At 36.9% G+C, this 564,807-nt stretch overlaps 3 protein-coding genes, 3 long non-coding RNA genes and 2 pseudogenes across 9 annotated transcripts; 3 read left to right on the top strand and 5 right to left on the bottom strand.

The window, feature by feature from the left end:
- Positions 1 to 3,157: 3,157 nt before the first annotated feature.
- On the bottom strand, positions 3,158 to 13,273 carry LOC116667997. Its single transcript, XR_004325015.1, has 3 exons — positions 13,022 to 13,273; positions 11,038 to 11,107; positions 3,158 to 4,687 (listed from the first exon to the last, which is right to left on the bottom strand). It is a non-coding gene; the product is annotated as an uncharacterized LOC116667997 (long non-coding RNA).
- Positions 13,274 to 39,279: 26,006 nt separating this feature from the next.
- Positions 39,280 to 41,769, bottom strand: LOC116667996 (annotated as a pseudogene).
- A 43,410-nt stretch (positions 41,770 to 85,179) lies between these two features.
- On the bottom strand, positions 85,180 to 91,167 carry CDKN2C (cyclin dependent kinase inhibitor 2C). 2 transcript variants are annotated; one of them, XM_006180233.2, is made up of 3 exons: positions 89,969 to 91,167; positions 89,374 to 89,513; positions 85,180 to 85,935 (listed from the first exon to the last, which is right to left on the bottom strand). In XM_006180233.2, the coding sequence occupies exons 2-3, from the start codon at positions 89,500 to 89,502 to the stop codon at positions 85,558 to 85,560; spliced, it is 507 nt and encodes a 168-aa protein (XP_006180295.1). In that variant the 5' UTR covers positions 89,503 to 89,513; positions 89,969 to 91,167; the 3' UTR covers positions 85,180 to 85,557. The 2 variants fall into 2 exon arrangements, with proteins under 2 accessions (XP_006180295.1, XP_032350136.1); XM_032494245.1 differs by lacking the exon at positions 89,969 to 91,167 and having other exon boundaries at positions 89,374 to 89,641.
- Positions 91,168 to 91,483: 316 nt separating this feature from the next.
- On the top strand, positions 91,484 to 470,240 carry FAF1 (Fas associated factor 1). 2 transcript variants are annotated; one of them, XM_032494244.1, is made up of 19 exons: positions 91,484 to 91,850; positions 143,916 to 143,984; positions 195,431 to 195,477; positions 206,338 to 206,543; positions 224,710 to 224,801; positions 225,447 to 225,538; positions 248,454 to 248,559; positions 289,547 to 289,633; positions 329,336 to 329,431; positions 342,016 to 342,142; positions 342,936 to 342,999; positions 343,965 to 344,046; positions 356,881 to 357,035; positions 378,589 to 378,725; positions 382,656 to 382,744; positions 419,638 to 419,718; positions 420,797 to 420,874; positions 434,659 to 434,874; positions 468,117 to 470,240. In XM_032494244.1, exons 4-19 carry the CDS (start codon positions 206,438 to 206,440, stop codon positions 468,198 to 468,200), a joined length of 1,692 nt encoding a protein of 563 aa, XP_032350135.1. In that variant the 5' UTR covers positions 91,484 to 91,850; positions 143,916 to 143,984; positions 195,431 to 195,477; positions 206,338 to 206,437; the 3' UTR covers positions 468,201 to 470,240. The 2 variants fall into 2 exon arrangements, with proteins under 2 accessions (XP_032350135.1, XP_006180294.1); XM_006180232.2 differs by lacking the exon at positions 91,484 to 91,850 and adding an exon at positions 96,952 to 97,447.
- Positions 142,857 to 143,488, bottom strand: LOC102506630 (annotated as a pseudogene).
- A 9,416-nt stretch (positions 470,241 to 479,656) lies between the features above and the next one.
- Positions 479,657 to 484,689, bottom strand: LOC116667995. The gene is made up of 3 exons (XR_004325014.1): positions 484,584 to 484,689; positions 483,778 to 483,926; positions 479,657 to 483,492 (listed from the first exon to the last, which is right to left on the bottom strand). It is a non-coding gene; the product is annotated as an uncharacterized LOC116667995 (long non-coding RNA).
- A 146-nt stretch (positions 484,690 to 484,835) lies between these two features.
- On the top strand, positions 484,836 to 490,763 carry DMRTA2 (DMRT like family A2). Of its 2 annotated transcripts, none has more exons than XM_032494243.1 (3): positions 484,836 to 485,232; positions 486,782 to 487,345; positions 488,627 to 490,195. In XM_032494243.1, the coding sequence occupies exons 2-3, from the start codon at positions 486,790 to 486,792 to the stop codon at positions 489,679 to 489,681; spliced, it is 1,611 nt and encodes a 536-aa protein (XP_032350134.1). In that variant the 5' UTR covers positions 484,836 to 485,232; positions 486,782 to 486,789; the 3' UTR covers positions 489,682 to 490,195. The 2 variants fall into 2 exon arrangements, with proteins under 2 accessions (XP_032350134.1, XP_032350133.1); XM_032494242.1 differs by having other exon boundaries at positions 484,838 to 485,228; positions 488,627 to 490,763.
- Positions 490,764 to 490,914: 151 nt separating this feature from the next.
- LOC116667994 lies at positions 490,915 to 511,656 on the top strand. Its single transcript, XR_004325013.1, has 4 exons — positions 490,915 to 491,151; positions 502,032 to 502,143; positions 502,593 to 502,705; positions 511,081 to 511,656. It is a non-coding gene; the product is annotated as an uncharacterized LOC116667994 (long non-coding RNA).
- The last annotated feature ends 53,151 nt before the right edge of the window (positions 511,657 to 564,807 follow it).

Here is a 564,807-nt window from a genome sequence, read left to right as displayed (position 1 = left end):
ATGTAGTAGGGACTGCTATATTTTTAGGTAGGGTGACCAAGGAGAACCTCACTGAAGGTTACAGGAGAAAGAGCCAAGCCAGTATCTGTGGGAAGTGCATTCCAAGAGATGGAGTATCAAGTGCAGAGAGCCTAAGGCCAGTGTTGCAGTAATAGAATATGAGAGAGGTAGGTAGTAAGATGAGGTTGGAGTGATAGAGGGATTCAGATCATGAACGGCCCTGTGGGTCATAATAAGGACTTTGACTTTTATTCTGAATGAGATGGAAACTGTTGAAGGATATGGAACTGATGAGTAGCCTGATTTGCCTCATGTTTTGCTGTAGTTGTAAAATACACATACTGTAAAATTTACCATCTTACCCATTTTCAAATGTACAGTTCAGTACTATTAAATACATTCACATTGTTCTGTAGCTATCACCATCATGCATCCCCATGGCTCTTTTTATCTTGTGAAATGGAAACTCTATACCTATTAAACAATAACTTCCCATTCTCCTCTCCCCTTATGTCCTGCCAACAGTTATTACACTTTATTTCTTTATGATTTTGATAAGTACCTCATATAAATAGAATCATATAGTAGTTCCCTTTTTGTGACTGGCTTATTTCACCTGACATAATGCCTCCAAGGTTTATCCATGTTGCAGCATATTACAGAATTTCCTTCCTTTTTAAGACTGTCTAATATTCCATTCATTCCATTATATGTATATACCACATTCTCTTTATCTATTCATATCTTCATAAACATGTAGGTTGTTCCTGTATCTTGGCTATTGAGAATAATGATGCATGAACATTGATATACAAATATCTCTTTGAGACCCTTCTTTCAGTTCTTTTGGGTGTACACAGAAGTGGAATTGCTAAATCATATGGTAATTCTATTTTTAATTTTTTGGTGACCATACTGTTTCCCACAGTGGCTGTGCCATTTTCTATTCCCACCAACAGTGCACAAGGGTACCAATTTCTCCACATCCATACCAACACCTGTTTTCTGGTTGAGTTTTTTTTTTTTTTAATTAGCCATCCTATTGGTCTGAGAAAGTGTCTCTTATAATTTTGATTTGCATTTCCCTAATGATCAGTGATGTTGAGATCTTATATATTTATTTGTCATTTGTTTATCTTCTTTGGAGAAATGTCTTTTGATGATTTTTGCCCAGTTTTGAGCTGGATCTCTTGGTTTTTTGTTGTTGAATTTAAGGAGTTCTCTATTCTGGGTATAAATCCTTTATCAGATATATGATTTGCAAATATTTTCTCCCATTTTGTGGGTTGCTTTTTTACTCTGTGGATAGTGTCCTTTGATGTACAAAAAAGGGTTTGACGTCCAAAAGGACTGGTATTAATTCTTCTTTAAATGTTTGGTGGAATTCATCAGTAGAGCCAGCAGGTCCCGGGCTTTTCTTTATTGGGAGATTTTTTTTTTTATTACAGATACAATATCCTTCCTAGTTACAAGTCTATTCAGATTTTCTATTACTTTATGATTTAGTCTTTGTAGGTTTTGTGTTTCTAGGAATTTGTCCATTTCATCTAGGTTATCCAAGTTTGGGGCATACAATTTTTTATAGTACTCTTTTATAATCTTTTTATTTCTATAGAATCAGTAATAATGCCCCCACTTTCATTTCGGATTTTTAGTAATTTGAGTCTTCTCTTTTTTTTCTTAGTCCATCTACCTAAAGATTTGTCAGTTTTGTTGATCTTTTTGAAGAATCAGTCTTGGTTTTATTGATTTCTCTATTGTTTTTATAGTCTCTATTTTGTTTATCTCTACTCTCATCTTTATTATTTCCTTCATTCAGCTAGCTTTGGGTTTGGTTTGTTCTTTTTCTAATTTCTTAAGTTTTAAAGTTAGGTTGTTGATTTCAGATCTATCTTGCTTTACAATGTAAGTATTTACAGCTATAAATTTCCTGCTGAGTACTGCTTTCTCTGCATCCGATAAGTTTCAGTATGTTGTGATTTTGTTTTCATTTGTCTCTAAGTATTTTCTAATTACTTTGTGATCTCTTTGATCCATTGATTGTAGAAAAGTGTGTTGTTTGATTTACACAATTTTGTGAATTTTTCAGTTTTTTTATGTTCCTGATTTTAACTTCATGCTATTGGGCAGAGAAAATACTTTGTATGATGGCTATCTTTTAAAATCTGTTGAGATTTTGTGGACTTAACATATAGTCAATGCTGGAAGGTGTTTTATGTGCACTTGAGAAGAATTGGTATGCTAATTGATGTATAGAATGTTCTGTATATGTTAGATCTAGTTGATTTATTGTGTTGGTTATGTCCTCTATTTCCTTATTTAACTTCTGTCTAGTTGTTATACCCATTATTGTGAGAGAGGTATTAAAGTCTCCAACTATCATTATACACATGTGTATTTCTCCCTTGAATTCTGTCAGTTTTTGCCTTGTATATTTTGATGGTCTGTCATTAGTTGTATAAATGTTTGTACTTGTTATATTTTCTTGCTGTATTGACTTTTTATTCATATGTAATGTCCTTCTTTGTCTCATAAACCTTTTTTTGATTTAAAGTCTATTTTGTCTGTTATTAGTATAGCCACTCCTGCTCTCTTTTAGTTAATATTTGCATGGCATATCTTTTTCCATACTTTCACTTTCAACCTGATTGTGTCTTTGAATCTCAAGTGAGTCTCTTGTAAACAGTGTATAGTTGGATCTTGTATTTTTTTAATTTTTCCTTAAGATTGTCTTTATCATTCTTGGTCCTTTATATTTCTTTTAGTTGGGTCTTGTATTTTTAGTCCATTCTACCGATCCCTATCTTTTGACTGGAGAATTTAATCCATTACATTTAAAGTAATTGCTAGTAAGGAGGGATTTACTTCTGTCACTGTGTTATTTGCTTTCTATATGCCCTATGGTTTTTATGTCCATTGTTTTCTGCATTCCTACCTTCTTTAGTGTTTAGTTGTTTTTTGTAATGAAAAATTAAAATTCCTTCTTAATTTCCTTTTGTGTATATTCTGTAACTATTTTATTTGTTGATACCATGGAGATCACACTTAACATCTTAATATTATAACATTCTAATTTGAATTTGTAGCAGCTTAACTTTAGTAACATACAAAAACTCTGCTCCTTTACATCTCATCTCCATTTCTTTTGGTTGTTAATGTCACAAAATTCCATCTTTATATATTGTGTGCCCCAAAACATAAACTAATAATTATTTTAAATGCATTAGTCTCCTAAATTATGTAGAAAGCAAGATATAGAGATACAAACCAAAGTTATAGTAATACTAGCTTTTACACTAATAATTGGAATTTTTATCTTTAAATGTATTCATCTCTTAAATTATGTAGAAAACAAAAAGTACAGTTACAAACCATTGTTACAGTAATACTAGCTTTTATAATTGCCTATGTATTTATCTTTATTGAGATCTTTATTTCTCCTTACAGCTTCGAGTTATTGTCTGCTGTCCTTTCATTTCACCTTGCAAGATTCCCTGAGAATTTCTTGCTGAGCAAGACTAGTGGTCATGAACTCTCTCAGCTTTTGTTTATCTGGGAATGTCTTGATTTCTGCCTCACTTTTAGAGGACAGTTTTGTCAGATATAGGATTCTTGGTTGACTTTTTTTTTCTTTTAGTACTTTGAATGTATTGGCTTACTGTCTTCTGGCCTTCAAAGTTTCTGATGAGAAATCTGCTTATTATCTTATTGAGGATCTGTTGTATGTGATGATTTGCTTATCATTTGCTGCTTTCAAGATTCACTCTGTCTTTTGAAAGTTTGATTGTAACATGTCTTGGTGTAAGTCTCTTTGAGTTCATTTTACTTGGGATTCTCTGAGCTTCTTGTTTGTATTCATGTTTCTGTCTTCAGATTTGAGAATTCTCAGCCATTATTTCTTCAGATAGTCTCTCTGACTTTTTCTCTCTGTCTTCTCCTTCTGAGACTTCCATGATGGATATGTTGGTTTGCTTGTTGGTGTCCCACAGGTCCCTTAGGCTCTGTTCACTGTTCTTCAGTCTTTTTATTTTTGTTTCTCAACCTCAATCATTTCTATTGTCCTGTCTTCAAGTTTACTGATTTTTCCATCTGCTTGCTCAATCACGTCTGCCTCTGAATCTGTCTAGTGAATTTTAAATTTCAGTAATTGTGCTTTTCAGCTCAAGAATTTCTTTTTAGCTTCTTTTTAGGTTTTCTATCTCTTTATTGATATTTCCATTTTTATCATACATCACTTTTTGACTCTACATCATTTAGTTCTTTGGGTATCCTTAAGATAGGTGTTTAAAAATATTTGTCTAATATATCTGCCATTAAGTCTTTTTCAGGGACAGATTCTGTTGGCTTATATTTTTGTTTTTAATGGTCCATAGGTTCCTGTTTCTTTGTATGTCTTGTGACTTTTTTTTCTGCTGAACATTGAACATTTGAATCTAATAATATGGCAACTCTGGAAACTATAAATTCTCTCCTTTCACAAGGATTGCTGTTTTTTTTGTTATTGTTTTATGTTTATTTGTTTTTCTTATTGTTGTAGGCTGTTTCAGTGCCAAGGATCAGCCTGACATGTAAACTTAATGTATTCTTAGGTCTTTTCTGAGCCTTTCCCTGGGCATCGGCAGTTATTTTGTAATTTTCCCCATACATGCAGTTGTTTTTGAATGTTTTAGTCTTTAATGTCTGGCTCCTGAAAAGAGAAAAGCAAAAAATGAAGGACAGCAGTCGGCAATCAGAACACAGATCCCTAATATTTGGAGGACAGGGTTCTTTTTACCCAGTCTAGTTCCCACAAGCTGTGTGCAAGCTGCTCCAGGAACACATGCACAGCTGCCTGCCACGTGTCTTGGGGTGAGGGAAAGGTAGCTGCTACTGTACTAAGAGCTGATAGTGACTGAAATTAATCACAATTTACTGTCCAAGCCTTACCCTGGAAGTTGCAAGCCTGTAAGACTCCCAGAGTTTCAAAATAGTTACATCAGACCGATTCTAACAGTGCAGCTGTTGTTTAGATGGGGATACAGATTCCTTGTGCTTCCTACTCTTCCATCTTCCCAGAATCCTCCTTCCATTATGTTTTGTGTGTGTGTGTCTGTTTATAGTTTCCATTATGTTTTAACAGGATCATTTTGGCAGCTGTGCTGAGAATAGACTGAAGGAGAACAAAGAGGAAGCAAAGAGGAAGCATGGACACCAATTACGAAGTTATTTCAGTAAGTAATCCAGGTGAGAGATAACCAACAGGAGACTGAAGAGAGGGATAAGACTAAGGTCAGGATAATTATTCCCCTACAAGGGGATTACTTCCTGCAAGGTCATCTGGCTGTGTCTTTTAACTAATGGCCATTGTCCTTTGCAAGATAGGTAATTCTACACAATTTTTTCCTTTCCCTTTTCTCTTTGGGATGATCATAGCTTATATTCAAATATTTTACATTACTACATTTAAAAATCTGTAATGGGGGAGAGGGTACAGCTCAGTGGCAGAGCACATGCTTTGCATGCACAAGGTCCTGGTTTCAGTCCCCAGGACCTCCATTAATGAATAAACAAACAAACAAACAAACAAACAAACCTAGTTACCTCATCCCCCCCCAAAAAAGTAAAAAAAACCCTATTAAAAATCTGTATGATCTATCAGTTATTGACTGAAGTATGTTAAAATCTCCCATTACTATCATACCCTGTGTCTTTAAGAACCAGGATTCTTAGTATGGAAGAGAGGAAGTAGAGAGTAAAATAGAAAATAGAATAGCTTATATAAAAACACTGTAGTGTTAAATTTGAATTGGAAGTATTAGTATGAACTTGTGAAGTATCATATAGGTGTGTGCATATATGTATACCTATATACATATACATATGTATATCTTTGCTCTATCATTAAAAAGGAGTAGAAAATGACCAACCCAGTAATAATGAGCAACCCTAGCACCTACATTCTCAGATTATAGTCTAGGATTAATATTTGAAACTCAAAGAAACTGGAGCATTTTTAGAGAGATGGTTTAGTCCAGAAGTGTGCGAGATGAAACAATTTGTCATACTAGGTAGCAAGGACTAGGACTACTAAGAGTAAATGAAAAAGACACAGGCCTAAACTTGAAGTAGCTCCCACTAGCCAGATATGAGAAAAATTCATCTTCAGTAAGATCATGATCATAATAGATTGAAACTTGTAGAATCCATGGATTCATAGTGATAAAAAAAATTGGTCATATTCAGAAAATGATAGGAAAATCTTTGTTACTTGGAAAGTGGCAAAGGGAAAGTTGAGAATTTAGCCTGTCTTTCCTATGTGAACTATATCATTTGGTAACCAAATAATAGATGAAAAGAAGCATCCCTGTAATGAAATATTTCAACTAATAAAAAAGGAATCTTAGAATATCAGCATTTTCAAAGTCTAATGAATTAATGGGCTGAAAGCATTCAGCAGCAATAGTTGTTAAATCACAGTTAGACATGATGTGCTTCTTAATGAAAGACCACAACACTACCTGTGGTCTTACCAACATGAATAAACCTGAGTCATTTCAAGCCTCAGGATCCAGCTGCCAACTTGCAGGAAATACAGGAATCAGAGGAACACACTGAATTGCGTGTTCTTCTGACCCAGTTTCAAGTGTGTTCACCTTATAATAATTCAGTAAGCTATATATTCATGTATTATTCTTGATCTGTGTTTTATTTTACAATAAAAAAGAATAAACAAAATCTCCCTCTATGATTCATAGAATTGCTTGTTTTTCCTTGTAGTTCTCTCAATTTTTATAATATATATAAAAGTACATAAATACAGTTATATATAAATATACATATGTGTATATATGTTTACACACACACATATATACACATAGAGAGGGAAAAATTGAGAAGGAGGAGAGGGCAATTTATTAGGAACATACAAGTTTGAAATTATTAAATCTGGTAAATTGTGTTGTGATTCTCTATATTGTTAATATTTTTTCTACTTGAAGGATAATTTTATATTAGTATAATGACACCAGCTTTCTTGTGGTTAATATTTTCCTGGCATGTCTTTGTCTATCCATTTAGTTTTTAACCTTACTATATTATTTGGTTCTGAACGTGCCTCTAGTAAACCAAATATTGCTACATTTTGTTTTCCATCTAGTCTGTCAATCTGTATCTTTCAGTTGAAATTTTATACACCTTTATATATTGCAATTATTGATATACTTGGATTTATCTTATTTTGTGTTGTCTATTACCTTATTCCTTTTTTAAAAATTGAAGTATAATCGATTTACAATGTTGTATTAGTTTTTGGTGAGATATATATGTATATATATATCCCTTTTCATATTCTTTTTAATTACAGGCTATAACAAAATATTGAATATAGTTCCCTGTGCTATACAGTAGGTCCTTGTTGTTTATTCATTTTATATATATAGTAGTTAGTATATGCAAATCCCAAACTCCCAGTTTATCCCTCCCTACTCCCTTTCCCCCCTGGTAACCATAAGTTTGTTTTCTATGTCTGTAAGTCTGTCTCTGTTTTGTAAGTAAGTTCATTTGTGTCCTTTTTTTTAGATTCCACATATAAAATTTTAATTTTTTAATTATTTATTTATGGGGATAATTAGGTTTATTTATTTTTAGAGATACTGGGAATTGAACCCAGGACCTTGTGAATGCTAAGCATGCACTTTACCATTTAACTATATCCTCCCCCTAGATTCCACATATAAGTGATGTCATGTGGTATTTTTCTTTTTCTTTCTGGCTTACTTTGCTTAGAATGACATTCTTGAAGTCCATCCATGTTGCTGCAAATGGTATTATTTTATTATTTTTATGGCTAAGTAGTACTCCATTGTATAAATATACCACAACTTCTTTATCCAGTCATCTGTTGATGGGCATACAGACTCCTACCATGCCTGTCACTTAGAATGTTATTCTAAGTGAAGTAAACCAAAAAGAGAAAGAAAAATACCACATGATATCACTTACATGTGGAATCTAAAAAAAAAAAAATAAAGAAGAAGAACTTATTTACAAAACAGAAACTGACTCAAAGACACAGAAAACAAACTTCTGGTTACCGGGGGTGGAGAAGGGGGTAGGAAGGGATAAACTGGGAGTTCAAGATTTGCAGATACTAGCTAATATATGTATAATAGATAAACAACAAGTTTATCCTGTATAGCACAAGGAACCATATTCAATATCTTGTAGTAACCTATGGTGAAGAAGAATATAAGAAAGAATATATGTATGTTCCTCTGTGACAGAAGTATTGTGCTGTACATCAGAAATTGACACAACATTGTAAACTGACTGTACATCAATAAAAATATATGAAAAATAATACAGCTTACAAACACATTAACCTTCATAGAGTTAAAAGAAACTATGAGATAATTTGATTTAAAAATTTTTCATTCTTGTATCATAAGCATTACTTTTCCAAATATATTTTAATGGAGGCTTAACCCTACATCCAGTTTCTGAATTAAGTTTGGCCAAACTTCTCTCTTTCCCCCTTAAATGGGGAACTGGAGATTATCTTGTTGGAAAACTGCTGAGCCACTCAAGCAGTTGAGATCTTGATTGGCTCCTGGAGTGGTGTAGCTAAGGAGTGGAGGAAGGAATAGGAAAAAGATGGCAGATCTTAAAAGGAACATCAGGGATAGCCTGTAACCATACTATTTGGCATGACATGCAATTTTCATGTATGTTGAATGACCATCTCTGTAGATAGCTGGACCTTCAACCACCTTTCTTGAACTAACTTCCTACAAACTGCCCATTGAACAGGAGTACTATTGCTTGTAATGGGACCTTGGGGTGTAAAAAGAAATAGACATTATATATGTGAACTGAGGACACTGTGCTACTTCTGAGGAAGATGCTAAGAGATGAGATGGTGGCCATAGCTACTACTCAGAAGAGAAGAAAGTTGTGCATCTTTAGAGGCTGTGACACCAATAACAGGAAGCACTGGGGTGTTAATTTGATTTTGACAAAGAAATTCTAAACTAAAATACCTATATAAATGTAATCACATTTTGGCTCTTCTTTTTCTTCTTCATACACTATTTTTCTATTGTTGCTGCTGTTGTTTTTGTTGTTAGAGGTTTTGGTAATTATACTAAGCCAATGGCTGTCAACAGAGTTTTAGTATTTGTCACTCATAGAAATGAGGTTATCATATTTGCCACATGATATGTCATGGGAAGTATCTGACAAGGTGAGGAGCCTATAAAGTTAGTCTTTTTTTAAATTTAAATTTAAATTATTTATTTTTTTTAAAATATTTTTTATTGAGTTACAGTCATTTTACAATGTTGTGTCAAATTCCAGTGTAGAGCACAATTTTTCAGTTATACATGAAAATACATATATTCATTATCACATTTTTTTTCTGCTGTGAGCTACCACAAGATCTTGTATATATTTCTCTGTGCTATATATACTGTATAATCTTATTTATCTATTCTACATATGCCTGTCAGTATCTACAAATTTTGAACTCCCAGTCTATCCCTTGGCAACCACAAGTTTGTATTCTATGTCTATGAGTCTGTTTCTGTTTTGTATTTATGTTCTTTTTTTTTTTTAGTTCCACATATGAGCAATCTCCTATGGTATTTTTCTTTCTCTTTCTGGCTTACTTCACTTAGAATGACATTCTCCAGGAACATCCATGTTGCTGCAAATGGTGTTATGTTGTCGGTTTTTATGACTGAGTAGTATTCCATTGTATAAATATACCACAAAACTTCTTTATCCAGTCATCTGTTGATGGACATTTAGGCTGTTTCCATGTCTTGGCTATTGTAAGTAGTGCTGCTATGAACATTGGGGTGCAGGTGCCTTTTTCAAGTAGGGTTCCTTCTGGATATATGCCCAGGAGCAGGATTCCTGGGTCATATGGTAAGTCTATTCCTAGTCTTTTGAGGAATCTCCATACTGATTTCCACAGTGGCTGCACCAAACTGCATTCCCACCAGCAGTGTAGGAGGGTTCCCTTTTCTCCACAGCCTCTCCAGCATTTGTCATTTGTGGACTTTTGAATGATGGCCATTCTGACTAGTGTGAGGTGATACCTCATTGTAGTTTTGATTTGCATTTCTCTGATAACTAGTGATATTGAGCATTTTTCATGTGCCTATTGATCATTTGTATTTCTTGCTCAGAGAATTGCTTGTTTAGGTCTTCTGCCCATTTTTGGATTGGGTTTTTTTTTTCTTATTAAGTCATATGAACTGCTTATATTCTGGAGATCAAGCCTTTGTCAGTTTCATCATTTGCAAAAATTTTCTCCCATTCTGTAGGTTGTCGTTTTGTTTTACTTATGGTTTCCTTTGCTATGCAGAAGCTTGTAAGTTTAATTAGGTCCCATCTGTTTATTCTTGCTTTTATTTGTATTGCTTGGGTAGACTGTTCTAGGAGAACATTTTTGAGATGTATGTCAGACAATGTTTTGCCTATATTTTCTCTAGGAGGTTTATTGTATCTTTCTTATGTTTAAGTCTTTGATCCATTTTGAGTTGATTTTTGTGTATGGTGTAAGGGAATGTTCTAGCTTCATTGCTTTACATGCTGCTGTCCAGTTTTCCCAACATCATTTGCTGAAGAGGCTGTCTTTATTCCATTGTATATTCTTGCCTCCTTTGTCGAAGATTAGTTGACCAAAAGTTTGTGGGTTCATTTCTGAGCTCTCTATTCTGTTCCATTGGTCCATATGTCTGTTTTTGTACCAATACCATGCTGTCTTGATGACTGTAGCTCTATAGTATTGTCTGAAATCTGGGAAAGTTATTCCTCCAGCCTCTTTCTTTTTCTTCAGTAATGCTTTGTCGGTTCTAGGTCTTTTGTGGTTCCATATAAATTTTGTTATGATTTGTTCTAGTTCTGTGAAATATGTCCTGGGTAATTTGATAGGGATTGCATTAAATCTGTAGATTGCCTTGGGCAGTATGACCATTTTAACAATATTGATTCTTCCAATCTGGGAGCATGGGATATCTTTCCATTTTTTAAAGAAAGTTAGTCTTTATTTACCTTGTTATTTGAAATTAGGAGACAGTGGTGCCACTTGTCAATGGAGCTCTTTTTGGTTTTCTCCTGTTACCTGGATAAGTGTGTCAGAAGGAAAAAAATTAACTACACATGTGTAATCAAGGGACAAATAATAAACTTTCTGGACAGTCCTATATTAGAACTATTTTGAGTATGGCAAAACCCTATCTTGATGTGAAACTAGGAGTCCAAAATTTTTAATTGCATAAAATACAAGGTCATTATATTATGAGACTTATGAGATGAAATAGAGGTAAGCTTGTGCAGCTAATAGCCCATAGATACAGGTCTGCTTACACCATTTAAATCCATCCAGATACTGACTGTGGCACTGACAGTTGTTTATTCTGGCTGAAGTATTGACATAAATGATTCTCTGTTTATTTGGAACTTCTGGATGGCTGCAGTAATTCCTGGAATCTCTCATAGTTGGCACCCAATTTGTTCACTGATCTGGGGGACAGAACCAGGAGAATATGGGGCTGTGGGGACCCATACTCTACCCTGCTGATCTCTTGGATGATATTGACTGCTATTTCCTTGTATGGCTTCTGCCTTCTGTTCATATTTCCTCCTTATTCCCCTCCACCACTACCCCTCCCATACACATACAAAGAGAAAAATTTTAGCTTATTCATGTTTGAGAACAAGGACTGGGAGAAGACTGGAACTAATTCCCAATTGTGTTGTATTCAAATTTATCTTATTGTGGGGCTCGTTATCATTGAATTTTACTGTATTTGAAACCCAATTTCTAAGAAGAGAACTGAAATTATGTAAAAACTAATTATTGTTGAATTGTTAGTTCTAAAATGGGTTTTTTTTCCTGAAAATATAACACTTTCTTTGCAGATTTGGGAATTGGTTGGTGGGGGGTTGTTATAGTAGAAAGAGTGCCAAACGACAAGTCAAAAGATCTTATGTTACTCCCAGTTAAAGACGTATTTACGGAGTATTTATGATAGGCTATACTAAATGTCCTGCTATTAGCAACTAAGGTATCTGACCTTTGATATGAAACTTCATCTTATTTAATCTCATTTTATTCATTGGCAGGATAAGCATAACTCTCTCAAATATCAAAAGAAAATTCTTTAGATGATTACTAATAGGAAAATAATGAACATAATAGAATTCTATATTTTTGTTTGAGTCTACACTTTTAATATTAGTTACTGTGTTTCCACTTAGTGTTAGTTAATGTGTTTCCAATTAGTAGTTCGAAAGAGTCATAACTCTGAGTATTAATTATTGAGTTAAATTGTTGGTTTCAGTGATTGAAAGGAAAAAAATTAACAATCCATTTTCCTTCAACTTACTAGAAAATAAATGACCTTTCTGAGATAGCTCTTTGTCCTTTGTGAGTTTTCTGGCTAATAATGTTACACATCAGGTTATGCAGTATAAACTTGAACTAAATTAAAGTAATTTTTTATTCATTCATTTAATACCTTTATTGATGAACATCTATCATCAGGAACATTTCTAGAAACTATACATACCAATTCTAATATTTATAAAATGGGTAGATATTTTACACAAGAACAAACTCCATCTACAGTCTGTCCTAGGTACTGAGGCTTTTATCTATCTCTATATCTGTATCTATTATAAAGTTCATATATATATAAGCTTTATACATAGACCTATATAATCTCTATGTAAACAAATGTATGTTATTTTAAGTTTAATATAATGTATTATATTAATATATAATAATACGTATTATATATAATAAAATGTAAGTTGCATTATGTGTAATTAATATTTATTATAAAATAAATATAAAGCATATATTTATATATTAAGTATAATATGTAAATATATATTTTTTATATTAGATAATACAAATAATTAATGCATAATATATTGTTATAATTATATATTTATACACATATAAATATATATTGGACGCTGCTTTTCAGACAGCAAGATTGCTTTAATAGTAAAAAAAAAAAATTCTGACCTTGGGCTAATTCCAGTCTTCATTCTTCTTGCCACATTGCTTCTTAGTGAAGCAATAAAATGTGAAAACAAAACAAAGCTTTACTGTCAAGTTTAATGCATTGCTTGATAAATTCTAAAATGGTAAACCACTTTAAAAAACTATTTGTCACTGTCTTAAATAATTAGTATGTTACCTTATGACCCAGCAATTCTACTCCTAAGTGTTTACTAAGAGAAATGAAAATTTCCATAAGATCAAATGTCCACAAAAAGATTTGTACAAGAATGTTAATATCAGCTTCATTCGTGATAGCCAAACAGTAGCCATCAATCCAAATATGTATCAACAAATTAATTAATTGTGGTACATTTATACTATGGAATACTACTTGATAGTAAAAAGAAATGAATTACTGATAAACACATCAACATGAATAAATCTCCTAGACATTTCAATATTGCAAGTAGGAAATACAAAGCAGTCTGATTCCATTTGTATGATGTTCAAAACTATACAAAACTAATCTATGGTGATATTTACTTTAGATACACACATATATTTAAGATAATGATAAGTTAAGAATTAAAGCAGGGAACAGGGGTATGAAGGCATTGGGAAGGGGTTTAAATTTTTGATAGGTTGGCCTGAAAAAAACCACACTGAGAAGGTAGTTTTCGAGTCAAGGCCTAGAGAAAGTGAGGGAAGTAACTATGTAAATTTCTTAGGGAACTGTATTTTAGAAAGAAGGAAAAGCAGATGCAAATGGCCCTGAAAATTGGAGCATCCTTGACATGTCAAGGAACAACAAGGAGGGCAGTGTGGCTGGAGCAGAGTTAGAAAAAGGTAGAATTGTTGAGTATAAGGTTAGAGGAGTAAAGAGGGGAGGTTTAGATCGTGAACACCATCTAGGTCATAGAAGGGACTTGGATTCTACTCTAAGTGAGATGGAAATTCATTGTAGTGTTTTGAAAGAGAAAAGTGATATTTTTGCTATATGCAAATTAACAGAATTACTCTGCTGGTAATTACTCTGAAAGTAGATTCTGGGAGGGGAAAAGGAGTTGGGGGACAAGAGCAGAAGCAAAGAAATCACTTAAGGGAGAATATTAAAATAGTTGAGATGAGAGAAGATGGCACTTTGGACCAGGGTGGCAACAGTGCGGGTTGTAGGAACAATAAAAGGCTGGGTATATTTTTAAAATGGAGCCAATAGAATTTGCTGTCTAAATGAATATGAGATATAAGAGGAATCAGAAGATGACAGCAAGTTTTTTGTCCATGTAACTGAAAGTGTGGAGTTGCCAGGAGGAGTTGGTTTGAGAGTTGTTGACAAAAAAATTAATCAGTCAATCTAAAAAAGAAATGGAAAATCTTATATGAACCAAACTGAGGATTATAACCCAGGAACAGCCTCTCAGAAAGCTCCAAGAACCATTCTGCTAGTTAGAGGTCAAAGCAGTTATGTGTTTTGAGACAGAGGGCTGGCTGTACGTTAAATGACATACTATTGGCAGTTTACAAAATCTAGTGAGTAGTGAGTTATGGGTGGCCCCTTACAAGATTAAGAAGAAATATTATCTTTTAAGGAGTTGTCTTACTGAAGCTAGGAGAATGTTGCTTTTCATATTTGAGCAGGTGTTTCTGCTAATGGGTGAGGTTTGGTCGATGCATAATGCAGATACATAATGCACAGTAGAGAAGAAAGAGGAGGCCAAAGGGGAGAGAAAATTTTTTATGTTTAAATTTTTCTTGTCTTGTTATAAAATATGAATTTTATTTCACAGAGTGAGTATCAAGCCTAGTTTTAATACATTAACTTTGAGATGCTAATAAGTATCCAGACGAAGGTGCCAAAGAGGCAATCAGATAAACAGATCTGGAGTTCAAGGGTGAGGTCTAGGCTGGAGTTATGAAAAAAATATGGTCTAAGAACTGGGTCTTGGAGTACTCCAATGTTTAGAGATTTATTCATTCATTTATTCCCAAAGGGCAGAATTGTTTAATGAAGGGCAGAAGAAAAGACCACAGTCTGGGGAACAGGTGACATAGTTCTGGAACTGTACTGGTTGTGTGACTATGGACAAGTCACTGCTCCACTCTGGGTCCATGTTAGACTTAAATTAGCATTTTCAAATTGCAGACTGCAAATCTGACCCCATATAGTACAGCAAAGGACACAGAGCTTGGAAAGACTGATTTTACCCAGTTGGGGCATAGGGAAGCCAGGGGACCAGGGTGTCACTATGCCACAGAGATCATCTACACCATGTAGTTGGATCTCTGGGGTGAGTATATGTCACCCTAGACAGGCCCGTCTTGGGTCTAAGGTCCTTGGGGAACCAGAGTGGGCAGGTGAAGAGGGCTTGGGGAGCAGGGGGTTAACTCAGTTATTTATTTTTTAAGAGCATATAAATTCAGGTGGTTCAATATTCAAAAGATACAAGTGAGTGAATAATGAAGAATCTACCTTCCGTTGTAGTTCCCTTCCCCTGAAGCAATTGGTGTTAGAAGTTTCATATGTATGGCTCCTTAGTTTTCCATCCTGTGAATATAGGAACATAAATAGCTCTCAATTGAGAGCTAGTTGCTGCCAATCTTTTACTAATATAAACCACTGCAATGAAAAACATTTTACATATGTCATTTCATATATATGTGAATAAATGTATAGAATAAATTCAAAAGTAAAATTGTTGGGTTAAAGGATATATCCATTTGTAATTTTGATAGATTTTGCCAAACTTGTCTTCCATGAAAATACCATTATATACTTCCCATCAACAATATATGAAGAATTCTGCTTTCCAGTTCCACATGCAGGGAGCTTGGAAGTCACCACTCCACCCTAGCAATTAAGTAAAAAGCTGAACAAACTGAAAAACAAAAAAGCTCATTTTGGATCTGTAAAAGAAGGGAGGACACAGGGCAAACCACTGCCCCCAAGATTGGAGAGACAGACAATTAAGTACAAAGGAATCACGTCTTATCAGAGCTCCTGGACAGTAACTCCTGAGCAGAAAGTGAATCAGAAACCAGCACTGGGTAGGAAAACCTGTGCTATAATTGATGAATTGCTGAAGGCTCAATGTGGGCAAGTCTGAGAGGGTAAGAACTCCAGGAGACACAGTCATAGGAGAGTGCCCACAATGTTATGAGATTTCTCTCCTAGAGTTTGACCAAGTTCCCACAGCAAATATGAACAGTTTTAATTGGCATATCTTTGGACTTTCAGTAAACAAATTTTAAATTCTATTTTAATCTCTGGATTAAAATCTCTGATATTTATCTGAATTTCTAAAAAGCAGATTTGTGTTATGATAAGAATTTGGGCTTTGAAGACTTGGGTTATAATTATGGCTTCTTACTTGCTGTTTGACCTTGATGAGTTATATAATTACTCAGAGTCTCAATTTTCCTCATCTGCAAAGTAGAAATAATAGTACCAACTGAAAAGATTGTTAGAATGATCATATTAGCTAATAGTACCTAAATGCCTAGCCTATAGTGGAATCTATAATAAATACTACAACTAAATGTAATTGTGAACTCCAAATCCTGAACATTTAAAATGAAAGTATTACAGAAGAACACTTTCGGTAATCTTTCTGAAAAATCACATTAGTTACACCAATGATTTTTACGTATATTCTCTGAAGAGGTGATTAAAACATTGTATGATTAATATTTTTCTGACTAAAATACCACCATATTTAGTATACTTTTCTATCATAGTCAATAAATATTTAAACCCCTCATATGAAAATAATATATACTTTTTGATTTGGTATTGTCAGACTTTGATGTGTTTTGTTATGTGTCCTCTAATAGTTGACAGTTAGCAGTATTTTTCATTCTTTCTCAGAAAAATTAAATTTAAAATAAGTGGTTCATAGCCACTGAGTGACTGATTAAACTTAGATTTACTAAACATTTTTCCTTTTAAAAAACTCACTCTGTATCAATTCCCATATTTTAACAGATTCTGACCTGAAATCAATATAAATTTATAGTAAAATACACACATTTATATTTATATATGTAAACATACGTATACATACTATACACACTAAAATACAATCTATTTGGTGTATTTAGAACCAGTGGCCAGTTTGAAATTTTATATAAACAGTGCAGAAAATGCTTTAAAAAGGAAAAGTAACAATGCTGGAGCTGGTTCAAGAGTTTACTTTTATAGCTGAAGCCCTTTGAAAGAGATTGAGGAAGATTACTTGCCAGCATTATTTGCCAAAGTTTATTTCATTAACCTAAACTTCATTTTAAAAGTTTAATTTTTTGTCATGAATAACCTTCATTTCCGGTACCTTCATATAAATGTTTGCACAGCTCAGCTATTTGATAAATATCCACAAGATGGTGCCATGGTTAACATGTTAACATGGGGATTTGAAAATTAGAAGGGAGAAGTGTTCAGCACACCACTGTATATGACAAAATTACCACTAAATTTTCATTTGTTTTCTATAATAATACTCACTTATGCATTACACATGTTCAAATTATTACATTTAAGTATTAAAATGTTTTATTCTTTGTAAACATATTCTTCAAAGGGAATGTTAAACAATGAAATGATATTCAAAGTTGCTAAAAGAGACATAACTTGGACCTTTTATACTTTACAAGTTAATGGGTATGTTTTTAATGATCTCTTGCTCCATCTTTACTGCCAAAATTAAGAATAATATCTAAATGGCACCCTATTAATTAGCATAAGTTAAACTTATATATAGGCCAAGCCTTTGCTGTGGACTGAATTGTGTCTCCTCAGGATTCATATGTTGAAGGCTTAAGCCCCAGTGAAATGATATTTGGAGATGGGGCTTTAGGGGAATAATTAAGCTTAGATGAGATCAAAAGGGGGCCCTAATGAAGGGATAAATGCCCTTATAAGAAGAGGCATGAGAGAGATTGCTGTCTCTCCACCAGGTGAAGACACAGCCAAAAGGTGTCCTTCTGCAAGCTAGGAAGAGTTCTGACTAGAAACTGATTATACTAGCATCCTGATTTTGGACTTCCAGCCTCTAGAACTGTGATAAAATAAATGTCTGCTTTTTAAGAGACTCAGTCTATGGTACTTTGTTATGGCAGCTTGAGCAGACTAAGACAGTCTTTAACAATGAAAATTAGCAAAATTGCAGAAAACAATTATTAAAAAATAAAATGTGTTTGCACAGTAGAAGGAAATTGGTATAGTTAATAACAATTAACTATTATTTATAGTTAACTATATATATTTGTTTATAATATTTAAGACTGTTGGAATTTGAGTTCACCATAGCTGTAGTGATAATGGTTATGCTGATGAAATAAATATCTTGTATAATCATTTTAAGGAAGAATTTTGAAGGAAAAATCTAAAGGAGAATTTGATGAGTGGGTAGGGAGAATTTCCAAAAAGAGCCAAAAGTATACAGCAGGAATACACTGAAATTTAAGAAGGCAGCTAAAGAGGGGAGCTAGGAAATGGGTAAAAGTGAAGTGAAAAACTAGACTGTGGAAAAGATGAAGTGTGAAAATACTCTGATTGGATTTCCAACATTCCTAAAAGTCATTATTTTAAAAATTTATCACTAAACTCGTATCTCTTTGCATCTTTCTATTATAGTGTGCAATTAATATTAGTTAGGATTGCTTGAAATCTTGAAGTGTTCTTTGATTTCCCCAGTTCTTTATTTTACATGACTTATCCATCACAAGATTTGTCATATCTTCCTCTGTGTTATAGTTCTGTTTTCTATATCGTTTCTCAATTACTTATCAAAAAACCTCATTAAAGAACCTTAATTACTTATTTTGAAAATTTATGTACTCTCCCAGATTTTAGTCTACTAACCTGCTTCTAACATAATCTATTGCTTAAGAATTACCTTTTATAAATTCTGTTTTGGTGATGTAACTATTCAGAAATCTTATTTTCTTATGTACTTACTCTGAATTTTGCAACCCTTCAGTTATTGCCTCTTTCCTCCTGTCTTCCAATAGTCATTTCTTATTATTCATCATCAAATTGTAAGTTCATCTAATGTAGAGACACTGGTAAAAATTTTTTTTGATAATTATGGGTAAATGATACCTCTTTAAAAAACTTATTTTGAAATAATTTCAGACTTAAAAAAGAGTGTCAAGAATAGTACAAGGTTTTGTATATCCTTCACTCAAATTCACTAATTTTTAATGTTTTGCTGCCTTTTCATTATAACTCTTTTCTTTCATTCTCTCTACATACATACATACATATACATATGCATTTTTCAATTTCTTATTGTGGTAAATACACTTGACATAAAATTTACTTATCTTAACCATTTTAAGTATATAGTTCAGTGGTATTAAGTAACTCATAATGTTGTGCCACCATCATGTGATATGGAGATGAGGGGCTGTCCATCTCCATAGCTCTTTTCATCTTGGAAGACTGAAACACTGTATCCGTTAAACAATAACCTGTCATTCTACCCTCATCCCAGCACCTGAAAACCACTATTCTTTCTGTCTCTATAATTTTGACTACTCTAAATATCTCATATAAGTATAATCATACAATATTTATCTCTTTGTGACTAACTTATTTCAATTAGCATGATGTTCATCCATGTTGAACTTCAAGGTTCTTCCATGTTGTAGCATATTTCAGAATTTTTTTCCTTTTTTAGGCTGAATAATATTCCACTGTATGTATGTACCACATTTTGTTTATCCATTGATCCATCAATGGACACTTGAGTTGCTTCCACATTTTAGCTTTTGTGAATAACACTCCTATGAACATGGGTGTACAAATAATTCTTCAAGACCCTGCTTTCAGTTCTTTTGGTTATATACCCAGAGTGGAATTGCTAGATCATAAGTACATATATATTCAAGATATGTATTATATATTTATACACTAAGTATATATCTTAAATATAATATGTGTAATATATATATATATATGTATATATATATAATTTCTTGAGTCACTTGACAGTGGGACTTTTAGACGTAATGCCCTTAAATACTTCTGTGTGTATTTCCTAAGAACAAGAAAATATATGTTTATATATCCACAGTCCAATAACAAAATTTTGGAAATTTTATATTGATACATTAATTATCTAATGTAAGGTCTATATTTAGTTTTTGACATTTCTCTCTCTAATGTCGTTATGGCATTCTCCCTATGATTCAGTATCCAATCCAGAGTTACACATGGTATTTTTTGTTATGTCCATTCAATCTCCTTTAATTTAGAATGCTTTTTAGAATTTTCTTTGCCTTTTATGATATTGATATTTTTGAAGAGTATTGGCCAGTTGTTTTGTAGAATGTCCTTCAATTTGTGTCTGTCTGATGTTGCCTCACAGTTAAATTCAGGTTATGTATTTTAACCAAATACTATATAAAGATGATGTCAGTTTGTCCCATAACATTACATTTGTTACATTGTCAATTACATTGGTTATTGGTTTGTTTTTCCTATGCTACTTTATTTTTTTGTGGTGAAAATCAGAAGCTATATGTATATTCTCTTATTTCCCCTTATTTCTTGCATAAAAGATAGCATTTACTTATCCTTCTCACCGTTTGCTTTTTTTTGACTTTCAGCACATCCTGAAAATCCCTCCATTTCAGTTTATACAGATCTTCATTCTCTTTTACAGCTGCATACTCTATTGTATGACTATACTAGTTTATTCAACCAATCTCCTATGCATGAGCATTTAGGTATTTTTTAGTGTTCTGTAATTACAAATAATAGAACAAGGAATAGCCTTGTGCATATGTATTCTCATATTGTTGGAGATGTATCTTGAGGATAAATTTTTAGACATAGGTTTGCTGATCAAAAAATAAATATATATGTAACTTGTTAGCTATTGCCATATTCACTTTTATAGGAAATGTACTATTTTTCATTCCCATCAGCAGTATATGAAAGTGCTTCTTTTCTCAAAGCCTCATCAATACAGTATGTTGAAAAGCTTAAGAGGTCGGCTAATCTGACAGATGAGAAATGATATCACAGTGTAGTTTTTAGCCTGAAGGACTCATTTTAGTATTTCGTATAGCACAAGTCTGCTAGTGATGAATTATCTATTTTGTTTCTCTGGTAGTGTCTTAAATTCTTCTTCAGTTTTGAAGGATGATTTTACTGGATATAGAATTTTTGTTTGCCAATCTTTTTTTTTTCCTATGCTTTGAATATGTCATCCCATGACTTGTGGCCTCCATGATTTCTGATTAGAAATGAACTGTTAATCTTAGGACGTTTTTTACCTGATGCATCTCCCTTGCTGCTTTCAAGATTCTCTCTGTGTCTTTCAACAGTTTGATTATAAAGTGTATGGGTGTAGATCTCTTTTAGTTTATTCTACTTGAAATCTATTCTTCTGCTTAGATGTGTAGATTAGTGTTTCTCATCAAATTTGGGAAGATTTTGGGCCTTATTTTTCTAATACTCCTTTTGCCATTTATCTCTTCCCTTTTCTTTTGGGACTTCAGTTATGCATATGTTGATATGCTTAATGGTATCCCACAAGTCTCTGAGACTGCTCATTCTTGTTCATTTTTTTCCTTTCTGTTCCACAGACTGGATTATCTCTATGCATTCTCATATGCATAATGGTATATATGTATAATGCATAATGCAGAAAGGTAGCCCAAGAAGGAGAGGAGGAAAGGAGCAGGAAAAATACTTGAAGAAATTATGGCCAATGATTTCCTAAATATGAAAAACATTAATCTACACATCAGAAAAGCTCAACAAACTCCAATTAGGATAAAGACAGTGATATTCACACTTAGACATAATCACAGGTTTTTATAAGCTAAGCTTTAGGTTTCTTTGACAATAAATTTCCTAAAATATTTAGTAGGTTTCTGATGTACTTCCAGACTGTTCTATGTACTAAAAATTACAGTCCAAGTTGTTTTCTTGAGACTAACTTTTCTACATTTTTTGTCTGTGCAAGGTCTATCCCTTCCTTATTTAATGGCAGCTGTCTTGAGTCCAGTTAAATTAATAACAGACAGGTGAGAAAACATTACCCTTAATCTAATCTTTGCAGTTGCTCTAGCTGCCATTTTTCTGGAAGGGAAGTCTTAATGGAAGAAGCTTGAGAAAAATCTGGAGCTGAATACTCTCTTGTTTGGAGGAATATAGGCAGTTGAATTTTTCCAGCCCTCATGGGTATGAGTCAACTTAGGTTGCAGTCCACAGGCAGAGAGAATCTCCTTTAATAAAAGAACTGAATTCTTTTTCATCTATGCTTGAAAATTGTCTACTTCTTGTCTGAAGAGATTTCTTTCTTGTAATCTTGCTGCAAGCATCAAGGAATAGCCAATACACACTATGTGCTAGTATTTTCTAACTTATTCATCTAGCACTATCAATACATAATTTTACTTCCAAGAAATCAGAGACAATTTTTTCCAAATATCTTTCCACAGTATATGAAGATAATTAACTTTCCAGCATACAATTGCTTACTACCCATCTAGTAAGCAAATGCAAATGCTATACATTTTAGTACTTTTGTTTATAGGATCACCCATTTCTGTTACCATAACTCTATCAATCTGGGTTTTGTCCAGATAACAGAAAGAGCACTAGATATTTTAAGCAGGAAGAAATTTAATACAGGGAATTAGGTGCTTACAAAGTCTTTGGATAGTTAAAGGAGTGGCTTCTTAAATAAGCATCCTGGAATTATTACCAGAATGAGTCTTAAGTAATATACTAAGGGACAACTACCACTGAGGCCACTGCATCTATAGCTTTAAGAAGCTCCTACCACAATGGTCTCTTATACACAAGAAGGCACCCAAGAGTGTCTAACACAGTGAACTAAGGATTACAACGTATAAGTTCAGATGTAGAATCATTGCCATAGCTATTGCTTCTTTATTCACAGGATAATGGACAATGGAATGCATTTTCAGAAAGCTGCACATTTACAAAACTTGCTTTCTACCAGCAACAGACCAGAGCTACAGCTAAATGGCACCTATCTCACTTTCATCTTCTAAATTTCATTTGGATGTATTCTATTGGTAGAACCTGATTCATATCCAGAAACTTAGCTGCAAAGGAGTCTGAGAAATGTATTTTTCAAAGCTTTCCAACTTCTTCAAGTATATAAAGAGAATGGAGGTTGTTAGAACTATCCAAAATTTCTATCATAGTTCATTAATGTGGCTAATTTCAGTGATTTTTTTATGTTACTGAACTAAGTTCCATTAGATCATGTTGCATTTTTTAAATACACTGTTGGATTCGGTTAGCTAGTATTTAAGATTTTTACATGTACTTTTATAAGTGGAACTTGCTTTTAAGTTTCTTGTACTATCAGTATTTATATGCTCTGTCAAGATTATTCTTGCCTCATAAAATAATTAGTGCTTCCTATTTTTCTATGTTCTATTCTCTAAAAATTTAATAAAACTACTGTTTGACATTGGCATTTGGAGAGGGTAAGTAGAGAAGGGAATGGGAAATTGATTCTAATTTCATCTTTCTTTATGTGTTTCTTCTTTATATGTTATTTCTGAACATTTTCTACTGCATGCTGTGCTATTTTTCCCATTCAGGAATTTATCTAAGATTTAAAATATTTTGGTGTATAGTTTCTATTTCTTACATGAATTTAAAATCTTGATTATACCTATTACTGTTTTCTGATTTTATTTCTGTATTTTCTCTCTCCTTTTCTCTCTTCATCATTTTATTGGTCTTTTTCTTTACTCTTGATTAGTTCTGCCTGACTGTGCTATTTCATTTGTGTTCTCAATATACTAAAGCAATAGGGAGTCACCAACCAGCAAAAGCTCAATATTCTCAACTTAGATTGCACTTATGTTGTTGTTATCATCATCATTGTTGTTGTTGTCAGACTTGTAAAAAGCAACATAGAAAAGAGAAAAGAGTGAAATTAGAAATATTTGTCTGTGATATCCAGCACTCTTGAACTCCAGGACACTCTTTCTCCTACACTTTGTCCCTGAAACCTTCAATCTTCATAAAGTTTTCTTGCAGTTCTTGAGTTAGCTGATGAGAATGAATCTGAAATCTATAAATCCCTCTTCCCTGTAGCCTCTCTAGTAAAGCATTCATTGGTGGAGGTCCATGGATGAATCAGAGTCTGTCAAGAGACAACAAACATATTAGTTGTTTAAAATAACTATAAAATATATAGATAGTTTTATGTAAATATTTTAAATTAGGTATCTGAAAAGGTAAACAAAAAAGTAAGGTATTTCAGAAGTATCCATTGCAGAAAGCAGCTAACATCCCTAGGGCTGACAGAACACAGGGAAGAGATTTGAATTACTAAAATTTGGAAAGTCAAAGAAAGGGTGTCAGAGATGAAACTCGGGCATCTCAGGAGGCAGTCCTACCTGACTACTGCTGATGGCAATAAGTTTGAATCGGGGCTTCATGGGCCTGGAACAAAAACTTTTTAGGAGGGGTCACCACAGGCTGAAGCTGGTGCCTATGAGGGGAGTAGGGAAACAATAAAGCTGACTCTACAAGTGTTGGAATAACTATAGCCTGGATTTAGTTGATGTGGTAAGAAGGAGCTCTTGCCACAGGTGAAGAATTGTTAGGATTCCACTTATAGGAACTGCAAGTAGACAGGAAGCTTGCAGAAGTCCACATGGTACAAATATAAAAGAGCAAGTTTCTTTCTCCTCGAGCCTTGCAGTCTCTCTCAATAACCACCTATTGGCAGAGCCACTTTCAATCTCCTGGAAATTTTCTCAGTTTCAGTGTTAGTTGCTGTGAATTGTCTGAAATTTACCAGCTACCCAGCTAGAGTTTGCAAAGTTCCAGCTATACCCTCACAAGGCAGAGTATAGAAGGGTGGGTTTGGAGCTCAGGGACAGCAACGTAATAACTAAGATAGCCAGCCAACTACTGCTATTTCACCATCCTGTGTGAAATCACAAATTCAGAGTCTGAATGTAATGGTTATTTCCACTGTTAAGATTTCATACAAAGAAGGATAATTGTAAAATAATGAAAATATTTCAGTTCGTTGTATCAATCTGTCTTGTATGTATGGCTGTGCAGATATAATTGGAATAAACAAAGAATGTGGCTACCTACCATTTCTCTTGGATATTGTTTAATGAGCATTGCTAATTTATGGTTTTACTACTCTTTTTCAATGCTCTTGGATGAAAAACTGCTTTTCAAATTTTATTCTTTTAGATTCATTAATAAATTTAATAAGTAATGTCTAAATGGTCTAACAGCTTTTGTTTTTATAGCACTAGTTCCGCCTCCTGAAAAGAAACTTAAGAGTCTGCACAAATAGTTCCAGAATCTTTGTTTTGGAAAGGATGAAAACTAGTCTAGAGCAGAGTACTTCTCAGATTTCTTATGGAGAAAGATCAAAGTTTTAATCAGTCACCATGTATCACATACCAATACTTTTTTTTAAAAAAATATTGCTTTAAAAAATGAAATAGTTTATTTAAAGGATATACAAAAATCAAGTCAAATTTCTTATTATTAGATCAACAGATACAAAATTATATCTCAATAAATATAATCAGTACAAACACTAAATAGAAACAAAGTAAATTTTAAATCAGTATGCCTTTTATTTCTTTTTCTTGCTTTATTACACTGGCTAGAACTTTATGTAAAATGATAAATAGAACGTAGTGAAAGATGACTTCTTTGACATGATATTAGGAGGAAGAATTTGGTCTTGCACCATTAAAATATGATGTTAAATGTGTAAGGTTTTGTCAGCTGACCTTTATCACTTTGAGGAAGTTCTCTTTTATTCTTAGTTTGTTGAAAGATTATAGCATGAGAAAGTGTTGCATTCTGTCAAATGTTTTTGTCATTATTCTATTAGTATGATATGTCACACTAATGAATTTTCAGATGTTACATAAATTCCTGGGATAAATCTCACTTACTTGTGGTGTATATTCCTTCCTATATGCTGCTGGTTTCTATTTGATACTATTTTGTTAAAGATTTTATGTATGTTAAAGAATTTCTCAGACAAGCAAAAACCAAAAGAACTCAGCCATACTAAACTCACCCTAAAAGAAATATTGAGAAGTCTTCTCTAAATAGAAAAGAAGCAAGAATCTATAGAAAAGGGAAAGTCACAGTGGGAAAGGCAAATATGTAAAACGATTGAAGATCACTCAATAAGCCAGTATATAGATTAAAAATTTTTTTTAAAAATTTGTGAAAGCAAATATAACTACAATTTACAGCAAAAGGATAAACATGAAGATGTAAAATAGGACATCAAAATCACAAAATGTAGGGGAGGGGAGTATAAAAATTTAGATCTTCTAGAATGTGTTTGCACTTGTATGACATCAGCTTGATCCAACTAGATACAGTTATGGGTCAACATACTTGAAAACCAGGGTAACCATTAATCAAAAACATACGATAGATTCACAAAAACCAGAAAGAAAGGAACTCAAGCATAATACGAAAGAAAATTATCAACGCAGAAAAGGAAAAGAAAAAAAGAAGAATGAACAGAGAAGAACTACAAAATCAATTGGAAAAGAAGGTTTAAGATGGCAATAGTACATACCTATCAATGATTACTTTAAATGTCAATGGACTAAATGCTCTGATCAAAAGATATGTAATGGAATATTAGATTAAAAAAACCCAGGAACCTATGATATTCTGCCTAAAAGAAACTCAATTCAGAGTGAAAGATATACATAAGATTAAAAGGGAGGGGCTAGGAAAAGATGTTCCATGCAAATGGAAATGACAGGAGAGCTGGGATAGCAATATTCATATCAGACAAAATAGACTTTAAAACAAAGGCCATAGAGAAAGATAAAGGACATTATATAATGGTAAAGGGATCAGTAAAAAAATAGGATTATACACTCTTTAACATACATACACCCAATATAGGAGCACCTAAATATATAAAACAAACACTAACAGATATAAAGGGAAAAATTGACAGGAATACAATAATAAGAGGAAACTTTAACATGCCAGTGACATCAATGGTGAGATCTTCCAGACAGAAAATCAATATTGCAACAGAGGTCCTAAAAGATACAATGAACCAGTTGGACTTAACTGATATCTACAGGACACTACATCTTCCCCGCAAAAAAATACACATTCTTTTCAAGCACACATGGGACATTCTCTAGGATAGACCACATACTAGGTCACAAAACAAACCTCAACAAATTTAAAGGATAGAAATTACTTCAAGCATGTTTTCTGACCACAGTGGTATGAAACCACATATCTAGAGATCAACCACAGAAAGAAAAATGGGGAAAGAGTGAGCACATGGAAATTAAACAACATACTATTAAAAACCAATGAGTCAACAGTGAATTTGAAGGAGAAATCAGAAAATATCTTAAGAAAAAAATGAAAACACAATCTTACAAGATATATGGGATGTAGCAAAAGCAGTTCTAAGATGGAAGTTCAGAGCAATATTGGCCTTCCTCATGAAATAAGAAAAATATTAACCCAACCTACCACCTAAAAGAGTTAGAAAAAGAATGAACAAAATCAAAGTCAGTAGAAGGAAGGAAATAATAAAGATCAAATAGAAAATAAATAGAGATAAAAACAATAGAAAGTATCAATAAAACCAAGAGCTGACTTTTTGAAAAAATTAAAAAGATCAACAAACCTCTAGTCAGCCTCACCAAGTAAAAAAGAGAACCCAAATAAACAAAATAAGAAATGAAAGAGGAGAAATAACAACTGATATCACAGAAATACAAAAAAAATCATGAGGATACTATGAACAGCTCTGTGCCAACAAATTGGACAACCTAGAAAAAATGGACCTCTAGAAACCTATAGCCTGCTAAAATTAAGTCAACAAGAAAAAGATAATTTGAACACACCATTCACTAAAAGTTAAATATTAAGATGTTATTTTCTTTAAAAATCCCTGCAAACAAAAGTCTAGGACCAGACGGCTTCACTCGGGAATACTACCAAACATACAAAGAATAACTTACACGTATATTTCTCAAACTATTCCAAAAGACTGAAGAGGAGAGAACACTCTCAGATTCATTCTGTGAAGCCACCATCACCCTGATACCAGAAGAAGACAAAGACACTACAAAAAAAGAAAGAGGAGGGGAAGGTATAGCTCAAGTGATAGAGCACATGCCTAGCATGCATGAGGTTCTGGGTTCAATTCCCCAGTACCTCCTCTAAGAATAAATAAATAAATAAACCTACTTACCTCCTCCCACCAACCCCCCCCCCCCAGAAAAAAACAAAAATGAAAGAAAGAAAATTACAGGCTTATATCATTGATGAATATAGATGCAAAAATCTTCAACCAAATATTAGCAAACCAAATCCAACAATATGTAAAAAGGAGCATCAGGTTAGATTCATTCCAGAATTGCAAGGATAGTTCACCATATGCAAATCAGTCAATGAATGTGATATATCATATTAACAAAAGGAAAGAAAAAAACCACATGATCATCTCAATAGATGAAGGAAAAGCATCTGACAAAATTCAACATCTACACATGATAAAAAAAAAAAAGAAATCTCACCAAAGTGAGTATAGAGGGAACATATCTCAGCATAATAAAAGTCATTTACAGCAAACCCACAGCCAACATAATACTCAATGGTAAAAAGCTGAAAACTTTCCTGCTAAATTCAGGAATTTTTAAAAACAGATTTTGTATCTGAGTTCATGAGAGGTATTAGCTTGTAGTTATGTTTCATCATGATGTCCTTATCTGGCTTTGGTATCAGGGTAATACTGGCCTTATAAATTGAGTTGGAAAGTATTCCTCTACTTTCTGAAATAGTTTATTTAGAATTGGCATTATTGCTTCTTTAAATATTTGATAGAATTTATCTGTGAAGCTACCTGAGCCTGGAAGCATTCATATGTATGCATGTGTTTGTGTGTGTTACTAATTCAATTTATTTTTATATGTATATTCCAATTTTTTATTATTTCAATTCAATTTTGGTAATTTTTGTTTTTCTAGGACTTTTTCCTTGTCATCTAAAGTGTCTAATTTGGCATGAAGTTGTTCAAAATAATCCCTTTAATCCTCTGTTTTTCTGTAGGATTGGCATATCCCTTCAGTCCTGATTTTGATAATTTCTGTTTTCTCTGTTTTTTCTTTGTCAGTCTATCTAAAGGTTTAGCAATTTTGTTGATTTTCTTAAAGAATTAACTTTTGGTGTCATTGATTTTTAAAATTGGTTTCTGTTTTCTATTTTATTCATTTCCTCTCTGATTTTCATTACTTTCTTCCTTTTGCTTGCTTCATGTTTAAAGTCTTTTTTGTTTGCTTATTAAGGTTATAGCTCAGATATGAGCTAGAAATCGTTATTTTGTTCTAATATATTCATTTAAAGCTATATATTTTCATCTAGGTCCCAATTTTTTCTCATAAATTTTGCTATGTTGTGTTTTTATTTTCACTCCTTTCAAAATGTTTTCTAATTTCTCTTATGATTTGTTAGTGAAGAAACCCATAGGTTTAATAGCCCATGGATTATTTAAAACTATGTTGTTTAATTTGTGAATATTTGAGGATTTCCCAAATTTCTTTCTGTTGTTGAGCTATAATTTAAATCCCTAGATTGACAAGCATACTTTTGATGATGTCAGTCCTTTTGAATTTACTGAGACTTGTTTCATATGACTGTACGACCTTGTAGATGGCCAGTTCTGGGAAATGCTGGTATACAATCTTGAAAAAAGATATATTCTACTGTTGTTTGGTCGACTGTTCTAAAAATTTCTTAGGACAAGTTCATAGATGGTGTTGTTCAAGTTTTCCCTTTCCTTGTTGATTTTCTGCCAGCTTATTGAGAATGGCATATTGAAATCTCAACCCCAAACTGCTAAATTGTCAATTTCTCTCTTTAATTCTGTCAGTTTTTGCTTCATAAATTTTATGCCTCCGTTGTTAGCTGTATATACATTTTAAATTATTATATTATCTTAATATGATGAACTTTTTAACATTATGAAATGTGCCTCTGTCGTAAAATATACTTTATCTGATTTTTAACATAGTCACTCTAACTCTCTTATGGTTACTCTTTTGATGATACATCTTTTCCCATCATTGTGCTTTAAACTATTTGTGTGTTTAAATCTAAAATGTAAAAAAAAAATCTAAAACGTGTCCCTTGTGTATAGCACAATAGTGTATGGCATATAGTTTAATCTTGCCTTTTGGACAGTCTTAAATTCTTTGCCTTTTAATTAAGGCATTTGTCCATTCACATTTAATTAGCCATGATGTGGTTAGATTTACAGGCATGCCTTGTTTTATTGTGCTTTGCTTTATTGCACTTTGCAAATATTGCATTTTTTACAAATTGAACATTTTTGACAACCCTGCATTGAGCAAGTCTATTGGCAACATTTTCCCAAAAGCATTCATGTACTTTGTGTCTCTGTGTCACATTTTGGTAATTCTTATAATATTTCAAGCCTTTCCACTATTACTGTATTTTTTATGGTGATCTATAATTAGTGATCTTTGATGTTACTGTTGTGGTTGTTTTGGGGGTACCATGCTCATATAAGATGGCAAAATTAATTGATATATGTTGTGTATATTCTGAATACACCACCAACCAGCTGTTGACCCTTCTCTCTCCCTCTTCTCAGGCCTCTCTATTCCCTGAGACACAACAATATTGAAATTAGGTCAGTTAATGACTATAAAGTGGCTGTTAAGTGTTCAAGTGAAGGGGAACAGCACATTGAAAACTAAGATAGGCCAAAAGCTAGGCCCTTGCACCAAACATTCAAATTGTGAATGTGAAGGAAAAGTTCTTGAAGAAAACTAAAGGTGCTACTCCAATGAGCACACTACTGGTAAGAAAGCAAAACAGACGTTGCTGATATGGAGAAAGTTTAGGGGTCTACATAGATGAAGCTGACTACAACATTTCCTTAAACCAGTCCAAAGCAAGTCCCTAACTCTCTTCAAGAGAGGGGTGAAGAAGCTGTGGAAGAAAAGTTTGAAGCTAACAGAGGTTGGTTCTTGAGGTGAAGGAAAGAAGCCATCTCCATAACATAAAAGTGCAAGGTGAAGCAGCAAGTCCTGTTGTAGAAGCTGCAAGTCAGCCAGAAGATCTAGCTAGGAAAAATTAATGAAGGTGGCTACCCTAAACAAGTGATTTTCAATGTAGATGAAACAGCCCTATATTGGGATAAAATTCTATCTAGGATTTCATAGCTAGAGAGGAGAAGTCAATGCCTGATGTCAAAGTTTCAAAGGTCAGGCTGACTCACATCTTAGGGGCTAATGCTGTTGATGACTTTAAGTTGAAGCCAGTGCTCATTTACCATCCTGAAAATCCTCAAGTCCTTAAGAATTATGCTTAAATCTACTCTGCCTGTGCTCTAAAAATGGAACAACAAAGCCTGGATGATAGCACATCTGTTAACAACATAGTTTACTGAATATATTAAGCCAGCTCTTGAGACCTATTGCTCAGGAAAAAAAAGATTCCTTCCAAAATATTACTGCTTGATGATGATACACCTGATCACTCGAGAGCTCTGATAGAGATGTACAGTGAGATTCACGTTGTTTTTATGCCAGCTAACCCAACATCTTTTGTGCAGCCCATGGATCAAGGAGTCATTTCAACTTCCAAGTCTTATTATTTAAGAAATACATTTCATAAGTCTATAGCTGCCATAGATGGTGATTATTCTGATGGATCTGGGAGAAGTAAATTGAAAAGGTTCTGGAAAGGATTCACCATTCTAGATGCCATTAAGAACAGCCATGATTTATGGGATGAGGTCAAAATATTAGCATTAATAGGAATTTGGAAGAAATCGATTCCAACCCTCATGGATGACTTTGAGGGTTTCAAAACCTTAGTGGCAGAAGTAACTGCAGATGTTGTATAAATAGCAAGAGAACTAGAAGCAGAAGTAGAGCCTGAAGATTTGACCAAATTTCTGCAATCTCATGATAAAACTTGAATGCATATCTCATATCTATTCCCGGTGAAGGCTGCTTAAATGACCAGAAAGGGTTTAGAATATTACATAAATTTAGTTGATAAGGCATCAGTGGGGTTTGAGAGGATTGACTGCAAATTTGAAAGAAGTTCTACTGTGAGTAAAATGCTATGTGAGAGAAACTGTTTATGAAACGAGTCAATCTATGCAGCAAACTTTATTGTTGTCTTATTTTAAGAAATTATCACAGGTGCTCCAACCTTCAGGAACCACTACCTTGATCAGTCAGCAGCATCAACATCAAGCAAGACAAGATCACAACTCTCTGAAGACTCAGATGATGGTTGGCATTTTTTAGCAATATTGTTAAATCAAGGTAGGAACATTGGGGGGAGGTTTACACATAGTGCTGTTGCACACTTAATAAACTACAGTATAGTGTAAACATAACTTGTGTGCACTGGGAAACAAAACAAAAATCTGTGTGACTGGCTTTATTGTGATATTTGCTTTATTGTGGTGGTCTGGAACCAAACCCACAACATCACTTAAGTATGCCTGTCCTTGATGAATCTTTTTTTCTCTTACTCCTTTCAAGATTTTCTCTTACACCTGTAGTTTTTCCAGCTTCTTGAAAATCTAAATCAGTGTTTTCTCCTTTTAATCAAATTTGGAAAGGTTTCAGCCATTATTTTTTAAATAATTGTTCTATCCCTTTCTCCCTCTCCTCTCCTTCCAAGACTTTGACTCCATGTATATTACTACACTTGATGTTTTTTCACAGGTCACTGGGGCCCTGTTCATCTTTACTAAATATTTTACTCTGTGTTCTTAATTTTGTATTTTTTAAAATGGATCTAGCTCAAGTTTACTGATTTTTGGAGGCACTTAAATATGCAGTTCAGCAAAATGAATTTTTCATTTTGGTTATTTCTAAAATTACCATTTATCATTTGCTTCTTATAAATAATTTGTCCTTATATTGATATTCCCTATTTGTTCACTCATCATCATCACATTTTCCTTTTATCTTTAAACATGGGTCCCTTTAATTCTTTGAACTTATAAAATACCTGCTTTGAAGTCATTTTATGCTAAATGCAACTAACACACCTAAAATTAGTTTTTGTAGGCTGCATTTTTCCTGAGTATGGGTCAGACTTTCGTGTTTGTATGAGAATGCAAGCAGCCACAGGCAAGAATTCCATATACTCCTTACTATTTAGCAGGTTTTCACAAACACTTCTCACTTTGTTGATTCCCTCTGGTCTGTTTCCACAGCTGTGAATATTATTCTTTGCAGTTTTGTGCAGTTTTATCGTTGTTTTGTGGTGAAAGGATTTGTCAAAATTTTCATTTTGCTACAGCTAGAAATCCTTCCTTCTTAATTCTATATTTTCAACACTAAGTATATGTTGTTATTACTGCTATCAGGCAATTTTTGTTTAGATTTCTCCACATGTTTATATATATTCGCTATTTCTTTATGTTTTGTAGATTACCCTCCTGGGACATTTTCTCTATTCCTAAAATTACTCCTCGAGGAGATTTTTAGTTTAAGTTTCTTGGTAATAAACTCTTATAAATTTTGCTAATCTAAAAACATGTTTTTTTAAAAAAAAGACCACTATTGTTGAAATGTAATTTTGCTATACAATTTTAGAAGATTATTTTTTCTAAGCACTTTGAAGGTGTTATTCCATTTCTTCTCTTCCATGATTGCTACTGAGAGGTCTTCTCTCTGGATCTATGTATTACTCCTTTATAAGTGACTTATCTTTTTTTCTGGTTAATTTTAAGATTTGTTTTTTTTATTTATGTTGTTTTTCAAGTGTCTCAGCAATATACCTCGGAGTGGATTTTTTGTTTTTGTTTAGATTTTGCTTATCCTGTGTGGTACATGTTATGGTTCTTATATCTAGCTATTCATGTAGTTTATTAATTCTGGAATATTCCAAGCTATAGTCTCTTTGAATATTACACATCCTCCATTCTTTCCTGAAATCTTCTTAGACATATACCAGCTCTTAAACTCTTCTTCCTATTTTCTTTCTTATTCTCTTTGTGCCTCATCGTTAGAAATTGCCCTATATCCATCTTTCTATTTCATGACTATTGTCTACATTTTTCTGTAGCAAAATCTGTTGTTTAATTCATCAACTAATATTTTAAAACTTCTTTTCTTTCATTTCTAGAAGTTTTATTTACTTTTGAATTTGCCTGATCATTTTGACTGTCTTTTGTTTATTGATAATTTTTAAATATCATGTCACTAATTTACTTTTTTTTTATTCTTTATCTGATCTTCTAGTATATGAAGTTCCTGGAGGTCTAAATTTGTTGCCATTTTGCTGACTCTTACTCATAGTACCTTTTTTCCTTGTGTGTTTGGTATTGTGAGTTCATATAATTTATTGAATGCAATATATAGAATCACGAAGGTCTAAATTAGTTTTGCTTTCCTCCGAAAAGGATTTCTACTTACTTCTAATAATAGCCAGGGATGGTATAAGTGTGAGACCATTTTTTAGCCCCATTCATCAACTCTGTTTAATTATCACAGTCTCAAATTCAGCTGTTTTACTTTGGGACAGGATCCACATTTTGCCTTCCAATAGTAGTGTTGGTATTGGCATTTAACTCCAGTGGAACCTCCACTTCAGAATTTACTAACCCCTCACAATTCAGGTTTCACATTACTGTGTCTGTATTTTGGCTCTTGGAAATTTCTTTCACTTTACTGAATGTCCAGCAAAGCTTCAAAAAGAATGCTGGTTGTGTTTTATCTAGGTTGCCATTATAATGTAGTAGGAAAGCCCTTTAGAGTGTATAATCCAAAATTTTGCTGGAAGCAGATCTTTCATGTATTCATTTTTTCAGAAGAATTGAATGATGTATTTCATTCCAAAAATTTTTATTTTGATTGTGAATATATTAAATGTACAAGTTAATAAAAGGAGAAATAGCATTTTTCTATGCTTATATAAGATATTTTTTCCTTTGAATCAGTTTCTTTTATATCCATCTGGTTTATGCTTTTCAACATAATTCTTACATTTCTCATCAAGTTCATAACTAGACGTTTTTTGGATTTTTTTTTCCTCATGAAGCTTCTTTTTTTAATTGAAGTATAGTTGGTTTACAATGTGTTAATTCCTGGTTTACAGCATACTGATTCAGTTATACATATATACATATATGTTCCTTTTCATATTCTTTTTCATTATAGGCTATTACAAGATCCTGAATATAGTTCCTTGTGCTGTACAGTAGGACCTGGTTGTTTATGTTTTTTATATAGTAGTTGGTATCTGCAAATCCTGAACTCCCAATTTATCCCTCCACTAATTCCCACCCCCAGTAACCATAAGTTCATTTTCTATGTCTGTGGTCTGTCTCTGTTTTGTAAATAAGTTCATTTGTGTCACTTTTTAGATTCCACATATAAGTGATATCATATGATATTTTCTTTCTCTTTCTGGCTTACTTCATTTAGTATGACAATCTTCAGATCCATCCATGTTGCTGCAAATGGCATTGTTTAATTCTTTTTTATGGCTGAGTGGTATTCCATTGTGTATATATACCACAACTTCTTTATCAGATTGATTTTCTTTAATCCATTTTTTATGGTGATTGTCATCATAATGGTTTTATTATTACATACAGTAAAACTTTGTAATTGTGCATATTTATTTTGAAACCAACTACCTTAGTAAAGTTGCTTGTTTCTAAAAATCTTCAGGTGCTTCTCTTAGATAGTCAATCATATTATCTGCAAATAATAATACTTTTGCCTCTTCCTTTCCACATTAGTACCTTTTATGTTGTACTTTTCTTTTGTCAGAATTCACTCATTAGCTATGACTATCACAAACCTTCATGTTCTTGCACCAAAACTTTCCAAGATATATCTATGTAGCATATATTAATATTGGGAATAAAACAACTGACTAAAATTATCTGTGAGTATGTGTTTTAGTACTTTAGATGCTATTAGAAGGGCATGCTATGCCTACAAGTTGTTTTTAGATTTGTTTTATTTTTGGACCCATCTTCCAAGTGAGTAAATTAGTTGCATCCTGAATTTGATATCTAGAGAGTCTCATGAGTTGGAATCTCAAAAAAGTATCCTATTCTTTACTCAAAAATGCACAATATCAAAAAAAATGCACCATGTCAAATGATTTTAATGTTTTCAGTAATGTCTAAGTCTCTTTTATGCACTGAAAGGGGTGTCTTCATTTTCAAGAGCACTGTTAAGTAACTCTGTATATTTCTTTTCTCTAGAGTAATGTGGTGTTCTTTAACCTTTATAATTAATTCCTATTTCCCAACCCTTTCATCATTTTCATTACTATCCTGTAAGCTTTCTCTAAAAGCCCTGTTTTTCTGAGGTTATGGAGGTTATTGTTAGCTCACAATTGGTCTAATAAGTATCTGCCCACTGTAAAGAGGGATAATTACAAATTGTTTGCCACATATTGCCTTATACTTTTGGATGCTAGTATTTTATTTGCATTTTAGCAGCCTTAATTCATTTGATTTATTTTCAGGTTGTGATACTTTGTTCTTTAAACCTTTTCAGTCATAATTGCATATAAGTTGTGTTCAATAAGAAGGACCTCTTCTTTTCTTTGTATAAAGTATTACTAGACCTTTATAGAAGAAGGAAACCATTATATATTGTGTATGGATTTTAGCTAACACTCTCTGCACATAATCTCTTTTGACAATATATAGTGGATAACATGGGCATGTTGACTTGATAATTAAGTCAGGCCTTAAAAAACAGCAAATTCTGAGAAACCATCACAACCAAGAGGAGTCCAAGGAGACATGATAACTAAATATAATGTGGTATCCTGGATAAGATCCTGGAACAGAAAGAAGACATTAGGGGAAAATGGAGAAAACCTGAGTAAACTATGGACTTTACTTAATAATAATGTATCAATATTGTCTCATTAATTATGACAAATGTACCATACTAATAATTTAAGATGTTAGTAATAGGGGAAACTGGGAGTGAGATATATATCTCTCTCTACTATCTTTGTAATAATTCTGTATATCTAAAACTGTTATATAATGAATAGTTATTTAATAAATTTCTAAAAAGCTAATAGTAGGACTTTGTTTCTTTTACATTTAGTATATAAATGACTTTCTTGGACAATCATTGATAGTGTTCCAGTCAAGTTTGACTAAGAAAAATGAGAAGACATAGCTAACTTGTTTAAAAAGATAATCAGGATTTTAAAAGATCCAACAGACTGGAATGGTAGACTCACCTTCAATAAAATGCATTTCACTAGGTTAAGTTATTTTGAATTTATGTCCAAAAATCAATTGCATAAGTACATTATGTTTGTTACCTGCAGCGTATGTGAAAAAAAAAAAAACTTAGAGACTTTATTTTATGATAAACCTGATGTGAATCTGTAAATTTTTGCTGTAGAAAAAGTCAATATTCATCTACATTAACAGTGTCTACAATGAAAAGTAATGTTTCTACTCTATTATAGCCAAAATAGTCATTGAATATAGAGTTTGGTTTGGGAGTGATGCTCTTTAAAATATACAAGACAGATTGGAGCATGTCTAGAGGAGAAAAAGTAGAAATGTGAGGAAACTCCACTGTGTACATGAAGAAATTTTGAAGGAAATGGAATGTTTAACTTGAGTGAGGGGAAATTAGAATATAATTGGTTTCTTCACATATTTGAAGAGTAGCAATGTAAAAGAAAAATGAGATTAATTTTGTGTGACTTCAAAAGATAGGCTAGAAATAGAATAGAAGCTTGAAGGAGACAGATATCAGAAAAAAAACTTAATTTCTGAAAATAAAATTGTCTCAATGTGAGTTCCCTGTCACTGGAGGTATTCAAGTATAATCTCTGATAATTTGTTGAAGATTTCATCAGGAATTCAAGTATTTATAGGGATTTTTAGAAAAATGTAGTTAATGCTCTTTGCCTTTATTTTTTTTTTTTTGACATTTCATTCCATTAAAAACTTTCAAAATAATTATTATTTTCTGATACCAGTTAATCTTCTAAAGACTTCACATTAGGCATTAGGGAAGCAGCATAGCATACAATGGATAAGATCATACATTGCTTTTAGAGTAATTATCTGGGTTCAGGTCTGGTTCTCCCACTTACTAGCTTTATGACCTGGGGCAAGCTGCTTAACTTCAGTGTGCTGGAGGTTTTACCCAGTCTAAAGCGACATGTTTTTTCTTATCTGTAAAATAAGGATAATAGTACCTACCTCATGAGATTATTATAAGGATTTAATAACTTCATATTTGTAAAGTGCTTATAATAGTAACTGCTACTTTGTAAGCATTATAAAAGTGTTGTTAAAAAATAAGGAGGATTTTTAGTGCAAGTTTTAAGAGGCTCTAGGGTTAAGACTGAACTCTGTATTTTATGTGGTGCATTTTCATGTTAAAATACAGTTTTTCTTTTAATTTAGAACTTTTGGTGTCATTTTGTTATATTTTAAATAAGAAGGAATCTTTTTAAGCCACAGTTTTAAAATAATAAATCTAACAAGATCAGTAAACTAATGATCCTCTGCTATGTAGTGTTTATAAATTAAAATCTTAATTACTTTATATTATTTTCCCCCCACATTTACTCTACATTAAGTTTAAATTCCACAGTGTTTCTTTTCTAACTTATTTTAAAGCCTGCCTTTCATCACTTTCTTTTTGCTCACCCCAAATACGATGATACCCTTGCTTAATCAACTTAACTTATGCATCTGGAATTGCAACATAAAGGTCCCAAAACAGCACATGAGAAACTATGATTTATATTTAATGTGTTACAGGTGGCTTCTCAGGAAAAATGCTTATTTCTTGTGTCATTAAAATGATAAATTTCTAAATCCTCAAATTGCATTTCTGTTAAAAGCTTACTGTAGTGCATTTTCTTCCAAATTTAGTTTTGCATACACATTCCCAAATAATACTTTTGACCTTGTATTTACAAGAGCAAATTACCATTAAAATCCTAGTAGAAGTAGATGAATATTAGCAAATTCAGCAGCAGGATTTCTGGCTATTAAAACATCATAAGTTATTTAGACTAAACTATACCGGATTTTATAACCTGTTCTCTAAATTTTCTGCTAAGAATTTTATATCAGATCACTATCAAAACCAGTTAGAATGTAATGGATGAGGCAATCTCAAATATAAATTACACCAAAATAATCAACTGTTACAGATTTTATTTTATTTTTTATAGTGAAAAAATTTATATTTAGAAATAGCCAGCTGGCCTCAGTTTAGATGATTCCAATTTTATTGGCAACATCCAAAGCATCATAGTCAGGTGCCAGTTGTACCTATGCCTTCTTCTCTCCATCAGGCCTGATCAGGGTGTTGACCTTAGCCATGTCACTGTCATAGAGCTTCTTCACAGCTTGTTTGATCTGGTGCTTGTTGGCCTCAACATCCACAATGAACACAAGTTATGTTGTTGTCTTCTGTCTTCTTCATGGCTGACTCAGTGGTCAGGGGGAACTTGATGATGGCGTAGTGGTCAAGATTGTTTCTCCTAGGGGCACTCTTCCAAGGATATTTGGGCTGCCTTCTGAGCCCCAGTGTTTTGGGCCTCGGAAGGCGGGTGACATCCGGATTTTCTTTTTTTTTTTTTGTAACTGTGGACACTGTTCGGCACTGCTTTCTTGGCCTTCAAAGCCTTTGCTTTGGCTTGGGCTTTGGGAGAGGCAGGAGCTTCCTTCTTCACTTTTGGAGCCATCTTCATGAAAAGGAACTGTTACAGATTTTAATATGTAATCTGGTACATTGATTTTTGACAGGTTGGTGGCCAAATTGTATCTTTTGTGTATTTTAGCTTCAGTTTCTAATTTAAAAAGAAAAAGGTTTGCAATGAAATACATGCAATACCATGTCCTGAAAATGCATTTGATTATACCTTTGTAAATTAATTTTTTACAATTTAAAAGTTATTTTAAAAATGAATATAAGGACCAAAAACATGGTTTCCAGTGAGCTTTCGTGTGATACTGAAAATATCTTTTGTGGATTTAAAGACAAAGTATGTTTTGTACTGCAATAATACTGAGGCTGAATTTTTAGGTACACCTGCACAGACTGTCAATTAAATGCCCATCATTTTGATACAAGATCATTAATCCTGTATAACTCTGATATTTTAGGAAAACACTCTTTTGTTAATGAATAAATGAAGATGGTTGTTTTCAAAATTTTCATTATGAGAAATGAACTTTAAAAGTGCTATAAAGACAGTCAGTTCTACACTTTCTGATGTTTAATGCCATTGTATTCCTGATGAATGACCATATGAATGAGCTATGCTAGCCTGATTTGCCCATTTTTATTTCTCTCTTGGTTTCTCTTAAGGAAGGATTGTAGATCTACTGATTGTTGGGTCTGCCTTGGGCAAAATCATTTGTCCCCTATTTAAATCACTTAGCTACTAAAATTGTTTCTGGAAATATTAACAACTTTTTATGTTTGAATGTCTCCCTGAAGGAAGTAAATTTAGTGCCATCCTTGTAGTGTTCAAGTCAGAAATTATGGAGTTGTGTAATTTAAGCCTGGACCATAAAAAAGCCCCAGAGTCTACCACTAAACATGTAGAAGAAACTCAATACTGTAGCCTACTAGTGTTTTCCCTAATTGTTCTCTTATTCAATTAGTTACAGAAATTTTTATTGTGCCTAATTTATGTCAGACTCTATGCTATGTATTAATAATTAAAAAAACAAAAATGGTTGCTCTCAAGGATTTTACAATTTAGTGAGATTTGAAATATAGTTTGTTTAAAATACTGTGGTAGGGTACTAAAAGAAAATAGCTGAGAGGTACCTATTTGTGCTTGAGATGGCCTGGGAAGTTTTTTTAGATGAGACACTGATTGAATTCAGACTTAAAATTTTGTGTAAATTAGTAGGAGAAACTGGGGTAGGATAAGAGGATAAAAGGTTTATTTCAGTCAGAGAATAGCATTTGCAAGGGCAGAGTTTCAAGAGTGTGTGGTATATTATAAAAAAACACTAAATATTTAGATATGACAAGTAAACAGGAGTCTATTGGTAGGATGAAGAAACATTTCTGGAAAGGCAAGATCCAGGTTAAGAAGTGTCTTCAATAAGATCCTATCGTTTAAGGTTTTATTCTGAATATGACACATGGTCAAGCTGTTAAATGGTAGCTATACTACCGTTTTTCATTGAACTATAACATACATATAGCAATATACATTATGTACAACTCTACAACTTTTATTTTTCAATCATCCAGATTAGGATGTAGAACATTTATAGCACCTCAGCTTCTCTCATGCTTCTTCTCTTTCTATAACCACCTCTCACCAGGGTAACCGATATTCTAATATATATTATCATGGATTAGTTTTGCCTATTCTTGTACTCTATTTAGACCCTCTTCTTTCATTCAATATAATATTTCTGAGATTCATCCATGTTAATTAATGTAGTACTAGATGTTTCTTTCACTCAAGATTCATGCATGTTAATGCATGTACTACTAATTGCTGTGTAGTCTCTTGTATGATTGTGAGTTTTATGTATTACAGGTATATTCCCTTCCTCCGTAGATTTTTTTTCTTTTTTTACTTTTCTGTGAATTTGTGATATATCATAATAAAAAAGGTTTGAATTATTTTAGAAATACTGAGATTAAGATGACTGTGGAGCAAATGACAAATGCTGGAGAGGCTGTGCAGAAAGGGGAACTCTCCTACACTGCTGGTGGGAATGCAGTTTGGTGCAGCCACTATGGAAAACAGTGTGGAGATTCCTCAAAAGACAGGAATAGACTTACCATATGACCCAGGAATCCTGCTTCTGGGCTTATATCCAGAAGGAACCCTACTTCAGGATGACACCTGCACCCCAATGTTCATAGCAGCACTATTTACAATAGCCAAAACATGGAAACAGCCTAAATGTCCATCAACAGGTGACTGGATAAAGAAGATGTGGTATATTTATACAATGGAATACTACTCAGCCATAAAAACTGACAACATAACGCCATTTGCAGCAACATGGATGCTCCTGGAGAATGTCATTCTAAGTGAAATAAGCCAGAAAGAGAAAGAAAAATACCATATGAGATCACTCATATATGGAATCTAAAAAACAAAAACAAAAACAACAAAAACAAACACAAACAAACAAAAAACAAAGCGTAAATACAAAACAGAAATAGACTCATAGACATAGAATACAAACTTGTGGTTGCCAAGGGGGCAGAGGGTAGGAAGGGATAGATGGGATTTCAAAATTGTAGAATAGATAAACAAGATAATACTGTATAGCACAGAGAAATATATACAAAATCTTATGGTAACTCATAGAGAAAAAAATGTGACAATGAATATATATATGTTCATGTATAACTGAAAAATTGTGCTGAACACTGGAATTTGACACAACATTATAAAATGATTATTAATCAATAAAAAATGTTAAAAAAAAAAAAAAGATGACTGTGGACCATCCAAGTGGGACTGTCTAGGCCACAGGTATAGATTTCGGAGTATATTTGACACTTGGCATGCATTTTCTCTGATTTTCCACTAGTCTTCCTGGCCCTTGGCTACTTTCTCAGCCCCAGCTACTGCCTCCATGAGCAACTGTACAGACTCCAATTATCCAAGTGGTTTCACAACTGAATCTTGAAGTCTCTGGCTCCTCCCACAAATTCCAGACTCAGATGAAGGAGCATGCCACAGGGTATGATATCTTGCTTATCCAGAATGTATAGGAGAGGCCAAATTCTGGAAAGTAGGGTAATTAACTCTGTGAGGGACAAACCTTGACAATGGGAGACAGGACACAGGAGTGGCCAGCCAGTAAATTCTCCCTTTATCCTTCTCCAATAGACTTTTCTGAGGCACGGTGTTCCACCCTGTTTGGGTAAGTTTCTGGCTATATAATTTTGAGAAGTTATGGTCAGTTTAGTAATGTCCCATATTATATTTGCTACTAACTTTTCCCTACCTCACTGCCCTTTCTCCTCACTCTTTCATTAGCACTTCAGCTTTGCCTCAGGATTTGTTTTCCAGAGAACTCAGGCACAGCCTGTTAGTAGCCTTTTCTTCTCACCTTTATGCACTCTAAAGTATCCAATGTCATTTTCAGGTCATGTTAAAATGCTGCCTCATCTATTTTACTTCCTGGATTCTTTCTCTCACTCAACTCTCAAAGAACTTTTCCCCTTCCTTTTTTATGATACTTATCATTTTCTACCTTACAATCTAATGGTAGCCTTTTAACTAAACAAACCGAACCTGGTACAGTGCTAAAAGAAAGTAACTTTATCCTTTCCCATTGATTCCTTCAAGACTGCTCTCTCAACTTTTTCTTCCCTATCCCTGGATGATACCTCAGGAGGTTTTGTAGCATTGCAGGTCACTTTTAGTAATTAAAAAACAAATCCCTAAGTCAAATAAATAAAGCCTCTTTTTTGAAACTAAAAAAAAGTCCAGGTCAAATTCTCCTACTTCAAACTCTCATACAATTTAAAACTTCTCTTTTACCCAGCTTGACCTCTGTCAGATGTAAAACTTTGTGATGAAGAGAGTAACTAACGTAACTGAATTTTTTCTACTTTACCACTTGCACTTTCACTCCCCCTTCCCCATTCACTAGACTATATCTAGACTGGAAAAAGGGAGAGGGAGGAGAGATAAGAAGCAGAAAAAGCTCACTTAACTGATATAGTTATATTCTGCCTTCAGGGTCTTCCTTATGGCTGTTACACAACCATTGGCTCTGTCTTTCATAGAGCATTTTGGTGGGCTTTTTTCAAAGACCCTTCTTTCCAATTCTCTTTATAATAATGTCTCTTGCAGCTTACTGATTACAACTTCCCTTAACCTTAGTTTTTGACATTCCACCTACCTGTTGAGGTCATTAAATGTTAAATTTCATTATTCAGGGACCCTCTGAATTCCTCAATACCTATACCAGAATTCAGGGTGTGGCACAAAGCTCTCAGCTTTTGGGATTATTTCCTCTCTCTTGCAAAACTCACTATTTTACCACAAAAATCTTCCTTGGGACCATCAGGAGTAATCTTGTGATGCCATTGTTCCAGTTTATATCAATCACTACAAAAATCCCAGATCTCTTAGATCATCCCTCTTACCCCTGAGTATAATCTCCATTAGACTATGTACATTTCGTTTCCTGACTTTTTTCCAACCTACCTCTGCCGCTCACTACCATAATAACACCCTAGACTTTGTCTTACCTATAGCTATAACCTTCCTATTATCCTGATTTCAAGCATTCTGCTCTCCAACCATCATCTGCCTTTCCACTCACTCCTTCTGGAATCCTAACTCCAACAATTCTCAAAGCCTCCTGAGAATTTTAATCTATTGCTCCTATGACCTTTTAATTGTCCTTTATCCCACTTATGACCTCAAAACATTCTTACCTAATTTAAACTCCATGGCCAATGATTGTAATTATTTCCTTCCACATATCTTCAACCCATTTGCTTGTCTCATTTGTCATATTTCTGTGGCAAAACTGGTTAAATTCAACTCTGTTTTTACCCTTTGACTACACTCACACTGCTAAATGTGATTGGAGAAAAAACACATAACTGTACTGACTGTTCTTACTTTCAGTTCATAATCACTAATCTTAAGTGGGCCCTTGAAGCTATTCAAAAATCATACTATATTACCCTAGCGTTTTTACTCTTTTACTCTCCTAGAAAACTGTTCATACCTTCTGTTCTTGAGATCTCCAACTCCTCCTCCCCCTTTCACACTTTCAGCTAGTAACTTTACTTCCTATTTTACTGCATAAGTTGAAATAATCAGAAGAGAACTTCCACAACTCCCATCACACTCTCCCGGTTTCTCTCTGACTACTCCTTCTCATTCTCCTTTGCTTGTTCCTCTTCATTTCCCTGTCCTCAAATATTGAAATGTCCCAGGAATTAAACCTTTTACTTCCTCAATTTTCTATCTAACCTGATGCTCTCAGGCATCTTAGCCAATCTAATAGCTTTAAATATCATGTATGTACTGACAAACTCCAAATTTATATCTCTGGCCAAGCCTTCTCCTCTGAACTCCAGTCTTATGTATATCCAGCTGCCTACCCATCATCTCCATCTGGATATATAATAGACATTTCATATTTTATATCTTACCCCCAACACCTACTTCTTCTACAGTGTTTCTAATCTCAGTTCTGTTTGTTCAAATCTAAAACCTTGGAGGCAAATCCTACTGGATCTTTCTTTAAAATATATTTAGAATTTGATTATTAATTACTACTTCCACTGCTACCATCCTAGTTCAAGTTATTTTAATCACCTATCCAGATTATTGTAATGACATCCTAATTGATCTCTCTGTTTCTGTCCTTGTCTTTGTTTTCCTGCTTAGCATGGCAGCCACAGTCATAGTGTTAAAATAGAAGTCAGATCATACAACCTTTCTGCTGAAAACTCAATGGTTTCTTTTCATCTCATTCAGGGTAAAAAGAGTCCTGGCAATACTCTCCAAGGTCATACATTCTCTGTCTCACTATCCCACCTACGATTTCATCTCTTCCTATTTTCTCTCACTCAGTCTATTAATCCTACTATACTAGCTTCAGTGCTCTTTGAATATGCCCATGAAAGGCATTCTTTTGCCTAAAGGCCTTTGCCTTTACTTAACCCGTGTATCAATATTGGTTCATATATTTTAGAGTTTCCTTAAACTTTACCTCATTGAGGTCTTCCATGATCGCCCTAGTTAAAATTAAAACTCTGTTAACACTCTTTTTCCCTTTGCTGTTTTATTTTCCTCAAAGCACTTACTATCTTCTAGCATACCATATATTTTATTCATACACTTTGAGTGTTATCTTGATTCTCTCTACTAGAATATAAGATCTATGAGGGTAGAATTTTTGTCTGATTTGTTCTTTACTGTATCTCTAGAGTCTAGAAAAGTGCTGAACAAATGATAGGCACCAAGAACATATTTGTTGACTACCCGTGGAATGCTAGACTTTTTACTAGATGTTGAGGTTATTACTGTGACAGACATCATTCCTGTCCTCATGGAGCATACAGCCTAGTTCAGGAAACTAACTTTAAACACAAAATTATCCAAATACATATTCAACTACAGTTATAGTAAGCACTATTAAATAAAAGTACTGGTTGGTATAAGGGCATTAAACAAGGGGCCATCTAACCTGTTCTAGGGAGTCAGGAAAGGTTTCCCTTATGAAATGATATTTAAGTTGATACCTGGCTGATGAGATAACAAAGTATAACAAGTAGAAGGAATAGCATATACAAAAGCCCTGAGGGAAGAAAAAGCTTGCCCTTTTCACAGAACTACAAAATCCCTAATGCTGTTGGAATATAGTGGTTGAGAGTATTTTCAATTTGTGTTTCTCTGAAAGCAGTTGTAGACACAGTCTTGGATGCAGGTAGTTTATTTAGGGGGCAAGTAGTTTATTTAGGAGGTAATCCCAGGAACTAGAGGGAAAAGGGGAGTAGAGTAAAATAGAAAGAGGAAATCAAATATAAGGATGTGTTATTGAGTTTTTTTGTAATCCACTCTAAAGAGACTTCAGCATTTATCCACAAACCGCACATTCTATCAATTGAGAGTTGCCCCAGATAGAGGTTAAATCCCCCACTCACTGGGACTATGCTTGCCAAATGGGCTGAGCAAGCTCCCATGGTGTCTAGAGAAGGCCTAAGAATAGAACACAGACTTACATGAATAGGACATAGGCAGTGTGAAGTGAATTGGAATGAACTAACACAGATATAGATAAAATCAAAGATGAACTGCAAATATGTGATATGGGTGATACCAGAGGTATCTGCTACAAGAGGGGAGAGTGCCATTGCTATAATAATTACTATTTTAAATTAAGAATGGAATTGCCTTGGAACATGAACAGCTAAATTTGAATCATTACATTTCAGTACTTAACTTTTTTCCTTCTGAAAATTAAATTCAGTTTTTGGTCTAGTTAGGATTCAATGAGAATTTTTATTACATTCATATTTGTTGATTGCCTATTACATGAACTGCCCTCGTGGAATTTACAGTTTATTTGGGAAGATAAGACAATTTTGTAAGATGTACCAATTGGTGAGTGATTCAACAATAAAATATACAAAATAAAGTGCCTCAAATTTAGAGACATGGAGTGTTCAGAACGGGAGAACGTTCTTAACCTCATTCTTAAAATATTAAATTGTTATTACTATAGTAAGTGGGGTATTTTGTGTATTTGATACCAGAATTGGATCATTTTGCTAATATGTTCCTCCTCTGGATGACAAAATTATTTTTAGTGAAAATCAGAAAATGAAATTAATAATCATATTGGCCAGCAAATAACTGCAGACAGTGAAAATCTCCTTTTTTTATTAAGATATAATGGACATCTAGCATCATATTAGTTTCAGGTGTACAACATAATGATTCAATATTTGTATATTTTGTGGAGTGATTACCACAATAAGTCTAGTTAACATCCATCACCACACAGAGTTAAAATTTTTTTTATAATGAGAACTTTTAAGATCTACTCTCTTAGCAACTTTCAAATATAAAAATACAGCATTAACTATAGTTACCATGCTGTATATTGCGTCCCCATGACTTACTTATTTTATAACTGGAAGTTTAAAGTTACTTTTGAGCACCTTCACTTATTTTACATATCCCCTACCCCCTGCTTCTGGCAGCCACCAATCTGTTCTCTGTATCTAAGAGTTCATTTTTTTGTATGTTTGTTCATTTGTTTAGATTCCACATATAAGTGAGATCAGATCGTATTTGTCTTTCTCTGTCTGACCTATTTCAATCAGCATAATGCTGTCGGGGTCTATCCATGTTGTTGAAAATGGCAAGATTTCCTTCTTTTTATGACTGAATAATATTCCATTGCATATATATATTATATTTTATTTATCCATTCATCTATCAGTGGAATCTAGGATTGTTTCCACATTGTGGCTATTGTAAATAATGCTGCAATAAATGTAGGGGGCATGTATGTCTTTGAGTTAGTATTTTTATTCCCTTCAGATAAATACCCAGAAGTGGAATTGCTGGATCACATTGTAGTTCTATTTTTAATTTTCTGAGGAATCTTCATACTGTTTTCCGTAGTGGCTGCACCAATTTACATTCCCACCGACAATGCACAGGGTTCCCTTTTCTCTACATCCTCGCCAACACTTGCTACTTCTTGTCTTTTTGATAACAGCCATTCTAACAGGAGTGAGATAGTATCTCACTGTGGTTTTATTTGCATTTTCCTGATGATTAGTAACATTGGACACATTTTTGTATGCCTGTTGGCCATCTGTGTGTCTTCTTTGGAAGAATGTCTACTCAAATCCTCTGTTCGTGTTTTAATCAGGTTGTTGGTTTTTTGTTCTTGAGTTGTATGAGTTCTTTATGTGTTTTGAGTATTAACCCCTTGTTAGATATATGATTTGCAAATATTTTCTCCTATTCCATAGGTTGCCTTTTTTTTTATTTATGATTTCCTTTGCTGTGCAGAAACTTTCTGGTTTGATGTAGTCTAATTTGTTTATTTTTGCTTTTGTTGACTTGCTTTTGGTGTCAGATCCAAAAAATCTTTGTCAGGACTGATGTCAAGGAGTTTACCACATATTTTCTTTTAGGAGTTTCACGGTTTCAAGTCTTATGTTCAAGTCTTTAATTGATTTAAATACTTGAAAAAAATCAACTTTTAGTTGATTTTTGTGGATGGTATAAGATAGTGGTCCAGTTTCATTTTTTTGCATGTAGCTGTCCAGTTTTCTCAACACCAGTTATTGAAGAGAGTCCTTTTCCCATTGTATATTCTTGGATCCTTTGTTGTAAATTAATTGATCATATATGCATGGGTTGAAAATCTTTTATTGAAAACAAAAAATAAAAATAATAAATAAATATTATAGTACAGGAAAAGAAAAATAAAGGATTAATTTTTTAATTAATTTATTTTTTAAAGGGGAAAGAAACTTATACTTACATAATGGTCTTTTGCAATGATGAATAACATTTTGTTTTTGAGCCTTAATGTCTGCATATTTGTCCATTACTTCATCAAAACTGGTTATCTTCACATACTCATGTTCAATAGAGAATATATCAAGATTTGTCAATCTATCTTTACTCATTGATTTAGAATTTTTTATTGACTTTAATTTTGAAATTTTTTCTTCAAGTGAAGCAATATATCTACAAATAGTTAAGAAAAGTCTTGAACAAAAGGAAAAGCTTGGCAGAGATTTACAAAAATAAATTTCATGATTGATCTTTAGCAGCTTTCAAATATTTCTGCATTTGAATTTGAAATTTTAAACACAAATAAGAACTGCATATAATTGTGTAAAATGACAGAATTGAAGAAATTCACATTCCTTTCTTCATCTTTACAATCTCTGTGTTACCATTATTTATATCAAAGTTACTGTTTAAGTGCAGATATATGTAGAAGCACAGAGGTTGGAGACAAGAATAGCATCTGTTGTGAACTCAAATTCTAAACCATTATTAACTTACTCTAAAAACAAATGTGTAGCTGAGTCTGAGTGTGTTGGAAGCTGATTCCAAATTAACTTCCATGTAGAATACAATGTTTAAATGACTTTTAAACATGCTAATTGGAAGCTTATGTATATATTATTAAAATTCACAATTGTTTAGAACTTAGACTAACAAAAGATTTGGGGAAGGGAGTATTTTATCACTGATATGGTTTAGAAGTGCTGTTGCATGGTGATAATAAAAAGCATATCTACCTTTAGTCAGTTTTATTATTGGTTTTAATTCTTTACACTTAGTTTGCTTCCTTATTGTCTTCATTCAGAGCAGACTACTCCTACTGCCCTATCCTTGGTACTCCACTAACTTTAGATAGGTTTTAAATTTTAACCTAAAATATATCCCTACTTCTGGGATTTAGACTTTAAAAACTAGTGTGTTAGGCCAACTAGGAATTTGCATGAATTTCTTTGCAGGAAGTTTGGAGAGAGAAAGAAGTTATAAAAGCAGTAGGTTAAAAAGAAAAATTGGGAATACAACATGGAGTCTGACCAAGAGAATTGGTCCAATTAATGGACTTAAGTTTGAAGCCCTTAGGTATTCTAACCAGATACGGAACAGGCTATTTTTAGAAAATACTCCAGGAGATCTTGGGTCACAATCATCATTGCTTGGTTCCCAGGTATATAAAGTGAGGAAGAGGGGCATTCTCTTCTCTTCTGCCCTAAATATTGCCCATTATTACCCAGTATTTTGGCACCTAAGGGATTTTAGTGTACTGGCACTAGCAGCTTTGGGAGCATCAGGAAATAGTGCCTGTAAAATGGACATCAGAATATTCAAGATGAGGCTCAGGACTAGAGGCAGTGCAGAGGCATCATTAAATAATTTCATAGGCAGTTGGAAGTTAAGAGATTTCACTGAAGGGAGTTGGGCAGGAGAGTATGACATGACAGATGGTAGCAGAAGGACTCTTCATGATCTTATATGAGATACTCTCAGACTTCTAGGCATAACTCAGTGAGATTTTAGAGGTGAAAGATTGGAGATATAATAATAATAATAATAATAATAATAATAATAATAATAATAATAATAATAATAATAATAATAAAATAATAATAAAAAATAAAATTTAAAAAAATTTTAGGACCTATGTATATGTAAAATTTCTTTTTCCCCCCATAGAATCATTCCAATTCTACAAACATGCTCTAGTATTCCATCTTTAAAAACCCTCCCTTGACACTAAATTCACCTTCAGTCACCATCTCATTTCTTTGATCCTTTCATAGCAAAATTTTCTAACTTGTCACACCTATTGTCCATTCTCTCTCATCTCCCATTTACTACCCTTCATCCCACTTCATTCCAGCTTCTGCTTTTATCACTTCACTTAAACTACTCTTATCAGTGTTATCAACAACTTTAGCATTACCAACTGCAATGAGTAGTTGCATTCTTTCTTCATTTTTCTTGACCTCTCTGCAGTATTCAACACTTTTCTTCTTAAACCCTTTTTTTTCTATCTCTGACATCACAGTATCTTGATTTTTTTCCCCTACCTCTCTGGTTCCTCCTGCTTAGCCCCCCCCCCCCAGATTCTTCTTGTACCTGAGTGCTAACTATCTCAGGTACAGATCAATTTATTCAGTCTTCAAACTGTAAGGCTACATTTCACCTCCAGTCTTCACCTCTTCCCTTTATTCAAGACACTCATGTATAACCATTAATTTGACTTTTCCATTTGTATATCTCAAATAAGCGTCTCAAATTGAACATATCCAAAACTGAACTTCTATTCCCTGCTCCTCCTCCCTCCAAAAACCTATTTTTTCCTTGGTTTTCCTCAAACTAGGCACTCAATAAAAATCAGTAGAACTAATGAATGAATGAATATTTACATTGCCTCATTTCATTCTGACAATTACTGTAGGTGCTATTTTTAGCCCCATCATAAAAATGAGGAAATTAGAGAGGCACAGTAAATAACAAAGAATGTAAAATTTCAGAGCTGGGCTTTTAATCTGTCTCCTTTTCTCTAAAGCTCAAATGTTTCCCCTCTATGCTATAAAGAGCTTCTATCAAAAGAAGGGTGATCATCATAAATAAGATTATATTTGTGACCATAAACTAGTGCAAGCTGGATGTACTAGTTCCATTGTTATTAATAACAATGATGATAACAATGATTATACAGACCACTTATTGAACAGCTTTCACATATCAGGCATCATGTGAGGCCTTTTCTTTCTTATTAGTAGACTTTATCATTTAGAACAGTTTCAGATTTACAGAAAAGTTGAACAGATAGTACAGAGAGTTCTCGTTTACCCCCTTACCCACAAAGTTTCCCTTCTTATTAATATCTTCTGTAATTAGTATGATACATTGTTATAATTAATGAACCAATAGTTGCATTATTACTAACTCAAGTCCATAGTTTATTCATATTTTCTTAGTTTTTACCTAATGTCCTTATTCTGTTCCAGGATCCCATCCAGGATCCCATGTTACTTGTCTTATCTCCTTAGGCTCCTCTTGGCTATGACATTTTCTCAGACTTTGCTTTTGAAAGCCTTGACAATTTTGAGGAGTACTGGTCAGGTAGACTGTAAGGTTGTCCCTTTATTAGAATTTGTCTCATGTTTTTTCTCATGCTTAGACTTGTTATGGTTTATTTTGTTAATTTTTAAAAACACTTTACTTCTTTTTTTTTAACATTTTTATTGAGTTATAGCCATTTTACAATGTTGTGTCAAATTCTAGTGTAGAACACAGTTTTTCTTTATTTCTTTAGAGCAGTTTTAGATTCATAGCAAAATTTAGAGGAAGGTACAGTGACTTCTCATATACACCTTGCCCCATATACATGCATAGTCTCTCCATTATCAACATCCCTCCTTTGAGTGGTACATTTGTTAACAATTGATGAATGTACATTGACACATCTTAACCACCCTAAACCCATAGTTTACTTTGTGGTTAACTCTTGGTGTTGTACAGTCTACAGGTTTGGACAAATATATAATGACACGTATCCATCATTTTAGTGTCATACGGAGTATTTTCACTGCCCCAAAAATCCTCTGTGCTCTGTCTGTTTATCTTTCCAAGCACCCAACCCCCAGAAACCACTGATCTTTTTACTGTTTCCATAATTTTGCCTTTCCCAGAATGTCACACAGTTGGAATCATACAATATATAGCCTTTTCAGATCAGCTTCTTGCACTTAGTAACATGCATTTAAGGCTCCTCCTTGTCTTTTCATGGCTTAATAGCTCATTTCTTTTTATCTGTGAATAATATTCCCTTGGTGGGTGTGTCACGCTTTATTTACCCATTCACCTACTGAAGGATATCGTGGTTGCTTTCAAGTTTCGGCAATCATGAGTAAAGGTACTATAAACATTCGTGGGCAGGTTTTTGCATGAATGTCATCTTTCAGCTTTTAGGGGTAAATACCAAGGAATACAGTTGCTGGATCAAATAGTAAGAATATATTTAGTTATGTAAGAAACTGCCAAACTTCCAACGTGATTATACCATTTTGCATTCCCACCAGCAATGAATTAGAGACTTCGCCTGAATTTGGTGTTGTCAGAGTTCTGGATTTTGGCCATTCTAATAGATGTGTAATGGTATGAATTATGGGTTTTTTGGAGGAAGTGCAAATGTAAAGTGCCATTTTTATTATATCATATCAAGGTTACATACCACCAACATAACCTATGACTGTCTTTTTAAATTACAAATATCATGTATGAATATTGACATAAAAATCCTGAACAACATACTAGCAAAACAAAGCAGTGCATTTAAAGGGTTATACACTATGACTAAGTGGGATTTACTTCTGGAATTTGAGAATGAGTCAACAGACAAAAATAAATCAATGTAATATGTCATATTAATAGAATGAAGGGAAAAAACCAAAATCATCTCAATTGATGCAATAAATGAATTTGACAAAATTCAACATCTTTCATGATAAAAACTCTTAATAAGCTAGAAATAGAAGGAAACTTCTTCACCATGATAAAAGCCATATATGAAAAACCCACAGTTAACAACATGCTCAATGGTGAAAGACTGAAAACTTTTCCCTTACAGTCAAGAACAATGTCCACTTTTGCCACTCCTAGTCATTATTATATCAGAAGTTCTGACCAGAGCAGTAGGGGGAAAAAAGATATAAAAGGCATCCAAGTTAGAAAGGAAGAAATAAAATTGTCTCTATTCACAGGTGACATGATCTTATATCTAGAAAACACTAAAGATTACACACACACAAAGTTAGAGCTATGACCTATGACTGTTGATATTGACTTTGATCACTTGACTGAAGGAGTGTTTGTCAGGCTTTTCCACTGTAAAGCTACTCTTCCTCCCTCCTTTCCATATTGTACTCTTTGGAAGAAAGTCAATATGTGCAGCCCACACTCGACTGGGAACTTATGCTCACTTCCTTTAAGTTGTAATATCTGCATAATTTTTTCAGAATTCTTCTGCAGGTGAGGTTTGTCTGTTCTCCCCATTTATTAATTTATTCATTTATATCAGTATGGACTCATTGATATTTATTTTATACTTTGGGTTATGATCCAGTGCTACTTTTATTTGAACAATGCTCAAATTGTTCTGGCTCTGGCCATTGGGAATTCTTTCATTTGGCTTCTGTGCCCCATTGACATATCGTGTGTGTGTGTGTGTGTGTGTGTGTGTGTGTGTGTGTGTAACAATCCTTACTTTCTGACACCACAAGATGATCCAGGCTGTATTTATCCATCTGTATTTATACTAACCAAACATGCATTCTCACTAATGTCTCCAACTTGAATCTATTACCACATTCATCATTCTAGTCTGTTCCTGTGACTTTTCTTTTCTGTTACCCACAAGTCATGAAAGGAATATATGTATTTAATCTTGTTTAATCCAATGAGATAGCCATTATTATCTCATTTTGCAAATGAGGAAACTGAGGCTCAGAGACACTTTTTTTTCAGACAGTGATTAAGAGGTGCAACCTAGGACTTCTTCTGAAAGAAAAAGAACATTTAAGGCATGGAAATTAGAAGATATATGGTTTTTTCAGTAGGATATCCTGTCAACTGGTAAAATGGATTAAGGTTTTGTTGGTATGGTCCTGAATTAAACATGGATGAATTTGAAATTATGCCAGTTGTTTCAGTGTTGTGTACATCTCTTTGAGGAGCAAATAGTTATACTGAAAATTTGTTATTATTTACACACCATTCCACAAGTCACCTGCAAAACTGCTTAAACTTTATATCTTCTAAAAGAGGCATGCTTTGCTCTTAAATCATAATGCTCATTTTGTGTTACACATTTTAAAATCAATTGATTAAAGGATAAGAAACAGGAGTGGATTAGATAGGGAAATTGCACCTCTAGTCAGATTTTTCCTGATCCACTTAAAAATCTAAAACAACAACCATGCCTTCCCCACCTCCATTATGGCCTACTTTAAACTCTTTATCTTTGACTGTTTATTGAAAAGGGAACTCTGTGATAAAAGAGCTTAAAAAACACTGCATTCATATCAATACCCTCCTGCAAATTCATATTTGCTAATTAAAGTAACTGAAAAAACCTGCAACAAAAAATCAATTCAACCGTTGAGTAACTGTTTCCCAAATTTATTTTTACATAGAATGCCTTTTTCATGTAAGTGTTATTAATATCCCATGGATCTATATTTGGAATGCAATTATTTATTTATTTCATATGAGAAGGAACTTGGTTTATTTTTCTTTTTTCAGAATTTGAAACAGGGCCTGGCACATAGTAGGAATTCAACTAATGTTTGTTAAATAAATGGATAAGCAAATATTTATGAGCATCTACTATATGTCAATCACTAGCAACACAATGTAGGAAAATAAACATGGTTCCTGCCCTATGTAACTTAGTCTGGAGAAGATTGTAAATAAGCAAGCAAAAAATTATACTTTAGATATAAGTTATTATGGACACAATAGCAATGTTGAAATGGAGAATAAAATAGCATACAGGAATGAAACTTTAGAAGATTAGCAGCTAGCCTTTCAAAGCATTTGCTCAAACAAGTCAAAAGTTAACCAGAATCTGAATATTTCTAACATCAACCTTCATTCATTATGCATGTTGAAATAATTTATATTAATCAAAGTCCTTGCATTAAATGGATGGCATGTTCAAAATGACTTAAATTAAGAGAGCTTCATATTTACAGATATGTGGACAAGGTTAAGGGAAGAAACAAGGGAAGAAGAGGATATTAAGAAGCAAAAACAGTCAGAAGTCATTATCACTCTTAGACCTGAAGGACAGGGGAGTCAGTGGAAGTAAGGCTTTGGGGATTTAACTGAAAAGAATAGTTAAGCATCCAGGTCATATGCAGGCAGTACAAATAATATCTATATAAATCGTCCAAAACTGTGCTTCCATATAGCCAAAAAACCAAGTTTGCCTTGATTGTCTCAGCACCTATCACAGTACTCACATGTAGTGAGTATAAATTGCATCCAACAGACATAAATTTCTTGAATAGCATTAGTCACAAGTGTTTAAATGGAAATAACTTATCTCCTTTAAAGAGTTATAATTCTTCTTAAATTTTGCATGAAAAGTAGTTACTGCAATTAAAAAGTCAGAGTAACTTTTATAAGACGTTGAACATTTCAAGTTTAGAACTATGTCCTATTTGGCAATTATATATTTCAAATGAAGAAAACTATTCTCTCATGAGTCTAGTGAAGAAATCAGAGAAAGAAGCAATACACTGAACAGCAGTTTAAAAGGATACTGGCATAAAGGTGTAAAACAGATCTCTTTTATATTTACTCTTTAGTGTCTTAGCAGTGAATTACAGAGCATTTTAGAAAAAAAGTATTTTGCTATATAGCAGAATTTATTTATTTATTTATTTATTTAATAAATCTGCATATACCATTGCATTGTTACAGCCTATGTGAAAAAAATAAGTTAAGCACTAATGGGCTCTTTAAAAGAACAAATCGACTAGATAATTAAAGTATCTAGTTTTTAAAAAATAGGATTTGTTTAGGCCACAGAAATTAATTCACATTTGAAAACTTGCTACACATGAAAATATTTTGTAGAGCATTATAAACACTAAATACTGAGCTTTTTTTTCTTTCCTTTTTTCCTACTTAGTCTACTATATATGCATAGAATTATTTAATGTTTATAATGCAAAACATAAGCAATTCAATGATTACGCTGCAACATTATAGACAAAATCATCTTTTTGCCAGAATCAGTTCATACAGGTGCTTTGGGTGGAGTTGATTCAATGCCCCCAGAGATGGTAACTCAGTTTTGGCCAGACAAAGCCACAGTGATTACTTCAGAGACTGATACACCAACTGATTAGAACCAATGAGACAATGATGAGGAAGGTAAGAAATCATCAGGTTCAGATACATAATATATATTGGTGATGCAATCAACAAGGTTTTCTAATAGTTTAGATGGTGTAAAAGAAAGAGAAGGGTCAAGACTGATTAACCTGAGCATTTGGGTAATGATAGACCACTTACTTAGGAAACACAGGAGAAGAAAGAAGTTTTGTAGAATAAAAATTAAGAGTTTAGTTTTGAGAAAAATAAACTTGAGATGTCTATTAGACACACAACAAGAGATATCAAATAAACAGTTGTACAGATGAATTTAAAAGAGATTTTGAATTCCTTAGGGTAGATTGCTAGTAGTAGAGTTGCTGGATCAAAGGTTATGTGCATTTTTACAGAGTTGTGCTTGTGCTAGCTCCTGCTGGCTTATGAGAGCTGATTATTCAATTTTTAAAAAGGGAAGAGACAGAAATAAAAGGGATCCAAATTGGAAAAGAAGAGGTAAAAGTGTCACTATATGCAGATGACATGATACTATATATAGAAAACCCTAAAAGGTCCACACAAAAAATACTAGAACTAATTGAAGAATTCAGCAAGATATTAGGTTACAAGATTAATGTACAAAAATCAGTTGCATTTCCTTACACTAACGATGAACCAACAGAAAAAGAAAGTAAAGAAACAATCCCCTTTAAAATAGCACCCAAAGTAATAAAATACCCAGGAATAAATCTAACCAAGGAGGAGAAAGACTTATACACAGAAAACTATAAACCATTGATGAAGGAAATTAAAGAAGACTTAAAAAATGGAAATATATCCCATGCTCCTGGAATGGAAGAATCAATATTGTTAAAATGGTCATACTGCCCAAGGCAATCTACAGATTTAATGCAATCCCTATCAAATTACCCAGGACATGTTTCACAGAACAAGAACAAATCATAAATAAAATTTATATGGAACCACAAAAGACCTAGAATTGACAAAGCATTACTGAAGAAAAAGAGGCTGGAGGAATAACTCTCTCAGACTTCAGACAATACTATAGAGCTACAGTCATCAAGACAGCATGGTATTTGATATAAAAACAGAAATATGGACCAATGGAACAGAATAGAGAGCCCAGAAATGAACCCACAAACTTTCAGTCAACTAATCTTCGACAAAGGAGGCAAGAATATACAATGGAATAAAGACAGTCTCTTCAGCAAATGGTGTTGGGAAAACTGGACAGAAGCATGTAAAGCAATGAACCTGGAACATTCTCTTACACCATACACAAAAATAAGACTTAAACATAAGACAAGATACAATAAACCTCCTAGAAGAAAATATAGGCAAAACATTATCTGACATACATCTCAAAAAATGTTCTGCTAGAACAGTCTACCCAAGCAATAGAAATAAAAGCAAGAATAAACAGATGGGACCTAATTAAACTTACAAGCTTCTGCATAGCAAAGGAAACCATAAGTAAAACAAAACGACAACCTACAGAATGGGAGAAAATTTTTGCAAATGATGAAACTGACAAAGGCTTGATCTCCAGAATATATAAGAAGCTCATATGACTTAATAAGGAAGAAAAAAAAAAACTGAATCCAAAAATGAGCAGAAGACCTAAACAAGCAATTCTCTGAGGAACACATACAAATGATCAATAGGCACATGAAAAAAAGCTCAATATCACTAGTTATCAGAGAAATGCAAATCAAAACTACAATGAGGTATCACCTCACACCAGTCAGGATGGCCATCATTCAAAAATCCACAAATGACAAATGCTGGAGAGGCTGTGGAGAAAAGGGAACCCTCCTACACTGCTGGTGGGAATGCAGTTTGGTGCAGCCACTGTAGAAAACAGTGTGGAGATTCCTCAAAAGACTAGGAATAGACTTACCACATGACCCAGTAATACCGCTCCTGGGCATCTATCCAGAAGGAACCCTACTTGAAAAAGACACCTGCACCCCAGTGTTCATAGCAGCACTACTTACAATAGCCAAGACATGGAAACAGCTTAAATGTCCATCAACAGATGACTGGATAAAGAAGATGTGGTGTATTTATACAATGGAATACTATTCAGCCATAAAAACCGACAACATAACACCATTTGCAGTAACAGGGATGTCCCTGGAGAATGTCATTCTAAGCGAAGTAAGCCAGAAAGAGAAAGAAAAATACCATATGAGATTGCACATATGTGGAATCTAAAAAAAAATAAAATAAATACAAAACAGAAACAGACTCATAGACATAGAATACAAACTTGTGGTTGCCAAGGAGGAGGGGTGAGGGAAGGGACAGCCTGGGAGTTCAAAATTTGTAGATACTGACAGGCATATGCAGAATAGATAAACAAGATTATACTGTATAGCACAGGGAAATATATATAAGATCTTGTGATAGCTCCCAGTGAAAAAAAATGTGACAATGAGTATATGTATGTTCATGTATAACTGAAAAATTGTGCTCTACACTGGAATATGACACAACACTGTAAAATGACTATAAATCAGTAAAAATGTTTTTAAAAACCATATGATCATCTCAATAGATGCAGAAAAAGCCTTTGATAAAATTCAACATTTATGTATGATAAAAATTGTTCAGAAAGTTGGCATAGAGGGACTACATCTCAAAATAATAAAGACCATATATGACAAGGCCACAGCTAACATCATACTCAACAGTGAAAAGTTGAAAGAATTTCCTCTAATATCAGGAACAAGTCAAGGATGCCAACTCTCACCACTTTTATTCAACGTAGTTTTGGAAGTCCTAGCCACAGCAATCAGATGAGAAAAATGAAAGGAATACAGATTGGAGAGGAAGAAGTAAAACTGTCACTGTTTGCAAATGACATGATATTGTACATGGAAAATCCTAAAGACACTGCCAGGAATCTATTTGAGCTCAGGAAAGTTGCAGGATACAAAGTGAATATACAGAAATCTATTGCATTTCTATACACTAACAACAAACTAATCAAAATGAAGGAAAGAATCCCATTTACCATCACATGAAAAGAACAAAATAGCTAGAAATAAACTTACCTAAGGAGGCATAAGATCTATGCTCTGAAAACTATAAGGCATTAATGAAAGAAATTGAGAAGAACACAAAGAGATGGAAAGATATTCTGTGTTCTTGGATTGAGAGAATTGTTATTGTTAAAATGACCGTACTATCCAAAGCAGTCTACAGTTTCAATGCAATGTCGACCAAATGGCATTTTTCACAATACTGGAACAAAAATTTTAAAATTTGTATGGAAACACAAAAGACCCCAAATAGACAAAATAATCGTGAGAAAGAAGAATGAGCTGGAAGAATCAGGCTCCCTGACTTCAGACTATACTATAAAGCTACAGAAATCAAAACACTACTGTACTGGCATCAAACTACTGTACTGACATATAGATCAGTGGAACAGGGCAGAATGCCCAGAAATAAACCCACACACTTATGGTCAATTAATCTATGACAAAGCAGGGAAATAATATACAATGGAGAAAAGACAGTCTCTTCAATAAGTGGTGCTTGAAAACTGGACAGCTACATGTAAAAGGATAAAATTAAAACTTTCTCTAACACAATATGAAAAAATAAACTCAAAATGCGTTAAAGACCTAAATGTAAGACCAGATACTCTAAAATTTCTGGAGGAAAACATAGGCAGAACAATTCCTTAACATAAATTGCAACAATATTTTTTGATCTATCTCCTAGAGTAATGGAAATATAAGCAAAAACACACAAATAGGACCTAATTAAACTTAAAAGCTTTTGTACACCAAAGGAAGCCATAAACAAACTTAAAAGACAACCTACTGAATGGGAGAAAATATTTGCAAATTATATGACTAACAAGGGATTAATTTCCGGAAGATACAAACAGCTCATACAGCTTAATATCAAAAAACCAAAAAACCCAATCCAAAAATGAGCATAAAACTTAAATAGACATTTTGCCAAAGAAGACAGATAGCCAACAGGTACATGAGAGAAATGCTCAATAACACTAATTATTAAAGAAATGCATATCAAAACTACAATAAAGTAGTTCTACAGTTGCCAAAGTATGGAAGTAATCTAAGTGTCCATAAAAGGTATATGGATAAAGAAGACATAGTATATTTGTACAATGAGATACTATTCAGCCATAAAGAAGAATGAAATTTTGCCATTTTCAACAACTTGGATAGTCTTGGAGGGCATTATGCTAAGTGAAGTTAAGTCAGACAGAGAAAGACAAATACTGTATGATATCACTTATATGTGGAATCTAAAAAAATACAAAAAACTAGTGAATAAAATTAAAAAAGTAAACTTTCAGATACAGAGAAGAAACTAGTGGTTACTGGGGGAAGTGGGAACTTCCGAGGGGCGATATAGGAGTGGGGAGGAAGGAGTTATCATGAGAGTGTATGAAATCATTTGTGTGAAACTTTTGAAAATTGTAGAGCACTATAGAATTTAAAGAATATTTTGTTCAATAAAAAATGACTTTCAATATTAAAAAGAAAAACTTTGTGAGCCAGTTGTCAGAAATAAGCATTTAAAAATTAAAGTATGTAAACTTAAATTAAATATGTAACATTTTAAAAATGACAATGGGAGCAGTGTCAGACAAAGCCTCGTAGAGAGTCAGGACATTTACCACTACCTAGCAGTGATGGGGCTACTTTTTTCCTCCTCTCCAATAGAGTCAGTGGAGCTCACATGGGGAACAGTAATGAGGCACTCTTACCTTTCCCAGGCAGGGAGGTATCAGTTTGAATACTAGTAGGGAGCCAAAACTCCCATCCTTGCCCAGCAGTAATGAATAGCCCTTACTCTGTCAACAGAGTCCAAATCAGAAACCTGAATTTCTACTCCAGCCTGGCAGTGGGAAGATAATATGCCCCTCTCCTCTCCTGCCATAGCAATGTCAGAGAAATCTGGCTAAAACAGAAGATTTAAATAAGATCCATAACACAAAATTCAAAATGTCCAAGTTTCAATTAAAAAATCACACATCATACCCAGAACCAAGAATGTCTCAAACTGAATTACAGGGAAAAAAAAAAAAAAAGAAGAAGGAAGGAAGGAAGAAAAGAAAGAAAGGAAGGAAAGAAGGAAGACAATCAGTAGCTGCCAACTTAATGACAGAGATGTTTGACTTATCTGACAAAGATTTTTAAAGTCATTGTAAAAATCTTTACTGGACACTGACAAACATACTTGAAACAAATAAAAAAAAAATAGAATGTCTTGGAAAATAAATAGAAAATGTAATGATGAACCAAATGGAAATTTTGGAATTGAAATATGTGATAACCAAAATGAAAACTCAATGGATGGGTTCAAAAGCAGAATAGAGGGATCAGAGGAAAGAATCAGTGAACTGCAAGATAGAATAATAGAAATTACTCAATCTGAACAACAAAGAGAAAACAGACTTTAAAAGTGAACAGAGCCTCAGGAATCTGTGAGACTAAAACAGAAGATCTAATATTTATGTCGTAAGAGTCCCAGAAAGAAAAGAGAGTAAAAGTATGGCTGAAAAAGTACTTGAAGAAATAATGGCTGAAAACTTACCAAATGTGGCAAAAGACATAAACGTACGTATTAAAAAATCTGAGTAAACTTTAAGAAATCCAAACCAAAACACATAGTAAAACTTTTGACAAATTAAAAATCTTGAAAGCAAGAAGAGAGAGGAGAAACACCTTGCCTTCACAGAAAAATAATTTAAATGACAGTGGTTTTCTCATGGAAAGCCATGGAGGCCAAAAAGAAGTGGTACAACACTTTTCAAATTCAGAAAAGAACTCTGAATCCAGAATCCTCTATCCAGCAAAATAACCTACAGGAACAAAGGGAAAATCAAGATATTCTTAAATGAAGGGAAACTAAAAAGTTGTTACTAGCAGACCTATGCTAAAAAAAATGGTTAAAGGAAGTTCTCTAAACAGAAAAGAAGGAACTAAAAGAAGCAAACTTGGAGCATCAGTAAGCATGAAACAGTATAGTAAGCAAAATATGGTTAAATATGATAGATTTTCCTTCTTTTTCAAGGTTTCTAAAATATGTTTGACAGCTAAAGCAAAAATTGTTACAGTGATGCCATTGTAAATATCTGCAGAGGAAATATTTAAAGCAATTATGAAGGGTGGAGTGTAGAGGAACACAAAGGAAGGTACTCCTCTCAACTGATAACATCAGTAGACTGTGATAAGTTACATATATGATGTCTACCTAGAACAATCTCTAGAAAGACTATACAAAGAGATGCACTTAAAAATATTATAAATAAATCAAGACAGAATTCTAAAAATATTCAAGTAACCCAAAGGAAGGCAGGAAAGGAAAATAGAAAAATGAAAAACAGAACAAACAGAAAATAAAAAATCAAATGGCAACTTAACAGATCAACAATTACCTAAAATGAAAATGATCTAAATACCAATTAATAGACAGAAATTGGCAGTGTGAGTTTAAAAATACGATCCAACTATATGCTGTCTAAAAGGAACTTCAAATATAATGATTTAGGCAGATTGACAGTAAAAGAATGGCAAAAGAGACATTCACTAAAAGACAGTAGTAATGGCTATATTAATATCAGATAAAGAATAGTTCAGAGCAAAGAAAATTACCAGAGACAGAGGGGAGGGTATAACTCAGTGGTAGAATGTATGCTTAGCATGCAGGAGGTCCTGGGTTCAATCTCCAAGTACCTCTATTAAAAATAATAATATTAAATAAAGAAATCTAATTACCTCCCTGCTCAAAAAATTACCAGAGACTAAATATATATGCATCAAACAACAGATCTGCAAAACATGTGAAGTAAAAACTGAAAGAACTAAAAAGGCAAATAGACAAATCCACAATTGTAGCAAGACTTTGATACCCATCTAACAACAATTGATAGATTGGATAAGAGATAACATATTTAAATACAAAAGCTAAAGCTATTAGAAGAAAAAAAAGAGAATGTGTTCGTGATCGTGAATTAGGCAAAGTTTTTGCAGAGAGGACTCTGAAAATCATGGGAGAAAAGATTGATAATAAGGCTTCATCACAATTTAAAACTTCTGCTTATTGAATAGGTATATCACATTTTTGTTTATTCATTCATCAGGTAATGGACATTTGAGTTTTATATAACTTTGTTCTTATTTTTCAAAGTTATTTAGGCTATTTGGAGTCCCCTGAGATTCCATGTGGGTTTTAGAATAAGTTTTTCTTTTTCTGAAAAACACACAAACAACACAAAAGCAAAAATATAGTTGGGATTTTGTTAGGGATTGCATCAAATTGGCAGATTACTCTGGGTATTTTCATCTTAACAATATTAAGTCTTCCAACCCATGAACATGGGATGTCTTTCCATTTATTTATGTCTTCTTTAATTCCTTTCCTTTTTAAATTCCTTTCATTAGTGTTTGTGATTTTCAATGGACAAGACTGGATAACTATTCCTAAGTATTTTATTCTTTTTGGTGCTATTGTTAATGAAACTGTTTCAATTTTTTTGAATTGCTCATTGATAATGTATAAAAATGCAACTGCTTTTTGTGTGTTGATTTTCTATCCTGCAACTTTGGTACTTTTTCAAATTGATTTATTAGCTCTAAAGTTTATGAGCATGTGTATATGTAGAATTTTTAGGGTTTTCTACATATAGGATCACATCACCTGCAGACAGAGATAGTTTTACTTCTCCCTTTCCAATTTGTGTATCTTTTATTTGTGAAGTTTTATAGTACATCTTGAAATCAGGTAGAGTTAGTTCTCCAATTTTATTGTTCTCTTCAAAATTATTTTGATTCTTCTAGGAACTTTGCATTTTCACACAAATTATAGAATCAGCTTGTCAATTTCTAACAAAAAATATCCTCTAGGCATTTGAATGTAATTCTGTTGAATCCATTTATTAATTTAAGAAGGTTAACAACTTAGTGGTATTGAGTTTGCCAATCCTTGAGCCTAATGTATCGCTTCATTTATTTTTAAATTTTATTGGCAGTACTTGTGGTTTTAAATGTATATATTGTGGGGTGGGAATGGTATAGCTCAGTGGTAGAGCACATGGTTAGCATGCACGAGGTCCTAGGTTCACTCCCCAGTACCTCTATTAAAAAAAATAGTAATAAATGTGTAAGTTGTGCACATACATATTTTGTTAAGTTTATCATTAAGTTATTTATGGTATTAATAAGTAACTTCCTTTCTAATGTCAATACCTTTTATTTCTTTTTCTTGCCTATTTCACTGGCTAGCATAACCAATACAATATTAACTTGAAGTATTAGAGTGTGACTCCTTGCCTTGTTCCTGATCTGAGAGGGAAAACATTCAATCTGATAAGTAGGCATGGGGTTAGCTGTAACTTTTGCAAAGATGCCCTGTTGAAGTTAGAGACATTCCATTTTATTACTATTTTTTACTTTTCATCATGTATGTATATTGAGTTCTGCAAATGCTTTTTCTGCATCTATTAAAATGATTATATGAGTTTTCTCCTGAATTCTGCTAATGTAGTGAATTAAATTGATTGACCTGTGAATATTAAACCAACCTTGCAATTCTGGGCTAAATGTTACTGCCTTAAGCTATATTACATATTACTGAATTCTACTTGCTAATATTTTGTTAAGAAGTGTTTCATCCTTGTTTATGAGAGATATTCTATAGTTTTATTTTCTTGTGATACCAGTTGTGGTATCAGGGTATTGCTGATGTCATAAAATGGATTGGAAAGTATTTCTACTTCCTTTATCTTCTGAAAGAGTTTCTGTAGGATTAACATTGGTACTTCCTTAAAAGTTTGATGAAGTCAAACCAATGAGGTCATTTATGTCAGGAGTTTCCTTTGCATAAATGTTTTAAACTAAGAATTCAATTTCTTTAATAGTTATAGGGCTATGCAGCTGATCAGATTTTTATTTCTTCTTGATTCAATTGTAATAATTTACTTATTGTCTTCAAGAAGAAAATGTGTCCTTTTCATTTAAGTTGTTGAATTTATTAACATAAATTTGTTCATAATATTTTCTTTTACCCTTTAAAAATCTGTAGTGATTAATTTTTGATCAATCAAGCTAAAGGGTTTATAAATACTTTTAATCTTTACAAAGAATTAGCTCTTGTTATATTCTAACAAGGATATTCTCCTAAATAATTACAATGCCATTATCTCACACAGGAAATTTAGCATTGATATGTTAATCTTATCCAATATACAGTCCACATTAATATTTCCCTAGTTGTCTAAAAATGTCCTTTAAAGCTGTCTTTTATTCAATAAAGGATCCAAGCTAAGACCATGCGTTGTTGCTGCATGTATCATATCTGTAGTCACTTTTAATCTGTAAGAGTCCCATCTGCTTTTTCCCTTTAATAATATTGATATTTTTAAGGGACCTTGACAATTGTCTCATCTACTATCTCATAATATATTTTTGTATGATTTTGTTTTCAAAATTAGACTCAGGTTAAACATTCCTGGCAAGAAATTTCATAATTAATACTGCATATTTCACACCGTATCATATCAGGAGGTACGTAATGTCAATTCATTCCATTTTAGTCACACTAAGTTTGATCAGTTAATTAAAGTGATATCCAAAAATCTCTCTTCACTGTAATAATACCTTTTCCCCTTTGTGATTAATAAGTAACCTTAGGGGTGATACTTTGAGATCATATAAATATCTTGTTACCTAGCCAACTTTCATATAATGATTTTTAACTAAATACTATTACATTGGTGGCTACAAAATAGGATTTCTTAATTCTGTTATTCACTGTTTTTTTTCCTTTTTCATTCAACACTGGGTGTCAACCATATGCTAGGCACCATGGTATGAATTGGGGATAGTAAAGTGACTAAAAGAAACACGTTTTCTCATTCCCACGGAAGGAAATAAATACTTAAACAGCCTCTTCTCAGCACTCAAAGAAGGAGCTACCTAGAGAACATGTCCTACTTGGAATCATCATCTTTGTATCAAATAAAGACAATAGACACACATCTGGGTTTTGGTGGTTTTTGTTATTTGTTTTTTGTTTTGACTCTCTTTCTCTTATAAAAGAATTTACATATAATTCATATACCATAAAATTCAACCTTTTAGTAAAGAGTACAATTCAGTGATTTTGGTATATTTACAAAGCTGTGCAGCAATCAGCACTATCTAGTTCAAGAATATTTTTTATCACCCCTAAAAGAAACTTTGTACTCATTAACGGTCATTCCCTATTTTTTCCCTCCAATAGCCTCTGAGAACAATTAGTCTACTTTCTGTGTATATAGCCTTTTCTGGATGTGTTATACTAATGGAATCATACAATATGAAATCTTTTGTCTGGTTTCTTTCACTTAGCATAATGTTTTCAGAGATCATCCATATTGTACCATCTAGCAGTACTTCATTCTTTTTATGTATGAAAATACTCCATTTTATGAATATATCATATTTTGTTTATCCATTATCACTTCATATAAGTTTATATAGCTCTTCCTATCTTTTAAAATGTCTGCATAGTTCTCCGTTGTATAAATATGCCACAGTTTTTTCTAACCAATCTCCTGTTGTTGGACCCTTAGGATAGTTACAATATTTTCCTCTTACAGATAATGTTTATTTGAAATGCTATTACAAATACTTACACATAATGAACTCCTTTGTATATATTCTTCCTATTTTGAATGTGTAGTTTCAGATTAAATTCCTAGAATGAAGATTGTAGGGTTAAAACATGAATGCATATGTAGTTTGGTTGTGTGTTGCCAGATTCACTTCACAGAGGTGGTACCATTATTTTATTCCCACGAGCAATGAATAAAATGCCTGTTTCCCCATGGCCTTACTAACAGAGTGCACTGTACATTAATTACCAAATTAAAATTTTTCTACCAAGGTTATCAGTGAGAATTATATTTTTACTTTGCATTTATCTAATTTTGAATGAAGCTGAACATTTTTGCAAATGTTTAAAGACCATCCTAGACAATCCAGCCTCATGTGACCTGGCCTAGATGAGAAGAACCCTCTAGCCGACACACAGATCCGTAACAAATATGAAGTCTTGTTACTTTAAATCCCTGAGTTCTTGGGTGGTTGATGATGACATAGCAAAAGCTAACTCATAATCCCATTACCCAACATTAATCATATGACTGAGCCTAAATACAAGGGGCTGGAAAGTATGATCTGCCTCTTGTGAGAAGAATAGTAAATTCACCTGGCAGAGGATATAGATACAGGGAGCAGTAACTAATTGGTCCTAAAACTCAATTTACCACAGTATTTTTCTTTTTCCTATCTTTATTAAATTTAGCATTTTAAAGTTTTCCTTCTTTTATGATATCCTGGAATAATTTAAGTAACCTTGGGATAATTTGTGTTTGAGAGGTTGGTAGAATTTGCCTGTACAATATATGAACTGATGCTTTTGGTGATATGCTTCTTTGATAATTTTCTCTATTTTTTTCTATGGAAATTGGCCTGTTTAGACTTTCTATATACTCTGGAGTCAATGTGAGTAAATTTATTTTACTAGCAATTATGTATTTTAAACTATACTCAAATGTGTTTTCATAGAGTTGTGCAAAGTAGTTTTTCATTATTTGTTTTGATATTCTCTTTGATATCAATGTTTATTTCCCATTTGTCATTTCTTACTTTGTATATGTGTGCTTTCTCCCACTTGGGCTAACGGTTTTTCTATTTTATTGACTTTCTCTAAAGAAACAAATTTTAATTTATTTATCATATAGTTATCTCTGAGTTCTACCTCAATAATATTTGCTTTTGTTTATTATGTCTTCCCTCTGATTTCCTTTGATTTTTCTTCTTCTAGCTACTTGAGTTGAAAAATTAATTCATATACTTTCATTCTTAAATTTAATTGATATGTGTTTAAGAATAAATTTTCCTCTGATTAATTATGTCACTGAGATTCTGACATCTAGACATTATTGTTATTTTTTGAGAAATTCTGGGATTTTCATTTGTATTTTTCTTTTCAGCCAAGAGTTGTTTGGTAGAAAGTTTCAAAATATGTAGATTGAAGAAGTTTTTATTTTAGTTTTTAAAATTTTACTCTTGATTTCTAGTTTTCTTAAATTTGAATAAGAGAATCTTGTTTTTAATACATCTACTTTATGGTATCTGTCGAGTTTTTTATTAGCTCAGTATGTGACATTTTCATAAAATTTTCATGTGCATTTGAGAAACAGGTATATTTTCCATTATCAGAGTGTAAGATTTAATATATACATTAGGGCTACCATAATGATTATGTTGTTTAGGACTTTTTAATATTTACATGTTTTATTAAAATTGACATGTGTTAGGTTAAGAATCATGTTATAGATTCAAACACTTAATGTGTTTCTGTCTATTTCTCCTTGCACCTTGTATAGGTACTAACTTACGAAGGTAAATTATTTATAAGGTTCCTGTGTTACTGGTTCATGTAGTTCATAACTTTTATATCTTCACTGTGCATTATAATTTTTAGTAATATAAAATTTCTTTCTCTGTCTCATTTAGATGTTTTTTGGCATGAATTCTACCTTGTCTGATATTAGAATCTTTAAACTTGCTTTCTTATTGTTTGTATTTACCTGGTATATCATTGCTCCATCCTTTTATGTATTGGCTTTATGGCTCACTTAATTTTAGGTATGTATCTTTTTTATTATTTTTTTAAATTTATTTTTTATATTTATTTTTTCTTCACATTTTCTAGGCATTTAATTGATTAATTATTTTTTTAGGGCTTTTTTGAGGGGTGGTGAGGGGAGGTATTTATTTTTAGAGGTGGTACTGGGGATTGAACCCAGGACATTGTGCATGCTAAGCATGTGTTCTACCACTTGAGCTACACCCTCCCCCAACTTTAGGTATGTATCTTAAATAAAGCATAGATTGACTTTTGTCCTGAAATCTGAAAATCTTTTTCTTTTAATAGGTGAATCAAGCTCATTTACATTTGTTGGTATGACCTATGTATTTGATCTCAACTGAAATAACACAAAATATATTTTCTGACCACAGTGGATATAGCCCATGCATCAAAGAGAAAGTCACAAGAGAAATTAGAAATATTTTTAATTGTCTGAAAATGAAAACACAATGTGTCAGAATTTGTGGGATGCAGGAAAATTTGAAAAACAAATAGAAACTTTGAGAAAACAAAAAATAAGTCAAATCAATAATCTAATATTCCACTTTAAGGAAATAAAAGCAAATTATGCAAGTGATATGACCAACAGGAGTTAATATCCAAAATATACAAGGAACTCATACAACTCAATATCAAAAAAACCCAAAAAACCCAAGCAAAAAATGGGCAGAAGACCTGAACAGACATTTTTTCCAAAGAAGACATATAAATGGCCAATAGGCACATGGAAAGAAGCTCAACATCGCTAATTATTAGAGAAATGCAAATCAAAACTACAATGAGGTATCACCTCACACTGGTCAAAATGGCTATCATCAAAAAGTCTACAAAGAACAAATGTTGGCAACAATGTGGAGAAAAGGGAGCCCTTGTATATTGTTAGTGGGAATGTAAATTTGTGCAACCACTATGGAAAACAGTATGGATGTTCCTTAAAAACTAAAAATAGAATACCATGTGATCCATCAGTTCCACTGCTGGGTATGTATTCAGAAAAAAAAAACAACAAAAGCCTAATTTGAAAAGATACATAGACCCCAATGTTCATAGCAGCACTACTTAAATAGCTAAGACATGGAAGCATCCTGGGTGCCCACCAAGAGATAACAAGATTAAGAAGATGGGGTATGTATATATGTAATGGAATATTACTCAGCCATACAAAGGAATGAAGTGCTGTCATTTGCAGCAATGTGGATGGACCTAGAGAATACTAAGTTTATTGAAATAAGGCAGGGTATGACAAATACTGTATTATATCACTTATATATGGAATCTAAAAAATAATACAAATGAATAAATGAATGTATACACAAAACATAAGCAGACTCACAGAAATAGAAAACAAACTTGCAGTTACCAAAGGGAGAGGGAAGGAAGGAGGGACAAATTAGTAGTATGGAACTAACAGATACAAACTACTATATATAAAATAGATAAGTAACAAGGATATACTGTATAGCACAGGGAATTATATACATTTTTCTATAATAACCTATAGTGGAGTATAATCTGCAAAAACACTGAATCACTGTGTTGTATACCAAAAAGTAACATATTATTGTAAATCAACTATATTTCAATTTAAAAAGAAATAAAAGCAAATTAAACTGAAAGCAAGCAGAAAGAAGGAAATACTAAAGGTAAGAACAGAAATCAGTGAAACTGAAAGGAGAAAAACAATAAAGAAAATCAATGAAGCTAAAAGCTCTTACTTTAAAAAGTTTAATACAATGATATCTTCAACTGATCAAAATGAATGAATGAAAGAGAAGATATTAATTGCCAATATTAGGAATGTAAGAGGGGATGTAACTAACTATACTACAGATATTTAAAAAGGCAATTTTATGACCAACTTATTTCAACAAATTTAACAACAAAAATAAAATGGGCAAAATGGGCAAATTCCTTGACAAACACAAACTACCAAAGCTTACTAAATAATAAATAAATTACCTGAGTAGCCCTATATTTATTCTAAAATTTGAATTTGTAGTTAAAAACTTTGCCATGAAGAAGATTCCAGGCCCAAAAGGCTTCACTGTTGAATTCTACCTAACATTTTAGAAAGTTATATTAACAATTCTATATAAATTCTTTCACAAAAATAAGAGGGAGCATTTCCCAACTCATTTTATGAGGTCAACATTACTCTAGTACCCAATGCAGAGAAAGATGTGTCTTAGTCTATTAAGGCTGCTATAACAAAATACCATAGACTGGGTGATTTATAAGTCATAGAAATTTATTTCTCAGAATTCTGGAGGCTGGGAAGTCCAAGATCAAGGTTCTGGCAGATTCAGTGTCTGCTGAAGGCCTGCCTTCTGGTTCATAGGTGGAAGGGACTAGGGAGCTTTGGGAGAGGGGAGTGTCTCTTTTATAAGAGCATTAATCCCATTCATGAGGGGTCTACTCTCATGATCTAAGCACCTCCCACAGGCCCAATCTCATAAAACCATCACATTGAGCATTAGGTTTCAACATACGAATTTTGGGGGAAGACAAATATTCCATCTATAGCACTATATTAAGAGGAAACAAAACTATAAACCAATGATACTCATGAACATACACATAAAAATATTTAACAAAATATTAGCATATTAAATCTAGCAATATGTAAGAAGTATGATACATCATAACCAAGTGAGATTTCTCCAAGGGATGCAAGGTTCATTCAGTATTTGAAAATCAGTGTAATTCACCTTTTTAACAGGCTAAAGATAATAATAATCACCTCAATAAAAATAGGAAAATGTTTGACATATTCCACATTCATTTATGATTAAAAAAAAAAAAACTGTAAGCAACTAGGAATAAAAGGAAACTTCCTTAACCTGATAAAAAGGCATCTCTGAAAAATCTAGATCTAGCATCATGGTGAAAAACTGAGTGCTTTCCCCCTAAGATCAGGAATGAGGCAAGAATGTGCACTCTCACCACTCCTAGTCAACATTGTTTTTGAGATTATAGCAAGTGTAGTATAGGTAAGAAAAAGAAAGAAAAGGCGTACAGATTGAAAAGGAAGGAAAAAAAACCCTGTCTATTTATAGATCACATAGTTATCTATGTTGAAAATCAAAAAGTTTCTACAAAACAAAGAAACTAGAATAATTAGTGAGTTTAGCAAGATTGCAGGATATAAGGTCACTATACAAAAGTCATTGTATTTCTATATACTAGCAATGAACAATTGCAAATTCAAATGTAAACAGCATAAAAATGTGAAATACTTAGGAGCAAGTCTAGTAAAATGTATGTAAGATCTGTATACTAAAAGTGGCAAATATTAATGAAAGAAATGTTTAAACCTAAATAAGTAGAGAAGTATTTATAGTCAAAGGACTCAAAACTGTTGAGATGTCAATTTCCCCCAAACTGATTTATAAATTCAACATAATACCAGTCGCTTTTTGAGAATTTGACATGCTAAATTTAAAATTTAAAAATCTATATACAAAAAAAGGACTTGGAATATCAAAATTAAATTTGAAAAAGAATAGTTGCAGGACCCACACTACTTGGTTTCAAGACTTACTATAAAGCTATAGTAATTAAGACTATAACATTTGTATAATGATAGACATATAGATTAATGGCACAGAATAGAAACTCAGAATTAGACCTACATATAAGTGGTCAATTGATTTTTGCCATCAAGATGTTGAGATAATTCAATGGTTATGGACAGTATTTTCAACAACTGATCCTGGAATAGCTGGATGTACATATGCAAGAAAAAAAACATTAACCCTTACCTCACACCATATATAAAAATTTACTTGAAATATATCACAGATCTAAATGTAAATTCTAAAACTATGAAATTTCTAGAAGAAAAACTTTATTTTCCTGGTTTAGGCAAAGATTTCTTGGATCACATAAAGCATGAACCAGAAAAGAAAAAAATGGATAAATTGTACTTCATTAAATTAAAAACTTCTCTTCAAAAGACACAGTTAAGTGAAAAGACAGGGTAGGAGACAATATTTACAAAACACATATCTGATAAAAGACTTGTACCCAGATATACAAAGGACTTTCAAAACTCAGTAATAAGAAAATAAATGATAAAAATGGGCAAAATATTTTGATATTTAGTTTAACTTTTCCTTTAGTGTATTACACTTTGAGGGTTCTAGCTTTATAAAGGGGTCTTCTGTCAGTCTTCCTACCTCACAACTGCCCTAAGCATTGTCTTCTGTCCTCTCTCTTTGAATCTTGAAAACTAAAAATTTAGATTACCAGGTGTTATTGGTTGAATTGCGTTTCCCTAAATTATGTTGAAATTCTAACCCCCAGTACCTATGAACGTGATCTTGTTTGCAAATAGAAGCTTAGCAGATGATCAAGATAAAATGAGATTATTAAGGTGGGCCCTAATTCACTATGACTGTTATTCTTATAAAAGGGGGAAATTTGGACACAGAGGAAGACATAAAGAGAAGACGATGTGAAAACAAGGAGAACACCATCTATAAGCCAAGTTACGCCTGACGTTACCAGAAACTAGGAGAAAGGAATGAAATAGATTCTCCCTCAGCCCTCAGAAGGAACTAACCTGATTTCAGACTTGTAGCCTTTAAAGTGTAAGACAATAAATTTCTGTTGTTTAAGCCACTCAGCTTGTGACACTTTGTTTTAGCAGCCCCAGGAAATTAACATACTAGGGAATCAGTGGATGCCCCCCAGAGCAGCTGGCATCAGGACGCACTTTCCCTCAGTTTTGGTATCTGTAGATTTCCCTTACTTTCTAACAGTACAACTCTGAATTCCAAATTATATTTTAAAAAGTATTTTATCCATAATTAATTTATTTTGATTTGGGAAGATTTTTTAAGGAAATCTAGTCTTCATTTTGCTGGAAAAGAAAGTCTACTTGACTCTTCTAGAGTAACTTTCTGAAAATGGAGTTTGGTTTCTCTTAGGTACTTATTACTTTTCAAGTCTAATTTACTATTTATTTTGTGCCTTCGTTATGCCTAATATCCAACTAAACTCTGTATAAGGTATTTTGTTTCTCTCACTAAATTGCTGGTTCCTTAAATGTTGATATGATGTCTTACCTTCATATACTCAGCACATAGAAAAATACTTCACATACAGTAGGTTTTTAATAAGTGTAGTTATAAAACTGAATGTACTTGTATATTGGTCACATGCATAGGTGTATAAAGTTTCTTGGAATGATGACTTTAAGTCTTAATTCAAAGTTTTAATTCTTAATCCACAATTGTCTGTGTTACTCAAGGTTATGTTCACCTAAGGGATTTTCTTTTCTTTCTGATTAATATAACTAAATCTAAATCTCAGGAAACCTTTGGTTTATAGCCTTCCAAGTTTCCTATATTAAAGTATGAAATGACTTATTAATAAATATTATTCCCAATAATTACAACCCTGTAAAGTAAATATTATTATACCCATTTTACACATGAGGAAATGAGGATCAGAAAGGTTAAGTGTCTATTCCAAGATGAGATACATGGTAAGTACCAGAGTTAGAAATAAAGTTTATTTGGCCCTAAAATCATTCACTCATTATTCCATACTGACTACTTAGTATGGATCCCTTATGTATTGATTATGAAACTCCAAGTATTTTTCTATTCCCATTTAAATCAGAATATCATTGTCATTTATTCCAAAATAATGAAAGGTATCTTTCAGAATACCTGCTTATGTATGTTTTTTATAATTTATTTTATGTCCACTCTGTCACTCTCCATTGTTCACATGATGTATTTGTTAGATATAGACACCTTCAGAGAGTACATGATAGAAAAACTCAATTATTTTGAGGTGGCTTTCCCTTCTTCTCCTCTTAAAGTAAGTTTTCTTTTCCACTATAGGATATTTAAATCAATATCATAAGCCTTCTAATAAGATTTTCTGTATTAAGTTTGCTTTTTTTTTATAACCCATAACACCTACTACCATGTACTTGCTTATACCTTGCTTGTTTTCCAGTTGTTATATGTATGCCATATGTAAACTTCATTTACCCAAATAGTTTTTAAGTAATCAGCTTTATTTATTTATTTATTTATTTATTTATTTATTTATTTATTTATTCATTTATTTATTTAATGGAAGCACTGGGGATTGAACCCAGGACCTCATGCATGCTAAGCACATTCTCTACCACTGAGCTATACCCTCCCCACTCTACCCAAATAGTTTTTAAATTCCCTGAGATCAAGAATGGATTTTCTCTTACTTTATATTCCCCATAATAATAGTTCCCATTTATAAAAGACTTGCTGAGTACCAGGAAATTTACACACATCACATTTCATTTATTATTTACAGTAACATGGCAAATTAGGTATTATTACCCCCATTTTGCAGATGTGGAAACTTCCAATATAATTAGATTCAAGGATGTAAACCTATTAAGTGACTATAATGACAGGTCCATAATATGTGATTGTTGAGTACTGATTTGTGGTAATTTCCCTGAAAGATCCTTCCATCTGGCTATAATGAAGTAAAAAAAGGCATGGGATTGTATCCTTATGCTATAAATTACCAGCCTGTGACATGGGCAAGTTACTCAACATCATTAAAACTGAGTTTCCCTAGTTGTAAAAATGGGAGAGTAAAGCCCAATCCATGAGAAGATTATGAATATTAAATTAGGTAATACAGATACTAAATAATACGTATTGATTTATTAACTTACTTGATTTTGTGTTTTTATCTCTTTTACTGAAGTGTAAGTTGAATTAATATATGTATAAATTAAGAATTATCAAAAAGAAAAGACAATTATTAATATATCCCCTATTTTCTTTGTATATACACACAATTTAACAGCCTACAAGATGATGAGAAAATTCAATATAATTCAATGCTTTTTATATGCTAATCTATTCATAACTGTATTAAAACATCTTCAGAGAATCCTCTTAGATCAAGTACTGTCACACTTCCCAAACAGAGACTCACTTGTTTCTTACGACGTTCATATCCCTTTTCTAAATATTTAGGATTTTATTTTCAACAATATTAGATAAGAAACCAGTAATCTTTTAATCTAATGGAAAAGGATTTAAATATTTTTTCCTATCACTCCTTTTCCCCAAATTAATGGAAGATTTTCGTGTGAGATAACTTTTCTGTTGGTTGATGTAATATCATTGTTGTTCTTTAATGTGAATATATCTGAATTTTATGTTTTGATCTGATTTCTCTTTAGTTTATTCTGTTGCTAAATAAAGAGAAACCTCACAATGTCTATACAGAGTTCTGTTGTTTAAATTCTACATGTTTAAACTCAAAACAATCATATAAAATAGTACTTTATTGTAGAAATGTTAAAGAAATTTTACATTGATCCTAAATATAACCTATTTGTTCATAGAAGACAAAACGTGCTATTAAAAGTTCCCAGATCTTTATCCTGGTAATTTGAGACAGAACATTTTCCTTAGAAAGCACTGATCTTTACAGTTCTTTTATGTTGGTAAGCCACAAACTTTATTTGCTGATTTTAGGGTATGTTGCATGGTCTTTCAATAGGATGTGATGAACCAATAGATACTTAGGTTTACTTTTTTGTGAAAAATTTTAAAATTAGAATATTAATAAGTTAGTATGTGTTGTGTATTTTATAGATGCAAGTCATATGTTTGAAGAACTGTGCATTTTAAATCTTTAAAACATAGTAATTAGTCCTTTTTAAAGAAATGAAAGCAAATCATTTATCTTCAGCTGATGTTATTATGTACAGGTCTCTTTTGCTGCATTACTATTTTCCCCACGATATTTGTGATGTCCCTCTGGATGCAAAAGTGTATATATATTTCTTCTTTTAACTGTCTTTGTATGAAGTGATTTGCTCTTCCATTAGGTACATAGTGTATTTAAACAACTGAAGGCAATTTATACCAACTCAGAGCCATTCTGATTACTTTTAAGCAAATTAGCCAGCATTCAGTTAGTTCGGTGCTCTCTCCCATGTGGCCCTATTCCGGCTGCACATTAAACAGCCCCTCAGTCTAGTCCAGATGTCCAACTATATCCACTCACCCTTTCAGAATGGTGCTGAACTTGCTATTTTTGGACACAATATGTGTAAGTTGTAATTAAGTAAAACGTATTTTAAAGGTAATTTTTAAATATGACCATAAATAATAAATGGTTATTTTCTAACTCTGTTTTAAAAGCATTATCCAAGTGATATGGCAGAAAACTTCACTGGAAACTGTAAAATTATCCACTGTAAAAACCAAGAACATTAATTTGTTTATATTTACCCAGGTGGTGTAATGAAAAAAAATTTTTTGTTTGGTCTTGTTAGCCCTGCTTTTGAATTATTGGGCAAATATCTTTTACTGGTCTTATTTTATACTTGCTTTTGGATTATTTAGCAAATATCTCATCATGTAATTGATATTAAATTAACCCACAGGCATAGCTATCTAAAATACTTAAAATATCCATTCTTCTTTGATCACCATCACAATTTATTCCTAATATTTCAAATCTGATTATATTAATTGTGGATGTTAAGTGACTTTCATATATATTTGCCTCAAGACAAGAATTTGAAACAAAAACCTAGGCAGAACTAAGACCCACATTAATGTTTTCAGTTCTAAGATTTTAATTTACATCCCTCCCTGGATCATTAATGAAAATGATCTCACCTATATCTAAAAAATCAGCTTATATTTCTGTAGCAGATCATAATTAACATATTAAAATAGCAATATGAAGTGAATTGGTAGTATTTGTTCAAAATATCTATATACTTAGTACTAAACGTTAGTAAGAAATATCTAAACATACATATGCATATGTAAAAATACTCATATAGAACAGGACCACAAAGTATTATTTGGATTAACTGCATATCCAACTTATGCTTATAGATAAACATAGAAAGCTTTGGTCTATGTGCCAAGTGCAAAATATAATTATAAAATAATAATCACTACAATGAAAATACACACTTTACCAGTAGGAGTGATTTATTTAAAAAAAACATTGCTTTAGATTTGATATCATAGTCCTCTCTTCATATTTTCCTATAGGTATCAACATTTTAACTTTTTATTACTTAAAACAATTAGCCTTATCTTACATAGCAAATAAAAATATGTTAAATTATTTCCCAAATACTAGGAATTAAATTTAACATTTTTGAGCTTTTGATTCTAAGTTGATAATCTTAGCATATGTTAAAATAGTAAATGTGTTTTAAGGTTTCAACTAATTTATATTCAAAACATAAATAACACACTTGCTACAACCAAATGTCCATACTTTTTTCACTTAAGTTATTTTAAATAAAATAGACAATGCTTTTTCACTCATAAGGCCTATGATAAATTTTAATTAATGGGAATAATAATTACTTTTTAGCATCACAAAATATAGTTTTTAAAGTTAAAGTAATGTTTGTGAATAGAGAAATAGATGGCTGAGGCAGCAAGAATAAAAGAGAACTGGAAGTCTTTTTCGACATGCTATTTTTGTTCATCGCTTAAAATGTGGAGACAAAAAAGGTAAAAAAAAAGTTAAAGAAAAAAGAAAAAAGAAAGAAAAATGAGGACAGCCAACAATATAGGTGATAGTGTAGTTAAATATTTTAAAAAAACACAACTACTGTGTTTTAATTATATTTTACTTAACATTGAAAAAGATAATCTGGAATGATCAATTACTTTTATATATCATGATGATGATTATGTAATATTGTCTTTTACAGTTAAAAAACATACCACAATATACACTATTGTTTATTTGAATATTGAGATATTCAATATTGATTGAATATTATACTATTAATCATCAGCAAATGCTGCTTATTTTAATAATTTGATCCCATTTATTCTTCTGATAAATGAGGTTTTAAAAATCTCATCTTGAATCATTATCACACTACAATAACTGATTTGCAAATTAATTACTCCAGGCCTTTCAAATGTTAACGTTCATTCACATCTGTTCTGAACCTGGACAAGAGAAGAAATGCATGTTTCTTTTTCAATGGCCTGTATAAGTCTGGTCTGAAGTTCTTGAATTAGCAGAATAGGCATCAGAATGCTGCTGCATCAATGAGGACAGTCACTTCTTAGTAAAAATATCTGAAGGAGAAAACTTTGGAACAGGGACTATTTGGGCCCAAATGGCTTTTACAATAGTTCCAAAATGTAGGAGGAGATACTGTTACATTAGCTCCACACAGAATAGCCAAATTATAGAACAATTATTCATAAAGAACAGAGAGTTATTTTTTATTTTAGGAAATCAGGTTTCTAAGGCATAAATTTTAAACTCAGGGCAGACTTCTTTTTATCAGCAAGTTGTGCAAACTGTACATTTAGAAGAAGCAAGGGAGTGGACTGTATTTTAATATGGTTGTGATAATTCAGTTGCATTTCTAAATTAAAATTTTAACATGAAAAGATGTTGTCAGTTTTGCTTTATATGTGAACTTTCACTATTATTATAACTAATCTGAAAAACAAAGGCATATAACTAAAAAAAATTAGTCAGCATGATACTGCTTTATATGGTCAAGATAAAGTATCATTTTTTCTCGGTAACTACTGTACTGATAAAATATAAAAAAGAGCAAAAGCTTCTGTCTCTAAGTATTTCAATGGAGATTTTTGAGCTTTTCACCTATCAAATCCAGAAACTATCCCATTATTTTAATGTTAAAAAGATAATTCATATCACTTTATACCAATTGAATGCATTTGAGGTTCTGGTAAATTTTTTCTTCTTTCATAGAATAGATTATATATATGTGGGATTTCTTCTTAGTGCTCAAAAGAAATGACGGGTAGTTTGGATAAGGATTGGTTTTTTTTTGTTGTTGTTTTTTTTTTTTTTTTTACTTCCTCCCCCAAAGAGCTAATGTTTTTGGCTAACTGTGTGTGTGTCTGTGTCTCTGTGTGTGTGTGTGTGTGTGTGTGAGTGTGTGTGTGTTTTGGCGGGGAGGGGGGTGGTGATGAGGGAGATGAGGGAAGGAAAAAAAAGGCTGTATATAGAGTTATTGAATAGGCCTACACTAAATTCTTCCTCGACCAGCGGGGACTGGGAAAGAGGAGAGATGAGGTGGAACTGTTGAAGTATAATAATAATCTGTGTAGTTTTGTTTTTTTTTTTTAATGTACAAGCTCTCCTCCAGTACCCCGTCCCCCTCCTTGTATGTGCTGGTACCTCTGGACGGCTCAGAAGCCATTTTAGAGCTCAGGAAGCAAAATATGTGAGCTCCACTTGTGCTTTTGCAGGTGCTGTGGTGGTAAGGATAACCTTTGCTCGCTTGCCGGGTGTGTTGCCATGCTGTTACTTAATGTCTTTGAGGATTACAGACAGTACAGAAAATTCCAAACCCACATCCTAACACCTGAAGCTCGCACGATGTTTCTATAGCAGATGGCAAAATACTTCACTGGAACCTTAATTTACCATTATCCAGATCTGAGGAGTTTTTATTCTTTTCAGACATCGCTGAAGACCCATACTCGCTTTTCGGATCTATGCCGGGTTGAAAAAAACAAGACCACTTCTAGGTGTTTTGCGCGCCCCAGCCCCACCCAAAGTCCCGACGGGCCTGCAATTCTCAGTGTTTCACGCTGAGGGTCTTTCCGAATGAACGTGCATTTTCAATCCTGGACGTCTGGCAATTAATAGGGGGAAAGGCAACACCACAGGACAACTTCCCGAGCAGTCGAAGGGGATAGGAAGCCTGAGAGGCATTTGCCTCCTTTCAGTGGGACGCGAGGCTCGGAGCCCGGCTGTCCTCAGCTGTCACGGGGGGAGGGGGAGGGAGTGCTGGCATTGGCATTGGGCACCGAGTTGCTCCAGCCGCCGCGCCCGGTCCCGCCGCCAGCACACCTCTGCAGAGAGCTAGGCACTCACCGGCCCGCTTGCCCCTGCTCCCACGTCGCCCTCGGGCCCCAGTCCTCAGGCACAGGTCGCCGGAACCATCCAGTGGGATGGCCGCCACCTCCTCAAGGACCGCTGCCTGAGGGCCAGACCGGGGGACCCTGGCCGCCCCGGCAGCCCGCAGTTCCCGGGGCGCTGCGGCTGCAGCCGTGAGGCACCGGGGCCCGCTCCCCCTCCCCGCCCCCAGCGCCCGCCTCCTGTCTGCTGCACCGTGCGCCCGCTCGCCCCAGCGGGCTGGCGCGGCAGCGCACACACTCACTCCGAGGGCGCCTCCAAGGTTACCCGCGGGGTGGGGGCTGGGGCAGGCTCCGGCCACTGGCCTTCTCCGCTGCTTTGCTATCGCCGCGGCCCTTCCGCCGCTCCAGGGCGACCGGGATCCAAACCCCAAAGCAGAAGAGGCTCCAAAGTCCAGGGAGGGAAGTCGAGTTGAGAGGCCGACTGGCGTCCGGGCGGGGGGCGGCCTTAGTTGGCTCTGGGTGCCGGGAGAGTCGGGTCAGGCGAGGTCGCGGCGAGAGGGGGCTGTGGTTCGGGCGGACGCGCTCTGGGCCGCGCAGGCTGGGCCGGGGGCAGCGCGCAGGGGCTGCAGGCAGCACCCAGGCACCCGAGGCGCCCCGAGCCCGCTGGGGGGCAGAGACTAGCGGGCGGCCAAACCTGCCGAGGAAACTAACTAAATAAAAGGAGACTGTTATTTAAGGCGCGGAAATTTGAAATATTTGGACAGGAAGAGAAAAGAAAAGAAACCTTAGCGAGGGAGGGGAAAAAAAAAAAAAAACAACGCGAGCTAACGGTTTTGAAACTCCCCACCCCCACCCCGGGCTTTTCTGCGCGCCCGGAGGGAGCTCTGGACTCTAGCTTCCTCACCAGGGAACCGGGAGCTGCGGTTGGAGTCTGGAGAATTTCGAAGGGACAGAAAGGATGTCTTTGCAGCCCCTCCATAGAGGACTTGAATTGGCTATGGGCAGAAATTTACCCCAGGTCTTAGGCTGGAAGATTGTCTCCTGCCTCTCACTAGGTCCCTGTGTGAATCTGGTTTTTTGGAACTGTGGTGTAAAATCAAAACAGTCTCGAGAGACCAGGACACGGACTTTCTCCCCTCCCTTCTCCCCCGTAGCCTTTTGATGAAGGTCGCTTAGGGCAGTCAGAAAGGCAGAGTACGACCCTTTCTCGCTCCAGCACTGTGATCTTCCAGCACTTCTGGACTATTACCTCTACCCCCGGCAAAAGCCGAAAGCACCTTTTGGGGAACTGAGATTTCGAAACCAGTCCGGGGCCACGGATTCCACAACTTTTGTTTAATCAACACAATCAGGGACATTTATAATGTTACCAATCAAATTGAGACAAAATTATTTTATCTATTTATTAGTTACCCAACGTGGTATGTATGTAGGAGCTCAACACACCATTACGAGATGCATGTTATTTATCAGAAAAATATTAATTCATTACCGAAATGTGGTAAAATTCAGTTTGCTTAGTGGCTTGGGGACCAGAACTTGGACTGTGGTCTCCCATCCTGGCCCTGCTTTCCCCCAGGTGTAAGACCAGCATTCAGTTTACCGGGCAAAGACTAAGCCTGAGTTTCCCGACGTGGATGCGGACGCAGTGAATAACTGAATTTGAGAGCGCATCTCCGCTTACTATCCTCCATCCTTTCTATGGCGTCATCCTCTAGGGCTCAGATCACTCTTATTAATTAGCATTTGCCTCTTTACTCTGCATCTGAAGAAGATGAGATCCTACCCCACCTCAGCTCGCTGCAAACTAGACCCTGTTAAACTGCAGCACCGTTTCTTCCATCCTATACATTTCGGTCTATTTGTCTTACTGAATATTGTTGAGGTTTTTGAGAGATTGAATAATGGCTTTTAATATTTCCTAGAGGGGACCACACAACTCATTTCTAAAATACTTAGATTAGCAAAGCTATTTCCTGCGAAGAGCCAGAGAGATGTGGCGATGTTTTAATGCCTAGGCAAATTTTAGGCTGATGAAGAGAGAGAGAGCTCCTTCTCCTCTCATCTTGCTCCGACCACCTGAGAACAAAGCAATTGCAGAAGTATTTCTCTTTAGCTTTAATGAACGTCCTGTATTTGAAATATCTAAAGAGCAATTTTGATATTAGACTTGGTGAATACTGAAAAGTCCATTAAAATTGACTTTAAGAAACGCCCATCTTTACAGTGGCAACTTTTAATAAGGGCTATTTTTACTTTTTAGTAATAGTCTTGTGTTTAGAAAATATTCAGCTTACTCAAGCAGTGTATTTTGTATATTGAGTCTAGTTTTTAAATCCAAAAATACACATTTTTTCTTTGAAACCATCTCAATTTCTACATTTTCCTAAACTTTTAAAATAAATGTGTTAAGTTTAATTTCATGTTGCTGTCAAAAATAAATTTATTCAGTATCTTGTGGCTTGAGGTGACAGAAGTTGAATTCTTGTTGCACTTGACATAGGGAAGGTGAACTTTAAATACCAAAAGAAAAGGATTACATTTTTTCTTCTATATTCTTTCATACTATCATGGAAAATAAATTTGAAAACCACTTGCCTGCAACCATTTCAATCCTTGTTAGGGCAGGCATCAGAAACATGTCCTTCAATAAACCTTGAAGCATTTTGTTCTTTTTGGAGTGAGGGCAGGGAGCTTATGAAGCAGAAGAAGGGAACTTTTACATAAAACATTGTTGTTCACGTGGGAGATGCTGAATAAAGTATTTATAAATTTATAAACGGTATTTGCATTGAAATCCTTTGGTGAAATCTTTAAGTAAGATGACAAAGTAAGTAGTAGATGCTGGAAAATTCTCTTGGAAATTTGATATTTCAATTTCATTCAAATTTTTTAATTTTTAGCTAAACACATTCGGAAGATTTTATATGCCTTTACCAAAACTTTTTGTTGGAATCAAGTACTATGTGAAGGAGTGGCCTATTTATTTAGTATAAAAGTTTCTATATTTATTGTACTGCAGCCCTTAAATTAGTTATGACCCTTATATGTTATATATATGTTCCTGCTGAGCTTTTTATCCCCTAAAAATTGGTATTTGTAGATATTTTAATACTTAAACATTTTGTAATTTTATACTTCTGACATTCAGGGAGAAAAAACTCAGTGTTCCACTTAGTATACATAAGGTATAATTTTGGGAAATGTATTACTTAACTAATTGTTTCATTTGTGATTTTAAAAAATCAACAAATAGGAAGCACTTTTAAGATGGCATTTTCTTTTTAAAGTGGCTTTTCGAGCTGACATATATTTGTTTTCAGATCATTACTTCTGAAACCTGTTTTTCAACCATTCAACTTAATTTTGAGGAAAAGAGAAGATCGATTTACGGTAAATTCACACTGAAATAATTTCAGATTTGCTGTCCAAAAATGTTGTTCTTATTCTGTTCTAAAGCAGAAATATTAGGCACCAAGTAGAATCTTTGGGGGGAGGCATGAGGAGAGGAAGAAAAGACTAACTGAATCGTCAGTGAGGCTAATTTTCAATTGGTCTACTCTTTCTAATGTCAAGATTTAAAACGTTATTATCTTTTAGTACAGTTCTCTTTATCAAGAGGCAAATTATGTGGGAGTTACAAGAGGAGTGGAAGTCACAGGAAAACATTGTCCTATTTTGAAAAAGTGTTTTAATCAGGCAAAAGAAGCATCAGGACAAATCATTTTTAAAACAAAGTCTCCAACTTGTGTATTGAGACTGGCAAAGGGAGAAGCAAGGAGAAAAGTCAAGGAAAGATAAAATATTCAGGAAAAAAGCCAAAGCTATTTGCAATTACATGTTAGAACTCATGATTTTGCAGGTGAAAAAGATGTTGCTTAAATATATTCATAAATCTGTAATAAGACTTCCAATTAGCTTTTTCAGAAGACTTAACTTGCTGCTTAAAATATGACAAAAAGGTGAATTTTAACAAATGATATTAAAATAGGAGAGCCAACCAATTAACTGACAAAATAGAAGGCAGTGTGGGAGAGCCCTCCCCACATTCATTGCAGATTCGAAGCTCCCTCCGCCCGGTTTCCCTCCAACAGGCTAACGACCTCGTTTCGCCGGTAGAGCCTGGCCAAGTCGCAGGCGGTGTCCCCCTGATGGTTCCGGTGCCCCACTTTGCTGGCCGTGTGCTTCACAAGGAACTCCACCACCGGGAGGTGGCCTTCTTTGGCAGCCAAGTGCAAGGGCAGGTTCCCTTCATTATCCTCGATGTTAACATCAGCTTGAAACTCCAGCAAAGTCTGTAAAGTGTCCAGGAAACCTGCTCTGGCTGCATCGTGAATGACAGCGAAACCAGTTCGGTCTTTCAAATCGGGATTAGCACCTCTAAGTAGTAGTCTCCTGGCAATCTCGGGATTTCCAAGTTTCATAACCTAGAAAAGAAGAAAAAACGGTAGACTCTTTCAAGAGTTCCTACTACAAGAATATTTTTAAAATATCCATCTCTCCTATTTATGTACTATTTTTGGTGAAGGTGTACTTGGGGAAGACCTAGATGACCAGGTTTGAAGGACTCAGTTGCAGGAAATGAGTACTAATAGGTAAAAGTAGAAGAAAAGTTCTAAAAATTGACCTTCTATGATGGACCATCTTAAATGGGCCCCAAAGTAGGATAAATTGATCAATAAAATAGAATGAGTCCAACTTGTATAAAATTCAGCTGACAACTCAGTTCTCTATCTCCCATGAAGTGTTGTGTAATTTCATGAATTTATTAAAATAAATGAAATGAGTTTGAGATTTAAATAAGTCTCCTTCTGTTTGCTTGTTCATGGTCATAAAATGTGCCTGGGGATATTAATTCTAGAAACTAAAATGTGGGTAAAATTTATTGCCTAAATGGCTAAAAAGAAATAAGGAAAGTGACTTTCTTCAAATCCTCAAAGAAGTGTTTACACACATCATACTCCATCTAGTCTGATTTTACTAGTGTAAAAATGATCTCTTAAAAATCCAGACGTGGTATTTTCTTAAATGATTAATTTTCACAAGTTCTCTCCAAATAGATGTAATCCCAAGTTTCCAAATTTTTTAATAGTTTTTTTTCTTTGCAGTTACTTCATATGGGTTACTAGGTGTAATTAGTGCTTAGAATCCTTCACTTGAAAATTTAAAATGTTACTGATTATTAAAGTGTTAAAAAATGTTCTACATTGCCTATGATACTGATTTATCTAAAACTGAGTTCATGGTATGTCTTGTATTAGATAGGAGATGATTGTATGGCAACTGTTCTTGAAAAGAAACAGTCATCCTACTATATTACTTATTGTTCCCTAAAGTTCTAACTAGCCTCCTAATTTTCAAGTGAGCAAAAGAAGATAAAATAATATATTTAATGTGTATTTTGGGACACAGAGAGCTTGGTCTTGTGATTTCAGGCCACTTATTAATCATCTGGTGATCCCATCTTATTTCCTTTTGCAGTTATTATCAGGCATTTAGGAATAGCTATTTGTAAACTGCCAGTATTTTTAAAACCAGAATTTGGTATTAAAATTTGCCATCAACATACAAATAATTCATATGACAAAGACTTATCTACTGCTGTTTGAATATATTTCACTCTAATAAGAGATCTCTATTAGGCTCTCATAATTATAAAAGATCTTGTAGAGCAGCATGCAATTATGTAATACATAAAATTTAGTTGTGAAAAATACAGTCTCATTTACATACAAGAAAATTTCAACATTTTAATTGTTTTAATTTATTTTTAGATATAGTCATAATAACCTAAATTTATAATAAGTGAATTACATAGTAGATACTCAAATGTTTGTGAAATTAAATATACATTGGGAAATACTTACAAAGCTGATGTATCTCTTTAAAATGTTTGTCTAAAAATCACAAATTAAGTAATATGATAAATATATTTGGAATGAATAATATTTTATAAATGCAAACTAGATAGATGGCTAAGATGCTAAGCTTCCCTGTTGATAAAACCCTGGTGGGTTTTAGCCCTTCCTTTAGGGCATAGGTTAAAAATGATACATAATTTATTTTTCAAGAACTTCAATGAAATATACTTTTGTTATTAAAAATTAATACAATCTAATTTTGATCATAACTGCCCCTAAAAATTTAGTCACATTTAAGGAACTGGACTGGGAAAAATAAGAGACAGACACCCTGGATCTTTGTAAACCAAATGTACGATTAAGGCCTTTGACACCATCCTGATTGAAAAGCTTACACTAAGACGGGGTGGGGGGGGAAGCTTTTGCAGTTGAGTTAAATAAACATAATTGTAGGAGAAATTTTGCCATATTTCACAGAAAATAATAGTAATATTGGAAATTGTTTTGAAAGAAAGTTCTTGAGTTATGACACAATTTCAGAGCCAGGCTTATACATACTGAAAATAAGCCTTGAGACTCCTGTTTGTGTGTGTTTCATTATATGTACTAGGACTAAGCCACAATAAGTGGGTGTTAGTATCTTGACAAGTATGTTTAATATAAACAAGATTGCAGAGTTGAATTTAAAATGTTTGTCAAAACTTTTTTTTTTTTTTGCAGTATTAATCTCCCAGTCTTCCTGCTCGTCAAAAGTCCCGTAAGATCTTATTCTTACAGGGTTAAGTTGCTCATTCTTCATATTTATATAATATTTTGAATTTCCAATAGGAAACTTTTCAATATATTAACTTTGTGGCATTGCTATCATCTCCAAACTTGTTTAAAAAAACTACTCGGTGGGAAAAGAAAAAAAATCCTTTCCCCACTTAATCTACCTGAAATAACAAGATAAATAATTTAGTATCTCTGCATAAGCTTCCTTAATAATGAAATTTTTGTAAAGTCAGTGTATTCTGATTTAAAATGTACAGGCTGTATGAACTTCGTCTGTTAATAGTACATCTTCTGCCACTTAAATTTCTAATTCTTGCACTTAAAACAAAGCACTCTCAAAACCGTCTGCCCAATGGATTTTCAAAAACAGCTTTATGTGTTGCATTTCGAATACAAATAGCTCATAAAAAAACCATTAGAACTCAGATAAAGCAACTATTTGAGACTACTTTGTCATTTTTCTGTTTCTAAACCTTTCAACTAAGTTACATGATAACGTTCAGAGAAGGGAAAAAATTATCAGGTACAATACTTGGCAGCTGGACGTGTTTCATTTGTTGCTTGTAAATCTAATTACTAAAAATTATAACATTACACGGCATGACCACAGAGACAAAAACACTATAAACTAACCTCTGATTAGAAAATTCAACTTTTTATTCCTCCTCAATCCTGAATGGGTGGATGGTATTACATTAACTGTGAAATGTACATCCTATGCCCGTGCCCAGGCCACCCATTCCAAATGAGGAAAGGTCGTTTGTCAAAACCTGAAGCATTTGAAGGAAAAACACTCTCACCAGTAGTCAAGAAAATTAACGTTAAAGTCAATTATTGGAGCAAAGTACGGAAACCACTAATAGCAGTGTATTTACTTCAAATAATAATCATAATAATGTGTTTACAGAGCTGTCTAAAAAAAAAAAAACCCCCAAAACTCGGCGCTGCTACGACTGCTTTAAAATCCCCACCGTCACAAAAGCATTCCCAAAATTAAGACCAAACCTGGAACCCACTTGATATCGAGGATGTTACTGAATTTGACGAGTTTGTTCAAAGTACGTCATTTTGGGGAGTTGAATCCACTTAAAGATATAAAATATGGCAACCAACTAGTTTTAAAAACAGTGAAATTTTGTACCCCTGAAAGCTTAAAAGCTGTTATTCTAGAAACCCGGATCACGTAGGCAACATTGTTGACCTGTTTTCCCCACCTCTCTGGATACCAACCTGCAGCGCAGTCCTTCCAAATCCATTTTGTGCATTGACGTTTACATTATTTTGCAACAAACTAGTAAGTTGCTCTAGGTCCCCCCTGGCAGCTGCGGACGCCAACTCGTTCCCCCAAGGCTCGGCCATTCTTTAGGGTCCTGACGATCAGGAAAAGATGAATTAGTTGTTTTCCTTTTTCCCCTTTCCTTTGCTCCTAACCAGGCTGCATGATGGCATCGGAGACTGACAGAAGGACTGGGATGGTTAATCTGGAGTAGAGCTTGGTAGTAAATACTAGTAAGATCTGCCTGCCAAAAGCCCGCCCCTCGATTCACACGTGATTATTCAGCAAAACTGAGCCATTGGAGAGGGGCTCCGCTCCTCGCTTTTTAGCTTAACCCCTATGAAGAATTCTGGTGATTAAACAGAGAGATATACAGACACACATATATTTCTTGTAAATTACTCTGGACGTAAAATGTAGGCAGAGTTGTCACGTAGCTACACTACAGATCTCTGTGAGAAATGTGTACGGAGATTTAAGGGACTAGATCAGGGCAGAAAATACCGCGGAAGAAGAGACATCTGGGGGGAAGAAAAAGCATTAACCCACCCTTGTTCACGGTGGTGACTTGAGCCGCGCGAGCCAGAACCGCAGGAGCAGGTCCTCGGAGGGGCTCGGTCTCCATCCGTCTCGCCGAAGGGTTAGTCCTGAGTCCTCCGCTGCAGGGAGAGCGCCGCGGTGGCTGGATGCTGACGTGCTCCGGGGGTTAAAGATGATCGCCAAAAGCAAACGAGAGTAGCAGTTCCGTGGCCCTCAAGTTACAGGTCGTAACGACTCCCCAGTGGCCTCGGCTTCTCCCGAGGAGTCTTTATTCGCGTCCGGGACGAGCAGCGGGCTAACGCTGCGCGGGAGGGCTCCGGAGCCCGTCCGCCGCGCAACCGCAGCCCCGCCGAGCCTCAGAGGCCGTGGGAGCCAGGCTCGGCGCGCGTCTCCGGAGACGGCCGGGCGCGCGGCGGGTCACCGGCAAGCCGGTCATGCCGGCCCCACCGGGTCCCGGGACTCCCAGCAGCGTGAAGAAAGGGGAGAGCGATGCGGCGAGCGTCTAGGGGGCCGGGGCTGATGAGGCAGCGCGCTGCAGCATCGCGGCTGCACAGGGCAGCCCACCGGTAACTTCCCGCCTACGACCGAGCCAGTTCAGACTTCCTACTGTAGATCCTCATTGAACTGCCGCCGCCTCTTTTCCTTCCTTTCCCGGTTTTCTGAGGGCCTCCGGAGATCGGAGGGTCCTGGGAAGTCTCAGGTCAGCTCTCAGTGTGAGTAGTTGCCACAATTTCAGGGCGCAGCCTGTCCCGCCGCCCTCTTGGCGACAACCCAGCGGCTTCGGCGCCCGGTGTCACTTCGCCAACCTCTCGCAGTCCCCTAGCCTGTGCCCCCAGCCTGTGCCACCGATAGGGCAGCGGCCGCCAGCCAGATTGCCTTGGAACGGAGCCGGGCAGCACGGCTTCCTCCCGAGCCGCAGCGCTCCCAGTGACAGTTTCTTTTGTAGCTGATCCCCCCCAAATCACCGGTCCCTGCTCCCTTCACCCCTACAGACACTTGTGCGTCGTGCCCCTTTCTGGTCTTTTCCTCGCCTCCCTCTCTTGCTTCTTTTTTCGCTCAAACAATTGCTGCTTCTGTTGTTGCTGCAGAGACGGTGCCGGTTTCTTCTCCCTTTTTTCCGACCTCATCAGCTTTTTTTGAAAAGAAAAAAATTGAGCGCTTTTTGAGTTGAAAAACCCGCCCCCATTTTAACGGCAGAGTTTTAAGGAGGCTCCGCGGAGTTGCAGCGCGGCGGGAGCGGGAAGGCCGGGCACCGCCCACGCCCCGCCCTCCGCCCTGGTGGCGCTGTAGCTCTCCTCCGGGCTCGCCCCGCCCCTCGCCCCGCGCCCTTTCTCCCGCCTCCTTGCTCCCTTCCTCGGTCCCTCAGTCTCCTGCGCTGGTTCCCACCCGCTGCCAGGACCCCGCCGGAGCGGCATTCGCTCCTTGGAGCCGGGCTTGGCCTCCTCCGGCTGGCGAGCGGGATGGACTCTGAGACGCGAAACCCCAAGCTGCTCGGAGCCCGGCGGGGCGAAGGTGGGGGAAAGAGGCTTGTTAATTAAGGCTGCGGAGAGCCGCAGGGCCTTAGAGGCTCGGCGGCGTTGGCTGCTGAAGGCTGGAGCGAAGCGACTGTTTCCCGGCCTTGGCGGGTCAGACCAGCCCGCCTCCGCGCTCCCCTGCTAGGCTGTCGAAGTTTGGGCGGCCAGGCCTGCGGCAGCCGTCTCCTCCTCTGGGGCGCGCGCTGTGTAATTTCGGCCTCCTTTTCTAAGCCCAGAGCCTCGGCCTCGCACCTGCCAGATCAACGCCCGGGGCCGCGGGGGTGGAGGGAGAGATCCGACTGACAGCCAAAACAGTGCCAGAAAAAGCTAAAGTCTTTTACAGACTGATTTTTACGAAAACTAAAGACTTAGTATAGGTAAGAAATCATGACGAACCCTGAAGCCTTAATGTTCCAGGGACTTGAAACAAATATTCCATTTCTTTGGGGAAAGGGAGAAAAGCAATTAACTTTAAAACAAAAGTAAAAATAAGTCTTGGGGAGGGTTTTCTAACAAGGCAATTTCTTTATTGTCAAAGTTCTCTCTTTGACTACTTAGATGGGACTTGAATTGGGGGAGGGGGAGGAGGATGTCTAAATGTAAAGGAATAGTCCCTTCCCTAATCGTTTATTTCAGTCATCTGAGACACCAGTTCTCTGTACTTTTAACTTCCTCTTTTAGGTATGTAAGGCTAATTAACTGCTATTGCTTTCTGTATTTCTTGCTCTTAAAAATATGCAACACGGTTGTATGATGCACCCAGTGGTCAAAATGAAACCAAGAAAAAAATGATAGGTGGTCTAATTACTACCAGCCGCTAGCAAGCATATCCTCAAGCAACATCTGTACCCAGCTCCTTGAAGTGTACTGGGAATATTAGCAACAAAACACACCAAAAACATCTGGCTAATCATCTAGCAACAGATTGGCTGGTAGGTAGAGGGAGAACTGAAACTGGGAAGAATCTGACAGTGTTTCCTTTAACTGAATTGTTGAGAAAAAAAATAACCAGTGGTCTTTTCTTAGGTAACTAAACTTGAAATGTGAATCAAACCTAAACTACAACCCAAGAAATGAACTCCGCTCATTTCTTACATATATTTAGACGTTTCAAGTAGAACATTTAGGATTTCATATATACCAGTAAATACCATAAATAATGTAATTTACTTATGATTATCTTGGGAAATTACTATGTAATCTTTGAATACAACTGGAGGGTGTGATGATATAGTGGCACTGCTGGCTAATAACTGGTATCAGTCCAACTTATGAGAGTTGCTTTCTGGCATTTATTATGGTTTCTTGCTAAGGGAAGATAAAATAAGGAAGAATCTTAGAGTTTACTCATTATGTAAAGTATAGGTATACATGTGTTACAATTTTCATGAAATAAAATACTTTTTGCTGAATAACTGAGTAAATAAAACCTATGGTAACTTAAGATGCATGCAGAATTGGATTAAGATTTTTGGAGATCCTAAGCACTGAAAAGATTTTGACGTCCTACCAACTCATCTCATATGTAAATAAAAACAAAAATAATACAAAACCAAAAAATAAATGTAAGGAAGTCCAACGAAGTTCTGATTTTTCCCATGATGACTACTTCAGTGCTCTTGCTGAAATATTAAATTCTTTAAGGAAGTTTTTTTTTTTTTAACCTGGCTTTGCTGGTATCCTAAAGCATATGTTAGTTTGCTTATTGTGTACCCCAGATCTGGCAGCACAGAGGTTACAATCTTAGTTCAGAGAGCATAAGTAAGCAATACGAAGGACATCCAATGAAAATCTCATGCTAGTTCGCTGTAGTAGATTCAAAGATTAGTATCCCTGCCCTCAATAAGCTTACATTCTAACATGATCTACAAGAAAAATTCACAGTTCAACATCTATTATATTGAAAGTAGTGGTTTGTCTTTTAACACATTAATGACATGTCTCTGAAATAGAGACTTTTAGTTGGATATAAAATACTAACAGTCATGGAAATCTTTTTATTTCCCAGCAGTCCATACTAATTTTAAAGAGTTTATAGAAATACTATAATGAAATTATTTTGCTCTTTTCCCTCATTGACTCAAGTATGCATAGTTTCTGAATGATTAACTTACGGAAATGCGTATATGGTATTTACAATTTCTTTGTATAGTCTCAGAGCCTTCGTTTTGTTGTATTTATAGATCCATCAGAGGTAGAAAACAGACTGGTACCATCAGGGGACCTTTTTATCACTTTATTATTGTAGCTTTGGCACTTTATTTCTGAGACTCAGCAGATTTTTTTATATCGGTACTCACACCACTTATGAAAGTCTTCTTGAAAGTAAGAAAAAATGCCCAGTAAGCAACTAAAAAGCTTAAACATAATGGCAACAGTTAATATTTGTATAGTGTTTCATGGTTATAAGATATGATGCACACATTATTTAATCTGTACAACAACTCTGTGAGGGAAATATAACTATCCCCATTTTTCAGGTGAAGGAATTGAGGCTTATAGAGATTGTGACTTAAAGCCGGTAAGTAGTGGATATAGGATTTGAACTCAGATCTTGGGTCCCCAAATATTATTCATTTTCCATTACTTTAGAGTCCAGGATCAGGCACTAGTCTCCTAAAGAACATTAAATCATTATATGGAATCTATTTTTAATTACTTAAGTGTGGATCTAACTCTATAGTAGCATTAATGTTCTCACAAATTACATAATTGAGTAGTATTGTTAAAAATCTTGATTAACTTAATCAATCAAGGTTAGCGCCTCCAGTAATAAATCATGTTGGTTATATGTTTTCCTGATACAATGTGATGAGGACACATCACTTTTGTGGTATTCTTCCCCTAAGTCCATAAATTCAGCATAATTCTGAGAAAACATAAGACAAACCCAAACGAAGGGACATTCTATAAAGTTCCTGACCACTACTCTTCAAAAGTCAAGACCGAGAAATTGTCACAGATTGAAAGAGGCTAAGGAAACATGACCACTAAAAGTAATGTGGTATTCTGGTTTGGACCCTGGAACAGAAAAAGCACCTTAAGGTAAAAATCCAAATAGGGTCTCTAGACTGTAATTAACAGTATTATGCCAATGTTAATTTCTTAGTTCTGATAGTAGTACCATGGTTAGAGGAAGCTGGATATAAGTAAGTAGGAGCATTCTGTACTATGTTTGCAGGTAATGTGTAAATCTAAAATTATTCCAAATAAAAATTCAGCAAAATAACTACAAATAAGCTTTGTTATATATATTTGAAAAATATGAAATAAAATTTCCTTTTAAAAGAGAAATGGTAAGATCAAAGAACATGGAGATTCTGGAAAAAGATCTATATTTGCATTAGACTGAGCTCCATGAGTTAATGCAGTAGACCAACTAAGAGAATGGATTGATTTTTCTTTACTCATGCTTATGTACAGAGACTCTATACATTCTTATTCTCTCAGTTTATGAATGAAATTGTTCTCTTAAGGAATATATTCTGGGGAATTATTTTTTCTCTTAATTCAGTATTTATTTTTCTTTCATTCCTGTCTCCGTAGTGGGAAATTACTCTGGATTCTGGGTATCCAACCATAAATAGTTAGATCATAGGGAAGAATCAGTCTCTTCAGGAACTGTATAGCATGGAGGGTTAAATTATATCACTCAATTTTCAGAATAACTCTGAGTTTTATAAGCGCCGTTTTAGAGATAAAGAAATTGAGACTAAGAGTTTTTTTTTTTTTTTTGGTCAAGGGGCAGAATTAGAAATCAAGCTTAGTAATACTGACTATGAAATCTATGCTTTTTTTGTAAAAATGTTTTATGTTTTGATGCATTTTCAAAATAATTTTCTCATCACCTGAAATAGTCATGTCAGAAGCTGAAGTCAGAGAGTTTAAGTTCCCCCAGCTAATTGGTTGGGAAAGCAATACTAGAACCCATATGTCTGAATGTCTAGGGTATTCTTCCCCTCTTTCTATATTATCAATTTCTTTTAATTTCCAGATGGAGAGAAGGAAGGGAGGAGAGCAGCACTGGATTTGAATGGGCTTTGACATATACACGTATCATCACGGAGAAAAACCTTAAGTTTGCAGGGCTGCATTAATTCTGGCCGTATAACTAGAGACAGTTATTCACCTGCCTTGTGCTGAGATTGACCTATACTAATGGGGCAACCGAATTGCCATTCTTAAATTCTGTAAACTGTGTTTCACCTCATGATTCACATTTGTGTTATATTTTGGAATTACTTCCTTAGGGGAGGCAATTAACCAAGACACTTCAATTCATCTGACTATGGAGGGTTCTACTCCTTATCTAGCGAATTCTGGTCTAAATCCACATTATCACATGAGAGTTGTAGGCCAGACTGTTTTCATTCAAAGAAAAAAACACAGAATAAGCCTAGATCTTTAGAACACTGTAGTCCTCTTTGTGTTCAGGGAATACAATGGCCTAGGCCTTGATTCTATATGGTGATTTCACCAGTATCTATTTTAACTCTACAGCACAAAATCAACAATCTTACTTCACAATTTCAGGATTTTACATACTTTCCAAGGCAAGTACATGCTCCATTACAGTCCAGAAGATTAATTTTCCCAAGTCAGCGTTGAATTTATTCCAGTGTCACTCTTCCTCCAGTGGGGATGACAATTGCAAACTGTCACACTTCATTGTACATAGTTTTTGGCTATTCTTGGCTTTGAATTTCTGACTAAAAGTGAAAACTTTTAGTATTTGTTGAGTATTTTAATGTAATCTCTTCATTTAGGACTAAGTATTTAAATAGATTAACTATAATCAAAGCTGGACTCAAGTTTTCTCCCATTTGGAAGGTTTTTGTCTCAGATCTAAAAAATAAATATGCCACACAAATAGAAAGGTTTTTTATTTCTCATAACTAATTTTAAAAAGCTCATCTTTTTCTCGGGATCGATAGTCTCCCCGTTTTCAGCTTCCATGTCTGCCCATGTCTACCGTGGGAGTGGGGTTGTTTCTTGTTACTCAGAGTCTGAGGATGCAAGCGTCATGGGGCTTGGGATCGAGTGTTAGTGTGTAAGTGGGTTTTGACAGGTTGAGCGTCAAAGCCCTCAAGTATTTTGGTGACACTTTGTTAGAGAAAATGTGCATTTATTAAATGCTGTTTGTTAGGTTGCGACACGGTGCTGAGTTGGCTTGTGAGGCTTGATGTGTATGTGTGCGACTATGTAACCACGTAAGGCGCAGAATCTGATCTCCGCCCCAGTCAGGGGTAGGCAGTACTCCGCAGTCTTTGCTTAATTCAAACCAGAATAACCTGTTGCGGGACTTCAAGCTCCCGCAGTTACAGGTTGGCGTCCCCGCCGGCGGCGCGCGAATCTCCGTCCGGTAGTCGAGCGCTCAGCGCTTGACAGGAGGGCAGTCACGTGGCAGCCGCAAAGCGGCGCTTTGCGACCTCGATGACAGGCAAAATGTGCGACAGCCGCGGCGCTGGCCAACCAGGGGCGGAGGCGGCGGCCAGGGAGGAAGCGGAGGAGGCGGAGGCGGAGGCGGCCGTGGCGTTTGCCCGCCTGCTCTTTCGTTCGGTTTCCCCGCCCTCCGCCGGTCTCGCCGCCGCTGAAAGGAGCCAGGTGCGTGGGTGTCGCAACCTGCCCTCATCCTGGCCGGCGACAGTAAGACCGGACCCATATCCCTACCAACCTCCGTGTCGGGGCGGCTGCGGCGTGAGCTCCGCGGGGCGCAGGCGGGCGGCCCAGGCGCCTGAAGGTTACCGAGTGCATGAACGCCTAGCCTCCCGCGCTGCCCCGCCTGCCGGCCCGCCGGCCCGCCCGCCGGCTTGCCCGCCAGCCCCTCGGCGCCCGGCGGCGGCGGCGGCGGCGGCGACGGCCGCAGGAGGCGCAGTCTTCCTCCCAGGTGCGCGCTTCGCTCCCGGAGTCGCGGAACTCGGCGGCCGCCATGGCGTCCAACATGGACCGGGAGATGATCCTGGCGGATTTTCAGGTGAAGTATCGGGCCTTGTTACCCTCCCACCTACAGCCTCGTGGGTTCCTGATGCCAAAAGGGTGGCCTCTTCCTAGCGTTTGTTTGAGCACTGCAGTGGTGTGTAGTTTGGGTTTTTATCCGGTACGTGGCTTGGCGTGTGTGTGTTGTGAACTTAAGGGAATGTGTAATTCATATGCTATGTTAGGCGGTGTGTGTAGAATGTGTTATGTACGGCTTGAATGGGATTTGTAGGGTGAGGGGGTGTTACATTGGGTTATTTTGTGTGTGGACTCTGTAGTGTTTCCTATATTTTATGGGGAATGTATAGAATTTGGGGGTTTAAGTGTGGGGCTTTTAAGAATGAGGTGCTTTGGATGAGGGGTTTTAGGTTGTTTATAGGAGAGTGTGCTGTAGGGAGTGTGGGTGTGGTGAATTCAGGGGAGAGTGAAAAAGAATGATGAGGAGGTGGTGAGGGTAGCGGGGCATTGTAGTGGTTTTCGGGGGAGGGGGATAAACATTTGAGACTTTGATGCCTTTATTGGAATTTTTGGGAGGTTGGGTAGGGAGATGAAGAGGAGGCAAATAGTTTGTACCTACCGAAATACCTTTGCAGTAAATTCACAAGCTTAATACATTATAAATTCATATTTGTGGATTCCCTTCCTCTACAGTCTTGAATTGTTTGGTTGGTGTCGTTTCTCCAACAATAATTTAAAGGATGAGCAAAGGTTATTACCTTACTGAACCCAACTGTAGTGACACTGGCATATAAGTATTTTAGGGAGGCCCTTTGGAAGTAGAGCTGTATGCTTCATGAAAGAATTGAAGTTAGAACTGTTACCATGTAAACACCACCTTTGCCTTTTGATGTTTGGTTAAAAAAATATTGTAGTGAGATATTTTTAACCATTCATTTTGACATTAACTTAGAAATTACAGTTATGTATAGGCGGACATTTCCCTCCTTCTGTTATCATTGCATGTGGTCTAATACTAGCGTAGTAGGCAGTATTTTTCCTTACTGACATTTTGTTGAGCTTTTCTTCTTTCTCTTTCTCTGAGTTTTAAAATTACTTACTTTTACAAGTTAATATTCTGATGGCTATTTCCAGAGTTTGCTTTTTTGATTATTCAAGTGATATCTGATACATTAGGAAATGCATATATCTGCACTTGATTATACTGTAACTTCCAAACTCGGACAGAAAGAAAGGTTCTGAAAATGAAAGTTGACCACAAGATTTTGGTGCTTTGCAGGGTTAGAATTGGCCTGAAAGTTTTCTCCCTGTTTAATTCTTTCACTTTTTTTTTCATTCTCCAATTCGATCTTTTATCTAATGTGGAATGTGATTGTGTGAAAAGGACCCCATACTTCTATGAGTAATTTTATCCTTTTATAAAATTGTTATGTTCTGGTAGGAATGGCTTTAGACAACAACAAAAGTATAGTTTACTTCATTTAAGGTATCTTTAACTTTGTTTTGATTTACCAAACTTTTAGCTTCCTCTATTTAATAACTTGTAGCTGCTCGCTCTCTTATTATTTGTGACAATTATTACGCTTAGTTGTATTGGCCAAGGACAGGAAAGGTAGGATTCTTATACTCAGAGGCAAAGTAAGATATTCTGACAAACATTTGGGATTTTATTTTGATTGCACGAGTACATTCTAATAAGGTTTTTTCAAACCAGTGGCAATGCTGTGAACAATTGTTTACAAAATGGAAAAAATGCTTATGGCATCTGCAGTGAACAATTGTTTACCAAATGGTGAGAGTTAATTTCATATTGTCAGATTGGCAGGAGAGCATTACTGGTAGAATAAAAAGTTATTTAGAAACCTATGCACAAGCACATTAGCCTTTTGTGTTTTTAGGAACCTTTTATTCTTCTTACAAATGATGATTCCAGATCAGTTTGCTCTTGTAGACTTGGTTTTAAAATGGAGTATCCTTTTTTTTTAAAATATTACATAAAATTTTTATAGGATTAACTTTGAAAAATTAGCATTTATCCAGTTATCAGAAACAGGTAATTTATGTTAAAGACTGAAGCTCAAGAATTGGAATGTAGACTCTTGGGTGACACTGGTTTCTTCTGTAACTCAGAAAATCAATTTCCCCAGCCAAAAGTGAACATAGTAAAATTATGATCAATTTGTTTCACATGATTGTGAAAATTAATAATAGTTTTGAGAGCTCAGTGTTGCCTTTGTAGAAAGAGACATGATTTTTAAATGTAACTAGATTTTGAAAATAATTAAGTTTCAGAGTTTGATTATTGCTGGATAATAGGTTCTCATAAATGTCTAAACATGGAAAAGTTTTTGATAAACATTTATATTCTCTTTATTTCAACTCAATAAAGAAGGGACTTATCTTTAAATCAGCGGAGGCATGGATAACAATCGTAGGAGGTAAATAGGACATAATTTTATTGTGTTCACTTTTGGGTGGGGAAATTGATTTGACCAGTTATAGAAGAAACCAGTATCATCCAAGTATCTACAGTCCAAATATTGAGCTGTAATTTTAAAAATAAATTGCCTGGCTTTTTTTTTTTTAACATTTTTTATTGATTTATAATCACTTTACAATGTTGTGTCAAATTCCAGTGTAGAGCACAATTTTTCAATTATACATGAGTGTATATATATTCATTGCCACATTCCTTTCTCTGTGAGCTACCATAAGATCTTGTATATATTTCCCTGTGCTATACAGTATAATCTTGTTTATCTATTCTACAATTTTGAAATCCCAGTCTATCTCTTCCCACCCCTCACCCTGCCTGGTTTCTTATAATGGGACAAGTAGTGGATGGAAGATTACAGCTCAGACTTAATGGGATAATTTTGGACTTTGTAGGTGAGTGTATTAATTGCAAAGCAAATATATTACAAATTGTTCTCTAAAATATTTTTCCCTGTAAATAAAAATAGCTCCCAATTAAAAAAGAATTTGTAATTGTGGTGAAATACATATAACATAAAATTTGCCATCTTAACTATTATTAAGTGTCCAATTCAGTGGCATTAAATGCATTCATATTGTTGTGCAATCATTTTCACCACCCATCTCCAGAACACTTTTTATCTTGCAAAACTGTAACTCTGTACCCATTAAACAATAATTTCCCATTCTTCCTTCTTCTCAGCCCTGGCTCTGTGAATATGTATGTGCTAGGTACCTCAAATAAGTGGAATCATACAGTATGTGCTCTTTTGTGACTGATTTATTACATAATGGCCTTAACATTTATACATGTTGTAGCATGTGTTAGAATTTGCTTCCTTTTTAAAGACTGAATAATATTCCATTGCATGTATATACTACATTTTGTTTACCTTTTCATCTGTTGATGGACAGTTTTCCCCCTTGTTTTGGCTATTGTGAATCATTAATGCTGCTGTGAACATGGTTGTACCAATATCTGTTTCAGTCCCTGTTTTCAGTTATTTTGGATATATAGAAGTAGAGTAGCTGGATTGTATGATATTTCTATTTTTAATTTTTTGAGGAACTGCTGTACTATGTTCCATAGTGGCTACACCACCAAAATTTTGAACGGAGGGAATGATAGCATACTGTTCAATCAATTTATTTGTAAATTCTACTCTGAACAAGTGAGTTTACAACTTGGAATAGTCTAACAAAAAATCATCTTTAAATATAAATAGTGTTAGAATAGAATGTTACTGGTAAAGAAATGAATAGACTAGTACACCTACAGTTCTGGCTGGCTAAAGCCAGGAGAGGGTGTAAAGGAAGTTCCTGAATTTAAGAAACAGACAAAAAAAAAAAAAAAAAGAAAAAGAAAAAGAAAAAAGAAACAGGCAGACATTGATGAATTGTGAGAGGTTTTTTTCCTTCCTTAATGTCTTTTTATAACAAAAATGCATTCAGGTGAAAATTCTTAATCTTGCTCTTTTTGTAATTGTATAATTCTTTAACTTTTTTTTTTTTAAGGTTGAGGTATAGAAAAAAATTATTTGATCAAACAAACTTTTAAGGCTGTATTTACTTTGCTTACAGATGTGAAAATGGTTACCTAACGGAATTGCAGTTGCTATCAAATAATTTCAGTAATGAGTTACCTCTTACTTTGTGTCTAGATGAACCAAAAAAATGAGTCTTCACCTTTCCTCACACCCCATTAACCTTTCAATTAATATTATGCTAAATTCCTTTTCCTCTAAGATATGTTTTTTTAACTTACAATTTTTCTTTGAGAACAAAATGGGTAATATAGCCATTTAGACTAGTGTCACATGTGTCACATTTTTTACTTATTTATTTATTTTTTTACTGATCATAGCTCTACTCCAGTGAAGAAAAAACACCTCTCACTAGTACACTAGTAGGAATATTTTCTTTTCAGGCTTTTTCGGAAATAAAACTTACATACCTTTCTTGGAAAGTATTCTTTCTGAACCCAGTTTCAGTGGTCACAGATTGAATACCTTTATTTCTTTTCTAATTTGGTGTTGATTTTGATATTACAATCAGTTACATTTCCTGGGTGACATAGTTGTGCCTTTGTTTTCCACTCCTGGTCTTTACGTCTAGTAATACCTTTGCTGCCTAAATTGCTTTATGCATTTTCATATATTAGACTATCGTTATGGAACTTAAGTTTTCATTTGCCTGTCAACTCCTCTTTGAAGCATGGACTCTTCCATGACACTACTGATAAGTCACTTATAGGTAGTTTCTGTCCCTTCATTATATTACATTTTTTTCTTCTAAATGAAGCTGTGAATCCCCTCTTCTTTGTTTTTTATTTTGACACAAGGAGATATCTTCTATGGTAGAGGATACCAGACTGTGGGAGTAGAAATGGTATCGATCGAAACAAATAGGTATCCTTTGTGATGCTGTGGATCAGGAACCAAACTAAGCATTCATGGAACATCATCTTTATTTCCTAGCAGTTTAGGGTAGGAGATTGAGTACTATGGAGGCAAATACTCTTGTTACTGTCTTTTCCTTTCTTTACTATCCCCTTTATTTTTTAGAGAGATAAGTCATACTGTTTTGTGTTTGGATTGTTGGTCATTGGGAAAATAAGATTTTGGCATATAGATTATAGTTTAGTAGTTAGTGGTTAAGAGAGCATGGACTTTAATGTCAGATCACTTAGATTTAAATCACAGCTCTGGCACTCACTCATCTTGTGATTTTTAACTAATCATTTCACACCTTTGTCTCAGTTTCCCCATATGAAAAATTAGTTAATGCATGGAAGGTAATTAGGTGTCTGACATAGAAAGTATTTATTAAATTTTAGCTGTTATTTCCATTTTTGACAACTTTAACGTACATGTTCTCTGTAGAGGACTACAGAGATCATATGTTTCTAGCTTCTCAATTTTACTTTTGTGAAAATTGAGACCCAGAAAAAGGAAATGACTTGTCTAAGGTCATGGATTGGTTTGAAACAAAGATTTTATCAAGGTTTACTTAAGAGTGTTCATTTTTTAGCTTAATTTATCAGCCTAGAGGTCTAGAGGTAAACAAGACTCACCATTCAGAAATTTCTCCAAATGATAAAACTTACATATAAAATAAATTAACAGTGCTTGGTATATAGCAGACATGATGGAAGGAAGGAAGGGAGGGAGGGAGGGAGTAGGAGGAGGAGAAGGGAAGGCCTGATTGTTCCTCGACTGCCATTCATTCCAGTCCGGTGCCATGCTCCTAAGCTCACAGGTGGTCAGAAGCCATTGAGAGACTTCATATTTGTTGAGCATGATTGGGCTGATGCCTGTTTGCCAGACAAGTGTTATGGATTCTGTAGATCAGAGGTCAGGAAACTTTAGCCTGTAAGCTGGTTGCCTGTTTTTGTACATAAAGATTTATTGGCACACAGTTACAGCCATTCATTTACTTACTGTCTATGATAGCTCTCCTGTTGCAGTGACAGAGGTGGGTAGTTGAGATGAAGACTTTATGGCCCACAAGCCTAATATATTTACTATCTGGGCTTTTGAGAGAAAGTTATCTACCTTCCCCCACCATCCCCCTCACCCTACCATGAAATCAGTACTGTTCTTTCTAGGTTTTATTAACTGCAAAGTGCTACAACCTTTGAATGTCTTAACAGGTAGCATTACTTGGTTTTTTGAATATTGCACTTAGACAGACTAGAGCTCTAATTTTTTGGTTTTTTGTTTTGGCTATGATTCTCTGAGCAAGTCATTTATTCTTTCTGAGTTTCAGTTTTCTATAAGACAGAGACCTGCTTAAAGCCATGTCTACTTGAACACAGAAGATTGGACTAGGTCAGGTGTTCAAATAGAATCTGGACAATCACTTGACAGCATTGGGGCTAAGGATAATTCAGTTATAATTTAGGTAATTTATCTAGTTTAGGGGTCAGCAGACTACATCCTAAGGGCTAAATCACCACCTGTCTTCGTCAATAAAAGTATTATTGGAGGACAGTCAAGCATATGTATTTACATATTGTCTCCAGCCACTTTTGCCCTCAATAACAGAATTGAGTAGTTGATTGCATGGCCTGCAAAGCCTAATTTATTTACCCTGTCCCTCACAGGAAAGTTTACTGATCCCTGATCTAGATAAGTGGTTCTCAACTTTGGATGAGTTCTGTTCCCCAGGGAACACGAGGCAATGTCTAGAGACATTTTTGGCTATCACAAGTAGGGGGTGCTCCTGGCATTTAGTGGGTAGAGGTCAGGAATACTGCTGAACAGTCTAATGTGCTAGACATCCCATGACAATGAAGTAGCTGCCCCAGAATTTCAGTGGTGCTGAAAACTCCTGGCCCAAATCAGTGGTTCTCAAACTTTAGCTTACAAAAGAATAATTTTGTAGGGCTTGTTAAATCACAGGTTGCAGGTGCCCACCCCAGAGTTTCTGATTCAGTGGATCTTGGGTAGGGCCTGCAAATTCACGTTTCTACAAGGTTCCCAGGTTATCTAAATGTTGCTGGATCCAAGGACTACGCTTGAGAATGACTGATCTAGGTGACCTTTGAGGTTACATTCATTCCTGTGATTCTTTGATTCTGTGATCTTAATTACTGTCCCATTTTTTGTGACTTAGGAAAATTTGAGTATTTCAGTATATACTTGATGCTCACAATAAAATGTGCTGTTTCATGACCCCTTATTTTTTGGGTCCCTTTGGAAAACTTCTATTTATCTTTCAAAATCCATCATTGCCTACCTTTTGTTTATAACATCAGTACTCTGTGCCCAGTTAGGGTTAATCTTTTCTTCTTGTATGTCTTGTACATGTTTCTCTTTTGAATCGTACGTCAGATTGTCAATAATCACTTAACATGTTTCTTTCCTCTACTGTCAGCTCTTTGAACGAACAACTGCCTGTGTCTTAACCATCTGTTCCTACAGTATCTATTAAGAGGTGCTCAGTAAATATTCTTTGAAGGAATACTATGAATATTGGCTCTTATGGTACAATAAATGGTGTAGAATTGTAAATTTTAATGTATTTTTAAGTATCTACTATTTGCTGACATATGATTTTGAATAAGGAAATTTGTCATTGAGAGAATAAAATTTAGGTTATTGAATTGAGAATTATAACTTCAAGGTGACTCATTTATAGAGAAGTACAAAACATTTCCCCTCTGGTTTAGCTTTTGTAGAGGGCTCAGTAAGGTAATGTGGCAAAATATAGGACTTGAGGCCATGAACTTTGTAAAATTTGAGTGCTGTTACTGAATTGCTATGTGTCAGCCACTCTTTTTGATTATGTTTTTACTCTCAAACTTTTTTTAAGGCAGAAATTCTAATTTCAAATCAAAATTGCTTACCATTTAAAATCATTAGTCATTGACTTTAAGGTAAGGTTGTGATAATTGCAAGAAGCAGTTTGGCAAATTCAACAGAATAACTGCACCCGTGTTTATACTTATTTGTTGTTATAGAGGAATAATTGAGATAGAAAGAATGAGATGTCAAGTTGTGGTAAGGAAAAATAGAGAAGTTTGCAGGTTATGTGCACCTTAATGGCCTTAGAGTTAGGTTCTAGTCACCTGTTTTTTATCCTCTGCAATTCACCCTGGTTCCCTGGACTCTTTAATGACTAAGCTATAATAGAAGAGTGTTAGAGGAAAGTTTTGTCTCTTGTGCGCTTCTAACTCCCTGCCCTCATTCTCCCAAGGGAAAAGTAATGGTTGAACTTGTTTTTTTAAAGTCAATTTTAGTCATGTTCTTTGGCATGTAGTTAAAGTGAGATGGAGACACAATTGAGCAGTCTTATTTTAGGTTTAATGGATAAGGAACAATAACATTAGATCTAGCTTTTGATTGCTTTTTATGTGCCAGATACTGTGCTATGTTCTTAACATCTAAATTCTAATTCTTGACCCCCTGACCTGGGATCCAGAGATACACACAGTTCATATCTTGTGAACAGAGACACTGACTGCTTTTGTTTCTGACTGTCTTTTCAAGAATATCTGTATAGTGAGCAGCTTTGGAAGTTAGAGATAATGTCTTCCTCTGAAGCAAAGGGCAGGTGTGCTTAGTATCCACTTTAAAAGATTTGGGTTCTGGAGGACTAGATTCCTTTTCTGTAACACAATCCACTGCGTGTGCTGGTGTTACTTGGAATACTTTGTGTCACCGTGTGGGAAATGGGACTGGGGAATTGCACAGAAAAATTCCAATGTTTTGACTACAGATATTGCCGTGAGTTGTAAAGTTCATTGTCTCCAACCGTGAAGTCTAGATCTTCAGCCAGCATCCATGAAACTGGCAGGCTAACTTGTTAGTTTGCAAGTAGGGTAAAATCTAAGCTCTTTCACTGCTCTTAACAATTTTGACAAGGATGGAATATTGACAGACTCATGGCTTTCTGGAAGAGGAAGGGAAGGGCCTTATGGGCTGGTTAACATTTGAGGGAAATCCATGGGAATTGGTAGCGAACATGTTGACAAAATTGTTAAGTGGTTCTCTACTTTCTTGCCTGTTAATGAGGAGGAATTAGCGAGGTGGTTGCAGAATTGGGTACCAGTAAGTAGGTTCAGAGATAGTTCTGCTTGAACATTCCTCTGGTTGTTGCTAACTCTCAACAACCCTCAAATATCCTCTCTGATAGAGGGAATTTTTTCACCAGTGTGTCAGTCAAACTCAGGTTCATACTCCTCACAGTGTAACAACCAGCACTAAGATTTGTCTTGACTGGACAGAAGGTTCTGCCTCCTTACAGGTAACATTTATAGATGTGTGTACACCTACACTTGAGTGTGAAAGGAGGCAAATTTGTAAGCCCTGTGGGCAGAAAGCAAAGTTGTTAGAACTTTAACTGGTTTGTCTGAGAGATGGGAGGATGGAGGTGCAGAATATAGTATGACTCAGCCCCTGTTTTGGAGGAGGCTGTATTTCCTACTCCACTTTCTGAAGTAAAGCCACTGACTCAATGGGGTTCTTAATTTATTGAGGTTTCCCTAAACCTGGGCCTGGTTCACCAGTGGTTCAGCCAAGCTGAAACTGATTGTGTCTGATTGTCTTTTGTGGCTGTTCAGCCTCTGCACCAGCTATGCAGACTGATAATGGTTATAATTGCTGTGTTCAGTGGACAGAACTCAAGGCCATTCTTATAGGTCTGGCCTGTACTCTCCTTCATGAAACTTGTTGTGTTTCTGCTGACCCGTGGCATGTTGCCAGTGGCCTAACTATTTGGTCTGCCACTTGGAAACTATGGACTGGCAGATTAAAGACAACTCTCTTTGAAGCTGTGTGCTATGGAAACAAATTATAGCTGCTGATCAAACTGTCTGGATCACTCATGTAAATGCCCACAGTAAGGACTTTTTCTCTGATGAAGCCCACTGGAATCAAGCTACTGATTGAGCTTGCAGTGTCTAGAGCCATCATTGTTGCCAGGATCCATCATTGTATCAGATGTGACAGCATATCGACTATCATAAAGTGGGTGTAAAGTAAAGGAGTCTATGTTTCTGATGCAGAGGATACCACTGCATGCCAGATTTGTGACTCCTGCCAAAACTTGACCTGTTTGTCACATAATGAGAGAAGCCACATTGCATGAGATGTGGTCCCTGCCTGCTTTTGACAGATTGAATACATGGGACCTTTGACCTCCCTCTCTGAGGTATCAGTGGCATCTCACCGCTCTTGACACTTTTTCTGGTTGCGGTGGTATTGTTCTTAGTCCGATCAGCTGACTGGCTACACCATTTTGGCCCTTGACACTAATTGTGTTAATGCTTTCCAGCTTTCTGGGCCATTTGCTGTCTGACAGTGGTGCACTTTCTTTCTTTTTTTTTTAACTGAGTTTTTATTTTATTTATTTATTTATTTTTTTATTGAGGTATAGTCCATTTATAATGTTGTATCAATTTTTGGTGTATAGCACAATGCTTCAGTCATACATGAATATACATATATTCATTTTCATATTCTTTTTCACCATAAGCTACTATAAGATATTGAATATATTTCCCTGTACTATGCAGTATAAACTTGCTTGTCTATTTTATATATACCAGTCAGTATCTGCAAATCTTGAACTCCCAGTTTATCCCTTCCTACCCACCTCCCTGCTAGCAACCACAAGTCTGTATTCTGTCTGTGAGTCTGTTTCTGTTTTATATATAAGTTCATTTGTCTTTTTTTTTAGATTCCACATATGAGTGATATCATATGGTATTTTTCTTTCTCTTTCTGACTTACTTCACTTAGAATGGCATTCTTCAGGGACATCCATGTTGCTGCAGTTGGCATTATTTTTAATCATTTTTTATGGCTGAGTAGTATTCCATTGTATAAATATACCATAGCTTCTTTATCCAGTCATCTGTCAATGGACATTTAGGCTGTTTCCATGACTTGGCTACTGTAAATAGTGTTGCTATGAACATTGGGGTGCTGGTGTCTTTTTTGAAGTAGGGTTCCTCCTGGATATTTGCCCAGGAGTGGGATTACTGGGTCATATAGTAAGTCTATTCCTTGTCTTGAGGAATCTCCATACTGTTTTCCACAATGCCTGGACCAAACTGCATTCCCACCAGCAGTGTAGGAGGTTTCCCTTTTCTCCACATTCTCTCCAGCATTTGTCATTTGTGGACTTTTTAATGATGGCCATTCTGACTGGTGTGTACCTCATTGTAGTTTTGATTTGCATTTCTCTGATAATTAGTGATATTGAGCATTTTTTTCATGTGCCTATTGGTTATTTGTACTGACAGTGGTGCACTTTTTATTGCAAAAGCCACTCAATAGTGAGCTGATAGTCAAGCTATTTGAAGGACCTTCCATGTCCCCTGCCATTCACAGGCATCTGGTATGTGGATGAATGTTGAATGTTGGAATAGTTCCCTGCTTAGTAAGTCTGTTTGGTCACTGAATGCAACTATGTCCTGAAAGGGATCATCTTATCTTAGTTACTTCCTGGGTAATGAGCAGGATGGAAGGGGTGGGAGGTTATATAGCTCTGTTTTGAAAATTCAGGATTCCACTCTGACCATTTCTGGGTGTGATGCTTCTTTATTTCTCTTAGCAGCAACTCAAAGCCAGCCTGTTGGTAATACCTGCTATGTGGCAGCTTGCCAAAAGGTGACCCAGGGAATTTAAACTGAATTCTGGTTCAGTCACCTGGATCCTCTTGTTGGGTCAACATGGTCCCAAATCATAAGGATAATGACCACTTGGTTGACAACACTGCTTGCTGAGTCTCCCTATGGTAGCTCATGTGGATTGGTAAGGCCCATAAATGGGTTTCTGTACATTGTGTAAAAATTCCCTTGACCCTCATGCACCTAACATTTCCAGATGAAAGGCCTGAATGTAAGTATGAGATGATTGGGAAAAGGTAAAATTATAGCTATTGGAACGGGGCATAGGGTTTTGTGGCAGTGGAGGGAAAGCAACAATCTTGACACCTGGGGAGGGAACACCTTAGGCCCTAGAAAATTTGGGGAAGGGAAAGACATTAGTGTTCTTTGTCTTCAAACTTGAAGCCTTCCTTATGAAGGAAAACACCCTGGTACAGTTTTTCCAAAGTGTTTTAGGCACAATAAATTCAGTTGACTGTTGGGTCTGCTAAACCCCGTTAGAGGGTTGTGATAGCCATTTGATTGTCATTTCTCTTAACCTTACTGAAAGATCTGTTGGAAATACCAGGAGTTGGCCACCAGCTCCTTTGCCTTCCATACAAAACACCTGTCAGCACCTCCTGATGCCTATCCCACCCCAGTTCCATAGGCTTCACTCGCATTCTGTGGGGCAGATTATTGATGGCCTGGACAAATGGGACAGTTTGGATTGACTGCCCTCATTCATTCCTTTCAAAAACAAGGACTAGGTACAATTACTAAAACTGAACTGGGAACCCTAAGGCTGCTACTTGCCTGGGAGGCCATGTTAGGACAGAAGTTGACAGCACCTCCCAGACTGATGTAGGTCCCACTTGGAAGGACCCAACAATTGTAAACAACCCGCTCTTTCTAGGTGCTCTGTATCTGTCTTCAGGACTGTATTTCTTATGTGGAAACCAGGCACTAATTTGCCTTCCTCTTAAAAATACGGACTCTTGTGCCTTTTGAGTGTTTAAGTAAATACCACCAGTAGATCTGATAGCCTTCAGATGACTGTGGAGATCTCTCCAAAATGAAGCTATCTTTGGTTTCTTGGGGAGGTTTCCCAGAGTGATTACTGGTTTATTATTTATGTATACCCTTTGGACAGTTATCTCTATGAGGGGAGTCATTCAACTATAATAGATAGTTCAAAATTCATTCCTGACTTTTTAGCTAAAATGATCAGTGACTCACCATGGCCCTGGAAAGCCTTCAAGTCAGCCTCAACTCATTGACTAGAGTTTTTATGGATGATAAAATTGCCCTAAACCTCTTTCTTGTGGGCCAACAGAGAGTCTGTATAGTTGTTAATTCATTCTGTTGTTCCTGGATTAGTGCGTTGGGCTAAGTATTAAGGCTAATATAGAAATTTAGGGAGAAAGCTATCAGACTTTCTTTTCTGAGGTAGACACTGATGGCTTATAGGATTTCTTCATCTTATTTGAATGTGGAATCCTGAGGACATGGATGAAATAAACTCTGAAGGTTGGCCTCATCCTGCTGGCTGTTGATAGTTGCTTTAATTAAATATTCTATGAGACAAATGAAATGGAGTTAGTCCTAGCCTCTGTTATTCAGAGTGGTTGTTGGAGTGGCATACTTATGAGAAACTTCGTTCAGGGGCAAAGATGATCAAAGTAAGGGTGATATTGTTGGGAGACACTTCTCTATGTCTTTTCTATTTCTGCACATCTTATGAACAGAGACACTGATTATTCCAGACTGTCTTTTCAAGGATATTGAATTGAGACCAGCCTAGATAATGTCTCCTTCCAGGCCAAAGGGCAAGTTTGCTTACAGCCTGGAAGATAAAGATGCTTTGATCCTCCAAAGCAAAGGGTAGATATACTTACTGTCCATTATAAAAGATTCATATTCCCTAAGCTCAGGGTTCCATTCCTGTAAAGCAGTCCCCTGCATGTGCAGGTGTCACCTGTTCCACTCTGTATCACCCTGTGGGAAAAGGGAGTTGGGATCCAGTGCAAGAAAATGTTGACAGTCTGGTTGCTGCTCTTGCTATGAGTAATAAAGTACTTTGTCCTTGACCTAGATGTCTTGAGTCTTCTCCCAGCATTCATGAAATTATAACAAATTTAAGTTGTTAGCTTGCAAGTAAGTAGAGTGAAATGTTAGCTCCTTCACAGTTCCTAACCACCATGTGAGATCAGTAAGCCTTTGTTTTACAGTTTGATTTTGGAGACGGTAATTATAAATAACTACCACTAATGTTTACTGAACATTACTTTCTACTGGCCTCTGTCATGTGTTTTATTGGCATTATCCAAACTAATTGACATATATAACATCTAATCTGTGATAGCCATTGTTATCATTCCCATTTTAAAGATGAAGAAGTGGAGACATAAAGAGTAATTATCTATGACAGATGATCTTAACAAGGCTGGGTTTGGAACTCAGGTCTGCTTTACTCCCCAAATCAAGTCTATGATCTTACTCGTATTTTTCTTTCACTTTCCTTGGTTACACTTACTCTTAGGCAATTGTAGATGGGATCGTTTTCCTAATTTCTCTTTATAATAGTTTGTTGTTAGTGTAGAGAAATGAAATATATTATACATATTAATTTTGTATCCGATGACTGCTGAATTCATTTATTCTTGCAATTTTTTTTGGTGGAATCTTTAGAGTTTTCTATAGATAGTATCATGTCATCTGAAAATAATGACAGTTTTACTTCTTCCTTTTTGATTTGGATTCCTTTCATTTCTTTTTCTTGCCTAATTGCTGGTGCTAGGACTTCTGCTAGTATGTTTAAATAAAAGTGGCAATAGTGGGCATCTCTGTCCTGTTCCTGACAGCTTTTCACTGTTGATAAGATATTAGCTATGGATTTGTCATATATGACCTTTGTGATGTTGAGGTACATTCCCTCTATACCCACTTTGTTGATAATTTTTATTATAAATGGATGTTGAATTTTATCAGATCTGTTTTTATATGAATTTTATCTGAGTCTGTTGAGGTGATCATACGATTTTCTCCCCTATGTTGCATTAATGTGATGTATATTTTGATTAATTTGCAGGTATTGAACCATCCTTGCATCCCTGGAATAAATCCCACTTGATCATGGTGTATGATCCTTTAATGTATTGTTGAATTTGGCTCTCTCATATTTTGTGAAGGATTTTTGCATCTAAGTTCATCAGTGATATTGGCCTGTAATTTTTATTTTGTGTGTGGTGTCCTTGTCTGATTTTACTATCAGGGTAATGCAGGCTTCATGAAATATGTTTATTATGGCTTTGTTTTAAAAACAGAGAATTACTATATAAGCTATTAGTCTTCCCACTTACACATGCATGAAGTGTATGTAAATTTGAAGTGTAGATTATGCCAAAATGAAGTATGTTTAATTGTTAAGGTTAAAGACTTTGTTAGAGCATAAATCCTACCTATAATTCAGGAGTAATTTAATTTGCCAAGATAAAAATATTAACATGCCAAGAAACAACCACATTCTTTCCTGGCATGTCTACTGGAGGATTTTTATTTCTTTACTTTAAAAAAAAATCTGTGCATTGTGTGTGTGTGTGTGTGTGTGTGTGTCTGTCTGTCTGTCTCTTAGTGTGAGTGTGAATGAGAGTGAGAGAGAGATTGATAATAGCGGAACCTTGGCATTTCCAGAGTATAGATTCTGAAGGTATACTGACCTAACATGGATATAGAGTCCATCCTTTGATGAAAGGGCAGTGGTGACATACATACCTGGCCTTCAGACTCAGTTCCATTTGCAGTCCTTCTGAGTTTTTAGGAGACCTTCATGAAGATAACTGGAAGGATTTCCCTACTGGCCAGGGCACATCTCACAGTTGCAGGTGTTTGTTACCATGGAAGAAGTATGAAACTGTAGAGTGATGAATCTAGGTTGCTTTTCTACCTGTCTAGGTTGCTTTTCTTTCTTATCCAGATAGGATGCTCAGAGCTTTCCCAACAAGGCATTTCCTCAGTAATACCTCTCTTCTGGTTGTTATTGTGGTCAAATAAGTGAGATAATAGAGAAGGGAATATCATGGAGTTTTAGTGGTATTAGTCATAGTTTTGAATTAATGAAGAGTTTTATTCTTACTGCTTTAAATCTGTTCTTGTCATATGTTCAACAGATATTTGAATAACTTCACACATATTGTGATGTGAGGATGTGAGGCATACTGAAAAATATATATTACCCATAATTGTCTTCATACATTCACTCACTTGACAAAATTGAATACTTGCTCTGTGCCAGGCATTATACTAGGCAATTGGGAGGTCATTACTTCATAAGGCAACTATAAAAGCTAATAAAAGTTTACCTGTTTGTAATTTATTTACTCTAGACCTATACAGAATTTATTTGCCCACTTCATGAAGGCAACCATGTTACTGTTTTATTTTTTGAACTCTTATTTTCCACTTCTTTCCACCACTTACCACTTGGTTGCTTTGCTCTGGATGTGTTTACTTATTAATAGCACACTTCAAAGGAGGAGGTTGGGAGTTAACACACGATTCCACAAGAGGTTTGAAGTAGAGTAGAATGCCTCTCCCCTAATTTTGCACATTAATTACTATTTATGCAGTCACCTTAAACTCTTGACACATATTTAATAGGTAGTAACTTAAAATGCTGCATGAGTAGGTAAGGTATATCTCCTTCATTCTAAATTTAATTATTTGAATTTCTCAGGCTAAGTGGAGAACTTTATGTTTGTTAACTTCCATCCCTCTATCTGCTTTTTTAAAATTTTAACAAATTTCTTTTCTCCTCTCTTTTTTTAGTTGAAATATGATTGATTTACACTGTTGTGTTAGTTTCAGGTGTACAGCTAAGTGATTCAGTTATGTATATATGTGTGTGTTTCCCATTATAGGTTATTACAAGATATTGAATATAGTTCCCTGTGCTGTACAGTAGTTCCTTGTTGTTTATCTGTTTTATATATGGTGGTGTGTATCTGTTAATTCCAAACTCCTTGTTTATCTCTTCCCCTCTTTCACCTTTAGTAATCATAAATTTGTTTTCTATGTCTGTGAGTCTGGCTCTGTTTTGTAAGTAGTTTATTTGTATCACTTTGTAGATTCCACATATAAGTAATATCATATGATATTCGTCTTTCTCTGACTTACTTCTCTTAATATGATAATCTCTAGGTCCATTCATGTTGCTGCAAATGGCAGTATTTCATTCTTTCTTATGGGTGAGTAATATTCCATTGTATGTAAATACTGTGTCTTCTTCATTCATTCACCTGTCAATGGACATTTAGGTTGTTTCCAGTCTTGACTGTTGCAAAAAGTGCTGCTATGAACACTGGAGTGCCTATATCTTTTCAGATTAGAGTTTTCTCTGGGTATATGCCCAGGAGTGGGATTGCTGGATCATATGGTAACTCTATTTTTAGTTTTGAGGAACCTCCATATTATTCTCCATAGTGACTGCACCAATTTACATTCCCACCAACAGTGTAGGAGGTTCCTTTTTCTCCATACCCTCTCCAGCATTTGTTATTTGTAGACTTTTAAGTTGATGGCTATTCTGACTGGTGTGAGGTGCTACCTTATTGTAGTTTTGTTTTACATTTGTCTAATAATTAGCAATATTGAGCATCTTTTCATGTGCCTGTTGGCAATCTGTATGTCTTCTTTGGGGAAATGTGTATTTTGGTCTTCTGCCCATTTTTTGATTGGTTGGTTGGTTTGTTTTTTGATATTAAGCTGTATAAGCTGTTTGTATATTTTGGAAATTAATTCCTTGTCAGTAGCATTGTTTGCAAATATTTTTTCCCATTCTATAGATTGTCTTTTTGTTTTGTTTATGGTGTCCTTTGCTAAAAGCTTTTAAGTTTTGTTAGGTCCCATTTGTTTTTGTTTTTATTTCCATTACTCTAGGAGATGGATCCAAAAAAATATTGTTGCGATTTATGTCAAAGAGTGTTCTGCTTATGTTTTCCTCTAGGAGTTCTATGGTTTCTGGCTTTGCATTTAAGTATTTAATCCATTTTGAGCTTATTTTTGTATATGGTGTTAGAGAATGTTCTAATTTCATTATTTTATGGGTAGCTATCCAGTTTTCCCAGCAGCATTTATTGAAGAGACTGTCTTTTCTCCATTGTGTATTCTTGCCGCCTTAGTTGTAGATTAATTGCCATAAGTGTTTGGGTTTGTTTCTGGTCTTTCTGTCCTACTGCATTGATTTGTGTGTCTGTTTTTGTGCCAGTACCACACTGTTTTAATGACTGTAGCTTTGTAGTATAGTCTGAAGTCAGTAAGCCTGATTCCTCTACCTCTGTTCTTCCTCAAGATTGTTTTGGCTATTTGGGGTCTTTTGTGTTTCCATACAAGTTAAAAAAAAATTTTGTTCTAATTCTGTGATAAATGCTATTGGTAATTTGATAGGGATTGCACTGAATCTGTAGATTGCCTTGGATAGTATGGTCATTTTAACAATATTGATTTTTCCAATCCAAGAACACGGTATATCTTTCTATCTGTTTGTGTCATCTTCAGTTTCTCTCATCAGCATCTTATAGTTTTTGGAGTATAGGTTTTTTGCCTCCTCAGGTATGTTTATCCCTAGGTATTTTATTCTTTTTGATGCAGTAGTAAATGGGATTTTTTTCCTTAATTTCTCTTTCTGATATTTCATTGTTGGTTATAGAAATGCAAAAGATTTCTGTATATTAATTTTATATCCTGCAACTTTACCAAATTCATTGCTGAGCTCTAGAAATTTTCTGGTAGCATCTTCAGGATTTTCTATATATAATGTAATGTCATCTGCTGCAAACAGTGACAGTTTTACTTCATCACTTCCACTTTGGACTCCTTTTATTTCTCTGTTTGCTGTGGGTAGGACCACCGAAACTATGTTGAATAAAAGTGGCAAGAGTAGGCATCTTTGTCTTGTTCCTCATCTTAGAGGGACTGCTTTCAGCTTTTCATCATTGAATATGTTATCTGTGGGTTTGTCATAAATGACCTTTATTATGTTGAGGTATGTTCTCTCTAATCCCACTTTCTGGAGAGTTTTTACCATAAATTGATGTTGAATTTTATCAAAAGCCTTTTCTGCATCTGTTGAGATGATCATATTGTTTTTATTCTTCACTTTGATGCTGTGGTGTTATCACACTGATTGACTTGTGGATATTGAAAAATTCTTAAATCCCAAGGGTAAATCTCACTTGATCATGGTGTATGATCTTTTTAATGTATTGTTGGATTCTTTCTGTTACTATTTTGTTGAGGGTTTTGCATCTGTGTTCATCAGTGATATTGGCATGTAATTTTCTTTTCTTTTCTTTTCTTTTCTTTTCTTTTCTTTTCTTCTTTCTTTTTCTTTTTCTTTTTTTTTTTTTTTTTTTTTTTCTTTTTTTTTTGGTGATGTCTTTGTCGGGTTTCGGTATCAGGGTGTTGAGTGGCCTCATAGAATGAGTTTGAAAGTGTTCCTTCCTCAGCAATTTTGGGGATAGTTTGAGAAGGATAGGCATTAACTCTTCTCTAACTGCTTGGTAGAATTCACCTGTGAAGCCATCTGGTCCTGGACTTTTGTTTGTTGGGCCTTTTAAAATTACTGATTCAGTACTGATTATTGGTCTCTTCATATTTTCTATTTCTTTCTGGTTCAGTCTTGAGAGTTATACTTTTCTAAGAATTTGTCCGTTTCTTCTAGGTTGTCCATTTTATTGCCATATAGTTACTTGTAGTAGTCTCTTATGATCCTTTGTATTTCTGTGGTATTAGTTGTAACTTCTCCATTTTTGATTTTACTTATTTGAGCCCTCTCTCTTTTTTTCTTGATGAGTCTTGCTAAAGACTTATCACTTTTTATCTTTTCAAAGAAGCAGCTTTGAGTTTTATTGATCTTTTCTGTTGTTTTAGTCTCTATTTTATTTATTTGTGCTCTGATCTTTATGATTTCTTTCCTTCTACTAACTTTAGGTTTTGTTTGTTCTTTCTCTAGGTGCTTTTTGTGTAAGGTTAGGTTGTTTGAGATTTTTCTTGTTTCCTGAGGTAAGCTTGTACCTCTATAAACTTCCCTCTTAGAACGGCTTTTTCTACTGCCCATAGGTTTTTGGATTGTCATGTTTTTGTTTTCATTTGTCTCTAGATATTTTTTAATTTCCTCTTTGATTTCTTCAGTGATCCATTGGTTGTTCAGTAGCATATTGTTCAGCTTCCATGTGTTTGTGTTTTTTGCAGTTTTTTTTCTTCTAGTCAACTTCAAGTCTCATAGCTTTGTGGCTGGAAAAGATGCTTGATATCATTTCAATTTTCTTAAATTAACAAGGCTATTTTGTGACCTGGCATGTGGTCTGTCCTAGAGAATGTTCCATGTACATTTGAAAAGAATGTGTATTCTGCTGCTTTTGGGTGGAGTACTCTGTAAATATCAATTAAGTCCATTTGGTGTAATGTATTATTTATGGCCTGTGTTTCCTTATTGATTTTCTGTCTAGATGATCTGTCCATTGGTTTAAGTGGGGTGTTAAGTTCCTCTACTATTTGTTTTTGTCAGTGTTTCCTTTTCTTTGTGTTAATATTTGCCATACATATTGAGGTGCTTCTATGTTGGGTACATACGTATTTACAATTGTTATATTTTCTTCTTGGATTGATACCTTGATCATTATGCAGTGTCTTTCTTTGTCTCTTGTAACAATCTTTATTTTAAAGTCTGTTTTGTCTGATATAAGTATTGCTACTCTGACTTTTTGATTTCCATTTGTTTGGAATACCTTTTTCCATCACTTTCAGTCTTCTGTATATAACTCTAGATCTGAAGTGAGTCTCTTATAGACAGCATATTATAGGGGTCTTCTTTTTGTACCCATTCAGACCGTGTGTGTGTTTTGGTTGGAGCATTTTGTCTGTTTACATTTAAGGTAATTATCGCTATGTATGTTCTTATTGCCATTTTGTTAATTGTTTTGGATTTGTTTTTGTGGGTCTTCTTTTTCCCTTCTTTTTTGTTCTCTCTTCTTGTGACTTAATAACTTTCTTTAGTGTTATGTTTGGATTCCTTTTTCTTTGCTGTGTGTCTGTCTAGTATAGATTTTAGTTTGTGGTTATCTTGAGGTTTTTGTATAGCAGTCTATATATACATGTGATTGTTTTAAATTGGTGGTATCTTAATTTTAAATGTATTTTAAAAATCCTGCACTTGTATTCTCCTCCCCTCACAATTACTGTTTTTGATATCTGATTTTATATCTAATTGTTTTGTGTATCCCTTAAATGCTTATTATGGATACAGTCAATTTTATTGCTTTTGTCTTTTAACTTCCCTACTAGTTTTGTGGGTGATTTCCTACCTTTACTGTATGTTTGACTTCACTATTGAGCTTTTTTATTTAGTAATTTTCTTGGTTGTAGGTTTTCCCCTTTCAGTTCTCTCTTCTGGCCATCAGAATTTCTACTGAAAAACCAGCTAATAGCCTATGGGAGTTCCCTAGGATATTATTTATTGCTTTTCCCTTGCTACTTTCAGTATTCTCTCTTTTTCTTTAACTTTGATTACAATGTGTTTTGGTGTTTTCCCCTTTGATTAATCCTGTGTGGGGCTCTCTGAGCTTCCTGAACTTTGGTGACTGTTTCCTTTTCCAGGTTAGTGAAGTTTTCAGCTGCTATTTCTTCAGATATTTTCTCATGCCCTTTCTCTCTTTCTCTTCCTTCTGGGACCCCAATAATGTGAATATTAGTGCTCTTTTTGTTGTCCCAGAGGTCTCAAACTGTCCTCATTTCTTTTAATTTTTTTTCTTTTTTCTTTTCAGTGGCAGTGATTTCCACAACTCTCTCTTCTAGCTCACTCATCTGTTCTTCTGTATCATTTAATCTACTATTGATTCCTTCTAATGTATTTTACATTTTAGTTACTGAATTCTTCATCTCTGTTGGTTGTTCTTTATATTTTCTCTTTGTTAAAAACTTCTAACTTCTCGCTCTGTGCGTCCATTCTCTCCTGAGTTCTTTGATCATCTTTATTATCATTACTCTTTCTTGAGGGGACTTTCCTATTTACATTTCATTTAGTTATTCTGGAGTTTTATCATGTTCCTTCATCTGGAACATATTGCTCCACCACTTCATTTTGTCTAAGTTGCTATTTGTATTTTTATACGTGGTAGGTTAATTACATTCCTCGACCTTGGAGAAGTGGTCTTCCGTAGGAGGTGTCCTGTGCTTCCCAGTAGTGCACTCCCCTCTTGTCACCCAAGCTATACGCTCTCAGGGTTCCCCCTAAGAGGCCTGTGTGAGTCCTTCTGTTGTGTTGGCCTAACTATGTGGGTGGTCTGGTATGCTTGATTGGCTGCCATGCCCTGCTTTGTGTGATGCTCCTGTTTAGGGGGGCTATGTCACGAGGTGGCTGGTTGTGGAACCCTGGGGGCTCCCAGGCTCATGCTGGCACACTGGTGGGAGGAGTCAGGATCTCAAAGACACAGACTGTTGCCTGCCCAGGGGCAGGTGAAACTGGATTCTGGGGTTATTGCTGGACTACTGGCAGGCATATCTGGTTCCTGGAGTCTGATTTCAGGGCCCAGGGATCCCAGAGCTCATTTCAGATTGTTGGTGGGGCGGCTGGTTCCTGACACAGTTGGGTATGGGGTCCAGGGTGTCCTGAAGGTTGTGTTGGCCTACTAGTGGGCAGAGCCAGGGCCCAGCTGGTCCCAGGGTAGAGTCTAGGCTGTGTTGTGGGATCGTAGTTTTCTTTCTTCTGTTGTCTGACCCCTGGTGGGTGAGGCTGGTCTAGAGGCTTGTGCAGGCTTTTTGTCAGGATGGGCTGGTACCTGTCCACATATGGTTGGAGCTCGGTCTTGGCCCTCTGGTGGGCAGAGTGTGTCTATAGGTGTGTCTAGAGTGGGTTTAGGAGGTCTTTAGGCAGCCTATCTACTGATGGGTGGTGCTGTTTCCCCACCCAGACACTGCTGGCACATGGTAGACGGTCAATTAAATACTTTTTGATAGTTTTGTTATTATTTTTCCAATTATTGTTCCTAAAAGTCTAATGTAAAAAGTAGTATGAAATGTGATTCTCATAAAAATGTATTAAATATTTGCTCCCTCTTGTGGATATAAAGGAGAATGTAAGCTCTTATAATAAGTCTGTTCTCTAGTTTTTGTTATTAAAAGATACACCATAAATAGTATATAAAATTTACCAAAATCTTTTGGAAGTATATTAATCCATACAATTTTATCAACTCAGTAAATTTTTTAGTTCACATACACCATAAAACACACAGAATTCATGGTCAAGTATTATTGTGTAATGCCCTAGATAAAGTTTGTACATTATTATTCAAGCCAGAACTTAATAGCACTTTTGAGCACATCCTTTCTAATTTTCTGCATATAAATTACATAAATTGTAAAATAATTCTTTTCTGTTTTAATTCTGAAATTGTATTAGATTTTTTGTATATACGTGAGAGTATTATTGAGAGTATTATTTCCTGTTGTGTTAAGCATTACTTGTTTTGATCGAAGTAAAAATAGGAGCTTAATCAATTAGCTTGCCATCACAGTTTTTAATGTCAGAAAACCTGCCCGGTTGTTTTTAATGCATAATATTTTTATTCTAAAGACTTAATCCAACTGAGTCTATAAGCATCTAGGCCTTGGGAACACTTTGACATGTAGAAAAATCTTTTTAACACATGTATATGTCCTTGGCATTCTTTTCTCTATGTACTTAGAGATGTTCATACTACTTTGTTGGACTTCTTCATTTTCTGTTTACTTCTGTCATTAATAGAACTTGACTCTCTTTTTAGACTATTTTTGGAATAGAAGCAGTATCTTCACCACTTCTGAAGAATTGTACTTTATGTGCCAAAAATAAATAGCATGCAGTAAGTGTACCCTGTAGTGTAGATGTTGGACTCTTAATAGGGCTCATTTACTAAACAGGTATGGGTTCCTGAAACCAGTCTAGCTGTGAAACATGATCTAGATCCTTGCCTCAGCAAAATCACAATTTTTCTGTCTTTAAAAAGAAAACAAACAAAAACTTTGTGATGTTATAATATTCATATAACAAAAAAACATAAATCATAAAAGTATAGTTTCGTGAACTTGTCAAAATGAACACATCTGGGAAAATGACATTCAGGTTATGAAAACAAGAACTATTGAAGCCTCCTTCTAGTCATATCTCCCCATGCTCTAGGAAAACTGGTACTTTGAGTCTAACATTTTGTATGTTAGTTTTGCCTGGAAAAACACTATATGCATAAAACCATGTATAGGCTTTTTTTGTGCACGGTAAAATATGCATAACATAAAATTTACCTTTTAAACCATTTTTAAGTGTACAATTCAGTGGCATTAAGTACACTCTCATTGTTGTGCACCATCTATCTCCAGAATTTTTTCATCTTCCCAGACTGAAATGCCAAACTGATTAAATATTACCTCTCCATTCCCCTTTCCCTCTGGCCTCTGGCAACAACCATTCTGTCTGTCTCTGTTGATTTGACTGTTTTAGGTACCTCTTTTAAGTGGAATCATATAATATTTGTCCTTTTGTGTCTGACTTACTTCAGCATAATTTCCTCATGGTTCATCTCTATTATAGCTTGTCTCATCATTTCTTTTTTATAAAGACTGAACAATATTCTTTTGTTTTTATGTACACCACATTTTGTTTATCCATTTATTTGTTAGTGGACATTTGGGTTGTTTCTACCTTTTGACTATTGTGCACAATGCTTCTATAAACATGAGTCTACAAATATCTGTTCAAGTCCCTGCTTTCAGTTCTTTTGGGTATATACCCAGAATTGAAATTCCTGGATCAAATAGTAGTTCTGTGTTTAATTTTTTGAGGATATAGTAGACTTTTGTCATATATTTTGTATCCTGTGTCCTTATAAATTTACTTTTCACTCTGGAGCTTTTTCAAGAGTGTAGATTTTCTATGTATAGTCACTTGTCTATGATAAAAGCTATCTTTGTTTCTTTCCAGTTTTTATGATTTTATTTTCTTTTTCTTGCTTTATTGTGTTGACTAGGACCTTCTATATAATGTTGAATAGAAGTAGTGACAGCAAACATTTCCTGCCTTGCACCCAGTTTTAGGGAGAAACTGTTCAGTCTTTTACCATCAAGTATGGTGTTAGTATAGATTTTTAATGTATTTCTTTCATCAAGTTGTGGAAATTGCCCTTCTTCCTAGTTTGCTTAAAAATTTGAATCATGAGTAGGTGTTAAATTTTGTCAGATGTTTTTTCCTTTTAGTGAGATGATCATATAGGTTATCTCCATTGTTCTGTTAATGTGGTGAATTACACAGATTTCCTCATATTAGACCCTTTGCATTGCTGGAAGAAACCCCATTTGGTCATGATGTTTTATCCTTTTTATATATTCCTGGATTTGGTTTTGTTAAGGATTTTTTCATCTGTGTTCATGGGTAAGATCAGTGCAGATCTGGAGAAATTGTGGACCTTTTCTCTGCTCCCCGTCCATGAGATGAGCCAGTGCATCAGTGACGGTGTGTGAGTTACAGTAGCACCTTGTACCATGCCTAGACTTTTTGAGGATAGTTTGTCTGCTGCTTCTCTTTGGCCTTTTAAATCTTGCAGAGATTTTTTTATGGCCATTCCTGAAACCACTCAGGGGAGACATGTTTCACCTTAGGTAAATGAGTGATCAGCTGATACCATCTTGGCCATACCTCCTACACCCCTTTGCTTTTCCCCTTGTTCTGGGGATTACAGTATACATAATTTGCTTAGCATAATCTGACTTGAATTAAATTATACCACTTCATGTATAATGAAAGAACTTTGTAATATGGATATACTTCAGTTTATCCCCTCCCAGCCTTTGTTTTATTCTTGTCATGCATTTTACTTCTACACATGTTATAAAGTCACAATTCATTGCTATTATTTTTTGCTTTAAATAGTTAATTGTCTTTTAAAGAATACAAGAAATGAGAAAAAAAGTTTTATATGGTTCCTACATGGTTTCTATTTTTGACACTCTTTGTATAAAAGTTCCATCTGGTATGATTTCCTTCCAGCATGAAAAACTTAACTATTTCTTATATCCAAGAAAGAGCTGTTGGTGATAAATTCAGCTTTTATCTGAAAAATTCTTTATTTTGTCTTTTCATTATTTAGATATTAATTTTTTAATTAAGGAGTTAGATGCAGTGGTAAACTTAATTGTGTTGGGTATGTAAAAACATAGAAAGATAAAGATACAGAATATTTCCGTTGTTCAAGAAAGATTTCCTCATATTCTATTCCAGTCATTCCCCAGGCTCATAGGAAACCACTGTTCTGATTTCTATCATGGTAAATTAATTTTGCCCTTTATTGATCTTCATATAAATGAAGTCATACAGCATGCAGTCTTTTGCATCTTGCTTCTTTCCCTCAACATGATGGTTTTGCGTTTCATTCAGGTATGAGTATATAAGTAGTTTTTATTGCTGAGTAGTATTCCATTATCCTAATAAGGATATAGAATATTTTCATTGCTCCAGAAAGTTTTCCCCAAGGTCTCTTCCAGTTAATCCCTGTGCCTCATAGGAAACCACAGGTCTGACTTCTTTCACTGTAGATTAGTTTTGCCTGTTACTGGACTTCATATAAACAAAATCATAGAGCATGCAATCTTTTTAAGTCTATTTTTCCTTCAACCTAATGCTTTTGAGGGTCATCAGATATATGTATTATGAATATTTTATCCCAGTTTATCTTGCCTTTTTACTGTATGTTAGAGCTTGTTTATTGTCTGAGGTCTCGCCCTCTGCCTGATTATGAAGTGTAATTTTGGTCATATAAGACTGCCAAAAGCTATGCTTTTTTCTTTAGAGGCTTTTTACTAAGGTTTTTAGCTTTCTAACCTATAGATGCCTAGAATTTAGTAAATGTTACTTAGGAGACAATTGGCATTATGCTTAAGGCCCCCAAAATTTCATAAATAATATTATGAGGCAAACAATAGTATATAAGGCAGAGTAGAATTAAATGCAAAGTGATTGTTATGGAGAATTATAAGAGAACAGAAAAAGAAGAACTGTGTTTTTCAAAGGCTTCATGTATGAGGACTTTAAGCCTTAAAGACTTAAAATCCGAGTCCTCTTTTGGCTTTTTGTCTCTCACATTTCAAAATGGAATGTAATTTAATGCTACGTAAATCACTCAGATTTTTTGTTTTGATGCCTTAATTATAGTAGTTTGGAAGAGCAGTTTGCCAATGGGCTAAGTCTGAAGAATTAATGCTGGACAGCTAGAGAGTAGCATTGATTCACTGTTATATACTTATTTAGGGGAAATTTAGCTTATATTTAAAATGTTTTTTTATTGGCCTGTATAGTTTTGTATACATATTTATATGTCTGCAGAAGCATAAACAAAATTTCCTGTTTGGTGTAGTTAAAAGTGAATGGAGAAAAAGATCTAAGTTTAAAATTCTGTTAAGATTGAATTATAGTTATTACTGCTGTGTTCTGCTGTTTCTGTAAAATGTGGCTCAAATAATGAGAGAAGTTGGTTGACTTACCAGGAATTCATGGTCTGGTCCTTTGCTTTGCAGACTTAAATTTTTGATTTTTATGTATTATCAATCAGTGAAAATATCCTGGGAAATTGATTAACAGGAGACTGATTTGTTAACTAGAATGCTAATTTACAGTAGGCTAGACACCTACCTTGACCAGAGTACTTGTAATCATTATTCAAAACATCCTGTTCCTGGTATTAGGATACCCAAGAAACCAGTTTGGTCACCAGAACATGGATTTTTAAGCATGGAAGCAGAACAAAATACTTGGATTGTTTTGGGGGATGTTTTGCCCAGGCCATCGTAAGTCTAGGTAATTATTCCTGTTCCATTTCCAGTGTTTGAATATTCATGCCATCAGTTCCATGAGTACTATTTTTACTATCTTTAAGTTATCTTTGTAGTAACTTTTTTGGTCAGTAGTGGACAAATTGTTACTTCTTGGTTCTTCTTTTCCTGTATTGCTGGTACCCTTCTGTTAGAAACTTACTTAAGCATATATTTACATGATTACTTTGATTGACACTTACCTCCTGTTGCTGACAGTTTACTCTTCTTGATGAAATTGGGGAACAACTCAAGCCTTCCTTGGACTATGCTACAGATACTCTTCCTTTTTTGATGTTAACATGTTGATGAAATTTGCAGGGTTATAGTGGAGAGATTGAGCATTTTGGTATTCTGGCTCTAGGTTCAGGTTCTAGTTCCGCCACCAAGTAACAGAGCGGTGTGGACATGCTGCTTGATCTCTTTAAGCTTAAGTTCCCTCATCAGTGATATTTTATCTTATAAGGATGATGAGAGAATTATGAATTAGTGTGTCTAAACACTTGAACAGTACACTGATCTCTGCACCCACATCATTTACAGTCCAGTGGGGGATAGAGGCACATAAACAGGTAGTTATAATACTATGATAAGTGCTGTAATAGGTGTTAGAAGCATATTTATAAGTGTTTTTAGAGGTGCCTTATAAATGCAGTATCAAAATCTTTAATGCTTTTCAAGGCTTGTGTCTCCCAACTTACTAACAGTGCCTCGTTCATTTTTGTGAATTGAATGCATGCACAACTCATGTGAAGGAAATGTTTGTATGAAAGATAGCAAACTGGAATTAAATTTTGGTTTGGCTTCTACATTTCAAGTTTTTTCTTTTTAAGAAAAACTTAAAATTTTAAGGAAAAACTTAAAAAAAAGTTACTTAAGAAACCAAAACTTGGGTCAGTGACATAGTTTTTCTGATATCAGACTGCTGTTTGACACAATGTACATGCAGCTGCACTGTGACGCTGTTTGACATTTGTAAGCATTCACTAATTTGTGAGTAGATTGCAGCAGTGTAGAATCATTTGGCAGCTTATTTCAGGAAATGGTAGAGACATGATGTGTTTTTCCTAGTACACAGCACCAATGGAATCAACTATGTAGGTTGTTATAACTAGACTAATGATATTTTAAAAAGAACACTAATAGCCCAACCATGGTTGGTAAAAATTAAAATAGTATAATTCAGTAGCCTTTTTAACAACCAACAAAGCTTTTGCACTGAGTTAAACAAAGTGGTTTACCTGAAAATATCTAGCCTGGGGGTTAGGAGTTAAGCAAGGCTAGATAATCTGTGTAACAATGACCTGGGTGGCTTAGTAAAATGTGTATTCTAGAATGGTACTTGGGGAAATCTGATTCAGTAGTCTGAGGCAGAGTTTAAAACTCTATTAATAATAAGCATTTCAGGTAAATCTAATGTAGGAGGGAAAAGGACTGTATTGAGCCCACCATGCTGCTTCTTGTGCTGTTTGTGAGTGTTGATCGTCAAGCTCTTCTGTCTCCATCTTTCTGAACTTGGTGGCCCTCTTGAAATCATATCGTTCTCATCATTGCATCACTGACAATAGTAGTCTATTCTGTGTTGTGCTTCGGTCCTCTAAGTGCTCTGCTTTTGAATATCCTTGGATATATCTGAATTTTCTCAAAATGTGACAGGGACTCTTCTATCACTCTTTTCTTTCATTTCCCCCCAAAATTCTTAATTAAAAAACTTCACTCTGATATAAATTGTCTATAGATTCCTAACAAGAATGTTCTTTCCCTGTCTTTATCTCCTCTTTCAACTTCCTGTCTTCTTCTCTACCTCTTCCTTCCTCCCATCACTCCTGTTTATGTTTCTCTTACCAGACTACGAGCTTCTTAAGCCTGAAACAGAATAGGTGCCTAATACATATAATGAATAAATGAATACTATATTTTGAATTTGCTAAGTATTATTAGTCAAGTTTAAGTTTCATGGTTGTTTTACCCATTCATGGTAAGAGATTTTTCTTAAGAAAAGCAAGACAAAATAAAGGTAAAAGTCAACATAGTTCAATTAGTGGAGAAAGGAAGGCTTCAAAGATGATGAAAATGATATAATTTTTTAGTTGGGTGGCAAGTATATTAGTATCAGTAGGTTTTTGGAAACTGACTGTTTAATCTTTGCTCAAAATAGGGAAAACTGAAATATAAACACACTATTATTAGGACCATTTGTAATATAAGTGGGAAGGTTTCTGTGCTTGGGATGGTAAGCCCCAAAATGAAATCTACTAGGAGATGTTTGAAAACTTGGCTTCGATGAGATTGGTAGGAAACTCTCAGCATAACCAAGCTTTACTAAGGGCTTATCTTAATTAAACAGGATTTTAAAAATTGTAATAAAATATACATAACATAATATTTGTCATTTTAATCTTTTTAAGTTTACAGTTCTGTGGCATTAAATTTATTCACATTGCTGTGTAACCATCACCACCATTCATATCCAGAACTTTTACATCTTCCCAAACTGAAACTCTGTACCCATTAAATAACAGCTTATTCTCTCATCTCCTCAGCACCTGGCAACAACCATTTTACTTTCGGTTTTTATGAATTTGACTACTCTAGGTATTTCTTTTAAGTGGAATCATAGGATATTTGTTCTTTTGTGTCTGGTTTATTTTCCTTAGCATAATGTCTTCAGAATTCACCCATATTGTAGCATGTGTTAGAATTTCCTTCCTTTTTAAGGCTGAATAATATTCTGTCATATGTATATACCCCATTTTGTTTATCCATTCATCCATCAGTGAACACTTAGGTTGCTTTCATGTTTTGGCTATTATGAAAAATGCTGGTTTGGACATGAGTGTGCAGAGATCTGTTTGGGTCTCTGCTTTCAATTCTTTGGGATATACCCAGAATTAGAATTGTTGGATCAGATGGTAATTCTGTGTTTAATTTTTTGAGGCCTGCCATTCTTAAACAGAATTTTTATACAGCTTTTATTTACACAGCTAGTTTTATGACATTCCAGAGGAGGAACTTATAGGAAGTAGCCTATATCTGCAATCTTTCTAGAGAGCAACCTGGAAACAAAGCCAGTAAGAGACCATAAAGGATGGAGTGGAGACTATTCCTTAGTCCCTTTTCTAGGAAGCCAGGGAGAATTAAACTTGGTAGGTTGCTGCTATTGGGTTTGTCACCAGGGGTATATTACCATATACCTAATGTGGTTGATTAGCAAATGAAATTCTTCCTGTTCTGTTCCTCTCCTCCCTTTAAATCCCCTGTTATACCTAGAGCCCTCTATTTATTGCAGTTTCTTTTAGATATCTAAATGTTCCAACTTTTTTGTTTAGAAACCAGATTTTTTATTAGTGCCTGCAGTGATTTAATTCATGCATATATTAATGATGCATTATTTAATTCCTTTGAAAGGCATTTATGCTAGACATAGTTACAGCTGTTGGAGCTACAAGAATGTGCAAGGTACCATTTATATCTTTGAGGAGACAATAGCTAAGTAAATGATTAGCATATAGTGTGCTATTTATTATAATATATATGGGTGTATTTATATCTCAGGGACTGAGATTCACAAAGTCCTCAGAAAGCACAGGTGAGTAATTCTTTCAGGGTTTAGAGGCTAGGGGTGGTTAGGGAAGGGAAGGCTTTACGGAATGAGGTGTGTTGAGTAGTAGAAAAGATATTAAAGGCACTTTAGACATAGGAAATAACGAGCAAATGGTGGGGGTGGTTTGAAAATGCATTAGATTGAGCAAATGTTATTTTGCTATGCATTTAGGATAAAAAGATGACTGAGATATGGTTCCTACATTTCAGGATATCAGAATTTAGTAAGGAAGACAGAAGAGAGATTTTTAAACAAATAGTTATAACATATTCTGATACATGTCCAAGTTTTATTGGAGAATAGTGAGAAGGACCTAGAATCCCAGAAATAACTGCCAGAGTTTAGTTTAGTGGATCAGTGAGTTGGCTGGAATTCTTTTGTAACATATTTTGTCTGATTTTTAAATTTGTTTCAGACAGGAGAATGAATCATGTCACCATTACTCTATCTTTGAAAAACCTATTTTTGTTGTTGTATAATAATGTAAAATATTTACATGGTAACAAAGTAAAATCTAGAAATTAAAGTGTATTCAAAGCAGTCTAGCTTTTAAAATTTTTTATTTTGTCCATTCCCTCCCTTTTTTAAGCATTAAAAATATTCTTTGCCATTGTAAAAATATAGAAAGGAGTTTTATATTTTCATATTCCTATCAATCTTAAATAAATGATAGTATAGTACACTTTTCTATACTTTTTACACTCAAGGATGTATTCTAGTGGTCTCTTCTTTATAATATATAGAACAATTGCTTTTTCTTTTTTATAATTGTATAGCACTACTAGACTATTCTTTAAAATGTAAACCCTAGACATAGTATTTTCCTCCAAACTGATGCTACTGCTGAACAGCAAACCACCCTGAAACTCAGTAACTTAAAACAACAGTTATTTACTCTAATTCAGGCACTTGTTATGAGTTGACTGATCTAGGCTTTTTGTCAGTGTGGCTTCAAGTTATAGGTCTAGTTGGACTTGGCTTCTGGGTAGGCTGGGCTCAGATATGTTACATACATAGCCATTCTAAGATTTTCTTAAGGGACTGCAAACAGATACCCAATGATTGTGTGGGTTAGCATCTGTGATGATGACTCAGATGTAAGAGGGCAAGCAGAAACTCATGATAGCTCTAAAGGTTTAAGCTCAAAATTGTCATAATGCCATGTCCAATTATATTACATTTACAGGATCAAGTCATAGATACAAGCCCCAATGTTATCTTCCTGATATTAGTCTTCCCTGGCCAACCTATCAAAAATTTCAGTCCTTTCCCAGTGTTTCATATCCCCCTTCCCTGCTTTAATTCTCAGTTTATTACTATTTTAAATATATGTATGTACTTAAACTATTTATCTTATTTATTATCTGTATCCTCCCTTTAGAAATGCATTGAAATGAAAGTGTGGTTTTCTATATTTTTATTCACTGTATCCCCAGCACCTTAAACAGTGCCTAGAACATAGCTGATGCTCAGTAAATATTTGTTGAATGAATAAGTAAAGGCATGGAGTGAAATTGAGTTGGGGAGACCTATCATTCGTTAGTTTTTTGTATCTTTTTTTGTTGTGTTGTTGAGGTATACTTTTAGAAAATAAGACATAGATCTTAAGAGTACAGTTTGATCAATTTCAACAGAAGTATACTCATGAAACCGTAATTAAGATATGTAATACACCTATCACACTAAGAAGTTCCCTCATCTCTCTTTCCTGTCAGTTCTCCACCTCCAAAAGCATTTATTCTTATTTCTGTCACTGTGGACTAGTGTTTCCAAGTTTTGAATGTCATATATATGAAATCACATAGCATGTACTTTTTTATATTTACTACTTGCACGCAACATAATGTTTTTGAGATTTATCTATGTTGATGCATCTGTCAGAAATTCAGTCCTTTTTACTACTGTGTAGTATTCTATTGTGCAAATATCTCACTATTTATTTGTTAATGGTATCGGGGTTGTTGGTTACTTTTTGACTATCATGGGTGAAGCTGATACTAACATTCTTATACAAGCGTTTTTGTGGACAGTTCATTTTTGGAAGATTTTTATTTCTCTTGAAAAGTATATAGTAATGGGATTGCTGGATTGTATATATTGCTGGGTAATATATTAACTGTTTAAGAAAGTGCCCAGCATTTATTCAAAGTGGTTTACCATTTTAGAATTCTGCCAGCAATGTATGAAACTTACCAGCTAAGGGGTTTTTGTTTTGTTTTGAAAGTTGGTTTATAAGAGTTCTTGCTAAGAGGCAATGTAGTAGGGAGAAAGAATAAGGATGCTGGAATTAGTTCAAGGTTGGAAAAATGTTTTAAATATTTTTTAAACATTTTTTATTGAGTTATAGTAATTTTACAATGTTTTGTCAAATTCCAGTGTAGAGCACAATTTTTCAGTTATACATGAACATACATACATTCATTGTCACATTCTCTTTCGCTCTGAGCCACCACAAGATCCTCTATAGATTACCCTGTGCTACACAGTACAATCTTGTTTATCTATTCTACAAAAATGTTTTAAATATTACAACTGTCTTGCTCTCTGAGAACCAAGCTCCAAACTAGGAGGAATACCTAGGATGGAGGCCTCAATACCTAAGACAGAACTATACATGGAGTTTTTCCTTTGTGTGGTATTTACCTACTTAATTTACCTACTACTATTAAATTTGGTATGTAGACTGCTGTTACCATTTGGTGATGTAGAAGGCTTCTGAGCTCACCTCTGCCCATGGACACACTGCATCTATATCTGCATACGAAACAATTCTCTCTGAAAGACATCCAGAAACTTGCTGAGTAACTCCTACACATTGGGCAATTGAGATAAAACCCACATCAAAAATGTTAAGAGAGGCTGAGACACAATCTTGCTGTAAAACCCACCCATTCACAGCAACACACAACCAGGAAGGAATGAACAGTTCCCTGCTTCTTCTTGGCATGTGAAGGGTTTGGATCCCATATTTGGTGCCCCAACTTTCAAGACTTCCACCTGAGAGATGGGACCTCAGAGCATTTAGCTTTGAAAGCCAATGGGGCTAATGTCCACAAGACCCTTAGGGTTATAGAGGACTCAGAGATAATTCTTAAATGTCTCATACACTTATCATGGCTAATGTCCTAAGGACTAACGCACAGGCAGCAGACTGAAGTGTGCCCGGTATCTCCTTGAAAGAGGTCTATTTGCTTATCTTAAAAGCCTGAGGGACAGGTTTCTAATTTAAAACCCATCTAGGGGTCAACTGCAATAGTCTTCAGAGATGGAGGAGGCTAGTAGGCACCATTTTCTTCCTCTCTCTCTGCGTTATTCCAGGTCACCTGTCTCTCAGAAAGGAGCTTTTGCACATATCTGGCACCCTGGCATTTGTGGCTGCTGCCCACAGGATACATATGCTGATAGCCTGGCTCTGGTGGCCAGTGGGGTTTGTGTTTATGGGTTCAACAGGATAGTAGTAAACAAAGAAACTGTTCTTGATTGGCTATCATCCCAGAGCTCAGTGTAGAGGGAGCAGACAGACAGGCCCATTTCCATCCTCCCCTGGCAGAGGTATATTTTCATACTTTAATACCTGTTAATTTCCCTTATTGAGATTGCAAAGCTAAGTAGTATGCTAGTTTCCTTTCTGTTCCCCTCTAAGATTGTAATTTCCTAACTGGACTGCTTATGAAATTTATATTTTACAAATCAAATTTATTCTCTTTTTGTTCCCTACTAAATTAGCTGTTCTTAAGTTATGTCACATTTTAGCTTGTCTCAAATATTAGTCAGTTTGGGCTGCCATAACAAAATACCCTCGACTAGGTGTCTTAGACAACAGAAATTAATTTTCTCACAGTTCTGGAGGCTAGACATCCAAGATCAAGGTTTGGCTAATATGGTTTCTGGTGAGAGTTCTTTTTTTGGCTTGTGGATGAAAGTAGAGGCAGCCTTGCTTCCTGCACCTGTGATAGGAGTTGCATCCCTGAAGAGTTCTAAATTGCCTGTGGTGGTGGTGGTGGGGTGTCATTCTTCCTTTTTCTTGAAGGGTATCAAAACTTTATAGATAGATAGCTCTGTGTTCTTGTCCTATAGAATCCCAGTAGTCTGACAGCTTCCTTTCATTCTGTCCTGTTTTTTCTGTCCTCTTTAGTTCCAGCTGGCAGTGTTTCTGCTGGTGTAATCCTGTTTCTATTCGGGCTTCTGCTGAAGTGGCTGATTAAATTTGTGGTTCACACCCATACGAATATCCTTATCAAATACTTGTTTAGTCACACCCTCACTGTTCTCCATAGAGCAAACTTTCTCATTTTTTGCAATGTATATAGGTGGAGAATTTTCCAAATCTTCATTTGTGGTTCCTTTTTGGTTAACTGTTCCTTCAATTTATCTCTCTCTCCTCACATTTTGTTATAAGCATTGAGGAAGACCCAAGCTGTAACTTCTCTACTCTGCTTAGAAGTCTCCTCTGCTAAATATCTGTTTTCATTGTTTATAAGTTCTATCTTCCACAAAATACTGGACACAATTCAGCCAAGTTCTTTGCCACTTTTAATAAGGATCACCTTTCCTCCAGTTTTAATAACCTATTTCTAAGTTCTGCCTGAGACTTCACCAGAATGGCCTTTTAACATTTTTAGGTTACAGCAGAACCCCATCTCCTGGTACCTAAACTGTACTAGCCAGCTTGGGCTGCCATAACAAAATACCAAAAACTGGGTGACTTAACCAACAATTTATTTTCTTGCCATTCTGGAGGCTGGAAGTTCAAGATTGAGGTTTAGTTGGTTGGGTTTCTTCTGATGAGGATTCTCTTCCTGGCTTACAGATGGCTGCCATCTTGCTGTTTGCTCACATGGCCTTTCCTTCACAAATATATGCAGAGAGAGAGTGAGCCAGTGAACTTTCTTAATGACACTGATCTATGGGACCAGGGCCTCCTCCCTTACGACCTCATTTAACGTTGATTACTTCTTTACTATAGGTACAGGCGTAATGGGAGTTAGAGCTTTAACACACATTTTGGGGCCCTACAAACATTCAGTCTATAACACGTCATACTTTGGAGCATGACTTTCTTACACAGTCCTTTCCTTTTTTTTTTTTTTTTTTTTGATAGAAAAGAAATCTGCTTTATTACCACGACATGAATATCAGCTTGCTCCTTGGTTGGTCTGTCTGTTGCTTGACATCCATTTCATTCTTCTTCATTTTTCTTAGAGGCTGCTGGATGGAAATCGGAAACATCCCTTATTGTTAGCAGCTTACAAAGGAGTGTGTGTACCAGAAGTTGTCTCTTGGCAGAACTGAAGTTTTAACCCAGACTATCTTGTGTTTACTTTAACATGAATCATAGAGAAGACAAAATCATGTGTGTTTTTCTCTACTGTGTCAGGGTCCACTTGTGTGTGTGTGTGTGTGTGTGTGTGTGTGTGTGTGTGTGTCTGTGTCTGTGTCTGTGTCTGTGTGTTGTTATAGTGTTTTTAGAAATTTGAATTTCCTAAGCAGGTTCATCCATAATCCTTTCCACTTCTTATTAACTTACTATACCTGGCTGCCTCAGCCATTAAAGGGAGAGGCTCTCAAACTTTAGCATGAACCAGAATCATCTGCGGATTTGTTAAAACAGATTGCTGGGCCCTAGCACCAGAATTTGTGATTCAGGAGTATGGGGTCTGGCTTGAGAAAGTACAGTTCAAACAAGGTCTCAGGTGATGCTCCTAGTCTGAGATTAGCATTTAGAGAAAAACAAATTGAAGGTACTTATTAGCCTCAAGGACATTTAAGTTTGTTATCTCATTGTAAATACACTTGTAGCACTTTGACTGTTTCCCCTTTTTCAGTAGTTGAAATCCCAGTCATCCATCCTGATCCAGCTTAAATGTTTTCTGCCCTGTGGTGCCTCCATACCAATCCACTTGGGATGAATTCTTCTTTCCTATTCTGTCAGATATAGTTTTAACCTGTATTATAGCATTCATTTCATTCTAGTTTGTAAAACTAATTGTTCACATGTGTAATCAATTGTGAATTTCTCAGTATAGGGAATATATCATAGTCACCTTTTTATCTGCCCCCTCCCTATCACAGAGCACTCACCAAATTCCAGTAAGCTTCTACTGAATCGAGGTTGCTGTAATTGACCCTTGAACAACAAGAGGTTAGGGGTGCACACCCTTTGAGCAGTCGAAAATTTGTTTGTAATTTATAGTTGACTCCCCCATATACATGGTTTCTCCTTATCCAAGATTCCTCCCTATCCATGGTTCCCCCTTTACGGATTCAATCAACTGGTGGATTGTGTATTACTGTAGTATTTCACTATTGAAAAAAATCCATGTGTCAGTAGACCTGTGCAGTTCAAACCTCTGTTCTTCAAGGGTCAACCTTAGTCACATATGAATTACATTAATCTTTTAAATTCATTTATACTTTCATTTAACACTTATTGAGGGAGGCAATGCTCTGGGGTGGAAGGAGTTACTGCTTTTGAATTCTAATCTCATTTACTAGGTGTGATCTTGGACAAGTTGCTTAACCTCCTTGAAACTTGTTTCTCATTGTTAAAATGGGCATAATAGTAGTATTCACCTTGTGGGGTTGTTGAGAGGATTAAATAAGATAATGTAAATTGCTTGGCTCATAATAAATAACTTATTGTTAGTTTGCTCCAAAATGGGTGAGAGTTTTATGTTGGGAGTACCAGATTTTGAGTGTACTCTACTGGCCTCATTTCCCTGGTTTGAGAATTAATGTTACTTGAGTGTTCATTGCTAAATTCTGATAGTTGAATTTTATAGCTTGTCTATAGGTCTTAGGATGAAATGAGAAGAAACCACCTAGAGCAGACACACCTATGCCTGCTTCGAAAGGCTATGAGTTAGGGGGAGGGTATAGCTCACAGTGGTGGAGTGCATGCTTGGCTTGCACGAGGTCCTGGGTTCAGTCCCCAGTACCTCCTCTAAAAAATAAATAAATAAATAAATAAATACCCACCCTCCTCCAAGGCTATGAGTTATCTCACTAGAATCATAGACTTTTTTTGGTTTCATGGTCTTTTGGGTAATATCTTAATTTAGTTCCCTGAGTATTTCTTAGGGAAGCAGATAGCTATGACTATTAATAAACATTTGTAACTCATCGAAACAACTTTCATACTTGATTAAATTCATTTTGTCTTAAAGAGCCCAGCCATTTTTTTAGCCATCAATAAACTGAAAGGAGAAAACAGCTAATCGGAATGATGAAGCATTTCTTCCAGGCCAGGAGGGTACTTTTTTTGTTATATGTGGATATATATAGAGAACAATATAACTAGTGGAAAGATTAACATACATAAATCAGTTGCATTTCTTTACACTAATGATGAAATAGCAGGAAAAGAAAGTAAAGAAAGAGTCTCTTAAAATCACATCCAAAACAATAGAATACTTAGGAATAAATCTGACCAAGGAGGTAAAAAACTTATACATGGAGAATTACAAAACATTGATTAAGAAAATTATGCAATCTACAGACTTAATGCAATCCCTATCAAATTACCCAGGACATTTTTTACAGAACTAGAACAAATAATCGTAAAATTTATATGTAATCATAAAAGACCCAGAATTGCCAAAGCAATACTGAAGAAAAAGAATGAAACTGGAGGAATAACCCTCCCAGACTTCAGACCATACTGCAGAGCTACAGAAATCAAAACAGCATGATATTGGCATAAAAACAGATATGGATCAATGGAACAGAATGGAGAGCCCAGATGTAAACCCACAAACTTTTGGTCAATTAATCTTTGACAAAGGAGGCAAGAAAATACAGTAAAGACAATCTCTTCAGCATATGGTGTTGGGAAGACTGGACAGCTGCATGTAAGTCAATTAAGTTAGAATACTCCTTCACACCATAAACAAAAATTAACTCAAAATGGATTATAGACTTAAACATAACACAAGACACTATAAACCTCTTAGAAGAAAACAAAGGCAAAACAGTATCCAACATAAATCTCAGCAGTGTTCTTCTAGGGCAGTCTACCCAAGCAATAGAAATAAAAGCAAAAATAAACAAATGGGACCTAATTAAACTTACAAGCTTTTGCACAGCAAAGAAAACCATAAGCAAAACAAAAAGAACCTACAGAATGGGAGAAAATACTTGCAAAAGATGAGACAGACAAGGGCTTAATTTCCAGAATATACAAACAGCTCATACAGCTTAATAAGAAAAAAGCAAACAACCCAATCCCAAAATGGGCAGAACACCTAAACAAGCAATTCTCCAATGAAGACATACAAATGGCCAATAGGCAAAAAGTGCTCAATATCACTGATTATTAGAGAAACGCAAATCAAAACTACAATGAGGTATCACCTCATACCAGTCAGAATGGCCATCATTCAAAAGTCCACAAATGATAAATGCTGGAGAGGGTGTGGAGAAAAGGGAACCCTTCTACACTGTTGGTGAGGATGTCGTTTGGTGCAGCCATTATGGAAAACAGTATGGAGATTCCTCAAAAGACTGAAAATAGACTTACTATATGATCCAGCAGTCTCACTCCTGGGCATATATCCAGAGGGATCTTAATTCAAAAAGATACATGCACTCCAGTGTTCATAGCAGACATAAATGCCCATCGACAGATGACTGGATAAAGAAGTTGTGGTATATTTATACAAGGGAATACTACTCAGCCATAAAAAATGATAAAATAATGCCATTTGCAGCAGTATGGATGGACCTAGAGATTGTCATTCTAAGTGAAGTAAATCAAAAAGAGAAAGAAAAATACCATTTATCACTTATGTGGAATCTAAAAAAAAAGAAAAAAAGAGGACAGTAAGGAACTCATCTACAAAACAGAAACAGACTCACATAGTAAACAATCTTATGGTTACGGGGGGAAAGAGGGTGGGAAGGGATAAATTTGGGAGTTTGAGATTTGCAAATGTTAGTCACTGTATATAAAAATACATTTTAAAAATTTCTTCTGTATAACACAGGGAACTATATTGTGTATTTTGTAATAACCTTTAATAAAAAAATATGAAAAAAATATGTATGTATATGCATGACTGGGACATTGTCCTGTACACTAGAAATTGACACATTGTAACTGACAGTACTTCAGTTAAAAAGAAAAAATGAGTGGAACATAAAGTATGTGAATATTTTACATAATATGTAATATATAATGTTTTTACCCAGTGTTCTTTCTATTCCATTGTTCCATCCAGAATATCACATTTAGTTGTTGTGTCTCCTTAGGTTCCACTTGCTGTGATAGTTTCTCAGACATTCCTTGTTTTTCATGACTTTGACACTTTTCAAGAGTGCTTGTCAGATATTTTGTAGAATGTCCTTCAATTGAGATGGCTGATGTTCTTCCTGTGATTAGACTAGGATATGGTTTTTTGGAGAGAACACAGGGGTGAATTACCGTTTTCATCACATCATATCATGATATCACTTAGCATTATTAATATTGACCTTCATCACCTGGCTGAGATAGTGTTTAGTAAGTTTCTCCACTGTTAAGTTACTCTCCCACTCCATATATTTTTCTCTTTGGAAGGACTATATGCATCCCACACACTGGGAGTGAGGAATCATACTCCACTTTCGTGAAGATTATCTACATAAATTATTCAGAATTCTACATGGAAGATTTGTCATCTTAGTTGTTTATTTATATATGTTTATTATATGTATACACACATTATACTTTACTTGATACATATACACACATATGTTTTTGGTTATAATCCAGTACTACTCTATGTATTTTGTTTCTTAACTCTTCCTGTTTTGACTGTGGGGGGCTCTTTCAGTTAGCTGCTGTATCCCTTTGACATAACCCTGTGTGTGTGTGTGTGTGTGCGCGCGCGCACGCGTGCGCGTGTATGTGTGTGTGTATGTATTCGAGCACCTACTTCCTTTCTGGCACTTCATGGTGTTCCAGGCTCATCTTATATATAGCCTGCCCAATCCTAGAATCAGCCATTTCTCCAAGGAACCTTCATTCATTTTGTTGGAGAATGGTATTAGAAACCAAGATCAAGGTGTTAGGTGTTCTTGATTTTGACCTACTTTTTCTTCTAAAAGATAACCATAATTTCACTCATCCATCTCTTTGGCCACGATGTTTTCTCTGTATGGAATGTTCTCTACCTTTTTTCTGCCTGGTGAACTCCCATTTCATCTTTCAGAAGCCTGCCCAAGTACTACTCTTGCTGGAATGCATTCCTTAATTCTGAGTCATTTACTTTTTCTTTTTAATCTTTTTGCACATTTTATATACTGTTATAGCATGTATCCTCATATAGCATTGTTTGTTTACGTGTTTACCCTCCTAGACACTGAGCTCCTTCAGGCAGTGGTTTGGGGGCATTCTTTTTTGTTTTAAGAAAACAAAACAAAAACCCTTGTCTGAGAGGAAAAGAAATAGTGGTGGTGATGCTTAAAGTGGGAAATTGGATGAAAGGTTTTATAAAAATTAGAATCTGAAAGACTGCATATTACTACCATGCTTAACCTGTTTTGTTTTCAATACAAGTGTTGCTCAATGGAGGCCATATGAAAAGAAAGACCATTTTGTATCAATCATAGTTTGGTGAAAAACAAAAATAGTAAGTAGACCACTAGGCACTTTAAGCAGGAAGGGAATTAGATGCTAATGAAACCTTTGGCTGGGTTAGAGAAGAGAGGTCTTTGCTTTCCGGAAATAAGTGATTATAGGGATGGCTTGAAACTGCTGCCTGTGATCTCAATTATTTGCAGTTCTGAAGGCAGTGATTTGTAAGAGCGCACTTAGAGGCCATGGTGAACTTTATGTCTTCTGTCTGTTTGAGGTTTTATCTTTCACTGCAGGGAAGGATTATTTTACTTTATTTTTTGGTCCTTATCTGGCATTAACTGTGAATCTGGGGGATTTTTCACATATATGACATGTCACTGTCTTTCTCTAAAGGTATCCTATTTTTATCATTTTGCTTAAAGCTATGTTTAATGCTAACTGGGAATGGGTGCTATTGTTAAAGCATTTGGCTGAGTGGGAGATATGTGCTAGACGTATAGAAATACATGTGTGTGTCAGTGTGTGTTTATGTGTTTTTGATGAAAATTCTGTTTATTTTTAGGGAAAGCCATATGCAGTGTTCACTTTGAGATCTTGTTACACTTTTGCTTTTTAGTTACTTCTAATAAATGTACAGAGTTGTTTATATTCCTGGTACTTGCATATTTGTCAAATAGTCCTTATTAAATATTGATTTGATTTTTTTTACCTCTTAGTATTTGTGACACTGATGGATCAAGGAAAGAGTCTAGGCTTCACATTTTTTATTTCTGTAAATAATCTCTACTACATTTTAATGGCATTTCCTTGTAAACTAAAGTTTGGGGGTTTTCCCATACATTTTGGAGGCTCTGTTATTAGGTGTATATATATTTATCATTTTTGTATCTTCTTGATAGATTGTACCTTTATCAATATATGATACCACTTAAATTCTCTTATATACATATTTTAAACTTAAAGCCCATTTTATCTGATATTGGTTCAGCCACCCATCCTCTTTTTTGCTTAGTAATTGCATGCATATTTCCCCATCCTTTCACTTTCTACCTGTATGTGTCTTTGGATCTGAAGGGAGTTTCTTGTAGACAGCATTTAGTTGGATCATCTTTTTATCCTTTCTGCTAATCTCTGCCTTTTAATTGGAGAGTTTAATCCATTTATACTTAAAATAATTACTGATGATGAAACATTTAGTTCTGCCATTTTGTTCTTTGTTTTCTATGTGTCATATCTTTTCCCCACTCCATTCTTTCATCACAGCCTTCTTTTGTGTTTGACGTTTTGACTGTACTGTTTTGATTCCTTTCTCATTTTTTTGTATATATATATATATTTTTCTTTTTTAGTGGTTACTCTAGGGACTACAAATAACCCCTTCAATTTGTAACAGTCTATTTTGAATTAATACCGACTTAACAGTATACTCCTGTTATGCTCTTGTACCATTCCATTTCTCCTCCTTTATGTTGTTATCACAGCTTGCATCTTTATACATTATGTGGCCATTAACATCAATTTATAATTACTGTTTAATGCATTTGTCTGTTAAATCACATGAAGAAAAGAGGAGTCACAAACCAAAAGCACAGTAATACTGGCTTTTGTATTTATCTACATTCTCATCTTTACCAGTGTTCTTTATTTCTCTGTAATGGCTTCCAGTGACTGTCTAGTGTCTTTTCATTTCCCATGATGGACTCCCTTTAGCATTTCTTATAGCATAGGTCTAATAGTGACAGCCTCCTTCAGCTTTTGTTTAGGAATGTCTTAATTTCTCCTTCAGTTTTGAAAGGTGATGGGTTTTTTTTGGTTCATAGTTCTTTGCACTTTAATATGTCATCCCACTGCCTTCTGGCCTTTATTGTTTCTGATGAGAAATTAGCTTTTAATCTTATTGAGGATCCTTTGTATATGAAATACTTTTCTTTTGCTATTTTCAATATTGTCTTTGGCTTTTGATAGCTTGAATAATTTTAGTTGACTGTTCTCAAGTTCTCTGATCTTTCTTCTGCTTAAAGTTGCTCTTGAAATCTTGTAGTTAATTTTTCATTTCAGTTATTGTAGTTCTCAGTTATTATAGAATTTTTGGGGGGCCTTTGTAAGATAATCTTCATCTTTTTATTGGTAATCTATTTGTTGATACTCCACCCTCCTGATTTCTATTAGGTCTGAGTCCATGGTTCTTTGAGCTCTTTGAGCATATTTAAGACAGTGATTGAAAGTCTTTGTCTAGTTAAGTCTGATGTCTGTTCTTCCTCACAGCTTCTGTTAATTTCTCCTTTTTTTCCTTTTTTTTTTTTTTTAATATATAGCTTCTTTAAAAAATTTTTTTAGTGGAGATACTGGGGTTTGAACCCAGGACCTTGTACATGCTAAACAGGCTTTCTACTACTGATCTGTTACCCTCCCTCCATTGTTAATTTCCCCTTTGAATGGGCCATACTCTTTTTTCCCTCTGCATGCTTCACAGATTTTTTTGAATAGTGAACATTTTAATATTATAATGTGGATAACTCTGGAAATAAAATTCTTCCCCATTTCTCATGGTCTGTGTTTGTTGCTCTCTGTGAGTTGTAGTTTTCTGTTTGTTTAATGACTTTTAAAAACTATTTTTGTAAATTTTTTTGGCCATGAGTGGTTTCTGTCTTAATCTCCTTAGGCTACCATGGCAAAATACCAAAGTACAGAAATTTATTTATCATAGTTCTGAAGACTGAAGTCTGAGATCAGGATGCCAGCATGGTTTGATTCTGGTGAGAACTCTCTTTCTGACTTGCAGATGGCTGCCTTCTTGCTTTGTTCTCACATGGCATTGAGAAAGTGAGAGAGCAAAAGCAGGCTCTCTGCTGTTCCCTTCTTATAAGTGGCACTAATCCGGATTCATCGTGCGGGCCTTACCATTATGACCTCATCTAACCTAATTACCTTACAAAGAGACAATTATTGGTAGTGAATTAGAAACTTTTACCAAAGGATTGCCTTCCTACATGGAAGCATGCTGTGTGATCACTGTAAATTGTAATCTGGGCTCCACAATTGAGCTACTACTCATTTTCTGTTTTCACTATGGAAGAATTTGGGCCAGTGGAGAATAGAAATCCACACAGCTTGTGTTAATTTTGAGTAATCAAAATATGAGGCAGCTAACTAATGTAGTAAACCCATTGCATTAATCTTGAATCAGGAGCCCTGTCTTTTCATACTTCTTGTTACTGTTTTATTGAATATGGCTTAGGCCAAGATTCTTCTCTCTGAACTTCTGAGCTTTGTATAAAATAAGGGGTTTGGATTAGTGTCTACTCAGGATCCCTTGATACATGGAATATTTATGAAGAATCTATTTGTGTCCTAATTTCTGTTAAGATTCTACAAAAAGCAATTATGAATAGTAGTACAAGTAAACATTTTAATAAAACTAAGTTTGAGATACTTGTGTGTATACTATTTTGTTTAATTCTTTTAACAACTTTATGACATAGGTAATGGCAGGACAAGCTGCTGTGCTAGTAGTTTCATGGAAGGTCTGTGTCTATGAAACTTTCAATAAATTAAAATTTCCAATAAGCTGTAGGAGATCCGGGGGAAGCTATTTGACATATACTTGATAGATAACCCAATGCTAAGTGAAATAAAGTACTAGTAAACATTAACCTAGCTATACTACATTTTAGGTACTCTATGCTCTTAGGAAATTATTTTTGAACTTTGCACTGAATTTCTCCTCTAATTTGCTGCCTGTGCTGACATAGCTGCTTTGTTGAAGTAAGACTCACATTGTCTGGCACTTTTAGTTAAGGGAAGATTAATGTTGTTGTATTGATTACTTCATTGCAGATGAGTATTTTCAGTATACTTCCAGAAAGGTGAATATATAAGGAAGAATTATTGGCACAGTCTCACAGAGGAGGTCCACTGACACCTGGGTGGTAGGAGGCACAGAGATCCTCATAGAGTGGCTCCTTGTTGGCAAAGTGTTGGCAGATAGCGCGGTTGGATTTGTCTTCCATAACCTGGGGCCCATCCTTGGCTGGGGAGATATTTTTTGATAAGAGATAAGCTTTTTAACCTTTGAGGATTTCTCTGCTCTTTGTAAAACTTTCCCTTAGGGGGACTCCCCATGGCCTGCTCGAGGAGAAGGAGGTTCAGCATTGACCCCTCCACCAACCACCACTGTATGGGCCAGATCTTAGGCCTAGACCTCCATGAATTGGGCCTATGCTACAGGGAGATGAGAGACTCAGCAGTGGTGGAATCATTAGTCCCCCTTCATCCTGGAGGACTTCTCTGTGAAGAGCTGACTTGGGGTCACCAGGCTTTCCATTAGCCATATGGGAAAGGCCCAGAAGGCTGGGTGGTCCAATGGGACTCTCATCCTTTTCATCTCCAGTCTTTTCCCGCTTGACAGTGGGGGCCACTGCTGTTGCTGTTGTTGCTTCTTTTGTTTCAGCATTGTGGTTGTAGCAATGGCTGCAGTGGGATTTTCGTCTTATTTATTTTGAGTTAATTTTTGTATAAACTCTGGATTGAAGTTCATTTTTTAACATATGGATATCCATCAGAAGCTTTTTAATAAAAGTTTTTCTGGGCAGCTAGAGTTGTAGAGATCATTTTAGGCTCCAAAACTCAATATTTAAACGTATTTTCTTTTATTACTTTATAATATTGTCTTTTATTTCACTGTAATGTAAATTTACTTTATAATTAACAATTTTCAAACCATCTGTGTAAAATGCATAGGAGTGTTAGGCATTTAGTGTCTTGGCTTTATTCATATACCTATTTAAACTTAAATTACACATTATGCTATTTACTTTAAGGCTAATTAACCTCCCCAAATCCAAAATTATGTCTAAGATTCTTATTTACTTTATTTTCAGGCATGTACTGGCATTGAAAATATTGATGAAGCTATTACATTGCTTGAACAAAATAATTGGGACTTAGTGGTAAGTATTTTTGTTTTCTTTTTTCTAGCTTTATTGACATATACTTGACATAAAATGTTGAGCATTGTTTAAATATATGTATATATTGCAAAATGATTACCACAGTAGGGTTAGTTAACACATTCATCAGCTCACTTAGTTCCTTTTTTTCTCCTGTAATGATATCTTTTAAGATTTACTCCTTTAGCAACTTTGAAGTTTACAATACAGTGTTGTTAACTATAGTTACCATGCTGTACATTAGATCCCCAGGATTTATTCATCTTATTACTGGATGTTTGTACCTTTTGACCACTTTTATTCATTCTCCCCCAAATCCTGGCAACTACCAGTCTACTCTGTTCTTACAAATTCGGTTTTCTTTTTAGATTCCACATATAAGTGAGATCATACAGTATTTTGTATATCACTGTCTGACTTATGTCAAGTACTTTTTTTATCTGACAATCAAATTTTATGAATTCTTCAATGTCTTTAACATTCCTTATAGGTGGTTCAGCATACCATAGTCCATCTATAATTCTAATCTGAATGAAAAATCTAAATGTCATATCTTTATTAGGAAGTTCATATTTAGTTCAGTATTAAATTACTAAATTATTATGAATTCTTAGGTAATTAAATAATTTTAAACTTGCCTTCTCTTACTGTGTATTGAAAGGTTCATCTTCCTCTCTAGTATTATGGTGGAGATGACTGGAAGGAGAAAAGTCAGATTTGTCTAAATGTCTACATAACTCTATTTGATGTTTCTCCTTCAATTCTTTTGGAGGGGAGGGGGCCCTCACTGATAATTACTCCTTTCAAAAGCTGTTAAAGAAGTGGCATTCTGCTGTGGCTTTCCTTATGAACTTCAGGCAGTTTATTATAGAAGTGGTTTAGGTTTTTTTTTGTGGATAGGGGCCAGTAACTCAAAAGGCAAGACACATCACAGCAGTACACATTGACAGAGCTGTAATTTACTTACAATTGCCAGGCAAGCTAAAAATGACTTGTGCAACAGCATAGGAGCAGTACTGGTTGTGTTAAGATAACACAGATGTCTCTCAATGCCTTTGAAATCCTAAAAACGTCTAGCACTTCTTCAAAATTATAATTTAATTTTCAAAAGTCAAAACTTGAGATGTTTAACTTTAGAGCTAAGAGTAGATATGTAGGTATATTCAAGTCCATACATGGACTTACATAACTAACTATTAATTATCTATGTGTTTTGTGTAGATTTACCACTATTAATTTGCTTACTCAAAATATAAAAAGCTTATAAAATAACTCATTGTAATGAAATGAGAAGATACAGAAATTTAAAAATCACCTTTCATTCTATCACTTAGAGATAGACCAGAATGTTTTCCTTTAGTTACATGATTAAAAAATTTTTTAATGCAAATGAGATTGTTTTATTCCTACTATTTTGTAAGCTGCATTTTGCACTTAACCTATCTTGCAAGTGTATTTCTTCCAAGTAATTTTGACTGTTTATTATTCATTTTAATGTTTAATGTTTGGATGGTATTTCATGGTGTAGTAATAGCATAATTCTACCTGCCAGTCCTATGCTGTTAGACATTTAGAATTTTTGTGATATTTTGGAATTATATATATTACCCTATTGGACATTCTTGTGCATTCATCCTTGCATACTTAACATATTGTTATCCTAGAAGGTATCAAATAAATTCAATTCATAATTGAATTTCTGAATCAAATTATATACATATTTTAGGTTTTTTGTTATTTATATTGCCTTCCAGGATGATTGTACTAATTTAAATTTCCACCAAGTATATAAATTTTTAAGATTGCCTATTTCATTAAATCAGTGCTGTCTTACCTTTTCGTCTTCTGGCACTTGTTAAAATTTACAAAATTTGTATGGACTGTCTTTAGATCCATGCTTTAACCACGATTTATCCTCTTGGCAAAGCATGGTATAGGTGACATATTCCTGATTTCTATGTGGAGAAAGGGGGAAGGGGCAGCAACTTATTTGGAATGATACCCCCGGGTTTCTTGACTCAAAGCTTTTGGAATAGCAAAAGCATTGCTTTATTTAGTTTGTATATTTGTAGGGTATTATTGGTGGAGGTTAAAAATCCCACCAAGCCACTCTTCCATGGTACTGATGAGAGATATGGAGTAAAGGGAGGTTATAGGCTGGGAGTAATGGACTACAAGTTGTTGAAGTGAGAATTACCATTTGTAGGGGATGGATTTAAGTTCTTTTCTTACCTGCTTTCTCTTGGTCCATGTTCATTAGTTATGAAGGTTAAACATTTATTGGTTCTGAATATTTTCTCAATCTAATAATCGATCTAGAGTATTGTAAGAGGAGAATTTTCCCACATAGTGTTAAATAATTGAATGGTACAGGTATTCTTCAACTATTTCTCAGTTATTTGATTTTGGAAATAATATAATAAATAGCACTTGGGCTAAAAACTCTGGTGCTATATTTTTGGTAAAATGTAATCTTACCCTGTGTTGGGCCCAAGCAAAAGCATCAAGCTATCTTTCACAGTCTTACACTTCGGCTTTTTTTTTTTTGAAATGTATTTCCTAGCTGACTTGACTTCGCTAATAATCCAGTTTTATCCACAGTAAAGGTTTGCCGTGCTATGTAATTTTCTTACTCTATACATTTTCTCATTTCCCTTGTTTTTATATAGCACTCAGCACATTGTGGTTTTTAAACAATGAAACAATTATTTTGAATAACCCATTACTAGTTCAGATTTTCATTAGGATCATAGAACTTTTTATATGATGTTTTGTGTATTTTGTCTGTGCATTTTATTTTGTGTTTCTAGATTATGATTAGCACTGCTTTGCATCTTATGGGCCTTATGGAACAGTTTACATAATTTGACTGTTTAACCTAGGATATGTCTATATTTTAAATTCCCTGAACATATCAGTTAGATTTCTCCTTTGGTGTTTTTGTGCACATTTTACTAGAGAAGTGTAGAGGAATGTGAGTTAGGCATTGCAGCCTGGAATTGTGATGAATTTGAAAAAGTCCAGGAACAAAAAAGGCTTTCTGTTGCTAGTGAATACTTGCAGCATATACAGATTTATGCTAGATACAGTGGAGGCTTAAAAAAGTGTTAACACTATATGGTGTCTGATTTTGAGACGCATACTGAAAAATTAAGACGAGTGATCTTTTATACATCTATATTATACTCAGAAATGGGAATAACTTCCTGAAAACATAATGATTGCAAATATTTTAGCTATTTTATAGATTTAGACACACAAATAAAAAATATTCTGTATGAAAATATAGCCCAGTCCAGGGAACTTTAGTCATTAGCCACTTTCTCTGATCTTGTACATTATTTTCATTATATAGCTCTTTATAAAGTAGTGCTTCCAAACCCTGTGTTTTAAGTACCCTACAATTGACTTTCCTTATTTTGGTGCACTGGCAGATTGGGTTATATATGCTAAAATTCTGAAAACAAAAATAACATGAATTTTAATACTATTGGTAAGCATCTGGGGCTAGTCTTTTACTTGACGTGAATCGATAGTACCACTTCCCTACCTCCATCTGCCTCAGACTTTCATTATTCACACTGTCTGACACTTTTAGTTAAGGGAAGATTAATGTTGTTAAATTGACTACTTCATTGCAGATGAGTATTTTCAGCATAGTTCCAGAAAGGCGAATATGTAAGGAAGAATTATTGGCAGTGAATTAGAAACTTTTACCAAAGGATTGCCTTCCTACATGGAAGCATGCTGTGTGATCACTGTAAATTGTAATCTGGGCTCCACAATTGAGCTACTACTCATTTTCTGTTTTCACTATGGAAGAATTTGGGCCAGTGGAGAATAGAAATCCACACAGCTTGTGTTAATTTTGAGTAATCAAAATATGAGGCAGCTAACTAATGTAGTAAACCCATTGCATTAATCTTGAATCAGGAGCCCTGTCTTTTCATACTTCTTGTTACTGTTTTATTGAATATGGCTTAGGCCAAGATTCTTCTCTCTGAACTTCTGAGCTTTGTATAAAATAAGGGGTTTGGATTAGTGTCTACTCAGGATCCCTTGATACATGGAATATTTATGAAGAATCTATTTGTGTCCTAATTTCTGTTAAGATTCTACAAAAAGCAATTATGAATAGTAGTACAAGTAAACATTTTAATAAAACTAAGTTTGAGATACTTGTGTGTATACTATTTTGTTTAATTCTTTTAACAACTTTATGACATAGGTAATGGCAGGACAAGCTGCTGTGCTAGTAGTTTCATGGAAGGTCTGTGTCTATGAAACTTTCAATAAATTAAAATTTCCAATAAGCTGTAGGAGATCCGGGGGAAGCTATTTGACATATACTTGATAGATAACCCAATGCTAAGTGAAATAAAGTACTAGTAAACATTAATCTAGCTGTACTACATTTTAGGTACTCTATGCTCTTAGGAAATTATTTTTGAACTTTGCACTGAATTTCTCCTCTAATTTGCTGCCTGTGCTGACATAGCTGCTTTGTTGAAGAAAGACTCTATTCAGAGAGCTTGTATTTATCTTTTACTACATGTCCCAACTTAAGGCAAAAATTAAACAAATCAGCCTGACTATTTTTGGATCATTACCGAAGTTCTAGTCTTTAAAGATAATCTTGTATTAATAGAAGCTTATAATAAAGTTACTAACTCTGAAGAGCCAAACCTGAGGAAATTTATGCACATAATCTGTCTCATTTTGTGATTCATTGAGATGCTTTGAGACGTTTCCGTTTCACCAGTTTTCACTTTTGAAGAAAGGTATTTTAATAATTATCCTAAAATGTCTTAGAACAATTTCTTCTGCTACCCTACTCAGGATGTGGCCTTAGAGTTCCTCGAATGTACACTGCTTTTCTATTTTATACAGTGTTATGAACACCTGCAGTTTCATGAATGAACTAGTCTAACCAGTGACATAATGAGTCTCTGTTGTCATCAGAAAGCAGCCAGACATTGAGTGCTGCTCTTCATCAAAGCCATTGCACACTGGCTTATATTTATACAGATCTTTGCTATGACAAAAGAGATATTACTGGGAAGGAATATCTCACCATATCAGTTTTTCTTTCTCTGCTGTAGCCTTCTTTGTTTCCCTTGTTTTTAAGGGACTGTAAGCCCTTTAAATTTCTATGGAAGTTTTCAGTTTCTCCATTTGTAATTTGACCACCATCTACCTCTGTCGTTTCCCCTTTTATTGAAGGTCTACTTTGTACTAGGTATCATGTCAAGTGATATACCTATATTATTTCATTTAATCTTCACACTAGTCCCAAAATGTGGCTTGGTAGGTATTATCTTTATTTTATAGATGAGAAACTGGAGCCCAATAAACTTAAGTAAATTGTCCATGCTCACGCAGCTGATAAGGGGTAAAACTGATTTTGAACCCAGGTTTCTCACTCCATAAAATTTTTAATAGCTTTAAAATTATAGCTTAAGGTTATTAAATTTTCCCTTCCTAGTGTGTTATTCTTTTCTGAACTCCTATACTTTTCTTTTTATCACTCACAAGTAATTCCACATTGTCAAGTGAAAGAGCTTTTACTGCAGTCACATAATGGTACTTTGTTTATGCTTTGTCTTCAAATAGGTTTTAAGATTTTAGAGGAAAGGAATTATGTTTCTTATTTTGTCTTGCACATGGTAGTTGCTTAATAAATGCTTATTTGACTGACTGATTTTATTATTAACATACTAATTTTTAAGTTTATTTTCTGTTTCCATTATTGGGATATTTGAAAGGTCTTTGCTGTTAAAACTACTGACTCTTCTTCTAGTCTTTTCCTTATCTGGCAAATGTTTGAGAAAGGTTTGAGAAAAGAGAGGGGTCTGGGTACTCAAGGCATACGGTTGGGCTGATTTCATTATCTCACTAATAAAATTTAGATGGTCTCTACCTGTAGTAGCTTTTTGAGAAATATTATTCACTGATAAATGCTTTTTGGCAATTTTTTTCTTAGCATCTCAAAAACAATTTTTTTCTCTCCTATTTATTTCTGATTTTACCATTCTGCCATAAAGAAAGCTCATCATATAACCCAACCTATTTAAAGTTTTTCATCAGTTCTGCCTCTCAGGAAAAAATCTAATGTGATAAAAGACTACTAGTACTTAATGTACAATTAAATGGGCATGAGAGAGTTGTTTTCTTCCTTTTGAAGGAAAGCTTAAGTTTTTACAATCATGAAATTCTCAGTTTACAAAACTTACAGTCAGTGGTTCACATTACTAAATCAGCTGTTTGAAGCCCACAATTTTTTCCCAGACTGCAACTTGACTTTCTGCTTATTTTTTCATTGGCTTTTGCTTCATATGCTGTAACTTTTCCTTTAAATATAATCTAGTCTAGAATTACTTTATTGCATGAACCAAACATCTCCTCTTTTATAAAACCTATGGTAAACTGACACAACATTATAACTGAGTATACCTCAATAAAAAAATATATATATAACAAAACAAACAAACAAAACCTATGGTAGATAAAAGTTCAAAAGCTTTAAGATCTAGTAAGAACATGGTATTGATCACCTAGCAGGAAACGATGTGCCCATTGTAAAATGAAATTTGGAGATGTGGCTAATATTTAGTTTTTTTTAGTTCTAGTACTACTTATCTAATTCATGTTTCAGAGCACAGTTAAACTATTTAAATGAAGCATGTAGTGAGGGGTTCCCTCACTGCTGTGAAACTAAGCCAGAGGCTTTATGCTAATTCTGAAAGAAGTAGTATATGCTACTTATGACTTGAAAATTTAAAAGAAAATAAACATTTTAATGGTTTTGTTTCTTTAAATTGTTCAGTCAGATGCAGTTTGATCTTGATATTTTGTAAAGCTTGCTGACCTACAAGTTAGCTTGATATAAAAAAAATGGGTTGATTTGCAACAAGTTGCCTTGGTATGATACTTAACTAATTTATTTCTGTTATTGGAAGGGGTTTAAACAAAATATCATTGTAGCAAAATCAGAGGATTAGTGTAAATGTGATGATTTGCAGTTCTTCCTGAAGATTTGAAGGATCAGCTGAGATAAATCAGTGTGTGCTTGGAAAAGAAAAAATAATATAGCAGTTTAAATTCCTGTTTTTATAACTTTATATTTATAGACTGTCAGTTATTAAAGAATTTGCTACTTAATGGTAATATAATTTCTTAAAAGGTTTAGTTGTATTTCTGTCTTGAAAAATGATACTTAAAATGTTCACATACAAAAATTTATATTACTTTTCTATACACACCCGCTTCTCACTTTTTTTCATTCTTTTTGTTTATTTTTCCTGATTAAAAAAATTCTTTTTGAGATGAGAATGCTTAAGATTTGTTCTTAACAACTTCATTCTCTTTTAATAATCTACTTTTGGGTTTTGTTGTTTGAGTTAGATTTTGTTTGATGTATTAGTGATTTTTTTTTTTTTTTACTTTTATTAAAGTATAGTCAATTTACAAGTGGTTTTTAATTATATTTTTGGGGGATATTCATCTAATACTTCTTTCTCTGTTGTTGACGGATTATTCTCAAACACAGATTTGCTGTATGTCTTAAAAAACATAGGCAAGTTTAAAATCTCTCTCCACGGTAAACAGTGATAAACACGGTATTTTCTCATGATAGACTGAGCTTATGCGTTCTTGGCAAGGATACTACAGATGTAATTTTGTGCCTTTCTCTGTGTAACAGGAGGTACATAATGTCAGTTTGTATTTTTATTACTAATGTTAACTTCGACACTTGGTAAAGGCGATGTCTTTTAGGTTTTTCCACCTTTGTGATTAGTAAATATCTTATGGGGAGCTACTGAGACTATACAGATACCTTTTTTCTCATTAAAATTTTGCCCACTATTTTATTTCCTCTCTTGATTTTTCATTATACCTCTTTTGAAATTTTTTTTAGTAGTTGTCCTAGGTTTTACAATATAATCTTTAAATCATAAGAATTTACATTTAAATAACTATATACTGCTTCATATGTAGTGTGGTGTCCCAGTAGCATTGTATTTACAGTTCTCACGCTTCTATTGTCATGTATTTTAGTTTTGCATATGCTGTAAAACATAGTATGTTGCTCCTATTTTTTATTCAGATAGTCAGTTATCTTTCAAAGCAGTGAAATATAAGGAGAAAATAATTTTATTCTACTTTATTTATTTTACTTCTTTCTGTGGGTTTAAGTTTTTGTCTAGTATCATATTCCTTCTGCCTGAAGTACTTCTTTAGTATTTCTTGTAAGAGTAGGTTTGCTGGCAATACATTTTCACAGTTTGTTTCAGAAAGTTTTTATTTTTTCTTCATTTTTGAAAGATGCTTTCAATGGGTATGGATTTCTGGGTTGACAATTTTTTTTCCTTTTGCACTTTAAAGATGTCATGTTTTTATATTCTAGCTTGCATAGTCTGTGGAGAGAAGTCTGTTGCTGTTTTTATATTTGTTCCTCTGTATGTAATGTCTTTTTCCTCCCCTCTGGCTGCCTTCAAGGTTTTGTTTGTTATTTAGCAGTTTGAATACCTAAGGGTGTGTGTGTGTGTAGCTTTTGTAGCTCTCCCTGAAGATTCTGTTTTCTTTTTAATTTTAACTAAGTTAATGTAACATACAGTTAACCATTTTAAAGTATGCAGTGCAGTGGTATTTAGCATATTGAGAATGTTGTGCAGACCTCTAGCTCTCTTTAGTTGGTTTTGAAAATTTTTGGTTTTTATTTTTTCTTGCTCTTCTCATTCTTTCCCTTCTGCATTTCATATATTAAATAGTTTGATTTTGTTCTACAGCTCTTAGATACTCTGTTCTGTTTTTTCCCCATCTTTTTTTTTTTCCTGTGTATTTCAGTTTGAGTAAATTTGATAGACCTGTTTCAAGTTCACTGATTTTTTCCTTGTATCAGTAGTTCTACTGATAAGCTTGCTGAAGACATTCTTCGTCTCTGTTACTGCATTAAAAATTTTCTAGCATAGTTTCCCTCTCTGTGCTAAAATTACCTATCTGGTCTTATATGTTGTCTGTTTTTTTTTTTTTCCATAGAGCCTTTAATATTTTAATCATAGTCATTTAAGAATCTGTTCGTTTTAACATTTGTATCCTACCTAAGTCTCCTTTTGATGATTGCTTGTCACTTGCAGATGTGCTTTTCATGGCTTTTTGGTATGCTTTGCAATTTTTGTTGAAAGCTGGATTTTCTGTAGGATAGTAGAGACTAAGGTAAATATTTTTTATGTCTGGAAATTGCCATGCCTTTTTAAAAAATATGTACTTGTGTGTGTGTGTATATATGTATATATGTGTGTGTGTGTGTGTGTGTGTGTGTGTGTGTATGTGTATATATATATATATATATTTTTTTTTTATTGAAGTATAATCAGTTCACAATGCCATGTCAATCTCTGGTGCACAGCACAATGCTTCAGTCATACATGAACATACACATATTCACCTTCATATTCTTTTTCACTATAAATTACTACAAGATGTTCAGTATAGTTCCCTGTGCTATAAGTATGAACTTGTTGTTTATCTATTTTATATATATTAGTTGTTGTCTGCAAATCTTGAACTCCCTATTCATCCCTTCCTACCCACTACACCCATGGTAACCACGTTTGTTATCTATGTTTGTGAGTCCGTTTATGTTTCGTAAAAAAATTCACTTGCCTTTTTTTTTTTAATTCCAAATATAAGTGATATCGTATGATATTTTTATTTCTCTTTCTGGCTTACTTCACATAGAATGACAGTCTCTAGGGACATCCATGTAGCTGCAAATGGCATTATTTTATTCTTTCTTATGGCTGAGTAGTATTCCATTGTATAAATATACCACAACTTCTTTATGCAGTCATCTGTTGATGGGCATTTAGGTTGTTTCCATGTCTTGGCTATTGTAAATAGTGCTGCTGTGAACAATGGGGTACATGTGTCTTTTTGAATTAAGGTTCCCTCTGGATATATACCCAGGAGTGGGATTGCAGGATCCTATGGTAAGTCTATTTTCAGTCTTTTGAGGAATCTCCATACCGTTTTCCATAATGGCTGCACCAAGCGACATTCCCACCAACAATGTAGAAGGGTTCCCTTTTCTCCACACCCTCTCCAGCATTTATTGTTGGTGGACTTTTGAATGATGGCCATTCTGACTGGTATGAGGTGCTACCTCATTGTAGTTTTGATTTGCATTTCTGTGGTAGTTAACGATGCTGAGCATTTTTTCATGTGCCTATTGGCCATTTGTATGTCTTCATTGGAGAATTGATCATTTAGGTGTTCTACCAATTTTTGGATTTTTGTTGTTGTTGTTGTTATTAAGTTGTATGAATTGTTTGTATATTTTGGAAATTAAGCCCTTGTCTGTCTCATCTTTTGCAAATATTTTCTCCCGATCCATAGGTTGTCTTTTTGTTTTGCTTATGGTTTCCTTTGCTGTGCAAAAGCTTGTAAGTTTAATTAGGTCCCATTTGTTTATTTTTGCTTTTATTTTTATTGCCTGGGTAGATTGCCCTAGGAGAACATTGCTAATATTTATGTCAGAGAAGGTTTTGCCTATGTTTTCTTATAAGAGGTTTATAGTGTCTTGTCTTATATTTAAGTTTTTAAGCCATTTTAAGTTTATTTTTGTGTATGGTATGAGGCTGTATTCTAACTTCATTGACTTACATGCAGCTCTCCAGTTTTCTCAACACCATTTGCTGAAGAGACTGTATGTTCTTGCCTCCTTTGTCAAAGATTAATTGATCAAGAATTTGTGGGTTTATTTCTGTGCTCTCTGTTTTGTTCCATGATCCATGTATCTGTTTTTGTACCAATACCATGCTGTTTTGATTCCTGTAGCTCTGTAGTGTTGTCTGAAGTCTGGGAGGGTTATTCCTCCAGCTTCGTTCTTTTTCTGCAGTATTGCTTTGGCAGTTCTGATTCTTCTATGATTCTACATAAATTTAAGGATTATTTGTTCTAGCTCCATGAAAAATGTCCTGGATAATTTGATAGGGATCACATTAAATCTGTAGATTGTTTGGGGGTAGTATGGCCATTTTAATAATATTAATTCTTCCTATCCAAGAACATGGGATACTTCCCATTTCTTTAAGTCATCTTTAATTTCCTTAGTCAGTGTTATGTAGTTCTCCATGTATAGGTCTTTCACTTCCTTGGTCAGATTTATTCCCAAGTATTTTATTGTTTTGGATGCGATTTTAAAAGGGATTGTTTCTTTACTTTCCTCTTCTGATATTTCACTGTCAGTGTAAAGAAATGCCACTGATTTCTGTATGTTAATCTTGTATCCTGCTACCTTGCCGAATTCTTTTTTCAGCTCTGGTAGTTTTTGTGTGGAGCCTTTAGGGTTTTCTATGTATAGTATCATGTAGTCTGCATATAATGACAGTATTACCTCTTCTCTTCCAGTTTGGATCCCTTTTATTTCTTTTTCGTGTCTAATTGCTATGGCTAGTGTTGCCAAAACTGTATTGAATAGAGGTGGTGAGAGTGGGCATCCTTGTCTTATTCCAGATTTTAGTGGGAAGACTTTCAACTTTTCACTGTTGAGTATTATGTTGGCTGCAGGTTTGTCATTAATAGCTTTTATTATATTGAGATATGTTCCCTCTATACCTACTTTGTTTAGAGTTTTTATCATAAATTGGTGTTGAATTTTATCAAATGCCTTTTCTGAATCTATTGAGATGACCATCTGATTATTGTCCTTTCTCTTGTTGATGTAGTGTTATCACGATTGATTTGCATATGTTGAACCATTATTGTACCCCTGGAATGAACCCTACTTGGTCATGGTGTATGATCTTTTTTATGTGTTTTTGGATTCTGTTTGCTAATATTTTGTTGAGTTTTGCGCCTGTGTTCATCAGTGATATTGGCTATAGTTTTCTTTTTTGGTGGTGTCTCTGTCTTGCTTTTGTATCAGGGTGATGGTGGCTTTTAGAATGAGTTTGGGAGTATTCCCTTCTCTTCAGTCTTTTAAAAGAGTTTGAGAAGGATCGATATGAGCTCTTCTTTGTATGTTTGATAGAATTACTCCATGAAGCCATCTGTTCCTGGACTTTTGTTTGCAGGGAGGTTTTTGTTTTTTTTTTTTTTTTTTTTTTTTTTTTTATATTGCTGATTCTATTTCACTTCTAGTGATTGGTCTGTTCAAATGATCTGTTTCTTCTTCATTCAGTTTTGGTGGACTGTATGTTTCTAGATACTTGTCCATTTCTTCTAAGTTGTCCAATTTATTGCCATATAGTTGTTCATCATATTTCATATGATTTTTTTGTATTTCTGTGGTGTTGGTTGTAATCTCTCCATTTTCATTTCTTATTTTGTATATTTATGTGCTCTCTTTTCTTCATGGTGAGCCTCACCAGAGTTTTGTCAATTTCATTTACTCTTCCACAAAACTAGGTCTTGGTTTGATTGATTTTTTTTCTATTTTTAAAAATTTCTATTTTATTTATTTCTTTCCTGGTCTTTATTATTTCTTTTCTTCTACTGACTAGATTTTGTTTTTCTTTTTCTAGCTCTTTTTCATGGTAGGTTAGGTTGTTTACTTGAGTTTTTTTGGTTTTTTGAACAAGTCCTGTATCACTATAAACTTCCCTCTTAGGACTGCTTTTGCTGCATCCCATAGATTTTGTGTGGTTGTATTTTCATTGTTGTTTGTCTCAAGATATTTTTAAACTCTTCATTGATTTCATTGTTAACCCATTGGTTTTTTAGTAGCATATTGTTTAGTCTCTATATTGTCATTTTTTTCTAATTTGTTTTTCTGTGGTTGATTTCTTTTATGCCATTGTGGTCAGAGAAGATGCTTGAAATTTCTATCCTCTTAAATTTGTTGAGGCTTCTTTTGTATCCCAGTATGTGATCTATCCTAGAGAATGTTCCATGAGCACTTGAAAAGAATTGCATATTCTTTTTTTGAAGATATAATGTCCTAAAAATATCAACCAAGTTCAACTGTTGTATTGTGTCATTTAGTATATCCGTTGCCTTATTGATTTTCTGTCTGGAAGACCTGTCCAGTGATATTAGTTGGGTCTTAAAGTCTTCTACTATTACTGTATTCCCATCAATTTCTCCCTTTATGTTTGTTAGTATTTGTTTTATATATTATGTGCTCCTGTATTGGGTGCATATATGTTAACAAGCGTAATGTCCTCATCTTGTATTTCTCCTTTGATCATTACATAGTGTTCTTCCTTATCTTTTTTTATGGCCCTTGTTTTAAAGTCTATTTTGTCTGATATGATTATTCCTACTCCGACTTGTCATTTCCATTTACATGAAATATCTTTTTTCTATACTCATGCTTTCAGTCTATATGTGTCCTTTACTCTAAAGCGGGTCTCTCATAGGCAGCATATTGTATTCTTTTGTTTTATTATGCAATCTGCCACTCTTTGTCTTTTGATTGGAGCATTTCGTCCGTTGACATTTATAGTAGTTATTGATAGATGTGTCTTTATTGCCATTTTGAATTTTGGTTTCCAGTTGACTTGATATTTCTTCTTTGTTCCTTTCTTTTCTTTTTGTTTTTCTTTTTGTGGTTTGATAATTTTCTTTTGAATTAGCTTGGTTTCTTTTCAGTTTTTGTGACTCTATGCTTTTGATTTGTGGTTACCCTGTTTTTCAAGTTTGTTACCCCATTACTATATCTAATTGCTTTAGACTGGTAGTCATGTAGGCTCAAACACATCCTAAAAAGAACAATTAGAAAAAAAGTGAAAAAAGAAGAGAGAGAGAAAAATCTTTATTTTCTTTCTTCCCCTTCCACCTTTTATGATTTTGATGTCCTTTTTTTTTTTTTTAAAAACATCTTTATGTTTATTCTTCACAACTCACTGTAGTTATCACATTTCCCATTATAGTTTTCTCATTTCTATAGCTTCCTGCTTCTTTTCTATTTAGAGTAGACCTTTCAATATTCCTTTTAGGATAGGTTTCATATTGCTGAATTCTTTCAGTTTTTGCTTTTCTGTGAAATTCTTTATCTCTCCTTCTGCTCTACAGGATAGTTTTGCCAGATAGAGTATCTCAGGTTGCAGCTTTTTCTCATTCAGGACTTTGAATTTATCTTGCCACTCCCTTCTGCCAGCAGTGTTTGTGTAGATAAATCAGCTGAAAGCCTTATGGGGTTTCCCTTGTAACTAACTTTGTTTTCATCTTGCTGCTTTTAGAATCATTTCTTTAGCTTTAGCCATCTTAAGTATAATATGTCTTGGTGTACGTCTGTTTGGGTTCTTCTTGTTTAGGACCCTCTGTGCTTCCTGTACTTGGATGTCTGATTCCTTCTTTAGGTTTAGAAAGTTTTCAGTCATGACTTCTTCAAATATCTTTTCAATCCCCTTTTCTCTTTATTCTTCTTCTGGGACCCCTATTGTGCATAGGTTGGCACACTTTGATTATCCCATAGGTCCCTTATATTGCTTTCATTGGTTTTTACTTGCTTTTCTGTTTACTGTTCTGATTGGGTGACTTCTGTTATCCTGTCTTCTAAGTCGCTTATTCGTTCCTCTGCATTATCTAGTCTATTTTTGACTGCCTTAAGCTTGGCTCTTGTCTCAGCCATTGAGTTTTCTGTTTTTAATTAGCTCCTCTTCATAGTTTCTGTTTCCTTTATATAGTATTCTCTGTCTTTATTCATAACCTCTCTTACTTCCTTTAGTGTTTTTATCACCCTTTTTTTGAATTCATAATCTAGCAGACTGTCAGTCTATCTCATTGTTCCTTCTTTCAGGGGGTTTCTCTTGTTCTTTTCATTGGGAGTGGCTCCTCTGCTTCTTCATTTTACTTATATTTCTCTGTCTCTATGGGTATAGTCAGATATCTACTATGTTCTTGAAGGGCTGTTTTTTGTTTGTTTGTTTTTATTTAAACGGTACATTCTTGTGTAGACTGTGTGTGTCTAATAGTTTTGTTGTGAGGACTGTCTTTAGTATGGATGGTTGCCATGTCTGTCTTCGGTGTGTGTTGGCTGTTATTCCTTTGATTGGGAGTGTGGTTGGTGTTGTGATCAGAGCCTTCCCTGATTATTGTTGTCAGGTGGGGCCTGTTTTTTTTTTTTTATGTGGTTGTCACAGCCTTGACAGGGGCCAGGTCTGCTCCCCTGCTGCTGGGATAGAGGGTTCTAGACCCATTTCTGAGCTGTGGTGTGTGGTAGGCAGGGTTGGAGTGCTTCAACTGGGAAGAAAGTCACTGAATTTACCTCCACAGGAGATGTCCACTGGGAACTGCCCTTTTGTGGTGTTGTCTGTCACTTGTTATGCGGGCTTTCAAAGTATTCTTTGTTGATGCTGACTTTGTCCTCACCTTAGCTGTGGGAATGTCAGCTACCCGCTCTTGTGTCCCTCGGGTTCTAGGCTCCAGGAACCACCAGCACAGATCTGCCAATGTCAAGCACTAGATCCGCTGTAGCAAGAGTGCAGTCACACACCAGAATCCGTGGTGTGCCATGGGATCAACACAGACCCCAGCCTCACCTCCGCATGTAGTATGGTACAACAACCTGTTGTAAATACCTGTACTTGCCCTGCTGTGTACTGGAACTCTGCTCACTGTCTCTTTGTTCCAGAGGCATGTGTTCACAATGGCACCAGTGGAGCAAATCCACCCTTTTTGCCTGGGGCTGTAAACAAATCTTAGTCCCTTCTATGAAGTGGTAGGGCCCCTGGATTTGGATTCAGCTTTCAGCCCCACCTCCAAGCAGCAGCAATGGCTGTGACCAAGCCCCACCTCTCTTCTTGTGAGAACACACCAACAGTGGAGTCAAGTGAGGATAGCAGCTGTGCTGAGGCTGCGTTGTTCCCCTTCCCCTCCATGCACCAGCAGTGGTGCTTCTTTATGGGGGTCCCAGGCTATTCTGTTCCGCATACACCCCTAGGCAGAATTCACACCACCCTCCATTCCTCTGAGGCTGCTTCTCCCTGGGCTTGTCACCTATCTCCAGCAGCCTGTCCTGGCTTGCCCCTGTAAGCTCTCATCTAGGACTGGGGATCGCAGGGACCCTCTGTGCCAGTTTTTCTTAGCTCTGTCTGCCAAGTGGCTGCTGCTTTGTCCTCTGAGCATGGAAGCTCCACTTCTGTCCCTGCTAACCTCCTGGCTGGAAAGGGGGCATTTCAGCTTGAGGGTGCCTTTCTTCCTTTGCCACTCTCTCCCCATAGGACTGTTAGCACACCAATTTTCTTTTTCTTTTCTTTTTTTTTTTTTTTTGTCTCACTGGATTTTGTGAGAATCCTATGTTTTGAAGCAAGAGACACTGTCAGAGTTCAGTAGGTGTTCTGTGCGATTCAGTGAGTTTGTAGATGTGATTCTTGGTGTATTTGTGGGAGAGGATGAGCTGTGAATCTCTCTACTCCACTGTCTTGGCACCTCCAACCTGGCATGCCTTTCTTTATGCTAAGACTTTAGTGCAGGTGTTTGAGTTTATCTAATTTTGAGTTGGGTTGGGTGTAAGATTTATTTATCATTTGGCTTTGCTCAGTATACCAGCCTTCAAATTCCTCTCATGACACATTGTGTTTAGAGTGTTGACTGGTTTGATAGAGTTGTTTTTATTTTATTTTATTATTATTATTTAAATGCTCACTCCATCCTCAGCTCTTGGTTTTCTCTTTCACCTGTGATTTAGACAGAGTGAATCTCTTGCAGGTTGCTTGTTACTCTGCTGGTTATCCTGGCTATGGGGACTAGAGGGTATTCTCTGTTTCTGGTAATACTTCAGTCTTCAGCAGGGATTGAGTCCTTGGGCCTTGGGTTTGTGGCCTCCACATCACTCCTATCTCTCTCCAGCTCTAATTCTGAGCCCAGAATGTTTTCCTGCTCCTCTTCCTGGGGCAGAAGATTTTCCCCCCTTTTCTTTTCTTTTGGTTGCCATGAATATCACCAGTGCCTTAAGGTGACGGTGTTTGTTGCCCTTCTCCTCTCAGATTAAGGTTTGTGTTTGTCCTGGCAGAGTGTTGTGCCCCTCCTGTAGTGTCTGCTGCTCCTCTCCCCTTTTCTCCACCTTAGTAGAGACTTTCTTAGGATTTTGCCAGTTTTTTTCTGTGAGCAGTTTGTGATGTTCATGGAGAAAAAGCCTGCAAGAACTTGCAGACCCCTTCCCTATATTTGCCTTAACTTTCTCACCAGTGCATTGTTAGCCTCTACTGATTTGTCAGTCACCTTAGAGTAACTTTTACTTTGATAAGCCAGTGCTCAGGTTTTTTCTTTCTCTGCATGCACCTGTCTTAGATTTTGGATCAGTTATTTGCCCTGTGACCTTAGCATTCCAGTGGGTTCCAGAAGAGTCATGTACTTGAGCTCTTGCTCTCTCCATTATAAGGTTGGAAGCTTTCAAGTTCTCTAATGATTCACTGTCATTATTTTGAAAAACCACTGTAACTTCAGTTTGTATTTCTTACTTCCCCAATAAAGGTTTAATATATAGTTTAAAAATTTCCAGATGCAGGGTTGTTTCTGTTTTCTTGTTCTGTTGGTAACTTCTATTTCCATTGTGTTGCATTCAGAGTTGTTCATAACATTTCTATTTTGTGGCGGTTATGTTTCTTTGTGAGTTCTTATATGATTAATTTTTGTGTATGTATCATTAACTTTTGAGAGGTTTGTTCTCTGTTATCAAATGTACAATTCAATATATATCCATAAAATCTTCTGCCTTCTTATGTTTTGTCCATTTGATCTGTGTTGAGAGTGTGTATTTAGTCTCATTATTAGTGTATATCCGGGTCTTTTAAATATAGTTTTTCCTTCATGAAGTTGATTCCTGTGTTATTTCATTCCTGCGTATTTATAAGAGTAATACGTTCATTGTGAAGTGTGGCTTTTAGCATTAAAAAGTAACCTTTGTCATAGTTAATGCTGTGGGCTTGAATTCTATTGTCTAATGTCAGATAGCTACCTCTACTCACTTTGTTTCCATTACCCTGATATTTTAATTTTAGTTTTAGTGATTTTCAGTTACTTTGTTTTAGGTGTATCTCTTGTATATAGCATATAGTTGAGTCTTGTTTCATGAGCTGAATTGAAAATATTTTTCTTTTAATAGTTAAGTCCATTTATTTTCACTAATATTATTGACATGTTTTGTCAGTGCTGTCATGATATTTTGTAATTACACATGCTTTGTTGTTCCTGCTGTGCTTTCTTTGCTTTTATTTACAGTTATTATTTTTCTTGGTATTTAAGAAGGCCTATATTTTTGTTCTTGTGGTAACTTTTATACTTAAGTTTTTTTTTAATGTTCTTAGTCTCATGTTTTCTTTTTAGCCTTTTGCTACATGATTTATCAATTTTTTCTAAGCTTGGTTTTTTCTATATAGCAATCAATGTGCTTATTCTATTTTCCTTTCCTTCTATCTTCTTTTACTTAAAAATTGTATTATTTGTACATTTTTGGAACATTAAAATGTATTAGTCTTTCACCCTGCATCCCATCTTTGTTTTAGTGGTATATATTTATATATTATTAAAATACTCATCATTGATCCTTTTACTTAAGTTTTCTTAGCCATCAGTTGATTGAATGAAGCTCTTTTTTCCAGTAGATTTGTTAAGAAGGGCAGATTGGTGCAGAATTCATTAAGTTCTTGTATATTGAAAACTGTTTTCCTGTCACCCTGATATTTGAAGGATAGCTTGGCTGCAAGTAAAATCTTTGGATCACACTTTCCTTAATTGTGTTTTAGGAAAAATATTACTTCATTATTGCTTTGCTTTAAATATTGGTTTGGAAACTATGACGCTACTCTTATTCTTCTGCGTTTGTAAGTTATTGCTCTTTGCCCGGAGGCCTTGAGGATTTTATATTTAAAATTTAGTAGTTTTAGTAGCATATATCTAAGAGCTGGTCATTCTGGGTTAATTTTCCCCAGATATCCAGTAAGCTATTAAGTATACAGAGTCTTTTCTTTCTGTATTTTTGGAAACCTTTCTTAGATTATGGTTAAAAATTTTAGGTCTGTTCCATTGTTCCTTTTTTTTTGTTTTTTTTTTGCAAGGACTTGACAATATGAATATTACTTTTATCTGTCTTCCACTTTCACTACTACTTTCTCTCTGATCCTTTTTATTTTTTTGATTATGTTATTTTCATTCTCTTGGTTGGTTTCCTGCCTTTCTTCAATGCCCCGTGTTAAATTCTGTTGACATATATTTGCCCTTGGGCATCTTGTGATTTATATTTCGTTTCTGAGAGAATTTTCTTTCTTTCTTTTTTTTTCCTGGGTAACATCAATTTTCTTTCATTTTCCCCTGCTTTTTTGAGTTGTTTTTTGTAGTTTTTGAATTTTCCAATTTAAGGTCATTTTTCATATCCTTAAATGCTTATTTAAGTATATTTAAATATAATGTTTGGAGTATTGATTTTCAGGTTTTTCCTGCTTCATGGTTGGTTTTTTGGGAGGGAATTTTCCTTAGTAGATATGTGTGAAATTTCACTTCCTGATTTTTTGCAATGCCTCATATATTTGTTGGGAGAGGGGTGTGTGTGTGTGGGTGTATTTTTCTGGTAGTGGTGTGATTTACAAAATTTTTATTTAATGGCGCCCTCTTCTGTCAGTTTAGCAAAGTTAAATACGTTAGCCAGTTTTTTGGTTGGTTTGTTTTGGTGTGTGTGGGGCTGGTGGGGAGGGGTGGTGAGGAGTAACAAGTGCTTTGATTTCGTGCTTCTTTTTTGCCTCTTTCCTTTTACCACTCAATTGCCATAGGGAGCTTCTCACTTTCTTTTTGCTTTTTTTCCCCCTCTTTGTGGAAGCTGTTTTTTAGACTGTTCTTTAGATCATGTCTACCCCTTTAAATTGTCCCTTTCTTGTAATCTTCTGACCTGTTTATACACTTTTAGTGTTTTCAGACAGATTGGACTTAGGCTCTCAGGTAGTAGTTTTAGAACAGTTTTAATCTTCTATAGCTTCCCTCTTCTGTCTTCCCCTCTTATTTTTTTATTTTTTATTTTTTTTTAGATCTGTCTTTGGGGGTTAGGAGTGGAAAGAAAAACATGAGAGATCATGCACTAGGATTTGATAACTTCTCTCTTGTTGTTCACAGTTATTTTGAAGTTTCTATGTTTCTTTGTTTAGCTTTGTTTTCCCTTGTTTTATGGTATTGTTTTGGATGGTGTAAGAGTCTGACTCCAATCACGATGTAGAATACCACAAAGTAGATTAAACAGATTAAGTTTAATATAATGAATTATTAACTATGATAATTGAGTAAGGATAAGATATGAGGAAGCTCTATATTGTACCATAGGGCTGAGGGAGAGGACCCAAGGACGGACGTACTTAGAAAGGATTTAGACCTTGTTGGAGAAGTAGTTCACCTTACCTAACAGAAGAAAAGTTCACTCTTTGGCCAAGCCAGAACTGGTTTGTAGTCACTGGGCAACTAATTGGCATCCTCTGGTGTGCAGGTCTTGGAGCAACTCAGCAATCAATAGCGTGGGTGCCTAGGGGCTTACGGAGGGAATAAAGGTACTGGTGTGTGGGCAGGAAACCTTTGGACACTGGTTTCTATGTTGAGAAAACCATGAAAAGATTATCATTAGGCCAAGATTGCAAGGTTGCGGGAAGACCGAGTCCTGGGCCCCTGACTAGGGCAGAACTTGATTGGATGCCTTCGCTCTCACACTGTCAGCTCCTGTGCTGCAGCCCGGAAACTGCAGGAGAGCCTGTTCCCTCTGCAGTATCCTTCTAGTGCCCTCTACTGAGAAAATTTAAGATTGTGCTCACTTTGAAAGAGAAATATTTAAAGGAATTCTTTTCTTTTTTTCAGTCATGGAACATAATTGAAGTATGAATTCAGACTTGAGAGTCATGTTGATAAATAACACTGAAGTTAATACTGGATGATAAATAGTCACTATTGACTTAAGTTACCTGGAAGTCCCACCAAATTTTATATGTCTGTACCTTTTTTTCTTATTAAATTCTTCATTTAGAATGCTATCCCTTGACATTTCAAAGCTTTCCTTCCTCCCAGCCTATCAAAAATTTTCCTTCCTTGCACACCTTCTTGTTATAATCTTGACCTTAACCTTTTCATTACCAGTCACTGTCCTGTCCTCTGTAATTTTAATTTCAAACATCTCTTTCCCACTCAATCTTGTGCCCTCTGATAATCAGTCTTAGAAAATCTTTCAAGCACTCTAGGATGTATAATTCATTGATTGTGTCACAAACTTTACACTACCTTTCAGATCCTGTGTATCTACTTTTTCTGACTTTTTTTTTTTTTTTTTTTTGCTTCTGTCATTATATTGATGTTGCAGGAGGGCCAAAACTCAAAGTCCAAGTTTTCTGACTCTAGATTCAGGTTCCACTATACCAGAGATGACAAATAGTTTTAATATGTAAGCCAGTTCTGTTGATATTTCTCCCCACCCCCTACTATGTGTGAACAACTGATAGTGTCTTCTTGAAGATATATATTAAGGTTTATGGGGTCATGTCCAGATTTAGTATGAAAAAGTGACTTAATTACTTCTGAATACCTACCATAGACATATATTTCTCATTGTAACCACATTTGTTTCAAAGTGTCTTAAAAATTAGTTGTGTTTAGTAGTATTGAAGTTCAAGTAGCAAATTTAGGTTTTGGTTTTAGACAAAGATAGTTGGCATTGGTAACATCTTTACTCTCACCATCTGCCATGATGTTCTGTAAAGCTAACATATGTAATTCCAAAATGAAATTATCCCCGTCACTTATTAATTGATTCAATCAAATATATGGAGTCTTTACTATATGCCAGCATACCTCTAGGCACTGAGAAGTCAACAAGCATACAGCAGTCACAAGAAGAACAGAGTCCATTCTCTTAATGGAATTTACAGTCTTGAGAGGGTGGGAGCCAGGTTATCTGCAATTAAATTTATAAATATATAATATAATTTTATTAATGAAAAAGAATGTGAAAATGAATATATGTATATATATGCATGACTGGGACATTATGCTGTACACCAGAAATTGATACCTTATAACTGACTATATTTCAATTAAAAAATACATATATACAATATAATTTTAGAAAATGATAAGTACTGTGAAGAAAACCAAATAGGACTGAAGATATAGGGAGGTTTATTTTATGTTATGGATTTAGGTAAGTTTATTTTATGGGATAGCATTTTAGCTGACACCGGAGAATGAGTAATAAATAAGCAGTGTCTCCTTATAATATATACTTACATGTGATGGACAAATGTATTTTCATTACACTTCTTTTACAAAAATATTTTGCTTGTTTTATAGATTTTCTTCTGGATGGGTTTTAGAATTATTTGTTTAGGTTATAAAAAGAAAATATTGGGTTTACTATTGAAATTTCCGTATACCTCTAAGGTAACTTGGGAGGAATTGGCATCATTGCAGTAGTCTTTCCATTCAGGGATAGCTTCCCATTCAAATTTTCTTTTAATTTTCTTCAGTATGGTTTTAGGTATATTTATTCTTTATTTTAAAGTGAGATGAGGAGCCATTGGAGTTGATAAGCAAAACTTTGAGCCCTGGAGGAAGCCACAATCTAGAACCTGTGTGATAAACAAGTGACAAATTTTATTCAGATTCCAAAATGTAGGTTGGTAAAATTTGGAAATGTTATATGAAAAATAATTGCCAAAGTGGCAATTCTGAATTGATCTAATGTCCAAATTTATAAGAACAACTTTTTAAAAAAGTAAATGATGAGGAGAGGGGTAAACAGACTGTGTTTAATCTAAATCTCTACGATACAGATGGAGATATCTTCGATATCTTCCACCAGCCTACTTGACCCTAAAAGGGACATAGCAGGGTATAAAGGTTTGGGTGGTGTGTGAATGCCAAATACTTATGATCAAACTATTATACTTTTATAACGTCACAATTCCTTTCAAGCTACTAATAATGGTTTTTCTTATTTTACTCACTTGAAAAAGCAGTCTGGCTCACAATGTTTAAACAACTGAAATATTGGCCCTTGGTTTGTCAATAATTGGCAGCTCAGTTAACAGGATGCAGTATAGCTGCCCAGATTTAGAAGAAACAAGTGGAATAGGAAAACAGAGAAGGGTGTTTGGGTAGTTTCTTGGTTTCTTGATGTTTCCACGCAGTAGTACAAAATGCTCCGAAAGAGGAATGGACTTTGGGGAATGGATTTTGACTGTTTTTAATCCTGAGCAGCAGCCTCAGTTTCCTACCTACCTTGGCATACATGCTTGTTTTCCACTTTTGGAATGTGTTGAGGAAGGCAGCAGATGGGTGTCAGCACTGTTGAGGTTAGGCTCTAATGAAAGGCTGCTTAGCTTGAGGGTCAATCAGTTTATGGTTTACAGCACATGATGTTAGTATTTCATAGTAGGTAACACTGTGAAAGCCAGATTGTAAGGCTTTATTGAATAAGTTGTTAAGGATAACACGTTTTTTAAAAATTTCTGCCCCACACTTCTGACTGACCTGGTTTCATTTTTCATCTTCATGTTAGAATGTAGCTCCTTGCAGGAACGCACCTCCCGATCCCACTCCCCTCCACATTATGATTGTACCACGCTATCTCTAAGTTGTTGCACCAGTTTTGTTACTGTTGACAGAATGTGAGAGTTCCAGTTTTCTACATATTTTCCAGTACTTGATATTGTCAACCTTTTAATTTTTATCCATTCTCCTAGGTGTATAGAGGCATTTCACTGTGATTTTAATATATACTTCTCTGATGAATGATGACCTTTTGGGTGTGTTCTCTTCTGAGTACCCATTCAAGTCTCTTGTTCATTTATTTTTTTATTGAATTGTGTTTCTTTTTCCTCTTGATTTTCAAGAGTTGTGTGTATTTTCTGGTTAAAAGCTTTGTTTGTTGTATGTGTTGTAAAGGTCTTCCTCCATTCTGTGACTTGCCTTTTTGCTCTTATAATGGGGTCCTTAATGAGCAGGAATGACTAATTTTAATATAGCACCATTTATTAATCTTTTCCTTTATTGCATTTGCTTTTTAGGTCCTGTTTTTTGTTGTTTTTTTAAAAGAAATCTCTGCCTGTCCTTAGTTCTTGAAGATATTCTTCTCAGTGTTTTCTTTTAGAAGACTTACTGTTTTTGCCTTTTATATTTTGAGCTGTAATTCATCTGGAGTTGATTTTTGTGTGTGGTATGAGATAGGCTCAAGCTGTTTTCCCCCCTCATGCATGTCCGTTTGACTTACTGTCATATACTGAAAATATCCTACTTCTCAGCAGTGCCATTTCTGTCATAAATCAAGTGTGATTCTGTATCTGAACTCTGTTCTATTCCGTTACTCTGTCTATATTTGCTTCAAAACTACTCTATTTATTATAAATTAAAAAAATCTTGATAATCTGGTGGTATAGGCCTCAAACTTTGTTGTTTCCAAGGTTGTCTTTGCTATTCTTGGATTTTTGAATATTTGTATGTATTTACAATCACTATCAATTTCCATAAAGAATTGTGTTGGGATTATTATTGAGATTACGTTGAATTTGAAGATTAATCTGGAGAGAATTAACATCTTTACAGCATAAAGTTTTCAAACCCAAGAACATAGACTATCATTTCATTTATTGAATTTATCTTTAATGTGTTAGTACTTTTTTTGGTTTTTCTTGTCACCTTTTACATTTTATATTAGATATTCTCTAGGTACTTAAATTTTTGTGATGCTGTTGCAAACGGTATGTTTTAAAATTTTTATTCATTGTTTTTCAATACTTTGAATTTCTTTTTCTTGCATATTGTTCTTTTGTTACATATGTTTCTTTTGTACTGTGTTGAAAGGAGTGATGCTAGTGGGCATCCTTGAATAATTCTTACAGATAGAGATTTCAGTGTTTAAACTAAAAGTGCTATTAGTTGTAGGTTTTCTGTAACTACCCTTTCTCAGGCTAAGGAAAGTTCTCCCTACTCGTTTAAAAAATTATCTTTTCGCCATTATAATTGATGTTGAGGTTTATTAAATACTGTTCCTGCATAGGTTGAAATGACCATGGAAGTTTTCTTTCTGTTAATGTGAATTATGTTGATTAATATTTGAATGTTACATATTTTTCATTTACTTCTGGATGTTTCAGGAATTTTACATCTGTGCTTATAAGAGAAACTGGTATGTGATTTTCTTTTCTTATAATTTTGTTAACCTGTTTTGGTAAAAAGGTTATCTAGCTTCATAAAGGATTGCCAAATTTAGCAAATAAAAATCCCATGAATACCTACATGAAAAAAATACTTATTTTTTCAGTCTGAAATTCAGTTTAATTTGGTGTCCTGTATTTTATCTGGCAACACTACTCACAAGTAAGTTCAGAAATGTTGCCTCTCTTTTTCTGGAAGAGTTTGGTGTTTTCTTCCTTAGATATTTGGTAGAATTCAATGGGAGAGCTATCTATGCCTAGACTTTCGTTAGATTTAGACCTGAATATTTCATTTTTGAGGTGCTAATAATGTAAGTGATATTATGTTTTAAATGTCAAATTTGAGTTGTTCCTTGCTGCTATTTAGGAAACATTAATTTTTATAAATTGACCTTGTATCCTGCAAGAATATGCAATTCTTATTTTATTATATATTCTATTTTTAACATGAATATGATAGACCTTAAACACTGTACCCCAGATTTTTAAAAATCTAATATAAATGAAGAGTTTTACCACTTTCCAGACAAAGCAAGGACATTAGAACAATAAAACATCCATTTATTGCCTCTTATGTTTTATGTATTTTGTTATATATTCTAATTCTACATTCACTTTAAGTCCTATAAGACTTTTTTTTATTGTTTTATATTGTTACCCTGCATTTAGATTTATCTTCTAATTATTCTGTGTGTTGCTTTTACTCCTTTCTGCATTTCCTTCCTTCTATGTGGTACCATTTCCTTTTGCTTGAAGAATTCTTTTAGTTTTTGCTTTATTGTGGGTCTAGTAACAAAAAATTCTCTTTTAGAAAACATGTTTTCAAAACATATTTATCTCATCTTTTTTTTTTTTTCTAACTTTATTTTTGAAGAGTATTTTTTTTTAACTGAATATAGAATTCTAGGCTGGAAAGTTTATCTAGGTTTTTCATTACTTTGAAGACATTTTATTTTCTTCTAGTTTCCTTTGCTTTTGGGAAGAAAACAACTGTTAGATTTATTTTTGCTTCTGGAAAGTAAATAAATCATTTTCTCTTTGGCTACTTTTAAGATTTTTCTGTCTTTGGTTTTCAGCAGTTAAATCAACGTATATCTAGGTGTGACTTTCTTTTTATTTATCTTGCCCAGATTTCATAGGGTTTCTTTAATATGTGTCTTGATGTTCATCAATTTTAGGAAATACCAGTACTATCCCTTTAAATAAAGGTTCTGTCCCATTCTCCCTCTTCTAGGTCTGGAATTCAGTTACATACGTGTAATATCTTTCATACACATGTGTCTCATATGTCTCTTTATTCATTCTGTTATTCCATTCTTTTGTTTCTCCATGCTTCATTTGGATATTTTCTTCTGATTTATCTTCTATTCACTAATTATCTCTTTAGTTGTGTCTATTCTGGTGTTAAACCCATCTCCAAAGTTCTTAATTTCAGTTAATTATATTTTTTTCCCATAATTTCACAGGATAAGGGCTGGGAGGGATGAGGGAGAATATTGTTCAGGTTCTATTAAAGAGCTCTGGTGAACACCCTGGACAGCTTTAGTTGTGACCTTGAGGGGACACATGTAGGAAATAATGGTAAACTAGAAGTAGACCAACCCTCAGAAGAATTGAGGTCCAATTTTGAATCATCTCAGTCCTTGACTAAAGTAAGATGATCTGTCTTCTTTCCTGTATCTCTTCCAGAAGCAAAAGCCCATTCAACCTGAAATAGATTTCTTAATTTTTTATTTACAATGTTTGATACTCAGTGGAAAATAAGAAGGTCTATAAGAAGTAAAAATGTTACTGAAAACCTAGAGAAACAGACAATAGAAACAGATCCATAGGAGATCAACATATTTCAATTATCAAGCAAGAATTTTTAAAAAATAAGTTATTATATGACATAGTCAAGTTTAAGCAGAGGACTGAAAACATAAAAACAAATTCAGGTGGATTTATTTAAAATTCACATGGATATATTTGGAATATATATATATATATTCCAAATACATGATTTTTAAAAAGTAGTGTTTAATGTTTTCTGCTGTAATTACAGCATTATGGGACCATGCACTTTGTGTAATTTCAGTTCTTTGCAGTGCATTGATACTTTCTGTGGCAGGCTAACTCTAAGATGGCTCCCAGTGATTTCTGCCTCTGTATGTTCATATACTTGTTTAATACCTTTCCTTCAAGTGTGAATGGGACCTGTGACTTGCTTCTAACCAATATAAAACAACAAAGGGATAAGATGTCATTTCTGTGATTAGGTTCCAGGTTTTAGTTTGTCTGAAACATCTTTTCCCCCTCTTCCTTTATTCTTGAAAAAATACTCTCCCTGGGTGTAGAATTCTAGGTTGGTTGTTATTTTCTTTTAATACATTGATTAAAGATATTCCATTATCTTCTTGCCTTTTTTTGTTTCTGATGGGCCAGTCTCATTGTCATTCCTGTGTTTGTAATCTGCTCCTTTTCTCTGACTTCTTTTCCAACTTAAAATTTTTTTTCATTGAGGCATAATTTACATACGGTGATATGTATGCCTTAAGAATTCAGTTCAACTAACTGATGCATGGGTACCATGTTTATTGATGGCTTTTTCCAAATAGGAAGTCTAGGCACTTGACCTAGGTTAATTCTCAAAGGGTCTTGGATTTGCAGTAATTCAAACACTGATCATAAATCTAGCTAATGTCTTTAGATGTTGGCCATTTCATTTTTAACTTTGGATGGCAAGAAGTATTTCTCCTCTCCCGTTATTTTTCTCTCTTTAGTTTCTCAAATGCACTAACTTCTTTACTATCTTACAGCATTTGTACATATAGTTTCCTCTACCTGAATATTCTTTCCCCAGTTTTTCAAGTAACTGACTCTTGCTCCTCCTGTTGTTGCTTACTGCTAGATCGCCTCACATAAACCTTAAAAAAAATTGAAGTGAAATTCACATAACATATGCTTAACCATTTTAAAATATGCAATTCAGTGGTATTTATTATATTCCCAGTGTTGTGCAACCACAAGCTCTCTCTAATTTCAAAACTTTTTCATCACACCATAAAACACCACAAATCTATTAAGTAACTACTCCCCCTTCCCTAGTCTCCCTTCCCTTATGCCCAGTATCCTTTAATCTGCTTTCTATCTTTGTGTATTTGCCTATTGTGGATATATTATATAAAAAGAGTTATATTATATGTAATCTTTTGTGTCTGGCTTCTTTCACTTAACATAATGTTTTCAACCTTTTTACTTCTTAAAACACTCTTGAAAGTAGTTTTCCTTATTGAAGTCCCTCTATTGATTCCTTTTCATTATTGAACACTGATGAAATGTTTATTTGTATGTTTATTTTCTTATTTATTACTTGTAACTTTTCATATATTCTAAGCTTCATAGGGACAGAGACCATTACTGTTGTGTTGGTATGAGAGAAATTTTGACTAAGTGCTGAGGAACATCATAGACCACAGAAAGATTATTTGAGATCTTATTCAAAATGAAGAGCATTTAACCTTTACAATAAATTGGTCTGTAATGAATATACTACTAATGTTTTCACCTGCTTTTTACAAGAACCCTCTACTAAAAACAGTAGACTATCAGTTAACTAACATAAGACTCTGCCAACCATAAGTATTTTTTTTGTGTGTATGTATTATTAGCATTTCAGAGAGGAAACTACTTATAGAATGTGTATTTTAATCCTCCATCCCTTCTATTCCTTTTTTTCCTTTCTTTCTTTACAGGAACCTTTTTTTTAAAGTGAATTTTTAAATTGTGGTGGGAAAAAACCACACACACAGCATAAAATTTATCATCCTAACCATTTTAAAAGTATAAAGTTCAATACAGTTAAATATATTCACATTGTTGTGAAACATATCTCTAGAACTTTTTCATCTTGCAAAACTGAAATTTATATTGATTAAGCAGCAACTTTTCTATTCCTCCTGCACCCAACTCCTTTTAACCACCACTCTACTTTCTGTTTCTATGAATTTGACTACTTTAGATACCTCCTATAGTGAAATCATACAGTATTTGTCTTCTTGTGACTAGCTTATTTCACTTAGCATAACATACTCCAGGTTTATCCATGTTGTAGACTGTGACAGGACTTATTTTTTAGGGCTGAATAATATTCCATTCATTGTATGTATATAACACATTTTCTTATTCATCAGTAGTCATTTGGGTTGCTTCCAGTTGTTGACTATTGTGAATAATGCAGCTATAAACATGGGTGTGCAAATACCATTTTGGGGACCCACTTTCAATTCTTTGTCTCTAATTTCCTCTTATATCTGTTCTTTTACATGCTATAATTCGGACAAGTGTTTACTAAAATGTATTCTTTAAATATTACTGGTAAAATGCCTTGTTATTATCTAAAGTTCCCCCCCAAAAAAAATTAGACAAAAACTTCATGTAAAAGTGATATACAGTTCTTAAATATCTATACAAAAACAGTCCAATAGTACCCTCTATTGTCTGCTTCTTTTTTCTCTTTTTATTTGGATATCTGACAACTGTTTACTATGGTAATTGTGACATGTGGTTACTCACTAACTGGCTTCGAGTAACCCACCTCACCTTTATAGACTCTATTTTTATTGCCAATGGCTGGAGGAAATGTGTTTCATTAGAGGGGTGTGACAGTCTGCTAGTTTTCATATTTGCTAATATGCTTTTTTTCTTTTGCTATTGCAAGAAACTAATAACTTTACAATCCCAGAAATGATTGGGGCAGTAGGGTGATGTGCTCATTCATAGAAGTAAGTCTTTGGTATAAGTAACTGTATGTTTTGTTTCAGGAAGAGTTGTCCTGATAGGAACAGGAAACTAGAGGAAAAGCTAATTGAATTTTTAATCTTTTGATACACGCCAAAGATAGTGGCATGGCAGCTGTTTTTTCAGCATTCTCAGGGAGAATAATTGGTCATTTTACAGTTTATGCTAATTGTATTTTCAGACTATAGTTAGATTTTCAGCTGTGGTATGTTGGTATTGCCACTGTGTAACAGTTGGCAGAGATGGTGTATTTAGATATTTTGTCATCTTTTTGTATTGTTAAAAGGATAGTGTTTGAAGCAAAATTATTTGTCTTGATGTTTTGTATGGATTGTAGTCCAACAAACATCAGGTAAAATTTTAAGACTGGACCAAGTGTATTTGAACGTTTCATGGAACCATTTATAGCAATTTCACATTCCTATAAAGAATTTTACTGTACATTCATATTGATTTTTTTAAAAATACTGTGTTATTTTAGTTGAATTAAGTGAATTCAGCACTGTTAATTGCAACTATTTATTCTGTATGGCCAGTATGTTTTCAGATGTTGAGTAGCATCATTTTGGTATATCTTATGTATATAAAATGGTTACTTTAAATTGTTTATTTAATTGGGAGAAGACAGAATTTGCCTTAGCTCAGTCTATTTGGCTAGATCTATTGATTTTCAGAGTTTTAATTTTTAGGGTTTATTTTAAAAAGTATTTTTAAACCACTCTGACGCCATCCAAACCCAGTTTAATTGTTCTAACCTTGTAAAAATTATGCTGTATTATTAATTTGTGAAAGTCAAATAAGCATCACTTTTACCCCTTAAGCTCTGATACTTGGTATTATTTTGTTTTGAGGATTGTGTACTTCTTAGATAAGCCCTTAAATCATGTCAGGGAAAATATAGATTTCCCTATTGAAACTTGAAACTAAGAGAGTATCACTGATCCTTGGCATTGGTCAACTTTGTTTGGGAATAAGTGGTTGTTAAACTTTAGTGAGGTAAAAATCACCTGTGGAGCTTAATGCAGAGCCCTTCCTCACCTCCAACTACGTTTGTAATTTTTATGACCTTCTCTCAATATCTGGTTAGAATGCTAAAGAGAACACTCTGGAGATGAAAGGTATTGGTTCATTGTGTCACTCAGTCTGCAGTTGCCCTAAGTACATATTTCTACTTTTTGAGGTTCTGTTTCTCTTGTTCACATATCTGTCTCAGTACCCCACCTGTACTTCCTCTCCCAGTTTCATACTTATTAAAATGGACCCCTCTTGATACTTAATACAAGATCCTATGAAAAATGGCTTTAAGGATAGGCTTGATAAAATAATGGCTTTTAGAGATAGGTATGAAATTATGGTGGCACTATAATATTAGACATGGTGCCTAAAGACCTGATTTACAATTCTATTTCTAATATTTACTTTAAGAGTATGGCTAATTAGCTAAAAACCTGCTTTAATTCTCAGGAAACCACAGTTATTTCATAAGGTTATGAGGATTAAACAAAATTACATGTGGAAAGTACCTAGCAATGTGCTTGTTGAATTCAGTCTGATCTGATATTGAGTCCTAGATATGAAGAAGTGTTCCAGTTACTGTTGCTGTGTAATAAACTACTCCAAAACGTAGTGGCATAAAACAAGCACCTTATTATGTTCACAGATTCCATGGATCAGAAATTCACAAAGGTTATGGTAGGAGTGGTGTGTCTGCATCATGATGTTCAGAGCCCCAGCTGGGGTGATTCAAATGGCTTCGAGTGATTCATATGGTTGGGAGCTGGAATATCTGGGACAAGAGGATCTACTTCCAAGAAGATTTCATCACTCACATGTCTGGAACCTGTATTGGGATGACTTCAAGGCTGAGCTCAGCTAGGATAGTAAACTGAATCATCTGTACATGGCCTTCCCATGTGGTTTGTGCCCTTCTCACAGCTTTTGGGGCTAAGTTCTGAAAGAGAGTTTCCCAAGGGTGAACTTTGAAGAAAACCAAGTGGAAGCTCTGTAGCCTTTTATCACCTAACTTCACAATCACATAGTGTACTGCTTCTATACTTTATTGGTCAAAGCAGTCACAAGCCTATCTAGATTTAAGAGCCCACTTCTTGGGATGGGAGTATTATCGAAGAATTTGTGGCTAGTTTTTAAAACCTACACAGAGCCCTCAGAGATTTTACATCTAGTACAGCTTCAATTCCTGTCCTGTTATCCTGCTAACTTGTTAAAGTGGTTTTTACTTTATGGGGTGTGTGTGTGTGTGTGTGTGTGTGTGTGTGTGTGTGTGTGTGTGTAGTTTGGTTCCCTGAAGAATCCCATAGAGATACATCAGTAGGCTTTATGATGTAAGTACCTTCACAGGTGCAAAGGTCAGAGATTATAGGGTCTTAGGTCTGAAAAGGACCCTAGAGGTTTGTCATGGTTAATCTTATGTGTCAACTTGGTTGGGCCACAGTGCTTAGATATTTGGTCAAACATTATTCTGTATGTTTCTGTGAGGGTGCTTTTGGATGAGATTTATATTTAGGTTGGTGAACTTTGAGCAAAGCAGATTGCCCTCCATAATGTTGGTTGGCCTTATCCAATCAGTTGAAGGCCTGAATAGAACAAAAGACTGACCTCTCCTGAGCAATGGGGAATTCTGTAGTAAATGACCTTCATACTTGAACTGCAGCATTGGCTCTTCCCGGGTCTCCAGCTTGCTGGCCAACCCTATACACTTTGGACTTGCCAGCCGCCATAACAGCATGAGCTAGTTCCTTAAACTAAATCCCTATCTATCTACTTACCTACCTACTTATCTCTCTCTCCTCTCTCTCTCCCCCATCCCCCCCCCCCCCATTCTCTTAATACTGTTTCTCTGGAGAACTCTAATATAAGATCATTTAGCCAAACTCATTTGTTTTTACAAATTTGGTAACAAAGGCTCTGAGAGAGAAAGAAATTGGCTGTGGTTAAAGAACAAGTTACTGAGAAAGCCACGGCATGAAGCCAAGTCCCTTGACTTTCAGTTCAACACTTATTATCTGAAATTACCTTGCCCAAAGCTTTGAAATCAAATGGAAAAGCTCACCCTCTCCTACTTATAATGAAAAATAAGCATATTGAGTACTTTCCATACATCAGGTCCTGTTTAAATAGTTTGTATCCTTCTTTCTTATTAATTCTCATAACAGCCCTAGGAGATAAGCATTATCATTGCTTCCATTTTGCATATTCGGACAGCAAGTGACTTGCTTAAGATGACACATTTCAGTCAATGATAGACCTGTTATCTGACTTTAGGTCTCTAACTCTGCAACTGGGATTATTAATTACTATGCATCATTCTCTATGTATTTCTTTTATTTTCATCCCCTATTGATATTAAGCAGTGAAGAAGACATTTGGGTTTACTGAAGTTTTGATTCTCATCCGCCTGGAAGCCTTCTCCCTTCATTGGATTTTGGCAGGATAATAAATGATTCCTACAGCTTACCTTTAGGCCTTAATTATTTATGATCCCTTATCTACTGTTAATACAGATTCTTTCCTGAGTGAAAATGTCTGGGTTTTGGTCTGACTGTTGCTGCCCAAGACATTTCCAAAACAGATACTGATTAATTTACTGTGAAATAATGTGCCCTGAACATACATACATTCTCTACGGCCACTAACTAATACTATCTCTCCTCCATCTTCCTTTTTCTCTTACCCTCTGTCCCTTCTTATAGTGGCAGTGGAAAGGGGCTGGAGGGAGAGGTGGTGGTGCAGAGAAATTTTTTTTGTCTAGGTGAAAGTAAGTAAAGAATAAGTTGCATATTTCAGTTATGTAAAGTTAGGAGGGGAGCTTACTTGCTAGTTTATAGGACTGAAAAAGGAAAAATATATAACCAACTTAGTGGTTTGTACTCTTTACCATTTTGACTTCTGAGTGCTAATATTTAAAGAGCGTGCCGATAAGATGATAATCGCTCAGTGAAGGATCAACAGTGGGAACTGGGATTGGAAGGACCTTGAATTTTATTAGCACTTGCCTTGCGCAAATTGCTTAGATTTTCTGAGCTTGAGGTAATTGTCCTACAGATCTATTGTATAATAGATTGAAGGCAATTTTGTTTTGTCACCCTTTAGTATATTTGGAGCACCAGAGTCACACCTTTTCTTCTATCTCCTAGAAAATCAATCATCTCTAAGTGCTTTGATGAATGCAAAGAAATAATACATGGTTCTTGCCTATGGATGCTTAGACTCTAATTGAGGACAAAAAACACATAGCTGGGAGAAAAAAAGATTAATATTACAAGTCAAAATATAATATGTGCTAAGGGAATGGCCCATAAAAAAGTGACTTCAAATAGGTTTTGGCAATAAAAATTGAGAGAATGAGAATGATTGAGAATTCTCAGGATATGGAGTAGAGACTTGAATTGGGCATAACTTGGCTGGAGTAGCTGAGCTTAGCTTCTTTTAAAATAAATTGTATGTGTCTGAATAAGCTTAGCTTATTAAGTTATACATACATATGTTAAATTATATAATATAAAATATTACTTTAGAAATGTTGCTTTTTTATACTCATTTATGCTCATTTCTTGAAACAACATTATTCAAACCCTTCACATGCATTTTAAACATTATTGTCTTCTTCATTACCAGAGTTAGTCCCTTAGTTTTCCAGAGCACATGATCTTAATTTTTGCTTAAGTGATTTGTGATAGAGCACTTTAAAAATCAGGATATGGTACTTTTTCTTGGAATTTAATCTCAAGCTGTAAGAACTCATTTGCTATTCCTGAGTTTTACAATGAAACCCTTTCAGGTAATCTTCAACAGGTTTATTTATAATGACACCTAAAATTTTAATTGTGAGCTTATCCCCCCACCCCATCCCCAGTAATTAAATATGAAATCTGTTGAATTTCTTAGCTAATGTTCAAAACTGGTATTGTCTGAAGTTGTTTCAGGCTTTATGTGTTTTCTAAACGGTTTTTTGTTCTTCAGAAATAATTGTAAAGACTCGACTATAGGGTAATTTTCTCTTTTCTTTGGGAGAGTTTTGGGAAAATATTTTGCCCTATGTTCAGTGTCATCATCTAAAATAGATCAAGTATTAAAAGTGAGCTAGTAAGTGAGGTGAAGGAGATGGCTGCAGTGGAATGGAGAGTCTAGAACAGCACTGTTCAATACAGAAGCTACTAATCCATGTAGATAGTTGAATTTAAATTAATGATTAATTAAGCAGTTATGTTAATTATTAAATTATAATTCAGTTCCTTGGTCACATTGACTATATTCAATAGGCATATGAGGCTAGTGGCTATAGTATCATACAGTGCAGATACAGAATAGTTCCATTACTGCAGTAAGTTCTGTTGGGTATTACTAATCTGGAAGGTGTTCTATAGCCTCAGGAATTCAATGTAGTTCAGGAATTTCTAGGAATGATCATATTGGTGGTAGTAATCAGCCATCCCCTGTTCCCCCAATCCAGCCAACACCTTCCCTTCCCCCACACAGACAGAGATCAGAGATGGATTGATTTCTCAGTTTCTAAAATAGACTTAGTGACCTAAGGACCTATAGTAAATATTAGTATTGCTAATGTATTACAGAGATTTATACTGTGTTGATCTAAAACTGAAAGTGCACCCTCTCTTCTATGTTGTTGTCAAAAAAATAGACCCCTAGCTTGCTTTTTAATGAAAAGAGCAGGACTTTTTGGAGTCAGAGAGGCATGAGTTTGAATGCTACTGTGTGTGATCTTGGATGAATCACTTAATCTTTCAGAATGTCATTTTCCTCATCTGTAACATGCTTGCTTCATACAGTAAGGATTAAATGAGATAGGTAATGATGTGTACTTACTTTACATAATGCTTTGTGCATGATGGTTGTCCCCTTTCCTCTTCATTCCTCTTAAAGTCCCAAAAGACATCTAATAATGCAGATTTAATCACTTAACACTTTAATTCCAAAATATACTGGAAATTATTTATTGAGCATTTACTATATACAAAGCTTTCTTGTCAGTACCAGAAATAAAACAGTGAGCCAGAATCCATGTCATGATGGAGCTTACATTTTCATAGTGGGAGATAGCCAGTGAATGATATAAGTAAGTAACATTATATAGTGAGTCAGAAAGTGATAATTCCTAAGGGAAAAATTAAAACAGGGAAGGATAAAAAAGTATGTTGGGTGGTGGTCTGCAGTTTTTTTGGAAAAAGTAGGCAGGTGACAATTGAATAAAAACCTGGAGGGAAGGGAGTTAGCAAATGAGCCATATATCTGGGGGCAGGAATACTTCAGACAGGGGAAATAGTAACCATAAAAACCCTTAAATGGGAAATTAGGCCTACCATTTTCCAGGAACATCAAGGAGACAAGCATGGCTCAGGGAAGGAAGAGGAGGTGAAGTTGGAGAGGTTGGGGGAGTAAGAGAGGAATAAGGGCATCTTAAGGATGTTGTCTTTTTATATAAGAGTAAATGTCATTGTAAGATTTTGAGTAGAACATTGGTATGATCTAATAGCTTCACTATTCAGTAAGAATACACTGAAGGTGAGCAAGGACAAAGAAGGAAATCATTTAGGAGGCTATTGCATTAATGAAGGAGAGAGAAGATGGAGGCTTGGACCAGGGTGGTAGCAATGAAATGTGACCAAAATCTGTATATGTTTTAACATTTCAACAATCAGAATTTGCTAATGAGTGGTAAGGAAGGAATAGTGAGGGGAAGAGGGAGTCAAGGATAACTCTGAGGATTTGGCTGGACCAACTGGAAGAATGGAGTTGCCATTTATTGTGATAGAGATACTTTCTATGTTTTGCTTAGTATTATATTCTTCTCTTGGTTTCCCCAGGTTTGAGGCTGTCTTGTCTGTATGTTATCTACCATACCTAGCTTAATTCTTTACACAGAGTAATTGCAACCTGTTTTCCTGAATTAAGTTGATTTTAGATGTTCATTAACTGCAAAATGGAGGTAGCTATATTCAGGACTGCTGAGACAGGAGGGAAGGGGACAGGGCACAACCATCAGTAGAATGACACAGCCATTGAGGATAGGACAAATACTGGTTAGAACTGACTAGGCCCAAGATGACAGAAGATTTGACTACCAGTAGACCTTGAGCCCCATTATATGCTCATTGTAATACATTAACATGCTAAATGACACACCCACAGGTTCCATGACAGTTCCAAGGCTGACCATAAATGTCCAGAAAGTGATCAGTGGCCCAGTTCCTGGAAATCCCCACTCCTTCCCCCAAATATTTGGAATAATCCTCCCACTTGTAAGCATATGAAATTACTCAGTCCGTAAAAGCTAACCACCCCTGCACCCCAGAGCTGCTCTCCCTTCCAAGATGGACCAGACTACATTCTGTCTGTGAAGTGTGTACCTCTCTAAATAAACTTACTTTCACTTTACTGTGGCTCACTCTTGAATTCTTTCTTGCTTAAAGCCAAGGACCCTCATTTGATACAACACATCCCAGGGACACTTGTTCAAGACACGAGACGTGGCCATCCTTTTGCACCCCATTTTCCTGCAACACTGCTAGTAACAAGTAGTTGTTTTCCTGTGTTGCTGCTTATAGTAAAAAGCAGATTTGGCTTGTTGACTTTGCTTAACCGAGTAAAAGACTGAAAGTCTACAGGATGTCTGCCTCCATAAAGCCATCAAACTGCTCACCTTTAGACATTTCTGTCTCTTTCAGATGTTATCTTGCAAATTGAAACTAGAAAAGGCAGATTCATTGTCTTTCTCCCTCCTCTTCCCACATTCATTGGATAGAGCAGAAGGCAATTATTTTATAACAGGTAGAAGAAACAGAGTTGAATAGGCCTTTATGTGATGCTGACCATAGTCTTAGTGCCACCATGTTGCCTAAGGAGGAGCAAAGAATTCAGGGAAGGGAAGTAAGTGACTGGACCAGAAGCCACCTTTCTTGCATTTTGGTTTTAGTACATGAGATCTTGATTGTCAATTCATTTTGGTCTTAGCTATGTGATTCTCCTAGTTTGCTATTTGGCTTTTCATCTGTAGATATTTATTTGACAAGGATGAGTCTCTCTCAGGTACCATTATTAGTCTTAGGATCTGCCTCATTTGTATTCTTTTATCTTTAATTTGATTTGCATCAGTCTTGATTCTGCATGTTGGGCCATTCTGACAGTGATATCTGCTTGGAAGGATTCAGTGAAAAAAAAAATGTATTTTGCATTAGGCTAAAAACAGATTGTGGAATGATTACACTTCTTAAATTGTTTTGCTTTCTGTTTTCTTTCCCTGAAAAAAAAATTCAAATTAGAACTTATTAAAACCAAATACTTGGCTGCTAGGAGCTGTTTTAGGATTGCCAGTTGGAATTCTTTTCTACTGCAAAAATAAACAGCAAAGTTAGTAGAAAGAAATTTGAGTTTAGAATTAGTTGTTGGGTTGTTAAACTACTCACTTCTACTTTGGTCTGGTCATCTTATCTGTAACTGCTAGAGTATTTTGGTGATAGTAGACTGTTATTTAAATAGTGAAGAGAGAGAGAAATCATCTTCAGAAACAAGTTGTCTGCAAATGGTAAGTGTTAAGATTAGAAATTTTTCTATTTTTAATAGTGTTTTTGCCTTGCCTTCAAAACTTTGTGATTCAAAACTATTTGTGATTTCAAACAAGGGTAGATCTCAGTATGACAATGGTTACAATAAAAGCAGCTCACTTTCTTTGGGTATTTTACTATGTATCAGACACCATTTAAGCATTTTGTTTATTTATTTAACTGAAGTATAGTTGACTTACAATGTTGTGTTAGTTTCTGGCACACAGCAAAGTGATTCAGTTATATACACACGCACGTTATTTTTCATAAAAACCTAAAGAGTAAGTACTGTTATCACAACTCCCCACCCCCATTTTACTGAGAGAACTGAGGCAGAGAAAATTAAGTAACTTTCTCAAGATTATACAGCTAGTAAATGGTTGGGTGGGATACAAAGCTTTTTGTCTCAAGAGCCCTCACTTTGAGCATATTTGATAATATATGAGTTTATGAAGAATCCTTGCCTTTAGACATTAAGTAACTTCTGAAATAATAAAGGGTTTAGGGGAAAATAATAGATTCTGTATATGATGACAGAATGAAAGATTTTATATAGTTCTCTAAAATGTATGCTATGAACTTTCTATAATTGTTCCCAAATCTGGCTGTACATCAGAATCACTTGATTCTGTGGGAGGAAAGATTTCAGGACCTCATTTCAGACCATCTGAATTTGAATCACTGGGAGTAGGACTTCAATCTATCTGGATTTCTAGTCCAATGTGAGGCAGACATTTATGTACCATTGGTGTACAGCACATAACAAAAACACTATGTAATAGGGATGGATAATTATGATGGCTAACATTTGCAGTGTATTTTTTCTGTATTATCTCATTTAATCATTATAGCAGCCTTATGAAGTTAAGTTGGCATTATTACCTCCACTTTTTAGTTGGGAAACTAAATATCAGTACTTACATTAACATGACCAAAGTCACATAAGTAATAAATACATGATAAAACCAGGATTTGAAAACAGACCTGTCAGACTATACAACATAGAACATCCCATAATTGGCCTAGTTAAATTATAATAGATAATAGGTCATAGAGAGCTAAATACTGAATATGAATTGTTACTGTAGTTTTTTCCCTTGCTTAAAAACCAAGATATAAAACAAATATATAAAAATCAGCATTTGCATGCTATCTACCTTTTATCTGTCTTCTATTAATAGCAGTAAATACCATATCTGGTGGATTCTCTAGGGCCAGCATTTCAGTATTTACAGTTTGATTGATGGATACATGTAACTGAAACTGAGGTTTGTATTGAGGCTCAGATGCCCATATATTTCTTCTCCTACTTTTTTGATACTTCTGTTTAATATTTTTCTCTGATTTTTTTCTACATATTACTTAAATGTTGGCATTCCAAAGGTTCCATCATGACACCATTTCTTTCTTCACACTCTCATTTTGGGTAAAATTAACACACTCCTAAGACTTTTGCAAATATTTTAAAATTGAGGTATGAAACACATACCATAAAATGTACCATCTTAACCACTTTTAAGCATGTAATTCAATAGCATTAAATATATTCACATTGTTGAGAAATGGATCTCCAGAATGTTTTCATTTTGTAAAAGTGAAACTCTATACCCATTAGAATATAACACTCCCCTCTTCCAGCTCCCCTTAGCTCCTGGTAACCACCATTCTATGTATTTCAGTTTCCATGAATTTGACTACTCTAGTTATGTCATATAAGTGGAATTATACCCTATTTGTCATTTTTTTAACTGGCTTGTTTCACTTAGTGTAGTGTTCTTGAGATTTATTCATGTTGTAGCCTGCATCAGTGTTTTCTTCCTTTTAAAGGCTGCAAAATATTCCACTGTTTGTATATACCATTTAAAAAATCCGTTTCCATTGGACTTTTGGTTTGCTTTTACCACTTGGTTATTGAAATAATGCTACTATGAATACGAGTACACAGATATCTTTTTGAGACCCTGCTTTTAGTTATTTTGGATATATGCTTAGAAGTGAGATTGCTGAATCATTTGGTAGTTCTATTTTCCCAAATACTTTTAAAGTAGGTGACTCATGACTCCAAACTCAGTATCTCGAATTAGCACATTTTATATTCTTAATAGTCTTTTGGACATCTCTGTATGAATGTCCCAAGTGGTACTTCAAAATCAATGTGCCTAAAACTGAAAGCCTCAAAATTCCCTATGCCCACCAGTTTGTTCCTTTGCTCATGTTCTTGGATTCATGGCAGTCATTCATTCATTCACTCCTATATTGAGTATATGTTAGCTCATTCTACCTAGTTACCAGGCACTGTGTTGAGGGCACATCAGTGAACAAAATAAAGTCATTTGGAGCTTATGTTCTGGTGAGGGAAGACAGATAACAAACAAACACTAGGTTGGTTAAGGAAGGCCTCTCTGAGGTAACCGTTGAGTAGAAACCTGACTGAAGTGAGGGAGTGAGATACGTGGATATCTAAAGGAATAGCACTCCAGAGGTAAAAATAAGTATAAGGTATTTAATGTGGGAGCATGCTTGACTTGTTCAAGAAATTGTAAGGAAACCAGGACAACTAGAGTAAGTAAAGTCAGCGAGGTTAGTAGAAGATGTCAGGAGAAGTCTCGTATGGTCAGAAAAAGGACTTTGACTTTGACTCTGATGATATGGGAAGACATTAGAGTATTTTGAGTAGGAAAAGGGTTTTACTTGATATGACGTTTATAAACATCATTCTGGCTGCTGTGTGAATAGGCAGTAAGTGTGTGGGGCAAGGATGGAAGTAGGGAGACCAGTGTGGAGACTATTGTAATAATATTCCAGAGGAAAGATGATGATTTAGACCAGTGTGGTAACAGAGAAGGTTGGTCAGATTCTACATATTGAATGTAGAATGAAGAATTCCTCGTAGATTGGATGTGGAGTGTGAGAGAAAGAAGGGAATTGAGGATGACTACATGAGTTTTTGACTTGAACAATGGAATCTAGAATTGCTTTCTGTTTTAATGATTGGGAGGACTGGAGTAAGAGCAGTCTACTCAGTCCCAGGCCAGAAGCCTGGACATCATCTTCAGGAATTTTCTTCTTTTCAATTCATATCTTGCAGTGCTGCCCAAATGATGTTCTTAAAGGGCAAATTTGAGTTGCAGCATTTGTCTGCCCATTATCCTAAGGTTAAGTAAAGCTTTTAATGCCTTCATACTCCATCTCATAATCTAACTCTTGCTTACTTTTCCAGCTGGCCTCTCACTGCATCCTGACCCAAACCATTGCTGAAGCCACACAAAACTACTTTTAGCTTCCTGGATAAACAAAGTAGATTCATACTTTTGCCTTAAAAAAAAAAAATCCCTCCCTAAATGCCCTTACTCAACTTTCTTCTTCCTAGAAGAGCCTTCTTTTAATACTTGGTTCAAATATCATGCCTTCTTCCCAGTTTTTCTCCTGACATTCAAATTACTTCCACTGTTTTGCCTTCATAGTATCTTACATATTTCTCTATTGAAGTCCATAATGAATGGAGAAGAGAGTCATCAGCTTTGGAGTCACACAGTAGGGTGCTTGAGAAAAATTTAGAGAAGAGCATCATAGTGATTAATATATTTGGAAAGTAGGAATTTGAAGGAAAACTTAGAAGAATTTAAATATAGTAGAGTGTTGGAAATAGTCTGTTATATATATGAAAAATTAAATAATTATTTATGAAAAATGATTTTCCTTTCTGCCCAGAAAGAGGAGAAAATGGTATTAAACATCCTTTTTTGAGGACTTGTTAGCTTCCAGGCACAATCTTACGGTCTTTCTTTAGTATGGACACTTAAGTCTTTTTTGTTTCTTGGGCCTGTCACATCTGTAGCTTGGGGAATTTTCATTCCAAAACATTTCTCATAGCTCACTTGATTAACATTATACTAATGAGGTTTGTGAAATAATGGAAATATATATTTGTCTCTGCCCCCAGTTCCTGGCACAGGGCTTCTAAAACCCGTGTAATTTCCTAAGTGATAAGAGTAGCATCTTTTATTCTAATATTTTGTCTTGGACCCTGGCTCTTGATGCAAAATTTGGAATTTCTTGGCTGATAGGAGTGTCTTTTGTTCTTAGGAGGAGACTCTTGGGCTCTTGGATAGCTTCCAGAGGGGGGCTGGTCACCAGAAAGACCAAGCCATGGTTAGAAGCTTAGAGCATTCAGACCCACTCCCTATCCTCCAGGAAGGGGAAAAGGGCTGGAGATTGAGTTAATGATTGATTATGCCTACATATTGAAACATTCATAAAAATCCCAATAGTACTGGTTGGAAGGAGCTTCTGGATTGGTGAATACATAGGAGACTGACATGCCTGGAGAGACCATGGAAGCTCCATGCCCCTCCCCACACACCTTGCCCTATGTATCTCTTCCATCTGGCTGTTCTTGAGTTACATCCTTTTATAATAAGTTGTTAATCTAGTTAAGTAAAATGTTTTCTTGAGTTCTGTGAACCACTCTAGCAAATTAATTGAATTGAGAAGAGGATCATGGAAACCTCTAATTTATAGCTTGTTGGTCAGAAGCACAGGTGACAGCTTGGACTTGCAGTTAGTATCTCAAGTAGGAGTTGTCTTGTGGGACTGAGCCCTGAACCTGTAGAATCTGATGCTATCTCAGGAAGATAGTGTCAGAATTGAGTTAAATTATAAGGACACCTATCTGGTGTTAGAAACTTGCTAGATATGTGGAAAACCCACACATATAATATTAGAAGTGAAGTAGTGTTAGAGTATTGAGAGTAGAGGAGACACAGGAGAAGGAGCATTTTTTTCCCCCATATAAAGTCAAAGGTGAAAATTCACAATTCATAGCTGTAGGATGATGGACTCTTTCAGAATTTCTCATTGGCCCAAGTTATGGCAAAAACATGAAGGAGGATGATTCTGTCTTGTTCAAAATTGTTGTTTTCCTCAGTACTCTGAATAGATCCAGTTAGTAATTATTTGTTGAATGACTTAATGCTGGAATGAATGAATGAAATATTTGAATGCATGAATAAGATGAATGAATGCTATGTAATTACAATACAATGGAAAATTCATTGGGAAAAGGTGATGTGAGTCAGTTACATTTTCTTGGAGAAAATGATTTAAACCTGGATCTTGAGCTTCATTAGGCAATAAATAGGTATTCCTTCCTTTGTGATCCTATATGGTTGCTCACGTTGGACGGCATTTAATTCTTTCTATAACTCCTCAGCCTAAGAGGAGTATGTCTTGTCATCTTTCTGTTCCCTCCAGTGCCTAAAACTCTGCCTTGATCATATCAGGTGCTCAGTGAATAAAAGGATGAATGAATTTGAATTGATGGGAAGAGAAAGGATCAGTAAGAACACAGAAGAGAAAGCCTGGGTTTTGTTGGAAGAATTCACTTGATGGCAAGATCAGAGTTGTCAGTTTAAAAATACTAGTACTTTGTGGGTCTGACACCTATTATTTAAGTATTTTGAAAATACTTGAAATCTGATGTACCATAGAGTAATAATTTCAAATTGAACAAAAGTGCACTAGTTTAGAAAACATTTTTCTGTAAGTATTTTCAGGAGATGGAAAAAGTGGCTAATGACCAAAACAAAGCTAATACTGTAACAATAATTATTATCCTAGTTCACAGACTTTCCAAATGTGAAATATGCGGAGTTGCCTATACTATCAATTCTATCTGCTGCTAACATATAATATTATTATATGTAATGAAAGTATATCTGTCATTTCTGTTTTCATATATTTTAAAATTTAGTAAGTTTTCTTTTTCTGCTTGTTTATAAATTCTTATATTTTAAATATACTAAGTATTTAATTTCACTGATTTGCAATCAGTAATTTGGAGACTGACCAGCTGAGGTGGCTGCTAATAAGAATTAAGCTAATGATAATGCTAAGATGTAATCACTGAAGACTGGAAAAATGATGGTCTGCTAGTAATTTGATGTGTATTATATTGTATTTGTCATATAACTTCATCTAATCTCAGTTTATCAATCTTTGAATACAATGTAGAATTTTGGCTGGGAGGATAGGAAGCAGGATTTATTGGAAGGTTGCTAAGAAGCTCTCATATTTGAAAGAAAACTTGAACAACAAAGTCTTAGGAAAACCAGTAAACAGAGTTGCTCTGTCAGAAACTTTTGAAAAGTGTCTCTGAGACACAGCTTCAACCAGTTAGATACTCATTCAAGATCCCCATTCCCAGGAGAGACTGATTGGTCTAAATTGAGTCGTTATCATTAAAACATTTCCAGTACCAATGGAATGAGGCAGAAGTAATTCTTCAAAGGAAGCACAGGATCTGTATCAAAAGAAAAGAGGGAAGGGATAATGGGCAGATGGGTCACAGTAATAACTAATGGGGCTGTATATGCATCTGAGATTGCATTTTTCTAGCATTCCATGAAACTGAATTAAAGTGGAGTTTTAATGTTCTTTGTTAAATCAACTTTGTCAATGACTAATTTATATACATATACAGATTTTAAGTGTATGCAGCTCAATGAGTTTTAACAAATGTATGCGTTGTGTATCCAATCCACTTCCCATCAAGATGTCTATCATGTTAGAAATTTGTTCTCTTTTCTAGTCAACCCCCAACCCTGCTCCAGGCAATCACTTATGTAATTTTCATTACTACATTTTGGTAACTTTGTTCTAAAACTTCATATAAATGGAATCATACAGTATGTACTCTTTTTACATCTGGCATTGTTTACTCAACATAATGTCTGAGATTCATCCATATTGTTGCATATATCAGAAGTTCATTTTTATTATTGGATAAGATTCCTTTGTGTGAATATGCCATATCTGTTTATTCATTGGTTGATGGACATTTTGGTTGTATCTAGTGTTTAGGTATTATGAATATTTGTATACTAGTCTTTGGTGGACACATGTTTTTATTTCACTTGGGTAAATTCCTAAGAGTGGAATTGTGAAATTGTATGCTAAATGTTTATTTAACTTTATATAAAACTATCAAACTGTTTGCAAAGTAATTGTGGCATTTTACATTCCCATCAGCAATGTATGAGAGATCCAAATCCTCACCGTCATTTGGTGGTGTTAGTCTTTTTAATTTCACCCATTTTAGTGTGTTTGAAGTGGATTTCTTTGTGGTTCTCTTTTTTTAAAAAATTAACTTTATTGATGATAAAATGAACCCTTTTAAAGTGTACAGTTTGATGAATTTTGACAGATGTATATACCTACTTAACTACCACCACCACAGTCATTGTTCCTAAATTTCCCTATTATCCCTTCCCTGTCCTTCTTACACACGCCAATCCTTGATTTGCCTTCTTAGAGATTAAATTAGTCTTTCCTAGAGTTTCATATACGCAACATCATGTAGAATTTTCTCGTGTCTGACTTCATTCATTTAGCAAAATGTTTTAGAGATGCACCCATGTGGTTGAATGTATCTATAGTCTGTCCCTTTTTATTGCTGAATAGTATTCTATTGTACTTAGACAATGTGTTATACACAAAACAACTTTTGCCTGTTGTTGGGCATTTGGGCTGCTTCTAGTTATTGGGTGTTGTGATTAAAGCTGATATGATATTCTTATGCATGTCTTAGGGGATTATGTTTTCATTTCTTTTAGATAAATACTCAAGAGTAAAATTGCTGGATTATATGTTTACCTTTATATATAAAACCATGATAGTTTTGAAAATGATTGTACAGTATATGAGGCTTCCTGTTGTTCAGCATTATTGCCAAAGCTTGTATCTGTTTCTTGTCTGATTTAATTTTAGCCATTTTAATAGGTATGTGGTGGTATCTTATCATGGTTTTAATTTGTATTCCTCTGATGTTTAATTTGTATTTCTCAGACTATTTAATTTGAACAGTTTTTTATATGTTTACTGTCTATTCCTATATATTTTTTGGAAAAGTTTATGTTCATATCTTTTGCCCATTTTCTTATTGACTTGTCATCTTATTGAGTTATAAGAATTCTTTATATATTCTGAATATAGATTCCTTCTCACATACACACACACACATATATAACAAATACATTTTCCAAGTTTGTGACTTACCATTTTATTTTCTTACTTGTGTCTTTTGAAGTGCAGACATTTAAAAATTTGAAATCTATCATTTTTTTCTTTCATCTTTTGCTTTTGCTTTCTTTCATCTCAGTGTTGTCACAGGTTTCTACTTGTTTTCTTGGTGTCCTCATCTGTAAAATGAGTGTAATATAAGAGTTAAATGAGTTAATATGAGTACAGCACCTAGAGAATGCATAGCACCTAGTAAGAACTATATTAATATTAGCTACCTTTATTGTTACTACAACTCCTTTACTCAGAAGTTATCATTGAGGTTTTGGGATGCTGTCTGTACATCCCTGGCTCATCTCCCTCCCTTCTCAAGAAATCTCATTGGCATTTTCTTTAGGGGTCATTTGTTGAAAAAATATAAAAAGACCAAAGCCAAGATTTGCTATATGTGTATTAGATGCTGCAGTTTTACAATCCACCAATTTACCACTGGCTCATTTTCCTTTCATATCTGACATTGTAAGGATGTCTTCAGGAGTTTTTGCTATTTCCCTTCCCCAAAGCCCACCATGAGTGTCATCATTTTCTCCTTCTGTTGAGGCCGAAGATAATATCTTCATTTTCTTATGGCCTACCTCTGAACTTGGCTTTCACTCTGCTAAACATATTTCTCGTGTCTTCCAGTGGACCCTGGGAAATGACATTTCAGAGGGTATTGTCAGATTTTGCTAAAGAAAACTTAGAGGCTGGATTCTTACCGTGGTAAATTAACTGATTAAAAATATCATAGACAGAATTAGGGTGAAAGCAATAAAATTATGCTAAAATGGATTTTCAAACTTCTATAAACTAGGTCAAGGCAAGATGCTATTCTTAAAATATATTGCAGTCTAATGAAAAGCCACCATAGTGTGCTTGAGTCAGTCCCAGAGATAGAAATGTTGTCTTTATTCTCTGTTTCTTTGGCCAAATATTTAATCAGTCCCTATCATTATTTTCCTATTTATAGAATGAGAGATATATCTTCCTAGCCAAAACAACAACAACAACAACAACAAAACCCAACCAAACAAAAAAACCAATGGGATAGCATTTAGCAAATGATACATGGTTCTTATCTGTTCAGTATTGTTTCTAGTCTATAATCTAGGTTTTGCTAAATCTAACCTCTTTTCTAAAGGTATTCCCTTGGGGAAGGTTAAAATAGGAGTTTGGGATTAACAGATACACAATACTATATATAAAATACATAAACAACAGGGACCTACTGTATAGCACAGGGAACTATATTCAATGTCTTTTAATATCTTATAATAAACTATAATGGAAAAGAATCTGAAAAAGAATGTGTGTGTGTATATAACTGAATCACTTTGCTGTACACTAGAAACTAACACAACATTGTAAATCAACTATACTTCAGTTAAATAAATAAATAAATAAATAAATAAATAAATAAATAAATGTATCCCCTCTATTTGTGCTCTCCTGGGCCCTACATCAGATACCAGGCATCCCCAAAGTCTAGCATAGTACCTGGCAATGAATAGTCATTTGGTAAGTTTGTTGAACCAAACTTTTAATTTTACCCTGTATTTCTTGAGTCTTTATTGTTTCCTTTTCCAGTGAATTCTATTTGAACTCAAGAATTCACTATTCTTAAGAAAAAAAAAGCAAATAAAAACTTTTTGCAGCCGTTCTTCTTACAGTCCCTGTCCTTATCCTTTTCACACTCTTTCAAGATCAGTTATACTTACTTTCTTATTTCTCATGTATTTCTTACCCTTTTATAATCTAGTTCTTACTTAAACTGTCTATTCGACTGTTTTCACATTTAGAAGTTTTGTCTCCTTACAGTACCTTCATTGACCTCTCTATGACACATTACTGGTCTTTTCCCTCTTTTCTAACCCTTCCATTTTTATTATTTTGTTTTTGTTTTCAGCTTTCTCTTCTCTTTTTCTTACATATATGAATTCTTCAAGAGTCTATTTTTGTCTCATTTGTCTTCACTCTTTGGTGAAGCTTTCTTCTTTAAGAAATCTTAGAGAGGGAAGGAATTAAAATATTTCTAAGGCTTCGTTTATTTGCCTTTAAACAGGTGTTACTTTACTTAACCTAGCTTTTATTTTTAAAAATAACTTTTTAATCTCTATTTGGATATTACCTGAACTTCTCATAGTAAATTTGTTGAATAATTTTTTTCCGTGTTAGAAGGCATGTTATGTTATTTCTGTTAATATATCTCCATTGCTTAGCACAGAGATTGGTATGTAGTTGGCAATTACAGTCGTTCTTTGGTATCTGTGGGAATTGGTTCCAAGACCTGCTAGGGAATACCAAAATCTACAGGATGCCCAAGTCTCATAGTGGGCCATGCATATCTGTGGTTCTAAATCTGCAGATTCAACTAACTGCCAATTGTGTAGTACTGTAGTATGTAGTTATTGGGGGAAACAAACCAACAGAAATCCGTGCATTAACGGATCCATTCAGTTTAAACCTGTGTTAGTTCAAGAGTCAACTGTAATACATATTTGTTAAGTCAACAGTGATATCCTGCTGCTACCTCAAAGTTAACGTTGCTCAAAAGTCAATTCATCTGAATTTTTCCTTTGCTTCTCTGTCTATCCATTGTTCAGCGTTCATATCAAATGCTATCCATCTTCTGAAACTTCCTTTCCTCCTCACAGTCAGAAAGCTCTCTCCGTATTTTATATTTCTTTAGCAAATCATACTTTTATTGTACCTTCATTATGGATTACATTTTACTTATTTATATGTAAAGTTTATCATATATATAGGTTTGAGGTCAGGGGCTAACATTCTGTCCAAAAACAAATACATTATTTAAAATGGTCTAAGAGCTTAGAGGAGGAAAAGGATTGAAAGTGAGTGTGTCAAACTACCTTCTTCTCCTCCATCTTGCTACTTTTCACTTACCCTTTAGCCTTAGTTGAGACACTGTTTCATCCAGGAAGCTTTCTGTGAGCCTTCCTCAAGTCTTGACTGTGTGGCTATTTATTCTTTGTACTCCTCTAGCATCATTCACTTAACAAATTGTTGAGTGCCTTTTATGTGCTGGCATTGTGTTAGGCAATGGGGATAAAGTGGTAAACAAAATTGGTACCATCTCTTACATCACAGAGCCTACAGTCTAGTGAGAAAGGCAGACATAAAACAAATAATCACCGAATAAGTAATTACCAATTCCTGTGAAGGTAAAGTAAGGGGTTCAGTGTGAGAGTAAACTTAGTAGGTGGAAGAGGGGAGAGGGATTTGATGAGAGAAGAATTTGGGGGAAAAGTATATTTAACAGAAACATCAATTAAGATGATTAGGAATCAGCCATACAAAGAATGGGGGAAAGGGCATTCCAAGCAGATACAGTATTTTAGAAGGCCCTAAGAAATAAAAGAACTTGATGCCTTTAAAGAACAAAAAGGCAGGCCCATCTTACTAGTATTAGTATTAGCTCATTATAGAGATGAGGAAGCTGAGGCTCAAGGAGGTTCAGTGCATATAGAATATTACACTAACGTCATCAAAGTAATAAATGGGAGAGTCTAGATTCAAACTTTGGACTTTATAAATCCTTAGTGTTCTTTCCATTATACCTTGGCATTCTCTAGTGAAAACTTGAACAAAATCTTTCCAAACTCTGGTATTTTATTTTGTTTCCAACATCATAGAACATTCTCTTACCATTTTCTATTTTTTAACAAAGGAGATATTTGTATGTGGAACCATTGCTGTCAACAGAAAAGGGGTAATTGACCTGGCACCACACAGAGATGCTTCTGTTGAATTTGTGGCTTTGAAAACTGATTTTAGCATTTGCTTGACTCAGAGAATTTATGGGCCTCCAGAATAGTCAGAGTTCTATGATATCCATCCACTGTCTATATTAATCTGTGGATTTCTTTGGATTTTGCCAGTGGAGTGTTAGAAGTCTCAAAATTCATAGTGAGCATCTTAAACTATTTTGTTTCCATTCAGTAGTGTAACTTTGTAAAGACCTACCTCTGGCAAAGATTTAAGTTTGTTTCACAAAATACACAAACTCCTTTTTGCAGTAGATTTCTAGGCAATTGATAAAACATTGAAGTGTTAGCTTTTCTTTTTTCCTTTTTTTATTTATTTCTTTTTTGGGGAGAAGGAGGAAGAAGTTGTTATGATGCAAATGCAGAGTTGGAAAAGTCATTTTTTTCCTTCAGGTAATCTTTTCTATTACACTGCAATGACCTGCCTACAATCCAGGATATAACAGCCTGTTTGCTTAGTAGCCTTCAAAAATGTCTGTATCATGTCACATTTGTGCTGTGTTCCAAGTAGTTGGTGACTCGTTAGCTTAGAGACCAGTTTCAGGAGTGTTTTATATAAGGAAACTTCCCCAGTGATGCTCCTGCTACTTTTGTAACCTAATGTAATTGTGGTGTTGTGTTTATCAAAGAACTTTTGCCCCTATATTTTTTCCTTCTACATGTTCTTTTCTCTGAGAATAATGATTGTAGCATGAAAGAATGAATTTAATTCCTGAGCTAATTTTAACATTCTTATTGGTATTTTTCATTTGTGATTTTATGTATTCCTCTCAATCTGAGGAAGGAAGTAATATTAAAAAGATTAAGGTATTGATTTTACTTGTTCTGACATCCTTAAACATTGGTCTTATGGATGTTTTACTTGAATGAAGACTGTGAAATTAAGCTTTTAATGACTCAAGATTTGGGGATATTATGTTCTAAATGCATGTTTTTTTTTTAATTCTCTAAAATGCAGTTTTATTATATAGTAGGAGAGAAACATTTAATAGAGAATTTTTTTCATTCCTAAGGAGACGATATTTTGTTTAAATTTTCAAAGTATACAGGGGTTTTTACCTCACCACATTCCACTCAGCATTTTCCTGTTTCTTTAAATGATTTTCTCTGTTTTCTGTTTGCAGGCAGCTATAAATGGTGTAATACCCCAGGAAAATGGCATTCTGCAAAGGTATGTTATAGTGTGCTTAATGGTGATCGGATGAGAATTTAGCAAACCAAGAAAGAGACAGTTGTTAATTTTCTTGGTCTTGCTTTTTGATAGAGCATTTGATCTTTGATGTGTCAGTTCATTAATACAGTTATTCTTCTTTCAGACATTTTTATTAGTTATACAAATTTCCTAAAGTCTCCAACTTCTGTCTAATGTTATTTCAGATTGGGTGATAACATTTTTAAAGGTGATTTTATTGTTGAGAAAACTTTTCAAGGTCATCTCATTCATAAGATGGAAGGAACTGAATCCTTTAAACTGTTAGTAGTGAGAAAACATGGCTCAATAACCGCAGAGCATGTTTATCATCTAACTATACAGACTTTATCCCCAATCTTGCCAGTTCTTTTTTCCCTCTCCTTTAGGTTTCTAAATTAAGTATATGATAACTTGCAACAATTTGAGTAAGTTTTTAATAATGAAACTTCCTAGAGCACTAAGCTCTTTTACCTGAAGTACCCAGTGTTAACATGTGGAACAGTCTTCGTGGTTTTATGTCATTGCCAGAGGCAAAATTATAATATGATGCCAAGAGAACTATAGTAGTCAAAAAATAATTCCTGAAATTAAAAATAAATTCATAACTTTTCTTAAAATTGGAGACTGGTTCTGGATTAAAAAAACACACTATAAAGTCATAGGAGGTAAAACCATTCTCTCTTCCAAGTGTAGTTTAATTACTTGATTTTTTCCCTCCTCTCCTCTCAATTCAAACTTTGGCTTAAATTTTGGTGGCTGGGATTTCTAAGTCACTGAAGCATGATCTTCTAAGTGCAGATGAGGCAAACAGAAACAGCAGACTAGGAATGAGGTTGTTTTGAAGAGGAAGAAAGTGCTGTTGCAAAAACATCAAAAAATTCACCATAAACTTCAAGATGTGCTGTACTTTGTAGGAAACTGTGTATATTTAGAAAGGAAGAAAAATTCTGTTTGGTACCTCTACCACCCTTAGTGATTAATGGTTTTTAGGTGAAAGCAATGATAAACAGACCTAGTCCCCACTCCCACCTTTTTTGAAACCTGTAAGAGTTTCATCCAGAGTAAATGTGGCAGATTTCCAAAGTCTGTACCAAATTTTTGTTTATTTGTTCTTTTTTTCTCCCTCCGCCCCCCCCCCCCCCTTTTTTTTTCTGGTTTCAAAGCGTCAGTTCTGTTGAAACCCTTGTCTAGAAAGCAAACCATATGATTACAGGAACTTCCTTCAAAATTATTTTTCCCCTTGGTTTAGAAAGTTTTAGACTGCTAAATATGGCTCCAGTTTTATTCTTGAGTAAATGTTATTCCACTCTTTGTGCCAGAATTTTTGCTTGCTAAACCCTTGTGGATTCAGCTGCTGGGTTCTGAGTACATATTTGATACATCTTGACAATTACTAGTATTTGCTATGAGTGAACTGTAGAAATTCCCTGATCCCTGGAAATATCCCAACTTTTCCTGTAATAGAAGATACTTTTTGCTTAATATATTTTATAGCTAGAGATTCAGTACTAAATTGATTCCTAATAGGGTTACTATAATATTTGGGCTTTAACTTTCATCAGAGTGGGTTTTTGTTTGTTTTGTTTTTCTTGTTTAAAGAATGAATCATATGTCTATAGAAAAAAGTAATAGCTTTCAACTATTTTCAACATTTTCCTTCCTAACTTTGTTCTTTAGTTTTGAAATGATTGTGGATTTGACATAACTGAAAATTCCTTTTGGATTTCTACTGCCCAGAGGAAATGAAAGAGGGCTCTTTGTACTTTGTCATAGATTTAACACTGAAAATGGAAGACACAATGCTAGGAATGGTGTATGTAGGCCGTTAAAAGAATCTTTGTTTTGTATGTTTGATTTTTATAGTTAAGTTGAATGTAGGGGAGGGAGAAGAGCCCAATCTCTGCTTTATAGCTTTTCCTGAAATCAGATTTTTACATGAGTTCAAAAGTGGAAACATTTTTTTTTAATGTATTCATAAGTTCAAGGCAAAGAAACTAACTTTAAAAAAATGTTTAAGGCACTGTGCTAGGTAATTGATGTATTTTTCTTTATTAATGCTCATTAAAACCCTTCAGAGTTAAATGCTCATGTTTCATAGATGAGGAAACTCTAGATTAGAGAGTTTATGGACTCACTCAAGACCACAAATGTTGTAAGTGGTGGAGTCTGGATTGTCTCATTTTAAAAGTCATGCTCTTTCTTTTACACCACTTTGTCGTCTTCAGTTCAGTAAGCCAGGCGTGTCACAGCCTTTGTTTTAAGATTTTTTTCCATTGAGTTAAGTAGTTGACATTTAATTCATGTATATAACATTTTTGTTCCATAATTTTGTTTTTACAGTTACTATTTTAGTTGTAAGCAAGTATAGGCAGATATTATTTATCCCTCGTTTTACAGGTAGAGAGAATAAGGCATGAAGTTGCTTGGCCCAGATGATACAGCATGATGTTGATGGAGTAGGAAACATAAGCAAGTCTTCTCCCTCATCCTCCAGGGCTTATTTCACTGGACAGTACAATACTAATATAACATATTTATAAAGTGTAAAACTTACGCAGTCATAAACATAAACCATTCATTTAGTCATAGCAAATACCAAGTGTGTACATATATATTTACTACATCTTGGTATAGTATTTTATTTATTCAGAATGTTGTCCAGAGCCTTTCAGAATTATTTTTGGAGATTATTGTTAGAAAGAAGCGCTGATGAATTACTTGTATTAGTAGAGAATAGATGCTAGATTTAAAAATTGAAATAGACAAGTACAGAGTTTCTGTTTATTTTGCTTTTGTTCATTGCCTTCCAAGGACCTGTGTGGTTTGTAGAGAAAAGTTGAGTAAGGAATAAAACACTACTTTAGTTGAAGTTTAGATCTAAAATAAATAGATTTCTCCATAGAGTTTCCCTTACCAATCAGTGTCTTTTTTTTTTTTTTTTTTTTGGATTGTTGTTCAACTAGAGAAGACTAGCAAGTTCAAATTATAGATGAACAGTCTTAAAAATACTGGGGTTTCTTTGTTGTTTTGTTTTGTTTTTGAGTCAACAGTTTTGGATGTCTTTGCATTCTTTGGATGTCATTGAACATTAGTCACAACTGATAACTGGTAATCTCTCTTCCTCTATTTTTTTTTTTTTTTTTTGGATTGCCAGTAAAAACTTCCAGTGTAAATTCATTGTTTTGTTGATCTTTAAATAGAGTAATTATGGCCAATAAGAAAAATTTCAAGTGATAACTTTAAAAAGAATTCTCTTTTGTGGCTGACAAACATACCAAATAACCTGCTTTGATTAGATATATTAAACTATCTCCTAGAGTTGGAGTTTGGTAAAGAAAAAAATAAAACTCTCTAGGAATTTCAAAAAAAAGGGGTTTTTATATAGGGAATCTGTTACACAGATATGGAGCAAGTTGAAAGAGCAAAAAGGGGATACTGAAACAATCCAGATATAATGACTGTAGGATCACCAGGCCCAGATGGGTGTGGGTCCTGCTGGTCAATGAGGAAGGGAGCCTACTTAAAGCTGCAGCATCCTCTGAGAAGGATAGGCAGAGCCAGGACTGAATGGGGGCAGGTGCGAGGCATCCACTCTAGGAAGCCTACTCCAGGACAGGCCTGCCCAGAAGAGCCCCCTTTTGATCACTAAGGGGTACAAGGTCACTCCTAGTACTGGAGGAAAAAAGGAAAGAGCTTGGGAGAGGTTGAGGTTACCAGAACTATGCAGCTCAGAGGAAGGGCTCTAGAACTTGACACCAGACATATAAGAAAGAAGTCTTTCTTTGACAAGATGCAGAGGCTTCTTTTAAAATATTGAAAGAAACTGGAAGCTAACTCCAAAGGTTGATGCTGAAAACAAATGGGTGCCATTGTTAAGGTGCTGTCACTGCTAGGGTAATGTTGATAGCATGCAAACTGTGATCAGTGTGCAAACTGTAATTTTGTGTGTGTGTGTGCGCACATGTGCTGCCACTGTCCTTCGTTCTGTTATTGGTCACAAAGCCATGGTTGTTATTTACTAGTTTCTTCTTCCTCTGTTTATCCTATATTCCGTTTGCCAGTACCTCAAATAGTCAAAGTTCTTGATCTGGTAGGATGTCTCAAACATTCATTTTTGAAGAGTCAGAATCCTTAATGGACCTGCCTTTTTAAAAAATTGGTTCTAGTTTCCCATTAACTCTTAATTTTGGGCATACCCTAGAAAACAGTTCATTAGGTAGCAACAACCTGATTTTTTCCATGGTAATCAGAGCCTGCTACTACTACTGTGTCCTTTGCTAATTGATTCAGTAGCATGAGGAGTACAAAATGACCAAGTGGCATTTTCAAATTCTAGTACAGTGGAAGTACTGTGGAAACATTATATTTTATGATCTCTGAACTGCTAGAGCCCAAAGTTGCAGGAAATAAAAATTTGGTAAGTTATTAGGTGTAATAAGGGGAATCACCATCGCTTAATTCCCATACCCATTTTTTTTTCTGGCAATATGAGTAATAGCACTGTGTTTTGGTCACTGATACAAAGCATATACCATTTCGTTTAAGGTAGAACCCTAAATTATGAAGGTATTTTCTTTTAACCTGTGCCATAACTATTTTTACCAGGCTATTCCACTGTTCTGTCAAGTGAGATGCTTCTGGGTAATGAATGATGCCAATACTGCACTTCTTTTGCTGTGAAATGAGTTCCTTGGTTAGAGCCAATATTGTGTGGGAAGCCATAGGTCAATAAAGCATTCCCTAAATCCGTGAATAGTGGTGCTGGCAGAAGCATTGCTTTCAGGGGAGTCAATTTCGTATTCAGAAAAGTGTCTTTTTTATGTGACAACGCATCATGCCCCTTTCATGATAGAAATGACCCATTACCTGAGGAATGGTTCCATATTGGGGGCTCTGTATTGGTCTTTGTTATTTGCAGTTTATTTGTAGCTTCCCTAGCCAGCTTCAGACTTGGTAAGGGTAACTTTACATTATTGTGTCTATGCCTTACATCCATCCCTGTTGGCATGGTTACATCGTACATTAATACATTGAGCAGACCTGGGGTAGCAAGGGGAAAAAGTTGACTGACATCAACAGAACAATATCATCTTATCCATATTGAGAGCCTCCCCCCTCCCCCAGCAAATAGCTTATAGACAACATTCACCTCAGAAACATATATTCACATTTTGTGTCAACTCTGAAAGATCCATTTCCATTTCTTTTCCCGAGATTTCCATGTCAACCAATTTTCTTTTTATTCTTTCCAAGTCCTGATCAGTTGGCCAACCACTTAACTATTGCCCATGATTCAGTGCAGATTTATATGTCAGGCTGTTTCTCCTTCTAAATTAAGTGGTCAACCTGTAGTACAACCTTAAGTTCTCCCCACTGGGAGGCTTTTCTTTCAGTATGTCTTCAGGGATATCTTTGATTAGGGTTGTGATGTTTCAGCATCTGTTTTTGGTTGGTACCAGCATATTATACATAACCATTCTTTCCTTTCCCAGTCCAAATTTTTTCTTTCTCAGTTATCTTAGTTATCTCTTATGCATTGATGGGAAGTACAAGGTGCAGCCACCGGCCTTTTACTCTGATATGATTCTGACCACTGGACCCCAGCAACTTCACCAAAGTGGCAGGCCCCTACATTTTTGTGGTGCGTATCTCCTAATCTCTAGCATGCATGTATCTTACCAAAGCATCCAAGTACCTGCTGCTTGCTCTTTAGGACCAGTCTACATTAATGTCACTGTAATGTTGTTTTGTAGAATACCTAGGTGATCAAGATCTGTCCAGGCTAGATTATTATGACAAAGAGCAAGAGAGTTGACATAATCTTCAGGAAGAAACAGTGAAGGTATATTGTTTACCTTGCTGCGAGGAAGCAAAATACTTGTCATGGTACTTGCAAATTAATATAGAGAATGTTGTCTCTTCCTACGTAATAAACCTAATTCCATGGGTCAGGAAGCCAGTATGGGATATCTGTCAGGATCTGGGGGTGGGGGGAACACAGGGTAGATTGACTGGATTGAATGAACCCAGTGTGAGTGATTTGGACCAAAACTTCGTCTACTGCCATAATCTTCCACTTTTATATCCCCAGGAATTAGTATTTGTTTAGAGTTAGCATCTGGCAATCCCCTGCAGATCTGGATGTTTTCCTTTTGTCAGTACACAACCCCCTAGTAAATGACTACAGCTCTCTGGCAAGTCCTGAGGAAAAATTACAGTATATATGTGTGGCTCTGCTACATTTTCTTTGGAAAATCAAGGACTTTATGTCTGTGAACCAGCTTGTGTTTGGAAACTGAGAGTGTCTGTGAGTCTCCATTGTAGTTATGGAAGTTGGAATTTAGGCTGCCAGGTCTAGGTTTCTACTATTTATAGTTCATGCAATATTTTAGTCAACTGACTTTTAATTTTGTGTCTTAGAAATACCATGTTCGATTAAGCAGTACTAGAGATCTCTTCAGGTTGAAATCTTCTGATTGCCACTTTTTGTCCATGCTGTCAGTTAACATGGTTGTTCCCACCTTTTTCTTATTAAACTCTACTCTTTGACCTCTGTACTCTGGGATCTCATCATGCCTATTAGGGAGTCTTTTTCTGTGATGTCATCTCCCCATGTCATTCCCAACCCACAGATGACAGCCACTATAGAGTTTTTCAAGAATGCAGGTTCCCGTACTCATATATTTTTCAATGCTTTAGTGCAGTGTTCTCTGAAACCTCATGGACAGTTTAACGGGGGGATGTATACAGAATCAGGTTGTGCATAGTAAATCCACTCCAGCATTTGTATTTTTCTAAACATCTGAATTTCTTTTATATTTTGCCAGGAAAGTTTGGGCATTTCATTATATGTAGGCTCCTTTGGGACTTAAGTTTAATTCAGTCACAAACAAACTATTAGAGGTACTTAAAGCTGCTTAAGCAAATATGTTATATTTGGCCCTGTCCAATCTCTTTTGGTAAGATGCACTTCAGATTCAATTCTACAACTATTCCCTGGGTTTTTGCTGATATAATTTATCAAAATCTTATACTTAACGTTTGAATGTAAGCTATCTTCTTTCATTTAAGACATTGTACTTGTTTTCTTGGAGCATGCCTGTATCTGTTTTCAGAGGCATTAGGGAATGGTGGAGGTAGGTCTGAGAATAGACATCCCCTTTCAAGGCAACTGTCTCAGGTAAGAGTATTAATAGTTTTCAAGCAAGAATAGGCTAACCTTCTGTCATGGGAGGAGGAGCTATTTCTATTTACAAAAAAGACTCAAAAGAGACTCCTGGGGTTCAAGATTCCAGCCTTCATCTGAGTTCACTCAGGTATCCCCATTCCACATCTTAGGGTCTCACTCCTTCTAAAACTGGGGCTTAACTTTCACAAAAGAGACTTAGAGAGTATGTATATTCAACTTTGACTGTAAGCGTACAAGCTGCAAAATTAAATTTTGAGTCTGTTTGTTAGGAGGATCATACCTGTGGTTACAAGAAATAAGAAACTTTTTAAAGTGCAACTTCAAAAACTCTATAACTTTCTTATCATGTATTGAAATGAAAGTTAAAAACTCCAAGTGTGTCATTTCCATTAGAGTCAGAAGCAGCCTGCCCATAGTCCTTCTTGTCATTATTACCAGCATAATGGTCAAGTCAGACAGTCATTTTGTCTCCTTAGGCACTTGTTTCAATAGCGATAATTTAATTAATCATTATGCCATTGCATGACTTGGATCACTAGTATCCCATTTTCCATTGGCAGGGAACTCAGCAGTGTGCATTGACGGTCAAGGCCATACATAATCAAGCCAATTCCTTTATCCTATGTTTCCTGGGACACCTCTGTTATCAAGGAAATGAAACCACACCAGAATATTTTAACAGAGGGAATTTAATTTAGGATTGGTTACACAGATGTGGAAGACTGAAAAAGCAAAAAAGTAAAACTGAAGTAATCTAGATATAATAACTGCTTCAGGAAGTTACCACTTGAAGGTCTAGGGAACAAAAGGATTAACAGAACTTTGAAGCTCAGAGGGACTTTTGGAGCTGGAGATCAGACCTCTGTGAAATGTATACTGTCCAGCCACTACTTGTGCATTAGTGGGAATATCAAGAAACTGGTTATAAGAGTGCTGAAAAAAGCAGGAAACTGAAAGCTACAGGCTAATGCTAATGGAAATGCATGCAGATAGGAAGAAAGAGGTCTTTCCTTCTCTCCTCCTAACTACTAACCTCTATCTAGTATCCTCTATTTGACAGTCTATCAGGAAACCATATGCCAAAGGAAAAATATAATTTTGTAGAATCCTAGCCCTTGCATTACAGAATAGACTATAGAACGGTGAATTTGGAGTTAAGAAAACAGTAAGTCAGTGACCACCAGCCTACTAACGTCTGTTTTTCTTAGGTTCTGAGAAGTTGTGACAAAACTTAAGAGATGTGAAATATCATTGCACAGATTCTGTTCATAGATACTTATAAGCTCACTTCAGGTTCCAACTTCTTTCTGCTTTGGACATTGTCTCTGTTGTCATGTCTTCCTTCCTTGAATGTAACAACTGGGAGAAAGGATAGGTTTTTGTCTTTGGCTCAGAGATTACTAGAGTGTCTGAACTGAGCTAGTCACTTTCATACTTTTTTGATGAACGCCTACAGTGAGAAATGCTTGGAATCCAAAACATGCATACTACAAATATGGCCTAGAATTAAAAGTTTATAAAACAATACTTATTAAGTGACATACTGATAATTTCCCTTTCCTTCCCTTCCCTTATTCTTGTTTTTATTCTTATTCTTATGCTTATTCTTATGCTTCTGCTTATTTTTATTCTTACTCCTTACTCTTACTCTGTTAAAGACTTATCACAACCACAAAATCAATTATGTAATCTATAATGTGATAAACACTGATCAAAGCAATATTGTGAAGTAAATGTAAATATTTTCTCCTTATTAATTGTATAAACAGTGTTTAACTTTGACATGTTTTTTGGTCATTCTTATTGTTCCTATTCAGCCTTCCAGCCATTGTTTTTCCTTAAATTCAGGTTGAGAAGAAAGAGATTTTAGAACTGACCTTGTAGTTCTGGTGGTGGAAATATACAGTAATGATATTTCAATAGGAGCATTCCTTATGTTCCCTCCCACTGAGGGGGAAAAAATCTGGTGACTATATATATATAATAAATTAAGTCAGATTAAAAAACTAAATTATTTATAATTATTCCTTTACTTATTAGTTTGTCAAATATTTGTGTACTTTTGTGTATAAAATCTCAAGCTCAGGGCAGATGATATTGCCATTTAAAACACAAGTGTGAGCTTCATAATTACTGATAATGGTGAGGAGTAACTAGTCTGAGGTAGTAAAACATGCTCTGAGTTGAGAAACAGTCTGAGATATGAAGGATAAGTATAATTAGCTAGAAGAAAGATGGAATTTTGGAGTGGGATAGGAAGGAAGAATATTCTTAGAAGGAATAGTTTATGTCCCCTCATGAAATGGGAAAGATCAAAGTAAGACAGAAGAAATGAAAGGCTGTTGTGCCTGTTAGCACTGAGAGATGAAGATAGCATGGCAAAGAATAAGACTGGGAAGGTAGATAGGATTCAGGTTAAACAGGGCCTTGTAGGCCACTTTGACAATTTGTTTGAAGAACAAAGGGGAGTATAGAAGAAAATGAAATGAAGACATCTGTTGAAGGCATGGAATGAGATGCAGGGGAGCAAGAGTACATATGGAGAGATTAGTTAGGAGGCTGTTGCATTAGTCCGTATGAGAGGTGATTGTGGCTTGGACTAGGGTGGCAGCTTCAGAGAGGAAAGGTGGATGACTTATCTAAAAGATATTTAGGAGGTAAAATGGAAAGGATTAATTAGATGTGGGAGCTGAGAGAGAAGCTGTCAGGGATAATGCCAGAGGTTTTTAGCTTAGGCCGCTGACTGGAAGAATAATGGAGGAGAATCAGGCTTGGGAAATGTTAATGGTTTCAACTTTGGCTCTACTGAGATTGAGATTTAAGATCTTACTAGGTACCAGGCATTGTGCTAAGCTCTTCATATACATTATCTGATTTGATCCTTACACATATAATTAATTTTCCCATTTTACAAATGAGACAGCTATTAAGTGGACACAGCCAGGATTTCATTTTATGCTTTAAGGATGGAGAGATTTAAACATGCTTAAATGTTTTTGAGGAGAATCCAGAAGAGAAGATGTTGAGACACTAGAAGGAAAGGGATGATCCATAGTGTAAAGCTAATGAGAAGATGATTTTAGGTTCTGCATAGATAGAATGGTGTCTTCTCTATTTTAGAGAAAGAGAGTGCATATGTTGGCTAGTTTCGGGATTTGTTTGTCATAAAGATAAGGGAATTTGTTGCTGATGGCATCTGTTTTCTCTGCAAGGTAGAAAAAATATCTTTTAAGACTTAGGAGTGCGAGGGACAGTAGAAGTTGAAGGATGATAAAGTTTCAAAATAGTTTTTGTGGAAAGTAGAATTAATGAATCAAATAATGATTCTGTGAGTAAATGAAAGTTAAGACATTCTGTAATTCATAGAGTTTAATACGACGTTTTACCAGCATCATAACAATATAAGGCAGAAGTCTAATTAATGATGTGTATGACATTGCTAACAGCCATAGAATGACAAGGATGGAAGGAAGAGTAATGTGGCTTTCAGTCACTGGGAGAGAGATTTTGTGGAAGAATTAGAATTTAAGTTATTCCTTGATGCACAGGTAGGTAAATTTGATACGAACAACACAAGCCAAATATGGTTCTTAGTGGTAATCTGTAGTAATTTGGTTGATGATAATCCTTCTTTTATGTCAATATTTCAGTGATTATGGAGGTGAGACCATACCAGGACCTGCATTTGATCCAGCAAGTCACCCAGCTCCAGCTCCTGCTCCCTCTTCCTCTTCGGCATTTCGACCTGTAATGCCATCTAGGCAAATTGTAGAAAGGCAACCTCGGATGCTGGACTTCAGGGTTGAATATAGAGACAGAAATGTAGATGTGGTACTTGAAGACAGCTGTACTGTTGGTAAGGTTTTTCCTACCATAGAGCCTTCATAAATAGTTCCTTAGATAAACATTTAGCTTATGTTTTCTTTTGAGTGGACTGCTAACAAGAAGGGGGAGAAAAGCAAATTGAAACTGACATTTTTCTGTTTAGATTTTTTTGCTCTAATTTTAAATACTGTCTTGAGATTGAGGTAAGTTTGAGAACGCTTTTGTTCCACATGTGTGGAAGGGTATATGATGCTGTTTTAGATACAAATCAAACATCTGGGAGTTTAAAAAAATGCTATAACTAATAAGTATGTTGATACCAGTATTAAGTATATTGATATTTTTATAGCTGAAGCTCACTGATTTTTTGTACTATGGTTAATGAAAGATCAGAAATAAGGCATGTTTCCATCATTATGTTTCCTGTGAATTGAATAAATCCTTTAATACTGTCCTTTCAAAGGAGATTCAAAGTGTATGCCTGCCATTTGGGGACAGACTTTATCAGAATTCTGTAGAGAAGCTATGTTGAACTTATGTTTGATGCAGATTATTTGATCCATGTTTGTTGTAGAACCAGAAATTTTATTACTTTCTGTTTTAATATAGTTTTGCCGTAAATCTTAATTCCAGATAATTCTGAAATTTTGCTTTTATTACTTTTTGGGGAGATCTTTTCCTAATTTTATGTAATTTATTAATTGAAGTACATTACAGAGAAAAAACAAGGCTGTTAAAAGAGTGATTGTTCCCAAACACTAATCAGATTGTCATTCCTTTATTTTAAAACCATTTAGAAACTCTCCATTGTTTTTATGATAAAATTCAAATATTTTAACGTGGACTGTAAGTCCCTGCTTGATTAAGCCCTGCCACATTTCTTGTTTTTGTCTATTACCACTCTCCTTTTGCTTTCCATGCCTAAGTTATAACTGACTTCTTTTAGTTCCTTGAATAGGTTATTAGCTCAGGGACTTTGTACTTGTGTCTTTTTTTGTCTGGATTCCTCTCCTAGTCTCGCCCCTTCACCCCTTGCCCCTTCTCCCCTTGCCTATCCCCATGCCTCAAAATAGTCTCCTGTACATGCATTTTTACCCCCAATGTGGTAAAATATATATATAAATGAGATATGTACAGTATAGTTTTATTAACTACAGGTACATTGTTGTACCAGATCTCTAGAACTTTTTCATTTTGCATAACTGAAACTCTGACAGCAACTCCTTAATTTCCCCTCCTGCCAGCACCCTGGCAGCAATCATTCTACTTTCTGTTTCTATGAGTATGGCTATTTTAAGTATCTCGTATAATTGGAATCATGCAACATTTGTCCTTTTGGCTTATTTAATTTAGTATGATATCCTCAAGGTTCATTCATGTTGTAGCATATTACAGGATTCTGTCTTTTTTAAAGCTGAATAATATCCCATTGTATGTATGTATCACATTTTCTTTATCTGTTCATCTGTTGATGGACATTTATGTCGTTTCCACCTCTTGACTATTTTGAATAATGTTACAGTGAAGATGGGATTGCAAATCTCTCTTGAGACTCTGCTTTCATTTCTTTTGGATAAATACCCAGAAGTGAGATTGCTGTATCATACGTTAGCTCTATTTTTAGTTGTTTTGAAGCCTCCATACACTTTTTCATCATAGCTGCACCATTTTACATTCCCACCGATAGTGTACAAGGGTTCCAGTTTTTCCACATGCTTGCCAACATTTGTTATTTTCTGATATTTTGTTTCTATTTTTATAATGACCATCTTTTTATTATTTGTTTATTTATTTATGCCACAAATACTTTTTACTGAAATACTGTAGAACTCACTTACACAATAAGGTACGTAAACTGTTTCTAACAGAGGAACCAAGGAACATCCAACTCTCCAACGTGAAGAGCATCTTGTCATTTCTAGAAAAGTCCTTTGACATTTTAAAATCAGCTTTGACTATAAGGTCTGGGGTAATGCTTGAAGCCCAGAGTGTCTCTGGAGATGCTGCATGAGAGTCCCATTGCTGCTTTGGTGGCTGGTGTAATGGCCATCTTAACATGTATGAAGTGATATCTCGTTGTGGTTTTGGTTTGCATTTCATGATTAGTGTTACTGAGCATCTTTTCCTATACCTGTTAGTCATTTGTATGTCTTCTTTGAAGAAATATCTCTTCAAGCCCTTTGTCCATTTTTAAATTGGGCTGTTTACTTTTTTGCTGTTGAATTACAGGATTCCTTATTTTTTTTTTTAACATTTTTTATTGATTTGTAATCATTTTACAATGTGTTAAATTCCAGTGTTCAGCACAATTTTTCAGTCATTCATGGACATATACACACTCATTGTCACATTTTTTTCTCTGTGAGTTATCATAACATTTTGTGTATATTTCCCTGTGCTATACAGTGTAATCTTGTTTATCTATTCTACAATTTTGAAATCCCAGGCTATCCCTTCCCACCGTTCACCCCCCGGTAACCACAAGTCTGTATTCTCTGTCTGTGAGTCTATTTCTGTCCTGTATTTACGCTTTGTTTTTGTTTGTTTGTTTTTGTTTTTGTTTTTTAGATTCCACATATGAGCGATCTCATATGGTATTTTTCTTTCTCTTTCTGGCTTACTTCACTTGGAATGACATTCTCCAGGAGCATCCATGTTGCTGCAAATGGCATTATGTTGTCGGTTTTTATGGCTGAGTAGTATTCCATTGTATAAATATACCACATCTTCTTTATCCAGTCACCTGTTGATGGACATTTAGGCTGTTTCCATGTTTTGGCTATTGTAAATAGTGCTGCTATGAACATTGGGGTGCAGGTGTCATCCTGAAGTAGATTTCCTTCTGGATACAAGCCCAGGAGTAGGATTCCTTACTTATTTTGAGTATTAACCCCTTAACAGATATGTGGTTTGCAAATATATTGTCTCATTCTGTAGGTTGCCTTTTTACTTTGTTGATTGTTTCCCTTACTGCACAGAGGCTTTTTAGGTTAGAGTAATCTCACTTGTCTATTTTTACATTTGTTTTCTATACTTCTCATGTCATATTCAAGAAATCATTGCAAAGACCAATGTTATAGACTTTCTTTATGTTTTCTTCTAGGAGTGTTATAGTTTCAGATCTTTAATCCACTTTGAGTTAATTTTTGGGTATGTGTAAGATAAGGGTCTAATTTCATTCTTTTGTGTGTAGATACCCAGTTTTCCCTGCACCATTTGTTAAAGAGACTGTCCTTTCCCCATTGTGTAGACTTAGCACACTAGTCAAAGATCACTTGACCTACATGTGTGGGTTTATTTCTGGGCCCTCTATTCTATTCCGTTGGTCTCTATTTCCGTCTTTGTGCCAGTACCATACTGTTTTGATTACTTTGTAAAATGTTTTGAAATTAGTGTAAGTCCTCAAGCTTCATTCTTCTTTCTCAAGATGTTTTGGCTTTTGGGGTCCTTTGTGGTTCCGTATGAATTTTAGCATTGTTTTTCTTTTTTTTTTTTTAAATACATATATTTTAATGTGTCAATTTCTGGTGTACAGCATTAATGTTCCAGTCATGCATATATACACATATATTCATTTTCATTTTCTTTTTCATTAAAGGTTATTACAAGATATTGAATATAGTTCACTGTGTTATACAGAAGAAATTTGATTTTTATCTGTTTTTTATGTATAGTGGCTAACATTTGCAATTCTCAAACTCCCAAATTTATCCTTTCCCACTCCCTTTCCCCTAGTAACCATAGATTGTTTACTATGTCTGCAGGTCTGTTTCTGTTTTGTAGATGAGTTCATTAGTGTCCTATTTTTTCTTTTCTTTTCTTTTCTTTTCTTTTCTTTTCTTTTCTTTTCTTTTCTTTTCTTTTCTTTTCTTTTTTCTTTTCTTTCTTTTGTTTTTTAGATTCCACATGTGAGTGACAGGATATGGTGTTTTTCTCTTTCTGGCTTACTTCACTTAGAATGATGATCTCTAGGTTCATTTATGTTGCTGCAAATGGCACTATTTTAATCTTTTTATGGCTGAGTAGTATTCCATTATATAAATATAACAGAACTTCTTTATCCAGTCATCTGTCTATGGACATTTAGGTTGTTTCCACGTCTTGGCTATTGTATATAGTGCAGCTGTGAACATTGGGGTGCATGCATCTTTTTTAATTAAGAGTTCCCTTAGGATATATGCCCAGAAGTGGGATTGCTGGATCACAGAGTAGGTCTATTTTTAGTTCTTTGAGGAATCTTCATACTGTTTCTCATAATGGCTGCCCCAAACTACATTCCTACCAACAGTGTAGGAGGGCTCCCTTTTCTTCACACCATCTGCAGTATTTATTGTTTGTAGACTTTTGAATGATGGCCATTCTGACTGGTGTGAGGTGATACCTCATTGTAGTTTTGATTTGTATTTCTCTGATAGTTAATGATGTTGAGCATTTTTTCATGTGCCTATTGGCCATTTGTATGTCTTCATTGGAGAATTGATCATTTAGGTGTTCTGCCCAGTTTTGGATTGGGTTGTTTCTTTTTTTGTTATTAAGTTGTATGAGCTATTTATATATTCTGGAAATTCCTCCTTGGTCAGATTTACTCCTAAGCATTTTATTGTTTTGGATACAATTTTAAAAGGGATTTTTTCTTTACTCTCTTTTTCTGGTAATTTCATTGTTAGTGTGAAGAAATGCAACTGATTTCTGTATGTTAATCTTGTATCCTGCTACCTTGCCAAATTCTTTTATCAGCCCTAGTAGTTTTTGTGTGGAGCTTTTATGGTTTTCTAAATATAGTTTCATGTCATCTGCGTATAGTGACAGTTTTATCTCTTCTCTTCCAATTTGGATCCTTTTAATTTCTTTTTCTTGCCTGATTGCTGAGGCCAGGACTTCCAATACTATACTGAAGAGAGGTGGTGAGAGTGGGCATCCTTGTCTTGTTCCAGATTTTAGTGGGAAGGCTTTCAGCTTTTCACTGTTGAGTATTATGCTGTCTGTGGGTTTGTCATAAATAGCTTTTATTATGTTGAGATATGTTCCCTTTATACCCATCTTGGTAAGAGTTTTTATCATAAATGGGTGTTGAATTTTATCGAATAGCATTGTTTTTCAATTTTCACAAAAAAATGCCATTAGGATTTTGATAGGGATTGTACTGAATATGTCAAAAATTTTAGGACCAACTCATAGCTAATGTAGAACTTATCTGCATCCTTCATTCAGTAATTTTTCTTCAAGCTTACTGCAAACATTTTGAGCTAATTCAGTTTGCCTGACTCCACTAGACTCTTGTCCAGAATATATTTTTATTGACCACATATAACCTTTCAGTTAAACATAACTTAAATAATTTTATTCCATATTTGTGTGTTTTATTTAGTGTATATTATTTAAATATGGGCCTTCCCCTCCAAAGAACCATTGTCTCATCTATTACAATATCTGGGCCCAGTGAAAACATTTTTGATAATTTTTAGTCAAAGCATTAATCAATGGTATTATTTTACAAGACTATTACCACTTTGTCATTTCATTATTTGCAAAGTGCAAATTTGATAATAATAATTTAAAATGATTTTGAGACATTATGGTACACGGCAGTGTGAAATTGTAAAAGGGGTCTTTTGACCAATATTTAGTCATAGATATTGGTTTCACTAGACTTACCTAAATCAGAAGAGCAAGGAATTTTTTAATTTCTTCAGAAGAAGTAGATTTCCACCTCTTTATTTGACTATATTCCATATTTAGATGTTGAAGTAATTTTTGTTCCACATATCTGTTTGTCTCCTTTACCTGAAGTTTATTATTTTGTGATCTAAAAATAGCTAAGACTTCACCTGGGCTGATATCATGAGGTAATTCTGTCAGAAGTCCACTTTTTCCTGTGAATATAAATGACTTCTGTTTGCAAGTAAACTCTTTCCACTGCATACTGTCCAGCACACCATCATTCATCATCATCTATTTCTTCATTTTCTTCTACACCTAATTGTTCTAAGACCTCATAAGCGTTTTCAACTTCAGCATCATCTTTCTCCTCATTTTCTGAGCTTGACTTTGACAGAATTTTATTTATAAATCTTCTTCAAACTTGGATCACTTTATTGTCACTACTAGTGTCACTTTCAGCTGTACTTTTACATTGACACATTGTAAAGATACAAAAAATCACAGAATGATATTTGAAAGATGCATTGACTTTGAGACACAGAATAAAACTGCCTAGCTGAGTTGAACAGAGCAGGTGAAGGAAGAGTACCACTCTAAAAAACTGCTTTGTCTATTGAGTCTACTAATTGGATCATATATCACTCTCGAGCTAACGAATATCAAAGTAATGCAACTTCATCCCAGACTGTTTCATTCCCTGAATGCAGAATAATGACATTCCAAGAAGAAATAAAACTGTAAAGAGGTTGATAATTGAAAATAAGAAAATTAAAAAAAAATTCAATTATATTGGAAAAACAGATTAATTATAAGCACATATAGTGTTAGTGAGTCACACTTCAGTGAAGTGTGAATTTGGGCCCTGCAGGAAACACACTTGATCCACAGTGGGCAATCAATGTGTTAAGTATGATGTTAGTTGTAGACTTTTCATATATGGCCTTTATTATGTTGCAGTAATTTCCCTCTGTTCCTAGTTTGCTGAGTGTTTTTATTATGAAATGCTACCTTGTCAAATGTTTTTTGTATAACTATTGAGATGATCATGTGATACTTTTCCCTTCTTTCTGTTAATATGGTATGTCACCATTGATTGATTTTCATATATTGAACCATGCTTGCCTCCCATGGATAAATTCTGGTTGGTTATGGTGTACGATTCTTTTAATGTGCTGACAAATTTGGTTTTCTAGTACTTGGTTGAGGATTATTGCATCTGTATTCATGAGGCTATTTGCCTGATGATTTTCATTATTTTTGTTCTTCTTATAGTGTCTTTGTGTCTGGCTTTGGCATCAGGGTAATGTTGACTTCATAAAATGAGTTGGAAGTGTTCCTTTGTCTTCAGAGTTGGGAAGAGTTTGAGAAAGATTGATGTTACTTTTTCTTTAAATATTTGGTAGAATTCTCCGATGAAGGCATCTGGTACTAGTCTTTTCTTTGTTGGGAGGTTTTTGATTACTGATTCAGTCTCCTTATTTAGTTATAAGTTTGTTCAGATTTTCTCTTTCATTATGATTCAGCCTTGGTTGATTATATGTTTCTAGGAATTAACCCATTTCTTCTAGGTTATTCTGTTTTTTGGCTTATAATTGTTTATAGTAATCTCTGTGATTCTTTTATTTCTGTGGCATCAGTTGTAATATCTGCTTTTTCATTTCTGATTTTATTTGGATCTCTCTCTGATTTAGGCTAAAGTTTCATCAGTTTTGTTGATCTTTTCAAACATTAGCTTTTAGTTTCATTGATTTTTTTTCCTGTTGTTTTCTTATTGTATTTAAATTATTTCTGCTTTAATCTTTTTAATCCCTCCCTTTTGCTAACTTTGGGCTTAGTTTGTTTCTCTTTTTCTAGTTACTTGAGGTATAAAGTTCAGCCGTTTCTACTTTTTTAATATAGACATTTACTGCTATAAATTTTCCTCTTGGTACTGCTTTTTCTGCATTCCATAAATTTGGTATGTTGTATTTCTGTTTTCATTTGTCTCAAGATAGTTTCTAATTTCTCTTTTGATTTCTTCTTTGACCCGTTGGTTGTTCAAGCATAAGTTGTTTAATTTCCACGTTTGTGAATTTTCCAGGATACATGACATGTTAGGTCACAAACAGGTCTTAACAAATTTAAGAAAATTGAAATCATACCAAGCATGTTTTCAGCCACAATATACTGAAATGAAAATCAATAGCACTTTCCTTCTTAAATTTAAGACTTGTTTGTGACCTAACATGTTACCTATGCTAGAGCATGATCCTTGTGTGCTTGAGAAGAACATGTATTCTGGTGCTGTTGGGTGTTGTTTTGTATATGTATCTCTTAGGTCCATTTTGTCTACAGTATTGTTCAAGTCCTTATTTATCTTCTCTCTGGAAGTTTTATCCATTATTGAAATCCTCTGCTATTACTGTGTTGTACATTTCTCCCCTCAGATTTTCCATCGTTTGCTTTATATATTGGGTTTTTTGATGTTGGGTACATATATGTATATAATTAGTACATCTTCTGGTGAGTTGACTCTTTTATTATTATATAATATTTTTCTCTCTCTCATGACATTTTTTTCTGAGTTATTTTTAAACAAGTATAGTTGATCTACAATATTATATTAGTTTCAGGTGTACAGCATAGTGATTCAGTATTTCTGCAGATTATATTCCACTACTGATTATTATAAGATTTTGGGTATAATTCCCTGTACTATACAGTAGAACCTTGTTGCTTGTCTATTTTATTGTATAGTAGTTTGTATCTGCTAATCCCATACGCCTAATTTGTCCCTCCCCGACTCCCTCGCCCCTTTTGTAACCATAAATTTATCTTCTATGTCTGTGGGTCTGTTCGTGTTTTGTATTCGTTTCTTAGATTCCACATATAAGTGATATCACATAGTATTTGCCGTTTTCATCGGACTTCACTAAACATAATATTCTCTAGGTCCATCCATGTTGCTGCAAATGGCAATATTTCATACCTTTTTATGGCTGAGTAATATTCCAGTGTGTGTACACACACACACACACACGCACAGCATATATATATCTCACATCTTAATTCAATCATCTGTTGATGGTCTTGTGACATCTTTGGACTTAATCTATTTAGTCTGATATAAGTATGACCATGCTGGTCTCTTTTGGTTACTGTTTGCATAGAGTATTTTTTTCTCCACCTTTCACTTTGAGCCTATGAATCTAAAGTTTCTTGTAGACATTTTTTTTTAAACACATTTAGCAAGTCTCTGTCTTTTGACTGGCACGTTTTATCCATTTACATTTATAGTAATTACTGATAGGGAAGGGCTTACTATTGCCATTTGTCAGTTATTTCCTTTCTGTCTGCTAGTTTGTTTGTTTGTTTGTTTTTTGTCTTTTTTCCTCTCGCTGTCTCCCTTTGTTTTTTTTTTATTATTTTTGTTGTGTTATGCTTTGAATCTTTTCACACTTTCTTTTGTGTATCTTCTATAGGTGTTTTCTTTACAGTTACCATGGGATTTACAGAAGGCATCTTACAGTTATAACAATCTGTTTTATTGTATAGTTCAATCATATACAAAAACTCTACTCTTCTACTCTCTCTTCTTTTTAAGTTACTGATGTCACAGGTTGCATCTTCTCATATTATGTATCCATTAACATATTTTATAGGTTACTTTTTTTTATACTTTTGTCTTTTAACGCCTGTGCCAGATTAAGTGATTTAATAAGCATCACTATTAAAGTATTTTGTTGCTCTCTAGTGTCCTCTTGTTGCAACTTGAAGTACTCTCTTTAGCATTTCTTACAAGGCAGGCCAGTTGTTGATGAACTCTTTCAGCTTTTGTTTATCTGGGAAAGTCTTTATTCCACTCTAATGTTTGAATGACAGTTTTCCTGGACATAGTATTCTTGTTTGGCAGTTTTGTTCTTTCAGCACTTTGAATATATCATCCTACTTTATTCTGGTGTGAAAGATTTCTGTTGAGAAATATTAGCTGACAGTTTTGTGGGGGCTCCCTGTATGTGACAAGCTTTTCTCTTGCTGTTTTCAAATTTCTCTTTGTCCTTTAAATTGACAAGTTGTTTGTTTGTTTGTTTGTTTGTTTGTTTGTTTGTTTTAATGTGTTTTGATGTGGGCTTCTTAGGATTTATCCTTTTTGGAATCATTTGTGTTCTGTGAATCTGCATGTCTTTTCTTTCCCAGACATGGAAGGTGTTCAACCATTATTTCTGCAAATATGCTTTCTCTTCCCCTTTCTTTCTCTTTTCCTTTGTGACTCCTGTAATGCATATATTTGTCCTTTAATGGTGTCCCATAAGGCCTTTATATTTTCTTCACTCTTTTTTTTTTTTTAATCCTTTTGTCTCCTCTGGATAATTTCAAATGATATGTCTTTAAGTTTACAGATTCTTTATTCTCGTTGATCAAGTCTGTTGTTGAGCCCCTTTAGTGAAATTTTCATTTATTATATTCTTCAGCTCCAAAATTTATGTTTGGTTCTTTTTTTGATAGTTTCTAACTCTCTGTGTTGATACTTAAAATGAATGTATATTTTTAAAACCATCAAAACCTATTTACTGACATTGGAAAGATAGTTCTATTTATTTTTACAATAGTAATTAGTCAGAATTGACCATGCTTATTGATCATATGGATTTTCAGTAATAGTGCTAAGTCATTCTTGTTGTATTAGTAGGGTGTTAATACGCCTTTACTTCTTGGTATAGTGATGAATATATTTATTATCATAAGAGAAAGAACTTAGTGCCATATCACGCTTTTTAAAATCATAAAATTATTTCAGATTTTTATCTGTTTTAAGAAAACTAAAATGCAACCCTATATTAAATTTTAACTGCTATTATGTAGCATGTGGCTGTGTAGTTAACAGCATATCTTTGAAGTTGATGTATTTCTTTTTGTTGATAGAATATTTGGAATATGGTGGAAGTTCATGGATATTCTGATCCACTTGAATCATTTTTTCATTAGTTGACTTGGAGTGAAGTCCCTTGCTCATTTCAAGGATGGTGATCAGAAATGCTGCACTTTAATTCTGTTTTAGTTTGGAGAATATGACTACAGAACTATTTTAAAACTTTCTTATAGAAATACATGATACAATTTCTAGGGATCACGTTTTGTAAACTTATAATTTACTGGAAATGCAGACTTCTGCCAAAGTATGGTAGAGTGGAAGCAGTCATATTCTGTTTGAAAACAAATACAGTTAAAATAGTTAACAAACATATTGTAAATAAAATTTGGTTAAAGTTGAATTGTAAACCACAGATTATTATTGTACAATATGTACCTTTCTCTTGCTTCTCCTAACTGTTCTAGTTTTTTCTTTGTTCTAGATTATGCTTATTTTGTTATTATGAATTGTATGATAGTTGCAGAATCATGTCATGGACCTTCTCTGTGTTCACTGTTGGTTTGTTGATGTGCATCACTATGGAAGGCATACTCAGAGTTATTTGGGATTGTTGGAAGTATTCCACCCCTCCCCCCCTCCCACACAGTTTTTTCACTGCTTCTGATTGATTAAGTTCAGTTAGTTTTATCACAGTGTCACTTGAGTCCCTCCTTTATTTTGATCCCCTCTGTTACAGTTTAGGAATTAATTTCTTTCATGAGTTATTGAAATAATTCCTCCATCCACTTTCCATTCTTTCAGTTTTATTCTTCCTCTAGTCTGTATTTTACACAATTTCCCTATAGTGATCTTTCTAGAATGCAAATCTCCTCATATTCTTCAGTGGTTCCTTATTTGCTGTATTCTATTTGATTTGCCCTTTCTTGTTTTAGTTTTCTAGAAAGCTCATACCTATCTTTCCATACCATACATAAACATCTGTTTTATGAAGCCTTTTCTAACCTCCATGGACATAGTTAATTTAATTCATCTGCTATGATCCCATAAAATGTTGTATATACTTTCAAAATGGATTTTAAAACATCTTACTGTTTCTTTGTGTTTCAGTTTTCTTTCATGAATGTTAACTTCTCAAACTCAGAGACAAGGTCTTATTCTTCTTTAAATTCTTTTTCCAGGCACATGTTTGACACAGAGTAGTACCAGTTGAGAAAATTAATGGCTCAGTAAATGAGCATATGTATATGTTTGTATATATATTAATTTATCTACCATAGGAAACTTAAAAAAAATACACATTAAATTTTATGTGACATGAAATATAATTGTTAAATAGTTTATATATATTGACCATCTTACTGGACTGGATAAATACTAATTTTTCTGTATACATATAAATATTAAAATGCAAAGAGATGCTAAATAAAATATACCACTTTCCAAGTTATTACTAGGAAGACTCAGTAAAAGTAAGTCTAAAGATAGCCAAGAACTTTATATCAGAGTGACACCTAGTGGTAGTTGTATTGGTCTGTTAATGTTTTTAGTGTCCTGTTTATTACTGCAGTTTCATTTTATTACAAAGTCCTTCTGAGTTTTCTTATTTTGAATAAATTTAAATAATTATTTTAAAGCATTGATTTTTCTATAAAATACTATCTGGTGTGAAGGAATGTCATCTTGAGGTTAAGAATTACTATGTATTATTATGTCTGTAAGGGCTAGCAGGGAGATTTAACCTAACAATAATGTATTTATTTGTTCAATAAATTTGTTGAACCTGTGCTGTCAGCAAACCTGCTGTTTTTTGCTAGGCCTACTCAACATAGCCTTAGGTCCATTTCTGGAATGTAGCAGAAAAATAGGTCTGTTGCTGGTTGAACCATTTGCCTTTTTTTTTTTTTTCTTCACTGTTTTTAATCTACTTTCTTAAAACTACTTTTATTATAGTGGATACCATTTTAGTTTAAAAGAATCAGATTGAGTATGGAAAGAGTTGAAACATTGAGCAAGTGCATTTTGAGCCTGAAAAAGTTGTTTGGGATATTCCAAACCAGTTTTTGTCTTGAATCTATATACTTGGTTTCTGGACTTGACTCTTGCAACTCAGATTAACTATGTTATTTTTTAGCACATGTCTTAACTCAGCCTTAATTATGCCTCAGCCACTCTTTATGAATAATAAGCACTATTTAAGTGTTTTGTTGTTGTTATTAGTACATGTGAAAAGAAGGGAATGTATAAGTCAACCCACATAGTTCATATCTGTGTAGCTCAAGGGTCAGCTATACTCAGAGAGCTCTTGCCTCACTAATGGCAAGATTAACTCTAGATTAAATACTGCTAAGGTGTACCAGTACCTTAAAAGCAAGGCACAAAAGTGTTGAACTATTTCTAGATAACTGCCTCCTGGAACCAAGCTCAGTTATACTTACAGGAATAAAAAAATACTCAGCACTGAATCAAAGTAAAATTCACAATGTTTGACATCCAATAAAAATTGCCAAACATACAAAGAAACACAAAAACCTGACCCATAACGAGAGAAATCAATCAAGAACAACCCAGAATTGACATAGGTGTTATAATTAGCAGATTAGGACATTAAAACAGTTATTATAGCTGTAATACTTATATTCAAAAAGAGAGAAGAAAAATTTAGAATCATAAGTAATTGAAAATGTAAAAATAACTGAAATCAAATGTCTAGATGTAAAGTCCTTGACATCTGAGATGAAAAACATACCAGATAGAATTAACAGAAGATTAGACATTGAAGGAGAAAAGATTAGTGAGCTTGAAGACATCACAATAGAAACCACTTTGGAAGAGCTTGGCTGTTTCATACAGAGTTAAAAATACACTGGTCATTCCTTTCAGGTATTTACCCAAGAGAAATGAAATATGTCTATCAAAGGCATGTACATTATTATTCATAGAAATTTTTTTGTAAAAGCCTCAAAATGTAGAAAACTCCAACTGTCCATAAACCAGTGGATGGAGAAACAAATTGCTGTATATCCATATAATGAAATACTACTTAGTTAAAAAAATGGATTATTGTTACACACAACACTGTGGAAGAATCTCAATTTCTGTTGAGTGAAAGAAGCCAGATTTTGAAAGTACATTCTGAAATTCCTTTTGTCTAAAATTCTGTATAACTGAAACCAATTCATAGTCACAGAAATCAAATCAGTGGTTCCCTGGGAATGTGGTGGGTATAGCATGGAGGAATTACTAGAGGGCATAAGAAGACTTTTAGGAGGTGATGAATGAATTCATAATCTTGGTTATGATGGTGGTTTCACTGTTTGGAATACTTGTTAAAATTTATCAAATTATAGATTGTAAATGTGTGCAGTTTGTTTTATATCAATCATAATAAAGCTGTTAGGAATTATTTTTGAAAAGAGCAAATCAAATGCTAAATAAGTATGAAAGAAAAAAACATTACACACACACAAACACACAAATCAATAAAGCAAAAAATGGATAAATAGTATTGAAAAATTAACAAAATGAACAAAACCTAAAGTTGTTTTTTGAGATCAATAAAATTGAGACTTCTCTTGCTATAGTGAATAAGAACAAAAGAAGGAAAACACAAGTTAATCATATTGAAAATGAAAGGTACTTACAGACGTTAAATGGATTATAAAGTGACATTAACAACAAATTTATGCCAGTAAATTTAAAAGCTACGTGAAACATTAAAAAGCTAGAAAAATTATTTTAAAGGTATAAGTTACCACAGCTGAGAGAAGAAAAAATTAAAAAAAAAACCAAATAGCTCTGAATCTAATATATAAATTTAATTAACAATCAAAACTTTCTCACAAAAAAAAAAACCCAAGCCCGTATGGTTTCACTGGTAAAGTCTATCTGATATTTAAGGAAGAAATATTAGCAATCATTCAGAAGTAGAGAAAGAGGAAATATTTCTTAATTTACTTTACATAACCAGCATTAACCCTGATGCTAAACCAAAGACATTACAGAAAAATGAAACTACTACAGACTGGTATTTCTTACGGCCATAGAAGCAGAAATCCTTTACAAAATATTTGTAAATTGAATTCATTCAATATAATAAATTATATAATATACCTCATGATCAAGTGGGCTTTAACCAGCAATACAGGGCTTGTTTAACAGTTTATATATAGTCCATTATTTTAATTCACTATATTAGTACAATGAATGAGAAGAATTCATTGATCATTTTAATAGATGAAGGAAAAAGCATTTGACAAAATTTAACATCTAATTTAAAAAAAAATTAAGCTCACAGCAAAGTAAGAATAGAAGGAAACCATGTCAAGCTGGTAGAACACATTGCTGAAGAACATAAAACTAATATAATTTAGTATTTCCCTCCTAATTTTGAGAGCAGTGCAGGATCCATTCATAATATGTCAATTCAGCACTTTTCAGTAGATACATAAATAGCCAATATGCACACAAAAAGATGCCAGCGTCATTAGTTATTATTAATCACCAGGGAATACAAATTGAAACCACAATGAGAAACTACTTCACACTCACTGGAATGGCTAAAATTAAAAAGAAAAATTCTAATCGTTAGTAGTGATATGGAGCAACTGGAACTTCAGTGGAATGCATAATGATACAATCACTTTGAAAAACAGTTTGGCAGTTTTTATAAAGTTAATCATACATTTTACCATCTACCAACTCCATTCTTAGGTTTTTTTGTTTTGTTTTGTTTTGTTTTGTTTTGTTTTGAGTTTCCACATATAAGAGATATACCATATTTGTCCTCCTCTGTCTGACTTCTTTCACTTAGTGTAATGCCCTCGGGGCCCATCCATGTTGTTGCAAATGGCAGTATTTCCTTCTTTTAATGGCTGGATAATATTCCATTGTGTGTGTGTTCGTGTGCAGGTGCATGTGTATTTATATCTACTGTACCTTGTTTTATCCATTCTTTTGTCTGTGGACACAGGTTGTTTCCACATTTTAGCTATTGTGAATAATCCTGCTGTGAACATGGGGGTACAGATATCTCTTTGATACAGTGTTTTCATTTCCTTCAGTTGTATTCCCAGAAGTAGATTTGCTGGATCACATGATAGTTCTATTTTTAATTTTTTGAGGGACCTCCATACTTTTTCTTGAGTGGCTGTACCAGTTTACAATCCTACCAGGGTTCCTTTTTCTCCATATCCTCGCTGGCAATTGTTATCTCTTGTCATTTTGATGATAACCATCCTAACAGGCATGAGGTGCTACCTCACTGTGATTTTTGGTTTGCATTTCCCTAATGATTAGTGATATTGAGCATCTTTTCATGTAGCTATTGGTCATTTTTGTATTTTCTTTGGAAAAATGCCTAATCAAGTCGTTTGTTGATTTTTAGTTGGATTATTTGGGGAGTCTTTTTGCTCTTGAGTTATATGAATTCTTTATGTATTTTGGATATTAAACTCTTGTCAGATACATGGTTTGCAAAGTCAGTGGACTGTTCTTGATGACATCTGCATATCCTCACAATTTTCCAAGTAATATTCGGAGGTACTGTAGTGACAATGCCATCTTGTGTTAAGATCTTTGGAATCAGGTGGACCAAGATATGAAAACTTGCTCTGAAACTTGCTGCATTCTAGTTCTTCACTGTCCTAAATAATTTTGGATATCCTTGAAACAACAACTACTATTTATTGAGAACCTATACTGGCTGGATACTATGCTGAACACTGATGTGTATGTTACCTTAATTAATACAACTTAAAATTACCAGTATTTTTTGAGTCCCTTATATGTATTGGACACATACTAATACAAAGTATTTTCCATTTCATGTCATTTAATACAGCAACTCAATGAAGTGTTGGTACTATAGTTACCATTCCCACTTTACAGAAGAAGAAATTGAGACCAACAGAATATTATTTTGCATATGAGGAACTCAGATTGCTGCCATGGCTCTGGGTTTGTTTTCTATTATTTTCTACCTGTGGAACAAAACATTTTTTTGTTTTATATGCTGCCCAAGCTTGCTGCAAAGAAAATTATGGCTTTAACTTAAAATCTCTTCTTGATTTTCCTCTAAGAAGCTTCTTTCATGTTATGAATGCTAAGAGTGTCTCCAAGAGTCTGAGCAGGAGGTGTCAGGTGAAGATAGATTTCTAAGAGGAAAGCACTGGGGAGACTTGTAAGAGCATAAGGCCAGTTTCAGATAGATGCAGTCAGGAAATAGCAACCTTAGCCACAAATGAAAAGGGAATGTTTATATGTATTTGGTATAAGAGGTGTGGCCCACTGTTCTCCCATTTTCATAAACAGAACAGTCCTTTGTCTGCAGTGATATTTTTGAAGTCCAAAGTTGATAAATTTTTTGTGCTTCTAAAATATAATGTTGACTCAGAATTCTCTTTAGGATGTTTAGTCACTATTCAAAGTTCCCAGATAGGAATTTTCTTTAGGAAAGTTAAAAAAAAAAAGTCACTATGGCCATGAAAGGTTTGATTGTAGCATTGCCTATTAGGCAGCTGTGCTTCCATAGAACTTGTGTAGCGTAAGCTCCATCCTCTCTCTTTTGCTTTATCAGCATGGAATTATGTTTCTTCTTTTGATATATAGTATAATCATTTTCTGCAATGTTCAATCATTTACTCATTATAAATGGAATTGAATTATGTATTAATCTAAAATTATAGACCAACACCATCCTAATGAAAACAGATATGAGATATTTATACATTCTAATTCAATGATCTGTGTAACATACTGTAGTACCAGAAATTAGCTGATTAATCTATAAGTAGACTTGATTCTTGAAAGGCAGTTTGTGGAGTACTGGGAAAATTGTGATTCCTCATTGTTTCTCATTAGCATAATTTTTATTTTTCCCTTTTTGTCTTTTGTCGTCATTGAATAGGATAGCCTTGTCTTTGATTTGGCTCCCCTTCACGACTCAGCTATACTTCAACTTCAAGCCTGGTTTAAATCCAGCTGTATTTCAAGCTGGGTTTAACTCTCATCTGTCTCACAAAGGCTTATCTCTGCCTATTTGACCCAACATAATTTATTTTTCTGAAATTCTGTTACTTTTCTCTCTAACACAGTTTAAATTGTCTTGTGGATTATATACATTGGCGTTACTTTTTTGAACTGCTCTCATGGTTGCTATCTCCTTTCATCCTTGGACCCTAGATAGAGGTCAATAAAAAGGCAATATTATCCCCCATTTTATAGATGTAAAAACTAAGAATAGATGGGTTATTTGGTTTCTTCAAGGTAAGACTTCAGCCCAAATCTTCATTCCACAATCTGGTTTTCCTATACTATAATTCAAGTTTTATACTTTACTGACTACTACTCCCACATCCTGAGCTCATATTGATATTGCCAGCTGATTGGTTTAAAATAGACTGTTTCTATTCAAACCTCCAATCACTGATATCTATTTCTTTTTAAAAAGCTACTTACTTAATTGTGGAGTCTTTTATAATAATGTTTAAACTTGAGTTCTTCAAAGGAGCAAGGTATTGTATGATCAAGATTTGAAGTGTGGACTACTGAAATTTTTCATATTCATTCATCAGACAAATGTCATTGACTTGGACCATATGCCTAATATTAATGCTAGCTTTGGATATGAACAAATATTGATTACATTATTTTGTTAGTAATATCTGGTCTCTTCTTATTTGTACAGGAGAAATTAAACAGATTCTAGAAAACGAACTTCAGATACCTGTGTCTAAAATGCTGTTAAAAGGCTGGAAGACCGGAGATGTGGAAGACAGTGTGAGTTTCATAACTACCTAGAAATAAAAGAAAATTACATTATGCAACTGACTAAATGATGTGTAAAATTGGTTTTTATTAATGTTGTTACATATGGCAAATGTTGATTTGATAATAGTAGCTTAATTTAAGGAATCAGCAATGTTTTTCAAGCTAAAACATTTTCATAGTAAACCAGAAACAGTTCTAAAAGACTTAAGTATATCAGTGAAAACACTATATGACATGTTTTTCCTATTTCTAACCATTTTATAGGAGTTAATTTGGCGTTCTTTTTTGAGAACTTTTACCTTTTTCTCAAATCCCATATAATGTCAGTAAGTACCTTGGAATAATAATTTACTAAACAATTACTTATTGGCCTGAAAGAAGTCATACACAGTATATACATTTATGCTAAGTATTAATTATGGAATAAAGAAAATAGTAGGAGATCTTTTAACTTGGAAAATTTAAATGGAAAGAATATTTCTTTGTTTATTTGGATAGGGGCAGGCGCACAGTAGGGTACTACACCCTATTTAGAAAATTGTCAAAAGATGAAAAGTCAAACTACAATGTTGACAGTTTTCCAAGAACTATAGGGGAAAAGTTAATAATCACAATCAATAGTCATTTTTTGTTTGCTATTTTTTTCTTTTCCAGACGGTCTTAAAATCACTACATTTGCCAAAAAACAACAGTCTTTATGTCCTTACACCAGACTTGCCACCACCTTCATCATCTAGTCATGCTGGGTAAGGTGTTTACTTTTCCTAGGAATCTGAAATGAAAAGTTTGATTGTTAAGTTGCTTCAGGCTGTATATAAGTATCAAAATCAAATCAAATCAAATCAAATCAAAATCTTGCTGAAGCTTTAACTTACCAACAGCTGTTGACTGTATAAACTTTCAAAATACTTGGTTTGGATAGTTTGTTTAATTTTAGCGATGGAATCCTTTTGCAGAGAAAAGCTTTAGCAAAACTCTATTATGTAAAAAATAGTCAATAATGGCACTTCTCTGTTTGAAGGGGAGGAACTGGAGTTGGAGGGAAGAGAATGAGTTACTGGAGCTCTAAGTTCTCCCATGGCTAAAGAAGGCATATCTTTGAGAAAAATTCATTGGGCTCTGCAGAATACAGCTTGAAAAATGCTGATAGAAAACTTTTATTAAGATTTTCTCTCTATTTGGAACAGAGGGTCTTATTCTTTTCTCAGTTTTCACAGTGAAACTCATTACATTTATAGAACAATCAAATGATTTTAGTATTTAATTATATATTACATTATTATTGCTTGATGAAGCAACCTGATCTAAAGTGAATTATTATGCTAGGGATAGAGTAAAAATTTTTATGAGGATAGTATCATTCCAGAACTGTGTTTAAGTTATTCTTAGATTTTCAGTTTTTTGCCCTTCTTCTTCTTTTTTTTAATACAACTTGGTGTCCCTAAACTTTGAATATTGTCCGACTATTCCCCCACCACCTACCAAATACATTTTTTATTATTATGTAGTGGAAGGAAAAAAGTCCTGTTTTTTTTTTACTACACTACCCATAGAATGCTTCTGGTCACCAAATATAGGACACTCCCCCACCCCAACCCCCATCCCCAAACACACACACCAGGCAATTCTTCAACACCAGCTGGATGTTCTACAATTTAAATGTATTCTGATACTACCTACCTGGAGATAGCACTAGATTCTACAGGTTCAGGGCTCAATCCCACAAGACTCCACCCACGTCAGACCTAATTGCAAGTCTGCGTTGTTACTTGTGCTTCTGACTAACTGGCTATAAATTGGAGGTTCCCACAACCCCTTTCTTGGTTTGATAATTTGTGAAAATGGCTCACAAAACTCAGAAAAGTACTCCACTTACTATTACCTATTTATTATAAAGTACCTTTTAAAGGATATGAATGAACAGCCTCAGATGAAGAGATATATAGGATGAGATCTGAAAGGGTCCTGAGCACAGGAGTGCCTGTGATGTTTGGGCTGTGCAACCCTCCCAGCACATAGATGCATTCTTGTTTACCAACCTGGAAGCTGTCCAGAGCTCTTCAGCTAGGATTTTTTATAGAGGCCCACCACAAAGGCATGATTGATTAAATCATCAGCGGTTAGTAATTAGCTCAACCTCCAGTTCCTGTCTCCTCCCCAGAGGTGGTGGGGGTTGGGAGACTGAAAATTCCAGCTCTGTAATCCCCTGGTAGCCAGCCCCTAATCAGAGGAGTTTTCTAAATATCATCTCTTTAACAAACCCTATTGTGTTTGAAAGGGACTCCTCCCTTCTTTTACCTTTATCAATCTTATCATTTAGAAAATTTCAAGAATTTTAGAAGCTCTATGTGAGGAATAAGACCAAAGGTATATTTCTTAGCAGTCATACCACCATAGGTGGCTAGTAGCAAAAAGAAAAAGAAATTTGGCTTTACCAAAGTAGAAATCACTGAACTGAGAAAAGTTAAATCTAATATAAATGTATCTGATAGTCTGTTAGTGGTTTGTTTTAGGTTAAGAATTTAAAGATTTCTTGAGTTGCTCTTTATCTTCTATGTTCAGATCATATATTAATGGGAAGTTGAATGAGTGTACTATTACGAACAGCCAAGTAGTACTTGTAGTCTTCATGTTTCTAGTAATGTTGATATAAATATCAGATGACATTATAGATACGGGTCCTGTGGCTAGTCAGGCAGAACATTATTTTGTAGATTGGTTAACAGAGTGTAATCACTGTCATTCAGTATATAATCCACATAATTATAAGTAGATAAGAGATATCATTGGTTATAATCTATGACTTTCCAGTAGCATGATTAAATGGATTTATCAAAATATCTCCCTGGGCTAATAGAAGTGTTCTTCATTGCCTTGTGGCTGACCTTAGTTTGATTGCCAATTGCTCAGTCCCTAGGCAGGCAGGGACCTACAGTGCTTCTGAAATGCAGTGTTTATTGGAGAGTAAGTACTTTATGTAGCACTAAAGTAGTCTTCCCTAGTTGGCTTTATGGATTTTTACCAACTTATAATGATGCTTTTTCCTGTGTTGTAACAATAAGAAAGAAAAATTCAAAGCCAAATAAAAGACATAAAGCACAGCATATCTGGGTGGTGGAAGGAGGGGCAATTTGAGGCTCCTGCTAATGAAAAAGTTAAATTAATATACATTTTATTAAAATCTAACTCAAAAGCCAAGGTATATTTATGTGTATTAATCTAAGATATCTTTTTTTGGTGTGATGTGTATCTTAAATGCTGATTTCATTGGGAACAATTTGTAAAAACAAAATCCATACAGAACCTTAAAAGCTAATGGTAATAATTATTTTAACTTGTGGTATTCGTTTTGTGTTTTATCAAATACAAATAATTTTTTGACATCATAACTATACAGTGGAATCCAAAAGTAATTTCCTGTTGAGTTTTATCGCACATCATGTTGTCAAATATGGTAGACCAATAAAATTGCTCTTCACAGAACTCCATAATGAATCAAATTGATTTTTTTTGCCAAGTTTTGTTATAATTGGTGGATGCATAGAAATCTTACTTGTAATTTGTAACCTAATTTATAATCTAAAAAGGAGAAAATAAAAGGTTATTTTTATTCTTAGTGTTATATTTGAGAATTGGCAAATGAATACAAGAGCTCTGAAATTGGTAGAGGAAAATAGGAAAGTTTGTGTACATATTACCCTACCCGCATCCGTTTCGTCATCTCAGACTTAGGGTTTTTTAAAGGTATATTTTATTTAGGTGGTTAGCTTGATATTTAATTGGCTTTATTGTTTTATTTCTCTGACATGAGTTAGTGGATGTTGGAAGATGGAGGGGAGGTGGAAAATAAACTACCTGGTAGTTAATTGCAGTGCAGCACTATGACATGGTCCTGCTGCTGGATTCCACCATTCCAATTCCAATGCTTTGGCAAATATTAGGTTCTTTCTTTACAGAGTATCAGTCTTCTCTCAGTGGACTGGACAGCACTGGTGTTATAGTGTCACTCCTAAACAAAATTTATTGTAACCAAATCAGGAAAATAATATGATTATAGTCTATTTCTCCATAAAAAGATATCAAGGTCAAATAAGAAAAATCCTGGATCTCAGTCTCAGCTCGGCTAGAGCCTTAAATTTTTCATTTATAAAATAGGAAGGATTGTTTTTAGTTGCCACAGTATTTGTAAAAATTCAGTAAGCAGGAGTGGTACATTATATTTGAAAGCACAAATTACCAAACATAGTAATTAAAATCATTTATTTGTGCTAATAAATACCAGTAATAATCTTTTTCATTCAACTCTCACTTGATTCTTCTAACAATTCTGCAAGAATACAGGTTGACTTTGATACGTCTGTTTTGTAAATGAGGAAATTGAGGCGTTTAGAAGAGTTTTGTGAACTGTTCAAGGTCATGAGTAAATACTTCTGATACTGAAGTCTCCGTCTGACTATCTACTACAGCTTTCACATTCTTGACAGAAATATACAGTTTTATTCCAAAGATGCCTTCTTTTTTGGAAGCTGTTCCCTGGAAAGAGATTTTAAAAAGAAAAATCTTGTAGTTTGTCTCTGTATACTTTTTGAAGAGCTTTTATATACGTTATTTTATTTACTATAATTCTTCTCAAGAATATTAATGAAATTTCAGTGTGTGAATGAACTTTTAGTTATAGTATACTATTAATCTTTTAGTAAAACGTAGATATGCAATAATATTCTCTTAAGTTGTTTATTGATAAACCATTTCATTCTCAGGGTTTAGTGAGAGCTATATCTTATACCAAGTCCTATAAAATTTTTTTTTCTTAACTTAATTTTACTGCCACTAGGGGGTGCCTGGCAATTGAGTCTTATTTTGTATTTACAATTCTTTTTAAAGCCTAAGAGCAGCAAAATTACAATAGAAGTGTCCATAACAGAATTATATTTAAAATTATTTTAAAATAAATTGTGTTTTTCAGAAAACAAAATATCAGGCCTTTTGAAAATTTAAGAGCAAACTCTTTAAGAATAATCTTTATAAGAGTTGGAAAGAATTTAAAAACCTTTATAAATAAATCAATTTCACTAATTAATTGAAAGGTGATACAGCACAACTTCAGATTATACTGTAAACCACAGTAAAATTAGAAGGGAGGAAGGACTGTTAATTATTCCTGTTTCATACTACTATAGGAAAGATTCAATCCACAGAAGATTTATTGATTACCTACTAGATAAAAATAAGCTCTGTCCTCTAATAGCTTATAATTGACCCATTAAAGGTAAGGTATTGGGCTTTTTCTTAATTCATCTCTTTGTAGAAAATTTCCAGCACTCTTCTTTGGTGTTCTGTCTACCACCCAGTAAGCTCCTCTTTTCTTCATCTGCTCTATATAGGCTAATGTTCCCCAGAGTTCTGTTTTCAGCAGTCCCTCTTACTGTACCTTCTCTCAGACATCTACTCTCAAACCTTCAATTTCCAAATATGTATAGATGACAGATCTCTGTTTATAAACACATGTGTCCTAGTTGCCAGTGGAGCTTTTCACTGGTATGTGTCCCGTATGTAATTCAATGATGTGTCTAGAACTGAGACAGTCCTGAGAAATCTGTACTACTGCCTATGTTTTTGTCTTAAATGTACAATGGTATAAAATACTATAGTGTATTCCAAGTAGGATGATGATTATTTAAAAGGCCATTGAGTTTGACATATAAATAACTGATGAATTTATTGAGATCATTTTTGGTAGAAAAATGAGAAAAGCAGGTTGTAGTAGATTTTAAAGGATAAGTGAAAAATGAGGACTTGGAGTTACTCTTATATTCAGAAAATTCAAGTGTGAAGGGAAGGAGGAGTTTAGTGGGGAGTAAGGTCAAGAGACTGGAGAATTATTAGAAGTATGAGGAGAAAAAGACAGCAAATAGGACAAATTTGAAAAAGTGGAACCAAAAAGAGCTGGTTGCCAAAAAGGATGTGGCATTATCTTAGCTTGAGTGGCAACAACAAAATGTCATACACTGGGTGGCTTGAAAAACAGACATTTATTTCTCATAGTTCTTGATGGTGGACAGTCCAAAATCAAAGTTCTAGTGAAGTTTGCTTTCTGGTGAGAGCTCTCTTCCTGGCTTGCAGACAGCTACCTTCTCATTGTGTCCTCATGTGTCAGAAAGAGAAGGTCTGGGAGATAGTTAGGGAGAGAGAGAGAAAAAAAAGGGGGAAGCAGGGAGGGAGGGAGAGAAGGTGCTGTGCAAGCACAATCAAGTGCTAGAATGCCCTGGTCTCTCTTCCTTTTCTTATAAAGACACCAATCCTATTGGATTAGGGCCCCGTTCTTATGACTTCAGTTAATCTTAATTAACTTCTTGAAGACTGTCTCCAAATACAGTCATATTGGGGATTAGGGCTTCAACATAAGAATTCCTGTGATGGGGGATGCAGTTCAGTTCATAGCAGAGAGGTAGGTGGAGCCCAGGAATTTTGAAATGAAGTTAACTAGTAGGTTTAGAAATAGTAGAAAAGATAGAAGAATTGAAGATTGGAGCAAATGGAGAACATTTCTGGGTTTTGAGTTTCAGAGGTGTTTTAGTAATAGTTGATGACAAAGTGCAAATTATAGGTAATACTGAGGTAGAAGGTAGGTAATAGTTACAAGAATAAGGATGTTAAGTATGAAATTAAAGTATTTGGTAAATGACAATGACACAAAGTGATCATTTATGAAGACAGGCTTTATATATATATATAAATAAAATATTACTAAGTCTTCACAGTAAAATATAAATAGGTGTTATTACCTATATTTTGCAGATAGGGAATCTGAGTTGGATTAGGTGATGACAGAGAGAGTAGTTATTGGGAATTTGTTTAGGTTCTTATTTGAAAAAAGCTAGAGATACTGATTAAATTAGTCTATTAGGAAAAAACCCCACAAACTTAGGTATAAATGTCATAATTAAAGGGGATAAATGCTAAAGAAGAATAACCTGCATACTTCCAGAAGAAATAAGAATAGTCAATTATATGTTGTTTACCAGAGAACTATCCCTTAAAGAAATTACACAAAATAGAGAAAATAAAGGGTACAGAAAGTGGTATTTGAGATACTCCAGCCAAATATTAATTTTTAAAATGTGGTCTAGCAATACTAATATTACGTAAAATTGAATTTAAGGCAAATAATATTGAGGAACAGCTTATCAAGAAGATAATAACAATTGTGAACTTGTGGGCACAAATCAGCAAAAACCGATGGAATTACAGGGAGAAATAGTTCAACTACAATCATATACAAACATTTTTCAGAAACTAATGAATTACCACAAATGACAAATGCTGGAGAGGCTGTGGAGAAAGGGGAACCCTCCTACACTGCTGGTGGGAATGCAGTTTGGTGCAGCCACTGTGGAAAATAGTATGGAGATTCCTCAAAAGACTAGGAATAGACTTACCATATGACCCAGGAATCCTGCTTCTGGGCTTATATCCAGAAGGAACCCTACTTCAGGATGACACCTGCACCCCAATGTTCATAGCAGCACTATTTACAATAGCCAAGACATGGAGATAGCCTAAATGTCCATCAACGGATGACTAGATAAAGAAGTTTTGTGGTATATTTATACAATGGAATACTACTCAGCCATAAAAACCGATAACACAACGCCATTTGCAGCAACATGGATGCTCCTGGAGAATGTCATTCTAAGTGAAGTAAGCCAGAAAGAGAAAGAAAAATACCATATGAGATTGCTCATATGTGGAATCTAAAAAAAAATAAAATAAATACAAAACAGAAACAGACTCATAGACATAGAATTCAAACTTGTGGTTGCCAAGGGGGCAGAGGGTGGGAAGGGATAGACAGGATTTCAAAATTGTAGAATAGATAAACAAGATTATACTGTATAGCACAGGGAAATATACACAAGATCGTATGGTAGCTCACAGAGAAAAAAGTGTGACAATGAATATATATATGTTCATGTATAACTGAAAAATTGTGCTCTATACTGGAATTTGACATAACATCGTAAAATGATTATAAATCAATAAAACAGTTAAAAAAAAACTAATGAATTGAGTGATTCATCTTTATAGGCTATATAAGATTTGAATAACCAAATTAAGCCAAATAGAATACATACGAAAATTTATCATGTACTAGAACACAAAGCCAGTATCAAAGAATCACTGTCATACTAACCACATTTTTCTGACCATTATGCAATAAAATTAGAAGTGAAGTAATATAAAAAGATATCTCTGAGATACTCCATATATTTGGATACTATAAATAATTTACTTCAAAATAATTTATGGGTAAAAATGAAATCATAATAGCAACCACTAGCTATTTAGAAGTTAACATAAGAAAGAGTGCTAGATACTAAAATTTTGAATATAGCAAAAGTGCTACTTAGAGGGAAATTTATAATATTTAAAACATTAACTAGAAGACAAGAAAGATGGGGAGAAAACAATTACATTGTATATTTAACTTAAGAAAATAGAGAAATTGGAAATATATACAAGATCTTGTGGTAGCTCACAGCAAAAAAAATGTGACAATGAATATATGTATGTTCATGTATAACTGAAAAATTGTGCTCTACACTGGAATTTGACACAACATTGTAAAATGACTATAACTCAATAAAAAATGTTTTAAAAAATTAAGTTAAAAATTTTTTAAAAAGAAAAAATAGAGAAATAACAATAGAGTAAGTTTGAAGAAAATAGAAGGAAAGAAAGTAATTAATAATAGATGTAATTAACAAGTAATAACTGCTTGAAAAATCAAACCAAGAGAAAATGAGAGTAAGCACAAATTATTAGGTATGAAAAAGGGGACAACTACAGATTCAGAAGAGATTTTTTAATTAATAAAAATTATTAAGTAAATTAATACTAAACAAATTAATAAATTATTTTAAAACAAAAATAAATATACATGAATAGTAATAAACATATCTTTATGGCAATAAAATCTGAAACTTAGTTGAAATAGAGAATTTTGTATGAAATACCAAGTACTAAAATGAATACAAGAAATAGATAACCTGAAAAAAGTAATAACCATTAAAGAAATTGAATTTGTTGTCAAAATTTTCATATGCCACTCCTTCCCCCTCCCCCACTCCAGAGAATTTCCCTAAAGGAATCTTATCAAATCTCCATGGAATAGATTATTCCAGTCATACATAGACTCTTCCAGAAGGACTATCTTATTTTATAATGTTCATGTAATCTTGATACCAAAACTAGAAAAAGGTAATATAAGAAAAAGTTGTGTGTAAATCTCACTTACAACCATAATAAATTAATAAATAATGATAATAAAAATGAGTGGGTAAACTTTGCTTTGCCCTCTCTCAGCCTTACTATTTAATGACCTCTTCTTTCTCCTGTCCTTATTTCACCACCTTCAAATGACACCTCTTCATGAATTCAGATGGCCTAAGATGTAAATGAACCAAAAAACGTAACTTGATTATGTTTCTCCCCTGCTCAAACCCCTCCATTAGAATAAAATTCAAGTACCTTACTATGACGTATAGAGGACTTATATAATCTTGTTCCTGACTTTCTCTGTAACTTGTATCATTCTCCTTCTGGCTCTTATCTTGCCAGCCACACTGGCCTCCCTGCTCTTCTTTTTTCTAAGTGTGCTAACGCTTCAGGGCATTTGCACTTTGCTATTCTCCTTCCCGGAACAATCTTCCACCAGTTATCAACTTGGCTCACTCCTTTATTCAGGCCTCTACTCAAATGTACATCCTCAGAGAGGCTTCTCTTGATACTCCTGGCTAAAAAAACCCTTTGCCATACTCTCTCCCTTTATCTTGCATTATCACTACAATGCATTATGTTAGTAATATTAGTAATATATTCATATTCATATTTGTTATCTGTCTTCTTCATCATACTGTAAAGCTACAAGAAATCAGGGACTTTTATTTGTTCACTGTTGTATCCTTAGGAGCTAAAAGAGTATCTGAAACATAGTAGAAAATTAGATTAAATAATTACATAAAATAATTAAAATTATTAGAAATATTGTGGAATGAATACTGTGAAGTAATACATTCCTAAGGATGTTTGCCTCCTAACAGAGACCAAAGCTAAGGTGTAAAGTTCTAATGGTGGGATATCAAGCATCATGCAGAATAGAGGTTAGATATTTGGGGAGCCAAAGATTTTACAGGTGTTCCATAAATATAATGAACTAGGCAATTTCTGCTTCTTGGCCAGAGCTTAACCTGTTTGTCCAGTGTTCCTTTTGCTTTTTCTCATCAAAGTATAGAGTAATGGAAGGAGCTCTGGCTTTATAGTCAGGCACACTTTTCATCCTATATCTGTCCACTACCAGATTTGTGGCCTCAGGCAACACTTTTCTTCTATGAGTCTTAGTTTCCCTTGTATTAATTCATGTATCCTCTCCCCAACCAGATCCTAAGCTGTAAAGAACAAAAACATTCTTCTTAAGCACCTCCCTCAGGAAAGTGCCATCTATGTAGAGGCCCTAATAAATGACATTTGTTGTAATGAATATGAAAATTTCATAAATATAGTTGGAGAAGGATTAGTATTTTTGGATTTGGCATTACTAATGATCACCTTGATAGAAAAGGACTGAATGGGTATCTTCATAATAAAAGACAGTCTTTCCAACTTGCTTTGGTCTTATTCTAGTAATTGATAAAAATGTCCAGCTCCGTTTTAGTTATATAGATTGTCTTCATTTTTACAACAGTGTGACCAAAAATAAGGTATGCCTGTGTGTAGTTATCCCTTTTGCAAGTAGTAATAGAGTGTTGCTGTTAAACTTTGACCTTCTTATACAGGGTGGATGGTTCCAGTTAATATTTCAGTGAATTCTAAGAGAGTGTTGTTGAGCTCTATTCATGACAGTCCAGCATATGGTCTTCTTGTGTGGCCTCTCGAGTTGTGAAGCTGCTTTTAACTCTGGCTTTGAATTAGTTTCTACTTGTACAAGCAGGAGTAAATTCAGGGTGCTAACTGAGACTCCTGTGATAATTGAGTAAACCACTGGTATTAAAATATGTCCTTGGAAAACTATTGGTGGGAAAGCAGGCAACAGTAGCCTTGAATTAAGCATGAGTAGGGTATTATATTTTCCAATGGATACTATGGAAGGAAACTGAGGAGTAGTGAGTCAAGATATCTCAGTACTAGCCCCAGCTCTCCCACAGAATCACTGTTTGAGTTTGGGCAGGCCATTTCTCTGCTCTGGGCCTCAGATGCCACCAGAAAATAAAGAGGTTCCATGATTGGAAAATAAAACTGCTTTGGTAGCCAGACAAGCACCCAGTGGAGCATGTGGATTAGACTTGGGTCCTAAGTGGGGTCTTTTATCTCTCACTCCAGATCTAAATCTTAGACCTACATGCTGAGGTGACCTATGAAAAGAGTTAAGACTGGTTTGTCAGAGCCTTAAGGACTGATGCAATAGGCCTGCCTCACCAACCTGGTCACAGCAGGAAACACAGCTTAGAGAGCTCATGGCAAGCCTTGTCTAGGGATATCTACAACAGAGGGTGAAAAGTGGAGGGGAATTTAGTGCATTAGGGCATAGGAGATGAAAGAGGAAGCTGCTGGTCTTGTCCCTGTCTTCTGAGAAACCTAACCAAGTACAGGGTGACCTTGTGAATAATTGTAATAGTCTCTTCTCTGGAAGAAGCAAGTTTAGAATGGGGAACAAATGCTGCAAGTGTTGTCATTAAAACTCTTCCTTTGTGAGAAGAAGCAGCCTGGGCAGAAAATCCGCCTATGAGCAGAGGCAGAAGCTTGAAGAAAAGCAAATGAAACATTCTTCTCCTGATCCTTGAGGTCTTTTCTAAGTTTCTGTGTTGGATATACTCTTCATTATATCCATTAAGCATGGTATAATAAGGTAAAAACTGAAATATTTCTCTTCTATCTCTGCTTCTTATAAATTGTCCAGCAGCTGTGGTAATAGGTGTCCATCTGTGCTCCTAGCCTTAGTCCCCGCTAAGAGGTGACACCTTCTGGGTGGTATGTGTACTGATACTCATACAGAGTTTACTTTGTTTGTTTGTTTGTTTTCTTTTACCCATCTCTCCCACCCTGTACTGAGACCATTCTAGGTACCTGTCCACCTCCATTACCCCAACTAAGAAAGATAACTGAGAAGTATTATGGAACTATTGTGGGATTCACTTATTACAAGGACATTCTAAAGATGCTTTCAGATAGCTCTCATCCTACTTCTGTTTTCCCAACACGTCACAATCTCTGCACAAATGTTAATCCTTAAAATGTTTTTTATTTTTGTCTATATCCTGCTATTTCTGTTTTTGGTATTCTCCCTTAATGCAAGAAGAGTCACATCCATGAGAGCTCTGACTTAGAACGAGAAGAAAACGCTAGGCTATCATCTTTAGAAGGAGTTAAAGCAGTCATCTAATCTAGTTCCCATTTCATGACTAGGGAACTGAGGTACAGAAAGGTAAATAGTCTTTTAGGCCTTAGCTTCTTCATTCAGACTGATTAGCATGATAATTTTTGCCTCTCAGGGCTTCAAAGAGGGGCAGCATGATGAAATAAGATAGCACCTCTGAGCATCAGACCTGGCATTGCAGTTGCTGAGCAGTTTCTCTTTCCCACATCACAGTTAGTTAATGAATGAGCCAAGACTTTGCTCTCATAGAGCTCTTAACTCCAGACCACTAATCAAAGTTCCTTTGAGCATTGCTCAAAAGGTCAGAGTCAATATGTTCCTCAACATAAAGTCTTATTTCAGTCTAGTTCATGTGTAAAGTAAACTAGGAACAGTGCCTGCTGGCCCATAGTAGATTTTCAGTAAATCCTTTAAATGAATGGATGAAGTGATGCATCTCCTTTAGAAAGAGATGAACAACTTCCAGTGGGGGACTCCTTTGGCTGTGTATTTTTATTCTCAAGCTAGGGAAAAAAAAATGAGTTTTAACCTCTGAATAATTTGCTGAAATGTCATTGGAAATGGTTGTTCTATGAGTGTGTCTTCATCATGCTAGCTTTTTATTGATCAATATTTGTGAGGTTTTAGCACTGTTGTAGAAAGAGAGACCTTAAATTGCCTATATGTGACAGTTTTCTGAAAACTTTATATATGCAAGTAAATGTTCTAAATGGATTGATAAATTTTTTCTTCCACTGTGTTTTTCAAAACAATTTTTTTTGTTGTTTCACAAAGGATGTTCATTTGTGAAAATGTTTTTCCAGTGTCGTAAGCAGTGCAGTGTTTGATAACAATTTGATATATCATTCTTAAAGTAACTAATCATTTCTCAAGAATAAATTACTCAATGTTTTAAGCACATTATTGTGATTACTATTCAACTTAAATTTAATTCTTGGGAGCATTATTATTAGAATTGTAAAAGTGAAATTAGGAAGTATTGGATTAGTAAATGTTTCTTAATAAGAGGCTACTGAAAAGTGGGTCATTTTAAGAAGAGGACATTCCCCTTAAGTTATGTATTCTGGGTGAAACAAGAAACTTGTCCCTAATTAAAACACTGATGGAGATCACAATACATCTAATTGGATTGATGTACCAAACCCATTTATATAGCTTACTGCCTATTGATAGGTCAGTGACTACTGAGATTAGCTTGTTAACATCACACTTTGATACAGAACTGCAGGTATTCTCCGTGGTTGATTTAATGGACAGTCAAAAACTTGGTCACTAATTTATGAAACAAAGATCAGTGTATCTGTAAATGTATTTTTTGTATCTTCATGGTTTGTCTAGATGGATAGAATTATGTTTTGACAGTTTTGCTGTGAACATCTTGATAGATCACAATGTATCACTATCACCACTAATTACCACATTTTTATTAATCTTACATACTTTGGTTAATACATTTTGCTGAATCCAATATATCACTGTATTGATAAACAGTAATTATAGACTTAAGGACACCTGAACTTTGAAATCTTCCTGAAAAATGTTAAGAATTATGTGAAACCAAATGTTTGTTTATCTCGACATATTTAATTGCCAGCAAAGAAAGCAATTAAAAGTAACTGCAGAGTAAGAGGCCAACCTTTGTTAAACGTAGCTTTAAGATTGTTACAGAACTTGTGGTGATGATAACATGGTGTCTTGGAGGATGTTAACAACTGTAGCAGAGTGTTAATTAACAATGATGTAATCTGCAGCTCAGAATTATTAGTATCATATGTTAGTTTAGCTGGACATGAGCAAAACCTAATTTTGGTTATGATGAGGGCTCAAGTTGTATTTATAGTGGAAAGATTAACATTTTATTTTTATGCTTTTCCTGAGACAATTTAAAAATCCTGAATGAAATACAATCAAATGTAAACATCAAGTCCCTAGCTCATTTACATATGTGCCAGATTTTCAAACTGATTGCTATTTGAACCTAATCTGTCATTGCTGGCTGCATTAGCTACAACAAACATTACATTTACATATTGATTTCTTACTTTGTTTTAGTGTAAATAATCCATAATTATAGTAAATTTGATCTTTTGTTGACAAGAGCTCATATGACTCTGTAAGTTTAGAATGGAAATTTAAATTGCCATGTGTCGTGCTTTTTAATTTAAAATCTTGATATGTCTGAAAGGATAAAAAGATCGTTGTAGATCATAAAATATTCCCAAAGAGACAAAAGAGAGAAAATTTTGTAAGGCTTTTTGGAAAGATATAAATTATAAAGTACTGATGAAAAATTCAGTGGCATATTCTGAGATTGTCATTTATACTTTTATAAGAAAAAGTCACAATAATTTGAAAAAAATTGCTTTCTTTTCTTCATTATCAGGTCATATTTTTAAAATAAAATCATGGGAAATGAACCTTCTAAACCTATTATTTTACGCTGATATCTTTGTTTAAAATAATCCAGAGCAAGAAAAGAAATAGCATATGCACACAGCAGGAACGAAACAGGAAATTTTTGATATCTCTATTGGTGTTAATGTTTTACTAATCTTAATTTTATATACAACATTGATTTGAGAAATTTAATTTCACTGACAACAATCCATATATGTCAGTGGACATATAGTATTATTAAGTAGCAATGACAACAAAAACATGGTTTCCATTTACATTGATTAAAAGTGTGTTGTATTTTTGAGGTGAAAAATACGAGGCCCATTTAGTTGCAGAAATGGTAGTTATCCAATTGTTAAAGTACTTTTTATGGTTTATAATTTTTAAGGAGATATAATTTACATAAATTAAATGAACAATTCTTAAGTGTCCCCCAGTTATATGAGTTTTGACAGGTGCTCACTGTTTTCTACCAAGGAACTTTAATTTGGATGTATATATACAGGTATTTAACAGACAGAGAGCCATTTAGAAGCCTGTGCTAAATTAATGGCAGCTATTTCACTGAGTGCTGTGAATACTGAACCCCTAAAAGCCCTTGTGTTAGTCAACTCAGCCTGCTGTAACCATAGATTGCATGGCTTAAACAACAGACATTTATTTCTCACTGTTCTTGAGGCTAGAATGTCCAAGATCAAGATGTTGACAGATTTGGTTCCTGGTAAGCACTCTCTTCCAGGCTTGTGAATGGCTGCCTTCTCACTGTGTCTTCACTTGACAGAGAGAGTGCTAGAGCTCTGTTGTCTCTTATTTTTCTTGTAATAACACTAATCCCATCATGGGAGCCCCATCCTCATTGGTACAAATGTGATCATCTTCAAAGGCCCTATCTCCAAATCACGTTGGAGGTTAGGCTTTCAGCACGTGAATTTGAGGGGGTACACAAACATTCAGTCCATGACAGCCCTGGAGCCCAAGTCTGAGTGTGTGGTTTTTCCTAGTTTAGTTGCTTGATCCTGGTAGGTTTATACTCTATAACAGTGAGTGCTTTCCCTAGAACTGTTACTGTTTTGGTAGGAAGATACTGTTTAACCTGGCCAAATCTTCTGCTCATTGAATACTTAAGAGGGGATTCTATATTCAAAGACTTGCTGAAGAAGAAATCCTTAAATTATTATTCAAATCCTTGATGCAAAACACCCTGCTTTCTACTGTGCTACCTTAGGGGCCTGCTGCTGTTTGTCAGGAGGAAGCCATTCTTCTTCTTAATCAGGAATTAATGACAGATATGTAGCTATATGGTGATTAAGTCATTGTTTCACTCTCATAATTCAACCTTAAGTTAACCTTAAAAAACACCGCATCATACATATTAAAATAGCCATGTGCTTTCTACGTAAGTGGATCACTAAAGTGCTCTCTCAATGTGAAACAGTCAAGACAATAAAGACTTTTATATATGTTTTCTTAATGTTACTTTTGTCAGTACTTGACATATGGAGGCTGGTAATTTATGGCTTTTTATGTTCACAGGTATAAAAATGTCTGTAGCTTCAAATTTATTTATTGGGGCCTATATTAAGATTTGCTGTACACCATTTTCTCCTTACTGCCAGTACATCTTTCCCACCCCCCGAAAAAAAATCAAACTGGAGGGGAATATAAAATGTGTTAAACCAAGTCAGTGAATTAAAATGAAACTTACTCATTAGAAAGCAGATATTTTTTAAAAGATGGCTTCTCTGTTCCTGGTAAATGTTCATAGTTAAATTGGAATGGGATTTCCCCAGGCAGAGATGGATATTCTGCTAATGAAAGAGCACTGGAAGGCCAAGACTTGTTAAAAAAGAAAGTATAGAAGGATTGTTCTACTAAAACTATTACCAGAACTGAGTTGGTGGCTTAGATAGTAATACTTAGTTGTAATACTGAAAATTTTACTGTGGATATCTTCCTTCCTTCCTTCCTTCCTTCCTTCCTTCCTTCCTTCCTTCCTTCCTTCCTTCCTTCCTTCCTTCCTTCCTTCCTTCCTTCCTTCCTTCCTTCCTTCCTTCCTTCCTTCCTTCCTTCCTTCCTTCCTTCCTCTCTCTCTCTCTTACATTCTACTTCCTTCCCTCTTCCCCTTCCCCCAACTTTAAAATTAAGAAACAAGGGGAATTGTGAGATGGTATATGTGAAAATGTCTAGCACTTTACTACTAATTGCTTAAAATGTTAACATTTATTGTGTTGTAATTTTTGCGAGTAGTCACTAGTTCAAAGCTGGAGAACGATGTGTATGATTCTCAGTACATTTTAAACATTAATTTCAGTTTGTATTTGAGGGTAGAGCAATGGTAAGTTTTAATGACTGTTGTCTGTAAAAACAAAGCCATCTCCTTGTTGTTAAATGTAAATATTCAAGCTGAAAGAAAAATCATAATAGGAAATAAAAAATTAAAAACCAATGAGGAGAAAATAGATGTTCTATTAAAACCATTTCTTGCATTGACTTAAAATTCAGCTGCTTTTTAAAAATTTCTGAATTTGCTACACCTTTCCTTCTCCCTCTAATTTAAGAGAAAATATGCCAGTAATAGGGGAAAACCCTTGTTTCATGTTATTTCTCACCTACCTGTTCTGGTTGGCACTTACTCTCAGAGCTACTCTAAAGGTCAGAGTTGAAAGCATGAATGCCTTTGCAGTTTGAAGGTAAAAGAGACTGCATTAAGGTAGGTTAACTGTGGCTAACTATCCTAACCAACCTTTAGAAAACTGCTCCTAGATGCAGCAACTAAGGACTCAGTGTATTCTGCTAAGGAGCAGCTAGAATCAATTTGTGGAAATAGTATTTTAGCAATAACGTTTTTGCAAATTATGTAAATCCCCACAGTAAATTCCTTACCCCCCCCAAAGAAAAAAAAACAACCTCTCACAAAACAAAGGGACAAAACTTCCTCAGTTCACATACCAGGTTCTCTGGAAAGCCTCATTGCTCTAATTTAGGTATTCTTCTTCTGTATTTCCATAGCACCTTAACAAAAGTGGTATCATAGCTCTTAGCAGGTAGTACCATATGTGAATTGTAGGTTTGCTTGTCTGCCCATTCCTCAGTAAAGCCAGTGAAGGCCAAAATATGATCATACTAAATTCCCTTCCCCAATATCTGGAAGATAAATCATTAGAGTTAGACCTTATGAGTCACTGCTGCTTATTTTGTGTGTGACCTTAAGCAAGTAACTTAACATTAGTTTCCTCATCTGTAAAAAGAAAATAATAATACTAAATTTTATAAAGTTGACACACTGCTCTTAATGCCTAATATGTAGTGGCACTCTTTAAAGGCAAGCCATTATTACTAATGGCTGAGTGAATGAATCAGGATAGAGCAGAAATGCAAATCTGGCCCTATGACTCCCTAGCAGTTTAAAGCCATAAATATATTTTCTTGCCAGTTTACCCTCCCCCAGGGCTATTAGAGAATTGTAGAAGTAGACTCAATTGGTGTTCTTCTGATGTAGTCTGGCAGTCAATGCTGGTACTGGCAAACTTTTCTACAAAGTATTGTACAAGTCTGCCAGGCAAGATCAAGAAACATAGGAACTGCATAAAGGCAGGCTCTAAAAGTATTAAACATATGTGTAGATTCATATGTAAAGATAAAGGAAGATTTATATATTAAGACTTATGGAATTCTGAGCTCCTTAGCATAGCATTTGAAGCCCCCATAATGTAGGTCCTTAATGTTTTTCAAGTTTTCTCTTTCAGAAACCCTTCTTCACATCCCCTTGTACTTCCTCCTCATTACTTTCTGCACCCTTCTCTCTGTTTTCCAATCTCCATCTCTGCTGAAACTAGTCTATGTCTGAAATCATCCTCCATTATCTACTTGTCAAATTACTATCCATTCTTTTTCATAGTACTTCAAAGTACTGTTTCCCTTCTCCACAATCCTCACATCTGTTTTAACTCTCTGAATAGTCTGAATGATTATGTCTTTTATACATGTGTTATTATAATAATCGAATAATTAAAGAAAGAATGAATGAGTTGTGAACTCCTATTAGGCAGGGATCTTATTCATCTTTGTATACCCAAAGCAGCCCAGCTATTTGGGAGATAGGATGCTGAGGTGTAAAGAACATGGAATCAAATACAGTTTAGAAACTGGGTTCCATCTTTTTACAGCTGCATAACCTTGGGAAATTACTTAACCTTTCTGAACTAGAATTTTATGAATAAAGTGGCACTTCACAGGTAGGCTCAAAAAATGAGAATTAGTTGTTCTTTATATGTAGTTCCAAATATGCAGAACTATTCCATAAATGTTTATTGGCTTCCATTGAATTACCTTTTAGTATGCTCGTTGCCAAGGGAAATACAAATTAATAATAAGATATTTACCCTCAAAAGGCTTGTACTCTTGAATTCAGGACTTCCACACATGAAACAAAGCAATTATAAAACAAACTGTAATTAAGGTATAACGTATATGATACAGGAATTCAGAGAAGAGGCAGTCTATAATAATAGTAATGGTAGACCATGAAGTAGTCTGAAAGCTGTGCAGTATCTGGGAGGAGATGGATGAGAAGAATGATGAAAACAACAGGAATAGAGGTTGAAGTGAGTATGGTGTAATGTTTTTGACATAAGGGGAAGTCAGCCAAGCTCTAGAGCAAAAGCAAATTTAGAGAATAATTGTGAAATAGGTCTACCTATGCAAGGCCTTGAAATCACAAGTAGGCTTACTATTACTTGCCACTTCCGACCCCAAATTCATTTAACTTACATATGTTAAACATTGACCCAGCCTACTCTTTCACCCTCACTACGCTCCTCTCACATACCCTTCATTGTGGTCCCACTAAGCTTTGCACAATTTCCTGAACATGATCATTTTTCTGGCCTTACTACACTTAAAAGTGGGGTATCATTTGGCAAAATTGTGTGTGCCCTCCTAGTTGACTCCGAATTGAAGCAGTTACTTCTTGCGGCTACCTTATAGTAGACTTTCTTGGTTTTTCTCTTATCTCACTGACCACTTATCAATCTCCTTTTTTTCCCACTTTTTAAAAATTGAAGTGGAATCTTAAAAAAAAAAAAAAAGACACAAATCAATCTCCTTTTCATTGACCATTCCTCTGCTTGATTTCAAATTCTTCTATTGTCCCAGAGCTCCATCTTGGCCTTTGTCTTTTCCTCTAACCTGTTTTCCTAGGTGATTTCTTTTGGCTACAAAATCTAAGTACTAGTCCTCCCTTCATGTGGGATACATTTCAAGACCCCCAATGGATGCCTGAAACCACAGATAGTACCAAACCCTAAATATACCGTTTTTCCCTATACAGGCACACCTTGGAGATATTATGGATTCAGTTCTGTATCAGTGTAATAAATAAATATCACAATAAAGCAAGTCACATGAATTTTTTTGGTATCCTAGTGCATGTAAAACTTATGTTTACAGTATTCTGTAGTTTATTAAGTGTTCAATAGCATTATATCTAAAAAAGTATACATACCTTAATTAGAAATAATTCTGTTGGAAAAATGATGCCAATAGTCTTGCTCAATTCAGAGTTGCCACAAACTTTCAATTTGTAAAAAATGCACTATCTGTGAAGTGAAATAAAGAGAAGTGCAACATAACGAGATGTGCCTGTACATATATGCCTAGGATAAAGTTTAACTTATAATTAGGCACAGTAAGAGATTAACAACAATAATTAATAATAGAATAATTTTAACAGTGTACTATAGTAAATGTTATGTGAATGTGGTCTCTCTCAAAATATCTTATTGTATAAATTTGATGCCTTTTCCATCTTAATTAAGTACTTACCATGCACTGTGGCCCTAAGTTTTGCAGTTTGAGGTGAGACAGCAAAACTAGGACAGATTTCTTTTTCCTTCTTCACAATTTCATGGAGAGAAGATTCATTCTTACTGTAGATCTTAGCATCTCCAGCATACAGTTGTTTGTTTGTTTGTTTTTTAACTTTCACTTTTTCGCTTAAAGGAAGCACTTTACGGCTCCTTTTTTGCATATCCAAATTGCCAGCATCACTACTCTTGTGCTTTGGGGCCATTATTAAGTGAAACAAGGCTTGGTTGAATGCAGACTCTGCGATACACAATTGTAGATCTGATAACCAAGATGGCTGTGAAGTAACTACCAGGAAGGATATTCGAGACATAGGGATAATTCACGATCCAGGTGGGATGGAGCAGGAGGGCGTGAGATTTCATCACTCTACTCAGAACAGCCTGCAATTTAAAACTTATGAATGGTTTTTTATGGAATTTTCCATTTAGTATTTTTGGACCTAGGTTAATGGCTGGTAACTGAAACTGCAGAAAAGGAAACCGAGAATAAGGGTGGTGCGCTACTGTATATCCTGTCAACTCTGCTGCTCTGAGCTCTCTTACTTGACCTTCAACTCTTACACACAATTGTACATGATTTCTCTTTTTGGATGTCTAATCAGCACCTCAAACTTGATATACACAAAATTTGACTTTCAGTTTTTCCACCCAACGTGTTCCTGCTTCAGTTTCCACCTTTCCATTTTCTTAGGCCAGAAATCTTGGGGTTACATTTTTCTCTTACATTCTATCAGTAAGTTGTCTGGCTTCTACCTCTAAAATACATCTAAACCGGACAACTCTTCACCTCTGCCTCTACCACCCCAGTTAGCTTAAGCCACCATCACTTCTTGCTGGACTAGCCCTGCCTTCACTCTTTCCCCACTGCATCCAGAGCAGACAGAATAATATTGTATAAATGTAAGTGTAAGTCAAATCTTAACCACCTCCCAGTGTAAAACCCTCCAGTGGCTATCCTTTGCAATTACTATAAATACCAAATTCTTTGCCATGGTCTACAAGGATGTACATGATCAGATTCCTACTATCTCTTACTTATATCAGCCTCAATTTAAATGTCACTTCCTCAGAGATGCCTTCCCTAACTATTATACTGAAAATAATTCCCTTCAGCCCACCCCCTGCTACCTTTTATAATCCTATTTTCTTTATAGCACTTAGCATTCTGTAAAGTCTCTTATTTATTTATTTGAGTATTGTTTGTTTACTAGAATGTAAGTTTCATGAAAGCAGGGACCATGCTTTTTTCTTGTTCATAACTGTATCCCTAGCAGCTAGAACAATGTCATAAACATAGGTATGTGCTCGGTAAATATATGTTAACTGATTGAATGAACATGCTATGTTTTTCCACTTATTATTTGCTTGTCTAAAAAGTGCCACCCATCTCTCTTCCCCAAACAAAACAAAATTTTTATCCCCTCCAATTCATAAACTCTAAAGTCCTGCTTATCCTTCATATTTCAATTTATATTTCTCTTCTCCTTTGAGGCTTGTCCCTAACCCTTCCCCCCATCTCACTGAGGCAAAGTTAAGCACTTCCTTCTCAATTTTCATTGTACTTTTTTTCAATTTCTCAGTTGTACCACTTATAAATTGTACTGTAGCTGTTTATCTGTACCCTTATTAGATTGTGAAACTTTCCATGGACAGAAAGTATATGTTATTTGGGTTGGTTTCCTTAGCACCTCTAATAATGCAAGGCATTCAGTTAATGTTGATAATTGAATCAAAATCTTAATTCCCAAGATAGTTTTCCAAAGGCAACGCTGCTGTGTAAAATACAGAATGAATAAGACACTTGCCTTCTGAAAATTCACAGTTTATTCATTATTGCATATGTATTAATCAATACATATTCATTTGCAGTGTGCTAGGCATTATTCTTAAGTGGGAAGAATACAAAGACAAAGTTCCCTTCCTAAAGTAACTATTTTAGTGGGGTATCATTTCCTTTGATTTTGACTAGTAATATTTTATGCTATACATTGGTGTTTCCTAAGTATTTTTAGTCTGTTATTAACCTGTGAATCTATGGAAACACTAGAGCAGACAGATTAGCTGCAGAATTCTAATCTTATGTTGCAAATATGTTTATCATATAGTAACATATTGTCAAAGGGGGAGTGATGAAGACCAGACCCATATATTTTTTGATTCCATGAGCATGGCATAATTACACTTGAGACAGGCAATACAGATTGTTCATGTATAATGGTGACAGATTTTTATTTTCAGTACTGATAGTGCTTTTTTAATATTGTCATAAACAAATAGTACCATGGCTTATGTTTCTTAGTTTATGAGGCTAGGTTCATCTACTCTTCACAGTTCTGACACACTTCTAACATTTTGGAACTTTGGCACATTGTTTAATGTTGCTCTAAATTCTCCAGTTTCTGGATTCTGAATATTTCTGAGTCCTAAGTGAAAGCACAGTTATTTCGAAGGAATTCTGATACAGCAATTAAAAAGTTTTGTAGATTTCAGAACCTGAATTTTGACTGAAACCATATTTCTATTCTTATATGACGTTGATGAGTATAAATAGTAGTTACAAATTTCTGTTCTTCCAAAACAGCTATTTCACTTGGAGTTTAACTAGAGTCTTTTGAGTATACATTTTAGTAGCATATTTGAAATTTAATATAATTGACAAGTTTGGTTCTCTTGGAGAAAATACATATGCAGACAATAGCACATGACTTGTAGAAAATTCTTATGTATGCAAAGTATTTATAATTGAAGTTTAAAAACACTTTGGTAGAGAAGGAGTTAACAGGTTAGCTCCCCTGGTTGTTCTCAGCACGCTCTCTTGCCTTTAGGAGCTGACAAGATGATAACATTGGGCCCGGACATGCCTGTGTGGAGGTTATGGTACTCCTGGGGTTTTTGCAGCTAACTGTAAAGCAAGCTAGAACTTGTTCATCTCAGAGTTCCTTGTTTTTCTTTCAACCCTTTCAGTGCCCTGCAGGAGTCATTAAATCAAAACTTCATGCTGATCATCACCCACCGAGAACTCCAGCGGGAGTACAACCTGAACTTCTCAGGAAGCAGTACCATTCAAGAGGTGAGTTATGTCTCACAGCTAAGGAATAAAGGTAGCTCATTATAGCTAATGTTGACCCTGTTAAAGCGGGCTTATCTGTTCTGGTTGGAAACTCTCTTTATGTTTCATTATTGGGTTCTTAATTTTAATTAACTGGAGCATCAGTGATTACTGTAGACATATTAAATGACTTGACCTAGAAAGATACATGTTGTAAGTGAAAGCTCTTGATAATTCTTAAAATAGTCAACTTTAAAACCCTGCTTAGATATAACTCATTGTTATGAAATGTATTTCACAGTTTTGTAGTAATTATTGAGAATATTAATTTGGAAATTATTGATAGCATGCATTTTCAAACATGCTTACATTTTATTTGAAAAGTTACTCTCAAATATATTATTTATAATGTGTGTTCTGCCTGTTTCCGAAAGGAATTTGAGGAGGCTTTTCTTAAGCAGCTCAGTGCTAGCCTTGGGCAGTATTCGTGAGATGCTGTTGGGGGACCCAGTCCTTTAGTTCAGAATATCTGAGAAGAGTCTATTTATAGTGTCGCTATTTTCTTCAACGTGGCCAACCAGGTCCACTGTTTCCAAAAAGAACCTCCCCTAAGAGAGAAAAGGTACCTTCATGTCTGTGGTCCCACCTACCTAAGAGCTAATTTATCTCCATGGGGGGGATGTGTAAGGCTATGGCAAGACTTATGTTTAGAAACAGTGAAATTATGATTATGTCGCATTACCCCTTATAAAATATGAAGATAACAATCATTTACTTACTCATGTTTTTATAAAGAAAATTAATCATGCTTAATCTGGGACTATTTCATTTTTTTCTTAGACTACATTTAAAATAATTCCTAATGTCTTATTGAAAAAATAAGTTGTTTTACCCTAGTCATTTTTCAGAAGTAATATGAATTGTTTCAGTAGTGGGTAGATTGTTAATGTTTCCTTTTTTCATGTTTTATCAATAAATTTTATTTTCTCAATTTGGCATAAATAACTCATTACTTGAAGTTTATTTTCTTTGTGTATCATTTGAATAGTTTGTTGACTAGTAACTAAAATCTTAAAAATTTTTTAGAGCCCAATCATTTAAGTTATTTAAGTTATTTGATTTTTTATTCAGGATTTTAAATATATTAATTGTTTCATTTTTAATCTCTATAATGGGTGTTCTGTTCTTTAAATTTAAAATTTTAATGCCTTAAAGAATCGTTGTTTTTACATTAAAAATAATGTTTAGCTATTACATTAAAAATAATGACTCTGTTGCAGAGTTATTCTGGTAACCTCATGATTGTGAAATTTAAATTATATATTGAATATAATTAAATAAGAAATTTAGTTTCAAAATAACCCTAAGAAAAGCAAAAATAGTAAGAGGTAAATTTCATTCCATTGTTGATTTACCTTTTTAACTTGAAGACTAGCATAATGTATGAAGGATAAATACACACTGCTTTATTTTACCTGCTGGTTGACATTTTTATAGCCAAAATGTTACCTACTTTTGGTTTATTATTTTTGTTTTAGCATTTTATTTCCAGTTTCTATATTTTGTATGTGTTTCAACTTTCACCCACAAGAGGGCAGAGAGGACTATTAAACTGATAGTCTAAGAATGCCATTCAGTGTTTTCAAATTAGCTTCTCTTATATTAACAAAAAGGAGCATAATGGCCAAGTTATTGTTTGATTTACAGATAATTGGCATATTGCAGGAAGGAGACTTAATTTCACCCTTTTAAATTAAACAGGGAGATTTAAAAAGACATAAAATATTCATTAATGTTCGGTGATTATAAAGTAGTGGCATATATTTATTTTGCCTTTATTACTGTTTCGATGGGAAAATACTGCAAATATTTCCGAAATCGAGTTGGCCATACTGACAAGTTGAAATGTTTAAGCAGCGTTAATGCAATCTGCTCACACCTGATATCCTATGCAGAATGATTCAAAATGACTACATCAATTATTAAAAGAAATATTTAAAATGCAGTAAATGTGCCACAGTGCGCCACAGTTGGCTGAAACTGTTCTCTGTGGCCTGCTATTTAGATTATCAAATATATTTTAAGCTTCAAGGACTTGAAAACAGTAAATCTTTTTTATACCATTTTCTATGTGAAAAATGTCCTGAAAATATTTTTGCAAAGACAGATGTTCTTGTGTATTTCTTGACAAGAGTTTGATTTATTCTTCTTTTATCCTTTTAAAAAAGTTGATTTATAATAATATTTTGAAATGCTAGTGCCAGGAAAAAAATAAATGCAGTTGTTTCTAGTATCAGTTGCTTTTCTGTTAGCAGACAGGTACACATAAGCTGTTTTATTCTGTACAATTTAGAAAAAGAGTGTGGATTATACTCTCCAGGCCTGGGGTCACACTCTATAGCCCTAGTCCTAAGATGTTTCTCCTTCAGCTTGTGGAATACCTGGAAGGGGATTCAGGGGGACAAGATGCTCTTATGCTACAACCATGCAAGCCACAGTGACACTTAAGTACATGCATTTTTTTGGTTGTCGCATGATTAAAAATCAGTTTGCAACACAATAAAAATATAATCTTGAAATGATTTTGCAGTGTTATTTTATAAATGCTAGAATTTTTTACTATTAGTTTGGAAGCTTAATGATGCCATGTATCCTAACTTGTAAATTAATTTTTGTCACCAGTTTCAGAAATCTCTTTTCAGTGTTGTTCCAAGAACAGGTCCAAGAATGAATTCTGACCAACGTATGAGGGAAAGGAAGAAATTTTTTTTAGAAAGCTGATTTTATTTTCTAGAGTAGTAGTAAACTATTTTGTCATAGTTGGAAAGAATACCATTTTTTTTGTATTTTTAGTTTTTGAAATTCTTGCATTTTTAAAAGAAAGCTTTTGTATTATCTTTCCAACAGAGGGAAAGTTCTATTAAACAAAATGTTGGAAAAGGCACTGTAATTTCAACTTTTAATTAAACAAAATACATTTTTTAAAATACTGACTTAGAAAATGGAACTTAGTTGCAGTTTGAATTTTAAATACCTCTTCAGTGACCATATGTTCATGCAAGTTAGTGGTGATAAACCGATAGTTGTACCAGTGTTTGTTCATTCTGGCTCTGTGGTCTCTTGCCTCACAATGCATGACTTATGTCCTTTGGGTGCTCTAGATTTTAATTTAAGCTAGTTAGATATTGAGGTTATTTTTTTTTAAGCTCTTTACAAATCCTTCCACTTACGTTATCCTCCTACTTGAGGAAAAGGCAATGATAGTATAAAAAGGTCAAAATGGTGAGTTGCAAGCAGTCATAAGAGTAAAAATCCTTTCCCTTTTCCATTATGACAAAATAGTTTGTAAAAATCATGAAATAATGTAGCAATAACTGTGTGACAATGTGTCTTTCTACCTTTTTGGGTCCTAAATTTGTTGACACACTTTGAAATAGTGAATTTACTTGAAAATTTAAATAAGCTTACCTTATTTTAATGAATTTTCTACACTGAGAATTTAGATTTTTAAACAGTTAATTGTACAGAGTTTAGTAATTCTAACACTATTAAAGATCTGTGGTTACAAATGCACTTGGGATTGGTTAAATTAAGGGGGAAAAAAGATTGATTTGCCTACTGCAAATCCTAAACCCAGGTATGGAAAAGGATATAAAGTCTCTGAAATCAAGCCAACTTTTCTTAGAAATAATTCTTTGTTGTCCATTTTTTTTATTCCAAAAGCTCCTATTAGACAAAATATCCACTTTTCTTTGTAGATATCATACAAGCTTAAGGAATACACACATGACTCAGAATAACAATAATAAACCTAAATATTTTTGGTGCAGAATTGTGGAGTATTTTATTCTGTTATAGCAAGAAGCATGATGAATAGCTATTGGAATTATTTAATTCCTTTTCTGAGTTTCACTTTACCCTAGAATCCTCACTGTTCTTATTAATGTTGATTTAGTTCTTAATGGGAATTAAAAGGAGAAAATGACAAACTATAAAGATATATCCTGCATGAAATGGTAAAACATTTACCACTAATACTAGTGATTGCTAAGTGGGAAGCCAGTAGTTTGAATTAGCAACAAGAAGTGAACTAAATAAATCATACCAGTCCTTAAAAATAATCTTGGCTAAATAACTGTGAAATGATGAAACTGTTTCTGATTCTGCAAATTTGAAACTCCTGTCAGGATTTTTGGTGTCTTTTTTTCTCTTGTTACTCTCTCAGCTTGCTTGACTAGTGTGTATTTTGAACTATTCTCCTTTAATGCTGGAGGTTGTTAACAATAATTGAATATGTAGTTTTTTAACAGATTATACTAATGAGCAATTTTCTAGTAGTGAGTTAACTGTAATTTCTTAACTAACGTGCCCTTTCTGTAATGTTTTAAGTATAATTGTTTTTGTTTGTTTGTTTGTTGGTTGGTTGGTTTGTTTGTTTTCCAGTATTGAGAGGGTGGGGCTGCTGGCACAGAACTGAAGAGTTAGGGTAGCTGAGAATGTGCATATGCAATAGAGTGAATTAAATTGTGTGCTTATTTAATTAAAAGTTTAAGTGGTTTATTTTTACTGCAAGATAAATGGCATCTATAAGCTCAATTAGAATGAACTTATTTTAATTAGCATGTATCATAGTTTTATTTTTTTAAATTTGAAATCACAAATGACATCTTAACAAGAATGAGATATAATTTCTTAAGCAACTGGGCAGTGAATTCAAGCCTTTATTCAGCTTTCAGGAAAGGAGATTATGAATTTGTCTTAAATATGCATGTATATTATAAGTTTCAAGTTGCATTTTTTAACGAAGATCTGTTGAAGTTATACCACATCAGATAAACAAATCAGTAATGATCATTTTATAAATATTGAGATTTTCTATTATTCTTAATAAATTATCCCCTTAAGAGATAAATGGATATTTACAGTGCAGCCATTTGGAACTGATAAGTCTTTCTCTCCCTCTGAAAGTATTTTAGAATCATCTCTATTGGAAATTTTTTTACCCTATGTTAGTATTTCTTCACCTACATTTCAAGAAGATAGAAACAATGAAATTTTGTTAAGAATCAAAGACAATGCTTTAGAGCTTTGTTACTTAAGATGTGTATTCTAACATCCTGGCCGACTGTATTTCATAAACTGTGATTTGTGTGTTGGTAGTTTTTAATTGCCTGGGTTGAGAGATATTATGTTCAGTTATCAGAAACTAATAAACATAAGACATTTTTATATGCAAGAAAAGGCAGAGAGTAAATAATTGCACTGGTGACCAATACTGTAATAATCCTGTTTTACAATATGCACTTGACAGGTTGTAATAGTGCTAATTGAAGAGACTAATTCACACTTGCTTCATTCTATTCAAAGGCAAAATCAGCAGCTTGTTTTGCTTTTGACCAGATGGTCCTCATGAACACCTACTGTGCACTTTAAGTGCTTTACTAGAATTACAAAGGCTGGGGGCTGCGTTAGACTCCAAATGATTTGAGAAGAGAGAGAGAGAGAGGGAGAGAGGGGGAAAAAACCCCTCTGTGCTCAATGGATTTGGTGCAAGTAAATTAATTCTAGTGGACCCATTACACACTGAGCCCCCTTTTCAAAGCTCTGAGCCTCCTCGCTTGCTCTGTAGCAATGAGAAAGAGAAAGAGAAAGGCAGATTACTGCAAACAGAAATAAAAAAAGGGGGTATGAAAGGGAGAAAAGAGGCCTTGAAGCCTTTCATATCATTTGAGTTTTTCAAGTGCGTTATTTTTGGGGAGGGTGGATATATGAAAAGCCAATTGGAGTTTTTTTTGTTTTAAAGTGCGCTATTTAAGCACCATGAATATAGGCGCAAGAGCAACAGTTGACTGAGTTTACTGTGGTGAAGCTTTGTGTTCGAGGATGAATCAAATTCATTATATTCAACTCTTTGTCTTTTAACATGAATGTAGGGTTAGTTTCACAAGACTGTGTCTGTTTAGGATAATTATAATTTAATATTTTCCTTTCATAAAGTTATCACTGTAGATGTCTAAAATTTTAATCAAAGCAGATTTTGTACATTGACTTTGAAGCACCCTGACAGTTTAAAATTCAAAGGAAAGCTTTTTTAGTTTTCAAAAGAAAAGAAAGGCTCATTCTAATGGCATTGAAGCAGAGATTATTATAACTAATTAGAAGTCACACATCTGTTAGCTTTTGGTTTGTGACTTACTTATGTGTTTTTTGAGTAAAATATATACTTTAAAAATATATTGCTGCTATTGAGGGAACCCAAAGGGATAAAGTTCTCTTTAAAGAGAATCAGCAATTTTTCCAAATTTCAACATGGTCCCATAAAAATATGTAATGTGTTAAAGTCCATTAAATGTGAATTGGAATTGTGTAATTAATAACCTTAAGTTCAAATGCACTTCTAAACAAAATGTTCTTGCACAGTTCTTGTTAGCATAATTCTGATTTTTAACCAAAGTTATAAGATAACAAGAAAGTATAAGCAAACCCAGTTTGTGCAAATGTATAGTTATTTCTTATCCTTAAAGTTGTGTACAACTGTAATTTGGAATACTAACACTGTAAAGTGATTAATTCTTATTCTAAAAATTCTAATTCTTATTCTAAGCTATGTGGGTTACTATACGGAGGATCATATCTAGGAATACACATCAGTTATTTTGTATGCTTTTATGCTTTCAGCTTTAATCCTCTTGCGATGTATGTTTGTTGCATGGTTTACTTTGTTTGATGGCATGTATTACTGACACTGTAATTTTAGTTTATTTTATTATTTAAAAAAATTTTTATTGAGTTATAGTCAGTTTACAATGTTGTATCAATTTCCAGTGTAGAGCACAATTTTTCAGTTATACGTGAACATACATATATTCATTGTCGCATTCTTTTTCACTGTGAACTACCACAAGATCTTGTATATATTTCCTTGTGCTATACAGTATAATCTTGTTTGTCTATTCTACATATGCCTGTCAGTTTCTACAAATTTCGATTCCCAGTCTGTCCCTTCCCACCCCCCTCCCTCCTGGCAACCACAAGTTTGTATTCTATGTCTGTGAGTCTGTTTCTGTTTTGTATTTATGTTCATTTGTCTTTTTCTTTCTTTCTTTCTTTCTTCCTTTCTTTCTTTCTTTCTTTCTTTCTTTCTTTCTTTCTTTCTTTCTTTCTTTCTTTCTTTCTTTCTTTCTTCCTTCCTTTCTTTCTTTCTTTCTTTCTTTCTTTCTTTCTTTCTTTCTTTCTTTCTTTCTTTGTTAATTTTAATTATAGCCATTAGCAAAAAATACATTAGCAAAATGGTACATAACTTAATGATAATTATGAACACTTTACAAAAAAGATTACTTCTGAGTTTGACCATCTCTTTAAATGAATATCTAGAATTTATATATTTTGACTTAATGCACTAATATGCTTTATATGTCAATATGTTTTAATTACAGTCTTAGAAAGTAAAATATAGAAATACAAAAACAATTATAAAAATATTTAAAACTGTATTTCTCAAAACTTTTAATGAAGAGAATAAATGCCTTCTTGATATTTAAATTAAATTTGATTAATTTCCTGTTCAGCGTGATCATTACTTTGGGACTTGTTTGTTGAAATATAAATTGTAATATGGGGAGGAATATAAAGTGAGTCCCCAAACCTTCAACTAACAAAATATCTGATGAAATGTATAAACAATAAGGTGTTAATGAATTGGGGAGAAAATCCTTGGGGAGAAAAGGATTTGAAGACAAAATCTGAATGAATAGGAAAAACTTACTGAAAAAATTTTTTTGCAGTGGACTATTTAAAGTAAAAGTGAGACTACTAGATCCTCTCTTTTGTAGGTACCATATAAAGCTATTTATAAAGCCAGAACCTCAGTTAGCAGAAATGGATTGATCATGACCATGCAGTCATTTACTTGGGTGGGGCTGGTTCTTTGGTTTCATACACACAGTAGTTAGAAACTATTCATGAAGAAGAGTTTATTTCAGTATTAAAATATTAACCCCTAGATTCCTGAATGTCAGAGACAAGGTTCTCTTCTATAGGGTAAAGTTTGGAAAAGGCTGCAGTTTCTTTATAGATCTCCTTAAGTACCACATTACTTAAGCTGAGAAATATTTTAACATTTAACTCTCTTCTAGCCCTAAAATAAGAATTGTAACATCTCCATTTTTCTCCCCACCTCACCCTTCCCTGGAAAACACAAAAACAAAAAAAGAAGTAAATCAAAGGATGGGTAAATGACTATAAAGTACTCATATAATAAGCTAGACTAAGACTAGGTATATTAAAATAAGGCTTGCATATAGAAAATTACTTACATGTTTATCTTATATACCAAAGATTATTTGGCTATAACCTCTTAAAGCATCTGTGTCTTGTAATTTTTCTTTTGTCTAATATGTCTTGTGTATGACCTAATACTATTTAGTCAAGGAGTTATTCTTTTTCATAGCATCTTTATTTTGGCAGATATACTTAAAATTTTTTATTGCTTAATTTAGGGCTGTATTACCTTATTATTGCCCTCAATGTATTCCTATTATTATTTTCCTGAACATTTTTTTTTCTAAAGGAAAAAGACTTACTCATAAGCAAACACTTTCTGTAAATGACAAAATGTATTCCTTGCTTTGTGGTCATTGCGTGACCAGACAGTAGAGTACTGGATTGTTTTAAGGTTTTTACAGCTGCAAGGCAAAAGCATCTGCTCATTGCAAAGCCGGCATTGTTTAATTTTGACACTGACTTTTCCATGTGTCTTGTACCAAGGCGACTGGATTAGATGCCACTAAGATGAAATTTGTTTTAAGTTGCACCCAAAGTGCAGCTGTCCCCATATACAGCCTTGTAGCTTAACCAACACAGACAGACATAGGATCAATCAGAATCATTGTACGGGGTCACCTCACTAGGCTAGAGAGGCTCAGAGAAAGAATGTTAATGATATTATTTATCATAAATAACTGCAAAATTAGTTTCCAGGATGATTTAGTGTATGTAGATGTACTCCCTACTCGGCCCCCCTCCCCATGCTTTTTAGGGCAATAGAACCATTATTAAATATTTAGCTTTTAAACTGGAATATAATGTTCAAATATTGAGGTGCCTTGTGTATGCATTAGGCACTGTTCATCCGCAGTTGACTGCAAGAAAAATGATCAGTTTATTGGTCACTAAAGTAGTAATTGACTGAAAATAAAACTCAATCTAAAATGGCTTTGCTAAAATCTTGAAAAGTGGTCATTTTTATAGAATGATAATTTTTCTTTAATGTTTCAAGTGAATGAAAAATGAAAGAGCACCTCACTTCCCAGTTTCCTGGGATTGTGTGAATTTCTACCCAGCTGGTCCAAATTGATTGATACAGGGCCAAATATTTGTCTGCCTACATTTCAAAGTCTATAATTTGCTAATGAATTGTGGTAATAATCTTTCATCATACATGAAAGATTTAGCCAAACAATTTGCTAAGTATGTATTTTGATCATAAAATTTTTGGACTTACACCAAGCTTTACATCTATTTTACAGCTAATGCATGGGGGTGGAGGGAGAACAAGGGGAGAAATAATACTGATCATGGGCACTTGATGGAAAAGGATGAAGGAAACAAGAGGGAAGAAGGTACTCTGGGAAAGAATAATGCTGGGAAAGTCCCATGAGTGACGATGGAAAACAAATTAGATTTACATGTACAAAACAGACTTTTTAAAATGCCAGCAGAGTTTTAGTTTATAGTGTCTAGAGGTATGGTATCCATGTGGATGAACACAAGGAAGAAATCTTTTCCTTTTTAGTTACAGCTGTCCCACACATTGATTATAGAATAATTTCCTAGAAATTTATGAGAGAAAAGTAAAATGCCCACAAATTAGAAATAATTGACGGCATGAGAATAAAAGTGATGTTTGTTGGGGTTGATTTAGAGGCTTTGGGAAAAAAACAGTGAAGAAATAAATGTGATTTGACCAGTTTCAGAAGGTGAGAGAGGAACCTCCTAGGTAAGCTTATAACTAGGAATGACTTGAAATGGCTGGAGACATCTAAGAGATTGTTTCCTGTCTCCACAGAAAAGGCTATGCAAAGGAAAATAAGGCTTACATAATAAAGGGATATTTAGGATTAAATAAGTTCCATTTGGGAAAGTACAAACTTTATTTATGTACTTTGGAAAGACAGAATAAATTATACTCCACAGAAGTCCAAGATTAAATTATGGAGTGAGAGGACAAGAAAATGTTCTGAATAAGACTCTCTTGTATATATAATTTCTCTTTATTTGTTAGAAATTGATGCACCATGACTTCCTATTTGACTGAAATAGTCTGAATTGCTTTCAAGTTGTCCATGAGGAGAATATTTAATAGCACTAAAATTTTGCATTGCCTTATGAGCAGGGAGTTTAAAAAAAAAAAAGTAGATAGCTTTAAAAAGAGAGAGAGAAACCATATTATAAGAGAGTGAACCTTCCACTTCGTATATTTGAAAGATAAGCAGCTCTAAAATTTTTACGTACCGGCTGGACCTCTTGAATATGTCACATTTCTAGAGCATTAATCTGTGTCCATTTATGTAATTCTCTTTTTGTTCTCTGATAGAGATAAACCTGTTCTAAGTGTTAGTACAGTAAGTGTCTATCCAAGGTGGCATCACTGGAAACTCTTAAAGTATTTAGAAAAGATAAAGTCTTATATGTCAAGCTACTGCTTTATATCAGATGAGTTGAAATCTTGTTTTGCACACCGACTTTCTCAACCACTTTTCCTCTGTGTTGCTGACTTTTTTCTATTTTATCAATTTAATACCTGTCATGATTTTTTGTGAGCATATCGTTGTCATGTAATAGTTACTGCAGTAAGTATAGAACAGATCCTGTAATCATTATGAAGGAAAAAATTTCATCAAAATGATATTTAAATGAAATCAATTATAAGTGAGATAATTAGTGAGATTCCTGATTCTCTTGTTAATACTTTTATAAAAATTCCATTTCAGAAACAAATTATTAGGGTTATAGATTATATATGTTAAATTCAAAATATGAAGGTTGCCATTTGTTTCTAGTCCTTGTATTCTGTTATCAAAAGCACTTTACATTTGTATGCCTGCCTTTGCCTGATGAAAATGTGAAATATTTTCCCCCAAGAAGTATATTTGTAATATCTAATAATAATAGGATATCAGTTAAACATCAGTTCATTTCTGTTGAATTAGGAGATGTTTCCCCTTATGCTTCACATTGTAAACAAGAAAATCTTAATAAGGTGTTTTTAAAGGCTGCCATTTTCATGCAGGTAAAAATTTTTTGTTGATAATAACAGATATACTCATGGATCACTTTGCTTGGAATTAGAAGTCTCAGAAATATAGTAAAATGTCTTAAGAGTCCTGATCTGTTGATAACTATAATTCAAATATTATAACCAAGTTTTGTATATAATGAATGGAACATTATGTGAAGCATGACTCTAAAGTAAATGTGATTGGTATATTGATGTGCATACATGTCATACATTTAAATGAATGTTGACTCCATCAAATTAGTCGTTTTTATTGTTGACATGCATATCCTCTGTTGCTCGAAAGTTATTCTAAATTTCCAGGAATTGGCTATAGAGACTATGATGCTTTGTTTTTTTGGTTTGTGATTTTGGAGTGGCTTTATTTATGGCCTGTCTTTCTCCTATGAAGAGGGAAAATTAGTTTGTTGAAACTGCCAAAAATAATTTGAAGCCACATGTTGTGAGCTAGGTGGTCATTCAATCTGGCTGTTCAAATTTTTGGTTATTCAGGTTAGGTGTCTCTTGCCTTAACTCCTCCTCTCCCTGTGGAACATATATCTGTCATAGCATTTACCACATTCATTTGCAATTATCTGTTTACTTATTTATTTCTCCAGTTAGACTAAGAGCACCTTAAGAACAGGATAAGTACTGAATCATCTCTTTATTTCTAGGCCTACCACTGAATTTGTCAGAGAGTAGATGTGCTTCATGAATGAATTTAAAAAGAAGAATCTATAAATCAGCGAAATCATTTGTAACTAAAGGCATTTGCAAAAGTGATTGTCTTTTTCAAGACAAGTATGTCTGAGTATTTCAAGCGTTTCAAGCGTTAATGTTGACATGAATGTGCAGTTTCTCAAGGGGGTTATTATGAGAGGATCTCTCTGATTTGACTTTATAAATTCTCACTTATTTGTTAAAAAATGAAGCTGAGAATAGGTAGTTTGCACAAAAATATAAAATAAAACTCCTACTTTAAAATAGATTAATGTCATCCTTAATTTGGTTTCCTTTTAAATGAGATTGTAGCTATTAAAAATTTTTTTTCTGAATCTAGGGATGCAGTGTTACAGATTTTAATCAAACTTGCAGTACTTCTCAATTGGTAATTAATTAGCTTATGGCAGTGGAAAGACCATTGCATAATGGTACAGGGAATCTGAATTCTAATCCCTTTGCCACTAACAAGATATATGATCATCTAGCCCTGAGTGGCCTGATATTTCTTTTTCATTTGTTTAGCTTTTTCATAATGTAGCACTGCAGAAACTCAGTGCCAGCGAAAATATAGTATCTTAGACCCTTAAAATATGCATGAAATCCCTGTGTCCCATTGAACCTGTTATGCACTTCTTTTGCGGCACTTGTATCCTCTTATTTCCTTTGTGTTGTTTTCCTTTTCATGGTAGGCTCCTTGAGGGTAGAATTCGTTCCTTTAATCTTCGTATTTACAGCACTAAGCATAGTTCCTACCACCCTTTAAATAATTGTTGAATGAGCAAATATTTAAATGAATCAGCTTTCAGTGGATGAAAAGAAATTTAGAAATCTAGAGTCTAGTATCTAATATTTTGCTTTCTGCCTATACAAGTTTGGACAATTCATTTAACTACTCAGGATCTGGGTCCTCTATGAAAAATAAGAAATGATTTCCAAGGATTTTTCTGGTTCTAAAATTTAGTGATTACATGTGAATTTAGAAATTTCATATGTTCTTCAAAGGAACCTTGTTTGGCAGGGTGAGGGAGGGACTGAGAAAACTGGTCAATAGGTAGTCACTATGTATGTAAATATGTACATTTGTCACTGTGGAATATCAATATTCCTTTAATCCTTAAGGTGTTGTTTAAGAGGTTCAAGGTAGAAATAGGTGCCTCTGTTGCCATTGTGTTGGAATTTCTATAAATGAGTTTTTTTTAAATAGTTTTATTTTTCTCTTAAAGTAGACTTTTACCTTAAATACATGTGATACAACAAGACACTAAAAATGAATTGCATGACCATAACAGGTGTTTCTAATATATAAGATTTTATAACATTGAGATGCAATAAAAGTAAATGGTATTAATTTGATGTCATTAGCCTCACCTGTGGTAAGTGAAGTATCCTATACTAATATCAAGGCTGTGGTACTTCCTTAAGGATAGACACATAGATCAGTGGAATTGAATTGGAAGTTTAGAAATAAACCCCTTACACGTAAGATCAGTTGATTTTCAGCATGGTTGCCAAGACAACTCAACATAGAAAGAGTAATCGTAACATACAGTGCTAGAACAACTGTATATCTACATGCAAGTGGATGAAATAGGATTATTCCTTCACATAATATATATAAATTAACTTAATTGGATCAAAGACTTCAGTAAAAGCTAAAACTGTAAAACTCTTAGGAGAAAACATAGGAATAAATTTTGTGACCCAGGGTGAGGCAGAGGTTGCTTAGATATGATACTAAAACATAAGGAACCAAAGGAAAAATAGGTAAATTGGACTATATCAAAATTAAAAACTTTTGTGCCTCAAAAGTGCAACATCAGTAAAGTGAAAAGACAACTCACAGAATGGGAAAAAAAAGTTTTTCCAAATTATATATTGATAAGAGACTTGTATCTGTAATGTATAAAGAACTCTTGTAACTCAAAACGAAAAAGAAAAATAACCTAATTCTAAAATGGGCAAAAGATTTTAATAGACATTTCTTAAGACAAGATAAGCAGTCAATAGACACATGAAAAGTTGCTCAACATTTTCAGTCATTAGGGAATTTTAAACCCAAACCAGAATGAGATACAACTTCATAGCACTAGGATAGCTAGAATAAAAAAAATGACAGTAATTAGTGTTGACAAAGATGTTGGGAAATTGAAACCTTTAGACATTGCTAGTTGGTATGTAAAATGATTCACTAGCTTTGGAAAACAGTTTGGCAGTTCCTCATAAAGTTAAGCGTAGATTTTTACAAATAAAGATGACTATTACAATGGAAAAAAAAAAGTTAACATAGAGATTCAGCAATTCCACTCCTAGATGTATACCCAGAGAATTGAAAACATATGTCCACACAAAAAATATGTACATGAATATTCATAGCAGTATTCCTAATAGCCAAAACATGGTAACAATCCAGTTGTCCTTCAGCTGATGAATGGATACACAAAATATGGTACATCCATAAGTGGAATATTGTTCAGTCATAAAAAAGGAATCAATTACTGATACATGCTAATAAATAGATGAATCTTGAAAAATTATGCTAAATGAAAGAGCCAGACCCACACACACAAAAAAAACCCCTCATATTTGTATGATTCAGTTCATATGAAATGCCAAGAATAAGCAATGTACAGAGACAAAAAGATTAGTTGGGCTGAAACTACTCTATATAGTATAATGGTGGATACATGTCATTATAAATTTGTCCAAACCCATAGAATGTACAACACCAAGAGAGAACCCTAATGTAAAATACAGACTTTGGATGACAGTGATTTGTCCATGTAGGTTCATCAGTTATAATAAATATACCACTCTGATGAGGTATGTTAGTAATGGGGGAAGGCTATAAATGTGTGAGGGCAGGAGTATATGAGAACTCTGTACCTTCTGCTCAATTTTGTTGTGAACCTAAAACTACTTTTGAATTTTAGAGAAAATAAAGTGTATTAAATTTTTTTAAAGTAGGGGCATATGGCTGAATAGGAAACCGGAATAGGTCATGGCTGCTAGTGAGTACAGGGTTTTTTTGTTGTTGTTTTGCTTTGTCTTGTTTGTTTCTGTTTTTTACATTTCATTAATTATAAACCATTGTTATATAACACAATGCTTTCAAAATATTAAATGTTTTAAAATAATTGTGTATTTATTCACATGCAACAATTTTTCATAATGAGAGATACAATTTAAATATAGTACAATGACCTTCATATGGATACCTGAAGAGTGTTTAATAAATTAGGAAAGTCAGTTTAAATCTTCATGTTTATATATGTACAAATTTGTTTTTGTGTACGTATCTCTCCCTACTGAAATGAATTTTCAGAGTTTTAAAATAACATTAAAAAATGGCTTTTTTGACTTCCAAAAATATTTTTTGTTTTCCACAAAATACCTGAATTTGCCATATACTTTTTTCCCATTTTTTAATTGTATTAACATTTATATAAAAATTTGTCATTTTACTTGAGCATATAATTTTGTGGAGTCAAGTACATTCATATTGTTGTGCAACCATCACCACTATCCATCTGCAGAAGTTTTTTCATCTTTTCAAATTGAAATCCCATACCCATTAGACAGTAACTCCACATTTCCTCTCTCCAAGGCAGCCCCTGGCAACCACCATTTTACTTTCTGTTTTTATGAATTTGTCTACTCTAGGTACCTCATATAAATGGAATTATATAGTATTTGTCCTTTTGTGACTGGCTTATTTCACTTAGCATAATGTCTTTAAGGTTCATTCATGTTATAGCATGTGTTAGAATTTTTAAAGACTGAGTAATAATCCATTGTATTTGTATACCACGTTTTGTTTATCCTTCATCTATTGTTGAGACATTTGGGTTTCTTCCACCTTTTGGCTATAATGAATAATGCTGCTGTGAATATGGGTGGACAAAGCCCCTGCTTTCAATTCTTGTGGATATATACTCATCAGTGACAGTTTGGGATCATATGGTGATTCTGTGTTAAGTTCTTGAGGAACTGTCATAGTGTTTTCCACAGTGGCTGCATTATTTTACATTCCCACCAGCAGTGCACAAGGGTTCCAGTTTCTCCATATCCTCACCAATGCTTGTTGTTTTCTGTCTTTTTAATAATAGCTGTCCTAGTAAATGTGAAAAGGTATCTCATTGTGGTTTTGGTTTACATTTTCCTAATGGCTAGTGATACTGAGCAAGCATCATTTCATGTGCTTATTGGCCATCCTCTTTGGCGAAATGTCCATTTAAATCCTTTGCCCATTTGGGGGGTATTTCTTTTTGGAGTAATGAAAATATTCTGGAATTCATTAGTGGTGATAGTTGCACAAGTTTGAGAATGTATTAAAAACCACTGAATTGTATGCTTAAAAATAGTAAAAAGTAAACTAAATAACAACCCAAAATATGGATATGGAGAACTGAGAGCTTATATGAGTGCTACATCCACAAATTGAAAAATTGTACCAAAAAGAAAGATTAGAGAACTAGGGATGATGCCACCAGAATAAAGTATATAAAAACACCAAGTTTCATTTTACCAACATTTGCCAAAAATTTAAAGAACTCTTTTTGAGATAGTAACTAGATATCACCCCCTTTCCGTTGAAGTTAAACCAAGAGAAAATGGACTTTATAATGTTGGAGAGAATTTTTCTTGAGTTTGATATTATTAAGCATTGGAGAGTTTTATGGAATCACATTTTATAAGCATTTTTGTTAAATATTTAAAAGGGGACAGATTCTTTGTTTCTACTTGATGGCAAGTCTACTGCACAACTAGGATAATATCCCAAGTGGATTAATACAAGCTTTTCTGCATGATGGTAACATGGACAGAGGTACTATTAAAGGGTACTGGTGACATCATCATATAGAATTTCTGTGACTAATTTTGCATAATACTTCTTCCATCAGTATTGTTCTCTTACTATGAATATAGTAGAAACACATTTGAGCATGGAATGAATAATTTGTATGGAGAATAAAAATATTAATTATTAGTCTGTTAGAAAAACATTCTCTGTGGGAAATTATCTGTCATTTATAATCTCGTAGAGCTCCATTAAAAACTGGAATGGTTTTTATTTCACAATAATTTGAATGAATTTCTATGGAGACTCTTCTAGTCAGTGATACCTGGTTGTTAATCTTAAAGTTGTTGGTAACTTCAATGAGGGGAAAGAGGAGGATACTTCACATTGGGTTAGTATTTTATACTTTTCAACTCCCTTCCCCCTGCCTTATTTCATTTGATTCTTAAAACCTTTACTAGTGTCGGGCTCACTGCATAAGACTGTGCATGTTGAAAATGGCACCTCCTGAAGCTGTGGTCTTGATAATGATGTGAATGTAGAACTGAAAGGTCACTCTTCCTGTTATTTAAATAGAGGTACTGATGCAGATTGCAAGTAAGTGGTCTCTAAGAGTCTCCAATAAAATCATTGCTTTTCCCCATTGTGTGATTTGTAGTGCTTCCAGTTGTAGATTTCATTTCCTAAATCTTTAATCCATTAACAAGATCTGTATTGAGGAGTAACCTACTTCACCCTCCTTTTGTCTCTACATAGACTATTTCTTCATCTGTAAAAATAGCATAGTGGTAATATTACTTGCCTGACAGGTATTATTTAATTGTGAGAATGAAAGTGAGATGATATAGGTGACAACAACTTGATTAACTCTAAATACTTTTTATAGGAGTTATTCTTACTTCTTTCCATATGCTTCAGATTTTACATTATCTGCTTGTCTCTGAACATGCCCCACCAGTTTTTAAAGAAGGTTCCGTTAACTCTTCTTCTGCTTGACCCCTTCTCCCCACACTTAAAAGATTCCTGTGTGTTTCAGGAAGACAATACTCAGCTGTAACATCTTCCAGGAAACCTATAATCCTCTGTCCGATTGTAAATGTAGCGTCTCCTTACCTCTTGATCTTGCCCTCACATGCCATAAAATGTTATTGTGGCTCATATGCTTTACGTGTTCTTGTCTTGGCCCGTTGTCCAGCCTGTATGCTTTTTGAGGTGAGGGGGACTATACTGTGTCTTACTGATCTTTGTATTTTCTATAGAACCAAACAGAATACTTTTAATAGTAGAAGAAGAAAAAGGATTTGTTGAAATTAACTAACTTCCATTAAACCATTCTCTCTATTATATCACTTATGGGTGTTAACTTGCAAAAATTCCATTGAAGTCATTAGTTTATGGTGCTGGAGCTAACTCCTGTCAGTGTAAGAAAGCTGATTGTTAGATATTCAGTGATTTTGTGAACTTGATAAACTGTTGGTAGCTTGAAATTGGCTGCGGTGGAGTATTTACACCATGGAAATCGGCAAACTTTTCAAATCATAGGTTTTTGTTTGGATAGCCGATTTACCTGCACACTACTGGTGTGTGTCTCCAACCCCAGCAGACTGTGAACTTCTTCAGATTCATCTCTGCCCCAGTACCTGGCCTGTGATAGGAAAGCTCTTGGCTGAACTACTGGATAAGTAAGTATTTGAATGTATCAACTGCCTTATTCCTCCACTGCCTGACTCCTGCAGGCAGAGACTAAATATCAGAATCTAGTGCATTTTTTGAGACCAAGTTCTGAAATGGCGTGTTGTCATAGACTGCAGTTTTCTTTCTGCTTCATAGTTTGACCCAAAGAAAAAAGTGTCTTTTGGAAATCAAGGCTATTAAAAACACATGTTTCAATGGCACAGTAAGGATGGCATTTCTGTCCATTATCACCTTGTTAAGCTACTCCTACTATGACTTTGCTGCCTACTAGGTTTTTGGCATCTATTGCTTAACTGACTGACTTACCTTTTAATTTCCAAGTTGGAAGCCAATAATGTGAACCATCTCAAATTAGCTGAAAGATTTTCTTTCACATTAGAAGAAGTAACTAACTAATTAATTCTCTCTAGTCATGGATGGTATAAATACCGACTAATGAAAATGTAATGTCTTAGGACCTTAATATATTACTTTAAAAATTACTGTTTTAAAACATCTTGCTCTTTCTGTTAGTCTTCCTGTAGATTTTTATCAAATGTAACATTTATATAAAATGAAATTTAAAGATAATGTTAACAGTCATTTGGCTTTTTAAGTTTTTCTAAAACATCCTCCATAATCATGATGCATCTAAGTTTTTTTTTTAATGCTAGCTTTCTTACCATTCCATGTGCCATCTATTACTATTAAAACTTGAAACCATTTTTTCCCTATTTTAAATTTTGAACATGGTAAACACTATGTTTAGATCTCAACACTACGTAGTGAAGACTGAAAATATAGAAACTGACTCTCTAAGGATGTCAGTAAGTTGTATGTTCTAAACACCATATTTTGTGTGATTTATAGTACTTCAAATTGCTTTTAAAAGGACTGAGAGTACCAGTATGTATTAAATATGGAGCAGATTCACTCTTGTAATCAAGGAGGTAAGTAGGCTAAATCCTTACCAACATGATTTTATTTTTCAAATTCTCTCTTTACACAACAGGTTAAATATTTAGTTGGTTAAAATCTAGACAGACAGAAAATGACATTAGACAACATGCATATTTATTTGTTGGTTTTATTGAAAGTGTGAAAAATTTCAAACAGTTCTAATTAGGTGCAAGTGCACTCTATCTCTAGAGGTACATCTTTCAGCATCAGCTACTCAGTTGCACACTGAAATTCTGTGCTGTATGGAATTAATGTACCACAGGTACTAAAAATGTTTGATTCAAGAAGAGTAATAATAATGGAGTGATGACATTTTAATAAAACCTTACCTATTTATGAAATAGTTAAAAGATGGAAGCTATTCAGAAAAATGGGAGATGCTTGTTTGGGTTAAAAATTTATAGTGCTTACTGTTTGTTTTCAAGTATGTGGTATTAGAATATCATTGAATCATTTCCAGAGACTAATAAACATTTGACATTTACAGTAAATCAAAACAAAAAATTAACTGCTTTTTTCTGACAAAGTAAAGGTCATCAACAAATTAAGCATATAACTTAAGAAAGTTTTCTTTTTTCAGGCGTTTTATAAAAATAATTAGAATTCTTAATGTAGTGTCTGTGATCTATAGTGTATGGTCAATTTGTATCTGTAGAAGTATCTGTTCAGGTTACTTGCATGTAATTTCTGTAGACTGCAAATAATTGGTTTGCTTAAATTCTGTGCCTAAATGTTCTAACTATAAGAATGGGCAAATCAGAAGTACTTTAAATTGATCTGAACTTCTTGGAGAGGGATAGAAATTCTCTCAAAAGTCTGATCAGTTGTGAAAGAATTTTGTTATGGAGATTACTACATTGAGTAGTTATTTTGACTAGACAATCCCATAGGTCACTCTGGCTCTAAAGTTCTTAGAATTTGCATTGGATTTTCAATATGTTTTCTTAATAATATGATAGAGAATTATAACTTCTGTTTCAAAGGATCCTTTCTGTAAAATGCATCTTATCTAAATATGTGTAGCAGGGAACAAACTAAAAATTATAATTAATATTTAATGATAAAGCTAATTATCAGCAACACTTGAACACTAGTCTTATAAAACGTTAATTAAATATTCCTATTTTCAGTCTGTTATATGCTATCAAAGCTTAACATTTCTTCAGCTTGGAAAACATTATTTTCATCTTTTAAGATCCTCTAATTCTGTATCAAAATTAATTCAGTGTGAAACAAAACTAATTTCTTGAGTACCTACTATGGGTACTAGATATGTCAGTGAAAATGATTCTCCTTTTTTAGCTAGGTTTTATCTCAAGGCAAATATTACTTATATTGAAGCAAAGATATAAGTTCCAGTCTCTAGAACTTATTCCTGTGTAGGTCATTTATCAGAAATGGAATAGTTTGCCAGGCTATGTGATGTTACTCTTAGATGTGTTAACTGCCAAGAGGTATGGTTCAGACTGTACTTAAATACATGTACAAAAACTATTTTTAGTATTGGCTTTTAGAATATCTGTGACATACAAATATATGTGAAAAGAGGGTAATTACCAATATTTTTATTTTATATTTTCCTGCTATGTGCTTTACATTTTAACTGCATAGAGTTATGATTTTATTAATCAGTAAAAATGTTTTCAGTAATATTAAATTGAAATAAAACTGATAGAAATAAGGTAGAATTCATTGAGAAATTATTTACTGAGAATTAGCACATTGCCTCTTTTACTTAAATGCAAAAGACTCTGGCCTGCCTCTAATTCTTCTGTCTGGAACATTCTTTGCATGATTGGCTCCTCATTCTTCAGGTCTCAGTTTAAATGTCATTTGACTTTTTCTGCCAGCATCCCTTCAGTCTAAGTAGGTCTCTATTCTTTTGTTGGTTTCTATTGTTTTACCTATTTTATTTCCTTCATACGATTGATCACAGGTTGTAATTATGTATTTATGTATTTGCTTGTTTGTCTTTCCCATTAGACTGTAGGCTTCATGAGAGTAAAACCATGTGTGTTCATTCCCTGTCATAACCCAATCACCTAGTACAACAACTATGACAAAATTTTACTGCCTGTAAGAAATGTTTCTGGTCAAGCTCACTCTCTTTCTTTTCTTTCTTTCTTTTTTTTTTTTTTTTAACATTTTTTATTGATTTATAATCATTTTACAATGTTGTGTCAAATTCCAGTGTTCAGCACAATTTTTCAGTTATTCATGGACATATACACACTCATTGTCACATTTTTTTCTCTGAGTTATCATAACATTTTGTGTATATTTCCCTGTGCTATACAGTGTAGTCTATTCTACAATTTTGAAATCCCAGTCTATCCCTTCCCACCCTCCACCCCCCTGGTAACCACAAGTCTGTATTCTCTGTCTGTGAGTCTATTTCTGTCCTTTATTTACGCTTTGTTTTTGTCTGTTTGTTTGTTTTTGTTTTTGTTTTTGTTTTTTAGATTCCACATATGAGCGATCTCATATGGTATTTTTCTTTCTCTTTCTGGCTTACTTCACTTAGAATGACATTCTCCAGGAGCATCCATGTTGCTGCAAATGGCATTATGTTGTCGGTTTTTATGGCTGAGTAGTATTCCATTGTATAAATATACCACATCTTCTTTATCCAGTCACCTGTTGATGGACATTTAGGCTGTTTCCATGTTTTGGCTATTGTAAACAGTGCTGCTATGAACATTGGGGTGCAGGTGTCATCCTGAAGTAGGGTTCCTTCTGGATACAAGCCCAGGAGTGGGATTCCTGGGTCATATGGTAAGTCTATTCCTAGTCTTTTGAGGAATCTCCACACTGTTTTCCATAGTGGCTGCACCAAACTGCATTCCCACCAGCAGTGTAGGAGGGTTCCCCTTTCTCCACAGCCTCTCCAGCATTTGTCATTTGTGGATTTTTGAATGACGGCCATTCTGACTGGTGTGAGGTGATACCTCATTGTAGTTTTGATTTGCATTTCTCTGATAATTAGTGATATTGAGCATTTTTTCATGTGCTTTTTGATCATTTGTATGTCTTCCTTGGAGAGTTGCTTGTTTAGGTCTTCTGCCCATTTTTGGATTGGGTTGTTTATTTTTTTCTAATTGAGTCGTATGAGCTGCTTATATATTCTGGAGATCAAGCCTTTGTCGGTTTCATTTGCAAAAATTTTCTCCCATTCCGTAGGTTTTCTTCTTGTTTTATTTCTGGTTTCCTTTGCTGTGCAGAAGCTTGTAAGTTTCATTAGGTCCCATTTGTTTATTCTTGCTTTTATTTCTTCTAGGAGAAAATTTTTTAAATGTATGTCAGATAATGTTTTGCCTATGTTTTCCTCTAGGAGGTTTATTGTATCTTGTCTTATGTTTAAGTCTTTAATCCATAAGCTCACTCTCTTTCTCTCCTATACTGATACAGCAATTACTTTGTACTAGATTCTCCACTTAGTAACTTTCTGCCCTTAGGAGTTATTTAGCCTCTCCCTGCATCAGTTTCCTCATCTCTGAGATGATGACATATCTCAGGGGTTTGTTATGAAGATTAACTTTGTTAGTGTATTTAAAGCTATTAACAATGTTTGAAACATAATATGCACTCAATTCATACTTTTTTTTAAATAAATGTATATTTATTTAGAGAGATGCATACTGCATAGAGTGTAAGGCAAGAGAAAGGCAAGGAAGGAGGTGTGGAAATTGGGTGCTCAGGTTAAAGTAAAAGTAGGTACATACTCCATATACAGAGTGCGGGCCATCTCCAAAGGGAAGAGAGAGTGCAAAGGGCCTCAATTCATACTTTAATATTATTTTAAGATTAATTATTGCCTGGATTGTGTTAAAATTGTTTTATTGTCATGTCCATTGCTCTCTTTTCATTCTGAGTTTCAGGAGGATAGTGTGTGTGACTTACTTATTTGTCTATACTACTGTTATCTAGTACAGTGTTCTGTAGCAAGTTAAGGTCTAATTCAGTACCCATTTGATGCTTGGTTCTATCCCCTAAATATCTACTGAGAAATAATAATTGCTCTCTTCATGTCTGAGCATTATGAGCTAAAAACAAATTCACCTTTATTCCCCCTTGTTCACCAAAAGCTCCAGCTGCTCAGGGCTGCTCCGCATTCTTTAGACAGATTCCTGCAAACTTTTGTGCCTTTTGCTAGTTCATGCTGTGTTCTGCTCTGATTCCATGTCCATAACTAGAAAGTTTTTAAGATCTATGCTCAAAAGTGCCACCTCCATAACACTTTCACTAGTCTTTCACAGAGATAGAATGACTTTTTCTTCTTGGCTCTTCATGACTGTCTTTTGCTACTTAATAATATAATATATTAAATTTGGTGCATTTGTATGAAGATCTGCCTATGTGAAAGAAATATGTTCAGTACATATTCTTGGTGCTCCTACCATGTGCTAAGCACCATTCTAGCAGCTTATATAGCACAGGAATAATTTGCATGTGAACTTCCTATTTAAGGAGATAAACCTATAAATATTAAAGAGTATTTAGTAAGTCTATAACAAAAGTCTGTTGAAAGATTGTAGGGACTGGAATTATCTATACCTGCAGGGTTTGAAGAAGGCCTTCTCTTGAGGCAGGCGGACCTTCAAAAATGAGTAAGAATTTTCTGAGTGGACAAGAGGAAAGAGCATGGAGGCATGAAAGTAACTGTGTTTTAAGGAAACATCATTTTTCTGATATACATAAAAAAGGTTTCTTTTATCTTCAGATCCTGTCAGGGTCTACCCAGCATCATGCTTGACATATAGCAAGTTTTTAATGTTTGAATAATAAACAAATTGGTATGAATCTAGCACCAGCCAGCACAAACTGTTCTCTGTGTCTGTCTCTTGCTTCTGCTTTCTTCTAAAGTATCTTTATTCTCAGTTAGTAGTTTCCCAAGTAGTGATACAGTGACTACTACATAAAGTTCTGAGTTTATTCTGCCAGTTTAGTAACTTTGGTGAAAGTTGCCTTTCTTCTGGTTACAGCAGAGTTCTTGCTGCTGATTTAACTGACTCAGCTTCAGTTACATATTCATCTTTAAACAAATAACTTGGTGGATGAGAAGGTAATAATAAATCATTAGTTTGGAGAAGTAGGTGGGTGCCAAATCATTCTAAGAACTTTGGGAAGCTTTTAGGGGTTTTAAATAGAGAAATTATATAATCTAGCTTTTTTTTTTAAATGCTAATTTTGCTCTGTGTGTAGAATGGATTGCAGAAGGCAAAGTGAAAACTCCTGGACTAGTGAGGTGGTTATTGTAGTAGTCCAGCTGAGAGATCCTATCAGTCCTGTTTCGGTTATGGATTAAAAGGAATGGATAGTGAGATTAAGGGGAAAATGAAAGGTGATTCCTGGAATTTTGACTTGAGTGACTGAGGAACTAGTAGTGCCATTTATTGAAATAGGGAAGACTGGGTGAGGATAATTTAGTTTGGCTATGTTACCTTTTCATTGTCTGTTAAATGTCTGCGTGGAGAAGCAGTTGGGCTTCCTTAGGTGTCATTTTTCTCATCTCTAAGTAGAATAATACCATATATTTAATAGGGATACTGAGGAATGTGGTACTGTATAAAGCATGTGGCGTTTAATAGTTAAATAAGTGGAGAAATGAATGAAGTTGATACTTAAAATCCAATAACTGCACCCTTTTAAAAATTGGAACTAGCTTATTTTTACTCTGTAATTTTGTTGTCACATTTAGCAGTTACAAAACAATGTACTGAGTGTTGATTCATCAGATTTGGTAGATAAAGAATCTGGCCTAAGAAAAAAATTTTTTTGTCTCTCTCTCTCTCTCTTTTTTTTTTTTACAATGCCACCATATTTAATTGATTTTAAAATGTTTTTCTATTATTTTCACATATCTGAGAGTAAGGAGTGTCTTATACACAATACCTTGCAGTGGCTATTTGCCTGCAACAAAGTTAAATTCTTCCAGATAGGATTTGTGCTGTTTCAGATGGTCACCTGGAGATACTACCAACTGGATAGCACTTTGAATTAAATTGTTTACTGAGTTTTTCTTTGAATCACACTGGTAGTGTGAACTTGTATCAAAACCTGCATGAATGCCTGATTGTGGTTCAAATTCTCAGGAGTGATTATTTTTACTTTCTCTCTCTTGCTGTGCCTTTCTGAATGGCAGCTTTAATTCTGGAATATTCTGTCTTTAAGGGAATAGCATTTTGGTGTCTTAACTTTTTGCAGAGCCTCTTGTTAGATTCCCCCATCTTGTTTTCCTTTCTTACCATATTTAAAACAATGACGTGATAAACAATTGATGGTGTTTTAGATCTGATAAAATACTCTTAACAATAAAAGCTAACATGTACTGAGCACTTTCCCTTTTCCAGGCAGTGCTGTAAAGCCCTTTGTATGTAGTAACCCAGGGAAGTGTAAGCAACTAATTTTACTTTATCAAGTTGTCTAGTTCTTGCCCTCTTCCTTGTGCTTTGCTCATAGAAATGGTGAGTTTTTTGAAATGTGTAGGCTAGAGTTAAAAAGGATTCCCTATAGTACCTTGGTCAAACACTAATGAACTTACTCTTAGACATATGCTTGACATTGCCTGACCCATGAATTAAATAAAAATGGCATTGTGGTTTCAATAGTGTACAGTTGCCTGGTTACTCAGTCCCTAAACACTTGCCTATGAGGCTAATGCTATTTGGATTTATGAGAGATTAGAGAAACTCCTGATGCAGTTTTTAGATTTTATATTGTGGGATATCTTAGAAGCAGGGGGTTGGGGGTTGGTTGAAACTGCTTAGAGCAGAAGAAGGGCCTGATGTCAAGTGTTAATTTTGAATGGGTAGTAGCTATCTCAAATAGTCTTAAGTTATCCAAAAAATACAAATTAATTATTTCCCTTTTGTGGTTTACATAGGTGGCCTAGATTTGCTTCACAACTCATACTTTTAAAAAATTCAGTAATAAATAAAATGAAATAAAATGAAGAAAGTATCCCATACATTCAGGTTGACATTGAAAAGTGTAACAACAATTTTCCATCATAGTGTTAGTTCTTGTTTTAATTAACTCAAAAAGTACATGAATAAATTTTTATCGTAAATGACTCAGGAACTCAAGCGTCTAAAAAATAAAACGTGACAATCCTACTTGGTGAGTTGTGTGAATTTCTCTAAGATAGCTACCTAGAAATGGAATAGCTGGGTTGAAGGTTATGTTCACTTTATTTTGGTACGTATTGCCAGTTTTTCCCACTCAAAAAAGCTTTACCTTCTTCTTCACTCACCAGTGGTATTTAACATTAAGTGTTACATTGTGTTCTTATCAACAATAGATTGTGTCAGTATTTTTAGTTGTTTCCTAATTGAAAGGTGTGAATTGTATTTTGTTTTAATTTGCATTTCATTAATTACTAGTGAAATGAAACATTTTTTCTTTCTGTATTGGTTCATCTTAATGATATTATAGTAGTTTCCAAACCAAGTTACTTTAGTATTTATCGAATCAGAAAGTGATTAGTTAACATGCATGTAGTAATGGTTGAATTATAACAACACTAAAACACTTGATTCACATTGTTAATTTGACTATAGACCAACTGTATGTTGTAGTGTATACTTTTTTGCCCTTTTAAGTATATCACAGTTGGAATAAAATGTAGAGAGGCAAAATAGCATGGTGGTTTAAAGTATGGACTGTTGAACTGGACTGCCTGAATCAGAATACTACTTCCAATACTTAATAAAATGTGACCTTGGTTAAGTTACATATCCTCTCTATGCCCCAGATGCCTTGTCTCTGGATGATCGGATAAAGAAAATGTGATTTATACATAATAGAATATTATTCAAGCTTAAAAAAGAAGAAAATCTTGCATTTGCAGCAACATGGATAAATCTGGAAAATATTGTGCTAAGTGAAATACACAGACACAGAAGGACAGATACTCCATGACACTACTTATATGAGAAATCTAAAATAGCCAAATCCATAGAAGAAGAAAGGAGAATGGTGATTGCCAGATGTTGAGGGAAGGAAGAAATGGGAAGATATTAGTGAAAAGGTACAAAGTTTTAGTTCTACAAGATGAGTAAGTCCTAGAGGTCTATTGTAAAGCATAATGTCTATAGTTAACAAAACTGTATTGTATACTTAAAAATTTGCTAAGAGGGTAGATCTTATGTTAAGTGTTCTTATCAAAAATAATAGTAATAATGATATAAAGAGGGCAGGAGGAAACTTTTGGAGGTGATGGATGGATTTATGGCATAGATATTGGTGATGGTATCACAGATATAACTCATCAAGTTGTACACATTAAGTGTGTACAACTTTTTGTATTTTAATCATACCTCAATAAAGTAGTTTAAAAAAAGAAAGTTTCTGATAACAGTTAATATCTGTAAACTACTTAGATTAGTGCCTGGCAATAGTAAGTGCTATTTGAAAGTTTGCTAAATTAAACTTTTAAATTTTACTGCATATTGAATGCATGTAATTTTTTAACCACTAGGATCTCAGCATTTTCAATAAAATTTCATGATGCAGTGATACACTACAGCCTAAGTGTTAATGTCTAAAACTCACATCTTGAATATGTGTTTTATAAGTATTTCCCAGGGTGATTATTAAATGGGAAAGAATATCTAAATTGTTTCCTTTCTTCCTAGTTTGAAGTGAAGTGGGTGAAAAAATAATTTGAACTGGTTGCCAACATTTAAAACTTGGGAGGCTTTACATTTAAAACAAAACAAAACTAGATATCTGGCTTCTGGCTTTTCTCAAAGAATCAGAAAATTCTAGTAACGCTGAACTCTTGATTTTCCAGAGCGGCAATCAGCTATTCTGGAGTAGCAGCTCTTCCTGGGAGAGACATGCTGTCTGTCCATAGTCCCAAGCACCCCAGTATTGCTTCCTCACAGCTAAGGCAGAATGTCATTTGCCCCTCACATTTCACTCATTTACGTCCAGTCTGGGTGCTCTAGACACTTAAGTTTGAGAAAGCTGTGCTAGTGACAGAGTCTGGAACTTAGGAAGTACTCAACAAATGTTTGTTGAAAGGATGAAGAAAGAACCATAAACATAAGTATAGGGATTTACCTGACTGACTTTAAATTGTCCAAGGTGATACGGGTCTAGCTGTGCTTTTACAACAGCTGTTCCCACCATCCTTATCAATGTACAGCATGAGGAAGGAATGAAAATACTGGGATGTCAGAGAACCAATGCTCTGAAATAACTGGCTTTTCATTGGGTATGATTACCAAGCTGCCACATTTTCAAGAATAGACACCCTCAAATTTATTCAGTACTGGTATAATGCAGTGAATTATATGACATGACAAAAAAATAAAATATGATCAAATGCACTTGCCATTTATTTGGGAATACATGACAATATCTATTCACTTGAGCAAAAACGTACAAACAACACCCAACTGTGTTTGAAGACAGGATATCTTTGATCAGAACTCTGAAATATCCCTTTGAGTTAGCTATTAGTATAATAAACTTCATTAATTTGTACCTGACAGTAATTTGGGATTTGTGATTATTTAGTCTAGTTGAACTCAGCGTGTCCCAAATCTGTGAAGGAAGAGTAAGCCAAGTAAGTGAAAAGTGTAGGTAACATCTTGTCTACCCACCACTTTCTTTGCTGTATTGTAATCACTTAAGTGATAATGCTCAGTAAGAACTTGTTATATCAATAAGGAACAGAGTTTGAGACTGGTAGTGGTTATAGCATCCATTACACCTGTCTTTCCAGCTCTGTTCCTGTGAATGCTTTAGGGATCTTGGCCCAAAAGAAGGAATTAGTTTTCAATCATCACTTACTTAAATAAAGTTAAAAAAAACTGCCAAGGGTACACTTAAGATGATTTACTATAGTAACATCTAAATCATTGTAGTCATTCCCAGGTAACCATGTAAATGAATGAATGAATTGGTGAATAATTAGATCCATATAATGTGGCAGCTATGTAAATTATAAACTTCCATTTTTAACTAAAGAATATTTTACTGTGTTGGATATTTAATGACTATAATATAGTTCATTATTGATATTTTTTTCCAAGTCAGTTATCATTTACATATATTCTATTACTATTCCTTCTGTTTGGGGATATTAATGCATATAGTTACTATTAATACTTACCAGGCTACTTTAAAATAACATTATTAAAGCCAATAAAATATACATATGAAAAATTAATGTAGCACAGTGTTTCTACCTTTATGTCTCAAGGGCTATAAAGAAATAAGAATGAGATGTTTAAATATACAGTTTTATCAATGGTATGTTTTTGTGTTGCTCTATATTCTCTGCTTTCTTAATCTTAACCCATTGTCCAGTAGCTACTAGCCACATGTGGCAATTTAAATTAATTAAAATGATATAAAGTTTGAAATTATTTTCCGTAGTCACACTAGCTATGTTTTAAGTGCTCAGTAGCCACATGGGGCTGTGGTCACCCTATTGGACAGCACAGATAGAGAACATTTTTGTCGCCACAGAAAGTTCTGTTAGCAGGTGGTAAACCATTGTATATACAACTCCTTACCCTTTGTTTTGCCACATTGTACATTAGATTTTTCGTTTGTAATTTGAAAATGAAGTTTAATATGTCCTAGAAGTACTATCTTAACTTCTTGAAATCTCTTTTCCCCCAGATTGTTGTTTTATCAACTATATATTTAAACCAACATGTTCCTTTTTTCCGTTTATTACGATAGTCTACACCTGACATTTTTATCATTATTTAAAACTCTTAAGTTCTGTGATGCATATAGGTGAAGTAATGCCTTTAGGTATTATTCACTTTTAAGACAACACAGCATATGACAGTGTCTCCATGTGCCTCTTTTACCAGGTACAATGAAAAAAATACTTATTAAGTGGTGATTTTTCCCCCTTTATCTTATTAAGTAAATTATATGGTCCTTTTTTATGGAAGCCTTCATAGTTAGAGATGTAAAACAGCAATTTCTTGGTTCTATAGCATGACATAGTTCAGAGCTGAGATTAGAGAAACCCCGTAGAGTTGTTAATACTTGAGGGCATCCCCAACTAGAAAAGTATGTGAATTTAGGCATGGGAGGAAGGAAGGATCTGCTTTAAATTTAGTGTAGGGTCACTGAATCTTAATGATAGATTAAACAAGGGAGGTAGAATAATGAATAGGGGTATGCAGTGTGTAGCACTAATACCAGAAGTCCACGGTTTGTGGCGGTTTTTTAATGTCCTTTCCCATATGGTTTTGAATAGAGTAGGTTATGGCAGGGATGAGCTAAGGAATAGCTTTGTTAATGAATAAATAGGAGTAAATTTTTTTAACAGGAGACTTCAGGCTGTTTACTTAGAATGCGTGCTTATTTAATGAATCATGTGATTAAAATTTTTTCTGATCTTAATAATACATTAAGAGTATGCTAAGGTATTCCTGTTATTTTCTTATAAGTTAGCTATATTTACATTTTTGAGCCAGTCCTAACAGTGAAATCCTTGGGAGTACGATTTTAACCGCCTTAATTAAAAGCCAGTTGTATGGCTCTTCGGAGCACTGGCATCGTCAGTCCTTAGTTAGGGTTTGGTGTACAGTATTAGACATTCATTCATAGTGTCAGTTCATTTTGAAAGATTTGTCATTTGGAACCAGTTTCTAGCTCTATCTCATTTACCTAAAATTAACTAGGTATATAATTTTAGTGCCTATCCTTTTATTGTAACTTTGCACTTGGCCAAGGCAGCTACTTTTCTTAAGATATCTTTCCTGCCCTCCCCCACCCTCCACATATCAGAGAGAGTAATGCTAAAATTAAGCTGATCTTGGAAAGTAGCAAGTTAGAATCAAAAAACTGACCAGACACACTTTCAAATATCTCTCAGGGCTGTTCTTTGGAGATTACTTAATATTTCCAAAAGGAGAGGTTAAGTAGGTTGCTTCTGGTGCATCGGCTAAGCAGAGTGAAGAGTAGTGTAACTCCTGACTCCAGGGCCCCAAATGCAAACACTGGCCTAGTTGTTCCCAAACTTTCTCCTTGATGTGGGTGACTTGAATGGTTTATTTTCACTTGATGAGCCACACCCCCAGGCCACTTTAGTATTCATGGCAGACCCCAACACTAAGTCCCTTTGTTGTCTTTGTTTTTTGCATTTTTTTGTTAACAAGAAAAGATAAAATTATAAGAGACCTGATTATAGACTGAGGTTCCATTGCTGATGGTTCCCACCACTTTTTTCCACATCTCAAAGAAAGGCAAAGGCCTGGATGGGCAACAGAAAGCAGCAAAGCAAACATAAACATCATGTCTGAGCATCATTGTGGTGCTTCCAGAGTGGGAAAGAGTACACACAGTCTTTATCAAAATATAAAGATGGCTCTTCACCAAAAACAGTAGGATTGCCAGCATCTGAAAAATTTGGAAGTTTCTATAGAAACAATGGTCTTTTCTTTGGGGGGGAGAGGGGAGAGCATGTCTTAAGAAGAACAAAGAAGTGATTAAGAATTTTTAAAATCTGCATTATCATCCTGGCTTAGGCATTAACTAACTGAATGATATTTGCAATACAAGTAGTCTGATTTGTGTGTGTGTGTGTGTGTGTGTGTGTAAAATTTAAAAGAAAATGCAGTTCTGTGAAAAACAAATTGGCAGAGTAGATTAATGGCATTGCCCTACATCATCTTCCTTATAGATGTAATTTTATTTTAGGATTTATAGAGATTACATAAAACAGATCTGATCAGAATTTCACGTGTCCATATCAAAAGCACAAAAGACAGGTTGACAAGAATGCCCAACTATTGAGAGAGAGAAAACTGGAGTAACAAGATAGGGCATAATTGATTTACTGTATATTGGCAAAGAAGAATCAGGCCTATAGTGTGAATGTCTTCATACACTTTTATTCTGGATGAAACTGATGTTAATGAGATAGATGACTCAGAAGTCACTGACAAACGTTTTTATAAGGAGGAGCCTTTGTTAACCCTCCCATGATAAAGTTTATTTACTATTTTAATTGTTTTTCTCATTTTACCTTGATTTATTTTCCTGAAAATTTTATATCTTGCTGTTTCTTTCCCAGCTGTGTGTGACACCAGGAACTGCCCTCTTACTGTGACAGCAGCATTCAGTCGTTGAAACAATAACAAGTTGCTATTTGATCTTGTAGTTGTCGTTCCTCTACAGCACTTAAAGTACAAAATTGACAGCCTGTAACTGCTCTTCATTGCTTGTACCAGCACAACAGGTGTGAAAAGTTCACTTCTCTCATGACAGAGGTTTCACCCATAGTTGGTCACTCTTACATGTTACCACTTAATGACCACTGTTCAGAGTAAGTGTAAATAGTCTCATAGAAAATTCTTACACCTTACGATTATAAAAGTGTCAGGTGGAAAAAAATTTTAAAGATAATTTATTGCAACTCTTTATTTTTCAGAAGAGCAGATTCAGGCTAAGAGAAGATATATCACTCATGAAAAAAATCTAGACTTTAGAGTCTTGTAGAACTAAATTAAATCCTAATTTCATCATTGACTAACCTTAGGCCAGTTATCTGTTGTCTCTAAGCCTCAGTTTCCTTATTTGTAAAATGAAGATAATAATACATGTAAAGGGTTATTGTGAGGATATGTTAACATAAAAGCTAGTTCCTGGTTTATAGAAGATGTTCAGTAAATGTTCAGTTGCCTTTCTCTTCCCCTTTCCTTTACTCAGTTTCACTCAGATAGTTAGTGGCACAGCTAAAGTAAAAAATAGGTTGTTCTGACTCCAAATACATGTCTTTAAATAAAAAAATTATTTTGATTTCTGATTACATAAGTAATAGATGCTTAAATGAGACAGATATACAGAAAATAAAAATGAGTCATAATCCCATGATAGAGGGAACAAATTTTAACATTTCTTCTGTATCTTTTTCTAGTGTACATATACATATATGTATATGTATACTTAATAAGCAGAAATGTACATAATTTTATAACCTAGTTTTTCCTTAATATGTAACAACTTTTCATGTTATTAAATATTCTTCTCTATCGAGGTAAGCAAACTTTTTCTGTAAAGGGTGAGAAAAGAAATATTTCAGGCTTTGCAGGGCATACATTCTCTGTTGCATCTGTTCAACTCTGCTGTCATGGTAGTGCAAAAGCATCCCAGAAAGTATATAAAAAAATGGAGGTAGTGCTGTTCCAATACAGCTTCATTTACAGAAAGATGCAGCAGACTAGATTTGGGCTCTAGACTCTACTTTGGTGACTCTGGTTTTATATAATCATTTTCATGGCTGCATAGTATTTCATTTATTTAACTATCTTATTATTGGATATGAAAATTGTGACAGTTGTGTGTCTGTGTGTGTGATAATAAACAAGGCTGCAGTGACTATCTTTGTAGCTAAATATTTGGTTTCACGTATAATTATGTCCTTAAGAGTAACTTGTATACTGCTTCTGACGTTATATCAAATGGTTTGTCTACTAAAACTTAGACTCAAAAATTTAAAAAAATACTTCTGGTATACAGGTGTCTTGTTTTATGTGACCAATTTTTAAAGTAGTTCATAAAATTGAAGTTTATTAAATGGTTCAAGGTTAAAGTAAAACTCATAAAACTATTCTTATAAATGTTCTAGTTATTTCTAGGATTGACTTGACTTAACTGGTATTTTCTTTTGTGGAAGGAATTATAAATTAATTTACTTGACTTTAAAAGGGGGAAATTTTAAGAGCATTTAATGAGTGACTGATGTTTTATTCATTGTGGACAATAAAAAAAATTTGCTTCTATGATATTAGGCCATTGTTGGAAAAACTGCTCTTTCACTGTTTCCATAAAGTATAGAGGGGAAATATTGGGCCCCAGGAGAAAGTCTTGACTGACTGATATGAGGTTAACCTCACACTGTTTTTCCTTTGGGTCTTGTTTCAGCTAACCTATGAGAAAGACCAAAAAAAACAAACCAAAAACTGTTGTCTTTCATTTGCTTCAAACAGTTCTCAGGTGTTTAGGGATATTTCTTCAGTTGAACTAATATGTACAGGTGTCTTCCAAGTTTATTTAGTGTGATCAATAGATCTTTTATTGTGATTTGCAGTTTTACTGCAATGCCCAAATATGTATTATAACCAGAAAGCAATCACACTTAAATTTTAGGCAGAAAAACTGAAGATTAATGCAGATTTTCAATGATGAAGATTATTATTTACCAATTATGATCAGTTATTTCAGTTTTCTGAAGTCTGTAGTGAAGAAGTAGTGCCATCTTTCATTACTATCTTAGACTAAAAATGATCACTTTATTATCGAAAAAATCATAGCATTTATAGAATTTCTATAACAAATTGTTATTAATCATATTCATTCTCAAAAAGGACTGGCCACCTTAGGCAAGAGTTCAAAGAACTTTAGAATCAGTTAATTAGAAAGGCGTGGCTAACTGGGAGAGCCTATAATTCACACATACTAAAACAGTGCTTCTTATGCTTTGGCTTGGTAAGATTTCCTATAGGGCTTGTTAAAACACAGATTGCAGGGTGTCAGAGTTTCCGGTGCACTAGGCCTGTGATGGGTTCCCCGAATTTTAATTTCTGATACTTTCCAGGCAATACTAATACTTCTTATCCAGGCACCAACCACGCTTTGGGAACCACAGGTGCAGAAAAGTAATTGTTCCCCCTTTTTTGTTGTTGTTGTTGTTTATGATTTTAACTTCTGTAACGTCACAATTTCTCTAAACCTTTTTTACTGGAAAGCTCTTAAAATTTAGCATCTTTTTTATTTGTGAAGTATATTCTACCTTGCTCATTTATAAACATTTTCTTAACTCTTTAAGAATTCTTTTTTGAAATCCAGACCTAACCTTTAACTAAAGATATGAATTCATTTTAATAAATTTATGACCGTTAGTTCAGTCACTTTTATGATCTAACATTGTGATTTTTATATCATTTTTACCCACACCAAACTTTTAGGATAGGAAATTATGAATATAACCATGTTTCTAATGAAAGTGTTAAATCTTATCCTTGATAGTTTTCAGGATGACTAAAATCCATTTCCAAACTAGTTTTGATATTTGATTAGCTTTATTATCATCATTCCCAGTAATCTCTTAAGATGCCAATTGCCAGATTTCTTTACAGGCAAGTAAGAGGTGAAGTAAGTTTTTAAAGTATGGTACAAAGCAAAGCTTAGTTACAGTTGTTGGAATGGAGAATTCAGTTAGAGCCAAAAGATGTTTTAATGGAACAGAATGCAGTCAGTTTAAAAGCTTGATTGAAAGCAACTTCAATTTTATAGTTTTCTTCAAACAACATGTTCATTGTTTTCTGGAAAGATGGTATTTGAGAAAAAGAAATGTCTCGAGTTACTGTTTTTATGAGGAAAGAATTGCTGAGTCTTTTAAATGGTTAATGAGAAGAAGTAATAGTTAAACACTTGGAGCATTGATTTCTGATTTGAATTCTCCAACACAGGCCAGCCCTGAGGGAAGGGAAAAAAAGCTTGCTAATTAACATTTGATTACTGATGCCACCTTCTCATTCCCCTTGCACCATCCGGTTTCAAGTGTTTTGTTCAGGAAGGATTTTTATGAGGGTTTGAACTTGCATCTTAGTAAAACAAATCCATGTACAATTGCAACGAGTGTACAATATGTTAAAAAAAAAAAAAAAGAAGAAGAAGAAGAAAAAGAATAGTCCTTAGATATGAAGTTTGTGTTCAAAACCCAGTGTGGATCAGAAGTGACTGGTTTCTTAACTGTAAGCCTTTCACAGCACCAATGATTGCTAAGAAACTGGAACTAAGCCTAGTCAGTATGTCTTATTTAAAAATACACACACACACACACATACATACACACTTATTTGTTTGATGAAGCTTTGTTTAGCAAACTCTTAGCCAGATCATCATTTGATGGTGTGAAATACTTGGAGTTGAAAGTTTAATATATTTAAAATTTGAATAAGCTCAGGTTCTAATATGACCAAAGGCTTTTTTCTTTTAGGATTGATGAGGAATGAGATACAAGTATGCTGTTTCAGGGTGCTTTTTTGTAAGGGCTATAACTTGCCATAGTATTCTTAATTAAAAAAAAATGTAGAAACTGGAGTGCTAACAAACTGATGATTGTTCTAAGCCCATGGCAATTAAATGTTTTGTTTTTATTTTTGCCATATTAAGATGTTTGATATGTGAAAAATTGTAGGCAAGATTTCAAAATTTTAAAGATGTTGAGATAAATTATAGAACTTTACAACTGTATCACTTAGCTCATGGTATTCTGCCAAAATTCTAGCCTCAGTGATAACATTTAGTTGATGAAATAGTTATTTGGGAGACCAGTGTGACAGGCTTTATTTTTAAATGAGAGCTCATGAGGAGAAAATGTTATGTAGTCTTTTTTTTTTTTTTAAATCTAGGCTCTTTTGTGTAATTAAAAGCAAAAACTGACTTTTTAATCCAAGAAAAAAAATCACCTAAAATTATATATATATATTATTATATCTGTATTTCTTAACTGAAATTATTTGCAATTTTCATTTTTGATGTTACATTTATTAACTCTTTACTACTTTTTTTCATTGTCTAGCCTTAATGATTTTAAACTTTCCCTCTTTACTTACTTGTCTTAAATATATTTAGCTCTTCTTTTCATGTACCTAAGATTAACTCCAATATTTTCCAAAAAAATACAGGATTTTAGAACTTTGAAAATCAGTAGTGATCTCATGTTATCCTCTTCTAATATTGAGTAAATAGGTCTCAGAGAGGTTTGACCAACGTGCACCACAGTTAACAGCTGAGCAGAATTAGGACTAGAAATCTACTTCTCTTGCCTCTCATTATGCCACAATACCTCAAACTTGGTGACTTTTCTGTTATTGGAATATGCTTTTACTTGGATAATGCCTGAATGATATTTAAATTTCCCTGAAACAGTTTCAAGTAATGTAACCAACATTTAGCTCACAAGGAATGATTTTATTATAGCTGATAAAGTTATCTACTAAATTTTTATTTTCAATTTGAATAGCTACAATAGCTCATTTAAGGCTAATCTGAGTCTCATAAGTTAGCCTGTAGCAGAGTAGTTTCCTAAGAATTTTTTTCTAGGAAATTCTGGTAACATTCACTAAAATGTACAACTGTTAGAAAATTTATTAAACTCAAAACTTTGCAGGAGATAAATATCTTACATAATTTTATATTGAGTAGTTCATAATAAAATGATCTTTCCCCCAATGCTGTGTTTATAACTGAAATTTCCACAGTGAAGAAACAGGAAGTTTGAAGTGGAGATCATTGCTTATGTTAATTTCTATATGTAAATAGATGTAAATCAGTACTGCATTAATTCTGTGCTATTTCAGGTTACTCTGATTTGTACTTTTTTTTCTTATTTACAAACAGCTGTCTTATATGAAGCAGTGGGGAAGAAGTAAAATTGTCCTTTTAGAAAATCTAGAAAACAAGCTCTGGAAAATCTATTGTCAATCTAGAACACTTGATCCAAATACAGTATAGTTTGTAACATAATTTTAATGTTCAGCTGGTAATCAAAGCATTTATTAAATTTTTTCAGAACTAATTGAAACATTTGCATAGTTTAGCAGCCTGAAATCTCATAGATTTAGAGCTTAATGTATAACAAGAACTGAGAAGATTATGAAGGTTCAGCATGATTTTGAGCCAATGCTGATCAAAGAAAATGTGTAAGACAAAAAGGCCCTTAGGAAATGTTACCCTGTGAAGTGCCACTTGTCCTTAACTGGAATTTAACACAAATCTCTAAAGATGAAACTCCATCAGAAGTAGCACAGTAATGGCAGCTGGGCATGCCAGCTATAGCCACCTACCCTGTGTATGTATTCTTTCTGCTTCTCTCAAATCTCTTAAATCAGTCGGTCTCTCAGTACTCCTCACTACCCTGCTCTACACGCTCTCTACCCTTCTCCCTGCTCTCTCCTTCCCTTGAGTCCTTCCTCTCTCCCCATCCCTCTCTCTCTCCCTCCTTCCATCCTTCTTCTCCATCCTGTTCCTTCACCCCCCCCCTGAAAAAACTGTTTTCTTCATTTAATTCATGATGACCTTAAATTCACCTGCATCATTTTATACACAGCTATATTTTGTCATTTAGCTTTCCTGAGAATCATTTTACTTTTGCTTTGTGAACATTTCTGATTTTTATCCTTCCCTGCAGGACTGTCACTTAAAAATTTAATTAAATAAAACCATTAATGAAGACAATAGAATTTTTATCTCCATTAATAAAACCATCACTCATTTTGTACTTTTGCTATCTTATCACTTGTCTTTCTTCCTTATAATGGTAAAACCTGCCTGCTGTTAAAAAATTGATAAACATGGAATTATTCTTGAAAAACTTACTTGTTTTCACTCAAGTTGTTGTTTAGTGATTGTAGGTTAACACAAGGCTCTTTTGGCTTAATTTCAGAAACTCTGTGAATTTAGCTTTTCAATTGGAACAATCAAACATTAGCCTAACATGCTTTACATTGTACCCTCTCAGCCAAGTTCTGTCTGCACTAACCAGTTTATTCTATGACAAGTTGCTTAACAGATGTCATTCTGGGGAGAACAATGAAGCCAAATACTTGTGCAATGGCTAACATTACTCTAACTTTGATCACTTTTGTTCAGCACATCAGTCTGGCGTTGTGCTTTATACCAACATAACACTATAGCCAGAACATGCTTTTCAGGCTTAGAATAGCAAAGGAATGTTATTCAGTTCAGCGCAGTTACAGATGAGTTAATGAAAGAAGAAAAATACTGTTTATTTCATAATACCACATTGTTGTGTTTTGGAATTAAGGTGGAATTTAAAGAATCCCACTCCAAAGTTATTTGTTTATATACTCAACTCATAATATTTGTGTATATTTGCCAACGCAGGGGTAGCCTTGCCACCTTTCCAACAGATGTAAATATTTGTCCTGCCGTCCCCTCACCCTCAAAATAGCTGATGACACTTGGTGTATCTAGACAACATAATTAAAAATAACTTTAAGAAAGGAATTTTTTGCCTTGAGGCCTGAAGTTTCCCCATACTCCCGTCTTCCGTCCTTTCCCTTTCTTTTATTAATAAATGATAATAATAATAATACTTTGGGTTTTTAGAATGCCTTTCCTCTTAAGAGCACTAATGTTTAAGCATGACGAAATAGCACTAGCTAGTGGAAGTGGTCAGAGGTTAGCCCAACTGGATTTGGTTAAATTGTTGGGTTGGTAATGACTAATGAAAATTTTCAAACTTGATTTGACTGACCATAAAAAAAATACTACATGGTAGACTGGCCATTGCCAAGAACCTCTGAAAAACAGCTGTTTGTTTGAATTGAGTGGGGATCAAGCCATGCCCCCAAACTCCTCAGTTCTCCTGTACTAAATCTTTTTTCACAGGTGTACATTAGAGATAAAAATAGATTGAGTTCCAGGTTTTGTTTTGTTTCTTTCTTTCCCCAGTGAATATATATCTCCATTTCACTGGAAGGGTATCTTAGAAGTGTTTATGTATAATAAACGGTAATGTGATACAAAATGCTGTAATTGGACAACATGGTACTTCAGGCTTCTGCATTTTAAAAACTTGAATGAATGCTGCTTGTTCTCCATATTGAAGTCATATTGTAGAACATATGTGCAACATTTCAATATTAGCTTCTTTTTTACAGTGAGGTAATCCCAGAACTAACCTGAAGAGTTAGCTAAAATGGATTATCTCCATTCTTACAGTTTGATTATTTTATTTATAAATACAGAATGAAACAATTTTTGTAACCTACTTAGAAAAAAAGGAGAAAGATATGATACGTCTTAATTACTGAATAATAGTTTAACCGTTCAACACTTTATTCTGATAAAATTAACTACCTCTTCTTTTAAAGTAAAAAGTATAATGTTGCAAGTTAAAAAACTAGTTTTTAAACTGTAACAGTATTTAAAATAAAAGTTATCATTACTATATTTTCTTTTGAGGAAGGACCTAAGTAATATATTAATGGATGGCTCTCAATTAATAAATATTGTGTTGAAATAGTTTCTGATTTGGGGTGATTTCAAAGAAATAACCTGTGCTTCTTTATTAATAAGTTATTATACATTGAAACATATAAAACAGTGAAGAAAATGTAAGGTTTTTCCTTCCACTCCTTCTAGAAAAAATAATTACCACCATTCTCTCTCCCACATAGAAACTTGAAATATATCTCTTGTTTGAATCATTACACATCTTGAATCATTTAAAACATTGAATAGATTATGCAGATTTATAATTATAGCCTGTCCTAGGTGAAATACGGACCTGAAGTTTCTTGACTGAAAAGAAACTTGAGGCCATCCATAAATATAAAAATAATTGGTGGGGTTGTTGCTTGGACTATTATTTCATGTAGCCTTCATTGAGAATCTCTTTTAAATTTGATACAGATTTTTTTAAATAAAATTTTTATGATTGGTGTTTTCCTAGGTTCAAATTTTTGTTTGAATTTAGAAGAAAACAGAGGATATCACATAAATTGACTGGTAACTATCCTAAGTCATGTGGAAACCCTATTTTAATTGTTCTCTTTTTATAGGTAAAGAGAAATGTGTATGACCTTACGAGTATCCCCGTTCGCCATCAGTTATGGGAGGGCTGGCCAGCTTCTGCTACAGATGACTCAGTAAGTGACAATTGACTTATCACTTTTATATCCTTCTCTTTTGCCACTTTTAGTCTACTTGGCAGTGATACTACACAGAATCAAATGCTTTAAATCTATTGAATGAATTTTATAAATCAAATAATGTGAAAATAAGAAGAGTTGTAATAATTGAGTTTACTTGCAGAATAGATGTCATAAGCCAAGCATATCAGCATTCTCTTGATAATGTTACAGTATCAATATCAGGAACTTGATGCTGCTTGATTTGACTTAAATTTTCCTTTATTAGGAAAATGTAAATTTCAGATATTACTAATGAAATATCCCAAACATAAATTTTTTTTCCTAAATTACAGATACTTTGAAATTGACCTAACCATCTTATTTAATTTTAAAACTGCATTTCCCATAGGAGATCAGTACTTTAAAAAGTTAATTTTTATAGTTAATAGTACTCTATTCTTAAACACATCCATAATTCTCACTCCCATTAAAAAAAACTGGAAGAAAAAGTTTAGTCTGTAATTTTTACCTATTATTACATCTACTTATAATAATTTTATTATAAATTTTAAACCTTTCCTATCTCTGCCTTATTTCCAGTGGTTATTCTTTTCCAAGAGAGTAAATTTTATCATCTAAGGAATTCAACTAAAATTAATTTTGGCTACTTTTATTCATAATCTTCATTGTTCAAACCAGATACCCATTAAAAAAAAAAAAGAATTAGAACATTTCAAGAATTTTGAAGTTTTTAAAATAAATAGGGAAAAAAGATATTGAGACTTTGTAAACATCTTGTAGTGTTAAATACCCAAATAATGATTATGGTTAAGAGTTTAATTACCTTTTCATATTTTCTAGTAAATACTATTTTTCTATCTGGATAATAATTACTCCTATTTTCTCAGCACCACTGTCATATATTTTAATATAAAGGAATTCTTTGTGGAAGATAGAAACATTTTTAAACAAATTGTTTATGTAGAGGCTACTTGAGTCTAACTGTTACACGGTCTAAATATTGTGCCTTTGGAAAATGCTTTGTGGCTTATGAAACTTTAAAAATAATCACAAAATAGCAAAAGTTTTCTAAGTGAACTCTTCAGAAAAAATTTATGTTAGGCACATTTGTTTTAACACTGATTTTAACATTGACATTATAGTCAGTATCATATATCATTAGAATGATTGGTGGTTTGTCAATGGCTAAAGGGTAAGGATGTAGTGGTTATTTTTAGTTTGTATTTTACCCCATTAGACTGAGAAATTTGATAGAAAATGTGCTACATTTATTTTTATAAAACAAAGAACATAATATTCATAAATGATAACCTTCTGTTTACCTGAGAAGACATGAAGAAATAAGAAATGTTCTTAGCATAGTCTAATAACCTGTTACAAGAAATAATAACATTAGTAGAAGAAAATAAGATCAAGCATGTCACTTAAATTCTCTGAGCTTCATTACCTCACTAATTTGAAACACTATAATAAGGATTAGTGATTATATATATATAGCACCTGGCTCATAGTAGACACTCAATAAATGAGAGTCAATATTATAATTAATTAATATTAACATCACTCAGAAAGGGATCACAGGCAAGGATTAGCTGGTTTAAGTAAATGAAATGATACCTGAGATTTGCTTCAGAATAACTTCTGGGGGAGTGAGTAGGGATATAAATAAAGCCAAGGTAGCTGTCTGTTGATCATTGTTGAAGTTGGGTGATGTGTATATTTCCTTTTATACTATTCTCCCAAGTTTTGTGTATATTTGAAAATATCTATAATAAAAAGTTTAAAGCAAAAATTCTGGTTTAAGAGCAAGAACATAAGGTAATAAAGTCCAGAAATGTGGAGACTTCATGGGGTTAGAAAAGCCAACTGCTCTTGAGCCCCAGACTTGTAGAAACCAGACTGAAATAGACTTATCAGAGGCAAGTTCCAAGGATGATAGGCAAAATCAGTGAAATATGACTAATTCTTCTGTAACATAGTGCCTTACACATTTTTAGGTGTTAAATCTTTGACTTGACACTGAATTTTAGAGGCTCACATTTTAATGATTGTTATTTAATTTTTTACCAAAGAGTTCTAACGTAGTTTCATACAATAGGAAAATATGGAAAGCAACTAAAATTCACCTTATCAAAGACTGTGATGCTATCTGGTACTATACCCAAGTGACAGCAAACACAAGAGGCCATCTCCGTTAAGAAGCTTGATTCTTTTTGCCTCGTTATTCATATTTGCACCTTGTCCCAGAACCTGTGAAGTGTTGCCTGCCCACACATCTCCAGAGCAAATGTTGTCGTATTGGCAGGATGTTGCCTTGAACTGCATGATTTGATACAACGAAGATGGTTAGAGTCAGACTGCTTTTAACCAGCACCATAGCAGATCCACTATCTCCAGTGTTTCAGTTTTGGCAAAAATTGCTTATAACTGTAGTCTTTTAAGGAGATCTGAGCCAAAGAAATGTCACGAAACCTTTCTTTCATTAGGACCGTAAAAGCTTATAAAGCTAGTGCTTGTAATCTATATTGTTGCAGATGGAGGTGTTTTTATACTTATTTAAATCACTAAAGTGGAGGCATCTGCTACAAAACAAGATCGTCCTCACAGCTTAGGGCATGAATTAGGTACAGCTGAGAAATGTCAGCTGTGTAAACAGCCTGAAACGTGTTACCAACAAAAATATAATTAATTTCTTTCCAAGACAGTGTGCCATAACTTAATACTTAGAATGGTTTAACTTTCAGAGAAAGCACCTGAACATTTTCTTCCCAGTGCCAGAGTAGACAATTGGTTATAAAGGTCAATAAAAGTGATGTTGGCTTGCACTTTTCCTGCTCAGTTCCAGAAATTTGTGTGGCAGTGAATATGTAGTAGCTTTAGATACCAGTGGCTTCCATGAATTTATAGAAATATCTTAGATCAAGAAGTTAATAGACTTGGGATGATGGAAATGTTCTAAAATCAGATTGTGGTGATGGTTGCATAACTGTACATTTACTAAAAAAATCATTGAATTAAACACTAAGTAAATTTTATGGCACGTAAATTATACTTCAATAAAGCTATTTTTTAAAAGGAAGTTAGTGAAGAGCTAGATTAAAATACTTTTTCATTAATGTTTTTATGTTGCATGTGAAATACTTTTGCAATAATACAGATGTTTTCTTTAGCGTACTTCTCATTAACCTCTGACTTAGCGAACAGGACAAAGAAATAGACTTCTTATAATTAGATTCTTGTATAATCTTGAGTCTCTTACAAACCTGATAGACTACAGTCTTTTGACATTTTCAAGGCTGTTCAGTGAAGTCAGCAATCATTTAAAACATTGTTGCCCCATCTCTCTTCGGAGTTAAAATATTTTCTTTTCTTGTAGTTGTACTCTAATGGAGTATGGGATACACTATGAATTGTCTTATAACTCTTTCTGTTCCTTTTGTACTTTTTCACCAGGGAAATAGATATCTAAAGCTTCAACAGTAGGGGAATGTTTTCATGCTGTGACAGTTCAGCTGTGAGAACAAGGAGTTGCCAGTAGACAAAATTTCATTTTACACTTTAACAAGGACACTCTTGGTTTCTAGAGAGTAGAAATAGTTTTAACGTTGTAAATTCTGTAGAGGCACTTTTTTATAATGCAGATAATTTTAATATATGTCGTTTTTAAAACTCCAGGTCTTAATAATGCTTATAAAAAGGAAGAAGAATCCTTCGGTTTTTAATACTTTTTTGTCGTGTTCCCCCACACACACACACTTTTTTCTTTTGAGATTACTAATGGTCTTCTGTGGTTCCATCATTGGCTAAGGAATGTTAACTCAGAATTTGAAAAATTTGGAATTTTAGGACCAGAGGTTTTTAGGCATGTGGTAGGAGTCAGAAAGCTACTTTAAAATATTAAATATTAAATATATTCACATTGAAAATGAGATGATTTATTAACAGAATTATTACACAGTAGCTTTTCTATGAAATAAAACAAAAATCACACACACACCTTATTTCTTTTTTTTAATAAAATAGATTTTGTGAATGAGGGAATGTCATCTATTTTGATCATTCTGATGGGGGCCATTTTCTTTTGTAACTTCTCCCTGATGATTTGTGTTTAGCAGGTGTCAAATTATAAATATTCCCTTAATACTGGATCACCACCCTCTACTTTACAGGAGCTGCCATCCCAATACAGAGACTCTCACTGTTACCAGATCCTTTACCATACTATAGTTGCCTACCTACTAAGTAAACTCATAACCTCCACTATAGTCATTCCATCCATTGCTGCAAGGTTAATGTCTAAAGTGCAGAATGAATCACATTCAGCCTTGCTTATATATCTTCAATGGCAACCTATTACATGCTGATTTATTTACAGATTTTTATGCTGGCATTCAAAACCCCTTCACTCTTTAGTCTGAAACTTCCCTTCTGGCTTTATTTTCCTTTACAGGCCCAGAATAAATGCTCAATAAATATTTCTTGAATAAATGATTGAATATTATGCCATATATAGCTTAGTTTTAGTTAAATATTCATTTTGCTGTTCCTCAGACATACTTGGTGCTCCACTCTGTCATTTAATCATACTGTTCCTTCTACCTAGAATACCTACAGCAATTATCTCCTTTCTTCAAGACCTTGCCTTAAGAAAATTTGCCTCTTTCCATGCCAACTTCTCCAACCATCTTAGAAGTTAGTTTATATTTGTTTTTCTATTTAAATTATTTTCATTTTTCTTTATTTTGTTCTTCTTTCATTCCTCCCACCTGGCTCCATCACCTATCTGAGTAACCACAAATAACATGATTAACCTATCTGAAACTCAGTCTCTATAACTGTAGAACACAGATAATACTCCTAGAAAAAACTAAGAGTCAGTAGTTAGAAATATATTTACTCTTACATTTATTTCTAAGATTGAAGTAGTCAGTACTAGATAATGTCTAACATATGGTTGACCTTTGGCTCTTACTTTTTTTTCATCAGCTATCTTTCATTTACTTGGTATTTGTGGAACAACTCTTATAGACCAGAATCATGCTGGCCCTTAACGATGCAAGGTTCAGGTCCTGTTCCTCAGGGATTGCAGCATATAGTATGAGACAGATATATGAACAGTGACAGTTGAAGTTTATGTAAATGCAATGGGATCATAGAGGAGGGAACAGGTAGTATCGCTAACAGATAGGGGTGGTGAAAAAAATGGCTTCCCAGAGAAGGGGACCAAATATCCCTTAAGTTAAACAAATTAAACAAATTTTAAATTATATTTTAATTTGTATACTTGTGTTCCTCCCTTTTGTAAATTCTAAAAATCAGGAGTAAGAACTGTCTTCCTCATTTTTGTATGCTCTGCAGGAACAAACATACCATGTGTTTTTTTTAAACAATATGTTTTGTACATTCATTCATTTGAATTGTTCAGACCACCACTAAGTTGACATGTATGACAATAAACAACTAAATGATGAATTTGTATGATTATAGCAGATAAACTGAGAATTGGGTTTATTTTATTTATAATAAAAATTACCAAAACTCAGTATTTCTTTAGTGGCAAGTAAAATAACAGATTTGGGAGGGGGATGCTACACTGAGCAGATTTGTACCAGTATGTATTTATTTCTGTATGTGTGTATGTGAGAGAGAGAGAGAGAGAGAGAGAAGCAACCAACAGATCAATCCAAGTTCATCAAATTCCAGTATTGCTGTCATTTAGATAAGTTGCTTATCTGTGAATTTCAGTTTCCTCATCTGCAAAATTAGGTTGATGTTAACACCCTTGAAAGTCTTTTGTGAAGATTACATAGGTTAACATAATAGTTTGAACCATATGAAATTGACATTTTTAAAGGACTAAATGGTTGAATATTAGCAAGTTCGTACAGTTTTACCTAATATGTAAATCACATAGTGTAATGCAGGGTCTGGCAATTCACCCAAATCCCACTCTTTATCTGTTTTTTGTAAATATTTTTTTAATAAAGGTAAATTGGCATATAGCATTACATTAGTTTCAAGACTCGATATTTGTATACACTACCAAGTGATCACCACAATGAGTCTAGTTACTATCCATTTTCATACATTAGACCTCCTCCACCCATTTCTTCTACACCCCCCAAAAAAAACTGCTTTCCCTCAGTTACCTACCAGTCTGTTCTCTGTATCTGTGAGTTTTGTTTTCTTTTCTTTTGTGTGTTCATTTCTTTTGTTTTTTTAGATTCCACATGTAACTGAAATCATACAGTGTTTGTCTTTCTTTATCTGATTTATTTCACTTAGCATAATACCCTCAAGGGCCATTCATGTTGTCGCAAATGGCAAGATTTCCTTCTTTTTTGTGACTGAGTAGTATTACACATCCACATACACACACACACACACACAAACTGACACAGACACACCCCTCACATCTTCTTTATCCATTCATCCATTGATGGATACTTAGGTTGTTTCCGTATTTTGGCTGTTGTAAATAATGCTGCAGTGAACATAGGGCTGCATATGTCTTTTTTTAATAGTGCTTTTGTTTTCTTTGGATAAATGCCCAGAAGTGGAATAGCTGGATTGTATGATAGTTCTACTTTTAATTTTTTGAGGACCCTTCATACTGTTTTCCACAGTGGCTGTACCAGTTTACATTCCCACCAACAGTGCACGAGGATTCCCTTTTCTGTATCTCCTCACCGACACTTGTTATTTCTTGTCTTTTTGATAATCACCATTCTAACAGGATGTTAGGTGATATTTCATTGTGGTTTTGATTTGTATCTCTCTCATGATTAGTGATGTTGAACAGCTTTTCATGTGCCTGTTGGCCATCTGTATGTCTTCTTTGGGAAAAAGTGTGTTTGGATCCTCTGCCCATTTTTTAGTCAGATTGTTTTGTTTTGCTGTTGAGTTGAGTTCCTATTATATTTTTGATATTAACTCCTTATCAGCTATATGGCTTGCAGATATTTCCTCCCATTCAGCTGGCTGCCTTTCCATTTTGTTGATAGCTTTCTTTGTTGTGCAGAAGTTTTTTAGTTTGATGTAGCTTATTTTTGCTTTTGCAGTTATATCGAAAAATTCAACACCAAGACAATGTAAATAATGTTTTATTGGCATAGTTTGCATATGTATTATATACAGCTGCTTTTGCACTATAACTAGTGGAAGGGATGAGTAGTTGCAACAAAGCCACATGGCCCACAAAGCCTAAAATATCTACTATTTGGCCCTTTACAGAAAAAGTTTGCCAACCCCTGGTGTAAGTTCTGGCATTTAGTAGGCATTCAACAAACATTATCTCCTTTTCCCCGGGGTAAGCACATTCTTTGTACCACATACACATGCAGAATTGGAAGCATTCTTTGAGTAGCTTTGGTGTCACCTTATGCTATTTAAACTGCTCTGTTAGTCTGTCCTAAGCCAGACAGATTCAGACAGTCTTTGGACATTTTCACTGACTTTTTCTTTATTTGGCAAGGTCATGGATAATGTTGCTTCTGATGGCGGTGAGACTCAGTAGCTTCAGAGGGTTCATTGCCCTTGTCAACATACAGAGTCTTTTATAAATAACACAGGCGAAGACTAAACAGACAGAAAGAACAGCTTTGAAAGAAGCAGAAGAAAGTTTGAGTTTAAAAGGAATGAAAAGTTGTGGAAAAAGCTATAGCCTGAACAGAGAAAGTGAGAAGTATGGGAGGGTGGATAAAGCACTCAGGGGACGTATTTACTTGGTAAATATGAGGGAGAACACATGGAAGGGAGACAGCCTCCAACCGGAAAGTTACAAGTGCTAAGATCTGATGTGAATCTTGATTTCAGTGTATTAAAATCCCAAACCTGTAGACTGCTATTTCTGCCCATGCTACTGTGGGAATTTTCTTCCCTCTATAAACAACCAGAAGACTAGATAAAATATGTGAAATAACTATTATAAGATATTAGACAACAGGTAGTACAGGACTCTGAAGAAGGAGACAAATGAGCCTTGCCTGGAGGCAGTTTCTGGATCCCAGAGCAGGGGGAGGAAACCAAAACAGAACCTGGCAATTTAATTGCATTTGAAGAGACATAGAATAGAGTTTAAGGAGGTCAAGGCAGCTAGACTTTGAAAGGCAGAGTATTAGCAGAGAAAAAACTCCAGAAATCTACGTGGGTTCTCCTGATTTTTAGCTGAGCACCAGTCTGTGCATTCGTAGAGTGACATTCCAGGAGACTGAGCAAAGAACTACTGCCAGGAAAAAGAACAACTAACTGGGAGCTATAAGGCAAACAATTTTTGTAGCTCACACAGAACTGGGAATAGTTTGAGTTCCTACCAGCCATAGTAGAGAAATCTCAGTAAATACACGGAGCATTCAGGAGATAACCAGAAGAGTCACACCTTTGTGGGTTGGACAAACAAGCCCTAGAGTGAAGGCTACTCTAGGATTGCACTTTGGCAAATTTTAAAACTACTTTCAAAAGGAACAAGCTGATTAATGAATAATTACCTCTAAGAACAGAGTCCAGTGTCCAACTAAAAGTTACTCTGCATACAACCAACCTGTAACTGGGAGAGAAATCAGTCCAAAGAAACAGACATAGAAGTGACTTAGATCATGAAATTAAGTTAGGGATTTTAACTATTATAAATATTATGAATATGCTCAAGGATTTAAAGGAAAACATGAACTTAATGAGGAAAGAATAGAATATGTAAAAGATAGATAGATAGATAGATAGGTAGATAGAAAGAAAAGCAGATTAGAAATTACCCCCTTCCCCACCCCTCTAAAAAAGATCAGTGAACTTAAAGGTACAGCAATAGAAACTATCTAAACTGAAGCACAGAGAGAAAAAAAGAGGAAAGAATAAATTAACAAAATACCAGTGACATCTGGGACAGAATCAAGCATTCTAACATATATGTAGTTGGAGAGTCCCAGAAGGAGAGAAAAGATAGGGGAAAGGAGGTCAAAAACAAAAAATTGAAGAAATACTTCCTGAATTTGTCCATATTTGATAACAACTATAAAACTTACAGAACCAAGAATCTCAATGAACCCTATGAAGACACAAAGAATTCTACACTAAGGAGTATCCTAATCAAATTGCTGAAAACAAGTGATAAAAAGAAAAGTTCCAAAGCAGATAGAGTAAAAAAAATATACATTACACAAAGGAACTAACATAGACTCTTTAGATTTTTCATCAGTAACAATGCAAGCCAAAAAAACAGGGGAATGACATTTTAAAACTACTGAAAGGTTTTTTAAAATGAAAACTTAGAATTCTATATCAAGTGAATATAATCTTTCAAAACTGAAGGCAAAATAAAGACTTTTTCAGAGAAACAAAAACTGAGATAATTTGGGGCCACCAAACCTGTACTATAGGAAATATTAAAGTTCTTGTAGGGAATGGGAAAATGATACCAAAATAAACTTGCTATGTATAGAAGACTGAAGAGTGCTAGTAATGGTAAAAATGTGGTTAATTATAAAAGACATTTTTCCTTATGTTTTTAATTTCTTTAAAAGATAACCATTAAAAGATAAAATAACAAGTAATGTTTTGAACATATATAGAAGTAAAATATATGACAACAGTAGCACACAAGACAGAATGGAATTACACTGTTGTAGGGTTCCTACACTGTAGACGAAGTAATGTATCAATTGAAGGTAGTCTATTATGTTTAAAATTCGAATTGTAAATTTTAGAGAAACCACCAAAAAAAAAAAGCACAAAAAGTATAGCTAGTAAGTCATTAAAAGATAAAATGGAATACTGAAAAAATGTTCAAACTTCAAGCAAGGAAAAAGGAAAGAAGGAACAATGAAAAGATGCAACATGTACAAACCAAATAGCAAGATAGCAGGTTTAAATTCAACCGTATTGATAATTATAGTAAATATAAATGGTCTACACATTAAAGGACAGAGATTGTCAAAATAAATTTTAAACAGCAAGACTGAACTATATACTGCCTTTAAGAAACATACTTTAAATATAATGACAATGATAAGTTAAACATTAATGAATGGAAGAAATTTACCAGGGAAACATTCAGTGTAAGAAAGCTATATTAACTGTATAAACATCAGGCAAAATATAAAACAAGGAATATTATCAGGACTAAAGAGAAACATTTTGTAATGATTAAAAAGACAGCTCATCAAGAAAAAATAACAGTTTAAAATATGTATGTACCTAATAACAGTTGTAAAACACGTGAAGTAAAAACTGATAGGACCAAAAGAATAATTATGTCCACAGTTATAGAGATTTCACATTCCTCTCTCAGTAATACAGGAAAATGACAGGTAAGGATTTAGAAGATTTGAGCAATACTCTTAACCAACTTGAACCTAATTGAAATTTATAGACACTTCACTCAACAATAGCAGAATACACATTCTTTTCAAGTGCACATGGTACATTTACCAAGATAGACCATAGCCTGGATCATAAATAAAGTCTCAATAAATTTTAGAGGAATATTATCTCTGACCAAAACAAAATTACATTATATATTTTATAATTTATGTAATTTGTAATTTACATAAATTATTCTTATACAAAATATTTAGTAGTTTGTTTCTTTGTATATCCAGTATCATCAACAAAAAAGCTACTAAAAGTGACAAGTGAAATTACCAAGGTCACTACCCCCAAAAAACCAAAAAAACAAAAGAGGATTACCACATAGTACCAAAGAACATTTTGAAAATGGAATTTTTAAAAAATTGTACCATTCATGATTCCATCCAAAAACAATGTTTAAGGATAAATCTAACAAAATATGTGTAAAATCTATACACTGAAAACTACTGATTATTGATGAAAAAAATAAAGTCCTTAAAATTGATCATGAATTGGAACACAGTGTTGTTAAGGTGATAGTTCTCACACAGCACTCCCAGTAAAAAAAGTCAATAGCCTTTTTGGGGTGTAGAAATTGGCAAGTTTATTCTAAAATTTATATGGGAATCTGAAGGTCCTAGAACTCCCAAAACAATTTTGAAAAAGAACAAAGTCAAAAGACTTACACTGCCTGATTTCAAAAAAGAGTATACTACTCAGGACAATGTGGTATTTATGTAAAGACAGACATATAGATCAATGGATAAAATAGAGCATTCAGTTGTAGATCTACATATATGTTGTCAATTGATTTTGTGCAAAGATACCAAAATAATGCAATAGATAAAGAATGGTCTTTTTTTTTTTTTTTAACAAATGGTGGATCAACTAGATATCAATAAGGACAACTTCAACCTTTACCTTATGCCATACACAAAAATTATCTCAAACTGGATCTTAGACCTAAATACAAAAGCTACAACTGTAAAATTGGTAGAATAAAATACAGCAGAAGATCTTCTAAGACCTTAGGGCAGGAAAACATTTCTTAGAGAGGACACTAAAAGCCTTCCTTGCCATAAAAGAAAAGAAAACTGATAAATTGGACTTCATCACAATTTGCAACATTTGCTCTTCAGAAGACATCATTTAGGGGAGAGAGAACGGGGCAAGCCACAGACTAGAAGATATCTGCAAAACATATACTTGGCAAAGGGCCTCTATCCAGGTTATACAAAGAAGTCTTATAACTAAATAATAACACAAGAGTATTTTGGGAGGTGATGGGACTTTTTGAAATTTTGATTGTGGTAGTGGTGGTTACAGGAGTGTACATATACATTAGAACTTAAACTGTACACTTAACATGGGTGCATTTTATTACAGGTAACTGTATTTCAATAAATTTTAACTAGTGGTTTAGGATAAATATGTTGATCTGAAGCCGTAACTGGTAAATGAGCAGGTGAAATGCAGAACCAGTATTCAACTCTAAATCTTCCCCTCCCTGATGCCAATGTTCTTTCTCTTATACCATGCTATTTTTTTATGTGTTCATGTTGCTCAAAATAGTTCCAATTTTAAAATATCCAGTCTAATTTTTTCCAGAATTGCACTTATACTCGTTTGAAGCTTTACAATTATTCAATAAAAGGCAGAAACAGAGAAACAAACTTTGCCTTTGTTTTCTTTTTATTAAGTTAACACTTAGATGTCTTTGAATATAAGTGAATTTAAAGTTTTCATTATAGCACTTTGGCTTGTATATATGTGTATTCTTGAATAGTAACGTGTCAGGGAATGAGCAGCAATACTCACTTTGGTAACCATAGTTACGTGGTAGGTGAGTATATTTAGATATATTTATGTAGTGATTTGTAATCTACATAGCTTATTTCATATATATGATCTCATTTGAACCAAGTGGTAGGTAGGTTATAAATAAATAAATTTTGATAGAAATATTATATACATTGGAATACAATTACTATTATTGTAAATTTTCCTCAGAGTTACTTCAAACCACCTTTTTCTAATAGCTAACTCTTAGAAAGAGTACGTGTAATAACTTATTTGTTTACATATGCTCCCCTCTATGAGACTATGAACTCGTTGAGGGCAGGAAGCATGTCTTATTCATTTTCATGACTCAGGTACCTTACATAGCCCTGGCACAAAATAAACACTCAGTAAATGTTTCTTGCATCTATATTAAATGTAACACTGAAAAGTCAAGTGAGTGGCTCTAAATTGTAATAAAGAACTGTTAGCCCAGTACTCCAGTACATAGCATTGCTTTCTTCAGAGGCACCCTTGCTCTTTTTCATGAAACCAAGCTCTTTTCCTCTGTTACTGAGAAAAGTCTTATCGGAACCCTTGTACCTGACCCTATTCTATAACTGAGAAATGGAAGGTTGTTTGTAATACATATGCACAGTACTTAATCTCTGGCATTTGTGTTTTGCAAGTTAACATGCTGTCTATTGCGTTTGAACAGCTGTAACATATGTGATAAGATTTCTTAATAAGTCTTTTTCTAGAGCAATGGAAGTATGAATCTGAAGAGCAGTGTTCCCAGCTTGTTAAGATGTGCTTTTAGACCCTTGAGTTTTGATATAATCAATTGCTCATAATTCTCTATTTGCGAAAGGTAGTAAATGTAGCATGATAGCCTGTTTTGGTTAATAAAGATTCCATGGCATTTTTTGATGTGCAAATACAAGAGATGTTTGTTTGCAACAGTGGCTAAATTCGTACAAATTTTCTAACCAAAAGAGAAGGCTTTAAATGAAAATTTATGCATGCTAAGTAACCTTTTGAGTTCAAGGTGACTTAATCAATAGTCAAATCAGTTGCTGCCCCCACGTCATGATATTGTTTAATATTCTTCGTGTAGAATATATAAGGGTTTTCTTTGATAAACATCCACAAGAGATTGCTGGTACTTATTGTTCCCACAACCAAAGAAACTCTTTTTGTTCTTTTATTGTATGTTTGTTGACAGTTGTGATCAACACGGAATGAACTGCTTTACAGTTTATTACTTTCAAAGTACAAATTTGAATGCTGTGGATTCAGATGTATAAAAGAGATAAAATTACAGACAGCTTTGAGTGGCAGTTACATATCAAACCTCACAGGGGTTTGACAGGCAACGAATATCGTTATTAGACGCGTTTTCCATAATTGCTGACATTTATCCAGTGTTTCACAGTATTTGCTAATGTATTAATGCAGTCAATCTCTGAGAGGCTGCACATGCCTTTTTAGCCCTGGCTTTTATGGGATTCTGAAATTCATAGACCCACAGATACTTATTCCCTGCTGGTTGCCGTAGTGACAGAGCTCAGAGATAAGCCAAGACAGAGCCCTTTTGTGATTGCTTTTCAGGTGACATTCAGCGGCAGCTTGAGTAGAGTGTCCTTTTATAGTTCCTGTAATTCAGAAAATGATAACAGCTTTTTGCTGCTTAGAAGAGAAGTCTGTGGACTGCTCCCGGTGGGATTTCAGTTTGCTGTGCCTCTTCATACCAACACCAGCCTGATAAAGTTCTTATTATTGTGGAGATTTCAGAGTGCAAGGGGACTGAATTAATTATGACAGGTTAGAAAATACAAGACTGATACTACACATAAAACTTTAAAGAACCAATGTATGTTTCATAACCATATGTAACAAGTTAATTTTGACATTTTAAGCTATTAGTGATGATATAGTTAGGGTCTTGCTTAATAAGTAAATGCACTGACTTCTGAATTGCTTGGTGAACCATGCTAGCTGTTCCATCTCAAAGTTTAGAAGTTATCTTTCATTTCTGTATATCATTTTCTCATTTGAAACTGTTGCTTTAACATTTTGTTGTTTAGAGACAGGTAACTTTATTAGGAATGTTCTCAGTCAGGGTTATTATAGTTTCTTTTTAGTATTCTCAGCTGTGGGATAATTCTAAATGAATGTTTTATACACAGAAACTTATATAAAGTACTCCAAATTCAGAAGAAAATACTATGATGGCGGAGCATAGTGGGTTAGGGGTGAGGGAAACAGTGCATTTCAAGAAATAACGAGAATAACTCAGCTTTCGTAAAATTAAAATATTTGTAATTCAGATAAAAAAGGATCACCTTCAGACTAGTGACAAACATATATGACATTTTCAAATGTTATTTAGTAGACCTTTATTAACACTGTGTTACCCCATGATGTTCACTGCATTCCTTACTTCTTATAGTTCAACTTTATCATCAATCATTTGCTTTGATATGTTAAGTAAGAAGAAGAGAGAAGAGACATTTGAGAGAGTTGTATTATTATATCATGTGATTTTTCTGTGCTGTGGTTATCCACTTAGGAGTCTCTCTCAAACTTTAGTCATCCACTGAGGTCTTTAAGACCATGTCATTCCTACAATGTTGTAGAATGATAAATATCAGTTTATAATTGTTACTAAAACAAAACACAAAACAAGCATGGAAACAAACCAAAATAATGAAGATTATAGAATAAAGAAAAAGGACATATATTCTATCAAAAAAATGTAGAGACTCCATGTTTAAAAATGCTTATTATATTCATAGAATTGTTTCTTTTTACTAACATGACGACCTATCCCCTGAATTCAGAAACTCAAGCATTTCGCCATGGATTTTGCCTTTGATGTTTATCTATTTTCAGTTGATTATAAAGTCAAAAATAATTTAATGAAAACTAGCTTTATGTAGTGTGACACCACAAGTTTTACAATAACTGTCAAAAATTGAAGTTTAGTTATTTTAACACAGAATGTTACATCTAAATATGAAATACTTTTGTGTTGAAGTATGAAGTAAAAAAAAATCTAGATGAAATTTAAGCATTACTCTTGACCTCTAATTATTAATAAATTAATACTTAATTAATAATTAATAAATTATCCATTTATCCTACTTTCTTCTGGGTGCTTTGCTGGGCCTTTATATGTTTTATCTCTAATCTTCCCATTAATCAGTCCTGAAAGGTAAATGCCATTATCCCCATATTTACACAGGAAGGAACTCAGACTTAGAGTGGTTTAGTGACTTGTCCAACAACACACAGATAAGAAGTGGTGGGAAGGGGATCCTGTCCCAGGTTTGACTCTAAAGGCTACCTCTTTGCACTATACTGTAAGGATTTCCTTAGGGACCTTAAATCCTAAGTTCTAATTTTTCCTTCCCTAGCATTGTTCCCCAATTTTACCTGTTACAAACATTCAGATATTTTCCTTAATCTGTTTTAATGCCCGTAAGATTGGTGCCCTTTGCCTTAAGCTAATCTTAGACCTGTTCTCTCTGGGAATAGTGATAACATTAGATAGAACTTAAAAAACACTATATACAAGGCGCTAGTCTTATCAATATACATTTAATAATATAACTCACTTAATCTTCCTAACAGCCCCATGAGGTAAAGGTTATTGTTTGCCCCATTTTACACATGAGCAAACTAAAGCATATTCATATGGCTTCATAATCAGTGACAGTGTTTGAACTCAAGTAGAATAGAGTTCATGGCCTTACCATATGCCTCTCATAATAACAGAGGAACATCAATGACAGGACATCTGTGAAGGCCTATCCATGATCTTTGCTTCTTCACCATGCTGTAATGTTCACTGAGGAGCAACTCAAGGATGTGTTCCCTGATTTCGAAATTGCTGGTGAACCATACTAAATGAACAGACATATGGATAACACATTCATCATGGCTGTAATTCCTTTCATGGAGTTGGAAACAGAAATAGAAACTGGATCTTTCTACAGTTTACTGTGAAGCATAACCACAGCGTTCACTATGCCTGCCAATTCTCTTTATTTTTCTTTTAGTTTCATTGGTCTAGCGACAGTTGCTTAATTACTCATAAGCTTTTAACATCCAAGAGGAAGAAGATATCATCATTCTGGTCTTTTTCATCTCTAAACAGTATTAGCCAAGGGTTTACTAATTGCTCTTAAAACTTCAGAAGTGATATTAAATATCCTCATTTTAAACATGGAGGCTACTATAGCTAGTTATTTTAAAACTTGTTCAAGGCCACAGAGACAGGAGTAAAACTTGGAAACTCCTTTACACTGAACATTAGAATATTACCACTAGCCCAGACCCATACTTTCAAATGAGATAACTCTGTGTAGAAAAAGAGCACTGGATTTGGGGGTCAGAAAACCTTGTTTCTAGTCCAAGTTGAGTAAGATTATCCCTTTACCTATGCTCTGTGCCCCATTGCCTTCTGTATTCTTGGAACTATACATTATCAATAATCTCATCTTTAGTACTTTTACTATTCTCAAAGTACTAGATATTTTATCCACATTTAAACATGAAAAGCCTCTTATCTTAGAAGAAACACACATATACATGCAATAAGAACAAAGACAAAAATCCTCTCTTAACTTTAGCTGCTACTTTCTTTCTCTCTTCCTCTTTCAGACAAAATTCAAAATGAGTTATCAGTAGTTTCCATCTGCATTTTTTTCCTTCCACTAATTCCTCAACTCACATCACTCTGGCCTTCAACCCATTTCTCCATCAGAATAGCTTTTCTTCAGGTACCAATGACTGCTAAACCTCATTGTACTTAGCTTCTTGACAGCATTTTAAAAACTTTTTTATTGGAATATATCTATTCAAAAGTGCACAAATCACAAATGTTCAGCTTGATGAATTCTTATGAAGTAAATATCCTTATGTAACTAGCATCTAGATTAAGAAAGAGAACACGTCCAGCATCCAAAACCTCCTCATGTCTCCTTTATCCAGAAGTTAAGACCACAGATTAGCTTTGCCTTGTTTTAAACATACATAAATGGAACCATTAGTATGTACTCTTTGTCTGGCTACTTCCATCTTTCTTCCTTCCTTTTTTTCCAACCTTATTTTATGAGAGTCATCCATATTCTTATATGTATTAATAGTTCAGTGATTCTCATTGCTTTATAATATTCCATTATGTGGATATTCCATTATTCACCTATCCTCCTGTTGTTCGGGCACGCATTTGTGTAGTTGCTACTACTGAGCTATTTTAAATACTTTTTAGCAGCATTTTACCCTGTTGAAAACTCCTTCTGAAATGCTCTTCACTTGGATCCCAGGATATCATGCTCTATCCTGGTTTTTCTCCTTCCCTTGTGGTGCTCGTCCCTTTTCTGTCTGTTTGAAGCTCATCCTTCTCAATCATTAAAATATTGGAGTTCCTTAGGGCTCAGCCCCACATACTCATTTTGTCTTACCTTGTATGTTCTCCACAGGCATTCTCATCACACCTATAGTTTACATTATCACCCATGTAATAGTAATTAACAAATTTATATTTCTAGCCCAATCATCCCATATTAGCTCCTTTATCTTCTCCACTTAGAGGTCCCAAAGGACCTTAAATTCAACATATCTAAAATTGAATTCACGTTCTTCCCTGGCCATACATAGTTCCTTTGAAAGTTCCCTAATTCCATGAATGGCAACACCACCCATCCAGTTCCACAAGCCAGATAGGAGTTACTTTTGTACCTCTCTCTCCCTTGCTGACCTTATCCAAATCATCAGTTCCTATCAATTTCAGCTCCTATATATCTCTCCTTCATTCATTTCTATGCATTTCCACTGCCTCCACCCTTATATAAGCTACCAACTTTTTAAATCTGGTCTATTGTAAATGTCTCCTAACTGAGCTCACATATCCACTTTCGCTTCCCTTCAATCCATTCTGCATACTACCTCAGGATAAGCTTTTTTAAATACAGATATAAATTCACTTAAGTAATGTCCCAGTTCAGATCTTCCCACATAAAGATCAAGATCATTAATATAACCCACCAGGCACTGTATAGTCTGATTCCTCCTTACTTCCTCAGTATTGTTTTATATTATATTGCCTCTTATTATCTAGCTACACTAGTCTTATGTCAGTTCTTCTAAGTACCATCACTGGGCCTTTGCAGATGCTGTTCTTTCTACTGGAACAGTCATCTTCCCCACAGTCTCTCCTGTATATTTCTTACTCTGTCTTTCAACTCAACCACTTCTTCATGGAAACCATTTTTGGTTGCATTTACCACAGTTGTGATCTTTTATTTAAGTGATTATTTGCCCCTTAAACTGTAAGTTCCATAAGAGCAGATGTCTATTTTTGTTCACCATTGCATATCTAATGCCTTCTGAAAATGCTCAGTAAATATTGGTTGAATGAATAAACCTTTCTGAGCCTGTTTCCAACTCATACAGCTATTCAATATTGTTGTAAAATTCAGATAAGGTACTATATTTGGAAATACACCTTAAAATATAGCACACTAAAGAAATGTAAGAAACTGGTATTATTATACCCAAGCAGATTCTTGCTACTGAAGATTAAAATTATTAGATGTTACTGTGATACTGGGATTGTGCAAACAAGTGGCAAAAATTGTGGTTTCAGTTCTCATTCTTTTAGCTTGTTGATCTGACTCCCCTGTTGTCCCACCATTCCTGCCATAGGTGAGACTCTCATCATTTTCTCCTGGTTTCCCTGTTTCACATCTTCCTTTCCTGCTTCCCTTAGTCTATCTTCAGACTAGTTGTCTTTATTAAATGCATTTGCATCATATTACTCCTTTACTTCAAATCTCTCCATGGTTTCTTGTTGCTTACAGGATAATGTCTAAGCTCCTTAATGGAGCATATATGACCCTTCATGATCTGATCTATGCTTTCCCTTCTACCTGTGTCACTCACCATTTTCCACCTTACCTGCCCTCCAACAACACTAAACTACTTGTTTATTAGGTATGTTACCTCCTTTCATGTCATTTTGCCATTGCTTATGTTGAATATTGCTTCTTTTCTAAGGTGCTTGCATTCCTCTTGGTCTACTCCTTAATCATATTACCCTTTTAAGATTTAGTTGTCACTCGTTTGTGACATTTTCTCTTGAAGTCCTCAGGCAAAGTTAGGCACTTCTTTCCAAAGCACCTATTAGGGGACTTTCCATATTGGTAAAATTAGTTATTTACACTTCTTATGTAAAAGTACATTTCCCTACTTGATGTGAATGCCTCAAAGACAGAGGTACTATTCTTTTTATCTCTCTATCCATAGACACATAGTAGATACTTGGTATTTCTTGACAGGGTGATTAGAGAAGAGTGAACAAGAGAAGTAAGGAATTGTCCGCTTTAAAGTATGAGAAGATGTGTAGAGTCAAATTCGTGTTGTATAGTGGATTCCCTCCTTTACTGTTAAGGCTGAGGTCAGCTGCAGGATGCAGGATCCTGGTGGTATATAGAGGGAAGAGTTCTTGCTGTGTCATCAAGATCTGCTTAACAGGTGTTTTTATTGCACATGTGCTTACTCTATGGCACTTGAGTTTTACTTTGAGGTCTTAATAGGGCAACCGAGGTGAACACATATGAAAAGTTAAAGATAATGCTCACGTTATATAGTACATAGGATGAGCCTAGTAAATGTTGACGGAATAAAACCATTCATCTGTTTTACAGTTTTTAAAGTAATTTAATGTGAACTAACTTACTTTTCTTTCATGATCTTTTTAATCAGGCAGAACAGTTACTGTTTTCTCTTACAAATAAAGAAACTGAGGATCAGAGAGGTAAAGGATTTTGGCAAGAACACTAGAAAGTTAGAATGTTGTGGAGTCTGGACTAGAACCCCATTCTTCTTACTTGTCTACCAGAATGCCTCCCATGGAACCACATGGCCTTTCTGGCTGGCTACCCCAGTACAATCCTTTGATCTGTGAGAAATTTTTTAACCCAGGCCAAAATTTCTGAAAATTTCCAAACTGCAGTCAAAGTGGAACATTTTCCCTCAAATGCCACAGTTAAAATGAACGAATATAAATCTAACAAAATCTTCGAGCACTTTTTACTTGATACGGGCTGGTTCAAGCTTGGTGCAACTATTGAGCTAGTTGTTGCTTGAGGCACTGAGGAGATGAAACAATACAGATAAGGTTCAGTAAAGCTGGAAGAAGGTAAGAGCAGCAGGATCAGGGTGTAGGAGAAGATAATATTAATGAGCCTGAAGTATGGAGACTAGAGTACAGTATGGAGTTACCAAGTCTAGGATGAAGGAGAGAACCAGGTCCTTGAAGAGGATTTGGGTAACAGAGAGAATAGAGAAAACTCTAGGCTGCCTCCCAGTTGTGCCCAGTTGTGACTACCACTGCTCCCAGATATACATAGCTATACTATCAGAGGTTCCCCAGAGGAGCCAGATTCCCCTCTCCTCATGGTATCTCCAAGGACATCTGACTCTAGTATAGAGTCAGTCACTGCCACTTGCCCCTTAGCTTCCTATATGTGTCCAAAATGGAAGTGTACTGATTATTAAGCCCCAAGGAACCAATCTTGGTGAATTCCTCCTGAATTAACAAAAGCAAAAGTATTCTTTCATTATCCTCCTTTCCTAGCAGACTTCACCTAAGACTGGCTATAACATGGTATTTTTTTCCTCCCAGGCCATAACTGAATAAATGTTTTAGTGTTAGGAAATTGGAGAAAGTCAAGTTTGGGTAATGTTATTTTGGTCATATCAGATAGCTTTGAATGTTATTTTAGCTGAGGAAGAGTGTATCTGACATCTTAGGAGGCTCTTGGATTAAGTGGTGGTGAAACGTGTGGTTATCTTGAAATGACAGAGAATGGAAAGTGTGGTACATTGACTCCTATAGACCCACCTCATAGTCTCCCCTCTGTAACTTGCCACCTTTTTGACTTTGCACAAGCCATAGAAGTCCTCTGGATGCTAATTCCCTTAGCAGACAGGTGAGTTATATTAGAAAATATGCATGTGACCATATATAACAGAAGTTCTTAATGTAGCTTTAGACCTGTTTACTAATTTTGCCAAGTCTGTGTTTCCTCATCTGTCATATGGGAATATTAGCATCTTTGGGATTAAATGAGCTAATGAATATGGATTGCTTGGCTGAATAAAAGTTTTTTTCATGTGAGTAAACAGATATAGATTCTGGAACCAGAACAACTTGAATTAGAGTTAAATCTCAACCCCACCAGGAGCAAAAGTCTCTCAGGACTTCTGTGTCCTGAAATGAGGATGATAATACCTACCTCATAGAGCCCTTGGATTAATGGGGAAGGGTGTGAATTTAAACTGTCCGGTGCATAGTAGGTGCTCAGTAAATATTGGAATTCTCTCCCTTTCTTCCCATCATCTTCCCTACCACCAACTCCAAGTTTTCCCCCAACTCTAAAATTCTCCAGTTTTATACAATTCTAATACATAAATCTTCAGCAAATGAAATGGATCAACTAAAAATAGGTAAATTTCCAACAGTATGTGACTCCTGAATGACAACCTGTCTAGTGTCCTTTAAAAGTAAAGTTTTCCTTAATTCTCAAATAATCTCTTGCTTTCATTTTGCTGAGAGATCTCCAGAGTGTTTGTTTTGTTTTACTTTTCAGGGACTATTAACATTATTACTATATGTGGATCAAAATAATTTTGTATAAAATGATTTATTCCTAGCCTCTGGAAAAAATTTCATTTTTTAGCTTTGTTATATTCACATTAAAGTTTCTTTTTTAAAAACTTTAGGGCTTTTCAGTAAATTTATTTTGCTCAAAGTTATAGGTTGATTAGTTTAAAAATAGAATTTATAATTAGCACACAAAAATGATTACTGCCTATTTTGGAGAGTTAAGACTTTAGCACAGCTTTCATTTTACAATTTTTTTTTTGGCATTGATATAAATAAATGCTGCAGGTATGCATCTGCCCACAGAAGATATGCTTTACCTAGGAAAGAAGCATAATTTTATCATCTGTCAAAAAAATTTTTTTCTGTTACTGGATTTGAGAATTTATCTATTTTTTAATACAAAATATTATTCTTGGTATGTGTGTGTATGTGTGTGAGCTTGTGCATGTACATACAAGAACCAGTGAACCATTAGCTAAACATATACACATGTATACAGAGGGATTACTTACTGGTTCTTGTATTAAGGAGTGTGAGTCCTTAAAATATAGTAGTAAAATAATGCTGGTGTATTATTATTTTTACACGAGACATTATTTAAAGTGTGTTAGAGTATTTTGATTTATAATATACGTTACTGGTTAGTTTCTATACCAATCTGAAAATATTTTTATTAACTACATAATTCATTCTCATGAATTTGAGAGCCATCATATTTTATAAAGTAGAGTTTAAATGACATTTGAATTACTCTGATTCCCATGTAGTCCACAGAGATGAAATACATTAGAATGGGAATATAATTATGCAGGAACATTAAATATGAATTGAAACTCATGTGCCTTTATCAAAAAATGAAAATATATGTTCAAATTATGTTGATCTTGAATTTGAATGGTCTGTATTTTGCTTATTTTGACTGGTTATTTCAAGTCATCAGTGACTACTGAATTAAATTTAACCTAATATAAGAATCTTTTTGAGCCTTATACTTTTTACTCAAACCCAGAGGTCAATCAAATAATACTCTGATGATAGTTTTTAGCATTTGTTATCTCACTTTGGAGTGATTTCTAAGCCCCCTCCCCCTCCCCACCAAGTAGTCTATGTGTTTCTCTAGAAAATACAAGTATCTTTCACATTCTATCTTGGCTAGGAAAGTAGGGAAAATACCCTAAATTAAAGCAATAGACATTTATTATGTAGCTGACCTATCAAAGCAATGTGCTAAGCCCTGTTGGGGTTAAAAATGAGAATATGAGATCCAAGCTGTGTCCTTAAGGACTTTAGGGTCCAATACCTAAATGTAAACATAATCAACGTTAAAAGAATCACAAGCCAGGAATTCTAGAAGTTCACAGTAAGGGTATAGGAGTTGAGCAGAAGAAGAAAAATCACTTGACTGAGATAGGCCATGAATAGATTAACTAACAAGATGAAATTCTTTCTAGTTTCTAGATAGCACCCGCTTATGCTGCTGTGCCTAACTTTGTATAGTTAATTCAGATTCTGTTTTTCCCAGGAGAAAAAGCCACAAGATGCCCAGCAGCACTATGCCCATGTTCCGAGACCAAAGCTATTAGCATAACTGCCTGAATTTTGCCAATGAATTAGATGCTGCTGGAAGAATATCCAGAGCTCTTGTGTTTGCTATCCAAAGAGTTCCACAATATCGTGGGGTAAATGGCATCCCACTATTGACTAGATATGCACCAAATGGCTGATTGGTACTCTTTATGCATACAAAGCAGGCTGGAGAGGTATCTTTGAATATTTGAAGGTTCTGTGGTTATGATGAGCTGAAGTCACCACTGATTAATACAGTAGCGCTCTAAAATAATGAGCTTTTTCCACTAACAGAACCTCTATCAAACTTAAAATGAGGAGTCAGCTTGAAGTAAAAGCACCTTTCTAACCGAAGATTTCGTCTTGATTCTCTATGAATATGTTATGATGATAGAATAAGGCAAAGGGCTTATTTTGATGAGATCCGGGATTCTTAAAAATTAATATTTCCTATGTTGACTTTAAATACCTTTGTTAATAAATGACTTCCTAAATGTTAGAAAAATGAAGAAAAATATTTTGAGAAGTTTTTTTTTTCCTTTTGCATAAGATACCTCTTTTGTATTTTGGATTGAGAAAAATGCTGTTATTTCTAATTCATTTCCATGATGGTTTTTAAATTTATGGGACTGTTAAGATATTGAAATTATATTGCCATATCAAAATTACCATTGATTTACCAATGAATGTGATTTCCTGTAAATTAGCAATGAATTTTTTCCCTTGAATTCCTGCTCAGCATCATTATTTTGTCCTTAGCTTTTCATGAGTGTTTAATACCTCTAGATTCTTTTTGCAAAGACATCTCCAAGAGCTTTGGCTTGCGTCCTCCAGTCAGGTTGTTGATGTGTGCATATGTGTGTGGGAAACAACATTGAATTTCTTTCAGCTTTGACCAGGTAACTGGACACTGTTTTAACTCTGGACACTAGGCAATTTCTGAATCATGTCATGCACACTGTAGCAAGTACAGATATATTCACTGTTGTTTTGTTGGTGCACATTAGCATTGATTATGATGTGGACATATTTATTTCCTAGACTTTCTGGATCTTTATATAAATAGCAGCAGCAAATAATGAAATATCCAGAGCTTAGCTATCATCATTCAGTGTTTCCTTGAGTCAAAATTGAAGTAAGAATGGAGTAAAAGACCATTTTATGTATTTTTAAAATCCCCTATCAGGAGAGAGTAATTAACTCAAGATTCACAATTAGCCTCACAGCAGTCTGTATTAACCACCTCCAACCATCCCAGGTCTTTCAGAGGTGGCATACTTCTGAGATTATTTTGCACCTGAAACAGAGAGACTTATAATAACTAGCTTGAAACACATTTAAGAGTGTGAGATTTTTCCTTCTTCTTTTTTCTTTCTGTGTTAATGTCTGCCCTCTCTCATGATAACTTTCTGGTTTGCAAGTGGAAAAAATACCAAATATTAGGAGAGAATGCTTCTTTCCTGCTAAGGTATAGAGCTGTGTCTTTCCTTTGGTAGATCTAAAAGTAGCTCCTTTGCTTTAGCTGGAAATTTATTATTGATTTAGTTACATGATACAAAAGAATTAGCAAAGTGAATAAAATACTCAAGCTTGGGAGAAAACCATGAAGAAAACTTAGGGAGGCCCTCATCACCATTGCCTGCTGGTAAAGTATAATTGCTGGCTCTTCCTTGTTTACCTTTTTAGTTTGGTTTTGTTTTAAAGGAAATGTTCAGTTGCAGAGGGTTCCTGCATAATTCAGATATAGCACAAAGCTCGACCCTGGGAACCTTTTCTGCTACTCTCTGAATGTTTTTTATGCAACCTGCTTTTCCAGGTTTAAATTACATTCTGTGACACTATTTTTGTGGTTGAACTAGAAACTTTTTTTTTTTTTAAGTTAAACCTGTGATAAGTAATTGTCACAGTTAGCGCCCTGGTACGATGCTAATTTGAAGTGACATGTCCATACTGGCCCTCCGTAACATGAAGAAGCCTAACAGGTGTGAGGGGTGTGGCTTCCCATGGGCTCTGTTGAACTTCTAACAGAGAAAAATGGCAGAAAAAGTGAAATGAACCTTGAATAAAGCTGTCAGCAGTAATTATCTCAGCAACACTTTGTGGAGAGATAAAATAAGCACTGGTGCTTTTATAACCTGAACACTCTGGACCCAAGATAGATTTTTCACTCATTTAACATAAACTGCTGAATACCTTTCAAGAGGTATTTTCATGGAGCCTAATTAAACAATAATATTATCATGAAGTATAAACTGCTGGAAGGCATGCATTTTTTATGTTAATACATGGTTTCTTTTTGGTATTTTTAGTAGTTTTGGTAACAAAATTTTTTTCATGCTTTTTTGTTTTGGTAAGCCATTATGGTGTGAAATCTCAAGTAGTGAGTAGGAAATTATATTATCTTCTAGGAAAGGATACTTTGATAGTTAGCACAAAATAATGCTTGAAAGTTTGGTTTTTAGTTGCTTTGGAAAGTATTCAGTATATTGGAATTGTCCATATGAAACAGAATAATATATGTGAATGAGCTAAATGAACTACAGGTCATCACACCAACATTGCTGCATATGCTTCCTGGTAGAGATAAAATAGCACTATACCTTGAGTGGAGTAGGGCCCAGGGAAGATTTGATAAATCTTTTCAGTCTGTTCTCTAAGCACCATTATTATTATTTTCTTTTACAGCAGTATTTCTGAAGTAGATTTTAATTTACTTACAGAACAATTCAAATGACATAATGACTATGTTTACCTAACCTAAGAAGCATAAGAAAGTTATATAATAAGATTTTTCTTTATGAATTTCCAGACTATAGAAGCTAACTGCAAAAAACAGATGAGATTTTGCAGCATAAGTTGCTTCCTTCATTTCTTTCATTGCTTTCTTATGTGTTAAAATAGAGTTATTACTGAAGGACATCTAGAAACTTTTTTAATTGTTTCATAATTCAGCTTTATAATGTTCCTGCACCCAATATGTCAGAGGCTTAACAAGTCAGCCTTTGGCTCACGTTTAAAGTGTAGGTGATATCATTAAAAAAAAAAAGTTAGGAGTCAACATGTCTTAGTCATGACTCTGTTCCACCTGTTAGCTCTGAGATCTTGGGTGAAAATATTAGACTCATTTTTCTTTTCTTTTCTGGAACTGTGACAAACTATGCCAAGTGCATTCTCACTAAGGGATGACAAGCATTAGGCGTAGCAGAAGAAAGTAGAGCTAACATGGTCTACAATTCATTCACAAACCTGTATAGCCTAGAAAACCATTAACTTCATCAGAGCAGAAGCTGTTCACTATTGGCTGTATCCTTAGCACTCAGCTGAGTTCTTGGCACATAGTGGATGCTCAGTAACGATTAGTTAACTGAATGAGTAATAGTATTTTGCAGTCTACTTAAAACAAGTTTAGTACTGTTTATCTTTTCCTCAGAATTATATAACAAAATCTTTGCCATCAACCATATATCTATATATCTATATTCCTATAACTGTCTATTTATCTATCTATATTAACTCTTTAATCTTCACAACAATTTTTTGACTTTGAAACTTTACAGAGGAGGGAATTGAAGCACTGAAAAGATAGGAAAGTTGTCCAAAGTCATGCAGCTATTAGCTGGCAGAGCTAGAGTTTCAAGCACTGACAGTGTAACTTTGCAGTCAAATTCATAATCACTCTGCTTATATGCCTCTCCAAGCAAATATAGTGGCACTAGGTTACCATAGAAATTGCCTTAGAGTGACACATTTTTTCCCAGAATTTCCCAGAAATTTCCTTGTCGCAGGTGCAAGTGATTCAGGAGACATGGGGTACATTTGGAGGACGGGATTCCTTCCTTATTCAGTGGGATACTCCCTCTCCACCTTGCCTTCTAGAACAACAGATTCCCTGATTAATTGTACCCATTGAAGCAGTGTCACTGCCTTTCTTGGGACTGTCTCTTCCCCAGTGACAGAAATATCCTACATGGCTATGGCATGGGCAGAATACCACAAATATAGGATAGCAGAGATTTAAACTCTAGATATTTGGTTTTCCACTCAGTTGGGTCCAATTCCTGAACCAGGTTTTGGCCCCTTCAACCCAGATCCCGGCCTACACATGTGAGTGAGACCTCTGTCTCTAAAATCCCCACTGCTTCTTTTTACCTAGCTCCCACTGGTGACTCTGGTCCTCCCCTCAAGTGTCTAGCTGACCAAGAGATGTTTATTTCTGGAAAATTTGTCCAAGTATCACTAGGTATGACTGACTACCAAAAGATGCCAAGTGTCCTAGGGAACAGAGAATATTTTGAGTTAGGGGTGGGGGAGTGGTTACAGGGGGGTTTTCAGGAGGAGATTGAGCTGAGCTTTAAAGAAGTGATTTTACTTTTCTCTAATGATCTTAACATATCTATGAAGTAGACAGGTAGGAAAGAATGGGTGGGGAAACCCAGGCAAGGGAAATGGCATGAGCAAAAGCCTAGGAGTAGGCAAGTGCAAGGCATATGTTTGGATTGATGAGCAAATAAACCTGTATACGGTATAAACAGTAGTGAGGGAATAATACCTGGAAATGTGGGCCAGATTACAGCCTTGAAAAATTTGTTCAGAGTGAGAACGAACTTGTAAATCACCTAATCCAGTTTTGGGGGTCTTTTTGTTTGCTTGTTTGTTTCATTTTAAAGGTCATAAAACTGAGAGAAGAATGTTGATCAAGGTCACACAGTAAGAGGCAGATTTAGGATTTATCTGTGTACAGTATTCTTCCCATGTATTAGCCATCAGTATTTTTACACACGTGGAATCATATCACAGGCAGCACTGATGGGAGAAAGTCATAAAAAGGCACCATGCAGCTTTAAGACATAAAAGAACAATACTTGGTTTGCTTTAATGGTGGTGACAGAAGAGAAGTAGCTTATAGGCTGGTTGAATGTATTTAAGCTGAAAGTTCTCAGTAGGCTTAACTGGTCTCCTAAAGTCACTGCAGCAGACAGGAACGCTCCTTTTCTCTGCCTCTTGTACGCTGTTTTCTTATCTCTCAATATTGGTTAAGTTCACCTCGTAGGAATTAAATGGCAAACCCATAGCAAGTTCCACTTTTGGACATCACTTATAAGATATCCTTTTAAAAATCCCAGTCATAAGCAGGTAGTGAATGTCAGAGATGGGCTCTTAGACACACTAAAAGCCAAAATATATCTAAACAAACATACTGTCCACTAGGTGGCACTTAGAAGAATGTCATATAAGCTCTTAGAAGAGATAAGAAACCCCTAAATAAACTTACTTTGTACACCTAGGAGGAAAATATTTTATTAAGTATTGGTCAACATCTTCTGGATATCTTTGATGTAGAAAAATTAAGTAATATATTTGGTTGCTCTGTGTATGTTTCAGAACACATACTAATTAAGTTAAATATAATTGACATGAGGTGTTATAAAGCACTTAACTTATGTCAGTAAGCACTTAACTAACACCAATACTATCGTCTAGGCTTAAATTGTTAAAGATAGAAATAATTGCGCATTGCATCTGAAAACACCTATATGATAGTCCTTCCTTTTGACAAAGAGCTAAAGATGAAGTAACGTGTGTGTGCGTGCTTTAAGTTACAAAATTAGTTAAGTTCATTGTACTAGGCACTTTCTATTTATCATCTTTTTAATGCTGTCAACAAAGATATTGTTCCCATTTCTCATATGAGAAAACTGAGGTCTTATGAGGTCAAGTGACTTCCCTGGGAAATAACATTAAATATCAAAACCAGAATCCTTACACAACATTGTAAATCAACTATTCTTCAGTTAAAAACAACAACAACAACAACAACCCAGGAGCCTGAGCCAGGTTATTATCTGCATCCAAGTGCCTGGCATATAATAGGAACTTAAAGTCTATTGAATGACTGGGTTATAGATTCTGAGTAACTATATGGTTAATATAACTTACTCAGCAACTAGCTCTAAATTATGAAGAGATCTTGGGGAAGAAGGGCAAGGTCAGGAGAGATCTGTTTCAGATTACTTATTCCCTCTTACTAGACTTGTGGGTTAGAAGCAGTTTATTTAATACATTCTTTTCTCTCTTCTGCCCTCCACTAGAGGGTGCTCATAAGCAATTAGAGACAGGAATTGAGAAACAAGTGCCATTTTAATTCACAGCATGGGTGACTGGCCTCTGTGCAAATAGTTGACTTTAAAACAAAACTCTTGATTTAGTTGAAATAGCTGTTTTGGTTTCGAGTTGCCCACCAAACAACAACTTGTCCGCCTGCCTGAGCTGGTACCTTTGTATAGGTAAAGTTGACCATTCTTGGTAAATAGGTGTGGGAAAGACTGTGCTGCTAGGCAGTGTGAGGCTGGTCTAATAGGGCTATATTTCTTGCATCACTTAATGCTCTTCAGTGGTATTCTAGAATTCTGAAGTAATTCAGAAGCTCTTCTAGTGTACTCACTAGAATCAATAAATAAAATTCAAGGATGCTGTTATTGTCTATATATTTAGTTTATGACAATACACCTTTTAGAAAATTTGCTAATTCTTTTGTAATGGGCAGCTCTTTATCTCCCTATGGTGTAATCTGGTTTTAGGAGCTGGGATGCAATAGAAGATGAAAAAAAACCCTTTCATGTTGAGCACCCTCTTTTTGATAGAAAGAACTCAAGCTAATGTTGGACCAGTACAGAGAAGCATGAAGGTGGGCAATTATAATGTGAAAATTTTCTTTGTTGTCAAGAATCCTAGCAGATTAGAAGAAATAAACAAATCAAATCAGAAGCATTTTATTTTCACATATATTTTCTAAATTCTTTTAGAAATCTGAGATAATTAAAGCAAGATAGTTATCAGTATTTTACAAATAACTATAGCATATTCGAAGAACACAATTAACATTATTTAGTAGAAAGACGTGGGTTAGGAGTCAAGAGAACATGCATATGTTATCATTCAGCAAATGTGTGACATGGGGCAAACAGTTTTACCTCTCTCCACCTCAGTTTCTTTCCCACATAAAAGGGAGAATTAGAATAGATCTTCTTATGAGAAGAAACTGCCTTTCATTTGGAATCTGTTGAGGGTGGTGGGACTAGTGATAGAAGTTTAAGAGTAAGCTGCTGATAAACTTCTCTCTGGAGATTTTCAGTGCTAGCTTGAAATGAGGCAGGGATGCTTGACAGGAAAGGTATGGCAGCATTGCTTAACTCACCTAAGGCTTGAAGATCTGTGGTCTCCTGGTTGAGATGCCAGCAACTGATGAATTCTAAGGATCCTTCCAACTCTAATATCTTATGAATCTAAAATGAAGCCATCTATAGCAGTCATTCTTGTTTCTTCCATCTCTGCTTGCTTATATGATAGCATTTGTGTTTCTGCACATAGCAGAAAGCCTCAAAATTTGTTACTGTTGGTGTTTATTTCATCAAACCTTACCAACTTGTCAAATCAATTGAGGACTATAACACAGCAATGCCAGACAGAGAATACAGATTTTTAGCTATTTACACAGGAGTTTTGTAGATAATTGATCTTGACCTGTACATCTCTTATAATATTCTGTTGGTTCCAGATTATTATTAGTCACTTCCTTTTTAACAGTGTGTTTTTTTGTGAGGTGACTAAACTGCTATTTAACCCTGCTACAAGAATGTGATAGTGGGCTAGTCCAGACAAGTGGAGGTACACTTGGTAACTAACATTCTTAATAAGCTTGCTTCAACCTGCCACAAATTAAAAGCTCTGTGACTTTTCTAGCACATAAGTGATTTTAAAAAAAGAAAGAAAGAAAGCTTGGATTGTGAATAAATAAGCTTTTTTGATTTGCACTCTGGTTGGCAGTAAATGAAACTTCAGCCTCATGATTTAATTTGGCTTAAAACTGCCTTAATAATCTGTCTAGATGAACAGTGAGCATCTGAAAATTTTAAAGGGGTAATCCAGCAGTCATCTTCCAGGCTCCTGACTCATAAAAAGGCTTTATGTTGGTCAGAAATGCGATGTGGTTGAAATCTCCATGGTCTTTAGAGTCAAATCTGCTTTGCCACTTAGTAGTTGACTGATCTTAGACAAGTTATTCTACCTCTCTAAGGCTGTTTTGTGATCTATACAATCATGATTGTCTTTAATTTGCAAGATTGTCATGTATGGTAGATAATATATTATGTTAAGCACTTAATATATAGTGCCTAGGAAATTGATGGTGTCTAGGAGTAGCTGTTTTAATTAAGCCAAAGAAAGTAAATAATTACTGTTTCTCAGACCGTAAGACAACATGTAGTAGGACCTTAATAGTTGTTTGATTGAATTCCTTTTAAACGGCTCTGAGATAAAACTGCCTGAGTTTGAATTTTGGTTTCTTACTCAGTACCTGTATGACCTTGGGCAAGCTTCTTAATCTGTGTAAGGCTTAGTATCCTCACCTCTAAAAAGGGGATTGTAATAATATCTGTCTGGCAGGGTTATTGTGAGAATCAGGTGGAGTAAAGTATATAAAGCACTTTGCACAATACCAATCAATACATATTAAATTCTCAGCAATAGCAATTATTTTTAAAATATTTTTTAAACTAAGTGGTTTCATGGGTAATTGTGCACATATTTCAAAACTTATAAAATGATTTACTTTAAAATATGCATAGTTATTGTAGATCAGTTATGCCTCAATAAAGCAATACTAAGTGATATGTGTGTATGTGTAGTATGTATGTATATTCTTCATATGTGTTGATTGTGGTCAATGCTGGTGCCCAGTAGCAGTTCCAAACCTGGGTAGCGTTAATCATGCTGGTGCCTTGTCAGGATCACAATCTTGAAAACACGGTTTAAAATTTTTTTTTTATATTAATGTTCTTTTTAAAACACAATTGTATTTTACAAAATGATTTTCAAAAGATACAAATAGTAAAGCCATAATTTCAAAACTGTTGAGTTGTGTTACTAAATGTGTCACATGCAGGGTGAGGCTCCTGCAGGTGACTGAACTGAATTTTCTTAGTGACATATTAAGATCACAGTCCTTTAGAACTGGAAGGGAACTGAGAGGTCATTCATGTGGGTTGCCCATGTTTTATAAAAGAGAATATTAAGCCTCCTGATAATTGGCCCAAGGTCTCATAACTTAGTCTCCTAAATTTTAGTTCAATACTCTAAAAATGTCTTTGTCTGTCATAACAGTGAGGAATAAAGACTACAAGTGTATATTTAGGAAAAGGCTAAAATGAAAATACCTTCAAGAACTAATTCATATGTTTAAAGAAACCATTATTGAAAAGGGCCTAATAAACACCCAAGGGCCAAGCCTAAAAATAATGATAATATTTGTCAGAGATAAACAGTAATTGATTATGATGGTTTAGAGGCGTTATCTTTTGCACGTTGTTTTAATACTTCATTTTAGTTTGTTTATAAGGAAATTATGTAAGAGGGGAAACATTGAGATTCTAAAACTTCACAAAAAGATGTGGTTTGGGGACTTCTCAATTGTTTGAAATAATTGCCATTACTCATTATGAGAATTAGTTTCATCTGTACACATGGCATAGCCCAGAAGTTCACAACTTTTTGGTCTTAGAATTCTTTTGCACTCTTAAAAAATCATCAGAGACTCCAAAGAGCCTTTGTTTATATGGATTATTGGCATTTGTCATATTTAAAATTAATATTGAGAAAAAATCAAATGTTTAAGATAACAATAATAAATTCACTACATGTTAATATAAATAGCATTTTGTGTAAAGTAATTGTATTTTCAAAAAAATAAAATCAATGAGTAGAGTGACATTTATACACACTTACAAATCTCCTTAATATCTGGCTTAATAGAAGATACCTGGATTCTCATATCTTCTGAATTCAATTTGTTGTGATAAATTGTTTTCATTGAAACATGTGAAGAAAATCTGGCCTCTTACAGATCTGTAGTTGGAAAAGGGAAGAGTATTTTAATAGTCTTTTCGGATAATTGTGGCTATTCTTCTTTGATACTAAACCAGAACTCGATAGTTGATAGTTTTCTAATGGTTAGTTTCAATGTGGAATCTGGAGCCATAGCAATGTAGTTCTTGTACTTTGTTACAGTGAGATCCTTTGGTCTCACACTTTGAGTAGATTCATTACCCATGGATAATTTTTTAACATCATACATTCTCTGTAATTTGAAGAATACTGGTCCTCTGAGTTATGTGGATTTTCTAATGTTGACAGATTTCATTATATAATATTTTAAAAATCACATCCTTTAATATCACCACCTATCATGTTAAAGAAGTCTTTAAGCAACTAGAAATAGACTTACCATATGACCCAGGAATCCCGCTCCTGGGCATATATCCAGAAAGAACCCTACTTCAGGATGACACCTGCACCCCAATGTTCATAGCAGCATTATTTACAATAGCCAAGACATGGAAACAACCTAAATGTCCATCAACAGATGACTGGATAAAGAAGATGTGGTATATGTATACAATAGAATACTAGTCAGCCATAAAAACCGACAACATAACACCATTTGCAGCAACATGGATGCTCCGGGAGAATGTCATTATAAGCGAGGTAAGCCAGAAAGAGAAAGAAAAATACCATATGAGATCGCTCATATGTGGAATCTAAAAAAAAAAAAAAAAAAAAAAAAAAAAACTAGAGCATAAATACAAAACAGGAATAGACTCACAGACATAGATTACAAACTTGTGGTTGCCAAGGGGGTGAGGGGTGGGAAGAGATAGACTGGGATTTCAAAATTGTAGAATAGATAAACAAGATTATACTGTATAGCACAGGGAAATATATACAAGATCTTATGGTAGCTCATAGAGAAAAAAATGTGACAATGAATATATATGTATGTTCATGTATAACTGAAAAATTATGCTCTACACTGGAATTTGACACAACATTGTAAAATGATTATAAACCAATAAAAAATGTTAAAAAAAAAAAAAGACATGAACCTGAAGGAAAAAAAAAAAGTCTTTAAGCATCAGGAAGCTGTTGGGCTCATGGGGGCTGATAGTTTTCCAAAACTTCAATTTTTACTTGAAAATTCAAATTTTGTCACTGGCAATTAATACTGTCAAACTTGTGCCTTGAAGTAATAGACTTGCTGCCATTCATTTTGGAGGAAAACCCTGTCACACACCTAAATCTGAATAACCAGAGTTTGTCTTCAGTCATTTAAGTAATAATAGTGTTTCATGGAAAAATTAGCCGATTTAGAACACAACTCAAAGAATTATACAAGTGCTTTTCCCTCAACACAACTGTCATTCTCTGCTATGCAGCAAGTCCTGTATGCTTACTTCCCAGTTGTCACATAGAGTATTAAAAGGCATATACTCAAGAGTCAAGCTTAATTAAAAGTAATAATTTTTGCCAATTCAACAGGGACATTCTTAAGTGAAATTGACATTTTTATAGCAAGTACACGGCACTGGAGCTTTTAGCACAATTTGGTGCCACTACCTTGGGTTTGTGCTAAGGTACCAGCAGTTTTGCCCACCATTACTTTTTCACCTTCAGTGTAAAAACACAGTGAAAAAGTCAGATACCATCTAAGTGTTAATATAAAAATTAGTTTGACTTTGTGATTTCAAGAGCCTCATGTCTATAAACCGCACTTTGAGAATCATTGGCGTAGTTATTATGTTTCTAGGAAAATACTAAATACTTCCTATAAAAAGAAAAGGAAAAAAACTTCAAATAGACTTTAAGTGTATTCACTAACTGATGGAATATCTACTATGCAGCAGATTTATTTTCCTATAAGCCATCCTCAAAAAAAAAACTTAGGAGAGGTAGTATCCACTTTTGTGAAAGAAGAAACTGAGGTTTGATGTATAAAATATTGATTGAAGTAGTAAAACAGTGTCTAGCAAAAGTGAATTTGAACTCAGGACACTCTGACTTTAAAAGTCCTTGCTTTCATGAGAATTAGAAGACAAGCCACAAACTGGGAGACAGTATCTACAACAGATACATTTAATAAAGGACTGTTATCAAAAATATGCAAAGAACTGGTAAAACTCAACAAGAAAACAAACAACCCAATTAAAAAATGGGTCAAAGACCTTAACAGACACCTCACTAGAGAAGATACCCAGATGGCAAATAACCACATGGAAAGATGCTACATCATATGTCATCACAAAATGCAAACTAAAACAGCAGTAAGATACCACTACACACTTAGTAGAATGGCCAAAATCCAGAACACTGACAACCCCAAATGCTAGTGAGGATGCGGAGCAATAGAACTCTTGTTCATTGCTGGTAGGAATATAAAATGGTACAGCCACTTTGGAAGATAGTTTGATGGTTTCTTACCAAAAAAATATATACTCTTAACCATATGATGTAGCAGTTGTGCTCCTTGGTGTTTACCCAAAGGAGTTGAAAATTTGTGTCCACAGAAAAACTTACAAACAAATGTTTATAGAAGCTTTATTTGTAATTGCCATAACCTGGAAGCAATTAAGATATCCTTCAGTAGGTGAAGGAATAAATGAACTGTGGCAAATCCAGACAATGGATTATTACTCAACACTGAAAGCAAATCAGCTTTCGAGCCATGGGAAAGACATAAATGAACTTTATGTGCATACAGTCAGCCCTCTGTATATCCAGGGGTTTCCATCTGCAGTTGTTTGAATCCACAGATGCTGAACCCACACATGCAGAAGATCAACTGTATTTTGCCATTTTATATAAGGGAATTGAGCAACTGTGGATTTTGGTAATCTGGGGCTGGGGGCCTGGAACCAGTTCCCCCTTGAATACCAAGGGTTGACTGTATTGCTGATTGAAAGAGACCAATTTGAAAGGGCTATACACTATATGATTCCAACTATATGACATTCTGGAAAAGGCAAAACTATGGAGATATAGCAGTTAGGAGTCAGGAGGAGATGAACAGACAGAACCTGGAGGACTTTCAGGGCGGTGGAAATGTTCTCTATGGTATTATAATAATGGATAGATGCCACTATACCCTTTTCCAAACACAATACACAACACCAGGAGTGAACCTTAATGTAAACAATGGACTTCGGGTAATTATGTGTCATGGTAGGTTCTTCCTTGGTCAAAAAATGCACCATTCCAGTGAATGAAGTTGACAATGGGGAAGACTATGTGTGTGGGAGGCGAGGAGGGGCAGAGAGTTTAGGAGAAATCTCTGTTCTTTCCTCTCAATTTTGTTGTAAATCTAAAATTACTGTAAAACAAAAGTCTTAATACATATACAACAAAATCCTGTGACATTGGACAGCAACATTTTATGGTTATGTTGTTGAATGACATAGGAGTTTGTTTTTGTAGGATCAATTAGCCAGTGAGATTTTATGCATGAAAATTCTATTTTTTTTCCCCAACCAACCCCTGAGTATCCAGATATACTCCCAGCTGTGTGGCCAGTGTGTAAAATTAAATAATAAAATAAAAGAATCTTGACTTTCTGCTGAATTTGTATGCGCTGCGTCTGCCATGATGGAGAGTCAGAGAATTACTGTCTAACATATCCAGAAAAAAAGGAATAAAGACTTGAAGGAGGTTTTGAAATGAGTCACAGTTCTTCATTGTATCAAGTTAAAGCAATCTTGTGATTGAAAGATTACCATTATATAGAGGTTAATTAACTAATACGATGTATGTAAATCTAAATGCAAATCTTCAGCTGTAAAGTCAAACAGACCTGCAGCCCTAATCTTTTTTTTTTTCCAATTTCTTGCAAAATAAATACTCCAGTGATAAGAATGTTGATCATTTACAATTAGGTAACAATTTGGTTTCACATACATAATCTTATTGGAACTTCATACGAACTCTGAGGAAGAGTAGAACAGATTGTGTTACTCTATTTTGAAAATTAAAGGCAGATTGTCTTACACCACTTTCTAAGTAAGAAGACTGAAGTACAGAAATTCTAAGTGATTTTGCCCATTGTCATTGGGCAATTTGAGTGCTTTAGCCTGCCTGGAGCCTCAGCCTTTTGACTTCACATCTATTATTTAAGTTTCGATCTTGAGTTTTAGCAAACATTTACTTTAGCCCTAACTTCTTGTAGTCACTTGCTGAGTAACTGTTGTCCCTTCCAAGGGGTCCCTAGCACTACAGAGACTACATATAATCCCATCTTTACTCATTTGTATTCCTTTTTCTGTCCCTGTTCCTATGTGCATCTGTTGTCTCCCCAACTGGTATATATGTTACCTTAAAAAAGACACTTTGCCTAATATTTAGTCAATGCTGGGCACATAGTAACTCAGAAATTCCTGACCTTTCAATTTCCTCAGTGCATTGTGATTAGTAAGATCTGAAAAAGAAGGAGGCAATCTTGGTCAGCTGTCAACTAAAGAGAAAGTGCTAGCCACTCTCCTCTTATATTCATGAATTATTAGTAGCCTTGGCAGAGGTTAAAGTTGATAACTGTGGAGACCAAACCATTAAAGAGCAAGCCCATTTGTAGTTACCATGTACTTTTCATAAGCACTTTCCTCTAGCTCCTCCTAAAATATGTTCTAACTTACACATAACTGGGCTGTATGCCAAGGTAGTAACAGTGGAACTTAGTCACCATTTCTCTTCTCCAAGTCCTAAAAATAATAACCACTGAAATGGTAGCAGCTCTTTTGCCTATTTCAGTATAGTTTCAAAGCCAGCTTTTACTTGCCTTATCCTATTTAACCTTTTCAAAAGTCCATTCAGGTAGTTAGGGCAGGAATTACTCACCTCAATTAATAAATGAGAGAACTCTAACTTAGAATAGAGAAATGACTTTTCCAAGATCAGAAGGCTAGGCAGTACTTAAACTGAGATTTTTCTGGCTCCTCCAGGTCTCTTTCCGTTACACTGCACTGCTTCTGATTATCAGTGACATTTACCATCATTACTATTTCATTACCAGAGGATTTCAGGGTGGGGGGAGGAGAACTTTTTCAAATGAAAAATATTGTGAAGGCAGTGTGGCTTGAAATGTAGCCTGTGCTTCTTATCCAACTTAGCTTTGCTTTTACTTGTACTGAAATGAAATAAATTGAGCTAATTGTGACAACTATGTTGATGAATACGATTGAATAGAAATAACAGAATCAATGCAGCTTTGCTTTTATTTATTTATTTTATTCATCAAGTCTTCTAGCATTTGTAAGGTTCAGTTCCAAAATATCTAGGTGCAAAAGCAAAGAAACAGAAACCTCTAACCATACTAAAGGAAAAATAACAGCAATCAAACACCTGTGATTTTTATCACTATAACCTATATGACAACGCACACCTCACATGATTGAAAATACCTGGATAGTTATGTGACATTTGCATTTTCTATTCCAGTATTTGTCTTCAGATAATTAGCTTAATTATAATACATATTTGAATTACAGTTATGACCAACCCACTATTGTGTCTGGCCCCTATGAATTTACAGATATTTGGGTTTTCTTATGTATCAATTTGATTCCTACCTCCCCAAAAGTTACAATGGATGTTTTCAGTGTGCTAGTGATACCCAATTTTATTTTGAATAATAATAAAAGAAACTTCACTTTATAACATCATTGCATTAAATGTTTGTCATTTTCTAACACCAAAGGAAAATATCATCTTGGGGCTATTTAGTATTGTTTTAATTAGTCTTTGTAGACAAAGGTGACATGTACTCATATTTCTCAAATTTAATTTAAACCTCAGAGTTGCTATTTAATATCTGACCCACTGTAAAATTCAATAGAAGTAAATATATATTATTTTAATTCTTTTGGCAAAACTAGGCAGATTCTTTGGATAGCATTTTAGATCATAATAGTAATAAAAGAATAAACTGAATGTCTAAATGCCAGGTACTGTGCTAAAAGTGCTTTACATGTATTATAGTTTCATTGGTTATAATGATCTGAAATTGTGGATTTATACTGATTAAAGCATAAATGACATTGTTACCATGAATAGAAACTTTTTTTTAATGCCTTCAGCAAACACTCTTCTAGGTACCCTTTAAAAAAGGTGTATAGAGTACCGCCCTGGGAATTGGGAAACAGAAGTGTTTTTCCAATGAGAAAAGTAACAGACATCCTGGAATCAGAGAATATATATGATTAGCTTTATTTGAGGCTTTGTTATAGTTTCCTGGAGCCTCAGTCTGTTGTCTGATGGAAAAATAGCCTTGACTATTTTAACATCCATAATGGAAAAATTTCAAATTTTCAAAACCTTCCTTTGAATGTAATGCCGAGGCTCCTGGAGTGAACTTTCTAATCTTGCTCCAGAAATAATAGAAAATATCTAAAAAGTAAAACTCTTTTGCGAAACATAGCCTCATTTTGTTTACAAATGATGGATTCTACTTTTTGCAGATGTGTCTTGCTGAATCAGGGCTCTCCTATCCCTGCCATCGACTTACAGTGGGAAGAAGATCTTCACCTGCACAGACTCGGGAGCAGTCCGAAGAGGTAAGCCTGTTTGCCAGCTTTTCACTAAACAGAAGGCCTATCCTCTACTCACCTGCCCACTTCCTATTCTTTTTTATCTGCCAGAACAATGAATAGATAAAGTTAATGTAGCGTGAATAAAGTCTCAGTAAATTCTTGAAGGCAGAAACTTTCCATGGGAGATTATTGCTAATGTGCTCCTTCTTGTTCTGTAAGTTTCATGTTTCAACAGACAGAATTTGGGTAGATTGGTTGAAATGATTTTTACTTAGAAATGTCAGGTTAACAAAGGGATTTTCTTTGCTGCTGACTATATAGCTAAATATGTTTATTAGGATTGATCCTGAAGGTTTTGTAACTCATTGAATTGGAGCACCTTCTATGAGCCAGGCAATGTGCTTGATACTAGGTAACAAAAGTGAATAACAGTGTACCTATATGAAGATGCTCAGAGTCAGAGGTGATAGATTAGTAAACTTGTCACAATGGCATAATGTAATAAGTGCAGTGATAACAGTGCAAATAGGGTACTGTAGAAACAAAGAGGGCAGATGAGAGGGAACATGTTTGTGTATGTGATACTCCTGCAAGTGTCTTCATGAGCCGGCACAATGTTAAAAGGCTACAAATAGCACTATGTGTCCTATTATGATTTTGGTTAAGGGAATGGGAAAGAGACCCTACACATTACAGTTTATCCATTTATCCATGACTTAAAAAGGTCATAATTAAATAGTACAAAAAACTTTTCTTTACACCAGTATTTTTCAGGCTAAAGCATGATCGAAGTATTCAAAAGCTTGAGCTAGTTCAGTAACACTTTTTTCCACTTACATTCTATGCAAGATGTGGTTGCAAATTTTTATTTAAACTGACTGTATATTTTGGACACTCATTGTGGAGGCTGTCACAGGACTTCTCCAGCCATCCTCTGAATATGTACTTAAATATGTGAAAGAGAATAGGGAATACATAAGTGAAGTTCTGGTCTTTGATCATCCTGTGAAAATGATAATTTGCTACTCTTGTTTTTTAACATTTTGGTATATCCACAAAGAAGTGAGGTTTTACTCCTGCTACAAATACTGCTATACTGTCTTCTTGGGCCTCTAAAAATGCTAATTTCCTTTAAAGAGCCCACACTATTTTTTTCCAGGACTTTATCTCACTAATTCTGCATGAGAGAAAAAAATGATACTGAATTTCTCTGCTTGGTAGAAATTGCCAGAAATAATTTATTGAAATACTTCCTTCTAGTGTTTGAGTATATTTTTAATGGCTTTAGTAGGTTATGCTTCAACTCTTTAATGGATAAATCTACTAACATTAAAAAGGTAAAAAACAGCTCCACCCAAAATTCTTTATTTTATGCCCTGAGAGGTGAAAGATATGTATTTTACCTATTTTATTTCCCTCTCTCACCCTTACCATTATATGTGTTACTTGGGCAGTCTCTTCAGTGGAAAGAAGTTAGTGTTGTATACTGAGAAATAGTGTTTATGAGGCTGGCATACACTTTAGGTTAATTACAGAAGAAGGTAGAGTGGGGTTAGGGAGCTTTGCAAAACTAAAACAGTCAAAGCCTTGGGAATATCTTTTAATCTGATTATCTGGAATGAGTCCATTATTTTTCCTTTCCTGGCTAACTGTAAATACCACCTCCTCCAGGGGCCTGGTGAGAAATGGGAAAGAATCTGTGACTTGGTTTTTGTGTTGTCATAGAATTGTAAAACTGGAAAGGATTTTTTATTTGATTTGCACTCTCCCATCCATTCATCCCGCATTCACTTAAACATTTTTTTAATGTCTTCTACATGCAAAACATTAGGACCACAGTCTGTGTGCTAAAATAGCTCACTCAAAATATATCTGTGTTTTATCTCCAGTGGCAGGATTCTGCCCTCTTGAAGTAACTAGTTCCATTGTCAATATCTCCATCTGTTGATATCTGCTTTATATTAAACTGGAAGCTTTGTCCTTGTAGCTCCTAACCAGTGGTTCTGCGTCTTTCTTCTGGTTTTAACCCCTCTTTTACATGACTGCATGTATTTCAAGACAACTACCATTTTACTATTCACTGTTTTAAGCCTTGAGTTAGGAAGAAGATATTTGAGGGGAGTAGTTAAATTCAAGTTTTGAATTTTATGCCATTATAGTTATCTCCTCTAGTTGGGGGAATTTTGTTTCTTATATCCTCTTTCTAGTCCTACATATATATTTCCCTTATGAATATTTAACATTTTCCCTTTTCTTCCCATCCTACCCTTGCTCCTAAGTCCCCTTTCAATGATCTTCCCATGTTTCTGGGTATGTAGATAGGTACCTTTCTCTCATCCCAGCTGCTTGGGTGGGGTAGTATAGACATCCCTAGATCCAGGCTCCTTGGGAATTGTCCAATCCTCAATTGATAGTGGAGGAGCAGGAGGGGTACCCCAAGAGTAACAAAAGAAAAAATTTCAAATGTAGATCATGTTAAAACTGTTGATTCACAACTTTAGTTGAGGAGGCATCTATTGAGTGCTCACTATGTGCTAGTCAAATGAATATAAACTGAAAATTGCTTATTATATAATTAATGAGAAAGTTGAGATAAGCATAAGATACTAGGGGAGAACAAATATTGGAGGGGTGCTGTAACTTTCAACAATGGTTGTAGGCAAAAGCCTTATCTGTAGCCCTAACACCTAGTATAGTGCCTGGCACATACGAGCCACAGAATAAATATTTGTGAATGAATCTTTTTTCAAAAAGAAGAAGGAGAAAGGCAGGGTTGGTGCTAAAGCAGTGGCAGCTGGGTTGAATTATAAAGAATGAGTAACAGCCAAGTGAAGAAACATGGAAATAGTATTCCCTTCAGGGGAAACAGCATGATCTGATGTAAAATATGGGGAGACATGAGTGCACTTTGGTGTTCATGAAAATATAGTGGGAGACAATGAGAAGTAAGAAATGAGGGAAAAAGTAGGGAATGATTTTTTTTTTCCCCAAATAGACATGTTAGAGTAGAGCACATTGGCTGCTGTGCAGAGGCTAGATATAAGGGAAGCAAGACTGGAAACAGAGAAATCAGATGTGAATCTATTTTAACGATACAGGCAGAAGATAATGAGATCTTGAAGTAAAACATCATTAGTAAAAAAGAGAAGGAAATATATTCAAGATATATTTTGTTGGGAAAATTAGTAGGACTGGTGATTGATAGGATCTGTAGGAAAACAGAGGAAGGAGTTAAGAATACCTAGGTTTTGGTGTCCTTGACAGAAAAGATTCATTCAGTAGTCATTCAGTAAATTCTGATTATATATCTACGCTATGCCTGATACAGGAGTAAGTGCTAGGAATATGGCTGTGAAGAAAGCACAGTCTTTCTGTAAAGGAGTTTGTACATGACAAAATGAAATTGAGCACAGATAGTTGTTAAAAATCTGTTTCAAATTTTAAAACTTGGTGAGATGAGTGTTTTGCTTGACCACATAGGGTGCAATGCCACATACTCACCACAGGCAAACAAGTTAAATAATAATCCAGTTCCTCCTGAATATCTCCATCTGAATGCCCACTACAGATTCACTCTGTTCAAAACTGAAATTATCATGTCTCCCACAAAACCCATCTCCTCGCCCATATTAATGCTCATTATCAACCCAAGCCAGAAACTGTTCATTCTAATCATTGAGAGTCCTCTATTCTTTGAAACTATCTGAATTGATCTGATGCACCAAGATTTTTATGACTTTTTTTTTGACTATTCAAGTAAGGATATGTTTATATCAATATCACATTTGCTAATTTGATAGTTGAGAAGTTTGTTAGTTGAGAAGTTTGCTATTAGAGTTTGTTCTGCCCATTATCTTGATTCTACCCTCATTAGCCTCTCCCACAACAGGAGAAAGTTAAGCAGTCTCTCTTGCATTTTTTATTCTCTCCCTCTCTATTGGTTCCTTCTCTTCCTCCTAAGAACATGTTCAAATCTTCTTATCCTAAAAAAAAATATTCCTTCAAACTTGGCTCCCCCTCAAGCTTTAGCTCATCTTTTGTTTTTTTCACAGCCATGCTTCTTAAAGTAATCCATACCGAATGACTCTTATTTCTTCGTCATCTGTTCACCTAAGTCAGTACAATGTAGCTTTTTTCTACCATATGACTAAAATTGAATTTAGCTATTAGACCCAGAGAAAGAAGAACAAATAAAACCTAAAGTTAGTAGAAGAAAAGAAATCATAAATATCAGAGCAGAAATAAATGAAATAGAGACTTAAAACACACACACACACACACACACACACGAAAAGATCAATGAAACTCAAAGCTGGTTTTTTGAAAAGGTAAACAAAGTTGATAAACCTTTACCAGATTCATCAAGAGTAAAAAAGGAGAGGGTCCAAATCAGTAATATCAAAAATGAAAAGGGAGAAGTTACAAGTGACACCACAGAAGTACAAAAGTCAAAAGAGACTAATATGGACAACTATATGGCAGTAAAATAGGCAACCTAGAAGAATTGGACAAATTCTTAGAAATGTGCTATCTCCCAAGACTGAACCAGGAAGAAATAGAAAATATGAACAAACCAAATTACCAGTAATGAAATTGAATAAGAATTTTAAAACTCCAGACAAACAAGTCCAGGACCAGATGGCTTCACAGGTGAATTCTACCAAATATTTAGAGAAGAGCAAAACCTATTTTTCTGAAACTATTCCAAAGAATTGCAGAGGAAGGAACACTTTCAAACTCATTGTATGAGGCCAGCATTACCCTGATACCAAAACCAGACAAAGATATCACAAAAAAGAAGATTAACAGGCCAGTATCACTGGTGAACATAGATGCAAAAATGCTTAACAAAATATTAGCAAACTGAATCCAGTGATGCATTAAAAGGACCATATACCATGATCAAGAGGGAATTATCCCAGAGATGCCAGGATTTTTCAGTATCTGCAAATCAATTAATGTGACACACTACACTAAAAAGTTGAAGAAGAAAAACCACGTGATCATCTCCAGTAGATGCAGAAAAAACTTTTTACAAAATTCAACATTCATTTATGATAAAAACTATCCAGAAAGTGGGCACAGAGGGAACATACCTCAACATAATGAAAGCCATATATGACAAACCCACAACTAACATAATACTCAATAGTGAAAAGCTGAAAGCATTTCCTCTAAGATTAGGAGCAAGACAAGGATGCCCACTCTTGCCACTTTTATTCAGTGTAGTATTGGAAGTGCTAGCCACAGCAATCAGAGAGAGAGAGAGAGAGAAAGGAAAGGAAAGGAAAGGAAAGGAAAGGAAAGGAAAGGAAAGGAAGGAAGGAAGGAAGGAAGGAAGGAAGGAAGGAAGGAAGGAAGGAAAGGGAAAAAAGAAAGAAAAGAAAAGAATCCAAATTGGAAAGGAAGAAGTAAAACTATCACTATTTGCAGATGACATGATACTATATGTAGAAAATCCTAAAGACGTCACCAGAAAACTGCTAGAGCTCATCAGTGAATTCAGTGAAGTTGTAGGACACAAAATTAATACACAGAAATCCGTTGCATTTCGAAATACTAACAACAAACTATCAGAAAGAGAAGTTGAGGATACAATCCATTTACCAAAATACCTAGGAACAAACCTACCTAAGAAGGTAAAAGACCTGTACTTGGGAAACTGTAATACACTGATGAAAGAAATTGAAGACGACTCATACAGATGGATAGATATACCATGTTCTTAGATTGGAAGAAGTCAATCTATGATTCAATGTGATCCCTATCAAAATACCAATGGCATTTTTTCATAGAACTAGAACAAGTAATCTTAAAACTTGTTCATAAACATGAAAGACCCTGAGTAGCCAAAACAATCTTGAGAAAGAAGAACAGAGCTGAAAGGATCACACTTCCTGACTTCAGATTATACTACAAAGTTACAGTCATCAAAACACTATGGTACTGTCACAGAAACAGACACACAGATCAGTGGAACAGAATAGAGAGCCCAAATATAAACCCACGCACTTATAGTCAGTTAATCTACAACAAAGGAGACAAGAACATAAAATGGAGAAAAGATAGTTTCTTTAATAAGTGAAGCTGGGAAAACTGGAGAGGTACATGTAAAAGAATGAAACTAGAACATTCCCTAACACCATATACAAAAATAAATTCAAAGTGAATTATAGACCTAAATATGAGACCAGAAACCATAAAACACTTACAGGAAAACATTGGCAAAACACTCTTTGACATACGTTGTAGCAATAGTTTTTTGGATATGTCTTCAAAAGGAAGGAAATAAAAGCAAAAATAAACAAATGGGACCTAATTAAACTTGAAAGCTGCTGTACAGCAAAGGAAACCATTGACAAAATGAAAAGGCAGCCTACTAAGTGGGAAAAAAATTTGCTTTGACTGATAAAGGGTTAATATCCAAAATACATAAACAGCTTGTACAACTCAACATCAAAAAAAAAAACCCCAAAACTGATTAAAAAATGGGCAGAAGAACTGAATAGGCATTTTTCTGAAGAGGAAATGCAGATGACCAACAGGCGTAAGTAAAGATGCTCAGCATCACTAATCATCAGGAAAATGCAAATCAAAACTGCAATGACATGTCACCTTACACCTGTCAGAATGGCTATTATTAAAAAGAACACAAATAACAAATGTTGGCAAGTATGTGGAGAAAAGGGAACCCTTGTACATTGTTGGTGGCAATGTAAATTAGTGCAGCCACTGTGGAAAACAGTATGGAAGTTTCTCAAAAGCTAAAAATATAACTACCATATGACCCAGCAATTCCACTCCTGGGTATATATCCAAAAAAGAACAGAAACACTTATTTGAAGAGATACATGCACCCAAATGTTTATAGCAGCATTATTTACAATTGCCAAGATGTGGAAGCAACCTAAGTGTCCAACGATAGATGGAGGGATAAAGAAGATGTGGTTTATATATACTATGAAATACTACTCACCCATAAAAATGAATGAAATTTTGCCATTTGCAGCAACATGGGTGGACTTGGGCAGCATGATGCTAAGTGAAGTAAGTCAGACAGAGAAAGACAAATACTGCATTAATACCACTTATTTGTGGAATCTAAAATGTACAACAAACTAGTAAATATACCAAAAAAGCAGCAGACTGACAGATACAGAGAATGAACTAGTGGTTACTAGTGGGGAGAGGAAAGTGGGGAATGGCAAATATAGGGGTAGCAGTTTAAGAGGTACAAATTATTATGTATAAAATGAGCTATGAGAGTATATTGTACAACACAGGGAATATAGCCAGTATTTTATAATAACTATAAATTGAGTATAACTTTTAAAAATTGTGAATCACTATATTGTACACCTGGAACTTATGTAATACAGTATATGAACTATACTTCAACTTAAAAAAAAGTTTGGGACAGAAAAAAATAATTTTTATAAAATACCATACTATGCCATCTCTTTTCATTTTCACAGCTACCTTTATGAGTCAGTATAAATCACCCTCTGTAATGGTGATGCAAACATGCTTGCCCAAAGTCATACAGAAAATGGCAAAGTATTCCACACAAGGTCTTTTGATTATAAATTCAGATTTCTTTATCTTCGTTTTTTTTTTGTTTTTTCTTTTAGTCATAATGTTACCAGAGAGTCTGTTCTTACCTTGTCACAGAATGAATTTAGAGATGAGACATGGAGGTCTAGAAAGTAAAGTGAGGCTTTATTAAGCAATAGTATGCTCTCAAGGGGAGAGCAGTCAGGCTCAGTTGAGCGGCTGTGCTAAGTTTCTTTGGCAAGCTGGTTACCATAGGATGTAAAAATGAATGGGCGGAATATTTATTCATTGGGGAGGGAGGGGTTTGGAGTCGTATTCCCTGACTTTCATCTCAGCTCTACCTTCCCAAGGGAAGGAGGGATTTTTGTCCTTATTTCGTCTTGATCGTGTCATGGTTATTGGTGCATGATAGATACCTCTTACCTGCAAGTCCAATTTTATTGTAATGAGGGCATAATAAACTAAAAGTTACTTTCAGATGCCAAAGATTCCTGCCTTTTCTCACCTTTCTTTGCCTCCTGGACACTTGTTGCCCCAAAATGTGTGGTTTCTTATCAGTATGGAGGTTCCTATCTTTCTTTGCATGCCCAAAAGGCCCCCGTTGTTCACAAGATACATGGTTTATTACCATTTGACCTGCCCCCCCTTCTCTGCTCGTATCTAGCTATCTCCATGCTGTAACAATAATTCCATACTGTAACAATAATTCCATACTGTCTCTTCCTTAATTCTCATGCTGCAGAACCTGTTTACATTTCTTGTCTCCATTGAAATTTTCTCAAACTTTGCTTCTAAAATCCTTTCTCTTAATTGACTTTCTAATCTTTGACAGCTGTCTCTCCATCTATTTTACTTTTTCTTTTTCTTCACCAATTCAAGTATTTACATATATATATATTCTATAAATTTTTATCCTTATCACTGTTCTTCCTTTATTTTTTAGCTGAGTGATCTTATTCACTTCTCTAACCTCAGCTATTGTTTATATGCCAGTCATTTCCAAATTTCAGTCTTTTCTGAACCTGTTTCCTGAACTCCCAATTTTTTTTCCAGCTACCTACTAGTCATTTTTACCTGGATGCCCAACAGCTTCCTCAAATTTACTCTATCTGAGATCTGGCTTCAGTATTCTTCCTCACCAGACCTGACCTTCCCTACCCACTAAGTCACCCAAACTGGAAATTTTGATACCTATTTGCCTCTTCCATTTTTTTTTTTAAACTTCAAGTCTAATTGGTCAATTCCTATCAATTCTACTAAGGTATATTTTTAAGTCTGTCTCCATTCAATTCCCATTGCACAAGTATAAGCTCTCAAGTCCTCTCACTTGAAATTTTGAGATAAGTATCCCTTTTTGTGTCTTCAGGTCTAATTTGCCATATGCTACCAAGCTACCGCAAACATGCACACACACACACACAAACCCATTAGAGTTTTTCCCTCGAACAGTCCTCTGTCTAAAAACCTTTAGTGATTTCCATATTGTCATCAGAGTAAAGTCCAAATACCTTAGTATGCCAATTTAAGAACCGCCACAGTCTAGTTTTGTTGGAACTTCCTGGCTTTACAGGCAATTCACATTCCTCTTCCGTACACAAAGTTGATGATTCAGTTTGTTTTTTGAAATTCTTTACTGATTTTTTTAAACATCCAGTTCATTGTTTGAGTCTTTTCTCTGCCTAAAGTACAACTCCCTCCCCAACAGTCTTCCATTACACACACTCTACAACATTGATATCTTTTTAAAAGATACTTGTTAAATATTAGCACTTCCATGAGGCCTTGTGCAGCCTTCTAAAGTAACTAATCACCCTCTCCTTTATTGTCCAGTAGTCTTGGCTTATACTTTTATTGTATCTCTTATCACAATGAAAAAGACATATTTACAACTAAATATGACTTCCTTTAAAATGGGAATTTCTTAAAGTCTAGAACCATGTTTTATCTCTGTATCCCTAGCTTTTAATCTGGTTCTTCTCCGAAGTAATTAGTGAAAAGAATATCTGCTTCAATTATAAGTTTGCCTTATGTATGTATGAGTTCTAAATTTTTGTCTCAAGCAGTTTTGTTACCATCTTTTCTAAGAAGTTTGCCCTAATTCCTCCCACTCCCAGTGCGGTAAATGCTCTCCTCTGAACTTACCTATTATAAAATAATTAGGTTTTATAATTATCTATATGTATATATTATATGGTATTCCTTGAGAGAGCATAGACTATGTATCTTTCACCCAGATCCAGGCAATGTAGCACTTAGTAGGATTTGTAAATATTTGTTAAATGATAAAGGGAATAGATGAATGCAATAAACAGCTGAAATAGAATCACTGATTTTTTTTAGCTGTTTTTAAAAATTCTAAGTAAATAGCTTCTTTGGATTGAAAGAATTTTAGGGCAACCAAAATGACTGAACCAAGAGATTATCTATTCTCATCAGCAAACATTAATGAAAAAAGGATTGTTTATCTCATTTTTTAGAAAAAGCTTTTCCTAACCTGTTAGATGGCTGATAAGAAAATGTGAAGAGATTGGGAGTTCCTTATACATAATTAAGTAGCTCATTCTTGCAGATACTTCAATAATTCATATTTGAAATATACTTTTTTCAACAAAATCGGCTTTTTAGATACCTCCCTTTGAAGATTATGATGTCGTAGGATTTTGCTTGCTGTGATCTTAAGAGAGTTAGGAATTCTATGCTTTGTGAAGACAAAATAATGTGTTACATAGGCACAAAATCAAAAATCACTATCCTAAGTATAAGATGAAGTCCTATTGTTATGGAAATAGGCTATTGTTTGACTGAAAATTAGATTAGAATTGAGAAAGGATAAATGTGCAGGAGTAAGGTAAAAGCGGTGAGAAAAAAAGGTGACATATAGAACAGTCCCTTTCTTTTTCACTCCTGTGTCCTCCAAATGTCCTTCTTAATCTTGTGCCTCTTAAAGGAAAGTGAGTACTAGGCAAGACTAACTGAAGGCTGAGATAATAGCTTAGCTGACAGAAGATGTGAGGTTTATTGTACTGGACCTTTGTTTCTTTCCACCTGCCTGTGAACCTGGCTAAGCACCCTAAGGAAACATGTAGGGTACCTTTTAGATCTTGAACCTTTGACTGTTTCAGACTGAGCCTCAAAATTCAAGGGAAGTTCATGCTCCAGATATTTGCCTGCAAGAAACACAGATGAAATTCAAGTACAGTTTTGGTCATAGTAAATGTATTATTTTGAAGAGGAGTCTCCCTCTCTGCTTTAAAATGAGAAAGTGTTTTGAATTTTCTTTGTTGTTTTGTTTTGTTTTGTTTTTTTCAATTTTTTCGTTGGGGGAGGTAATTAGGTTTATTTATTTATTTATTCTTAAAGGAGGTACTGGGGATTGAACCCAGTTCCTCATGTATTCTACTTCTTGAGCTATACCTTCCCCCCTGTTTTGAATTTTTAAGCTGTTAAATTGCAGAAATCAAGAGGAGATCTTCACTCTACAAAGCAAAACACTAAAGTACCATTAGGATTGCAAATAGAACCAAGGCTTCTGTGAGAAACAGTGTATAGTCAGAATAGCCGATAGATATTTAGCACAAGGACCATTCTTTTTATTCACTAAATAAATATGTGTACATTAGTCAAACCATTGGAAGGGCTGTCTTTAAGATAAGAGGAAAAATGTTACAATTACATTAATGCTTGATTATGTCCAAAGAGGAAATGCTAAGCCTGCTGAGTCATATGGAGTAAGTATCTTGGCTTCCTCATTTGGAGCTGATAGTCTCACTAAATTAGTAGTCTTAAAAATTGTTCCATAGTGTTCTGAGAGCGTTCAGAGGTACCCCAGCTGTCAAAGGAATATGAGGAAGAAAAATCTAAGCCTAGGAGCTTTAGGCTCCAACCTGAGTGACCTTACTTTTATCTACTGTATGCACTATAATTTTACATAGTATTTTGCTTGGGGCTAGAAGTAGGAGATAACTATGTGAAAAGAAATTTGAAAATCATTGATCTCTAGAATCCCTTCCAGCTTTAAAGTCTATGATTCTATGGCTGAACTTTAACATCCTCTCTAGACAAGTTTTATGAGTCTTTGATCCTGTTTCTTTTAATGCATTTTCATAATTTAAGTACATAGCACCATATTTTAAGAGATAGAAACTTCATTTATTAAATGGTCTTTGTAGACTTTATTTATTGAACATAGTGCAGACAAGTGGTTAGCCAGATACCTTGCTAGGACCTCGTTCTTATCCAAGACATGAATAGTTGTCAGTATTCCCAATTCAATTTGAATGTTTGAAATCTTGGTATTTTTGAAATTCCCTTCTAACTTAGAGATCAAGAGTCTAGTTCAAATTTTGAAGCTGGTATTTTTCATTGTAATACCTTATATCTCAACTGATGTTGCTGAAAACAAAATAAACAACAAGTTTATTAGTGTCCAGCATATAGTAAATTCTCAGTAAATGTTTACTGAGTTGAAGCATCATTGTTACACTTCATATTTAACAGCCTTCAGCTTACAAAGAGTTTTCAAATATAGTGTATTTCATGTTATTTTCCAATAACACTGTGAGGATAGTGTACCATATTTCCCTAATGAGAAATGTGATAACCAGTACAGTATGGAAGTGGCAATTTGAAAATGCTACCATTGTTTCTACCTGACAAATATAGATTCGTGTGAGCTTTTTGAAAGACTTGTATAGCTTCTTTGTCTCTGACCTCTTCAGTTGTGCCCATTTCTTCATTTATTAAGCAAATACTTATTGAGCACTTAATTTTGCACTACAGGCTGGGGATAAAACAGACAAAAATCTCAGTCTTCATTGAGTTTGTGGACATCCTTCATTTTCCCTCAGCCTCCAATCTTTAGTCTAGAGGTATCACAGTAAGTTTAGAAATATATGTAAGCCTTAATTTGAAAAATATTAAGCTTTACTCTAGCAAATAACTTCTCATTTAATAAAATTTTTATAATGGTGATCTCCTATTGTGAGTACATAACATATTTTGGAATTCAATTTCCTGAAGTCAATATGAAACTAATCAGGACTTTCCTTAAATAGCAAAGCACCGATGTTCATATGGTTAGTGATAGTGATGGAGATGACTTTGAAGACGCTTCCGAATTTGGGGTGGATGATGGAGAAGTATTCGGCATGGCGTCATCTGCCCTGAGAAAATCTCCAATGAGTGAGTATTAATAACTCTTTGAGTCTAGCATTTAATTCTCCCTCCTAGTGCAGAAATTTATAAGGAACAGTGAACTTAAAAATCTCTTACTGACTTTGAGGTTTGGAGAGATAAAATATAGCAAGCAGGCATTATTCATTAGAACTCGAGCCTTTTGAGTTTTGATTTTAAGCCCAGCCATTCGCAGTGCTTTAGTAAAACTCATTAAAAATGCAAGGGAATTTAACTTTTGTTTCACTTGTATAATTAATTATGAGTTTGTCTCTTTACCTTAAACCTAGAGATTGATAAACAAATAGCTATACTTTTTGTGACTGTAGTTAATTTCCACACATCTTATTGGAGGTACCAGTTTTAACAATAGTAATATTACTTTTCCACTCGCTGGTACCCATCTTTGGAAGGAAAAAGTAAACTAAATATGTCATCTCCCTCACTTCTACCTTACAAGAAGCATAGTGTAGAATCATGTGGTGCTATATACAAAATGACCATTAAAATAAGTCTGTAAATGGCTCATTTACTCTGTGAAATTAGGGAACTTCTATGGACAGAAATAGATGTGATGTTTACATAAAATTGACTATTTTCCTGAAGGTTTGATGAAGTCTTCTAATGTATGTCAAGTTAAAATGTCTCCTCAGATATATCACAGAAGCTAAAATTTAATTTTATTTCCTCTTTATTGATTAAATATATTTCTTATATGTGGGATTAGATGTTATGTGGTTTGTTTTTTGTGTCTATTTGTTTTGGTTTTTTGTTTTTGTTTTTTCTTTTGTTTGTTTTTTAGTGCCAGAAAACGCAGAAAATGAAGGAGATGCCTTATTACAATTTACAGCAGAGTTTTCTTCAAGGTAGGGTTAGGACATTAACTATATAAAATTGATGTTCTTTTAATGCTACTGTGATTTTTCTGGAGCAATTTAATCATAGATTGTTTTTAATTTCTCCTTAAAGTATTCAAAGGATACATTTATCAATTTATATAGTCCTGATAGTGAACACATACTATTCAAGTCAGATAACTAGTGAACTATTTATACCACTTCAGAGGTGTATTTATCTTATGTCTGTATCTTCACAGAAGTGTAATAAATGGATTACTAATTTAATATCTTGACTATATTTCCAAAAGGACTAGGATATAGGATACTAATTTTTGGTATACCCTAAGACAAACAAAATATCTTTTTAAATATAATATTGAATAAAAAGATCATTTAAATTTTTAAATTTAAGTGAGTTTTTTCTTTTAATTTTTGTTTTGGAATCATTTAACATTTCTTCTTTCAAAAGTCTTAATATAAAATGTTTTGTATGCATTTGAGATTCTCCTAAGGTGTATAAAAAGATTTAAATATTTAACCCTAAATTTTCACGTAAATGATATTTCTCTTTAGTTCTATTTTCTGATGTAATAGAATTTGGAAACTTTGCAAGGTACTATTATTTTCCCTCTCTGTTAGATGTCCAGAGTAAATGAACTAAAATGAAAAGTTAAGGCTATTGTAACTAGGAAAGTCTTATGAAAGTGGGTAACCGGGAATTGCTACTTGTAAATGGCATGGTTTTATAGCACTTATTAAGTCCATTTGTTACATATACGTAAAATTCCAGGGTTCTAATATGTCAGTATAAGCCAAGGAGAATTGTAAACACTAATGAAGCTCATTCCCGAGCCTCTAGAGAAAGATTTTAATGTTTGGTCTATATAAGAGACATTAGTCCCAACATTAACTTAAAAGTTATTGGTTAGACTTGTGAAACTTGAAGTAAATTTGAAGTGTATTTTAATTAATAGATGTAATTTTTCCTATAGATATGGTGACTGCCATCCTGTATTTTTTATTGGCTCATTAGAAGCTGCTTTTCAAGAGGCCTTCTATGTGAAAGCCCGAGATGTAAGTGCAATCTTAACCTTTTCTGATTCAAAAGTGCATCCCATAGGGTCACCACCAGGCCTGAGGCAATGCTTAATGTTCTCTGCTTTTTTCAGATTGAAGACTTGCTTTTATTTCTGGTTCATCCACCAACCTAATCATGACCAAGATAACCCATTTCAGAGGGTCAGTAGTATGATAGGGTACTGCTGGCTCTTGTAGAAGGCCTTGTCAAGCTCTGATACAGGGTTTTTCGGTAGGGGGAGAAAATAGTAGAAATGCTTAGAAGGGACCAGGGGGACATAAAAAGTGGATGTACTTACAAGGGACCAGGCTCTGTATTTGTTTTCTTTTCAGTTACATGCTTAATTTCAGTTAAATTCTTGCTAAATAATTTGTCCTTCAGTCTTTTCCCTAAAGATTAATTCCATCTAATAGTATGTATCTAATAACCGTAATATTTTTTCCTAAAAGTCATTTTAGACAACAAGAGAATTTTTCCTTCAGCAAGAAATGGGCTTTGTGATCTTGAAATCAAGTAGATTGAAGTATATAACAAGAATTCAAAAGTTATCTTTTGAGCAAAAAGGTTCTATGTGGTCACTCTATTTTTATGTTGACACAGCAGTTGGGACCTCAGTTACCTGACTCCTGCCTATCTGCACAGCTTCACCTTTTCCCATTCCCTGCCTTACACTTAATACATATAGTAATAGTGGACCATTTGTATTTCCCCATAATCTTACTCTTTTTTTTCATGCTGCCCCACTGTCGGGAATAACATTCGTCCTGCTCTTTACCTGGTTGACTCCTACTCTTCCTCCAAGACTTAACCTTTCCTGACCCTTCTACTACTCTCACATCAACCACGCCCACCCCTTTAGTACTTTGCAGTGATAACATGTTGCTTTTAATCATCCATTCTCCCTCTTTACATGTCTTCTCAAAGAGATTTGATTCTCTTTTTGGCAGTGGCTGTGTACCTTACATTCCCACACACAGTAAATATGTTTAACGAATGAAGGAAAAAAGAAAGAGGAAGGAAGGCATAGTGTGTAAATGGAGTTAGAGGGAAAGTATTGGAATTAAATAGGGCAAAGAATTTTGAGAGTAAAGTCCAAGTTTCTGAAATTTCTAGTTTCTCCTTATGTTAAACTCTGACCTAAAGTAAAATTCATTTTAAACAAATTTTAAAAATTAAATTCCAAGGCAATAGTTAGTAACCAAACTTAGATCTGTCACTGACAGTTCATGAAGCAGATTAAGAAACATAAATTGTTCATTACCCTAAAATTAGTGGAATAGCCCATTGTAAAGACTGTTTTAAGCATCAGGTTTTAACTACTAAATCTATATTAAATGGATTTTATTTTTAAAGAAATACATATTTATGGTAATATATGTTTATAAAGCTTCTATAAATACAGCTTTATAGAAAATACTAAAAAGCAAAAAGAATATATTCTAATACAGATTAACTATGATGTATTTTAATCATATTTTTATTATATACTTTGATGAGCACATTTATACATATTTAATATAAAATTGGTCATTTTATAATCCTGTTAAAACAGCTTATTTTCACCTTTTAATATTACTTATGATCACTTCCTTAATTATATTTTATAATATTTTAACTTTTATTAAAACAATTTTTGTTACAGAAAAAGTAAAATAATAGTACAATAAACACCCAAATTCCCTAGTCTTATAACTTCAAAAGTTTAATTCAGACTGATGATCCCCAGAGGAGCATAAATTCTTTCTTGTTAACTTCTGGATTTTTCTAGTGAAATAGTTCATTAGTATCTTGGTGTTTCAGCAGATGAAAATCATTGGTTCATGAAATTAAATGTTTTGTTTCACATTAGAGTCATGCCAAAATCTACCAACCTCTTTGGCTTCCTAAACTTTTTCCCCTTGTTCAGGGCTTTTTTTCTTTCCTCATTTCTCTTTCCCAAGTTGAAGATAAATAGTTTATGTATGTAATATATTTATTACATTGTTCTAAGCTTAAGTAAAATTTAAACTCAAGTAAAATATCCACATGGTGGATAAATTATTCAAAATTAAATCTAAGCAGGTACATTTATTATAGTCATCAACCAAATTATATATGTCACCTTTTAAAATTAAAGAGGATTATATAGGAGGTGTAGAAGTAGTATTGCTACTTCAGATTTATATGGTGCTCTGTGGCTTATAATACTTTTTCCTATACATATCTCATTTGAACCCCCCAGCAAACCACTGGGATAGGGATATATGATATCAATATTCCCATTGTTGAGAGGAGGAAGCTCATCAAGCCTACGTGACTTGCCCAAAGCCAAATTAAGAGTAAGTTGTAGACACCGAGTAAGAGCTCAGGTGTCCCAACACAGATAAGTGTGGTTTATGTTATACAGCCATTCTTCCAGAAGCTTTTCAATGCTAACTGCTATGCTACAGGATTCAGTTACCAATCTTCATTTCTGCTTTTCAGACTTCAGATATGAGAGTGTAAACAAATCATTTTCAGTATTTTTTTAAAACTTCTGAATGAATCATTTTTTAAAAAATAGTTTGCTAATGTCTAAATATTTTTAGGCAAGTATGGCCGATACTGTGGCATTCTTACTAAATTTCTTTCATCTTTAACATCACATGTTTAATTTAAACTGTGAGAAGCACATTCATTTTACCGGGGCAACAGATGAGCCTTGGGCACCAGCATTCTTCACTTGAAGTAAGAAATTGAGTTCCAAGAGTAAATAAAAACAAGATTGAAGGTTTAAATCCTCTGCTAGGCTTTTTGAACTTATATACTCATTAAATGTTTATTGGAGTGGTGGGATTACAAAGGATTTGGGGAGCTTCATCAACTGGTATATAGTTAATCACTAAGTAAAACACTACATTTGATAAAGTGTTTCTCACGATGCCACATTCAATCCATCTTAATGAAAACTGCTTCAGACTGATTTCATTTGAGAGCACTTATTTGGTGAGAGTGCTCATAGTTCTTTATGCCTTTTTCATGTGGAATTTACAATACCGGTCAAAACAGAGCTCCAACTTAAGTAAAACAGATATTCTAAGTTCTTGAGTTTAAGTATACTGTGGCAAAGTTTTGACTTCTGACAGCAGGTTGATCAGTTTTATAATCTACCCCCTTGCCCTTAACAACAGTTAAGGGATGTTCATTAAGTTATCACATGCCTACTGAGGACATAGGATATAGAGGTTTCCTGCCCTTGAGATGCTCACTGTCTAGTGGGGAAGATAAGACAATATAAACAAACCCATATAGTATGAAATGCTATAGAAGCAAAGAGGAGAGGTACTTCATCTACCTTAGAAGTTCAGGGAGATTTCTTGAAGAGGTACCTCTGAACTGAATCTTATGAGTAAAACTTAGGCAAATAGAAGAATTCTAAACAGAAGGAAGGTCAAAACAAAGGCCAGAAGATTAAGATTGAGGGAACTACAACCAAGAAGTTAAGCCAGAGAGCAAAAAATGCAAGACAGAGAGTTGGATAGCAAGCCATCATGAGGCTGGGAAGGTCAACAGGGCTATGGAGGAGGCTGTGATTCCCTATCATTACCTGGCATTTTAAAAATATTTGTTGAATGAAGCTTATATTTTATCTTTAGATAAATGAGAGCCAGTGGTTAGCCTCTTCAATTATGGTTGTAGAAGAGTTACCACTGGCCAAACCATGGTTCCTTGGGAGTTTTTTTTAAAGAAGTTTCTTTTTCTCCTTGTAGCCTCCCCACCTCTCATTCCTGCTGCCCTTGAATTCTCTTCACAGCCAAAAGTGCCCTAGAGAATGATTAGACATTTGTTGTAACTAAAAATCAACAACAACAAAAATCCCCAGTGCCAGGGTTGATCTCCCATGTGAAGGCTTGTTCCTTTCTCAGCAGTCCTTTGGGAGACTGGGCTTTGAGATCAATAATCCTGTTACACCTTCTTAGTTCTTGACTTTCGACTCAGTACTGTTTCCAAATATTACACATAAATAAAGGAAACTAGTGCTTCAGTTCTTGATTTCCCACTTAGTAACTCTGTAGTCCCAAACAAGTAATGAGCCTTTTTCTAACTGGGGGAGGGGGAGTAGGAAAGATAATACATATCTACTTTATATGTTTTTTTGAGGATTAAATGAAATCTACTCATAAATGCACCCAGCACCATGGCTAAGGTGATGTTAAACAGTTTTGAACAAATTTGAGAAATGTTTGTAAAGTAACAAAACTGATTTTCTTAATGTAATTCATGAACTAGCTCTGAGAACAGTTCCACAAAGGAATTTTGAGAACCCCTCTGAGCATTTACAGGACTAAACTGAATGCTTTGCTTTAATAGTGCTTGTTAGTTATCAACTTTTATTACATTTATTTTTGAAAATCAGTCCATTTTAAAGTAGTGTTGTTTCTACTTCCTCAATTAAAAGAAATCTAAATGCCTTCACTGGACAATGTTTTTTAGGCAAAATGAGTTCTACACAAATCTGAAGCCACAACTGTAGTTGGTGAGTTTCTGGCACTCCATCATCCAGAAAAGTGAGGCAAACAAACTTATTTGTGCTTTCAAAACTATGCCCAGTCTGTTCATCTTGTCTTTGTTTTCTTTTCAATTTAAATTCCTTGAAGGCAGACAATGTCTTTAAAGTAATTTTATATGACAGCTAGGACAGTATCCTGCACATCTGTGAGATAAGAACTATGATGCTAATGTAATTTTTAAAGTATGTTTTTATTATATAAATAAAATGTTTGTTGTGAAAAAAAAAGAAAGAATACAGATGTATTTAAAGTAGAAAATGAGTTAGCTCATAATCCCAAACCTGAAAATAACCACCATTAAATGTTTTTATTTTTCAATGTGATTTTTTAAAAAATCTCCAAACATGTATACCAGTAAAAAAGTTATGTTTTACATAAAAGCAGCCATACCAGATACACTGTTCTGTAATTAGATATTCCTACTAAACAGTATATTGTTAGCACCATATTTAGAATTACCTCTAATTCTCCAACTGGGTTATCTCATCTACGTAACTAAAATTATTAAAATCATTAGTGTCTATATTAAAATTATTTTTTAAAGTAGTTAAAAGTTTATTAAATTAATTTTAAGATAAGTTGCTGTATAGAACATTCTTCTCAATTTACTACTATTCACGTTTTTTTGAGACCCATTTAACCATTATTTGAAAAACAGTATAGGTAAAATTTAATAAAATATCAAAAGCAAGGCTGATTTTTACTAGTGGAGTTTGTTCATATTTGTATCATTTCTCCCAAGGAACCCTCCTTGACTCTAGAAAATATTTGTTATTAATACTACCTATTTTAAGATGATAAAAAGCTAAACTGGATGTCTTAAGTATTTCATTTGTAAATTTAAGAAATCTTTCATATCTAATCTTAGACATTTCCAATGGAAAAAAAGAGATATGGTAGAAAGAGAACTGATCAGAATTCTTATATTTGAATTCTGGCTCCCTATTAACTTGTTTGTTATGTGCTATTAAAACTAGGTTATTCAATCTCTCTAAGGATCAATTTCTACAGTTAAAAATTTGTCTTGTAATATATACCTCACAATGTTAATGAACAATTAATATAAGTAAAACACCTTCAGGATGTATGTGAAATATTTTTAAGGTTGTTTGCCTGTAGCAGGTGGACACTGAATAAATCAGGCAGATTTGAATTTGAAACTGGGCCCTGATACTGACTAGCTCTATAAACCTCCATTTTATTTTCTCTGAAATGGAGATAAAAATATCTTGGCAATTAACCCACCTTGAAATAATGAATCCCTACTTTAACAGTAACCAAGTTATTCAGATGCACATGTTAAAGAAAATGTATAGGCCTATTTAATTGTTATATATGGTACATATAAGGGAACATTAGGAGACAGGGCTAACATTGAGAAGGGGACTGGGATTTCATTATGGAAATCCCTGAATGCCAGCTAAAAAGACTTTTGTTATTGTTAGGTGGTGATTAGCTTTTGGAAGTTTTTGAAGAAGAGAGTGACACTGTCAGAGGAATAAGTAATGTAGTGGTTTGTAGGATGGATGGGAGGGGAGAAATTGGTAGTAGTGAAGCTGAGCAACTGTGTACATTTGTGTATGTGTAGTTGTGGAGTATCAGGCAATGATTAGAAAATCATATTACAGTAATAGCACAATGGAGTTCACAAAATTCTTTTGAGTTCTACATTTCACAGCCTGTTAGCTTTCATGTACCTTTTTATACATGTGTATCTTCTAGTATCCTGTTTCTCCCACACCTCCTTGGAGTACCTAACAAAACAGAATGATACCGTTTTTGTCATAGACCTATACTAATGTGTTCTGGCCTTCGTTTCCTCTGTGGAGCATTTCAATAGAATGTGTTGGTTTTTTTATTTGCCTCGCCATTTATAACCTTTTATAAATAACTATATTAAGAAAATCAAAGTATTTCTGATGTTAAGTAGTACATAGTATCGTTATTAAAGATATTGGAAATTTAACTTCCCTAGCATATACGCCTATGCCAAAAATCAGTAAGAAAAAGACAACAACCCAGGATGGGTAAGCAATACAAGCAAGAATTTCACAGAAAAGAAAATAAAAACTGTGCTGTAAGCCAATCACTTGAGCTTCTAACTTCCTTATTCATGAAAACTTTAGTCATATGTTTATCTTCCTCAAAGATACTGTATGACCTGACTCTTGACAGTTTGAACAATGAAAGCTTTTAAATCTCCATACTCAATGAACATTTGTCAGCTTATTTTATGAAGAAAATTTGACTTTACTTTAGGCTTTTTGGTTGGTTGGTTTGTTAAATCTGTGACTTTCATGTAAGAGTTCTCCCTGTGTGAGACTCAAATACATCTGTGTCTTCACGATTTCAGAGTGCCATCCCAACTTCAAGAAGTGAGAAGAAAAAGACAGTCTCCTGGCATCTCCACATTTTCAGTAGCTGGCTATTTCCTTTTGGAGCCTCTCCAGTTGGTTGCTGCCTCTTGGTCCCTGACTTAGCTTTGGGAGCCAAAAAAAGACTCAATTTTTTCCACAAATCAGTCTGCACTGTGGTTCTTCACTCTTCAAAAGTTAATAACTTGAAGTTCTTTGAATACATCAGGCCACTGACATCACTGGGCCTTTCCCAACATTTTCTCTTTGCTTTTCCTTTTTCCCTCTTCTTTTTCTTACTATTACCTAAATTTAAAATTCAGCTCAAGTATCACCTTCATAAAGAGGCAGCCCATCTGATGTTCATGCCTAGACCCTGGGAGCACCTCTGTTATAGTACTCATATCACCACTCCCGTCTAGACAGAGTGTTGGACTTCTGACCTCAAGAGCTGTATAGCTCCCAAGGCATAGAAAAGTGAAGTAGCTTTCCCAAGGTCATATAACTGGGAGGTGGCAAAGCAGGAATTTGAATCCAGACAGTGTAGTTTCATGCTACCCTGCCTCTGTTCTTTCCTTGTACTTACCTTAAGTCACAGTTGGATGCTGGGCTAGACCTATGAACATCTGTATATAGGAACAGAATTGTGGACTTGGGCAATGTACTGAGATTGTTCTGATTAAAGTCTGGATTTAAAATAATAAATAAGACAGCTACAAAGAACATTTTGAGATACTGGGGAAATTTGAATATGGACTGCATATTAGATAATATCATTGTAACAATATTAAGTGTCTTGAGTGTGATTAAATACATTATGATTATGTAAGGGAATATCCTTGTTTCTTAGTAGACAGAGGCTCAAGTATTTAGAGTGGAAGTGTTGTGAATATGTGCAACTTTACATGTTTCAGGGAAAGAAGCATAAAAAGAATGATAAAGCAAATATGACAAAATGTTAATAATTGATAAATCTAGATAAAGGCTAAAAGAATTTATTGTGGTGTTAGCATGTCAGTTGTTTGTATCAATAAATCATCCCCAAATCTAAAACAAAAGAAAAGAACAATGATGATTCTGATTATTACAGTGATGATAATGATGATAGAAAAAGAGAAGGGAAACAGTAAGGGGAGAAATAATAAAGTCAGTCTCTGTTTACACAAGGGAGACTTTTTCATTTATTTTAATATTTATACTGAAAAATCTATGAACTCCCATGTCTAGAGACTATTTGTCATATCAACTTTAAAATCATTGAACACAGAGATTATGGATGTTATGGTACTTAAAAAGAAACTAGACAACTTCCTTTTCAGTCTATCAGCAAATATTTTCTGAGTGTCTGCTCTGTGCCTGGCCTGTTTTGAGACATAGCCAGCTCATTTCTTCCAGCTCTAATGTTCTGAGGTTCTGTGATGCTAAGTGTCTAAATACAATAGCTACTGTAGCTCAAGGCCAAGTCACATTGGTTGCTGTCAGCTTGGTGTTTTCTAAGCATCAACTTAGTACCTTAGCTCCTGGTTTTGAATGTGAAGATTAGTGAGGCCCTGAAGGCACAGACACAATTAAGCACCCCAAACACTATTGCCAAGAAGAGAAATAAAGGAGCTGTATAATCTTTAATACGTTTTCATTGCTGTCGTTTCTCTTGAAATTGCTTTCAAATCCTTTATTTTGAATGGATAGCTTCAGAATCTTCATCCTAACAGCTACATTTTATTCCATACCTACTGTGGGTCAGGCATTGTACATAGATATTTTGCCTACTTCATCCACGGTCCTTACCACACCCGCCTTGCCCCTCAGTCACAGCTGGTAAGTGGCAAAACTGGGTTTAGCACAGAGCTTTCTGTACTCAAAAGCTTGGAGACTTTCCTTTACACTGTTACCAAAACCCAGATCACAAAGAGGGAGTCTGAGGAGAGCATAGCTGGGCTGCTTGCCTTTGTCATCTACCAGACTTACACCCTCTCTGCCAAATTAGAAAGGACGAATAAAATATAGCTTTTTTTGTTGCCCTAATCTTATCATTGCATATGGTACCACAGTTAAATCTTTGCTTCCCCAAATGCCACTCCTCCCTACCTCCAATTCTTACAGGAAGAGAACTTTGTTTTATTCATCTTTATATTCTCAATGCCTAACACATAGGCACTCTGTAAATGTTATTGAACTAAATTATTAATGGGCCAAAGGGAAAAATGGTTATAGTAATGGAAAACAAAACATTTCCGTATGCTTTTTTCTATGTACTAGATGCCCTTTCTTCATAAAAGCAGTTTTCTGATATGCTGAACCCAGTTCTCCCTGTTTGGGCCTGTGTTTAGTTGAGCTCAATAAAATAATCAAAAATCTGAGTCTGGGTGTGTCTATAATCAGATTTATGAAGCCTACATTTAGTATCATTTGCCTATTACTGAGTTTTTATATTTTGCTTATTTTTGCTGTCATAATAGCAGAAAAAAATTTTGTTGAAAGCTTATTATGTTTAAGAGAAAAGATTTTTTAAAGATTATTCAGTTTTTCTTTTGAAAGCTACTGTGGGAGTATCCCCAACCTGAAGATCTTCTGACACTCTTTGTATCGTCTCCTTTCTCACAGTTTAGAGCTTAAAGTGAGATTTTTTTTTTTTAAAGTGTGTTTTCCTGGCATCTCATGTTTAACAGTGTCAGGGGTTTGTGTCCCTGGAACGAAAACTGTTTCTCCAGAGCCTTTTTTCTCTTAGCTTCCAGTGAAAAGAGGGGCGAGGCGAGCCAGTCGCTTACCACAAAGCAATGCCACCACAAAGGAAAGATTAAGGGTTTAGAGAGAGGTCAATGTGGGTTTTTCTCTAACTAAACACTTTCCTAAAGTTTCCTTGTGGAAAAATAATGAAGTCATCTCAGAGTTTTTAAAGAATTTTTATTTCTTTTTCACCGTCTGCATTCGCTTGTCTTCTCAGCATGGATGTTTAATCTTCCTAGGCTTTGTGAATTGGCCCAAATGAATAAGTGGTGAGCTGTCTCTCTAGGAGCTAGAGGCTTATTCTAAGGGCCTAATCACTGAGTAAACACATCTTTGCCCTCCCTCCCACAACTGCGATATAATAGTCGAGATTCTAGCACAGTAACCTGGATATTGCAGGGACCAATGCTTTGAAATGCAGAATGGTTGATCCTCCGAAACAGACAGTGCCTGATCTTCGCCTGCCTCTTTCTTCTTTTTTAAATTAAATATTGCCAAAGAGATGCTGTTTTATTGCTTGATATTGTGCATTAGTGCCCTGGATTTCCAAGTTTAGTTTCAGTCAACACTGTCAGCTGCACTTATAGGGAACTCTTCGTGTTGGGTTTCTTAGTAGCCTCTTCGGCACATGTGTGTTTGGTTTGGAAGAGCATTTAAATTAAATCAGTGAGATAGCAGTGTAAATCACTAATCTCTTTCCCAAAGTCTAAGTGTTCCATTGCAGTGTTCCTGAGAGAAATAGGCATTTTAAAGATTTAGCCATTGCCATTGTTTGGTTAGAAATATGCTGATTCAAAAGTGGACAGCTCTCTTGTTCCCAGTGTCTCATTAAATGTAGTTGCTGAGATACGATCAAGCAGAATTAGAGGTTGACATCCCTCTGTCTCTTTGGCTAGAGAGCTTCTAAGAAGAGGAGCTCTGAATTTGTTAGCGCTGCCAGGTTCACGTTCCTTTCCCTAAAGCAGCAGACTTCTGGATTCATTTACTAAGAGTGATTTGGCGTTGCTGTTGCCATTTGGTGTCTTTTTTTGCCAGGGACCCGTGATTGATATCAGCATTCATGTTTCTTTCATCAAATATGCTGAGACCTATGCTAACTTAGGGATGCAAAGAAGATGGAAAGGGACCCAGTCCTCACCCTTGAGAGACTTTGTCCAGAGGGGAAACTAGTGATCAAGTATAATACTAATGGAAGAGATAGAGACTCGGAAAAGGAAACCCTTCACGCTGCCTGAAGGAATCAGGGAAGGTTTCATAGAGGCATTTGTTTTGAGCCTCAAAGGATGAGTAGGAATTTTCTAGGTAAGAATCTCTCCAACAATGTATCTGATTACAGACTTCCTAGAAACCAGCTGCTATTATTTGCAGATGTCAACATAGATGAAGAAACTCTTGAGTCTTTCTTGTCCATCATTTTATCACCATTGCTTCCTCCTGGGCCTGACAGAGTATTTCAGAAATGCTTGTTGAATGAATGAATGAATGAATAGACACATGAAAGCATCTACTGTTGGGGTAGCTGAGCTACTTACACTCAGGAATTTTGTCCCTATTCCCATCACATGCTGTCCCTGAGGCCCTGGAAGCACTAATGTTATGAACAGTGGCCAATCTGGTGCCTTAATATTCTCCGAGCACTCTGAGACTTGATTATAGTGTGGTTGGGTTCCCTGCTGCTTCTACGGTATCAAAGCAAGGACACTGGGCTTGGAGTCAATCAATCTGGGATTCAGTCTCAGATACCATACTTGTTTACTAGTTGTGGAGTTTAGGATAAGTCAGCTTTCTGAAGCTCAGTTTCCTCATATGCTAATAAAGTTAAGAATGCTATTTTACAGGTTTATTCTGGGGTTAAATTAGATAATGGGTGTGTAAATAACTCACCCATTTTGGAAACATCTACCTCTGGCTACCCTCATCTAGGACAGAAGTTCCCTTTGAAGAAAATACTTTAATGATTACTTCATTATTATTATGAGGATTATTTATCAGGAGAATTCCAAGCATCAGACTTTCATCAACATGAACCTTTTTTCTATAAGAATCCCACACAGCAAGTTTTTCTCCATCATCACAGCCTTATTTAATATGAAGGGAAGGACCCTAAGCCTCCTAAAAATTTTCCTTTGCTAGAATTTCACAGATTGGTTTGTACATTATCTTTACCATAAAATTTTATCTTTCCATTTCCTGGTAACCAACTTTTTTTTTTTTTTTAACGGAGATACTGGGGATTGAACCCAGGACCTCGTGCGTGCTAAGCATGCTCTCTACCACTGAGCTATACCCACCCACCAGTAACCGACTATTCTTAAACACAGCTCTTCTACAAGGTAGCACCAAGAAGTTAGTTAAGAACAATTTAGGTTCTTTAATCATCATCATTGTTGTTAAAAGTGACATGTTGCCAATGATGTTGCTCAATTTCAGTTTTTAGTTTCAGTTATTTTATTAATTATCCAACTGTGACAGGATACTTTTAAGAGAACAAATGTCATTTCTCGAAAGCAAGTTTTATCAGTCAAAAGGGAAATAATAATTTTCCATATGAGAAACTACATTGGACATTTTCTGAAATATAAACTAGAAAGAATTCATGTGAAGTGAACATTTTTCTATCATCCTTTCAAGTGGCAATTAAAACATACTCTTAAATAAGGACTTTGATATGGGAACACATTAGGGCTTTGAAATTACCTGTGGAACTAAAACAAAATTTTATTTCAGACCTCTTCCTTTCAAGTAGAAGAGATTACTCAGTGTTCAGATTAAAAACATAAAAATATGTAAGAGAATTTGGCATCCAATCAATATTTCTTTCTCTGTATGTATAGTTGAATAGTTCACAATTAAATTTCCCTTTACATGTAAAGTATGTATTAAATACAAAAAATGATAACTCCATTTTATTTAAAGAAAACACATTTCTGTTGCAAACAGAATTTTTGCAAGTTTGAGATAGGCTTGCCCATGTTGACAGAAATCTGTTACAGCAGTCTGTGAAACATAATATAACCATCCCAGCCTTTTTAGAGCATAAAGAAGCAAAATGTATTCATAGTAGTAGATGCTTTTGGAGCCCCAGGTGTCAGATACTCTTAGGGAATAGCATTTAAGTTTTATCTTTGCTGTTTATATTGACTGACTGAGCCTTGTCAAAATTCTAGAAATCTTACCTTAGTGGATATTTTAATTCATCAGTCTTTTCTCCTCTTTTCAGAGAAAGCTTCTTGCTATCTACCTCCACCATGATGAAAGTGTATTAACCAACGTGTTCTGCTCACAAATGCTTTGTGCTGAATCTATTGTCTCTTATCTGAGTCAAAATTTTATAACCTGGGCTTGGGATCTGACAAAAGACTCCAACAGAGCAAGGTAATATTTTTGTTCACAAGTTGTAAGTTGGGCTTCTGTTTTTTTAAAATAAGTCATTACTATTTTTGATTTCTTATCATCATAAGCATTATATTTAATTAGTTAAAAGATATTTGTTGTAGTTAACATATGCAGTTGTCTCCAATTGTAAAAATATACCTTAACTTATAAAAAAACTTCTTAAATTCAAGAATAGCTCAAAACCAAAACCAAAGTACATTGTTGTTATCTTTTTGCAACAAGATATAGTACATTTTTATGTACCATGTGTTCTAATGTTCTTATATGTTGTTGAACATTACAATCTGTGTTTTTAATAATGTTCAGAAAAGACGAGGGAAGTCTAATATATAATCCTACTAGTAAGTTAGTTTTTTTTTTAATAATTCCAGTGATGAAGGCAGGACATTCTGAACCAGTCGAGTCAGTAATAGCTTAACTCTAGCATATGCTAATTGATGTAATCGCTTTATTGCACACATTCTTTTGCACACAGCCAGCAATACATCCATATTCTCAATAGGAAAAAAAATCCCTTTCCTAGCTGTCAGGATAAATTTACTTAGTTTGTTAATCATTATATCTGTAAGTGATGAATAATTCTTCATATTTTGCCTATTTGATTTTCCCATCTGAAATATATTTCATTGTGTTTAATTACACATGTGGCCATAACATCCTGTGATGCTACTTTGGGTGTGTTAACACAATCATAATCACAGGCTGCTGGTTTATGAACAGGGAGATTAAGTTAATTCATTTCAAGGCAATCCTATCATAGTTAACCTAATTTAAACGATTGTAGAACAATTAGAAATCATCTGATTTGTCTTTTTATTATTTTATGGCTCACTGAATTTTTGCTCATCATTTAGACTTTGTTTTATGTAATCTGAATCTGAAAAGAAAGATGATTCCTCCCTTAAATGTGAAGCAAAAGAATGTTGAAGCAATTTCTTCTTCTAATACTTCATTTCTTTAAGTAAATGGCTAGGAAATTTCATAGGGTGACTTCGTTCTGCCTTGGAAATGTTCCCTGTTATACATACATAAAGAACCCTTAGCACCTGTATTTGTTTAAATTAAATCAGGTTATTATTCACTCAGTTAAAGGTGATGAAAAGCAGTGCCAAAAACAGATAAAAATGCAGCATCGAAGGTCTTTCATGAGGCAAAATACATAGACTGGAGACTTGGCTAAATCTTTTGCCATTCACTGGCAGTAAGGAATCGCCTCCTTTTCTTTTATCCACAACTTGATGGAGAAGGAAACACTATTTCTAAACCATCTGTAGTGGCTAAGTTCAGCAGGCTACCTGCTGTTATTTTGTTCTATCCTCCATTTAATTCCTTAGTTCCTTTTATTTTACAATGACAAAAAATTGCAGTGTAGTTTCTTTTGAAAAGCAGTGTTTGAGGGGGTTTTTTTATGACTGGCAATCAACAGCCATGTAATTGCTTTGTTATGTTTTGCTAAAGAAGTCTGTTAAGTAGCACAACTTTGATACACTAGTAATAAGAGTTTGCAGGTTACAGAGACACCTGTGGTGACCAAAGCGACAGAAGCTGCTTATTAGAAAGAGCCAGTACAGCTGTGTCCTATTAACTCCTTATGACACTTTTTAAAACACAAAATAAAGGCCTTGTTTAAGGCTTTAGAGCTATTTCTCAGTGAATTGCAGGACCAACTATGAAGTATGATAGGATATTTCAATCTACATTATAAAAAATGTGGCATCCCATTATTAAGTTACTGTCATGAAAATAAAAAGGAATGATATTAAAGACTAAATAGAAACATCTAGGAATTCAATTTAATAGACATCAGAACAAGAAACAGGGTAGTGGGGAGAAAGAATATAATGATTTCTGGGATTTAAGATATTTGGCATCCTTATTCAAAGTCAAATTCTATTCATATTACAAATTAAAAACTTTTAAGATATTACATTTCCTTATAAAGTAATAAATAAAATTATGTAGCTACTTCTGATGTACAGCTCCTCATTACAATTAAGACCTACAGTAAAATACACATTTTACAAACACAAGATGAAAATTCACTGGAATGACATATTTCTAAAAGAGTAAAAGTGGATTTCCTTTTGATATATGAAATTATAAGAGAACTAATTAGGCTGATTTATTGCCCCTAAAAAGAAAAGTTTAGCTTTAGCCACAATTTTCTTATCACCTGTGAGAGATTTCATCTAAATAAAATCATCTGTGTTTCCATCTCTGTGATGTTTCTTGGATTTTGTTGTCACATTTATCCAAAGGTGTTTGTCATGAAAATTGATTGCATCATCATTTGATGCTATTAACACTAAGTAACAAAATCTAAAGCTTTCACTCTCAATTCAGTAGTAGTCCGCTACACTGTTTATTGATCAGCGGGCTATATATCAAAAGTTGTTGCTGTCATTTGCTATTACAAGAGGTTGAAATGGGACAAATTAATATGTGAAAATATGGATGAGATTTCTAGACATCACAAATAAGATTGTTGCTGTGGGTTTCCTTTTAACTGTAATTTGTTTATGGCAGATGTTAAAGTTTGGAAATAAATTCCTGGTGTATTTCTTGCCTGGTCCCATATCTAGTTATCCTAGTTCAGGCTAATCATGTAAGTTCCAAGAGTCCTGAATCTGAAAGCTCTTTAGTCTGGATGCTTCCTTAGTGGTTTTCTGAGACTATCTTCTAATGTGATAACTGGGGCCATTGATGCCCAAGATGGGAAAGAACTTGCCAAGCAAACTTACTTTTGCTTAAGAAATACTCAGAGTAAGCCTACAGCAACATTAGTGCTCCATAACTTACTCTGAATCTCTCATGTGTGTGTGGAAGATAAGGATGTTGAACCAAGTGAATGCCTTGGTGAAGTTATCAGAATATGAATGTGAATTGCTATTATAAGTCAAATTTCCTGATTTTGCTAACAAACTAGAATAAAGAAGGAACAGATTTCTATAGAACGTCACTGTTACACACCCCTGTGATGCTGATGATTTGGATTTCCCTCCTCCAAAATGAATTTTAGTAACTTTCTAAGTTGAATAGTTAAGGTAACCAACCTGTATCTGTATAAATTGGATTACAGTAATTTCTAGATTAATCCTAGAAGATTCCAAATATGAACTGAGACATCAAATTAGCAGCAGTGATTATTTGCCTGTCTTCTCCCTCACTAAATCGTGATCTTCTGAAAGGACTTAATTCATTTTATTTGTCTTATTAAAGAAGGCACTTTACAAAATTCTAGGAGAAAGAAACTCAATAAGCATTTGGCAAATGAATGTTTACATCTAATTCCACCTAAGAATGTCGCTTATAATTTCAGTATTGTATATCTAAATGGAGATTTCTTTCTTGGAAAAATATATAGTCTTATTGGCTGCCATGTCTAGTTGGATTTCAAGGCCATCCTTTCTTAAAGCAGTAGACAGAAAACCCTTGTTTGTTTTTAGAGGTGCTAGAGAGCATAATTTCCCAAATATCCAATTGAACAATGATCCTGATAGAAACAATTGGATATACCTGTAAATGAAAAACCCGAAAAACAAATAGATAATAATAAAGAAACCTGCAAGTCACTTCTGGAAGTGGCTAAAATATCTTAAGAAAGGTGTATATTCCTTCATGTTTATTCATTGAGTAAACATTTACTGAATGTTTAATATGAACCAGGAATGGTGCCATGCACTGAAGATGAAAAGTTGAAAAAGACACAATGCTAATGCTCAAAACACTCATAGCCTAGCAGGCAAGACAGGCATAAGAGCTAATACATAATATGAAATATGTACAAGTTGCTTTAGGAGTATAGATGAACTTCAAACTGAGTTACTCTACCTGGGGGAGCCAGGGAAGGACTTGAAGATGACACACAAGTGATAAGAGAATTTTACTCTTTCTATTCAGAGATTTTTATATTAGCAGCATTCCTAGTTTATTGGGTTACAGATATTGCTATTCTTACAAAAGGATATTGATATTTTACACCTCATAATTAGATATCTGAAATGAAGAATCAGTGGTTGACATAATTGCGGAGGAGAGAAAAATAGAAGGAGTTGGCCAGCTAATGTAATCCTGTATGATCTGAACCAAACAGAGGAATAAGGTCAACCAATCAGGGTGGACAGATTCCAATAAATTGTTTTGTTAATGATTCATCCTAGTATTGGTATATGCTTATAGGCAGACAGTGGAGCAGAGATCATCTTTTGGATGTATAACATTTAGAAAACCATCATGGGTTTCACTAATACAATACAAATATAGATATTACTTTAGATTATCTAATTCTAGAAAATTTAGACATTGAATTTGACTAGGATACAACTGGGTAATCAGCCAGTTATGAGTGCTAAAGAATGAGTTGCTTATATGTTAAGTTCCTGAGGTGAAAATGTTTCGCACATCAGTGTACATGCTACAAAGTGTTAAATCAGGCGTTGCACACTGTTTCTGAGCAGTGTTCGGAGTAGCTGCAAGTAGTTCCCTAGGAATTGCTGACAATGCCTGAGTTAACACAGGTTGCTTGTGACTTACATAGTATTGCATTAAATTTTGCATACACAGTTGGTATCAGTGTTCACATACAGAATTCTACTGCCTGTCAGTATTAGCTTTTGAACTTAATGCCTTTGGGTGCAATATTTCAGATCACTGCAGACTTCTGCTGCTTTACTTACAGGTACTTGTTAGCCTTAATATTCAAGTGATAGTTTTCCACATTACTTAATCTTTGGCGAGAGTTAATTGGCTTAAATCTCTTATTATCAGTAGGCTGTCTTTGCCTGCACTTTCCATCTCAGTAATTAGCCATATTCACAGTGGCTTACCTTTAATTCCAAACTACTCAGTGGTTCATGCCTGGCTGAAGCCTTGCTGACCATGTTACTCTAACCCTACACTTCCATTTGATCCAGCAAATATAGCCCAGGTGTGGGGTCTGCATGGGAGACACAAGGAGTGTTAATTTCCAGCTGCTTCCTTAGGAGCAGATGTGGATTCTGCAGAGGTAGCTTATAAAACAGATGGACATGTTGTGGTCGGGGTACTAAGACCTCCAGAGAGCCTTCATGCTAGATTTCCATATATTTTCCCCAAACTTCTCTATTTCTTTCCAATACTTGTAAAGGAAATGTATTGCCATCCTAAACATCCCAGGTCAAGGTTTAATTAATGCTTTAAAATAAAGGTTCCAAAACACCAGGAGAGTTTGTCATTTTCTCCCTGGTTTGTTTTGTGAAGAGGGAGGAGAGAAGGTGAGGAGGAACCCCTCCTGTTCCATGATTACATCCTACCCACTCATTTTCTCCTTTTCTCCTCTGCTTTTGATTTTTAGTGGCGGTCTTAACAGAATGTCAAGATCAATTTGCAGCATGGTTTAACTCAAGGTTTGCGTTCTGCCAGCAGCAATTGTCCCTGCAAACAATGCCGTGTGTTCTTGTAACTTCAGAAGCTTTTAGAAGGATCATGGCAAGGGCAGCATCTAATGACTTTATTAGTGTAGGGTTTCAAAACGGGCTCAGTAATTGTTCATATCTCTTTGTCAGCAAGTCGTAATTACTGCTCAGCATTGTCCAGGGGTGCACTTGTGAATAGTTTCCTAATAGTACTGAGAAGAAGGAAAAGAGGGAAAGGATAAAAGGTGATGGCCTCTTACGATTGAGAACAAGCCAGTCTGTATATAGATGATGACAAAACTTTATAATACATTCTTCACTCTTTAAAATAGACAATTATTGTTTTAAAAGTGTTCTTTGATGTAATTTTAAATAACCAGTTTACAAGCTTTTTTTACTCTGATTTGGATACTTCCCACACTACTAACTAATCATAACTGCCTGGTGGTGCATGTGTTGTATCTGTAAACAAATTTTTTCCCTCGACATTAATCTAATAAATGCTATTCAAGAAATATGCATTTAACTCAGAAAGAGTTGTCTGTTTGCACAGTCTACTTGAAAACTATTGTTAGAAAAGAACAATACAAGATGATACTGTTGACAAGACAGTCCAACAGAACAATCTTTAAGTTTTTATCAAATCCTATTTTTCTCATGCATTAGACTTTTCTTGTTATGGTTTATGTTATTGGTTTTCTTCTTGGTCTTTCTTTTGAGCACTCTGTGCTTTGATTATTCTAGGGATCTTGATTTTTAGAGTTCATAGAATTAAAAGAATCATTGCCTTCTCAAGATATACAAAGTTTGAGCTTGATACCAAGCCTTTGCCTCTTTGTGCTGTGTTGCCAGATCCTTACGTGTTCTGTCACTTCCTGCAGTGTACTCATGTTTAGTTACATGCATATACTCACTTCTCATATATGTCCTAGTATTTCAGGATATATAGATTCAAGTAAATATGACTGCCAGAGGTACTCAATCTAGTGTTTATACAGATTACAAAACGTAAGTTATCTAATGAAACAAATTCTAAAAGTAAGAGATATTCAAAGTAAAATACTTTTTAAAGTAACATACCCCTTAATGTCTTTTGCTTTTCTTTCCTAAAATTGATAAGCTTTTAAGAGATTTGTTTTCTTAACTACTTTGTCAGTGTTGGTAATTTTTATATTCTTGGTTTTTTTGAAGGAGTTTTGCTAATCATGTCACCTGTGGCATTTAAATTGGTAGCATATTTCTCACTTTCATAAGTGCTGGTAGTAAAATACTCAAGAGAAATTATAAAAGAAACATGTTAGCTCAATCATATAAAACCACGTATGGAAGCTGTTTTCTCTGACATTTTTTCAGTATTTGCCTGTTAGTCTACATAGATGCTCAAAGAGGCTTTAGTAACCAAAAATCTTAACAATTAAATATACTAAATATACCACCAAAAATTGAAAGAGGAAATAACTGTTAGTCTGGAATTGGAGAATGAAGTGAAATCCTATTTTCTTACATGTTGAGGTAATTCATTAGGGAATGGATTTGGTGTTCTTTTCTTAAGCATATGTTTGTATCTTTGTGCTTATAGTAATAGAGAAAATAGTTTTATATTATTCACAAATAAAAGGTTAACTATAGGGTTTTTTTTAAAAAAGCCATCTGTTAATTGATCAACTCTTGGCAGACTCAGTCTGTAGCCACAACAACAATTTTTAAAACCTCCTTAATAGTCACCTTCCACGTATTGGGTCTTTTCCTCTGTATGTAATCAGCACCAAGAAAGTCCTCTTTAACATACTTGTCTACACGTCGCAATTAATGAAAAAATGAGGTGAGTTTATATGAACAGTAAAGATGCTATGACTGTTATGTCTCAATCTGAGAAATTATGTTTCCCAGTCCCAATATCAAATGAGGTTTTAGAGGCTCTGAGCAGTTCCCAAGTAAATTACTTAACAACCAGAGCAACAAAAATTTATTATTTGGCTATCATGAAAGCTAAATATTACTTATTCGTTCTTAAAATAAAACCTGTACACACTTAAATATGTCAGTTGCTGTTCTTAAAAGACTGATTTTCAAAACTATTTCCTCACTGTTTATGCAGATAGTCTTATGTCAGTCATAAATTGTAGGGCAAGTAAAAGGTGAGACTCAATCAGTCTGGGATTTTGAAGAACAAGGGGATATTAGGCAAGTGATACAACATTTCTAGTTTTTTTTTCTTCTATGAAAATGGTCAGAGGGTCTGATCTGTTTTACCTGAGACTTCTGAACTTTTATCTCTAAAATTCTGTGACTTTCTGATAATTTGAATACAGTAGTTTTCAACAGAAAGATGAGAGGTGAACAAGATTTCATTTTAAAAAAATGTTAATAAAGTCTGTAGGTAGATTATAGCGTACTTCCCTTACCAGCTTGTGATCTAGTCAGAGTACCCTTAGTGGGGTGTAGCAAAGGAAGCTACAGTCGTTTTCTGCCTCTTTCACCAATAAAAGCATCTTCTTTACCCTTAGAACTGTCCTTCAAGCTCTTGCCGTTTGTGTTGGGAGCTTCTACCGACACAGTATCAATAGCTAAGACCAAGACTATCAACTACACCTTTGGTGGGGAGGAAACCATGTAACAACTGCAGTCGTTAAGCTTCAGCTATGTGCCAGACACTAGATATATGAGCTCATTTAATCCTCACTCTATATACATTATACCTCATTTAACCACATTTTTGCAAGGTAAATGGCAAAGGTCCAATTTCACATATTTTTGGCTCAGAGAGAGTCTGTAACTTACCCAAGGTCATACAAATGGTTGTACCAGATATAGATCCTAAATCTACTTGTGCCTTTCTGTTACATAATGCTTCTTGTCCCATGACCTTGTCAGGCTGGATTATTTAACAACAAAAATATATTAAATAACTGTGTGCAAGACCCTGTGGGAGATTTATAGTATTCCATTTATACCACATCTTCTTTATCCAGTCATCTGTCAGTGGACATTTAGGTTGCTTCCATGTCTCAGCTGTTGTAAGTAGTGCTGCTTTGAACATTGGATTGCATGTATCTTTTCGTTTGTTTGTTTTTATTGTTTGGGGATTGGGAGTAATTGGATTTATTTATTTATTTAATGGAGGTATGGGGGATTGAACCCAGGAACTCATGCATGTTAGGCACGAGCTCTACCACTGAGCTCAAACCCATCCTCCACATGTATCTTTTCGAATTAGAGTTCCCTTTGGTTATATGCCTAGGAGTGGGATTGCTGGATTGTATGCTAACTCTGTTTCTAGTTTTTTAAGGAATCTCCATACTGTTTTCCATAGTACCTGCCCCAAATTACATTCCCACCAACAGTGTAAGAGGGTTCCCTTTTCTCCACACCCTCTCCAGCAGTTGTTTGTGGACTTTTTAATGATGGCCATTCTGACCCGTGTGAGGTGATTCTCATTGTAGTTTTGTTTTGCATTTCCCTGATAATTTGCAATATTGAGCAAAAAGATAGTGTATTTTCAGCTACTCTAAAAGCTGGAAAAGGTTGTTACTACAGTGCTTCTTCCGTAGAGAGCTTCTGCAACTTTCTCCCTTTTGGTTCTAGTTTTGGCCTTGGAATTACTTGGAATAAGCCTTACTTCTCTTTTGCATTACAGTCCTTTATCAGTTTAACCACACCCATCTTGTCTTCCCTAATTTTCTTGCCTTTCTTACAATTGTATTTATTTCTCCCATTGTTCCTGATATGAGAGAGTGTCTAGACATAGGCCATTTTGAAGGGGCTCAGAGTCCAGCATAATGCTCCAGGGGAAGGTTGGTGCTATGTTCAATTCTACTCTGTAATTTTTTTATTGGCTCCTATTAAACTGAGGGAGTCAACTAAAATCTTCTAGGAGTTTTTCTGGCATGGGATGGCCCAGAATGGGCTAGGTCTGAGTTGTTACTAAACCAGATCCCTGCCATTCTCTACTAATGAGATTGATTGACAAGATCTTTTGAAGTTTGGGTTCTTTCTATTAACTTTCTCAAATTTTATTACTCATAAATGATACCTTAACTCCTTATCATCTCTACTCCTATTATCATTCATGATAATTCTCTCAGTTCCCAGACATTTCCAACTCCAGAAAAATTTTTTTCTTCTCTTTATTTACCACACTTAGGTATGGTCATTAGTAGGAGCTATATCACCTTATATATTTTGATTTCAAACATTAGCTCTGACCAGCAAGCACTTCCTATTCCACTTACTTACTCAAGTATCACTAGTGCTAAAGTTTTTTTAAAAAGTTCATCATGCCCTTCAATCTGTTGACCCCAGCATTTCACTCCATCCACCCTTTCCTGTGTCCAATCTTCATTTCCTTCCTGTCCTACTTAAATTTCAAAGTCCATCTTCATCACTTTCTTGTAATTCTTTAAACTCCTTCGTCTCTATCCTCCTCCATTGCACTCACTTTGTTGAACCCAACTATTCACTTTCTCTATGCCTGTGCCTTGCAGTTGAACACTGCTGGAGACAATCACATCAACTGATTTTTTTGTTTTTAATAAACACAAGCTTTAAATGAGTACATGATAATGCTGAGCAAGCCTACTGTGATTATCCAGTTAGTTCTCTTTCCCTGGGTAAGACGTCTGTTTCATACTGTTCCTCATTCAGTAAACATCTATTGTCCCTCTTCTGGTTTCCTTCCCAGCTGCCCTCTCTCTGTTTTCCATTTTGAGAAAACACAAGTCATCAGATAGAAATAGCCCTGATTTTCTGTTCTTTGGTTCTCAATTTCAATTTTGAAAAGTTCTGATCAACCTTTCTAGGGAAGTCTTCTCCAACATCATTCTCTGTCATAGTACTCTTCTAAGAACTTTTCATAATAGACCATTACATTTTCTTATTTGAAATTTTTTTTCTAATTCTTCCACTAGAATTTAACCTTCATAAGGTTAAAAATTGTATCAGTCTTTTTCACCTTTGTTTCTTACTGTAGTACTCATTAATTTTGGTGGATGTTGTAAGAATACAGGACAGCCTAATGGTTAAGAGTATTGAATGAGTTTTGGGTTTAGTCAGACTAGCAGTGGAATTCTAGCTATGTCACTAGACCACGTAGAGACCTCGGACAAGTTGCTTAAACCCTCTACGTTACAGTTTCTGTATTGGAAAATTGAGATAAAAACCACATTCCTCAGAGTTGTTATCAGCATTAAAATGGAATAATTGATTTCTTAAAAGTCTGGCATAGAGTGAGAACTCAGTACATTTATCTGTATGTATGTATTTAATTTCTTTACCTCAAATATTTATGAAAATGTCGACAAGACAAAGCTAAGTGACTTTTTAAATTTGAGACCGCTCTCAGTTTGGTAGCATTCTACAGGGTCAATTTCCTGGGGACAAATGAATTTATCTAACTTAGACTAAATTTCTGAATCTTATGCCAAAAGGTACTTTGAGACACCTTGTCATATGCCTTGCTGAAGTCCTGATAGTTGAAACTTTTGAAAGGCTTATGAGTTCTTAGCCTAGAAAGCCCATGATGAGTTGGACTTGGTGCTTCTTAATAACCCATTCTACCTCCTGGTCATTGCTACTATATTCTTTCTAAGAGTTCATAAACCATTTGTCTAAATGACTTTTCTGAATTTTCTGGGGAACTGAGATCTAGTTTACCGGTCTGTACTTAACTGAAAATCAAAGTCTTGTCTTTAAGGATGCAGATCCCTCAGATGACAGTCATTTCTATCATGACTCATTCTTGCTTTTTATTGTCTCATTTATTCTACTACCTATTCATTTATTTATCCAATAAAGTATCCACTAAGCATTCACTGTACCAGTACTGGCTTGAATTAGGAAAACATTCTTGCTCCCCTTATTTTCTCTCCTCTATTTGTCTATTTTTTTCCATTTAGCAGCTATAATTTGCCTACTAAAAAATGGGTATAATACCTATACAACGTAAAAGAGGAAAATAAAATCAGATGATAAATGCTGAATAGAGTATGGAGAAAAGGGAACCTTCCTACACTGTTGGTGGGAATGTAGTTTGGGGCAGCCATTATGGAAAACGGTATGGAGATTCCTTTAAAAACTGTAACTAGACTTACCATATGATTCAGCAATCTCATTCATGGACATATACCTGGAGGGAACTCTAGTTTGAAAAGATACACACACCCCAGTGTTCATAGCAGAATTATATGCAATAGTCAGGATGTGAAAACAAGCTAAATGTCATCAACAAGATGACTGGATAAAGAAGTTGTGGTGTACGCACGCACGCACGCACACACACACACACACACACACACACACACACACACAGAGGAATACTACTCAGCCACGAAAAAGAATAAAATAATGCCATTTGCAGTAATGTAGATGGACCTGGAGATCATCATACTAAGTGAAGTAAGCCAAAAAGAAAAAAAAAATACCATATGATATCACTTATATGTGGAATCTTTAAATAAAAAAAAAGACATAAATGAACTTATTTACAGAACAGAGATAGACATAGAAAACAAACTTACAGTTGCTGGGGGAAAGAGGGTGGAAAGCAATAAATTGGGAATTTGAGATTTGTAAACACTAACTACTATATATAAAATAGATAAATGAGGTCCTACTATGTAGCACAGGGACCTATATATTCAATACCTTGTAATGGACTATATAGTACACATATATGTATAAAATGAATCACTATTCTATACATAAGAAATTAACACAACATTGTAAATTGACTATACTTCAGTTAAAAAAAATCAGATGAAAACCAATTAAAAGTGTCAAATAGTGTCAACTAATGAGTATTTGAAAATACTTGGGTTGACTTAAATTTTGTACATAAACACTGAATTCACCTCTGTAATTACAGCAGCTAAAGGAGAGCAAGGAAGTGTGACAGGCATATCCTCACTCATTTAACCATCCAATGTATATTTATTGAGTTTCTATTATGTGTCAGGTTCTGTGCCTTAGAGTTTACAGTTTACCATCTAAAATTCTCCTTCTTTATTAAAAGGAAACCTAATAGTTCATCTCAAAATTTCCTGGCACCGAATTCAAGGGAGAATTTTATTGCTTGACTTTTATATTTGAGAATCACTAAGAAATATAATGAAGAATTATTTTATTCTGTTGTTTTGCATGAGATAGACTATTTTAAATAGATTTTTTTGTATCAACCCTATGTAAATCAGAGGACTTCCTTTTTTCAGTAATGGTAGTTCTTCAAGTGGTATGTCCTTAAATATTCCTTTTTCATAAGCTAACTCAAAACGGGTATAGAGCTTAGAGGAAAAGCCTACATAGGAAACGTGTTCATTCAGCTTTTTCTGTCAAACATCAGCTGTCTCAAATGAGCCTTTGTCAAGCACTAGGTTGTAATCGATTCTTGTTTGAAAGCTTTGATGAATGACTGAATGGCTAATATGTGCTGTTGGTCACTTATCTTTTAAGACTTTCCTCCTGTGTATAAGGTTTCTACTAATGTTCTCCCACTTTTTTTTATCCATTAGAATAATAGTTCTTTTCAGATATATAAGGAAATTGTGTATAAATATCAAGGTTTCAAGAGAAACCAACCAACTCTGAAAAATTTTAGTATAATAATGCTGAACAATTTTTATATAATAATAAAATCACAAAGTCTCCAATTTTGCAGCTGGAAAAAATCAGAGAACATAACTTGAAACATATATGTATATGTTTACTAGAGTAGGGCATGTTCTTATCTTATGATGATTCTGTGGAAGTTATACAGCAATATAATACAGTGGCAAGCATGCTATTAAGTATTAATTCTTGTTTAGTGATAATGAGTCTGAGATTTGCTGTTATAACCTGTATTAGGAAACATTTTGCCATAGCCATAATTTTAGGGGAAGAGGAGGGAAAAAACAATTTTGAACATAAAAGAGAGGGGGAAAAGTAGGTATCATTACTTTGACTTTATATAAGAAAACTAAGGCTCAGAAAGATTGTTATCCAATGAAACAACTAGTAAGTGACAAAATCAGGTTTATTTGACTCCAAAGTCTTTGTTCTTCCAACAATATTACGCTGTTTGCAATCATTTCTTCTTCCTCTAATACATTAATATTTAGATATTTTATACCTCTTCTGAGTCACTCAGTCAGTAGGTGGCAACAGGATGAAATTATGAAAAAACTGCAGTATGCTAAAAGTCAGGAGGGAAGCTTAGAGTCATGAACTTGTGGACCAATAACTGCGATTTTGAAGGACTAAATGACCTATTGAGGTAGAAGCATAGTGAAAGAGGCCTTGGAGACCATGATAATTCATACCAACTGTCTTAATTAAACTGATTTCAGCAAAATAGTTGGAAGAGGAAAAGGAAGGTTGTATGGTCAACATTGTCATGGTGGAGATAAAGGTTACTGAAGCATGAATTGGCCCATTCATACAACAAATTACTGTTTGGCAGTAGGTGCTAGGAATGCACAGGTGAGTAAGATGATTCTCCTAATAGGTGTCCAGGAGCACCATCTTGGAACAGAAAGTTCTCCCTGACTTCTAAGCTCCCATTCCCTTCTCTTATTTTGTTTTCCTCTGTGAGAAACAGAGAACCAATTAACTATCTACTTAATCTGAACCATTAAATCTAGGCCCCCAGTTATGTATCAGATAATTTTTCTTGTTTAGAGGTATTGATTTATCAAACGCAAAATATTCTTGGTGGGAAAGAAACCATGTCTTATCTTGTCATGTATTTAGTAGGCCCTTGTAAATATCAGCCAGTTGGTAAAAAGGAGAATGAAGAAGAAATACTATCTGGCATTTAACATGAATTTGCTCTCTTATGCAGCCTCTAGAAAATGAATCTTTACATTGCTAGAGAAGGAATTTCTGCATTTGATAAAAGATCGGGTTAAATGTTCTCTATTATTTCTCCCAACTAAGATTTATATAGGGTACTTAAAATAAATATTTATATTCTTATTAGTGGTGAGAAACAGCCAGCCAATTAGCTATGTATGATTATTGTTCCTCCAAAAAATTAGTATAAATTAGTCCCTATATGTTATTGCAGCCCTGTCATTAAACTGTCAGTGCCTCAAAGCCTTTCCACTTGAGTAGTTTATAGACAGCAACAAGGAGATATTTGGTTTTTCTAAACTCTGACTACTAATCTGTTGAGACAATTTAACAGTTTACTGTTGCTGGGTAGTCTTAAACCATGGACAGATGAGACATGATGTTTAGATTAAATCTTCCCCAAATCTCATCCTGTGTTTTCTTAAATTCACCTTTAGTTTAGCTGTATTCTCTAACATGTATACAATATTTGCATTTGTATGAAGAGACATTATACTGTCCTTTTAGAAAACAATTTGAAAATATGTATGAGTAGTCATTAAATGATTCTACACCTTTTTACTTGCACTTCACAGACAGATTTTTTTACCTTGAGGAAATACTTTCAAGAATATATCCAAGTATTATTTATAATGATAAAGAATTAGAAAAATCTAGCTGATGAATAGTTATGAATATGGTAACTTAATCTACTTGGAATATCATTCAACCATTTAACATGCTGGTTTATTACTATTGTGTAGAAGGCTAAAAAAACTATCCAACTAGACAATGATTACCACAAAAAAGAAAACATACATTTGAGCAAAAGACCAATAAGAAATAGACAAATGTGATTAACATTGTTAAAAATTTGAGATCGCATACAATTTTTCTGTATTTTTGTAAAAGAGTTACTATCTTACTTTCAAAATAATTTTTCATTTAATAATTGGGTAATACATTCACATTAATCAAAACTCAAAAGGCATAGAAAGGTATGTAATGAAAAGTCTCCTACTTATCCTTGTATCTAAGTTACCCTTCCCAGAGGCAACGTTGTAAGTTTCTTATTTATCCAGCCAGAGATTATTTTATGTGTAAACAAGCTAATATATAACTATTTTCCCCCATTTTTACACAAATCGTAAACAATGTTTAGTACCCTGTTTTTCCCAGTAACATATCTTAAAGATACTTCGTATCAGTTCATAAAGAACTCTTTCTGTCTTGTGGCTACATAGTATTCCTTTGAATTCCATAAGATACTATAATTTAACCAAATCCTATTGGTAGACATGAGGTTTATGTCCAGTATTCTGCTGTTACAAGCTTACAGTAAATAACTATGCACCTGCACTATTACATCTGAAAATATATCTATAGACTCAATTCCTAGTTTGTAGGAGTGCTGGCTTAAGAGTTTGTGTGCATATTTAATTTTAACAGACACTAGCAAATTGCCCACAAGGGAGTTGGTAGCAATTTCAGTCCTACTAATAGTGTACAGTGGTGCCTGTTTCCCTATAACCTTGTCAGTGCAATGTATTACCAAAATTTTTTTTCTTTACTAACCTGACAGATGAAAAATGGTTTCTTAGTGTAGCTTTAATTAGGAGTTAACTCATATGAGTTACTTTGAGTATCTATTCACCTGTTTATGAGCCATTACTGTTTCCCTTTCTAGGAGCTGTCTTTACATATTGTTTATTGATCTTTTCCTTATTGTTTTGTAAGAGTTCTTTATATATTAGGGACATTAGCTTTTTTCCTGTGGTTTGAAATTTAGAATCTTCCTCCCATTCATCATTTATATTTTGGCCTAGTTATGATGTTATTTTTACCATAAAAATAGTCAAAATTATTATTTTGTCTTTTATGCTTCACTCTGCTTCAACTATGCTAACTTTCTTGTCCCCTTCAAATATGCTAGATACTCTCCAGCTTTATGGTCTTTATATTTGCTGTTCTCTTTGCCTGTTATTCTCTTGCTGGAAATATGTTCCACTTCCTCCTTCACCTCTGTTGAGACTTTGAGCAAATACCAATTTTTCAATGAGAGTTTTCCTAACTACTTCATTTTATATCGCAACCGCCCGTCTCCTGCTTTGTTTTTCCTCCATCACCTGGAGCTCAGACTTTAGTTTTGTCTCACATCATATTGCAGTTCACCTATACAAATGAAGCAAGTAGGAAAAAGCGTCTTCAGGGTGGTCATCACCTCAGGAGACTAGACGCTTGGTCCAGGGAAGCTGCCATTGCCTAAAACATTTTAGGGACAACTTTCAGAACTGCCTTCCAAGGGAGCTTAAAGCCTTTCAAGGAAAGCAGTCCTGTGTCCTGAAAGCAGTGTTTCTCAAAGTGTGTTCCACTAACCATTTGCATCAGCATTACCTGGGGTAGGGTTGGGAGTTTATTAAAAACTCAGTTTCCTAGGCCTTACTCCAGATCTATTGAATCATAATCTCTGGGGGATAGGGCTGAGGTGCTTGCCTTTTGAGTAAACTCCATAGGTGATTCCTAGGCCATTAAAGCTTGAAAATCACTGCCTTTATAGTCAGTGTCTCCTGGCTTAGTACCTTGTTTGCCTAACTTACGTTGAACCAAAGACTTAGGACTGTTTCCGAAAATCAAAGCCACCTTCAAAGGATAAAGGTACCTATGCCAGTGATGCTGAAGATAATTCCCAGTGGAAACTCCAGAAGTGAGCTGAACAGTGGATAGGCATGCAAACTCGTAGAAATGAGGATGTGGCAGGAGACAAGTCTTGGACTGGCCTAGTTTTGGTGTGCTTGACAGCGCTAGCAAATTTGATAAGTCTTGCTTCACTCACTAAAGGACTTAAAGGAAAAAGAGGAAGAAAGGAGAATTGTGTTTTGCCTAGACAGATAGCTGATTTCTACGGTCCTCTCTCTATTTTGTGTTCTGGTTTTTCTATTGATGTATGTAAATGTTTTTGAACAAACCCTGAAAGCATGAATGAATATGTGTAAGTAATGAGGTTTATTGCTACAGCAAAAACTGCAAGTTTGGTCTGCTTCAAAGAGAAAAGCCTCCTTAAATCCTTACAAAAGAAGTAGTAATATGTAGTTAACAGCTACAGCTAAGGGAGTGTATGTAGACTTGTCTCAAACTGTTGGGTAATATTGGAGAAGTCTGTGGTATTGTTGAACGTGAATTTCTTCTGCCCAGTAAACTTTCATTTTGGAGAGATGGTTCACACATTATGAGAAAGACATTTAATGTGTTTAAATGTAAGTATTCAAATGTGTGCTCAAGGGTAAGCAGCCAGAAATTGTGATACTGATTCTTGACTTTAAATTACATAACATTACTAAACATAAATGTATTAAAAAGAAAATAGTGATTAGTTTCACATGCCTTTTAAATGTGTAAAGTTTTGCAATATTGTGCAACTGCAGCATTTATAATTATATATTTAGATTTACCTATTTTCCAATACCAGTACCTGCCTTTTCATTCTCTGAATGAAAATAAAACCAGTGATTGGTTTTGCTTAGTCAACAATTTTTTGATGCTTTCTTTTACTATGCAAAAAGCTTTTTAGTATTAGTCCATAGGTATGTTATCATTTTAATCCCGAAAATAATTATGATAAATGTGTTAAATATCCTTATGCATTTAATGGTGATAAAATAGCCACCAATTTAAGGGCCTACCATATTCTAAGCACAATTCTGAGAGCTTTCTGTATCTTGCAAGACTATAAATGTTTTAAAGATGTATTATTTCCGCTTTATATATTAGGCTCCTTTAAACTTAATGGAAGTCACACTGAAATGTAATAATCCGAATGCCTCATGCCAAGTATTTAGCAATTTTTGTAACCTCCATTTTTTTTTAATCAAATATGCCTCTTTACATTACCTGGTATACAGTAGGTAGGCAGTAAGTGTTTGTGGAATTTCATCACCCTCCCCCTAAATTGCTGTTTCTTTTAGTATATATTTTATATTGGAGTACAATTTAGTAGAAGTCAGTGACTTATGTAGTTATCAATTTGTTTGAAAGAAACTAAACTATATCCTGTTTTGAATTAAAGTGAGAATACTTTTTCTCATATCTGATTTATTAGTAATCCTCATTTCCATTAACAAGATAGTAAGTCTATGCTTCAGAGACTGAAAATTTTACTAATGATTAGTATATGCTAGCCATCAGATGTTCTGTTTTATTTTTCTCCCCAAACTTTAGATTGAAACCACTTTATCTTATCTTTCCAATTTGAGGTTTCTAATACCAAGAACTGGTGAATATAAGCTATTAATTATATTCTGTTTCTTTGCCAAGGCCATAGTTTGAGGTTTCCCACTCCCTAACACCACCACTACCTACCCACCAACCCCCCAGGGACCAGTGAAATGCTTTATTATACCTGATCTATGCATTCATTTTCTCAATTCTTCCTTCTTCTCCCCCTCCTTCCCTCATTTTAATCCCTTAGTGAGGGTGTTTGTTCTTTATCTTTTCAAATTTGTCACTTTAGCTTTTAACTTTGTAGCTTGTTATTCCCTCTCCTCAAATAGCTCTATCATGAGTAAGTAGGTCGTTTGATTTATTAAAATCTTTTATAATTAAAAAACAAAGCCATTTCTCTTTGCCACAGAACAGTTGCCATTGCTTCTCCCTTTGGTTTTAAGATTGCAGGAATTCAGCTGCTGTGGAAATCATTTTTCCCTCCATGACACCTGACACTGACAAACACCATATGCAGTCAGGCTGACAAGTTTGATGCTGCCACTAGATACACTGGCACACTTTTCTCTCTTCAGAAGGAAAAAAGTACCACAACTATGAGAACCACATTTTTTTCTCTTAAAACAACTTGTTTTTCCCATGTCTGATTTTGCTCTAATGTTTTAAACTGGACTTTTGCTGCTGGTAGTGTGCTGTGAATGGTAACTTTGTGCTGTGAGTGATCTTGAGAGGAAGAAGCAGAGCCGCCCAGCCATGAGACAGATTTGATACTTGTGATGTGTAGTTCCTGTAAATTGTAATGAAACGAACTGACAGGTAGAAATTTTTTAATTTGGGGCTGTCCACTGGCCCTGTAGGCTCTCGATGGCAATTTGAAAATCTCAAAGTAAACATGATTCAGATCTTAGGAAGATTAATCAGATTAATTAAAATTTTAACAAAATCTCTCTTTGATTAGAACAAACTGTTAGTTAAGGCCACTAGAAAGCACCAACTGGCTATGTGATCCCTTTATATTTCTCAACTGCTTCCAAAATATTAGAATGATTTGCCAATACCTGGTAGAAAACTGATCACCTTGTTTTTTATAGTTAGTTGAATGACTTAGGTTAATGTGACTTTGAAGGTTGTACCTCCCTTGAATATGTTTTGTATAGTTTTGAAATTTGTGTTATATATTAATTTAAACCCAACAAGATACCTACATTATCATAATTGTTTTCCCTCCTAGCTCATTTTCACAAAAAGAATTTGGGACGTGTACAATTTCCAGACAAAATCGTCTTGGATTGAACTCTTAAAAGCACTAAGTCAAGTCTGCCTGCCTGCCTCCTTCCCTTCTTTTCTTCCTTCCTTCCTGGCTTCTTTCCTTCCTTCCTTTTGGGGGTCTCCTGTTTAGCTAGTATTTAATGTCACTTGTGAGGCTAGTGCTGTGACGGGCATCTGCTGTGTGATACCCACTTAATCCATTGGTGTGAAAGCAACAAGGACTTATTTCTCCCTTTTGTAGGAAATGGCATTCCAACTGTTTTTTGACATCTTTAATTTCAGAGGTTGCCAATGATCAGATCAGGGTCAAGACTGACTTCAAATATTTTAGTAAGAAGCAGAAAGAAAAATGAGATCCCAACTTTTTAGTCTCCTGATCTACTCACCTCCATTGATGAATTAAAGCAATGTGGGTGTGAAATTTGGTATGGAGGCTTAGGCTGCTTGAGCACCTTTCATCCCATAATAGTTGTGGAATGTGAAGATCTGAATTTTCATGGAAGCACTGATATTTCATGGTCAACAATGGGTTTTTTAAGGCCTTGTCATTTCAAATTGCCATGGAGTCTGGTTTTTGTGGCTCTGAATGTGTATATGAACCTGCCTCCCAGTGAACTTACTGCAATGGTGCTAACTTGTCTTGACATTCTTGCCAACAGTTCTAGCGGCCCTACTTTCTGTAGTCACAGCACAGGTTTTGTGGAGGATGCAGCCTAAATTTCTGGGATGAATTTCTGTAGAGAAGAAATATATTGGCTTTAAAAATTAAGAGGTTTGATTCTGTTTTGAATTTGGATATCAAATGAATCTGAGCACATGACATTTTAATGCCATTTGTCTTTTCAAATAGATTTACCTTCTTACGCATGTGACGACAGGACTTTACTCATCAGCTAGAACATACATTTCAGAGGAGTTGTTACCTAAAATATTATCATAAGGCATAAGAAAATACACGATTTAAGTTGCCTTTCATGAACATAATTAAGAATTAATAAGCCAGTACCAGTGGCTAGTCCCTAGAATTTCCACTGTTTTGCCTTTTGTGACCTGTGTTATTAAAAGTCCATTATTTTTACAGACTTTATTAAATTGGATCTTATTAAAGCATTCTGTATTTGCATTTGGTCTTTCATAATTCATTATTATTATGACATTTACTTTTTACCATCAGATCTGAAAACATATCATAAGCTACCCTTTTCTCTTGAAAGAAATGCTAATTTCAAACAGTCCTCTAATAGAAGAGAAAAGCTTTATCAGTTTTTTCATTTATTCCAGATCGTGTTAAGAATACTAATGCTAGACTTCAGTATGCTAATATCTCTGAGCTTTTTTTGGTCAAAAGCTTAGAATTATTATTTTTATTCCATACTAAGTATGAAACTAGAAGACCTGCTATTACTGGAGAAAGCACAATTCTAAAGTACAGTTCTTGATTCAAAGGACTTGTGAAAATGTTGCTATATCCTGTTTAGACTAGGATGGTGCTATTCAATTTTAACTTTTACTGCACAGTATTTGTCCTCTTTAGGAAAGTCTTTCCTCTTAAAATTTTGTTTGTTTTTCTCATAGTTCAGGATAGTATAACTTGCAATGTTTAAGACTAAGAATCCTATGCTAACAGCCCCAGTCAACATTTAGGATGTGCTGCCTGCTTTTCTGTTGTATCATTTCTGTATCATTTATGATATAGTTGAAAACTTACTTTAGTAAGATTTTGTATATTGATATCAGGCAGTCTAATTAATATATCTAATAAAACACTTTATGAGTCTTTTCTTGGGGTACTGGTAAATTTATTAAACTCTGAAATGAAACTTACTTTGGATTTTGTCTCATTTTAGATTTCTAACAATGTGCAATAGACACTTTGGCAGTGTTGTTGCACAAACCATTCGGACTCAAAAAACAGATCAGTTTCCACTTTTTCTGATTATTATGGGAAAGCGATCATCTAATGAAGTGTTAAATGTGATACAAGGTAAAGTGCATGTCACAAGGGGAGTAGAGTGTCTTCTTGTGTATATGATAACCTTATAATATTTACCATCATAGATGAAAGTAATTCTCTGTATTGGTGAATATCTTTACATTTTAGAGTATAGAAGATCCTGAAGAAGAATACCTTCAAAAAGTATAGGTGCTATGAAAAATGAAATATGCTTCATGGAAATCCAACAGAAACATCTTAATAAAATTGCACAGCCCTAGGGACATAGGATAATCATGTTAAATGTTCGGAATTGCTGAATTTTCTAAATTAGGAATTGTCATAATCAGTTGTCAGATATGACATTTCTTATATGTATACATTGATTTCTTGCTGTAATATTGATTGTTTTAATGAAATGCTTAACTTTAGTTATCTAGAAGAACCAGTGACTGGATATTGTGAATTGAATTGTTCACAGTGGCAGTTGTTTCCTCTCATCTGTGTGAATCCACGTCTAGGATGTAACCCTGAGGCCTGAAGCTATAGGATGCCTGTGAATTTAGTTACAGTGCACGTTCTTTACCAAAAAAAAAAAAAAGAGTGCTTTTTTTTTTTTACTGTTACTAATGTACCCTAAAGATTAGTATAAAATATTACCTTGTTCATGGCAAAGCTTTAATCAAAAACAGTTTATCTTCTCTACACTACAGAGAAAAGGATGTTTCCAGTGCTCCAAGCTAAAGCTTGTGTCTCAGATACTCAATTTCTGCCCCTGTTTAATACGATAGTTCTATAGCAAATAATGTAATGGAGGGAGGGATGTAAATTCTAGTGCCTTTAAAACTCAAGTAAAACAAAACCTCTGATATTTCATGTTTTCTTTATAACTAGAGTATTCCATTTTATAAAGAAGACCTACTAGGGGAACAAATTACGTAGGGTAAATGAATAATGAAGATAATATTTCAATCCTGTTTTCCTGTCATAGGCAATATTACAATAGCTAGTGGTTCTCAAAATGTGGTTGCTGGACCCTGGAGGTCCCCTAGACCCTTTCAGGGGATCTACGAGGTCAAAATTATTTTCATAATAATAATAGACTTTTTTTTGGCTTTTTTTACTGTATTGACATTTGCACTGATAGCACAAAATCAGTGCCATGTAAAACTACTGGCACCTTAGCACAAATTAAAGCCATGACACGAAACTGTACTAGTAGTCATATTTTTCACCTCCATGTATATGCATTTTTTTAATTATTTTTATTAAATTTTAACCTTTTTTATAGTTTGACCTAATGGGCAGACATTTTCTCCAGAATGAACAAAGCGAGTCTGTCACTTCAAGAAAAAAGACTGACAGCATTTGTTGCCAGCGATAAAATTGGAGCTTTTAAGCAAAAATTATATCCTCCATCATTTAAGATTGACAGCTTAAATACTTTTCTGATGACATCAGTGGTGATGTTAACAAATTTTAATTTTTTAGTATCATAAAATTAGGTTTATCAACATTCAAAAGAAATGCATAACTCACTGAACCGGTATTTTCCAAATGACCAATGCATGATGTTGTAAAATCATGCTTGGGTAGAAGATCCATTCAAAGGTCAAGACAGACCAATGGATTTTAATATAACAAACTATAATAAGTTCATTAATATGACTTCAGATTCCTCAGATTCCACTTGTCAGTTTGGGTATATTAAAGTATATCTACAGTTATCTACTAAAATACTCTTTTTTTTTTTCCAACTATATATCTGTGTAAGGCCAGATTTGCTTCATAAATTTCAACCAAGACAACACATTGTAACTGGTTTAATGTAGATATAGATATGAGAACCCGAAATCCAATTGTGTTCTATTAAGCTAGACATTAAAGAAATTTACAAAACTGTTAAAATAATGCCATTCTTCTCACTAAACTTTTTCTTTTGGAACATAGAGTCATTTTTCATAAAAATGTGATATTTATTTGAACAAATTATGGGTCTGTTATTCTTTTTCAAATTATTGATAAATATTTTAGTTTTAATTTCTAAAAAGTAAATGTTGATAACTATAACCCACATAAACAAAAATTCTTCGGGGAATCTCAGTAGTTTTTAAGAGTAGAAAGGAGTTCTGGGGCCAAAAAGTTCGAAAACCACTACAATAGGCTATAAAAAAAAAATCTTCCTTGAACTGCATTAGCTGGTTCTTTTCTCTATCTTGGATCATTAAGGGCTTAGGTATATAAAGTACCTACAAGCCCAATTTGGCAGTGAGTCCTTAGGGCTGAAGTACACTTAATAAGCAGTGGCTTTAAGCCTGGAAATTAATGGCCAGTATGTAGTCACCTGTACAATTATAGTATTTTCCCATTGATGATTCTAGTACCCTCCATAAACTACTCATGCCCCATACTCTGAGTCTTAGTCACCACAGTTTACAAATAAGAAATGGAAACCCAAAGATTTTCCCAGTAACGAAATCTACATTGAAGTTACTTTTAAACTTCTTACCATTTGTTGTATCTATTAAATAACTACCAGTGATTGTGTGTGTATGCCTATGTTCCAGGCACTTTGTATTGTCTCTAATCCTTCTAAGAACCCTACAGAGGTAATCTATCTTCATTTTGCAGATAAGGAAATTGATCTTTAGAGAACTACAGTCCCTCCCTCTTCCCTTATTCATTTATTTACTAAGTGAATACTTATTAAGCCCTTGTCATTTATTAGGCAATTTCTAGGTACTAGACCATATAGTTATAAGTAGCAGAACTAAGGTTAGAACTCTTGCTACAAAGCCAGTTCTGCTTTCCCAGTGACATGATAACCACACCAAGATGTTATTTGTTCTCTAGCTCATTTATTGAGTGATGTGATCAAATTACATCATTTCTTTGGCTAAAGACCACAGATGCTCCCTAATCCCATGTTGCCAGTGGTCATAAGGAAAATTGGGAAAGGACCATTGAAAGATCATGTTAGTCAGGCCCTACTCTGGAATAACACAGACAAGGATGGTTACTATTTGTTGTCTCATTGATGGCCACTACATTAATGAGACAAAACACCTTCTCAGGCCCTGGAGAAAGATAGGCTTTTTTGCCTGTAGGTTTGAAAGAAGAGGGGAAAATGCTATATCTTTGTGTCTTCATAAATTTCTATCTTATAGATGAATCCAAAGTCAATAACAGGACTTACCGCATGCAGGAAATGGCATGTATATGCTAAATGTTTGTTGTGGACTTGGACAGGGAATAAAATAGTGTTAAGGAAAATCAAACATTTTAAATGTCCTTTCCATAAAGATTATAGTGTAGTCATTTGAAAGCAGCTGAAAGGGAAATATATCAGCTGAGAAAAAAAAAGAATTCTTTTTTCAGAAATTGAATTACTATTTCTTTCACCAAATAATTTTTAGTGATAAGAGATAATTCTAAGTAAACAGTATATTGAGGTAGCAAAGAGGACAGGATTTTGAGTCAGATTCATGTGGTTTCAAATTCTGGACCCATCACTTAACCAACTTGATCTTGGTTAGTTAGGTTACTTGAGCTCTGTAAGGCTCATTTTCCTTCTTTTTAAAATAAAAATCATAATGACACCTTTATAGAATTGTTATACAGATTAAATGAGATAATATATAAAGTAGTCTAATCACTGGCATGTAAACAAATGGTAGTTGTTGCTAGTGTTATTAAGTAGATATGTTTGACCCTCATGACCTGGATAGTCTTCTGACAGTGCTAAAAATCCTTATCAAGAGATTGTTCACTCAATCTAAGTATTCTAAAATTTCAACCGCCAGTATACTGCTTCACTCTTACTGAAAATATGGAGCTTTTCAATGAAAACATGAAAGTATTTATTAGCACGCTAGTCTGTAATTTTCTTAGACTGTATTTATTCCTTACTGATAAATTCTAGAATGATTACATTTTATAATAACCTTAATGTGAAGTTTGGCAATCTCCATGTTTTGCTAGGTAACACAACAGTGGATGAGTTAATGATGAGACTCATGGCTGCAGTGGAGATCTTCACAGCCCAACAACAGGAAGATATAAAGGATGAGGTAAGGTGAAAGGTTAAGTAGACCTTTAATAGAATTTGATGAGATAATTTGTCAAATGGTTATGCTTGCCTATGTCATGATTGATAAATAAGGATGATGAAGATGCGTTTCCACATGAACCAAGAACTTTTATGCTACTGAATTTACCCTTCAGTTCATTCTTTTCATGACCCCAGGACCCAACAATTTATTTAACTTTATGAACATTTATACTTCGCTAGATTTGAAGTGGTGGCAGGAGGTCAATTTACAGGAAATGAAATCTGAAGTATGTTTACAGAAGAAACCACAGCCTAAAATATCCTGTCTCTTATATGGATTTTTCACTCACTTTTAAAGTCCTCTTATTCTTTTTAAATATTGAGATTGATTAGCAATAAATAACATTTTACATTTGAATATAGTTTCGAAGCACTGCAAGAATTAGTAGATCTCCAGAATTCTGAATTTCTCCGTCTCCTGAGCATATTCAGATGGTATAGATAATGTGAGCGTGGAACCTCAGGTAAAATAATAATAACAGCAGTGTTTATAATGACAGTAGTAGTCAACACTTACTGAATATTTATAATGTACTAGGCACTATGCTAAACAAGTTACATTTATCATCTCATATGATCCTCAAAACAATCCCATGAGGCGGCATATGAGTCAGAGTTTTGGCAGGAAACAAATGACACTTTCAAACTGGGTTATTTGAGAAGAGTTTAATAAGGAATTATTTATAAAGATATAAAGGTTTATGGGAGCAGACAGTGGATAATACAGACTCTGGGCCTTACAGGGCTGGGAGAGGGTGGTTTATGGAAAGGACTCCTCTTTTGGAGGGATATAGCCAGCCCTTTGTGACCTGGTAAGGAGGAAACCAAGGAATAGCTTCACTTTCCTTTTATACTCTGACCTCCTGCTAGTACCTCCTATTGACCTAACTCAACTAGCAACAGAAAGGCAGGCAAGAGAATCCCCCTGGGCAAAAAGCTAAGTGGAGCATGGATACTGAGTGGTAATAATCCAACGCAGATTGCTACTGTCATCTCTACTTTTCAGATGAGAAAACTGAGGATCAAAAAGCCTAGGTTATTTTACCCAAGGCCACACAGGTAGTCGGATCGAGTAATCTCAAGTAATTATTAGTGCTTTATCAGTCAAGAAATTTCTGGATTTGGGATATAGCCTTAAGATAAAATATGGAACAAATATTACCATTTGTTAATTTTGAGATGCTAAATTCACATATTTATCTAATTATTCTTTTTAATTTTCTCTTTGTTTTCAATTTTTTTTTAAGAAAGATTTACATAGAACAAATAAGGGAGAGTTTGCTTTCTGAGCAATGATGAAAAGTTTCCAGGTATAGTGAGTGTATTCAATAGAATACTCTTTAACTATTGCAAATGGGAAACATGTAAACAATTTTAATATAACTTTGCACTATTGCATCTTACTTTATTTACTTGTCTCTGTCTTCCATTAGACTATGAGTTTAAGAGCAAGGGTTGTATCATATACATATTTGTAACTCTATATTCTAAGAGTGAACCTAGGACAATGTAGGCACTCAAGACATGTTTGTTAAATGATTGAATGAATGAATACTTGGAAGAATTTACATGACATAATGTCACTTGAAAAAATAAAACTTAATTACAGTAGTATAAAACCTGATGTATCCACATTAACGAATATGAGAATTCAGAGTGCTATAACTAGTTTAGAGTTTTAATACTCTTTAGGTTCCTTTCATTGCTATAAAAATGTTGTTTGTAATTTTTCTTTATAGTGTTTCATTTACCCTGAGGGAAAGGTATATGGTGGAAGGATGTTTATCTGTTACTTTATAAATTGACAGTGATATTTTAAAATAATGAAGTACTGTACTTAGTTAGGAATTTGTAATAATAGGTGTGTTGCCATTCAAGATTACATTTATCCTGGAATAGAGGCGTTGATTGACAATAATTCACTAAATACATTCTTCAGCCATTTAAATCTTGAGTCTCATTAGTACTAGATTTACAGATTATGCTGTATAATATGAATATGAATGCTCAATATTTGCATGCATATTTCCAGTTCATTCTTTCATCTTAATTTGTGTTCCTTATAATTCATTGGTAAAGAAGTTGACTTTAATTCCTTTAATACTGAGCACAAAATTTAATATGAGGGTTACAGGAAAAATCTAAGACTCCATATAATTGAAATTTTTATTGAAATTCAACTACAAGAGGTAAGGATTTCTCTTTGTTTTTAGAGGGTCTTCATGAAAGTTATCATTCAGGTAATAAGTAGAGTTCCTAAGGAAAGCTTTTCTTAGTTTAAAGCCTTATTTTTGACTGTGCATAGATCATGATTTGGTATCTGCTGTGGTATAAAAACAAAACAAAACAGTATCCCTTGTAATTGTAAATTTGGCTTTACTTTTTTAAAATTTTCAAATAAGGCTTTATGTTAAGCATGCAATTAAAATCAAATCTGTGAACAGATTTGAAGGATGGCTTCCAAGGCCTCAATTTGTTTAAACTTAACTTTGGTTCAGTTACCTCCATCATTTCAATGATTCTATTGTGTTAGTACAACCAGAGATGCCTATACTATAAAGCTTTTATTAAATAAAACCAAGCCCAAACCATATTCATACTCTGACTCATTCTTCAATGGTCCAGAATGGACTGACCTTTATATCACTAGTTATTCTGTCTCTAACTAGGAAGTATACCTATATATAGCTTTATTCATAGACATTAAATGGTATTGGTTTGGTTTTGTGTTTACTGAGCACCTATCAAGTTTATAGCACTGGGCTAGGTCCTGTGGACAGCGAGTGCTTTGCTCTAGTAAGGGGCTGCTGTCAAAGAATGAGGAGGAAAGCAAATACCAGTACATGACAGTGGCCACATTTTAGAATCTGTTTTTTATTACATCCTGACTCCAAACAGTAGATGCTTCCTAACTTGTAAATAGATTCAGTTTTTTTCCATATGCACTATTTTTTCAGCCATGAGTAATCTAGAAACCTCTGATTATCGAGAGTTTATTATACTTTGTTCTTGATCTGTTTATTGTTTCATCATTTGTTTGTTCATCCATTCAACACTACTTTATTTAGAATCTTCTATCATAGGTGCAAGGATTGCCGCTTTCCAGCCTAACCACTCTAATTAACTCATATCTGAGCAATGGTTTTGTAGTTAATGGTGACGACCCAAATGTTAGAAATCAGGGCAGATTTCAAGGGCAGTTATATCGTTCTCAGTTCTTATGTAATTTTAGGAATACACTAGTGGAACATGGGCAAAATATTTAGAGAGGTGTTCTAGACTTACTGTAAAGGATTCTGATTTGGGGCTTAAAAAACCAGTACTTCCACAGCACAGGGTGGGCGTGCTTATTGGCTCATGGCAGCATTTTGTGTTTCAAAAGAAATTGTTGGCTTTGTGTTTGTTCCATGGAATATGTAACTTTTTTGTCATAAGCTTTCTCTTTATCTTACTGTATAAGTCATCACAAGATAGAGAATAGAAACAGTATCTTTGTGCAAAAATTAAGGCAAAATTCATAAAACAGACTAAACTTTAAAAGAATCTTTCACTATTAGACTTCTTTAAAAATATATCTGGACTACTTTCCGAAACTAGCAAGAATACCATCAGTAGTTCTATTAAGAGACTTTTCCCTGATACAGCTGTGTATAAACTTTTATGTGAGATTAAAAAAACACAGTATTTTTTTTATTGAGTTAAAGTCATTTTACAATGTTGTGTCAAATTCCAGTGTAGAGCACAATTTTTCAGTTATATATGAACATACATGTATTCATTGTCACATTTTCTTTTCGCTGTGAGCTACCATAAGATCTTGTATGTATTTCCCTGTCCTATACAGTATAATCTTGTTTGTTCAAAAACACAGTATTTTTAAACATCAGAATTCCAATGCAAAAGCCATAGAAGATCTAATACCCAGAAGTAGCTTTAAGGAGGAAGGGCTAATGGAGTTAACTGTTAATGATTATGGCACTAAATAGATAGCTAAGTATACCATAGGTGCCTTTCTGTGTAGGTAGTTGCCTTCTGCCCATAAGTAGGTTTGATTTTTTTTTTGAGATATTATTGACATATAACATTATATTAGTTTCAGGTGTACAATATAATGATTTGGTATTTATATATATTACAAAATGATCACAGTAAGTCTAGTTAACATCCATCATCACAAGTAGTTATAATTTTTTTCTTCTGTTGTGAATTTTTAAGATCTCTCTTAACAGAATTCAAATATACAAAACAGTATTATTAACTGTAGTTACCATGTTGTATATTACATCCCCATGACTTATTAATTTTTAACTGGGAGTTTGTACCTTTTGACCACCTTTACCCATTTTACCCACCTCCCAACCAACCACCTCCTCCCCTCATTCCAGTCTCTTGATAATCTTCAGTCAGTTCTCTGTATCTATGAGCTTGATTTTTTTAGAGTCCCCATATAATAAGATTATATGATATATATTTATTGAACATAGCATAATGCTCTCAGGGTCCATCCATGTTGTCAGAAATGGCAAGATTTTCTTCTTTTTGTGAATAAATAATACACACACACACACACACACACTTACTTATATACCTACATACCACATTTTCCTTATCCATTCATCCATCAGTGAACACTTCAGTTGCTTCCATGTCTGCACTATTGTAGATCATGCTGCAATGAACATGGAGGTGCATATATCTTTTTGAGTTAGCATTTTTGTTTCCTTCAGATAAACACCCAGAAGTGAAATTTCTGAATCAGTTAGTAATTCTATTTTTAATTTTTCTGAGGAACCTCTATAATGTTTTACATAGTGGCTGCACCAATTTACATTCTGAGCAATAGTGCGGAAGGGTTCCCTATTCTTCATATCTTTGCCAACACTTGTGTTTTGTCTTCTTGATAACAGCCATTCTAACAGATGTTTTTACTATTGGGTTGTATGAGTTCTTTATATTCTGGATATTAACTCCTTAGCGGATATATGATTTGCAAGTATTTTCTCCCATTTGGTAGCTTGGCTTTTCATTTTGTTAATAATTCCCTTTACTGTGCAAAAGCCTTTTAGTTTGATGTAGTCTTACATGTTTGTTTTTGCTTTTGCCGCCTTTACTTGTGATGTCAGAGCCAAAAAATCGCTGCCAAGACTGGTGGCAAAGAGCTTATCACCTATGTTTTCTTTTAGGAGTTCTATGCTTTCAGGTCTTAATTCAAGTCTTTAATCCAATTTTAGTTAATTTTTGTGTATGATGTAAAACAGTAGTCTAGTTTTATTCATTTGCATGTGGCTGTACAGTTTTTGTAAAATCATTTATGGAAGAGACTGTTCTTTTTGTATAGTCTTGGCTCCTTAGTTGTAGATTAATTGATCATATATACATGGGTTTACTTTAGGGCTCTCTATTCTGTTCCATTGATATATATGTTTGTTTTTATGCCAGTGCCATACTGTTTTAAATACTATAGCTTTGTAATATATTTCAAAATCAGGGTGCATGACGCCTCCAGCTTTGTTCTTTTTTCTTAAGATTGCTTTGACTATTCAAAGTCTTTTATGGTTTTATACAAATTTTAAGATTGTTCTATTTTTGTGAAAAATGTCTGGAATTATGATAGAGAATTAGTGAATCTTTGTAGGTTGTATGTGTCTAGATATTAATCCATTTCTTCTAGGTGATCTAATATGTTTACATGTAATTGTTAATGCTAGTCTCTTATGATCCTTTGTAGTAGTATCAATTTTAATGTCGCCTCTTTCATTTCTGATTTTATTTATTTGACTCCTCTCTCTTTTTTCTTGGTGTGTCCAGCTAAAGTTTTGTCAATTTTGTTTATCTTTTCCAAGAAAAAGTTTTTATTTCATTGATGTTTTCTGTTGTCGTTTTATTCTCATTCAGTTCTTTCCACTCTGATCTTTGTTATTTTCTTCTACTAACTTTAGGTTTTGTTTGTTGCTCTTTGTCTAGTTCCTTGAGATATAGTTAGGTTGTTCATATGAGATGTTTCTCATTTCTTGATGCAGGCATTTATTGCTATGAAATTCCATCTTAGAGCTGCTTTTGCTGCATCCCATAAGTTTTGGTATGTTGTGTTTCCATCTTCATTTGTCTCAAGATATTTTTTGATTTCTTCTTTGGCCCTTTGGTTGTTCATTAGCATCTTGTTTAATCTTCACATACTTGTGAATTTTTCAGTTTTCTTCTTGTAATTGATTTCTGGTTTCATACCATTTTGGTTGGAAAAGATGCTCAATATGATTTAAGTCATCTTTATTAAGACTTGTTTTGTAGCCTAACATAATCTGTCCTGAAAGACAGAAAGAATGTGCACTTGAGAAGAATGTGTTTTTTGTTGCTTCTGGATGTAATGTTCTATATATGTCTGTTAACTCAATCTTGTATAACATGTTGTTTAAGTCCAGTCTTTCCTCATTGGTTTTGTGTCTGGATGATCCATCTATTATGAAAATGGGGTATTGAGGTCCTCGCTATTATTGTATTGGTATCTTTTTCTTCCTTGAGGTCTGTTAATATTTGCTTTATATATTTAGGTGCTCCTATGTGGAGTGCATAAATATTTTAAAAAGGTGTTTCATCCCATGATTTTTCTCCATAGATAGACCCAGATCACAGAAGATGATAATTTCTCTCATCTTGTTTTGTATATTCATTTTGTAAATATTTATTGGTCTTTTTCTATGTGCCAGATGTAGGGCACCAGTAACACAACTATGAGCAAGACAGAGAGGGTCCTTGGGCTTACAACCCAACAGTTCCAACAAATCTATAAAGTAATCAGGTGGATGAAGCCCTAGGAGCACCAAGCCAGGGTGAGCTAGACGTGCTACATAGGCAACTTGACATGAAGCACATAGAAGGGCTCTTGCGTTCTGCCAGTGCAAGCTATGAGGCAGGTAAAACAGGTAAGAAATAAGATAATAATAGTCACTCTTTAAGTTCCATGCCAGGTGTAGTTCTGATCTCTAAGGCAATGTTTTTCAGTGTGTTTCCTAGATTACAACACTACTCAGCTAACTATCAAAGATTCCAGGCAGTTAGGTATGAACAAGCAATGTAATCAATTTTGTTCACATTTATTTCACATTTTGAAATGTAAAATAAATTATGATATCCCTCCAAATCCCATTTCATTCACCATATCTGTAACAACTTATTAGACTTCTCACATATAACAAAGATTGCATTGGTTGTTTAGTCTTGACAAATGTTCGTTTAACTAGGGCAGTTGATTTTGGCTTCTGAACTTTCATGTCATTCACATGTTATTTTATGTGTTATGTTACATGTTAAATTTACATTCATTTTTCCTTGCTTAAATTAATTATACTCTTAGCTCACCAGAATTGATCATGGCTAAAATGTGGTTCATTAAAGCATAAAAATAATGATGAAGATAGTATAATAAATGCTGAAAATCAGTATAGATAGTTCAAACTAGTTCAATAAAAGTGTAAACATAATTCAGAAAACTCCAATGCTAGTATAGAAAATGCCAAGGCAGCTGAGTCTGATTGTGATGATTTCATTCTAGCTTCCATAAAAGAAAATTTCAACTAAGAAGTAAATATATGAAAACTGATTGTATAGAAAACTCAATCTGTTTACACCTACTGCCAGTGTTTCTCTGTTAATGAAATTTTTCATAAAAGCACAAAGCCTTCAAAGTTTTTGTTTTGTTATTCGGTAAAGTCCAATGACCTACCTCTCTGTTAAATCAACAGATTTTTTTCAGAACAAGAGAAAAATAATATTTACCATTAAAAATTTTTAAATCTCATTGCTTAAGTCAGAGAAGTAACCAAACCATAGAAGAAAAGTTGCTTCCAAATTGCACTTCTTAAGGTAAAAATGGTGTAAATTCTATTGCCGAGAAACTTGTAAATCCAGCTACAAAGGTAACAATTTTTTAAAATGCTCAAATGAGACAGGAGAATGAGTTCCTAGAGAAGTACTTCGTCCAGTGGCACTGTTGGATAGCATGCAATGGCAACAGGATGGTCTGTGGAAGAGCAGTGACTACACTGTGCACACTATCTTGCTTTACAGTTAGATAAAACCACCACTGTGTGCAAAGTAAGAATTAGTTCTTGGCGTATGTGTATGAGGTAGAAGTAGTCATCACTCTTCATTCTATTCGTCAAATGTATATTACAAGAGAAATTTTTGACTTAGTTAATGATTATTTTGCGAGTTCTGAGTTAGATTTTAAAAGATAAGATTGAGTCAGTGGTGACAGACTAACTTTACTTCAAGGAACACCATCTAGAAAATGAAAAGACAACCCACAGATTGGGAAAAAATCTTTGAAAATCATATATTTGATAAGGGACTTGTATTTCAGAAATATATAAAGACCCTTACAACTCAATAATAAAAAAAATTACCTCCATTAAAAATTGAGCAAAGTATCTGAATAGACATTCTCCAAGAAAGCTATGCAAATGGTCAATGAGCACATGAAAAGATGTTCCACATCATTAGTCATTTGGTAAAATGCAAATCGAAATCATAGTGGGATACCACTTCACACCAACTACAGTAGCTAGAATCAAAAAGTCCTGTAAGTGTTGGTGAGGACATGGAGAAATTTGAACCTTCATAGACTGCTGGGGGAATATAAGATGGTGAAACTAGTTTGGAAAATAGTCTGGCAGTTCCTCAAATGATTAAACATAATTACCATGTGATCCAGCAGTTTCACTCCTGCTTCTATACCTGAAGTGAAATGTCCATACAAAGATTTGTACATGAATGTTTATAGCAACATTACTCATAATACCTAAAGGGTGAAAACAACCCAAATACTCATCAAGGGATGAATACTCATCAAGGTAAGTGAAATGTGGTATATACATACAGTAGGATAATTTTCAGCCACAAAAAGGAATGAAGTCCTGATACATGCTACAATATCAGATAAATTTTGAAAACATTATGTTAAGTGAATGAGCCAGTCACAAAAGACCACCTATATGGTTCCACTCATATGAAAGTCCAGAATAGGAAACTATAGAGACAGAAAGTAAAATTGTGGTTGCTTAGGGTTGGATGGGGGAAGTGAGTGGGTTTGGAAGATAGGAGGGTGATAGCTAAAAAGTATGTGGTTTCTTTTTGAGGTGATGAAAATGTTCTAAAGTTGACTGTAGTGATGGTTGCATATACCTGTGACCATATCAAAAACCATTGACTTGTACACTTTAAATGTGTGAATTATATGGTATGTATGATTTACATCTTAATAGAGTTGGTTTAAAAAATAAAACTAACTGTAAATTCAGCAAAGAAGATTATGGTATTCAAATGAAAAGGATTGTACCTGAGTATCAATCTACACACTGCTTTACTGAAATGAATAGCTAGTAATTGACAATATGTCCCTCAAATCTTGATATGGTATTGAAGAAAATAATGAAAATTGCTAATATCTTTAGGCAGTTTCAAGTAGACATCTTTCTAGTAGAACATTCAAATAATGGAAAGGGAGTCTAAGATATTCCTTCTTGGACAAGTGTAATAGTTACCTAAGTCAGTGTTCTGAGTGTCACCTGGGAACTTGTTAGAAATTCAGTTTCTCAGCCCCTTACTGCATACCTGCTAAATCAGAATTACGAGGGTGGGACTCAGTAATCAGTTTTAACTATCTATACTGGTTCTGCTGCATGATAAAGTTTGCGATCCTCTGCTCTAAGAAAGGTGTGAGCATGAGTTTTTGTAATGAGGCATGTAATAAAAACTTTCTAGGACACTAATAATAAAGGTAAAAATAGTAAGGCCTTGCTCAAATTTTATATAACAGCAATATATTCTTGAGAATCCTAAACCTACTTTTTAGGGCTAAAAAAATCATAGTTTTTAATTTTGAGAATAAAATTTCAAAATTTATTAAGAAAAAATGAACTGTGGTGCACATGGCTTTAATCATCAAGATTTTGATTCTTTCCAGAAACTTAATAATTTTCTTCATTCTTCAGTGAAGGAAATTTATTATATATAATAGAGGGTATTTCAAATCCCTAATGAAGTCTTCAACATAACATAAGGAAATACTTTTTAGAGCACAAGCAACCAAAGAATGAATTAGGAATCTACTTAACGACTATCCCCCAAGGTTAGACAGTCAACCTTCCATCTTTTGAGTGTGATAAACTCATTGACTCATTGACATAAGTATGACATAGCTTAAAGTAGCCCTGTATGAGAAATGTCTTTATAATTTGAGTCCCTATTTGCTCTAAATATTCAGATATAAATGAAAGAGCCAACAAGCATTAGATTCTATTCTTAGTGACCTCCAATTGGAATTTTCTAAATTATAAAATAATTTAATTAAATTAATTTAATAAATACTAAATTAATTTAATAAAATAGAAATTCTCAATTGTTAGAAATAAAGAAAAATGGAATATGAAAGCTACCCTACAGCTGAAACTAGTAGTCATCAAACTGGATGTAAATAGCCTTGGTGAATTACTGCAAACACTATCAATTACCTTTTAACTGATAGTTTATCATTTACTAAATATTATGGCTAATTTTTATTACCTAAAAATTATTATCTTAAAATTTTTCCTAAAATTAGTGGTTTATACATGGGTCAATATCATAGGCTCAGAAATTGACACATTGTACACCAGAAATCGATACATTGTAACTGTCTGTATTTCAATTTAAAAAATAAGTTAATTAAAAAAACAGGGAATTCTCCATGACCTTGGATTTGGCAGTGGTTTCTTGAATGTGACATGAAAAGCACAGATAATAAAAGGAAAAATAGATAAGTTTGGACTTCTTAAAAATTAAAATTTTTGTGCATCAAAAGAACACTATCAAGAGTAAAAAGACAACCCTCAGAATGGAAGAAAATACTTACAAATCATATATGATAAGGGTTTAGTATCCAGAATATATAATGAATTCCCACAACTTAACAACAAAAAAACAAAACAGCACAATTCAAAATGAGCAAAGGACTTGAATAGACATTTCTCCAAAGACATTTCTACAAATGGCCAACAAGCACAAGAAAAGATGCTTAACGTCATTAGTCATTAGGGAGATACAAATTAAGACCACAGTGAGATAAGTATATTCTTTTTGCTGTAAGCAAAAGCTTTATGAGCTTTAATCCTGAAAATAACACTTGTTGGCAAGGATGTGGAGAAATTAGAACCTTCGTACATTGCTGGTTAGAACATAAAATGGTACGTGGAAAACAGTTTGGCAGTTCCTCAAAAACTTAAACAGAATTATCACATTACCCAGCAGTCCATTTCTAGGAATTGAAAACAGGGACTCAGAACTTGTACACAAATGTTCATTGCAGCATTATTCAAGATAGCCTAAAGGTGGAAACAATCTAGATGTCCCTCAACAGATGACTGGATAAACAAAATGTGGTATATGCATACAATGGATTCTTACTCAGTCATAATAACGATTGAGGTGTTGATACATGCTACAACATGGGTGACCCTTGTAGACCTTGAAATGAAAAACGCCAGACACAAAAGGCCAAATATTGTATGATTCCACTTATATATCTTGCACAGGCAAATTCATAAGAACAGAAAGTAGATTAGAGCCCAGGGACTGAAGGCATGGGGTGGGTTAAGGAGTTACAGCTTAGTGGGTATAGAGTTTCTGTTTAGGGTGATGAAAAAGTTATGGAAATAGATAGTGGTGATGGTTTGTGCAACATTGTGAATGTATTTAATGCCACTAAATTATATAATTAAAATAGTAAATTGTATATTATGCATATCTTACTATAATAGAAAAAGAAAACAAATAATACACATGGATATTCAGTACTTTTAAGTGTAGAGGATTGGGAGATTGCTGTGGCCTGGCAATCTTGTTGATTCTTGGGCTCAGAACTTGCTGGATACTACTGGGGACTGACATAAAGTAGAAAAGATTCATGCCCTACCTTCATGAGCTTTAATCCTGAGCAGTTTATCACTCTGTATTAAATTCCAAACTTCTTCCTCTTAGGGAAGCGAGTACCTTAAGAAGGGAGCAAGCATGTGTTGAGTGTCTGCTAGTGCCAAGCACTATGTTAGATACTTTATGTAAATACTCTCTTTTAGCTTTCGTGATAATCTTACGATATAGTTATTATCCCTGTTTTATTGAGGAGGAAAGTGAGACTTATAGAAATTAAATAATTTGCCCAAATTCACACAACTGTGTCAAAACTAGAATACACACTTACATGCTTTTCATACATTATCGTCCCTTGTAAAGCTGAGTTACATTTACACTAAAGATTCATGGGATAAACTAAAGCAGAGCTCTTACCAAAGTTAGGTAGAATCAGAGTGGATTGGCTTGAAGAGTAGGTCAGATAAACTCACAGATTCCCAAATATCATATTCACTTGAGTAGAATAAAAACATTTGTCATAACTGTCTACTCTTGAGCATGGAATGGTGCTCACTGTTAAAAAGTTATATCCACACCCTGTTTCTTTACATTTGTTGCTCTTAAAGTGCCTGCTGATGGATCTGTCCATTCATGCTTGACACCTCAGCGTAGAAGTTAGTAATTTGTCATATGTGAAACTAATGTAAAGAGATTTATGACTCAACATTGGCATTGCAATTCAACACACCTGTTCAGAGCCAGCCCTTCGCATTTTTCCTTCCTTCGCCTGAGGTGAAGACTTCTTCATGGATTACAGTAACACTTTTTGACAAGCTTAGACTGGGTGGAGCTGCCTTGTAATGACAGAGCACAATTGATGATATCTCAGTAATGCATTCTTTTTTGATTTGGGCTGTCAACATGTATTACTGTAAAGGCACTCATTTTTAAACAGCTGGCCCAACCTGTCCACTTTTTGTTTTTAGTAGCAGTGGAGTCTAACAAAGTATGTTTATTTTTCTAGTTATGCAGTATTAGCTAGCTTTCAGGATAGTATATCTGTTTATTGTGTTTTCTTTTCGTACCATTGTTTTAAAAGTAGCTATATTAGTGTTCTCCAAATAAAAATTAAAGCCTTCTACTACTTCTAAAGTCTTCTCAAGTGGCTGTTGAGATTTTCCCAATGTCATAAACCTGACAGACACCTAAAGAAGATGTTAACTGAAACTCTCTTAAAGCAGATCCTTTAAAAAGATTCAGAAGAAACTGTTGATGTCTTAAATGCTACCTAAATCCCTATCTTTGGAAGCAGTCACATTCTTCATGAATTTTTCTTTCCCAGTAGGCAATATATGACTATGTTTGTGAGAAGGAATTTGGGAGTTGAAAGTACATGTGTATTCTACCTTTACCTTAAATTTATTTGCCAGAAGATTGAAGACCTACCACTGGTTTTTCTGGAGAGGTTAAAAAAAAAATAAGGGACAGTACTTTTCTTTAAGGAACTTACCATCTCCAGTTGGAAAGCTAAAGCGTATCCTTACAAAAATAGACAGTTTGTCATATGACCCAGAGAATTCAGAAGGGGTGATCCGTAGAATCAGAAGAGACTTCTCTGAAGAGGTAAGATTAGACCTGGTACTAGAGAGCACAGGACAGTTCGCACTTGCAGAGATGAGAGGGGAAAGCGTTGCAATGTGGAGAAAGTATGACCAAAGGAACAGTGTAAAGAAGTTGAAGTCATGTTGGTCCAGTTTAGATATAGCAGAGAATCTGTACAGAAAGAAAAGCAGGAGTCAAAATTAAGTTGCCTGCCATTAGTGTTTTTAACAAGGCACCTTTGCCTTTTAAAATTACTTTTTTCTGATTTTTATGCTTCTCATGGGGGATACTGAGAATTCCTTGGCACTTTTCTTACAGTTAAAAATTTGCCTTAACATCAGTTACCCTGTCCAGTTACCCATCATGCTAGCAAACAGAAATTGCAGTATGGTGTGAAAACACAGCAGTGGCAATAAGTACAAAGTATAGAGGTGACTTAAATAAGACTTTTTGGAGGACGCGTTTGAGTCTTCAAGTGTGATGAGCAGATGTTCACCAAGTAAAGCACCATTAATTTATTTCTTTGGCCCCTAAATCAACACATTCTTATTAAGGACCTGCTTTGTGCTCACACTGCTAAGCACTAGCAGATACAAGGATGACACAGTCCCTTAGATATTCAGTGACATGCAAACAAAGGATTCCAATGTAATGATGTATTTCCAAGGTGGAGATAGATGTTGGGTGTTAAATCTGCATATCAGGGAAAATTATACTCTTAAACTGCAACTTTAAAAAAAAAAAAAGCTACAGTGTAACAGGTAGACTTGTAGGGAAATTTCTTCCAGAGAACAGAAAGGTACTTTTCCAGCAGATGGCTAGGTTGGAAGACTACATCATCAGTCAGAAGAGACACATAGTTAAATGAGGACTGCTTGGTTAATTAGACAGAAAGATTCTAGTTTTAGATTAAATATTTCACCTCAGCAATAGCCATATATACCCCTATATTCTATTATGCTTATCTTGTGTTCGCAGACCATTTTTACTGTAAAGCACAACTAAACTAAGGCAAGACAAGGAAGAAATGATTCTCCACACCCCACACTTCTCAATTTTTGTTATTGTTAGAGGGATGTTTGTGTGTTTTAATGTCTGGACGTATATAGGAAGATACCCTAAAAAAAAATTTTAGCAGACTAGAGAAAATGATTTTAATAGTGAATTTGCTTTTGGAATTCTCAGCTGTGCACTGTTGTTTTATTGAAGCATTCACCACTTACTTGCTAAAATACTTATTACAGATTTGCACAGCTTTGGGGACTTGCACTAGAGATGATGCTTAATACCCTTGAGTTAGAAGAGAGAGCACTAAGATGCCTGACGAAGAACAACTGGAACTCTCATTGCTGATGGGAATACAAAATGGTTTGGCCTCTCTGAAAAGCAATTTGACAGTTTCTCAGAAAGTTAAACATATACTTAACACACAACCCAGCAATCTAATTTCTAGCTATTTATTAACTCTAGAAAAATGAAAACCTGTGTTAACACCAAAACTGTACATGAATGTTCATAAAATCTTTATTCATAATTGCCAATGGCAAAACTAAAAAGTCCTTCATTGTCCTTCAGTTCACCTTCAGTGAGTAATAAATAAATATACCATATTACATCCATGCAGTGGAATACTACTCAGCAGTAAAAAGTAACAAATTATTGATATGTAGAGCAACTTGGATGTATTACAAAGACATGCTTAGTTTTTTAAAAAAGTCAATTTCTAAAGGTTAGGTACTATACAGTTGCATTTTACATTTTTGCAAACACAAAACTGTAGAATCAGGGAACTGATCGGTGGTTGGTGAGAGTTAGGAGACAGGAAGAGAAGATGACTACAAACGGATAAGCAGCACCGGGGATATTTTGGGGATGATGAACTGTTCTGTATCCTATTTTGGTAGTGGTTATGTGAATCTATACATATGTTAAATTACTATAAATTACATACTATAAATTACTATAAATATGTTAAAATTCATAGAAATGTGTATCAAAAGTAATGTATTTTACTTTATGTCCACTTAAAAATAAGATTAAATGCTACTGGGGGAAAACAGTCCATAGAATTGACTTTTTTTTTTCATAGAACTGACTTTTTTTTTTTTCATAGAATTGACTTTTAAATGGGCTTTAGCAAAATTTTATTGCTCTTTTAGTTGTATTACTAACTTTATTTGAATGCCTACGATAATAGCTAACATTTATTGAATCCCTACTCTTAGGCATAAGTCTGGGCCATTTTCATTTCTACTATAAATTCTTCAAGACGGGTGTTATTATACCTATTTTATAGGAGAGAGCAAAGAACATTAAATGACCTTCCCAAGACAGAAACTAATTGGGAGAAAAATCTTGTTTTATACACAGCAGTTGCAATTATACTAACTTTACCAATTATACTAACTTTACCAATATTGGAGTAGCAGTACTCAAAACTGTGGTGCAGTGGCTGCTAGCATCACAGTCACCTGGGGAGCTTATTTAAAATGCACATTCCCTTGTTCTGATGTGTTGAGTCAGTTTCCAGTTTCCTCTTGTATAAAATGGGGGTAATAATGGTACCTACCTGATATGCATGTTTTGAAGATTAAATAAGATGATACATATAAAGTGTGCACTAGTGCCTAGTATTCAGTAAGCAGTATATAGGTAAATATTATGTGTTGTTATTTTTACTTTAGGCTGAGCTGAAAGGAACTACAGAAATCATTTAATCTTAACTTCATTCTGCAGTTGAGGAAACTGAGAGATATATATTTGCCCAAGATTACTTACGGAGTCACACCTTTTGTTGTTGTTTTTCTCCTTTTAGTGTTATTTTCTCTTAATTGAAACTAAATATTTCTTTTGTAATGGGACATCCAGTGGGTGTGTGGGGGTTGGGAGGAAATATTTTCAAATGAGTTTGAATTCTATCTTTTTGTTTTTAAATAACATTTTCCTTTTTGTTTTTCTCATTGAGGTATAATTAACATACAACATTACATTAGTTTCAGATGTACAATATAATGATTCAATATTTGTATATATTGCAAAATGATCACCACATGTCTAATTAACATCTATCATTATATATAAAGATTTTTTTTCTTGTGATGAGAACTTTTAAGATTTATTCTTTAGCAACATTCAGATATGCAGTACAGTGTTAGTTGCCATGCTGTACATTATATCTCCGTGATCTATTTATTTTACAACTGGAAGTTCATACCTTTTGACTCCCATCACCCATTATGCCCACTCCCTGCCTCTGGCAACCACCAGTCTGTTCTCTGTATTTATGACTCTGGGGTTGGTTTGTTGTTTTAGATTCCACATATAAGTGAGATTATACAGTTTTCATCTCTCTCTGTCTGACTTATTTCACTTAGCATAATGCCCTCAGTGTTTATTCATGTTGTCACAAATGACAGGATTTCCTTATTTTTTATGGCTGAATAATATTCCGGTGTGTGTATGTATGTATGTATGTATAATATTTTCTTTATCCATTCTTCCATCGATGGACTTAGGTTTTTTCCATATCTTGGCTATCGTAAGTAATGCTGAAATGAACACTGGGATACATATAATTTTTCAAGTTAGTGTTTTCATTTTCTTCAGCACTTCAGTGGAAGCACTTCATATGGTAGTTTTACTTTTAATTTTTTGAGGAACCTTCATACTGTTTTCTATGGTGGCTGTACCAGTTTACACATTTTCCTTTAAAAAAAATTATCCTATGTACTTTTGCTATTAAAAATGCTTCTTTAAGTTCTCTTTTTCATAAAGCACTTATATCAAGTGCATATGTGTCTATTTGATGATACTTGAGCAGTTGTAAAGGGTTTACTCTCAGGAAAAAAAATGGACTAGAAAAAAAATGGACTAGAATAGGTATATGTAAAGTGAAAGACTACAACTATGGTATCTATTCACAGCATATATTGCAGTTTTAACTGAAACAAAGAACATACACTTTATAGTCCTGTACTAGTTCAGTCATGCAAAGCAATAGAAAGGTTCAGCTTTGCAGCTAACCCAAAGTGTTTGTGAACATCTCTTATCTGAGAAGGAAATAATAGCTTCTATACAGCTTTTATATCCAAATACCAATTTAAATGCATAGTGGTAGCTATCCAATTACTATTACTAAGAGTCTGAGCTACAGAATTTCACTTTGAGAGACAGGACCAGCAACCATGGAGAACAGTCCTTCATATGCTTAAGAGCCCTTTCACATTTACTTCTCAAAATGACAGCCTTCAGTCAAGAAAGCAGCTAACAGATACGTGCCCACTCACTCCCTCACTCCGCTTTGAAGGAATTACCCATTCCCCGTACATGTGCTTTCTCTTTAACCATTGAACATAGTTTAGCTCGTAAAATGGCTTGCTCTGCATTTCACTCCAACAAAAATTCTTTCAGTGCCTGATATGTGCCAAACTACACTGAGTGACACAGTTTCTGCCCTCAGAGAGCTTGCCACTTAATCTCTAAAAATGAAATCGCAGTACATGAAACAATTCAGTTCCGACCGGGGAGATATGGTTCATACAAGTGGAATGGAAGGAAGTTAGTTTAGAAGGTTAAAAGATAAGAATAGGTTGGAGGAACATGAAGAGAAATACAGTTTGGGTTGGTCTCTGGTTATCTGGAAGAGAGTCCTTGTTAGAGAATTGCTCACTGTCTCACAAGAGGCAACTAAATGTTAGTGGTTAAGAGCTCGTGGGGCCATATAGCCAGAATTCAAATCCTAACTCTGCCACTGAGTAGCTGTATAACCTTGAGAAAAGTTTCTTAGTCTCTTTGTGCCTCAGTTTCCTCAATTAATCAGTTGATACATGTAAGTTGCTTAGATTGGTGCCTGGCAAGTAGTAAGTACTTATGAAATATTTTCTATAATACTAATAATAATAAAAACTAAGTTTGGAAGTATGAGTAGTCAATAATCATTTGGATTAAGGAGGAAGTACATTGAAAAAAATATGGAAATGTGATACAGCTTAGAGATGTGACATGGCTTGGGACATGTGGGAAACAAGAAGTAATTCAGTAAGGCAAGAAAGAGATATTGGTAGAGGAAAGGGAGTAGAAAGAGGCTAAAAGTGTACATTAGGGCAATACCATACTTCTGTGCTCTGCATAAACTGTGGACAGTGAGTATTCATCACCTCTTTTAGCAGCATTAATTAGATTTGCAGTTTAGGAAACTAATTCTGATGGCTGTACTGTTTGCTCATCATTTTGTTCACATCTTTATAATAGTATGTATTTTGGTATTATAATTTATCTGTTATTTTTTCTTTTTGAGAAACAGTGCTTATCAAAGTCTGGTCCATTTGAGCACACATGTGTTACAAGTACAGATTTTTGAGCTTCCATGCTAGACCTACTGAATAAGAATCTCTGCAGTTAGGCCAGAGAATCTGTCTTCCCAAGTTTCCTATGTAATGAGTGATTCCTATGTATCTTAAAATTTGAGAACCATTGGTTTAGTGGAAAGAACATAGGCTTTAGAAACAGAAAGACCTAAGTATAAAACCTGATTCAGTCCCATATAAACTAGGCAAATTAAGTAGCTAATTCTAGTCTCAGTTTCCCCGTGGTAAAGTAGAAATAATAATACTTACCCAACTGCAGTATTATGGGGATGAAAAGAAACAACATATTGTAGAATAACTCACCCATAATAGGCCCTCATAATATTGCCTTCCTTTCCAGTTTTACACATCTATCTCCTTCAGCTAGTGAGAAAAGGAAACTACATCATACTTATTGTTTCCATTTCCTAACACAAAGCTTAACGCATAGTAGATGTGCATTAATGTTCTATAAATAGGTAAGTTGAATGAATGGATGAATGAATTTTATGGGAATGCACTGGAAATTGGGAGACCTACTAAGAGACTAACACCATAGTCTAAGCAAGAGATGGCCAGGGTCTGAACCAAGGCATCATGCTTGAAAAATGTACAGGTTTCATCTTAGGTTACCAGGCAGATAGGTAGATTCTCTCTGGATTTGTTTAGCCATAACATAAACTCTCACAAGTTAGCCTGCTTCCTCTAAAGCGGACACTGAGACAGCAGTTCATCGTTTGAAATCCTGCCACTAAAGAAATTAGAAAACCAATCTTAAATCCAGTTTTTCAGCTTACTGTCACATACCACTTTTATCCAGTTGAAAAAGAATCTTTTCTAAACATCTCTACCGGAAATTCCAGAGACTTACATAATAGCAAAGCAAGACAGTCTTAGAACTTGGAAGTTACTTGCTATGTGTGAATTCATCTCTCTATTTTCGTAGTCCTACCATAGACTATCTTGAAATTTCTCTGTTTAAAACTTTTGATAATTGAAGTTTTAAAAAAAACCGGTTAGTCTAACATTTAAGTTCAGTCTTTAATATAATAGCAATCAAACCTATTCTTTCAGGTATATAATCTGAAAGAATGTTGAGTGTCAGGTTTGCCGTAATCCTTCTTTCACTTTTTTTGAGCACTAGCAGGTCATTAATGATTTTACAGGCAAATCAGTTTAACAAATCTAAATTTATAATGCATATGTCTATGGAGCCAAAATGCTTGTTCATTGTTCAATTTTTAAGGATCTAGGAAGTACCAAGCACTGCTTGAGACTGGAACTAGGGATACAGAGATAAATAAGGAAAAGTCTTCAATTTGCTTAGGGTCTGAAGAGAGAAACAGACATGTAAATAGATGATGACAACTCTACAGGATACTACAAGGCTGGGGTTACAAATCCATTCTATACCATCTTTCTCTTCTCTGTGGAGAGTCCATTGGTAATGAAATAAACTAAATCTGTATCTGTTTTTCCTATTCAGTTCATTCAGCAAGCGGAAACAGTTCATCCCTAGGAAAACCATTCCACTATCCCCTACACTGATTCAAGGACTATATTAGCAATGTTTGGAAGGAAGAAAATTGAGAGAGGGAGAAACACAGTAAACATGTAGGTTCAAGAGAAGTGAAATGGCAGAAAGAGCTCTAGATGAGATGCCAGGTGGCCTACATTTTTAACAAGCTTGGTGACCCTGGGAAAATCACTTAAACGTTTCTCAGTCTCCGTTTCCTCATCTCTAAATGGGGATCAAAGTCCCTTCCTGGCCAACCTAATTATTGTGAGTATCACATGTGAAAGTGCTTTGTAAACTTTGAAATATAAGACTTTAAAAGATTAAAAGTCTTAGATAAAGATATAGGCAGGGGGATATTCATTAATACGTACTACATTTTCCTTTCCAAATACTTAGTTAGTGATAGCTTTGATTAAAAAGGAAATGAGAGCTTTTTATAGAATGGAAACCACAGTGATAAATTAGGCCTAAAGACAAGGAATTCATTCTTACCACAGAGTGGATGAAGCCTTCTAAATCATTCCTAATTTTATTAACAAAATGATCATTCCTTCTAGTCTGGAACCATAGTCCATTTCAGACCACTATCCCACCGTGTGTTTTTCTGTTTAATCCTGACAACCTAGGTCACTTGAAAGTAAAACAAACTTAGAGGTTTGTCCTGGGCCATCACACTAAAGAACCTCCTTCCTCTGCAACTTAGAAAGTGATTACTTAAAGGCAGACTAAGCACTTATGGAATAAGCAAAGCAGGTTTAACAAATAAACAAACAGGAAAAAATAGATATATAAAGAGATAATTTTTTGAAATTTGATATTTCAGAAAAATCAAAATAGTCTTGAGAAAAATTAGAATTTTGTCAGACTTCTGAATATAGTATAGTATTACTTTTCTTCTAAACTGCATATGGTACATAGTCTCTGCCTAACACCACTAATGTTCTTCTTATTTTTGACCCTGGAACACCCATCAGAGCCCAGGTACATCGACAGTGACTTGAGTGGGAAACAGGGAACAATGGGAAGATGCTTCAGAGACCCGAGGCTTGTGTTCATGTAATTATTCATGAACCTTCCCCTCCTCTACCGTGGCCAGTTTACCTATTGAAAACTGATGCTATTAATGAGGGATGGTTTGCCGCAGGTCCTCCCCAAGCAGGCCTTAGAAGAAATTCAGAGAAATTCAACTGTTTGGCCTGAGATTACACAATCTAGTTATTACAAGGAAGAGGATTATTATTATTGGGATGATGATGGTGGTGATAATGATTAGGATAACATTTGTTAAATGCCCACTGCAGTTCCATTTATCAAAATGCCCACTGTGCTAGGTGATATATACCCATCATTGCATTTCATCCTTCCAGTAATCCAACAAGGAAGTATTTTTCCAATTTTATAGATACAATTGATCAGTGTTTAAAAAGGTCAAGGAACTTGACACAGAAATTAAGGGTAGACCTAGAATTCAAACCAAATCTCAATGTATATGTTTGAAGCTGTACTGTTTCTCTGTACTGTTCTGCCATCAGGATGGAACAAGGACTAGAATCCAAGCTGTTTGACTGGAAGATGAAATGTCCTGGCCGCAATACACTGTGGAGCCAGTGCTACCAGGCAGTACTTTTTGTGAATGTCAATTTAACACCTCTTTTAAAAGCAGTGCCTTCATCACTTATACTTCACGTGCAGAAAAATAAAGATATTCCTCTTCCTTTTCACACTGTAGAGAGCTTTGTTGTTATTTAGTTCTTGGCTCTGTAATTTTGATACCTGGGTGTTATTGTAGGTGAAATTCAGATAACATAAAATTAACCATTTTAAAGTGATGTTTTGTGCAATAACAGTGTTGTACAACTATTACCTCTATCTAGTTCCCAGACATTCTCATCACCCCATACCCATTAAGCAGTCACTCTCCCAACCCTCTCTGGCAACTACCATGCTACTTTCTGTCTCTATGGGTTTGCAAATTCTCGATTATTTCATACAAATGCAATCATAAATATATTACTCTTGTGTCTGGCTTCTTTCCCTTAGGTTCCTCCACATTGTAGCATATATCAGTACTTCATTCTTTTTTGTGGCTGAGTAAACTTCTATTTTCTGAATATATCACATTTTGTTTATCCATTCATCTGTTAATGGGCATTTGGATTGTTTCCACCTTTTGGCTGTTGTGAATAATGATGGAATGAACATTCATGTACAAGTATCTATTTGAGTCCCTATTTTCAGTTCTTTTGGATATAGACCTAGAAGTGGATCTCTGGGTCATGTGGTAATTCTGTTTGTAACTTTTCGAAGAATCACCAAACTGTTTTCATAGTGTCTGTATCATTTACGTTCCAACTGGCAAGGGTAAAAATTCTCCACGTCCTCACCAACACTGGTTATTTTCTCTCTCTTTTTTAAAATAATAGCCATCCTAGTGAATATAAGGTGGAGTTTTATTGTGGTTTTGATTTGCAGTTTCCTAATGACTAATGAAGTTGAATATCTTTTCATGTGCTTGTTGGCCATTTGTCTATCTAGAAAAATGTCTAATTCTGATACTTTAAAATATAAGATACTATTTAAATATTGTTTTGTAAATAGGATTATCAGAATAGGCCTGAGAAATTTTCAAAAATAAGACCTTGAATATCTGAACCCCAGTTTGTCCCAATTAGGCCATAAGGTGAAGGTTAAAAAATAATAATAAAGTAAAATAAAGGCTTTTACCTCCCAAACACTAAAGAAGCAACTAAGGCCAATTCTTACATCTTTTTGATACCTAATGAATTAGCCCCTTAAGAATAATTCAATTACTAAAATCTCTGCTCCCTCTCTTCTCACACCAACCAGGTATTTACTCAGAAAATAAAATGATCTTTGTTGCTTTAGAGGCAGGTTTTGAAAACTTGGCTTTAAATGATCCAATATTTGAATTATTTTACTTTTTTTTTTTTTTACATCACTAAATCTACAAAACTGCTAGGGACTGGTTTATCTGTTTTAGTGACTCAGGATGAATCAGTTAATTGTCCTTGCAGTTCAGTTCAGTCCACATTTGTAGAATACCTAATACATGCCAGGCACCGTGCCCAGTCATCAGCATGAACAGTCCCCCGAAAAGAAACGTGTCACCTTTGCAGAGTATGTTACAGAGGTAGTGGAATAATCTAGCACTCTAAGAGGATAATTTTCCTCAGTAGAGCTATTTTCTTATTTCTATTCCTGCCTATTGTTGTTTCTCTCAAGGCTTCTCACTATCCTAAATCTCAAAACCCAGGTTAGGGTAATGGTAGCAAGAGAAAAGTAAAACAAGAACACTGCGCTTGCAAAGGCTTTTGACACTTTTGAGATCCATGACAGTTTCTGGGGCAGAAGCTTTAGCTCCCTTTCCTTTTCTTTCTTCTTACATGTACAGTCACCTCTTTCCTTTCCTCCTTCCCTCAGTATACATGAGGATTAAATAAGATAATCATGTGTGAGAAGATTGCCTGGCATATAGTAAGCATTCACTAAATGTTAACTGCTATTATTATCTACCAAGTGTCAACTTGGTAGTGTTAACTTATGCTGGAAATTCAGAGATTAAAAAAAAACAGTATTCCTGCCCTCTTAAGTGCCCATAGTCTAGTGAGAGAGACAAATATGTAAATACATAGTTATAAATACAGTGTTAGTAGAACACAGACGTGAAACCATTCAACCCAGGGCTAGAGGGAGAGAGAGTACCTGTGAATGCCTAGATACTTAAGTTGGGCCTGAAAGATGAGTGTGATTTTGTGGAAGGAAGAGTGATGAAGAGTGTCTTAGGCCAAGGATATAGGACATACAAAGGCAGAGAAGCATGCAAAACCTGGTCTGTTCAAGGAGCTGTGAGAGGGCTTATATGGCTGGAGCCTCGGGTATGTGGAAGGGGGAAGTGGGAAATGAAGCTGATAAAGTAATTGAGGGCAGCTGTGCTGGGAAATTTACACTTTATCCTGAAGGTGTGCGGAAGTCATTGAAAGTTAGGAAAAAGGAGTGATGTGATTTTTATTTTAGAAAGGTAAGTCTTTGACACCATGCTTTCAATAATAGAAATTTGATAACAGCAGTATAAAACTACAAAATCTCCATTAAAATAACCCTCCAAAAATCATTTGTCCCTTTCTTTTAGATAAAATTTAAGACACTTTTAATAAGACTAGTTTAGCATCTCTCTTTCCCACAGTGTCTGGCCCAGTGTATTACTCATAGTAGACGTTCAACAGAGTCATTGCCTGAAACTAAGACAAAATACCAAGTGGTTCAGAAAAAGTAAGTTCTATACCTAAGCCTCCAAGACAGGTGATTTATTTGAATGTGTCTAGTTAGAAGTTATTCTTTCACTTTTCCTAGATACCTGGAAACCTATCCAAGTATGTAAATTCTCTTGCATTCTTATGTTTAATCAAATTATTTTTATGTATGATAGGAAATCCCTTTCAAGACCTTCTACTATTAGCCCAGGTAAATTTGAAATATGCTGCTGTGAGACCTTTGACTAAACCTTTCATACTAATGTCAGAGCTTTTTTATGGTTTCTGATTTTTTTTTTGTAATAAACCAATTTAGTTACTCTTTCCATGTGACCTTTTCTTTTCCTGAATCTCTCTCTAGATTTTTATGAACTTTAAATCTCATTATGACTTTATTCCCTACTTACTAAAAGTTAAGAAGGCTGAAATCAACATGTATAATGATGTTAGAGTTGGCAGCTGTTTTCTGTGAATGGCCAGATGGTAAATATTTTTGACTTTGGGAGCTGTATACTCTGTCACAACCACTCAGCTGTGCCACTGTAGCACAGAGGTAGCTCAGCCATAGACAGTACATGAGCAAATGGGCATGGCTGGGTTCCAGTAAAACTGTATTTACAAAAAGAGGCCACAGGCCAGCTTTGGCCCAAAGACCACAGTTTGCTGACCTGTGATTGAAAGTCAGGTTCTTCCTCCTATCTTATCTATCTACTTTTAAGAAGGAATCCTGCCTGGAGAGGTGGCCACAGAATGTAGTATTCAGATATTATCAAAGCCCATTACATTATCTCTGTTGTGGGTGCACACACACACACACACACACAACCTCCAGAGCATTTAGCTGGGCTTCTCATGTAACAGGCCTGCCATATTGGAGAAGAAATATGTTTGTCTCTCCCTGTTACCTTTCTCAGAGTTTATTCTCTTGGTAGACAGGTTCCTGTGTGAACAAAACTATTCCTATTATAGGAATCTGTTCAGAAGCACGGATCTCATCTCCCAGACTTCTGTCTGACTGCTAAAGGATTAGGTTCTGGTCCTAGTATTTAACCATTCCTCTGCACCAGTGTGAATGAACTTTCCCCATTTATGGCTTTTGTGAAAGCAAAAACAGCATCCCAACCACTTGTCACTTAAGCAGGATTAGATACATTACTTTGAAACAAAGCTTCTTAAGCAGTGTTTTTCAAGATTAAATGTGCATAGGACTCATCTGGAGATTTTATTAAAATTCAGGTTGTGATTCATTCAGTCTGGCATGGAGCCCAAGATTATTCCACATTTATGACAAGCTTCCAGTTGATTTCAGCGCTGCTTGTTTTTGGACCACACTGGTTAGCAAGGTTCTAAGTATTATTTCTGTTACTACAACCCAGTCATCCAAGGTCTTATCATTGTATGAGCAGAATCAAGAATCAGGTGGTTTTCTTCAGGTGAGGTGGCATTCAAAGCTATATTATTTGACCATGGTGACTTCAATCAGTTTATTTGTTTATTCAGTTTAATAGTTTCTGTAGAACTAGAGGTTACCCTTTGAAATGGTCCTTGGCCACTTATTCTTATCTTTCATCCATACTGGAAAATTCAAAAACATCACTTTGAGAATTTCTTCATTCTCTGTATTCCCTTAGAATTCCTAGCAGATGTATACTCGACACTCTGATTATAGCCTCCATCACATTTTATTTCTCTGTGTCTCTCTGTGTTGCAATTCAGATAATTTCTTCAAATTATTTCTACTTCATTAACTCTTTTCATCTGTATCCAAGCTGCTGAATAATCCATACATTAATTTTTTCAGTATTATTAATCATTTGTTTTCTAAAGCTATATTGAGGTGTAATTGATCTATAATAAACTATACCTATATAAAGTATCCAGTTTGAAAAGTTTTGACGTATATATATATGAATGAAACCTTTACCACAATCAAAATAGTAAACATATCTATATCCATCACTCTCAATAGTTTCCTCATGCACATAATCCATTCCTTCTGCCTCTACCTGCCAACCATCCAAGCCCCAGGCAACCATTGATCTTTCTGTCACTGTAGATTTGTTTTCATTTTCTCAAGTTTTATGAAAAGTTGAATCATACAGTATGTACTCTTTCATCTAGCTTCTTTCACTCAGCGTAATTATTTTGAAATTTATCCATGTTGTTGCATGTATCAATAGTTCATTTCTTTTAATTGTTAAGTAGTATTCCACTATGTGTACATACAGAAATTTTACAATTGTTTTGGTTCTAGTAATAGTTTTAATATAAACAGAATTTGCATAGCACACAGTTAATTTTTGTGATGTGTATCATTCAGTGGCATTCAGTGTATCCACAATATTGAACAATCAGCATCTAGCAATATTAACAATGCTACTTTTTTAAGAATAATTTAAAATAGCCAAGACATGGAAACAACCTAAATGTCCATTGACAGATGACTGGATAAGGAAGTTGTGGTATATTTATACAATGGAATACTATGCAGCCATAAAAATAATGAAATAATGCCATTTGCAGCAACATGAATGGACCTGGAGATGGTCATTCTAAGTAAGGCAGAAAGAGAAAGAAAAATACCATATGGTATCACTTATATGTGGAATCTTAAAAAAAAAAGACAAATGAACTTATTTTTACAAAACAGAAACAGACTCACAGATATAGAAATAAACTTACGGTTACTGGGAGTGGGGGGGGTGGGAAGGGATAAATTGGGAGTTTGAGATTTGCAGATACTAACTAGTATATATAAAATATAAACAGCAAGTTCATGCTGTATAGTACAGGGGACGATATTGGATATCTTATAGTAACTTATGTTGAAAGAGAATATGAAAACAAATATATGTATGTTCATGCATGACTGAAGCATCATGCTGTATACCAGAAATTGGACACAGCTTCATAAACTTTCTATACTTCAATAAAAATATATATACAAAAAAACAACATTTGCATTATAATTTTTTGCATAAGCACCTTTTTAAAAACGAAAAACACAGCAAACAGCTTGAATTACACTATATTATTCTTTCTGACTAGCTCATCACACACACACACACACACACACACACACACACACACACACACACACACGAGAGCTTGAATATTCAGCTATACTGAAATGCAGTATTCCAACTGACCCCAACGCTTCATTCATTGTTAGCTATCCTGGATCCTAAAACAGGTTGCCGACATTCAGGACAAGCCTAGCCTCCAGTAGTCACTGAGCAATATGATGTGCATGCAGGGTAACTAACTGCCTGAGCTTAGAACTTGTCAGTTACTGAAACAAACACTACAAATTTTACCTGATTCACTCTAAATACTGATGTGCTTCTAGTCCCCAGTGGAAAGATTGTCAGACTGCACTTTGATTCAACTCTGTATGTGACATCATTTTCATTTAGTAAAATCAAGTGGGCAAAGCTAAGAATGAATAGTTTCAGTTCTCTCTAAATTGTTTTTTTCTTTCTCTCTCTCTCTCTCTACTCTGTTTTCACTGTTTTGACAATGAAGCTGGGCAGCCTCATTTAACCTTGCATTTCAGTGCCATCTTCTTAGGTCTTGAGGGAACCTCCATTTTTTGTTGGTTGCCTTCAGTAACTGACCGTAAGTCACTCAGTTCTGAGTACATTTCTTCTTTTGAGTCTCTGACTAAGATTTGATTTTCATTAGAGAACTCAAGTCTCGAAACCTACTAATCATTTAAAAGTTAATATAAAAACCGACAGATGGCTTACCACTCTTATTCTCTGAAATCCTATAAAGGGGAATTGTTATATTATGACAGGTTCCAACACTTGTCTGCTGTGAACAAGAAATGATTTGACAAAGCCTCTACTACTGCTTTCAATAGTGTTTGTATTTTTGCACATTTTAAAAAATCTTTTCACCTATTTATGGACATGCTATTACAAATAAAGCTGCTATGAACATTCGTATACAAGTTTTAATATAGGCATATGCTGTCATTTGTCTTGGGTGACTACCTAGAACTAGAATGACTAGATCATATGGTAGATATATGCTTTTTAAGAAACTGCCAAAGTATTTTCCAAAGTGGTTGCACCATTTTACTTTTCCACCAGCAGTGTATAGAGTTCCAGTGGCTCCACTTGGTATGTCAGCATTTGGTATGGTTAGTCCTTTTTAATTTTAGACATTCTAATAGGCTTATAGTGGTGACTCATTGTGGTTTCAATTTGCATTTTCCTAATGACTAATGAGATCAAGCATCTTTTCATGTACTTACTTGCTAACCGTTTGTCTTTTTTGGTGAAGTTTCTACAAATCTTTTACATTTTAAAAATTGTATTCTTTGTTATTTTTATATTTAAGAGTTATTTATATGTTCTAGATATGAGTCCTTTATTTTATAAGTAATTTGCAAAGATTTTTCTTCCAGTTTATGGCTTAATTTACATTATCATTTTCAATTGTCTTTAGTAGGACAGTTGATGAATTCCACTTTATATCTTTTCTTTCATCTATCATGCTTTTGCATCATATCTGAGAAATATTGACGTAATCCAAGGCCATTATTTTCTCCTATGATTCTGCTAAAAGTATTAATCCTTTAGATTTTATACTTAGGTCTATGATCCACTTGAATTAAATCTTATATATAGTATAAAATATGGATTTAAGGGGTTTTTTCCCCCAGAGGGTAAAGGAAGATATAGATATCCAGTAGGTCTGGCACTGTTTACTGAAAAGACTTCCTTTTCCCACTGAATTGCCATTTCATCTTTGTCAAAAATCAGATGATCAAGTAGTATAAGTTCTCTAATGTTCTTTTTTTCATAGTTGTTTCAGCTATTCTAGGTCCAGTGCATTTCCATATGAATTTTATAATCAGTTTGTCAATTTCTACAAATAAACTATGGTTACCAAAGGGGAAAGGGGTAAGGGAGAGGGATAAATTAGGAGTTTAGGATTAACATATATACACTATTATATATAAAATAGATAAACAACAAAGACCCTATATAGCACAGGGAACTATACTCAACATCTTGTAATAATCTATATAATGGAAAGAATCTGAAAAAGAATATATGCATGTGTGTATGTATAACTGAATCACTTTGCTGTACACTTGAAACTAACAATGTTGTAAATCAACTATATTTTAGTTTTTAAAATTAACTAATAAAAATACTGCTGGTATTTTTATTAGAATTGTGTTGAATCTGTACATTACCTAGATAGAATTTACATACAAAAATTGACTGTATTGATCCATGAAAATGATACATCTCTGTGTATTTAGGTCTTTTTTAATTCCTCTCATTAATGTTTTAAAAATTTTCAGTGTACATCTTTTCTCAACTTTATGCCTAAGTATTTCATATATTTTATGCTATTATAAGTGGCATTTTTTAAATTGTAAGTTCTGATCATTTCTTGCTAGTGTGTAGAAATATAGCTGCTTGTTTTATGTCAATTTTATATCCTGTAACTTACCAAAATAACCTATTAATTCTGATAGTTTTTTGGTAGAATCCATAGGATTTTCCAGATCCCTAATCATTTTATCTGTGAGTAAAGAGAGTTTATCTTCTTCCTTTTCATTCTTGATGCTTTTTCCTTCTTTTCCTTGCTTTAGATTTGAAAAATCACTCATTGTGATTCACCATTTGATCATCTCAATGGATTCAGAAAAAATATTAGACCACAGTTAATTCATTCCTGATAGAAACTTTCAGTAAAACAGGAATAGAGTAGAACCTGTTTAAGGGCATCTATTTAAAAGGAAAAAAAAACCCTGCAAAATAATATTTTACTTACTGGTGAAAGACTGTTTTCCTGCTAGGATCAGGAAAGAAGCAGGGATGTGTGTTCACATCACTTCTATTTGCTCTTGAACTATAGATTCTAGCCAGTCTAATAAGCAATAACTTTCCATTCCCCCTCCCTTCTATTCTATTTTCTGTCTTTTTGAATCGGCCTCTACTACATACCTTATGTAATTGGAAACATATAATATTTGTCTTTTTGTGTCTGGCTTTTACTGAGCATAATGTCTTCAAGGTTTCTGTATGTTATAGTATGTATCAGTACTCCATTCCTTTTTATGGCTGAATAGTATTCCATTGTGTGTATATACCGCATTTTGTATCTCTTCATCTGTTGATAGACACTTGGGTTGTTTCCATCTTGTGTCTATTGTGAATAATGCTGCTATGAGTATGTATTTATTGGCCATTTATATATCTTTTTTAGAGAAATGTCTGTTCAAGTCCTTTGCCTGTTTTTGGATTGAATTGTTTGTTCTTTTTGCTTTTGTTGAGTCACAGGAGTTCTGGATATTAAACTCTTATCAGATATATGATTTGCAAATATTTTCTTCCATTCTGTGAATTGTCTTTTCACTTTCTTGATAATGTCCTTTGATGCACAGAAGTTTGTTTGTTTGTTTTTGTTTGTTTATTTGTTTTGAGTAAAGATAGGTTTATTCAGAGAGATCCATACTCCATTGACAGAGTGCAGGCTGTATCAGAAGGCAAGAGAAAGGCCATGAGCTGTAGGGGTTGGGTGCTCAGTAGATATACAGAGAGATCCATACTCCGTAGACAGAGTGCAATCTGCCTCACTCAGAAGGGAGCAGCCACAAGGTGTGGGGGTTTATAGTTTTTGTGGGCTTGGTAGCTTCATATGCTAACAAGTGGGGGGATTATTTTAACTACTTTGGGGAAGGGGCAGGGAATTGGGCCACCACCCACTTTTTGACCTTTTACGGTTGGCCTCAGAACTGTCATGGCACCTGTGGGAGTGCCATTTACCATGCTAATATATTACAGTAAGCATATGATAAAGCTCAAGGTCTGCTAGAAGTCAAATATCCCACTATCTTGGGCCTCAAGGCCTACTGGGAGTTGAATCTTCCACCATTTTGTTGTTAATTGCTGTGTCATTCCTTGAATGGCCATACCCTACCCCTTTCCTGTCTCATTCCCCTCTCAGAGATTTTACTCCCATAATCTTATGGGGGGATGAACAGAAGTTTTTAGGGTGAAGCCCAGTTTATCTGTTTTTACTTTTTAATGCCTGTGCTTTGTTTCTTACTGAAGAAATCACTGCCTAAGTTCATGAAGATTTTCACCTATATTTTTTTCTATGAGTTTTGTGGTTTTAACTCTTAATTTTAGATCTTTTATCCATTTTCAGTTGTTATTTTTGTATATGGTGTAAAACTAGGATCCAATGTCATTTTTTTGCATCTGAATATCTAGCTTTCCCAGTGTCATTTGTTTAAAAAACAAAAAACAAAAAACTACCCTTTCTCCGTTGAATGAGCTTAGTACTCTTGTTGAAAATAAATTTACCATATATGTGAGAGTTTATTTCTGGGCTCTCAGTTCGAATGCATTTGTTTAGGTGTATATCATTATGCCAATACCACAATGTTTTTGATTACCATAGCTTTGTAATGTTTTGGAAATGTTGAGTCCTCCAACTTTGTTCTCCTTTTTTAGGATTGCTTTGACTGGGGTTCCTGAGTTTCCATATGAATTTAGGTTGGATTTTTTATTTCTGTACAAAATGCCGTTGAGATACACTCAATTGTTTGTTAAAGAGATTCAAATAGTAAGGAAGAAATGTCTATTAATCTACTCATGAAGCTCCCATTTCCAGTTCTCTTCATACCTTTGGGAAGATCCAGATTTCCATCTGGTATTGTTTTCCTTCTCCTTAAAGGACTTCCTCTAACTTTTACTGTAGTACACATGCTGGTAGTTAACTCAGCTTTTGCATATTGAAAAAGCCTTCATTTCACTTTCAATTTTGAAGTTACTTTTACTGAGTATAGAATTCTAAGTTAACAAGTTTTTTTTTCTTTCAGTGCTTTAAAGATGTTGCTCCAGTGTCTTCTCACTTGCACTATTTTTGATGAGAAGTCTGATCTCATTCTTATTCTGTCCCCCTTTACATATATGTCTTTTCTTTTTTTCTGACTGATTTTTAAGATTTTTCATTTTATTATTAATTTTATACAATTTGGGTATGATGTGCCTTGGTGTAACTCTTCATGTTTGTTTTGCCTGATGTTGATTTAGATTCTTGAATCTGTGGCTTTACAGTTTTCATCAAATTCTAAAACTGTTTGGCCATTATTTATTAAAATAATTTTCTCCCCCTTTCCCTGGCACCCTATTTCCAGAGTCCAGTTGCACTTATATTAAGTTATCCCACAGATAACTTTTCCAGTTTCCTACCTTGCTCCAAAATAAAATTTTCTGGATCTGTTTGGGCCTCAAGTTACCAAGATGGATAATCTGCCTGTCAGATTCCATTTTACCTCATCATTTACAGTGCTGATTTCCAATTTTCTCTTTATTACTACCTAGGAATTTTTCTTTGTTCTTTCTTAAATGCTGAGTAATATTTTTAACATTTTTGCTAAATTTTATTTGCTATCTCTAAGTATTTATATTGAAACAAGTTCACATTACCTTGGTCCCTATCTCCTTAGGGATAGACCAGGACCATTTCCCTGTTTACAAGGTCCTACTTATTAAGGCAGAGAGCAGGGTGTATATTCTAAGCTGGGCATTCAGAAGAATAAATAAATACCATATGTATATATGTATGTGGGTATTTGTGTATGCAGTTGGTTATTACTTGAAACAAGCCTAACCACTATAGCCTGCTTGTTGATAATTTGAAATTGTGCATTAGTTCTTTGAGAATTAACTGATGATTACTAATTTTAAACACTAGTGAGGAGTAACAAGTTAACTTAAATTCCATTTCTGGTTAAATTCCTCATTTGGGAGCCATTCGATAGCTCATAAAATGTTTTCATTATTTTTAATGGGTTGTAGTGAAATCTGATTCAGTGGCCACTGTCTCAGATATACAGAACTGTACCCAGCCACCCAGTGTTGCCACAGTGGGAAAAAGTATAGGCTTTCAGGAGGGAAAGACTAGGTTTGAATTGTAATTCCATCACTTTTCGACAAGTCCTTGTAATATTCAGAATAGGAAAAACACACAAATAAAAAATTACTGGTCTGAAGAATACTTAAAAGTTCCAGACTTCAGGTATATTACTGTTGAGTAGTGATAATTCCACTCATTCATCAAACAAATAAGTATTGAATGCTTACCATATGTGAGATAGTAGCCTAGTAGCCTAGGTGCTATAGGAGATAGAGAGTCCTTTCCCTGTGGGAGCTTACAGCTCAGGTAGAGAGACAAGTGTACAGGTGAGTGTAACACCAAGCCGGATGAGAGCAGTGACAAGTATGCTACAGACGAAAGGCTCCAGTGGAGGCTATCACTCTCTTCTGAGCAATCCAGCTTCTCACTTTACTATGACAAGGAGTGTTTTCATACTAAGCAGCCCAAGCCATAGCCCAGGCAGCACCTGAAACCTATTCCTGAACCTGATCATTCCAGCTGTTCTACCTCCACACAATCAAAATGTATGTCTAGTCACTTTGTCTGATGTATCCTCTCAGCTTTAGCAAGGGAAACCTCCACAAGGACAGTATTCGTAAGACATAGAAGTTCCAAGAGGCATATCTATAGTTTATGAGAACAAACTTACACACGAAATGTTAACCACAGCACCTGGAATTTTCCTATTAAACTGTGGCCTGCATCTGTATCCCTACTACTACCATGATGTCTATAGTAAAGTTGGTGCTTAATGAATATTTGTGAGAAGGAAGGGAGGGAAGAGAAAGAGAAGGGAGAGTAGGGGAGATGGGAGGGAAGCAAATGAGCTGGTTCAGGACGTCCTCTCACAACAGGTGCCACATTTTGTGGCGGAGATCCTTGTATTTAATGGCCTTTCATATCTGCAACAGTCTGTTTTAAAACAGAGCTATTTACTTAGAATGCTTTTATTATAAATTATATTTGTGCTCAGAGAGGCCTTCCAGCTGTGGTAGCTTTTAGAAGGTCCCTTTGTTGTGTGTGCATAGTGTCATAACAGGTCACTTCTGCCCAGCCAGTCAATTTCATTGACTCAGATGGGGTTGCTTTGTGGATGAGCTGTATCTTTTTCCTCCTTAATTTTTACTGTAAACAATAAATAATTTATGCCTGGAAAGACAATTCATTTATTCAACCAATGCTTATTAAATACCTCTCAAAAGCTAGGAATTACGTGAAACACTTGGAATACAGAGATACATAATATTGACAAGATCCCTGTTCTTATGATGCTTACAGTGTTGTGGGGGACTCTCACATTAAATAAGTAGACATATGATAATTAATTAATGTAATTGTGGTAAATGTTGTAAAGGGAAAGTACAGAATGTTATGAGAGAAACCTAAACTAATTTGGAGGGATGGGGTCAGCAAAATAAGGTACAATTAAAATTTTAAACATCTTAAATATTTCCCCATTTGAAATATAAAAAGATAAGATTACTCCCATAGGTTGTTGATAATATTAGGGATATCTAAATTTGGAAAGATTGACTTATCCAGAAAGGCACAGAATCCTTAAAAACTCAATCCTTTAATAAATGACTGAAAAGGGAGACACTGTTTATGCAAGAACACACAGCTTGCTACTAGCAGGACTAGGACTTGAACACAGGTCTGCTGATCTTTTCATTACATCTCCTTGGTGACATAAAAAGTAAAGACATTATACATCAAATATAGATTAGCCATGGCCAAATGAAAGTGGTCTCACAAACTTGTCTATTAAGTTGGGGAAGAAGTTTACAGAGTAATAAATTAGGCAAATGCAAATGTAAACAGAAATGTGCAAAATGTGTTTAATTAGGTTGGTTATATCTGGTCACAGTAAAACTGTATTATATAGACCAAAGTGGGAAATACCCAGTTAGAATTAATGAAAATGTATTTAAAGAAATATGCTTTTATTTCTTTAAAATGGAATACTAATGGCTAAGTACAAGTCTCCAAGTAGAAGTTCTTAAAACCTATTTTTATTCATACATAATATTACATGACATGTACATTATCCTAACTGCTTTGTAGGCTGAGTGGCCTTTCAGCTATGTTAAACATTGTTCCTGGTCATTTGTTCCAACATATAATTTCCCTAGCATTCCCTTTCGTCATAGATGGTATAGCAGTTAGCTTGAGGCCAGCAACATCTAATTCTTCCTGATTTTTTATTTGAAAGATGAGGAATCAGTGAAATGGTACTATTCATACCAGAAATTGTGGAATTTAATAGAATCACTGAAACCAAAGGGAGTTTGGGGCTTCAGGGAGAAGGCCAGTCTTAAATAGGTATCCAAGTGAGCACCTAAGACAATGCCATGCATATACTCAGCCTGAGTAAGCATATATTGAATGGGGAGACAAAAATAATTAAGTTAAACCACATGAAATTTCTACTTCTGTCGGTCAGAATCAGTCAAATATTGGTGATTTTACATGGTTCAGCCTGTTGTGCAAAATGACCAAAAAGGGAACCTATACTCTAATGTCAACAGGTGGGGGTATTTATTAAATTTAAGTACATGTATGTTGGCTGTACTCCAGAATTTAACAAATAAGACATTTTGGCAGGTGAATTAATTTTTAGTTTCATGTGAAATCGTGATTTAAATGTAGGCAGATGACATAATCACTTCAGATGCTAAAAATATCCTAAAAGATCTTCAGTTTAGATAACTTCTGCATTATCCACACTTCATGAATGTGGATGTTGTGAGGAAATACTTGATAACTAAGTGTTAGTGGGGTGATGTGGACTGAAGTTAACAGGGTATTTTGCTTTCAGCCTCTTTCTGTGCTGACCAGGGGGCTGCGTCCTAGTCCTTTGCTCTCTCCCAGCCCTTAGTCCCAACGCTGATAATTTCCAGAATTATCCCCAAAAATCAAGAAAGTGGGGAAGAAAATGAACTGAATGTCTGGTGCTTTGCTAGATAGTTTATATATTATTGCATTTAACTCTCACAACAACTCTATGAGGTAAGTATTACTTCTTTTTTTCTTTTGAGGAAACTGAGACCTAGAGAGGTTAAATAACTTGCCCAAGGTCACATAGTTTGTAAGTGGCAGAGCAAGGCTTCAAACATTCTTATTTTCACCATCTACTGTACTCTCACCTTATTCTTCTTCTTATTATTATTCGTTAGCTTATTTACACTCTACACTTTAAAGATGCCTTGTTTAATTATAAGTTTACACAGGAGTAAGACAAGGGGATTCTCATTGGTTTTTTCTTTAAAAACAGTAATATGGTAAAATGCATTTGAATCTTTTCCTTTCTTTTAAGGATGAACGAGAAGCCAGAGAAAATGTGAAGAGAGAGCAAGATGAGGCCTATCGCCTTTCACTTGAGGCTGACAGGGCAAAGGTAGGTTTGGTCAGGGGACTTCTGGGATAAAGAACTCAATCCTAAATAGTCTTTCATTGTTTAAGTGCCAGCCCTTTAATCATTTTGATCCCTAAGAGAGTTGGGTTTGCAGTGGAAAGAGCTAGATTCAATTAACAGAAAGAATATAATTCTACCCCGGTTCTTAAAACATGGTTCATTTTGACAACATAAATTTTTTTCAAGAGTCATAAGAAGCGAAAACAAAAATGGTCCTAGTAGTTATTTCATTTTTTAAATCAGTCTATAGGAAAATTTAGCAATGTTTAAAAAGCTCTTCAGGTGATTCTACTGTGCAGTCAGGGTTGAGAACCACTGATTTGTTCAGTGCTTCTTGAACACCTGCTTCTGTACTGGGCATAGGAGGGGAAAATGAATAAGCCACAGTTTCAGCCTTCAAATAAGGCTCACAGTGTGGTGTAGAGTAGATTAAGTCAAGAACAAAGATAGCTAGAACATTTGGGCAAGGGTCCTAAATATCATAAGGGAAGCACTGAGTTCTGTGAGAGTTCAGTGAGCAAGTTTCAGTGAAAAGTTTTTGCCAGCTTTTTCAGAGAGCCAAGAAATGGGAATGTATTAGGGAGGGTTTCACAGAAGAGACTGTCTATTTGAACTGGATAGAGAAAGAGGGGTAGGAGAGAAGAAGTAATATATGCTAGCAGCAGGGGACCAGAAGGCTTGGGTTCATGATGGAGGCTGATGTGAATAGAGTTTGATATTTGGGTACAGGAGAAATAGCAGAAAAGACCAGAAAGGAAGACCAGAGAAAGGGTTCTGGAGGATCTTGAATGCCACTCTACCCAGAGTTACCCGGGTGTTCAAATAGGAACCCACCATGCATGATCAGAGAGCTATGCTTTGTTCTTGCTTTTCTTCCCATTCTTGTTCCAGAGACAAACACTTCCATTACCACAGTGGTGTACCTCTGGGCCATGCTGGGAATTCGCTCTTTTTCTTTTTTCTTTCTCTTTCTCTTTCTTTTCTTTCTTTGTTTCTTTTTCTTTTTTTTTTAAGTAAGTCTGGTTTTTGAGAGCTGGATTCCTTTCTCTTTTATCAACAGAGGGAAGCTCATGAGAGAGAGATGGCAGAACAATTTCGTTTGGAGCAGATTCGCAAAGAACAAGAAGAGGAACGTGAGGTAGGGCATAATTTTTCAAAAGTTGTTCAAAAGCTAGGTCTGTTTACACTGTGTTTGATACTAAGGCTGTTACTATTTCTTATAACTTAATTTCCACTTTTCCCAGATTCATTTTAGGATAGAAGACTAACCTTTTTGTAGAAGAATCATTCCTGATCTGTTGTATTGAACTCTTAGAACACTTGACCTTGTACTAGATTCACAGTTTCCTATTCTTTTCAATTCCTTTCCCCTTTTCTTGCCTCACAAATACTCCCATCCTTCCTAAATACTGTCCCACCCCAAGAACACAAGGAATTTATTTTCTCCCCTTTTCCCAGGCTTCACTTTACCCACCAAAAGATGCTATGAGTTACTTCTGCAACATCCTGAACTGGGCCCCTATATATGAGAAATCCATTTAGCTTGGCTAAATTTTCCCCCCTAGGTTCATATCATGTGTGTGACAACACAAATTTTTTCATTCACTCACTTTGCAAAATTTTTTTTGGCTGCTTAATATGTGGCCAAAATCTGCTAAGGTACGGTAGGGATTCAGATGTGGGTCCTCCCCTCCAGGAGTTCATAGTCTTGTAAAAACAGAATTACATACCATATGTAAAAATTATTATTGAGATTTACCTAAAGTTCAGTGGGAAAAAAGAAAAGGGATGTCAAGAATGACATCCTATGATAGCTTACAAAAAAGGACTTTTAGAACTTTTTTCTAGACATGGGATTAATGGCAAAATTCACTTGTAAAAAGAGGAAGCCACCTAACAAGTGATGGAAAGGCCTGGAGGGCCCTAACTTGGGCTGAGGAAAACTCCACTAGTTATCATTCTTGGTCAGAGGGTGCCAGGTTGTAACATATTCAACAAATGGGTTTTGTTTTGTTTTTATTGAAGTATAGTTGATTTACAATGTTGTGTTAGTTTCAGGTGTATAGCAAAGTGATTCAAATATGTGTATGTGTATGTATGTGTGTGTGTGTGTGTGTATATATATATATATATATATATTCTTTTTCAGATTCTTTTCCATTATAGGTTATTATAAGATATTGGATATAGTTCCCTAGGCTATACAGTAAATCCTTGTTATTTATTTATGCATATAAATATACATACAGTGTACATATATACATGTAGTAGTTTACATATAGTAGTTTGTATCTACTAATCCCATACTCCTACTTTATTCTTCCCTCCACCTTTCCCCCTGGTAACCATCAGTTTGTTTTCTATGTCAGTGAGTCTATTTCTGTTTTGTAAATAAGTTCATTTGTGTCATTTTTTTTAGATTCCACATATAAGTGATATCATATGTATTTTTCTTTCTCTTTCTGGCTTACTTCATTTAGTATGACAACCACCAGGTCCATCCATGTTACTGCAGATGGCATTATTGTATTCTTTTTTATGGCTGAGTAGTATTCCGTTTATAACACATATTCTTTATCTAGTCATCTGTCAGTAGACATTTAGATTGTTTCCATGTCTTAGCTATTGGAAACAGTGCTGCTGTGAACATTGGGGTGCATATATCTTTTCAAAGTAGAGTTTTTGTCTTTTCCGTATATCTGCCCAGGAGTGAGTTTGCTAGATCCTGTAATAACTCTATTTTTAGTTTTTTTAAGGAACCTCTGTACTGTGTTCAATAGCAGCTGCACCAATTTACTTTCCCATCAACAATGTAAGAGGGTTGGTTCCCTTTTCTCCACACCTTCTCCAACATCAACAAATGTTCTTTGAACAAGAACTATGCTAAACACTGAAAGAGAAACACAGGATAGTAAAACATTTTCTACTTATAAGAAGGGATTATATCTTGTAGGGAAGATACAACATGTCTACAGATAACAGCAAATCAAGGAAATACATGCTAAATAACATAAGAGAAATAAAAGCAAGATTACTTAGAGAGTTCAGGAGCAAAGTAAAAATCTTTACTTTGTACAATCTTTACAGTTTTTGTAATCAGACAGTTCTATAGAAGAAGTAATAGTTGAGCCAGGTCTTGAGAGTCATAGATAAAATTTCACTGTTTGGAAATCAGAGTTTATTCATTATTGAGTGCCTATCATATATGTACAAGATACTGTGTCAGACAAACTCTAATCTCTGTATGCTGAGGACTCTAAATGGAAAATACTTGGTTCATCATCTTCTGTGTATCAAGTACTCTGCAAGCAGCTTTACCTGTGTTTATTCATTGACCACTAAGACAAGCCCCAAGGTTAGAGATTTCTCTTTACAGGTGAAAACTGAAGCTCATCGAGAAGTCACACATAGAAATGAGAACAGCTGAGATTCTCACCTAGGTCTTCATGACTCTGTACAAAGCTCATGCTCTTCTGCTTCCTCCATTCCAGTACAAGGCCATATATCATCGTATGTGACTATAAAAATCAGAGTTTCACAACACTTTAGACAAGAGATTTGTCACTATACTTTTAGGCTATTTTAAGAAATATAGCTTAAAAAATTAGGACTTTCACTCTTTCATGCCTTCTTTCACAAATTTGCATGCTCTCTCCCTCCATAGTATATCTTCAACCATACACTTCCTAAATGTCATGTGTACACTTTGAATGTGTACACTGCATGTTCTGGATCTAGAGCTTCTTCTGATTCACCTTATTTCCCTGGGCTAAAATTTTCTCTCTTTACAAATGTAGATAACGCTTGCCCTCTCATAGAATCCACCCCTCAAAAGGAAGAAAAAAGAAAACCCGATTAACATCCTTTAGCATTCCTCAGTGTATATGTTCCAGCTGTGAACATATGCGAGCTTGGGGCACAGGGGAGGAAGGACAAGTCATACTTTGCTCCTCGTCATTGCTTGCACTTGACCATTAATGTGCTCCCAAAAACAAGTTCAGGTCAGTGCTTTGTACTTTGTCCTTCCCCTCAAAGAGTCACATTAAAGGCTTTTATAAACCCCCCATTAAGAAACTATTTATTTTCTGTTTATCTTAATTTAATTCATTCCTATCCAGACTTATTTGTCCCTTTTTTGCCATGGAATACAACAAATGACTCTTTGGGAAAAGCTGGTATTGTGCAACTTCTGAAGTAACTGAAACCTGGAGAGATTATACAGTTTGCCTGTGGTCACCAAACTGGTTGGACACAGAATCTGGACTAGAAGCCAGGTCACCTGACTTTTCACAATAACACTGCCTCCTCTTCTAACCAGAAATCCTAACCCATATAATTGCATTGAGAAACAAGAGTGGTTTGATTATTTTTATCATCTCTAGTATTTCAAAATCCTTAGGAAAATGAAGTATTGAATAGTCGAATCACCCTGGTTATAGGAAAATTCCTTGGAGGTTGACCTCATTTTGCTGTGTAGTAAGTATTGGAGTAAAATTAGTAAAATCTAGGAAGACATTTTGATCTGATCTTTGGCCACGATAAGGTGAAAAAGTCTGTAAGACAGGATATTCTGAGGGAAAAACAAAGAAATGACAACAAAAATTTGTGCTATTTTATTAATTTATGTATTTACTTATTTTTTCCAAAATGAGTTTCAAGTAACTTACATAAATACATGCAATTCAAATGGATTAAAAACAAAAGAAAAGATATGGAAATCAAGACAAGGTCAAATAACAAAAGATAAAGCCGAAGGTAAGATTAACATGTTGACAACAGATAATCCAGCACAAGCACCAAATATATGTGATAAGATTCTGTACATTTACCACAAAATTTGTTATGTGCTTCTCTTGGGCTAAAACAGAGGAAAATGTGATTGTTTACAAGTTTCACTCTGTAAAGCTAATGTTACAGTCTCTCAAAAGGTGCCCAGATTTTTCCTGTGGTTCCCCTTCAAGAGGAAGCCATGCAGTATGGTGAATACCATCCCCAACTATGTCCAGTAGCTATAACAGCAATAGCAAGTCATGTGTAACAGCTTTGTACAACTTCATGTAATTCAAAGTCATAAAACCAAAGCACAATTTTGTAAAAGCATCTCTGCAGAGGCCCAAGCAATACATTTTTTTCTGGCAGTCCAGTTTAAAGAATGGATTTTATAGTAACTAAAGAAGTGTATGAACTACATATCCTTTAAGAAATCCTTCCTGAATATTGCTGGGGGTTTTTTGGGGGTTTTTTTGCCACTGAGTTCTTTGGTGAGTAGAGAAGGTTTCAGCTAAGATTTTTGACTCCCATCTCTTTTAATCAGTCAGTATTCGGCAGATATTTGTTAATCTCCTTCTGTGTACAAATCACTAAATCAGGCGCTTTGGATACTGTATTGTATGTGTGAGACAGCTTCTGCCCTCAGGGAGCTCTCTGTCTAATACAGAAAGGTAGATAAGTACAAAATAACTATAGGAAAATATATACTGTACATTTGGGGGGGAACGTTAAAATAGCAGATTTGGAGGAAGAAGATGACTTTCAACTAGGAAAGCAACAAGGAAGACTTCACAGAGAGAGGAGGCTTTGAAGAATTGATAAGACATTGGTGGTTAAAGGTGAAGTAGAAGAGCATTTGGGATGGATTGATGAATAAATGGATGGTTGGACAGATGGCAAAAGGTAGGGCATGGCTAGGTAATCATGAACAAAGGGAGAAAGGCACAGGGAACGGTAAATGGACAAATTTAAAACACAGTCTTAATTAGAACTAAGGCTAAAAGGCCAAGTTTTAGAGGATCATGGGTGGGAGAGAATGGGCACAAAGCTATTCCCTTTGTTGCTGGTTCCTTCAAATGGAAAATCAAAAGGTTACATTTCTGCCTATCTACCCAGAGTTGTTTCCTTTCATGTCTTGCTGCCTCTTCAAGTAGAAAATCTTAAGCATATTAAAGACCACTAAATCACATAACAGAAAAGCATGGAATTAGAAGCAGTGACACTTCTCTTCAGTTCTGATTTAATTTTCATAACCATCCTACAAAATGCGTAAGGGAGATAATATCGTTACCATCTTACAGATGAAGAAAGTAAGATCATAGAAGGATTTAAAAGCCTATTTTAAAATTCCTACCTAACATTTGTCTGGTAAAAGCAGAACCAGGGCTCCTATCCAGTATTCTTTCTACCTGTTACCCCATACGAGAAGAATGAAAGCAGTACCATGAATAGGTTAGTAAAGTAAAACTGCTTTTTATAATTTTTATTTTCATCTTATTTAAGTTGCTTCTTGTCACATAGAAAACACTACTACACTGGGCCGTAATGATAGTCATCCTTGCCATCAGCATATCACGATCTGTTGAGCAATTAATAGGTCCTAAACTCTGTGCTGAGCACTTTACAGACTTTATCTTATTGAATCTCCACAACAACTTAATAAGGTAGGTGCCAATACATAAATATACCTTCTTATAATTATAGGGACCACCTTGCCACAATTTCTTAAGTAGTTCCAATTGGAAGTATTCTGCTGCTGTCCTCATTAGATTAGATAAGAAATTTCAGTTTCCTGGTACCCAGATTGTTTTTCATATCCAGATGCAGCCCAAAAATTATATATCTGAATTTTGGCCTAGGAAATATGATCATTTTCCTTGATTTACTTTATCCAGCAGTGAGGTTGTATTTGTAGTAAGCTATCCATACTCTCTAGCTGGATGATTGGTGGCCAGGAGCAGAGAATGGCCACAGGATTGGGACATACCAGCTGTTCCCTTATAGGATCCATTTATACTCCTTTGATGATCTCATCTAGTTCATGACTCTTAAATACTGCCTATACATTAGCCTCCCAAATTTTTATCTCCAGCTCCTCCCATTCCCTGAACTCCAGACTTGAATATGTAGTTGCTAGCCCATTATCTCCACTTAGATGTCCAATAGACATCATAAATTTAATGTGTCTTAAACTGAACAACTAATCTTAGCCTCCCCACCCAAATCTCTCCTTCTTCAGTCTTCTCCGCTGTAAATGAAAAATCTTTCCATTGTTTGAACCAAAAACCTTTGAATCACCCTTAGCGTCTCTCTCTCATATCTGTATTTAATGAGCAAATCCTATTGGCTGTACCTTCAAAATATATGTGGAACTCAAATGCTGCTCACCAACTCCACCACTACCACCTTCATTGAAGTGGCCATTATCTGTTACCTGGATTACTTTAGTAGTCTCCCAATTTGACTCCATACCTCCATTTTGCCTTTTCTATATGTCTTTTAATAAATCCTTTTAAAAGTAATTGGCACATTATATCACTTCAAAAACCTTCAGTGGCTTCATATCTTAAAATAAAAGCTAAAATCTTTACAGTAATTCCAGTCAAAATCTCTGCAGGATTTTTCTTTCTTTTTTTTTTTTTTTTAGAAATTGGCAAACTGATTCTAAAATGTATATGAAAAGGTAGTAGTACTGAGATAGCCAAAAACAGTTTTGAAAAAGAAAAACTAAATTGGAGGACTTACACTACCAGAGTTCAAAGTTTAATATAATCAAGACAATGTGGATATTGCCAAAGAACTGACCCATATCCAATAAACAGAACAAAGAGTCCAGAAATAGACCTACATGGTCAACTGATTTTCGACAAAGGTGCAAAGACAATTTCACTGGAGAAAGGATGGTCTTTCCAACAAATGATGCTGCAAACTAATGAATATCCATATGCAAAAAAAAATTAAATACAAGACAGTAAAAAGACTTCTAGTACATATCTTGCATCACATGCAAAATTAAGTCAAAGTGAGTCATAGACCTAAATGAAGAACCTAATAAAAACTATTAAAGTCATGGAAGAAAACATTGGAAGAAATCTTCTTGTCCTCGAGTTACATAAAGATTTCTTAGATCTGACACCAAAAGCACAATTCATACAATAACAAATATCTAAATTAGACTTCAAAATTAAGACCTTCTACTGTTCAAAAGACACTGTTGAGAAATAGAAAAGACAAGCCACAAACTGAGAGAAAATCACCTATCTATAGTGTCCAGAATATATAATAAACTCTTAAAATTTGAGAATTTTTTAAAAACCCACATTTAAAAATGAGCAAAATATTTGAATAAATACTTCACCAAAGAAAATACACACAAGGGAAATAAGCACATGAAAAGATGTTCAATGTTATAGTTATTGGGGAAATGAAGATGAAAACCTCAGCGGATACACACTAATTAGAATGGCGTTTTAAAAGAAAAGAGACAATACCAAGTACTGGCAAAGATGAAGAGGCACTGGCACTCTCATGTATTTATGATGAGAATCATTAATGATAGCACATCCACTTTGGAAAATAACTTGGCACTTTCTTATAAATTAAACATATACATACCATACAACCCAGCAGTTAAAACCTACATATTTACACAAGTGAAATGAAAGAAAGTAATAGTAAAATTTATGTTCACACAAAAATCTGTACACAGTGTTTATAGGGACTTCATTTATAGTCACCCAAAACTGGAAACAACTCAGGTGTCCCCTCAGCTGAGAGAGTAGTCATACTGTAATGTATCTGTATGATGGAATGCCACTCAGCAATGAATAGGAATGAACTACTTACTGATATCGTCAACGACATGGATGAGTCTCAGATGTGTTATACTAAATGAAGGAAGCCATTCATCTGACATTTATAGACACATTTATATAACAGTCTGGAAATGGCAAAACCAAGGACAGAAAACATATTAGAGGTTTCCTGGGGTTAGGGGAAGATGGATGGGGGTGGAAGTTAGTGATAGAACTGTTCTTTATCGTGATTGGTAATGATGGTTAGACAAATTTATGCATTTATCAGAACTCACAGAGCTATACATTTAAAAGAATGGATTTACTGTGTATAAATTATACCTAAATTTTGAAATGGGGGAAAAAATTAAGTGGCTCAAGGCATATATGAGCTAATCATGCCTCTCATTTGATTCCTCTTTAACTCAGCTTCTACCCCTCTCCCCGTGGTCATTCTGCTACAGCCAAATTGGCAGCCTTGCTATTGCTCATTCAGGCCAGGCACCAGCGCTTGTCATTTACTGTGACTTCTGCCACATGACTCTCTCTCCTTTAGGCCTTTGCTCACTGAGGCCTACGGTATTTGCTATTGGGGTTTACAGTATGTAAAGTTGTACTCCTCCCTCGCTCTACCTGTACTCCCTGTACTTTTCTCCATAGCACTCATCACTGTGTAACAAACTGTATATTTTCCTGTATGTGTATTGTTTTTCTCCCACCCTACTAAAATATAGGTTCCATGTAAGCAGAATATTTTGTCTGTTTCGTTCCCTCTTATTTTCCCATCATCTGGAACAATGCCTGGCACATATAATGTGCTCGGTAAGAATTCATGGAATTAATGAATGTTAGCTTTAGCCTATTTCACACTTTGCTTCCCCTAGCTATAAACTGTTATTTGGTGGGTACTCATAGACCCCTAGAAGATACTGTACATGTGCATGTATTTATGCATGCATATGTGGATGTAAATTAAGCCAGTCTTTGATTCTTATTGTAAGAGATTGGCATAAGTGTATCTTATCTTTCCTGTTTAAAAAATGTAAATGTATAGAAACAATCTTTTCTGGGTATCTGTCTTCATTGCCTGATATCAATTCAAAAGTCTCAGTTTCTCATCCCTCAGATGTGAATGCTTTGAATATTCATACAGCTTTACTAAAGCAAGAAGTCTAAGATCAGTTTATATATCCAACCTATACTAGGTCTCCTTGTTTTGTTACAAACCTAAAATACTGCAAATAAAAACCTGTATTTGTTGAGCAAACCCAATTCAAGTTTAACAATGGTGTTTACCATGACTCCTATTCGAGTGTAGATGTCCTCTATGTCATTGTTTTACAATAGTGTTTACTTAACATGAGGCCTTTGCTTTTAGCCAGTAAATTTGAAACTGAACTACTGATGTATTTTTATTCTTTTCTACCAGTAAAACGTGAGTATTCAGATTCCAAGTTGCCGACTTACCTAATATCTCTTCATTGTTTTCCACACTGGGTCACTATTGTGGGATATTTGAGGTCTGTTTTCATTCTGGGGAAAAGCCCTAGAGACTGGGTGCATTGAGGAGCAGACATTGTCTGCACAATGAATGGGGTAATGAGCTACTGTTTTATTTGTCTATAGTATAATTGGTTGAGTTCAGACAGTAATGTAGCATCTGTTGTTATATTGTACAGGGAAATGTCAAAATAGAGAGCAAGCAAACAGGTGGATTAAAGGGGACCAGGAGGAGAAACCAGGAAATATCACATTAAGTTCTGCTTTAAAGTAGCTGCATAGGGAATAATGATAATGATAACACCAACAATGGCTGTCATCTGTTGAGCACAGTGTTACAGCATGAGGTTCAGCACTGGCCACTTCTCACTAATTTGAGTCCTGACCAAGTGTCAGCACTTGCTAAGTGTTTTGTAAACATGACTCCATTTTATACAAGAACCTTTGTGAGGAAGATATTACTGGCCCTGTCTCTTATATGAGGTAGCTGAAGTCATATGCCTAATGGCTGGGATTTGAACCTCTGTCTGTCATACCTAAAGCCTATTTCCTAACCATACATTACATTTGATTTAAAGGTTAAAGTTTTTAAATTGCACTGTTGGAAGTCAGAACAGTGATTAACTTTAAAGAAGGTAATTCTCAGGAAGAGGGCAGAAAGACTCTGAGATGTTTGATTAGTGTGCTAGTTATACAAGTATGTTCACTTTCTGAACATTTATCAAGTTGTACACTTAAGATATGTGCACTTTTTCCTGTATGTTATATTTCAATACAAACTTTAAAACAATGACAAAATACATGGCTTTGAATAAAAGATAAAGTTGTGTACAATATATTTTGTTTTTAAAAGTTTAAATATATATTTATATAAAAATATGCATGCCAACAGGCACATGAAAAGATGCTCAGCATTGCTAATTATTAGAGAAATGTCAATAAAAACTACAATGAGGTATCACCCTACACTGGGCAGAATGGCCATCATCAAAAAGTCCATAAATAATAAATTCTGGAGAGGGTGTGGAGAAAAGGGACCCCTCCTACACTGTTGGTGGGAATGTAAATTGGTGCAGCCACTATGGAACACTGTATAGAAGTTCCTTAAAAAACTAAATATAGAGTTACCATATGATCTAGCAATCTTGCTCCTGGGCATGCATCAGGAGAAAACTCTAATTCAAAAAGATACATGCACACCAATGTTTGTGGCAACACTGTTTACAATAGCCAAGACATGGAGGCAACCTAATATCCATTGAGAGATGAATGGATAAAGAGGATGTGATACACACATACACACACAATGCAGTGTTACTCAGCCATAAAAAAAAAAAAAAAAGAAATACTGCCATTTGCAGCAACATAGATGGACCTATAGATTATCATACTAAGTGAAGTAAGCCAGACAAAGACAAATATCGTAGGATATCATTTATATGTGGAATCTTAAAAAATGATACAGATTAACTTATCTACAAAACAGAAATAGACTCACTGACATAGAAGACAAATTTACAGTTACCAAAGGGGAAGTGGGGGAGGGGTAAATCAGGAGTTTGAGATTAACAAATACACACTATTATATGTAATACAGATATACAGCAAGGATTTACTGTTTAGCCCAGGGAACTATATTCAATATCTTATAATAACCTATAGTGGGAAGGAATCTGAAAAAACATATATATAAACTTGCCTGTACACTTGAACTAATACACTGTAAATAAACTGTACTTCAGTTAAAAAATAAATTTAAAATTTTTTAAAAATTTAAATATGCATGAAAAATTAATGGAGAGTGTCTGAGGTGATGAAAGTTTTAGAAATAGAAAAGATGGTAACACAACATTGTGAATGTACTTAATGCCACTGAATTGTTGGCTTAAAGATGATTAGAAAAATTAATGAGTATAACACTCAAGTGATGACAGTGGCTATCTCTTGGTGGTGAATCTAGAAGTTAATTTTAATGTTTTCTTATCATTTAATGTAGTTTTTACAATAAGTGTGTAATTACTTCTGTAATCAGGAAAAGGTGTTTTTTAATCTCAAAGATACGGTTTTAAAGAACCACCAGTGTTAGAAATAGTCGAATGATTTCGTTAATCATTTAGAAAATGTATGTAACTAATCCACAGAGCTAGTTACCCTACAAACAACTCTTGGTTAGCCCTTAAGGGACGTGTCTGTGGCAAATGAATCTGAACAATTAATGCTGAAGCGAGTCAGACCTCAGAGAAAGGAAACTCAGGATGTTCAGTTCTTGGTTACTAGAAGTAGGAGCCATGAGATTCAGATTCTTTTAGCATTTATTGAGCACCGACTATGTGCTTATCACCATATAAAGCACTTTTTACATGCATTATTTCAGTTAACGTGTTAGTTTATTTCTTCTCTTATCAAATACATATTGAGCATCTATTTTGTACTATGTGCTACACTTGGAATAAAAAGTAAGACATGTTCCCACGTCCTTATGGAGCTTGCATACTAGTGGGAAAGCCAGACATTAAACAAATAAGTGTGGTGCAGTATAATGAATACTACAGTAGACATAATTGGAACTTAATTTTGATATATACAGTTTCATTGGGTTATTAATATATAACAGTGCTACTAAAATAGCAGTTTGAAAATATTCAACTGAAACTCATTGCTGATCCAGATGCTAATATTAGATAAACTTCCACTCATGTTATCCAAAAAATAAAAAGACAGAAGTAACTGGTTTGACTGTCTATTCTTTCTGGTTTTTGAACTTTATTTCTTATGTCTCCATTTCTGGGATCAATTTTCCCATATAATAAATGAGAGTGTGAGGCTGTTTAGCCAGTGTAACCCCAGGCAACCATTAACTAAAACCTATTACGACACCACACTAGGAACTTTACATATATTGTGTATACAATTCCCATGTTTATAACCCCCTGTGAAGTAGGTGGTATTATCCAGTGCCTCCAGAAGGAAAATGACCTCAGTGTCATAGAAAAGACTAGCTTCCTCTATACACAACAGAAATTTTGAGTACTTTTTTTAAAAAAAAAAATACTTCAGTACTAGAACCAACTAAATTATCCTCAATGACACAAATTAATTTTTTGTCCATATTGGAATCTGAGTAGACTTTATTTTCCTTTACATAAGTCAAAAGTTTAAAATATTAAAAAGCATATTCAGAAAATGCTGTCACTTCTACTGTTTCCCCCACCCTTTACAGGTTACCATTTTTATGTTTCTTTTTATTTATGTTAAGTTTATTGATTTTTTTTCTTCAAAGAAGCAGCCTATCTATTGGTTAACTAGTTATGTTGTTCTTTTTTCTAATGCATTCCTTTATGCTTTTAATTTTATTATTTTCTTGTCAGCTTACTTTTTGTTTTATTGGGTTTTTTCCTCCTAGTTCTTTAAATCTAATTCTTATTTAACTTAATTTTATTCTTTCCTTTTGAATGATATAAGAATTTTAGGGCTATGAATTTCCTCTGAGCACTGCTCTTTAAATGAGTCCCATAGATTCCAACATGAAATTTCAACAGCCATTGTTTTCTAGATATCCCGTAGTTTTCATTTGTATTTCCCCTTTGACCCAAGAGTTGTTTAATAGAGAGGTTTTGGTTTTTTTTAATGTTTTCCCTCCCAAAGGGAAGAGTGGCACCAACTTTGAAAATTGTGTTGAGATTTTGGAGACCATAAATCCCAGTTTCTCTCACTCATGTTACTTGATTATAATAGTTGTAAATTAATTGGGGGAAATTTTTGTTTTCCTGTTGATGATAAATTGGTAACCAGAAACAGAATATAACTGTAAAGCTGAGCATACTAATGCCAAGTTTACTATCTATGGAACCCTCCCACAATGTGAGGGACAAAAAGGTTTTAGTGAATTTCTGCCATAGACCCCCACATGGGCAGGGACATCAGAGACCTTTAATCTCCTTCCACTGGAGTATCTTGAATGTGAAACAATGTAATACAGTAGATTAAGAACTAGGAAACCTGAGTTTGAGCCCAACTCTAGCTGTGAGCTCTCTCAAGTTTACCCTACCTGTTTGAGTTTGTATCCTAATCTTTAAAATGAAGGGTTTGGGCCATCTCTAGATCCAGAAATCCAGACTTGGCCAAATCTCACAGCAATTTAGTGACAAGGCTGGATCTAGCACCATAGTCTCCTACCTCCAATAAACCTGATATTTTAATTTCTTTCCATTCCATTTTCTTACTGTAGAAAATAGATAAAAATTTGCCTTTTTAATCATTTATAAGTGTACAAATAAGTGGCATGAATTATATTCACAACATTGTGCAACTGCCACCACTATTTCCAAAATTTTTCATCACCCCAAGCAGAATCTTTCCCCCATTTTAATGTTAATATATTATCCAGAATTTTACAATCTTCAGTCATTTTACTTAGGAAATGTATGTTCTCTCTCTCCCCCCTCCTCATGCCATCTATTTCTGTGTATGTGTCTTTTGCAAATGCTTCTAATAGCCTTAATTTATACCCTAGAAAGAAAGCAATTAGATATTTGATGCCTGTTTCCTCAATCACAAATACCTGAGCCCTTCCGTAAAAAAAAACAAAACAAATTACCTTTCTTTTCTGTGTAGTTACCTCTCAATTTAATATGTGTCATCAAGGTGGGATTTATTTTAATTAATTGCTTATTAGACTAATATTAAGAAAGTGAAAAACACATGACTCTACTGTTCAAGCATTAGGCTTAGTTATAAATGGGCAATAACTTTTTGATGAGTTTCTAGAAAGCAGCAGCTTTTTTCTAGTCTCTCCTTCCTCCTCTCCCCACAGTCCCATCCATCACACAGTTTAACCCCTGGTTTTTACCCTCTTTAGGCCATCCGGCTCTCTTTAGAGCAGGCCCTGCCTCCAGAGCCAAAGGAAGAAAATGCTGAGCCTGTGAGCAAACTGCGGATTCGGACCCCCAGTGGCGAGTTCCTCGAGCGGCGTTTCCTGGCCAGCAGCAAGCTCCAGATCGTCTTTGATTTTGTAGCTTCCAAAGGATTTCCATGGGACGAATTCAAGTTACTGAGTACCTTTCCTAGGAGAGATGTAAGTTCCCATTTCTGTCTTGGGAAGTGTGTCTAGATGGGAGACAGCCCGTCATTAGGGATGCACAAAGTAGTCCAAGAAAAGTCCCATGGCACAGTCTACCACAGGACCGCATACCCGGAGTCCTTCTTTGTTCTGCACACCATTCTCTCCTCAGTCTTTAGAGAAGGTATGGCTTCCCAGGCCAGCAGACATGTAGGCACAGTAGCCTAGGTAAGAAACTAGGTGCTAGGTCTTTCTTCCTTCCTGTCTATTTCCCCTATTCCATCATTCAAACTTTCCCAAGATCCTCATCTCTGTATACCTTAGAGTGGATCTGAGAATTGTGTGCTTAAAAGCTTAATCAGGGTCAATGATTATAGATTCGCTATGAATGAGTCATGCTAAACCAAGAGTGTTTTGTGATTCGATAGTTCTTACTAGGCTGGGAAATCAGGGACAGTGACCTATATTCACTGTATATCTGTGTTTCAGCATGGTGTTTGATAGTCTCTCATAGTATTCTGAGGCAGTAGACAGATGTAAATCTTCCGTTAGTGATTAAATGGTTATGTCCAAAAAGTGCTGACTAAGAGACTGCTATCTCCCCAGAGGGAACCAAGAGGCTCTATATTTAATCCTTTATTACTCACCATTCTTATGGGCAATTTAAATGAAGACTTTTATCAGATTTATGTATTACGAAAGCTAAGATTCAAGAAACCCTTAAAATAGTAAAACAATAGGCAAAAATGTACCTAGAAAAATTTTATAGAGACATATGGAGATAAAAAGAGATTCCTGCATTAGGTTTAGAAACCCAGTTGCTCAAGTTTAGGATGGAAAAACCATGCTTTAGTAGAGGTTATAGTAGTTAAATTAAGCTGAATATACATTAATAATGTGTTGTGACTGTCAACAAAAAGCTAGCTGCATTTTTAGAGAGAGAACCCCAACAAGATGATACTCAATTCTGCATGGAGATGAACTACCCCAGAGTAGCCCTTACACTCCATGCTGTAGCCTGAAGAAACGGGAGGTTATCTAGAGCAGGGCTGGTAGGAAGACGAGAAAACTGGAAATCATACCATTTGGGGAACATTTCCTCTAGAGAAGGAAAGGCCATGGGAGATGCGATTGTTGTCTTCAGCTTCTTGGAAGCCTGCCATGAAAAACAGGGATCTGACACTGTGAGGCTCTAGCAATACACTGGGACCAATAAGTTGAAAATTACAGGAGGCAGAGTTGGCCCAATGTAAGAAAACCACTTTCTGAGATAGAAATATTTTGTGTTGTGATGTAATGATTTTCTCATTTTGGGAGATAACCAAGCATTACTGAATTATCCCTTTTCAGCAATAATCGATATATATGGAGAATGAGTCATTCCTGATGTTCCTACTTTATATGAAATGGGGCGTGGACTAGCTTATCTCTGAGATACATAGTAAATCTTAGTATTCTGTGATTTCATTGTGACCTGGTAATATGAGGTTTAATAACTGAGACTTCATCTAATACACCAAAATCAAAAATTTGGTTAAGGTTCATCTTAATCCCTCACATTAACTGTCGGATTTGCAGGATAGAGACAGAACCCAGAGGTATATGTTTAGCTCTGCCACTCAGCCACAAACCCCCTAAGTGCGATGAAAATCCTACCACTATGTCTAAGCCAAGGAGACTAGAGTGGGCCCCGAGTGCTGGACACTGTCCCCTCTCTCAGGGCCCTCACCTACTGCTCCAAGCTGTTCCTCTTTATTCATGCATAAGATGCACAGGGCAACACACACATGCACATGTTCTGTGGACCACAAGGCCAAGTAAGAAACTACCTTAAATTCTGATGCTGAAGTTGAACTCTCAATGTGTGAACATTTAGAAAAGAGGCACTATCAAGGGGTTTAAGATCAGGCTGGTTTCCAGCCCATGCCAGACCATGAATATCCTACCTTGGAGAACTTATAAAACTTAGTCCCTCCCAGCACTTGGTTTTAAGTCACTCCCCTTCTGGACCTCATCTGTGAAATGAAAGTACTGGAAGAAATGGAGTCTAAGGGCCTTCCTGGCTTTTAAAATTAATCTTCCTTTCAAATTAATTTTTTAAACTTGATATTGGGAATGGTGTGGGAGGAATAATCTCTTTGAAGGAGCTAGGTTTTATGATCAGTATTAACAACCTCTTTCTGTAGGGTAAAAATGTGGACTGTGGAAAGCTGCTGTTAAAAACACTCAGGGGAACTGTGAAGTGAAACGCAGAGGGTTCTTCAGCTTGTGACCTGCCTGCCTTGAGCTCTACTGACGACGCCTTTTCTGTGCAGACTGTGTTAGGTGTCAGTATGTATTAGCCCTAAATGGAGGGTCAGTCACTTAGTTTGAGAGAAAATTTACTCTTGATTTAGATCTCAATCACTCACCCTTTGTTTTATTCTGCCAAAGAACACTACTCAATCTGGTTAACAGTCTTTTCTCCCCATGTCCCTTTCACACTTACCTCATTTGTACCTCCATCCTATCCCAAGGCCAGTTTAGACCAAGTTTGGCCCAATTCCCCAAAGAAAATATCTAATCAGAAAGGTTTACTCCTATTGGAAAAATCAAAAGCTTCCCAGTTTCCATCACAGATCTGTTTTATGGTCCTTGGTCAACCTGAAATTATCCACCTCAGAATGATTATTCCAAAACCATATTCTAATCATTCCTTTTCTTGTTTGAAAACTCTTTGGTAGCTTCCTACTGCCCTAGGATAAGTACAGACCCTTAAAATGGTCTAAAAACTCATCACAATCTGGTCCATATCTACCTTTCCCAGCTTAAATCCTGCCTCTCATTACTTACTTTCATCACCAGGAGATAGGATGCTGCTGACTTTTCACTAAAGACACAAGAGACTCTCATGTCTCTGTGCTTTTGTGTACCTTGTTCTCTCTTCCTTGAATATTCACCCTGCCCACTTTTTCAGATCTTTTTGAACTCATCTTTTAATGCCCAGCTCAAGTGTCATCCCCTCTGGGAAGCCCTCCCCTTCTGCCAAGCTCCTCACCTACGTACCCATTGCAGTTTGTACATTCCTCTCCCATAGGTCTTGTCCTATTATTCTGTCAGTATTTGAGACTGTTCATATCATGTTCATCTCTATCTTCCCTGAAGTTCCCAGCATGCTGCCTCACACGTACGCATTCAAGTTACTGTTGTCAAACATTAATGACCTCAGGTCTGACCTAAATCCCTGATTCCAAGTGAACTAGAGAGGCTGTTTCAAATGAGAACAGATGCCCTAGGCCCACCCAGATTCCAGACCCAGACCTAAACCCAGAAAAGCCCACCCAGGACTCATTAGACCTCCTAGAGCTAGGGGTGGGGTGAGAGTTAATGGCCCTTCATCCTTCTCTGAATGCTCTTTCAAGTCGAATGACTAGTGTTTTTGCAAGGCTATTCTGTAACAGCCATCTGTGTCTGCAAGGATTAAGATCTAATTTGTAAAAGTCATCTTAAATTACAACCAAACTAAAGACTGTTAAAAAGCACATCTTAAGACCTTGCCTTTTTAATAACAAATAACATAAGACTTAACTCTAGGAGTCTTACTGTGTCTTCAGCCTTTTCTCCACAAAGCAGAGACTAGTTTCTCACCAGAGGACCTGTTAAACTTTCTTCTGCACCCCCACCCCCCAATCAAAACAATACTTCATGTTAAGATTTCCCAGCTGTCCAACTATTTACTAAATGTCTGCTGGGTATACCACTGAACTGAGCACTGTGGGACAACCAAAATAGCAGCAGATACAGGCCTTCCTGGGAGAAGCTGACTGTCAAGATGCTGAGAACATTGAGTTGTTTGTTTTGTTATGTTGTTGTTCCATTTTGCTAATAACAGTTACCAAGAGAAGAAATAGTTTTTACTTCCTGAGCTGTGATCACTAAGCCCTACCTTGTGGGTATGTTAGAGCCATGTGAACATCACTGGCCCATTTGCCTCCCTTTTGGGCATTGCCCTGGTAGTGAGGTAGTTGAGTCTAAATGCTGAAAAATGACACTGACCCCTACTACTACTCACCCTGCCTTGGAGTCAGAGTAAGGGGCCCCTGCCAGTTCCCTTCCTCCACTACCCCCATTGCCCTCTGGACCTACAGCTGTCTGGCACCACTTGATATGAAGTTGTCTGTATCCCCAACCTTCCTCTTCCCTTTTCTCTCCTCCTCCCACTCCCACCCCTCCCTCTTCTTTCCAATTCTGTTTTACACTTTTTATCCTCTCCCCCTTCTTTCACTCTTCCCTCCTTTTTTAAATTTAATCCTACAACTCTTCCCCTTTTTACCTCCTTTGTTTGCCTTCTTTTCCCTTCTCCTATCCACCTCACTCAGAGAAACTCTACCTGCAACTGGAAAGGGAGGTCTTTGCTGTTTATCAGATGACTGCAGAGTACTGGGAAACAAGGATGGGGATGGCAGGTGAGCTTCAGGACTGGTGGCCTGTGTGCCTTGTCACTTGTGCTGTAATCAAATAGCCCCATTCTTGCCCCGAGAACACTTCTTCCTCCAGATCTGTAGATGTGAACCCCCAAAACTTGTCTAAGCATGCATGCAGAAATAACAGTATCAGAATTTTATGTTCTAGAACAGAGAGGAACAGGAGAATGAGTATAAACAAACTCTCAGCAGCGTTCTTTACAAAGTAGGCCTTCAGTAAAGGTATGTTTACGTGAACAGGGAGGAAAGCCTTACAAATTTAGGGTATAGGGATTTCTTCCTGTGTCACTCATCCACCTTCATTACACTAAGCACCAAGCTGAGCACTAAGCTCAGCACCAGGAACACAGTGTTGAAAAACAATAACATAGTTCTTACCCTTGTAGAACTTAGCCTGTATCGAGAAGCTACTACTGGATGACATCTGACTTCATTGATAATACAAGGATATCCTATTTGCCAACATAAGGAAATAGGAGTGGTTTAATTTGCATTTCATTCTTGTATTCGTTCTTTCATAGAGTAAAACATTTAGTGAGCAACCATTCAGCCAGACTTTCTACCAAATGCTAATGATACAGAAATAAGAGAAATTGTTGCTGACTTTGGAAAGTTCATATTCTAGTGAAAACACACGTGCAAAGCAAGTTGCGTTACAAATTGTACCCACAGTTGGAAGGACAGATAATTTCAGCCTGCAGTTAGAGGCATTACAAAGGAAATGAATTTGACCTGAGCCTTGCACAGAAAGATGTTGGGTTAGTGGTAACAGAATAACTTATTTAAAAGTAAAAGTTTTAATGGTAGTTAGACCTGTAACCAAATCCCACCCCATCGCATACATTTTATATGATATTGGGCAACTTACTTGGCCCTGCTGAACTTTTATTTCTTCACCTTTGAAAGAGAAAAATATCTAGCTCAGAGAGTTGTGGTGAGTGTAAGCTACTGTGTCCCTACCATGTAATAAACAGTCTGCTATAATTATTCTAAGTGGAGAGAGGCAGAAGAGGTAGGAAAGGCTTACAGCTGAAGAAAGCATGGTAGCAACGAATTCTTCCTCCAGAGCAGTATTTGCATTTAAAATAGCCACATGCTGTAAACCAGACAAAAGAATGTATCATTGGAATCATAATATCTCAATCATAATATATCTGTCAAGGCCCAATGCTCTCATTTTACAGGTGGTAGAATCAAAGCATGATAAAATTATGCACTTTCCTTAAGTCACGTGGTCAATTATAATAACAGAGCTGACACTAAACCCATTTTCTTACCGCCATTGCTTTTTAAGATCATTGGCTCCTTTTAAAAAATCTGTTGATAGATTATAGAGCTCGACTTTAAAATTAGAGCCAAAGGACGAAAGAACTAAAAAAAATCAACATTAGAGACCACCTAGTAAATGCAATAAATTGCAACTGTAAGCACGAGTATTTTAATATTTTCTGTACTTCACTGATTTTCATATGTTAATACATTTAATACTGCAGTGGGATTGATTTTCAATTTGTGTTAGACTGAGTTTGATTTAAAAGCAAAAAACAAAACCAGAAGGAAAAACTTGAATGCCATTGAACGACCTATGTCTTAAAAGCTTTGTTTTCAAGATAAAGCAAGTTGAAGCATCTAATCAATGAAATACATGTTAAATACTGCTGAGCTTGTTCCATTCCCCTCAGATAGTTTACATCACTATATCTAATTATTTGAGATTTTCCAGTATCCCTAAATGATCAAGATTCAGAGAATAAGAACTATGATTGTGGAGTGGAATGCAGCTAATGTCAAACTGGTCACAGTATCAATTCTGCCTCTAAACTTCCCTCAAATCTGTTCTTTTCTTCCCTTTTCCCCCACACCACTTCCCAAGTCTACATAGCCCAGATTAAATTTGAAGCATCCTAATTTATCTCCCTGACTCCAATCTTGCCTACCCCACTTCCTATCGGTCCTTCCTACTGTCTCTTGTTATTTTTCTAAAATATAGATTTGATGATACCTCATCTCTCTCCTGCTTAAAAGCTTCCAGTGGTTCCAGTGCTCTGCAGGAAGAAGTGCAAACTCCTTATGAAAGCATGCAAAAGCCTTCACAGTCTCACCCCATCTCCTCCCCATCCCTCCCCTCTCAGTTCTTCTCACTCCCTCCAGTACTTTTCTGCCACATGCATCCCACCATCAAGCCGAAACAACTTTCTTAACCAAAAGAAACCAAAAGATCTTACAAGGTGCAAATATATTCACAAAGTTCTCTCTCTCCTCTTGTCAGCTCTGGGAGGTAGCAAGATAGGTCATATTCATGCCATTCAACGTGTGTGTAGGCCTGAAATGAAATGAGGTGAAATGACTTGCTTGAGAGCGTACATTCAGTTAGTGATCACTCAAGACTGTGGTGCAGGCCTCTCAGTTGCTTTATTTTCAAAAGTAACTTTGTAAGGAAACATGCTCCTAGAGAGTTTTGACCATGGGACACTTGAGTTTATAGGTTCAGGTCATTTGGTAAACTGTTTACATAATATTTACAACAAAAGAAACTAAATAGCAGGAGGTTTAAAAGAATAATATAGCTGCTTCTTGAATAGATCTATATATGAAACTCTACTCTGGCATAACAGCAGTCTAATTAAAGGGAAAAAATATACTTTCTGGCAAGGATGGTTTATGTTTCTTCAGGTTATTCATTTTGTTTAAGAAATGTGTCATTTTCTAAATTGTAAGTTTTAATTGTTTTTAAGTAATCAGATGAAGGAGCCTATGCCTTAACAATGCCTTACATGCTGAATCAGTCTATGAAAACTCATAGCTTTTAGGTGCCTCTGCTTTATTGTTGGAATGATTGGGGAGTTGGGAATAGAAGGAAAGCAGTGGTATAGAGGAAGGAACGTTGGACTGGGAATCACAGGGTCATTAGTGCAACCTTGAACAAGATACACCCCCTCTCTAAATCCAAGTTTTCTTCTCTATAAAATAGAAACAATAAATTCTGCTGCTCCCAAGACCATAGTATGGCTCAAATAAGGGATTGTATATAAAAGTGGTTTGTAAACTGAGAAATACTGTCCAAATTGAAAAGTAGTGATGATCATGATGATTTTCCAATAGCCAAAGTTCAGGATAAAAAAATGTTTAATAATTTTTTAACATTTTTTATTGATTTATAATCATTTTACGATGTTATGTCAAATTCCAGTATAGAGCACAATTTTTCAGTTATACATGAACATACATATATTCATTGTCACATTTTTTTCTCTTTGAGTTACCACAAAATCTTGTGTATATTTCCCTGTGCTATACAGTATAATCTTGTTTATCAATTCTACAATTTTGAAATCCTGTCTGTCCCTTCCCACCCTCTGCCCTCTTGGCAACCACAAGTTTGTATTCTATGTCTATGAGTCTGTTTCTGTTTTGTATTTATGTTTTGTTGGGGTTTTTTGTTTGTTTGGTTTTTTTTTAGAGTCCACATATGAGCAATCTCATATGGTATTTTTCTTTCTCTTTCTGGCTTACTTCACTTAGAATGACATTCTCCAGGAGCATCCATGTTGCTGCAAATGGCATTATGTTGTCGGTTTTTATGGCTGAGTAGTAGTCCATTGTATAAATATACCACATCTTTTTTATCCAGTCATCCGTTGATGGACATTTAGGCTGTCTCCATGTCTTGGCTATTGTAAATAGTGCTGCTATGAACATTGGGGTGCAGGTGTCATCCTGAAGTAGGGTTCCTTCTGGATAAATGCCCAGGAGCGGGATTCCTGGGTCATATGGTAAGTCTATTCCTAGTCTTTTGACGAATCTCCATACTGTTCCACAGTGGCTGCACCAAACTGCATTCCCACCAGCAGTGTAGGAGGGTTCCCCTTTCTCCACAGCCTCTCCAGAATTTGTCATTTGTGGATTTTTGAATGACAGCCATTCTGACTGGTGTGAGGTGATACCTCATTGTAGTTTTGATTTGCATTTCTCTGATAATTAGTGATATTGAGCATTTTTTCATGTGCCTATTGATCATTTGTATGTCTTCCTTGGAGAATTGCTAGTTTAGGTCTTTTGCCCATTTTTGGATTGGGTTGTTTGTGTTTTTCTTATAAAGTCGTATGAGCTGCTTATATATTCTGGAGATCAAGCCTTTGTCGGTTTCATTTGCAAAAATTTTCTCCCATTCCGTAGGTTGTCTTTTTGTTTTACTTATGGTTTCCTTTGCTATGCAGAAGCTTGTAAGTTTAATTAGGTCCCATTTGTTTATTCTTGCTTTTATTTCTATTGCTTGGGTAGACTGCCCTAGGAGAACATTTTTGAGATGTATGTCAGATAATGTTTTGCCTATATTTTCTTCTAGGAGGTTTATTGTATCTTGTCTTATGTTTAAGTCTTTGATCCATTTTGAGTTTATTTTTGTGTATGGTGTAAGGGAGTGTTCTAGCTTCATTGATTTACATGCTGCTGTCCAGTTTTCCCAACACCATTTGCTGAAGAGACTGTCTTTATTCCATTGTACATTCTTGTCTCCTTTGTTGAAGATTAGTTGACCAAAAGTTTGTGGGTTCATTTCTGGGCTCTCTATTCTGTTCCATTGGTCCATATTTCTGTTTTTGTACCAGTACCATGCTGTCTTGATGACTGTAGCTCTATAGTATTGTCTGAAGTCTGGGAGAGTTATTCCTCCAGCCTCTTTCTTTCTCTTCAGTAATGCTTTGGCAATTCTAGGTCTTTGATGGTTCCATGTAAATTTTATTATGATTTTTTTCTAGTTCTGTGAAATATGTCCTGGGTAATTGGATAGGGATTGCATTAAATCTGTACATTGCCTTGGGCAGTGTGACCATTTTAACAATATTGCTTCTTCCAATCCGAGCACATGGGATATCTTTCCATTTTTTAGAGTCTTCTTTAATTTCCTTCATCAATGGTTTATAGTTTTCTGTGTATAATTCTTTCACCTCCTTGGTTAGATTTATTCCTAGGTATTTTATTACTTTGGGTGCTATTTTAAAGGGGATTGTTTCTTTACTTTCTTTTTCTGTTGATTCATCATTAGTGTAAAGAAATGCCACTGATTTTTGAACGTTAATCTTGTAACCTGCTACCTTGCTGAATTCTTCAATCAGCTAATGATGTTTATTGAGGCTTATTTTACTAGGCACTACTTGAAGTGTCCTGTATGTATTATCTCATTTAATCCTAAAAACTATTCCAAAGGTCAGTATTCATACTGTATACACTGAGGTGGGTAAACTCAGGCACAAAAGAGGTTAAGTACCTTGCCCAATGTCATAGTAAGTATCAGAACCAGATACAAACCTGACGTGTGACTCTAGATTCTGTCCTCTTAATCCCTGTACCATCGTGCCTCCTGAGCCAAGTAAGGAATAAATTAGTGAGGTAATTTATCATATAGAAAAATACTTTCAATGTGTAAGTGAAGCTCAGTTTTACACATTTGAAAAGATTTCAGCGTCTCTGATTTCTTCATGTTATCCTCACAGTTTGTATTCTAAGTCACAGCCAGAGGTAGGTAAAGTACATACTTAGTTATATTTCACACTCTGGTTATCCAGGCACTGTGCTAAGTGCTCAGGAGTAAGGCACATTCTTGCCTTTGAGAATACCCTGACCTCTCATGTAAATAATCCTCATAGTGCAGTTCATGCAGTGGGTCCTAAGAGTAGTCAGGCAAAAGGGGCAGAAGTCAGAGCTGACCTGGGTGACCAGAAAGGCTTTGTAAAGGAAGTAGCAGGTGAACAAAATCTTTAGATGTATAGAATTTTGAGGGCCTGATAAGGAGAGAACATTCTCCAACAGCTAGGACAACTTGAAGAAAGAAGCTGGAAAGCACCTCTAGACAGTGGAGCGTAGACCAGATTGGTTGATAGACAGAGTTTTTATCATAAAGTTCTGAGAAAAGGCTAAAGGGGGATTGTATAAAACCTAGAATCCAGGCAAGGGAGCTTGGCTTTATTTCATGTAGTTGGTGGAACAAGGGAGTGGCATGGTCATCATGGTTATCTTCAGTGTAAGAATAATTATCCATACGTTACTCCATAATATACAGATTCACTTTGGCTGACACATAATACGTGTTCAGTAAGTGTCGATCCTCTAATCTCTTTCCACCCCCAATATCTAAGTGATCTCATTCAGTCTTGTGGCTTCAAATGTCATATATACAGTTACAACTCCGAAGTCTGTATCTCCAGCCCAAGCTCTCTCCTGAACTACAAACATTTATACATACAACTGCCTACCCAGCATCTCTACTTTATGTCTGGTTGGCATCTCAAATTAGACAATCAAAACTGAACCCCTGATTCCTACCCTCCTCCAAATCTGCTCTTCTCGTAATTGTCCTCATCTCATTAAATGGCAACTTCGTTCTTTTTGTTCAGGCCGGAAACTTGACTCTTTCTCTCATTTTTTCATCCAACTCATAAGCAAATTCTCTTGGTTTTACCTTAAGAATATATCCAGAATCTACTTCTCACTGCCTTCACAACTAAACCCCACTCCAATCTCCTGTAATCTCTTGTCTAGATTATTGTAATGGTGTCCTAACTGGCCGCTCTGCCTCCACCTGCACCCCTTCACCTTTCGATCTCTTTTTCTATTAAAAAAAAAAAAAAGTCATAGCTTTTTTTTTTGTTTTTTTTTTTTAAGGTAGGAGATCATGTCACCTCTCTTTTCAAAACCCAGTAATGGCTCCCCATCTGGTTCTAAGTTTTTGAAAGGCCCTCCCTGATGTGATTTGTGCCGTTTCTCTGACTCCACACAGTCCTTCTCAGTCACCCTGTCATCCTTGCTATTTGTTTTCCCACCTTGGGTCCTTGCACTTGTACTTGCTCCCCTAGATATCCGTATCACTCATGCCCTTTCTTCCTTTACGTCTCTGCTCAAATATTGCCTTTCCGTTGAGGCCCTTTCTGACCAAACTAAATAAAGAAAACAGTCCTCCTTCCCTCTTCTCTGTCCCTACCTCCCTACCCTGCCAGACTGGCAACCCCTGTGCCTCTTACCCTGCTTTCTTTTTCTCCACTGAACTGATCACCATCTGACATAATAGATATTTAGTTGTTTATTGTATACACCCTACTAAAGTCAAAGCTTTTTGAAGGCCAGAACTTTATTTGTTCACTGCTATATACCTGGCACCTGGAAGAGTGCCTGGAACTTACTCAGTGCTCAGTAAGTATCTGTTGAATGAATGAAGCAAACAACCAGCCAGCCTGTGAAGTAATAATAAATGGCTGTCTACCATTTGTGGAGTTCCTGTGGGCAGCTGTGCTGTGCACCAGACAGGTATCATTTAATTGAATCCTTACAACAACCCTGTGGGGTTGGTATTATCCTTACCTTATACTGAAAAAATTAAAGGCACAAAGAACCATATTTCAAACCCAGGTCTAAAATCTATTACACCAGGCAAATATTATTTCCATTTTACAGATACAGAAACTGAAACTGTTTTGACCAAGATAACAAGATCTGGCATTAAATATGAAGGTGCTGATTCTTTTTCTGTTATATCTCACTGGCAGCTTGGAAAGATGAATTGAAATGGCAGAAAACTGAAGACAAAAGAATAGTCAAGGGATATTGTAGTACTTAAAATGAGACTGGTAAAAATGCAGCCAAGCAAGAGAAGATTAGAGAGATGGTTGGTGTGAAGTCTCCAAACGCCTGGACTAAACGTATTGTGATAAATGGTTCCATAGTTTCTTCTGCCCCCTCTGTACTTGGAGTCAGACAGATCTTTGTTCTAATGTTGGCATTTACATCCATTTGCTGAGTTACATTGAGTACATGATTTCTGTTTTCTATATTTCAGCTACTTCTTCTTTCAAGTGAGGATAATGTCATGCATCCTCACAGATACATTATGATAAGACCAAAAGTGATAATGAAAACACTTGGTAAACGGCAGAGGGACATGCCATTTGATTTGGTAATGCTAAATTTCTTTGATCCATCTCCAGCAAGTTACTGCTTTGACCTGTCTCTAGCCTTTAAAAAATAAATTTCTAGACACATTCCTCATTCTTGGTATGAGGCTGACCTGCACTTTGTCACTTGGATTATAACAGATCCTCCCTTGGAAGAAAGTCCACCATGTATTGCAGTCCCCCTAGCGTAGGAAAAATGTGTTCTGAGCACTGGCAATCATGACGAGGGAGACAGCATGATGCTATGATATAGGGAACCAGTTATCAGGTGGACTTTGGATGAGTCACATACCTCTATAAACTGGTTCCTTCACCTGTAAAAAGGCAGATAATAATAACCAACTATGGAGTGGTTGTAAGAATTAAGTGAGGCAATTTGAGAGCAAGGACATGACACATAGTAGGTACTCAGGACATGTGAAGCTTTAAGACATGAAGACCTTGTGCTGGGAGGAATAACACTAATTAGACATGTTGCTGGGCAGGGCGCTATGTGGAGGATGAACCACTCCTCCCTTTCAGTCAAACTCTCCTTGAAGGAATTGTGTTTATCTCCTCATTTCACATCACTGTTTCCATAAAGCAGAATCCTCTTGGTTGAGATTACATAGAAATGTGACTAAACACCGGAGAGTTCTTCAGTGAAATGTGTTAGTATAATTTTCTGCTTAGTTTCAAAATGAATTAGGTCTCAGCCTTCCAGAATTGAGTGGATTGCTGACGTGAAAGTTTTCTTTGACATTTTTATGGCTGATTTGGTGATCTCTTCAGTTTTTACAACCTTTTCCAGCTTTCAGTCAGACAAGGATAATAACAATTATTAATGTGCTACTTTTTGCCAGACACTTTAGAAAGTACTCATTTAATCTTTATATAAACCCTGAAGCATAGTAGCCCCATTTTACAAATAAGATCACTGAGGCTGAGAGACATGAAGGAATAGTCGCAGCATCATGTACATAGTAACTGACATAACTGCGATTTGAACCTTTGGAGCCTGTGCTTTTTATACTAAATGGAAAATTTTTCGTATAATGTCAGAGGGGTCCCTAAGACCACCTCCATGTTTGATGATATTCTAGGAGGACTCATAGGACTGAGCATATAATCATATTCACAGCTGTGATTTGTCACAGCAAAAGAATACAAAGCAAAATCAGCAAAGAGAAAAGGCACATGAGACCAAATCCAGGGAAAACCAGACAGAGCTTCCAAGGGTCCTCTCCTAGTGGAGTCACACAGGATGAGCTTAATTCCCCTAATAGTGATTTGAGACAACACATGTGAAATGTTGCCAAGCAAGGAAGCTCTTTAGGGACTCAATGCCCTGGGGCGTTATTGGGGGCTGATCACATAGGTACCCTCTGCCTGGGTATCAAAATTCCAGAATCCAAGAAGGAAAGAATGTGTTCAATATAAACTAGTTTGTTTGCACAATTTAAGATTAGTTAGCTACTGTTATCAGTTCTGAGAATAGTGGGGTACCCTCCCAAAAGCCAGGTTCCCAGATACCAGCCAAAGGCCGATCTTGTAAGACAACCTTTCAGAGAATAAGTTGGGTCTGCTATGTTAACTTTTCTGCACAGATCACCCCTTTTGCTTTTGACCAAGGCATCTTTACAGAAAAAAATTATGATCAGTAGGAACCTATACACAGGGTAAGAAAAACCTATAGTGTTGATCTATTATTTATGCTTTTTAGGGATCCTGGACTTAGCCAGTTAAAACAAATCCCATTAACCATTAAAGTCTGTCTTAGAAAGCCAGGTGGCTTCCTCCTTAAATGTCTATATTAACCCCTTTTTTCACCTGGCCCAAGGCATTGGTTCAGGTACAGTACAATTCTAGCTAAGTTGAAGCTGACCTGAATGTCATCCAAGGCTGAGGCAGTGTCATGATATCAGGGTACACACAAGAAGTACAACCCCAGAGGGCACCCGTGGTACCCCTGTAAACAAAGTTTACAAGTGTTAGAGCACTAAGCAGGACATAGTATTAGTCATGCCCCACTGTGGTGCCTCCCACCATTGGGTTCTCAGTCAGCAATTTAGTTCAGCCGTTGGTTTCAGAGGGACTGCCTAAGGCAGTCTCAAATTTTTTTGCTTCTTTGTGACACCAGTGCATTCAACTCATGAGTGTAGACAACATCTGGAGGTGTTCTGTTGGAAGTTAAGGAGCTAAGGCCACCCCTTGCTGTCTCGTAGTCACCAGTGCCATGTGTGATTGTAGACTCAGCAGTCAGTTTGAATTCAAAGTACTTGCAGCAGCTTGGGAAGGCAGCATGAGGAGTTTTCCTTCAGGAAGAGCAGAAAGTTTCCATGAACAGTTTTGAAAAGCAAAGATCTTTAATGCGTTTTCCCTTCCCTGCACTTCCCCAGGTGCCAGGGTTTTGATTTGTTTTGTTCTTTTCTCCTTTGTTACAAAATCATTGTGTCCCATTTAGCAATTATAATTTTACTTTTTTGTTTAATTATCCCCCTACTCTCATCCATACCTTTCTTCTGAAAGGTCTATATGTGCAAGAAGGACCAAAGATTTTTATATAAAATCATTTTTATACAACTTAACCAGAAAGACACATCATGTTTAGGAATTGGTCAGTGCAAAATCCTGAATTATGAAAAATTTTTCAAAACAACTTTATATAACCTCCCACCCCTTTTGTCATGTTTATTTATCTAGTGAGCAGACTAGAAAAAGATCAATCCCTTTTTGAGAGCAGCAACATTTAATAATCAAACTGTCTTTCTAAGGTGTGTGCTCCCACAGAAAAGTGAGAGAAATAGAGTCAAGCTATTTATTAGTCCATTGTTGCAAACCAAAACTATTCTGGGAAGTTGAACACAAGTTAATAGCTTGTGAGACATCCCCCAAAGAAAGTTGAGAGTCCTTTCTGTCAGGAGTGGGCAGAGGGATCACATTTCTTGTGATGCGCTGTCCCCCAGCTTGCAGGAAAGCAGTCAGTCTCCATATCAAATATAAGCCAATCAGCAGCTTGATTTTAAATGGTCCCATCAAAAAACAGGTCCTTTCCTGTGGGGATTTATATGTGACCCAGGTGGTACATACAGTAGGGCCAAAAGCAGCCAGGGGAGCCAGTAAGCCAACTGTCCTGGAATTGGATCTATCATTTTAAAATTCCTTAGGTAACTTTTACCTCTCACAACAGACATCAGCTCAGCTACTTTCATACCACAGATAAATGACTCTGTATTCACCTAGACACCAAAGGTTCATCATTCCCTGCCTCTTCATCCTTTCTTCTCCCAGTGTTTGCACCATATTTTATGTGCCTGGTTGGGCTTTTGAATCCCATTTCTGACCCCAGCTGTGGGGAAGGCGGGTCCCAAGACCACTCCAAGGTTTGATGATTCCTTAGCAGAACTCATAGGACTCAGCATATAGTCATACTCCTACTAATGGCTATGATTTATTACAGCAAAAGGATACAAAGCAAAATCAGCAAAGAGAAAAGGCACAGGGGTTGAAGTCCAGGAGAAACCAGGCAGAGCTTCCAAGAGTCCTCTCCCAGTGGAGTCACCTGGGATAAGCTTAATTCCATCAGCAATGATTTGGGGCAACACGTGTAAAATGTTGTCAAGCAAGGAAGCTTATTAGGGACTCAGTGCCCAGGGGTTTCATTGGGGACTGATCACGTAGGTACTCTCTACTTGGTACATACCAAAAATTCAGAATCCCAGAAGAAAAGCAGTTGTTCAGCATAATCCATGTTGTTTGCACAAACAGTTTAAGCACAGTTTACCACAGTTGTCAGTTCTGGAAATGGTACAAACCTTCCTGAAAACCAAGTTCCCAAATGCCAGCCAAGGACCAGCCTTGTAAGCAAGACGTCCAAAGGATAGTTATCAGGCCTGATATGTTAACTCTTCTCTGCACGTACAATTTTATTTTTTAAAAATAGTCACATCTCATTCACTTCTGGGGTTTACTACTGGATATGTAGGTGGAACTCTGTAAACTGGGAAGCTTCTGAACATTTGACTATGCCTCTCCTCGTCACTTGTAACAGAACTTAGTCCCGTAGTGCGGTGTACAGGTAGCCTCAGAAGGATACTAACAGGCACCAGTTCACCTTGTATTTTCAAAGGAGGTTTTCAAGAGAACCTGGGGGAAGCTCATCCCCTGCAGATGGCCATCTTCTAGCTTCTAGGATGCCCACATATCCCCTGTAAACTTGCCCCCAGATTGTAATGGTCTCCTCAGAGCCCCTGCAGCTGTTTTTGAAGCTGTAGCCACTTTGCCTCACCACAGAGAGAGAATACTTTCTTCAAACTGGCTAGTTAAAATAAAGGGGGAGTTGTTGGTATTTGTTTTCCCTTGCTTGTTTTATAAGCAAATATAAATCAACACTGTAAGGATGATTTATTTAACACTACCTCTTTTCAATCACATTTCAGAGGCATTGTAGCCTGAAACAAGAGTGTACACAGGCCTGGAGTCAAATGGACTTGGTTTTGAATTCTCGATCAATGTTTTAGAGAGATTACTTAATCTCTTGGTAAAATGAGAGTAATGATATGTATTTCAAAGGGCTGTTGTGAGCAATAGATTAAAGAATAAACATAGATGTTTAATATACATAGCATTTAACACAGAGTAAGGATCTGATAATGGTCACTGGTATGATGGTAATTGTGATTATTTCTCTGTCCACACTCACTCTCTTCTTCCTCTCCTTATTTTTTCTTTTATGTTTTGGTTTCAAGAAGACAGGGAATCTTTATCCAATATTAACTGTTTAGAAACTACCAGCTTTCCAGGAAGGATGTCAAACAGGGTAGCCTTATATGACTAATAACAAAAGGTTGAGAGGGATGTTCAAGTAGAAATATCTAGCGTTTAATATCTGCATTCTGTTTTACCAAAATAGCAGATTTCTTTCATAGTTGGAAAGTTTCCTAAATTAGTTTGTGGTGTTTTTCCTAGGGTGAGAGACAGGCTTATTTCCTCATGGAAACTTTTCCCTCATTTGTGTCAGGGTCCTCCAGGGCCTGCTCTGTGTAAGCTCATTTAGGGCGGCAGCTATACTGTGTCTTATTTGCCTTTGTGCCCCCAGTTTCTGACAAAGGGCCTGCACAGGCCTACCACAGAGTAGAGGCTCACTAAATTGTGGGTGGATGGAGGATGGATGGATGGCACACACTGTGGAGGAGATGATGATAATTATAACATGATCTTGGTTGGTCTAAAAAGCCAAGTGTGGTAGAGGAGATAAGGCAGGAGCTCACCCTCGCAGGCATAGGGGACAGCCTGTCAAGCTAAGGCACAACATGGAGTACACACAGATTTGGCCAAACAAAAAGGCCTGTGTCAGTGGTGCAGATTGTGGTGAGCAATGTATCTGAAGTTAAGAAATTACAATTTTACTCTGTAGGCTATGGGCAGCTATTGATTTTAGAACTGGGAGTTGCAGTAGTTACACTGTATAAAATTGCCACAAACACTGAATTAGCAAATAATCAGTGCCCCTAGGGGAAATATAGAGTTAAAGTACTATGAGCCTCTGGTCACAAATTTTCATCAACCAATCAATATATAACCTTGTCTTATGTGTATTTTTGTTTAAAGTCACTTTATTTAATACGTAGATGTTGATTAATTAACATTGAACTCATGGCCAACCGTACTCTAACTCATAGCTGAATGAAGCTTATCTGATGCACACATAGTCTCCACAAGGCACGTCACAGCCTTCTTGCACTTGGGAACACTAGATACTGCTTTAGCACTATGCCTGGAGGCCTTTGGAGATTACACACAGTGTATTATGCCTGAAACTTAGGATATGAAGTTGGGCATCAAGGAAAATGAGACAGGAAATGAAAAAATGCTGGAGAGTTTTCTATGCAATATCCAACAAATATTATTTGAGCACACAAGACGTTTGGAGTACAGTGTGAATAGGCTAAACAAAGGTTTTGCTCTCATAAAACGAGTGCTGGTGGAAATTTGAGATAGATGTTAACCCTTGTATTAAAGATGAGGAATTTATGCTTAGTGCTGCCAAATGGCCAACAGAAATTGGGTAGCTAGTAAGTTGCAGAGCAATGGCTCCACCTAGGTCTTTTGATCCCACATTTTTGCCTTTTCTCCACTGTCTCAGCCCTGTTGATTATTGTTATCTGAAAGAATTAGAGTAGGGAGAGCCTGGGAGAGGGAAACCAGACAGGAATATTGAAGTAGACAGACAACAGGCTATGGGAGTCTGAACTAAGATGGCAGCAGTGAGGATGAAGAGGAGGAGCAGAATCAAGAAGAAGAATCATTCAGATTTGGTGATTGTTGCTATGTCAGGGTGGGGAGGGTAGGAAGAAGTTGTCAAAGATGACTTAGCGGTTCCCAGCCTGAATGACTAGAAAGATGGGAGTCACCATGTGCAGAAGTCAAAGAAGACAGATGAAGATGCAGGTTCACTTTGGGATTTGTTGAGTCTGAGATGCCAGGAGAAAGTCTTCGTGGTGCTTTCTAAAGAGGATAAAGAGATTTAAACTGTAAGACTGGCCCAGTACCAGAAAATGTCCCTGGCAGTGACTGGAGCGGATTTGAAGGAGATGAGGGACAGAGGGACAGAGAGACAGTGTAGGGTAGTAGTTAAAAGACTGAGTTCTTCTGGACTCCTAGGCTGAATCTCAACTCTGCATTTCCTAGCTTTTTGATCTTGGGCAAATTACTTAGCCTCTGTGTAGCTCAGTTTACTCATCTATAAGAAAAGGGTGATAAATAGTACCAACTTCACAGGGCTGTTATAAAAATGAAATGAAGTGATACTTATAAAGCGCTAGTGTGTAGTAAATACTCAGTGTACGGAAGCGGTAGTGGTGAAGGTGATGGCAAGAAGTGAAAAGGATCTTGCTAAGCCACAAAGATATTGAGAGAACCAGTGGTATTGTATAAGAAAACTCATCATTGTATGCCCCTGTCCAGATCAAAGGAATTTTTAAGGAGTCTTAAAAATACGTTTGAGGTGATTACAGCCATTTCATGGAAGCTGAGTGGAATTCAGAGCCATAATTAAATCTGCCTTTGCTTCTTTCTAACTCATCTACAAAGTACTTGGAACAGTAGGGGATGATGACATTGAGTAAAGCCATTTATTTTTATGCCTATTGTATACACAATCAAGTATATTGGTTCTCTGAAAGATGGATATCATCCCCATTTTACAGATGAGGACACAGAAGCTTAGAGAGCTTAAATTTCTCAAGGTTGCATAATAAATGTCAATACTAGTATTTGATTCCTAAAACCCAGGTCCTTTCCCTATAAAATGGAGTGACTACTCCTGATTATGTGTGGGTTTGCTGACGTATTTAAACCTTTCCAAAATTACTTACTTTGCCCGAGAACTTAATTTTATAAGGTGTTTATAAAGTACTGTACCATTCGAAATTGCTATATCAGAAATCAAATAAACTTCTGAAGGCTGTACATACAATCCAATCTGACTCCATCCAGCCATAAATAAAAAATCATTAGTTCTTTGCTCAGTATTCCAGGTGCTTCTGCAGACATGCTTTGCTCACTTAAAGTCTGTATAATAACCCCATTGTAAATACAAACAACGGCAAACGTGTATATGCGCAGATTAACCTCTTCTAGACACTCCTTGTAATTTTCAAAGCCAGTGCTGGAGTTCCATAGTGCATCAGCACATGCAGCAGCACGCCACATCCCCCCAGGCCTCACCGCCAGCCGTGCCGGCTCCGGCGCCAGCCGCAGCCCCAGCCCCATCCCCAGCCCCAGCCCACTTCACCCCGACCACACCCTGCTCTTCACCCGCAACCAGGACCTCAGGGCTCCTGGTTTAGTGTCTGTGGCTGAATCCCAAACCTGAAGATTCTTTTGGTATTTCTCAGTTTACTTCACTTTCCTTCCTCTAGTTGTGTGAACAGGCCTTCCTCGTGCAGGCATTTGAGACTGTGAGAACTAGAAAAGACCCTTATTTTATAGATGAGAAAACCAAGATGTAGACAAAGAAAGTGATTTGATCAAGATCTCAAAAAAGCAAACACACCAAAAGCAGAAACGGTTGGCCCAAGTTTATGTAGTCACAAAATGAAGGTAAGATATACATTTTTTTAAAACAAAAAAACAATTATACTCATGAAGTCTAAAGTTATTTGAGATGGTGTCAAATTTATCTGAATGTTCCCTGGTTCAGTGCTTGGCACATACCAAACAACTAATACTGGCTTATTGTATATGAAAGTGTAAGTCAGTAAGATGATTAATTAAATCATAGGAACAGCTGTGCATATTAGAGTGCGACACGGAGGAAAGAGAACTATGGAGATAGTTGACACACTAGGACTGAGTTAGGTGTTTACTTTCCTTGTGCTTCCCTGCTGCCCTCTTCCCTATCATAGCCCTTTACTGTTCTGAATTCCTTGTACATCCTGCCCTAGACTCTACACTCCTCAGAGGCAGATGGTGCCGTGGTCACTGTTACATCCCAGTGCCTGGCACGCTTTCTGACATTTTCGTTCACACTCAGGAAAGAGGATTTGTCTAGTGAATAAATGAAAAGAAATAAAATAGTCCTACTCTTTCATGCATCTACTGTTTTGGTTTGGTTTTTGTGTTTCTCATCTCACTAGGCAGAAACTCATGGCTAAGTTATGGCATCCTCATGGTTGGAGATAGGCAATTATAGTGACATTCACCTTCACTATTCCTGGTTTCATTTTTCTCCCCTCCCTCCGCATCACACTTACACTCTCCTCTCCCCTCCCCCTCCTCCTTTTCTCCCTCTCTCCCCCTGCATAGTCATGGAAGTAGAACTTCAAAGTCTGGGAGGGAAGCATAGAGTCTCTGGAATTCAAGAGCCAGGAGTTACCCATCTGGTTAATTTTTCACATGTTTTTAACAGCCAGTTGTCAGCCTCTCATTTTGACATCTCCAGCAGGACATTCGCAGAAGAATGTGATGTAGTAGGAAGGTCCTGAGCTGCGAGCCAGGCATCCTGGGGCAGAATTTTGACTCTTTCAGCCATTTGTTGTTTGATTTCAAGGAAGGTACATACTTCTCTGGGTCCTATTTTCCTCATCTGAAATATGAAGAGATTAAACTAAGTGCTTTCTTAGTCTTCTGTCAGCTCTGATGCCATGCAGTTCTATGATTAAATGATCTGGTTAAGATATAATACCTGCCCCATTGACAACTCTCTTCTGAAAACTAGAACAAAACCATTGGCTTCCCAGTCCGACTGGCTTTATTTAAAGTCATCTTCTCCCACTCCTTTTATATGAGAATGTCTCTGTCCCAGGCAGTTTATGGGGACTTAAGCTTTTATTTACTGTACCTGGCAGCTCCTGTAAGCTGGGGCTTTGACAATATTTCACATTTATTTATCTGAGCCAGAGCTTAGGATCAGGTGGCAGCTAGTCACTTAAGGTTATTCAGATGCATTGAAAATGTTGCTTAATAATTCAGAACCAGTTTTCTCTGTTTAGACTATTAAGATTTTTTAAATCCTTCTAATTAGCCAATTCCAACAGCAGTTTAGATAGACAGGGAAAAATCTGTCCCTTCTAAAAGGGCAAATGATGCAAACTTATTTTCAGTCCCTATGTCTGTGCAGCAGGACTGACTGTGGCAGGAGCCAGAGAGAGTCCAGAGCCAACAGACTTGCTAGGATGACCTGCTGATGGTACCACTGCCAGGCTCTGCATGCTATAGGATTGAAACTATGGGAGAGAGTTCTGAGGATATGGCTTCTTTTGACTTTGGGTTAGTGGAGGCTCCAAGGAGGAGTGGGGAGCCTCCGTTCATTCACTCAGTGGGTCAGTCTTTCAGCAAACATTTATTTGAATTCATATTGTTTCTGGCAGTACACTAGGCCCTGGGGATAGATAGGCAGTAAGACCCCATTATATGCCCTCAGAATTCAACCTAACTAGAGAGACTCATAGACAATTGCAAAATAACGTGAGAAACAGATCAGACAGATAACTCCATGTGAAACTGTAGCTGATGCTTTGACTGAGGTCCTCCAGAAATGGGTTGCCTTGCCTGGTCAAAGTATAGGAGTACAATTTAGCAAAGGACAAGGTTGGCATTGCCTATGCCTACTTCCCAGTTTAAACACTGACGTTGAGTCTGCCAGCTGACATTGCAGCCACCTTGTCTGAGAAGCCTAAGGTGAAGCAAAGATATTAGTTAAGCAAGTATGGATTGGCCACATGCAGGGCAGTGGAATAGTAATATGATGAAGAGACCACAGTGGATATTTATGGCCCCTGTGTCCCAGAAGCCATGGTCCGGTGAATAGGAGAAGATGCCACTTGAGAAAGAGATTAGTTTAGGCCCTGTCACTTAGGCCTGGTTGGGAGAAGTAGCAGTCGGCTGAACCTCGAAGGATGTGTAAGTTTTCAACAGGTGGAACTGGAGAGAAAGAACGTTCCAGTAGAGGAAACAACATAAGCAAAAGTTCAAGAAAGCGAAGACATAATTGGGAAATAGCAAATTGTAATCTGCTAGAACATAATGTCTGTGAGGGGATAGTATTTAGAGATCAAAATAGTAAAGAATGTTGGGGCCAAGCCACTACCACCCTGTCAAAAAGCTTAGGCCTAGATTTTACTTATTTAGTGTATTTTTTTCAAGAGAAAATAGAATAAACATCTATTTTCACCACTTACTCCTAAAATGTTGTTTTAAAAGTTTTGCTCTGTATTTTTCGATGTTCCATGATGTACATTGTCTTGTTTGGTCATTTATTCAACAAGCATTTATTGAGAGCATATAATGCACCAGGCTCTTTGCTGGATGCTGGGATATAGAAACAGATACCAGTCCTGTCTTTTAAGTTCCTCAGTCTTATCCAGAAGACATTTGGGTAAAGTACAGTTGAAGACAAGCAATGATGATGCTCATAGCAGGCCAGTATCAATGCATCAGGTGTCAGCATCCTTGTTTATTAAACAGGGAAACTTTGGAGGAGGAAGAGTGACTTGTTCAAGATCACACAGGTGGTCAGGAGCAGTATGCTGGGGTTAGAGCCGGGTTTGCAGTCACCCAGAGGGTGTTTGTTCCCTCCTCTCCTCTACTCTGAGGCCAGACCCTCTGTGGACGTTGGGGCTGAACGTGAAGAAACGTCTGGCCGGGTAGAGCACGTATCTCCAGCCACCTTCAAGTGCCACTTCTTAGCACCTTGTCTCCTGTGTTCTTTTGTTTCTCAGCATGATACTTTTCCTTAAATCCAGGAGAGAGTCTGGGAGTTTCTGGCATAAGTGTGGTATTGTACAGGCACCCACTGGACCAGCCTTCAAAGAAAACACCTGTGCTGTTCATGATTCTTGCCTTCCAGTTTCATTAGCTTTAGGCAGATGAAATGTAATATCAAAATAGCTCAGAGAGAGCCTTGGTAACATTTAAGATATTGAACGTGCTGCATCTGGTAACTAGAAAATTTAATGATCTCCTGCTGTTTTGGTAATTGGATAAGTAAATACATCAGAATAAATCACACCAGCAAGTCTTTTGTATGTCGTTAGGGACTCAGCTCTTTTAACTCCTGTTCAAAGCTCCAGCTCTTGAGCAGTGTTTGCGTGCAGAGTTACGCAGACACCGGCTCATATGGCCCTGCTTGAGTATTAGAATGCATTCAGAATATTCGCTTTCTCCTTAGCCACTCTGCCTGAAGAGCGCCTCTAGTATGCCATTCCAGATTTCTCTGAAACCAGGGAGAAAAGGGGTTTTTTTTGTTTTGTTGTTGTTGTTGTTGTTGTTTTCAGAAGCTTAAACTAAACCTAGTAAGACATTTGAGCCCTTCACAGTCTATCTCCAAACTGTCTTTCTGGCCCTGTCTTCCACTGTAGGCAGGCTGTGAGCCTTGCCAGAAACACCACCCATTTACAAATTGGGAAAATGAGGCCAAAGCAGAGGAGGACTATCCTGGTGTAGTAAGGAATCGTGTAAGAATTTTAAGTAGGAGTGAGAGAAGGTCCAATATTTTGTTCAACTCTCTTGACTGGCAGGAGAGACTCTGAGAGAAATAGTCTAATAGAGCTTATTAGGTGTTGGATGGTGTTGTCATGAGCTCACAGATGAGAAATGTGGGTCTTTGGGAGGTTAAATGATTTGCTCAAGAGCATTCATACAGAACCAAGACTCAAAACCCACCAGAACTTTTTCTTACTGCTTCTCTAATGAGCACTTAATCTACGTCTACTGGTGAAACTCTGGGGCAAACAATTATCAGGGTTTCTCAGAGGGTTTTTAAGCTGAAGTAGCAGGTCTGAATCTAACCAGTTAACAGGTTTCTCTCCTTTCTTTTGTCTCTTAGCACCCTGTTCCAAACACAGTGGTTAGTGTTGTGGATCAGTCTTTTATCAGAGGCATCCTAGGAGCCTTTTATACAAGAGCCTGGCTGCCTTCCATGATATCAGTCTCTGAAAGTGAGACATGTCCACTAGATCAGTGCTTCCCAGCTTTTTTCAAATCATCACACACATTGAAAATATTTGTGTGCCTCATTGGGATTATCATACCAGGTTGCTCATGCTCAAAGGCAACCCAGTGATAATGATTCTGGCCGCCTTAAGGGATGAGACTGGTATCTTGATACACCTGTAACCTGGCACACCACTGGGGCTGATCCACACTAGATTTCTCTTGCCACACTCCAGAATCCTCATTCATGAATTTGCCTGCACCCTGTTTATTAAGCTTTCAGAAACAGCTCACAAACCACTCTGTGAAGCAGTACTTCCTTTTAGTTATTTGAAATTGTGTCTTCCAGAGCCCAAAAAGGACTGGACTAATCTTAGGCTTCACAGGATGAGGAGACATGCCTGTTCTCATTCTTTTTATGCTTTTTATATTCTTTTTTATGCTCTTTATTCTTTTCGTGCTTTTTATGTTCATTCTGCAGACTTGAATTTTCTTGTGTTTCTAGACTAAGGAGGCTTTCCCCTCCCGCCCTACCCTGGCCCTCCTGATGGAAGCCCCTCTACTCCCTCTGGGCCTTCACCCCTAACATTGTTTAATGGTATAGTGAGCAAAGCCACCATTAAGGATACCAATGCAAGGATGGTTTGATGCTTAGGGTCTCCCTGACAATGTGCCAAGATTGAGGCCATTGTGACATTAGTAACACTTGAGAATTGGTATCCTCATTAAGCAGCCCGTCTAAAGGCACAGGCTGGGAATGAAGAATCCAGATTCGGTCCCAGATCGGCCATGAATGCTGAGTAACCTTGGGTAAGTTCTTTCCACTCACTGGGCTTTTCTTTCCCCATCTGCTTACAGAGATGACCTCTAAAAACAATCACTAGGTCTATGATAATTGAAGAGCTAGATGAATGAAATTCGCCTGAGGTAGTAATATACTCTATTATGGGGAGATACATGCTTCAGTTACTTGAAGGGAAAAGTCCTTCCAAGCAAGAGACTTAGAGTAAATAGTCCAGTATGTGACTACAATACTGAAATTGTCTAGTGTGGTAGTTAAGAAAACAGACTTTGGAGCCAGATCTAGTTTGAAATCCTTGCTGTCACTTCCCACCTGTGCAATCTTGAGCAAGTTATATAATCTCGGTGAACTTCTATTCCTCGTTTTTTAAGTGGAGGTGATGGTACCTCCCTCATAGGATTGTATAGCACTTGCAGGGTATTAGGAACAGTTAGCACTTAGGAAGCTCCCAATAAATGTTAACTGTTGTTATCATTATTATAACATGTTAAAGAACAGATGGGGCAGCCTACCAGATACAGTTTTCTTCCCTTTGTCACCTTAGTTTTCTCTCCCTTTAAATTTTCTTTCATTCTCCATTCTTTCTACCAAAAAAAAAGTCGGGGAAAGAAAATGTCCTGTGCTTTGCAGCTGCAGAAGCCCACCCAGCCTCCCTCTCTAGCACCCCAGTTGTTCTACCAAAGTTTAATAATGGAAAGAAGAGCATCTGTCACTGTTTCCTGGAAACCCGTGCCCCAGTGCCACTTCTTTCCTGTGATCCAATGAGACGGATGATCCAGAAACTGCAGTATTAATAAGTAATGGAGTAGTCCCATAATGGGACCCTTCCAGGTTGTAAGTTCTTCAGGGGGTTGCATTACCACCTGCAGCAAATGTAGAGAAGTTGCTAGGAGCTACAGCTGGCATTGTTGTAGACGATGATGATGATAATGTTGATTATCAATCCCTTATGTTGCAAAAGACTTCGCAGTTACCAAAGCTTTTCACACCTGATCAGCACCTGACCAGCAGATCAGCTCTTAAGTTCTCCCTCTGATATTTTGCAGGTGTAACTGCTCTCTTTAGGGATTCCCAGCTCTTCAAAAAGTGTTTAAAGAAAACGGACAATTAGCTATTAGGACCAAGTTGACAGTAACAAAAAATATCCTGTGTTCCTGTGGAAACAACAGAGCCTGTGCCACAACAGGAACATGGGCCAGGACAGTTGCAGGATGCCTGCTTTCCTTCTGTCCCAGGGAAAGCCAGTTAGTCGTATTAACTGTCCCCTGTTTAGAAGTCGGATCAGAGGTGAAGAAGCAATGGAGGACAATTGGATACAGGCTGGAAGCTCACAAACCTGGGTGCAAATTCTGGCCTTATCTTTCCTACCTATTAATCTAAATGAGAATAAATAGGAGTACTTATCTCTTAGGACAGTTGTGACCATTTAATTAGATAATATATAGAACAACTGGTATAGTGCCTGGCACTTATCAAATGGCAAATAAGTGGTAACTTTTGGTAGCAATGACATTAATAATTATTTTTTAAGCTTGTGATATTTAATATGCATGTTTTCTAATAAAGTAACAGAATAGGTTACTCACAGCATGTCAGAAAGATTATTCTCACAAATTCAAAGTAAATGCTAACTTTGAACAAAACCAAGGGGAGATATATTTAGCTTCACTATAATATGGGAATTTACATATGCAGCCTCAGAGAGAAGGAGCTCAGAATTTGAAGTGAGAAGAGGTGAGCCCCACCAGTTTCTAGTTGTAGGACCATGTGTCAGTAATGTCCCTATTTGAGCTTTGGTGTTCTCATCCACAGAAATGAGGATGAATCAGTCCAGTCTCTTAGGTTAGCTCTAAGGTTTAGACAATATGTGTGAAAGTACTTTGAGAGCTTGTTAGTACTGAATAATATTCCATTGTCTGGATATACGAGTTTATCTATCCATTCACCTACTGCAGGACATCTTGGTTACTTCCAAGTTGTGGCAGTTTTGAATAAAGGTGCTTATTAAACATCTGTGTGCAGGTTTTGGTGTGGACCTTAAGTTTTCAGCTTCAATACCAAGGCATGTGATTACTGAATTATACAGTAAGAATATGACTAATTTGGTAATAAACCACAAATCTTTTTCCCAAAGTGGCTATGCCATTTTGCATTCCCACTAGCAATGGATGAGTGTCCATTGCTCCACATCCTCGTCAGCATTTGGTGGTGTCAGTGTTCTGGACTTTGGCCATTCTGATCGGTGTGTGGCGGTATCTCATTGTTCTAATTTACATTTCCCTGATGGCATGTGATGTGGAGGAGCATCTTTTCATGTGTTTATTTGCCATCTGTAGATCTTTAATAAAGTGTCTTTAAGGTCTTTGGCCCATTTTTTAAATTGGGTTGTTTGTTTTCTTATTGTTGAGTTTTAAGAGTTCTTTGTATATTTTGGATAATAGCTCTTTATCAGTTGTGTCTTTTACAAATATTTCCCCCCAGACTGTAGCTTGTCTTCTCATTGTCATGACAGTGTCTTCTGCAAAGTTTTTAATTTTAATGAGGTTTAGCTTATCAATTATTTCTGTCATGAATTGTGCTTTTGGTGTCATATCCAAAAAGCCATCACCATACCCAAGGTCATCTAGGTTTTCTCCTATGTTATCTTCTAGGAATTATATAGATTTGTGTTTTACATTTAAGTCTGTGATCCATTTTGAGTTAGTTTTTGTGAAGGATGTAAGGTCTGTGCATCTGGATTCATTTTTTTGCATGCAGATACTCAGTTCCAGCACCAGTTGTTGCACCTGGCATTTTTTCTAAACGTGAAAATAGATCCAGACTTTCCTTTATTCAGTTTCAAAATAAAAGTATTACTTTAGCAAAATTAAATAAAATTAAAAGGATGGATAATAATACTGACCCTACAAGATTGTGTAAATATCTTGAAAACTATAAAGTACTATTCATATATTGCTGCTACTGTTTTTAGTATTACTCAGCTCCTGCCCTCACATAGCTCCCAGCCTAGTAGTAGTTAATGCTCAGTTTTTTTTTTTAAGTGAGAAGCAGAATAGTATGACTAGAAAGAACCCCAAAACAGAAGTCAGAAACTTGGGTAGAGTACTGCATCTGCACCTTCTTAACTGTGTGGCCTTGAACAAGTCACCTGACCTCTCTGAGCCTTAGGTTGCCCACTTGTGAAATGAAGGGGTTTGACTACTTGACATTTAAGAGGCTTTCCCACCCTAACATTCTGGGAACCTACTCAGTGTGGCCGAGGATGAGAATCTGTCACATTAATTAACATTTTTCTCAGCAGCAATGTTACACTTTTTCAGGAAAAAAAAATACTGAAGCCCACAGAAATAATAGAAATATGATGGACATGAAAGTTCAAACTGCTGGGAAAAGTGACCTAGAAAAGAATAACTCTCTTTGGCAGAGAACATGTCCCATTTTTGCTAACATAAACAAATTTCACAAAGCCAATTTGCTAAAATATTAATTTAATGAGAAAATATATCCATTCAAGTTTCCTAAGTATAATGAATAACATGTCAAGGAGGTTGATTTTCCTTTTCTAACATAAGCAAAATCAGGCCACACCTCTTATCTGAGAATGCCCCTCCTCTCCGGGGAGTCCCAAAGGGTGGTTTTCTCTGTCGATTTAGAAAGTCAGTAATTCAGTAAAATCCCAAGTAAATGGCAGAACATAAGCTCAGATTGTGTTTTTGTATTCGTATTTTATAAACATTTCAGGATTTTTTCCTTGACCCTTGACTTTTTGCTATTCTTGAAGTGAGGATCTTATATCCTGGAAGCTTGGTTAGAAACAACCTCAGGGTCATCTCATCCAGCTTCTTTCTCTGTGTGGACTCTACTCTTCGCAGCACCTCTGAGAGAGCGGTTCAGTAGTTAAACATACGGATTCCAAAGCTACATTGCCATGATTCACATTCTGGCTCTGCCCTTAACAACTTTGAGACCTTGAGCAAATTACTTAATCTATTCCACGGCTCAGTTTCCTCATCTATAAAATAAGAATAATCATCATACCTATGTCAGAGGGTTATTATGAAAATTAAATTATTTTATCAATGTTAAATGATTGGAATATGCCTGATACAAAGTAAATGCTCGATAAATGTTAGCTAGTATCACCATCTTCTTCTCCTCCTCCTCCTCCTCCCCCTCCCCCTCCCCCCCTCCCTGTTTGAATGCTTCTAAGGAAAGCAGAGAGTGCAGTCACCGCTCTTCATGACCTTTGGATCTTTCTCAGCAGTAAATTGAAAACAGTACTATACCATTCGCAGTTGGTTGAATCTTGAATGCAGAACTCCACATACAGAGGGACCATGTATATGCAGGGCCGACTATGAGTTATATGCGATTTTCAACTGCTTGGAGGGTTTGCTCCCCTAAACCCGACGTTGTCCAAGGGTCAGCTGTAATTGAGATTGCTGCTATGATGGTGATGGTGGTGGTGAACAAAAAGAAATAAAGGACAGAAGGAAAAGGAAGAAAAGTTAAAAGAAAGAGAAGCAGTAGTAGCCACACCAGCAGCTGCTTCTCTGTCAAAACATTCTTTCTGACCAGCTGAGTTCTGCTTCCCTACGATTTTACCTGACCAGTCCCAGCTCTACCCTCTGGAGCTGCAGAGAACACATCTGTTCTGTCTACCTGTCCTACTTGCCAGCCCTTCAGCTATTCAAAAAGAGCTGACAGAGCCCCCTCCCTGCCTCTACAGCAACAGTACCCTCTCTCAGGGAGATGTATCCCGTTCTTCAGATGTTTCTTAGAGAACATGGTTTTTAGGCTCCTCCCTACCAGGAGGTCCCTCCTGGCATACTTCCCATCCTTCCTGAGTGGGGTCCAGAGCACTGCAGGATGGTTTCACAATCTGGCCACTTTCTTGCTGGGGAAAAGCATGGTGTCCTACATCTCCCCTAGGTTCGCTACAGTCTCTCTCTCTACTCTGGGTAGATGAGAATGGAAACAAGGATTGTCCTTGTTCACTTTAAATTTCGGTCTGAAATGACCTTCAAAGCAAAAAATTGCTTGTGATGTGGGGCACCGGCGGAAGAAGCCCTGACAACAGCCATGTTTGGTGTGAAGCAGTCCATTGGTGGCACAGCCCCACTGGAGCTGTAGAAGGGCACCTCCAGATACTGGGGCATTACACTAGCAGGGACTGGGAGCACTTCTGGGCAGCCTATTGCAGACCTGGGCTCTAGGAGACTTTGGGGAAGGAGCTCCACCTTTGAAGTTAGACCAGGGCCCCTACCCAGAGCAATGCCCCAATCAGTAATGGCTGTACCAGCTGAGCTGAGCACTTACTGGCTCAGTCTCTGTACCAGGATCTTCACCAGCATTATTCCATTTAACTAGCACAACAACCTATTAAGCAGAAACTGATTATTCCCATCATGCAGGTGGGAAGACTGAGGCTTTCAGGTTGCATGACTGCTTCAAGGTAATATAGATAGTAAGTGACAGAGCTGGAGATTAAATCTAAGTTTACTTCACTCTTTGTAACTATTATCCAGTACAGATAGACCCTCACTGACTATGTGGCTTTAAACAAGTGGCAACCATCTTGAGCCTCAGTTTTTGTCATCTCTACCTTACTTTGCATGGTTGTTTAGGGATTAAATGAGATAATATATTTAATGTGCCTGGCTTGTAATAGATGTTCAAGAAATTTTAATTTTCTCCTTCTCAAGTCCCAGCTCTCCACTAAATGTAACTGGAGAAAATCACTTAACTTTTCTCAGACACAATTTCCTCATGTGAAAACTGGGTGTGTTTTCCAGACCTTTCATACTGACAACATGGGCCCAAGGCCTCTTTGGCTTCCGAGCGTTTCTTTCCACCAGTATGCACGGCTCTGGCACTGTTATGATTTTGGTTTCTCCCAGCAAACATCATATTTACAAATCACAAATAACAAAGTAGAAAATGCCGGAAAAGCTCTGGCATGTTAATTAAGAACAATAGCGGAAGCAGCTGGGCAGAAAATGCCAACAAGTCAGAAGCAGAGGCAGCATAGCTCTGTTTGTTGACAGAAGCCAGCACAGTGTTGTACGTTAATTGGGGAAGTGGGTAAACATTTGCCAGCAGCTCGCCCCCTCCCACCGGTGCATTGGAAGACAGCAGGCTCAGCCCTCCCCACCACCTTGCCTGCCCATCTGCCCAGAGCCCAAGACACGCCAGTAGAGTGGCCTTGCTCTGGATTCCTTATAAGCAGAGAGGATTCTGGAGGCGGATGTGTCTCTTTAATGACCCTCCTGGGCATACCAGGTTCCATCTGGATACAGTCAAACGTAGTATACCTCCTTCAGCTTGCCAGCCTGCCCGCCAGCCTCCCGGTGACACACGGGCCCCCAGGGTGCCCCTCCCCCTCAGCTTGGAGAAGACAGCGGAGCTATCTCATTAGGTGTGGCTTGAGTTGAGCAGAGGACAGGACTGCCTGTCTCAAGTGCTGGAGTCTCTGCCCACAGGTCCAGCACTCCTGTGCGTGCCTGACAGAACACACTGCCTGGCCTCCCATGTACCCTCATCCATTTATCTGTGTGTCCGTCCATCCTTACAGTTGCTCACATACGCGGCAGCTGCCATTGAACACCTGCTCTGTGCCAGACACTGTGCTAATTGTATTTTTTTTTCTCACTTAATCCTCACATCAGTCCTACAAGGTTGATACTAACTCTGAAGCCACAAAGCTAATAGCTAGCACAGCTGTGGTTGTAACCAGAATCTTTGGCCTATTGTCCTTTCTACTAAACCAGTATTTCTCAGCTTTTTAAAATTCATGTTCCCTTTGGGATATTTTTGGGCTTTTTCTCCCACTCTCAGTTTCAGAAAACCTCTACATCACATCCTTGCCCCAACCTAGGAGGCCATAAACTTAATTTAGTTTCCCTATATGATTAACATATCCCAACTGAGCCAAGATTTTGTCTAGCTTTATTCTCTATAGTTCATATTATAGAATAAATCATTTTTAATCTCTAAAATATAAAGTCATATTATGACATTGACTCATTTTTTGGGAACTAAATATCCCCACCACCACCACCTGCAAGGAGATTGTGGTATGCCTCCCGAGGGAGCCTCTCCTCGGTTCATCTCTGGGCACGGCAGGCTGGGCACTCTGCAGTTTACTCCAGGTAGGTTCAGTGGAAGATCAGCCCTAAAGGCTTACCTCTTTCCCACCAAGCTGGAAGGCCTTGTCTGCTGTTAGCAGTTAACCAAGCACAGGTCCCCAGGAATGCCAGTCATTTCATTAATCAGCACCCTTTCCTAAGGGCCGCCTGCTCTGCTGGCCAAGCTGAGCTGTGCAGGAAGCGAGGGCCCTCCACCTGCCCTGGAAGAGGTCAGTCTCTTCATTCTGTGCCCTGAGGTCCAGTGCTAGTTCTTCCACTAAACTGTGAGACTTGACCTCTCTGAGCCCTGGCTTCCTCGGTTATGAAATGGGGATAACAACACACCTACCTCAGAGGGTTATTTTGCGGCTCAAATGAGATAATAGATGTGAAAATGCTTATGCCAGTGTATAGTAAGCTCAAAATCTGGGTGTGGGGTAGGATCTGTGCCACAAGAGAAAATAGTGCTTCTTCTGGTCTTTTGAGTATATGTTTTCTTTCTTTTTAGGTAACCCAGCTGGACCCAAATAAATCATTATTGGAGGTAAAGTTGTTCCCTCAAGAAACCCTTTTCCTTGAAGCAAAAGAGTAAACACAGCCCAGCGGTGGAACCAGCCATTCCTTGACAAGCCAGAGGCCTGCATCAAGAGAAGGGCTCCTCGCCAACCCACCTACACGCTCGTCTCACTCAAGTCAGTGTCACACTTCTGCCTCTTGCAAGATTGCTGGAAAAAAGTAATAATAAACATAGCTACTTAAAATTTCCCATCCACGAGTATATGTTCCCAGCCCTCATTGTAGAGAATTACCACGCTGCCACCCTCCCTTACCCCTCTCAGCTCGCCCTCATTCCATGACTAATGCACTGTTACATGGGAGTGATCATAAAGTAGGAGTTTGACCTCTCCAGTGCCCATCTTCTCCCCACAGTGTCTGGGACAGCTCTGTCTGACCCGTGACACCAGGCTGCTGTGTGTTTGAGGTGTCTCATTGAGCCAGGTCTCATACACCTCTGCCTTTTTCTTTTCATGACTGGATTTCTACTTTGTCACCTCATTTTAAGAGGCAGGACTAAAAACATCAAATGGGAATTCTTGGCATGGAGATGAAACACAGGGAGAAAAGTGGATCATTTTTGTTGGTACTTTCTGACTTCTTTACTGAGATGTAAGGTTGTATTTTGAGGACTGCACTTGACATATATGCAAGATATTTATTTACTGCTGCTGCCTTGGGTCCCCAGGTTCCATCTAGGAGGTATTTGCTGTTCTGTTACAGCATGAGAAACTGTTTAAGCTCACGATGTGAATGTTGAGATAGTGTGAAGCGGACCAGTACCAGGACTTCAGTCTCTGGCCCAGCTGCTGGAAGCTGCTGTTAGGTTTGCATTTGGGCAGTTAGAACCTCACAGATACCAACTTCTAGATTGCTGGTCCATCAGTGTACACTGAAGGTGATTCTTTTCTGCTTTTTTCTCTACTCCATCACGCATTTGGACCTTGTCATGTGGTGTTTTAAGCACCTTGTCTGTCACCAGAATCTGAGCAGCCACCCCATGGACTCTGAGCCCAGCTGTAATAAGGAACCTGCTCCACTGTTTCATTCTTTCAATGTTTCAGTGTTAGACAGTAGACTCCCATCTGAAATGAAAGGGATCTCATTCTATGGCTGAAAATTCTGACTTCAAATATCTGAGTACAAACTTGGGGGGCTCAGTTGAGAAGACATGTGTTGCCTGAACTTACATATAAAAATTTGGAATGATTTAGTAAATGTAGATTCCTATTAGTCTATGGGTTTGGGGTTTAGAGTTTAGTTCATGGAAGCACTATTTATGCCTCCACCGCCAGTGATTTCTTTTCAGTCTTGGAATGTTCCTCTGTATCTGTTTTTGTGTCACCTGTGGTCTCTATCCTGGGGGTCGGGATCCTGATTTGACATTTTGTATTTGCCCAAAAGAATCTTAAGTGCTGGGTTTTTTTCCCCTGGCTCAAGCCAAGGGGTTCTCCGAAGACTCTAACCACAGCCTGGGATGTGTCTGATCATTTTCCCTCTGCCCGGAAGTGGGCATTGGCCAGGAAAACTCCACCTTGTGTCTTTTCTCTAATACTCCAACCAGGGACTTCCCTTGAACACTCTCATAAAAGAGATGTGTTCCTAGCAGACCAGTGCTCCACCTGCCGAGGTGCAGGCCTTCTCTGGCCCCAGGGGTCTCTCCAGGGAGGCTGACAGTGAAAGAGACCCAATGAGATACAATGGGAGCTCAACCTGAACACTTCCTCTCCAGCCCCACTCCTGCCTTCCTAAACTAATGGCCCCACATGACAGTCATTTCCAGCGCTACAGATGCACAGGGTACCAGCTCTTCTTTTTCCAGGGAGACTTTGTTCTGTAGCTGCCGTGGAGAAGCCACAGCCCTGACCTCGGGCCATGCTCAGGAGCAGCAGCAAGGGTGTGGGAGGGATTGGAGGGACGGGACTCTGAATTCACTTTCATGGTTAATCTGTTCCATCTAATTTGGGTTTGACCTCATCATATTGTTTCCCCCATCATCTTCACTTCTGTATTCCAATAATATAGACTTTACTCTGAAACCGATTTCATAGAAATTATTAAATGCTACTTGAATGTGTATGGAGTTCACACACCGTTTTTCAACCCTGTCTTGGAAGGTTCTTCTTACTCAGTCCCATGAAATCCTGTCCTATAGGCCACTTTGCTAGGAAAGGCCTCAGCTAAGTGTCACTGCTCACCCCTCCATTCTGATCTGCTGAGCTCCAGAACAGAAGGGCAAAGCAATTTTATGCCCTTTCTTATAAACCCTACATTAAAATGACTTGTATAAAGTTAGGATCCAAGAAAAACATTAAGTGATTTACTGTCACTGCAGAACAGCAATGTCCTTTGCAATTCTTCTTCCTACCCGTACACTTCCTTCAGCTTTACATACTAGCCTCCAGACACAGAAGTGAGTCCGTCGGAATATGTACTCTGTGCTCTTATGCCTAGCTGTCTGGAGGGAAGTTCCAGGGCTCCTGTCATCCCCACCCTGTTCCAGTTCACTCCATTGTGTTTCTGGAATTATCACATATACATTTAGGGAGTTAGTTTGATGGTTTAAGGAAGTATTGCCAATTTCCCAGTGCCTCTCAGAAGGTGCAACTTGGGTTGGGGGAGTTTTCTGGTTTGCAGCATTGTCATTGTCTGGCAACACTAGTTTTATGGGACACACAGGTGTTCGTCTTTGAATTGCAAGCATCCAAAGTCCGAATTCTTTTATGGAATCTTTACCTTTCAGTGTAGGAGAATAGGATTCAGGCATTTATAAATTTTATTGGTGACATTAAAAACATACGTTTGCAGCTGCATTAAAATTGCTACTCCCAAAGCTGGACACGCTGCACTGAGTGTGCTGATCAATGTGTATGGGGGGGTGTTAAAGAAGTTGCAGAGAACTTCTGCACAGAAGCTGTTCATTTGGATGTGGGAGAGGGTCCTAATTGTCTCCATGAGTAGCATCTCTGAATGACACACTTCCACTGTCCCTCTCAGCCACTCATCCAACCAGTCTTGGATCCCATGGGTGGATGGGACGTGGAATCCTGAATTTACTTGGGCATTGCACTTTACAGTCTATGTGACCCTTCCACATGCTTTATCTCATTTGATCCTTTTTAAAATTCTTAGAGGGAGATCACACAAACACACACACACACACACACTCCAAAGACTACAGTGTCTTCCGGTTCAAACCTTGATTCTGCCACTTAATAGCTGTGTGACCTTAAGGTGAGTAACCTCTCTGAACCTCAGTGTCCGGATAACATTCACACAGCACTTCGCAGTTTACCACACCTTCCATACCCATCATCACAGTCCTCTGCAGTGAGGGAAGCCAGGGAGACATGACCATTCCATTTTTGTACATGAGGCTCGGATGGTAAGTTTTTGCCTAAGTCACACAGAATATCAGCAGAAGAGTCAGAACCCAAGCTCCTGATGTTCAGGCCCACAGCTCTTCTATGAAGAACCTCTAAATTTCATGTCCAAGAATAAATCTGGGAATCCCCTACAATTGTATGTAAAAAGTTAAATGTGTACTTTTCTGGAAGGGGAATCTGTATTCATCAGATTCTTGCTGGGTTCGATTGACCCTTCAAAATTTAAGAACCACCACTTACATTACGCAAACAGCATCAGACCATTTAGAAGGTTGAATTTGTCCATTCTTCTTTTCAACAAGCCGTATTTTTATCTAAAAGACACAGAAAGGGTGAGATGCACTCTTGCCTTGAACCTCCCTCTACATGTAGTGCTTCTCCCTTGTCTCAAACAATCTGCTTTGGAAGATAATCCTTAACAACCCAACTGGCCATACAGCTCCTGCAGTTTGAAAGTTTGGTGTAAAAGGAAACACCAGTAAAGGAGACTCGCTCTCCAGCCTTCAGTCCATTAACTCTTAGTTTGCATGCTATCTAGTAGTTGTGGTTCTCAATTTTGAGAGGTGACATAGCGTGTGGTTAAGAGAATAAATAGCCTTGGAGCCATACTGCCTGGGTCCAACCCGCTCCTCCACTTACTGGTGGTGTGCCCCAGGGAATTCACTTCACCTTCCTGCGCCTCAGCTTTTTAGCTATCAAATGGATAATAGCAGTACCTAGTTGATGAAGTTGTGAAGATTAAATAACGCTTAACTATTAGTTAACATGCAAAGCAGTTAGAACAACTGTTATCTGGTCTACAAACTGTGGGATTCAAAAGGAAAAGAGAATGGATGATGACAGCAATTAGAAGTGGCAGTTTGTAGGGGAGGACACAGGAAATGTGAAAAGCAGACACAAGAAGTCCAGGAGCACTGCTCTAGGGCCCTTCAGGGAAGGTCAAAGAGCCCTGCATGGAGTGTCACCGTGTTGCTGGTGTCCATCAGGATCAGGCTGGGAACGAGGGTGGGGGAAGGGGACTACTTGCTGAGCACTGGCACATGTGCTCTGCGCATCACATATGTCACCTGTAACCCCACCCCAGACTGCTGGCTGAGTGACCTTGACCCCATTTTGAAGAGGAAATGGGCTCAAGGTGAAGAGCTAGCCCTAGCTCCCAGCTAGTAAAGAGCAGAGTCCAGGGCGCAGATCTTTGACTCCAAAGCTCCTGCTGTGTTTATGACGATGCAGTGCCACCTTCAAGGAAAGTATGACATATTACTAAGGCATTTCAAATAATACTTACAATAGCAATATTTTTTAAATGTTGGTGGATGCTAAAAGGGATAAAAAGACACATTTTTATAGATAACTCAGCTTTCCAAAATGACTCACCCCCCAGTGTGTCAGGAGCCAGAATGTAAGCAATGCCTTTTATTTTTAAGTGCATGCAGTGATTTAAGATGGTTCCCATAGCTTCTGCCTGTTTGACATCTCCAAAATCCACTCCCTACTTCTTCATCCTTTATCCCTCTGACATTTCTTCCCTTCAGACCTTTATCATTTCTCACCCTGGTTATAAAACCACATCCTAATTGATCTTCCTTTCTCCAGTCCATTCTCTTCTAGACCAGTCTCCACCCAGCTGCCAGAAAGAGCTTTCTAGAACACCTGCCTCACCACGCCGGCTTTAATCCCCTCAAAGGCTTCCCTTTGCCCTCCAGATAAAATCCAGACTCTGCTTGGATTTAAAACTCCTGTCATCTGGTCCCTATCTCCCTCCCCATCTGCATCTCCAACCACGCCCTAGCACACATCCTGAGCTACCTGCAGTTTCCTGAAAGCATCAGATTTCCATCACCTCCAGCCTTGCACACTGTTCCCTCGGCGCTGAGTGCTCTTCCATCACCATCAGACTCCTGCCACCATCCATCCTTCACTTTCAATTAGATTTCACTTCCTCCAAGATGGTTTCCCCCACCATTACCACAGCCTCTGCACAGCCTCCAGGTTAGGTGTCTGTGCTGGGACTTTTCAGCCCTGTGCTGCCTTTTTTGTAGCGCTGGATCACTGTGACCTGTAGCTCTTAGCTCACACGTCCTTCCTCCCACGACTTCCCTTCCTCCCAGGATTTACATGTCCTACCCCCAGACTCAGAGCCCCTGCAATCACTTCATAGGCTCAAGTCCTAGTGACATGACTAGTATGTAGTAAGCACCCAGTAAATTTGGACTTATTAACTGAATTTTAACGAAGAAATAATGATGGTCATGGAGTAATAAGGTGGTCGTTTCCATCTCTGACATCCAGCTCATCTGGGAACATTGTGAAGGCTGAGACCAGAGCGTAGTCATCTGTTTATTCCCTGAGCCAGCCCAGGGTCTGGCACGTAGCACTTGTGCACCCGATAGTTACTGAAGCAGTTAATTAATTGGAGCTGGAGCAAAACCAACTGGAGCTGCTGAGGAGAGACACAGAGTACAGGAATTGGTGTGAGCACCCAGGTAAGCCCTGCACACGGCTGGGGGCTTTATGCACTCTCTCCCACAACAGCCCAGAATCATTCTATGAGGTCACTTCTGTTGGTGTCCTTATTATACAGTTAGGAAAACTGAGGCTCAGAGCAGTTATGTCACTGTCCCGGAGACAGGCGGCTCGTAGGGAGAGGAGCTGACCCTGCCCTTCTGGATTTGAGCCCAGCGCTCGTGCCTGCCTGTTTCCCCTCCTTGATGAGGCTCCTCCCTGGGCTGCCAAGTAGCTGTAACTTATAACCCACAGATGACAGAGTGTAATAAACATTCTCCCTGCTTCCCCCCACCACTTCTAGTGTACCGCACTTCTTTTCCTCCCACCTCCCTGAGGGTCCCTCCTCTGTCCCCTCTAGAGTTTTCCTGCTCTGCTTGCCTGTGAAATGTCAGCAGCCACTGCCCTCTGCTCTTCCAAACTCTTCTTAGATAAGAGGCAATTTGTCCTTCAATACAGCTCAGATTTTGCCTAAAGTATAAACTCTATGAGGGTAGAGTCCATGTCAGTCTGATCCCAGGCCCGGCACCGGGTGGGTGCTTGATAAATGGCTGGTGCTAAGGTAGTGAACATTTATGTCCTGTTACTGCAGGCCAGGCACTAAGTGCTTTACTAGTGTTAACTTGCTTATTCCTCACAACAATCCCATGAAGTAGGAGCTGCTACTACCTCCATTTTATTGGTGAACAAACTGAGGCATAAGTGATTAGGTAATTTGCCCAAGGTCACACCTAGTAAACCAAGAAGCCAGATTCAGACACAGTTTGGCTCCAGAGTTCAGGTGATTATCGCTCCACTCCACTGCTTCTCCTCCAGGAAGCCTCATGGAATCCCCAGGACAAGTTAGGGGCCCCTTCTAACCCCTGTGTTTACCCCCTAGTAGAGCACTTATCACATTATTGTGATTATTTGCACAGAAGTCTCCCCTCTGTCCCATGACAAGTCTATCCCCACTGGGCCTGGCACAGGGCACAGACAGTAAATGTTACATGAATGAATGAACTACAGGACTGCCCTCAGGTGGAACATACCATACCTGTCTCATACAGTGACCACCTGAGGCTAAGACAGGTTAAATCATTTGCCCCAAGTCTCACAGCTACCGTATAACATACCCTGTCTAACTCCAAGGTGAATGTTTTTTGCACCATGCATTTTCATCAGACCAACACTTATGCAAGTGCCCTTTGCCTTACGGAGATCAAATCAGTTTTGACTTATCTATTCGTCGTTCAGACTTTTTGTTAAATACTCTACCCTTGGCCCAGAACTCCCAAGCTGGGGTGGGGCCACCGATTGCAGGGCAGTGTGGTCAGTGGTAGAGGAATTCCAGGAAATGTGGAAACCCAGACAAGGGCCCCAGTCCAGGCGGCACCTCTATCTTGGAGCTCTGGCCAGAGGTCTGCTCTGTATTAAATGGGCCAGCCCAACCATCAGAGAACCCAGAATTAGAGAAGGTAGGCATCCTACAGGACTGAGCCTGCCCCTCTGGGCTTAGGTCCCCAGGCCCCTAGAAATGTTATTGCCTTACTCAGAAACACACTAGTAACATGTGCACAGGACTTTCCTAAGGAGTTGGCAACAAGGAGAGTCTTACTGAAACTTTTCCGTGTTTTGGGAGTTGGGTGGAAGCACAAGTAAGGGAAACCAGGTGTGGAGGCAGGAACTTTGCCATATTTCCAGAGGTGGATGCCCACGTCTCAGCTGGATGGAGCATCCCACAAGGGAATCATCACCTTCCTAGCTGGGTCTGCATAGTCCTGTTCTCACTGCAGAGCATTTCCAGATCCAGCAAGTCTACCTTTCCTCATTCTGCAGGTGGAAAAACGGAGCGCCAGAGCGGTGAAGTGACTCAGCCTCCGTCTTGGCGGCCTTCACCCACATCACGCGTCAGTGAGGAGCTGGCTTGCACAGCTATTGCCTACATGCCTCAGTTTCTTTATATAAAAATGGGGTGCATTTTATGAGCTTTCTACACACTATGGTAGGTCATGGACACAGAAAGAAGAACACACTCTCTGGAATAAAAGTGGCACTGTGCCATGGGGGCACAGAGCCCAGCCCCTGCCTTTGGGGGCCCCACTGGGAACCAGCAGTGCCAGGGAGTGCTCCAGATAGTGGAGGCCATGAGAAGAGATAGGAGGAGGGGTGCTTCCAGAGGCTGGAGGTGGGCCCTGGACTATGTTGCTCCTTTCTTAACAACACAGAACCACTTCGTGCTTTGTGGCAAACACATCTGGTTAACGGAGCCCCTGGAGAAGGTGGGGGTGGAGTGGGAGAGGTGAGCGAGAGAGGCAGCTGGCCCAGGGTCCCTCTGGGATCTTGAGCACCCCGGCCCTTCCAGAGGTCTCTGACCATGCAAATCCATCAGAGTTCTGACTCTGCAGAGAGTTTTCAGATTATGGTTCAAGTGCAGAACCTGTTATAAGCTCCCAGCTCCATAGTCTTCCTTCTGATGGAGACAAAAAGGTACTGAGAAAGGAACTTTATCTAGAGTGAAGGCAAAGAAAGGAAATCATTCATCCAACAACTGCTAACAAATAAAAATATTCAATATACCTGAGTGTTTGCTATGTGTCAGACACTGAGGACGTTACATGAACTGTGTTATTGAAGCTTCACAATGATCCCATGAAAGCATGATTTTTCCTCCCATCCTACATAGGAGGAAAGGTGACAAATGCAGGACTCCAGCCCAGGTGGGTTTCCACACTAGCAGCCCTCCTCAGCCAGGCCCTGTGACCAAACGTGCTGAGGAGGCAGGAAGGAGGGTACCAGACTCTGGAGCAGCAGAGAGAGCACAGTGTGGTCAGTCCCGAGGGGCAAAGGGGGTCCCAGGTGCACAGAAGGGAGTAAAGAAATCCCCAAGGAAAGAGGCTCCAAACACCAAAGGAAGTGCTCCCTTCCTCCACCTCCTACACTCACCCCCAGGCGGTCAGTTCAGACAACAGGGGCTGGAGAAAGTGGCCTACCCCACCTCCTAGTCTCCAGCCAGTCTCTTCTGTACAAGTGAAGATAGTTCTCGTCCCTCCCCCACCTAGCTGTATGACCCTGGGGAAGTCACTTCCTCTCCCAGATGTGGCTTCAGAAAGGGAGGATACAGAGGCACTTGGAGAGCTTTCAGGGTCAGCATGTGCCAATTGCACCTCTGACAAGAGACAGTGGGGCACCCAAGGGGCTAAAGAGTCAGTCAAAGTTTTCTAGGTAACTGATTGGCCTGGGACTGGGAACCTGGAGGAGGTGTCAGTGGATCTTTGCCACCTCAGGTCTGGAGTCTGAACCACCCATTGGGGCAAAAAGGTCTACTTGTGAGCCAGCTTCACCCCCCCCCACTACACTCCAACACCCCCACCTTCCCACCCAGACCACCCGGGAAGGAGAGGTAATATGTTGGGCTCCAGGCCAACCAGTATAGAGCCATGAACTTGTCATGCAGCTTGGAACTCCCGCATCATATACAGCCTGGAAGAAGACTGGGCAGTCCCAGCACAAATGGAGGGGTGGAAGGAATAGGAGGTGGGGAGGTGGTGGTGGAAGTCAGAGTAGGAGAATTCTTTATTTGAGAGAAAGAGGCGGGGTGGAGTAGGATGCTGCGAGGGAGGATGGATTAGGTCTCTCCCATGCAGCCCCATCCCTCCCTCCTGCCTTCAGTTTGGTCAGTGATCTGGGGATTACAGACTAGGAGCATGTAGCTGCTGATGGAGGATCCCTCCATGCTCTTCCAAAGAGGGGTCAGGACTCAAACCCATGCTGAACTGGCCCAAGAGCCTAGCCCTAATGCCCTTCGTCTTCACATTTTCTTTCCCCTAAAGGCAGTGGCCTGGCTGCTGCTGTCCTCCTGGTAATCCAATTTCAGGGTCGCTGGGTGGTAAGACCAGAGAGGGCTGGCGACTCGCTCACAGTCACACAGCGTGGCAGAGACTCCCAGTCAGAACTTGTGTGGCTTGTCCGCACTGGAGCAGATTCCCGGAATTACTGTTTCCAAAGGCCCTCTTGGGAGATGGAGACCAGGTGAAGGAAGGCCCAAAGAAGACCACTCTGTGGGTGCTTACTGTCCCCAGAGCCCCAGGAGGACCTGCAAATCACCTGGGCCTTTGCACCATTTCCTCCTTTGCACCCATTCACGCAGAGTCACCTCTCTCTCCATCCCTTCCTCGGCCTGATCAATTATGGCCTTTCCAAACTCAGCTCTGGAAAACTATGAGACTAATTTAAAATGGGGAGGGGTCAGAAAGGACACCAGTTTCAAGATACATATACTCTAATCGTAACTTTCTTATGCTCCTGTCATAGCCAGTTAGACACATTGTAATGTGTGAAAAGATTCCATTCACAATAGCCACACAAAATATCAAGGAATATGCTTAACACGCAGGACTATAGGAACAAAATGACAAAATTTACAAAGGGACATAAAAATCATGAATAACTGAAAGTCATACCATGTCCTAGATGGAAAAATACCATATTGTGAAGATGTATAATCTACCTCAAATTAATTTTTAAAGACAATTAAACCAAATTTCCCAAGTTTTTTTAAAATTTCACTTTCTTTTTAAAACTAGATTTTAAAATTCTAAAATATTTATTCAGAAGACTATCTTTCTAAATAGCCATGAGAATTTTGGGGGAAAAAAAGAATCAGGAATTAGAAGGATGACTTGCCCTCCCAAGTATTGCAGAACTGCAGTAATTTAAAAAGTGAGACTGGTGCAGAAGGAAATAGCTCCCTCGATGTGAAAGCGCTGAGAAGACTTAAGGTCATCAGAGAATGCAGTGTAGATATCTGGTCAGTGGGGACAGAGTGGGTCATTAAGCAATGCTGTAATAACTGGCTAATGATTTGGGGAAAATTAAATCACGGATCTACTTCACATGGTCCGCCAAAATTAATTTCAAATGAACTAAAGCTATAAATGTAAATAATTTAAAAAGCACTCATGCAAAATATAAGTGAATGCTTTTAGAATGTTGGATTTGAAAAATCTTTGTTAAATACAATCTGTAGGTAGAATCTATAAGGCAAAAATGACAGATTTGACTCCTCATGAAAAATTTTAATTTTGGTATAACAACAATAACAGGATCAACAAAAATGGAGAAATGTAGGCATGTGTTCATATAAGAGGATACTGCTGCCTTTAATATATAAACAGCTATTATAAATTAAGGAAAGGAAAAGCTCTACAGTAGAAAAATACACAAAGACATACAGAGATTTAAAAAAAAAAAAAAGCAGGTGACCAACACTTATAGGAAAAACTAAGGAATAACTAAGGAAATGTAAATTATAGTGACAACAAGATACATCTTTCCTGCTCAAATTGGCGAAGATTAAAAAGATCAGCAAGATGCACTACTGTTGCGTGTATTCGTTGACACCTTTCCTGAGGGCTGACAGAGAGCTACCAAAACCTTAAAAAAAAAAAAAAAAAAAAAAAAGCCTCTGACACTCTGACCAATCAATCTTATTTCTAGGAATTTATCCTAAGAAAATAATTAGGCAATTCACAAAGGATATTCTTTTTAGCATTTTTTTATTATAGCAAAAAATGGAAGCAAACTTCAATACCTATAATTATTATTATTATTATTATTAGGGAATTGGCTAAATTAAGGTATATCCATACAGTGAAATATTAAGCAATTATTTTAAAAGATTGTGTAGATATATTGATTAATATGAAAAATTCTTACCATATTGTAAATAAAAAAGCAAGTAAACAAAAAGTATATTTTTGTAAATGTGGGTACACAGAAAAGTATATATTCCAGATACACTTTTGGGAAACCTAACGTCCTGCTTCCGGGGTCCCTTTCTTCAGAAAGTCTTTCTTGACCTTCCTTTCCCCACTCCCACCTCAGCCCTGTTCTCACTGTGAGGTCACTGGTAGGTGACTGTGTCCACAGTTGGCCCACGGGCTCTTTAAGGGCCCATCATGGTTGATTTATCGCCAGTCCTCAGGGCCTGGCACATTCTAGGTGCTCAATATTAATTAAATGAAGGTATGAATGAATGACCAGTTCTCTCGTGTTTCGGTGAATAAATGAGTTCAATGGAATCAAACCGACTGAAAGCCTCTAGGTCTGCTGCTACCCGCCCAGAACTGAAGGTGAGAAAAAAACAAAAAAAAGCCTGAGAGTGGGAGTCGGATCTGGGTTCCTGTCTTCTTCCAGGTTCAGCAGCTTTGTAACCTCGGGCCAGTTACGTCGCCTCGCTGAACCTTGGAACTTCGGCAAACTCGCCTCTGACACGCAGAACGTCACACCACCCCCAAGGACTGCGTACAAGCAAGACGGCACACACCAAGCGTTTAGCAGAGTAGTGGTACACAGTAGGCGCTCAAAAGTAGAAACAGGTAGTTGGGCGATGCACGCCACCGCTCCGCGCGTTTGTCCCAGGCTCAGACGCTCTCAGTCAGAAGGACCTGGAGACAGGAAGCCTGACGACACTGGGCGGCCGCCTCCCCTGCGCGCGCCCTGTAGACACCGGGGCTTGATCCAAAGAAGGGCTGCCGCTGGGGCTCTGCGTTGGGGTTCCGGTGGCTGCCCTCGCTTCCCCGCCCACAACTGGCTTCCCCGTCCACTCCTTCCGTTGGAGCCGAGGGTGGCCAAAGCCCGGGAAAAGGCTGGTCCTGCAGGCGCACGAGACGGAGAGGGGCCCCAGGCCAGACATCCGTCCGCCGTGCCCAGCCGAGGCCTGGAACCGAGCAGAACTCAGGCCTTGAGCAGGGGCCTTCCCCAGTACTCCTGGGTTCGAATTCTATCTGCTCTGGCCCATACTGGTTGTAAGATGTGAGACAAATCACCTCACCTCTCTGAGTCCGTTTTCTCACTTGTAAAGTGGGGTAACAGGACTTGCCTTGCAGAGGTGGTGGGCTTAAGTAAGACACTGAAGGAAGCAGGAGACGCAGGGCCCCTCACAGGAAGAGCGCCTGAGAAGTCAAGAGTCACGGTGGCAGAGGGTCTTTCTGGTTGCAAAGTTGCGCCTGGGTCCCTGGCCCTGCCCTAGGCCAGATCCGTTGCTTTGACCACGCGGAAGCCATTTTAGGGGGCTGGAGACAGGGACAGCAAACTAGGCTGCTCTTCTCCCTATCTGAGGGTTCACACGACTGAGAGTCTTAATTAATGAGGCTCGAGAGTTGATCCAGAGGAAAATGTGTGTCTGTGTGTGTACAGGTGTGTGTGTATCCACGAGTGTCGTGCATACAAGACAGTCTGTGATTGTGCCGAAGCAGCATGCATGGGGCGGCCTAGGTAGACTCCTCCCAAAGGCACCTTACCCCTTTTCTCCGCGCCCCCTTCCCGGTAAAGATTTTCAGCCAAACTAACGGAATCTGGCGCGGCCAGTGGAGGGGCAGGGACGGGAGGGGCGATTCTATCCCGGAGCCACTGGTTTGGGGATAATTACTTTTAATGTCAGAAAGATTTAGTTTAATATCATCTCTATTAGGCTGCCGGGAGGGTAATTAAACGGGAATCGCCGCAGCCGGCAAACAGATGGCGTCTGCTTGCTCCAAGGCCGCGGGCAAACAGCGCAAAAGTCAATGCCTCCCGGGTCCCCCATCAGCGCCCCCAGCCCAGCTCCTACTCGGCGCCACCGCGCCGCGCCTTCAGGCCCCTCCCTGCCCTCAACCCCCAACCCCGGCCTCACCCTGGGTCTCCTTCAGAGCCATCCCTTTGGAACCCACCACTACCTGGGCAGGGTCAGGAGTTGGGGCCAGTCTCAGACAGGAAGGAGGGGGATTTTCGTGGCTCAGAGAGCTCACTCGGGACCCCCACACTCTGGCACAGCAGAAGCATCAGCAAATGAGTTTGAGCTAAAAAGGACATGCGTACGTGGTGAGTGTATATGTGTGTGATTGTGTAAAGATGGGCTTTCTACCCTCAGCCACCCTATTTGTCCCAGAGGTCTGGCTTTCTCTGCCCAGGGTCCAGCCGTCTGCAGGGCCCTGAAGTAGAGTTAGGTCCGTGGACGAGTGGGGATGCACTTGCATGAGCTTATGTTCAGTTCCCGAAGTGGGAGTCTGTAGATGTCTGGGTGAGAGGCACACACCGAGTGAATGTCCCAGAATGAGGACATGCTTATGAGAGTTCTGTGAAGTCCATCAAACTTTCAGAAGGGGTCCTCTTGGTTGGAAGGGGAGCGTCAGAGATGCGTTCACCCCGTGGGTGGACTGCAGGCAGGTAAGAGGATGTGTCCAGGATCTGTGCATAATGAGGTCACATGTGCAGGCTGTGTGTTCAGGTGTGAAAGCACACCCCGCTGCCTCAATATGGGCATGCTCTCCCCTCCTCTAAAGGCTCAGCCCCGCCACCCCCTTGCTGTCTGCTCCCATCCACGAACTCAGTCCAAATCAGGACTAGCCCCTAGTGGCCTTTGAAGGTGTGAGTGCAGTGACCTCGACCCAAGACGGTTACTCTGTTTCTTTCCATGACACATTCACTCACAGGAGCACCCTAACCTCGGGGGCATCAGAAAGGTTGTGAGTCCCAGACCTGTTGGGCTGTGAATGTGAGGAGGCAGGCAACTGCTTTAAGGGTAGGTAGATTCCCTCTTGTCAGGCTGGGTTCCAGGATGTGTCCTCTACCCCTCCTTAGAAAACAAGTTTCTCATACATCCGAGGGAAAGCGCACAGGGATCCCAAGTCCTGTGTCTTGACCCTCGGGTGCTGCTGGAGCTCCAGGACCAGAGTCGGGGAATCTCACAGTGCTCTGGCCTCAAGCCCTCCCCCCCCCCCCCGAATCTGGGAGGATTCCTATAGTTCATTTCGTTTGGGATTTAAAATAATTTCTGGAAAACTTCATCCAAGGTAGCTCTGGGAGGAGGCGCCTGGCGGCCCAGCGCCAGATCCTGCCCTCGCTCCTCTATTCATCACCTGTCAGGGAGCGGTTAGTTCACAGACTTCCTTGACCTCAAGGTATTGGAAGTTGGGGTCTGGGTTCTATGCTCCTGCAGGACATATTACCCCAGATTCACTCCCTTAACCTCACTCCACGCGGGAGACTCAACAGGAGCCGACCCCCTTCTCTCTTCTAAACACATTCTCGGGATCCAGCGAGTAGAATTTGTTAGGAGCGAACAATCCGGTTTCTATAACTATCACAGACTGTCGAAGCACTTTGCGCGCCGGCCTCGTCAACTTTCCGGAAGCAATCTGCCTGGCTCTTCAGCACACCAACCGCCCCACCCCCATGTCCCGCCCGGTCCTCAGGTTGGCTTCCCGGAGGAACCCGCGTGAGGTTCCGCAGAGTCCGATGGGGCCCCGCTGGTCTCGCCTTCCTACCCCAATCCCCAACCCCTGGCGTCAGAGGCCGCTGGGCTGGCAGCAGCAGTCTTACCAGGTGGAAGGGGCTGTGTCCCGAGGCCCCCGTCGGAGTCTGCCTGCCCAGTGCGTCGCCAGTTCGTGCCCCAGACGGCTCGGCCAGAGCCCGGTGGCCCTGAAAGTTCGAAAGAGCAACGCGGAAACGCTTGGTCGGGAGTGGAGGGAGAACGACAGAAAAATTCATTTATCGTATGAATTAAACGAAATTTCTTTACTCTGAAGGAGAGAGAGAAAAGTAGAAAAAAAAAATGGGAATGACAGAACTTTAGAACAAGGGAAAGACAGAAAGAAAAGGCACAGAATCACAGCCAGAGAAACACGAGGCGATCCCGCCGGAGGATCGCGGCATTAATTCCAGATGTTCCCATTCAAAGGGGAAACAAAATCCGAAACCTGTTACCTCCTCTGCGGACAGAGCTGTTCCTCAGGGCCGTGACGTCAGGACAGGAGAGTAAGGCGAAAGTTAACACTACTCCTGGGGACCGCGGCGACCTTGTCTCTGGACCAGAAGGACAGACTGACTGACGTGCGTCCTGAATCCAAGAGGATCTGGGGGAAACAGGTCACTTTTTACTTTCGTTTAAAAAAGAAAATCAATCTGTTCGTTACCTTAAAACAGTGACAAAAAAAAAAATCCCACCACCATGGAAAAGAAATCTAGATGCTGCAGAAGTGAGGAAATGAGAGCAAAATGGGGCAGAAGGACGGGGTAAGGGGGGCAGGGAGAGGAAAGGCTCAGAGCGCACAGCTCGGGCGGGCGCCTACAGAAGGCGCAATCTCATTTCTCCTCTCCCGGATACTTTTTGAAAACGAGAATCCTCAGATCACACTTACCCTCCATGATGCCTATCGTATCAGAACTTTAAAAATAAAGGATCTGCGTTTTAAAGAAGGCAGGGGAAAAAACCAGTCTCAACTACCCCAAACGCTGTGGACTTGGGAGCATGCTGAAACAGCCGGATGGAGGCAGAAAAAATCGTCCTGGCATTTATGCCATGAGCACCCTCCCTTCTCCACCTCCGCGCCCCCGTTCCACCCCCAACCCTACCGCAGTAATTGAATTGTCACCTGTCCCCATCCCGCCCCCCGGCCGCCAGGGCTACTTGGGAAGATCGGCCTTGCCAAGCGCTCCGGCCAGTGAGAGCGGCTCAGCGGAGCCCGCGCCCCAGAAACCGAGGGGTTACACACGTCTACGTAGAGGCGCACCGGACACGGTAATTAGGCGGAATTCACACGCTCTCGGGCACACGGAAACTACTTGTCACGGTATTTTCAACGCTCCTCCTTGCCCACTTTTTTCACTCCTTCCCTGGCGCGCCCCCTCCCCTCCCGGAGGCACTCAGAGGAGCTTTTGGAGTTTCGAATCTTTCGGACACTGTAGAATGCGGGGCTCCCCGGGCGTGGGCCCGGCCAATCAGAGCGCCGTCTGCCTCCCCTGGCCAATGGCAGGCGCCACATTGTTGTCCAATTCTGTCTAATGGAGCCCTAAGGAGCAACAATAGAGCGGGCGAGCCGCTCATTGAGAGTCTGGCAGCGCCGGGCAACTGGGGCCCGGCTGTGCACTGCGTCCGGCGCGCTCCGCGAGGGGACACGGCGCGACGAGGGCCGGGTCGCGGGTCGCAGGTTCCAGCCAGCGGATCCCTAAACAGTCCCCGGGCTCCGATTTCCGACGGAAGGGTTGGACTTTGCAGCGTTCTGTGGGGTCCGGAAGTTCGGACATGGTGACTGAAGGAGGGTGACGTGGTCAGATAAGGGGCCGGGGGGCACGGGGAAGAGGCCAAGAGCGCCAGCGTCGCGAGCAGAGCTGGGAGGTGCGTGCAGCGCCAGCGGAGGAGGATCCCCAAGCCCAAGGCAGGTAGTTGAGGGACGCAGGGAGGGCAGGGGAGGCGGCCCGGCCTTCCGCCTCTGGCCTCTGTTGATGAAGCCCGGGCCACGCTGGCCTTAGGGACTGTGCGGCCTAAGAGGCCCGAGGGAAGAGGCAGAACGTATGGGAACGGGATCCAGGATTCCTGGGCAGAAACACCAGGATTCAGTCCCAGGCTCTGGCGGGGTACTGGGATCCAGAGGAGGCCGCGGCGGAAGCTCAGAGTTGGGCCTGCTTGGGCCTTCTGAGGCCACCGCGCAGAGGGCAACTCCTGTGTTCTCTCAGACCCAATTCCCGAAACGACTCTCACGCCTCGGTGCTGCCTGCAGGTCCATTCAGGTCCCTGGAACCCAACTCCGAGACCACAATTCTGGAATCTGCTCCGGAGCGGGGTCCCGCGGGGCCTCAGGATGGGGAGGGCGTGTCTGACGACTGGATCCCTAAACCGGGAGGGGAGGGGAGGGCTGCGTGAGTTGGTCAGGGAAACGGCTTTCCCTCCTCCAATCCCTAACTTTTGCCAAGATACTTTTCCCTCCTTGACTACTTTAGACTACAAGGCTGAAAAATGTGTCACAGGTTTACCCCATCCACACTCCCAGCCTATGCCTGTGGGTTTTTTTTACTCACACCCCTCTCCCCCTCGTGGACCATGGGTCCCAGGCCCCCGTATCAGCTGTTTCTCGCTGTTTCCCTTGCCCCTCAAGCTAATCTTTGGCCTGGGCTTGCCCATCCAAAGAAAGTTTCTTCCAGTGAATTTTCTCTTGTATCCTCTTCCCCAGGTCTCCTAAAAACTCCACAACCATTTTCTCTTTTACTCTCCAGACGCCCGCACCTTGGAACTTGGAGCCCACATTTCTACGCGCCCCTGGGCCCCTCGGCTTCACTTTGCCCCTAAGTTGTTTGTTTCCCGGCCCTCACTCCACTTCCTAGATTTTTTCGTTTGTTTCCTGTTCTCGACTTTTCTCTCAAACTCTCCTGTTCCCCCCAGTAAAAAACCCTCCAGCCCAACCAGCTGAACTCTATGCCGTGATATCCGTCTCCTCTTCACTCTTTTACAAAACTCAACGTTTCGCCTCAGGTTTTCCTGTTTTGCTCAGTCTAAATGTTGAGTCAAAATTTTCTCTCTAATCCGAGTCCCATCAAACAAAGATTCTTCTCTACCCGTCTCACCCCAGTTAAGCTAAACTTCTGGGAATAATATTCTTTCCAAACTCTCGTTACATTCATCTGAACCAGTGACTTTCACACTTCATGTCTTTTTATTTTTTCCAGAGGAACCACTGATTCAAACGAAATCTTACACCCAGTTCATAAATCAGTTATAAGAAGAAGATCCCCGGTGGGATTGGGCGGGGGAGCTGGGCCTTACAAGAGGGTTCCAAAGGCACCTCCTCCCAGCAATTTGGCAACCGCTAGCCAAACTTTCGCCTTCAAAATGTCCCTCTCTAAGCCTGGATTCCTGCAGGGTGAGCTTTAGCTTAGCGCACTGTGCGCTCCTCACTGCAAGTTTCTCCCCCCATCCCACGGTCTTCCACGCCAGGTCCCGCCATGGAGCTGCGCTCCGAGCTGCCCAGCGTACCTGGTGCCGCGACGGCGGCCGCGACAGCGACGGGGCCCCCCGTGGCTTCGGTGGCATCGGTGGCAGCGGCGGCGGCGGCGGCCGCTTCTCTACCGGTGAGCGTGGCCGGCGGCTTGCTACGGGCGCCGCCGCTGTTGTTGAGGGCTGCGGAGAAGTACCCGCGGACCCCCAAGTGCGCGCGCTGCCGCAACCACGGCGTGGTTTCTGCGCTTAAGGGCCACAAGCGCTACTGCCGCTGGAAGGACTGCCTATGCGCCAAGTGCACGCTCATCGCCGAGCGCCAGCGCGTCATGGCCGCGCAAGTGGCGCTGCGCAGGCAACAGGCGCAGGAAGAGAACGAGGCACGCGAGCTACAGCTGCTCTACGGCACTGCCGAGGGCCTGGCGCTGGCAGCCGCCAACGGCATCATCCCGCCGCGACCCGCCTACGAGGTCTTCGGCTCAGTGTGCGCCGCGGACGGCGGGGGGCCAGCAGCGGGAGCGCCGGCCGGGACCGGAGGCGGCACAGCGGGTGCAGGGAGCTCAGGTGAGCGCGCCTCCTGGCTGGGGAAAGAGGGGAGCAGGGACAGGGTCCTGGGGCACGCCGAGCAAGGATTTGTCTCGGTACTAAGAGTAGAATCCCTTTCTCCAAACGCCCCGACTGCTGGAGTTCACCGCGCACCCAGCCCCTAATTTGGGGCATAAATATAAAGTCTCCTTTCTCCCCTGTCTGAATCATTTGCACTTTATTACTTTTTCTTATCGCAGGCCCTAATGTAAACGCTTTAACCTTACCGCCTCTACCCAAATTCGGGCAGGTCCCAGCGTCCCTTCGTTCGGTCTTCTCAGCGCGGAAACCCACGCGTCTTGCTTTTCCTTAGTTTTTCGCTTCTCCACGTGCTGCGATTCCCTCCCCTCTGTCCCATTCTTTTCGGAAATCCAACTCTCTCCGAGTCCCCTCCCCAGCCCCGCATCGCTTTATCTAGGTATTGAAGACACTGCGTTCCTTTTCTTCGCACAATACCTTTTCTCATGTTCCTAAAGTTCCCTGGTCTATCGCATGCCGTACCCTGCTGCTTCTTTCCCCATTTGTCTCCCCTTTTTCTCAGAGTACGCACTCTCTCACTTCCCTCAATCCCCTTTCCTCCTACCCCTTTTCTCCCTGCCCAGCCCCACCCTCTTTTTTGAGACTTCCTAGGCTTTTTCTGGGGAGGGCAGAAATTAGGCTGGGGACATGGTGGAGTGGGGGTGGGGGGCTCAGCTCCTAGCTTGGGAGGGAAGAATTTTTTAGGTCTTAATTTTGGAAGGGGTGGATTAGAAATAGGGGCTCTACTTTTGCCTGTAGAGAGGCTTGGGATCTCTTGTAGATGCCCAACGCACCTTCCTTTACAGGCTATGCAGCCCAGGGCCAGAGGGCACCCAGGGTCGGCTCTTGGAATCACAGGGGTGGATAGAGGTCTTCTATACAGCGTGTAGTATAGGTGCAAGGTGTATTGGCTTCTGTTTGAACCCTGGGCCAGGCCGCTTTTCAAGAGCAGGGCAAGACTAGAAGGGTGAACGTGTTCGGCACAGATGTAGGAACATGGTCACTGGACCTTGAGTTTACAGGGAGCAGGTGGGTGGGGTTCAGGGTACAGAAGGAGAGCGCCCTCTGACAGCGGAGGAAGAGAATTAGGGCTGCAGGGTCTCAGAGGGGCACTGGAGTCCCGTGAATGAGGGTTGTGGGGCTCCAAGGGAAAGGAAGCTGGCATCCAAAGGGCTGGGGTGCTGTGATGTGCGGTCATTTTCCTGCTAACTACTCCTTACATACCCCTTTCTCCCCTTCCAGAGGCCAAGTTACAGAAGTTTGACTTGTTCCCCAAGACGCTGCTTCAGGCGGGCCGCCCAGGCAGCCCGCAGCCGCCCCCGGGGAAGCCCTTGTCACCCGACGGCGCAGACTCCGGTCCCGGGACATCGTCCCCAGAGGTGCGGCCGGGCTCGGGCTCGGAGAACGGCGACGGCGAGTCCTTTTCGGGGTCGCCTCTGGCCCGGGCCTCCAAAGAGGCAGGTGGCAGCTGCCCGGGCAGCGCTGGCCCCGGGGGCGGCGGCGAGGAGGACAGCCCGGGATCCGCCAGCCCTCTGGGCTCAGAATCGGGTTCGGAGGCTGACAAAGAAGAGGCTGAGGCCGCGCCCGCGCCAGGGCTGGGAGGAGGCCCGGGTCCACGACAGCGGACGCCGCTGGACATCTTGACGCGTGTCTTCCCGGGCCACCGGCGAGGCGTCCTGGAGCTGGTGTTGCAGGGCTGCGGCGGCGACGTGGTGCAGGCCATCGAGCAGGTGCTGAATCACCACCGCGGGGGCCTGGTGGCCGGTCTCGGTCCCGCCGCGCCCCCTGATAAGGCTGCAGTGGGGGCAGTAGCAGCAGCGGACGACGCGTGGCCTGGCCGCGTCGACGCAGCTGCCGCCGGCGGCCCCGGGCTGCCCGCGCCGCTGCAGGCGGGCCCCGCCGCACCTCCGCACCACAGACCTTTGCTGGCTGGCGCCATGGCGCCCGGGGCGCTGGGCTCGCTGAGCAGCCGCTCGGCCTTCTCGCCCCTGCAGCCCAACGCCAGTCACTTCGGGGCCGACGCAGGCGCCTACCCGCTGGGCGCGCCGCTGGGCCTCAGCCCCCTGCGCCTGGCCTACTCGGCAGCGGCGGCCCACAGCCGCGGCCTGGCCTTCATGGCTCCTTACTCCACCGCCGGCCTGGTGCCCACACTTGGCTTCCGCCCGCCCATGGACTACGCCTTCAGCGATCTCATGCGCGACCGCTCGGCCGCCGCCGCCGCCTCTGTGCACAAGGAGCCGACCTATGGCGGCGGCCTATATGGGCCTATGGTCAATGGAGCCCCTGAGAAGCAGTAGGGCTAGGGGCCCGGCAGCCGGGCGGCTCATAAACAAGGACCCCAGCCTTATCCCCGCGGGCCGCCAGCCTCTCTTCGCCCGGTGCACTCCCTGTTTCCCGGCTGGGGTCTTCTCGCTCCGAGGTGGTTTTCGGTTTTGTTTTGGACCGTGGGTAGGGATAGCTGAGCAAAGAGGAGCAGCTTCAGGTGCAGATGTTTTCGGAGAGGGTGCTCGATCCGGATCCTCATCCGGCGACCCCCTACTCAAGGCTCCCCAGCCCTTCAAAAAGCCAAGAAGTCTTGAGAATTCAGAGGCTGCAGCCGCCGCTCAAGCTCCTGCCTCTCCCATTGCTGTGCTCATCCCGCCTGGCCATGCTCCCAAATGGATGGCAGGATAGTCCGAGAGTCTGTCTTCTCTGTCTCCCCCTCCCTTAAAAAATTTAAATATTTGCTCTAACAAATATAAATCTAGGATGTATAAATTTCTTGGCACTGAGTCGAGTCTTTGGGACACACATATATATCGATATAAATTGTAAAAAAAAAAAAAGGAAACAAGTTCTAAGGTGCACTTTCCTCGTTGCGGTATTTGTCGCTCTCTTTGTTGCTTATGCCGATAAGCATGGGTTTCCTTGGTGCAGTGTGAGTTTTTATATATGTATAAATCTATATATAAACTATACATATATATACAAGCCAGTGTATAATGTTATAAAATGGAGTTCTAAGTTATTAATTGTAATCTGTAGGTGACCTCGGTATTAACGTGAGAAGTATTCAAAAATAAGCAAAAAAAAAAAAGGACAAAATGGAAAAAAATTAGACTATGTGCTCATTGTACTTATCAGGTTTTATAGATTAAATATATTGTAAACTCGGGACGAATCCTGCCCACCTGCCCCTCTTGCCTGCGGCCAGCGTCTCCCTAAGGAGCAGTCAAGGTGCGCACTGAAGCTGGAACAGAGCGACGCGTGACTGTGCCAGAACCGCCCGCGGGAGGGCCCATCCCCGCCTCCCGGGACTCGCCAAACACTCCGCCGAAGGGCTGGCAGCGGGAAACGCTGCTGCAGAGAATGGCTCATTTTGTGCTTTCCTTTGCATAGACAAGAGCTAGAAATAAATGTTATTTTCTAAGAAAACAACACCGAATCCCGTCCCGCTCTTCGGGCGGCCGGGTTGAAAAGGTCTTGATTTCTCACTGGGGTCGCGGTGCCAGGGAGAAGCTTGACGGAAGTCCGGCCGGTGCTACGAACCTCGCGAGGTGCGGGGCAAGGAAACTTCCTGCAGCGCGTGGACGGAGCAGGCGCCCGCTGCGCCATGTGGGACCTGGTCCCTCCTACTTCCCGCTCCCGCGCGCGGGCTGCCGCAGGGTCGCGTTGCCGTTGCTCTGCTCTCTTTGGAATCCTGCAAGGCCGGCCACCGGGTTCCTGTTCTTCCCGGGGCGCAGATTTGGGCGCAGCCTGGGTCGCACACAGCGCGCGTCCTTTCTCAGGTTGGGAACGAACCGCTGCCGAGGCGGCGGTTGGGGAGGAAAGGCTGCGACAGTTCTCCCACAGAGGCTCGTGGCCTGAGAGTTATTTGGGGGGTGGTGGGGGTGGCGGAGTGCTACCTTCGCCCTAGGCAGTGTAATCTGAGAGCGGCGGTGAGGACGCGTCTTCCAGCCCTACCTCACTCCGTACCCCTTTTACCTTCCCTCCTCAAGCCGTGCAGAGCAAATTAGCGGCTCCGGAGCCGACCCCCCTCCTCCGACCTCCCGTTGTCCCTCCTGCTCCCGGCAGGGTGACTCCCCCTCTCCGAGAAACAAGGTGCCCCCTCCCCTAGGCTGGGCCGGCGACTTCCCAAGGTAAACTTATGGGGCCAGCTCGAGTTCCGCCAGGCAGTGAAACTTAATAGCAGGACAAGAAAACGGTTTAATAAAGAAGGGCTTTAATAGGGAACTAATTTGATTGAGTTGCCTAATTCCACTTTAATTGGAAAGAGGTTTGGCTGTTTGGTTATAAAGTGCGAGGGTGACGAGGAGGTGGAAGTGGGGGAGAAGGAGCGAGAGAAGAAAGATGGGGGCGAGAGAGAGATGGGGCGAGACAAGCAATGAAGATAGAAAAGAGAGAAAGAGGAGAAGGAAAGGGGGAAAGAGTTACCTAGGAAGTAGCCAGGAAGGCGGGAAAGAGCGCCGCGGGGTCTTCTAGAAGTGTGAACTTTCTTGCGCTTCAAGGCTGCGCGTCAAGCCTCCAGTGCCCTCCTCCCTCTCCGGGTTTTCAGAGGCCTCGTGTCCTCTCTCAGCCCGGGCTCCAGCCGCCCCCTCCCTGGCATCAGCCCCCGACCCCACTCTAGATTAAGATCGGTTTTCTCTTGGTCTCAGGAGGGACCTATACTGGGTCCTCAAGTTCTTGGTTCCTGCCGGCGCTCTAGCCAAACCGAGGGAGGCGGCCTGTGGGCCCGAGATACGCACTCTCAAGAACATCTGGAGCTTCGTAGCTCTCAAGGTCATTATTTTAGTTCATCCTCACAGCACAGTCGGGAGAATCCAGTGAGCTGTTTATTATGGGCTCCATTTTACAGAGGAGGAAGCTGAAGTCCAGAGTGGTTCAGGGACTTGTCCAACCGTCCGGGGACCTTAGATCTCTTCTTTCCACTCTCCCAGGAGGCCTACTCCTCCTTCTCCTCTCATGAATTGGTCTCCGCTGACCGATGGTGGGCGCTATGCGGAAGCCCGCCTCCGGTGTACACAGGCGGCCTAGAGAGGAGAAGCGGCTTGCTCCTAGGGCCCAGAGGCCGTGGCCTCAGCTCTGGGCTTCGAGCATCTTCGGTAGAGTTCAGAATAGTTCTTGAGCGGTGGAAGTTAGACGGGGTGGAGTAGCGGGGTTTCAAGCCTACTCTCCTCCCTGGCCCGGCGATGGAAGCCCAGAGAGGTCAGTCACAGCCTGGTCAGGTACCTGGCAAAATCCTGCACTCTCATTGCCCTGGATGCCCCGCTGCTCATGGAGCAGGAAGACCAAGGCTCAGAGACCAGCAGTGACCGGCCCAGGGTCGCACATCCAGCCTCTGAGGAGAGGGAATCGGTGCCCGGGACGCTAAAGCTGGGTTGCTAGCCGGCAGTGGTGGGAGGAGGGGGTGCGGGTTAGTAGGCACGTGTGGTTCAGGGAGCCTCCGTCCGAGCTGGGAGGAGCCTGGGGCCTGAGACCTGAGATCCCCTGGGATCCATATTTGGAAGGAGCTTGGGGTTCCTGTGTCGAGCATGGCTGTCACCCCTGATGGAGGAGACCATGGTGGGAATATCGCCTCTTTTCTCTTGGGAGGGAAAGATGGGACAGAAATTCCCTGTCTGACCTATACTGCCCGTGTTTATTCCCCAGCTCTCCCCTGAGCCTACTGGAGCTGACCCTGGCCTGGGCACTGGGAGGACGTGGACGTGGACCACCATGGGGGAGACAGACTCACTGAAATAGTAGCTTTAAAATTATCTTCTCCTCCTCATCTTCCTCCTCCTACTCCTCCAAACAACAGCAGCAGCTATACCCCTGGCCTCTCCCCACCATAGGATCAGGGGGTGAGAAAGAGCCAAGAGCTGGGGTCTAGGCTCTGTTGCGGGCTATGTTTATTCATTCACAGATTACCTCAGTCAGCAAATATTTACTAAGTACTTACTGTATACCAAACCCAGTTCTGGGATCTTGGGATATACAAGTGTGCAAGACAGGTGCCGTCTTTGCCAGATGGAAACTATGTGTTGGGGGTTGAGAGGGGACACAACTAAATAGGCAAAGAGAATGCACTGATCAGTGCCCCAGGGGTCAGGGAGGTCTGCCAGGGCAAGGCAAGTTAGCCAAGGTGCTTCACCTTAGTTTCCTTCTTAGTTAAATAGGGCCGATAAGAGTATATGCCACTTTGAGTGCTGTGAGTATTAAATGAAACATTGTGCAAAAAGCTCTTAGCTCAGTGCTTACTCACTAGGCTTCTATTATAATTGTTAGATCCTTTGGTGTGGCTATTGTCGCATTTCACAGAGAGATAAACAGCTCAGAGGGATTGAATGACTGGAGCAAGTTCAGTTTATAAATCCTCTAAAGTGTCACAAGTTATGGGAGACATCCTGCCCAGAGCAAGGGACCACAGAGAAGGGTCATCCAACTGGAGACTCTGGATTCTAGAGATGTGTCTGAGATGGGAGTGAGGCTGCAGCTGGCTTCTCAGGGCCTTGGCAAGGGGCTTTGCACTGCATTGCAGTTCATAGCAGGAAATTGGTGAGGGAGTGAGGGGTCCCTCAGGAGGAGCAGGTGGAGAAGGAGGAGTCTGGAGCAGGCTGTGACGTTAGACAGAGGTTAGAGGTCAGATCAGGCAGATCTTTGAACTCTAGAATAAGGGGCCTGGCTTTCAGTGTGGGTCCTTCGAGCCATTGACAGCAGTGCCTGTGAGATTTGCATTTAGACTGGATAGATTGTGAGGGGAAAGGCCAACCTGAAGGAAACCCCTCTGAAGCCATGAGAGATGGAAGCACCAAAAAATGACCAGTGGGAGTAGAGATGGAGAGAACTGCTGGAAGCCAGACTCTCCACTGTTGATCCAATGTGGGGAGTCAGCTGGAAGGACTTATGGCTAGTTTCCAGGTGTCTGAGCTGGGTGACTCATTGGTGACACTCAGAGTCATGGGCTTTTGGAACAGAGGCAAGATTGGAGGGTGAGGAAAAAAGTTCAAATTCAAAAACCAGAGTTTGAGGGGCTTATAGGGCCTCTAGGTATGGACACCAAATGGTACAAGGAGTCAACATGTGGGTAGCAGCAGCACCTTGGGGAGGATGAAGTGGGCCAGCACCCTTCCTTCCCCCTATAGGACACAGGACTCTCTTAGTGGAGGCTGTGGGCAAGGGAGGGGTGTTGAGACCCCAGATACTGGAGTTCTGTCTCTCACCAATTTTGTTCATGTGAAGAAAGCTAGCCTCTTAAAATCATTCTCTTAAAATTGTGCACTCTGTAAAGGTCATTGGGTCATTGTCCTGGGGCAGGACCCTGGGCAGTCAGTACCTGGATCTATTGTGACCCCAATAGAGCTTAAACTTCAGGACTTCTTACCTGTACAGGTCCTTTTCAAGGTCTTGCACTTTGTACACATGGTCAAGTGCCTTCTTTTTCTTAAAGTTTCAGTCTCCATTAAAAACTGTGTCTGCCACTGCCCAGCATAGGTTACCTTCCAGCTTCCTATTTCTATTAACTATTGCTGCATAACAAATGGCCCCAGATTTAGTGACTTTAAACAATAACCATTTTATTATCTCCTAATTTTGTGGGTCAGGAATTTGGGCAGATCATGGCTGGGTCATTTTTTTTTTTTTTGTCTCATATGGTATTGATGGAGATCTGTTAGTGGTATTCAGCTGGTGGATGTGTTGGTCTAGAGGGTGACAGTTTCAGTCACATGTTTGTTGCCTTTGTGTGGATGGCTTGGAAGGCTGGGCTGAGCTGGACTATTGTTTGGAGCACCTGCATGAAGCCCTTGGTCATAGTGGTCTCGGGTACAGACTTCTTATATGTTGACTCAGGGTTCCAACAGCAGATGTTCCAGTGAACAAAGTAAAAGCTACATAGCCCTTCATGATCTAACGTTATAGGTCAAGGAACATGACAAGACTCTACTGTTGCAAGCGACTAACACCCAAGACATACTGACTTAAAAAGAGGCAATTGATGTCCTCCCTGAAGCCAGTCCTCAGTTACCAAGGCTTCTGAAGGGAATAGGGTCTGCCTGCTGGAAAACCAAGCTTTCACGACTGCTGAATGTTTGCCCATTTCCACCCTACCTAGTCTTTGTCTTAGCATTTTAGAATAGACGCTTCATAAAGCATGTTACTTGCTTTCCTATTTTCTTTTCCAGAGGACACTGAAATACTCCAAGCTTTCTCTGATTTGGGTTCATCTTGGGATATACTATGATAGGACTGTGGGGTCATATTGGAATGAGGGTTCATTGGCTAAGAAACTAAGAAACTCAGTGTTTCTGGGATTCTGTGATGCATTTTTAATTTTGAAAACCTTTTATTATGAAAGATTTCAAGCATATAAGAGAGTAGAGAGAAGGATATGATAAATCTTTACATACTTGTCACAAAACTTTAATAATTATTAACATTTTCCATATCTGTTTGACCTAAATTTTTCTTTGAAGTATTTAAAAATAAATTACTGACATTGTGAAATTCCACTGTGAAATACTTCAGTATTCATCTTTAGAGTTTCTTTTAAGGTTCGTCCAAGTTGTTGCGTGTGTCAATAGTTCATTCCTATTTATTGTTGCATAGTATTCAATTGTATGGGTGTACTGCAGTTTGCTAATCCATTCGCTGTTGGAAAACATTCGGGTTGTTTTAATTTTTGATGGTTATGGATGGATGAATGAAGCTGCTGTGAACCATAAGCAGTCTTTTATGTGATCAAGAGTTCATTTGTTCAGGGTAAATACTTGGGAGTGTGATTGCCAAGTCATATGGTAAGTGTATGTTTAACTTTATAAAATATTGCCAAACTGTTTTCCAGAGGGGTTATCCCATCTTGCATTCTTCTCAGCAACATAGGAGAGTTGCCACATCATCACTCTTGGTTTCTCTCACTTTTTAAAAAAACCATTCTAATAGAAGTGCAGTGGTATCTTATTGTGGTTTTAATTTGCATTTCCCTAATGACTAATGACCATAAGCACCTTTTCATGTATTTATTTTCTATCCATTTATCTTCTTTGCTGAATTGTCTGTTCAAATTATTTTGCCCATTAAAAAAATTGGGTTTTAAAATTTTTCTTACAGTTCAGTATTTTTTGAGTATTTTTAAATAACAACTTTTTTGATATATAATTCAAATACCATACAATTCACCTGTGTAAAGTGTACAATTCAGTGGTTTATGGTATATTCTCACAATTGTGAAGCCATCACCATAATCAATTTTAGAATATTTTCATCACCCCTCCAAAGAAATTCTGTACCCATTAGCAGTCACAACCCATTTGCCCCAAACTCTCCAACTCTACACAGCCACTAATTTACTTTCTGTCTATAAATTTGTCTGTTCTGGAATATTCACGTAAATGGAATCACACAACATGTGGTCTTTTGTGTCTGCCTTCTTTCACTTAGCATAATGGTTTTGAGGTTCATCCATGTTGTAGCATGGATCTACGGATCCTTTTTATTGCTGAATAATATTCCATTGAATGGCTATATCACATTTTGTTTATCCATTCCTTTGTTGATGGACACTTGAGGTGCTTCCACTCTGTGGCTATTACGAATAATGCTGCTATGAATATTTGTGTACAAGTTTTTCTGTGAACATACATTTTCATTTCTCTTGGATAAATACCTAGGAGTGGCATTGCTGGATCACAACTCTATATCTAACCTTTTGAGAAACTGACAAACTGTTTTCCACAGCAGCTGCACCATTTTACAAACCTACTAGTAATAGTGTTCCAATTTCTCCACATTGTTGTCAACACTTGTTATTAGCTGTCTTTTTGATTCTAGCCATCCTAGTGGGTGTGAAAGTGGTATCTCATTTTGGTTTTGATTTGCATTTCCCTGATGGCTAATGATATTGAGCATCTTTTCATGTGCTTTTTGGCCATTTGTATATCTCCTTTGTAGAAATGTCTACTCAAGTCCTTTGCCCACTTTTAAATTGAATTGTTTGTCTGTTTGCTATTGAGTTGCAAAAATTCTTTATATATTCCGGATGCAGCTCCTTATAAGGTAGGTGATTTACAAGCATTTTTCTCCCATTCTAAGGTTATCTTTTCACTTTCTTGGTGGTTTTTAATTTTGACAGGAAGCAATTTATCTGTGTTTTTTTTTCCTTTGTTGTTTGCATTTTTGGTGTTATATGTAAGAAACCACTGCCTAAACTAAGGTCATGATGATTTACACCCATATTTTCTTCAAAGAGTTTTATAGTTTTAACTCTTATATTGAGTCTTTGATCCATCTTGAGCTACTTTTTGTTTATTTGTGAGGTAATGGTCTTAATTCATTCTTTTGCATGGGGATGTCCAATTGTCCCAGGACTATTTGTTGAAAAGTCTGTTCTTTCCCCCATTAAATTGTCTTGGCACCCTTGCCAAAACTCAATTAACCATAAATGTGAGGACCTAATTTGGACTCTCAGTTCTGTTCTATTGATATGTATCTCTCTTTACGCCAATACCACAATGTCTTGATTAATGTAGTTTTGTAGTAAGTTTTGAAATTGCAAAGTGTGAGTCCTTCATTTTGTTTATCTTTTTCTAGATTGTTTTGGCTATTTTGTGTCCCTTGAATTTCCATACAAATTTTAGGGTTAACTTGTCAATTTCTACAGAGAATTAAGTTTAGAATATTGATGTGAATTGTGTTGAATCTGTAGGTTAATTTGAATATTCCTGTCATAACAATATTAAGTCTTTTGATCCATGAACATGGAATGTCTTTCTATTTATTTGGGCTTTTAAAAATTTATTTCAACAATGTTTTGTAGTTTCTAAGGAACAAATTTTGTAGTTATTTTGTTAAATTTACTCCTAAGTATTTTATTCTATTTGATGTTATTGTAAATAGAATTGCTTTCTTAATTTCATCTTTGGATTGTTCATTACACATGTATAGAAATATAATGATTTTGGTATGTTGGTCTTGTATCCTGCATCTTTGTTGAACTTATCTATTAGTTCTAAGTTTTTTGTAAGTTGATTCTTTAGGGTATTCTATACAAGATTATGTCATCTGTAAACAAAGATAGTTTTACTTCTTTATTCCTAATCTGGATGCCTTTTATTTCGCTTCCTTGCATAACTTCCCTGGCTAGAATCTCCAATAAAATGCTGAATAGAGCCACAAGACTGCACACCCTTATTTTGTTCCTGATCTTAGGGTGAAACCATTCAGGCTTTCATCACTAAATATGATGTTAGTTGTGCATTTCTCGTAGATGCCCTTAATTAGGTTGATAAAGTTCCCTTCTATTTCTGGTTTGTTTGATATTTTTATCATGAAGCGCTGTTGAATTTTGTCAAATGCATTTTATGCATCAGTTGAGATGATCATACAGTTTTATCCTTTATTCTATTGATATGATGCATTATATTAATCAATTTTCAATTTTAAACCAATCTTTTATTCCTGGAGTAAATCCCACTTACTCATGGCATATAATCCGTTTTGTATGTTGATGGATTCAGTCCATTTTGTTGAGAAATTTTGCATCTATACTCATAAGAGATATTGGTCTGCAGTTTTCTTGTATGTCTGCCTGGTTTTACGAAAATGCTAGTTTCATAGATTAAGTTAGAAAATATCCTGTCATATTTTTTAGAAGGGTTTGTGAAGAATTGGTATTGATTCTTCCTTAAATGTTTGGTAGAATTCATCAGTGAAACAATATGGGCCTATTCTATTTTCCTTTGTGGGTGGTTTTTTGGTAACTAATATGATCTCTTAACTTGTAAATGATCTATTCAAACTATCTGTTACTTCTTGAGTCAGTTTCAGTAGTTTGCATCTTTCTAGGAATTTGTTCATTTTATTGAAGCTATCTAATTTGTTGATATATAGTTGTTTATAATATTCCCTTATAATCCTTTTTAAAATTTCTGTAAGTAATGTTCCCTCTTTCATTTTTGATTTTAGTAATTTGAATCTTTTTTTTCTTCAGTCTTCAATCTTTTTTCTTGGTCAGCATAGCTAAAGGGTTGTCAATTCTGTTAATTTTTTAAAAAACATTTTTTATTTTCCATATTGTTTTGCTATGCTCTATTTCATTAATTTCCACTCTAATCTTTGTTATTTCCTTCCTCTGTTTGGCTTGGGTTTGGTTTGTTCTTCTTTTTATTATTGAATATTAAGCACGAATACAAGCTCTTTGTTGAATATGTAATTCACAAACATTTTCTTTCAGTCTGTATCTTATCTTTTCATTCTCTTAATGGTATCTTTCAGAGAGCAAAAGTTTTAAATTTTCATTGTCCAATTTATCAATTTTTAAAGAATTGTGTTTTTGGTATCACATCTACAAACTCTTTGCCTAACTCAAAGTCAGAAAGATTTCTCCTATATTTTCTTCTAAAATTTTAATAGCTTTACATTTTACCTTTGACCTATGATAAATTTTCTTTAAGGCATGAAATTTAGGTTGAAATTCATTCTTTGCATATTGATGACCAAATGTTCTAAAACTCTTTGTTGAAAAGACAATCCTTTCTTTATTGAATTGTCTTTGCACCTTTGTTGAAAGAACAACTGGCCACATCTGTGTGTGTCTATTTCTGGATTCTATTTTGTTCCATTGATTTATGTATCCATCGCTACACCATCTTCATCACTGTAGCTTTATAGTAAATATTAAGTCTGTGCCACGAAACCTCCAAATTTATTCTTATTTAAAAATTATTTTGACTATTCTAGTTCCTTTGGCTCTCCATATAAACTTCAGAATATGTTTGTCTACATCTGCAAAAACTCCTGCTGTGATTTTCATTGGAATTGTGTTGAATCTATATGTCCATTTCAGTTTTAAGGAAGAATTCAATTTTAACTATATTGAGCATTCCAACCTGTGTATATGGTATGTTTCTCCTTCCATTTACATCATCTTTCATTTCTTTCATGAGCATTTCATAGTTTTCAGCACACAGATTCTGAACTTGTTGTGTTAGATTTATAACTATTTCATTTTGGGGGGAATCATTGTAAGTACTGTTTTAAACATTTGGTTTCCAATTGTTCATTGCTATTAAATAGATATACATTTTATATTTCTATGAAAACATTGTATCTTGCAAGTTTGCTAAATTCATTTGTTAATTATAGAAGCTGTTTTGTACATTCCTTGGGATTTTCTTTCATAAACAATTATGTCATCTTTAGGTAGGGATAGTTTTACTTCTGCTACAGTGTTGAATAGGCATTATGAGAATAGAGATCCTTGCCATAGTTTAATCTTGCATCTTAAAGATTTAGTCCTTCACCATTAAATATGATTAGTTCTGGGTGTGCTGTTTTGGTTTTCAGGCTGGCTTTAAGTTCAGGCTGGGAGATATTGGAGGAGTAAAACAAGAAAATTCACCACTGGATTAGTGGTTCTTCAAGTTCTGGTTTCCTTCCTTAACCCTCCTGCTATTATTTACTTTGCAAAGTCCTCAGATAACTGCACCATGTGTTCTTTCTGGGATTTTTTGGTTGCATACAATGGGAGAGACAGAGTGGGATGTGCTTACTCCATTTAAATGGTATCAAATGATCACCTTTTAATTACTTATACTTTAACAAGTATTGTATTCTACATAGAAGTTAATTCAGAGCAATCGAGGTATAGAGTCAGCTCCCAACATATGCAGACTCAGCTACTTGCGTTTGTTTCAAAAATAAGTTAGTATAGGTTTGGAATCATTGGCGCTTGCTTGGGACACAGCTCGTTACTCCAACCTCTGTCAGTGACATAGTCCTATGTTTCAGCAGCAGATTTGAAATAAATGATAATAGTGTAGTGACTGTAAAGATGAAGAATCAGAACTTGAGTTAATTTTGTCACTATATGTGATCTCTTGGAGATTTTATTTGTGTTTAAAATTTAAAACAGTAAATGAAAAAGTATGAAATTTGAGGTGAAATATTTGTGTTTGGTACGCATGGTATAGTTTGGGTAAAAATCAAAGTTATTAATTCCAAATCCATATTTGTGTCTTGTACAAAATTCTCTGAACTTTTATGGAGTTCACACTTTTAGAAGTGCTTTTTAATGGGTGATTTTTTTAGACATTGGGAAAAAATTATCCATTCTTTTCAGTATCACCTCATCTACTAAAAATTCTGCTGAGCATCAGTATATCAATGAAATAGACTACTCCAGGCAAATGAAGTTGTGTGCACAATAAGGACAAAAATCTGAAAGTTAATGTTAACTTTTGAAATATTGTGAAATGTAAAAAAAGTCATAGACAGAAGAGGATAAACTCATAATGTGTTCTTTTCTCCACATGATTTGTTTTCTGAATTATATTTTATTATTTGGTGTGAAATTTTAGCTGAGGTTAGTAAGACATAAATGTTTGCAAAGAGCCAGAATCAACCTTCATTGATTAACCTTGTAAAACTCATGCCTGAAGATCAGTACATAAAAATTGTGGAGAAGGACATTAACTGTACAACACAAAATGAAAAGAATGTGTTTACAAAGAAAAAAGAAATCAATTTTTGAAGACGAATGCCAGGAGAAATGATGAAAGATGCCAGAAGAAATAAAAAGGCAATGTTTGAGTACTTTGATCATTTCTGCCAAGAACTGGACACTCATTCTAAAGCAATGACTCAAATAATGTCAATGTTTGCCATCATTCAGCCATTTTATCTCATTTTACAGAATGAAAATGGAGGTTTTTACTAAGCACAGTGAATGGTGAAGATAGTTTACTGGAAATTTTTGACTCTGGAGACAAATTGAAATCCACTAGAATGCATCCTCTGAAAACAAGGTAATATGCAATGTGATCATTTCTGAAATTTGTTGTGAAATGGGTTTTTAAGAATCTCCACCAAAATATATATGGATTGCTTCATGTAAAAGAGACTTTCAAAGTTAAAACTGATAAAAAGAAGATAATTTTGATGAAGTCACTCACAAATTTGCAAAAGTTAAGGCTTGAAAATAAATTTTATTGTTATTCATTATTACAATAGACCAATGGGGGTATGTTTCCCCCCTTTCTCAAAAATTATGTTGATACATTTAGAAAGCGTTTATTTCTTCTTTTTCTTTTTGGTATAGCAATACTTATTTTATTTTTCATTACTTTAAATGTTAATGGCATGATTATACATACAAAGTTCAACAAAAGAAACTTTTCACTGCATTTATTTTCTATCCGATTATTTTCCATTTTATTTCATATTAATTATTGAAAATATATTTTCTTTTGTATAGCGAAAGGGACTGTTAAAATGTGATCCATTGCAAGGGTCAAATACAGATTGCTTGCTACATGTGAAGGAATTAACTCCCAAGGACCAGTCCTCTACAAGTGACTTTTGCCTTTGGTAGTAACTATTCCAGCTCCCCTGCCCTTTGGATGGGGGTAATTCTGGGTCCTGTGTTTTGTGCCATTTCCCAGAGTTTCCTCATGAAATTGAGGTCCGGTTGCCAACTATGGTAACTGACTTAACAGCAAATCCTGCATTAGCTCCTTCCCTTCCCTGTAGCTCTTCCATTCTACCTGATTGGTTCTCTAGTACCCAAATACCCCAAACCCATTATATTGGAGTCTGCTTCTGGGGGAACCATTATTATTTAATCTAGAACAGCTCTTGGACTTTTTTTTTTAATGTCAGTGATCTGAAAAGCTGTGAGTTGATAATCTGATACCTTCTAAACATCTAGTTCCCCACTGTGGTAGGCAAAATCACACCCTTCCCCCAAAGATGTCCATGTCCTCATCTCCAGAATTTGTGAACATATTGTTACCTAGGAAGAGAAAATAAAGATTGCAGGTAGAATCAAGGATGATAATCAATTGACGTTAAGATACAGAGATTATTTTGGATTATCCAGGTGAGCCCAACATAAGCACAAGGGTCCCTGAAAGTGGAAGAGGGAAGCAGAGAGGGGAAGGTCAGGGTTAGAAAAAGATTTGAAGATGCTACACTGATAGCTTTGAAGAAGGAGAAAGAAGCAAGTAGGCAAGGGATGCAGGCAGAGTCAGATTCCCTACTAGGGCCTTGTAAGGAACATAGCCGTTGTGATCCTGATTTTAGCCCACTGAGACTCTTTTCAGACTTCTGACCTCCAGAACTTTAAGATAATAAGTTTGTGTCTTTTAAGCCAATAAATTTGTAGTAATTTGTTACAGTAGTAACAGAAATACACCCACCAAACTTTGATCAATTGGGTTTGCATCTATCATTCATCATCACTGGGAACGTCATTCCATGAGAGCTTGCAAAAAAGTGTTCTTTTTAATTTCGTCATTCTATCAACATTTTCTAGTTGAAATTCTTTTGTAAGGAAAGACCTTTCCTCCTCAGCCAAGGATATTTGGTTACATGCAATTTGGCAGGCAGTTTGAATAGAAAAGGCAAGCTAAATGCTAATAATTTCCCATTAATTGCCAATATTCAGAATTAGGAAAGGGTACAATAGCTATCGCCAATGGTGATAAATGCATTTTTTAAAAGTATCATTATGATATGTGTTGACCTCAGTCAAGATAAATTCTGTAAGCCTTCTCTTCCTCACCTGCAATATAGGGATGATGGTCTTGCCTCATAGTTTGCTGTGAGGGTATAATAATAATAATAACAAATGTGTGCACCTAATAACAGATCTCAAAATGTATGAAGGAAAAATTGACAGAATCAAAGAGAGGAACAGACAGTTCTACAATAATGGTTGGAGCCTGTAAGCCTCACTTTCAATAATGCATAGAAAAACCAGACAGAAGATAAGTAAAGCAGACTTAAATAGAAATGAAATTCTGACACATACTACAACATGGATGAAGCTGGAAGACATTGTACTAAGTGAAATTAATAAGCAACAAAAGGATGAGTATTGTATGAGGTACCTAGAATAGCCAAATTTATAGAAACAGAAAGTAGAACAGTTGTTGCCAGGAGCTGAGGGAACGAGAATAGGGAGTTAGTGTTTAATGGGTACAGAATTTCAGTGTGAGATGATGAAAAAGTTCTGGAGATGGATAGTGGTGATGTTTGCACCACAATGTGAATGTAATTAATGCCGCTAAGTTGTACACTTAAAAATGGTAACGTTTATGTATATTTTACAGTAATAAAATACATTTAAAATATAATACTAATATAGAGCTTGGTATGTTCTAGGTACCACTGTAGGCACTTTAAATAATATAAATACACTTACTTAGATGTAAATAATACACTTAGCATAAAGTCTGACACACAGAAGGTGCTTGATAAATGGTAGCTAGTAATAATTACTGGTTGTTGTTGATGTCAGTGCCCATTTTGAAAATAAGAGACTGAGGCTTGGGGAGTTTAATGGACTTGCCCAAGACCACTCAGCCTGAAAGTGATGGTTCAAGGTCTCCATTTGGCTGCCAAACTCCAAAACCTTCACTTTCCCACTTTTCTGCTTCCCATGAATTATTGACTTTTACAGCCAGAAGCTGATAGCGATGGAAAAGATAGAAACAGTTCCATCAATGTAGACAAACAGCTGTTAGCAACCAAGATTTTCAGTGCCAGAGAAAATTATAAAATCAGAGGACCTCTATATGAAAAGGTGATCAATATCACCATTGCCAGGGAAATGCAAATGAGAGCTACAATGAGATGACTGTCCAATCACTAGAATGACTAAAGGGAAAAAGGGTTGTGATATTAAGTGTTGGCAGCTTGTGGAACAATCAGAACTTTCATGCTTTGCTGATGGGAATGCAAAATAGTTCAACCACTTTGGAAATAGTTTGGCAGTATTTAATGAAGTTAAACACACACTTATATTTTCCTCAAATCTTACTCTTAGGTATTTATTCAAGAGAAATAAAAACATATGTCAAGACTTGGAATGGAATGCTTTTACCTGCTTTACTGGAATGCTTATACCTGCTTTATTCATAATAACTCAAATTGAAAACAATCCAACTGTCCATCAATTGGTGAGTGGATAAAAAAAATTGTGGTATATTCATACTAATTCAGGAATAAAAATAAATATAATATTAATATATGCAAAAGTATAGATAAATCTCAAAAACATGCTAAGAGGTCAAACACAAAAGACTACATATCATGTACTGTTTATATAAAATTCTAGACAAGGAGAAGCTAAAGTGACAGAAAGGAGATCAGCAGTAGCGAGAAGTTGAGGGTCAAGAGATGAGATCAGCTGCACAGGGGCATGAGGGATTCCTTTAGGGTGTTGGATGTTACACAGTTGTATTCCTAAAACAAGCAAATTTTATTGTATGTAAACTATGCATCCATAACATTGGTATTAAGAAATCAGAGGAGTAACTAAAACTCCTATAATGTTAACTTGAATTAGTAATATTAGTATAAACTCATGTTTTGAAAAAAATTCATGTTTCTCCACCATGTTCCCCCCATCCCTCCTCTTGGAGCCACCTCTGAATGGGCTGTAGTGTAAAAGTCCATTTTCAACTTGCGTGAACATATTGAGTCTTCCTGCCCATGAACCAAGCCTGGATTTTTCTCCTTTCCATCAGCTGGTTGTTGCAATTCCTCCTCCAAAGCCATAGGTGAAGCTGATTGAGGAGAGGCCTCAATGCAAAAGAGGCAGGAAACATGTAATTTGGGTCCTATTTGTACCTTCTGGACCTGCTCAAGCCTGGTACCACATGTACCATTTAAATCGCATGATAGACTTGCTGGTGGGTCTGATAATACCTAGCTCTTGAGAAGCATCTTGGGTTTCATAATCATCTGATATTCTAGGTCAAGTGCTCAGTTTATCCTAAGGCCTGATAACATGCCAGAAGTTTGTCTTTGAATAGTGAGGACCTCTCTGCTGCAGAAGCATGAACAGCTTTCTCCCAGAATCCTAGAAGTCTACACTGAAACCCTTATTTTGGGGCTTGTCAGAGATTCCACATGGTTTCCTTGTCTACCATGGAACCCTCTAAAGCCACTGGGTCTGCTGGGTCATATATCCCATGGGTCAGGGCAGCTTTTACAGCGACCTGTACCAGCTTAGAGAGTTCTCAAAATAGGTAACTTCTAAGTCACCGATTAAATGGAGTAGAGCTGTGTGCCTAAGTGTAGGCTGGCTTACTAAGGACTGTGCCTCTTTCTTAGCTGTAGGAGATAAAGGGTGCAATAACAGCCTTAACTTTGAGGTAGTGAGATGTCCTCAAATGCCCTATGTCATTGGACTACTAAAAGCATTGCTGATGTGGCAGGCCCTTTAATCTTTGTGAGGTTAATCTATTCTCTGGCACACATATTTCTTTCCAAGAGTACTTCTGCTCACGAGATCTGATTAACATGATGTCATCAGTAGGTGGATCAGTGTGGTGATGTTCTGTGGCAATGTCAGAATGATCAATGTTCCTTTGACTTATATTGAGACAGAAAGGAGGATTATCTTTGCCCTGGGGAAAGAAGGTCAGTGTGTATAGCTGTTCATCGTAGGTGACTGTGAAATGAGAACTGTAAACGGCTGGTCTTCCTTTTTGGTGGGGCTTACAGAGAATACATTTGCCCAGTCAATAGCTGCATACCACGTGCTGATTGATTCTAGCAGAGATACGATATCCAGTACAATGGCAGTAGCTGATCTACCACTTTGTTAAATTTCTGGTAGTCCATTATTGTCCACCATGAACTTTTTTTTTTTTTTTTTTTGCAGGAGATGTAATGGTGAATTAGAAAGGGATATGGTAAAAATCACCACCCTGGTATCCTTTAACTCACTGAGGGTGAGCTAATTTCTGCCATTCCATCCATGATGTAGCACTGCTTCTGATTCCTTCTCTTGGCCAGAGCAGGGGACAGTTTCAGGGGCTTTCACTTGACCTTTTCTCACAGGACAGATTCCACTACAAGATGGACTTGGGCCAGGACTCCGTGTGTCATCTGGCCTTCATATAATTCCAGTCCAACAAGGGAGCCATGATGGCATATTGGGTTTCCTGGTAAGAGTGCCAGATCAGGCACTTTATTCAACATCTCTCAAGGGACCTGGGTGTTTCCCTTTCTCCCATATGTAATTAGTCTTGTAACTAGGGCTTTGGGGGATGGGGGATAATATATATTGTATATACTTACTATGACACTGCCAGGCCCTTCTGCAAGGGGACTTGCCTCTCCTTCAATTAATGGACTCTGGTTCTGAGAACTGGCTCAAGTCTAGAAACTGAGCAAGGGAACATCATGCTTCATTGTGACAACTGATTATCAGTCTTCTGCTTCCATGTGCTTGTGTTTTTTGGTTTATAAGTCAGCACTCTAGATGGCTGTCCATCTGTCTCACCTCTGGAAACACTGTGATCTGTTAGCCATCACCACATAGCCCTGTGGGTCAGAGTCTCTGGTTACCATTCCAGTTTTGTTGCCCATAAGACCCATCTTGTCTCTGATGTTTAAGTGCCGCCTCCTGGCCTCTCTATTCCCATTGACACTAGCTAGCCCAGTTCCATAGATGCATCTTTATCATCAACTTGGCTTACAGAGGAAAGCCACCACTGACTTTCTTCCTGTGCGTTATTATTCCATAATGCACATCCACTTAGTAAAGTGAGTGTCTTCTAGCCCTCTTACAGAACTTAGTCGCTGTCTGATCTTATGTCATAAATCCATTCTAGCATGCCCACTACTCTGAGCCTCTAATTTCTTCCATAATACTCTGCCAAGGCAGTTATGGTATTTCTACCTCACTTACTGTAGGCCATTGTCATCTCCAAGTTTCAAGGAACCATCCTATCAACTTAGTAACCATCCTAGTGTAAAGCTGGGCTTTGAACATCCTTGTCAGGTTGTGAAGTCTTGAGTGACTTCAACAAACTTCAATAAATTATGTCCTACCCAGCCTTAACATTTACTTCCACCATGGTCCAACACCCTCAAGATACACTCTCATATATAATCCTCCAGTTCCTTCTGGTATATATTAGAGCCCTGGGGCTCTGATGGTGAATAATCTGTTGCCTTCCATATAAGGGACAGTACTTCCCTGTCAAGCCATGCTGAGACTGGACCATAGTTTTTGGTCCACATGTCATGGACAGTGGGGTGGGGGGAGGCAGGACAACAGCCATTATCTTTGAAGGCGTTTTCCTTAGGTGAGGACTTTGCACGGTCTCCTGGCAACGGGAGGCTGCTCTTCTCTGTGAGGGGAAGGGACGCATTGGTGGCAACATATAGGGTTCAAGAGAATGTGGGGGGTTGGTCTCAGGTTCTCAAATCTGAATCCCAAGTCTCAGGGTCTCTTCTGCTCTGTGAACCCTAATGTTAGCCAGAGACTTACTGAGGCTGTGGATTAGTCTTTCTTATAACTCAGCCATGCTTACAATCTAATCTTGGGCTGACTTTTGGCACAGTCTGTCCTCCAGCTGCAAGAGATGAATGTCTCTTTAAATTGTGCTATGGAGCCCTTCTAGTTTTCACAATGTGCCTTGAGTTGAGAGTGGACTTACCTGAGCCTGACAGATTCTCTTTCTTCAAGGCTTCTGTGAAAGGTAACAAAAGTTAATTAACTCTGCAACCCATATAATTACCATTGCCTCCATGTCTTTCAAGTGCTGGAACTATTACATAGCTTTTGATTCCCTTTCCCCTTATATATCTGCCCAGTCCATCACAGGTGAGAGTCAGGAATTGTGATGCTGCAAAAGCATCTCCCTTCCCACTGGAAATGGGGTTCTCTTTGTCATCTGACTTGTCAGGGATTTAATTCTGTAATCTCCTCCTGACATCTGCTTTTCTGGGGCCATTTCTGTGACCAACTACTTAGTTTGAGTTTCCCAGAAAGTAGATCCTGAGACAAGAATTCGGGTGTGAATAGTTTATTTGGGAGGTGATTCTCGGAGGCATAGTGAGGGAGTGGGAAAGCGAGGCAGGAAGTGGAGAAAGGCTAATACAAGTTATGCTAATGAGTGGGGTTGCCTCTGGCATCACCTGGAACTCAATCCAGCTAGGGGCCTTCTGAGGGCTAGGAGGTGGGAATTCTCATCCACCAACTCCCGACTTTCCTTGGGTGAGGCTGCTCCTGGGGCATTAACTCCTCAGCATTTCTGGCCTCTGCTGCAGATGGTTGGGAAGACTCCGATACTAGAGAAAGTTCTCAGGCAGAGAGACATAAGAAGCTGCTGGCACTATGCAGCTTGTCTCTAGGGCTCCAGGCAGCCGCCATCTCCATTCTGGTCCCAGCAACCTCCTCCCTGGCATCTCTTAAGGCTCCAAGCTGACAATACCATTGAGCTGTTTCAAATCCTGCAGTGACTTCCTGTGATTCTTAAGATAAAGTAGCTGTGGTTCCCTGAGGGCCACTTGAGTTAATAGCGTTTCTCTTTATAAAAGCCTCATCATGTTCATTCCACTGAGAAGAAAATTGAGTCCCAAGGAGGTCTGAATGCCTCTGATCAGCACAGAGAAGCTCCTTCATAATTGTGCCCCTGTCTGCTCCTCCTCCCTCTGAGCCCTCTCCTTTGACTCAGCCACATGAAACCACTTGCAGTTCCCTAAACAGACCCATTTTCACACCTTCCTACCTTGCAATGTGCAGTTGTCTTTGCCTAGAATGCTTTTTCCTTTCTGTAGCTTACAAATGCCTTCCTGTCCCTCACGGCTCAGCTTAGGTGACACCTCCTCCTGGGAGTCCTCCTACCCTGCCAGACTGAGTTAGCCCCTCTTTGGTGCTGACACAGCCTTGTGCTCTCTATTGGACCGCTGCCCTCTTAGTGTTCTGTTTGCCTGGTTACCTGTTTGTGCCCCTGCCAGGAGAGCTTGAAGGAATACTCTGGATATTTGCCTGGTGAATGAAGAAGCAGCCCATTCATTTTGGTTCTCACTTATTGCTAGCTCGTGCTGTTTCCCCACTTTTCCACACTCCCAGTGTGTCCAGGAGCACACTATAGGCTTCTAGGGAGGCAGCAGTCTCTGTTCTCTTCCCTGGATTGGAAGCTCCCGGAGGGCATGAAACATAAGGGACCTCTCATCACTGTCTCCCAGCACCTAACCCAGGCCAGGCCTGAGAGGAGCTGGCAGAGCTTGACACATACAGCTGAATAAATGAATGACCAATTAAGTGCTCTTCTCAGTGTGCTCATCACCACACTGTGCTGTGGGTGGGGAGACGAATACGGCACTCAGACCAGTCTCTGTCCTCAGGTGGGGGTTCCTCCAGCAGCTGACCCTGAGATAAGGGCTCTTGTGCAAACAGGTTATCTGAGAGGTGATCTCAGAAAGCACTTCTCCAGGAGCCAAGGGAGTGAGGCAGGCAGGCAGTGAGCCACCTGAGGGTGTGTCACTGAAGCACGTCACCACAGTGAGCAGCTGGAGCTTCATTGCACTGGGAAGCCCTGGGAAATCCTGAGGAGAACGCATGCCTTAGGGCTGGCATGCCCATGGATGAGGGAGCTGGGGTGTTTGTATGCTGACTCTCATCTGTCAGTGGTTGGGGGCTGGCACGAGGGAGGGGAAAATGGGCTCTGGTAGCCCGAAGAGACCCATAGGTAAAGCCATACAGATGCTGGCCGAGGAATGTCAGGAGCAGGCCTGTGGGTGGGGTATGCAGAGCGACTGCTACATCTAGCCAGTGACAGTCACAGAAACACATCGCTATACAGCCAGTGGCAGGTGAAAATCCCAAGGCCCAGGCAGGTGATGTAAATGAGAGAAATGCTTGGGCGGAGAGCAGTTGCCTCTTTAAAAGTCGCATATTCTCTACTTTCTGACAGGAAGTCACTTCTCTTTTTAAGGAGCACGCTTGTGGGAGTTGCCTTTGATCCTGGCCTGCTGTCCCTGGGGGAAGGACTGTGGTGAGTGGACAGCATGTGCCCAGTACCACTGGGAATGAGAAGGCTTCTCTACTCCAGCCACTCGTCACCACGTGGGAATCTGGGGTGCAGGATGATGTGGGATCAGATCTGTTTTGTTTTGTTTTTTGAAGAAAAGTGGCAATCTAGATATTTCTGTGGAATCTCCTGATTTTAAATGCGCTGGGTTGAATAGTGTTCTCCTCAAATTCACGTTCATCTGGAACCTCAGAACGTGGTCTTATTAGAAATAGGGTCTTTGCAGATGCAAGATGGGATCCCGTGGCTCCCAGTCCAGTGTGTCCTTATACGAAGAGAAAATAGGGACTTAGATACACAGTGGGAAGATGGCCACGTGAAGACAGGCAGAGATTGGACTTACGCTGCCTCACGCCCAGGAATGCCAAGAATTGCCAACATCCACCAGAAGCTAGAATTAAGGGAGAATTCTTTGTCCGGGGGGCAGGTGGGAGGCATGGCCCTACTGACACCTTGATTTTGAACTTTAAGCCTCTAGAACTGTGAGAGAATAAATTCCTGTTGTTTTAAGCCAACCAGTTTGTAGTACTTTGTTATGACAGCCCTAGGAATCTTTTCTTCAATTTTATTTGTATTTTAAATTATTTTTCATCTTTAATTGAAGTATAGTTGATTTACAATGTTTCAGGTGTACAGCAAAGTTATTCAGTTATATATATATATATACACACACACACATATATTATATATATACTCTTTTACAGATTCTTTTCCATTATAGGTTATTATAAGGTATTTAATACAGTTCTTTGTGCAATACAGTAGGTCCTTGTTGTTTACCTATTTTATATATAGTAGCATGTATCTGTTAATTCCAGATTCCCAGTTTATTCCTACTCCTCTTTCCTCTTTGGTAATCATACATTTGTTTTCTATCCCCGTGAGTCTGTTTCTGTTTTATAAATAAGTTAATTTGTCTGTTTTTTAAAATTCCATATGTGAGTGATACCATATGATACTTGTTTCCTCTGACTTACTTCTGTTAGTATGATAATCTCTAGGTCCATCCATGTTGCTACAAATGGCAGTATTTCACTCTTTTATATGGCTGAGTGACATTCCATTATATATACCACATCTTCTTTATCCCTTGATCTGTTGATGGACATTTAGTTTGCCTCCATGTCTTGATTATTATAAATAGTGCTGCTATGAACATTGAAGTGTATGTATCTTTTTGAATTAGAGTTTTTGTCTTTTCTAGATATATGCCCAGCAGTGGGATTGCTGGATCATATGCTAATTATATTTTTAGCTTTTTAAGGAACCTTCATACTGTCCTCCATAGTGGCTGCACCAATTTACATTCCTACCAACAATGTAGGAGGGTTCCTTCTTCTCCACAACCTCTCCAGCAGTTCTTATTTGTAGACTTTTAAATGATGGCCATTCTGACCAATGTGAGGTGGTACCTCATTGTAGTTTTGATCTGCATTTCTCTAGTAATTAGTGATGTTGAGCATCTTTTCATGTGCCTGTTGGCCATCTGTATGTCTTCTTTGGAGAAATGTCTATTTAGGTCTTTTGACCATTTTTTGATTGGGTTCATTTTTTCTTCTTTTTTTAATATTGAGCTACACAAGCTGTTTGTATATTTTGGAAATTAACCCTTTGTTGGTAGCATTGTTTGCAAATATTTTTTACCATTTCATAGGTTGTCTTTTCGTTTTATTTATGGTTTCCTTTGCTGTGTAAAAAAGCTTTTAAGTTTAATTAGGTCCCATTTGTTTATTTTTGCTTTTTTTTCCATTACTCTAAGAGATGGATCCAAAAAAAAATTGCTTCAATTTATGTCAAAGAGTGTTCTACGTATGTTTTCCTCTAGTAGTTTTAGAGTATCTGGTCTTACATTTAGGTCTTTAATCCATTTTGAGTTTATTTTTATATATGGTGTTAGAGAATGTTCTAATTTCACTCTTTTACATGTAGCTGTCCAGTTTTCCCAGCACCACTTATTGAAGAGACTGTCTTTTCTCCATTGTATATTCTTGCCTCCTTTGTCATAGATTAATTGACCATAAGTGCATGGATTTATTTCTGGACTTTCTGTGCTGAGGTTTCTGGCTTGGTTGACAGAGGGTGTGGAGATGGCAAAGTCCAAGGTGGGGAGGACTAGAAGTTTTGGTGGAAGTCAGCTCAGTTTTTGTCATTTTGAGTTGGAGGTTTTTGTAGGACACACAAGTGGAGATGAATGGGGCATCTGGACATGTGGGTCTGTGCTTAGGAGAGGTCTCTGGGCTAGAGGCAGAAATTTCAGGAATTGTTAGCAGGGGAGGAGAGGAGCCTACCAAGCAGAGACGTGGCCAGAGAGGTAGAAGGAAAACCTACAGCAACTGACATCAATCAAGAAAGCAGGAGACGTTCTCGAAGGAAGGAGGTCAACACCGCCACAGGCTGCCAAAGGGTGGCTTTGGCAAATAGAAAAGTTTTCTTTCATTTACTTGTTTGAAAAGCTCACAAAGCTTCTTCAAAGAGGGGGAGAAACAGGAGGGGAGAGGGACTCTTTTGTTAGAGTGGGTGGGGCTGGGAGGCAGGGGAGCAGGGTGAGGAGTGTGTGGGCTGGAGGCAGAGGAAGCAAAGACTCTGGGAGGGTGCCCTGCTGGTGGGGGGCAGGTGTAAATGCTGGTGAGGAGGGGCTGGAGAGGGAGGAGCTGATGAATGAAGTGCACAGGCTGGGGATGGCTTTGGAGAGGAGGCAGGGTCCCATTTTCAGAGAGACTGAAGGACAGCGAAAAGGCTGGTGGAGGGCGTAGGAGTGTGCAGTCCTAGGGGGGCTCCAACGCTCCAAGGTGTGGCAGCAGATGTGACCGAAGTATCCTTTAAGTGTCTGCTGTGTCTGAGGCACTGGAACACCCTCATTTCTTTTGCTATTTTGAATCACCCTGTGGGAGTATTATTGTTCTTCTTTTAGAAGTGATAAGGGAACTCCTTGCTTAAAGCATCCTGGGCTCCAGGCTGTCTCTTCAAATTTGTCACCTCACTCCATCCTGCTGTCCCTTCCTGTTGAGGAAGAAAGGATCACTGATTACCCCATTTTGCAGATGAAGAAGTGGTGCAGGGGAGGGAGTTTAAGGACCTGAACCAGGGCACCCGGCTGCACCTGGGCCCAGGGTTTTGGAGACGAGGTGCAGCCTCCGCCTCTGTTAACGTGTGCCTCTCCTGCGCTGTCAGTTTAGTGTGTTCACTGTCCAGATATTTGTCCCTGACAGGCTGAAATTGGGGGTGTGGGGCACGAGCACTATAGGATCTCTTCCCTTTGTCCCTGACAGGGGCAGTGACCACGTCCAACAAACCTCCCATCGCTGTTCAGCTCTGTCCTTTCATGCCGGTCAACGTGCTGCTTGAGGGCAAAAGACAGTGCTGGCCACCGTGGAGCCGTGCGGCCAGGGCCCGGCATCAGGCTGCGCTCAGCAAGACAGTGGAACCAAATTTTAGCCGCTTGGGCTGAGCGGGCACTTTCTGTCTGCTGCTGAGTCAGCCAGTGAGGTGGTAGAAAGGGTCAGACGACCTGATTCTAAATCCCACTCTGGCTTCCCCTGGCTCTAGGTCCATGTGGTCTAGATCCATCACTGAATCCATCTGAGCCTGTTTCCCCGTCTCTGACATGGAGGGAATGCACTCAGCAGCCCTCCGCAAACTTGGAAACCAAGTCCCCTCTCCATGTCATGACAGTATTATTTTTCAATAATCGTTGTATCAGTTACAGCAGGATCTCCACTAATATTAACATAGTGGAAAAAAGCTGCCATTAATCCCTAAATATAATCTAAAATTGTCTTTCTACAGCCAAAAAACTAACAAGATGTTATAATTCATACTAGTTTTGTATTAGAGCATTGCTAAGACATTAAATTGTAAATTCATGTGGTATATTTAGAAATTAAATTACAAAATAATAAAATACTTTTAAGGTGTGATGTACCAAGAAAGGTTAAATTTTTATCATTAATCAGGGTACAGATTTCAGAGGAGGCAAACAGTCTGGTTGATTCTGTGATGTGGGCAAAGGTTGCAAGGGGCAAGGGAGGAGGAATATGTCCTTAAATAAAGTATTTCACAGAAAAAACTTTTAAAAAAGATAATTAAGTTTTTAAATGGAAAAGTTAATGTTCTAACTCGTTGGCACAATGTACAGAAAAGAAATAATAACAGTTGGTGTTTATTGAGTGTTTACTATGTGCCGAGTGCTGTTCTAACACTTTACATGTTATTTCATTTAATCCTCACAACAACCCTGTGAGGTAAATAAGGGAAGCAAGGCAGAGAAGTTAAATAACCCAGCCAGGAGACGATCTAGTGCCAGTTCTGCCAGCTGACCACGTCCTCACTCTTCATCAGTTTCTTCATCTATGAAATGGGTTCATAATACTTATCACAATATGAGCAAATAGCACCTTGAAGGGTCTCTGTTATGGTTAGTAGTGTGGCATCCCCCTATCTGGGGCTTCCAGTCTCGCCCTCACTGAGTGTCTGCCTGTCTGTCTCCCCTCCCATCATTTTACTGCCTCCATTTTCATTCTTTGTGTGTGTTTTCCAGCCTTCTTTTTCTCCGGTCTTCTACCTTCTCCTACCCACATCCCCAAAACCCTGTTTTCTCCGCCTGTCCTCTGCTGCCTCCCTGTGGTCAGAGGTGGAAAAGCCGCTCCTCTCGGACCCACCCCTCGGGGCCCGCGCGCACTTGAGGATGAGCGCTGGGGAGAGCGCTGGTGGGTCCAGAAGTGGTGCTGCGCTGGAGGCTCGTCGTCTGCCTCCTTCGGACGAGGGTGTGAGTTTGTAACCCGGCCTTGGACTCGGCTCACTCCTGAATCTTTCTGAGCTCGTCTAGGTGCCGGGGACAGAGGCCTGCCCCTAACCTCGGTTCTGCGTGAACCCCGCCCCGCCCCCTAGTAGCGGTGGTTGCCGCCTGGAGCCTCAGCTCTCGAGGGCTTCGGTCTGGCTGCGCGAGCGTCCCCGCCGCCTCTAGAATTCGGTGAGCTTTGGGCTCAGGCACCACGACGGGCTTTCACGCGCCTCATTCACCCCAAGGACCAATCTTCCCTCCGACACCCAGGGGTCTCCCTTTTAATAGTTGTTGTAGTGACTGAAGGTCACAGCGGTCACGGTGCGTACGCAGAATTATTCGGCTTCATGGCACGTGGCCGACGAGGGACAGTGTACGGACTCAAAAGACCTGGCATCGCCAAATACTCTTCTTATACTACCCAGCCGCTCCTCAGAGGGGCTGTCAGAAACCTGATGAACATCCTCTTCTTAAATTGTTTTATATGGTTTCACAGTATTTAACTCATGTGCTTAAATATATTTTAAAATTGCGTGAGCAGTGTGTCGTTGTTGTAGAAAGATTAGAAAACACAGCAGAGGACTTCCAACTAAAGATGACAGGTTGGACATGTATGCTCCTTCCTGGAACTCCACTGAAATGGCAGCAAAAAGATTTGATTAATATATTTAAAGCCACAAGGACAAAGAGAACGGATAGGAGATGCCAGCAGCAGCATTTTGTTAGCTGGGAGCAGAAAGCACATCTGAGTCAAGACTTCAGAAAGCTGCGTCTTACCCCAGTGGATCAACACAAGCAACTGGGTTTACACTGGGACCCCCCCCCCCCAAAGGCTCGGGCACTTCTAGAAATAGGTGGGCTGAAAGCAAAGAGCAGCTAGACCCCCTGATTTATTCTCCCTGTGACCAGACGACCCCTTTCCCCAAGTGGGCAGAAATCACGATGTTTGTTCTTTGGAGAGGGTAAAACAGACGGTCTCTGACCTGGGTGGAGGGGGGACTTGAGGGTGGGCAAAGAGGAGACTAAGTGAATATTTCCATCCTGACGTGGAGTCCCCAGCACAACACCCCTTTCCCTGTGCCCCTCAACTCCTGACACCTGGAGGAGGCAGACACCTCAAGGAAAGTGTCTAGTAGGAAATTGGAATATGACCCTGGGAAAAGTTGAGGCACCTAATGAAATGGCCCAATCAGACCTCCCTCTGCCACCCTCCCCCACGCTGCTCCAGGGATGGCCGCAGTCAACAAGCCCCACCCATGTGTGCACAACTCCCAATCAGCTTTTTCAGTTTTTCTTGTAACTATTTTCTTTTTCAGCCTAATTTCAGACCTGGAGAAAAATCGCAAGAATTCCTGTCTACTCTTGACCAAATTCACCTAATATGTACATACTATTTTTTTTTTTTACTGAACACAGTGTGCCTTTACCCTTGAGTAATTCAGTGGGTGTTTCTCAAAACCAAGGACATTCTTTTTATCATTGTATTTAACATTGATTCAGGGCTATCACATATCTACAGATCTTATACAGATTTCTCCAATTGTGCCAACAATGTCCCTTAGAACAGAAAATTCCAGATCATGTGCTGCATTTAGTTATCATGTCTCTTTAGTCTCTTAATCTGAAACAGTTCTGCACTATTTCTTTGCCTTTGTGACATTTAAATATATATATATTTAAAATTATTTTATGGTCTTTTTTTCTTTCTGGGGAGAGTAACTGGGGTTCTTTCTTCCTTTATTTTAATAGAAGTACTGGGGATTGAACCTGCGATGTCATGCATGCTAAGCATGAGCTCTACTGCTGAGTTATACCCTCCCCCTGACATTTGTTTCAAGAGTTCGAGACAAGTATTTTTCAGAATGTCCCTCAGGTTGGGTATCTCTGGTGTTCCTTCCTGATTTATGCACTGTTGGCAGGAACATCACAGAAGTGATTTTGTGTTCTCAGTGAATCATTCTGGAGGCACTTGGCATCTCTTTATCCCCCCGCCAGTGATGTTAACTTTAATCACCTGTTTAAGGAGGCGTCTGATTTTTCCAGTGTAAAGTTACTGTTTTTTCCCTTTATAACCAATAAATATCTGTCACTCACTAGTTTTGGCATCACTGATGATTCATGCTTGAATCATTTGTTATCACGATGTTATCTAGTGGTAATTTTCTAATTCCACCATTCCTTTTATATTCATTAGTTGTTTCTCTAGGATAAGGAAGATCTCTCTATTCTTGCCTTATATTTATTTATAAAATTGTATCAGTGTGGACTCATGAATTTTATTTTTGTCAATGAGTTATAGTCTGTTACTATTGAGACTTCTATTCATCTATATCATCATATCCACTCAATTTGTTCTAGATTTATTTTGTGGAGCTCCTTTAAGCTGGCTCTTGGGTCCATCATTATGTCATTCTTCGAGCACATCTGTCACAAAGATGTTCTGGCCTCATCTACTACTTTCTCTGCTGTAGATCAGAAATCAGCCATTTCTTCAAGGAGCCTTAATTCTTTTAGTAATGCTTCAAAGAAGGACAACAAGGATTACCAGAGAGCCAAGGAAAGTGTCTAGTAGAAAAAATAGAGACAAAATAAAATAAAACATACACACAAACAGATAAAAGCTACTTGGCAGAAATAGAGATTATGTAGAGAGATAAGAACTTAAAAGAGTATCCAACACACTATTATGAATATTTTCAGAGACGCAAGAGAAGCTGTTGCCTCCATTTACGAAGAACAGGATGCCATAAAAAGAATGATTAGTGAAGAAACAACTCTTGGATATTAACTATTTGAGAGCATAAATGAAAAACTCCACTGAAGGATTATGAGATAAAGCTGAGGAGATATCCTAAAAGGGGAAGCAAATGACAGAGATGGGAAATAGAAGAGCAAAAATAAAACAAACAGACGTCCAAATTCTGAAAGGTAGGGGTTCTAGAAAAAGAGGAGAGAGGAAATGGAGGTGAGGGCCATGGTAAGAGGGGCTGGGGGTTGGTAGACATGGGCAAACCCGGCCTTTTACAGAACGGCCAGCAGAGCTGCAGTTTTCAGGTATTTGAAAGCTGTTGGGAATGGCGGGCTGGCAAATTTTCAACAAGCAGGTCTCAAAAAAATGTGTGCATATATATGCATCTATAAGTTTATTACAAATTTTACTGATATGAGTAACACAAAATTTACAATAATAAAACACATCATGTTCTTTATTGTAAACTCTATCTAGCCATTTGATTCTCACAGAATACTGCCACTGATTTTTGCCAGATTTTTATGTACGCAGCTGACTGATGCTTGTGATGCAACCATAATTGACAGAGAGTTGCATTCCAATCTGCTTTTTCCACATCAGCTTATCGTCATTAAATCTGATATATATTCCTCTGTAAAATTGTTTCCTAAACCTCATACAAATTATAGCCATTAAATTTAAACCTCTTTCAGCTTCAGTACTATATATTTTGGAATTTCAACTGTTTGTCTATGTGAATGACTTTTTGTTTCCTGCATTAGATAATAGTTTACAAATGCTGGAAAAATATTTCCTCAATATTTTGTGTGGTTTATGATGTAACAGCTTCGGACCTGACATGTTAATAGTCTGAATTATACTCTCATTTTCTCCATCACTTTCTCTGTCTGGACCAGAGGTCAGCAAACTCCTTCTGTGAAGGGTCAGAGAGTAAATATTTCAGTCTCTGTTGCATGTTCTCCTTTTACTATGTTTTTTTTTTTTCAGCACTTTAAAAATATAAACTCATTCTCAGGTCACCATGCAAAAATAACATATTGGCTATGGTTTACTGATTCCTGGTCTAGACCATCAGCAAAACAATAACTCAAGCCTGACTGTGTAGTGTTTGCTGATTTCTGTGGTGTAAATACTCTCACTATGGTGATTTCAAGCTACCCATGTGACATCCCTGGACACCGAGCTGGGGAGAGACGCACAGCAGCTCCCCACTGTGTAGTATTTGCTCCATGCAGATACAGTACATTTGAACAAACTCAAGGGCATAGAGAGTAGCAAAATGGAAGAATAAATTTGGAAGTAATATATTTTGAGTATGTATCGCCTTCGTTTTTCTACACAGCTAATTTGATTGTAAATCTAGAATTTAGTTTTTAAGAATGGTGAGGTTTAACAGCTGGAGAAGGGATGAGGGGGATGGCAGAGGTCTGGTGGGGTCTGAGCAGGGGTTTAGTCTCTAATCAAGGTCAGAACTCAGTCTGTGGATAAGGACGGGCTCAGGCTGTGACTTTCATCTTGGCTCAGTCTGTGTGGGGCTCTGTCTGGGGTTCCCTTTGGGGCTCAGTATATGACTTGAGAAAAGTTGAGCTTCTCTCCTAGTGAAGCAGACTGATCCCTGCAAAACTGGAGCCTCAAACCCCGGCCTCTCATTTACAAGCCTGGGAACTAGCTCACAGACCCCTGGCTAAGCAGAGACTCAAAAGGTATTGTGAATTTCTCTTGTCTTTGTGAAGCTTCTCCTCCTGTCATCTCCACATTTCCCACCAGAGGGCAGCAGAGACTTGACTAAAAAGCAAAATGTCAGCAGAGCCTTCACCTAGGGAATAGAGGCTGAAGCCTGTGCCGGGCTTGATCCTATGATCTGAAGGTGGGGAGAATGATTTCTTCCTCTCCTTGTATGACCACCAGTTGTGGTTGCAGACACAGCTTTTTGGCCAAGGCTCAGCTCTTAAGGTCAGGGAGTGAGACTCTGGAAACATGACTGACCCTGACACCTAATCCCAGCCTCAGCCCTGGCCCTGTCTCTCTGGCCAAATGATGCAACCCTGGAGATTGGGGGTGGGCCTGATTGCATTTGTGCTCCTGGTGCCTTTCATAGAGCCCAGCACTGAGTGGGTACTTAGGAAACGTGTTTGGAGGGTGGGGCAATACAGTATGTAGGAAAGAGCCTGGCTTTAGAATCAGATAGACATGATTTAAAGTCTAGCTCTAGCTGTGTGACCTAAAGCAAGTCACTTAGCCTCTGAGAGCCCTTGGTTTGTCACGTATATGAGGAGATACTGGTACCTAACTTGAAGGGCTGCTGTGAGGATTAAATGAAATAACATGGAGATGGACCCAGTACACACTAGTTGTCTAATAAAGGGAGACATCATTATGATGTAGTTTTGAGTAATGTGAGTGATGGAGTGAGGATAAAGGAATAGACGGGAGATGGAAGGTGTGATTGTCAGAGAAGGAGGCTGAAGGTCATGAAGGCATCTGAATGCCAAGTTGAGGACATAGGGTTCTATTCTCTCGACAATGAGGAGCCCCCAAGGAGTCCTCTGTATACTCGGTGAGACGGAACTAGGACAAAGGACACTTCTTTTCTTAGCTCTTGGCATTCTCACTTATTGAGATACCAGTACACACACACACACACACACACACACACACACACACACAAACTTGGGATTTATTCACAAAAGAGTTGCAAGTATAGTCAAAAGAATAACCATGTCCTTTTCATCCCGAACCACCCACTGTACACTGTCACATTTCCTTTATTGTTCCCCCTCTCTGTATACTATTTATTATTCCTGAACCATTTGACAGTAAGTTGCATACATTGTGATCCTTTGCCTCTAAATATTTTAGTGTGTATTTTTGAAGGAAAAGGAATCTTCTTACATAAGCGTAAATGACAAACAGTTATCAACTTCAGTTAATTTATAATTAATATAATACTTTTATCAATTATGGACTTTGTAGGCAGAACAGTGCCTCCCAAAGATGTCCAAGTCTTAAATAAATTTGTGTTTTAAGCCACTAAATTCGTGATAGTTTGTTACAGCAGCAAAATAAACTAGTACTAACCCTTTCATCAGTTCTGACCGTATTCCATTTTGTCAACTGACCCCGTAATGTCCTTTATAGCATCTTCTCCCTCTAGTACGTGGTCACACATTGTGCTTAGTTGTCATACCTCTTTAGTCTTTTATAACTTGGAACAGTTCCTCAGCATTTCTTCATCTTTTACAATGACATTTTTGAAGATACAGCTTGCCTGCTCCCTGCTCCTTTTTCAATGGCATGTTTCGCCTTTGGGGTTTGTCGTGTGTTTCCTTGTGGTTAGATTCAGGTGCTGCCCCATGGCTGGAACACTGCATAAGTGGTGTTGTGTCCTTCTCAGGGTAACGTCAGGAGGCACTCAGTGTCCATCATTGGTGATGCTTGTTGATCCCCTGGTCGAGGTGTTTTTGAGCCTGGGTGTCACTGAGAACATCCCGCGTGGCGGGAACTGGGAATTTGCATCAAGGTGGTCATTGCTCTGCTGGGAACTGGGCACAAGGAGACAAGTGAGACCTAATGTCTGCTCTTGAGGATGACATAGCCTCCTACGAAGCTCCTGGGTGAGTGGGAAGCCAAACAGGGAGACTCATTCATTTATCCGTGCATTCGTTCCACACGTATTCACTGAGCACCCACGTGGGCCGGGGCCGGGCTACAAAGGTGAGCAAGAGGAAGCTGACCTTCCTAATGCTCACAGTCTGGCAGAGAGGATGATTGATTTAAAGACTGTGGCATCCCCTGCTTCTGGACCTGTGCCTGTCACACAGTAGCTGCTCAGTAAACAGGGGATGACTGAAGGAATTCCTGAGCATCAGAGCAGCATCAGCCCTTCCCTCAAGCAGTGTTTTGCTCTGCTCCCTTAACAGGTGAAACAACTGAGGCTCGGAGAGGGGAAACAGCCTTCTCTGGCTAACCCGGTGCCTTTGGGAGTCAAGTCCTGATTTTCCCAAGCAGAATCAGGCCAGCACGTTGGCTGTTCAGGCCCATGGGCAGCGGGAGACGGCTCTGCTCGGAAGGAGCTGTCTCCCCTCCTGCCTGCTGCTCTGCCTCCTCTCCCCATCCTGCTCTGGGGCCTGGGGCCCCCTGATTGGGCCTGTGCTTATTTAGTCAGCGATCATATTGGATTTACTTTCATCTCTGAATTGCATCGAATGTCGCCAGTGACATTCAGCTGACACACAAGGAGGAGGCTGGCATTTTTAGATTGTCAGCGTGTTACAGATGTAGAAGTGTATTGTGTCGGGCGTCTGGTTTATTGTTAATTAGATGGAGCCTCAGTGAGCAGGTAGATAAGCCCTTCCATAGCTCCCACTTCAAATTGACTTCAAACCCCCTCCCAGACATTAATGAGGCCATGCCAGTTTTCCGATTGTGATGGGGAATTCATTTCAGAAGTTTGGGGAGCAAACGACAAAGTGAGTTGTTCTCCATCTGTGGGCCTCTTTTATATTTCAGTTATGCCCTGACAACTCACTGTCTTTCTCTTTTGTAACTGAGAGAGAACTTGAAAGGAAAACAGTCACATGTGGATAGCAATTCATATTAGTGCAACCTTTACACATCAGTAATGTTTACTGAGTGCTTACTAGCTGTCTGACTCTGGGGTGATTCCTTAACCTCTCTGCCTCAGTTTTCTCATCTGTTAATTGGGATAATAAGTCCTACCTCCTAGGGTGGTTGTGAGAAGTGAATGAATTTAAACATTCAAAGTGCTTAGAATAGTGCCTGGCATATAGGAGGCACTGTGTCCCTTCCTGCCATCACTATGAGCACTTCTACTACTGTGATGACTGTGGTGGGTGCTGAGGAGATACGGAGTCCCTCATGTAACTTATGACCGGATGGAGGAGATGGACGTATCCACAATGAGCTTTCAGAGTCTAGGATCATATCAAGGTTCTTTGACTATGGGACTTGGAAGTTTCAAGGTTTAATATTATATTTAATATTAATAATTAATAATTCTTTAACTTCATGGTCCTAACATTCTGTGTTGTCTATGATTCTAAGGTTCTGCAATTCTAAAGTGCCAAGAAGTGCTCTGAAATGACAAACACTGGCTTGTTGTTCACCAAACCTGTTTCCCTCTCCTCCTGGGCACACAGACTGTTTCTCTGACCTCCCTTAACGTGTGGCCATGAGCTGAGTTCTGGCCAAGGAAGTGAGTGGCAGTGATGTGGGCACTGGCTTGTGAAACCTCCCGTGAATCATGCACACCCTTTCTTTTTCTATCTCCTGACTGAATGGAGAGCATACCAAGGACCGATCAGTGGGCAGAGCCACAATATGGAGGGAGCCTGGGTCCCTAGATGAGCATGTGGAAGGGGGTCCAGCCAGGAATATGAGCAGGAACTGAACTTCTATTGTATTAAGCCACTGAGATTTCAAAAGTTATCTAATTTGGTGGCTGGCAGTTTCGGGCAGATGAGAAGGCAGGTTCTAGCAGAGCCTCCTCCCCCTCCTTTCCCCAGCATCTTCTATCTGCAGCTGTTCTCACTTATCGCCTTCTCCAGCCCAGCTGTTGGCTCACGAAGTCCCTAGCATGCAGGTCCAGGCCCTCCCCATCCTGAGCCCCAAAGACAGCTTTTCGCAGGAGAAGCTTAAAACTGTCTGCTCTGGTCATACCCCTGTGAGCTGTGGCTGAGTCCCTGCCTCTCCTTACCCTGTAACAAGGAGGGAAACCCTGGCTGGAGTTGATTCTGCCATTTCCCTGACTGTGGGGCCAAGGACCCCCTCTTGTGGGTAGGCCCAGGCCTCTCCTGCTGGCCCCCCTCCCCTTTCTCTGTTGAGATGAGCTGGGTGCAGCTCTTTCCTGGGGTGGGCAGGGAGTGGGGCCTTCACCTGTGAGCCCCTCTGTCTCCCTCTTGCCTGCACCGGCCCGGCCTCCCCATCCCTGGCTCCTCTCAGTGTGCCTGCCAGGTGGTGGGACTACTTCTCCCTCTTGGAGGAAGTAGCCTCCAGCTCAGCCAGAACAGGGGCCTGAGGACCCAGGGCAGTGCTCAGGAGAGAGAACTTGCCTAATGGAATTAAGAATACAGTCTGTTCCTTGTTGAAGGAAACTTTCTGTAACTGATGATTAAACTGCACTGGGTGGTGTTTTCAGCTTGAACGAGCTTGATGAATAAATGGGCACATGGGTAAGAACCTTTGCTTCTGCCAGGCAGGGCTCACAATCTGGGATTTGAACTTTAAAAATAACTTCACCTCTAGGCTACAAAGGTCATAGGGGTCTGGGGAGAGGGGCATGTGGAGCCCCGAACTCTCCATGTGGGAGACTCTCCCCTTCTGCTCTATCTGGCAGCTGGAGCTCCCAGGCCCCCTCCTCCAGGATGCCTTCCCTTATGCCCACAGACAGAGTTAGCCGCTCCTTCCTCTATGCCTCAGTTTCCTTATCTGTAAATAGGGCTCCCTAAGGATTAATGAGACGTACGCATAGTGTGCTCAGACCTGGGCCTGGCCCTAGTGAGCACCCCGGCCTATCAGCTGTGGCTCTTGGGTTGGGTGCTAGCGTTAGTATGAGGGCGGCTCACTAGGATTCCAGTCTTCATGGAGCTGCACCGACCTCCTGGAAGAAAGACCAGGAGAGGAAACCTTAGTTTCCAGATACCACAAGGACTTGAGTCACAGAAAGGGGGACAAAGTCTGTCCTGGGTCTCTGGGGAGGGCGTCTAGGAGAGGCAGCAGCTGGGCTGTCATCTGTCTTCAGTTGAGGGGGAGCACTTCTGAGCAGGGGAGCACTTCTGGACCCTAGATTGGCTTCCAGCCCAGCCAGCCAGCAAACATTGGTGAGGGTGAGGGTGGAAACCTAGAAATGAGGACTGGAGCAGTCTGGTGCCCAGACAGTTTATACTAAAGAACTTGGAGTTCAGAGAGTACCTCCCTAAAGGCACATAGCCGTGAACTGGCAGAGCTGGAGTTGGATCAGCAGTCTCCAGGTCTTTCCCTTGTTTTGGTGCAGGCCCCACAGGGATGAGGGCACCAGATGCAGGGACGGAGAACCCCCAGCTGGTAGTGCTGGCGCAGGCAGCTGGAAAGCTCTGGGTGCCACCAACAGAAATCATGAGCCTCCCCAGGGACCAAGAGAAGGAGGCTGGGGCCTCCTGGACTCATCATTCCCTGTCCCTGGGATGGCCTTCCCCTCTAGCTGGCATGGTCTCACGCGATGCCTGCTCCCTGAAGACTAGTGCTTGTTTGCAAGGGCCATGTACACTGAGCATTTGCTCTATGTAAATAACAAAATAAAAAGGCAGCCTCTGTCACCGTGCAACCCTGCAGTCCCTGTGCAATTTCACTGTCCCTTGGAGCAGGAGGCTTCCAACTGAAAGATGTTTAGTTACTAATGGATTCTACTTGAGTTGCTATCTAAACAGAAAACACCTCAGCAGCTGCATAGAAATCTTCCCCATTTCAGAGGGGTGGTGGGGGTGGGGGAGAGACGGCGAGCTGGGGGGAGGCGGTGCTGTTGTTTTTAGAACACAGGGGATTTGAGAGAGGTTTTCCAGGCTGGGTATGATTTCAAAAAATGCAAAGAGGCTGAAAGAGGTGGTGATTCTCTAATGGTTGAGCCTGAGATAAAAGGCTAAAATATTTATGTCACCTTTCAAACCTGAGTTTTATAGGGATGAAACTTACTATCTGTCTTCCATTATATGTTGTCAGCCTTACAGCTGTGCCCAGTCATAGCTGCTGTGATGTGCAGCTGACACTTATTTCTCTCGTTCACGAGAGTCCTCTGAGGTCTCGCTGAACCCTTGACGAGCGTGTCTGGGGTAATTTGCTCGAACACCCATGTACTAGAGGTGGCTTAAGTGACACAGAGCTTTGGACATATGGAAGGACTGGTTTGTTTTGTTTGTTTTTTTCCTTGCAGTGGCTGCAAAGCCAGAAGATATGTGGAACCTGTTCTCTGATTAATGGTGAGCGCATAATAACCTTGGGACACGGATGTGTCCTGAGAACAGGGAAAGGAGTTGGGGGAAGGCAAGTCAACCCAGGGAGGGGAAATGACAGGGTGGCCCCAGTCGTGTGAGTGGAGCAGCCATGCAGAGGGAGAGGCACGTGTTTTTCCCCGAGACACACGAGGCTATGGTCTCAGATCTGCCACTTTTGCCTGTGAGGCTCGAAAGTCATTTCACCCCTCTGAGCTTCAGTTCTCTTATCGGGGAGCGGGTAACAGTCCCCGCCTCACAGGGGTGACATGAAATAAGGAGTGTGAAGTCCCAGTAACCAGTGAGTGCCTGATAGCGCTGGCCTCCATCCCCCCCAGTGACAGCTGGGTTTGCTCTAGTGCGGGTTCACTGTATTTCTGTGTTCTCTTTCTCTTGGTGTGTGTGACTGACACAGAAGCCAAGCTGAGCAGAACAAAGACTCGGGGTGGGGAGGGAGGTGAGGACATTGTGACTCCTGTTTTCTACCAAATATCTGACATTTTTGAGGTTTGGGATGTTGTGGTACAGACTATTTCTTGACATAAATAATTCTTCAGCTGTAGATTAAAACATAAAAGACTTGGTCCTTCATCTTTGGGTCACTGCTGGGCCTCAGTAACTATCTGGGGTAGAATGTTGACTAAGGGATGTACAATCAAGGCCAGCCCTCTAGGGATTCATATCTGAGCTCCACCCAGGAAACACATGTTGACCATGTGCCCCTGGAAGTGGCCAAGCAGATACTAAACACTTTGGACTTGGAGAGGCCTTCAGTTTCATCAAGCAAAAGTTCTGCACAACTTGACAGGGGTACACTGTGCAGAGAGGGACTAATAGTCTGGGGAGTCAGGAAGGCTTCACAGAGGAGGTGACATTCAAGCTGGGTCTTGAAGATGCACTGGAGTTCTCCACAGGGAGAAGGGGGAAAAGAGTGCTCTGGGCAACAGCACACGTAAAACCCAGAGGCATGACAGGTGCGTGCAGTCCTTACCTAAGTGAAATCTAGGTGTGTTGGGACAGCACACCTGCAACCCTCAGGGTGGCCAGTGCTTCCGAGGGACAGAGGCTGCCACGGAGCTGCAGCTGGGGGTGCCGCTCACTGCGGTGGCATCAGTTAATATTTACGGAGTATTTATTTATTTAGTGTGGCCCCGGCACTTACAGGTGCTTTACACATGTTAACTCCTTTAATCTCCATCAAGCTTATGAGGTAGCTGCTCTCTATCTATCCCCACTTTACAGATGAGGAAACCGATGGCCTAAATTACTTATTGAAGGTCCTGGAGCTACAGGTGACAGGCACCTCTCGTCTCCCCTTCCCCCATTTTACTGCACTGCCATCTTCGGTGTCTGCCCACAGACTTGTTATATGATCAGGCCAGAATGAGCCACTAATTTGGAAATCATTGTTCAGCGGGGAATGGGGAGGAGAGGGAAGAAGAAATTGCATGCAATGACAAGATGGAAAATTAGAGGTGGCTAAAATTAAGTGATATTACTCACATACCACAGACCTACTCCCACACCTGGTTTTCATCCTGTTTTCTTCCTTTTTTCTCCCCTCTGGTTTTCAGTAAGGCTGGTCACAGGTTGCTGATGATTGGAAACTGAGAGAATTACAGTGTCCAGAGTGGCTTCCCTGCTGGCACTGATCTGGAAGGCAGCAGCTCCCTGGTGCATGAGCCGCTTTAATTTCTGCCTTCCTTCTTTGTCTTTATCTTTTGAGACTTGACTTTGAATCAAAAAATTTCTCCTGACTTGTTGAAGGCACTGGGTATCAGGAAGTTTGTCAGTTGGGGTGGTAGGTGGGGTGGCTCTGGGATGAAGGGGGATGGGGAAGAAATAGGAGGGGGAGGAGAGGAAGAGGAAACTGAGGGGAAGGGAGGGGTAGAGGAGGAGGGTTGGTGGGGAAGGGGTGAGATGGATGGTGCTCTGGAGACCCTCTTCTCCTGACCACTCTGCCTACCTCTGGGCTTCAGAAGGTGGGGGCTGTCCTTTTGGTCCACAAACCTCAGTGCCCTGGAAAAGGCCTGGTGTTGGATGTGGGGAGTCAACTCATGTGGGTCTGAGCAGAGTTGTAGCTGCTCAGCAACTATTGAGATGAACTGAATGGACAGGCTCACTGGAAGGGGCTGGGGTGGGGGTCAGCGACTGTGGGTGAGGCTGAGTCTCAGAATCTAGAGAACGGACGGCCCTGTGGTGGGGTGCGTGGTGCTGGGTTTTAGACTCCAGTGGACTTGTACTCAGATCCTAGCTTCTGCCACTCACCAGCTGTGTGACCTGGGCAAGTTTCCAAACGTTTCTGGTCCTCAGCTTCTTTTAGGGCTGTTGTGAGGTTTACATGACATAAATTATACAGAGAACCTGGCGCATACGAGTTCCTTCCTTTCTCTCTGCTGAATATTAACTACCTGTGTGACTCTGGGCATATCAGGCCATTTCTCCAAATCTCCATTTCTTGATAAAATGGGAGAAACAATGGACTACCTCTTGTGCCTACCTCACAACGTCAATGCAAGGATGAAATGACACAAGGAGTGCTTAAAGATCTATCTATTAAAAAACTGCAAAGAGCTGACTGATGGGAGAAGTAATTGAGGTATTGGTTGTGTTGCTTCTATCTGAAATCATTGTTTTCAGTGTTGGGGTCATAGAGCCATAGGGCTGGCCCTACTATTGCTTGACTGTGTCCCTGAAGACCTTAGGATTTAAAGAACAGTGGAATTACTCTGTGGCAAAGGAGGCTTCTGAGGTGCTGTCATGCTCTGTATTTTGATCTGGGAGCTGGTTAGACAGGCGGTGGGCTTTATGAAAAGTTATCAAGCTATATACTTATGACTAGTGTGCTTTCTGTATCTATTTTACACATCAGTAAAATAGTTTACTTAAAAATATTTATTTGTGCTGGTTGTGTTTTTAATGATACAAATAATTGTTAAAATTTTAAGGTTGGCTAAAGGTACTTGTTTAAAACAGGAAGAATTCTTTTTTTTTTAAGTACTTGTTGACATATTTGGAATGAGATGAATGGAATTTGATTTTGAAAAACCTCAACAAACCAGGGATTGTGGGGAGAGTGAGTGAGTAGAAATGTAGATGAATCAAGACTGGCCAGGGGTTGATAACTGATGAAGCTGGGACATAGGTACAGGCCGGTTTACTGTACTCCCTACTTTTGTATATTTTTAAAAATGTCCATAATAAAATGTTTTAAAAATATTGAGAGGTTTGTATATACCATGACCAACTGGTATTTATCCCGGGTATGCAAGGCTGTCTCAACATTTGAAAATCAATTAATGCAATCCATCACATCAACAGATCAAAGAAGAAAAATCACATGATTGTATCAACAGATGCAGAAAAGGCATTTGATAAAACCCAGTACCCATTCATGATAAAAACTCTCAGCACATAATCAATAAAAAAATTGAATCACCATGTTGTACACCTGAAACTAAGATAATATTGTAAATCAACTATACTTCAATAAAATTTTTTAAAAAAATCAATAGAGGAATAGAGGGCAACTTCCTCAACTTGATAAAGAACAGCTACAAAAAACTTTGTTAACATCATGTATAACAGTGAGAAACCATAAGCTTTCCTGCTAAGATCAGAAACAAAGCAAGGATGTCCCTTCTCAACACTATTCTTCAGCATCACAGCGGACGTCCTAACATGCAATAAGACAAGAAGAGGAAATAAAAAGTATACATATTTGGAAAGAAGACAAAAAACTGTCTTTGTTTGCAGATGACACAATCATCTATGTAGAAACCTGAAAGAATCTACAGAAAACCTCTGGGAACTAAGCAATTATAGCAAGGTTGCAGGATACAAGGTTAGTATACAAAAGTCAATCACTTTCCTATATACCAGTAATTAACAAGTGGGATTTGAAATTAAAAACACATTATCATTTATATTAGTAACCCTCAAAATGAGCTATAAATCTAACAAAATATGTACAAGATCTATATGAGAAAAACTATAAACCTCTGATGAAAGAAATCAAAGAGGAACTTAATAAATGGAGAGATATTCCATATTCATGAATACGAAGACTCAATACTGTCAAGTCTTCCTAACTTGATCTATAGAGTCAGTGCAATCCCAGTAAGTAGCCCAACAAGTTATTTCATGGATGTTGATAAACTGATCCTAAAGTTTATACAGAAAGGCAAAAGGACCAGAATAGCCAACAAAATATTGAAGGAGAAGAACAAAGTTGGAGGACTGACTCTACCTAAATTCAAGACTTATAAAGTTACAGTATCCAGAAAGTATGGCATTGATAGAAGAATAGACAGAAAGATCAATGAAACAGAATAGAGTCCAGAAATAGACTTACTTAAATGTAGTCTTATATAACAGATCTTTGACGAAAAAGCCAAGGCATTACAATGGAGAAAAGACAATCTCTTCAACAAATGGTGCTGGAACAACTGGATTTTCACATTTAAAAAAATGAATCTAGATGCAGACCTTATACCCATCACAAAAATTAACTCAAATGGCTAATGAACCTAAATGTAAAATGCAAAACTACAATAACTCCTAGAAGGAAACAAAGGAGAAAATCTAAATGACCTTGGGTTTAGTGATGATTTTTTAGATACCAAACGCATGATCCATGAAAGAAATAATTGATAAGCTGGACTTTATTAAAATGAAAAGCTTCTTCCAGTGGAAGGTGCTGTCAAGAGAATGAGAAGACAAGCTACAGACTGGGAGAAAATATTTGCAAAATTCACATCTGATAAAGAAAGTACTGTTACCCAAAATATACAAAGAACTCTTTAAACTCAAAAACAAGAAAATGAACCACCTAATTAACAATGGTCAAAAGGCCTGATAGATACCAATCCAAAGAAGACATACAGATGCCAAATAAGCATATGAAAAGATACTAAACATCATATGTCATCAGAGAACTGAAAATTAAAACGAGATACCACTATACACCTATTAGAATGGCCTAAATCCAGAACACTGACAACACCAAATGCTGATGACCACCAAATGAGGATGTCGGGTAACAGGAACTCTCATTCATTGCTGTTGGAAAAGCAAAATGGTATATTCCCTTTGGAAGACAGTTTGGCAGTTTCTTAATAAACTAAACATAATCTCATCATACAATCCAGCAATTGCACACTTTCTTATTTACCCAAAAGAGTTGAAAACTTACATTGACACAAAAACCTGTACATGGATGTTTATAGGAACTTTATCCATAACTGCCAAAACTTGGCAGCAACCAAGATATCCTTCAGTAGGTGAATGGATAAACTGTGGGACATCCAACAATGGAATATTACTAGGCACTAAAAATAAATGAGCTATCAAGCCATAAAAGACATGGAGAAACCTTAAATGCATTTCACTAGTGAAAGAGACTTATGTGAAAAGGCTACATACTATATGATTTCAATATATGACATTCTGGAAAAGGCAAAAATGGGGAGACAGTAAAAGTATCAGTGATTGCGAGGGATTAGCAGTGAGGGAGAGATGAATAGGTGGAACACAGAGGATTTTTAGGGCAGGGAAACCATTCTGCATGATGCTATAACGGTGAGTATATGTCACTATACATTTGTCAAAACCCATAGAATGTTCAAGACCAAGAGTGAACCCTAATGTAAATTATGGAACTGGGTGATGCTGATGTGTCAATGTAAGTTCATCGATTGTAACAAATGTACCACTCTGGTTCAGGATGTTGATTGTAAGGGAGGCTCTGTGTGTAGGCTTTTCTGCTGACTTGTAGCCTCAGTTTCCCTCAACTATTAGAAAGAGAATGCCTACCTCTTAGAATTATTGTGGTCATTAAAAAGAACAATACATATATGCCCCATTTTCAACAATGGGTAAATCATCTAAGAAAATCAATAAGGATATATTGAACTTAAACCACATGCTAGACCAGATGGACCTACAGACATATATAGAACATTCCATCCAAAATCAACAGAATATACCTTCTTCCAAAGTGGACATGCAACATTCTTTAGGATAGATCATATTTAGGCCACAACATGAGTCTTAATTAATTTTAAAAAGATTGAAATCATATCAAGCATTTTTTTCCCCAAGCACATTGGTATAAAAGTAAAAATAAGTTACAAGAGAAACTGGAAAATTCACAAATATGCGTAGATTAAACAGTATGCCTCCCTGGACTGGTCTGCTCTGCAGGGAGGTGGGGTATCCCTGCCCTCCTTGTATCGTTGAAGCGCAGGCTAAAGGAGAGAGGCAAGAGAAGCAGGGCAACGAGGGGGAGGAAAAGCTAACATTTACTGGACCCACTGTGTTTCACAGTCATTGATTTACTCAACAAGAATTTAACTGAGCACCTCTCTTGTGCTAGGGGCGCTTTAGTCGCAAACAAGCCACAGGCCCTCCTAAGCTTACATTCTTATGGGGAAGACAGACACAGGCAAGTGAACAGATAAACAGGGTGCCCTCAGGCTGTGGTTGCACCCTGGCGATGAGCAGATGCTGAGGTGGAAGGGACTGGAAAACCTTCTGTAGTGTTGGGTGGTCAGGGGAGGCCTCCCTGAAAAGGGCACATCTGAGATCTGAAGGGGGACGAGGAGAAGCCAGCCTGTGACGACCTGGGGGAGGATCCTTCCAGGTCCTGGCCTAGGACTTGGTTATATTATCTCATGGAATCCTCACCATAGCCTGGGAAACAACATTCCTCTTTTATAGATGAAGAAACTGATGCTGAGTGATTACTTGTTTGAGGTAGTTGTAGAGACACACTGAGCCCAGGTTATCAGACACAAAGTGCCCTTTGGGTAGTGCTTTTGTGAAAAAAATAAAGGTAAAAGCCCAGCATCTTACCTTACAAAGGATTAAATTGGCAATGCTTGTGAATGATGCAGTCTTAGAAACAATTCTCCCCTGAAGAGGGTCCTCAAGGCAGATTGCCCCCTTCCACATCTTCGCCTGGGCCAGCTTCTCAGCCTGGAATGCATTTCCTGCTTCTCTGGGCCCATCCATAGCCTCCCATCTCTCAAGGACCATCTCCAGCTCCACTCCTCAGGAAATCTTCCAGGAGGACCCTAGCATACCCAGGAAACCCCTTCCAGAGAGGAAAAACAGTTTTGCCCAGGATCATCCAGCTGCAAAAAGGTGTCACAGCCAGGAGGCCTATCTCAAATCCAGTCCTCCTTGTGACCCCTCCTCTCTCCCTCAGGGGCACCACCCAAGCTGCCCTGTGCCCCGGGGTACAGCTGTGCCCCAGGGTACAGCTGTGCCCTGCCTCCTGCTGGCTGTGGTTCGTGCCCCCTGCCTCTCCCTGCTGCTCGGATTTCCTTCTGGGAGGAAAGAGCGTTTTTCTCGCAGAGATGACTCTATTCTTGTGGCCATAGATTACTCCTGACACCTAATTACTGTATATCATCATGCCATAAAATGATGATTGGAAGTGTCACTGTCCCAAATTTGCGCTCATAAAATATGTGTTCTTTTTGTTTTCCTCCCCTGCATTTGTCTGGGAGAAAAGACAGGCACATTTATTCCAACTTTTCAGAAGAACTTTAAAGCACAGGAACAGAAGAGTTTTAGAGGTGGGTGGTTTTAAAAATACCCTGCAGAGGCAGGAGGCCCCAGCCTTGCTGATTTTGTGTGGCCCAGGGAGGAAATGAAGACCTTGGTGAAGGTGTTGACTCCTAACCTGTAGTTCTCTGCCTTTGCTGGCCTGGCAAAAAATCTCTCCTCTAGCTTTTCTTCCTTCCTGCCCTCCATCTGCCCTACCCACCACAGGGTCTCTCTAAGGAGGTATTGGAATGTGGTAGGAAGGGTTCCCATTTCAACGTCTCCTGGATTTAGGTTCAAATCTTGTCTCTGCTGCTTTCTAGCCCTGTGACCTTGAGAAAGTTACACCGCCACTGGAGTCTTGGTTCCATCACATAAAAAATGGGAATAGCAAATGCTACCTCTACCTCATGGGGCTGCTATGAGGATTACAAATAAAACAACTGTAGAGGCAAAGCACCTATTAATGGCCTAACACAAAAGAGGGCTCAACAATTGTTCCTTTTCCTTCCCTTGGAAAGTTCTCCCTGAGGGCCCTGAAGTCCTAGAACCACTCCCTACCTGATTAACATTCCCCTTCTCCTACAAGCTCTGGCTGCAATCAGGAGCCACTAGGAAAGCAATATGATTAAACTGGTTGGCATTAGGGGAGAGGGGAGGGTGTCCATTTAGCCCCCCAAGGGGCATCAGCAAGGACATTTTTGAAGAGTAATCTTATTTATCAGTGGGAGGGAGCAGGAAAGCCAGCCTGTTCTTCCACACTTCCTGCACACAAGCTCCCTGCTGGTGGCCTTCCAGCCTCTTGCCCGCCTCTGCCGGGGTTGAGTTGTCTGCTTCCTGAGGTAGCCATTCAGAGTTTGCCCTCCTTGGGCCTCACGCTGGGCCCCCAGCTCTCACACAGCAAATATTTCCTCTGGGCTATGGGAGTGGTTTTTTGAACCAGGATAACTTGTGAATTCAAACCAAGGTGAGTCCCAGCCTTAGATGGGGGACATGAGGACTTCAAGGTGGGGATGGAGAGGCTGGCTGCCACAGGGGGTCCCTTACCCCATCTCACCTCTGCCTGTCAAATATCTCACCTCTTGGGCTCAGCCCAGAAGCAGTCCTGCTTGAGGGCCTTCCTCAGCCCTGGCTTGAAGAATTTGTTTCCTACTCAGGGATCTCTCTGTACTGGACCCCTGCCTCAATTTAGCACTCTTCTCAGTGAGCCCTGAGCCAGTGATCATGCATGGGTCTGGGCCACCCTCTGGTCTGGGATCCTGACTCTCAGAGCACCGTGCATGTTCCTCAGGCCTGTTCAATATCTTTTCCTCTGGCAGCTTCACAAGGGCAGTGGCTGTAGCAGCCTGCTCACTGCTGTATCCAAGGTGTATACCTAGTACAGTGTCTGGCACACAGTAGGTGCTCAGTGAACAATCATAGTAACACTGACCTAAGGCTAACTGCCAGATATTGTTTTGAGCACTTTCCATGTATTAGTTCATAAAATCCTCACCACAATCCTGTAATTAGGTACTGTTATCATCCTAGTACAGTATGGCAATAAAAAGCAGTGATTCTGGAGCTAGATTACCTGGATTAAGCCCTAGCTCCATCACTTGTTTCCTGTGTGACCTTGGTTAAGTTACTTAACCTTTCTGTGCCCCCATTGTTAAATGGGGATAATAATTGTACCTACTTAATATTAAGATTGCAATGTGATTAAATGAGTTTACATACAGAAAGGGTTAAATATTAGGTATTATCCCCATTTTTGGTGGCAAAAATAGAGACAAAGTTTTGGTAACTTGCCCAAGGTCACACAACTGAGAAGGGACAAAGAGATGAATCAAACCCAGGCGCCTGAGTCAAGACTCTTAACTGCCGCATTGTGCTGCTCTTATTGAAGACGAATTGGAAGACCTGGCTCCCTCGTGGGAACACTATGGAGGTCTCTCGTCATCTGAAACCTGTAGCTGGGAAGTGTCCTCTGCCGGCCAGGCCCCTGTCTGAGCCTGTTTTCTCGGTGTGAGCGCAGCACGAAGTACTCCTGCCTGCTGATGCTCACTCTGGGCAGGAGGGGTCTCCGACTCAGAGCAGGCGTGGTCTGTGGGGGTCGCCGCCGGTCCCCGGAGCAGCGCCTCTTCCCTCGGCCAGCAGGGGTCAGACGTGGCCGCTGTTGGTGTTTCTGGTGAGCGGCTGCCAAGCGCGGAACACAACCCGGCTCGATGCGGGAAGGACCCTTGGAGGTCATGCGCCCACCGAGGCCCCCGGATTGTGGGGGGAAGTCCCGCTCAAGGTCACTCTGGGGCTTTTGTCACAGGGCGGGTCCCTATATCCCTCGCTTCGTCCCTGGTTCTTTCCCAAAGCCCAAGAGGCAGTTCGAGGGGGCTCTAGCAACCAGGTTTGGGTCCTTGTAAGGTTCCACAGGTTCCACAGGAGGTCTAGGTTCTACTCCCGGTTGTACCAGGGACGTGCTGTGTGACCTTGGGCAGGTCGTCACCCTCTTTAGCCAAATGTCCGTCCAAGGAGGGGGTCCCGGCGGCCGACGTGTCCTGTGAATCTAGAAAGGGCCCCTCTGTCATTAGAGCGTCCCCCCAGCCACAGAAGGCCCAGAGTAAGCCGCCCGGGTCGGAGCCTGCCGATGAGAGCCACGCGAAGAGGGGTCCCATCCCCTCTCCCGAAGGGCGGTGTGGGGCTGGTTGGGAGCGGAGCGCCCGGCCTCCGGCAGGGGGCGCTGCCGCACCGTGCGCGGCTCTCCGCGCGTCCTCCCAAGGACAGTGTGGACGCGGCGGGTGGCGCAGGGGCTGTGGCTGGCTGGGTCCGGCCGCGCCCACACTAGTGTTGCGGTAGTTCCGAGACGAGACACGGTCTGGGGCGTCGGGAATGGGGGCAAGTCATCCTGCTCCCCCGCTGGCCCTCAGCCTGTTTCTGGAACTCGGTGTGTGAGTAGGGGCAGGAGGCAAAGAACAAACGCTGGGAGGTCAGGCCTCACTTGCTGTTTGACCTTGAGAGGTCATTGCCCCTGTCTGGCCCTGGGTTTCGTGTCTCTGCAAGGGAGTTACTTGAAGAAGCCGCTGAGATATTGCATGTGAAAATGCTTTAGGTAATCCGAGGCCCCAGGCCAGATGCGAATTGAAAGGCTTTTACTGAAAAATTGTCATACCCTGCTCACCCAACCCATCTTCCCAGTTCTGCACCCTGTAGCAACCATTTTAGCCCCTTTAACTTGTGTTTTCTGAGGTTTGCTTGTATATTTTGAAGTAATATGCTTATACTGCTATTTCTTAATTTACCAACTTCAGACATTATGTATTGTCTTCCCGTTGGAATAAATCAGGAATAAGCTGTGTTCCAGCCCTATCCATCTGCCCAGGATGTCTGGAACGCTATTTTTTAGGTAACTCAGTGATCAGTGTTCCTATTAAAATGTGACTCTCCATTTCCCCAAAAGCTGTATCAGAACTACCTTCCACCTCTCAACCCATGTCTTCCCCCACAAAAGCTCTGTCATGTTCCATATTCAGTCTTGGCCTTTTTTTCCTCTGGGGGTGAGACTTCACTGCCCAGCCATCTGCAGGGTCTCTCTTCTCCAAGGCTTTTCCCCCATGTCTCTGTTTCTTGGTCCTCTGTCTCTGTTGATTTACTCCCTTCTTTTGGAAACTCCAGTTGCTTTCTAAGAAATTGGGCAGGGGTAGTAAAATTTTATATATGTGGGCTGTATAGTCTACCCTTGTACTTGATTGTTAATTTAGCTAAGCATAGAATCCTGGGTTGGAAATTATTCTCTTTCGGATATCCACCCTCTGTTCCACTGTCTTCTGTACCTAGAGTTACTGCTTCATGCCTTTGGATTCCTTTTTATATGTAACCTCTCTCTCTTTCTCTTCCTCTTTCCCTCTTCTCTCTCTCCTTACCCCCTCCCCCTCTGTTTTTCAGGATTTTCTCTTTATCCTCTGGAATTTCACGATGCATTTGACATGTGGGTGATTTTTGTCTTTCATTGTGCTGGTTCTTGGGTGGCCCTTTTCAATCTATAGACTCATGTCCTTTAGTTCCATGGAATTAAAACTTTTTTTTTCTTTAATAATCTCCTCTGTTTCCTCTCTGAAACTCCTGAGTTGGATTCTGGACCTTCAGGATTGATCTTCTAGGTCTCTTTTCTCATATTTCCCTTGTCCTTGTCTTTCTGTTCTAGATTATTTACTTAAACTGATGTCTCAATCTTTCTGTTGAATTTTTTATTTCAGCTGTTATATTTTTAATTTCCAAGAGTGCTTATTTGTTCTCTGTTTTTCCCCTGCTTTCCCCCACTCCCCTCCTCCCAAAAGCATAGGTACAACCTCTTTTTTTGTCTCTCTGAGGACATTGCTTAGTGGCTTTCCCCTCCTATTCCCTGTCTTGTCTTTGTCTCCTTCAGTTTACCCGTTTGGTTTGGTTGGTTTATGTGGTCTCTCTCTGGCTTTGTGTCCTTCCTCACATTGAAGGTTTCTCTGATGTTTAGTGGTCCCAGGCTTTTGTCTACAACTAGGATAAGGGTCCAAGAAGTTGGCTGCTGTTGGATGTCCTGTGAAGGTAGTTGGACCAGTTTTCCTTTAGTAGACCAGGCAGGGCCTGGCCTTTGGGTTGGGAGACACACAGCTATCAACAAGGGAAGTTTTTTCCTCTAGAACTGCTCTGTAAGACAGAATGGGTATGGTTAAAAGCATGGATTCTGGATCCAGACTACCTGGGTTTGAATCCCAGGTCTGCCACTTACTAGCTGTATGACTTTGGACAAGCCACTGAATCTGTGTCTCAGTTTCCTATCTGTAAATTAGAACTAATAAAATATTACCCCATGGGTTGTTGAATTCATATATGTAAACCTCTTGGCCTGACACAAGTGATAGATCTGGAGGGTCACTGCCTGCAGCCACATTCTGTACAGTAGGGAACAGGGCTGTGGGGTCTGACTGTTCCCTTAGGCAAATTCTCAGTTAATCCTGCTGTTTTCAGCCCTTTTTGGCCTTAAAATCTCATCTCAGACTCCCTGCCCACTTCCTGGCTCAGCAAAGCAATTAGTTGGCTTTCTTCTCAGTGGTACACCTTCTGCAGGTCTTATCTGACTCAGTAGAAACTAGTGCAAATATAGTTAATTAAAAAATTGTTTCAAGCAAGAAATCATTGAAAAGTGAAACACACATTGTAAACATTTTATTCTAATCTAAAACATACAAATGCCTACTCCCTTTTCTTCGAGTGTGGGTCTGTGAACTGGAATTCTGTAAGGTCTGTCTTGCACAAACCCCAGTGCATAAGGCACAGTCTGCCATTTCCTGGCCTGTTTCTTTATAGTGCAGCGAAACTTAAAGGAATTTATGGAACAATCTGAACGCAGATTCCTTCTAGATTTATATAATTTCCTCCCAATCTGTTACAATTGCTTGTCTGTAACTCATCTGAACATTTTTTTTTGTTTAAAATAGCAATCTGCCTTCACTGAGTTTTTCAAGGCATTCAACTTAGTTTCATAAAACAACTCCCTTTTCACAATCATATTGTATCGGTTTATTAATATTAAATTGAATCACATCATTATAAAAGTAAGTATAACTGGCACAAACAGGTTTGGGAATAAGCAACTGCTTCTGGGAAAGCAGATGAATTAACTGGAGGAGATATATATGGGCATTCTAAGGAACATCCTACGAGACAAGGGTACTCAGCCCGTAAAGTCTGAGGAGAGAAGGCAACTGAGAGCGCTCATCCCCCGTGGTGGAGCAAGAGAGCCTAGGTTCCACCGCTCTGCAAAATAACCAAAATGAGCACCTCTCGCTCCCTCAGTTCTGTCTCAGTATGGAAACTTGTCAGATTTTCTCATCCATTAATGACTCCTCTTCCTGTCCTCCTGTCCTTTTGGTTTGTGTCTTCTCTTTTCCTTACTGTCATTTTAAGGGGAGGGGGCATAGAGAAGGAGAAAAGATAACCATTCAAGCTCAAGCTGCCGCTCTTATCCCGACGACTCTCTCTGGTTTTACTCCCAACTTCCAGTGAGTGGCGGAGACTATTGCTATCTCCACAGAGGTCACACAGCTATAAGTGACAGAAGCAGGTTTCAAACTCAGGGCTGTCACAGGCTGTCGGGGGTATTGTGGCACTTTGCCTTGATCCCCTTTCCAGGTTCAACACACATCCTCCAGCAGCTGGGAACATGGGTTGCTGGTGGCTCACTGGAAATTGCCCTTGGCTGGAGGAACTGCATCACCCTGCATTCGTGTCACCCCAGGGGACCACCATGGCCAAGACCTGGCCAATACAGGGGTATAAAACCCCCACCCTCTTCCCTCAATTTGGGATGATTCTGAGGGGCCAGCCCAGCTCCTTGTGGGATCAGCTGTCAGTTGTAGTTCATTGTGGGTCAGCTTGTCCCTCTGCCCAGTTAAGGTGTGACTCCAGAGAGGACACTCCAATATGCCTTCTGCACACAACTCCTCCCTTGATGGTCTGTTTCTAGGAAGCCCAATGTAAGACAGAGGCCATGGTCCTTGATCTTTTTGCTGCCTCATCAGGTAGTGGAGATCCTGAGTTCCCAGCCTGTCTTGGGGCAGGATTCATGAGCAGGGCAAGGAAAGCTGGGCTGAGGGTGGTTGTTGCAGAACTCAGGACCTAGCGAAGCCTGACATCCCTGCAGGAGGGGCAGGGATGCCACGTTCCCTGGTGCGGTTGGAGGGCAGAGCGGAGTGGGTGGTGGGCAATGAGGCTGAGCAGGCGGGTGCTATGCACGTCCAGGTCCTGGAGGGGTTTGCATTCAGTGAGGGGGTCAGAAGAGGGTTTTACACAAGGGGTGACATGGTCAGATCTGTGATTGAGGAAGATGAACTAGAATCCAAGATGGATAGGAGGGGGCCAGGTGGGGGCAGGGAGGGCAGCGAGGAGGCTGGTACAATGGTCCAGGAGAGAGGGTGAGGCCCAGTCAGGGCAGTGAGGATGCAGAGATGGTTCTCAGGGACTGATCGCTCCCCACCCAGCACCCCAATCCCTACTACCCTACTCTTTTCCTGTATTTTTTAAATGTGCCACATAACTAATTTACTTGTTATGGTTATTGTCTGTCTCCCCCTACTACAGTGGAAGCTCCACAAAGCTTTTTTGGTTTTGTTTTGTTCTCTGCTTTGTTCATTGACATGTTGTCAGCCATAGAAGAGTGTCTGGCATGGGGCAGGTGCTCCATAAATAAACATGGATGGATGCAGGATGGATGGATGGATCCTTGTGAGGTGTGAGGGACTGGGACATGGCGTAAGGGTTAGTCCTTTGGCTTCTGCCTGGGTGCCTGGATGGATGGCGGGAGATCCCTGATATGAGGTTGAGAGGAGGGGCTCCATTTTGCAGGAGCTGAGGGGCAGGGTAGGGGTGGGGAGAGTCCCCAGGGCTGATGTCCAGCAGGTCTCAGTCCCTGTAGATTTGCATTGTTCAGTGTCACTAAGAGTGATGGATTTTCCATAGGGTGACCAGAGGACTTGCCTGGGGGCCTCCATAGGTTCCTAGTTTAAAATACTACTTATTTTTTGCCTCCTTAGTCCAATCCTGCTCAGCTGAGAACCTGGAGCCCTGAGCTCTGCTGGTGGCTCTATCAGGAATGAGCTCTGTGCTTGAGGGCTACTTCAGCTCTCTGAGCCTCAGTTTCCCTGTCAGGTGAGATGAAGTCGCTTCTCTGAAAATCGCTCCTGGCACCCCCATTAGGGTTTTCTCTCTTCTCTCATGGTTTCCAAGGTACTGAGTGCTGCATCAATTTGAGTCACCACGGGACTGAGGAGCTGTTTGTTACAGATACGGAACTGGTTTCTGGACAGGAAACACAGGACAGAGATAAACAAGAAGACAGCGCTCTCCATGGCAGTGTTGGAACTTGTTTGTTTAGTTTCGAAGTTTTTCTTCAATGACCCAGAAATGGTCATTCCGAGATGCACACTGATCTCTGCCTGGATGCGTCAGTGAGGGAATGTGGCATCTCAGAGTCAACGTGTGCAAACCCAGCTTGTCTCTGCTCCCCCCAGACTGCTTCTCCTGCTCTCTCTCATGGCATCACCATTCTCCATCTGAACGATTGTAATCCCCTCCTGCTTCGGTATTCTTTCTTTTGTTGTTGCTGCTGCTTGGAAATATCTTTATTTTGCCTTTGCTCTTTACAAAAAGTTTTACTACAGAAAATCCAAACTCATACAGAAGTAGAGAGAACAACGTATGAGATAATCATGAACCCCTGTGTGCCTGTCACCCAGCTTCACAATTATCAGCCCATGGCCTGTCTTGTTTCATCTGCACCTGCCAACTCCCACCTCCACTCGCCATGCCCCCAGATTATTTTAAAGCAAAGCCTAGACTAGACAGTGTATCATCATGTCTGTAAATATAAAGATGCATTAAGATACATAACTATAGACATAAACCAGTCCCAAAAAGACAAACACTGTATGATTCCACTTATAGGAGGTACTTAGAGTAGTCAAAGTCATAGAGACAGAAAGTAGAATGCGGGCTGACAGAGGGGAGATGGGGAGTCATTGTTTAGTTTTACAGGATGAGTAGAGTTATGGAGATGGATAGTGGTGATGGTAGCACAACATTATGAGTGTATTTAATACCACTGAGCTGTTAAAAATGGTTAGGATGTTGAGGGGCAGGGTATATCTCAGGGGAAGAGTTCCTGCTTAGCATGCACAAGGTCTGGGGTTCAATCCCCAGTACTTCGATTAAGAAATAAAGACACAAATAAACCTAATTATCTCCCTCCCCACCCACTGCAAAAAACCGAACAAACAATTTTTTTAATGGTTAGGATGGTAAGTTTTATGTATATTTCACCACAACAAAAAAATTGGAAAAAGTACATAATTGTAATGTCATTACCAAACCTAAAAAATAACCCCAAATTCCTTAATATCATCAGATGTGCAGTTACTGTTCAGATTTCCTGGGTTAATTCATAATTTTATTTCTTTTAAATTTTATTTGATTCAGAATCCAAGTAAGTTCTACATGTTGCAAATTGGCTGATAGTGTCTTTGAGTTCTCTTTTGTCTCTCTTAAGTCTCTGTAGGTTCCCCCCTCTTCTTATTTTAACCCAGCTCTGTATTTTTTGAAGAAGCTGGGTTGTTCATCCTGTTTCCCACATCCAGACTTTGCTGATTGTATCCCATTTGTCATTTGATATGTTCATTTGTCCCCTGTATTTCCTGTATGTTAGTAGTTAAATCTAGAGGCTTCATCAAATATGCTTTTTAAGCAAGAATACTTCAGAGGGTGAACTTTTATCATGAAGCACAAAATTGTCTAGTTGTCACTTTTTTTGTTATTATCTGCCATAGATGATTATTACTTAGATCCATTATTTCTTCAGCATTTGCACAATAGTGATATTCTAATTCTATCATTAAATTAATTTTAAAAGATCTTATTGACTTTCTTCAATAATTCATGAATCAGACAGTATCTTATCTAGCAGATAGAAAGGAGCTCTGAGGACCTGTACAAAACAGAAGACGTTTATATGTAGAAGGGAGTGAATTGGTTGTGGCAAGGTCGCCTTCCTTTAGGGAACCGCAGAGGTGCATCAGGCAGATTAATTACCTCACTAGTGCTGACCAGCTAATTCCTGATTGGCTAGTTTAAGATTCCATTCTTGGGAGAGGCTGAAACTGTAATTAAATCTTGGTTTGGTGACAAAGGTCTTAGAATAAGTGACTCCATTTTGGGCCTATTGTCTTGTTTTAACAATTCCCCTATTTTGTCTTTCTTTTCTTTCTTTTTTTTAAATTGAAGTATAGTCAGTTTATAATGCTGTGTCAATTTCTGGTGGATGGCATAACATTTCAGTCATACATGTACATACATATATTCCTTTTCATTTTCTTTTTCATTGTAGGTTACTGCAAGATATTGAATATACTTCCCTGTGTTATGTAGTAGAAACATGTTGTTTATCTATTTTGTATATAGTAGTTAGGATCTGCAAATTTCAAACTCCCAATTTTTCCCTTCCCACCACCTCTTCCCGCTGGTAACCATGTTTGTTTTCTGTCTGTGAATTTGTCTCTGTTTTGTAAATAAGTTCATTTGTATCTTTTTTTTTTTTAGAGTCCACATATAAGTGATATCATACGATATTTTTCTTTCTCTTTCTATGATGATCTCTGGGTCCATCCTTGTTGCTACAAATGGCATTATTTTATTCTTTTTATGGTTGAGTAGTATTCCATTATATATGTATACCACAACTTCTTTATCCAGTCATCTGTTGATGGACATCAATTCCCCCCTATTTTGATCAGATCTCTCAGGCCGAGAGATCTGATCAAAACTTAAGGCATTAGCACCACTCTCTACTGCTGCTTTGAAGTTTTTGTGGTTTTTGCTGACCTTGTGTGGGAGTCATAGGTTATGTTTTTTTGCTGAGTCTCTGTGGTATTCACAGGTTACAACTTTTAAGTTCACATTTTTGGTCATTTTCTTCTTTCCTTTTCTGACATTCCAGTCTTAGGAAGATCATTGGTATGGTGGTTAGTGGCTGCAAACATGCATTTAAGGCTTTTGAGAGAAAACAGTGCACCAGGGAGACTAGTATGATTATTACAAACAGAATAATTCCTAATGTCTAGAGTACTTCAGAGTCATGGTCCCCAAGACCTAAACCAATCAACATCAAATAAATCAAAGAAAGACCCCGTTGAAGGAGTAACTTTCTTAAGCCAAGCAACTTGTTCAGTGATCTTATGTAGTTGAGCTTCAACTTCCCCAGAAGTGTTAATCCATGTGCAACAGGTGGTGCTGGCCACAGCGCAGACACTTCCTGGCTCAGCTAAAAGAAAATCAAGGGCTATCCTATTACCAAGTACAGCTTTGGCCAAAGAGTCTTAGGGTTTTTGTTTAACAGCTATTGCTTTAGCAGCAGATTTTGCAATATCTTCAAGAGTTGAGGAGAGGTTCCTGAGTATAGCTTCCTCCCCACTCACTCCTAAACAGGAGGTAGGGACCCGTTAAAGGAAGCGACTCCTGAATCATGAATGCCTTCTGGTAGGACCCTCCTAACTTGATGATGTAAATTCAGGGGAGTTGACCAATGAGATGGTCAGTTTGATTGTGAACAGTTTTGGAGCACAGTTGGATAACCTAAGAAGCATTGCCAGGTGATGTGCCAGCCATCTGAGCATTCATAGGCCCAAGAGGAATGATAACCACCACAGTGTCATTTTTTCCTTTGCTCTTTAGCTGGGCTTGTATAAAAAGTAACATCTTCTCATAAGCTATTTGGATACCCTAAGGTACAGTTCACACAGGAAAGGCAAGATAAGTACTTGATTTTTTTTTCCATTTATTTTCAATTTAAAAAATAATGAGTTGGTTCCCTAACATTATCCAAAGGTGACCAATGAGATGATCTTGTATCATTATGAACTCATGGATTTAAATAAATGTGATGTGTTTCGGTCCATTTCAGTTTTTATCTTTATTGGTGCTCAAATGGTTCCATCTTTGGTTAATGGAAATCTCTTCTACTTGGCTCCCAGGTCTTTTTGATTATGACCTCAGTAGTCTCTGCTAGCTTCCCTGCTTTCTAGAATGACAAGATGTTCCATTTTGTACATTTCCTGCCCCAGACCTGTGATCAGCCATTTCTCTGAGGGCTTAGGGTGAAAAGGGGCTTTAATAGTTTCCTAGTTTAAAATGCTACTTACCTATTGCTTCCTTTCTTTTTAGTGAGAAGTATTATTTAGAGACCACAGTCTGAGCAATAGGGGTTACATTATTGATTTTTTAAATTGAAGTATAGTAGATTTACAATGTTGTATTAATTTCTGGTATACAGCATATTCATTTATACATATATATATTCCTTTTCATATTCTTTTTTATTATAAGCTATTACAAGGTATTGAATATAGCTCTTTGTGCTATACAGTAGGACCTTGTTGTTTATCTGCTTTATATATAGTTAGTATCTACAAATCCGAACTCCCAATTTATCCCTCCCCATCCCCTTTCCCCATTGGTAACCATAAGTTTGTTTTCTATGTCTGTGAGTCTGTCTGTTTTGTAAATAAGTTCATTTGTGATTTTATTTTTTAGGTTCCACATATAAGTGATACCATATATTTTTCTTTCTCTTTCTGCCTTACTTCACTTAGTATGAAAATCTCCATGTCCATCCATGTTGCTGCAAATGGCATTATTTTATTCTTTTTTATGACTAAGTAGTATTCTATTGTATAAATATACCACAACTTCTTTATCCAGTTATCTGTTGATGGACATTTAGGTTGCTTCCATGTCTTGGCTATTGTAAATAGTGCTGTTGTGAACATTGAAGTGCATATATTTTTTTGAGTTAGAATTTCCTCTGGATATATGCCCAAGAGTGGGATTGCTGGATCCTGAGGTAAGTCTATTTTCAGTTTATTTTTTAACATTATATTTGATACCTACAAAATGCATATATCATATATATCACTATGAAGCAGCATAATAAAATGGCTACTCATCAGCCACCACCCATTTTAAGAACTGGGACGTTATCAACAACAGTTCATTGTGTAGGTGCTCCTCCTTCATCTCAGCCCTCAGCCTCCAGCTAAGAGGGTAGGTTGTGTATTTATCATTCTCTCGCTTAAAAAAAGTTTTATCACATATATGTAAGTCATAAATATACATGTTTAATTTGTAAGGTTTTTTGAGCTTATTAAGAATGATATTGTGAAGTCTGTTCTTCTGTGATCTGACTGGATTTTACTCAATGTAAATAAAAAGAAATCTTAGAAATATCCTTTAGGTTTTTTAGCTGTAGTTCATTTATTTTCAGTGCTGTATGCTATTTCACTGTGTGACTGTAGCATAATAATTTAATGCATTCTCCTGTTTGTGGACATTTGGGTTGTCTCCAGTTTTTGCTATTATAAATATCTTGCTAAGATAATGCTATTACAGGAATTTTTGTTCATGCCTGTGGTTCACATGTGCAAGAGTTTGTCTAGGGCAGCAGTTTCCAAACATTTTAGTTTCAGGATCCCAAAGAACTTTTGTTTATGTGAGTTATAGCTATGGATACATACTGTATTAGAAATTAAAACAGAAAAAATATAACTATATTATTTATTAATTCATTTAAAATAGCAATAACAAACTCATTAAATGTTAACATAAATCATATGTTTTAACTGAAAAAATCACTGCATTTTCTGAGACAAATTAAAGTGAGAGGATTGGCACTGTTTAAATATTTTTGCAAGATCTCTCTAGTGTCTGGCTCAGTAGAAGACAGTTGAATTCTCATACTTGCTTCTGTGTTCAGTCTGTTGTGATATTATGATCGCAGCCTCTGAAAAACTTCTGTGTATTTGTGAGACAAGAGTGAAAAAGTCAAATAATGTCATTCACATATGTTATAAATGTGGTTTTGACCTCCTTTATCCCCTGAAAAAGTCTCAGGGTCCCTGGACCACACTTTGAGAACTGCTGCTCTAGGGAATATTGGTCTAGGAGTGAAATTGCTGAGTCAAATAGTTTTGCATAGAACACATGGAAATGTTCAGCTGTATAAGATAATGCCAGATTGTTTCCCAAAATGATTGTAACAATTAACACTCCCACCACTAGTGTCTGAGAATTCCCATTGATTAATATTTTCCCCAACACTTGATGTTATCAGACATTCTAATTTTCACCCACTGAAAGAATGTGAAATAGTATTTCATTGTGGTTTATCTGTGCCCCATTTTCTTCCCATTTTAATCTATCCTCCTTAGACTGCCAGATTAATAATTCTCTGATGATATTTTGATCATGTCATATTTGTTTCACCTCAAAAACTTTCAAAGGCTGTTCCTTCTCTCTTTCTTCCTTTCTTCCTTTCCCCCTTTCTTTCTTTCTTTCTCTCTTTCTCTCTCTCTCTCTCTCTCTCTTTCTCTCTCTTTCTCTCCTTCTCTCTTCCTTCCTTCCTTTCTCTCTTTCTCTCTTTCTTTCTTTTTTTCCCCCTCAACTGAACTAGGAACAAGTGTATCATTCCCCTCTAAAGGCTTTTCACCAAAGGCTGAATCAATCAGCTGAATCTTCCTCTACGTTATTACTAGTACTATACATTCCAGGCAAATGGAAATACTTGCTGTTCTCAAATAGGCAATTCCCCCTCCAAGTTGTTGCCTATGATATCCTTCTGCTTTGAATGCCCTCTCTATTCCACCTGCTTGATAGAATCCAATCCCCTCTGATGACGGAGCTGAAATGCTGCTTCTCCCAAGAGGCCCGCCCACATCTTGCCCGCCCACATCTTTCCCGCCTCTGAAGGCTTGCCCCTCTCTTGTCCATTTACCATACCATCTGGATTCTAGTTAGGAGTGAATGTGTTTGCTATCCCCACTAGTCCAAGGGCTCACTGAGGTCAGAGACCATGTTCTTCTGTTTTTTGTATTCCCCACACCTCTAACATTGGGTCTAGAATAAAGAAGGTGCTAAAAATCTATTTGTTGACAATGTTTCTGTCTTGCATATGAGGAAACTGAGGCTCAGTCAGATTAAAAGGTCACAAGGCTTTCTAAATAGCTGGGGAATTAGGACCTTATATAAAGATGGAACAATACAAGGTGCTCTCTGATAAGGGGTTTTACGGCCAAATCTATTAAATAAGGAAGCAGAGAGAAGGGGCTGTGAAAGCTCATAAGAGGGAGAGGAATGGGGTGGACAAGGAGGGCTTCCTGGAGCTAGTAGGACTTGGAGTGGGCTTGGAAAGAGTGAAGTGGAGGCACACTGGGCATAGGGCCTTGGGGATGTGGGCTTAAATCACAAGGCTAAAGGATTTGGGCCAGATTCTAATGGGCAGAAGCTGTGCAAATCCTTGGAACCAGTTCTCACTGCTGCCTGTCCAGCAAGGGGATGGCCTGGCTGGAACGGAGACCTGGGGACAGCAGGAGATGAAGTGTGGGCTCAAGGTCTGGGGTATGCTGCTGCTCCCGTGCCAGTGCAAAGGGCTGGACCCCCAGAGGCTCTGGTGGAGCCTGAGGGTGTCTCTGTTAGCCTTTGAAGGACAGCTGATCTGCAAGGTCCTTTCTGGGTCTGGGGATTTTGGGAGATTTGAAAGATGATCAAGGTTGGCCCATGGGTGTGGCTTCACTTTCTTCCCTGCTGCAGTCCTGCTCCATCTCTTGATTTTGGAGCTCCCTCGCTCCCTGGTTCCTTGGCAGCTCACTTTCTCCCTCAGGGCAGCCACTCTAGTCAGGGCATCCTCTCTTCTCTGCTCTTGGTCTCCTCCCATGTTTACCCAGGTACAGAGGGGCTGTTTGGTAACAGCCAGGACTTGGGTTTAGTCATGGGCTGGAATAATCAGCTGGGGGTCTACGCAGGTTCTGACCAGAGGGGTCCGGCTCACTGAGGTGAAGTAGGCTCCATGGTCCAGCCCAGAACTTAGCACTGGGTTTGGGGCCAAGGCTGCATTTAAAAATCAGTGTAACTGGGCCATCCCTTTTCTAGTTCTGGGTTCTAGTTCTAGTTTCTTGTCTGGGTTCTTTCTTCACTTAGGGACTTGAGGGAGAGAGATGAAGGCAGGGCAGGATTTGGGTACAATAATATCCAGTAGCACTTAGATTCACCCTGGTTTCTAATGGTGTTCCATGACCCACAGGATAAACATGCTCAGTACTTATCTAGGTGGACCCCAAATCTCCCGAGGCCTTGGTCCCACTCTGCTGAGGAGAGATTTTGTATCACCATCATCACCACCATCATCACCATCATCACCACCACCCTACCTCATCATCGTCACACATCTTCTGCTTTCTGAGCATGTCTGTTTGGACCAGATCCCGTGTCCTGTGTGAGGTACTTTACATGCAGTAGTCCATTGGACCTTTGAATAAGATACCTTTATAGAGCAGGTATTATTATCCCTGGAGAGAGATGAGTGAGGAAATGGAGGCTCAGAGAGGGGAAGTGACTTTCCTAAAGTCACACACCTGCTGACTTGTGGAGTGGAAGGTAGGACCCAGCACTCCCACCTCTTGGTGCAGGACTGTTAGTGGCCAGAGCAGGGGGTCACCATCCCGTGGCTCATGTGATCTTGGGCTATTTGAGAGAAATTGAGGCAGAGGGCAGGTCCAGTTCACAGGGCCAAAGTCTGTAGGCTTAGCTGGCTCATCCAGACCCTTGGCCACCACAAAAGCTACTTGCCCTCCCCTGTTTCCTTCCTTGAGTGGGCTTCTGGGGCCCACTGGGTGCTGAAGCAAGAAAGGGAGAAATAGAGTTTGCAGGACCTGTGTGATCCAAGACTTGCTCTCTAGGCTTCTGTGTCTCAGTTTCCTCGTCTGAAAACTAATACCAGAACTGTCTTCTCTCTCAGGACTTTTGTAAGGAAGAAAAAATGCTAAACAACAATTCGTTTTGTGCCTCTATATCAGGTTTTATGCTAGGCTCTATACATTATCTCATTTAATCTTCATGACAACCCTGGGCGCTAGGTATTTTATTATCTCCATTTTACAGATGATTATAGAGGTTATATAACTTGTCCAGGATCTTTGAGCTAGGGAGTAGTGGAGCTGCGGTTTGAACCCAGGTCTGTTTGGGCTGCTAAGAGTTTTGTGGTGACAATGGTGGCAGCATGTGACGGCGTGTGTTGTGATTTCACATGAATACGAGCTCTGGGCAATGCTGGTTTGCAATGAACCAGGCTGCGTGCAGGAGACAGATCAGGGTGGGTCAGACCAGCTGGCGATGTTTCATTTGCCAGAAGATATGACAGAAAAGAGAAAGGAAGAGTGGGTTTTAGGGAGGGGTGGTGGGTGGCAGCAGAAGCAGCACACGGCCAACAGCCATTGGGCACCTGCTCCATGCCAGGCTCTGCACCAGTTTCTAAGGTCCCAGCAATGGAGCTGACCTGCTCTCACCCTCAGGGCACTCAAATGGGAGAACAGCCATCTCAATAGACACCAGTCATGTGCTATGTTCTATGAGGATGCAGAAGTTACATTCCTAAGAAATCTTGTGTTATGAAAAATGGAATTGTAGAGACAATTGCTTCAATGGGGAGAAAGAGGTTAAGGGCTGGGTAGTTTCAGACTCGCCATAACAAAGTTATTTTCCCTTCAGGAATGTCAATAATAAAGGCGCTTTTACAGCTGTAAGTGCATGGCTGTAAAACCTGAACATCACAGAGCAAATCCAGCCTTAGACGTCCCCACATTCTTGCTTAAGAGGAAAAGCCCTTTCTTTTTCTGTCATCCCAGCACTGTCACTAGGACAGAATTTTCTCACCTTCCATTTGCCTTGACTGTCTACTGCTGGAGTAACAAAGGGCCAAGCCCCTCTCCAGAAGCGTCCTAGAGACATCAGGACACTGCCATCCCCAGCCCCCACCCGTCTCCTCTACTAGTTCCCCTGTAGCAGACTCTTCACTGTGTTATAACCAGCCATGATCTGCTTGGCATAAACAGTGCTCTCTAATTAAAGGATCACGTTATATTTAATTTGCGTTTAAAAATCTCACCATAGGAGACATTCTTACTGGATGTAAGAGTAGTAATGGGGTTTGTAGAGACATTGTTGTGTCATCATTTAGAGTGGAGCCTCTGGAGCCAGTCTTCGTGAGTTTAAATCCTAACTTTGCTGCTTACTAGCTGTGTGACCTTGGGTAAGTCGCTTAGTCCTCTGTGCTTCATCTTTAAAAGGGGAAGAATGGTCGCATCCACTTCACGTGGTCATGAAGATTCAAAGAGGTAATGATTGTGAAGTCTTAGCAGAGAGCCTGGCACATAGTAAGTGCTCAACAAATGTTAGCAATTCCACACTACAGAGAAAGGAGGGGTCCACTGAGCTGGGGAGTGGGGCATGGGGAGTGAGGGAGGTCACTGTGGAGGAGGAGAGAATGGAGCTAGACTTGAAGGATGAGTGGGATTGGACAAAAGGATGAGGCTGAGGGGACTGAGAGACCCCGCAAGGCTCTTCTGAGGCCCCCAAACAAGTCTGGAATGATCAAGGCTATGGTTTCTGCTTAACACCAGCTGCTGTAACATATAAAACTCTAAAAAGTCAATGGCTTAACATAATACATGTTAATTTCTCTTTTTCAAATTGGTATATCTTTTTGCATTTTAAAAATATTTTTGGGGGGGAATAATTAGGTTGGTTTGTTTGTTTATAATGGAGGTACTGGGGATTGAATCCAGGACCACGTGCGTGCTGAGCATGCACTCTACCACTGAGCTATGTCTTCCCCATAGATGTTAATTTCTTGCTCAAATAAAGTTCAATCAGTGGCAGTAGGGGAGTAGGGGTACTCTGAACCCCACTATTATTAATCCAGGTTAACAAAGGCTCTAGAACCTTCCATATGGCTTCCAAGGGCACCCTGGGCATTGACCTCCAGCTGGCAGATGAGGGGAAAGAGTGTAAAGGATCATGCAAGAAGTTTTTATGGGCCAAGCTTGGAAGTGGCACACATGCCTCCCTCCTATATTTCATTGGCTAGGACTTAAAACATGTACACATCTAGCTGCAAGGGGGTTTGGGTAACGTAGTCTAGATGTGTTCCCAGAAGGAAAACAAAATGAATTTGGTGACTAGCTAGCTGACCTGTGCCCCAGGTTCTGGGGTTAAGAGGTGCACCAACCCAGGGGAGCAGAGGTCAAAGGTGAGGACTCAGTGATGAGCCAATGAGATGGATGTTGATCTGAAGACAGTGGGGAGACATTGGACCCCTCCAGTGGAGGGGCCACATTCTCCAGTGAGGGTTCATCAGGGTAGCAGTTTGAACAGAACATGCCAGGGGATTAATTGGCCCACTCCACTGTAAGGTGGAAGGATGTGGGAGGGTAAGGAGGAAAGGCTGGATGTAGAAGACCAGTAAGGGACTGTTGCAGGGATCTAGGCAGGATCTGATGAGGCCAGCACTCAGCCATGGCCATGGGGATGGGGAGGAAAGGTGGCTTTGTGAGAGTCCACCAGGCAACTGTTACTTGGAAAATGCCTGTTATTCCATGATCCTAGTGCTCAGAGCTGTGGAGCATATAAATGAACCAGGCCTTATCTGTTGGGAGCATATACTCTATTTATAGACATGAAAATGACAAAGATGACTGCTAAATGTCAAAACTCTGGAGTGAGCTGGCCACAGTTATCCCAGGGTGGCCTCCTACGGACTTGAACACTGTCATCTATTTCTTCCATCTCTGCTCACTGTTGCTCTCTCTCTCCCTCTCCATGTTTCATCTTTGTCTCTCTCTGCATTTTCAATCTCTCAGACAGACTGCCCTCACCAGGCTAGAACCATAGATAAAAGCAGTTCCAGGCTTATATTCACACATCTTAGCCACGAAGAGGTATACATATTTGATTTGATTATGGTTAGAGCAGTGGTTCTCACACTAAGTGTACTTCAGAATCACCCAGAGGACTTGTTGAAATACAAGGTGCTAGGCCTCAGAATTTCTGATTTAGGAGGTGTAAGGATTAGCTAGGGCAGCCCTAATAAAGCACCACAGCCAGAGTAGCGTAAACAATAGAACTTTATTTTCTTACACTTCTGGAGGCTAGAAGTGTGAGATCAAGGTGTTGACAAGGTTGGTTTCTTCTGAGGGCCTCTCTCCTTGGCTCTTAGATGGCCATCTTATTCTGGTGTCTTCACATGCTCTTCCCCCATGTGTGTATGTGTCCTGATCTCCTCTTCTTGAAAGGGCACCAGTCATATTGGATCAGGGTCCATGCCCATGACTTCACTTAACTGTAAGTACCTCTGTAAAGACCTTATCTCCAAATATAGTCACATTCTACATACTGAAGAGTTAGGATTTCAAAATATGAATTTGAGGGGGACACAATTCAACCCATAACAGTAGGCCTGGGGTGGGGCCCTAGAATGTGCATTTCTAACAAGTTCCTAGGTGATGCCGGTCCAGGAACCATTCTTACAGAACCAATGGCATAGAGTGGTTTCCTCTCTGGTACATATGCATTTGAACAGCAGCAGACTTGGGCTCAAAGAATTATAATGTTAATTGGAAGGAATGCTGAACATTTGCAGTTGGCAAATGGGGGAGAGGGTTTTGAGCTGAGGAACTTTCTGGCATTTCCAAAATTACATGGTGCTGGTATTATGACCTTTCAGCAGCATGTGGCAGGAGAGAGGGCTCAGGTTTTCTCGTTGGAGACATCATGGATCTAACGCTGGCTTTGTCCTTTCTGGGCTCATTTTCAGCAAGCTGCATAACCGCTCTGAGTTTCAAATTTCTTATCTATAAAATGGGAGTGAAAATAATACCTATAGGATAGTTGGAGTTAAATGTAATAATTTATAGCAATGGCCTGGGACTTAGTAAGTGGCAGCTATTACTGTTGTTTTTTATTTATCCATTTGCTCATCAAATATGTGACCAGGAGTCAGAAGACGTGAGGTCTAGTCCCAGCCCTGGAACCTAGCTGTGTGACCTTGGGCCCCACTTAACCTCTTTGAGCCTCAGGGTTTTAATCTGTCAAATAGTAAACAATGCCTCCTCCTACCACCCCCAATCATGGCTCTTTTGAGAACCAAATAAGGAAATGTGAAAATGACTATACTGTGCTGTACTATGGAAAGCAATCATAATTTTTTTGTTGTTGTTGTTAATAGTCACCAATAGGAGTAACTGCCTGACTCATAGCAATTCCTTTTTCTCTGGGAATAGTGTCTGTGCTATATAATCCCACCCACCTGGCTGGAAGGAGCCCCTAACTCTGCTGGGACAGTCAGATTTTGGGATTTTTCAAACTGGAATGAAAGTAAGGAAATCCTAGGTCCTTTGTAATAGTGGGAGTTGTTGGATGTGAGGTTTGGGAGATGTAGGTTGTCACATTTCATACCATATACAGGAAAGCCATGATTTTCGTGGATGGAATGATGCTAATACACAGAGAGAGGCTGAGATGGGGGACAAAGAGACCTGGCAGCATTTGAGGCCCTGCTCCTGTGGTTCCCAAGGCCCAGCTGCACCTCAGTCGTGAGAGATACCCCAGTATCCTTTCCTTTTTTTTTTTTTTTAATCTAAGCAATTTCAACTGGGTTTCTAACACTTGTAACCCTGACAAATATTTTATTCACTCAACAAATATGTATTGAACACCTATGCTATGCTAGCCACTGAGCTAGATGCTGGTCAAATGGTCTAACAGATTGGTAAGGCCGTTTTCACTGCCCCCAAGCCCATTCTGCCTGCCTTCTCTTCACTGCTTAACAGGAAACTGCAGAGTCCACCTCCATCCCCTGCTTAGCCAGACCTCTGGGCAAAATCACAGAATCATAGAATCTTAGTCTCTTAGAGCCAGAGAATAATTAAATCTGAATTCTTCATAGACTTTAGGGAGAACACTTGTCTGAGAGATACAAAGCACTTCCAACTCATACTGCAAGGGTGGCTTTTCCACACCCCTCACTGGACCTTGGGATGGAAGTGGGAGTCAAGGAGCATTTCAAGGAGGTCCTCTCAGTTTTAGCCACCACTGCAAATTAGAATCAGTTTCAGCATTTATTTAAAAATGCAGATTCCTGGGGTCTTGACCAGACCATCCAAATCAGCATCTATAGGGGTAGGACGTGGAGATCAGTATTTTTGAAACCTTCAGAAGTGTTCCATCATGCAGCCAGTCTCTAGGCCTCTGTGGGGGAGGCCTGTGTGTTACCTCCTCTTTTCTTCTAAAAACAAGAGATACTGTCTGAGGGGCCGAGGAACGTGACTCACAGGGGCAAAACTAGAAGGGCTCAGCTTGGGTGCAAACTGACTTGGGGGCAAATTGTTCCCCTCTCTGAGCCTTGTTTTCTTGTCTGAAAATCCAGATTGATGATAACTTCTGCCTCATGGGGTTGTTATGAAGAAGGCTTTATTCCCTTCTCCAGGGATTAGGGATCCACCCATGTAGCTCCAGGAGGGCTGGGATTCAAGCATTTTTCTTATATTCATTTCCCAAAGGGTTGAGGATGCAGATGGTGTCCTGTTGACGCTTGTTGACAGGCCATCCCCTCCTCCCCATCAGGTGAGGCCTCATTTTCTGACCCCTGGGCTGTGGCCCCAGCCTCCTTCTGGGCCATGCCCATCCCTCCCAGCACCCATGCAGAGAGCAAGCCCGGTCCTTCCCAGTGGCTCCTAAACACAAGGTTGCCTGGGCACGCATCTAGGCCACCCACTTGCACTTGGGCCTCCATTGCTCAGGAGTTCTGGGTCAGTCCCCAGTGGGCTGGTTGGGGTTTCCTCCTGGCTTCTTCCAGTCTTTAATCTCAGTCCTCCAGAAAAGCTGGTAATAGATAAAACAGCTCCTGGTCTGGACCTCAACTCCAGAGCTTCTTGAAGCCAGCTTTGTAACAGTGAGCCAAGAGGAGGTGCTTGGAATCTTAGGGTCAAATTCCTAACAAGTTGTCTCTCTTTCTGGGCAGCCTCAGTTTCCTTGGGAATGCCAGGGCTTGTCTTACAGGAGTCTGTGAAGGTTAGATATACTGGAGACACAGTGCCTGGAAAATAGAAGTTGGTCAATGAGTGATAGCAAATATTATTACTTGGGTGCACAGGCTCCCCTCAGTAAGCTGGGAGCTCTTTAAGAGCAGGGACTGTGCAAAGTCCCACCTCTGCTCTGAGTGGCAGAGCTTTCTGTTGATGGCCTCAGTGGGCAGAGGGGCTCAGCGCTCCCTTGCCTCCTTCCAGTTGTTTCTCTGACTGTTCTGTTTTCCCTGCGATCTCTCCCTCAGTGAAGCTATACGTGTCTCATTGTCACATGGGGCCATGAGGCCCACAGAAGGAGAGGACTCGCTCAGCCTGTGCATGAGGGAGAGCCAGGTATATAGACCGAGTGCTGCACTTGGGCTCAGACGGATGGGGATTCCTTCCACCATTGGCAGCACTGTGACCTTGGACAAGTTACTTTAACTTCTCTGAGCCTCAATCTGCTCATTTTTAAGATGGGGATATTAATAATTTACACCCCAGAGGGTTGTCATGAGGATTAAATGAGGAAATAAATGCACCTTGTCTAGCCAGTGCCCGGAAAGAACAGATGTTCAAACATGTGGGTTCATTTGTTTCTTTGATCTTTGGATCCTGCCTTTTTTCCTCCAACTGCCCCAACTCCCTTTCCACTCACCTTTTCTTGTTCCTCAAGCTCTTTCTGCCATGGTGTCAGCATGTGGTTCTGCTGCATAGTTCTCTTTTTCAGAAGCGAGTAAAGGGAGAGTTCAGTGGACAGCTCAGAACCTCAGGAATCAAACCACAAAAAATCTATCTCAAAGGAGACACTGAATTGACCCATGAGAGTGACCTGCTGGTTTCTAGCTTCATCGAGAGTATGCAAAGCTGTGGGAAGAAAACTGAATGCAGAGCTGAGAGACTGGGGTTCAGGTCCCAGCTCTGCATCTGAGTAGCTGTGTGACTCTGGACCAGTCACTGCCCCTCTCTGGGCCTCAGGTTTACCATCTGACAATAAGGGAGAAGGCCAGGGGAAGTTCTGAATTTCTAATTTTATTCTAATTATATATTTCAGGAAGGAATAAGTGGGCCCTGGATGGGATGTAATGAATGAATATTATTAATGAGAAGTGGAAATAATTTGTGGTTGAGAGCTGTGCCTCAGATCAGAGTGACTGGATACATGGCCAGGCTATATTTTCCAGCAGATTAAGTTAAAAGCTGTGGCCCAAAACTCTGAAATATGAAGAAAAAAGGAGAAGATGACAGGGTATCTTTTTAAAGAAATATTTTCCAGCCAAATGGTACAGCAGATGACTTCTAGGAATTTGTTCTTGTTCTCTGTCAAAGGTGAGTTCACAGCCTTCAAGGAAACAAGAAGCCGTGGGATGGAGTGAGGGAACCTGGTCCAGGTGGCCTTAGGCCAGTTGCTGATCCCCTTTGAGCCCCAGGTTCCTCATCTCCAAAATGGAGCTGGTCTCTCTGCCTACGACGGTCATCGCAGGGATTAAATGAAGTTTTGAGTGTGAAAGCATCCCTCCTGTAGCACATGATCCCTAACTAGGAGGATCTGAGTTCTGGTTCTGGTCCTACTATGTTGTGTTTGGTTGGGAGGGTCAAAGAGGTAATTAGGGGGATTGCCAGTTTCATGATGGGGTGGTCGGGGTGATAACCTTACCTTTTTATTTCTTCACATTTATTTATGGAGGCAATATTTACTGAACACATGTCACGTACCCAGCATTTTGCTGGTTCTGGGGTGGACAACAGCCCCACCTTCAATGTGTAAAAGCACCTCCACATCCACAGGCTCCTCTCAACCCAAATGGAGAATGGGATACAGCATCCCTCCTCCTCCATCTGCATCCAGACAACACCATATCTGGTCCATTCATTTTTCTACTATCGCTCACCCTGCTCTTCCTCCTGCTGCACTAGCCCGGACCACCACCCTACAACAAGGAGCCCATATCAGCCTCCTCCCTGCATATCCAATCCAGGTTCCACATACCAGGCAGAGTGACCCTTCTAAAACATAAAGCATGACATTTCTCCACTAGAGATTCAATGGGTTCCTTCTGCCTTCAGCAGAAAGAACACGGCCCTTTGTGTAGCTTAGCAGGGCCGCGCAGGCCCTGGCCCTGCCTGTTCCAGCTTCACTGTGCATGACTCTTTCAAACCAAACCTCACCTGGCAGTTTAGGATGGGCTGTTTGAAGCCTCCATAGCATTGCTGGGCACCCTACCTCTGCTGGATTTTACTCTTCCTGCCAGCACCTACTCAATTTTGACCATCACCTTCTCTGTGAAGGCATTCCTGAGTTTCCCTCAGCAGACCTGATTCGTTTTATCTGCTGTAGAAATAGTCTTGGAGAAGGGAAGTGACCACCCAAGGTCACAAATGAAATGTGACACAGCCCTCTATATTAGTCTGCTAGGGCTGCCACAGAGCACACAGACTGGGTGGCTTAAACAACAGACATTTATTTTCTCACAGTTCTAGAGGCAGCAAGTCTAAGGTCAATGTGCTGGCAAGGTTGTTTCTGGTGAGGCCTCTTTTCCTGGCTTGCAAATGGCCACCTTCTTGCTGTGTTCTCATATGGCCTTTTCTCTGTGCCTGCACACTCCTGTGTGTTCTGTGGGGCCAAAGTGCAAGATGGGGTTTGATTTGGTATTTAGAGAAGTAGATGCAGATGACTGGGATGGTCAGGGATGAGAAGAGGATCTCAGTGGCCTAGGTTGAAGACAGTGAGGCAGAAGCAGACTAAGCAAGGGTGTGGGGGCCGGACTAAGTGTGAGTATGCAGGCTGGGCGTTGGAGGGGAGCAGGTAAGGAGGAGAATGAACTCAACCTGCCTTGATCTTGGGAGGAGGCATAGAACAGGTCTCTGTAGAGCAGGTGGTAATTAAAGACCGCCGTCAGCTGTGAGAGCTCAGCTCCTCCCACCTAGTCCTCATGTCACTCTTCAACACTTTTTAGGGATGCACACCCCCATTTCTGGGAAATGGTAAAGTCAGTTGCCTAAGTCAATCATTTGGCCAGCAGCAGAGTCAGGACTTGAACTCAGGGGTCCTGATCCCCAGTCTGTGTGGGACCTTTTCTTAGCTCAGGGTCAGGACTAGGGTAAGGCAAGTGAGGTGCCTGGCATGCAGAATTTTAGGAGTCACTTGCATCATCCTGAGGCTGAGGGTGCGTGCCTCTTTTCTTGTCTCGCCCATGTCCTAGCGCATCTGGCCTCCTCCTTGGTGACAACCCCTCTCTTCTCTCTGACCTCAGCAGCAGAGGCAGCAGGCTGCAAGGAACTGCAGCTGCACTTGGCTTTGTTCCTAACCCCGTGGGAGGCATTAAGTTAATGGCTCTACAGGTGAAATCAATCCAGTTAAAATTATTACCTTCCCTTTCTTCTCACTTTAGAAGCCATCCATGCAGCATTATCTGTTCTCACTCATTTCCTAAGTTCATGTGTCTCCTAGGTCCACTTTCAACCACTGGGTGCCTGGCACAGACCTGGGGTGGAGCTGGTAGAAAGGGGCAGGAGCCTTTCTCTCCTCGCTCTGCTCTGTGGCCTAGGCCAGCTGTTGTCAGAGGCCAGGAAGAGCTCAGGACTCAGAGCTGGAACACTAAATTCAGATCCTCACTCCACCAGCTCTTGACTGTGTGACCTGGGCGAGTCTCTAGGCCTCTCTGAGCCTCCTTTTTCTCCTCTGTGAAATGGGTAAAATAATTTTTGCCCTTCCAGCCTCCAGGCCACAGTGAGAGGTAGAAGTGAAAATTCTTTAAAAGCTGAACAGGAGTGACGCAAAATTTGAAATAATAATTGCTAGCACTTTTTTAGTACTTCCTGTGTGCATCTGTAACCCTGTGATGTATATACTACACCACCACCATCATCATCCCCATTTGAAAGATGAAGGAAACCAAGGCTCCAGGAGTTAAGTGGCTTCCTCAGGGCACACTGCTAATAAATAGTAGAGCTCGGTTCAAACCCTGGCAATCCAGCTCCACATCTATGCTCTTAACCACAGTGCTGTTTTTTTTTCTGTGACCTTTTCCACTTCTGTTTAAATGTTAAGAATGATCAGTTTCTTATTAGAAGCCAGGCAGTTTACATATATTTTTTTCATTTGATCTTCCTGAGATGATGGAAATTATTCACCCACTTTACAGATGAGGAAATTGAGACTTAGAGAGGCGCATATAGCTAGTGAGTGGAGAGTCAGGATGTAAACCTAGGTCTGTCTGTTCTAAAATAATAACAATGGTAATAACAGTATGTTAATGCTAATATTAGTAACAGATACCAGCTAGACACTGCTCTCAGGGTCAAGATAACCTTCATTGTTGCCTCAGCTTTGTCTCTGATCTATCTGTGACCTTCTGCAAGGCCCTCCCCTCCTGGGATCTCACGTTGCAGTTTCTGGTTCTCAGGTCCCTCCCCTGGCAGGTGGTGATTCACTAGGGTTGGCAGTCTGAGGGCAACTGATTCCCTCAGATGGAGGCATTTGTTATCTGTACATTGGAAATATTTATGTGTCTCAACCTAATTAGTGAACAAGCATAATAATAATAATAATTTTAAAAAGCCATCCTGGAAAGGGAATTGCTGTTGGAAACAATTGTTTAGACAAAACACCATTTGTTCCTAGCTCTTGCTCCCTGCTGGAATGGTGGGCCATTTGTTTCGGTGACAGATGCCTTTTGACTGGGATTTTGGGGCATGAGCAGCTGCCTGGGGTGGGGGTGGGAGATGGAGCTGGCCCACTCTCAGCTGGCATCTGAGGGGATTCCCAGGGTCTCCCAGAGGTAGGGAGCTCTCCACCCACCCTGCCACCATGGAGGCCCCAGACCTCTGGGGCAAGACTACACCCTTAGTTTTGATGTTACCCTATAGACTTTGACTCAGAACTATGGTCCCGAGTTCCCAGTGACTTGCCCAGGGTCACTCAGCAAGATGGTGGGAGAGCTAGAGCTAGAATCCACATCTTCTTATTCTTTCCGTGGTGGCATGTGGTCTTTGGAACCAATGATGATGTCAACTCACCTGGCTCTAGTATCTGGCATCTGGTCTGCCTGCCCTTGCTTAAGTCTTGTGAGGAATTACTAACTCTTTGTATTCTGCCACTGACCTGGAGAAACTATCACTCTCTGGCCTGGACAGATATTGGGGGGCTGGTGCTGTATGTGGCCTAGCAGAACAAGTATTAAGGGGCATGCAGGGTAAGAGGAGCTTGAGTTAAGTATAATACTTCTGGTCTTGATCATATGACTTCCTTGCTTGTGTGTGATTAGCGGGTACCTCCATTCACCAACACGTTTTGATCTCAGGTTCCTCATTTATAAAACGGAGCAGTAATCTCTGTTCTTCATACCCTATTCACAAGAGCGCTGTGAGGATCAGCTACGTGAAGAAATAAAAAGTGCTTATTACTAAAGAGTGGCATAAAAATGTTAATAATGATAGCCAACACTTACCAAGCACTTTCTATTGTGTGTTAGTTGAGGTGTTAACGCTTGCTGCTGGAACACACAACCTTCAAATATCAATAGGTTACACAACAAAGGTTTATTTCTTACCCATCATAGTTAGAAGTTGGCCAGGGGACTCTTGGGGGCAGCTCTTCTCCAGCTTTACTTTCCTGGAGTCTTTCCCTTTAGCCTTACTGAGAAGGGTGAGAGAAGCATGGAAGGTGTATGGTGGATTTAGGGCCAAGGCTGGAAGTGGTATGCCTTACTTTTGTCCACATTCCACTGGCCAGAATTCAGTTCCATGGTTCCTTGTGGGAACTGGGAAATGAAGTGAAGCTGTATGCCCAGGAAGAAAATAAACCAATTTTGTGGACGCATGGCATTTTCTCAGCTACAATGTGCCATGCACCTTGTTAATCCTCATAACAATCCTCTAAATGGTTTTATTATCCTTTTTTTTTCCAGATGAGAAATAGAGAATCAGAGAGATCAAATGACTTACTGAAGATGTCAAATTAACAGGAGGATGGTGATCAGAATTCAGTCTATCTGGCTGCACAGTCCCTGAAATTTTATTTTTTTCTAGAGAGAACTTCCAGCTGCAGGTGATCAGTTTAATTCCTATTATTTATTGAGTGCCCACTATGTGCTGAGCTCTGTGCTATCTCCTGTAAAATGTTATAACCATTCTTTTTTTCTCTTCCCCTTGCTAGACCACTTTTATTTCTCCAACAATTCTAATTCTGTCTAGTCTTTAAGGTTCAGCTTCAGACTATTCTCTTCAGGAAGTTTCCCCTGATTACCCTTGGGGGTCTTTTCTGAACCTCTCTTGTGCTAGCCTCAATTCCAGGAAAGAGTATGTAGGAGAGGGTGAGGTACAAATTAGATCCTTTTTACCTCAGGAATTGACAACAAAGGTTTATGGCTTAGAGAAAAAGACATCAAGTCCTTACATTTTAAAGAGACTGACCAGGAATTAGGGTGACCACTGCTGGATGAAAGTATCCTGGTTTAGAAAACCATCCTCACTCTGACCTCTTCCTCTAGAAGAGGAGGATTGGGAGAGGGAAAAGCTGTTACTCCCCATTCCAGTCCCCTGGAGGAGACAAAGATTTTCCCTCCCTGAGACAAGGCCCTAAGGAAAGGGTAGACTGACATTTTGCTTCTCCATTTGACTACCTGCCCTAGCTCTGGTGCAGTAGTGGAAGAGAAAAGGAGATTTGGGTGGTGGTTTGGTCAGACAGAAGGGGCAAAGACAGCCCCCTGCTCTAGTCAGGTCTTAAATGTGCTTTCAGGCCTCTAAGTGGGGCCACAGAGATTAGATGAAATCAGGAGTCTCATACAGTGAGGGGTGTCAGGGGGTTGAGTTGTGAGACCATGATGTGGGGGAGACCATAAACCAATGATGAGACAAATCTCAGTGGGGATCACCAATGCATAGGGGAGCTGTTTGGGGAGGGCCCACATCAGCAGAGTTTGAGATCCTCCCCACCATGCATAAGGATCTCACAGACAACAAAGCAGATCAGTGGCTAAGGCACAATTAAGGGAGGACTACCTCAATGTGAGCTGTCACACTAGGAGTCTGCTACCTCCTTCTTCCCTCCTGGCACACCAATATTGGAGCAGTGGAAGAAGGAGGAAGAGGTGAGTGAGAGTAGACCTTTCCCCTCCCACCCCCAACTAGAGCCAGATGCTTAAACCAGGTTAGCGATGGTGGGGGCAGGGTGCAGAGAATGACAGGGGTTGGGTAGGAAGAGATTTGAATCAAACATAAGAATAAAAAAACAAGTAAATTGGATTGAATCCTAAAGAACCCACATGAGACTGTTGTAATAATTGGAAGTGACTGAAAAGTTATGGCCTCAGACTGAGAGTTGGTTAAGGAAACCTGCTACCCAGCAGGAAAAAGGAGGGTTCAGTAGAGCACAGTTGGTGGCAGTTGTTGGAAAAATAAAACTATTTCAGGTTTATACCCCAGTGAACTGAAACTCCACAGCAACTCAGTTTCATACTCATCCATTTAGGTATTATTTTCTGAACTTCTAGTCTTTGCCAGACAATGCTCTTGGCACTGGTGAGTCTAAGGAGTGATTCCAAGGTTAGGAGACAAGTAAAAAAAACAAAACTGTTCAGTGTGATAAATGCTATGAGATAGTATGGTAGAGTGCAGTGGGGCACAGAGGAGAGAGGAACTTAGTTATGGTTGTGTGTGTCAGGAGAGAGGTTGGGGAGATTTTCTGGGGTTTTGAAGAATGAATGGGAGTTGACTAGGCAGCTGCATTGGGGAAGGATATCCATGTACAAAGGCATGGAAGCATGAAATAATGGGGTGCATTAAGAGAACTGTGAGGAATGTGTTTGAGCAATTCATAACAGGTGTTTTTTTTTTTTTTACTATCATTTTGCTTATTTTCATTTTGTTTTCTTTGCCCAACTGCACTGTAAGCTCTTTCAAGGAAGGGCAATGTTGAATCTCAATTTTATCTCCTTACTACAACTAGCATAGGTGTGCAAATGTAACACTGAGCTGTTTTTCACTGGAGGTAATCCAGCGGAAGTTACATGATTCTCAGGGCTTGGGGAATCCTGCATTGGGAGGGAGGTAGATTGAACTATATGTGGCTTAGGGAAAGTCAGTCCCCTGTATGAGACTTAGTTTCCCCCTTGATATGTAAGA

This window comes from Camelus ferus, chromosome 13 (assembly GCF_009834535.1).
Source record: "Camelus ferus isolate YT-003-E chromosome 13, BCGSAC_Cfer_1.0, whole genome shotgun sequence".
Lineage (NCBI taxonomy): Eukaryota > Metazoa > Chordata > Mammalia > Artiodactyla > Camelidae > Camelus > Camelus ferus.
The sequence above is the reverse complement of the archived record's forward strand: the minus strand, read 5'-3'. Positions and strand labels throughout refer to the sequence as shown.

Coding starts and splice junctions, on each gene's coding strand:
- CDKN2C (XM_006180233.2), bottom strand. CDS start 89,502: ATGGCCGAGCCTTGGGGGAACGAGTTGGCGTCCGCAGCTGCCAGGGGG. Junction 85,936..89,373: donor TTGGAAGGACTGCGCTGCAG/GTTGGTATCCAG, acceptor CTTCTTTTCTAG/GTTATGAAACTTGGAAATCC.
- FAF1 (XM_006180232.2), top strand. CDS start 97,403: ATGGCGTCCAACATGGACCGGGAGATGATCCTGGCGGATTTTCAG. Junction 343,000..343,964: donor ACAGCAGAGTTTTCTTCAAG/GTAGGGTTAGGA, acceptor TTTTTCCTATAG/ATATGGTGACTGCCATCCTG. Junction 344,047..356,880: donor TCTATGTGAAAGCCCGAGAT/GTAAGTGCAATC, acceptor TCCTCTTTTCAG/AGAAAGCTTCTTGCTATCTA.
- DMRTA2 (XM_032494242.1), top strand. CDS start 486,790: ATGGAGCTGCGCTCCGAGCTGCCCAGCGTACCTGGTGCCGCGACGGCG. Junction 487,346..488,626: donor AGCGGGTGCAGGGAGCTCAG/GTGAGCGCGCCT, acceptor CTCCCCTTCCAG/AGGCCAAGTTACAGAAGTTT.